This window comes from Homo sapiens, chromosome 8 (genome assembly GCF_000001405.40).
Source record: "Homo sapiens chromosome 8, GRCh38.p14 Primary Assembly".
Lineage (NCBI taxonomy): Eukaryota > Metazoa > Chordata > Mammalia > Primates > Hominidae > Homo > Homo sapiens.
Window position 1 is genome coordinate 72,485,416 of NC_000008.11, and position 565,777 is coordinate 73,051,192.

The window sequence follows — 565,777 nt, forward strand, 5'->3', positions numbered from 1 at the left end:
AATGTGCACATGTACCCTAAAACTTAAAGTATAATAATAAAAAAAAAATACCATATAAGCATCTCAATAGATGCAGAAAAAACCTTTAATAAATTCCGACATCCCTTAATGACAAAAAAGCCCTCAACAAACCAAGCATCAAAGAAACATACTTCGAAATAATAAGAGTTATGTATGGGAAACCCACAGTCAACCTCACATGGAACAGGCAAAAGCTGGAAGCATTCCCCTTAGAACTGAAGCAAGACAAGGGTGTCCACTCTCACCACTCCTATTCAACATAGTACTGGAAGTCCTAGCCAAAGAAATTAAGCAAGATAAAGAAATAAGAGACATCTATACTAGGAAAGAGGAAGTTAAATTACCTCTCTTTGCTGATGCTATAATTCTAGACATAGAAAACCGTAAAGACTCTGCCAGAATGATTTCAGTAAAGTTTCAGGAAAGTTACAAAATCAGTGTACAAAAATCAGTAGCATTTCTATATACCCCTAACATTGAAACTGAGCCAAATCAAGAATGCAGTCTCACTTACAACAGCCACAAAAAGAAGAAAATACTCTAGAATACATCTAAGCAAGCAGGTGAAAGATCTCTACAAGAAGAACTATAAACACTGCTGAAGAAAAATCATAGACAACACAAAATTGAAAGAACGTTCCAAGCTCATGGATTGGAAGAATCAGTATCAATAAAATGTTCATATTTTCCAAAGCAATCTACAGATTCAGTGCTATTCCTATCAAAATGCCAACATCATTTTTCACAGAACTAGAAAAAACTATTCTAAAATTCATATGTTAGAAGAATATGAATTCCAACTTGAAATTATAGTACAAGGCTACAGCAACAAAACAGCATGGTAATGGTATAAAAGTAGATGCATATACCAATGGAACAGAATAAAGAACCCAGAAATAAAACTGTACACCTACAACCAATTCATCTTTGCAAAGTTGACAAAAACAAGCAATAGGGAAAGGACTCCCTATTCAATAAATAGTCCTGGGATACCTGGTTAACCATATGCAAAAGAATGAAACTGAACCTCTACCTCTCACTATATACAAAAATTAACTCAATATGTATTGAAGATTTAAATATAATTTCTAACTATAAAAATCCTAAGAGAAGACCTTGGAAATAGTCTTCTTAACATCGGCCTATGCAGAGAATTTGTGATTAAATCCTCAAAAACAAATGCAACAAAAACAAATATTGACAATTGGGACCTAATTAAACTGAAGAGTTTCTACACAGCAAAAGAAACTTAACAGGTAAAAAGACACACCACAAAGTGGGAGAAAATTTTCACAAACTATGTACATGACAAAGGACTAATATTCAGAATCTATAAGAAACTTAAGTCAATAAGCCAAAAACCAAATAACCCCATTAAAAAGTAGGCAAAGGACATGAACAGACTTCTCAAAAGAAGACATACAGGCAGCCAACAAACATAGGGAAAAATGTTCAACATCACTAATGTTTAGAGAAATGCAAATCAAAGCCACAATAAGACACCATCTCACACCAGTCAGAATGGCTATTATTAAAAAGCCAAGGCCAGGCGCAGTGGCTCATGCCTATAATCCCAGCACTTTGGGAGGCCAAGGCGGGTGGATCACGAGGTCAGGAGATGGAGACCATTCTGGCTAACACAGTGAAACCCCGTCCCTACTGAAAATACAAAAAAATTAGCCGGGCGTGGTGGCGGGCACCTGTAGTTCCAGCTACTTGGGAGTCTGAGGCAGGAGAATGGCATGAACTCGGGAGGCAGAGCTTGCAGTGAGCTGAGATTGTGCCACACTGCACCCCAGCCTGGGTGACAGAGCAAGACTCCGTCTGTCTCCAAAAAAAAAAAAATAATAAAAATGAAAAAATGAAAAAAAGCCAAAAACAACAGATGTTAGCGAGGCTGAGGAGAAAAGAGAATGTTCATACACTTTTGGTGGAATTGTAAAGTAATTCAGCCCCTGTGGAAAACGGTTTGGAGATTTCTCAAAGAACTAAAAATAGAACTGCCATTTGACCCAGCAATCGAATTATTGGATGTATACCCAAAGGAATATAAATCGTTCTACAAAAAAGACACATGCACTCGTATGTTCATCACATCCCTATTCACAATAGCAAAGTCAAGGAATCAATCTAGGTTTCCATCAGTAATGGACTGGATAAAGAAAATATGGTACATATACACCATGGAATACTATCCAACAATAAAAAAGAATAAAATCATGTCCTTTGCAGAAATGTAGATGCAGCTGGAGGCTATCATCCCAAGTAAATTAACACAGAAACAGAAACCAAATACCACATGTTCTCACTTATAAATGGGAGCTAATCACTGGATACACATGGACTTAAAATGGGACTAATGGACACTGAAGACTCCAAAACAGGGGATTAAGGGAGGGAACAAAGGCTGAAAATCTTCCTACTGGATGTTATGTTCACTATGTGGGTGACAGAATCAATAGACACCTAAACCTCGGCATCATGCAACACACCCTCATCACAAACATGCACATATTCCCTTGAATATAAAATAAAAATTAAAAAGTAAAAGAATTTTTTAAATGAGCAACCTGGTTAAAAATGAACAAAATACTTAAAGGACTGAACTACTTTACAATCCCACCAGCAGTATATGAACATTCCTTTTTTTCCACAACTTCACCAACATCTGTTATTTTGTTTATTTTTAACCCATAAATACACCTCATCAAAGAAGATATAGAGATGACAGCTAACAATATGAAATATGTTCAACATCGTGTGCTATTAGGGACTTGCAAAATTAAAACAAAAATGAGATACCACTACACACCTATCAAAATGGCCAAAACCCAAAACACTGCCAACATCAAATGCTGACAAGGATATGGAACAACAAGAATTATCATTCATTGCTGGTGGGATTGCAAAATGATACAGCAACTTTGGAAGACAGTTTGACAGTTTCTTACAAAATTAAATATACTCTTACATACAATCCAGCAATCATGCTCCTTTGTATTTATTCAAATAAATTGAAAACTTATATCCACACAGAAACTCACACATGAATGTTTACAACAACTTTACTCATAATTGCCAAAACTTGGAGGTGACCAAGATGTAGTGCTTACAAGAAATGAGCTATCAGTCATGAAAACATGTGGAAGAAACTTAAATGAATATAACTGAATGAAATAAATCAATAGAAAAAAGCAATATACTTTATGATTCTTACTATGTGACATTCTGGAAAAGATGAAATGACAGAGACAATAAAAAGATCAGTGGTTGTCAGAGGTTACTATGGAGGGAAGAATGAACAGGCAGAACACAGAGGATTTTTAGGGCTGTGAAATTGCTCTGTATGATACTGAAATGGTGGATACATGTCTTTATACTTTAAAAAACCCATAGAATGTACAGCACCAACAGTAAAACCTAAATATAAACTACAGACTTTGGGTGATAATTAAATGTTAATGTAGATCCATAAATTGTAATAAATGTACCACTCTGGTGTGGGATGTTGATAGTAGGAGAGGTTGTGCATATGTAGGGGCAGAGAATATATGCAAATGCTCTGTATTTTCCACTCAATTTGACTTTGAACCTATAACTACTCTGGAAAATAAAAATGTCTTAATTTAAAAAATAAATTAAGTCCTGGCATGCTCCCAGGTCCTGCTAGGAACTAAGAGCTTGACTACAAAATATCAGTAACTATGCAAACAGCTTCCCATCATGAACTGTGATTGTCAGATCCTCAAAGTCTTACAGTTTGTGGGTTCTAGAGCAATCTCTTATACAATGGAAATGATACACAGGGGATCAAGCCCAGCCTGCTACAGCAGGCATTAGTGAAATACATTAAAATGTGGCTAGGATCCTCATTTTATCCATCACTATTGTATTGTCACTTCCTACCTATGGCCTTGTGAGAATTTCCCTAATGAGGTAGGAAAATGCTTATGCCTGACTTAGGGAGGGACTGGCTCGATATGTTGGTGCAAGCCAAAAATGAGCCACTCCTAAATTACAATCCTACTCAGAGATGTTCCTAAACGTTAGGGGTGAGGGGAAATTCTCTCTGTGGGTAGAGCTGTGAGTATTCCAGATTCTCGACTTATATGAAGGAATAAATAGCCTGACATAAGAATATAAACAATGGCTTGGCTGGTTGGTCAAGGGCCTTGCTATGATCTGAATGTTTGTGTCGTCATAAAATCCACATGTTCAAACCCAATCCCCAATGTCATGGCATTTGGAAATGGGGCCTTTGGCTGGGATGATTAGATTGTGAAAATAGAGGTCTCAGGAATGGGATTAGTGCCTTTATAACAGAGGCCCCTTCCCACATGTGAGCACACAGTAGGAAGGTGCCAATTATGTAGCAGAAAACAACCTCACCAGACTCTGAATCTGCCCGTGCCTTGATCTTGGACTTCCCGGCCTTCAGAACTGTGAGAAATACATTTATGTTGCTTATAAGCCACCTAGTTTATGGTATTTTATTATGGCAGCCTGAATAAACTAAGATAGGTTTAGAATATTAGAAAAATGGAGGCAAGGGGTTTGAGGTTAGTAACATATGGATGGACCTGTGAAATGGAACAAATTGGGAAGATATCTGTACACATGTCATTGCCCACCAGAGATTATACTTCATAGAGAATGCACTTATGACTTCAATGGACTTGATGATTCTCCCAGTGGATGTCAGCTAGACTCTATCTTTAGCCATCCCAGTATACAAGAGGACCATGAAAAGAGAAGCTATGGTGGTAGAACTAAAACCTATTTATGGATAGGAGCTCCCTCTTACCAATGCTACTGCTGAAGCTTGACTTATCAATGGCAGAAAACAAATCTCAGCCCTTGGTATGATACCATACCTCAAGGAACCAGGCTGCCACTTGATGATACATTAATTGCAATGGATCTCTATTATTCTGGAGAGGTCAGCAGTTGGTCCTGAGTGGAACTGACACTTAGACCAGAGAGGGACAAGCTTTCTGTCCATTGTGCCTCTATCTGCACTACAATGAGGGCTCTATGAGACCTAGTTTACTGATGTGGGGTCTCTTACAACATAGCTTCATAGCTTTAGGCCAAGGGACCCATTTTATGAGAAAAGCAGTGCCCTAAATGGCACATGACCCTAGTATCCATTCTTTCTCGCATACACCAGCCTGACAGATACTGGAATAACTGATGAAAGGCTCAGCTAATGCACAACTTAGGTATCACACCTTGAAGGGTTGGAGTAAAGTTTCCCAGGATGCAGCATATACATGAAGCAAAGAATGATTGTGTGGAAGTAGGATTGGTGCCTCTTGCCATCATCCTAGTGTCCCACTTGAAAAGTTGTATATCTCATTCCCACTGGAGGTTGTATAAATTAGAGTATTCTTCAGTAAATATTAACTTCCCCCAACATACACACACGAAGTCCATGGGAAGAATATACTTCTCTGCTCTACTGATGTTGAATTTGACAATGTGGTATGCTTGGGCCTCTTGGAGTATAAATTTCTATACTTTGACTTTGGGCTCAGAAAAATGCCTTGCTTTAGTCAGTGATATGGCAGTAGAGATGATGCAAGCAAAGGCTTGATATGTGCTAGTGCAGCTGGCCTTGCTCTCCTATGTTTCTGCCATTGCCATGAGAAGAACATGCAAAGGTAACCTGCCTTTCTAAGAAGAGTAAGGGAAACATGGAGCAGAATCATCCCAGCCAACCCGAGGCCCACAACTTAAAACAGAGGTTTCCCAATAGATCTGTGAGCACTATAATAAATGTTTACTGTTGGAGGTTACTGAGCTTTGAGATGGCATATGATACAATAAATGAATAACACAGAGGCCCTAGTTTCAGTGGAGGTGGGAGACATTTCCATCAGGAAACACAGCAACGGTTCCACTGAACCTAAATCTATGATTACTGCCATTCACTTTGAGATCCTCTTGCTGGCAGACCAGAAAGCATTTATGCTGGAAGAGCAATCAGCCTTACTAATCATGATGACCTAAGACTGTTGCTATGTAATGGGACCAGGGAGAACAACGAAACATAGCAGATTCACCAATGCCACAATTGCAGCCTGATAAAGGCAAGATTACCAAAGGCTTAGAGTCCTTAGGGATAAAAGCCTGTGTTCTTCCGGACAAGCAAACCAGACTAGAATGATCTAAATGGTCAGAGGTGAAGAAATTACATAATAGAATAAATAGTGGAAAAGGAAGATAATGTAATAATACCTGTGGCCTGACCGAACAAACCACAGAAGTGCGGACTATTTTTTTTCCACTAACTCTTCTGGCCTAGGTCTTTTTGTTTTTTTTTCTTAAGAGAAATTGTAACCACCTTGAAGAGTCAGTGACAGATTGGAATCAATGTAGAACATGAAAGGATAAAAGAAACTGACTGATGTGAGGTGTGGATCGAGAGGAAGGAAGGAAGGGAGGGAGGGAGGGAGGGAGGGAGGGAAGGAGGGAGGAGGAAGGGAGGGAATTAAGTTGTGTCCCTCAAAAATGTGTGTCCAAGTCTTAACTTCCAGTACCTGTGAATGTGGCCTTAATTGGAAATAGGGTCTTGGAAGATGTAATTAAGATAAGGAGTTTAGGATGGAATTATTCTGGATTTAGAGTGGGCCCAAATCCGATGACTGGTGTCCTTATAAGAGAAGAAAGCAGGATATTTGAGACACATAGGCACCAAGGAAAGGAGGCCATGGGAAGACACAGGAAGAGATTGGAATTATGCTGCCATGGACCAAGAAACACCTGGACTCAGAAGCTGGGAGAGGCAAGGAAAGATTCTTCCCTAGAGCCTTTGGAGGAAGCATGGTCCTACCAACCCCTTAATTTCAGACTTCCGACCTCCAGAACTATGAAAGGATACATTTATGTTATCTTGAGCTACCACATTTGTGGCAATTTGTTGCAACAGCCCTATGAACCTAAACATATGAGGAAAGAAGATAAACAAGCAAGAATTGCAAGTACTTGAAAATGTCCTAAACTTTTACATAATTTATAAAATGAGGCACTAGTAAGTGATCATAATGATTCCTTCCAGCCCAAAACATTCATGAGTCTACAAAGGTTTTGCGCTAAATAATTACCTAATGTATTTTTGAGGAACTAAGGGAAGATGAGTGAGATGGAACTCTGATGTGCTTCTTAGCTTGGGCCATGCTACATCAAGGCTTCCCTGCAGTACAGGCTTATTATATTTACTCAGTACATCTTTTCTTCAGGAATGGAAATAAGAACATTTCCTTTGGATTGTTCTGTGAAATATATGTGTGAAGTATATGTGAAGTATATGTGTGAGATTGCCCTTCAAAGAATTTCAGTGAAAACTATTTGATTCAAAATAGTTAACACACTTTTTAAACATATAAAATAAAATATATTTTATTTTAGTCTGAATGCAGCAGAGATCAAAGAAAATTGAAAATAATGATGACTGTAATTCAGGTATAAAATATAGAGAGAAATGAAATTCATAAGTAAATTGGCCTCCAGCCTTAATATTAGGTTTCAGTTCTGCAGGTAGAATTACTACGTAAAAAAAAAAATCTTTTTTACTCAGTAACATGTTTGGTTCTTAATTTGTTAATCAAGAAGGAAAGCTAGAGGTAAAAATTGTTCCACTGGTTCTTCGGCAGAGATGTAGAGTGAATGGGTTTAGAATTTGCATCTCAGAAATTCAAATATAGCGAAAAAAACATACAGACATTCTGTTACATTTTGAACATGGAATTCAGCTGTGAGTGATATGAATTCACTTGCTTATATATGATTTTATTAACCACATATTTTTGCTATTCATAATCACTCCCTGGTAAGCTTATCCAGTTTCACTGCTTCAAATACCATCTTACCGTCAACAACTCCCAAATTTATGTCTCAAGCTCAAAGTTCTCCCCTGAACACCAGACTCATACATCCAACTGCCTCTTGACATCTCCACATACATGTTGAATAAACAGCTCAAACCTAACATGTCTCAAGCTCCTAACCTGCTCCGCAAGCCTCCTGCAACTGCTCATGACTCCATTTTCATGAGTGGCATCTCCATCCTTCTCACCATTTTTCAACTTACATCTCACACCCAATATTCAAGACATTCAGTTGTCTTTCCCCTAAGAGTGCATCCACATTCTGATCACTTCTCATCACTTCCACCCTAGCCCAGTTTGATCATCTCTCACCTGGATCTCGCAATCATCTCCTCACTGGTATTTCTGCTTACACCTTGGGCCTTCTACAGTCAAATTCTCAAATAGCTGCAGGAAAGATCCTTTTAAAACTTATGTTATGTCATGCCCTTTCTCCACCCAGAAGCCTCAGTTTCTTCCTTCTCACTCAGAGTAAAAGGTCCCCATTACCCACCTCTTTGGCCTTGCCTGCTATGACCCGACCCACTCACTTCTCCACGGACCCTGTTCTCTCTGAGGACAGCAGAGAACACTCCTTCCTCTCCAAGCTTTTGCTATTGCTATTTGCTTGCCTGGAGTGTTCTTTCTCCAAATACCCTCCTGGCTAGCTTCCTTCACCTCCTGCATGTCTTGTTCAAATGTCAGTGTTAAAAGGAAAATGATAGACAAGTTAGATTTAACAGAATTCAATTGGGGGAAAAACAATTTGTGAACCAGGCAGCCCCCAAAACCAGAATAGGTTCAGAACAACTCTGGGGCTACCACGTTGTCTGATGACATAGATGGACAGAAAAAGGAAAGTGACTTAAAGAAAAAGGAAATGAGGTACAGAAACATCTGGGTTGGTTACAGCTTAACGTTTGCCTTATTGAACATGATTTGAACAGTTGGCCACCTGTGATTGGCCAATATTCTGTGTTGACACAAGAGTAGGTTACAGTCTGTTTACACATCCAGTTAGGATACAGTTCCCTGTGCATAGAGAAATCTTTAGACTAAATTTAAAATATATAAGAAGACAGCTTTAGGCTCAATGGAATTTAACATCACCTTTTCACCGAGGCCTTCCTCTACTGCTTGTGTTCATATGGATCCTCCAAAAAGCAGATACCAGGATGGCGGTAAGCATGCAAGGATTTTATAAGGAGAAACACCTATAAAGGAACATTAGTAGAGAACTAGAAGCATTAAGAGAATTATATCAGGCTGACCCTGAGGGAAGGAGAGAGGAAAGGGAGTTGGGTACAAGTGCCCTGGATAGCTGGGCAGTTCCAACACATGAGCCCTCTGTCTTTGCCCCAGGGCACCTGGCTTTTTGTTACCTCTCCACACACAGGCAGACTGTTGTCCTCTACTTGGAAGGGTCTTTCCCCGGTTTTCACTGGACCAAGTGTCACTTATGATTTTATTCTCAACTTCATGTCATTTCTATAGAGAGGGCTTCTCTAACTCCACTATCTAAAGTAGTTTCCTCCATGTGACCCTTTCATTTATCTTTATTCTTTTTCCTTGGACACTCTTGTCACAATAGTTAATATTGTTCATTTCTGGGCTTGCTTATTTAAATTTTGTCTCTCCCTTTTGGCTGTAAGCTCCATGAATTTATACTAAGGCTCCCTTTCTCACTATTGTGTCCCAAGGGCCTACGTAGCACCTTCCAGCAGAGTTCTCAGCAATAGGGGACACTCAATAAATGGATGCTTAATGAATCTTCAGTGAACAACTGCAGTACATAACATTCTTGGAAAGTATGTCTATTAAAATGTTTTAGAAAATTTTTAAAAAATGTTAAATACATAAAAGTCAGAGCTAGCAGAAAGGGGGTCATAAGGTCAAATTCTCAGGACATCTATAAAGATATCCACATCCCATTTTTCAGAATCCCCTGGTCTTTGCATAGCAGACCTGAATAAGCTGAGCATCCAAACATCTCTGTGACTATAGTAATTAGGTCTTCAGCCTACTTTCAGTTATGTCTGCCCTGCCAAGTAGGAGATAAAATCTTCCTTGAATGCTAGAAGAAAGCCCTGAGATTGTCACGCTTGCTGATAGCCTCATTTGTTCATTATCCTAATGTAAGATGTAAATTCAACTTAGCAATAACCACCAACTCTGATGTCTTTGTGGGCGCTGATCCCTTGATATATTGCAAATGCCTATAAGTATCACACCTGCTCTGGCATTCCCATTACCAGCAGGTCATGGCTACAGGTCACCACCAGTGAAAACTTTAGCAATGGAGGTGCTACCTGATGTGCCAACTACTGACCAGGAAAGCATTATCGCTACCTGCTGCTGGGTGATGGGTGAGCCAGGCCCAAATCCCCATCTTACTGCTTTTTTCCTAGGACCGCTGATGGTACCACTCTTGTTCATCTAGGTCCTGTAAGAGGCAGATGCCAAGATGGGATTAAACTCACATGCAGTTTATTAGGGTAAATTCCTGTGATATTAACCTAACCCGAGTGAAAGAAAAGAGGAAAGAAAGGTTGGATGGAGGCATCATAGACTGCTGCATTGTCTAGGGAAGGTTCTGCAAAGCCCTAAGGAAGTCCTCAAGCCAAATTCAGCTGTCAGCAGAGTCCCATGCATCTCAGGGATGGGCCTGCCTTAGTATTTCTGCCACATTCCATCATTGAGCAGCCCATGGAAAGGATGGCCTCAGCACAAACCCAATGATGGATTTCAAGGTGCAGCAGTTGGAGCCCTTGAACTCTGTAATAGGCAGAATGTTTCCCAAAGATGTCCACATCCTCATCCCTGTAACCTATAAATGTTACATCATGTGGCAAAAGGGAATTTTCTCTGACTAAAGGCAGAAGAGTGACAGAAGGGTAAATCAGAGAGATTTAAAGTATGAGAAAGGCTTGCTGTGCTGCTGCAGGAAAGCAAGTGACCTTTAGGAACCGAGAGAATCTCCAACTGACAGGCAGCAAGGAAATCAGTACTACATCTGCAGGCAATTGAATTCTGCCAAAGACTTGAGTGAGCTGAGAAGTGATTTCTCCCACAGAGCCTCCAGAGAAGAGGCCGGGCCTATCAAGACCTTGATTTCAGGCTCGTAAGATCCAAAGCAGTAGAGCCAGCCAAGCCTGCCCAGGCTTCTGACCTACAGGAACAGTAAGATAATAATTATGTGTTTTATTAAGCTACACGGTTTGGGGTAACTTGTTACAGCAGCAATGGAAAACTAATACACACCCTCTGTAGCTGGAGGACAGTGAGACACGTTCTCTGGACTTCCACACCACCCTATGTAAAGTCTCAGCTCAGCCATTTATTCCTTATCGCTACGCCTGCCTTATTACTCTCCATACACATGTCACTTTCTAATAGTCTATATCATTTACTGGTTTACTTTGTTTGTTGCCTGCTTCCCTATACAAGGGCAAGAGTTTTAATCCATTGTTCACTGAGGTTCAAACAGTGCCTAGAACATAATAAAATGCTTTTGAAAATTTCATTTAATTTTATTAATAAATATTAATTCTTCTGTATTTCCATTTGGTTTGGATTGTGGCAGTGTACAACTGAATGCATGGAATATAGGTCAAAAACTCAAGAAAAAAAGGAAGTAAAGCTATAAAAAATAGGTATGGATTCCATCGATCTGCTCTTTCTGCCTAGGATTTATGTGGTCACTGATCATCCAAATAGCAGCGTATTTTCACAGAGTAATTTACTTTGTTTCCAGGGACAACTAAATACAAATCTTTTGGCTCATTGATTGTGAAGAATATGGCCAGGCCCTTCTCCTTTGTCACTCCTTTGATATACTGGAGCAACCCCACTAGTCCAACTAAGCTGGCAATCCCCAAGTTTGACATTCACCTGAGGTCCGGGTGATATAATCTCCAACTTGGAGATAAACTGAGGCTCAGAAAGACAATCATTTGCTCAAAGTCATACAATTAATAAGAAGCAGAACTCAGACCCATGACTTCCCATATCAAATCCCATGTTCCTCACATTGTGACATGCTCTCTTTTGGCTCGATTGACTTAAAAAATGATGGACAAGATGGGAGGCATGTGGAAACAGAAAAACTGATTTAAGAGGTTTAATTGTGGGAACATAAGAAGACTTTGAGAAAAGAAAAAAATCTGGGCAAAATAAATTTAGGAAGAGTATCTAAAAAGCCTTATTTTTGAGTATGCTTAAAAACAGAATGCATGCATTAAACATGTACACAATCATTTGGGATTCATCCATATATTTCATTAACCAGGATGTGACCCTGGAAAAATTGTAATGGAAACCATGGCTTTAGGTGTAGTTTTCTCAATTTGCCAAGTACACAATAAGGAAAGAATCATATGTGCTTCTGAGGTCAGAACATTGTAAATTGTTAGCATCTCAAGCCCACTGTGACCTTCACCTGGCCAAAGAAGAGCATTAAGCGTAGATGACAAGGCTTTCCTTATATCCCATGCCGACTGCTACCCAGTTTTTCTTCTAAAATGAAAGATTCCATAATTGTTTCTAGTAATGTGAATGGTTCAAAAAATAGGGGAAAATTATAAAAATAATACTTGGTCATTTTATAATAGAAAAATTAAAAAATAGAGAAAAATAGAGAATAGTACAAATACTGCCCCAAATGCCATTCTCCAGGGGCATTGACTATTAATATTTTAGTATATCTGTCTTTAATTTTTTGCACATTATAAATAAAATGTTTTAAATAAAGTTAATGTACTTTTAATTCTCCTTCCCCAGACCAGTCCCCAGAGTGAACCACTTTTAAAGATGTGACACACATTCTTCAAGTTGATATTTTACATTTTTCTTAAATATACATGGGTATTATATTTCTTTTGTGTTTTTAAATTTTTACATACATACTACCATACTGTACTAAAGGTCTCTTCAAGGCCAAGCATGGTGGTTCAATGCTGTAATCCTCACACTTCGGAAGGCCAAGGTGAGAAGGTCGCTTGAGCCTAGGAGTTTAAGACTAGCCTAGGCAACATAGCGACAACCCATCTCTAAAAAAATAGAATAAAAATAAAAAATAGCCAGACATGGTGGTGCATTCCTGTAGTCCCAACTACTTGGGAGGCTAAGGTGGGAGGATCACTTGAGCCCAAGGGGTCAAAGCTGCAGTGAGCCATTATCACACCACTGCACTCCACCATGTCCTATCTCAATAAATAAATAAATAAAAACCTTCAATTCATTTTTTTATTCAGTCTAGTATTTTGATCTATTTATATTGTCAAAAATTAGTGTACTGTTCATGAATTTTAACTGCTATCTAAAATTATACATTATGACTAGGCCACAATTATTTATTCCTTCTGAATAATATTTAGCTCTTTGCAGTTTTTTTCTCTCATATTCCAAAAAACACTGTAGTGGATATTCTTAAAATATTACTTCCTGGAGCACAATTGCAAGAATTTATCTGGACAATATTTTTAGAGGAGAAATTGCTAGATCAGAAGGTATGCACAATTTTAACTTCACTTGATTTTGCTCAGTTACTCTCCCTGTAATGGTTGCACGAATTCATATTACCACAGCAGTATGTGAGTTGTTTTCCTCACATGCTTTTGTAACACATATATATGCATACATATATGTATACATACATATATCTAGACACGTAGCTATACATAACTATATATTCTGGATAAGAATTTTGGTTTATGTTTCAAATATCTTCTTTCAAATATCTAATGTTTGCCTTTTTTTTTTTTTTTTTTTTTTTTGACAGAGTCTTGCTCTGTTGCCCAGGCTGGAGTGCAGTAACATGATCATAGCTCACCACAGCCTCGATTTCCCAGGCTCAAGCAATCCTCTCACCTCAGCACCCTGAGTAGCTGGGACAACAGGTGAACGCCACCATGCCTGGCTAATTACTGATTATTATTATTATTATTATCATTATTATTATTTAGTAGAGACAGGGTTTTGCCACATTGCCCGGGCTGGTCTCAAACTCCTAGGCTCAAGAAATCCTCTTGCTTCTGTCTCCCAAAGTACTAGAATTACAGGCCTGTGCCCAGACTGCTGTTTGCCTTTTACACTAGATTATCATACAAGTTTTACATTTGATTATCGTCAACTTTATCAGTCTTTTCCTGTAAGAGTTGTGCTCTTTTGGATCTTATCCAAAAGTCTTTTCTTGATAATTGGCTATTCATATGCAGAAGAATGAAACTGGTCCCCTACTTCTTATCATATAAAAATATTACTCAAGATGGATTAAAGACTTAAAAAGTCCTAGAAGAAAACCCAGGAAACACGCTTCTGGACACTGGCATTGGCAAAAAATAATTATAACCAAGTCCTCAAAAGCAATTGCAACAAAAACAAAAATTGACAAGAGGGACCTAATTAAACTAAAGATTTTCTGCACAACAAAAGAAACTATCAACAGAGTAATCAGACAACCTACAGAACGGGAGAAAATATTAGCAAAGTATGCATCTGACAAAGGTCTAGTATCCAGAATCTATTAGGAACTTATATCAACAAGAAAAGGCCTAATAAATTCTCATTAAAAAGTAGGCAAAGGGCATGAACAGGCACTTCTCAAAAGAATACATACATGCAGCCAACAAACATATGAAAAAATGCTCAACAGCACTTTGATTTGATTTATATCATCAGAGGAATGTAAATTGAAACCACAATGAGATACCATCTTGAAACAGTCAGAATGGTTATTACTAAACAGTGAAAAAACAACAGATGCTGGCGAGGCTGTGGAAGAAGGGGAATGCTTATGCACTGTTGGTGGGAATGTAAATTAGTTCAGCCACTGTGAAAGCAGTTGGAGATTTCTCAACGAACTAAAATTAGAACTATCATTCAACCCAGTGATCCCATTACAGTGTATACACCCAAAAGAAAAGAAATCACTCTATCAAAAAGATATATGCACTCTTATGTTCATCGAACACTATTCACAATAACAAAACATGGGATCAACCTAGATGCCTGTCAATGGTGGATTGTATAAAGAAAATGTGGTACATATACACCATGAAATGCTACACAACCATTAAAGAGAAAGAAATCATATCCCTTGCAACAACATGGGTACAGCTGGAGGCCATTATCCTAAGTGAATTAACATAGAAACGAAAAAGCAAAAACCACATGGTCTCACTTATAAGTGGGAGCTAAACATTGGGTACACATGGACATAAAAATGGGAACAACAGACACTGGGAACTACAAGAGAGGAAAGGGAAAGTGGGGGGATAAGGGTTGAAAAACCACCTATTGCTACTGTGCTCACTACCTGGGTGATGGGCTCAATCATACCCCAAACTTCAGCATCACGCAATATACCCTTGTCACAAACCTGCACATGCACTCCTTGAATCTAAAATAAAAATAGAATTATTTTAAGTTCATGCTTCACACTCAGTCATTGCATTGTATATTTGCTGTTTGCCATCCCAGATCCACCTACCACTCTTCCGTATTCTGTTCTGTGCTCTGTAAATTCAACCTCTACACAATGCATCAGTTGAGTTCCCTTGACCTCTAGTTTCCTCTTGGGTTTGATCAATGGGAGACATCTGCAGGAGATCAAGGGATGGGAGGAGAGAAAATTGAGGCATTTGTATTCCTGACTGTGAAATTTTGGAAATGCTGCATTTCTCTAAGGTCATAATTTCTATTGAGTAGCCCTTTTTCTGCAACTAGAGGTCTCCACATTTCATGTGACCATTCCCTTCACCTTCCCCTTTAAGCTTAGAGATTGAAACAGTAAGGACTGTTTGTTCTGGCCAGCCCCAGAATGCTTCACCATCCTATGTTGGTTTCCCTTAATTGTCTCCACAACTTTATAACTAGTCCATTCATTTAACTCTCTTAAATTACTGCTTTTTTTCCTGCCCAGACCCTGAACAATATAGTCATGAGTATATTCTGTTATATATAATTTTAATAATTTTCTGTATTTTTTAGAGTTTATACAATATGAGCTTTATGTATATGATATGAGGTTGATGTATATAGTATGAGGTCAGGAACTAATTTTATTTTTTCCCATGTGGAAAGCCATGTGTGCAACACTATTTATTGAACAGTCAAGTCTTTTCCCACTGATGTATCACACTCACTTGTATCATAAACCAAGAAAGCGCATACACTTGAGTCTGTTTCTGAGTTATTCATTCAGTTCCAGAAAGACAAGATATTTAAGCTCCCCACATGGTTAATATGTATTTCATATCGCTGTGTGAGAATTGAGTTAATACTTTCCTATTGATCAGTACAGGCTACTACTTTGATCAATACAGGGCACATAGTAAAAGCTAAAAATCAGTTATATACTGTTTTCATCAATTTTTTATATCTTTGCACAAATCCTGCATTCTTTAATGACTATAGGTTTATAGTTAATGTTGATATCTACTGGGATATGTCTCTTTTACTGTTTTTATGTTTGCTTGTTTGTTTGTTTGTTTGTTTTATTGTGGCTTGACAGAGATTCCATGTGGCATTTTTATCTTCCAAAAAATCCTTCTAGCATGACGGGATCTGCCATGCTCGAGGGCCCCAATTGACAAGTGAAGTGTGATTTCAGGTGAATTCTCAGCCTTGGCCTGATCTTGCAGAGAGGTAGACAGTATAACAACAGCACAGAGTGTTTTCCATCTTGAGGAAGTAAGCTGGTCTTTCATATTTCTCTATCTGTCATTGGGTTGCTGCAGGTTGGGAGAAGGATGAGTCAATCCCTGGGTTCTTCCATCTCTCAGCTATCTACATGAATCAACTTGAATAGCCTCGTGGTGGTTCTTGAAGAAAATTGCAGGAGGAATCCAGTAGAATGAAGAGCACTGAAGTTGGAGGATGGCAAAAGGCTGTGAGGGGCACTGAGCAGAGCACCAACATAATCCATTACAGCAGGTCCAAGCATGGTACTCACCAAAGGCATAGGCAGATGGAGCTCAAAGCCCCATCAACAGCAAACCCTCCCTTCCAAGTCAGATGCAACAGCAAACCCTCCCTTCCAAGAGCAAGCCTTGATGCCAATAAAAGGATGTATTCAATCCCCAAATACAATCCAGCAAGCTCTGTATTTTTGTACAGGATGTGTACAGATGCATATAATATTTATCAATCCCTCAGTTCTTATACTTTTCCTTTTATGACTTCTTGTTCACAAAAGGAATTTTCTATGTTTTAAATTCATTTATTTTATGCCTTACAGTTAGTTTTCTTTAGTTTAATTCAATAGATAACATTTTGGTACTAGCATTATTATTATGTAAGACTTTAGGACCCATGCTACTATATTTTCTAGATTTAAGTTCAATATTTTGGAGTGAAGGTAACATTACTGATGGCATCTTCACCAAAATTACTTTTTAACAAAGTTAATGTAAAGAAATCTTAGTATTTATGGTATATGACTCTAGTTTTAGATTGCTGATGGGTATACCTGTGTGACGTAATGGGGAAACTATTTGTGGTGATGACAACCATGAAGCAAAAAGAACATGTGGGCATAACATCATTACAGAGGGATGAAGGCTACCTTCATAAAAATAGGACAAAACTATTTGTTAATTACGATAAATCCAAACAAACAAAATTGAATAGAATTTTGGAAATAGCTATTTCAGCTTTTAAAAAGTAAATAATTCCTATGTTCATATAACCTTGGAAGAGATTATACAGTGTTTGGGGTCATATACTCAGAAAGATTGTGATAAATATTATGACATTTAAAAAAATATAGTTTAGCCTCTGGCTAGTCTCAAGCAAAAAATGAAGTGATTTGTTCCATTAGACCCAAGAGGTCACAAAACCTAATTATTCCATTGCTTCCTCTGGCATAATCTCTGTGACTGTTGTTTTAGATGTTAATTCTCCAAGGATGCTATTCGTACCTCACTTCTGCACTGTTTGTCCCACACTGGAAATAGTGCAGGTGTTATAAATGTCATTGTGTTTCCAAAGCACAAAACTCCATTAATCATGTATGTTTATGGTTTAACAAGAACTAATGTTGCTAAGTGGTAATATGATATTATTAGGTAATGTAGTGTGATACGGAGAATTCTCTAAGAACAGTGTGCACTTTTATGCATCTGTGCTTTAGTGTGTACCATTCTCTTGGCCCAGGACTCTCTTTACCTCTATCTGCTATTGAATTTCTGCCTGTATTCAAGGCTTAGATCAAATATCAGCTCTGTGAAGCCTTCCCTGTTCTTCACAGTAAAAAGCACTCCCTCCCTTCCCTTTGCTTATACAAGCATTTTAATACTTATCAGACTCTGTGTGTCTCTCTCTGCCTGCTTCTTGTCTGTCTGTCCTATTACAGCTTAGGGTCTTAGAATGGATCCTTCGCAACTTCATTTCCCTAATACCCAGAAAAATACTTGACACTGGCAAGTGGCAGTCGGCACTCAATGAATGTCTACACCGTATGTTGTTGTTTTCTGAAGGGTTCCTTCACTCCACCAGTACCTTCGTCAGTACCTGCCATATGGATGCCTCTTTGCAAATGTTTGTAGAATTGAATAGAATTCATTCACATGTAACACAAATATTTGATGATTATTTTAATTTTCTTAACACCCTCCAAATGGCACTAAGAATAGTACATCAATGCTTATTATCATTGCTGTTGGCAGTCCACAATGGCACTTAAGAATGAATACTTGGTTTCAACTTTCTTCAATAAAAGCTTATAAACTGAAACCACTCTACATGTATACTGGAATTGGACAATTAAGTAAATAAATGGCAGAAGGTAAGAGCCAAGTTTCTCACTGGTGGAGTGGGACATTACAGACAAGCAACAGGAAAAGGCTAGAATGATCCATGTGATAATAGATTAGAGTTGGAAACTTCAGTATAAACTCATATTTAGCTTAGAGTTGGAAACTTCAGTATGAACTCATATTTAACTTAATATAAATACAGATGGATACATAGATGTATTTTTAGATTTGTGTATGTACATGAGTTGGGATGCACATACATATTTCCTTGCTCTATCAGCTGAGAAGGCCTAGAAATAACAGCACCCCAGTAGCAACAAGCACACCCAAAGTCCAGACCTTGGTTTCTAATACCACTCCTCAGTGCTAGGAACCAGGGCTCCTTGGAGGGAATTGCTGATTATAGGAGTAGAGTAAGAAATATACAAGATGAGCCTGGAGCATCTTACAGTGCCAGAAAGTAAGGATGTGCTTAAAAGAACCCCACAATATTGAGGATACATCAAAGAGACATAGGTACTGTATTAGTCCGTTTTCACACTGCTAGTAAAGACATACCCAAGACTGGGTAATTTACACAGGAAAAAGGTTTAATGGACTCACAGTTCCACATGGCTGGGGAAGCTTTACAATCATGGCAGAAGGCAAGGAGGAGCAAGTCACGTCTCACATGGATGGCAGCAGGCAAAGAAAGAGAGCTTGTGCAGGGAAACTCCCCCTTATAAAACTGTCAGATCTCTTGCGATTTATTCACTATCATGAGAACAGCATGGGATAAACCTTCCCCCATGATTCAATTATCTCCCGCCGGGTCCTTCCCACAACACATGGGAATTCAAGATGAGATTTGGATGAGGATACAGCCAAACAATATCAGGTGCCAACTGAAAAATCTCCCAATGGCCAAAGCTGAAACAATTTGTGCAACAAAATACAGTAGTGACAGATTATAACCAAAGGTATAAAATAAATATCTGAGAGTCCACTCTGATATAAAAATGATGAAAGAAGGAAGGAAGAAAGAAAGAAGGAAAGAAAGAAAAAGAAAGAAAGAAAGAGAAAGAAAGAAAAAGAAAGAAAGAAAAAGAAAGAAAGAAAAGAAAGAAAGAAAAGAAAGAAAGAAAAAAAGAAAGAAAGGCAAACATCCTCTGCAGAAGAATTCCAATAATTTGTGTAGCTACTGCCCCTCAAGGCAGTGGAGAATAGCTCCTCTTTCCTTAAGTGTGGGCTTCCCATAGTGGCTGCCTTCCAGAGTGCAGTGTGGAAAACTAAGGAAAGAGTATTTTTTCAGTGGAGAAACTTCACAAGTACTGCCTCAATCAGGTGATCAAGATTAACATCAACAGTGATAAGTCACGTCAGTAGTGTGATGTGATGAGAATGGCACTTTCCCTCTGTGATTTTCTTCCCCAAAACCCGTAACTCCAGTCTAATCATGAGAAAACAAAAAACAAAAAAACAAAAAACAAAAACCAGAAAGATCCTGACAGAAGTACATTCTACAAAATACTTGGCCCGTACTTTTCAAAACTTTCAAGGTCATCCAAAATAAGGAAAGTCTGAGAAATCATCACAGCCCAGAGGAACATAAGAAAACATAACATTGAGAAGTAACGTGATGTCTTGGATAGCACTCCGGAACAGAAAAGGGACATTAATTAAATACTAAGGAAATCTGAATGAGTTATAGACTCTGGTTAAATTTTTAAAAGCCTTTGAGTACGTAATGTAAAGAACCCGAGCATAGTGGAAGGTTTGCACTGGAGCATGCTGTACATTTGCTACTTCATCTATCTAATTTATATTATTATTATTATATATTATATTAATAATGTTAATATGTCAGTCATCTAATGATAAATGAAAGAGGTAATGAAACACTGTTCCTTATAATTATGCTCCTCATCCAAACACATACCGCAGGTCCCCAAATAATGTATTTTCGTTCAGTATCATTTTGTTGTAATATTGATGAGAAAAAAATCTCTCCCTGGCTGGGACCACTCTCTGTGAGGAGTTGACATGTTCTCCCCATGTCTGTGTGGGTTTTCTCCAGGTCCTCCCATTTCCTCCCACATCCCAAAGCCCACTAGCACACCCTGCGATGGGATGGGGTCGCATCCTGTCTAGCGTCAGTCCCTACCTTGCACCCTGAGCTGCCAGGATGGGCTCGGGCCACCCACCACCCAGAATTCAAAAAGTGGGTTGGAAAATAAATGTAAGTTATTATAATAAAAATTTGTAAAGTATACAATAATTATACAAATGCACGACAATAAGTGATTCAGTATGAAAGTGCTCAGCAAGACTGCTTTCTTTGTTTGTTTTTGAACTGCAAGGTGGCAGGAGGTGCTCCTTACAAATTTTCAGTTTGCAAACATTCATTCCTTGATTTAACCCACCATCACTATGGCTGTCATCACTCAATTCACCAAAAATTAGATAAATAACTATCTTACTTGTTTTTATTAGTCTTTATTAAATGTATGTATAGCTCATATTTATTTCACTGCTTAATATTAGAAGTGTATGGGTCTTTATTTAGAAGTGTAGTGATATTTTTTGTGACCACAAATATGCCATAGGAACTTAAGTCTTGCTTATATTAATTAGCCTATGGTGAAATTGGTTTTGTTATACATCATTTTGCTTAAAGTCACAGTTTCCAAGAACCTATGGATGACATTGAAGACTTACTGTACAGGGACCACAATCATATAAACATGTATATTTATATCGACATGTGTCTATGAAGAGCCATAAATACTAGTAAGTAAGAGTAGACAATCAATGATATACATTTCTGGTCCATTGGATTGGCCTTATTTTCAGAACCTGAGCCCTTTGTTTTTATTCTCCCTCTCTCGTTTCAACAGAATATAAAAGGTTTTACAGGCAAAGTGGTTGCATATTTCTAGGACTATTAAACTTCTAGGTTTCTGTAAAATTCAGAAATAATGTTATAAAGAAAATACCAAAATGTTGTATATAGAAAATGACCCCCAAATATAGCTGCTGATTTCTTCTCTTAACTCCTTGGTGCAATTGACCCACATGTTCATTCATGTATTTCCTGGAGATGCTGGATTCATCACTTTATACAACTCCTGGCCTCATGCCTCTTACTCCTGGTGTTCTGAGAGATACAGACCTGGTGTTCTGAGAGATACAGACATGGAAACAATCAAGTCAGTGCACTATAACAAAACCACATGTGACATCAAGAAAGGTTTAACCAAAGGGGTTTGGTTTAGCTGTCCTTGAAGGATGAATAGGCATCCATAAACATACTAGATCTTGGGAAAAAAAGGAATACTTAGAAAAATGATTCATTCATTATAGAGACGAGGCAGAGAGAAACCTAGGAATAGAATTATCCTGCTAGGGAAAATCAAGGCAAAATGGCAAGGTTGGTAAGATTTGTCTTTGATGGTGATGAATGTTTAGGATCTGGTATAAGACAAGCTGAGTTCATATCCCAGCTCTACTATTTATGACTTAGTGAGCTACTTAAGCTCTCTCTGCCTCTAATTCTTTATCTGTAAGACAGCTAATAATAATAGCTGCCACTTCACCTAGTAAGAGAATCAATGAGATAACATGCGTCTAATACTAAGTGTAGTATTTGGCATATGAGGGTCAATGCACATTGTTGTTACTTATATTAGTGCTGTGTTTTTTTTTTTAATCATAATGTAGGCCAGGCCTGTAGAGGTTGCTTGATCTATCTTGGATGTGATGCCTGCATTTTGGGAGTCTACCATGAGAGAACTGATGGGACCTGCCTTTGGCTGCAGAGAACCTACCATTTGGGCTTTTCCCCAGCACTGAAAATAAATCACCTAATAAACTCTTATTTTTATTAGATTATCTTTGAAATTGTTAATTTGTAAGTTTTGCTTAACTTTTCAGGAAAAAAGTAATCTAGAATATTTTTAAAGAAATACAAACATCTATGTACAAATAAAGCATTTTTTTCAAATTTTAAATAATTCCCTTCTGCTTCATGGGTGAGAGGGCAGAGATGTGCCAGAGGTGTCTACTTTAGGTCTCCGTTGTCTCAAGGGAGGAGTAGAAATCCCCACCTTTCTGTGGAATCCTGACAATCAGAGCATCCCCTGAGAGCTCCTTCTCTGAAAGCTGCCAACCTTTTCTCTCACACATATGTTTCTGTCTCCTCTTAATGATATTATGTCTACCCCTATGTTACTAGTGACACTCACTCCCCTTTTAGTTTCTAAGTGCTCTCATTTCTTCCTCATTCTGAAATTATCTGGGCAGCATCTCATTGATTAGCATTAGGTCTCTTCACCTTCTAACAAAAACTAGTCTGTGCTAGAGAAGGTCTCGTCCCCACCTACATTCCAAGGAGATAAAACCTACTATATAACATTTTAACTTCATATCAAAATAATAGCCTGCCTTTGTGGCTTATGACAGAGAAAAAAACTAGTGGTGGGAGTTCTCAAGCAATTTGAAAGGAAGGATAGCTTTTCAGCAATCTGAAAGGAGAGGAAACTACCATCCTCAAATTTTTCTGTGAACAAAATAGCCATGGGTCCAGGGCCACCCATGTAGAAGCTTTAGGACTTAGAATAACTCACAAGATGGCTGCTTGCACATTGCTATTTTGGAGACATTTTATGAAATTTAATCCCAAAGTAGCCTAGAAGGAGAAAGAAGCTATAAAAGGTCCAAATGTATCATGAAGAGTGGGGAGAAAGGGCAATCTCTCTGGCTTTGGCTGACACTGGCAGAAAGCTGGCCCCTAACTTGTACATGTCCAAGAACATTGGGTCCCTTAACACACCAGTCATTGGAAACTACCTGCTGCTCATGTTTCACTGGTACCCTGGTCCCAGACTGAGCCCACCATGGCAGCCACTTCGCAGAAAGCTGAATATCCTAATTTGCCACCATCTGAGATGTGCTGAGAAAACTGGCATTTTTGTCCACTTATATATTCTCAACCTCCAGCAAGTCTACGAAGAACATAAAGGCTTAGTGGAACTTAGGTAAGTAAGGTAATTAGGAGGAGAATAGCGGATGGGGTGGAAAAGGGAGAAGAAAGAAATAAAGAATTGCAGAGTCTTCAGGTGGCCAGGGCCTTAAAGTCAACTGCTTCATCTTTTCATCGACAGCATCTCTACCACATGCCTAAAAAACTTGTTAAAACAAAAATATAGTGATATATGTTAAAATATCCCTCAGAATTAATTTATTGTAAACTCTTTTTTAGGATAAACATTTCCCCTACGAATAAAATACAAACAAAAATATCAGTTTTTAGCCTTTTGCACGACAAGTTGTTTCTCAGTAAAGTCTACACTTTGGTCCCAGTTTGACTCTTCAGGAATATTCAAAACAAGTTTAATCTCTCTTCAACGTTATAGTTCTTTAACTATTCAGAAATGGAATTTGTGTCTCCAACATACTATTTATTTCTCTCAGGGGCAAGAGTGTGGAATTTGTTTATTAAAATAAAATGCAACTAAGATAATCATTTGCAAATATTGAAAGGATGCGTTTTTTGTTTCCCTTCATGTAAAATACGTTTGCTGGCAACCAATTGTCAGTATTGCCTCAGGAAAGAAGGTGATAAAACGCACCTCAGGAAGAAAGAGGAAGTTGGTAGCCCACACCTTCTTGACCTCATGAGTTGCAGAAAGAAGGGAGGCTTGTGTAAGAGAAGCTGGTCTGTGAGACAAGTTTGTTCTCACCCTGCATTTCTGGGTCAGAATTCCAGAGTGGGAAGGCATCTAGGCACAGGGAAGCCAACAGCTAAGGAAGGGAAGCCCTCTAATGTGGCTGGCATAGTAAAGTGGCGGTGTGGAGGGGTTCAGGGGAACGCTCCTCAGCCACACTCAAATCCTATGTGGGAAGAAGCAGCCTGAGACCACCTGCTCGCCTTCAATCCCACAGCCTGTGTGGCCAGAGGTTTTCACAGCAACGGGGAAAAGTGATTCCACATTGGAGACTACAGTACACATGGCCCAAGCTGGGACCAAAGACGAGTCACAGCAAAACCCCAGGGGTCCGCAGACCCAAAGGAAGCCATGTTGGGGCTAGTCACCAAAGGGAGGACCCCAGGTACAGATGAACCACTAGCCTCAGACATCACCACCAGATGGCAGCTGACCAGGCAGTGACAACTGCTTAGAAACAAGGGGAGCTAGAGGACAGTAAAAACAGGTTGCCAGGTATTTAAGTCTTACCACGAGTTAAGTCTTGTTCTAAGTATTGCACATATGGCTCATCTGCTCCTGAGAGCAGCCCTGAGATGGCTGGTGCTATGAATACACCCATTTTCCAGATGAAAACATGGAACTCAGAGAGGTTAAGTCATAGAGCTGGGATTTAAACAACAGTCTTGTTTTCTGAGACTACGTTGGAAAGTAAAATGCTATATCACTTTGGTAGATTAGATTATTGTTCAGAAATATTCACCCCTTCCTCTTCAACCTCCATAGGTGGAATATGATTCCCCCCATCACCTGGGCTTGGCCAGGTCACTCTCGACCATGGAAGGCTAGTGGACATAACATGACCAAAGATTTAGAAAGTACTTGTTTACCTGAGCTTATTCTTCTAAGCTTCTGTTTTCACCATGAGAAGACTATGCCCCAGCCTGTCCAAGGAGGATGAGAGACGTGGATCAGAGCTGCCTGGCCAACAGGAAGACCAGCAGCCTGAAGCAGAGCAGCCCAGACAAGACTTGCCTCAACAATCTAACCCCAACCAACTGCAGACTCACACATGCGTCCAGCTGAAATTTGCAGAAGCTCCCTGGCCAAACTGCAGATTCATAACAATAAATTATTATTCTTTCAAAACATTAATTTTGGCGGGGGGTTGTTATGTAGCACTACAGTGGCAATAGCTAACCAATACATCATTTGTCCAGTACAAGTGTTCCAGTGTATGGATCCAAACCTCTCCCATTATCCCCTTGTACAAAAATGTCTAACAAACCTTGTCCAAAGCCCTACCAACACCCAAATCATCCAAATACTGACTTGGAAAGAAGGGGAAAGGAGATAAAATCTGAAAGACTAAGCATTTATTTGAAAGGGACTCAGTTACTGCAAAGACCATTTAAGTTCTTAAGTGAGGGAAGGTCGTAAAGAAATTAGAACAGCCATTGATAAGAAGTTTGTCTCTTTTTTCCCCCCCAATCTGAGTACAGAGTGCTAAATTTGTAACTATGTTACAAATAAACTTAACCAAATTTTAAAACTTAATCAACTTTGAAGCCCTAGCCATGGGTAGATCCAGGCCTTACGGAGATTAGTGCTTATTTAATTGGAAGGGTGCTCTTTCAGTAAAAGAGTACAGGCTGGAGGAGGAGTGGCTCACACCTGTAATCCCAGCACTTTGGGAGGCTGAGGCAAGAGGAGAACTTGTACCCAGGAGTTTGAGACAAGCCTGGGCAACATAGTAAGAACCCGTTTCTTAAAAAAAAAAAAAAAATTTTAATTAGCCAGGCATGGTGGAGTGTGCCTGCAGTCTTAGTTACTCAGAAGGCTGAGGCAGAAGGGTTCCTGGAGTTTGAGGCTGTCCTGAGCTATGATTGTGGCACTGCACTCCAGCCCAGGTGATAGAGTAAGACCTTGTCTCAAAAAAAAAAAAAAGAAAAAGAAAAAAATGAAAAGAACAGAAAAAAGTAAAACATTGAAAATATACCATTTGTTATAAAAATGATTTTTTTAGAATTAGCAAAAAACATAAGTTCCAAAATGTTAAGGCTGAAAAAGTATCAAAATAATTACAAAATCCAAAAACATTAGTATAAAATTGTTATTAATTAACTGCCTCACCTGTACAATATTTTTTCTACCTTTCTTGTCTTCATTTCTTCATATGATCATTATTTTATTAAAAAACATCTTTGATAGAGAAAAACAGAAGGATAACTAATTCCTTCTCCTGAAAGATTGATTGCAATGTTTTTCTCTTTTCTTTTTTTTCAAGACAGGATATCATTCTGTCACTCAAGCTGGAATGCAGTGGTGCAATCATAGCTCACTGCAGCCTCAACCGCCCAGGCTCAAGCAACCCTCCCACCTCAGTATTTTAAGTAGCCGGGACTACAGGCACACAACACCACACTGGCTCATTTATTTTTATTTTTTATTTTTTTTTTGTAGAGACAGAATCTCACTACATTGCCCAGGCTGATCTTGAACTCCTGGGCTGAAGTGATCCCCTGGCCTTGGTGAATTGTTTTTATAATTGTGAGACACATATAACATATGACTTCACACATACACCATGGTTGTAGTACTGTTGCAGGTTTGTACTTTGCAAATGCAGAAATTATCATGAATTCCATTTTGTCTAAATCTCCTAAAAATGTATGGTATATTTGTGATGGTAATATAAATTGTATGTTTATAAATGTACATTTATAATTGTATGTTACTGACACAAGAGAACTTCCATTTTGACCAGGTGTTAATGAGAACCAAATTTCCTACTTAAAATTTTACATGTCAGAAGATAAAAACAATTTTTAATGTGCTTACTAGCAAGTAGGGTTTTCAGTTCTCTGAAATGTCTGTCCATGTCCTTTCCCAAACTTTGATACTCTTTTTGTCTTTTTCTTGTTGATCTGTAGGTATTCTTTATATATTCTGGATACTTCTGGCTTTGCAAAACTTTCTCTATTCTGATATCATAAAGATATACCACTATATTTTTTAGGCTTAAAGTTTTCCCCTCAACATACACTTAGGCCTTTAACGTATCTGAAATTCATTTTCTCAAGAGTTTATCTTCTTTTCACAAAGAGGTAAACAGTTATATCATCACCACTACTGAATAGACCACCCTTTCCTCACTGAGTTAAGATACTATCTCTATGATAAAATAAGTTCTGACATGCATTTTGATCTAGATAATACACACATATCATAAAGTCATGTACAGTCAGCCCTTTATATCAGTGGGTTCCACATCCTTGAATGCAACCAACTGCTGATAACAAATATTCAAAACAAAACCAATAAAAACAGCAATACGACAATAAAAAATAGCACATAAAAATATAGCACAACTATTTAAATAGCATTTATATTGTATTAGGTATAACCCAGAGAAGACTGAAAGCATACGAGGATCTGCATAGGTTATATGCAAATTGTAAGCCATATTATATAATGGACTTGAGCATCCATGGGTTTTGGTAGCTATGGGGGTCCTGGAACCAATCACCTGTGGATACTGAGGGATGACTGTGTATACATTTCTGAAGTAGACAGGTAGTAAATGCTAGGATATCCACAATCCTGTTGGAGTACATTATTGGGAATAATAAATTCTTCCAGAGAGAATTCTGGAAAATTCCAACATTTTAAGTTTCAACCACTTTGAAAATTGTATTAATTTTGAAGAGATATTATTCTATATCAAGTATTCCTATTTTATTAAACTTGCTTTTATATTTATCCCTTGAATTTACAAATCTTATAACTGTTTTGTAACAATTCAAACTAAAATGGCCTCTTGATTTTGGCACTACTGTAGGCTAAACTAATAAAGAAAACTTTATTATTATAAATTTAAAGAAATAAGGAATATAATATAAACAAATTGGGGAAAAACATATGTCTGATCTGAAAGAAAAATAAGAGAAATCTCTGGTGCTAAAAACAAAAGGAGAACCTAATAGCAGAGCTGTGAGCTCATGAGCTGAAGTTACGGGATCCTAGAGAGGTATGGAATATCTTACTTACAGATAAGCTCTAGGGTGCAGGATCTGGGGTTTTAATCATGGTTCCAGGACAGAAATTGTGTCTTTGGGGCCCATCTGCTCTAGGTCCGTTGGATCCTAGAGAGGTATGGAATACCTTACTTACAGATAAGCTCTAGGTGCAGGATCTGGGGTTTTAATCATGGTTCCAGGACAGAAATTGTGTCTTTGGGGCCCATCTGCTCTAGGTGTGTTGCTGGACCTGAGACAACTGCATAAAACTGAGTTCTGGGACAGCTGCCTCCTCAAAAAAGGGAATGTTGAAAAACTTTCTCTGCCAGCACCTCTACCCAGGGAAGTGATAAGAAGCTGTGAATGAAGAAGAAAATAAACAAAAGTCTGAGCCATGCACCAGTGCTTTTTTACCAAATGCAAAGTAAGGGAACCACCACAACAAAAAAAATTATGTCAAAAAGTAGCCTTGGTCTTGGGAAACACTTGGAGCACCAATCACAAACAAATGCACAACCACTATGCAGCAGACTTCAACCTAAAGTATACATAGTTCTTCAAGAAAAACAATCTTCATCAGTGATAAACTCACCTTTCAAAATTATAAAATGCACAAGGAAATGATCCACCTTATAAGTAAGAGTCAACAAAAATAAGAAACTGTGAGGTTGGACTTTGAGAATCTTAGTGTATATATAATGTCTCAAAAGTAGTTATATCTAGAATGTTAAAGACATTTAAAAAAATAGAAACATAGCAGAAACAGGACATTATAGATAAATTCAAAAAGATTTTTCTTAAATAATAAAAACAATACTTAGAAATAAAAATTTAATTATTTGAAATTTATAACTCATTGAATAAATTAGACTACAGATGAGCCAGAGTAGAAGAAAGAATTCATGAGCTAGAATATCAATGTAAGGAAATTTAGTGAAATGATACACGAGAAAAATATATGAAAATATGAAACACTTCTTAAGAGACAAGAAATAATTAAGAAGGAGAATGTACAAAGAATAGGACTGCTAAGTGAAATCATGACTGATACATTTTTAGAATTTAGAGCATTAGGACAAATACTTCATGCATGCAGAGCTTAAAACCTAGATGATGGGGTTGATAGGTGCAGCAAACCACCATGGCACATGTATACCTGTATATAACAAACCTTCACATTCAGCACATGTATCCCAGAACTTAAAGTAAATTAAAAAATAAATTTAAAAAAAATTCAGAATTTATCTAAGACAAATCCTCAGATTGAAGAACAAAGTGCCTAATTAGGATAAATAAAAACAAATTCACACTTGAAAAAAATCATAGTAAAAATATGGAACATTGATAACAATGAGAAAATTATTAAAAATCACCCAGAGATGAAAGCTAGATTGTCAACGAAGAAATATTTATCCTGATAGCTGTTTCTGTATGACTAAAAACTAGGGATATATTCAAACTGCCAAGAGAAAATTGCTGTCATCTTGAATTTTAAAAGTAGCTAAACTATCAGTTAGTAATTAGACAGATAGATAGATAGACAGATAGATAGATAGATAGATAGTTAATACATAGACAAAGATATATATAATATACATATATCTTTATATAATATGAAAAACAAAAAAAAGAATTAGACAAGAATAAATACATTTTAAGGTAAATGATTTTTAAAAATATGACTGGATGTGTTTTAGAAATAAGTAAATTGAACATGGAAGGAAGGAGGAGGATATAAGAAACGGGTGAACGAAGGCATTGGAAAACATCTGCATAAATCTAAATAAACATTGACTGTAAAAACAACAAAAAGAAAGACTAATTTAGGGTGAAATGATTCGAAAAGAAGGTTAAATTAAAGTACTTCACAGCCACAGCATGGAAGATAAGAAGAGAAGCGCAGTAATTTGAATTCAAGTGTTGCAAGTTGCTCTTATTATTCAAGATGAAGTCAGGCCTATTGATTATATTAGTTCTTTAGAGTTAAGTATGCATGTTAAAAATGTAAGAATAATTACTAAATAAATAAGAAAACAGTTGTAATACCAAACCAGTCAAAGGGTTAAAAGGTGGGGAACAGAGAAAACCTTCCAAAAGAAATGGCCTGTGATCCTACAATTCCACTTCTAGCTACAAAACCTGGAGAAACTCTGGCATGTGCACACAAGAAGATATAAACAACAACATGCATCATTCATCTCCATTCATAGCAGAATGAATAAATTGTGGTAAGTTTATACAATAGAACACTTTAGGCAATACAAATGAATTAATAACATCAACATAGATAATGCTGAAAAGAAACCTTGAGCACAAAAAACAAGTATCAGAATGACAGGTAAGAATGAAACCAATTATATGAACACACAAAAAGAGATCTCTATTGTTTATGAATACATACATATGCACATGCAAATTATAGAATCAGGCCCAGGAAGAATTCATCCTCACATCAAGACAGTGGTTACCTCTGGGGAGAGTGGGAGGAGGAAATTGAACAGGGATGTGGGTGAAATGACTTTATCTGTGTGACACGACTCGCTTTTGAAAAAGAGAGCTGAAGAAAATATGTCAAAATATTGCCATTTTATATACTTAAGAGATGGGTAGACAAGTGTCATAGTTTCTGTATTTTTCCACATATTAAACAGCTATTTACTTTAAAACATTTAAAAAACAATTTAAATTCTTTATAAGTATAAGAAGCAAAATCAGTCTTCTCTCCTCTGAAAATGTTATCTTTCCAGATTTCTCTTTTGCTTGAATAAGAAGATATACATGTATTTTAATCTGTATCATTGTACGTAGGTGTACTTCATTCTCTGTATTTTTCCACAATATAGATATGTCATAATTTTATATACTGATTATTTTATTGATAAGGATTTCGTTTTCCAGAAGTGTTTTTGTTTGTATGTTTGTTGTCATCTTGTTTTGTTTGTTTAGGGAGAAACTGCTACTAAAACAATTCTGTAATAAATAAACTTGTGTATTAATCCTGATGTGCTGCACTTTTACTTCTGCCATATAAATTCCCAGAAGTTTCTAGGTCAAAGAGTATGCACATTTTACATTTTAATGACTTATCAAATTGCTTGCAAGAACAGTAGTAATATTTCATTTTCCTACTAATTCTGTAGTATTCCACACATCCTGGCCAACACTCGAAGTTATCCATCTTTTCCACCTTTGACACTTTAAATCATTGGTTTCTTGGTGTTGTGTGTGTGTGTGTGTGTTTCATTTTCCTGAAACTTGTAAATTTGAGCATCTTTCCTATGCTTACTAAGCATTTGTGTTTTCTCCTCTGAAAATTGCCTGTTAGTATTTTTTTCTCTTATCAAAATCAATGTGTTATCTGCTATGTAATTCATTCATTTGTTCAGTAAATTTATGGAACAGATAGTATGTGCCTGGGACTAAGTTAGATTCTGAGTGGTCATAGGCAATTAAGATACAGATTGTATCCTCAAAGAGTCCAGGAGAGGGAGATAAGCAAATTTGAGTGACAAAGTGTTAGTGGTACTGGGAGAAATGTCTGTCTAAACAGAGCACAATTAGCTGCTTTTGGGGACTCAGGACAGCATAACCTTAATATAGCATATGATGCTTCCGTTGCTGGGTCTTGCAAATGAGTAGGTACTTGCTTCTAGTTCCTTCAGAGTGCTTCAGCAGTCTCCCCACAGCTGGAGATCTGTGCAAGAGAAAAAGGCAATGCAAGTTTAGAAAACTGTGTGAATAAAACCATGCAGGTGGAACGTTTAGATTAGGGCCCAGGAATCAGACCACTGAGATAGGAAATCAGGAGGAGATGTTGCCACTTCCCAAGAGAGATGAGGGTGAAGAATTTGAAGAGCCTGGGGAATATTCAGCTGGAGACATTCAGCAGACAGTTGAATAACATGTCTGGAGCAAGGAAGACTCATTCAAGTTAGAAATCTAGTTGTGAGAGTCCTCAACATACAGGGAGCGATGTGTCATTAGTTACAGCAATGTTAAAGTTACACTAGCTCTCTGGGCTTTCTGATGTATAGGGCAGTTTGCAGGCAAATTAAATGTCCTCCAGTTCCTATTTTCTAAAACTCTTGTGACTGCTTTATTGTTTTTTGTTTGTTTGTTTAACATTGTTTCCCTCACTTTTAGTTGTCATTTGATGCAGTCAAGGATCTCGTATTATACTCCCTTTCTCTCCCTTAAGAAACTCTGTACATAGGAATCAGTTAACAAAATTTTTAGGATTGTGTGTATATATTAACATCAGTAGCCATTAATATAACTTACACGAGGGGGCTGAGAATCTCTCTTGGTAAAATATTGAAACATGAGCTTCATGTCTTTTAAGAACTTTGTGGTTTATATCCTGATTCAGGTGTGTTTTTCAGGATAGGTTAAGGACTCAGATCCTTGAGTTCTGGATCAATGAATCTGTCTATAGCCTCAGACATAATCTCAGTATTTTAATCACCTTCACAGATAAGTTATTTATGAATTAAATTTTTAAAGAAAAGCTTTTAACCCAGAGATTTACATTTTCATTTCAGAGATGCTTGAAGATGAATCTTTAGTTGCCCTTCTTTGACCACTTTAGCTTGAACACCTTCTTCATCAAGTAGTTTATATGATTTAGGACTAACAGTAAAGTGCAGATGGAGCCCTCACTATTTAAAGAGACATATCACTGACTCCTTAGCAAGCCAAATATTGTTTTGTAATCAAATAATTACCTCAGATTATACTGATTTATGAATTCTTATCTGATCTTATATTTTCTTTTCTTATTTGGCATTGCATTTTATATTTTATCTTACACTATCAAAACAAGATATACACATGGCTAGAAAATCAAATAGAAGGGCTTGTAGTGAAAAGAAGCCTGCTGCTTCCTCTTTCCAACCCACTTGCTTGCTCTTTAGAGGAAACCCTTTAAAAATGTTCATTTCTAGTGCCTTCGGAGTGCTGCAACAATCTCCCAATTGCTCATTAAGGCTCATTACTTATTGTTGTTTGTGGTTTTACAAGTTTTTTTACAGTGTCTACTGACTTCCTACTATGATAGGTGAGGGTTGATCTCATCTATACCTCCTCATTTCACCTTTATTTTTTCCTTACCTCCATGTTGTTTTTCACTATTCTTATTTCTTTTATTGGATACCTACATAATTTTAAACAACTTGCATAAACTTCCACTTTCTAGTCCAATAACCATAGACAGTTTTCACTTTCCCTTCATTGTAAGTGATCAGAATATAGATGCACCAGCTTTCACTTCATTCCTTGGAGTGAATGGTATTCATTCCAATACCATTTTCCAATTCCTTATCTTTTATATTGTTAAGGTAATATCCCTTACATTCTTTTCTGTAATACAGTAAGTCCCTGATTTGTCTATGGGTTACTTTTTAAAATTGAAAGTATAATGAAAAATTCAAAGTTTATAGTACTATTAATGTGTAAATTTTGCTTTCTGCAGAACCAAGTTGTGTGATAAAATTACATTTTTTCTCAGCTACTCGGGAGGCTGAGGCAGAAGTATCACTCGAACCTGGGAGGCAGAGGTCGCAGTGAGCCGAGATTGTGCTGCTGCACTCCAGCCTGGGTGACAGAGTGAGACTCTGTCTCAAAAAAGGAAAAAGAAATTACATTTCTTCTTCTAAGATCTAATGGCACAATTGCTGCGCTACTCAAAGGAAACATTTCTACAGTCAGGCTGGAATGGATTATTTTTTTCTCTGTTCCACCACATGCCTTTACCATATTCTCAAGTTTATCAAAACCCTCATTCTATCTAATTAATTGAATCCTCTTCTCTCCCTAAGACTAGTATTTGAAAACCTCTCCCCCCTCGCTCCTATTTGGACTGGTTACTCTTCAGGCTTATGCAAAACTATAATTTGGGGATTGTATACATTGTTATTCTGGTTTGGTACTTCTGTCTCCCAAAGCCTATCTTGTCTTCTTCCTTAGTTTGGTTGGAATACCTACTTAAGTAACTTTTTAAGAAATGATGAGCATCATAAAGACAGATATATAGACCAATGGAATATAACATGGAGCCCAGAAATAAACTCTCACATATATAGTCAAACTATTTTTGATGAGGTATTCAAGACCATTCAATGAGGAAAGGATAGTCTTTTCAACAAACGGTGCTAGGAAAAATGGACATCCACATGCTAAAGAATTAAGTTGGATCCTTAACTTACACTATATATAAAAATTAACTCAATATATCAAAGTCTTAAATGTAAGAGCTAAACCTATAAAATTCTTAGAAAAAAAAATAGAGGAAATCGTCATGCCATTGGATTTGGCAATGATTCCTTAGGTAAGATATCAAAAGCACAGACAACAAAAGGAAACAGTAGTTAAATTTCATCAAAATAAAACACTTTAGTGTTAAAGGACAAAATCATGATGTTGAAAAGGCAACCTATAGAATAGGAGAAAATATTTGCAAATCATATGCTGATAAGGGATTAATATCCAGAAAATATAAAAAACCTCTATGACTCAAAAACAAAAAAATAAACAACCAAAATGCAAATCAAAACCACAATGTGATAGTACTTTTCCAGCAAACCACCATGGCACATGTATACCTACATAACAAACCTGCAGGTCCTACACATGTATCCCAGAACTGAAAATACATATATTAAAAAAGTAATGGCAAAAACCACAATTACTTTTGAACCAACATAATATTATAAAACAAAACAAAACAGAAACTAATACGTGTTGGGGAGGATGAGAAGAAATTGGAACACTTGTGCATTGCTAGTGGGAATATAAAATAGTGTAGCTGCTGTGGAAAACAGTATGGAAGTTCCTCAAAAAATTAAACATAGAATTACCATATGATCCAGCAATTCCATTTCTGGGTATACACCCAAAAGAATTTGAAGCAGGGACTAGAACAGATATTTTCACACAAATATTCATATAAGCATTATTCACAGTAGCCAAAAGTGGAAACACCCTAAATGTCCATTGATAGACGAATGGATAAACAAAATGCAGCATAAGCATACAATGGAATATTATGAAGGCAATAAAAGGAATGAAATTTTGATACATATTACAACATGGATAGACCTTGAAAATATTATGCTAATTGAAATAAGTGAAACACAAAAGGTCAAATATTATAGGATTCCACTTATAACAGGTATCTAGAATAGTGAAATTCATAGAGACTGAAAGTAGAATAGGGGTGACCAGGGCTGCAGGGGGGTAGTAGTAATAGGTAGTTATTGTTTAATGGATACAAAATTTCTGTTTGGCATGATACAAAAATTTTAGAATGGATACGGGATGGTTGCATAATAATGAAAATGTATTTAATACCACATAAATCATACACTTAGCCGAGATTGCACCACTGCACTCCAGCCTGGGGGACAAAGAGAGACACCATCTCAAAAAAAAAGAAAAAAAAATTGCTAAAATTGTAAATTTTGTTATGTGTATTTTACCACAGTAAAAATTTTAACATTATGGAAAAATAAGATAAGCTACTTAGAATATGTTTTAAAAGTGATGAGTGAGAAGAAAATATTTTGAGTCCTTAAAAGTCTAAAACTCTTTTTAATTTTCCCTTAGACTTTATTGATAGTTCAGCAAAGTGTCAAAATTCTAGGTTGAAAATAGTTTTTACTCAGAAATCTAAAGACTTTTCCTGTGAAAAATCTGAAGACAGAGTGGTTTCTCATTTTAATCTTGGAAGTTCCTGGGAATGTGGCATGTTTTCTTAAAGTAAAACCTACCTACTGAAGACATGAGAAATTCAGAGTGACCTTTTCCCTTATATTTTCAACAAAGGATAAAGCTTCAAACTTAACTTATGGTTACTTTACCTGTTTAAAACAATCTAACAGAATAGAGAACCCAGAAATAAATCCACATACCTACAGTCAACTCATTTTTGACAAAGATGCCAAGAACACTCATTAAGGAAGACAGTCTTTTCAATAAATGGTGCTGGGAAAACTGCATATCCATCAGCAGAAGAATGAAACTAGACTCCCACTCCTCCCTATACAAAAATCAACTTAAAATGGGTCAAAGATCTAAGTGTAAGACCCAGACTAATGAAACTACTACAACAAAATATAAGAGAAACACTTCAACATTGGTCTAAGAAAAAAATTTATGAGTAAGACCTCAAAAGCACGGGCAACAAAAGCAAAAATAAACAAATGAGATTATATGAAGCTAAAAACCTCTGCACAGCAACGAAAACAAAAGAGTGAAAAGACAACCCACAGAAAGGGAGAAAATATTTATAAAGTACTTATCAGACAGACAATTGTCATCCAGAGTATACAAGGACTCAAACAACTCAACTGCCAAAAAAAAAAAAAAAAAAAACCCAGACAATCCGATATAAAAAGTGAGCAAATTATCTGAACAGGCATTTCTCAAAGAAGACACACAAATGGCCAACGAATATATGAAAAAATGTTCAGCATCACTAATCATCAGGCAAACACAAATCAAAACACAATGAGCCAGTTAGGATGCCTATCATTAAAAAGACAATAAACAAATAAATAAATAACAAATGCTGGAAAAAATTCGGAGAAAAGAGAACTCTTATATACTGCTGGTGGGAATGTAAACTAGTACAACCGCTATGGAGAACAGTGTGAAGGTTCCTCAGAAAATTACAAATAAAACTACTATATGATCCAGCAATTCCACTACGGGGAATTTATCCAAAGGAAAGAAAATCATATCAAAGAGACCTCTATGCCCCCATGTTTATTGCAACACTATTCACAATAGCCAAAATATGGAATCATCCTAGGTGTCCAACAACAGATGAATGAATAAAGAAAATGTGGTATATGTACACAATGGAATACTATTCCGCCATTAAAAAGAGTGAAATTCTGTCACTGAAGGCAAGATGGATGGAACTGGAGGATGTTAAGTGAAATAAGCCAGGAACATAAACACCACATGTTCTCACTCATTTGTGGAAGCTAAAAAAGTTGAACTCATAAAAGTAAAAAATAGAACAGAGGCTGGGAAGGGCAAGGGAAGGGAGAGATAGACTGAGATTTATTAAAAGATACAAAATTACACCTAGATGGGAGGAAAAAGTTCTATATTAGTGGTCCCCAGCTTTTTTGGCACCTGGGACCAGTTTCACGGAAGACAGTTTTCCCACAGACAGGGGCAGAGGGTGGGGGTGGTTTGGGGATGAAACTGTTCCACCTCAGATGATGAGGCTTTAGTTAGATTCTCATAAGGAGCACACACCTAGATCCCTCGCATGCGCAGTTCACAATAGGGTTCACGCTTCTATGAGAATCTAAGGCCGCGACTGATCTCACAGGAGGCAGAGCTCAGGCCGGAATGCTCTCTTGCCTGCAGCTTACCTCCTGCTGTGCAGCCCAATTCCTAACAGGCCACAGTTCCCAACCACATGAGTATGGGACCGGGGGGTTGGGGACCCCTATTCTATACACTGTAGGATGACTATAATTAACAATAATATATTTTAGAGTTTTAAATAGCTAGAATGAGGATACTGGACATTCCCAACACAAAGGAATGATAAATGTTTGAGATGATGGATATGCTAATTACCTGCAGCTGATCACTGTGCATTATATATATCAAAACATCACTGTGTATCCCATGAATAAGTACAATTATTATCTGTCAATTAAAATTTAAAAATAAATACATACACAAAGTACTAATAAATAAAATTTAAAAAAATAGACCTGGCGCGGTGGCTCACACCTGTAATCCCAGCACTTTGGGAGGCTAAGGTGAGTGGATCACGAGGTCAGGCATTCGAGACCAGCCTGGCCAACATAGTGAAACTCTGTCTCTACTAAAAATACAAAAAATTAGCCAGGCGTGGTGGTGGGTGCCTGTAATCCCAACTACTTGGGAGGCTGAGGCAGGAGAATCGCTTGAACCTGGAAGGTGGAGGTTGCAGTGAGCCGAGATCATGCCACTGCACTCCAGCCCAGGCAACAGTGCAAGACTCCATATAACAAAACAAAACAAATCCAAAAATTGGTTGTGGTGTTTAAAAATAAGTCATCCCCACGAGTTTTAGATCACTGCAACCAATTGGCCATATACCTCCAATTAAGACAAGATTTTCCATACCTCTTCCAATAAGGAGTTTGAATCTTATGTGGATATATTTTTCTTGTTATGCTATGTTGCAACTTAGAAATACTAAAGTCCTACCTCCTAATTAAGGACGATAGATCCTTATATAAAAAATAGCGTGGAAAACCATGAAACTAATCATTAACTGTAAAGACAAAAGCACTGTTGGGACTGATTTTATCAAGGGAGACTGCTCACTATCTTTTGATCCTGGAATTTTAATTAAAATGATGTGTTTCAATTTTTCATTTTCTTCCTTTAAATGAGAAGACTACCAAGGCTGAAGGCTTAAATACAAACCAGAAATAATTATAATATATTGGTAAGAGCCATACTTTCGAGTAAACTTTTTTTATGTACTTATGCTCTGAGTTCATTTTCAGTAACTAATAATATGAACATAGTTGAGTTGTCCTCTAAATACTTTATGTATATAATAGACATTACAACCCACACATCCATAAGCTTATACAATACTGCTTTTATGTTACCTATTATTACTAGATAAATAAATATAATCTTTTCCGCAACCAGAAAGTCAATGATGAATGCCTCCTAAATGATATCAAGAAACATAAACAATGTTAATGATTATTACTTGCACCTTAATTCTGTTTACAATCTGTGAGCAACTTCATATGGCTGATTTCAGAATTTGAATTGAATTATCTGTACTCCTTAAAGCCATACTAGATTTGGGGCCTAATTACCTTTATATCCAGCAACATAGCAACACAGTCAACTATGGTACTGCAGTCAGCTGTTCTCACACCTGAGTGCAGAAACTCAAGGCAATGTTTCCACATGGAGACCATCACCACCATTCCCTTGTTGGTCTTTAGGGCTCAAAGCAAGATGCATGCTTTTGTTTTGCAACATTCTATTGAATTTTCTGCCTACTGGATTTAGTTTAACTTGATGTAATGCTATTACTTTTTCCAGTAGTCAATGTTGTCTTACACATTTAGTAAACAGTCACATTATATTATTGTTTTATGGGATTTTAGCCTGCTGTTGAAATCTGGCAGCACTGGGATCAGAAAAAGAAGAAAAGGACAAATAGCAATTGAATAAGCCCATCTTACAGGGACCACTGCTTTTGGTACTGTGACTTTCTTTGTAGTTGTGGCCCTCCTCTGAAATGGGAGTCAACTCCATCATCACGTTATTGTTAAACTCCCATTCCACCATAAACATAGACCTGCATCTTAATTTTTTGTAAAGATTTACAAACCCTATGATGTATCTCACCAAATCTAACTTTAATAATACTATAATCTCTAAAGCAGGACACGTGGCATTCTTAATATTTTACATTCATGTGGTTCTTTGCATATTATGAATAATATTTTATATACCTAATCTTACTTAATCTTCAAATAAATTCCATGAGAATGGAATTATTACTTCTATTTTATAGATGAGAAAACAGAGGCTCAGTGAGGTAAAGGGATTTGCCTAGGGTTGCACAGCTATTCATCGTCAAGGCCGGGATGTTAGCCCAGCCTTCTGAAACCACCTTCATGCTTTTGCAAGTGTCTAACACTTACGCTGGTTGCTTTCCATATATTATAATGTGGGAAAATTTAAAAGAGGCGACTCTTGATTCAAGTGTTTCAGCATGTCTTATTTCAGAGTAAGTGAGTAAAATTGTGTATAGCTTGACAATCAAGGTTTTCCACAGTCTTGTTTGAACTTTCATTGTTAACTCTATTACTCTCCAATCTCTATATGTGCTTTGGCTCTAGTGACACTGAGCTAGTTTTTTCCTAAGAAATGATAAAAATGTAAATTGTTACAAAAATTTGGGTTATTAATTTATTTTGACTAAGTCCCCACTGTGAGTCAGCTACTGAGAAAACACAAAGAGAAAGAAGAATTCATGCTTATTGAGAGCCTTCCAGGATTGACACCTTTACATGTTATTTTAAATTGATACATAATACGTACTTATACAGTACATGTGATAACTTGATACATGCATACAATGTGTAATTATCAAATTGGAGTATTTAGGATAACCATTACTTCAAACACTGATCATATTTTTGTGTTGGGGACATTTCAAATCTTCTCTGCTAGCTCTTTTGAAATATTCAATAAATTATTGTTAACTATAGTCACCTGACTGTGCTATTGAAGATAATGTTATTCCTTCTATCTAACTGTATGTTTTTACTCATTAACCAATCTCCCTTTATCTCACAACCCACCCTTCCCAGCCCCTTGTAACATTCATTCTACACTCTGCCTCCATGAAATCAACTTTTTAAAACTCCTACATATGAGTGAGAACATGTGATATTTGTCTTTCTGTGTCTGGCTTTTTTCACTTAACATAATGACCCCTAGTTCCATCCATGTTGCTACAAATTAGAATTTTTAATGGCTGAATAGTATTTTGTTATGTATATATACCACATTTTCTCCTAAATGAAGTTTCAAGATGGGTATATCTTCTTCCTTCTTACAAACCAACATCCCAAGGCTTTGAGAAGCTAAATAACTTGCCCATTCTCATGGTAATGTTTTGAGTTTTTATTGAGCCATACAGATGGTTGTGACTTCAAAGCTAGTGGTTTTTAATTATTTATCTACCAAATTTCTCTTAAGATGTTGATCATCTAATTAAACAAACAGATGGCCTTTGAAATTCTCTATGAAAATTAATTATGAGACAGTATTTAATATATATATTGTAAATCTAATCTATGATGGAAAAAATATGTCTATTCCTAAATGTTACCATTTTCTAGAATAGATGAGTAGCAGATAATAGGTTATAGTTTAGGAGACTTTCTTCTACCTAAAGCAGCCAAGAAAGGCTTCAGGGTGTAAATGAGATTTAAGTGGGACTTTTCAGAATTCTGACTGGTGAAGAAGGAAAGAAAGAGTATTCCAAGATAAGAACATGGGGTAGTTGAAATTACATAACTGAGAAAGTTCACGTCTCTTTGACGGATAGTGACTACAGGAATATGTGTTGGGAATGAGGGTGGTAACATGGGAGTAGAGTCAAATCATGGAAACCTTTGAACCTCCGGCTACAGACTGGGGATTTATCCTATAGACAACAGGGAATCATTCTTAAATCCAGCTGCAATGTTCTTAAACCAAACAGTAAACATTTTGGAAGGGGAGATGGGAAGGAAATTTCCATTGGAGGGAACTGTGGGTATGAGGCAAGGAACGAGGCAGTGTATGTGCATGTGCGTGTGTGTGTGTGTGTGTATGTTTGTGCATATGCAAGACTAGATTAGAAGATACTGGGAAAGAAAAATCAGGACTTGGTAAGTAACAATGTGGGGAGGAGCAGGCTATGAATTAAGATGACTGTCAAAGCTTCGATGCTGGGGGATGGTGATATCATGGGTAGGCATGGTGATAAGGAGGAAGTGCTCTTAATAATGATTTCTATACCTAGCTACTTGTGATGGGTTTCATATCTCTGACTATCTCAGGATTTCTATATCTGTTTCCTCATTAATTTGAGATCATGGCATAATATCCCAGTGAAAGGATCCAAAAGACAGTTGGAAACATAACACTAATTGTTAGAAAATTGTTCAAGGGTTAGAAAATATGGCTTTGGAAGTTGTCTGCATAGAGATGAAAGTTCTAGGGGTGGCAATGGTTCCCAAGGGAGAAAAATGTAGTGACATCAGAGAGGAAGACACATTCAACACTTAGTTGTCTTTCCTCATTTCACTGTTTCCATGCAACTTTCCAAGGAATAATGTAACTTGTGGTAGAATTGAGTATGTATTTATTAGCTACTAAAACTGCAAGTCTAACTTTGATAGATATAGAACTGTTCATCAAGTGTGATCATATGAAGAAGAGGAGGAAGGAGTGTTAAATAGGAAAACTAAAAACCTTGCTAAATCCACAAATTTATTTAGGAAAAAAATGCAGTACTTTGTGCTGAAATCATTTACTACGAGATAGCCAAGTAAATTTTCATTTTGACATGACTTAGAATTTCAATTCTCTAAATACATAAGTATGACAGGATATAGCAATAGGTAGTCCAAGTATTTAATAATGTTAATGCTTATAGAACCTGATATAACTATACATTTTCAACATAAAAGAGGCCCCAAGATATATTATCTAATGTGCCTTATTATTTAAATAATCAAAGAAAGCATCACATCTCAGTTGCTCATTATGTTGTTGAGCATTATCAGAAAAAAATGTTCTAATAAACAGCATTTTGGGGGGTTTTGGGGGTTTTCTTTGAGAGTATGACAAAAGAAACTCCTTATCATGAGCAGTTACCCTCTGTAAGTCTAAGTATCTTTTTATTTTGTTTCGTTTTGTTTTCTTTTAAGAGGGGCTTACTATACTTGACACCTAAAGAATAATACTTTGTATTTTGTAATTTTTTGTATATTGTAAAATGCATCTTTTTTAAAATAGAAGGTTTAATTTTCTTTAATCTTATGTTTTATTGTATGCATTTTAAACAATTGAATATAATCTCCATATTATCTTCACACTTACATCATCATTCTTTGGACATAGGACTTCTACATCTCAGTTTCATCATCATTTTTCTAACAGTACAATTTTAATGTCCCTCTTCCTATTTTCCTCTTTAATTGTTTGTATTACTCCTTTCCAACTCCTTCTAATGTGGCTACGTTCTTCTGGTAATAAAGTGTAGAGCGTCAACTGTAATTTTCCAGGTCAAATCTTAACAGAGTCATTTAAATGTCAGCAGCCACGTTTTTCAAATGGAGATGCCAGGAGTATTTTATAGCTCTGAAAGCCAAACAATAATATTGTCTATGGGCACTCAAATTTCACGCTTCAGGGAATAAACTGGAGAGTTTGTAAAGAGACAGAAAAGTGTTTCTTCCTTCTTCGGCATTAGCTATTTAACTAATTCAATATATCCACTCTGCTTTTTCATTAATTTTTTTTGCATTAGTTTCTAGTTCTATAACTATTGGTAATTGCCATAAGCAATACAGAACATTACATAAGCCAATAACCTGGCACTGTATTGAAAGTCTTATGCCTGGGAAGTCTCTTGAGCTTGTAGTTCTTAATAGGTAAATTTCATTTTAGGTATTACATAGAAACACATTCTTCTCCAGACAATTATTTCATGATATCCTATATGGTACCCTTCAGATTTTTGTGCAAAATGCTGAACCCCAGAGATTTTTCATAGGAATACAATTATTAGAAATATTTTTAATTAATGCAACTTAGAGTATGTGATGAGATTACACTAGATTTCTTTTGCGTCAACTGTTATCAAATGGAGTTGTCATGACTACTGCATTCAGTAATTTTAAAACAATATAAAAGATTGACACATTTTTCTCTGGGTACCATAGATGGGAACCTCACCTGATAGTAGTGATGTACACCTCTGGTTATCATATCAAGGTCTAATTTTGGTGTTGAGAATAAGTACAGAAAGAAGGAACAAGAGAAATTCTCTAATGCAAGTGAGATTTCAGCCCCCAATCCAATTAGCATTAACCACAACAGGAATGTGTTTTTTTATTTTTGTTGCTGTTCTCAGGAGAGGTTAGTTTTCTATTACACTCACTTTCTTATGTGGTGGAAAGGAATATGAAAAGATGTGTCATAGCTAACTTAAATCTCATGAAGAGTTGCTTCTTTAATGAAACCAATATCACCCACAAAGTGCCAGATGAATTGATCGATTGCTGGGGCAGTTTGGGAACTTATTTGAAAGTAGGGGCAGCAAGTCAAATTAGATTGTTTTGTGCTAATTAGACTCATTTAGCAAGATTAAATTTCCATGTTTGATTCTCCTTTTCCATATCTGATTATCTCTGTAAGCACTGTGATTAGCTAAACCAAATATGAAATATAACAAATTCTAAAATCTGGTTGGCCTTGTTTAGCTATGCCTAGAGTAGAAGTGGTGGTGGAGAGGAATGGTCATTTACAAGTCTTGCTTTAAATTTTTTTCATTTCTGTTTTTTTAAATTTCAGTCAAAATCACTTGCTCTGTTCTAAAATATATACCTGTGTTTGTTGAAACAAGTCTTTTATTGACTAGAAATAGATGATTAAACAGAACCAAACATTTAAAATGCCCTTTGATAATATTTTACATCAAATCATATATATGTAACATATGAAGTCAAATATTGAATATGAGTGCCATAATTTGTATATGTATTCAAGTCCATAAAGTGGCAATTTGTTAGTAGTAATTAAGCAACCTGTAGGGTGGCATTATTGAAAAAAAAATTATTTTGTCTTTGTAGTGGTATTTTAAGTACAATGTGCTTATAATTGAGTTCATATACCTTCTCATATGAGTTTATCAATTTTCACATCTATTTATCTTTAATACTAATTGTTCTTCAATAATCATTGTGTTAAGTTCTTGATATAATTTTATTGAATATACAATGTTAGAATGCTTATAAAACACTCTGACTTTTTATACTTGTTACCAAAATACATTTTATTTAGAAAAAAACTTTAAAACATAACTTTAATTAGTTCTGGGAAATCATGATTGTCAAGCTATAGATCCTAGGAATGACCAATATTTCTATTTGATACTGCAAATAAGGTTTTGAAGGTACAAGAGTACCAACTACAAGGAAGACCAAAAAATGTAGCAACATTACTTTTTCATCATTCTTAGAATTAATGACACCTTCGAAAGTATGTTTCAGCTGAATGTATTATCAGCTCATGCTTTATTCCCAGAAGGGAACAAAAGCGCTATTGGGACTAGTTACCACAATTTAAACTCAATTGATTTTTTGAGTCTTGTGTCCACATGGAAATTTTTCAGAAAAGACTGAGGGTAGCTAATTTAATCCTGCTTTTTATGGCTTTTGACAGGCAAGGTCCTTGCCTGGCCAGTAGGGATATATTCTGTCATTATATCCACTTTTTGTTTATAATGATGTGAAGTCTGGAGCTGGGAATAATGCCCTTGTATTTGCAAAGCACCTCTTTCACTTGTAACTGGTTACACCTCCTCTACTGTTGATGATTCCATTTCCTCTTGTTCAAAGCATAGGAAGTGCTTTAAATTTGCTTTTACTGTCTTTCTTTCTTCTTTTGAGACATAGTCTTGCTTTGTCGCGCAGGCTGGAGTGCAGTGGTGTGATCTCGGCTCACTGCAACCTCTGCCTCCTGGGTTCAAGCGATTCTCCTGCCTCAGCCTCCCAAGTAGCTGGGACTACAGGCACCTGCCACCACGCCTGGCTAATTTTTGTATTTTTACTAGAGACGGGGTTTCACTATGTTGGCCAGGCTGGTCTTGAACTCCTGACCTCGTGATCACCCCACCTCAGCCTCCCAAAGTACTGGGATTACAGGTGTGAGCCACCATGCTCGGCCCTAAATTTGTTATTTCTAAGGGCCCCAGAGCTTTTTGCTCCACTGTGCTGGTGGTACGTTCAAAATCTTGAAGTGTTTAGCACTACTGGGTGGATTATGATCCACATAGGTATCTTACCTGTGTAAGCCTGAAACCCTTCATCATAGTCCAAGGCAATATGCCTTGTGCCCCAAGTGCCCAGGCATCTCAGATCAAATTTACAGACAAAAGTCATTAGACTACTAGTGAGCCCTGTGGGTGGATCAGCACCAGTCTGCCTGCTGGGAAAACAAAAGATACATGACCTACCTCCATCACCCTTTACAACCAACAATCTTTATGTAGATTGTGTTTGGCAACACTCACATTTATACCTAAAAATAAAAATATAATAATTATTGTATATAATAATATACAATAATTACATAAGTATAATCATATAAATACATTTATATAAATATATATTAATACAAATCTATTAGCAATATATTATATTATGTTAATATATTATTATATTATATTAATACAATATAGCATTATTTTTATATTTATATCAATATAATTTTTATATAATTATATAATATATTTATATTAAGATAAATTTATTAATAATATAAATGAAGATTTATATTGATAAAATATAATCTATATAATATTTTATATAATAGTTTCCCACATGAACTCTAGACAATGTAATGAGAGAGCAGAAAGATGTTATCCATGAGGGGTGAAGTAGGCATAATATAGCCTAAAATTTTAAGGTCATATGGCCTTAGGTCAAATTCCAATTCATTTAAGTATGATCCTGAGTCAAAAATTCTCTCTAGTTCAGTTACCTCCTTTATTAACTGGGAGAACAACAATATTATCTACTTTAAATAACTATTTTATGGCTGAAATTAGCCAATACCTATAAAGAATTTAGACCAGTGACTGACATGTAGTAAGGCCTTTTATTTATCTTTGACTATACAGCACAATTACATAAGAGAGATGGGACTTGAATCTGACTAGGAATCCAATCCTTGTTCCACTACGTCTTGGAATAATGTGGCTAAATTTCAGATTCTACGTGGCATGTTTTTAACATTTCCAGTTCACTGGCCCCAGAAACCCCTTACCCTAAGCTTCATGGATTCCTAAGAACAAACGAGGCTGCTTAGACACTAATGATATCTGCAAATTGGTCTAAGTGTGGATTCAAACATAATACCTATAGTCATGCTATTACATGGCAGAAATACGTGTTTAAACATCTGGCATTTTTCAGAAAGTTCATACTCAGAATAAGAACTGTTAAAAAAATACAAATACAGTCAGTCTGGAGCTTATCTCTTACTTTAAATCATCAAAGGACAGCCAAATCTCAACTAACTATGAAAGAATCAATGAGATAGTACTTACCTCCTCAAGGAAGAACACACAGACAGCTCATTTATTTTTCAAACCTTCACAACAATGTGCTAGTGTAGGATTTCAGTGGCTAAGATTCTGTGAGTTGCTCAAACTTGCTCAAGCTTTCCTATATTTTTATTTAGAAGAAGAAAAGAAGGCATATTACATTTAACAATATGACAAATTCTGTGTACCCTTCAGTGGTCACTTTCTTGTATGACAATAAGTACCATAGTAATATTTGCCCTTATAAAAAAATAAATTTAAAAAGTACAGTCCCATTCTGTGTATATACGTGGTTTATGATTAAGAATGAAAGTAGTGTCTTCATGGTTCTGATAGTTGAAGATTAATATCTACCCTTTTTTGTATAACCAGTTTATACCAAATAAAACAAAACCTGCCTCTCAACTCAGAGATAACTCTTTTAGCTTGTTAATATACATCCTTCTAGAATATACACACATACCCACTCACAACACATTTACATATATGTTTATGTTTCTCCCTTTAATGGGATTCACGTTATTTTTTAATTTTTTTTTTTACTTTAATAGCTTTAGAAGTATAAGTGGTTTTTGGTTACACGGATGAATTGTATAGTGGTGAAGTCTAAGATTTTAGTACACCCATCACCGGAGTACTGCACTTTGTACCCAATGAGTAGTTTTCTATTCCTTACTTCCTTCTTACCCTTCCCCCTTCTGAGTCTCCAATGTCCATTATTCCATTCTGTATGCCTTTGTGTACCCATAGCTTAGCTCCCACTTATAAGTGAGAACATACAGTATTTTGCTTTCCATTACTGAGTTACTTCACTTAGAAAAATGGCCTCCAGCTCCACCCAAATTACTGCAAAAGACAATATTTCATTCTTTTTTATGGCTGAGTAGTATTCCATGTTATATTTATAGCACATTTGCTTTATCCACTGATTGGTTTATGGGCACTTAGGTTGGCTCCATATCTTTGCAATTGTGAATTGTGCTGTGATAAACATGTTGTTGCAGGTGTATCTTTTTTTTTATTGGTTTTGCTCAGATACTTCATTCAGCCAAAAAATACCAAGAATCTATTATGTTTGGTATTGTGTACAAATACATATATATTTTTATACACCAGCATATGATACATGAGGAAACACATTCTTCCTCTACATTGTATCTAATGATACGCATAAGGCTATTTCAGGTTAAATTTATACTACAGTTATTTATTTTACCAAGCATTATGAAGAAAGCATTTTGACATCCCAAACAGATATTTCTCTCCTTTACTGTAATATAATTTAGTCATAACTCAAGGTAATTCTGAGAAATTGAAATACAAGCAAAAGGAACAGTTCCGTAAATATCAATAAACAAAAGACTTAAAGGGAGCAATGTGAAAACATGTCTGACTTTTCAGCTAGATCATTTAAATTTTTTCTTTGGCAAACAACTGAACAAAACCCCAAATTACCCAAATTTACTAAGGAAGTGGAGCCACATGATGATAATCAACACAAGAGTCTCTGCAGCCATCCGGAATTCAAGCTGTGCATACGGAGAACTCTGCTATTCCAAACAACTTGTATACCAGGGGTGATTCTCTATAATCCATTTGAGCTATGAGTCATTTAGGAAGCAAAATTAGACTTATTTTCCCCCCAAAGATTGTTTTTACTTGTCATTGCATGCTCATATACAGGGCTCAGAGCTGATGGATAACTTACTCCTAGTACCCTGCTTCCCAGAAATGGAGATAGCAGCATTGTGTTTTACCCAATGGATAATTTACTCTCTTGACTAATGACCACTTAGATAGTAGGCAAAAGGATTCAGATTTCTAAAATCTAATGGAAATTTAAGGTAAAAACTTAAACAAATATTTGTCAAATTATTAAATTCTTAGCGAGGCGATCACTAATGTTGATACAGAGCTACTAAAGAAAGATTTTTGGCACCCCTAAATTTATAAAAAGTCATGTTAAGTTTAGGCACACTCAAAATTAATTTGAGGAATTCTAGCCTAAAACTATTTTGTAAATTTCATTCAATTAACAAATATTGAGGGACTGATAAAAACTACAAAATAAATCTTTGTTAGATGAATAGGTATCTCTCACATGTGTGGCTTTGGGTTAGACGTAAAGAATGCAAACCATAAAGGGACATGGAATTGTTTCTGGAGGAACCCAGAATTTAAAATGTTAAGAAATGTACACAGTAAATACATGGTATAGGAAGTGGAAGGTGATATATGTCTTAAAAAGATTGCTGGGACATTGTGCGACGGACACCAAAAGGGAGAAGTCATGGAAGAGGCAGAGTTTGAAGTGACTCTTCCAGGACTGTAATGCTTTGGACGTAAGACCTGGAGAAGGGTATCCCAGATACTCGCATGCAATGGCACAGAGGTAGGCAGATGCTGTCTGGTAGGAAATGGGACACCAGGGAATATTTGTGAGTAGGGAAATGATATGGTCAGGGTTTTGCGTGAGGAAAAGCAATTGGCAGAAAGTATTTAAACTGTGTGGGAGGGTGGAAAGGATGGGCGGGAGGGAATGGACTGCCTGCAGGTCCCTGGAAATGCAGAGCTGGAGCTTGGGACCAGGCCAGAGTTGGGGATAAGAGTTTGGGAATCTGGGTGTCCTCTTCCTAGTGTTCATAATTGAGAAACCCCAAGAAGAGCAAAGGGCAGGGCAGTTTCTTGCTGGAGGGTGACAACATCAGAAGGGCCAACCTCCATGCTAAATATCCCGCCCAACATCTGACACCTCAAAACAACAACAACAACCAAAACAAAACAAAAACCCACCACAAAACCAAAAACCCTCAGTACAAAGTAAGGCCACCTCCCCATAGCGAGGTGGGAAGTCAAGGTGCAGAGAATTAGAGAGGATAGCGCATTCCAGGGCATATCAGGGCTAAAACTAAGGCAAGGATGACATGGAGTATATTTAAAACAGTGTACTTGGTTCCAACAATGATAGACTGGATTAAGAAAATGTGGCACATATACACCATGGAATACTATGCAGCCATAAAAAATGATGAGTTCATGTCCTTTGTAGGGATATGGATGAAACTGGAAATCATCATTCTCAGCAAACTATCGCAAGGACAGAAAACCAAACACCGCATGTTCTCACTCCTAGGTGGGAATTGAACAATGAGAACACATGGACACAGGAAGGGGAATATCACACACCGGGGACTGTTGTGGGGTGGGGGGAGGGGGGAGGGATAGCATTAGGAGATATACCTAATGCTAAATGACGAGTTAATGGGTGCAGCACACCAACATGGCACATGTATACATATGTAACAAACCCACATGTACCCTAAAACTTAAAAGTATAATAATAATAAAATTTAAAAAAACACTCAATAAACAGAAGATACAAGGAAAAAATAAATAAATAAATAAATAAATAAATATAAATAAAACAGTGTACTTGGAACTTCCTCAACAGCCATCCTTCTTGGTCTATAGAAACTCAGGAGTCCCAGCTTTAAATAGACTTGTCACGGCCTGCGTTCGTTTCTAAAAGGTGTTTTAAGCTACTTTGTTTTCCTGAAAGCCCCTGTAACCGTGCCAGCTGTCTCTATTTCGTGCCTGTGAAGGAGCACTGGGGTCAGAAATATGTAAGGCTCAGTGTTATTATTCAAGTTCATTGTCTTTACCGAGCCCTGGAAGTGGGTACAGGTCTAAGTGTTCACCCTGCGGCCTCGCCAAGGGGTAACTTGGCATAGTTTTCCAGCTGGTAAGTTGATAGGCAAAGGAAAGAAAGAAGGGTATGAAGAGCGCCCCCGTGAGAAGCAAGGGTTAAGGTTGCCACGGACCCGGCTTTACCCTCAAACCCAGGAAAGCCGGGTCACTTGGGGCTAGGGACGGCCCCCGAGCGAGCGGGGCTGCAGGTGCCGCGAGGAAAGTCAGATCTTATCTGCGCTCCTAGTTATCTCCGCAGCTCTTTCTCCAGGAAAATAATCCTGGCACCACCACTCAGGAGCCATCTGTCTTCGCCCCAGTTCCCCGGGGTCGAGCAGTCAGCCCAGGGTCAGGGTCCTGCTGTGGGCGGGCGGGAGGACAGCCCTGCAGTTGGAAGCAGAAGGGCCGAGGGAATCCCGCGAAGCCGCCGGAGCGCGTCGCGGCGGGGCCTCCCGGGGCTTTCCCGGCCCCGGGTGCGCGGCAGCCGCGGGGGCTGCGTCCCTCTAGTCCAGTGCAGCCGGGTGGGAGCTGCAGAGCGAAGCAGGTGGGTGTGGAGCCAGGCCCGGGGCAGCAGGAGTGGCTGGCGCGCGGAAGCTGAGGGAGGCACCCCGCCGAGGTGTGGGCGGTGCCTGCCCGCGCCCCAGCCGCGCCCTGGGCACCAGAGCGCTGTCCCCGGCCGAGCGCACAGCTCCGGCGCCGCGAGGCAGAGCCCCGGCGTCCCCGGCGGTGCGCTGCCGGCTCGCGCAGCCCAGCCATCCCGCCCCGCCGCCCACCTTGACAGCCGGGAGCGCTGAGGAGGAAGAGGGGGAGGGGGAGGAGGAAGAGAAGGCGGCGGCCGCTCCAGCCCGCGGGTGCGCGGAGCGCGGGAGGAGGCGGAGCGGGAGGCTGGGGTGGCCGCAGCCCTGTGTGCGCGCCGGGCCGGCTAGCTGCGGGGCGGGGGAGCGGCGCCCCAGAGCGCCCCGCCTAGCCTCCCGCGCGCAGCCTCTACCCTGCTCCGCCACAGACACACACCCACCAAGCACCCACCGCCCTCCGCCCTCCGCCCTCCGCCCCCGCGGCCGCCGCCGCCGCTGCGCCTCGGGCAGCCCCAGCGAGCGGCAACTCCCGGGCTGGCGCGGCTCGCTTTCTGGCTCCTTCCGCGCGGCGAGCTCAGCCCCGCTCGATTTTTCCTCTTCTGTTCCAGCCCTCTCTTGTCTGGGTGGCTGTGGCGGCGGCAGGGGGATGGGGACCCCGTGTGGGGAAGGGGTTGAAGATCGATGAAGATTATTGTTCTTTTAAAGGATGCCTTAGCTTCCTCCCGCCGCCTTTCCTCTGAGCCTTCCTACTAGAGACCGTGAACCAGAGTCAGGGATGTAAAGACAGGGGGAAAGCACGCCGGGAGCTCCAGCCAGCCGGGGAGACCCTCCTCTCTGTGGAGGGGAGGGGGATTTCCAGCGACAGGTCATTGGCGAAGGGGATCGTCGCGGGGAGAGGCTCCCCGGAGGGAGCGGGGAATCCCACAGCCCTTTGTGGTGCCCGAGCCCGTGCCGCCTGCTGAGCGGGGTCTGTGGGAGCTAGGTAAGTGGCGGGGGCATTGCTGCTCCCCGAAGGGGGTCTTCCTTTAAGAATGAATCATCGCGGCAGCCTAGCCAGACTTGAGTTGCTAAAGGAATTGGAAACTGCCATATGGCGCCCAGTGGACTTACACACAAAGCTGACTTAGCCCTGAGAGGGTTTTTAATGTCAGGCTCCTTCCCGGTGGGGAAGGCGCTCAAGTATTAGCCCCTGAAAAGCTTCCCAGCAGCCTGACTGGGAAGGGATGGGGATGTTATTTCTAGGAGCCGAGCTCTTGTTGCCTTCCGTCCATTTGTTGGTAAATGCCACACTCACATGCACACACTTGTGGGACTGGATTTAGGGAGTGTGATGTCTCTGATGTATGAACGATCCTCAGAACACAGAGACATGCGTGCATTTTATTCTTCAAGCGGTGCGCGGTCTCCGTTCTGTAGCACGATTCCTGAGAGGGAGAACGGGTCTCTAAGGAAAGAGCTTCATGGCTGTTTCCAACACACTCTGCTAGGGGACTTGGGAATACGTTTGCCCTGAATAGCACCAAAAGACATCGACCATTTGCCTCATCATTTGCTCCCGATGCTTAATGATCCTCTTCAAAATAGTATGCCGCCATCCATTTTCTCGAGTTGTGAGCATTTATGCGTATTCATTCATAAAAACTGTCAGTGTGCAATATGCACAAACATGCCATTTATGCAACATTTATGACTGCACATGTGTTTCAACAATAAGTAATAATGCATACAAGATTACATTGAAAAAAATTTAGTATGCACATACACTGGGTTAATTCCGCGCAGGTTCAACATTCCTTCTAATCAAGTTGTGTAGTAATGTCAAGATTTTAAGTATCGTATCACATTTTCATTTTTGCATTGATTAATTTTTTTATTTTGTTGGGAATCTGATTTTTTGAAACTGAGGGAAAGGAAGAGTAAGCATTTTATTGTTATTGTTAAATGTGTAGTATAGTGTGGGTCGGAAGTCTCTTGGTTTATTTACCAATAAACAGCAATCAATATATTACATTTCATAGGACAAGCGAGAGATAGATTTCGGTCAAAAATCTTGTCTTACCTGTCAGTGCTGAATAACTTACAGGAAAGATTTTGTAAAAGAGGGTAACATTCTAAAGTTACATATCAAGAAAATAAAGTTTTGTTTTATCTATTTCACTCTTTAGGGGCATGTGTGTGTGTGTGTCAATAAATATAAAGTTGTCCAAAGCTTAACGTAATACATGAATAAAACCCATCTAGACTAGACATCTAGGCTAGAGAGTTCTTTGTTCTTAAATTAACTCAAACAGTTTAGTAATTTGGCACATTACACATGTGTATGCGCATTTAATTGCCGTTTGAGGTGGTGTTTTTAATTTAAGGGCATGGATAAAGTGCTTACTTGTGTGATTGCATGGACTCTGAAAATACTGAAGGTCCAACGTAGAAATAACTTTCTTCCCCACTGAAGGAAAAGTATCCTTATCACCTAGAAGAGTTAATATGCTTCCACAAAGTAAATACCATAATCCCCTCCCTCTTGCCTTAAGGTTTAGAACAATTGTTTATCACAAATAGAATTCTGTATAATGTACCCTTCTTCCTTTTCTGGCACTACTCAGACTTTTGGAGAAAGAACTTGGCAGTTCTGTTTGTTTTCTTGCTCCTTTAACCTTCACCTTTCCCTCTCCATGTTAGTGTTCTCAAATCTCCCTCATACACAAACCCACACGTATCGACTCCAGAAAAATCACTCTCCTGCCTGCCACTTTGAGAGTTCTCATCTCACATCTTTTCTATTGCCTCTCTTTTCTTTTCTTCTGTTTTTCCAAATAGAATCAATCCATGCATCCGTTGAAACTATTTTGCATTTCACTGTTCTCCAAGTCCAACAATTCAACTTTCCAAGCATACATATTTACTGAATATTCAGAGGAGTTAGTAGAAATTATTACTTTATCCATTCCCTTCTGTTTGGCTTTTAAAACTTCATAGTTTAGGCAATAGGGCAACTTCCTGCCTTTTTAACACTCACTATGATAATAAAAGTGAGATTGCTAGAATAACGAAATGGCAGGATATGGTTTCGGTCACGTTTCTCAACTTAAGAGTGTGTCTGTCCACGTGTTTTATATACCTGCCTGCATGTCTACAAATGTGCAAGTCTGCAGAGCATCTTCGTTAAACGTTGAAAAATATTTTTTCTTGAATGCGTATCTGGCATTCTTATATGGTAGAGAGATCAGTATATGTGTATAACATATTGTGAAAGTAGACCCAAATCTAGGAAACCTATAAGATATATTTCATTCTGCCCTAATGCATTTTTTTCTTCATAAAGAACTAATTAGTTCCTTTAAAACTTGCTATCTCTTAAAGACTAATTCCAAAGGAAGATTCTTAACGTTGATAGGAAATCTCATGCATATTTTAAGGAAAATATATAAAGGTAAGATATTCTGCTTATTTCAAAATGTAATTGTTTAAGATTTGTTTATATTCTTCAGATTGATTTTGCATAAAATCGAGATTTCTATTATTTTCACAGAAGCTTCAGACAGATGGACAATACAAAGGCATTATGTGTGATTTCTTTTTTAGCCCAGAGTTTTGTTATTGTTGTTGTTGTTGTTTGTTTTTTTTAAGGCTAGAGATTATGGCCTTGTTACTCCCCAAGTGATAGAATAAACTTTATAGAGCAGAGCAGCATTAGATTTTTTAGTCACATTCTACAAGTATCTTTATAGCCTAGATCTGTGGGCCATTCTGTTTCATTGCTTATTTCCTCCTTGTGCTTCTTAAATATGTATTCCCACCAACTCTTTACTGCAAGTACGGGTTGTGAGGCAGAAAGCCATGTGTGTGAGACAAGTAATCCCTTGACTTGTGTAAGCCAAACCCTCTTATATTATCTTAAAAAGTGCGTATTCCTATAGGTTGAATTTTAACTATCTTTGCTATCTGATTTGATGTCCCATAGCCACTCATTGACTCATTCATTAATTCATTTATTACTTACTAAATATATATATATAAGGAGAAGAGTGCTTGAATAGAATATAACAAATGTAAAAAATATAGAAGCTAGGCCCTGCTCCCAAGAATATTTTAGGGGGAAAAAAACTTGAAAAACTAATTGAAAAATCAGTTATAGTTCAAAATGAAAGATCTCTTTTATACAGAAATGCACTTAATAATTTTATACTTAGCAAATTAATTAAGACACATCCATGAAGAGGATCATGAAAATTTTCACAAACTATGCATTTGGCAGTTGTTATAAAACAATAAAAATAATAGTAATAATAATTTCATTAAAATATTTAATTTTAAATGTAGAGTATTATGATTATAAGTAATACTATTTATTTTATTGACGTATATAAAATAAAGTTATTATTATAGCACTTACTTGAGGCACATACTGTTTTAAGCATTTTACAAATATTATTTTCATTCTTACAACCACCCTATGGTGTAGCTGTCAGAAATGCCCTTTATTATATAGATATGAAAACTAATGTTCAGAGACTTTTCTTAACTTGTCTAAAGTCATATAGGAAATAAATGGTAAAGTCAAGCTTGAACCTAGGTGCTCTGGCTTCACTTAACCACTATGATATTCAGAAGTGTTAAAAACGAGCCCAGGCAGAACAAGAAAAAATGCTTGCAGTTCCTAGATTTATTTGGAACTGTATCTTCTCACTCACCAAAGGATGCCCTGCTTATTAGTACAGGAGGATGCTTGAAAAAGGCCAAAAGTAAGAGAAAACCCCCATATTTTCAACATGAATTTGAAATAAGAAGGTAGTTTAGATTTTTATAAGGTAGGTGGGATTTTATCAGAATGCTAACACATTAGAAACTACTAGCTTTACATCGACCACAGAAAATGAGGCTGGCTGATGCAGATGATCTCATTGGTCAGTTTATTTTCATTTTCAGGTTCTTTAAAAACAAGTTTGTGAATTATTTTGAACATAGTATTACAAATTTGTTTAATTTAGCTACTTTTAGAATTATTTGTTTTTTAAAAATTATTAGTTCTGAAATATAATTTTTTATGCATGTCCCCATTTTTTTCCCTGTGAAACATAACATGAATATTTCAATAGAAATTAAAATATGGTTACTTAACAGATTTACATACTAGTATAGTCTCTAGAATGCATTTATTTTATTAAGTGCAGAGTTACTATGATAACATTATGAAAACATAAATTGAGATTTTCATCAAGAAAAGTTTATATATTTGAAGAAAAGTTTTTTCTAAATAGCTACAACTTCTGTTTATGTGAACAATGTCATCCAGATTAAATTTGAAAGCTAAAATGATTAAATATTGCCTGCAGGAAGCCATAGAATCAAATATTTAGACATATCCTCATGATTGACATTTTAATTTTTCACACAATTATTAGGTCTTACAGGTTCAATCACATTGTATAGCCAACCTTGAACCTACAATTGGCTTATTAGATAAAATTTCATTTTAAAAATTTGGGTATTTTAGAACTTGTAAACATTTCCTTATAAAAATAGTACTTTAAATGATGTTTAGGTCCTCAGACCAATCCACCAAAGCCCTTTTAATAACTAATATACCTGAAGTACAGTACTGTTAGTATTAAAAAAACCCACAGCCAACTTAAAAATTAAAAATTAAAAATTATGTATGGCAATACTCCTGGGGAATCATTTGATTTACATAATGTTTATTGGCTTCCTTTGTGTGAGACTCACTTGAGATACAGAGGTGAATGCAGTACTGCCTAGGCCCACAAGGAGGAGAGAAAATGGAGAGGGTATTTGTACACAAGTAACTGACATCTGGCAGAATGAAGGAAGCGATATAAGAGTGATAGAGGCAAAGCACTGGATAATTGATTCAGAGTTCTACCATGAAATCCAGGGACTGCAATCCCTTCAGGGTTCTCATTTGGTAGTTCATCCTAAAGGTATCTACTCAGCTTCTGTGTGCCAAGTCCTAAGCCAGTTATTAGAGACATAAATATGCATAAGACACTATGCACTCACAGCCTACATTTGTAGAGAAATAAATCACAACCAAATATTATAAATGCTATTGATAGAGTGGGATGGCAATTCAACGGAGTAGTTGTATGACAGAAGCATCCCAACAGTAAGAAAATACAGTTGCTTTGAATTTCTAAATATATTTAGAGCCACAACACTCTACTCAGTCGGATCCAATACCCCCTTTTTATAAGCAGTACTTTGTAATGTCCCCTTTACTTTCCTGAAATAATATGTATAGATAATAAATCATATCTACACATATAACATTTTAAAAAGCAATATAAATTCCCTATCTGTAATAGAAAGAGTAAATAAGAAGAAAGCAACTTAAGATAAAATAGTAGGCTTATCAATATGTGCATGCTCAGATATAACTACACTAAAAGATGTACTAAAATAGATGCTTGCTACTTAAAATGCATAAGTTTGGATAAGAAGATAAGTTCAGATAAGATTAGAAGATAAACTTGGATAAGATGATAATATTCAATTGAATATTGGTAACACTTTTATATATTTGGCACTTTGAAATAAGAGCAAAATAAATATATTCATTGAGTGTGACAGCAGCAATTGCAAACAGATGTGGGTGTACTGGATTAATGAATCAATTAACAGGAGCAGCATGATAGCTGGTGACATAACTTCCCAAAATCGTGAGCAAATCTTGGTGATAGCACCTTCTATCATTCCTAGAAAATTCCTGTGTAAAAACATGCTATGAACAATAGGACTAGGGTCTAGTCACAGATAACAGTAAGCAAGTTTTTTATTTACATATATGTCTGGTGAGATGTGTAAAAGTTATGGAGGAAGCAGGATTTCCTGCATTCTTGGGCCTTGCCCTTCAAACACTTGACAACTTTAGGAAACTCACTCAAAAGGATCATATTCCTCTCATTCAGGAGCACTGATTATGGCTATATTCTCCCATTGAAGAAAGCCAATCCAATTCTACTGTGTGGGTGGCTATTTTGAAAAAGCTGAGCACTCTATGTTTTTAGTATGAAGGTAAGTTTAGCGGCTGACTAAATACAAATAAATAGCAACAAAATCAAACTATGTAGTTTGCTAAACATTAGGGACATCCTATTAGTGGGCACAATTTGATGATTTAATTATCACTGTGAAGAGTATCATTTTCTACGTGGGATAGTCAGACAGGACTTCACAGATGAAGTGACATCTAAGTTCATTTTTAAAAGATGAGTAAGCATTCCCCAAGTGGAAAAGGAGGTAGATGGAGAGCATTCTAGGCAGAAGGAACAGCATTTGCAAAGCAATGTCATAAAAAAGGGCTTGGCTGGTGACTGAAGGTCAGCATTGGCAGTTGTGGGGAAGTGATGGGAGACGAGGCTGAAGAAGGTTGAGGATTAGATGTGAAAGGTGTTTATGCCATCCTACATCATTTGGATTTTATCCTGAAAGGCAGGTTGTTGGGGGAGAGAGGGTCAATGGAAAATTTTTAAAAAGTGGTGTAATCCACTTTATTTTTGGCAACAATCTCTGAGCTAATGTGAATAGGATCAACTTTAACAGGAGAAAAGATTGATACTTTGGAGACTAGTTAGGAGTCTTTCAAGGAATACAACTAAGATAATGTCTAAGACTTGCTTTAAACAGGAATGGCGAAGAAGGGGAGGAGGATTTGAATTCCTGACGGCAAACACTTGCAATCTAAGGGTCTCCAAGTCTTCCACCTCCCAATACAGGTCATAATAGTAGGTATTACCCTCCTTTTTTGCTTTTCAATGGTGATTGTATTAGTTGAGGTAACTTTAACTTCTAAACTTCCATATTTCAGTGGTTAATAGAGTGGACATTTAATTTTTGCTTATATGAGAGTCCAATGTATGCATTCAGTGCAGTGATTTGGGGACCCAAATCTTGCTCTTGATACTAGAAACATGAAGCTCTCTGCATCCAGCTGACATTGTGGAAGAGAATGAACATAGAGAAGGCACACCCAAGTAGTGACACACCTGGCTTCCATTCACATTCTGTTGATGAGATAGTCACATTGCTCTGTCAGTATGCAAAGAGGGCTGGAGTATGCAACCTCTGGGTGGGAGGCTACTTTCCAGTCATATTTCTGTATCATGGAAAGGGAAGCATAGATTTTGCTAAACAAAAATTCTACTATATTCTGCTCTCTGGCTACAGATAGGAAAACCTCAACTCCAGAAAACAACCTGAATCTCACCTAGTCACTGTATCCATCTCAAAGTCCAGGTTCTATGGCTGATGCTGAGTGCCCGCCACCATTTAGTCTGGATATGGCCCCTCATTGTCTAGAAACTTTTGTACTAAAAGGCAAGTTATCAGCCTCCAATATACAGGCATACCTCATTTTTATGGTGCTTTGTTTTATTGTGCTTAACAGATGCTGCGATTTTCACAAATTGAAGGTTTGTGGCAACCCTGCATCACGCAAGTCTGTCAGTGCCGTTTTTCCAACAGTGTGCTCACTTCTTGTCTCTGTGTCACATTTTGGTAATTCTCCCAATATTTCAAATGTTATTGTTATATAGGTTATGCTGATCCATGATCAGTGATATTTGGGGCACCACGAGTTGTGCCCATATAAGATGGTAAACTTAATGGATGAATGTTGTGTGGGTCCCAACTTCTCCACTGACTGGCTATTCCCACATCTCTCTCCCTCTGCTTGGGCCTCCCTGTTCCCTGAGACACAACAATATTGAAAATAGGCCAATTAATAACCCTACAATGACCTTTAAGTATCCAAGTGAAAGGAAGAATCACATGTCTGTCACTTTAAATCAAAAGCTAGAAAGGATTAAGCTTAGTGAGGAAGGTATATTGAAAGCCAAGATAGGCTGAGAGTTAGTCCTCTTGTTCCAGTTAGCCAAGTTGTGAATGCAAAGGAAAAGTTATTGAAGGAAATTAAAAATGTTACTCCAATGAATACATGAATGATAATAAAGGAAAAAGAGTCTGATTGCTGATATGGAGAAAGTTTTAGTGGTCTGGATAGATCAAATTAGTCACAACATTCCCTTCAACCAAAGCCTAATCCAGAACAAGACCTTAACTCTCTTCAATTCCATGAAGGCTGAGAGAAGTGAGTTTTTCTGTGAGTTCTTGGATATTGGTAAAGGCCCCCTGTTCTGGCAATAGGGCACATTCCTTCTTTAGACCCTGGTTTGCTATCTTAGAAGAAATTCTTTGTTCTTTGTTCTCTGTTCTTCTGTTTCTTCAAACAGAAGAAAAGTTCAAAGCTAGCAGAGGTTGGTTCACAGGTTTAAAAAAAAATAAGCCATCTCCGTGATACAAAAGTGCAAGGTGGGCCGGGCGCAGTGGCTCACGCCTGTAATCCCAACACTTTGGGAGGCCGAGGCAGGTGGATCACAAGGTCAGGAGTTCAAGACCAGCCCGGCCAACTTGATGAAACCCCGTGTCTACTAAAAAAATACAAAAAAATTAGCCAGGCATGGTGGCAGGTGCCTGTAATCCCAGCTACTTGGGAGGCTGAGGCAGAGAATTGCTTGAACCTGAGAGGTGGAGGTTGCAGTGAGCCGAGATTGCACCACTGCACTCCAGCCTGGGTGGCAGAGCAAGACTCTGTGTCAAAAAAAAAAAAAAAGTGCAAGGTGAAGAAACAAGTGTTAAATATGGAAGCTGCAGCAAGTTACCCACAATATTTAGCTAAGATCATTGATGAAGGTGGCTACAATTAACAATAGATTTTTAAAATTTCTTTAGAGACAGGGTCTCACTCTGTCACCCAGTCTAGAGTGTAGTGGCATGATCACAGCTCACTGCAGCCTTGAACTCCTGGGCTCATGGGATCCTCCCCCTTCAGCCTTCCAAGTACTTGGGACTACAGGCATGCACCACAACACCTGGATAATTTTTTTATTGAAAATTTCTTTAATTAAAAAAAGACATGGTCTCACTGTGTTACCCACAACAGATTTTTAATGGAGATTAAACAGGCTTCTGTTGAAAGGTGACGCCATTTAGGCCTTTCCATAGCTAGAGAGAAGAAGTCAATGCCTGGCTTCAAAGCTTCAAAGGACAGGCTTACTCTCTTGGTAGGGGCTAATCTAGCTGGTGACCTTAAGTTGAATTCATTGCTTACTTTCTATTCTGAGAATCCTAGGGTCCTTAAGAATGATGCTAAATTTACTCTGCCTATGCTTTAGAAATGGAACAATGAAGCCTGAATGAACAATGCATTTGTTTACAGCATGGTTTACTGATATTTTAAGCCCACCATTAGAACCTACTGCTTATGAAAAAATTCTTTTCAAAATATTACTGCTTTTTGACAATGTTTCCCATCACCCAAGAGCTCTGAGGGAGATGTACATGGAGATTAATGTTTTCATGCCTGCTAACACAGTATCCACTCTGCAGCTCATGGATCAAGGAATAATTTTGACTTTCAAGCCTATTATTTCATAAATACCTTTTATAAGGCTATACCTGCCATATATAGTGATTCCTCTGATAGATCTGGACAAAGTTAATTAAAAACCTTCTGGAAAGGATTCACCATTCTAGATGCCATTAAGAACGTTTGTGATTGATGGGAGGAAGTCAAAATATCAACATTAACAGGAATTTGGCAGAAGTTGATTCTAACCTCCATGGATGACTTTGAGGGATTTAAAACTTCATTGAAGAAAATAACTGCACATATGGTGGAGAGAAGGAGAATTAGAAGTGGAGTCAGAAGATATACATGAATTGCTGTGACCTCATAATCAAACTTGAGCAGAGAAGGAGTTGCTTCTTATGAACGAGCAAAGAAAGTGATTTCTTCAGATGAAATTTACTCTTGATTGAAGACACTGTGAACATTGTTGAAATCACAACAAAGGATTTGGAATATTACACCAACTTAGTTGATAAAACAGAAACAAGATTTGAGATGATTGACTCGAATTTGAACAAAGTGCTAGTGTGGGTAAAATGCTATCAAATAGCATTGCATGCTACTGAGAAATCTTTTGTGAAAGGAAGACACAACTGTGCAAACTTCATTGTTGTCTCATTTTAAGAAATTGCCACAGCCACCCAAATCGTCAGCAGCTACCACTGAGATCAGTCAGCAGCCATAAACATCAAGGCAAGACCATCCATTAGCAAATAGATTACAATTCCCTGAAGGCTCTGAGGATTGTTAGCTTTTTTCCCCAATAGAGCATTTTAATTAAGGTATGAACATTTTTAATCGAAATAATATAAAATACTACAGTATTTTATAAACATTACCTTTACATGCACTGGGAAACCAAATATTTCTGTAACTTGCCTTATTGAGGTATTTGCTTTTTTGCCGTGGTCTGGAACTAAACCTGTAATATCTCTGAGGTATGCTTGTATAATGATGGATGAAGTTTGGAATGATTGCCTTTAAAATTTCCATTTGGAAAAATGAACAATGGGAGACATAAACCAGTCATTGACGCATAACATGGAAGAAGTCCTGTTGGATATTGTTAAAGGCCCCCTGTCCTGGCAATAGGGCACATTCCTTCTTTGGACCCTGGTTTGCTATCTTGGAAGAAATTCTTTGTTCTTTGTTCTGTGTAGTCCAGGCCACCTTCTGGGAGGTTCTTCATTGTCCATTACTCTCCATGACCACATGCAAAATGGGTGTTGGGAAGTATACCCTTCCTGGAACTTATAGGGCCTTATAGGCCTGCTTCTTCCCAATCCAAGCCTAGATACCTAGAGGTGGTTTTAAAGTCATTGGGTTTTTTTTTCTTTTTTCTTTTTTGTTAGGCCTGGCTCTTAATTTCTTTGACAATACAATTTCCTCAAAATTTTCATAAGTTACTTACGTATTTGCTTTCTGTCAGTTACACTACTAGCTACAGTGAAAGTTCTTTCCTATTCGTAATTTTTGAAGCTGTTTCATTCCTTTGTTCATGTCTTATACACCCATGTCTTAAGTGGTTATGTTGGGTTCATCTCAAAAATAGGCTTGGGTGGTTAGGTCACTTCATTAATGAGATATTTACTGCAAGGCTGAGTCACTTTGTCGAACTGGGAGGTTATAAGGGACTTGTGTTACTCAAAGCCTTTTTCATTGTTATTTCTCACCCTTATCCTCCCTGAAGAGTGGGCTGTTGCAGCTTCCTGAGGTCTTCTGTTTCAATCGTTTTTTAATACTTTGCTACAGGCAGTGAGGAGCAACCACCACACAATAACATTCTGGCTCTTTGCAATCTTTTTTTCTGAAGTTATAGACCTGCCTTCTAAGTTAGCACAGTTGTGCCAGGGCATGGCAGGGTCCAGGCATTTCGTCTTCTATATCCCTTTCCTTGCTTGGGGCAATGCCACATAATTAGATTTTTGTAAAGGCAGCACTCCCACGCCCCCTAACATCAAGGTGTCAATGTTAGGATAATGCTAGCTCATCCTGTAACAAACACCAGAATGTTAGCGATTTGGCATAACAAAAGTATATTTCTCATTCACATAACAATCAAATGAAGAGTGCGAGAGCACAGAAAAGGCACGACCAGTTCTTAAACATCTTGACTCAGGTGTGACAACAACACTTCTGCTTATATTCCACTGATGAAAACTAGTCAGATACCACTCTATCTAGATGCCTAGATGAGGGGGCTGGGAGTAGGGGCTGTGAAATGTAATATTTGGCTCAACAGGAACTTCTCAGTGGCAATTATATAAGGTGAACTATAAATTTAAATAAACAACTAGCCATCCCTGCTGTCGTCATATTTCTTCAAAATAAATTAGGGGAGAAAAGTGTTTGAATTGCATCCACTCACTGGTTAATCCATGCTGTGCCACATCCTTCACCACACGCCTGTGTTCTCTTTGGCTCCTCTCAGACCTCTGGGATGTCTTCCTCTGGGACACATCTCCCTTCCTTCTCTAATCAATCAGTATTATAGTGCCCTCATATATAAAAGACTCTGGCTGAGTGCATTGGGATAAAGGATGGTAATTATAGCATAGACAAGAAACTAATTCTAATTAAATGTTAGATGTCACTGCTCCTAAAAATGCATTTACCATTCCTCATCACAGGAGTTTTCTCATTGGTCCATGTCTCACTGGGGCCCAGGTACCAGCCATTTTCTGGACACCTCACCAGCCATTTGCTAGGTCTCTCTCTTCCTCTGGACACTTCCTCCCATCTCTTCATCCAGAATTTTCCCACTATCCTTTCTCAAGATGACAATGGATGATTCCAAAAGACAGAGGTAGTTCATTATGCTGAACTATTTAACTCTTGTTTGCCTCTGACTTGCCCAAGGGCACTTGCCAGTAATAGCCAAATAGCCCATTATGTTTTTTTCTGAAATGAGAAAGCAATTCTTTCCCCAGGAGGACTTACTGCTTCTTATACTCTAACTGGCTGGAAATTGTAGCCAGCTTTTTACAGGTGCACATTCAGCTAATATTTATTAAACACTTTTCAGGTGTAAAGTACTCTGCTAGGTCATGAGGTTATGCAAACTTAGTCCTTACCCTTTCGAGGCTTATGGTCTGCCTGAAAACAAACATAGAACCCCTAGATCCCTTGCAGTGCTAATTGCAGTGAGTTTGCCCCAGGTCCAAACAATTGATAATTCTTTGGGTTGTGGAGTATTTTGAAAGGGATGGGGAGTAGCAGCATGCAGGCTGTGGTGTGCTAAATTGGGGAAGTTGAGACATTATGCTGTCATTATTTCCCAGAGATAAATTCTGTGCTCTGCTTCTGGTCACCTAGTTATTTTTTGCAGACTCCAGGTCTTAAGCTATGTGGTTCTTTTTACACTCCCTGCTCCTATTTTCTGACAGTCAGGAAAAGCCAGTCCTAAAAGGAGATCAGTCAGGTATGGGAAAGTGGCATCTGGAGAGAATAGAGCAAATGACAGATGGCAATCCCAGTAGACAGGAAGTTAGACTTTCTTCCTAGGGAATGTCCTGGCCAAATATGGTAGGCAGTGTCTGGGAGCAGGCGATATTTGGAGATTCAGACAGGCAGGGCTGACAGAGACAGGCAGGGATAGAATGGTCCAGCCCCATAGGCTCAGAATGCTGCTGCTGGAGGGGACATAGAGTTTAGGAAGAAGCCTCTTTTAAGTAGCTAGCAGGGGCCTACACAGTTAAGACATCTCCATTCTCAGGAAGACAGGGTGATGTTCACTTCATTAATGAAGGGATCCAGGCACAATGGACAGGACCATTTCTTACGCCATCACCAAAGCACCAACCCCACCTTCATGATGTTCCACTATAGCTTACTAACTGGACTCAGCTTCTTTTCTTGTCCTCTCAATTAATTTTGCCCTTTTTTGTTGTTGTTGTTGTTTGTTTATTTTTTACAAAAAGCAAATCTGATTGTGTCACTCATTTACCTAAAACCCTTAAATGATTTCCCACTTTTCTTAGGATAAGGTCCTAAACCTTCAACTTGGGGGCTACCATATTCCTCCTTCATTTCCCAAAGCATCACTAGTAGAAAGCTGTTGTACATGACGGGCTCTGGTCAGTCTGGCCCCTTGTCGCCAGCATCGTCTCAGGCCCCACTCATCCTTTGTTTTCTGTTACAATTTCTGGCTTTATTTTAGTTCATCTGAAGTGCCCTGGGCTTTCTTGCTAGAAGGCCGTCTCGCATAGTTACTTGGGATGCTCTCTCTTCCCACTTTCACCTAATACATTCTTACTCATGTCTCTGAACTCAGGTCAAAAATCACTTGCTCAAAGAAGTCTTCTTGGCTCCCAGAGCAGGGGCGGTGACTCATCATGCCGTCTTCTAGCACCCTGATTCGTTATGGCACTTACCCCAAATCTAACTTTAAAATTTCAGGCATTTACTCATTTAATATCAGCTTTCTCACACTAATATCAGCATCCTTTGCAAGAATATAAACTCAGTGAAGGCAGGGACTGCTGCTTTCATGCACTTCTTTATCCACAGCACCTCTCACAACTCCATGCACATAGCAGATGCTTATTATTTGTTTGTTGAATAAATGAGTAAAGGAATGGATGGAGCTGGGGCCCAAGTCAAGTTCTAGGTCATAAAATGGAACCGGGAGCCCAGTTCCCAAGAACTGCTGTTCAGGGTAGGGCAGGATAGGACCAGAGCAAGTCTGCCTGATGATGAAGCGCCAAACCATGACCGTGCACTATTTACACTCATGAACTCTATATTCTTCTTGACAAGGACCAAGATGGTCCTAAAACCCAAGAGGAAGTAGAGTTTGTAATTGGAGTCCCAGGGTATACCACTGCTGAGAATGGGAGTAGAGGTAGAAGGTGGTAGAAACACAATCAAGGCAAAACATGTTCTTCCAACAGAATTTTTTCTGCCATTCTTATTAAGAACAGAACTTATTTCTTATTTAAGAACAGAACTCAGCCTCATAACTTCACAGGAAAGTTGTCTAGACCAGTGCTTCCCAATAGAACTTGATGTGATGATGGAAATGTTCTATATTGGTGCTCTCCAATACAGTAGTCACTAGCCACATGAGCTATTGAATATTTGAAACATAACTTGAGAGACTGAGAAGTTGAATTTTAAATTTATGTGATTTATGTTGAAATAGCCACATGTGACTAGTGGCTACCATGCTAGATAGTATATAGGTCTAGACTATTATTAGCATGAACTACCTTAAGAAACTAAGTTTCAAAAGCAGTGTGGTTTAAATTTTAGACATATTCATTTACAACCAGTGTTGGCCTCCAGTTTACTGTATAAACATGTAAGCAATCTTTGGTGCCCAGTACCAGTTTGACTTTGATGAGTGTCTCCTAGGTACATCCTATTGAAGGGATTTGAATGAACTATCTCTTGTTTCTGTCCACTGGCACTGTTCTTTATTGAGGGCATTTCTGTCTTTAGGCAGGTTGTACAAAATGTGAAGTATTGTACACATGTAGAACACTTTCTCTGTAAGTATCTATGTCATATGACTGTCTCACATCCACTTTTCCCAGGCAGGATTTTTTTTTTGTACCCTCCCCTCTTCTTTGTTTCTCTCCTTCCTCTCTTACTGTTTCCTTTTTTGACGTCTAAAATGACAAAGATACAACACTGTGTCCTTTAACAAGTTCCTTTTCTTTTGCACGTTCATTTCTTTTCCTTTGTGCTTATTTCTATAAGCTGTTTTATGAGTTCAGATCCTTAACAACAAAAAAATTTAAAAAAAACACACAGACCAAAATACAGTTCAAATCATTAGCAACAACAACAAAATCTCAGAAATGATGATAGCTCTTGGCTTGCTGTTTCATACATTTTGGATATTGATCAGATATAATAATTTCAATATCAATATATGAAGAATTTAACGTAAGCCATTGCACTTGGTTTTTCCCAGTTTTCACCTAGATAACATGGTAGTTGCTTTTAATCCTTTGAAATTGCCCATTTGTCTGACTCTTGAGTTCTTTGCCCTGCTTTCCACAAATAAAAAAACTTTCCAATGAGGAAATACCAGAATAAGAATGTGGTGTTTAGAAGGCAAAAATCTGAAATATCATAATAAAGTACAAAGAAAGAGTCTATCTTTACTCCTTTTTCCCTAGTCTGAATAGCTTAGAACAAATGTGTCTCAGGGCTTTCATGCTAAATGTTCCCAGTTCATAAAATCGTGATTATTAATCAGGTTATCATTAAATATTAACTTACTTTTGAGATAAATGTCATTTTAAATTTGGAATCCTACTTTTTTTTCTAAATCTAAGGAGAGCATTTTCATTAGGCTTTATGGAAAGAGTGCACATAGAAAGCTTAGAAGCTATTAAGAAGCTACTTCTTAAACTTGGCTTCTGGTTTCATTCCAGCCCAGCCAAATAATTTCCAGCATAATAAACACAATTTGTAAACATCTATATGAAGCTAAAGTAGAATATTATGGTAATCATTTTTGTCATTTTTTTAAATCTGGGGAGCTATTTTATTGCAGGCATTTTATAACATTTGGAATACAGTGCTTCATGGGTAGTAGATGCTCAATAAATATTTGTTGAATGAATTAGCAAATTAATAAAACCTCAAAGAGTTTTTAAAATTACAAATGGGGGCTAAGACTATTGTGTCCATAAATGCATACTATATTCCACAAAGCCCCATGAATTAAAATATCCGTGTCATTTGCTGGTACTTTATATTAGTTTCTCTTCTTTTACAGCAATACATTTAAATCAGGGAGACAGTTTCAACTAGGTGCTAGTTAAATACATATTCAAGTCCATAATGTTATCTGGGCCTACAAAACGCATGCTAGAACACAAAACCAAAAGTTCCTGTAATATTCTTTGCGGTGATCCTGTGGGTTTCTTGAGAGCAAAGGGCTACTTTACCCAATTTTGCATCATCTCCCATGCTCGATATATAGTGACAGTCAAGTAACATTGTTTTGGAAAGAGGAGACAGAATGAGAGGAATAATGGATCTAAATCCGTATTTCTTATTTATATTTTATGGTCTTTTTCCATTCTGACCATTATTGGAATAGTAGAAATTATAGACTTATGTTGTAGCCAGGAATCATTAATAATAAGGTTCAACTCACCAGTATTTATAGGTTTCACTGGGTATGAGATAGTCAGATTACTCTTGCTTCACATTTTTTCTCTTCCATTGTTTAAATTGTATATTTATTTTTGGTGCTCTGCGGTAGCAAAGTCTAATACAAAGAACTAGGTTCAGAAGCAGGAGCTTTAGCTACTGGCCCTGATGCTGAAAAGGCCCTGGGAAGATTGTTTAAATCTACCAGTGTTTTTCACCTAGTTAGAGTGGACCCCTTCTAACTATAAATTTTGTATTTTCAACATTTAAAAAATATTCTTGGCATCTATTTTGACCATAAATCTTGAATACTAAGACTATTAGCATTACTTCTGAAAGTCACATACTAAAACTTATGTTTAGTTTTAAAAATTCAGAGCTGCCAAAACAGTTGCCAATTCTACCATCTCTATCCATAAGAGAATTGTAACGTGATAGTAGATGTTATACATGTCATTCAGGCCAAGGGGTAGACAAAATATTACAGGAATTATTTATGTTCACTCTTACCTTCAATATCATGCTACTAGGATTGCTCAATATTGATCCCATATTTCTGCTTATTTATTATAGGCATCCAGAATCCTTCAATTCAAGGAAAATTCCCAGTGTCTTATAAGGTCAAGAACATGGTCTTTGGATTAAGATAATGCTGGGTTGGAATCTTGGAGGCAGCACCTCCTAGTTGTGTTGTGAGCAAGAAACTTACCTTTCTGAGCCTCAGTTTCTTAACCTATAAATAAAAGATAATAATACCCATCCCAAGGAGGGATGAGAAATAATGAGAATTCTCACCATGCGAATTAACTGCAATAAGCACAGTGGCTACATATAATAATCACTTAATATTTGGTAGGTGATGAAAATGATAATCATTAACAAAATTCACAAAGCAAATGAGATCATAACTTTGGCTCTCTTTCAGATACAACTCTAAGAATATCCCTACTTTCTAGGAAATGTAAATTTTACTTATGGGCATTTTGATCTTAAGCTGAAATAAAATCCAAATTGTAAAACCGAATCCATCACAATAGCTTATTTTACACCGACATGTTCTTTTATTATAATCCTGACTACATGCAGCTTGCAAAGCTGAAAAACAGTGCTTTAAATATCACCATCTCTGAATCCAGAAAAACTAGTTCTTTCCTTGAAGAAAAAAAAAATGAAAAAAACCCATAACAATATTAAAGAAGAATTTTTTTTTTGGCATTTCATTTTGGTTTTAATTTGAATGTTTTTAAAGATTTAAAAAGATTAAAGCCTCTTTGTAGGCTTATTGGCCATTTGGATTTTCTTTTTATTTTATTTTATTTTATTTTATTATACTTTAAGTTTTAGGGTACATGTATGTGCACAATGTGCAGGTTAGTTACATATGTATACATGTGTCATGCTGGTGTGCTGCACCCATTAACTCGTCATTTAGCATTAGGTTTTTTAAAGGAAAATAGAATCCATAATTTCACAACCCTTAACCACACTACTCCTTTCAATGAGAATAATATCCTTCGTTTGTTTTTGAATATTTTCTCTCTTTGTCCATAGTAACATTGTCTGTTATATACTGTTGCAACCATAATTATTATGATTTTCCACACTGTTTTTCTCATTATTTATTTCAAGACTGCATCATCTGGTACAAGTCACGTGAACTCAGGGCTTCAGTTGGTCCATCTGTGGGTCCCTAATTTTTACATTTTTATTTTAGAAAATGTTGATGGAAATCGATAAGTTCATGTTCCTCACCAAATGCTTTGATATTTTCTTATCAAATTTTGCTGAATTATATTTCTAGCAGTAAATTTAACATCCTAAGATTCATAGATGCTAGTAGGTCATCTTGCCCATCTGCCTTACTTTTTTACCATTAATTATTTATTATTGTTGTAGCTTCCTAGTGTTTTACACAACAGAGACACATGGTAGGTTGAGAGAGGGGGCAGGGGAGAGGGAAAGAATATTTATAAAGTGCCATACACAGATGGATGGTTAAAAAATGCTGTTTAATGATCCTCACTAATGATAAGGATGGATGGAAAACATTATTCCCAAGGAATGTGGAGATGGTGGTGTCTATAGTTCAGGGAAACTCTTCCCTTTTCTATCTAATAATGAATAGAAATAATATCTAATAATGAATAGAAAAAAATCAAGCATACAATCGATTTTGACAAAGTCCAATTTTTAAATTAATTCCATAATACCATTGATTTGTTAGAAACTTGTTTTTCATGCTTGAATCTAGAACACAGTGTTTTGAGTATGAGTAGTCAGGGAAAGAACAAAAAGGGACCTCCAGTTGATGCTATGCCGAGTGTCCCAAGGTGAATTTTGGAAGCGGTCTGCTTTGAGGCTGATGGTATGGTATCTTAGTCCTTTGGGACTATTACTACAGGATATCTTAGACGAGGTAACTTATGAACAGCAGAAATTTATTTCTCACAGTTCTGGAGGATAGGAAGTTCAAGATCAAGGTGCTGGCAGATTTAGTGTCTGGTGAGGGCCTCTTCCTTAAAGATCATGTCTTCTTGCTGTGTCAAGGACACAGGCAGCTGTCTGGGGCCTGTTCTATAGACACTAATCCCATTCATGAGGGCCCTGCTCTCATGACCTAATCACTCCCAAAAGGTCCCACCTCTTAATACCATCAACTTGGGAAGCAGGATTTCAACATAGGAATTCTGATGGGATGCAAGCATTCAGACCATAGTACATGGCCACCTGTGTATTGTGATTAGAATACATCAGGAAAGACTCTCACCTTTCCCCTCACATGATTTTCCCATCCCAATTACTGCCCAGCATGTATTTCCATTATTGTAGGATTATTCCTTTGAGGCTTCACATGGAAATACATTCTATTATTCGGAAAGAGAAGAGACAATTGTTAACAGGTATAAGCTTATATTTTGAAGAAAAAAATGGACTCACTAACTTTGATGCATTCTTTTCTTTTACTTTTCTTTATTTTTTAATTGGTGAAAATGCCATCATATTGAAGAGACCCTCACCAGACATGAAATATCTTTCCTAGGACATGAAATATCTTTCCTAGGAGTGAGTGAGTATAAGCTGAGAAATGGAAAATTCACTTGTACAACATTTTAAACTTAAGAAATTTACCAAAGTCAACTTTTTCCTATTCCTCATCAGTCCAGTGGAAGATGTAGATGAGTAGTAATCACACAGAAATCTCACAGAACCATAAAATTGCAGTGACAGAAAGCACTTGAGGTCCATCTTGTCAATATCCACAGACTAGGAGCTTCTCTTGTGCATACCTGACAGGTGATCACCTGGGTCTTCATGAACACTGCCACACAGTGGGCCTGGTAGTTTTTTGAGGTAGCACTGTCCATTGTTGGGCAACAATAATTACTAGAGAGTTTTATATATGTACAAGTTGTTCTCTACCTAGTTCCAGGAAATCCAGCTCTTACTTTTAACACAGGCCTTGTTAAAGTTGGTAAATAAAGGTCATCAGAACTTCTAAATAAATTGGAGGCTATCCATAATAACTGGTATTATGCTAACCAAAATATCTAACAAAACAAACAAGATACTAGTGCTTTGAAATTTATTACTTATTCATTCATTTTTTGGGGGTAGTCCACAACATGTGTTAAGCATTCATATTAGGTGACACACTAGCTAGGTACAAAAGATGCAGATATGGATACAGAGATGTTTGTCAATTTTAAATAACTCACGTCAAGTAGATGTTTCCAGGTTTAAGCCCTCATGGCAACTTGTACTTTGCTGTTGTTGCTTTTATTAGAATTGTAGTTAGTTGCTTGCATGCTTGTAGAATATCTGTCTACCTCCATGAGAATGTAAGCTGCACCATGTCAGAGACTGTGCCTCAAGCAGTGTAGGGGTTCATACATATTTGCTGCATGATAAGAAAGGATTCTAATTGAATAGTTATAATGAGAAAAGCACTATAATAGATAAAACAAACTTCTAACCCACTGAAGCAGGAAAGATTAATTCTTTCCGGGAAGGTACTTATCCTTGATCTTGAATAATGAGTAAAAGTTTATTAGGTGGAAAATGCGGAAAAGAATATTTCATACGTGGAAGTCATATTGAATTTGGGGAATGGCAGGTAACACGAGGTAGTGGGAATGAGAGGAAACTGAATTTTAAATAAATAAGGAAGGACTTAATTAAACCCGATTATTTACTTTTTTAGTTAACTAATATTTATTGCACGTCACTTGGGGCACAATGATGAATAAGATCAGATGTGATCCCTGCCCTCCAGGAACTTAGAATCTAGTGAAGAAGATGGATATTTATCAAATAATCAAAGTAATCATCCCAACAAATATATAATTGATGTTGTGACAAATGCTACTACAGATGAAAGGTACCTGGTTCTAAAGTTCTTACAATAAGAGGATTATTGGATCGTCAGGGAGGTCAGGGGACAATAATATGTGATCCTTGAGTTGATATCTGAAGGTGAAGAGGGGAAAGAAAAGAAGTACAAATTCCCTGTTCCCTGTGGCAGAGGGAGAATAGCACATTAAAGAAATGAAAGAAGGATCTACAACAGAGAGAGAGAGAGGGCTGGGGGGAGCAGCAAGGGACATGTAGAAGCACAGAAGTAAGTGAAATATAGACCTTGAAGTCTTTGTATAGTGTTGTGTCTTTTTCTTTCTTTATTTTATTTTGTTTTATTTTATTTTATTTTATTATTTATTTTTTTGGAGATGGAGTCCCATTCTGTTCCCCAGGATGGAGTGCAGTGATGTGATCTGGGCTCATTGCAACCTCTGCTACCTGGTTCAAGTGATTCTCCTGCCTCAGCCTCCTGAGTAGCTGGGATTACAGGTGCGCGCTACTACACCCGGCTAATTTTTGTATTTTTAGTAGAGACAGGGTTTCACCGTGTTTCCCAGGCTGATCTTGAACTCTTGAGCTCAGGCAATCCACCTGCCTCAGCCTCCCAAAGTGCTGGGATTACAGGTGTGAGCCACCGCACCCGGCCAGTGTTGTGTCTTAATCCTGAGAGCCAGGAAGCCGTGAGAGCATCTTCTACAAGAGATGGCCCTGACCTGCTGGGGTTTGGGCTGTAGTGTGCAGAACTGACTGGAGAGATCCAGGGCAGAAGGAGGTTGTTATCATCAAAACCAGTGCTAGGGAAGCAGAGATAAGGAAAGAGCAGTTCTAGGAAGTGCACCTCTCTTTGCAAGAACACAATTAATTTGCCTGACTGCGGCCATTACCCTTTACTGAAACAAACAATATGTAGGAGATAACTCATCTCAACTTCGTGTAGTTTGGATTAGTATTTTGACATGGGGATAGATTAAGAAAAGTTTTTTAAAACTCTGACTAGCAGGTGAAAAGCAAATAATAGTGAGGTGGAATTTAATGGAAAGAGACTTGTGTATAGACAACTAGAGATCTGGGTTCTAGTTCAAGCTCAGCAACTATCAACTGAGGTCAGACAAGTCATGCGACCTCAGTTTTAAAAGATGTAAATAAAGAAATTGGACCAGATCATATCTAAACTCCCTTCTGCCACATTCTGTGATTTTAGTCTCAAAACATGGAGGTATATAAAGCATGACATAATACTTAAGTCATAGAGACTTCTCAGTATTTGAGCTTTTAATACAGGCACATTACATATAATGTGTTTGATTATGGAGAAATAGGAACAGAATGATAATTTAAAGTGTATTTTTACTATGAGACAGAGCCCAACTGAGAAATAGTCCTTGTACATGAATATTACTACTAAACATTTCAGACCAATCATTACATGATCTAAAAGTTAATTTTTACTGGAAGAGACCTAACAAATTGTTCAAATCCTATCCAAATTTCATGAACATTTCCATATTTGGTTTCATAGAGGCTAAGTCTATCTTATGCCAAACATCCAAATGGAATGTAAAACTTATGTCATTCACCCAAATAGTGGATTGTGTCATTCACGTGGAATCAGGTAGTGACTGAAGTTCGTGATTTATTTTTCAGGGTATTACTGGGTGGCCTATTGTTTCCCATTCCTTTCAGTAGTACCAGTAGATTCTCTGTTGGTTGCCTTCCTTATTTTTTTCATCACCTTTCATCTTTATCGCCTTCATTACACTGTGAGTCTGGGAAGACTTGCAAAAGGAAAGATTTAGAAGGACACACCTTGGACGCCAGTGTAAAGGGCACTTTTACCGTCATAATAGAAAACCCACTAGCTGAATAGCTGAATGTAGATATAAAAATTTGAGCCCTTTTCTGTGTGCATTTTGAAGCACACTAAAAATTTCCAGCCATCACTATACCTTGTAGTCTATAAAAGGTCCAAGATGCTTTATAATTCAATATTATATTTTTCAGAATAAAGAAAGGTTTTTTTTCTGGTCAGCTATGTTTTATAAAAGGCCATTTTTCTAAAGACAAATCTGGTGTTTTATTCTGTAATTTTAGTGAACATATATGTTTAGGGCCTAGTTCTTTAAATAATTATCCTGATGAAGAAAAATTATATTACGGGGTCTAAACAAAATAGTTTATTTATAAATTTGGAGACAGCTATGATATTGAAAGATGCTCATATTACATATCCTATTTATTACTTGTCTTGTCCCCTTCTTATTGCAACACAATGCTTCCTTTGACCACTGAAAGGAAAGCTTTTAGGATTTCATCTGAGTGTATCTAAAAAAAGCATCGGTTATATCAAGGATAAAAGTTCTAATTTTTTTTTTTTTTTGACACAGAGTCTTGCTCTGTCACTAGGCTGGAGTGCAGTGGCACAATCTCGGCTCATTGCAACCTCTGCCTCCCAGGTTCTGGCAATTCTCCTGCCTCAGCCTCCTGAGTAGCTGGGACTACAGGTGTGCGCCACCACTCCCAGATAATTTTTGTATTTTTTGTAGAGATGGGGTTTCACCACTTTGGCCAGGATGGTCTCGATCTCTTGACCTCATAATCTGCCCACCTTGGCCTCCCAAAAAAGTTCTATTTTTTTTTTAAACTAAGGAGTATATAGTTGTGCTAAATTTGAGGAACAAAATGATATTAGCAGCCTTTGATTGCAGAAAAGAAATGTCACCTTCCACTTTCTAAGGACAAGGACAGCATTTCAGTTATTTCTAGAACTTTATGTGTTAAAAAATAATAAGCAGTATGAAATTTATTAAATATTTCTGACCAGGTTCTAAAGTAATGCAGGTTGCAGGTTTGTTGAATTTCTTAGAATAGCTGAAAATTTCCAGGATCTTACTTTTATATATATATATATATATATATATATATATATATATCTATATCTATATATATATGTATATATATATATGGATATATATATATATGGATATATATATACATATATATATATATGAATGATAGTTTTTAACTTGCTATAATGTTATTGGTTTTTATTAGTAAATTTTGGAGGTGCTTTCAAAAATTGCAGCCAACAATAGAATTAAAAAATATACATTGATTTAATCTTCAGCTAACAGTTACAATGCCTTTCTCTTCAGATATCTACTGCAAATCATCTTGTGGTTCTTTGAAACATAGTTTCTACAGAAACTTACTACTTAATGCTATACATGAAAATTTAAGAAAATGCCTTAGAGCTATATATGGAGTGATACAGACTTAAAGGTCTCAGAGATGTTTGTTTGCAGTGCCTGCTCAGCATGTTCTAGCAACACAAAAATGAAATGTTAAACATCACTTACAACTTTAGAAAGGTTTGCTTTTTATCTTCACAGGATCGCACATGTGACTTACCCTGCCTGGCTCCATGAAGGAAGTGTCAAGTGTATGACATAATGCTAGTATTTTTGAGACTACAGTAAACCCCACTCCCCCTCCAAACCTGGAGCCTCAAGCTGTAATTAGGATGCCATGATGAGAAAGTTGTGTTTTGTCAGTTTTGGCCCTGAGCGGGTGGCAGCATAATGCCACGCTGCTGTAGAAGCAGGGTGCAGCCGTGCAAAACTCAAATGTTTGTTGTTGTTTATTGTTTACAGAGCTGCTTTTTTTTCTCTAGAAGACTAATGAAGGGATGGTGAGTACATTTGCACTGGCTGACTGATTGTAGCAAGCTTAACTTTCAATTGATTGAATGAGGTGAAATAAATCAACAAACTGCCAAGAGAAAATATTCACTAAGATTTTGCCCTTGACATGAAAACATGTGTTCTGAGGTCTCAAACAAAAGTGCCTTCTGTTTATACTGACAATTTATGTTTATAAATTATTCACAGTTGCATAATATCTACACAATTTAAGCATTGAATTATTGCATTTTATATTATACTTATATACAGAATTGAACTACATGATTAATTTTATGGGGTAAAAAATCATTATGATAGACATAAATTCACTTATGAAAGTATATGTGAGAAAATGTAACATCATATACACTTTAATTACGGAAATTAAAAACATAAATTTTGTGAACACTCTAGGGTCGTAAAACACAATACCCTTACCCACAGGGAACTGGCAGATTCATTGCTAGAAGTAAAATTAATATGGCAGAAAAGGACATAAATTTAAAATGAAAAGTTAAAGGATAGAAAATCAACTAAACACTAAATAAAATAAATGAAACATTCATGATGTTCTGAAGGTAGTTTGTTTCAAGCCATGATAAATATTAAAGTAAAGGTTCTTGAAATGAAATATGAAAACCACCTTCCTCAAGAAACTAGACATGGAAAATGTTTCATTGACTGTGAGGCAGCATGATAAGTTTATTTCTATCTAAAGTAAGGATGATGATTAGAGGGCATAGGGAGGTAAAAGGGGCAGAATCACAGTGAAAGGAAAAAATTAAGTGTCATAGGAAATAAAAGAATTTTAGGCATGGACATGCTACCACTTAATGGGTGAAGAAATTAAAGTTCAATTAGCAATTGAGGGCAATGTGGAACTGAGGTGTTCTGAGCCTCAGACAGAGCCCCTTTTATGATCCCATATGACCTCCAATTCTGTTTAGATGTTTTTATCTCCTGGAAGGTATTTTCAGCCTAGGAGGCCTCTGTATTAAGATTGGCTACAGAAAACTTAATGAAGTATGTACAAGTCTGAAAAAATAGTTTGGTTTTGTGCTTGTTTAAGTGGCTGTGAGGATAGAAAGATCTAGGGATCAGGACAGGAAAGGAGGGAAAGCAAAGGAAGAAAGGTAGCATGTGGCGTTAACAGACATGGGGGAAGGTAAGAGAAACCCACAGAAGAAGAGATAGAAGGGAAAATGGCAAGCAGGCAAGCAGAAAGGCTCAGTGAGTTTCAAAGGCACTGTTGATCAGGGCTGATGCTCTGCAGCTTGCATTTATTATGGGCTTATTCTGAAGGCTTGATTAACTTTTGGAACACTATTCACAGCTCTTCAACTGCTCAGGAACTTATGCCTTTGAGCCTGCACTCTTTATCAGGTAACAAGCAGAACATTCTGCCCAGGGAGAATAAAAAATCTTTTAACCATGGTAACAATAATAAGAGCAGATCATTTTTAAGTCTTAAGAAAATCAAATCAACAGGGAATTTTCTCACCCTTATTTTCTCTATCCCTGCTATGAAGAAAGGGCAGTGAATTTCAGTTTGTCTTTTATTGCGGGACTTGTAATCAACACTGGATCTCTTATAATAGAAAGTTCTTGATCAGTGAAGAAGATATTTTGAAAGTTAAGTCTTATGACCTCTCTTCTCTTGAGACACACACCCTACAAAAAGGAAAATTCACTATACACAATGCACATGAAATTATTTAAGACAAATAGTGACCTTACCAGTGACTATGATATAGCATTTCCTTTTTTAATGACTTTTTCAAAATAGCAAGTCACACCATGCCTTTGCCACAAACAAATGAGATATTTGTGTCATTCTGGAGTTAGTTCTCTTCCTGGAAAACCTCTTATCTGATATTATAATCAGTTAAAAAATGATTTATCTTCTTCATGTTAGTATAAAACATGGTGTTCAAAAAGAGTACATTTATTTTATTTTTATTTGTATTCAAATTCAAAATGCATCAGCTCACAGTTTATTTATGTGGACAATTCAATGATTGATTGTTGAGATGACAGTGTACCTACAACTAAGTTATTTAGTGGAGACTCCACATTCAGATTCATCACTGGAATTGCCCCATCTCTAATATTTTCGGCTGTTTTTGCCTCATCCTGATAGTGTTGCTCAATTTTTAACATATATATATAGTTCATCATCACCTGAATATAAAGTTAGGACATGAACATCAGTGGCGCCAAAGACAGATGCTATGAGGTGCCTGTTATGTGTGGGTTGAGGGCTCAGTAGAGAAAAGTTTGGACCCACAATCCCAGGCCTGCCTTTATAATTCAATGGGAAAGACAGAACATATATGTAAAGAGAAAACTTAAAAGCTAGAATTTATTTAATAGACACTAATATAGCTTTAATCTTAGTTTTCTTTCAGTGCTTGGAAACCAAACTTTAGGGAGAAATATGAATATTCTTACTCTATTCAGATATACCTCCTTGTAATGAGCATTTCACATAAACAATCTCATCTAATCATCATAATACTGTACATGAAATAGATACTATTATCTTTATTTTGTAGATTAGAAAATTCAAGCCCAGAGAATTTAAGTTGCTTAGTCAATCATTATAGAGCTTCTTATTTTTGTAAAGATAAGCATTTTTGTCATGTGTGATGAAAATGTGTGTGTATATATATATATATGCTTAAAATATTCCTGTAACTCTGTAGTTGAAAAAACTCCTGCTGCAAGTATATTTATTGGCCACATTTAAAGTACTTCTTATATAGTCCATCTACATTTTTCATTACCTTGACTTATATTCATTCAAGAGAATCTTTCGCCTCCAGAACAATAAATAAATTTAACTTGCAGGATGGAGAAGCCAGAGGCATGCAGAAATTGGTGTGTATCCTAGAAGAGAGTTCTAATTATAAGGACCTCTTAAATCTAATAGTTTTTCCCTTTAGTATAAGCTGTTGACTGTGTGAAACATGATGTTTTACATTAAAGGTGGTATTTTGGATGAATTGCTTGAAGCTCTATGATTTTCTGCAAAAACATTATAGGGGAAGATAACTAAGAAGATGCTTGCTGCTGCAGATCAGAATAACAGATCAATAAGAGGGACTACAAGAGCAGTAATGCTTTAAAGAATTAGCACACAGGAGAAAAGAGCCATGAAGCAGAATACACACACACACACACAACACACACACACACAACACACACACACATTCTGATGTATATTATATACACATAACATATAAACACAGATGCATTTTAAATAATTGATCCCAATAACTCCATTTTTGCATTTTCTGGCCACATATATTACTTTGGTCAGCTCTCTTGTGGAAAATAATTAAAGAATGGATTAACTGTTTAATATTTATTAAACTCCTACACTGTATAAGCACTGTGCTTGGTGATAGGAATGTAATAATAGAGAAGATGTTCTTTGTCCTCAAGAGTTCCCAGCATACTATGGGAAAGGTATGTTGCAATGGTATGGTGGAAGTTTCATGATCCCAGAGTGGGAATATTATGGAGAGCTTTCTCTAGAAGGTGAGGTTTGAGCTGAGTCTTGAAAAGCAAGTACTAGTTAGTCAGAAGGAAACAAGAAAAATGTTTCTAGAACACAGTATGGAAAGGCCAGGAGCTTAAAAGGGAATGTTGTGTGCAGTCTGGGATTGCTGGAATATAATGATGAGGGAAAGATGAAAAGTGAAGGTGGAGAGGAGGCTGGACCTACTAGGACTAACTAGGCTTTAAAGTGCTGGTAGGACTTCAAAAATAAAATTCCAATAATGATGACATTTTGCAGAGTTTAAAGCATGTGAGTGGCAAGGTCAAATTTGTATCTTAGCAGAGCATTCTAATAGCTATGTGGAGAATGGTTTTTAGGTGGACAAAACCCGAGTTTGGGATCCAATTTAAGGCTGTATTAGAAGTGTAGGCAAGGGCTGGGCACGGTGGCTCATGCCTGTAATCCCAGCACTTTGGGAGGCCAAGGCCAGCGGATTGCTTAAGCTTGGGAATTTCAGACCAGCCTGGGAAATATAGTGAGACCCTGTCTCTAAAAAAAAAAAAAAATACAAAAATTAGCCAGGCATGGTGGTGCAAGCCTGTAGTCCTAGCTTCTTGGAAAGCTGAGGTGAGAGGATCACTTGAGCCCAGGAGGCAGAAGTTGCAGTGAGCTGAGATTGTGCAGTGAGCTGAGATTGTGCCTGGGCTACAGAGTGAGACTCTATTTCAAAAAAAAAAAAAAAGAAAGAAAGGAAAAGAAGTCTAGGCAAGTAAGTGATGCTGAGAGTTCGAACCAGCATTGTGGTAATGGGAACCTTGGTAACAGTGTTGGAGGCCTTAAGCAATGGTTAGGAGCTATAATTGGTAAGACTTGGTGCTTATTTGGATGTGGATGGATGGATCAGGATTTCACAGAGTTTTAGTGAGGGTGACCGGGTATGGGGTGGGGAAGGCCGTAAATCTGAGACGGAGAATGATCAGGAACTGGTTGGGCAGACTGGCACCTTGGTCAGTTTAGCTTAAGATGTCTGTGGTTTATCTAGAAGGAGTTGATCAGGGTGAGGTGCAGCGGCTCACCCTGTAATCCCAGTACTTTGGAACGCTGAGGCAGGTGGATTGCTTGCACCTGGGAGGTCAAGACCAGCCTGGGCAACATGGAGAAACCCCATCTCTACAAAAAATATAAGAATTAGCCAGGTGTGGTGGCACGTCCCAGGTACCTGGGAGGCTGAGGTGGGAGGATCATCTGAGCCCAAGAGATCAAGGCTGCAGTGAGCTGTGATGGTGCCACTGCATTCCAGCCTGTGTCACAGAGAGAGACCTGTCTCAAAAAAAAGAGTTGATCAAGCACATGGATCTTTTAGTCTGCAGCTTGAGAAAGAGGTCTCTCATGACATGTTTGGGAGTTGCCAGCCTATAGGTATATATCACTGAATACACAACCTCTTCTGTGTAGTACACTGTGTTGTCTTTTCCCCCTTTCCTATATCCTAAAGCAAAGACACATATCTCCAAAAGTATGTAGACATTAATATTGTACCTTCTGGTTGTATTCAGTCGTTAATATTGTACCTTCTGGTTGTTACAACAGAATGATCCCATAGAACAGAAACACTCTAGGAAAATGCAAGTAACCAAGTGATTGTTGCTTTCTTCCAGCTTTGTCAGTGGAAATGCCTGCCCCAGAGGGATATTGCTTCAGTTGACCTCATTTTTTAAGGACCCTGGCTCTGCGGCTTTGTCCAGTTCAAAATGGCAGAAAAGGCTCCCCCGGGCTTAAACAGGAAGACTTCAAGGTCGACACTTTCCCTTCCTCCAGAGCCTGTGGACATTATCCGGAGCAAAACATGCTCCAGGAGAGTTAAGATCAATGTGGGGGGCCTCAACCACGAAGTCCTGTGGAGAACGCTGGACAGGCTGCCCAGGACGCGCCTGGGGAAGCTTCGAGACTGCAACACACACGAGAGCCTCCTGGAAGTGTGCGACGACTATAATCTGAACGAGAACGAGTATTTCTTTGATCGGCATCCAGGAGCCTTCACTTCCATTTTAAATTTCTACCGGACCGGGAAACTCCATATGATGGAAGAAATGTGTGCACTTTCGTTTGGCCAAGAACTTGATTACTGGGGGATTGATGAGATCTACTTGGAGTCCTGCTGCCAGGCCAGATATCATCAAAAAAAAGAACAAATGAACGAAGAACTGAGGCGAGAGGCAGAGACTATGCGAGAGCGAGAAGGAGAAGAGTTTGATAATACCTGCTGCCCTGATAAAAGGAAGAAACTGTGGGACTTGCTGGAGAAACCTAACTCATCAGTGGCTGCAAAGGTATGAAACCCATAGTATTGCTTGCCTGTGTGTGGTCAGAAAAGATGCTACCTACGTTCTAGAGAGTATAAGTTTTTTTACTGTTTTGGTAACACAGAACAAAGTGTGGCTACACAGACAGTGAAAAAATCCTTTCCAAAATCTTATTTAGTCCAATATAGTCATTCATCCTGGTTAATGACATAAAATGGCATTACCCTTTCATAAATATTATTGTCTGTAGAAAGGGGCCTGGGCAACAGAGGATGAAAGAGAGTCCTGGTTTTCCTGGCGCTGTATCAGGTTGGTGACTTGGAGGTTGAGGAGAAAGCCCTAGCTCAGACCCATCAGGCACTGAGTCTTGTGGAAGACGAGGGCCTGAGCTCCATCTTGAACAAAGGGAAGGTACTGTCACTGGAAGGAGAGGAGGTACCTCTTAGCCTGGCTATGTAGAGGTTCAAGGAAAGAGAGGAGAGCATGGCCCCAGGTAGCTCAGAGGGCAAGTGCCACACACATGAGGAAGGGACTGTTTTATTAAGCTGTGTAAAAAATGAGTCAATGTCCAGAATGCATCCACGTACCTCCCCTTTTGAGGCCTCCTTTAACAGTGCATGTTTCTGACTGTTAATTTTTTTTTTTTTTACAATTGAGGTATTACCATGTATCAGAGTTCATAAAATATTTGCTTAAAATGAAGGTAAATTCATATTTTCCCATTGTGACTGCATATATCTAAATCTCACAGTAAATTTTTTGTCACTAATTCCAGTATGTAATTCAACTGCGTGATTCTGTTTGTCTAATTTTATCTAGAGCTTCCAAGGTTAGCTCAAACCAATTTTCACTCCATATATTTAGTTCTGTATTGCAGTATGAATGATAAGTAAAAATTCAAAAAGCCATCTTTAGCTGCAGGAGTATAGTATTGACATTTTGTGCGTAATGGATGAAAATGGAGTACGGAATGGAGAAGGGAAGAGTGTGTCATCACATGAATTCTTTTGATTTACTGTTTTTTTCTAAAATCTTCTCTCGTGAACAGTAATGATTTCAGAATTTATAATAGAACATATGAGATTTTTGACTGGAAATTAAGATTCTACATGATAATCTATAGCACATAAATAATCAGCTAATGCAAATGATCATAAAACTGCTTTTTGTTTGATTTTCTTTCTGGTTGACTTCTAAAGGCATTTTACTTTCCAGCCAGGACATGCACCTAAGTGAAATAAAATGATATCTGTTGTGTATAACAAAGAAATGCATATTTCGTGGGAAATAGAAGACTTTAGGTTTTTTTGTAGTTTTGGATAAGTTGTTTACTTTCATTTTACTTGTAAAAAAAAAATGTGCCGCATTTGTGGGTTTTGATTGAGAAAGGCTACTGCTCTTTCCAATATCAAGTGTTTAGGTACATACTCGAGTTACTACAAAAAATATGGAGTGAATTTTGAAAATGAATGAGACAGATTCTGGATTTAAGTGAGTATTGTGGGTGTTAAATGAATTCTTTCAAGCCTTTAGGCAACTAAGGAATAAATCATTGTTCCATCAAAATTTCCAGAGAAAGTTAGCCAACTGTATAAAAATAAAGCAATTAAGTCAAAGAAAGTTTGAAAGGTTACTGTGGTTTATTTGTTCATAATGACATTATTAACCTATATCTAAAGTTAAGTATTGTTACAGAAAAAATTTAAGATATATGTATATTTTCCTGAAGAATTTCTCACAAGGATAGAATAAGGTCAACAACCTGATTTCCTACACAAGGGAGTTCATTTAATCTATAAATTTTAGAAGAAATAGCCATTTCTTAATCTCTAAGAGGGTAACTATGACCATGGCTCATTACAATAGACCTTTACATATGTATCCAACATATTATTTAAATTTGCTTCAAATTATGTCTGTATGTATAGACAAGAAATCTGCCTACAAACTCTACCCAGCAGCCAAAGACATTGGTTTTGGAAAATTTTATGTAGTTATAAATGGTATATTTGTTTCCACATTGTTAATCAAGCTAAGTAAATCTTCACTATAAGTTGATTCTTTACTAAATTTCCATACAGGATTTATGTTTATTTATATGTCTACATTTTCCTCTCTGTTTGAATAGTGAAATATTATGGAAAGTATTTACATTTGATTATATAGTAGTTTAGTGAAATTATTGTTCATTTGTCTGAGGTTTAGAGCCTTTTAAAATGGCTCTGTGTGATGTCTTATATAAACCACTACCTTTTCCTGTACTCTTCACGAGTCCTATAACTTGTTTTTTTTTTCTTTCTGGAGTAATTCTTGGTGAGAGAAGTGGTAATTCAGGTATGTGTGGATAGTATTTTCACAACTTAAGAAAAAGTAGTAATATTACAGCTGCAGTAGGGTGATATTCTAGCCCTCACTATTTACTTTATTGTATGGGTACATCAGGCTATTTTCTATGTTGTGAAGCCCTTGTGTAGGAATGCTTGGAACCTTCGTGTTTGTCCTCACTTGCTGAGGAGGTAAGATAGCTTTAAAGCAGAATATCTGTGGACCTTGCCTTTCCAGTTTTTGCTTATTCAGTATGGTAATTTAGTTGAACATATGCTGTATGTGTGCCACACACATTAAAGTAGATACTTAGACACTCCATTCTTTCCAGAATTTAAAAATATTCTTAAAATATTCTCTTATCTTTAACTGGGATTTCATATTATTGAAAATATTCTTGTGTTTTTCTCTTTTGGTTTTTATATAACTTAATAGATTCCTGTAATGAAGAAAGTATAAAAGCTATTAAGATTATTTGCCAGATCCCTAGTATGGAAGGAAAAACTTGACCCTCTCTGTCAGGTGTTGCATAACAGGCTAAAATATCTATTCTTTGATACGAAATAAAATACTCAATAATCAGTTAAGTAATAATTGTTCAGCCCATGCTATATGCATCCCCTATGATATAAAAAATTATTACAAGGTCAACTGACCTATTATTTTTGTCTTTGGGTATTTCTCTGACAATAGCAAGTCAACTCCTATGGAACATGTTCCCTGGTGTCACATAAGGAGCCACTTCTCTTACTTGGATGTTCTGGTGTATTAATAACTGAAAAAAAGCCAAAACAGCATTTAACAATGTGGTATATCTGAAATATTACATTTAACAAATTAACATTTTTGCACATATATAGAAAACCATGAAATATAATCGTACTATTCAAAATATAATGACAGGGCTAATAGAAATACTTATTTCTTAGTTCTCTGGGATATGGTGTGATTTGGCAATGGGACACAGGTTTTTATCTGTATGATGGACTCTGTCATTTTTGACTCTTGTCAGTGTATCTTGGTGACTGTACATGTCCTCATATAGAAATAATTTACACAGTTTAAATTTGAGATGGTTTGTGAATGTGTGGCTCAGCTGAATGGGCCCAGGGCATGACTGGAACAACTCCCTGGGTTACCATGACAGGAATTGCTGGTTTTAGTGTGCCTTTCATAGGATCGTGCAAGGGGAAGAAAAGGGCTCAACTTGCTGCCAGTTTCCTGGGCAAAAATTGGAATTTGACTTGATCCTGTACCTCTTCCAGGCCAGGGCAATTTAGTCAGTCTCTGGACTGGAAACATTTTTCTCTCTTTTCCTTGGCCTCTTCCCAAAGAAACTGCAGTTGCTAGTTCCCTGTAAATATTGCATATAGTGACTTCAGTCTAAGAGGTGTTTAAAAGCATATTTGAGAAATGGGTCTTGTGGCAGGCAATATTCTCAGCCTTCGGGATGAAACAACAATCAGGAAGTAGCACAGCCCACCTGAGATCTGAAAGAAACTAGACTCATCAGTACCACACAGGGCCCACACTTTGGATGTCTTAAGAAGGTCAAGAACAAAGGAAATCAGCTGGGTTTCTGGCAAATCCAGCTACCTGGGTTCATGGCTGAGTCCTCTGAGGGAAGCTTCACTCTAAGAGCATAAGTGGATGTGTGTGCCGGGCAGTGCCAGACAACAGGCTGATCTCAGGTGTCAGGTCAGGAAGCTAGAACATAAGCAGCCCTTATTGGATAAGAACAGCAGGAGGCAAAATCTGCGGAAACACATTTCTATTCATCTGAACCAAACAGTGAGAGCACCCAGCAGCTTTTTCAGGAAAGCATACAGGTCAAGTGGGGCATGGTTTAGGATCTGCTTCCCACTCCTCAATTTCCTCATTAATCTGTAGCCACCACTTCCTCCCTCCCTTTCCCCCACTCCTCTCCCCGCTCCTCCTCTCTCTCTCAGGCTCTCTCTGCGTCTCTCTCTCTCTCTCACACAGACACACACAGACACACACACACACAGGCATATCTTGTGCCCCTCGGGAACTGGTTTTATTTTAGCTTAAGAAAAGGGGGGAATGATTGACTAGAGAAAGATTTCAACACTTTTTTTCATCAATAGCTCCCTAAGGAGAAAAATTAAGTTAAATTGAAAAATGGAGTTCAGAGGGCCACAAATGATGGTACTACGTAAGTTTTTTTATTCCTTCTCACTAGCACCAGTTTTCTCCCCTTGAAAATGCATGGGACGGAGGGAAGGAGATGACCGCGTTTCCTGCCTGCATCTTACTCCCTGCATATATCCACAGGTCCATTGTCGTTGGCATGGTGCAGCGCGGCACCTGAAGGGCCAGGAGACCTTAGCCATCCTTGGATCAAGTCGGGAGCTGCTGGTGGCAGATGGGCAGTCTGTGCTTGGAAATTCAGCTCTCCACAGAGCCAGGGGTCCAAATTATGAGTTTCTTAGATGCTGGTACCTGTTTGGTTGCCCTGTTGATAACTCCTTGAGAACTAGTCCCCTATTCCAACTAAATTAGAGTGTAGGCCTTTCAAGCCACAGAAATAGTAAAAATAAAATAAAACAAAAACTCCTGTGTACTTATCAAGGAAGAAAAAATACATAACATTCTCATTCTATTTATAGTATATGGATCAGTTATTCTAATGCTTTGAATGAAAAATGAAGGAAGGCATTGGAACAGAATCATAAATGATTTTCTTTCAGTTCGAGAACAGAACTTTCACATGTTATGCTTGTAAGGAGATCCAGCCAAGTGAACAGCTTGGGCTGTATAACACTCTTTGTTTAGCTTTCTGATGACCATCTTAGTGGTAAGAAAATATAACAATAGGCATTAAAACCACAAATGAGCCAAAAACATGAAGTGATGCAGTGTGAACAACACAGAAACCCCTCTACACTGAGGCCCTTCTGTGTACCGTGCAGTGCTGTCCTCTACATTGAGGCCCCTCTGTGTGCCGTGCAGTGCTATCCTCTACATTGAGGCCCCTCTGTGTACCACGCAGTGCTATCCTCTACATTGAGGCCCCTCTGTGTACCGTGCAGTGCTCTTCTCTACATTGAGGCCCCTCTGTGTACTGTGCAGTGCTATCCTCTACATTGAGGCCCCTCTGTGTACCATGCAGTGCTCTCCTCTACATTGAGGCCCCTCTGTGTACCGTGCAGTGCTCTCCTCTACATTGAGGCACCTCTGTGTACTACGCAGTACTCTCATTCTTATCTGCAGTGGGCTAATTAGCATGCCAGTCACACTGTTTCTGTATTGGTGGTTTACCATTTTCCTTTCTTTCCCTTTCCTCTCTGCATCCCATCTATACAGATTAAGCAGTTTGTATTCTTCCAACAACATAGCATAAGAGTTCAGAGATGTTAACAGGAGATGATAGAGTTTAAAAGAACTTGGCCAATCTGCAGAGGTTTAGCTTGAAGATTTGCTTTTTCCTTTCTTAAAATGTATCATCCATGAAGACTAACAGGTCATAAACCTGAAAGAAATAAGGCATAAGAAAATAAAACAGTTAAAATAGAAAACACCATTGGGTTTTGGTTTAAATGTCTCAAATATTCTGTTTTTTAGCTGCAGCGATCCTATTTCTAGATCCATGCTTCTCTGCTTTCCCGGAAAGGCTGCCCTGAAAACTCATCACTCTGTTCAGTTGGCCATGTTTGATCATGGGAGAGAAGGGCAAGAAAAGAAGAGGAAGTCATAAAAAGCTCATACCCCCACATCCCATTGTGACCTAGGGTGCCATAGGTTATGGAGATAGTCCTGGCTAATGCCTTTTGTCCCAGTCTAATTATTAATAGCATCTCTTTTTACTCTTCAAAGTGTCCCAGTTTGCACAATGAACTAAGTCATCACCTTGCAAGTGAATATTTTTGAAAAAGTAAATTACCCAAGAATCATGCACTTTTTGGTTCCTCTTTGCTTCTTGGTTGCATCTGAAGAGGGCCAGTCTTAATTTCCAAGCAGTTTTTCCATCTCTTTAGAAAAATCATTAGTTTTCATTAATATTAAAAAACATCAGATTCTTTTCAAGCTTTATTTTTTAAACCTCAATAAATACATTAATTATCATTTTCAACGTTGAAAAAGGAGTTCTTTCTATATTACTTAGTGTTATCACAAAATAGAGTACATCAACAGTATTTACATATTCTGGCTTTGAAAATTTATATACACTGCTTTGATTATTAGTGGGTTTGTTTTCTTTGTTTCAAGTGAGAAAGTTTGTAAAATAAATGATCTACTCTTTTAGGTAAGCGTAAGTGTTATGAAGGAAGGTTGCAATATTTAACACTGTCCACTTTGGAAGACTCTAGAAGGGTTTGAATAATGTTTTTGATTAGGTGTTCTTATCTGAGTTTTATCTATCATTAAAAGGAAGAAGACAAACAAATACTTTCCAAATGCTAAGAGTTTATAGGAAATTTCCCATGGGGCATATACCTGGACTTCAGGTAGCCACCTCATATTGTTTACTTTTAAGCATTTATGTTCTGTAGTGGAACTTCAATCTGAAAGTTCATCTGATAAATACATGAAATTGCTTTGATTCCTCAAGGAGATGGTCGCTCATTGTCTTATCCATGTTTATTTATATTGTTACTATTTAGCTTCTCCCCCACCCCCGCCCCAGCATGTTACAGAGAATCTCATAAGGATTGGTACATTGATATATATGGTATATATTGATATATTAATACTCATACTATTGATTAGCATTGTGATTGTGATATGGTATAGAAACAGCAGTTAGTTATACTGGGACTAAACATGAGAAGATGCTATTTTGAATGCCACTGATATTTTCCTTTTTCTTATCCACTTTTATATTTTATAGACATATTTGGCATATAATATGAAACAAAATATTCTCTTCCCAGAGAACCTATAGGATTGTTTGTTAAGGAATGTTGAATTAGTCAGTTTTATTGAATATTACATATCACATATAAAATATTGAATATTTTATTGAATGCTAAATATTGCATAAATTGAGTCATGGAAACTAAACAGCTTTGGGCACTTTATTAATTTTTAATTCCTCTACATTTCTAGTTTGTTCCACAAAAGAGGCAGTCCACTAGAAATACATACACTAATTATTCAAGTAAAATTTAAAATAATTTAGAGCAAAAAATAGAACTAGAAGAAATGTATTTTAAATCATCACAGTAACTCTAGAGAATGCTTTGTTTTCCACAAAATGTTTCAAATTATTTTAATTAACAAATGACAATCCTATAATTTTTTTAAAGAGTTTGAAATTCATAAACAAAATATGTTCATAATTTTTAAAACTTGCCTTTCTGGCCCTACCTGACATTGCTAACTGATCCCAAGTAAGAGCCATTCCTAACAGAGAGACTCTGTCTGTTTACCCATTTGAATTGATCATTCGGATAAAGGAAGGTGTTTTCCTTTATCATAATTAACAAAATTGATTTGAAAAGAATTGTGATCAAAACATGGTATAGGAAAAAACAAAACAGCTGCTAAAGTACAATTCATGAAATAACCATAGATTACAATAGTTATTTTTGTTTTGAGCATTGACTTAGCATTGGTGGTTTGATTCTATTTGAGAATAACCCCAGAGTTCCATGGCATTCGGTAATCTGTAATGCCCTGAGGCATAAATCTGCATTATGTATAATGTAAGCTTGGTGTGTAGGAGCTAGTGACTTTGAGAGTGAGCGAGCTTAGCTGGTCACCCAATGCTGTCCACTTTACCCAATTTGTTTCTTTCTCCTCATTGTTATTTGCACTAGCTCTCGTTATATGTTACTGTATTTATAAGGGAGATTATGTGGCATAGTAGAGATTTATAAAGCTCTCAGGACACATCCCTCATTGAAAATATTCTATCTCAGTATTCTAAGAGGTGGTAGAAGCTTTTCAAGATAACAGTAAGCTTGGGAATTATTTTTGCCCACTAACAGCCTGTTTGGTCATTAAAATCCTTTCTCCCTCTGCAGCAGGACAGAGAAAGATGAAGGTGACCCCAAGCCACACCAGCAAGCTGTTCCACATAGTATGTGGGCACTAGAGGCAAGTTGCACTTACTGTATCTATCAGCAACATCCAGTTCTTAACCTCCTTTCCCAGTGTCCCCTGGACCGTAGTTGATGATCACTTTAGAGTTTATAAGCAAAACATTGAAGGACTTGAAGAGACTGAGACTTCTCTGCAATTGCTATGTCAGGCTTAACACAAACATAATGAAGCTAGAATAAAACAGCTATTTATGGATGAATGAGGAACAGAGACATGTAGTAACTGGCACAGAGGCAGGAAATAGAAAAATGGAAGAGGAAGACATTTGCTTTCATCTCTCCAAAGTTTTTCCAGGAGATACTAGGAACTAACATCAGAACTATATCAGACTTTGCACCCATATAGTATTTATTTTTGGCTGTGCATATATCTAGGTTTAAGTTAACTCCTTAACTAATGCATAAAATGAATGTATTTTTCCACTTAAATCATCTCCTTTAATGTCTTTACAAAGTTTTAAGTAAAAGAATTCCTCTGGATATTACTAAGGACAGGTACCTGAACCCAACTGATGTTTGTTGTCAAGTTTCTGTGTCTACGGTGGCTGAAGCCAGTAGCAGCAGCCCTCACTGAGTAGTACCCAGACAAAGTCTGTTGTATGTGCCCATGTGTATGTGTGTGTGTATGTGTGTGTGTGTGTGAGAAAGAGATAGAGAGAGAGAGATGTTACTTATATATACTACCACCTCTTCATTAGAGTATGTTCTATTGTAAAGAACCCACCTGCAGAAAAAGCAATGAACTTCAGCATGTATTTGGCAATTTAGAATAGATGCAACTTTGTCATCCAAATAAGACAGTCAGCCCATTCAGAATACAAACTTTTGTGATAACCTGATAGGGCATGAAAATTCATAGGAAGTGCTCTCATGGTCCAAGAATAGAAGGAAGAAATATTTTTATTAGTCTCCCAAGATTTTGTTTCAGGATGCTAGAGGTCATTGCCACCCTAGATTTCACGCTTTAACTTCTCTCTCATTGGGTCACTCGTGATGCAACCCCAAGTGTTGGATGCCACTTTAAATAGCTACTTCAAGCCTACGCCACAGCAGTGCCAAGGACAGCCAAGTCAACCCGGTGCAGCTCCAGATGGGTTTGCTTGGTTGCAGCATCCGTCACTGCAACCAACCTCAGGATATTTGCACAGGAGAGGAAGAACCCTAGCCTTCAAGTCATCGTTTTAGCTTTAATCAATATACTATCTAGAGCTCAATTTGGAATACTGAAGGGCAGTTGTCCTATCTGCTGTCATCTAAGTTAAGTTCTTAACCAAATGGATTCTTCAAATATAGATTTTTTAAAACACTCACATTTTAGTTTGTATCTTAGAATTGCATTTGTATCTGGCAACATTTTGTATAGGACCATCTAACTTGTACATTCATGTCAGAGCATGTAGTTTTATTCAGGATTTGGTTGAATTAAAAAATAAATCAATGACACTCTGAAGAACAGCAACAGAGTCATGCTGTGATAAATTAGATGTATTTCATTAATACAATGGAAATTTACTTTGGGAAACTAGCAGAGGCCCTACATAATATCCCTGTGGTGAACAACCTGTTCTATTTCAGTGCATTTTTTAGTTTAGAGGCAGAAAAACGTTAGTAGGTAATCTTACTTTCTAAAAGGTGATAATTTGCCATACTACAGATGGAATGAACTATGTATGCAGTGAAAATATGAAATAGTAGGCCAGAATCTAGGATAACATGAATTTGCCATTTCATATTTGCTATGTAAAAAAGCTAACACACTTTATTATATTTCTTAAAAGAATTCTGCAGGTGTGAAAATTATTGTGTTATATAAGTAAAGTAATTGCATTATGAGTAATATTAAAATTCAAAGCAAAAAAAATCGGTTTTAAGCCCTGGTCTTTATTTTTCAGACTCTAACTCATGAGCCATTATAAATATTTTAAATTACATGGAATATTTACCAAGTGCTAGTCACACACACCTTTTAAAAATAGTTTTATATACAGATTAGCCTGAGGAAACTTTAAGGCAGTAAACTGTTTTGATAGGCAGATTTTAACAATATACCAAGTGTATTTATGAACTTAAAGAAATAAATATTATAATTGAAAAAAAACTGTTTTGGATTCTTTGTTTACCCATCTTGGTTGAGTTGTTTGGCAAATGCCAAAGCTTTGATGAGCTTTTCTCCCCCGTTGCACTTTGATGCATACATTTAAAAATAAGTGAGCCTGCAGATCAGATGACAGGCCTTTGCTGTTTATCTGACCTGGCTGTGGTGGGGTGGGTGGCCTCATGGTGTACTTTCTGTGCAGAAGAGGTTCTCTAAGGCACCATATTGCCACCAATGGGAACTTGGAAAATATCCAGATGTCATTTTCATTGCAGCACGGCCCAAATAAGGAAATGTCTTTCTTTCTTCCTTCAGCCATGATTTTATTTCTGCCTGAGGAGGTTCTGTTAATCTCTACATACCTGCTTCTTAGCTCCTTTCCCACTGCCTGCTCCGCTCAGAGCCCCACTGAGCCCCTCGAGAGCCCTCCTCACCTAGGACTGTTTGGGTTATACTTTACTGAACAACTGTTGATTTTCTACTGAATTTCTTTGGCTCCAATCAGACTTCATATTTATTTTTCATCTGGTTGTAAATCTTTTCATGAGTTGATGTCTACTTAAATTTTCACAAAATTGAATATTGTAAGAGTCCGAATTGAAGAAGCTAGCTCACCCTCCAAATGGATTTCATTTGGACTTTAATCTATAAAGAAGGTGTGTGTTTTTCTTTATCCTAAAGCATCGGAGGCTAAGACAAGTAGAATTTTCTCTTGTCAACTCTTTAAAATCAGCATCTACATAATACTTTTCCTCTCCCTTTGAGAGAAGCTGATTCTTCACCCACCCTCTGCCCTCCCTTAATCCGTGAACTCGGGCTGTGCAAGTTAAGCTGGTTTTACTTTCCGCTTTCTCGTAATAGCGTCACTATCCCCAGAGCCTTCTATTTGAGCAGAAATTTAACTCTGGGGAAAGAGACTGTTAATTGATACCTAATACAGTAACAGATGCTTTCACAAGGCTGTATTAGCTTCTGTTTTCAAAGTCCTCTGTGAGGTATGGATACAACTTCCTAGTATCATCAGAGTGTTCTTGCAACCCTTACTCTATCTTCTTATTCTGAGACCAATTCTTTTCTAACAATACTGCTTCCTTCCCAGCCTGGGGGAAAAAAAGGAACTTGTTCCCTGCAGTCCAGGGTCATGAAGTGAAAAGCACTTTCTCACATCCCCTCAGTAATTAATATGACTTTCTCAAAACAGCAGGAGGGGAGAGATTTATATTTATATTGAGTGTCTGCTATGTGCCATACACTAAGCTTGTTGATTTTTTGATGTTGACTCCACAACTTTTTCTGTAAAGGGCCAGAGAGTCACTATTTTCTGCTCCATGGGCCATAAGGTTTCTGTTGCAACTACTCAGCTCTGCTGCTGTGGTGAGAAAGCAACCACGGGCACTATGGAAACCAATGGAAGTAGCTGGGTTCCTATAAAGCTTGACAGCAGGTGAATTTAGCCCACAGGCCATAGTTTGCCAACCACTACTTTATATCAATCCTATGAGAACACATCATTAATTGTATTACAGAGATTAGAGAGTTGAAACCCAGAAATATCAAATGTGTGTCGAGTGCCCCACACTAATGCCATATTGATATTCATACCCAGTCTAGCCACAGCCTGGCTTTCTCACAGTTGTATTTCTAGTTGTATTTTTCATTCCTTTCCTATCATTGTCCAATAGTCTCATCACTTCTTGATATTCACTGAAGGCTTTGGTTTATCACTTAAAATCATCTTATACCGTACCCACTTGCTATCCCACAGGACAACAGTGAATCATAAATTCCACCCTAAATATTTCACATTTTGAACTCTGTTAGCATATGGATAAAACTAGTCTGTCTTTGGGATCTTGAATCCTATTTACAACCATGGAGCCCCCTTCCATTTCCCACTAAATCTACATTTTGTCCCTACTGCAAGTTCTCTTACCTTTACTTATCCTATTCCTTTTCTGCTGAGTTAGGACCACTGGATGCACTGCTATGATCTAGACCTTGATCATCTCATGCTTGGACTATTGTTGTAAGTCATGAACTGGGCATTTTCATTTCATTCCTGGCCTCCCCCCTCAATTCTAATCCATTCTCCATTTAGCCAACAGAATTAAAATATGTCTTTCTTGTGGGCCTCTCCTGAATTAAAAACTGCAATGATTCCCCACTGCCTGCGATCTAGTCCAAACTCCTTAGCATTGCATTTATGATCCCTCACAACCCTCCTATATAACCATATGCCTTACCACTTCTCAAACACAGTGCCCCAGGTGTTGCAGACTACCAACCATTCCTGAAGACAGGGCTCTGGTCTAGACAGGTTGTTCACTGAACTCAACAGAGTATTTCCACATGGCTATATCCATCCAGAAGGAACATCATTTTTTTCTAGTTTGCTCAAATGTGCCTCATATACGAGCTGCAGCCACACCTGCACGTACCTGGCACAGTCACACACCTATGGCCACCACTACTTCCTTCTCTGTCCTTCTTTCTGTCTCAGCTCATATGTCACGCTCCTGTGAGGTCTGCCTGATTCTCTCTCTAACCTGTTTTCCCCTAGTTCTCTCTTCATCCTTGTAATCTCATGATTTTGACTGTGCTGTGTTCAACTGCTCAGCTAGGTTGCAGCACTTGAAGAATCCGAACTGTTTCTTATCTTCAATTACTGATACCTAGCATAGCTCCTGACACATAAAGAACACTGACTGTGCCTCCAAATGACACAGGAGGGCAGGAATAACAGCAAAACTAAATGTTTCACAGTATTCCTATTTCTCTGTGAGGACTAAATAGCATAGATAGAGGTTGGGTATCTGATTCTAGCGATTAGACCTGAGTAATGCTGGGTTTGTTTTCAACAGTTTAAGAAAGCCGGATGTCTTCCTGGTTTTAAATGGTTGTACGTTTTCGATATAGGCTGAGAACCACAGATGTGGGTTTTACATTTTTACATTGTATAAACTCTCCATCTAAAATAGCAGTGTAGGCTGCTCTGTATGCTACAGGGTTTATGCAAAGAAAGGAATCAGGTGCTTCTGACAGGCAGGTTTGCAGATGCTTTGCTTTGCTTTGCTAGGGTTGCTCATTTGGTTATCGGAACTGTGGGCTCTGGGAACTCTTGTCATAGGTAAAGTGTAGCCTTTGTGTGGAGGAGAGCTTGATCTGACCCCCAGGGGATAGGCAGCCCTTCTACCACTGATGGCAGATGGATAGATCATTTATTTAGGTTCAACCATCCACCCTTTACAGGTCCTAGGCCCCAAGTGGAGTTTGTGAAGCAGGTTCAAGTGCATTGGTTACCAACTCGTCTGAGTCTAATGAGACACAACACCCCCACATATAAGTTACATGAAGCAGACTTATTACTTACAGATAGGCAGCAAGGGACAATAGAAACCTAGAAGTCAGGGCAAGCTGCATCCCCCAAGGCTCAGGAAAGCTGCCCAGGGCAGATGGAATCTTATCTGCATGTGCCCTACTTGCACTGCAGCAGAGGGACCGCAGAAGGCATCCTGTTCAGGGCTTTAAGGAACTAAAGCATTGGAAGGCATCCCATTTCTACGGGAGATTGGAATAGAGCCCTGGCTGTTCTGGCCAGTCCCTGTCTCAGATGTTGCACTTCCAGCACATTCTACAGTTATTCTAGAGAGCTACAAGCAAGAAAGAGGGGAGTCTGTGTTGGTACAAGGCCACCTGGGGAGCTGTCCCTCAGAGCTATCCCAGTACTCAGGAGAAGTTACAAATGTGGATAAGTCCAGAGTTTGAATCAAGATAGACCTCCAAGATAATGTCTTTTTGTGAGGATTTGAAGATAGTCTGAAACAAATAAGTTCTTTTTAAAACTTGTACGATTTTAGAGACAAGATCTTGCTCTTTTCCTCAGGCTACAGTGCAGTGATGCCATCATAGCTCACCGTAACCTCAAACTCCTGGGCTCAAGCAATTCTCCTGCCTCAGCCTCCTGAGTAGCTGGGACTATAGATGAGCACCACCACACCCAACTAATTTTTAAAAAATTATTTTTTTTGTAGAGACGAGGTCTTGGGATGTTGCCAGCCTGGTCTCAAACTCCTGGCCTCAAGCAAGCCTGCCATGTAGGCTTCCCAAAATGCTGGGATTACAGGCATGAGCCACCATGCCCGGCTTTGAAAAAATACATTCTTAATGATGTAATGTGAAAAGGGGAAATCAAGAATCTTTATTTTTACTACAAAACGTAAAAGAATAATAATGGTATCAGCTTAGGGGAACTGACTTTCATTGTAATCCAAAAAAAAAAATTTTTGGAAACTCCTAAGTTCAGGATTTAGATAAATATTAGGCATTCCTTTTTCTTTCAAAAATGCTTTTTATCAGCATGCTACTTGGTGATAAAGAATGTTCAATTCAAATATTATTCTGGTATTTCAGACCTTACTGATGGGATTCTCTAATTTAGCTTTTCAGAAAGAGCCTTAATCAGTCCCTTTTAAATTCTGACTTGTTTCAATTTAATAATTCATAAAATTATTGTTTGAAGAGTTATTTTGTGCATTAGAAATCTTTAAGCCTTATATACATCTTCTAAGAATTTTAATGAGATAATTGCTAAGAGTAAAATTGTATCCACTTGTTTAAACCTTCCACATGATATCTGTTTTTGAGTTTTTAGTAGATTGCATTATAAATTAATTCTTTCAAAATTCTGTGGCAAAAAAAAAACAAAAAAAAACCTGTCACATTATTTTCAGTTCTGCTGTTAATTATTTGTGCACTGAAGTGGAAACACACTTCAACCTGTAGGGCTGTGTAGCCTCTTAGCAGGGCTTTTGCCTTTTTTCCCTGAAAGATCATGGGAAGCCTGGGCGAGTTCTGAGCAGTAGTGATCTGACTCACATGGCACCAGGCTCCCCTCAGCTCCTGCATTGAAAATAGAAAATTGAAAAGATGAACCCAGAGACTTTTGTAATAATTCTGGAGAGAGACTGAATCCCATTAAATGGTAAAACTATATAGAATGAGTGCATTTATTTATTCAATGAAAAATCATCTAAAATATTTTTACATTTCATGTCTTTCATCTTAAAACTGGGGTTTATGGGTACATTGTCCTAGATACCCATTTTTTTTAATTATGAGGAAAAAAATGCTATCTTTCATAATTTAGATTTCAACAGTTACAACAATAGAATATCAAAAAAAAAAAAAAAAACAAACAAAACCCAAACCCAAAACCAAAAATACCTCTTTTTAAAGTTAAACCAGTTTAAGAATGCCAGTGGTGGTAGGTTTGTTTTCAGCAATCCTCATAATTATCGTTGTTTAGTGCTGTCAAAACAAAACAAAACAAAACAAAAAAAAACAGAAAAAAACCGTTTAGAGGAAAAGAACATTTAGACAAAAGTAAAACCAGGCACAGACAGATCTAGATACCTTTTTTAAGGGCATTTAAAGAGGATTTTTTAAAAAAGTCAATCAGAGACAACATATAGACACACATATAAACTGGCAAAGCCAGACAAAGATAAATATGAGGGAGTCCATGAAAGCGGGGAGAGTTAAAGTCTCGGAAATGCCCTGGACCCTGTTTGGCTCTGGAACCTGGGAGTGAGGCTCAGAGCTGACACTCCTAATGGCCTTTTCTCACCTCTGCTCCTCAGGGCTGGTTCCATTTAAATGAAGGATGCAGTCCTTTTTGTTTTTGTTTGATTATGGAACAGAGAAAAAAACTATTAAAAAAAAACTCTTACCTTTTACTACTTCCGTAACTATAAATAGCAGTCATGATTTATAGGAAGTGAAAAATATATATTTTTTAAATTTAGACCAAGATTCACCCAATGATAACATAAACCACTCTCACCTGCCCACCCGTGCCCTTGCAGGAACATGGACTATGTATCAGGAAAACCACAGCAAATATCTTTGTAATTTTGATTTAGTAAACAGGTAAAATATTATTTCTATTGAATGAAAAAGGCATGGTCTTATACATTTATAATGCTTAAAATCATGGAAAACCCTTTGGTATTTGCTTTGTGGTTATTTGCTCTTAACAAAAACTACCATCTGGAGCCCAGATTTGGAGTTGCTAAAGATAAAGAAAAAAAAAATCAGAAACCCTTGCTCCTTTCTCTCTCCCCATCTCTCCCATCTCTCTTGGCTCCCTAGTCCAGATTATCACAAAGAGGTTGAAGTCGTTTGGAGGAGGCCTCTGGAGCCTCACCTTGCTGAATATGGCTCTGGAACTCTGCCAGGGATGTACCCACCTCTCGTGCCATAGGCTGCTCGTCTCTAAGGTAGGGTGGTCATGATTTCTGTCCCATGGAGTCTTGCTGAAGACTGAATGATTTAATACTTGTGACATGGCTTAGCATAATACCTGGCAAATAGGGAGCACTAAATAAGGGGTTTTTTTTTGTTGTTATTGTTAGTTTCTGTCCCTGGCCAAGTGGCAGACTATAGACAAGAGATGCAATAAGTTTTGTACACAATTCCCAACTAACACAGAGGAATTGCCAGGAATTCCCTAGGAATTCTTCATAATATATAAGTTGATACAATTTTCTTTTAAGAAACTCCCATGCATTTATTTGTTTCTTCTTGACTGCATTTTCTGTGAATATATGTTCATTTCCTCAGTTAGAGCTTAAACCCCTTGAAGGCTTGTTTTATTTTCTTGTTTTATCTTCTCTCTCTTTCTGATGCTTAAATTAGTGTTTAGAATGTGTTGCAAAGCATTAATCACATGATCAATAAATGCTTAGTTTTTCAATGTTTTCTTTATTTCTTTTTCTAGAGACAGGGTCTCTCTATGTTACTCAGGCTGGTCTTGAACTCCTGGCCTCAAGTGATCCTCCTGCTTCAGCCTCCCAAAGTGTTGGGATTACAGGCATGAGCCGTGATGCCCAACGGATGTTTTCTTTAAAGACAGAAGTTATATCAATGATGGAAAAAAGAGAAAAACCTAAGATTTTTCATATGAGTGATTATGACAAAATATGATTGTTTTGTAACAGAGATCTATTGGTGTTTTTCTGAGCAGATTTGGAAAATACCTTATTTCGGCCAAATAATGGCAACTGACATTTGTTTGAATTTGTCATTTGATATTTTAAAAATCTAAATTTTCAAAAGAAAAAGGAAACTGGCAGTTTGAAAGACAGTAGTTTGAAACATTTAAAAGGGTATGGTATTTCTGTCTAGTCAGATCACTTCCAAAAATTAATTGCTATTTCTTATGTTCTCTTTCACTCTAAGTAGACTCTTATTAATCCACCAGCATTCCTAAAAAATGACATGGTGATGTTTTTCCGTGTGGAGAAGAAAAAATGTCCACACTGTCAGATGCCTTAGGCTTACCAGAATGAATTCCTACAGCATTTCCATTCCCTACCTCTTACTGCAGAAAAGAAAAACTTTTATAAAATTAGCCACTTGGAAATCTGTGAGGCTGGTTACCAGTGTCAAACCCATTACCGTGTGTCAACTCCACTTTGAACAACTGTCTTTGAGGAATGAAAAGATTCCATTTGTAGCCACTTTTTATGGTTGAGGTTTTAGAGTTCCAGGTGGTAGTTAAATTAGAATTTCTCTATTGTATACAAAAGCCCTAAGATGATTGGATTAGTTCACCAAAAAGACAACAAAATTTATAAATTGAAATCATTTTTGAAACAAATGTGTTCAACGTTTTGTAATTCCTGCACTTAGTCACAGAGGGGGAGAAAAGAAAAATCTCTCAATAGAAAAGAACTAAGGAAATTGAAAAGCCTGATAGCCTGATAGTGCAGAAGGACATGATGTCTGGGAAACAGACAAGCATTAATTGTCTACCATAATACTTTTCATGTTATCGTATTTCAGTTGCACAATAATCCCCTGAGTTGGGTGCTCTCATTCTTACTTTTGAGGATGAAAAACTAAAGCTTAGAGAGATTAAGTAACAAAACCAGGGGCATTTTCAACTTGAAATTCTGTTTAGAGTAATTCCATCAGCCATGCTGTCCAGACATTGTAAACAACCCTCGAAAAAAGAAGGCAAACTATAGTCAACAATCCAACCACATCACATTTTTTAAAAGCTGCCTCCAGTCCTAGGACCTGGGTCACTTCCAGGGTCATTTATTCAATTTCCTAGCCATCAGGAAGTAAACTCTACAGAATGAATAACATATGATCCTCTCGAAGGTTGCTAGGTATTCTCAAACTTGGTGTTGGCCTCTTTTAATTTTTTATTAAAATACGGCCTATTGATAGCAAAGATGAATCTTAAATTTTCTGTTTGACTTTATACTACAGTGTATTACTGTCGAGAAAGAAACAGTTCTTGAGATTTTTTTCCTGGAATTTACTCAGTATGTATAGACTGGATAGTGCAGAAATAACAAATCCTGACTTTGTGAACTTGATGAAACAGGTCATCAAAGCGTGGCTGCTTCAGGACCTTGTTTTTGTTTCCTGGCTTTTCACCCTGAATAACAATCCACTTGTCAGCCTATCCACCTCCCGAGACTGAAAGCTTCTTGAAGACAGGGAGTATAGCTCTTAGCTGATGATTTCCAGCTCCTTGCACAGTGACAGCATGGTAGGTTCTCTGTGGATGGTGGCTCAGTGAAAGAAGCAGCGAATGACTTTGTTACATCTAAATACACTTATGTAGTCTTAGTCCAAATATTGAAAATGTAGGGCCAGCTGCAGTGGCTCACACCTTTAATCCCAGCACTTTGGGAGGCCAAGGCAGGAGCATCAATCTTTTGAGCCCAGGAGTTTGAGAGCAGCCTGGACAACATGGTGAAATGTGGGCTGTATAAGAAAAATACAAAAATTAGCTGGGTATGGTGTCCTGTGCCTGCAGTCCAGCTACTCAGGAGACTGAGGTGGGAGAATTGCTTAAGCTGGGGAGGTTGAGGCTATACTGAGAGTCATCATGATCACACCACTGCACTCCAGCCTGGGCCAAAGAGTTAGACCCTGTCTCAATGGGAAAAAAAAGGAAAGAAAAGGAAATGTAAACTCCATAACAGGATGAAACTTTATTTTAAGTCACTTTTTATTTGTTAAAGTTGTTAAGGTTATTACATCTAGATTACATGAAGAAAATAGGGTTAAATATTTCTTTATAATTGGGCATGTGTCCATGAGCTGCAGCCAGAGTTAACTTTATAAAATGATTCATTGAAAATCTGAAAGAGAATGGATTTAAATGTCCATTTGCTTTCAAGAAAAAATGGTTAATGTTATGCTCCTTGTGCACTGTTTTTGTGGAACACATTTACTGAAAAGCCATTCTCCTGATTTTTGGACTAGAACAGAACTGGCTCTGGAAACATGGTCACATCTCTTAAACCTGAAAGTTCTGTCTTCCTCATAAATTTTTACAGTGGCACATTTTAGAGTTTTTGATTTTTATTTTCTAAGTTTTCTTCCAGTCTGAGGATTCTGAGTCTCTCTGGGTTTCTTTTCTTTTTTTTTTTTTTTTTGAGACAGAGTTTTGCACTTGTTGCCCAGGCTGGAGTGCAATGGCGTGATCTTGGCTCACCGCATCCTCCCCATCCCAGGTTCAAATGATTCTCCTGCCTCAGCCTCTCGAATAGCTGGGATTACAGTCATGCACCACCACGCCGGCTAATTTTGTATTTTTAGTAGAGACGGGGTTTTTCCATGTTGGTCAGGCTGACCTCAGGTGATCCGCCGACCTCAGGTGATCCGCCAACCCCAGGTGATCCGCCCACCTCGGCCTCCCAAAGTGCTGAGATTACAGGCTTAAGCCACCACGCCTGCCAGCTTTCTTGTACTTTTCTCATCCCATTTTACAGGTGAGGGAACAGAGGCACAGACAAATTAAGAAACATGGCCTGTCAGGCATGATGGCCTATGTCTGTATTCCCAGTGCTTTGAGAGGCGAAGGCAGGAAGATTGCATGAGGCCAGGAGTTTGATACCAGCCTGGACAACATAATGAGACCCTGTCTCTACAATAAAAAATAAATAAAAAAAAAATTAAAAATTAGCCAGGCTGTAGTCCTAGCTACTCTGGAGGCTGAGGTGGGAGAATTGCTTGAGCCCAGGAGTTCAAGGCTGCTGTGAACTATGATGGCACCACTACACTCCAGCCTGGGTGACAGAGCCAGACACCATCTCAAAAACAAGAACAACAACAAAGCAACAAAAAAAGAAACATGCCCTGAGTCACATAGCTGGTCAGTGGCTTAGCTAGGGATTGAACTCATAGTCTGATACCAGATTTTCTGGGCTGAATCACTGTGCACACTGCTCCACTCAGGCAGCAGTACAAAAACTTGGAGGAAAACATACCAACAAGGAGAGGACAGGCAACCCTAGAAAGGACAGGGAGCTCAGCTGAATAGGCAGTCCAGAGCCCACACCAACAGTTTATTTCTTATAGACCAAAACAGTATAAGGTGACCCTGAATGTGTGAGTGTAGGTTCCTTCTTCTGCAGATCATATAGAATGAATGATGGCAAATAAATGCATTAATTTAATTCACTTAGAAGATTTATTTGTAATTTTGGACTATGTGTCGTCTATTGTCTGTTTTGCGTCAAAGTTTGTAGTATAGAGAAAAGTCTAAAAAAAGAAAAAAAGAAAAAAAAAGAGAAAAGTGTATATTTATCTTTTCAGCATATGCTCTCCTGTTAGTTCAGTATGTGAGTTAGAACAGTGCCTCTCAATAGGAGTGGCACCTCTCTATAAGGAAGCAGTGTGTGTGTAGGGGGATTGTCTCATGACTGTGGCACTATCAGTGCTTGGTAGTGGAGACTGGGATACTCTACTTCCTGCCATGCTTACAGCCATCCTACGGAAGGAGGAGCTGATAGACTTCAAAAGCATGTCTAATTATCTAAACCTAGAACCTAATTCTGTTGACATATTTTTAAACTGAGTTTTAGTAAACACTGAATTTTTCAGGAATACAACAAAAGTGTAAATCTAAGACTGATTGTACTTTCTTTTGCTCTGAATTTTATAGGGATGTTCAGTCTTTCTGAGAAATTGCGTATCAGTTGCAACACTGCTCATGTTGTCTGAATCACTAATAACATACATCTGCAGATGCTGCTTTCATGGTGATTATACAACTAAGGGCAGGCATGTGACCACTTTATTCTGGTGGTCTAGCCTGAGCATTTACATTCTGGAAATACAGATTACTTTACTATAACTTATTTTCCTTTTATCGCTTTTATATTATAGCTCATTAGGCTCTTATAATGATTTTTACAGTGTATGTGTAGATTATCCACAAATTTCACTGACGTATAGTAAAAGAGGCCACACAAAATGATGCTTTTCAAAGGAGGTGTTACAAGTGATAAAATTCAGAATTCCTGGGTTCAACTCCATTTGGAGCTGTAGACACCCAGAGTCATTTTACTCTTCAAAATTTTAAAGCAATTTTAACCATAAGTAATTTAATGACCTAAGAATTACTTCCTTTTTAGGTATCATGTGGTACAGCAAGGATATATATGTATACCATCTACCTGCTTTGTAATTGCTTTGAATTTTACCAAATCCAAAAACAAAATAAGAATGGAGGTGTCTTCCTGAGATTGTTCTCCTCATTTCCCTGCTGCCTTTTTTTTTCTTTTTAGCTCCTCTCTGAAAGAACATTGGAATCAAAAAGGAGCTAATACCATTGAGCAAAAGGGCAAAGTTACTTCTTTTAAAAGAAAAGCTCATTTTTCACCATGGTAACCAGCATATCATATGACATACGTGCCACATGGCCCGTGAAAAGTGAATCCTTTCATAAATGTATTTCTATCAGAGCATAATGAGCTTTCATATGAGTATAGCAAGGACTAGAATAAGGTGACACCTTAGGTTGATTTGGGTCAAATCATTCCTGTGATGTCTTGTAACAATTTATTTGCAGTTTGCAAGAGGTAACACTAGCATTTCATTTTTTAAAATGCTTAATGAAAGTGAACCATAGGCTATGAACACAAGATGAATGCATTCTATTGAGTCTTAGAAATGGCACGTTCCCTTTTCCTGTGTCACAAACAAGCAAAAAATCTGGGATTCATTCGATTTCTCAGGATGTGTATTTGTAGCTCCTTACGTACTCCAGTTAAAACAAAAACAAAAGTTAAAAACACAGCTAAGCATAGTATTACCATAGCCACTGCTTTCTTTTAATTATAGTAGCTAAAACCTTTGGTTCTGATTTAAATTTGACATTTAACAAAGGACTAATGAAGTAAAGGAAGAGGAAATCCTTTGATAAGTATGCGTCACACCTTGGGAGAGGTAAAAATGAAAATATTTCACTCAACTTTTAAAAATCCTTTACCCTTTTCACTTGGAGACACCTTTTGTTCAGTCAGCTCTTTTTTGTTAACTCCTTTGAAAATCTCTTGTAACTGTAGTACCTCCTAAGTGTACTTTCCCAATGCTAAGACACTTTATATTCAGTTGATCTAGTTTCTTAGGCATTCGGAGGTTTAATAGGTCCCTTAAGGCGCTGCGTAGCTTCAAATCCGATGACTCAAATAAGCACAGATTTCTATAGTCAGACACTGATCTGCTTCTTTCAGGGCATCCAATAGGATATTAATTGTTTTGGAGCTTAAAGATTTCTTTACAAATATGTAAATCAGCCTAATATACCTTAATAGTCTGGGACTGAGCTGGAAACTGATGCATGCATAAAAGAAGGTGGACTTCTTTCACAAGTCATAGAAAATTAAACCTGCTATCTACTATGGGAGTGAAATTTTATTCTAGTAATCCTAATGGCAAAACCATAGAATTTCATGATGTGTTTAGGTATCAGTGTAGAAAAAGTCAAGAGTTATATATTTCTATTTCTGGATCCATTCCTTATTCTCCTTAAATTTTCCTGTTCACTAGACTTGAATTCTCAAGCTTTTAAGGAGAGGATTCAAGAAAGATAAGATTCCTATACATAATAGAGAAAATTCACTGAAGGGTAATCAGACCAGATTACCAATGGATTGAAGATATTGTCATATCTCATTCAACTTTGGATCCTGTGTACGTAGCATGGGTCCTAGTAGACATTCAATGGATGTTTAGCAAATTTAGATTATTTTGGCTATTATTTTATGCAAAGTTTTTCATTTATAATGTTAGCCTTTTGAATTATAAGAATAGTATCACTGAGACTAATCTTACATAAGTTTACATAACTAAAAACTAGATAATCTCTTGAAATGAATATTTAGCTACATAAAGTATACATGCAAAACTTAAATCATAAGAAATTTACATTTTGGCTTAGGAGATTCACATTATTATTGAATTATGCTATGTCCATCTGCTCAAGTACTGGATATATTTAGGCTCTTGTGAGCCAAATTGAAAGATTCAATGGATTATTCATCTGCTTCATGCTTTGATACATAGAAACATAGAAAGAGAGAGTCATCTTCTCTGTTTCATGATAAGGAAATTGTGAAATCTGTACTTGGGTTAAGAATGACTTTGTGATTTTCCTCTACACTCTAAAAGAGAGAAAATGGAGTTAAATATAGTAGAGTAAGTGCTTGCATTAATACTAAATTTAAGAATGGCTTTTCTTTTTCCTAACCTAATACCTCAAACAATACATCAGTATATATCTGCATGTCATAGGGGTTAGCTGAAAACTATTAAGACTTGGGGTTAAAAAACAGAAAAATGATTTAAGGGGTTAGAATTATCAACTCTGTGTGTGTGTGTGTGTGTGTGTGTAAATGGTTCATTTCTGCATGTAAAGTCTACCTAAAATTATGTTGTCTTTGGGGCTGCTCACAAGTATATTTTTTATGTGAGGCATGGCCACATGATATACATTGGCTAGTGAAATATGAATATTGTAGTGGATGCCACTGCTGGAAACACACTTCAAGAGTCAATGTGCAATTTACACATTTCCTTTTTCTTGTCTTGGTGAATATGAATGTGTACGTTGAGATGGATCTGCCTTCAGCCAGGCTTTCTCAGTGACTTTGGTAGGTGAACACCCTGAAGGTCCATGCTAGACATATGTAGTGAGAATCAGAGACTTTTGTGCACTAAGCTTCTGAAATTTGGGGGTTTTTGTTATAGCAGCATAACCTAACCTAATGTAACATACCTTGGCAAAACCAAAAATATCCATACAGGTTATTTTTGTTTTGTTTCCCTGAAAGAAAATGCAAGTTGGTCTGGTGTAAGCATTTATAAGAGAATCTAAGGGAATAAAAATAAATAAAAGACTTTTTGAATTTGAGCTACTTTGAAATTTGTAGACTTTTATTTTAGGCTTCTTTTATAAAGTTGTCCTAAGAGCAGACAACATATAAAAGGAAATTTGCTTTGATTACATTGAGTATTTGGCATGCCTGATAGTCAGTGGTTGTAATGTAAATTAGAAGATAATGAGTACTATATTTAGTATTCATGATTGTTTGTCTACATCCTTTAAAGTTTGTGTAATATTTACGTTTTAGAAAGATGTACTGAGCCCTAAATATTTGTGTGGAGAGAAGTATTTTAAAGTATAAAAAACTATAAAAGACTTATTCAAAGACTTTTATTAAATTCTTCAAGTCCTTAAGGTACACTGAATTTTGTTTTGGGAGCTGTAGACATATTATGATGTGTTAGATTATCTCTTTGGTTATGGAAAAGGCAAAAGAAACTGGCTCTGTGGTCTTTAGCAACTAAAGAGAAAAGTGACAATTCAGTGAGAGAAAAGACTAGCTTTTACGGAATGTGTCACTACTGAGGTCGGTATTGAGAAAAGTAGTGTATCTAGTTTTCTCTCTTATCTCTGCTTTAATTCCTGGGCAACTCTAGGGAGAGAGTTTAGAACTGATGTGAGATCCAGACTGGGCTCTGACCTGTTTCTCATTTTGTGATCCTTTAGGAGGCTGTGTCAGATATAGGACCACAGGGAGTAAGGGCCACTTCAGGGGCTGAGTGAATTTCCAATAACCCCTTCTTGACCTGAGCCATAACCTGCTGCCATGGCTGAATTGATTTTGTGGTGATCAATTGTTAAGGCCATTTTTTATGGCATTTAAAATGATAGAATCTGCTGGGTTATGGTTAATGACTTAAATATTGAACGAACCAGAGTCTGCCAAATGACTTTGCTCTGTTTATTGGGCTTATAGGAAGAACATTTGATTTTTTTTTCAGATGGAAAGAAAAAGAAAATTTCTGTGTAGAATGTCAGTTAATACAAACTTTTCACTAAGTTTCTGTGAGGATTGTTTCACTTAACTCAACAGTAATTAATTGAGCAGATATTATGCTAGATACCGTAAGGGTAGAAAGATAAGTGAAACTAGCCTCCATCTCAAGGAATTTAGAGTCTACCTGAGGAAATGATAATTTAGTTATATACCTCATCTTAGTATTGCAGATGACTCAGCTCTATTGATATATATGATAGCCTTCAAAGGATTTGAAACTGGCAATAAGAAGATAAAACAAGTTCCTTATTATTAAGAAGTTGTTTTCAATTTCCAAAAAGTTAAAAATTTACCTCTACCACAAGAAGCAAAGCAATTTGCACCCCCCTCATCCTCCTCAATCCCTGCCACTGAGCATTATTCAAATGGTCCACCCCCTTCTCTGGTCCAGTTATGCTTATATCACTAAGATATAAGTCAAATATATAGTCAGGTAGAAGAATTGTTAAACTGCTTTAGCTTGTGATGAATAGTCTTGGAGATTTGGTTGGGAATGTGTGGAGTCAGGGTTGGGGAGTTGACATTTCACATATATTTTGATGTTTAGAGAAACAAGGAAGCAGAGTACTTTATTTTGGTAGCTGTAGCCTTGGCTTTTGTTTTGGTAATGACCAAAATTTCTAGATGAACGTGTCAGTGGAAAAGCTATAAAAATTTCAGCAAGCTCTATGCTCATAACACAGCAGCGCTTTTCCATACCTGAGAATCATTGACTCAGCAGATCCAACTCAGTAAACATGCATAGTAAAAGAGTACAGATGCCCCTCATCCCTGCCCTACATGTTACTTATAAAAGAGTTTCCTTGGCCAACTGACTTACTCTCTTTTTAAAACAGTATAATAAACCATTTTAAAGCATTTGAATAAGTAGTTTTAAATATTATAGCAGATTCAAAGCACCAAATTAGATTAGGAAAAACTTCCTTAGTGTATACACATTAGCCAAAGGTGATGGTTAAAAAACACCAAGCCAACAGAGGAGACAGAAAACAAGAATTCGTACAAGAACAAAAGGCTCAGCAACCTGGGACCATTTAGGGTAAGAGGATTGTTCTTCATAGTTTGAAAGTTCCTGAGGGTCTTGCTATTTTACAGATCAGCCTTGCAGTGTGATCCTGTCACACAATGGAGAACAATCAACATCTTGCCATTAGCAACAAGTCCTAACTCCCTAACAGAGCCCTTCCTGTGCACCTCCCCACCCCCAAGCTTCTACCTGCCCACCATCATTTCCCACTCTGTTCCAGCCCTTGAACTCACTCATGAGGCCCTCAAGTGCATCATGTGTCTCTTGCCTCTGGGTCTTTCTGATTGCTAATTCCTGAAATCCTTGCTAATTTCTTTTTTTCTTTTTTCTTTCTTTTTTTTTTTTTTTAAGACAGAGTCTCACTTTGTCACCCAGGCTGAAGTGCAGTGGCGTGATCTTGGCTCACTGCAACCTCTGCCTCCCAGGTTTAAGCGATTCTTCTGCCTCAGCCTCCTGAGGAGCTGGGACTACAGGCATGTGCCACCACGCCCAGCTAATTTTTGTATTTTTAGTAGAGACGGAGTTTCACCATATTGACCAGGCTGGTCTCGAACTCCTGACCTCGTGATCCGCCCACGTCGGCCTCCCAAAGTGCTGGGATTACAGGCATGAGCCATGGCACCTGGCTGTCCTTGCTAATTTCTAAACATACTTGAATTCTCACCTCATATGTCCCTAGCTCTGAGAAGCCTTCACAGAGTAAGGTGGTCCTGGTCATGTGTTCCCATAACACCCTGTATTCCCGTATTTGGCCCAGCCTACATTATATTGCAATTGCTTATTTAATGGTCTCAAGCAGGATTGGTGAGCTCGTGGACCAAATCCAGCTCTCGCTTATTTCTGAAAATAAAGTTTTAGTGGCACATAATCATGCTTGTTTCTATGGCTTTTTTCACGGTACAGTGGCAGAGTTCACTAGTTGAGACAGACAGTGTATGTCACACAAAACCAAGACCTATCTGGACTTTTCCAGAAAAAGCTTCCTGACTCCTGGTCTCAAGAACAAGCAATATGTCTACCATGTTCACCACCGAATCTAATAAAATTAAGATAATTAGTCAGCATCTATTATGTCCTAAGCAATGTCCTAGGTGTTCATGTAACCTTCACAGCAGCCCTAGGAAGAAGGCATTATTATACCCAATTTGTAGTTGAGAAACTGAAAGGAAGGTGAGTAAATGATTTCTTAAATGTCACCAAGCTTAAATGGCTTACCTGGAATTTGACCTCATATTTCCTTTGCAGTAAGGTACTCTGATGTCAAGAGACTAGGTAATATGTCATCAGCAAAGAGCAGCCTCTGGCAGTAGAATGCAATATTCAAATACTGGCTCTGCCGAGTACTACTTTTCTGACCTTATCCAGGGAGTCATTGAATTGCTCTGTGCCTAATTTTCCACAGCTATAAGTTGTTTACCCTCTCTGGCCTTTTGTCTCCACATATGATAAATGCGATGATTTTAGTCTCTTACTGGGATGCTGTGAAGTTTAAATGAGATATTATGCATATAATGTTTGAAGCACTTGACACGTATGAAACAATGAAGACATGCCCATCATTGTTACATAAGGCTGCCTCAAAATCCTTACTAATAGCTTCAGAATTTTCAAGAAATTGCATTCTATTTATAACTTACATTTTACCTAATTTCAAAGAGGATTTTCAGTGATAATTTGTCTAGTGTTCTATATACTCTATAAAGGTAAGGAAGTGATTCAAGATATAGCCATATTAAAACAACACAAAGTATTACATCTTATTTTCTGTGATGGGCTAAAAAATCATCTTCCATCATTGTTGCCATGAACTTTGGCTACTTTTTGGGGTTTTCCAAATATCACATGCATGATGCCAAATGTGATGCCTGAATCAGCATGTGGTTTACCTCCTAAGGATTTTCTGCTGGTTTATTTTCTGCTGATGTTATTGCCTCTGCTATTGGCCCAAACATTGCAGAAGCACTGGGAAACAGCCAACCAGCATGCTTGCTTGCTTGCTTGCTTGCTTTTTTTTTTTTTTTTTTTTTTTTTTTTTTTTTTTTTTTTTGAGATGGACTCTCATTCTGTCACCAGGCTGGAGTGCAGTGGCACGATCTCGGCTCACTGCAACATTCGCCTCCTGGGTTCAAGCAATTCCTCTGCCTCAGCCTCCTGAGTAGCTGGGACTACAGGCGCACGCCACCACACTCAGCTAATTTTCTGTATTTTAGTAGAGACATTAGTAGAGACGGGGTTTCACCGTGTTGGCCAGGTTGGTCTTGATCTCCCTACCTCGTGATCTGCCCACCTCGGCCTTCCAAAGTGCTGGGATTACAGGCGTGAGCCACCACGCCTGGCCCATGTTTTCCCTTTTATAAATGACAGGATCAACCCACTGCATAAAGGAATATGAAAGTCTGGAGTCTACAGCTTTTGGTTTTGTGTTGTTCTTGTTTCTTTGTTGTTTTCAGATGAAGCATCTGCATGTTATCAGGAACCATAAGAAAGTTTCATGAACATTTTTTAAAAGTAAAAATATGGCTACTCACTGGAAATACCATTCACCATACCATTATAGAAATTGATTTTACAGTCTTGCTTCAAATCTATCCCAACTTCTTGAAAGTTAAACTTAGCAGAGAGGTAGAGCATTTTATTCATCAAATCACTGTTAGAAGAAGAATTAACTTTATTGGGTAGGTGAGTACAGTTTAGCCATAATGATGTAGTTAAGTTTGTTTGTACTGGTCCCATATGGGAATATTAATTTGTCCTGGATCCAGGGTTCTAGAATTCATCCCTAACTTTATCAGCCAGGAAGTCCCAACCCAAAAATGCTAAAAAAGAAATTAAACAAGTGCTAATGAGGTTGCAGAGAAAAAGGAATGCTTGTATACTGATGGTAGGAGTGTAAATTAGTTCAACCATTGTGGAAAACAGTGTAGTAATTCCTCAAAGACCTAAGAACAGAAATACCATTCGACCCAGCAATCCCATTACTTGATATATACCCAAAGGAATATAAATCATTCTACCATAAAGACACATGCATACATGTGTTCACTGCAGCATTATTCATGATAGCAAAGACATGGAATCAACCTAAATGTCCACCAATGGTAGACTGGATAAAGAAAATGTGGTATGTCAAAGCCTGGCAGAGACACAACAAAAAAAGAGAATTTTAGACCAATATCCTTGATGAACATTGATGCAAAAATCCTCAATAAAATACTGGCAAACCGAATCCAGCAGCACATCAAAAAGCTTATCCACCATGATCAAGTGGACTTCATCACTCAGATGCAAGGCTGGTTCAACATATGAAAATCAATAAACGTAATCCAGCATATAAACAGAACCAAAGACAAAAACCACATGATTATCTCAATAGATGCAGAAAAGGCCTTTGAAAAAATTCAACAACGCTTCATGCTAAAAACTCTCAATAAATTAGGTATTGATGGGACATATCTCAAAATAATAAGAGCTATCTATGACAGACCTACAGCCAATATCATACTGAATGGACAAAAACTGGAAGCATTCCCTTTGAAAACTGGCACAAGACAAGAATGCCCTCTCTCACCACTCCTATTCAACATAGTGTTGGAAGTTCTGGCCAGGGCACTCAGGCAGGAGAAGGAAATAAAGGGCATTCAATTAGGAAAAGAGGAAGTCAAATTGTCCCTGTTTGCAGATGACATGATTGTATATCTAGAAAATCCCAGCATCTCAGCCCAAAATCTCCTTAAGCTGATAAGCAACTTCAGCAAAGTCTTAAGATACAAAATCAATGTGCAAAAATCACAAGCATTCTTATACACCAATAAGAGACAGAGAGCCAAATCATGAGTGAACTCCCATTCACAATTGCTTCAAAGAGAATACAATACCTAGGAATCCAACTTACAAGGGATGTGAAAGACCTCTTCAAGGAGAACTGCAAACCACAACTCAATGAAATAAAAGAGGATACAAACAAATGGAAGAACATTCCATGTTCATGGGTAGGAAGAATCAATATCGTGAAAATGGCCATACTGCCCAAGGTAATTTATAGATTCAATGCCGTCCCCATCAAACTACCAATGACTTTCTTCACAGAATTAGAAAAAAACTACTTTAAAGTTCATACGGAACCAAAAAAGAGCCCGCATCGCCAAGTCAATCCTAAGCCAAAAGAACAAAGCTGGAGGCATCATGCTACCTGACTTCAAACTATACTACAAGGCTACAGTAACCAAAACAGCATGGTACTGCTACCAAAACAGAGATATAGACCAATGGAACAGAACAGAGCCCTCCGAAATAATGCCGCATATCTACAACTATCTGATCTTTGACAAACCTGACAAAAACAAGCAATTGGGAAAGGATTCCCTGTTTAATAAAAGGTGCTGGGAAAACTGACTAGCCATATATAGAAAGCTGAAACTGGATCCCTTCCTTACACCTTATACAAAAATTAATTCAAGATGGATAAAAGACTTAAATGTTAGACCTAAAACCATAAAAACCCTAGAAGAAAACCTAGGCAATACCATTCAGGACATAGGCATGGGCAAGGACTTCATGACTAAAACAGCAAAAGCAATGGCAACAAAAGCCATTGACAAATGGGATCTAATTAAACTAAAGAGCTTCTGCACAGCAAAAGAAACTACCATCAGAGTGAACAGGCAACCTACAGGATGGGAGAAAATTTTTGCAACCTCCTCATCAGACAAAGGGCTAATATCCAGAATCTACAAAGAACTCAAACAAATTTACAATAAAAAAACAAACAACCCCATCAAAAAGTGGGCAAAGGATATGAACAGACACTTCTCAAAAGAAGACATTTATGTAGCCAAAAAACACATGAAAAAAGGCTCATCATCACTGGCCATCAGAGAAATGCAAATCAAAACCACAATGAGATACCATCTCACACCAGTTAGAATGGCGATCATTAAAAAAGAAACAACAGATGCTGGAGAGGATGTGGAGAAATAGGAACACTTTTACACTGTTGGTGGAACTGTAAACTAGTTCAACCATTGTGGAAGTCAGTGTGGTGATTCCTCAAGGATCTAGAACTAGAAATACCATTTGACCCAGCCATCCCATTATGGGGTATACACCCAAAGGATTATAAATCATGCTGCTATAAAGACACATGCACACGTATGTTTATTGCGGCATTATTCACAATAGCAAAGACTTGGAACCAACCCAAATGTCCAACAATGATAGACTGGATTAAGAAAATGTGGCACATATACACCATGGAATACTATGCAGCCATAAAAAATGATGAGTTCATGTCCTTTGTAGGGACATGGATGAAGCTGGAAACCATCATTCTCAGCAAACTATCACAAGGACAAAAAAACAAACACTGCATGTTCTCACTCATAGGTGGGAATTGAACAATGAGAACACATGGACACAGGAAGGGGAACATCACACACTGGGGCCTGTTGTGGGGTGCGGGGAGAGGGGAGGGATAGCATTAGGAGATATACCTAATGCTAAATGACGAGTTAATGGGTGCAGCACACTAACATGGCACATGTATACATATGTAACAAACCTGTACGTTGTGTACATGTACCCTAAAACTTAAAGTATAATAATAATAAAATTTAAAAAAAAAAGAAAATGTGGTATGTATACACCATGGAATACCATACAGCCATAAAAAAGGATGAGATCATGTCCTTTGCGGGAACATGGATGGAGCTGGAGACTATTATCCTTAGCAAACTAACAGATGAACAGAAAATCAAATATCACACGTTCTCACTTGTAAGTGGAAGCTAAATTATGAGAACACATGGATGCATAGAGGGGAACAACAAATACTAGGGCCTACCAGTAGGGTGGAGGGTGGGAGGAGGGAGAGGATCAGAAAAAATAACTAATAGGTACTAGGCTTAATACCTGGATAATGAAATAGTCAGTACAATAAACCCCCATGACACGAGTTTGCTTGTATAACAAACCTGCACATGTGCCTCTGAACTTGAAATAAAAGTCAAAAAAAAAAAAAGAAATTAAAATGGTAAGTTCTACTCACAACCATTTCTGTATTTTGGTCTTAAGACTGTATTGCTACCTGTAAAAAAAAGGGTATCAGCAAACTTGTTCATTATTTTTTATATGTTTTAGTTGGCAAATTAAGAGCATTTCATTTAATATTCTCTTAATTAACCCCAGTTTTAACTCTCAGTAGGAATTGACATACTTGACTTTCACCATTTGTGTTTATAACATCGGCCTTATATTTGCTAGCAAGGGATTATTAATAATAAGCATTTTTTTCACGAAATGATTTCAAAGACAAAACTTTAGTAATTAAGTTGTTAATGTACATTCCAGTGGAGAGTATGGGAAATACTGTCATTAGATGTTCATCTATTAGCATTTTGCCTTGTCATTTAGAGAAAGGGGAGAATCATGAACCATCTGAGTTTAGAAAAGGAGGCAAAATTGGAGGCACAGGCCTTTCATCCAGCAGTAATATTAGAAGTTCTGGTTACAAATGTTATTTGTTTCTTTTTGGTGGTAATATACACATGAAAAATGAATCTTTAACCCCCTTTATGTGAAGTTTAAATCTTGCATTAACTGCTGGATGGTGGGACTCATTACAACTTGATTGATGACTGAACTTCCACTGTGAAGTGTTTAAGGGGCAAATATTCAGGCAAGATGAGTTGTCACTATGTTACTGGAAATACACCTATTATCCTGTCAAGGTAAGTCTAAACTCTTGAAATAGGTACTAATGTGGTTTCTTGACCTGAGTGGCTTGAAATGCCAGTTCAGTACAGAACACTCTATCACAAAAACAATCCATTGACAATATCACCCAAGCAGTATTTCAACAAGCCTAAGTGATGTTGGCAGCCAACTAATGAGGACATGAAGTCATGAACTGAAGCTCCACAGGCCTGCACAAATTTACACATGCATTTTAACTTGCTTTGATCTTCAGAATTGCAACTCAAGTTTGGTCAGCAATCAAGTAGTTGAAGGCTTATGCTTCTCTAGACACGTTCTATTTCTGTTCACTGTGTGCCTGGGTTGCAATGGGGGAGGGCAGTGAGGGGGAAGAAATCCTGGAAAAGCTTTGTTATCATTCCTGAAATGAAAAGTATTCTATTTAGCTTAGAAGTTTGATTCTTGATACTAATAACTGATATTAGGCAGCTCCAGCCATTTTTAAAATCTATTGAGAGAACAAACCTGAGCATTTAATTCTCAGAACATCAGAATCAGTCACTGAGTGGTCTGTTGTGATTGTACCAGCCTAAATTTGGGGAGGTGGCCTCAAGTTTGTCTTCATTCCTTTTTTTCAGGGTTGCATGATAAAATCAGTAAGTAGAATTTTGCTGCAGATGCTACTGAATCATTGCTAGAATTTTGCTGCCCTGCTAAATTTTAGTCAAAGGAGGACTGTGCATTTTGTATTATTTTAGTTTCTATCATTCTTATCAATATTTGTTCATTTAGCTTTATATAATTTCCATGTGAGAGATTAAATGAATCATGCTACCTTATTATATAGGCAGACTCTAGTCATTTTTTGCATTAAAGATAGGCACTATCTTTTGCATAGTAAAATGACTGTTGCCGAAGCCAAAATGTAGTGGCTTCAGCAATAGCCATTTTACTATGACTCACAATTTTATGGGTTGGGAATTCAGGCAGGGCATAGCTTGGCAGTTTTTCAGTTGACTTTCCACTGAAGTCGGCTGGTTGAATTCAGCTGACAGTTGGCTGATCTTTGCTCATGAGCCTGACACCTTCATGAGAGTGGCTGGAAGGCTGGGCTTATGTGGGATCCTCTCTCTTTCCATGTCATCTCCAAGTCTTTCCATATGATCTCTTCAGTAGAATAGTTCTTCTCCATCTCAGGGAATTCATGGCCATCTTTGATCTGTCACAAATGAATTAGTCAACTTAGTTTCCTTTGAGGTTAAGCACTAAAAAAAAAAAAAGGCGGCATGCCCGCTGATGTATACAAACCTAATGTACACTTCATTCATCCCTTACTTTCTACAGCCAGTGAAATTATCATCTTGAGTTGTACCTCTCAAATTTAACCTCAGGACATCTCTTGCATAGCCTTCTAACTGGTATCCTTGTCTCCTGCATCCTCTCCACTACTGCCAAAATCATTATACTAAAGCACATGTGTGATTGTGTCACTTCTCATCAATGGCTCCTATTGGTTTATAAAGCGAAGTCCAATAGCCTTAGCCTGGCACACAAGGCCTTTCATTATTTGGTTCCAGTCTTCTTTTTAACCATGACACCCACCATTCCCTTCCCAGCTCACCCCAAACCCCTTTGCTACCTGTCATGTTCCATTGCACTCTGGCTATACTGTTTCCCAAATGCAACATGCCTTTGCATGACTATATACTTAGCAGCTCTTTTCTCCTTGAATATTATCCCTTCTCCCCATATCTACCTACTAATGTGGCCTATTCACCTTTCAAATTTCCATTCATATGTCACCTGCCTTGCACTCCCATAACACTGTGCTTACACTGTCAGTACAGGAGCAGATCACTCTTTTGCTGATACTCATTTCTTGTGTGTCAGCGATGCAGAGCAGAGTGGTCAACAACACAGACTCTGAGCCAGATTGTCCCAGAGTGAATCCTGTTTCACAACTTATTAGCTGTACTGGGTTGATTAGTGTCCTCATCCTTCTAAAAACTCAGAATGTGACAGTATTTGGAAATAGGCTTGCTGCAGATGTCATTAGTTAAGATGAGATCACACTGGAGTAGGGTGGCCTCTTACTCCAAACTTGCTCGTATCCTTATAAGAAAAAAATTCAGAGGCAGACATGCACAATGTAAAGAGACACAGGGAGCATGCCATATGAACTTGGAGGTAGAAATTGGCATGATGCATCTACAAGCCGAGGAATGCCAAGTATTGTGGTGATACCAGAATATTGGAGAAAGATATGGTGTTGATTTTCCCCCCGAGCTTTCAGAGAAAGCTTGGCCCTGCTGACACCCTGGTTTTGGACTTCTAGCCTCCAGAACTGTGAGAGAATACATGTTGCTGTTTAAGCCACCTAGTTTGTGGTACATTGTTATGGCAGCCCTAAGAAATTAATAAATGAGCTGTATGACTTGGAACAAGTTATTCATCCTGTCTGTATGTCAGTTTTCTCATCTGTAAAATGGTCATAATAATCAACCCTACTCCATAGAGTTTTATATACGTTAAACGAGTTAAGATGCAGTAACTACTTAGAACACAACCTATACACAATGAATGCTCCATCTATAATCTATTACTGATACTTATGCGTATGAATCCTTCTCTAAGGTAGAGATCATGTCCTATTTGGTTTCTGTACCTTTTTGAGAAGCATTATGACATAGCAGAAAGAATCAGTGCTCAGAAAAACAAAAACCTTGAGATCAAGTTTGGGATGTGGCATTTAAGAGCCACCATGTGATTTTGGACAAGTTACTTAAATTTGAGCCTCAGTTGCCTTATCTTGAAAATAAACAAATAATGTCAACTTTGCAGTATTCTTATGGAAATTAAAATTAACATGTATCTGACACATAGTAGGTACTCAAATAATTAGAGCTGTATACTCTTCCCAAAAATCACCTAATGAAGTGTCATGAACATACTAGTTGCTCAAAAAGATGTTTTTAATTGGATCATAAATTAATTGTTTTGTACCCATTTAAATTAACATTTTTGGCAGTTCATTCTATATTTTTCTGCAAAGTGTTTTTGTGGTTTTAAATTTTGTGTCCTTTCACTTAGACTCCAAAGGTCATCCCTATCTTGGATTAGAATGCTGAGTAGAAGCACATGATTTTTTAAAAATGTATCTTGCATTATTTAATGAACTATCCATCAATCATACCTTCTCTTGTGTTTTGTGAAGGAGGAGAAAATGATTTTAACATTCTTGACAAGCTTTCCATGACTGCATCTTGATGCCAAGTTGGTTTTCTCTTGTTCTCATAACTTTATCAGCAGTCTTGCTTAGAATATTTTATTTTGTTCCTGTTGTGCTGTCACTTTGGAGACAGCCAATCAACCTAAGCATGGTTCACCATGGTGTGTGCCACTCAAATATGCAATAAGAAAGTATTTGCAGCACCAGGCTAGGAGATGAAGTTAATTAATAGAAGTACGCTGTAAAAAGTCACTTGGGGAAAATGTCAGGAAGAAATGCAACGCCCCATTGCACTACAGCTGTGCTCATTACCAAGCCTGACACAGCACAGCTGGGACATGGCATTAGCAATGGGTGCCATGGAGGCCTGCTTGCTCCTTGGCAGCTGGTTATGTCTGGGCTACACTGGGGGCTCCACACTAGACATCATTAGGGGTTTGTAGTGTTGGTAGCTTTTGATTTTGTTCTTTGGGCCTATTTGTGTCATTACTACCAGTCTGAGACATGAAGATTTTTAACTACGGGGAAAACCATTGCATGGCTTTAAAGGATTTTCATAGGAGAAAAAGAGAATAGGATTTCATGAGAACCATGTGCTTAATAAGCTTAGAAAGCTTATTAAGACAGCTTTCTAAGTCATTAGCAAGGAAAGGAAAGTCTTTCAACAGTTAGATGTTACAGTTATACAGAGGGCTGTATTTAAGTATTTTTAATGCTGTAAAAAGTGCTTCAGCCTTTGAAGTTACACACAAAATAATTTAGTCCCAGACCAATTTCATTGGAAATAAATATTCCAAATGAATCTTTTTTCCAGTTTCAACTTTGTCAAGATATGTGGTTCAATAAATATTCTAATGGTGGCAGGTGAGCATAAATATAGAGAAGATGGTAATTAAATAGAATTTATCTTTATAGGAATATAAAAATCATACACTTTTTAGGCTAACTTTTTGATAGAAGCTGCAAATATGTCACATCCTTAATATCTTCAAAACAAGAGGAATACTAACCCAGCAATTGAAAAAAAAGACAAAAGGAGGAAGAAAATTGTCAAATTAATTGAAGAAAAGTAAATTGAAACAACCTACTTTTTCAGTTGTACACTGGCAAAGATTGCAAAGATTTTGAAAAACAGGACTCAAAGCTGGTGAGTATACAGAATATATTATCTCATTAGAATAAGTTAAATTGGTATCATTTTCTAGAAAACAATTTAGCAGTATGTTTATATTCTTTGACCCAGTAGCTTTACTTCTGGGAATTAGTCCTAAGGAATAATAAGAAATTCACAGTATTAGGTGTAAACACTTCTCATAAAATTATTATAATAGGGAAAAACTAGAAGCAATTATAGAGGAATGACTAGATAGCAGTGACAAATCCATGGAATTCTGTACACTTTGATGAATATTTAATGATATATGTACATACTCATAATCCAAGTAAAAGAAAATACAGAATTATAGATGGAATATTATACTATTGTATAACGTAATATTTTTAAAAATGGGAAATGCATCAAAGTTCTAATTATTATCTCTGCATGGCAGGATAATGGTGATTTGTGATTTTATTGTTATTAACATTTATCATACTAATTAGTAATTGTTATTTCACCATCAGAAACAAACAGGCCATTAATTTTTCAGCCTGGAGGCATTAGAGAGAGGTCCTCAGCTCCACATCCCCTATGGTATTGGTCCCTTCGGAGGCAGTTCACTGGTCGTTTGGGCCAGCATGTGATTTACATGAAGGTCTGATAAGCCAAGGAGGAGAGATCATGAATAGTCCGCCAGGATGGGTCCCCACGGGGAAAAAGACCCAAACAAATGAATATCCACCCCTTCACTGCTGTGACCTGTGAGCACCAGGAGATGAGGTCTGCTTGCTGAGGGAGAGTAAAAGTTAAGGCAGAAAAGTGTATCTGAAATGAGAACCAGGTTCTAGATTCTAAGACGTCGCTGGGGAATGAGTGCCTCTCCTATGGGCTGGAGGCTAGAGAAAATCTGAGCTTCAGCATCTGGGAGAGCAGGCCTGAGGGATCAGTGTTGAGGACTGAAGTCAGGATCTATGGCCAAGAGTGCAGATTTGGCTAGAGAAAAGAGCAGGGCAAAATGAGTTATAGAGTGGTGGACTGTACTGTGTGTTGATGTAGAGAGGAAAGGTGAAGAACTGGGTACCTGCCTCAAAAATGGGCCGATGTCTCCTGGGTTCCGTTTTGAGTTACTTCCAACACAGTTTTTGAGCAGCATGGGCAGTGGTAATGCTAAAGAGAGTGACACATATCAAAGGCAACCAGAGGAGCAGCAGTATTGGTGTGGGGAGAGGGATGGAGTTGGAGGAACAGGGATGGGGCCAGTGGAGAGGCACATGAGAAGCAGAAGGAAGGAAGGTGGGCTTCCTAAAGTAGAAAGGACCATCCTTCTCAAGAATGATTACAAGGCACTCCAAGGACCCCTTGTTTCAAATGCAGTAATTTCGGGGAGAGAGATGGAGGGCTGGAAGTTTAGCAATGTATTTACTGGAGACTGAGCTAGAGAATGTAATTGTGTTACCATTACAGTGACTCATTCTTTACTTTGCATTTCCAGGCTGGCATGTCCTGGCAAATGCAAATATATTGAAATGTATGAAGAATAATGAGGATAAAACATGTAAGTGTCTCTGTGCCTAACAGTAATACAATAAGCAAGGAAATATTTTGTGATTTATATTTTATGATCTGTTTAGAAAGTGTTTTTTAATCCTCAGATATAGCTATAGAAAATTCTCCTCTAGTCTCTAAAATTTTATCATTTCCATATTGAATAATTGCTTTTAGAAAAAATTTTATTTGTTATAAAATAGAGACCCATATATGCACTTAATTTAGGACTAAAGCAAGTTTGAATAACAATATAAAACACTAGAAATAAAATTTAATTTGTGTAACACATTTTGAATTATAAAATTATAATTATGAAATAAAAGTGACTTATTTAACTGGGTTAGTACATAAAAATACAGAAATTCATCCACTCATCATTATTAAACATTTATTGACCATCTGCTATATGTCAGGCACTGGTCAAAGAGCCAGCATTTGAGCAGGAACCAAGCAGATAATGTCCTGCCTAATGGAGCTTATATTCTCATGGGGGCAAGGGTTAGTGATCTGAAAATTTTTCAGATATTAATGAGCTCTTCAGGGATTTCAAAGTAGAGTGATGTGATAGAGACTTCTGGGTGGCTCCTCCAGATCTTGAGGCTGAAGAAAGCCCCTTGGAGAAGGAGTCTGCTTTGTGCACATCTGTGGCAGATATGGCAGATGGGGGTGGGCATTCCTGGTGGAAGTGGACTGGCTGGAATAGGGAGGTGAGAGTGGGCAGAGAGGCAGGCAGAGGCTGGGAACCAGGCAGGGAGAGGAGGCAGGACTTGTTCTGACTGCTGTGGGCAGGCAATGGAGGGGTTAAAACAGAGGTATTATGCTATCCAATTTCTATTTTTAAAAAATTACTCTAGCCCCTGTTTGGAAAGTGGAGTCTAGGGTAGCAAGAGGGGAAACAGAGAACATGTTGGGAGGCTATTGAAACAGGTACTTGAGAGGTGCTGATGCCTTGGATGAGGGCTGTGGAACTGGAGATGGGGAAGTAAAGGCTGTAAGTTAGAAATGCCTGTGGGTGTGCTCCTGGAAGCTAGAGAGAAGACACAAGGGAAGGAGCTAGCCTCGGGGTACCACCAATGGTGAGGTATCCAGCAGGGGGAGAGGGCCATCAAAGGAAACTGATAAAAAATAGAAATTACAATGGAGTCTCTCCAAGATGAGAGATAAGAATGTCTCAGAAAGCAAGGGATGAGACATCAGTTCAGCCACATTTAGGCCACCACTGGGCACATGAATTAACTCGAAACTAGTAGTTAAGAGTACATAGCTTCACAACTTGGCCCAACTTGTGAAGTTTGGGCTTCACCAGTTATCATATTGATGTCAACCATCCAAAGATCATAAAAGGATGGTTACAAGGAGGAGTTAAGATGTTCAAACAAGTGATTTTACTTGATAACAATTTAGTGCAATTATGTATAACAAGTAATTTTCTATGATGAAGTATAATCTTAGGCACAAGTGATGTAGTGGGGAGTAGAATTGTTTCATAGAGGATTAGAATGAGAAGAAGTATGAGAGGTTATGGTCTAACACCTCTTTCATTTGTAAAGATAAGGAAACTGAGACCCAGAGCATTGAAGAGAATTTGTTCAACATCATATAGTAGCTAATTAAATATTCAAAGCTAGGACCTTGGTCCATGTTTCTTAGATCAAGTATGTCCTTACCACTCACACACACATGCACTCTCATCAGTGCATGTAGCACATAGGACAATATAGCAGTAGTTGATGATTATTTGCTTTCAAAACTGACTTAAGAGTAATCCTGAAAAACAAACTCTCTTGAAGCATTTTCAAGCTTTATGTGATTCATAAAATTTCAGTCAACACTTCTTTTTCAAGAAGTTCCGTTAGAAGTGAGTTACATTTAACCATAGAAGAAGAAAAAAATGTATTCTTTCTGAATCAAAAAATTAGCGTAATAGATATCTGCACTAGAGTTTATAATTTTCATTAGAGACAAGAGTTTTTTCTACAATGAATATTATTAGAATTTTCTGTTGCCCTTTTATTTGTGCTTGAACATAAGCTAGAGTAGACATAGATAATATCCGATTTGGAATTTACATCAGAATCTGGTATCAGGCAAAAACACCAAGGAAGAAATATTTAATATTGTATATTATAATGTCAATTAGGATCAACTTAGTATAATTTTATCTGTAGTTCTTGAAATATTTGTAAAATATTTCAGACTACAGAGCACTATGTTTATGTGTGCACTTATGTAAACCATTTTTCATTAAAGTCCCCAGTCGAATAAAGCATTATCATCTAGACATCTTCAGTGCTGCCACACTGCGCAGACCCAGGACGTCGTTACGTTGAAGTCCAGCATTCAGGGGCTGCTGTTCACGTGGAATATTTTCACAGCTCTCCCTGGAGTTGTACAAACTGTGGCTCTGGCTGTCTTCTTTCTTCTTATGTAAAAGATCCTGAAAACCTAAAATAGATTTTTGTTGTACCTTCTAAAGTGTAATCACTTAATAATATTTCAAAAAAATTTGGTGACTTTTCTGACCACAGGGTTGGGATAAAACAACAGGAAAAAAAAATCTTCAAATCAATGAATAGAAAAGGATTAGAGCAGGTAATTGTTGGAGAGAAAAGATAATGACTCTTAAAGCTCTCCAAATCACATCTCTTGAAGAGTAGATGTTGTACTGAAATATAATCCCCTCAGCATGAAGGGTTTAGCATTCGAGTGTTCTTGCTTAAATCAGTGGGATTTCTTCCTCCAACTGATGTGCTTAAAAACCGAACTCTAAACTAAGTTAAGGAAAAAGTTTAAAACAGAATCTAGACTTTAAGCAATGGAATTAGGATAACATGAAGATTTTCCTCATATTTTTTCTTATTTATGCTCACCAAGTAGTATTTTTTAAAGCCTAGGTATGCAATTTGTTTGCCTCTTCCTGAAATTTCTAAGACAAATTATGCCTAACAAAAGGTTAGGGATATGATCTCTTATGTATGCAATAAAAATAACACTCATAATAATAGCAACCAAAAAAATAGATAGCACTTTCTATAGGCAAGGCACTGTCCTAAATACTTAAAAAATTTAGTAACGTATTAATCCTCACAACTGACTCTATGATGTAAGGTTTATTATTAGTCTCATTTTAAAATGTGGTTACGGAATTCAGACATCATTAAATTAAAAACTGAATCATTCTAAAGGAAAATGAAGGCAAATAACTATTATAATGAGTAAATTCAGAAGACAAGTGGTTTACGTAACATACAGGATTTTGGTAATTAAAAACATATAAAAGCAAGACAGGCAGCTTATCTCACTGAAGGGGTAACAGAAAGACCTCAGGTGAAATCCAATGAGATCAGATTTGTCAGAAAAAATGATTTTGTCTCCAATCAGTAATGACCTTTCAGCCTGCCCTAGGGTTGAGGGAACACCTTCAAAACATTGACTTTATCACTGACCTGATGAAAATAATGGGCTCAGTCCATGAATCAAGACATGTATGTTGAGATTGCTCTAAATTTATGAATCTTGGATTGTAGGGAGTAGGGAGCACTGAAGAAAAGGAAAAAGAAAATCTATGTGCTATCCATTTTGAAACTGAGACCCATCTTTTAATCCTCAGAATGTTATTAGTATTTTCTTATAGATTTCTGACAATTATGCATATGGATGATGTTAAAATATCATTTTTAAAGTTGATCAGTATTACAAGATAGATACCTGTATTAATTTTGCCAATACCTTTCACAAAAAGTCTTTTGTAATAAAAATTATCTAAACAAGTCTCTTAAATGTAGATAGGGTCACCGTATTTTCAGATGCTCCCCTGGGAACAGAGTTGACTCACTGCTTTCAAGCTTGCAACTCTTGGGTATTTGTGACCCCAGCACACTAAAGTTCGGTATCCGAATCTGCCAACATCTCCCTTGTTATTTTAATCACCTATGATGTTTGTATCTTGCAATATGGACTTCCAATGATCTGTATTTTCTATGATGAGAAAGACTCCCTTGCCATGAGGACTGCCCATGATCTTTTTAGGAACAGGAAGGCAGAGAGGATGTGTGTAGCAACCGGCTTTGCTGTTTACTGCATGGCACACTGAGCTCTTTACAATGGACTATGGAAGGGATACCTTCTATTTCATAGCACCTTTTAAGTGTATTGTTCTGCCAATTGCAACTTTTTGCCTTATATTGGTGATACATGAGAATAAAAAAGATCAGGCATTGGCTCACTCCAGTTTGGCTTAAAATCCTAGGTAGCCCACTTGCTGCCCAACCTTAAGAAACCCATTTTTTTTTTCTGGATCCTCACTTTCTTCGTTTTCAAATGGGAACAATAGGATTTGTGACAAGGACTAAATAACTATTAATCAATTAATTAATATTTTTGCCTGAAACATGTTAAAAAAATCCTTAAACGCAAACTGTTATTTAAAATAGAAAAAGTAATGCCAGCTCGCTCACTCTTGAGTTCAAGTGAAATAGTATATAGAAACCTAAAAACTCCATAAAAACTTCAGATACTCTCAAGCAGTATATCCCATGCAATCATTATAAGATTTTACTTGAAACTTACCATCAATAAATTCTGTGACTTCTTAATTCACAGCAGTTCCAGTGATAGTAAGCATTAACATCATAAGCCTGACTATTGCCCCATTCCAACTTAATTAACACATATAAATGATTTATTGTTCTAAAATCAAAGGATTGAACAATGCAGTGTTCTCAGTGAAGAGTGACATTTAACCTGTCCACAAGTGACCAAAGACTTGTTATACAGGTACTCAACTTTAGTAAATGTAAACATAAGCAACATAATCTTTGAAAACACAAGGAAGTAAAATAAAACTTAATGGAAGACTTGCTGGTGAATTTCTAGAGTCAGATATTGCTTCCAGTTCTTTGTCATTCATACTGATGACATTTTGCCCTGCTTTCTTCCTTCTTTAAGTTTTCCATCTCTTTAAGCAAATTACATCATGGAAGATGCTATGGTACTTAGAAACACTTGCCCCTGAAAATCTGGTTCTAATTTAGGTCTTCATAATAAAGCTTGACACATTGAAGCAGACAGTGTTAGGAACTGAGACATCAGGGTCAAAGTCTAGAACAAGATGAACAGAAACAGTTGCCTTGGGCTTTGTGGAGGTAAAATGGACATCTGAATGCTACTGGATGAAATAATTGATTTTTCCTGAGGCAAGTATGATTTTGGTCCTTAGAACTTCTAAGCTTTTTCAAGTTTGAGCTTGCTAAGAATTATTTTTTTAATATAAAGTACAGCATGAGAAAATCAGCAGGAATGTTCTTTTCAGTAGATATCAAAGTTAGATTTTCTATGTTTTAACATTTTTGGAAAATTAAATATGACAATATTGTTAGAAGATATGCTCTCCTGTGGAAATAACATTTCTATCAAGTTAGCATTATTTTATTTACATATGTGCCATGTGCACACACATGCACACAATCTCACAAATAAATGTCGTGGAATAAAAGAAAACTAGATAACAATGGCTCAAGAACTGCCCCATGGTTACATATGGACTGTCTGTTTCTGTCCCACTGTATCATTATTGTGTTTTCCACACTATGGCCAGAGAGAGTAAATCTGAATTTAGAAAGATAAACTGAAAATAAAAGTGAAAACAATGGATTTCAAACAGGCAATTATCTCCAGATAAATTCAATCATAGCAAGAAAAAAAACCCTACAAACAAGCAAAACTAACAAAGCAGGCGATCACATCTGGCCTCTGCAAGTCCTTAGGGAACCTGCCACTATGTCTATGATGACTGAATTTATATTCCTCAAAAAATAATGTTTTAAGTATCTTTCACACTGTTATCCAATATACATTGAGTCACTGACAGACTATGAAGATTTGTCTTACGCACCTAGACAGATATTTCTAAGTAGTTCCATGTTTCAGCAGCATTTGACTTGGAAGAAACAAAATATAAAAATAAAATCCCTGTTATATCAAATTAATGTTTCACTATGTATTAAGATCTGACCATCTGTGGAGTGTGTTCAGTTGGTGATACATCATCCCTCAGTCTAAGCTGTACTACCAGAAGTAAAGTTCAATCCACATTGGTCTTTCCTAGCCACTCAGGGGTATCCGATGACCATATTCACGCCTCCATTGTAGTCCCATTGTAAACCCCTGATGTGGTTAAACAGTGCACTTGTTAGTTGCTGTCATTGGCACATTGAGCATTCAATTAGCAGAGTTCCTTTCTTCTGCTGTAAATTCAGAATGGTCCACATTTAAAATTCATCACCAGAATGAAGTAACGTGAAAGAGTGAATTTCTTGAGCTCTTGCAGTTATTCAGATGGGATCTTACCCGTTCTCAATACGCAGAGATTATGGGTTTAAACTCCCACACTGTTGCTGAGATAATGACACCAACTCAAAGCATAAATGTGGACGATCTAAATTTAGTCAGGTAGCAGTGGATTCTCCTGTAGAAATGCTGCCTTTCTGCTAGGAAGGATGAGGAAACGTAGCTAGTCACACATTGATGTAAATTAGTTTTGCTCCTGAAAAAGAGTGTAATGTACAATCTGCAGTAGGCAACTCTTGTTTCTGATAACATCACAACCTCTTCTCCCAGTGCTGTTTATTGGGTAAAAATAGTTTTATTAGATATTGATTGGATGCCAAACAGCAAGGAAACACCTTTTAATTTTAAATGTATGTATTTTATAGATACAGAAAGATATCTATGATGTCTTTATATTAGTTTCTACCATTGAAGGATTTGTTGTCATCCTAAAGGGTCAATGCATGATGGTAGGTGTGGAATCAGAGAGGACTTGGGTTCAAATCCTAGCTCTACTCTAATAGCCCTGTAAAGGTAGACAAGGTTTTTAAATTGGAAACTCAATTTCTTGTGCTGTTAAAGGAATCCTCCTCACCTGAGCATATTGTTCTTACAGTAAAATGAGATCGCACAGTGAAATGGGGGATTGAGCGCAGCAGCATAGATGCCAGTCTCTGACTGTTGTTGTTAGTGGACACAATTGCTCTTGTTCTCTGTGCTGAAGAGTAGGTGTTTATAACGGCTCCTGCTCTTATAGGACTTTTCTAATAAGCATTGCTTCAGGATGCTTTAAATCTGTCATCTTGTGGCTAGGTGCTCAAAGTCTTTGTCTCCCTTCCGTTGGTTCTGTCCTTTCTGAAAACGTCTTATTTCACTTCTTAAATAATTTCCTGTCCCCACTCCATTCTGACAGAAAAGTTTAGAGGAGACATGATTTCCTTGGAGACTCAGAGATGCCATAACTTACATATAACCACACAATGGCCCATGTGAGCTAGGTGGCTAAATGCTGAAATACTTTTGAGGGACCAAAAATATCAAACAAGCAGAGGCTATGTATTGTCCCTGGGAGGCAGGACCCTATGAGCAGATGATAGAAGTGGCTAAGGAAGCAGCATCAGTTCACACCATGAGGAGAGCCAAACCTCCCCACATAACACCAGCTGCCTGAGCAGCCCTTGGACTCCACGTTTGCAGTGGGTAGGGAAAAGAAGGTCTGTCCAGAAAGCAGGAGCATGGAGCTCCGTAGACCTGAAACAGCCCCAAGTCTGCCTTTTACTAATTACATATAGTGGATACATCATTTGTTTTCTCTGAATCTAGGTTCCCTTATCTCCAAAATGAAACTCACAGACCTGTCTGCCTCTCACAGGGTAGTTATGAGAATGAAACAAGATGTTGTGTGTGAAAGCACTTGGCAACCTGTGGTTCTGCTTAATACCGACTGCTACATGGCTCTGAAATCACACACTGAGGGGCATACGAGGCACAAGATGAAGCAAAAACTGCCTTTAATCCTCTGTAGTTTGGCTTCTCAGTTGTACGAGAATTCCCTAGGGTACTGGTTTAAAATACAGATTTCAAGGTTTTGCCCCATAAATTTCTAGTTTATTTGGCCCATGGTGGAGCCTGAAATCTGCATTTTAAACAAACATACAGGTGATTGGTTAGAGCTGGTTGGTCCCTTGGGCCACATTTTGAAAACTGCTGTTCTGCCCCTTAAGAGGCCAGACCACTGGGGATGGGTGTGTTTTGGGGGATTACTAAGAGCGAATAATGTGGAAAATCATATATTGTAGGCTGGAAACTTTGATACCTCTACTGTACTCTAGAATTTGGAAAGTTTATAACAAGTTGAATAGGGCAAAAAAGTTTTCTTTGCCCAAGTGAGGCACAGTTTTTAAAGGTGAGTGAATGAAATAAATAGATGAAGGAAGAAAGTCAGATAAGATCAACAGATTCATTCTCAGTAGAGTCTTTAAGCTCTCAGCTGCAAGTATCATAACTTGCTTTGATAAGTTTTGTAAGTTAGTGAACAAAAGATAATTTAAGTTTAAGTTGAGCAGAAAATAATTTATTGCTTTTGAAATGCTGGCTGCCTTGTACAGGATTATCTCAATCTTTATCTCCAGTTCATGAAACCCAAGGCTACCTATTGACAAGGGAAAAAAAAGCTTTTCTGAGGTACATGAAGAGATTCAGGCATTTTAAGGTTCTCAATCATGTCACCTTTTCTCGCTTAGGTTTTAAGTCGAAGGATTCCTTTTGAGTTTGCACATTTTGTTGAAATTAAGTGGAGGGCCTTTCCAAATTGTCAGCTTTTATTTCTTGCCCATTCAAGCTTCCATTTAGAATTGGTATAAAATTAGATCTGCAGTAGAACTATAGCTGTAATTTTAAAATCACTATGGATTTTGATTGTGCAAGTGGCATGCTTATGGCTAGTGGAAGCTAACAACAAAACAGTGTCACATATAATAACCTCATGAGTGTTAAGAGTTAATCTTACCAGGCTTTTTTTATTCCAATGTTTATGAAACTTTTAAATCACCAAAGTCAGCCACATCTCAGCCTGTATAAAATTCTCTAGCTCTTAGGCTTTTTTCTTTTTTCATTCAGGTCTCAGTTCATATATTAAATGTGGTTCTAAGGGTTCATCAAACTACCCCATGCAAAGGAACCCCTTTCATCTCTATCACTTTATTTGGCTTCATTTTCAAAGCACTGTCTGAATTGTCAAGCACTTCATTTCATGTAGCACTGTCTGAAATTTTCTTATCTGTGTATGCATTTATTTACTGTCTTCCTCTTCCCATGGAATGCAAAGGTTATCAGAGCAAGGACTTTTGCCTATTTAGGTTGTTGCTCTTTCTAGGACCTGAAGGTATACCTGGAGCACAGAGAGAAAATTAATAAATATTTACTGCATATATGAAGAGGAGGAGTTAATATAATAGGCACAGTTTTCTCAGAGCTCTGTATTCTGTCCTTTGCCTATTACTGAAATCTGATGGAGGAAGATTGGAGGGGCTTAAATGGATCTCACGGCTCTTACACATTGCTTAACTAAATGGCTTCCACAATTCCTCTCTCTCTTGTAATGCTCTGTGGCTTCACACCTCGAGCCAGGTGTCTGCTCAATTGTGATTTATGCAAGCCAGTTCCAAGTAGCAGTGAAATAGTGACTGAATAATAAAGGGTCACAGACACATCTGTGAGGCCAGGGTCAGGGGGAAATGGTCTGTGCCTTTTCATTTCCCTCTCTTTCCTCCACTTTTCTTAGCTAGGAGGTATCCTTATGTCACCTTCTGCCTGAAACCTGTATACTAATGTTGCCCCAATCCTCCCATCTTTCCAACATGATAGTTTCCCACCTGGTGTCTGAGCAGTATTTTGGAAGAAAACACTCTTATTTCCCATTCCAAAACAAAGATAGCCAGTGATGTATGTTGCAGAGAGAAAAGAAAAATAGGCAAGGACAGGATTTGAGATGGAGGCAAGAGAACATTGTTTTAGAAAGGCGGGGATTTGGCACCCAAATCAGATGTTCTGCCTTCTCCATCCAACTCCAGAGAGACCTGAAGAACTCTCATCTTTGAGTGGCAGGATCAACTTCCATGCCCTGAAATTTCCATTTGGTCCTCACTTATTCAACGTGGAGCAGAAACCAGTGCATTTTTGTCAGTATAGGCTAGCATCACAGAAGTGCAAAAAAAAAAAAAAATGACAGTAGACTATAGCTCATTTTGATTAGTGGACATTTTTACGATAGACCCTTAATTATTCAGTCACTATTTCACTGCTACTTGGAACTGACCCTGTTTGTCTTACTCATCCAGGTTGCATGCCTTCCCCTTACTTATAAACTCTCCATCTAGTGGTTTTCCCAGATGCTAAATTCGCCACCTCCCCGCCGGCCCCGGCCCCAAGTAATAAACAACTAATTAAAAATAGAGGAAATTTTGGCAAGTGCTGTCTACAGCCTATTTTAGAAAACACACACCATAATATTATCTAAGCGGCGTCTGAAGCTCTTTAGTGAGGGTTATAACTATGTGGTGGAACGACTTCAGGGCTCACAGCATGGAGCATTGGCAATGACATCTGGAGTCTTTCATTATGCAGTTGCTGGTGCTGCACAGCCTCCCACTCACCTTGGTACCTGCACACACTGCTGTTTCTCCTGCAGCCCCTTGTGTGGCTGCATCTGTATGGTGGGAAAGCTAAAAATGCCTACCGAGATGGCAATGTAGACTGACATTAGCTCATAATCCTTGCAAGATGCACATGTGTGTTAAAAAAAAAAATCCCAAAGAACTAGCATCCCAAATGATTCAGGTTTCTGTAGGAACTAGAAGCAGAGAAGTAAGCTCAAGATCAAAACCAAATAGTGCCCCCAAATTATTTTTGAGGTCTTGTACCCTTAGAATCAGAGAAACTCTCCTTCTTTTTCTTGCCTATTAATTCACCCTAAGTATTAGTTTAAAAATATGTTTGCTGTGTTGTCATGTATCCAACTAGTTGATAAAACTACAAGATTTTAATAAACATAAATTTTTATTATTTTGCAGTTATATTGAAATAGAACACTAGTGAAAGAATTTTAGTTACTCATTTTTTTCAGAGAAAAGGTATTTTAATACGAACATTGTATATTTGGACACAGAAACTGCTATACACAACAAGAAACCATGATTTGATCAATTATGACATTATTATCTCTTCTAAAAACACAGAAATTACATTATTAAGCAATTACAAGAGGAAAAAGGAAGTCTGTAAAGTCCTATTCAATTTACTTTTTTAAGGAAAATGATGTTTATTTGACTCTGGTCACGGTTCCATTTTGTCTACTTTCTTTGTAAGTTCAGCTTCAGTGCTACCTAATTCTCTCTTTGCTTCTTCAATTTTCACTTGAGCAAGAGATGGATTCAGCATTAAATCTAAATAGAACTCCATTTTTTTCTTCAAAGGTATGGTCTATCGTTTTAACTCTGCCAGTTTCTCTGATACCGCTACTAGGGACTGATGAAATGGAGAAGCATCCATGCCTCTGGCTGAAAGTGACTCCTCTGCAGCTTTGATTTCAAATCTGAACTCCACTGACTTTGTTTTTAGAACATCCCTGTTCTGAAGATGACCGTCGACTTTGACCCTTTCCAAAGACAAATGAAACTCTACTTTCTTGAGATCCTCTTTTTGACATTTTTCCAATATTAATGTTGCAGTTAGTTTTTTTTCAAGATTTTCCCATTCAATCTTGATTTCTTCAGTTTGGGATTTTGTTTGAAAGATCAGATGTCGAATTATTCACTGCAGGGATAAACCTAGCTAGTGAGGTATCTTTAGTTTCAAGGGCGATGTGCTGTCAACCAAAGCATTCAGATACCTGGAACCAGTGCTGGAGAGATTGGCAGGGGAAAAGTTCACACTCTCCATGAGAAGGTCTTGAAGAGGCTTGGCTTCTGATTTATATTCACTTGCTTTCTGCCTGTTTCAAGTCATGTATTACCAGGTAGACATCCCTGTCCTGGAGCTTGTTGCATTCTAAAAGGTGGTGTAAAATCTCTAATTCGTAGGTTCACCTCATACTATGGGTATGAGATTTTGAGTATGGGTATGAGGTAAATGGGATTACCTCCATTTTTTTTTTTTTTAATCACACAGCAACCTGCACCTCTTTCTCCTCCTGGGGCTCCATAGCTGCCACTCCTGCCACTTCACACGGAACTCCTCAAGGAAGAAGTGCCCTGCAAGCCCCTTATTTACTAATTTTCATTTCAAGAATTTTATTTTATTATCTTCAAATTTTATTTTATCTAAATCTTATCATCCACAAAAAAAGAGTTTCTCAATATTTCACAGTGTACAGACATGGTCAGTTAGCTTCAGGTAACAAAATAATCTTCAAAACTGTAACAGTAAAAAGTTTCAGAACCATTTGGTTGATATGATTTATTAAAGGATTTAATTATTCATTGGAGATGTTGATACCTTAGAGCTGTGGTAACTATCCAATATGGTAACTACTGAACTCTTCAAATGTAGCTAGTCTGAATTAATATGTGCTATAAGTGTGAAATACACAGCAAATTTGTTTTAAAGACTTACAACAAAAAAGGAAATAGTTCATTTATAAATTCTTATACTGATTGCATGCTGCAATAATATTTTGAATATACTGTGGTGAATGAAATATATTATTAAAATTAATTTCACCTGTTTACATCTACTTTTAAAAATACCTCTTCCAAAAAAGTTAGTCTATTTCCATCACATAGCACTACTTTAGAGAAACAAAAGTTTCTGGTTACTCTACAGGGAAACAGTTAAAATATAATGTTGCCAAGGAAGACAGAAATCCAACAGGCAGTTTAGATGTTCTGCCAGAGAGCCTGATCATTGTTTCTCCAGAATCTACTGCAAAGACACCTCCTGAAAAGAAGAGGCCGTTTTATAGCACATGCTGATTCAAACCTGGGTCCCTCTTCTGCAAGATCAACCATATCAGTTAGTGCTATCTAGAAGTAGTTAATAGATCTTAAATTACTGGAACTAAAGGATACAAATGAACTAACATGTGCAGGAGAGGGAGACATTTCAGTGCCCTCTGAATCTTGTCTGTGATAAAGCCCACTGTCCCTTTCTAACTGAAGCCTTTCCCTTTAGCAACATTGTTGTCCAAAGTTGGAAGGCCTTCCAGTACTGTATTTTATTTTATTTTATTTTATTTTTTTGAGATGGAGTTTCGCTCTTGTTGCCCAGGCTGGAGTGCAGTGGTGCGACCTTGGCTCACTGCAACCTCTGCCTCCCAGGTTCAAGTGATTCTCCTGCCTCAGCCTCCCGAGTAGCTGAGATTACAGGTGCCTGCTACCACACCTGGCTAATTTCGTGTTTTTAGTAGAGACGGGGTTTCACCACGTTGGCCAGGCTGGTCTCAAACTCCTGACCTCAGTTGATCCACCCGCCTCGGCCTCCCAAAGTGTGGGGATTACAGGCATGAGCCACTGTGTCTGGCCAGTACTACGTTTTAGATACATTAATTCATTGGATTACGTTTTAGGCCCTTAGACACAAGGGAATGTGGTCTCTGGACTTTTGTCTTTCTGAGAATTTTTTGTTTTTCTGTGAAACCTAACCATCTGGTTCGTGAATATTCCAGAATAGGAAATATTAATATAAAAGTGATTCTGTTTATATGAGTCTTCACTTTTGATACAAGAAATAAGATCACAAGTTTATGGGAATGTGTTTTTAAAAGAATCCTGCTAACATATGTACATTTCATCTCTTAACCCTTTCTGACCTGTATATTTTTATTTGTTCCAAGTGACTCAATCCCAACGTGTCAGTAACGACCTCCCATACATACCAAGAAGCTTCTGCCATCTGGTGGTATATGTGGAGGACGTGGTAGTCAAGATCCGCAGAAGGATCAAATCCCCCAGTCCAGATCCCAGCTTCCAGATCTGTTTTCTCAAAAAGCTTGAAAGATGGGATGGAGTATAACAACTTGACACCATCATCAGTTCAGCTAATGGTTGTTTCTCTTGCTTCCCAGAAAGTTGGTTTGTTTTGTCTTTTTATACCATAGTAATGACATCACTTGACTTGAACATTTCCCTGCACTCATTTTTAATTATTTATTTATAATTTTTTATTTTTAATGTTCGTGGGTACATAGTAGGTGTATATAGTTATAGGGTACATGATATGTTTGGATACAGGCATGCAGTGTGTGATAATCACATCATGGAGAATGGGCTATCCATCCCCTTGAGCCTGCACTCATTTTAATTAGCAGTCATTTTCTTTTTACAGAAATAATCTGGCGTTAACACCACAGTTTTAATAAAATTTAGACTAAAATTCTCAATGAATTACACAAGTAAAATAAGGATCTAATGAAATCTGTGGCATGATTTCACTATCCTTTGAAGCTGATTTTGAAAAGTTGTCTCCCAGTTTAATGTTGAAAGCTGGTCTTCATACATCTCATAAGTGTTTGTAGTATTCATGTAACCTCAAGCATAGGCAACATTTTCCTATTTCATGTTATTTCACCTGCTCTATTAGACCCTCAGACAAATTATATATGGTTAACAGTTTGCCCTTTAAAATATGTTTGTATTATCTATAATCAATTTTTAAAAAATCGTTTTGTCAATTAGTGTATATTTCATGAGTATCTATGATGTTACCAAGCCCTCTGGGAAATGTTGGGGATAAATTGATAAATAAGATAACAGTCTAATCCTTATGGAATGTACACAGAAAATAGACAGTGTTTGACTTTTCTGAGGCTTTTTTTGTTCTGAAAAATAGGAATCAAAATGTTTGCATAGTTTCAATAGGTTATAGACATTTTAAGTGGCGTATAAGTGATTTCAGAAGAAGAAAAGCCTACCTCTGTAACTAGTCTTCTCAATAACATCTACACAGTCTTTCACTGTAATCCAAGAGTATTGAGACTAATTGGAGCATTTCTTGACCCTCCAATAATAGGAGACATTCAAACATGGTATTAACATAATCTGCCATCATAGAGAACAGCTGAATTAATGTGATATGAATATCATGATCAACCTTGATGGAATAAACATCTTCGTACAGCTGCACAGTGAGATGGGGATGAAAGCCCTTTTTCTGTGTCAAGCTTCCAAAAATGGTTAATTAATCTGAATACTTTAGGTAAATTAAAAAAAAGAATGGAATGAAGAAGGATGTGAATAATCTAGATAATTAAACTCTACTGTGCACCTTCTTTGAAAGTTAGTCTAGGGTTTATGCCATAGGATTATGTAAGAATCTGTTAAGAGAGCTTATTGTTTAATTGTTCTGGTCTATATAACAGTGTTAACTAAAACATAACCTGTATTCAGTAGAATTTGGTTTGAAGTGGGTTTATCTCCGACCCCTATCTACTAAAATGCTCCATGCATCTTAGTTACCTGTAAGAAAGTCCCGTAGTAAAGCTCTGAGAGCCCCCAGACACCAGCACTTCTGTTTGGGATCTGTTCCAGCTCCTGCTAGAACTTGCCATGTGGTTTTATTCAAGACACCATCTACTTGAGCTCAAATTTCTCTATCTGTAAAACAAGGGAGTGGGCCCCAAATTCTGATTTTACCAAAATCAGAATACAATAAGAAGGAAACTGAAGGTTTACAAATATCATTTTTGGTGTGTCTTCATTGACTGAGTGTTAATTATACTGCCATTTCACTGCAGCATTTCTGTTGTAAAGACTTCTGTTGCAGTCAGTCAGAGTCAATCAGTGTTGAGGTTAACTTTCTCTGGCTGTATTGATTGGGTGAAAGTTATCCCCAAAGCTGGAGGAAGCAAATAAATTCCTTCTATCAACTTAAATTGTAGCGATGCCTGTCACAATTTAGGGGCACTTCTTGCTATTTGCCTTTCTGGAGTTGTTTTGATTCCAGGAGTACAGAGACTTAACTCCAGCTTTGAAGGGGAGGGTTGGAGACGATTAGAGGGAGATACCTCTGAGCCCAAGGAAGCAGCATCAAGGACAGAGTGGGGAAGAAAACCAAGTGTCACTTATTGAAAAGCAAAGGCTGTGATCTGCAGTTTCTGGTTTGTTCTGATAGAAGACTTTGGAACCCAAACCATCTGGACACATTTCAGGGACAATAAAGAATTGAAAAAGGTTTTACAAATAGAAGGAAGGTGGATAGGTTATCAGGGGAAAATATGAGTCACAACCTAGTGAACTAGTTTAGAGGAACCAGGCTCCCAGCACACAGGAGGCCTTGACCAGATTAAAAAGATAACTCATTTGTCACATTTGTCTTCCTGGTCATATTCAAAAAGCTTCACCTGTATTCGGTTAATTAATTCTCATGACAACCACTACAGGTAGGTCTTTACTCTCCTTATTTAATACATGAGAAGATGGATTTATAAAGAAGTTAGGTGCCCCAAATCACAGTTGTGAAGCATCAGACCCACTGAGGCTGGCCCCAAAGACAGGCTCTCATTGGTACAAATGTCCTTTCTGGCTCCAGCTTTCTTAGTTCCCTCATGATCACCCCTTTCTTTCATGTCCCCCCAGATGCTTGAGTGCTTCCTGATCGGTGCATAAGCATGTGTTCATTAGTTAAGAGTGCTTATGCTGGTAGGTAGCTTATCTACAAATCGTTACTAGAGACGGAATTAGGAGCCATGCCTCCTCCTCATTTCTCTACTCACTCTGCTCTTCTGTTTACATCAATCAAATCTCTATAATGTTCATATTAGTAAATTACTTAAACATAAGCTATTTTACAAATATATGCTAAGTTCTTAAATATCTTCATTCTGCCTCATGCATGCTTGGCTTTCTGTGCTAGTGTCTCAGTCAAAGCTATGGAATTGGATAGTTCGGGTAGAAAACTTCTCCAATTATCTATATGTTCAGAAAACTGGGAAAACATCCTCGAAGAAGAAGCACACATTAAGTGCCTTTTTCCTGACAGATTTTAGCCTACCACAGGATTTCAACCTTTTGTGCTTGGGGAAGTACTTTCTTCAACAACAAAAAAGATAACATTATGGTTCTGTGGTACATTGTGATATCTCTCAAACCTTCTTCATAAGCCTGAGATGGCTTTTAGCAAATGGTTTTTGCTCAGAGATATGGGTTTTTTTTTTCATTGAACAAGGAATGGAAAATATGCTAATTATAATTGAATAATGGACTCAAAATTTAGATTAACCCTACCTGATCACACTAACAAGATACTGTGAGTCTGCATTCATTTGTTTGGTCAACACATCATATTGAGCATTGCAGTAGGCAGATTGATATGGCGGTCCCCATGACCCCCACCTCCTGGTGTTCAAATGTGGATGGGGCCTGTGACTTCCTTAAAAACAACAGAGTAGGGCAAAGGCAGTGGGATGTACTTGGTTATATCACATAACATCGCAGTGCCCCTCCTGCTGGAGCCTCTCCTTGCTGGCTTTGAAGATGCCAGCTGCCATGCTGTGGGCTGCCCGTGTTGGGAGCCCACCTAGCCAGGAGCTGAGGGTGGCCTCTTAGAGCTGAGGGAAGCCTCCAGCCAACAGCTAGTGAGAAATAGAAGTCCTCAAGATCACATACATTAGGAACTGAATTCCACCAACAAAAGCAGATCCTTTCCCAGTCAAGCCCCATAGGAGACCCCAGCACCAACCAACAGACACCTTTATAGCAGCCTGGTGAGACACTAGCGGGAGACCCAGTGAAGCCGTGTCCAGACTCCTGACTCGCAGAAGCTGTGAGATGCCAGGCCTCTGTTGTTTTAAGTCACTGAGTTTGTGGTAATTTGTTATATAGAAACAGGAAACTAATACAAACACCCTCAGTATTCCAGACACATTTTGAGGAATTAGAAATGGAGCAGTGAACAAAATGAAGTCCCTGTTCTGAGGAGCTTGTATTTCAATAAATCTAAAACATAGACATTTTAGAAGCTTTAATTCATCTCAATTATAATTTCAAAGTAAAAACCTCAGTGATCCCAAAATGGGAAAGAAAAATTTACTTAAAATATTTATTTTTAACTTTTATTATTATTTTTTGAGACAGAGTCTCATTCTGTCACCCAGGCTGGAGTGCAGTGGCGCAATCACAGCTCACAGCAGCCTTGACCTCCTGGGCTCGGGTGATCCTCCCACCTCAGCCTCCTAAGTAGCTGAGACTACAGGCGTGTGTGACCATGCCCAGGTTATTTTTGTATTTTTTCTAGAGACAGGGTCTCACTTTATTGCCCAGGCTGGTCTTGAACGCTTGGGCTCAAGTGATCTTTCTGCCTCGGCTTCTCAAAGTGCTGGGATTGCGGGCATGAGCCACTGCACCCAGAAAAATGAGCATTTCTTTTCTGGTCCAAAGGAGGAAAAATAATGCTGGACATATCTCAGCATTGACTTACCAGGTGATCTTATTCAAGGAAAGAATGGGAGGACAGGGGTTGTCAGCTGTAGAACACGAGTTCTCCATGGGCTGAAGCTTTAGAATCAGAACTTTGCAGTCCCATGATAATGCAATAGTGAGATACAGTATATCTCACTATTTCAAAAAAACAAAAAAAGATACTGAAAAGCTTAAATACATAACTGCCAAAAGTCACCAAAATAAGAAAAGCAATTTCAAAATCAGCTTATTGATTTGATTTCTATAGAAAGACCATTGTCTAAAAGAAAACCTAGGATTCATTCAGCATTTTCAGAAGATCAAAGTCACATTCATGAACAACATGTATGTTAGTTCTAGTGTCCAGACAAGACAGCTAAGAAGGGCTTGAATTTCCACACAAGCTACCTGGCTTTATAAGTAGCCCCAGAATGCCCAGGTACACGGGCCACAGAATGCCCAGAATACACAGGCCACAGTCCACCCTAGGCCCAGTGTCCAGCAAATTTGAACTGCCAGTCACTTGGGGGACCAGGAGCCTGTACTGTATTTGGGAAACCACAAATCTAAGGCCACATTCTATAGAATAGACTTAAAGGTTTTCTTGAAATTAATATGTAATCAATCACACTCAGAATATATTTGGGCAGCTTATATGTGCAATGTGTTACATGCAGCTAAATGACTCTAACATTTCTATTGCAGTGTACAGAAGGTGTTCATAGAGCTAGCTCTTGTTGAATTGCAGTTATGGTTGTTAATAACATGTGTTGAGCACTAGTTCTGTCTAGACATTGTGCAGAGCACTTTGATATGTTTTTAATTTTATTTTCTTAAAAGGATTATTGTCCCCATTGAATAGAAGAGACTAAACCTTAGAAAGCCTAAGACACATACGCAAGATCCAACAATGAGAAAATGTTGGGGTTACAATTTTAATTCAGGCAGTCTGGTTGCAGAACTGGTGCCCTTGACCACTATGCATGGCACCTCCTGTTAATGTGACAAGCACAGTGTCAGATGCTGTGTTCTTTCATTTGTTCTTTATAACAACCCTGCAAAAGGTATTTGGGGGTCATGGGAAGAGCCTTGAAAAACTCTTTCAAGTAATTAGTTTAAGAAAGAGGCAAGATATCGACATGCATCTTCTGATGCCATAATCACTTTTTACATAACCAGGCTAACTGGGGGCTCTAAGGGCTATTGTTCTAAGTAGGAAACCATTGTGTGTTAATATTTATCAAATATTTAGAAGATCAATCTACTTCCAAGACCTTCCCCATCAGTTTGATAATGCCTAAAATTCTAAAAGCTCATGCCAAATTTCTTTACCTTAAAGCTTTGAAATTATTCCTAGTCATTTACCCTTATCAGTCATGTATACTTTAGTAAGAATAAGTTTATCTCACTCATTCATGAAAGCAGATTTTTATGGAGAAGAGGATGCAAAAACTTGAGGATTGCAAATGCTGAATCTTCTTTAGAGAAGGAGGTCACTAGGAGTGAAGAAAAGGGCAGGTGATATTTAGCCTAATGGCTATCAGAGATATTAAGAACACTTTCTGGAGGTCTCAAATTTGATTTTTTTCTGTATAACTAATCATATTTTCTATCATAGACAACCTTGTGTATAACCTAGAAATGATAGAAAGTATATGATCCAAAAGCAAGGTACCATCAGTTCTGCTCTGTACTTCTTTTGAAAATTGGAAATTGTCCCAACACATTTTGATACATTAGAGAACAATTTGAGCATAATGAAAATGTCTTGTTTTTTTTATGCATGATTTTTATCCATGATAACACTAGGTGAATGCAGAAAACTGCATCCAGATGAACAGAGCTGTGTAGGAATGTGCAAATTGCACACAGGCTCACACCTCAAACATCTGCCAGCTACCTCTGCTCACCATGTGCTTTGAGCCGCACCCATCCACATCTGGTGTTAGAACTTTCCTTCTGACTTCAGATAACTCTCCTTCCATACTTCATAATGACTTACTAACTGCAGCCTTTTGACACTCACTTCTGCAAGCAAACTCCAGGTCTGTTTTCAAGATAAAATATAGTATTTATTGTAGTATTTATGTATTTCTTAACAATTTAGCATGTGTAAAACTGTGTTATTTTTATTAGATTAAAAAAAATGTTTCCCTGATGACTTTTTTTTTGGCTTTTTGTTTTTTTTCTTTGAGACAGAGTCTTGCTCTGTCACCCAGGCTGGAGTGCAGTGGTGGGATCTCAGCCCACTGCCACCTCCACCTCCCAGGTTCAAACGATTCTCCTGCCTCAGCCTCCTGAGTAGCTGGGACTACAGGTGTGTGTCACCATGCCTGGCTAATTTTTGTATTTTTAGTAGAAACAGGGTTTTGGCATGTTGCCCAGGCTGCTCTCAAACTCCTGGCCTCATGTCATCTGCCCGCCTTGACCACCCAAAGTGCTGGGATTACAGGCGTGAGCCATCACGTCTGGTCACTGATGAAGTTTTTAGCATCCATTTTTCTGATGAGTCCTGTAGGATTTTTTGCCCAGTGATTTTTAGGAATGTGTGTGTATGTGTGTGACTTTATTGCAGAACTGACTTTATTGTCACTTATTATGCAGATTTCTCCTGTTAGGGGGTGTGTGTGTGTGTGTGTGTGTGTGTGTGTGTGTGTGTGTGTGTGAGATGCACTTAAAGGGGTAGCTGATAATTATTTGAAGTACTTCTTTTCACAGTGGTTTAGCAGGTTAGCAGATTTTTCCCAAGAAAAAAGAGCTAACCATGCATCAAAATAACACTTTTCTGGAGCATTTCTAGAGGATAGCTCCAAGGAATGATGCCCACTTCATCCTTTATTAAGGTTGGTATCTCAGGAGAACTTACGCTGATAAACATGTGTTGCCCCAGTACCATGGGAAAGCAGCTTCCAGCATGCCCCATTTCATTCTTATATCTAGCTAAATTTCTTTTAGGGTCAACATTTGGGAATAGGCCGAGCCCACCTCCTTGCACACATCTGCTGCTGAATAACATCCAAATGAGAGCCTCACTCTGAGGTTAAGGCCTTGGCCTGGTGACCATGCCAGCTCTCTCTTCTTACCTTTATAAAGTCCTGTATGCCTCCCTTCCTCCACATCAAATCTTCAGAAGTATATGTGTGCTTTTTGAACTATGTGCAGCCCGAGAATTTATGAAAGCTACAAATATAACGTACTTAACATTTTAGGCACTAAATAAATGCTAATATAACTGAGGAGTGTCAAACCAATTGTTAGGAAGTGAATGCAAGACAGTGACACCACAGACAAAAAAAGAAGACATTTGAAGCATTCGTGTCACACAATAGTCTTGATGTAGGGGAAAGCCAGGTATGGTTAAGTCTCAGAAATCCATGTCTTCTGAAGACTAAATTGAACTCATTCTCAAAGAAAAACTAAAGAGAAGACTCAGTGTTAACAATGGGAAGAGTCCTAGTAGCAGGAGGAATAGCCCCCACAGTGTCTGGTAACTCCTGATTGAGAGGCACTGATGTCACCTGAAGTTAATCCCAACTCCGCTTCCATCAGTCAGGTAAGCTCGCCCCTTATGGGAGTCTATGCTTTCTAGAAACTCCACACTTAACAATCTGTTCTCTCATTCTATCTTTGTTTTACACAGTATCTCAATGAAAAACAAACTTCTCTTCCAGAATTTCCAAAGTAATAATAATACCTATAACCCAACAGTCAGCCTTATTGGTCTGGCCTGAGTCTTTTGCCAGCCCTGGGCTAGTCATGATGACTGGCGTGGCTGGGAAAATGTGATGCTCTGATTGGCTATGCCTGATTCACATGCTCAGTTTGGAGCCAGGGAAGGAATCAGTTTCACTTGGATCACATGAATTGAGAATAGAAGATAAGCAGTTTCTCAAGGAAAATTGGAGTGCTGTCACTAGAAGGGCAATGGGTTCTGGGTAAGCAAGAACAACACATGGCCCCTTTAAGAACCTCCTAAGCCAGGCTCTGTGCTAGGCACTGAGCCTGTGAGAGTGAGCATGAAACAGAGCCAATGCCTTCCTCCAGTTTGTAGTGATTTGGATATCAATTCAGTAAGCACACAGGTAAGGAAACTGAGCCTAGAGAGATGAAGTCACATTTTTCAATGTTGCACAGCTAGTTAGAGCCAACACAGTGTCTAGAAACTCTAAAATCATGGCCAATATTAAGATGCCATCTTGCCTTACTCGTATAGCAAGCAGACCTATTTGAAGCATGGTTGTCTGTTAAGCACACAATTGTGTAGGATATTACTGTTATAACCAGTTGTATGCTGGAATTGACTCACACCAGCTGGTGCAAAATTATTGGGTACATCTCTTTCCTACTTAACATTCAGTGAAATAATGTTGGTAGCTTGAGATCAGCTATGGTGGTATTTACACTGTAGAAATTGGCAACCATCACCATGAACTGATTGTTACACCTTTACCAACATACCACCAGTTACCATGGTTATAGGAATTTAGTCTTCAAGCAAATTTTTTTTTCTTTTCTAGAATATTTAATAAAATTCACATAATTACTGATACAGATGGATAGATGTGACAGGTCAGGAAGTTCTTAAACCATAGAATTTTTGTCTCTTTTTTCTTCCATTCTACTCCAAATCCCAAGGTCTTCAATCTTATATGTTTAGTACAATTTATATTTTATTTTCGTATTTGGTGCATGTTGATCAAAGTGAAACCACAGATGAGAGGGGACTACTGTACCACAAACTGAGCAGCTTAAACAGCAGAAATTTATTGCCTTTCAATTCTGGAGGCAAGAAGTCCTAGATCAAGGTGTCAGCAGGGTGTCTCTATTACTAAGGCATCTGTAGGTAACATGTATGAATCTTCAGCATCAGACTTGACCTTACTAATACTGATTTTTAGCATAACAAACAGACTAGACTTTAGCTATGTTCTTCTTAATTGCCCAAATTAGTGGCCAGTAACCTATACCTAAAGTTTTCAACTATCAGATTTGTCAGCGTTGTCCTTTGTACTAGCATGCATTTTTTTTGGTAAAAGGGGAGAAAGAAGATACATCAGGACACCCCTTGATAAACCTAACTCAAAAACAAATAAAGGCATTTGTATCAGTTTCTGTGGCTGCTGTCACAAAGTGCAATAGGCGCCCCTTATCTACAGGGGATACGTTCCAAGCCCCCCATGGATGCCTGAAACTATAGATAGTACTGAACCCTGTATACAGTATGTTTTTTTCTATACATACATACCTATGATAAAGTTTAATTGATAAATTAGGCACAATAAGAGATGAACAACAATAACTAATAATAAAATAAAACAGTTAATATACTGCAATAAAAGTTATGTGAATATGGACTCTTCCTCTCTTTTTCTCAGAATATCTTGAGAGTTACCCCATGTACCTAAGGGTAACTGAAACCACAGCAAGTGAAACTGCGGATCAGAGGAGACTGCTGTAACACAAACTAAGAGCCTTAAGCAACAGAAAATGTATTGCCTTGCCATTCTGGAGGCAAGAAGTCCTAGATCAAGGTGTTGGCAGGGTTGGTTCCTTTTGTGGGCTGTGAGGGAGAAATCTGTTTATGCCTCTCTCCTAGCGTCTGGTGGTTTGCTGGCAATCCTTAACATTCATTGGCTTTTGTGGCATCACTCCAACTCTGTCTTCATCTTCACATGGTGTTCTTGCTGTTTGCATCTCTGTGTCCAAGTTTCCCCTTTTTTATAAGAACATCAGTCATATTGGATTAGGGCTCACCCTAATGACCTCATTTTAGCTTGATTACATTGGTAAAGACCATATTTCTGAATGAGGTCACATTCTCAGGTACAGGGGTTTAAGACTTCAACGTAACTTTGTGGGGAGGACACAATTCAACCCATAACAGCATTGTAATTAAATTTTTAAATTGTCACATGCTAATATCAATAGATAAAATGTTCTTTGTCAAGCTAGAGTTCTAACAAGTAAATATTTCATTCCTTTTGAAAAACAGGTATTCCTACTGAGTTGATTTCCATGTTATTCAGAATGTCTTAATGACCTGGTCTTCAGCCTTGTGCTCCTTGTTCAAATGCAGCATTAATTTTAAGACAGGGCTCAGTCAACTCAGCCCACTGCCTTTTTCTGTATGGTCTACAAGCCTAGAAGAGTTTTTACATTTTTAAAGGGTTAAGTGGGCTGGGCATGGTGGCTTATGCTTGTAATCTCAACACTTGGGGAGGCTGAGGCAGGAGGATCACTTGAGGCCAGGAGTTTGAGACCAATCTGGGCAACATGGCAAGACCCCCATCTTTTAAAAAAAGATTTTTTTTTTTAAATTAGCTGGATGTGATCACATGCACCTGTATTCCCAGCTACTTGAGAAGCTAAGGTGGGAGGATCACATGAGCCCAAGAGGTTGAGGCTGCAGTGAGCTGTCTACTTACTACAGCACTCCAGCCTGGGAGACAGAGTGAGACCCTTTCTCAAAAAAATGGGAGGGGGCAATGGAAAAAAATCAAAAGACGAATATTATTTCATGAAGTGAAAATTATATAAAATCCAAATCTCAGTGTTGTCAATAAATAAATTTGTATTGGCACACAGCCACACTCACTCATTTGCATATTTTCTATGGCTGCTTTCACACTACACAGGCAGAGTTGCAGAGTTGCAGAGTTGCAAAGGAGACTGTTAGTCTGAAAAACCTGAACTATTTACTCTCTGGCCATTTACAGGTAGGATGCTAATTTTGTTAACTATACCTCCCTCACAACTAATTGCTGCTGCTCCCGAATGACACAGCCTAGTCACTGAAGCAGACAGGCATCATGCTGCTGACCTTTGTGCTGTGAGGGGGGTGTCTTCATTCATAAATTATAGCATCATCATGATTCTGCCTATTTTGTTACTATCAGAAGAATCACGCAGCTAATTAGTAAGCATTTAATTAGAAGTCAGAACCAATGCTGTTAATGGGCATGCTTAATATTCCATCGACAAAATTAACTGCTGGCATCAAAGGTGTGTGTGTGGTCATTGCCACCTCCAACCCCCGCCCAATATGGCAGCATTTTATGTCTATTTGTTAAACATAACTTCCATGTGTAACTTGCATCTTGAAATAATTTAGTTCCATTGAATCCACTGGGATTGTATTTAATCCTGTCTCTATTAGTTTTCTATTGCTGCCAAAGCAAATTACCACAAATTTAGCAGCTTGAAACACCACAAGTTTTCTGTCTCAGAATTTTCCAGGCTAGAAGTCCAGTGGGCTTGACTGGCTCCTCTGTTCCAGGTCTCACAAACTGAAGTCAAGATGGCAGCAGGGCCACATTTTTTTCTGGAAGCTCTGCAAAGATCCTGCTTTCACGCTCTTTCAGGTTATTGGCGGAAAGAGGAGCTGGTTTCTGCCAACAATCTGAAGGAGGGCGGTGGTCCCTGCTTCCTGGCTGGCAGTGGGTGGGAGCCTATCTTAAAGCTACATGACTCCTGCTCCCATTTCCCCCTCCATTTTCAAGCCACCAAGGGCATGTCAAACCCTTGTCATGCTTCAGATCTTCTCATGACTTCTGCCTCTAGCTGGAGAACAATCTCTCCTTTTAAGGGCTCATGTGATTAGATTGGTTTCTTTTGGGTAATCCAGGATAATCTCCCTATTTTAAGGTGCATAACCTTAACTACACCTCCAAAGTGCCATTCGCCATGTAACTTCACATATTCAGATTCCGGGAATTAGGGCATGAGTGTCTTTCAGGGGCCATTCTGCCTGGCACGCCTTCTCTGGGTTCTGTGTTCCTAACCTGAGAGTCTGCATCTCTGTTTTCTCTTAGAAGACTCTGAGGGATCAGCACTTGGCCCTAGGGACTGCACTTGCTTTTCCATTTTGGGAGCCCCCAGAAAGACTAGCCTTTGGTAGTCTCTTTCTATTGCAGAGTTGGCATTTCAAGTTAGTTTTTCATGGATGTATCACCATGTTATTCCCATGCAACACAATTAAATGACCCCAGCCACCACAGCTGAAAGCATTTATACTTAGTTATTTCATACAGCTGTGTTAGAAAACCACTGCATACATCAACTGTGATATAAACGTACCCTGCTAGAGTTGGGCAGTGAACAGCCTGCTTAGCCTGATGCTGCAGCCATAAAAAAAAAGGTCTGTGTGCATCTTGGTTGCCCATCTTCTTTCTCCGAAAGGCAAGAGCCAAGGAGTCAGACTGGAACACCTTGCCACTCTGAAGTTTAGAATACATCCATTTTCATGACTACTCAAATTATAGGTAAATTGTCACCTTGCTGTGCACTGTAATGTTTCTGGTTACCCATCTAAATCTGGTTGATGTCCACGTTTGGAAGAATTCCTTACATTTGATCCAAATGTAAGAAAACTTGAAGTATTTTGGAAGTTCAGGCTGAAATATAGTTGCATTTTGTAAATGCTAGATAGCTAATAACTAAAGGGAAATTCCAGCAAAGTGGAAGGGGAAGTAGGAATGGGGAATAATCTTTTTGTTCACTGGCCATGATCCTGGCACAGAGACCCTCAGAGTGCAGACTAGGATTTCTTAAACACTAACATGCTCATGAATCGCCTAAGATCTTAACATTCACATTCTAATTATCGAGTCTGAGATGAGGCCTGAAATTTCATATTTCTAACCACTTCCCAGATGACGCAACCTCTGTGAGTCTGTGGGCCACACTTTGAGTGGTAAGAATTTAGAGAATTTAGACTACCAACAAAATGAATCAATTTCTTCCCAAAGGGTTATTTTTTTCACACCAACTATTGTATCTACGTTAAATGTATTCATATTACTGGCAAAGTCAAAGAGCTCAGCTTTCCTTTCCTTGCTTGGTATTAGGATTTAAGTATAACTTTAAGGAAGCTGCATTTCCTCAGCACAGGAAGAACAACCATGAAGAATGCCATTAGTTCTAATCAACTCAAACCTAATTAAAGAGAATAATGTAATTTAAAGTGAAAATTTTGATTCAAATAGGTTCTTGATGACAAGATTAGCATAAGAAGATAATTTCTTTAAAATATCTTAAGTATAGTTGGAGAGTGAGACAATGTGGTTTAATGATTTGTGTTGATGGGGAGACATTTAGGGCCTGAACTAAAATATTCCCTTCCTTCATTCCCTCCTCTGCATCTCATTTAAGCCCCCTAGAATTCTTTGGAAAGCCTGGAGACATGCTAGCTTTTATCATATTGGGAGCTGGTCCAGGAAGTATGAATGTGAAATTTTAGCATTTGTGTAACTGCCAGCAGGTGTGGTCTGAATGTGTAGTGCAGGCTCCACTTTCAGATTTCAGGGAAGAGCTAATTCCTCAGTAATGCTCTGTGATGCTTGAAGCTTGGCGTGAAGGCTGGGCATTCCTGGGGAGGGAACTGCCTGCCAGTGGTCCTGATTCTGTGTCTGCTGGCAAGGCTGGATCCAAACAAGCTTCCTCTTCCCCTTTTTGCAGTCGGCTGCAAATCCTGAAGGTAGACAGAGGCAACACCCAAGAGGCTGACATCATGTCTTTCACCTTCCAAGATCAAAGGATTTAAGAGTGCTACTAAAGCAATGTAATTCAATTTATAGGAGATTCTGAATCACCAAGATTAGGCTTGGTTATCATGAAAATGGAGGAATTATCTTCTCAGGGATTTGTCGTCCTGTCAGTCAGCTGAGTTTGCCTGGTTGACAGGAAAGGCCCCAAAGGAACTCCATGTGATTCTGCTGGGGAATATGAAGCCCAGTGTCGAATGAAGAGTGCCCCGTCTCTGCTGCTGAGATTGCACTGTGGTTTAGTGGGAAATGTTCCTAGGCTTCAGTTTTATATTCTCACCTCTAGTATTGTCAGGGACAGCCACTTTCTGTTTTCATAGGATGGAGGTCCTCTGCAAATGCTGGTAAATGCACTGCAGTGTTTAATTAGGAAGAAGGATGTAGAAACTTTGTTTGGTGTGTGGCATATAAAGAAGAGAAGGTAAAGCATCTCTGTCAACAAAGAATTCAAAGTGTAAGAACTCCTGGCTGCCTTCAGCCTGACAGAAAGTGTCTTATCATCTGTGTCTGCTCTGCGGCTTGGTGGCCAACAGTGCAGGCTTTAGAGAGAATCGGTCTGATTTCTGATACCTGCCCTACTACCTACTCGTTGTGTTACTGAGCAAATTTTAATTCCTTTGTGCCTCAGTTTCCTCATCGACACATTGGGAAGAGTAGTACTGTACTTTATAGGGTTTTCATGAGATTAAATAAGTTTACAGATCTGAAACGATTAGAACGGTGCATGGCATTTATAAATGTGCCGGGAAGGTTAGCTCTTATTCGGATGCTCAGAGAACCCGAGGTAACAGCAGGGAAATCAGAAGACATGGGTTCAAATTCTGACTTTTTCATAGATTTAGGTCTATCCCAGTGTCTCTGAAATTCTTTGTAAAACATGGACTGTAATACCTATCTCCCATGGTTTTAGTTAAGCTGAAATAACAGTTTATGTGAAAGAGTCCAGCAATAAATCGTCGCTCAGGGACAGATGGTTGAAGTCCTACTTATTATAGCAAATATGTTATCCTAAAAGGTATTAAATTAACTGATAGCAAGCAAACTAGATTTTTATGTAAATTAGAAATCTATTTGCAGACAAGTGTCCATTATGAATTATGGAAAGGATACAATTTTCCTCTATTTAGCTCTAATCCTTTCATTTTGATTAGATTAGGTTATAATCCTGACAGTGACATTTATTGAGTGCTTTTTACTTTATCTCATCAGTCCTCAGTACACTCTGGCAATATTATGGTAGATAGTATTATGATCCCTGTTATACTGCATGTTGGAAATACGTGGCTCAGAGAGGTTAAGTAACTTACCCAAGGTCATACAGCCACAAAGAAGCAGAGGCAATGCTGTAGCCTAGTTTTCTTTGACTCCTGATAAAGTGCTCTTTAGAACTATGGTGTTTTCTCTACATCAAGTCAAATCTTATGGTCTCTTAGAGCAATTTTTGTCATGACAGTTCAAATTATAGATCAGATCTTAGTTTTAGTTCAAAGTCAGAAGCAAAGTAGTCAAATGAGAAGAAAAACAAACAGCCATAAAAGTCCGATATTGGCCCATTTCTGCCACCAACATGCCATAAGACTGATCATTGTTTTCCAGTCTTGAAATATCTTCTCCCCAAATCAGAGGCAGCCCCACAGTTTTGTTATAGAAGAGGCTTCTGGACACTATTGAGTCGAAAGGTAAGAGTGGTGGTTGATGCTCTTGCCTTGAGTGTAAATTTGCCAAGCAAGCATATAGTTTGTATTACAATACTATGCTTGCTAAGTGGTTTGGCATGCTTCATAGGTTTTGGAGGCTAAAGCCCCCCTGCCACATCACAGTCTTACGCCTCTGACTCAGTTTCTGCTAACAATAACCAAACTATATGAGGATGCGATGGTTTACTGCACTGTGTGGCCAGAATTTAGTAGTGTTACTAGATTAAACCAGACCACAAAGAACAGTTCTACTCTTAAAAAACCTGTATTTTACAGTGGCCTGGTCAGGAAAATTCGTCTGTTTTTGCTTAGCAAGTTGCACTAGGAGATTTCACAATTTAGTTCATTGCTTTTATAAACAGTGTTTTCCTTCCTGTCTCTGAATAGATCTTTTTTTTGTAGGGAAATTGGAGCTATCAATCTATCCAGTGTAATTTCATCCTTTTCTATCAGATGATCTCTACTAATGAATCAGGAAGCCTGTGTGTGGGCTGGGAGACGGGAGGGAGCAGAGAGGATATAGAATGAGGAAATGTAAACAGCACTGCCAGTGATGCTCATGCAGCGAAGATACGCCCCACCGTCACTGTTATAGCCTCTCTCTCTCTCTCACTTCTTTAAAAGCTAATTCTTGGAATCCTTGGCAGAACCCTGCGAGTCCCTCTTCTCTCATATCCCTTCCATGCAAATCACATTTAACAGACTACTTGCGTGGCTATGCACTTGACTAAAAGACTGTTCAACTACAGCTCACTAAAGACGTGCCATCAAGGGATTGCACAACCTCACAGGAGAATATGTGACACAGAGTAGGTGCTGAGAAGCCTACTGGAAGACCAGACAGGAAGGTAGTTGAGAGGGAGAAAAATAGAAATGAATGAGCTGTGAAATAAGAAGTAAGTTAAAAGGGCAAAGACTCATGGGCCATATGTCAGTGTTTCCTTCCTCCTCCTCTCACCAACTCTGAGACTGTGGCCAGCTTAGCCTTTGTGTTCTTATCTGCAAAATGGGATAATAATAATGCCAATCTCCTATTATTGTAAATATTGAGTGATAAAATGAATGGAAAGCAATTGGCACTTAGCAATTTTATTCATTCACTGTTAGAATTATCCCTTTCCCCCACCATCGTAGAGTCCAGTATCCGCCATTCAGAACTCTGTAAGGGATCATTTAAGATCCTATGACCTTTGAAATGGGTCAGGACCTATTCTTCTGTCCTTTCTTCTTTTTCTGTTTATTTTTATCTTTCACATTACAGTGCAACTAGAGTGAGCACTCTAAAGTTTTCCCCTGTTCCTCTATGGAAATTCACAAAAGATTGGGAAACTACCATGAAGTGAAGCCTTTTCACTCTCTAATCCCAGGGGCTATTTCCACCTAGCACACTGACCACCGGGCTTCCTAAGTGTTGCTGATTCTTTGACCTCTCTCTAAAAATAACTACATGATGATCTGTTCTTCACAGTTGAAGGTAAAGCCCCTTTTGTAGAAGCTGGGTTCTTCTTCTAATTAGCATTTCTACTTGTATAGTTTTCTTGTATAAGACAAACATATTTTTAAGCTGGCCATAAAGTTGGAACTACCATCTAATTTCTGCCTCTGAAACAAAAATCACACAAGCCGGCAGTGTCCCCAAACCACTATGAAATCCAGTCTCAATCAAGTCCTACTCTTTTGTAGCTGGAAAAAACTCAGAAGCCATTTAATGCCATTTTCTCAATTTTATGGTTGAAGAAACTATATTGGGGAGGTTAGGTGACCTGCTAAGCATGTAGTTATTCTGGAAAAGCCTGGAACCTTTCCCACTACATTGCATTGTTTTCCATCCTCAAATGGAAAAACTCTAAATAAACACCCTTCTCACCTTTACAGGATAGATGCCTGAAGGAAGTGCTTCCAAGCATTTCAGACAGTATTAAATCTATCACTCAACTTATGCAGATCACTGTGACTTCCTTGAATTTTCATTATTGGCTTCCAGGCACATGCGGTGTGCTTAAATCATCACCTATAAAGCTCCCTCCTTCTACCTCCAGTGATGGCATGGGCTGATAATATGAATTGGTCTTTACAATTTCAGATACTTCTATGGTTACAAAAATCCATTTTGATAATAAAGGAAGCTAGAACTATTGGGAGTAGGTCCCTGACCTTGGAAACTGATGAACACATCTTCCCCAGCTTGATCTTTGTTGCATCTGAGAAAAACCCTGGGCTGCATAACTCCTGGATCTGACCCAGCATGTTCTACCACCCACAGCAAAAGCACAGAAATATAACCAGCAGGACGCCTATTGATTAGACATCCACAAGTTATATTACTGATTACCTACTCCTCAACCTTCAGGCAGGCAAACACGTTTTCAGCTCTCATGAAGTCATTTATTTTCATACGTCTTAATATTTCACATTTTCTTCCCTTGGTTTTAGACTTTTCTACCTCTGGCTGTGAGGTTTGCCTTGTGTATTATTTGCCCAACAGGGCCTCCTTAATCTGGTTTCTTTTCTGCCTCTCACCCAGATACTCTGCTGAATTACTCTCCCGGATAGGAGCATGCTCTTTCCTAAGGAGGGAGGTGCAGGGGTACGAGGGAATCTGTAACTTCATCCGAGTTTGGCTTCTTAGGCTTCATGATCACTGAGTAGAGCAGTCATTTGGAACCCATTCTGGTTATTTTCTAAAATCACCAAGGAAGCTTTGAAAAATGTAGGTGCCAGGCCCGCCGGAGACCAGTGAAACACGATTTCAAGGGAGAGGGCATGACATCGGTCTATTTTTTAAGTTCCCCAAGCTAATCTAATGGATAGCCAGGGTTGAGAGCTACTCACCTGGAATTTTCCTGTAGCAGACGATAAAACTAAAAATAGAAATAAGGAATGGAAACCCAAAAAGGTTAAACAGATGGCACAATGTCAAGAAAAGGAGAGCTGATAGCAGAGAAGGGGGGACTGGGTGCGTGTCAGTATGTCATGGTTTTTTTTTTTTACTGTCTTTTCAGGAGTCGTTGGTCAAATGCATCATTGCATGAGTCTAGCATTATAGCCCAAGATGGTATGGGGTGGCCCTGATTTGTGATAAAGAGGCTTTTTGGCCTTGTTAGGCAAGAAATGAAGGAACAAAGTGGTGTGTGCTTTGTTTAGTGGACAGTGACTATTACTGTGATTCTAGTTTATGCTTGCTGAAGTGAGCCTATTATTTTTATATTGGTCTTCCCATAAGACAGCAGCTTCTCTAATAATGGAAAGGTGCCTGTGCCAGACACACAGCAGGAGCTAAATATGTGCTTGTAAAATGAATCAAGGAGGAATGAGTAAGTGAACAGCTGAATTATACCTATGGACCAATCCTCTGTTTTGCTGGTATTTTTTTTTCTTTATTATGGTCATCAGTGATCTGATGTCAAGGCATATTGTGGAAGTGAAGCAACCCAAATCCTGTCTTCTCAGACTGAAATCCTCTAGAAAGTTATGACTTAGCCATTTTTAAGAAAATGCTGCTTTCAGTGGATATCTGTAGTAGCACTCAGTCCAGTGCTGCTGGAAACACTTACGCTGAGGAATATTGATTTTTTTAGAAACTTCATTAAAATTTATATTTTTAAGCTTTACAAAATCAGATCCTAAATAGGAGACTATAAGAAAGTCTGCAAAGTGACTCATGATAAAAAAAATATTAGGAAAAAGGAGTTTAATTATAGTTTATAAACTATTGATGTTACATCGTGGTTGGTTTTAACATAGCCAATAGACTCTTCATGATTTTGATGAAAAACTTTATCTTTAGACCTAAGATCTTTTAAATTATGCTATTATCAGCTAATCAATTAATTCAATTTTATAGTAGAAGTGTTGCAGAACCAGTCTTACGAAAATGGTATAAAAGTAAAAGAAGTTGGTCTTCAGTGCCCTCTCCAGCCATAATCTTGTAACTTACATGGTAAGTATTCATACTATGCACATCTTTATAGGTATTGGGACAGGAGGTATGTGTGTAGGGGGCAGAGAAGTTGAGTAAAGGGACAATGAGAATTTTGAAAATGGAAGCAAAAGTGCAGATCAAGCCGTTGCCACCTTGTATAATTATGGCATTGATGAAACCACCCCAGGTTCCCTCTTTACAATCCACTAAAATTTTACTGGATGGAAAATCAAAGTACCATATATATGCTTTAATTTGGGAATGATTATTTTGGTGTTAATGGTTCCACTGTTGATAATACACTTGTTCTCTACTTGTAGATGCATTCATATTTTCTCATCCCTAAAGTTCCATTTTACAAAGCACCTCACAATATACTTATTTTTTCTGTCACTATCCAGGTGAGTTAAATCACATTCATATAATTAGTTATTTACTGTCTATTCAAGGGAGAGATATGTACTGTGTGTTTCTATGTTAGGCAAAAGAAATGGGCCTTCTAGATGTTCTGACCTTTACCTTCTTTCCTTGCTTAGTTACTCCCATTACTAAGGCTTCCAGTCCTTTTAGCCTTTGTTTCTATGTCACATTAAATTAATGAAACTAGATAACTTTGGATCTCCTTAAGCCATCTGAAACTAGATAAACCAATGAAACTAGATAACTTTGGATCTCCTTAAGTGAATGCCATGAGTGCATGATGACCAAACACTAGAATCTGGGGACAGACTGTCTAGATTTGAATCTTGACAATGCTTCTTCCTAGCAGCATGACCTTGGGCAGGCTACTTAACTAAGACTCAGTTTCTTCATCTGTAAAATGAATACAGTCATATTACCTACCTCATAGGCTAGTCGTGAGGATCAATAACATACTGTATATAAAAGAACATATGTAAGTGCCTAGGATAAGTGAGGAGCTAGATGGTTGTTAAGTACTAACTGCAGTACCAGGAATTTCATAGGAAGCTATAACAGCTACATATGTGTGCCTTCATAAGCCAGAAACACTTATTCAGTGAATTGTCAACTACTTATTAAACATGTCCTCTGAACATAGGACTCTGCTAAGCTCAGCTCAGGATTTGAAGCTGAACCTTGAAGTTTCATTAAGTAGGATTTAGTTAAGTGGAGAAGAAGACTGATCGACGTTGTTCAGTATGGCAGGTGGCCTCTAGCTACGTGTGGCTACTCAGCACTCAAAATGTGGCCAGTCTGCATTGAGCTATGCTGCCAGCATAGAATACACAGCTGATTTTAGAAACTTAATGTAAAAGGAGAAAATATAAAATATCTCATTAATAATTTTATATGGATTGTATGTCAAACTGATAATGTTTTGGACACATTGTATTAAATGAAATATGTTATTACACTTTATTTTACTTATTTGTTTTTACTTTTTAAAAAGATGACTGTTAGAAAATTTAAAATGGCATATGTGGCTTCTATTGAATTTCTAGTAGGCAGCACTGTTTCAGATGGTGCAACTCATCCATCATTATAAAGAACACAGAGGCACAGGCAGTGAGCACGGTTTGTGGACTCACACAGCTTACAGTCTAGGAAAGGGACACAGTACCTTACATGACTGGGTTCATAACCTGTGGGGTTTGAGCTCACCTGTATCATTTGCACTCAGTGGTGGAGGTTGGAGGCAGGATAGTTGCAACAATGACTGTCACCCACCGAAAGCCCACCTACACAACAGAAGAATTTTCCTAACCAGTTTAGAGAACTTAACAGCAAGTTTTGTTTGTCTTCTGCAAAACTGGGTATCAAAATAGTAAAATGAGGGTAAAACTGCTCGCTGCTGCTTCTGCAATCTTCAGAGCTTCTTTGTTCGGAGCAAAATTTCTTGCTTTGGTTTGTGTAATCTTTTGGCCAATATAGTTGAGACATATTTTGTAGCACTTTGTTGAAATAATATCAGATGTGAAATAAGCCAGAGTATAGAGGACTTGAAACAAGAATTAAAAAGGCACATTTTAAAGCTTTTAGCCTTGTCAAGAAATAGCTATTTTAACTTTCAGATAGATAGCTTTTGAGCCTGCCAAGTAAAGGAAACGAAATTTAAACTAGTCTACCAGAGCTTTATTTTTCTTCTCATATATGCCAAATTTGAAGTGGCTGTTCTGCCTTCCAGTCAAGAGTATGCTCTCATGGTGTTCCAGGTCTGCACAGTGGGTGCCTTCCACACACCCTTTCCACACAAAGCCAAAACCACACAACATCTTGCACCTTCATTTTTGGAAATAGAGAAAGGAAGGATGGAAAGAAGGGTGGAAAGAAGGAAGTGGCCATTATCGAACTTCTCGTATGTGCCAGGCCCTGTGCTAGACATCAGCATGTGTCACTGAGGAGGTATGGGATGGGCTAGAACTCCCTGGTAAGTAATTTAAGGTGTGAAACTAACAAATATCATCCCAGGACATCTGTGATGGTATGGCACACCCCAGACTCTGCATCAACTCCTAATCTAGACTGAAACCACATAGTGTTTACCTTAAAGTTTCTTTCTGCCCATTTTGTATGTCTGACTCATGGAGTGGCCTGAAATCTGCATATACCATTAAGAGCACTCCATGGTGTGGAGTGTGGCCCAGTCACTCTGTTGAGGTGTGTTGGCTTGCCTTTTGATGAGAATGCAGTGCTCATATTTGTGGCCTACTCATCATTTCCTTCTGAGCTTGTATCACTTTTTATCATTGCTAGGTTTTTCCTTCTGAAAATTATCTTTAATTCATGAATTCATAATGGAAAGTATGGAGACACTTGAACACTTCCCATCCAGATCTGATCTTTGAAGACTACTGGACTTATACATGAACAAAGGAAAACATATCAGATGGACCCATTTCTCTTTGCTCTGAGCAAAGGCTTGTAGAGAAAAGTTGTAAGGAAAACACCACCCCGTACTCAAGGAAAATATGAACCCTTCAAAAAATGTACAGAAAGGGAGTTTAAACTTTTCTAGAATGTTCCCAGCAGTTTGAAATTGGTTTAAATGAGGCAAATCAAAGGAAATAACTTTTGTTTGTCAGTAGGTTATAGTGCTTTGCAACATCTGGGAAAAGAATGCCCCTTCATTAATTGAATTGAATATTCAGTGAATAAGTAATGATAACATTATGGTCAACAACCTAAATCTGTACATAAAATGCCATGTTCTTTGAAAGAGAGTTTTGTGCTGTATATGAACCAATTGTTTTCATACTCTGAAAACAATAATTCACACCAAAAACTTAATTACCCATGTGCACTATAACTATGCCAACCACATTAAACCCTGATTTTAAAAAGTTCACCCCCCCCTTCTCTTTAGATGAATGCTAACTGGAAATAAAGTAGCATTTTTGTTTTGCTTTGCCCTGAATTGTGCTGCTGAGTGATATTAGCTGGTTATTTACTGGATTTCTATCCTATGCTACTTATCCAGTCCTGACAATGCAGGCTGGGTCTTTACAATAAAAGGGAAAGAAATAAGGGATGAAAATTCATTCAACTTGCAATGTAATATGGTGGCACCACATACTGGAGCCCCCAAGTATCGCCACCATTCCTCCTGTAGCTTTAGAAAAGCCTTGCAAAATTGGAGCTGCCTTATTGGAAAGCCTACGTGTTTGTCTGTGGAACATAAACATAGCCTCAGACTAGCATCTTATTTGAAGAAGTCTGGTTATAAAGTAGATAGCCATCACTTTAATTGTCAATTTAATATGTGTCAAGTGTTTTCTTGGATGTCAATTGTATTATCTTACAATTTAATTTTGATTTGTTGAGTACAACTTTCCCTGTGCCAGGTAGTTACTGAACTGCTCATGTACTTTATCTCATTTAGTCCTTGCCGAAGCCTGTGAGCTTGTTTCTCTTGCTTTACAAATAACGAAACTGATATTTAGAGAAACTGAATGACTTGACCAAACGAAATGAAAGTGAGGACTCAAGTCTAGGTCGGTTGACTCCAAGTCTGGTGATAGGCATGTTGGCTTTCCAGTATTCCAGGAGTCTATGCTGAAGGATGGAGAAAAGAATGCCCCAGATTGTAGTAGAGAAAAGCAAACAGTGCCAGAGTTTCCTATACAATCATCTTTTTAGAAATTAGAAACATTATATTTGTGATCTTTATGGAATATAATTGAGCCACAGCTCCATGATGCAGTCCATTGCCAATGAGCACTTGGAAGAGCCCTAACCAGTGTCACACCAGTGATGACCATCTCCAATATGGAATGATGCAAAATCCTAGATCCTATCTCCAACCTAAGAACCCTGTACCATGGAGGCAGACATTCATCCCCAGGAGATGGCATTTTATGGCCTAAGTATATATACTAGGTCTGTACCGCTTGTCATTTTACAGGCTCCTTACAGACCATATATTCTGTGGTTGGAATCCCTTGGCATCAGCTGCTCCTGTACTCTTCACATGAGCAGTTATGAGATGGCAGTAGTGCATTTTATGCTCGCAAGTGCATCATTTTTTTTAATATATCACAGCCCCAATCCTGCCTTAGCTAGGCATAGTAACAAAGCTGCTGTCTTCCTGTACTGCTAAAGGCAGACCCAGAGACAGTATTATATATAGTTCACTTTTATTCACTTGGCTTAGCTCTTAGTGTTGTCAGAGCTACCGGGCTCCTATTTCAAAGTAACTTATGGGTGGCTGTGTTCTTCTGGAGCTTCAGAGGGGCACAGGACTGCTCTAAATGCTATCAGCTAAAGTGCCTGGTGACCTCACAACTAAACTGAATTATGTTCTGATGCTTTTTTCCAGTCTTTAAGTACTCATGAATTAAACCACACCTACTTTAGGATGAAACTTCAAATGGAAACATCAGTGATTCTCCTACCTTTACCAATTTTAGATAGTGATCCTTCAGTATCTAAATTTCTTCATTAGTAAATGACAGATGGTATTGGTGAGTCTTCACAACTGTGGTCATTGATATTTAACACATATTCTGTACAATATATTACAGGTTACAGAATGGTATGTTAGGCCACCTGCCACTGAAATGTCAATTGATGATCTTTTTCTCTTCAGTTTTTCATTAGTGTTGTCACAAGAATATTTCACCTTCATTTTAAAACATGGATGAAAGATTCACCATGTTGAGTTGGGGAGTGTTTTGGGAGTGTGAATCAACTGTGTTTTTACTATTGTTCTATGTATATTCAAGTTTAATAAATGTCAAGATACATATATACATATATGCTGATACAGGTATATCAGAAATACTATATATACTTAAATATATAATATCTTCAAATATATACATTTTATTTATTAATGCTGTTTGAATTATATTTTGCTTTGTGTATTTGCATTTTTACTTACTGATATTTAGTGCTTAACATTTTATAATCCGTATATTATGAGAAGTCTAGTTAAGAGACATATTTTTTTCTAAAGTTCTTATATCTTGTGGGTGAATATAGTGATTGTCCCTCAAAACTAAACTCTTTCAAAGAACTGAAGGATTGGCTCATAAATCTTCCAACATGTCTTTGGTTGCATGATGAAAGTTGGAAACATAATATTCAGACAAGGGTTATACTTCCCAAAAAATTGATCAAAAAGTAATTCTGTATTTAGCCTTAAAAAGGAAGGAAGTGCTGACATATGCTACAACATGGATGAACCTCGAGGACATTGTGTTGCGTGAAATAGGTCAGACACAAAAGGGCAAATATTGTGTGATTTCATTCCACTTATACGAGGTGTCTTGAGAAGGCAAATTCATAGAGGCAGAACATAGAATGGCGGGTATCAAGGGCTAGGGGCAGTGGACATAGGGAGTTAGTGCTTAGTGAGTATGAGGTGTTTGAGAAATTCATTCTAGTAAAAGTTCTGGAGTTAGTAGTGATGGTCACACAACAGTGTGAATGTGCTTGATGCCACTGACTTGTACAGAGATGCAAAAATGAGAATACGTGTTTATGAGAAAGCATTTTTTTTGTGCTGAAATCCTCTAAGGAAAGTTACAGTGATTCTATTTTCTTGGCCAAAGTTCCAAAATAAAAAGAGGTTAAGTAACCTCAAGATCACTCAGTAAATAAATGGAAGAGCTAAAAATGGAACGGAGGGTTTCCCGAGTCTCTCTTGCTCTGCGTCTTGATGAACACGTGAGCATCCTTCTCTGCAGCAGCGAGGTTGGCAGCGTGCGTGAGGGGTTGGCAGGCTGAAGAGAATCTTCCATGTCCTAAAATAGTTGTGGAGTTCTAAAAACCTATCATGGCAAAGCAAACTCTGTTACAAATGCTGACTCCTCATCCCAGCTCTGGCACTCTCTACTAAGGAAACTAAAGAACTGAAGGAAATAGATGGCCTTTGAATAGCCACATTTTCATATCCTGATGAATTCCTGCTATTTAGATACTTAATTGTTTGGGTAATTTTTAGCATTGTTTTTCCTCTTTTATTTAAAAAAAAATAGCATCTGTGAAGTTTGCTAGAACTTTTTCGGTGCCACGGAAATTAATATAAATTTTAAAATCAATTCAATTTGCACATACATTAATTGAAATTCTTTGGACACCTACTCAGAGTTATAAATATAATAATTATATTTCCATGAAAAAATGAGAGCTCAGTACTATCAAAGATAAACACAGCTGTACATTCATTAAAGTGGTGAAAACAGATTTTATTCAGTAACCACTGACAGTGGGGGGCAGAAAGGAGTTCCATTCTGATTTGCACAGAGGTGACTGGGTCTTTGAAAGGGAGAAGGAGGGAGTGGGAAGTGGGAATGAGGCTGGGCTCAAGAGTCAAAAGAAGAGAAAAATTACAAAGTGTTGGTCAGTGTACATACAATTAAGGCAGCTGTGCCCCCTAGCTGTCAATTATCTAAGTTAGGATTCTGTGCTTCCACCAGGACTGGGAAACAGAGGTTCTAACCTTCCTAATGATTACATTTCAAAAAAATGGCTTTCAGGTACTTGAGAAAGGCACTCTGAAGGTTTGATAGATACACGTAGATCTCAGAGGGACAGAAGGATTCACAATTCAAAGTCCTTTTTAGTAAATGCCCTAAGAAAGAGTGGTCAGGGGCCAATGGTCAGGTGTAGGCTAGAATGAACTGTATATTCTTTTTACAGCCTTGAACTTTTGCAAACGAGAGCTCAAAAGGGGGCTGGATCATCCCAGGATGCAGCCCTAGGTTACTAGACTTCTCCTAGTGCAGAGGTGTGAATGTTCGTGTCGAGAGTTTCTGCAGTACTCGGTACCCTTGATGTTATGTCTTTATAGGAGAGAATATAGTGACAGATGCAGGGATGACAACAAAAAGTTTGATTTTAAGCTGTGCTTTAGGTCTTCTGTGTCACATTAGATATGAGAATCATGAGTGAGTTTTGACTTTTGATAAATGCTTTGTCTATGGTTGACTGTGTTTGGAAGAAAGTATCAGTGGTTCACTGGCCTCATGGGATTCTCCCACCTCAGCCGCCTGAGTAGCTGAAACCACAGGCATTCACCACCCATGCCAAGCTAATTTTTTATTTTTATTTTTAGTAGATACAGGGTCTATGTTGCCTAGGCTGGTCGCGAACCCCTGGGCTCAAGCCATCCTCCTGCCTCAGCCTCCCTAAGTGCTGGGATTACAGGCATTAGCCACCACACCTGGCTTTTTTTTTTTTTCAGAATATAAATTAATAGTTTTGAGTAAAATATTAACAAATTTATATTAATGAATGAATGTTTGGTAATATATTCAGTTTTTGCCTTATTTTAGCTCACAAGCTGGAATTTCCCCCACTTAAGTAGGATATAAGATTTATTAGTCTAGCTGGAAAAATCTATATTGAATAATGCATATCAGAAAAAAAGAAAGAAATTATAATTCAGAAATGACATCTTGTCTAAATAGCTTTTATAAACAGATAGAAAACTATATTATTCACCAGACCAAATAGTAATACCTGAGGATTAATAGACAATATCTATAAAATAGGCACTACTTTATAAGAATTATGTTTGCTACTGAATTAATTTGATATTGTCCTTTTACATTGTGCAAGTTTTTTTATTTTTTTTCTTGGATTGCATACTTTTCTCATCTTTACAGATATGTGCATAATACAAAACCATGCCTTCTGTGTTTTTCTATTAAAGACATTTTTATTGTCTCCTTTTAAAATAGGATGTTTTCATTATATCTAATAGCTTAAGAAAATATTTTTCTATTATTCCTCTGTATTTTACAGAATGGAATAAATTGTGCTTTTTTGACATCTTCTCACTCATAGCTTTCAGAACTTTTTCACTTTGGATTTATGGATATTGGTTTCTGCTTTCAAGTTATACATCACTGAATCTGTTTTTTCACTTGGTCTAAATGTCTCTGTGACAGATACTAGAACACCTCCCATTCACTTAAAGGATTCAATATCAGTCAATTTGCAAAGGTGAGATTGGAAGATGAGTCATGAGCCCTTTGGATTTCCCACTGAGTATTCAAGGATATAAAAATGGCAACAATAGACACTGGAGACTACTAGAGTAGGGAGGAAGGGAGGAAGGGTTGAAAAACTATTAGGTGCTATGCTCACTTCCTGGGTGATGAGATGAACTGTACCCCAAACTTCAGTATCATGCAATATACTCATGTTACAAACCTGCATGTGTATCCCCTGAATCTAAAATAAAATAAAAGCTAATCTTTAAAAATAAAAGGTGATTTCCACTATCATCAATGAGAATAGATACTTCCATGATGGGAAGTGTGGGGTCCAAAGTGTTGAGCAGTGTATTATGAGAAATATCCTAGCCCTCTGTCATAGACTAGCTCCCTTTAGAATCCCAGAGAACCCCTAAACAACATGATCTTTTTCTCTTTGTGGGGATTCTGAACAGTCCTAAACATGACATGATCAAGTGATTAATAATAGAACCACCTGGAATGACTCCAACAGGTGAAACCTTTAAATTGCAACCGAAAGGATGACTTTTGCATCTCACTAAACAGATGGTTCTCCTGCGAGTGACAGGTCTGTTCTTAATTAGCTGGTAATAATGCAGTGAACTTGGAAGACCTACTAAAGGGAGCAACAGGGAGGAGTGATCCAGCGTTCCACCTCATTTCATGTCACTATGGATCATAAAGGAATAAAGCACCATTAAAAGGAAAGACAATTATACAGAGAAGCCTGTAAACTAGTCACTTACATAGTTAATTATTTAAATGAAATATGTGTTTGTGGGGAAAAAATAGTTAAGTAACACCCTGTAGCTATTTTATAGACCTTGCCTAGAAGTTTCTATATATAGCTTGCGTTTATTTTTACAAGTCCATTTAACTAATGATTCCAGATTTCTTAACTACCTTAGACACTTTTCTGAATTTCCAGCCTGGGACTTTCAGTCGCCAGATGCCTCAACCTCACCTCCTATCTCCCACTTAGTTGCCACCTTTTTCTAATAGTTTTGCCCCTGCTCACCTGCTCTTACAACAAAAAGAGACAGGAAATGACATTAGAAGAGCTCTGGCTTTGAGTGAGACACTTTCAGTACATTTCATCATTTAATCTTTCCAACAATCTCCATATCACTGATGAAGAAACTAAGATTCAGAGAAGTTAAGTAACTTCCTCAAGATCGTGTTCACAGCATTTATCAGAGCTAAGGGTCACCGCCAGGTCTCTCTGATACCACCTGTACTATTCTCACTCTGCATTCAGCATCACAAGCTCTTGTCACTGACTTAGTCACCCACTGATGAGAGAGTGTGTCTAGTATCTATAAGAGTCTGCTTGGAAAAGAGCAGTTTTAGGATTTATAAGGTATAGGTGTGCACATTTTTAAAAGGACAGTCAACATTTATCATGCTTTCTAAAGAATTAACCTTGCTTTCAATGTCTGTAAGCTCTGGTGAAGATTTAGAAATAAATACAAGGAGATAGATGTTGATAGAGGTCCCCCTCCCTGGTCAAAACGACTTTTAATCTTCCCATACAGACTTGTATTTACTATATGGCAGCCAAGATTTATTTAATAGACGAATACATTTGGAAACCTCTAGATAGCTTTGGAGCATTGGAAAATGAATTGTCAAAATTGACATTCATTTTCCAAACCCTAGAATTACCATGTCGCAAGGCTGTGGGTTGCATTGGAAAAAATGTCTTTTCCTGTGCTCTGCAGCATTCATTGAGAAAACTTCAGTGAAGAGATTATAGGGAATGAGGAAAACACTAAGCGTAGCCTAATACTTTTCTTTCAATATAAACATGTTTAGAGTGTGTGCATGAGGCATAGTTATATGTCATATTTCATTTTCTACAAGCCTTATAAAAATAATTTTATTAATATCCAATTTGACCTATAGTTGATTAAAGTCATTATTTCTGCTAGTAAATAATTTTCAATGAGGGCCTAGGGAGGCTATTTGGACAGAGGAATAATAAGCAATTTTGTCTTGGGAATTCTTTCAAAAGTTGCATTTCAATTAAGATGGTGTTGGATAACAAAACAGTTGAAGTGGAATTATGAATTTGAAGTACTTACCATCAAACACTAAAATAACTCATTAAACCCCTACTGTTAAAGATTACTTAACATTAACATCCACAGAGACTTTTTGCCCCCCAAAGTCAATGGAGGCAGTGCTGAGCCACACAAACCAGTGATAAAAGGCTCAGCAGTAACTTGGCTAGAGGCCCAGATGTGGTTCATCCACTATAAATTTTACTAGATAATCATAGTCAATTCCAAGCACTTTTTGAAAAATGCTCCTATTTTTTGTCTTTGGGCACCAGATCTACATCCAGTCGATCCAGTAACCTTACACTATTAGGGAGAAATGTAACATCAATTTATTGTATCATTTCATGATACAATAACATTGAAACTGAGCATATCAGAAATTAACCCCTAATTTAGTATATGTAACTGTCTACTCAATCTCTTTATTTGAATGTTTAATAGACATCTTAAAGATGAACCCTTGAGTCCATCCCTCTCCCACGTCACATGGGCATGATCCCATTTGCCCCATCTTGGTAAATGATACTACCTAGTGGTTTGAGTCAGAAAAATAATGTCTTCTTGATTCTTCTTTGTATCTCATTCCCTATGTCAACTTCTAAAGTCTATAAATTTCATCTCCATAATCTACTTTGACCACTTCTCAACACCTTCCCACCACTAGTCCAAGGCCCAAGCTTCATTAGCCCATGCAATGCCCTTGGACAAATTTTGTAAAGGCATCTCTTTCTCAAGGCAAAATCAACTGCTAGAATATTGGTATAATATACTCTTTCTCTAAAGAAAACATATCAATGCCCATCTGCTGAAAAGTTATTGTAATAAATATACAAGTCCATAATGCTCATGCTCATGCCGTAAATTGCACTTCTGGGATTGTGTCATGCAAAGCCCACAGAATTGTGTATGGCAGCCCTGAGTGAGGCCACCATCGTCCGATGTCTAGACTACTGCAAGAGCTATCTACCTGGCCTATATCCTCTCTTGCCCTCCTGCCACAGCCAATGTTTTTCCATGGGGCATCTAGAATGGTGTTTTGAAAATTATATATCAAATTTTGTCCTTCCCCTGTTAAAAGCCTTCCAATGGCTTCAATTTATGCTCAAATAGAAAGTAAAATCCAAACTCCTTTCCATGATCTATAAATCTCACTAAGATCTGCCTTCAGCCTGTCTCTCCAGTCTTCCCTCCAAGCTCTCAGGCTGACATTTCATCAGTATGCATTGATAGGGCTTAATGACCGGTACCCTTTCTGACTGACTGGTGCGCTGCCATGCTGGACATTAATATGTTTAGTATGTATTTTGACTCTGTTCATTTGGCTCTACTCATGGATTTTGTGGCTCATGGACATTGCAAGCTTATTTTAATCTGTGTTACTTTCCTAGGGCTGCCCTCACAAATTACCACAAACTGAGTGGCTCAAAATAACAGGAATTTATTCTCCAACAGTTGTGGAGACTAGAAATCTGCACTCAAGGGGTCAGCAGTGTTGATGCCTTCTAGAGGCAGTGAGTGGGAACCCGTAGCCTGCCTCTCTCCTAGCTTCTGGTGTTTGCCAGCAATCCTTGGTGTTCCTTGGCTTTTGGCTGCATACCTCCAATCTCTGCCTCTGTCTTCACATGGCCTGTCCCCTCCTCTCTGTGTCTGTATCCCCTTCCCTTCTTTCATAAGAAGAGACTTGTCATTAGATTTAGGGACTAATAAATTCAAGATGACCTTGTCCCCAAATTCATAATTTAATTTCATCCATAAAGATTCTTATTCCATTAAGGTCATATTCTGAGGTTCTCCATGAAAATATCTCTTGGAGGACCACTCTTCAATCCACTATACTTTGTAGCAGCTTTTGCATGTAAAATTTCTTCCCTGAATATTTTTCACCTGGCAGGACTGGCATTGTTCCTTTACTTTATCCCAGGTTCTTCTCAAGGAATAGTTCCTCAGAGAGGCTTTTCCTGAGTGCCCTAAAATAGCTTTCCCTTCTCCCTATCACTCTTGATTCTCTTATTCAGCTTTTATTTTTATTTTTTTTGTGACACTTTGATATCACCTGCCGTATCATTGGGTATTATTTATTTTTTGTTTATTGATTCTTCTCCTGACTATAAGCTCCATGAGGTCAGGAACTTTGTCTTCATCTCATTATTACCTAATGAGGAATCAGCAAACCATGTCCCACTGGCCAAACCTGACCTGCCGCTTGTTTCTATGAAGTTTGATTGGAGTACAGCCAAGCCCATATGTTTACATATCATCTATGGCTGCTTCCATGCTATAACAGCAAAGTTGAATCGTCATGACAGAGACCATATAGCCCACAAAGCCTAAAGTACGTGCTAGCTGGCACTTTACAGAAAACTACATGTTGATGGCATATGTGTCTGGGTTATGTTATATACTTGTTGAATATTTATTGTAAAGAGTTATTTCTAAGCTGAGAAATTTAATTTGGTTTTAGGATTGACACTGAAGAGAAAGATATCTGGGTTCTTTTTTATCTGTTTCTAATTTAGAGCAATTCATAAATGCTAATTTCAGTGGTTAAAAGAGGAAGAGGAAATTCTGTTAAGACAAGATTAGAGAATGCACTTTTTAGATCACAAATTGCTTTAAAGGGTATGCCATCTTGTTTAATTTTCATAATGATCCAATTCAGTCAATATTATGCTCTCTGTTTCACAGGAAGATAAAATGAGGTCACCCAACTAGTAAGGGGCAAAGCCAGGACTCCACTGGGCTCTGACTTCAGGTTTCAGGGTCTTCTCTTTGCTTCTGTTCCACAGCAAATATCATCTTCCAAAGAGCGTAAACCTAGATACCTCACTGGGGCCATTTCATACATCCAACATTTTCTATGAATAAGTGTATATCATGAAGTATATCTCAGGCTTCTCAAATTATAAGCATTATCTTACATTTTAGCATAAGATGTAAAGATGAAAGAGTGACAGCTATTTCAGAGCATAAAAAATGCCATCATTTTTGTATCCCCACAATCTCTAGAAGAGTGCAACATAATACCCAAGGGAGATAACCAATACTTAGTAAATGTAATTGTATTCTAATACCCAATACAATATAAAAAGAAGTGCTATCTAAAGGCCTGAGAAACTTTAAATATTTTCTTGAAATATCAAATGGCCGTCTAAACAATAAAATGATAGGTACATGGGTTTTCTTAAAAAATTTAGATTCTTTGTATCATTTACTGCTTTTTCAGATTCTTCAAGTATTTGCTTTACTAAAGAAATGTGAAGTAAAAAGGCAGTGAACATAGGTATTTTAAAAAGCAACTAGTGAACCTGAAAAAAGTCTCCTAGAACATGGGAAAGAAAGACAAAGCAGGAAAACTGTGAGAAAAAGATAAAAAATACTGCTGACGAGGTTACGGGGAAAAGGGAATGCTTATACATAGCGAGTGGAATGTAAATTAGTTCAGCCACTGTGGAAAGCAGTTTGGCGATTTCTCAAAGAACTTAGAACTACCATTTGACTCAGCAATCCCATTGTTGAGTATATACCCAAAGGAATATGAATCATTCTTCCATAAAGACACTTGCACATGTGTTTCATCACAGCACTGTTAATGATAGACAAGACATGGAATCAACGTAAATGCCCATCAGTGGTAGAATGGATAAAGAAAATGTGGTACATACACATCAAAGAATACTACACAGCTATAAAAAAGCATGAGATCACGTCGTTTGCAGCAACATGGATGGAGCTGGAGGCTATTATCCTAAGCAAACTAACATAGAAATGGAAAACCAAATACCACATATTCTCACTTATAAGTGGGAGATAAACATTGAGAACATATGGACACAAAGAAGAGAACAATAGGCATGAGGGCCTACTTGAGGGTGGGGGATGGGAGGAGGATGAAGATTGAAAAACTACCTATTGGGTACTATGGTTATTACCTGGGAGATGAAATAACCTGTACACCAGAGCCCTGTAACCTGCAATTTACCTGTATAACAAACCCTGAACCTAAAATAACTGTTAAAAATAAATAAATTAATAAATAAATAAAAGATCTGGAGGACAGAGCAAGGGATTCAATGTCTATATGGTAAGAGTTTTAGGGAATGACAGGATTAGTGAATGAAGAAGAGACATACAGATATCTACTACTTTCTAAAGTAAATAGAATAACTATAAACCAATAGATCTAATAGGTTCCCCAGAAAGGAAAGTTAATCAAACAGCAAACAACAAATATAGTTTTGACCATGATACATTAGGAATTCTGCTGGTATATGTAATATTATTTAAGGAGTAAAAAAGTGTTCATAATAATGATTAAGACTGTGAATAGAAAAGTGGAAATTTCACCAGTCACATTATTCTAAAAGATGGCATGGATACATCTACCTGAGACTCAGTCTTTTCTTGCTTTTTTATTTATTCATCTACAACATGTGGTTGCTGGGCAGTCAGTGCTAGATGCTGTTTTTACACAGCAGAATATGGCATGTTCCTTGTCCTCAGGGAGTACATAGTCAGATGAGAGACAATTTCAATAGATGTGGTCCTAAGAAAGGTCAAGAAAGGTTTCTTAGTGGAAGAGACTTTTGAGCCACTCAGGAAGGAAGGGACATTGTGGGCAGAAAAACCAGTGCATGCCAAAGCACAGAGGCAAAAGAATCCTACTTTAATTCTCAGAGTCCTGGGCTTTTCTCCACTTCTTCACCCCCGTACTTTCAATTTTGCAGCACTGGGACTTTCAGACCAACTATTTCTTAGGAAAATTGACATCTCCCTTCATTTTTTCAATGATATTTTCCAAATGAAGAAGTGTACAAATCAAGGCAAAAGATTAAAAAGGATAAAGAAAAGGACAAGTGTCTTAAAGACAAAGCAACTTGCACCTCTGAGAGTGAGCTATCCTCAGAAGTAAGATATTTAATATGAAATATTTTGCCTGTCTAATTCATTCAGAAAGCCCCAAGGCAGAAACCTGTTTACTCTATGGCTTATGCAATGCTGAATTGGCTGTCAACATTCGAGTCGTAAATAATAATAATAATGGCACACAAAAGCCAGGAAATGCAAAAGCAAAGGCTTTCATTGTAATGTTAACTCATCCAAATTGTACATGTATAATCTCTCTCAATATCTGGATAAACTTTCCAGGGCTGTTTTGTTATATGAAAAATGTGTAATATAGTCAAGTTACGATTATAATGAGAATCTTAGGTTTTCACAATTTGGTCGTTTTCTAAGCCTTGTGGTTTAAAGCCTTCACATTATATTCATAGGAAGTTTCATGTTAAGGAATAGATGCAGACTATCTTTTGTATTTGTAGATAACACTTTTCTCCCTGTATAGAAACAATAGCACATGCACCGTGGAACCTAGTTTTTTTTCAGTAGAGGTCATAGATTTCCTCAGTGACTATCTCATCAGATCCAGCTTAGGACCAGCAGCTCACTTTCTCATTATCGGGCTACCAGAAAGGAAGCATTGTGTTGCCTGAGACAGAAAGCTGATGGTTCATGTCCATAAACCCATATGTGGGATGGAAGTCCCAGCCTCTAACTTGTTACTGGCCACAGGCTCTATTTCATTAGGGTAGAAAACCACCCAGTATATCTTCAAATTCACTTAACTAAATTACTTTTAATTCAATTTAATAAATATTTATTGACCTCCTCGGATATTTCTGTGTTTAAAACATATGGTAGGCACAGTGCAAACTACACAGATTGAAATACAGTTACTACTCCACAAACCCACAGAATTATAATCTGTAGGAATAGTGGTCAATTATACAGGAATTTAGCAAGATAATATACAACTAAAGAAGTATAAAGTACTTTGAGAGTTTGTAGGGAGAAATTACAGGAAAAGATCTGAAGCAAATTCTTAGAAAAGAAGCCACTAAAGATAACATTTTAAAGATGGACAGGATTTTTTTAATCAAAATTTATTCAGTTAATAACATATTAATCTTAAGTGTAGCCCTAGTTACACAAAAATATACTTTGAGTTTCTAATATCTCCAATTTCAAGATTACTCTTGTAAAACTCTTACTACATTCACGTTATGGAGAAGTTGTTAAACAGCAACAATTGAAATATCATCTTGAAACTAGTAAAGGAAGGAAATGGAACATTTATTCATGAAATTCACTTCGAAGGTACATTTATAAAACAGTCTCCTAAGAAATACAATTCTATCCAGTTTCCACTGAGCAATTGTATACTCACTCAACTACAGCACTGAAACTAAATGAGAGGAAATTCGAAATTACTTTGGAAAAGAAGAAAAAAAGTTTCTATGCTTCTGGATCAATAGGAGAGACTCGTTAAATAGTTCTAACAAGAACATTTGCCAATATAAAAACAAAATAAGATGTAACCACTAATAAAATTCACATTTATATAACGTATATCTAAAAACATTCTCCTTAAAATGATAATTTTGGGGGTGACACAATTCGCACCCATATAAGACAGAGAATTTAAATGATAAATGTTGTGTGTGTCCTGACTGCTCCATCGATCAGCTCTTCCTCCATCTGTCTCCTTCTCCATGGACTTCCTATTCCCTGAGACCCAGCAATATTGAAATTAGGCCAATAGTAAACCTACAATGGCCTCTAAGTGTTCAAGTGAAGGGAAGAGTCACTTTTTCTTCACTTTAAATCAATCACAAACTAGAAATGATTAAGCTTAGTAAGAAAGGTATGTCAAAGCCAAGACAGGTTGAAAGCTGGGCCTCTTGAGCCACACAGTCAGCCAAGTTGGTAATGCAAAGAAAAAGTTCTAGAAGGAAATTAAAAGTGGTACTCCAGACAACACACAAATAATAAGAAAAAGAAACAACTTTATTGTTAATATGTAGAAAGTTTTAGTGGTCTGGACAGAAGATCAAACCAGCCACAACATTTCCTTATGCTAAAGCCTAATCCAGAGCGAGGTCCTAACTCTACAATTCTATGAAGGCTGAGAGAGGTAAGGAAACTGTTAAAGCTAGCAGAAATCTGTTCATGCTGTTAAAAGAAAGAAGCCATCCTCGTATCATCAAAGTGCAAGGTGAAGCAACAAGGGCTGATACAGAAGCTGCAAGTTTTCCAGAAGATCTAGCTAAAATCATTGGTGAAGGTGGCTACACTAAACAACACATTTGCATTGTAGATGAAATGGCCTTCTGTTGGAAGAAAATGCTATCTAGGAGTTTGATAATTAGAGAGGAGAAGTCAAGGCCTGATTTCAAAGCCTCAAAGAACAGGCTGACACTTGTTAGGGGTTAATATAGCTGGTGACTTTTTAAGTTGAAGCCAAAGTTCACTTCCCATTCCAAAAACTCTGGGGCTTTAAGCATGATGCTAAATCCTCTCTGCCTATGCTCAATAAATGGAACAACAAAACCTGGATGACAACATATCTGTTTACAGCATGGTTTACTGACAATTTTAAGTACACTGTTGAGGCTCACTGCTCAGAAAAAGATTCCTTTCAAAATATTACTGCTCACTGACAATGCACTTGGTCTCTGATGGAGATGTGCAGGGAGATGAATGTTGTTTTCATGCCTGCAAACACAACATCATTCAATTTTCAGCCCATGGATTAAGGAGTAATTTTGACTTCCAAGTTTTATTATATAAAAAAATACATTTTATATGGCTACAGCCCCCATAGATAGTGATTCCTCTGATGGATCTCTGCAAAGTAAATTGAAAACCTTCTGGAAAAGATTCACCATTCTTGATGCCATTAGGAATATTCATGATTCACCGGAGGAGGTCAAAATATCAACATTAACAGGAATTTGAAATAAGTTGAGGGGTTCAAGACATCAGTGGAGGAAGTGACTGCAAATGTGGTGGACATAGCAAGAGAACAAGAATTAGAATTGGAGGCTAAAGATGTGACTGAATTGCTGCAATGACACGATTTGTCTTTAATAGATGAGGAGTTGCTTCTTATGGATGAGCAAATAGTTTCTTGAGGTGATGGATGTGCTGTGAACATTGTTGAAATGACAACAAAGAATTTAGAATATTGCATAAACTTAGTTGATAATGCAGCATCAGGGTTTGAAAAGATTAATTCCAATTTTGAAAGTCGTTCTACTGTTGGATAAAATGCTATCAACAGCATTGCATGCTACAGAGATGCACATTGAAACTGTGAAATTTCATTGCACATTGAGATTCATGCCACATTGAAAGTAGAGTCAATATGGCGAACTTCATTGTTGTCTTATTTTAAGAAATTGCTGTAGCTACTCCAACCTTCATAGCCACCACCCTGATCAGTCAGTAGCCATCAACAATGAGGGCAAGACCCTCCACCAGCAAAAACTCATTGAAGGCTCAGATGATCATTAGCATTTTTTCATAATAAAGTATTTTAAATTAAGGCTTGTACATTTTTTATTAGACATAATGCTATTGCACACTTCATAGTATAGTGTAAACATAACTCTTTTGTACACTGGAAAAACAAGAAGTTTGTGACTCACTTTAATGTATTTTTACTTTATCGTGGTGATCTGCAACTTAACCTGCAATGTCTCCAAGGTATCCCTGTAAAATTAAATGGACACAATTAACCTATGACATTCACATTTAAATACTCTAATTATAAAACATTATACTGAGAATTATAGTTATACCAAGCTTCAGTTGGATCCATTGTATAATCACTTAACAGCAATATAACTAATAGAGGAAACATCAAAATTATTTTCATCTTGTGGGTGAAAAGCCTCTTGCTGTGGTTCTAGACCTTCAGAAGGATGCTTGTTAAAGGAGAATGAACTTGGAAGGTGGCTTACTTTTTTCAAGTGGGAAGGTTGAAACTAAAGAAGGTTGCAAGTGTCTGCCAGCGCATGGAGCCCCGGGAAGTGCTTTGGAGTGCCCTTGCAGAGGATGAAGGTGGTCCGATGAAGGAATCCTGCCTGAGAGTCCTTACCCCATCAGGGTGGCATCTGGTTCACGTGGGATGCTGGACCTGACTTCCTGTGCCATCACAACCAGATGCTCCTTTTTCCTTGAGGACCTGGCCACCCAGAGGATTCCCTGGTGGTTCTCACAAGCCCTACCAAATACCTCATTTCCAACATCAGAGACATAAGTATGCCTTTTGGAATGTTTAAATTCTTCCATGATAAATTTTGTCTGATTTAATCTCTCTTTTTAGGTTATTGAGATTTCTCTCAGCTGTCAGAGCTCTCAAAGTATCACCATGAGCTTTTCTTTCATGGGAAATAGCTGGCTTTGATAACAGTAATTTACTAGAGTTTTTGTAGACAGATTTTGGCTTGTATTTTATACATGTCCAGTCTTTACATGGATAGCTGATCTTGTCATCAGTTTTGGATAGATTCGCCTCTGTTTTTATGAGTTAAACTTGTTATTTATTGGATATTTAATGAAAATTCATTCTTTAATATAGTTCAGAAAGGAGCTAAAGTTTCTCCTGGAGTTTTTGCATCTTCCTTTCTAATGCTTTTCCCTAATTACAGGGATACTTTCTCAGCTTTAAGATTTCTAATTTGATCATTAAGTGCATCCATTATTTTGTCTTATTCAGTTAATTTAGTGTACATTCGGTTGCTTTTTTATTTTTCAAATACATTTTTTTTTCTTGAGATGGAGTCATGCTCCATTGCCCAAGTGGCATGATCTCAGCTCACTGCAACCTCCGCCTCCCAGGTTCAAGCGATTCTCCTGCCTCAGCCTTCCAAGTAGCTGGGATTACAGGCATCGGCCACCACACCCAGCTAATTTTTGTATTTTTATTAGAGACAGAGTTTCACCATGTTGGCCAGGCTGGTCTTGAACTCCTGACCTCAGATGATCTACCTGCCTCAGCCTCCCAAAGTGTTGGGACTACAGGCTGAGCCACTGCGCCTTACCTCAAATACATTTTTGACTCAGCCATATCAATTGTTTTCTTCAGAACTCCTTTTGATTTCTGTTCTAAGAGGTCTGCATTCTCTGATGCATTTGTTATATCCAATTCCACATGTCCTCACCATTCGTATTGTCTTCTTCAAGAATAGCAACCCAGTCTCATCTTTAGCAAGAGATCATCTAGAAACCTCATTTGACGTAGTCATTTAAACTTGTCTCATAGATACTTTAGGATACTCTGCCATTTTACTCTGTTTAATGTGTTTGTTTCTTTCCATTCCTCATCGTTTTATGAAAGCCACTTTAACTTCCTTGAGGAGTAGAATTTTCATTCACAGCATCTTTTAGTGCTGTCTGAAGTTGTTCTTCATTTCTCTGATATATTTGAAGGCTGTTTTAGTTGCAGCTACTTAAAATTGGATGTGTGTTGATGCATCTTCTAAAAACTGAATCTTTCTTGTCATGTCAGGGGTCAGCTCAACTTATTCTAAATGTTTAGATTTCTTTTCTCAAAGGCCTGCTCTAAAAATCTCTATTTTAAACCCAAGTAGAGACCTGGAGACTTACAGTCTTTTATTAATGATCTCAGTTTTGTTTTGTCTTTGGTTTTGTTTTGTTTTCTTTTCTTTCTGATAATTTGTTGTAGAGTCTGGCTTCCATTAAAGTTGACTAAAGGCCTCAAATTTCTTTTTCAAAGAGGTTAAGCCTCTCAAGAATTTGATGTCTTCTCCTTGAAAGGCAGAAATTCCAGCATCCAGTTCTTCATCCTGCTTGCTTAAAGTAAACTTCCAATGATTAAACATCCTACCATGACTATCAGTGCCACCACTCCCATAGCAATCCATGGGCTCTGGGTCTGGTCTCAGGGCTCTGGCAGCACTACTGCCTCCTGGCATTGATCTCCAGGGCCAGCACAGTGCAAAGGATCATGACCACCTGTAGCTTCTCCATGGCCCTGACCCTGCTTTTCAGGAACTCAGTGGCCACAACAGATTGTAGAGGGCACTGGGGAGCATGCTACCCATGGCCAAACCAGTATAGGGCAACCAGCACAGGCCTCAGTGGGGCTGGGGAGGGAGGACAGTTTCTCCCAACATTCTCCACATCACGAAATACCTAGGTAATGATAATATCGCATGACACTGGGAAATATGAACTGAGGCTACTGGAGGATATGGATGATGGCTGGGGGCTCCAGCTACCCCAGGCCCTCAGGCAACTAAGAGCAGCAATGTCACACTATAACCCATTTGGGTTACTGGTTGGACAACACTGTGGTGGAGGATTTCCAGGCCCCTGATCCTGGTCAGTGCTCTTCATTTTCTTGAGTAAATATTTCATTCTGCAGTCCTGGAGATGTCATCCTACTTATGGAGGTCACAGAAAACTGTGCTCTCGGTTCTTCCTTGTTCTGTGTCTGGCCTGCCTTGAATAGCAAGGGGAGTGGGACAGGAGGGCTAATGGAAGGTTTGGCTTATTTCACTCATTTTACATTTAAAAACGAAAGAGGAAGTAAGTGAGATTTTCATAATCCATACATTTCAAGAGTGTGCAATTCAACTATGAGCAAGGAAAGCATGATTTTCAGACTCTTTTTGAATATGGTGAAATGTTTGATGACATAGAAGTCTTCAGAAAACTGATGATCAGAATGATCATCTTTGATGCAGTGGCAGGAGTGCTGGGCCACCTGAGCTCCTCCCTACCATGGAGGCTGTCCCTGGGCACATTATACTAACCAACATTTATGGGACATTTCTGCACTCCAGGTGGGAACCAATTGCTTTACCGGGGTTAGCTCATAACAACATTATGAGATAGGTGCTTATATTTTTAGTTCTTGTAGGTGGATTGACAAAGGCTTTTAGAGGTTCTATAACCTGTCTACGGTTTGCACAACTAGTAGACACTTGATTATAACCCATTTTTTTAAATAATACAAGACATGGAAGACTGAAAGTGAGGAAGTATTCCAAGTAACAAGTAGGGTGCTTTGGTTGAATATGGAATATATGTTGGATGTCATCAGAGAATAGTGGGAAGGTAATTTGGAATCATTATTTGTGGTAGATCTTGGGTAGCAGTGTTCTTTAAAAATCTACTTAATTCTTCAGGCTGGAGTTTTGCACACTGCTTCGCTAAGCTCTGATGTTTCTGAATGTGTGCCATGCTGGGTGTTGGGGTAGAGTATTAGACAGTCATTTGGTCTATAGGCTCACCACTCCCACCCTACTTAAAGCAAAGCATTTCTACTTTCATCTTTATTATAATTTAGTATAACACTCATTTCCAAGAAAGGGTTCCATTGCTTAAGTATAAAAGTTTGACTGCTGTCTGGAACAATGAAAAGTCACTGGAGCTATTTGAGAGGGGAGATACATGATGCCAGATACGCTGCAGTAAGGTGCAGATATTTATGTGAGATAGATTGGTGTGGAAACAGGAAAGGTAGGACAATCAAAAAGGATGGTATTTACACTGAAAAAATAATAGCTTTCATATTTCTGTATTTTTATTGTTAATTTTATAAACAAAGACCTTAAACATTTTAAAGTATTACTTCCAAAAACCAACTGCAGTTTGTCTGTTTGTTAGTGTAACATCATTGCCTCCTTCTGAGCCTCTTTCCATAAATAAATGGTCCTCCTCCTTCTTGCTTCAAAGGGAGCCCTGCCTTAAATGAAATTCTCTTTGAAAGCAGATGTCAGGCCATTTTAGCTTTTCAATATGCTCCAGTTTTCTGCTTTAGATTAAAGTAAAACAGGGAATTCATTCTCACTGCAGGAATTATGTGATTCACCTGGGCTTTCAAAGCTGTAAGATCCCAGGAGATCAGAATGAGGCTTACCGGCCTGTCTTTGTCCAGCGGATACCCTGTGTCAGCTCAGCTCCTGGCTCTTTTACTCTGCAGCGCCCTCCCAGGTGAGGTCCGCACTGGTACTCTATGCAGGGCCAGCCCAGGGATTACGTAAAGGTAAAGTGTCAGCGTCTGAAGAAGGAAGAGTTTCCTACATTTTGTGCAAGGGGTGAATTTGAGTTCAAGCCAGCATGCATTTCTGTGCTTGAGAATAAAGTGCCATAAACACATCCAGAGATAACATCCACAAACACCTGTCACTTCTCCCCCAATAGTTCCAGCAGTTTTCATCATCTCTGGTTCGATTAATGGCCTGCTGGCGAGGGTCAGCATAAAATGCCACCTCTACCAAATAAAACCCTTTTATGTTACAGAGACTGCTTCTGTAGAATCTGTTATTTCAAAGGAAAGACTTCCCTTTCTGATTTGAAAGATAGAAAGCATCTCTTTCATTATAACATTAACACACATAACAAATCTTTATTAAGTACTTGTTACATTTCAGACAGTAGTCTAGATACTAGGGATGTAGCAGTAAGCAAAACAAAAATCCCTACCCACCCAGTACTGCTTTCCAGTGAAGAGAAATAGACAAAGTAAATAAGTAAAATCACAATATGTTAGAAAACGATAACTGCAAATGCATGAGACTAGTTTGGAATCATTAGGGATTGTAAGTTTAAGTAAGGTTATCAGGGAAGGCTGTGGAAGCAAACCATGTCGAGATAGGCTAAGGAAACAGCAAAGACAAAAGCCCGTGGCAGGAGAATGCCTGCAGTATAATATAGACAGAAAAAAGAGCCAGAGAGACTGCAGTGCTGAGAGCCAAGGAAAAGGGCAAAAAAGGCCAAGGGGAAAGGAAGTGGGGAAGAACATCTAGGCCCAGGTAGGCACCAGCATTTACTCCATATCAGCTGGAAAGCCACCGGAGGGTATTGACTGGGGCTGTGTGCTTGCCATAATCTCACTTGCTTTTGCATATGACCGCTTGAGGTGCTGCACTAATAGGATGAAGAGGAGAAGAAGGAATAAGTAGACATGTGGCATTTGTGATAACCCAAACAAGAGGACCACGGTCTTTGCTGGAGGGATGGTGAGAGGTCAATGGATACTGGTATAGGGCTTGACTGGAAAAAACAAGGAGGTCTCCAAGGCTTTTAGCTGCAACCGCTGGGAGGGTGGAGTTGTCATCACCTGAAGTGGGAAACTGCTGGGGAAGTCGGATGGGGAGGAAAGAACAGAGCAGGCCTGTCACAGACCTGCTGCTTGTCCCTCCTATCCCCATTTAAAAAGTGAAAGAAAATGGTTTAGAACATCCATATATATATATATGAAATTCCCAAATATTTTTAATCAACATTATAAATAACATAATAGAGGTGTATCATCAGGGTATTTGGGGAAAAATCTCTTATTCACCATTATACCCTCAGAACCTAAGGTGGGCCTGGCACAGAGCAAGTACTTCATGGGTATGCAGTTACTGAGTTCAATCGGATTTCCCAGTGTGGAGACTAACATGTAAGTTTGTTCTTAAATCGTTCCTGTTTTTATGGATATTTACAAATTATAGGGTTGTGTTACTCCCAGCCAAAAACTTAGTTCTATTCAGATGATTATGTTCTATTCAACTGAAAAGCAACCATAGCCCCAGCCAAAACAGACTAGCTGCCTCCCATCAAGCTAATCACTAACCACAGTCAAATTTTCCCCACCTAACCAGCTGACATGCTGTGAAAATAAACTGGTTATCACAGCAAATGAGGCGGGTGGAGTTGTACACACTTGGAGAGGAGGGAACTGGCTCCCCATGTCCCCTGGGACAGGGTTTAGCGTCCCTTCTTTTCTTAACTTGCCACAGCTCCACTACTATGACCAACTATGACCATGTGTCTATTTTTTTTTAAGTAAAATCGGAAAGATGTGTTCCTTTTCAAGACTACTTGACACTATGAACTTTTCAAATTGCTTTATGGGAGCCTGCAACTTTCTTTTCTTTACAAACAAAAATAATAACAATGCAATTAATACAATGAGATTCTTTATGCAGATGCTTCTGGTAGGCGTTATTTTCTCTTCAGAAGTACACACCTGATACCATCTGCCTACATGAGCAAGCTACATTTTCGATCCCTTTTTCATAGTTCTTTCTGCTGCTTAAAAGAGGGAAAAAAGGCCCTTCCACTTTATTTTATATATCTCCCACCTTGAGAAAGTGTGATTTTGCCCATTCTCTAAAAACTTTAGGAGAATAATAATGGTCAATATCTGTAACACTTTGAAAAGCACTTTTGAGTACATTATCAAGTGTAATTTTCATACCACTATCTTGATTTTGTAAAGAAGAATATCAAAAGCTTTGATTGAATTCTAAATGAAAGGTTTAGGAAGCAGTATTCTGTGGTGCTGTTTTATTCAGTAAGTTGTCTGAAATGTGGACAATTTTCTATTTTCTTCAGTGACCTTCAAATAAAAAATAAAAAGTTTTTTTTTTTTTTTTTGAGACAGAGTCTTGCTCTTGTCGCCCAGGCTGGAGTGCAGTGGCGCAATCTCGGGTCACTGCAACCTCTGCCTCCCGGGTTCAGGCTATTCTCCTGCCTCAGCCTCCTGAAAAAATAGAAAGATTTTATACTTCAGTTAATAATTAATTTTTTTTTCCTGAACATGAAAATTATAACTACTAGAAATTTCTTCAATTCTTATCTGTTTTTGTTGCTTTTATTTTTGGTTTTCCTTTCTACTTATAACACTGAAGTAGAATAAAAAAGAACACAGGTTTTGGAGCAGGATGTTCAGATTCTGTTTTTTCCACATAAGTGTGTGTGTGTGTGTGTGTGTGAGAGAGAGAGAGTGACAGAGAGGGATGGAGAGAGCAGAGAGAGATAGAGAGAAAGAGAGAAACTGAGATACTTCGGGCAAGTTATGTAAATTCTCTATGTCTTGGTTTGATCCTTTAAAAAGCAGGGATAATGATAAGCACCTGGCAGAGTCTTTGTGAGGATTACCTGGGTTAGCTCATGGAAAGCAGATAATACTGGGCCTGAAGCATAATAAGCTGCCTCTTTATTCTCTTCCTGTCCTCTGAATGATGGAGGTCCTCAGGGATTGGTGCTGATTCCTCTCTCTTGTATGTGCACACATTCTCTCTAGGTGGCCACACCCATTACTGTGCTTTAAGTATTATTCATCTGTCCACCTGCTTTCACCTCCTAAATGTATGTGTTTGATCCTCTCAGCTTAGATGTTTCACAGGATCTCAAACTTAACATGTCTAAATTTGAATTCTTTTTTTTTATCCCACAAGCATTTTCTTCCTGTAGTCTTCTTCGTTTTGGTAAATAACACCACCATCTGCTCAGTTAGTTAAGACAGAAACCTAGGAATCATCTGTGATTCATCTTTTCCCTCCCTCCTGAAATACAGCCCACTACCAAATTCTGCTTCCTCCATATCAGTATATATCTCAGATCTGCCATGTCTCTTTATCTTCACTAACCTCCCTCACCCCAGCCCCATTTAAATCACCATCATCTCCTGCGTGGCTCCCTGAACTCCATGCTTCCACACTTACCCAGTTCTAATGCCTTCCCCACACAGAAATTATGGTGATCTTTGGAAGATGTAAATCAGATGTCACCCTCTTACTTAAAACCCATTTAACGGAGTCTTGTTGCACTTAAAACGTAAACTCCATAACCTTTAGAACCTTCACGTCAGAGATTCCTCATGATCATGAATTCCTTACTCACTAGCCCCTGCTCTCACTGACTGTGTTGGGGGTCCCCAAGACCACTCTCAGGCTTAGTGATTCACTAGAAGGACTCAAATAACTTAGAAAACTAGTTGTACTCATGGTTATGGTTTATTGTGACAAAAGGATTTGGGCTGAAATCAACAAAAGAAAAAGACACATAGTTTGGAATGCAGGAGAAACCAGCCATGAACTTCCAGTTGCCCTCTTCCAGCAATCATACACATAGCACTTAATTCTCCCAGCATCAGTGTATGTGACAACACATATGGAATACTGACAACCAGGGAAGCTGCCCTGAGCCTTGATGTCCAAGGTTTTTATTGGGGATCAGCCACACAGGCATGAAGCACCCATGTAGCTGACCTTAATTCCTCAGTTTCCAGCTTCTCCAGAGGCCACATTGACACCACAAGTCCCCACCATAAATCACATTATTAACATAAACTCTCTAGTGTGGATTATGGCCCCTGTAGACAAAGACACCACTATCAGGCAGGGTATTCCAAGTATTTAGAGGTAGTTTCTTAGGAGCTGGTCAAAGGTCAGACTGTCCTTTGGAATATACAGAGTTTGGACAACCCAGGCCTGCTAAGTTAATCCTTTACTGCACACTCACCAGCCGGCAGTTCCTAGAGCAGACCAAAGCCTTTTCCTCCTTGGGCCAGTGTCCTGTGTGCCTCCTCCTCGTTCTTCAGATCTTACTTTAAATATCACCTCTCCAAAGAGGCCATTTCTGACCACCTGACATAAGTAGGTCCATTCCCTTTATTATTTTCCATCACAGAATCCTGTTGGAATGCTTTGAAAGATTTGAGTCATGATTATGTTTGTGTGTTCTTATTTACTTGTTTATTATTTGTCTCCCCAACTAGATCTGAAGATCCATGAGGACAGGGTTCATGTTATTCCTGTGCCTCACACATTGTGTGAGACATGATTGTTATTCAAAAGACATTTGTCGAATGATGGAAGCTGTTATTTTTATATTATATATTTGTGTGTGTGTGTGCATGCATGTGTGTGTGTGTCTTTTCTCCTTGGATTTTATTAGTAATTTTAGTGAATGTTTTATAAATCTTTCTAATTTGGCATTCAAAGGTAAGGATTTTCTGTCTGCTATATCTGTAACCTCTTGGGTTAATTAGACTGACCTGGCTGGTCAGGAAATTTCTAGTTTCCATCTCTCCAGGTGTTTCTTTATGAAACTGCCCACTTTCTGAAGGAATGAGAGAGACCAGGCAGAAAGCTACCTGTTCTTCCAGCTCCTTTCCAGAATTACTGGCATAGCTCAAGATCCATTATGATCCTTTGATCATCCCTCCATTTGCTTTGTGAATTGCATGTGTATGGCATTTGCATTTCAACTGAACCAGTGCTATTCAGTGAGTTTCCTAGAATTAATGTATCATAGCTCAGTAAGACTTTAAAGTAAGTATGACATTTTGTTTTGAATTTGACTAATATATTTAACTAATGATGACTATAAAAATAACTGAATAAAAATGTATCTTTTTTAGTTCAAAAAAACTGACAGAAAAGAGATAAATACATTCAAAAGATTCTGATTCATAGTGATGTGTATAATTTTGGAAATGTCACTGTAATAAACAGAAACTTCTCTCAGTTTTGAAATTTAAAAAAAACCCTCTAATTGCCCATGGCAATTTTCAGAATATTCTTTTATTGTAATGAAATCACGTGACATGTATTTCATTCAGATTTTTTACAAGAATTTGAGAGACTGTAGTACTTTTAAGTAAAGCAGAGTTGTAAAAACCTTCTGTGAGTGCACATTTTCTATTTCAGTACAAAACCCTGGGCATGTCATTCAAGGATCTAGAGAATTAAGAACCAGCTTTTATGTACAGCCTCATCTTCCAGTCACCTAGGACTACCCCATGCCAGCCTCGTTGCCTACTTTTTCCAGCCCTCATATATTTTACGGTCTAGCTGGAACCCCCAGGGTTGAGAATATTGACTTGAACATATGAACAACATGAATGTGCCTAAGAGCTAATTAGCATCATACAGAGAACACCTGCCAGGCATGAGGAGAGCTGAGCTCTGGTCTCAGTCCTTCCTCTTATTAGCTGGATCGCTTGACTACAGATCACTGAGCCTCAGTTTTTTCATTAGTAGCATAAGGACATTGAACAAGACTATCTCCAAATTGCTTCCAGCTCTAAAAGCCTGGGTACTATCTTCCTTGTGTCGATAATCTGGAGGAGTTCATTAATTATCAAGAGATTCAATTGTGCTCAACCACCCACGTGAACAATTCAACCTCATCAAAGGTGAATGACCAGCAAGTTGCTTCTAATGAGTGGTCACTGCTTTTAGAGATAAATCAATTTGAACTTCTCATTACTTTAGTGGTGCCTCCAAGGCTAATTACTCTCTTTGCTAGAACCTGGACTTGGAATAGATTAATTCTGATAGAAAGTTTTGGGGTAATTTTGAGAACTATCATTTATTGTAGAATATCTGAACTTTGCATGCACTTTGTCTGGCTTCCTATCAACAAGATTTCATGGGAACAGTCTGGGCTGTTCATCTCTTACCCACAGCTCTCTCTTTTTCCGAACCTCTCCACTCTCACTGCCATATTCCTAATTCAGATCCTCATTGTCTCCCACCTTGACAGTTTCAATGCCTATATGATTGCCCATTTCCTCTCCCTACTCAAGGCAGTTCTGTGCAGTGTGATCAGATTAATATTCCAGAAGTAAGAGTGTCTGTAGAAATAAGTACAAATTATTTGGCTTGCCATTCAAGGACATAAACAATATAAATCCAACCTGGCTTTAAGGTATATCTCCCAGGAATTAATCATTTGCCTTTGCTCCAGGAAAATTGGATCACCCCTTGGCCCTAACCACGTCCAGCCTCAGCTACCTCTGTACCTTCATCACCCTCATTAGTTTTTAAAGTTCTGCAAGTTTTTAAATATTACCTCTCCCAAAACAGCTGAGATGTGTTACCTCTCACATGAAGACTTAATTTTCCAACTCCAAATGGATATGACCTCTCTCTCCTTTAAATTCATCTGTTATTATGGATGCCTCTCCCATAGTGCTCATATTCTGCCTTCTATTATTTTGTACCTACATAATAAAGTTACGGAATTTCAGAGCTGCAAGAAACCTTACAGAGTATTCTTATTTGACAGATGTTTTATGCATCCTACAGAATTCTAAACAGGGATGGAGGTTGAGTTTTTATCTAGCCTGTTGCCTTCACTACAGATACTATCACTCACCTTCCCAATTTTGTACCATAATGTCTTGCACAAAGGCAATGCACATTCCATATTTGTTGGATAAATTGGATGCAAATACCTCAACATGGAAAAATGATTGTAGATGTACAAATACTCTTCTTATTAATAATATTGTTGCAAGTTACTAATACTGTTGTAAGTTAATAATGTTGAGCATTATTACAGCCTGCAAAACCTTGATTCTTTGATTGGTTCATTCATCCAGCATTTATTGAACAACTACTCTGTATTAGGCACTGTGTTGGGTTATTGCCTTGGAGTACTTACAGATTAGCAACCTGCTTATTATGAGACTTGTGATTGAACCAAAGAGAAAAAGAGCCTTACCACTGAAATTATGATAAGAAAAATTCCATCACAGCCTTAATATATGAAGGAGAATACAGCAGACTGCCAGCCATAATGCCTCCATCTTCCATCCTTTCCTGTATCTAGTTTCTCTTTCAATGTGACTCTGTAGTTTCTTACTTCAAAAGGTGTAGTGTATCTGATTTCCCCTTGATTCTGAGCTTAGCCACATGGATTGCCTTGGTCAATATAATCTTAGCAGTTGTGCTACAGGCAGAGGCTTGAAAATGCACTTGCCCGCCTCTGTTTCCTCTCTTACTTCATTGCCATGATCACAAGAACATACTGACAATAGCCTGCTGGAGAATAAGATAGTGCTGAGTTCCCCAAATCTTTTGAGTTGTAACTGTCCTGGGTTGTAACTTTTGAGTTGTAACATGTCCTAGACATGTGAGTTCAGCTAAGTCCAGGACAGATCAGTCTTGGCAGACTCATGGGCTAAATAAATGGATATTGCATCCCACTGTGGTTGAATCGTTGTTTGTTATGCAGCATTTTGTGGCAATAGATAACTGATACAGTGAGAGGACAATCCTCAATCCTTCCCTAGCAAGGAAGTGACAATTCATTCAAATGTAGTGGTTTCTTGTTTGTTTAAATATCTAAAGGTGGCTAGATCCAATATTCATTGAATACACAAAGATATTCTGAAAAGTATATTTTGTTACAAAATTATTGCATTAAATTAGGTTAAATGAATTAGAACAATACAAAGGGCAGTTTTGGATCCTATAGAATTTCTCTATTTAGAAACGTAAAAGAGATAATACTTAACTAACTCATTTCCCTCAGGTTAATTAATGTAGACATTTCCACTACAGTTGCAGCAAATTAACATGGGCTGCTTCTCCACACCAGCAATTATCAACATGCTAACACATCCTGAATTATGGATGGTTTCATAAAATTTGACAATTTGACATTACTCTTTGAGAAATAATTCTAGTGGCACCATAAGCCTTTGGGCAATTGTGATAAATTAAGATGTATTTTTATCATAATTGGTCCTATTATCATTCACTGATATTTAATATAATCTATAGTGAAAGGTGTTTTTGATGTCTTGAATTTAACAAAAGAGCTCTTTTTTTTTTAATATAACAGCAACTGCTTCTAAGGTGTCCAAAGTCTTCTGTTTATTGTTAAGGTTTTTCCTCAAATGTACTGGCACTTTGGAAGCATAAATCTCAAACTCAAGTGCAATCTTCCTGACTCCTAGATAAGTGAGGATCTCATGACCATTAAAAACAATTCACAGTCTTATAACTTATATCATGCATGCTGTTATTGATACATTGCAACTTAAAAATAATTAGTAGTAGTATAAAAAGATCCAGAAAATAACAAGCATTAGTGAAGGTGTGGAGAAATTAGAACTCTTGTGCCTTGCTGGTGAGAAAGTAAAATGCTGCAGCTGCTGTGGAAAATTATATGATGGTTTCTTAAAGAGTTAAACATAACATTACCATATGATCCAGCAATCTCACCTCTGGGTATATACCCAAAAGAATTGAAAGCAGGGACTCAAACAAATATCTGTACACCAATATTCATAACAATGTTATTCACAATAGGTGAATCCACATTATTCACAAAAGGTGGAAAAAGCCCAGATTTCCACTAGCAAATGAATAGATGAGTGAAGTGTGGTGATATGGTTTGGCTATGTCCCCACCCAAATCTCATCTTAAATTGTAGTTCCTATAATCCCCGCATGTCATGGGAGGGACCGGGTGGAGATAATTGAATCATGGGAGCAGTTTCCCCCGTCCTGTTCTTGTGATAGTGAGTTAGTTCTCATGAAATCTGATGGTTTTTTAAGGGGCTTCCCCCTTTGATGAGCACTTGTTCTTCTCCTTCCTGCCACCATGTGAAGAAAAACATGTTTGTTTTCCCTTCTGCCATGACTGTAAGTTTCCTGAGGCCTCCCCAGCCATGAGGAACTGTGAGTCAATTAAACCTCTTTCCTTTATAAATTACCCAGTCTTAGGTATGTCTTTATTAGCAGTGTAAGAACAGACTAATACATGTGTTATAGACTACAATGGAATATTATTCAGACTTTAAAAGTCATGACATTCTGTTATGTGCTACAACATGAGTGAACCTTGAAAGCATTATGTAAGGTAAAATAGCAGCACAAAAGGACAAATGTTTGTCTTGTTCCACTTATATGATGTACATAGAATAGACAAATTCATTTAGACAGAAAGTAGAATAGTAGTTGCCAGGGTCTGGGGGACATGGAAATGGGGAGTTATTTTAAGGGGTACAGAGTTTCAGTTTGAGAAGATGAAGAAGTTCTGGAGATGGATGGTGATCTTGATTTCACAACAATGTGAATGTGCTTAATGCCACTGAACTGTACACCTAAAAATTATTTAAATGGTGATTTTTATGTTAGGTATATTTTACCGTAATTTAAAAAATGAAAGAGAAAAAACTATGAATTAGTAGTTTCATTGGCATCACATACCTTCCATGGTCATTGTGGGGACATTTTCCCTCTGCATCCAGATAGCCCTTCTCTATTGGAAGAGCCAGCATGATGTGGTGTGATAGTGATAAGGGCATAGGCTATAAAGTCAGATGCATAACTCTGAACCCTAAGCGTAACTCTGATGACTGTGGGGCAAGTTAATTAACCTATTATTACCCTTAATTGTCTGTTCTGTAAATGGTGATGATAATATCTACCTAAAAAGGTGTTTTTAAAGTATTAAACATCTTGGAGTTCAAAGTGTTAGTTATTTTTCACTAAGCCTTCTGAATTTTCTTCATTTTGGTTTGCTAAACACCATTTATGTTAACAACATTTAAAGTTGTAAGTTTATTTAAAGATCAAGGACATATCAAGGTCCACTTAGGTGTTGGAAGAGTATACTGGCATTTCCCATTTGCAGCTTTAGGCTCTTGAAGAAGCAGTGTACAATAAATAGACTTTTATAAACATACTTTTATTCTTCAGCAACTTTAGCTTATCAAAGTTCAATATAAATAAAAAGATGCCTTGTAAATATCATCGTGATAAAGATTGTAATTCTCTTTTAATAATAAGGATGATGTGAAGTTATATGCTTAAATCACTAGCAATAGATACATGCCATTTGCTTTGTAGCCCTAGTATTTGGCATATTTTAAGTATTTAATATATGTTTTGCATGGAAGGAAGAAACACTAACTTCTGACTGCTAGAGAAGGGTAGATAGAAAACTGCAGGGTATAGCAATGAAATTGTGCTGGAAGCATAAAGCCTTCAAAGGAAGTTCAGTAGTTGAAAGAATTGTCAGAAAAGTTTATTTCTTGCTATTGCAGAGTGTTGGATATAGTGATACCAACTATATAGTGATAAAAAAATAAAGATTTTTTTCTCGTGTAAAAATAAAAAAAGGTATTATGTAGGTATGAGAAATAAAACATGTTCCTATAACAACCCAAAAGTAAATGTTATGGTTTCACTTTGCTGGAGGGGTTGACTTCTATTTGCTCCTTTAGTCATACCTTTTCTTGCATACAACTAAATGTAGAAATGACTAATGGGGCTACAACACATATTGCAAGAGAACACTATGAAGGAAAAAATGGATTGTTTTCATCACAAAGCAAGGTAGTATATCTAGGTATATTGGAAAAAAAACTTAATAAAAAGTGTTTAAGTATCTTTGCCAAGAATTTTTTTAATCAAAGCTTTTATGTTTATGAGTTTCCTGATGGAAGCAATGAGTAGCAGTCTTTGCTTAATTTGTTTCAAAGCAATATTGAAGAAAATTGAACAAAATATGCAATAAGAAAAATTCTGTGCTGGTCCCCAGGGTATGGACTATCTGACAATATAATAGATGTTTTCCATTTCCCTGTGTCTAGAAGTCTAGGTGGTTGCAGGCCATATATTACCCTTGGTTCACTCCCACCATTTTCCCTGACATTAATGGGAGGCTTGTTGCAGAAATAAGGCAATCTGCAGTCGGATTTTTTTTTTTTGAGATGAGTCTCACTCTGTCACCCAGGCTGGAGTGCAATGGTGCCATCTCAGCTCACTGCAACCTCCGCTTCCTGGGTTCAGCGTGATCTCGGCTCACTGCAACCTCCACCTCCTGGTTTCAAGCGATTCTTCTGCCTCAGCCTCCTGAGTAGCTGGGATTACAGGCACGAACCTCCACACTCGGCTGATTTTTGTATTTTTAGTAGAGACGGGATTTCATCATGTTGGTCAGGCTGGTCTCGAGCTCCTGACCTCGTGATCCTCCCGCCTCGGCCTCCCAAAGTGCTGGGATTACAGGCATGAGTCACCGCGCCTGGCCTGCAGTCTGATTTTTGTTTATGGAATGAGATCATTCTATCAGATGTAAGAGCTCCATTGTCCTTTGTTACACATTCAAGACAGACAAAAAATGCTAATAGCAATTATGTGAGTGCATTGGAGAAGAATTAAGACTCAGAAAAGTGTAGTGTTGAAAACATTCACTTAAAGACAGGGATATTTTCAGTAAAGCAGCAATAAACATTGCAAACTGGTTGAGTTGTTTTTGTTCATATTATATATCTCCTCTACCTCCCAAACCTACTTAGTTTTCACATATGCATGGAACTTCAAATTTAGAGGTGCAAATTTTGAGGAAATGACAATATTTCTTTTGTCAAGGTCTCCTTTGCAAAACCAAGTATGGAATTGCTAAACATGAAGAACTTGAAAACAGTTCATTTAAATCAGAAAGTAATTGGGTCCAATAATCAATGTGCATTCACCTAAATTACTATGGATAATGAAATTGTTGTACCTCTGTTCTGGGTTGTTAAAATCCACGTGCAGTATTTCTTCTCTCCCAAAAGCATCGTGGAAAGACTCCACCATATTCCTCCAGACTTGGTGAGAGTTCCTGCCTCTGATCTGCCCTCTCTGGTTCCTATAATCTTGCTCTTATTATCTTCTCCTTACACATCCACTAATCCACCATTCTAGGTGGTATTAAGAACTTTTTCACATACTAGATCATAACTCCTTAATTCTTAGATTGTATTTCCAGTTAGAACACTGCTGATTTGGGGGGATATATAGAATTTACATTTAAATATTAGTGGATTAGAACAAGAATCTCTGAAGAAAAAGTATTAACTATTAGCGGAATTCACTTATAAGTTGACTAGCCAGTATTCAGCAGAGGTTTAGGTTAGTTGGGCAAGCAGGGGTTAACTTTCCAATGCTGTTGCCTTGTATTTCGTTGAGGAAATTTAAGCAATCACAGGAGAACTTCCACAGATCCCACTACCACCGCTAACCCTCAATGCATCTGAATCCATACACATTCTGTTCCTTCCCTGCAGCCCTTCCACTTTATATTGGATCCTATTAAGGGCTGAATTTTGTCTGTTCCCCCCACCCCTGCCAAATTCATCTGTTGAACTCTTAACCCCTCGGTACCTCACACAATGACATTATTTGAAAATATGGTGTTGCAGATGTAATTATTTAAGGTAAAATTAGGTCATGCTGGAGTAGGGTGGGCCCCTAAACCAATATGACTTGCATGCCTATAAAAAGGAGAAATTTGGACACAGACGTACACATGGAGAACTCCTGTGATGCTTGGAGTCATGCTGCCACAAGCCAGGCAACTACAGGAAGCTAGGAGACAGGCCTGGAACAGATCTCTCCAGAGTGCCTTCAGAGCAGTCATAGTCCTGCTGACACCTTGATCTCAGACTTCTAGGCTCCAGAACTGTGAGACAATAAATGTGTATTGTTTCAGTCACTTGGATTGTGGTGCTTTGTTAAAGCAGCCCTGGGAATCTACTACAGGCCACAACCTCTCAGCACCAAGCCATTGTCTTCTCGATCCTCAGGACAATTTCCCCTCTGCATGGGAATTCCCATCAGCACATAGGCATGCTGTAAGCCACCTCCAGCTATGGCCCTATTTCTTTGCTCCCTCAGATAGCAAAATTATTGAAGAAATTGCTTACACTCCTTCTCTCTACTTTCTTTCCTCAATTTTCTTTGGAACTGATTCCAATCAGGCTTTTTTCAAAACCGCTCTTAACCTCCACGCTGCCAAATCTAGGGCGCATATCTCAGTATTTATTTTATGCCATCTGTCAGCAGCATTTGTTTGGCTACCAGGATGCTTTCTCTTTGTGCTTCTCATAACTCATTGGCCACTTTTTCTTAGTCTCCTTTGATGGTTCCTTCCATTTTGCTGCCCTTAAACATTTGTATTTCAATTATATCTCAATGAAGCTTTTATAGAAATAAACAAATAGTGGAGTGCTTCAGGTCTCGGCTCCTGGACCTAATAAGATGCTCTGAATCTACATTCATTCTTAAATTAAAACATCCAGTCCTCCTGGCTTTAGATAAAATACCACTATACCAAGGCATCCAAATTTGTGTCTAGCTTGGACCTCACTCTTCAATTCAAGAATTGTCTATCTGTTACTAGACATCTATGTGTGTCAAGCAACTCAAATTAAAGCTGCCTCCCCTAAACTGGTTCTTCCTCAGTTTAAACAATGACCACTCTACTCTTCCTGTTGTGTGAACTAAAATTTTTGGACACATCCTTAGCCCTCCTTTTTGTAATACCCCACATCGATTATATGAGAAAATAACATATAACATTTAAGCACTTTTCACCACCTCTGCTGCCTGTCTATGCCACCATTGTCTCTTAACTCGTTTATTGCAAGATCATCCTAACTGAAACCATATTGCATTAATAATTTCCCTGTAGCTTACATAGCTGCCTGGGAGATCCTTTTAAAACATAGTCACATTACCACCTGCAGTGGCTTCCATGTTACTTCCATCCAAAGTCTTTATCAGGTCCTCATAGAGTCCTGCAGGGTCCATGTGACTGTTTCTTCACTCATTCTGTTGCAGCCAATCTGGCCTCTTTGCTTCCTCCCCACCCCCGACCTCCGCCCAAGCATTCTAGAAAAGCATGATTCTAGCTCAGGGCCTTTGCACTTTTCTCTGCCTCTGATGCATTTCTGCCAGGTGGCCATATGGCTCACTTCCTCATTCCCTTCAAGTCTCTGGCTCAAATATCATCTTACCAGAGAGCATTCTTTGATAAAACCCTTGCCTAGTTATTCTCTATCCTTCTTGCCTTATTTTGTTCAAAACAACAACACTGAAAGATTTATGACGTCAGGGATTTTGTTTGTATCATGGGCCATTTAGAACAGATCCTGGCACATAAGTATGTGTTGAGTGAATTACTGAATGATCCAGGATTGGGCTTGATAAGGTGAGACTTCCAGGAATAGCCTGAGGTTTCTGTACTTCATTCAATGCTATGTTGTGCTCATCCTGCCCAACTATGCACCTCAATGTAAACCTTTGTTTGCTTCTCTTTATCCTGCCTAGGACCTTGCCATGGGTCTCTGTGCAGATTCTTGTGGTGATGCCCTTTGAGGAATCTTTTTTCTCTTTATTTTTTTGGTGTCTAGATGAGTGCCCATCACATGGTCAATGAATGATTTTTTTAATGATTAAGTGTATAGTTGGTTTTTAGGCCTTTGATTTTGAGTCTTGAGCTATAATCCTGACCCAAATTGATTCTTTGGCTGTGATCTTATTTCATGGCAGGTTTGCTTTAAGGGGATTTAGATTGAATATTTTCCAAAATGTGATAGCTAAAACATGTTTTGGAAGTACGTTGTGAAACCTCAGTTAAATAACCTAAAGCAGTAAACGCAACATCCAACTTTTAAGGAATAGTATGGACAGTGTTCTTATGTTCTTATTCATACACAGACTCACATAAGGCAAGTATCAACTTTGTTCCTTTCATGTTTATTAACGGGACATGCTCTTCATGTCTGGCAAGAGCCTTTCATCACATGATAATGAGATTCCACTTGGTCTTGGTCCACAACACTTAGCACATTACATCAGTATTTCTCAAGCGTTTCCACTGAAATACTTCAAATATCAGAGGAGAGCAACATGCATTCCTAAGGGTCTGGCTATGTAAACCAAAGAAGTTAACAGCAAATTCAAAAGTGTTTTATTATTACAATTTATGGAATTTTCCATTCTACTCCAAATAAGCCTTGGAGTTTTTATTATGTTTTGACATAAAATATTATGAGATATTTCCAGTTAAATTATCTATATTTTGTCCTGAATCCTCAAAAGGAAACTGAAGATGAACCATGATTGTCTTGTGGCTTTGTGTAGCCCCTGAGACCTGGCATCAGTCTAAATGCCTGATCTGGGGCTCACTGCACAATCTCTGGACAGCAGCAGCACTGACCATCCTTGTTAGATGTGACTCTAGCAACTATTGAACCAAACTAACTGCCTATGAAGACTGCTCCCTGATTATATGGCTGCTCTTGGCAGCTGATAACTTTCTGTCTGATCCAATCCTCATCTCTAATGGAATGATGCATCACTGTGTAATGGGTCCTGTTTTATTCATCCTGTTCTATTAAGCTAAGATCGATAATGCAACTAACATCCTGAAGGTTCACATTATACCCAAGTTTTACTATGGTGTCACTCACCTTGGCACAAGACTTAGTGTAATAATATTGAATACCTAATAAGATTGTAATTATCTGTACTTCTCAAGCACTACAACACAGTTTCAACTCTAATTCTTTTACAGGCTTTCCTGGGCCTGTGCTACAGGGAATGAACCATTTGAGGTACCCTAAAGGAAGAGCTTACAAGGAAGGCATGGGTGGAAGTGTGAAGAAATGAAGCAGATGGGTTAGGGGGATGGAGAACCTCAGTTTGAGGGAGTGTGGGAGGTGAACTCAGAAAGATAGGAAAGGTCAGATATGTACATGGGGCAATGCACATCTTACCTTCTCACTTGGCCCTAAATGCTGGAGTGACACAATTGCAATTCATTAAGTAAAAGCAACAATGCAGCCAAGGTGAGGCCATTGGAAGCTTTTGATCCAGAATGGGACATGATGAAAGCAGCATCGTATGGACGTGGATTGGTGAATCCTATATGGGCTGCTGTGGCATGGAACAGCTGGTAAAGCAGAGCTGAGGCTGTCCCATAGTCCAGGTGGGAGGCAGTGAGGTATTGAAGGGTAAGGAGAATGGGTTTGGGAGCTACCTCCTGACTCTGAGACCTCATCTATAAAGTGAGGATGTGACCTAGTTCACAAGGTCATACTGATGACTAATGAGATAAAATACAATAATGTTTAGCAGAGTGCCATGCCAGGCCCTCAGAAATGCACGAGATAGAGTAGCATAGCGAGGCTCTGAACCTACTGCCTGGGTTTACATTCTGGCTTCACTACTATGGGCTGCTGGGTTCTGCTGCACAATCCTTAACTTCTCTGAGCTGCACCTTCTTCCCTGGAAGATGGGGAGAATTACAGAGCCTGCCTCAAAAGCTGGTTGTAAAGATTAGATATATTAAGTGTCCGATATGTGCTCACAATTGTATGCCCTCTACCCTCCTGTGATAGCCTCAGACTGGGAGCCAAAGAAATAAAGGAGCAAACATGCAACAATTGAGAAGAACAGATGGGAATGACAACTGGTTTTATATTAAAGACAATGTGAAAAATAAGTCAAAGACGACCCTCAAAATGGTTACACTGGCAGAGAAGGGAAATCAGGATATTGAATGAGTTTGGCTTGGGGGACAAGGCTGTACAATGTGAGTGATGTTAAACTTGAAGAAACAGTGTAACAAAAAATTAAAAATTTTAAGAATAGAAAAAAGACAGCTTTAGAATAGAAAAAAGACAGTAGGAATATAAAAGGCAACAAAAAAAGACAGCTTTTTTTCTCTTGGAAGCTGATAAATTAAAAATTTTTAATTTTTTACTTTTTAAACTTTTTTACTAAGAACTAAGACAAACGAACACATTAACCCAGGCCTACACAGCACCAGGATCATCAATGTCACTGTTTTCCATCTTCACATCTTGTCCTTACTGGAAGGTCTTCAGGGGCAATAACATGCATAGAGCTGTCACCTCCTAAGATAACAATGCCTTCTTCTGGAACACCTCTGAAGGACCTGCCTGAGGGTGTTTTACAATAAACTTTTTAAATAAGTAGATGTACCCTCTATAAAATAAGAATAAAAAGTATAGTATAACAAATACATAAACCGGTAACATAGTCATTTAATATAAAGTATTATGTACTATACAGAATTGTATGTGCTCTATTTTTATACAACCAGCAGCACAGTAGGATTGTTTACACCAGCATCACCACAAGCACGTGAATAATGCATTATGCTAGGACATTGTAACTGCTACAATGTCACTAGGTGATAGTAATTTTTTCAGCTCCATTATGATCTTATGGGACCACCATCATCTATGTGGTTCATCAAGGACTGAAGCTCTGTTATGCACCACATGACTATGTAGTGATTTAACATCCCCTGGTCCTTCAATGAGTGTTCTTTAGAAGACTCCTAAATCTAGGGATTAAAATTGTGTTTTCAAGTCTTTGACTTTGCTCAATTAAACGACATTTGACTTCACAGACTGTAACAAGAAGGGTTTTTATTTTCATGTTTTCTAGACATGTATGTTTAGTGTTCCTGAGATAGCATGTTACTATTAACCTGTCTGATTATACGATTTGTATGTAAAAACTAATTCATTTTAGAGAATAACTGAAGCTTAGCTTTTGAAATACATTATACTGTGTTCAGGTCATGATAAACGTCCTCTGGAGCATGGCTACCCCACCTAACATACGTAGCATAGTCTCCTGAAAAGCTCAACATGACTTACTGGGTGGCTATAGACCAAGGCAAAGAATATCTTATACTTTTCTAAATTATATATATTATTGATTATACCATACCTTTTGGAATTTAAGAAAACTGCTAACTAGTATTATAAAGGAGTTGCTAATTACAATATTAATATCATTATGTTCACCCAGGAATTTTCCTAAGCTCTAAAGTCAATTCTAGTAAATCCCAGGAAGTAAAAAATCCCATATTTGATTGGGGCTCTTTGTTGCTGTATTGCCTGACTCTGCCTCAGAGTTTTGTCAACACAGTTGTCCAGGAAGTCATGGACACTAAAGTTGAATTTAAAAAAAAAAAAAAAAAAAGGAGAGGATTTCACTCTGTTTCCCAGGATGGAATGCGGTGGCACAATCATGGCTCACTGCAGCCTCAATTTCCTGGGCTCAAACAATCCTCCCACCTCAGCCTTCTGAGTAGTTGAGACTACAGGTGTATACCACCATCCCCAGCTAACTTTTATTTTTTTGTTGTTTTGTTTTGTAGAGATGGGGGTCTCACTACGTTGCCCAGGCTAATCTCAAACTCCTGAGCTCAAGCAACCCACCCACCTTGGCCTCCCAAAGTGCTGGAATTATAGGCATGAGCCACCATGCTTAGCCTAAGGTTGAATTCTAATTGTCACCTAGGCAACTTTGATAAAATAACATCATTGAGATAAGATTGCTTCCAAATACTAGAAAAAGTTGTTTTGTGTTCTTGTTTATCGTGTATCTATATAATATGTTAAGTGGAGAGAGAATTAAAAGAATCACAGGCTCTGGTTTGATTAATAATAGGTGGATCCTTCTGAACAGTGTTTATCCTGGCATAATGAAAGAACTTTCTTATTCTTTCCTATGTAATGTCAGGAAATATGACGTAAACAGCAGGGATGTAAAAGACACAAGTAGCTATCACCATTGAACAATGTTGGCACTGTCCCTAAGCCTTTTCCATTGCTTCTGACACTTTTTTTTCTATTCCCCTTCAAAGGTTTTGATTATTCATGCATGTAAGCATTAATTCATTTACTTATTCCATAAATGTTTATTGATTTCTAGGCACTGTGCCAGGCCAGTATAGAAAGAAAGAAGAAAACAATAAAATCCATTTTTATTTGAAGTAGGGGGAGAGTTTGCAAGCAACTTAAAAAAATTAAAGAATCGAAAGAAGAACTAAGTTTTAGGAATGCCACGAATTAGGCTAACTCGTAGGATCTGGGTAGCAGGAATGAATGCACAGCTTCATCAGGGCACTGCTGCTGAAGTGTATCCTTCTACTGGAAGGAGCTTCTGATTGGCCTGGCCTAGGTCAGGAACCCATCACTTGGTCAGGGAGAGCAGGACACCTTGATTGAAAGGTCCTCCAGTGGAGTTTGAGGAGCTCCCAAGTTCTGCTAGTAAAAGAAAAGAGAACAGATACTGTACAGGCAAAAAGAGCAGGTGCCTGCTACAGAGGAGGCTAAGTGGGTGCTATTTGTCTTACAGTGTGAGATACAGATAATTAGAGACATGGGCAGGGTGCTGCAGGAGTGCAGAGATGGGGCACTTAGGGAGGAGGAAATTAACTCATTAGGAGGCCACGGAAGATGGGGTTGGAAACGTTGGCAGGAGCTAGGTCATGAAGGCCTTTATATGGCATATTTGTGAGTTTATACTTTTTCCCTTGAATGATGGGTAGAGATTGAAGGATATTAATGAAAAAAATCACTTTAGAAAAATTAGTCTGCTGATGAGGCAGTGGGCACATTAGAAGGTAAGAGCTGGAGTGAGGTAATCAGTTAGAATAAATGGTGAGAAGTGGCCTAAAAACGGCATCCTTGGAGTTAGAAAGGGATGGGTTCTAGAGATACTTATAATCTACAGGGGTTGGTAACTGATTGACCATGAGACATGAAGAAGAATTAGGATTCTGGGTGGCTTTCAAGTTCCTGGCTTGAGCCAAGCGTGTGGTCACTAATAGAAGAAATACAAAATAAGGTGTACCGTATCTGATTCATTGATCTGATGTTCCCCTGGGACATCTGGGTGGCACTAGCCAAGGCTGCAGTGTTGTAGAAGGATGTGAAAACCAGCGAGAGGTCAGGGCTGCAGATGTGGCAGCTGACAGTATATATAGGTGGTAGTTAAAGCCCTTGAACCAGGGGCAGAGTGGGTAGGAGTAAGGGGTGTAGAGTCAGAGTCCTTGGGAATCACAGTATTTAAGACGCAGGAGCAAGAAAGCAGGGTATGAGGAAAGAAGGAAGGTTAGCTGCCCCTGCATCACCCCCTCCTCACCCCCACCTACCCTCAAATGATAAGAAGGTTTGAGAAATCTGTAGAGATTCAATTATGTCCTTTTCTGTAAATAAAGCCCTAGTATAGTATATCCTGGTACCATGGGGAACTCTTGAATATGTTAGATTTAAAAAGAGTATTTGATCAGTGACCAACAGTTAAAACAGACTATCACTAGGAGGCTTAGAATTTATTAAGAACTGGACTGGCAGACCTGTATTGAGAGTAGAAAGTCACTGAGTAGATTTCTGAGATGTGCACCTCTCCCCTGAGATATTCACACAGATTTATTTTATGGGGTCCACCCAACATAATTTAAGTGTCAATTTTATTGTGCTTCAGCCCTGTGAACAAATATAGTCATCTTTATTCCTTTGCACTATTAATGTTTCCTCTCTAGATAATTTATGTCAAAACAAATTTAAGAGGTTTCCATGGAGTAGAAAAAATTATAATTTCACTAAGGCAAGGAAAAGGAAGAAACTCTTCTCTGAAGTACAACAGGACTTCATTGCTGTTCTAAAGCACAAATGTTGGATTTAAGAATATTATATCCTTCTTAAAAGTCAGAAGAAAACTTCTGACATAAAGCCAACTGTGGCAGGCCATATAGAAATGAATTTGTATTCATATAGAAATGAATTTGTATCTGAAAGGAATGACTTGGCATTGGGGAAACATCACTCTTAAAATCAGCACCCCATATTCTTAGGGTGTTTTCAACAATTTCAGGGTTTTTTTTCTTCCAGTTCTGAAAAATATATATATAAAACATAAGTTCATAAGGACTTGGGCAGTGTTAATTAATTCATTAACAAATATTATTAAGTTCGTGCGATATGCCATGCCTTGTCCTAGAAGCTAGATGTACCATGTTGAATCGTACCAACACGGTGCCTGTACTCTCGGTTTGCAGTGCAAGGAAAGACAATGTACAGTGTTAAAAATGAGGAGTGATGGGTGCTCTGACACTGGAAGTCCAGAGAGCCATGGGAACGAGTAACAAGCCTACCTAACTAAATGTAGGGGTCAAAGAAGGTAACATAGAAGAGGAATGTTGAAGCTAAGACCTGAAGATGAGTGGCAGAGCGGTTGAGTCACGGTCTGAATGGGAAGGCAAAGGAATGCCAGTATAAGAAGGTCCAGGCCGGGTGCAGTGGCTCACGCCTGTAATCCCAGCACTTTGGGAGGCCGAGGCAGGCAGATCGCCTGAGGTCAGGAGTTTGAGACCAGCCTGACCAACATGGAGAAACCCTGTCTCTACGAAAAATACAAAATTAGCCAGGCGTGGTGGCGCATGCCTGTAATTCCAGCTACTCGGGAGGCTGAGGCAGAAGAACCGCTTGAACCCGGGAGGCGGAGGTTGCAGTGAGCCGAGATCGCGCCATTGCACTCCAGCCTGGGCAACAAGAGTGAAACTCTGTCTCAAAAAAGAAAAAAGAAGGTCCAGATGTCAGACAGCGTGGCACCTGGGCACTTGTATGAAAACATAAGTTCAAGATGCCTGAAGGGCAGCACAAGAAAAGGAGAGCTCTCTTAATGCCAATCCTTTCTTTTTTTTGAGATGTTTATCTATAAGATTGTTTTTCCCATTTGAAACACAAAATATCTCAGTATATTGCTTTGTCAAGACTTTGACCTTTTTACACAGAAAGACATACTCTATCCCTTTGATAGAGTCTGCAGTATGAGCTTGTTGGAGTGTAGCCTGGGCGACCAGTGTCCTGCTATTCGTCTTATAGGCCTATTTGGGCTTCTCCAAGTTAACAGAATATGATCATCCTTTTTTGGATATTTTTTTTTGAAACAAGGTCTTGCTCTGTTGCCCAGGCTGGAGTGCAGTGGCACAATCATAGCTTACTGGCCCCTCTGACTCCTGGGCTCAAGTGATCCTCCTGCCTCAGCCTCTCAAAGTACTGGGATTACAGGCATGCACCACCACACCTGGCCAGGCAATTTTCTTATCTAAGAAACATGAAAGGGAAAGAGAAGCAAAGCTACAGGGCAGTAAGTTGGTATTGAAGAGAGCAATCAATAAATCATCTTGCCAGCATAGTAAGCAACCTGAAAACAACCTCAAACACAATTCATCATCGAGTGTTCGGTAATGACCTCTCAGAAATTGTTTCTTGTCACTGGGTGATAAATAATTTTCTAAGACTAATGTGGGATTGTTCACCCTATGGTAGAATTACATATCCTTGGTGATTTGGGTTAGAAACAGAGTCCTGGGCACAAAACTCAGAGATTAAACCCACGTCATTTTTATCCAGATCAATACTTAGAATTAAATGTATGACCTAAATAGCCATCTTAAAATTATTTTATTCTCCAGGACAATGGTCTTCTTCCAAGCTGGATGGCATGAAATAATGAGGATAGGCTGTCTCCACATTCCTGTAGAATTCCCTGGAGAAATCTGATTCACAGGAGAGCTCACCTCATAGCATCAGTTACCTAGGGAGCTCTGTGGGAAGTCACTTGAGAATGCTACTGAGAATAATAAAAAGCATCCTCTCTCACTGACAGGAAGTTGATAATGTCTTCATAAATATTTGGAATGAATTAATATGATTCAATTTACTCTTTAATGTGGATGGTCTCTGATAGCAACATATTGGAATATCTGTTTCTAAAAACAAAGCAATTTTTAGAAACTCAGTTAATCAATACAGTGTTTTTCATGGTATTTTCTCATGACTTGGTGAGCATTTTTTGGAACAGTGTGTTTTTCTTTCAGCTCTGTTGTCATCACCCAATGGAAATTTTAGACAGCCTTTGTGACAATAGCAGAAAATTTTCCTTGCTAAAATGTAATTTTATTTTGTGGGTATATTATATTTAGCCTATTTTCAAGCTGGACCTGTCATCCTTCTCCCCCAGTGAGTGGTGAGAAAGCTGTCTAAGGAGATTCCAGCAAGTATGCTTTCTTGGGGTGGACATGTGGTTTTCTCAGTGGGGAGGGGTCACAACGATGGAACTCATAAAGGGTAAAACTGCAGCAATGAAAATACAAAAATAAGCCATAGTCTAAGTAGTGTGCCGTTAACCCTAAGGCCACAAACTCAATTGTTTCAAATAGTTAAAGAATTAGTTGGTTCTTTCAAACTAAAATTTTGTTTCTGTAATTTTGTTTTGACCTTATGCAAGTGATGGTTCTACAGTGTCATATTCTAGAAAGATAAAAGAGCCTTGGAAATGGAGACATTGATCCATATGCTTTTACTTGACTGTCTTTTAAAATAAGGTGCATGATGCCTCCATATTCCATGTTTTAGAGGCCCAGAAATGGCCTGCCCTAAGGAGCTATAGTTGGGAGTTGGGTTTCTCTCAGCCTAGGCAAAAGCAGGGGATCCTACATGGGGCAGCTGGAGAAGTTTGGGCTATGGAGCACAGTTCAGGCCAGAGTCTGTGAGACAAAGTGTGGAAAGACCAGAGGCCGAATCTCCTCTTTACTGGAGATAGAACCTCTTTGCTGGAGATAGAACCAAAGCCTGGAAACCTGAGAGGCAGGGCCCTGAGCGTTCACTGAGAGCACCGCTGTATTTGCAGCTCCTACATAAAGCATATCCTGGAATCTGTCCTCCACACTAATATGAAAATGATCTTTGTAAAATACCCATGTGATTGTCGTGTACCTACTTGAAATCCTTCATGGTCCTGTAACTTTCAGGTTAAAAAATCCGAGAGCCCTTTTGAGCTCCTTAGCTTTCTGAACTGATTTCTTATTGTTCTCTGAGTTTGCATGCATTGCTGTAGCCCCCAGGACCTATTCAACGTTCCCAAGTGCATCAAGCTGTTTCATCCCTCCCTGTGGGTTTTTCCACTGGAATGCCTATTCTTCTTGGGCTATCATCTAGCTAATTCCTGCTTAACCTCCTTGGGTTGGCTGGGTTGAAAAAATATCTCCCCCAACAATACCCTACACCTGCCTTCATGATAGTATTCACCATGTTTTTCTGTAATTCTTAGTGTTTGTCTGTCTCCCCACTGCACCATAAGTTTCTTAAGGGCAGAGACCAGGGCTCATTTTACTTTGCATTTCAGTGCCTAGCAAGGTACTTAATAAATAATTGAATAAATATTGAATAAATGAATTAACTACTTTAGAGTGTAATTACCATAATTTTATAAAGAAAGGAGGAAGCTTAATTTACTCATTTTTTAAATTTATTTATTTTTTAGACAAGGTCTCACTCTGTTACCCAGGCTATAGTGTAGAGGTGTGCTGTCTGCTCACTGCAACCTCCGCCTCCCAGGCTCAAGCAGTCCTCCCACCTCAGCCTCCCAAGTAGCTGGGACTACAAGGGCACACCACCACAGCTGGCTAATTTTTTAAGTATTTTTTGTAGAGACGGGTTTCACCACGTTGGCCAGGCTGGTCTCAAACTCCTGGCCTCAAGCAATCTGTCTGTGTCAGTCTCCCAAATTGCTGGGATTACAGGCATGAGCCACCATGCCCAGCCTATTCATTATTTTAATTTGTGGTACATTATGTTTATAAATAACTTTCACATATTGAGGAAGGATAAATAAATGGTATAGATGGAAGTAGATATAAATGGAGATAGAGAGAGAGAGATAGTACTTTAAAAGTTATTTCATTTGTGTAATTGTTCATCAATAAATATGGATTGACTAACTGTTATGTGACAAGCACTGAGCTTAGCAGTATAGAGAGAAAGTCATTTAGAGACAGGCCCTGTCTCCAAAACTCATTCTGGTGGAAATGAATAGACACACAAGCAATAAATGTAGTACATTTTGATAAGTACTGTGGTCAACATAAACTGAGTCTTGAACTTTAACATTTTACATTTAACATTGAACTTTATTGAGGTTAAATTTACAAATCATAAAATTCACCCATTATAAATGTATATATAACAATTTTTAGTATGTTTGCAGAGTTGTGCAAGGACTACCATGTCCTAATTTTAGGACATTTTCATCACCCAAAAAGAAAGCTTGTGTCCATTTGTGGTCACTCACTCTTCGTTCCCACTCCCAGCCCCAGGAAGCTGCTAATCTCCTTTCTGTCTCTATAGATTTGCCTTTTCTGGACATTTCCATAAATGGAATGGTACTGTATGTGATCTTTGTGTTTGGGTTTTTCCCTTGGCATAAGGTTTTTGAGGTTATCCATGTGGTGGCATATATCAGTATTTCATTCCTTTTTATTACCCGATAGCATTCCATTATAGAATATATCGCATTTTATCCATTCACCAGTTAGTGGACATTTGGGTTGTCTCCCTTTTTGTGCTAAGAACTTTGGAATTAAAAAAAAACTTCTTCTGATCGTGAGTCTGGCTTATGTTTTGCATTGCTACTTATGAAATCTGTCTTTATTTTACATTCGGTGACTAGACTGGGGCCTAATTTCTTTTATTTGTGATGCTAGAACAAAACTATTAGTTTTCCTGAAATTACTCATTCCATTAACAGGTCTGCATTAAAACCTTGCCCTCGCCATAAAAAAAAAAAAATCAAACTTCTTAACAATTTAAAGCTAGGTAGCTGTAGTAGGGTGCTATAAGAAATATATTTTTTTCTGAAGCCAATCTGCCATATTTTCTGCATTCACTGAGCTTTGAAAGCTGGGAAGAATTTCATTTCATGTCACTCGCTCCCATGAATCGTACACTGTTTAGAAATGGACATGTGTGAGACATCTTGATTCCTTTGAAAGTAGATTTATAAAATGCTGCCCAGTAAGAGCAACCATATGATTCCATAATTATTGTTTCCCAATAAGCTCCCAAGAAGCAAATTGCTCCCAAGAAGCAAATTGCTGTCATTACCAAATGTCATCAGTTAAATAAACTACGATCTTTGTGTCTGTAGACCAATTGAGGATCCCTCCTTTAGGGAAATAAAGCCAAAAATAAGTGTTCTATTTCTCAAGAAGTCTTCCTGCCTTTTGCATAGTCCAATACACATGCGTGCATCTCTCATAGCACTTGGCACTTTCTGTAATTCTTGGTCCCACTAGACTGGAATCTTCTTGCAGACATAACCAAGTCCTACTTGGCTAGGACCATCATTTCTGGAAGTGCCCAGTTTCAGGTTTCCATAGGACTTTAAACAACTTACCACAAAAATTTATGTGACCATTTTATTTCATTGTTTTATTAAATACATAGCTATACTTCTTTAACTTAAAAATATAAAAGTACATTATGATTATTTCTTTAATTCAGATGCCCATGAGGGAAGCATGTAGAACTGTCTTTTCAGTATGTTTTAATGTCACAGGTGAAAGAAGAATCTCATAAATTCTCTCACATTTTAAAATCAGAAAGGGACGGTTGACTTCACATTTGCAGAATCCTCTGGCTCCATGTTCCTGAAAGTAATGACAACTGAATGTGTAGAAGTCCTGAGGGTATGCAGATGCCTGTCGTATTTGAAATACCCACGGCTGCCCCTGAACTTGCTGCATCAATGGAGCCAAGTGTCAAGTCGACTTGGTGCCCGTTTTCATATGATGGGCTGGTTCGACTCCCCCAGGCTAAGAGGCATTTAATCTGTTTCCCTTTTGAATTAAGTGTTTATATAACTTGACGTTTTAAAAAATAGGCTTTGTCTTCCCCAGTGCCTGTCATTTTCTATAATACTCTGATTTGAACTCTAGCAACGGACATCACTGTACCTCCCTGAGTACCAGACTTTCTCACAGCATAAAAATGAAGTTGTGTAACTGTGAGGACACATAGTACCATTTTGGACCAAATTACCAGTTGACTTAAATCCTCTCATAACAGCCAATGTTGAAGTTGCCATAAAAAGAAAAGTCTTACGTACTTGAACTAATGCCATTTCAGTCCACGATGGAAAACTCCTTCCAGCTGATACCAGTTTTAGACACTGAAATCTCAGAAGGTCTAAGTCTTATAACTATTTTAGTGAATGTAACTGGTAGTTTTTTTTCACGCATAATAAGCTAATCTGTTTGCTGTAATAATATTCAACATCTGCAGGTGCCACATGTTAAGTACACATTGCAACTACAAGTGTAGCAACTTACTAAAAATTTGATATCCTCAAAAATTCTCAAGCCCAGACATTCAAATGGAGAACCTGGCAGTTTCTTGACTTTCCAAGGCTAATCATCAGGGAACTTGAATGCAGCTTCATTGTCATGGTTCATCCTCCCATTGATAGTTACATGCTTCATTCTATTTCATTTCTATTTCTTACTGTTTCCTTCTGTAATTTCAATATTTCCATGTGAGATGATTAAACACCACTAACTTTCTATTCCAGTGCAACTTGAAGTTCGTTGTTTGTCAGTGATTTGTGATGAGATAAATACAGAAATGGGCAGTAAGCATTGATATATCACAGTATGATTATATCTGCTGAATCTAATTTTTAAAATTGGAAGCTGGCCGGGTGCGGTGGCTCACACTTGTAATCCCAGCAGTTTGGGAGGCCGAGGCAGGCAGATCACGAAGTCAGGAGATCGAGACCATCCTGGCTAACACAGTGAAACCCTGTCTCTACTAAAAATACAAAAAATTAGCCAGACGTGGTGGTGGGTGCCTGTAGTCCCAACTACTCGGGAGGCTGAGGCAGGAGAATGGCATGAACCTGGGAGGCAGAGCTTGCAGTGAGCCGAGATCATGCCACTGCACTCCAGCCTGGGTGACAGAGCGAGACTCTGTCTCAAAAAAAAAAAAAAAAAAAAAAATTGGAAGCTTATATTTTGTACATCTTTGTCTGTTAATTGATTTTTCTATTAATTAATTTTTATTGTATTTTACAATCCTGTGAAGGATTGGAGGTAGGATGGGGAATTATATTCTTCAGCATAGATAGTTTAAGAAACACTGCCCCATTCCAGAGATATTTGGTTAGTGGGAAGAATGGACAGGTTCCCATGTTTCCCACCTGAGAATATAGTTTGTTGTTATTTGTAAAATTTAGTGTGAAAGTTCTTCTCCTCCAATGTTCTATAACATTAACTGTCTAACATTATGCCAACATCCAAGAATTATATTTTGGGATAAAGAGGCATTTGAATTCTAGGCTTGTACCCACCAAACTACTCCCCACAAATAAAGTCATTCCATCTCACGTACATAATTTCACAGATTATATAAGACAGCTTTTATATTTCTATAATTGTATTCCATATTACTGGTTTTAATTCCTAATTTGGCATTATTAGTGCTAAATATTTTATTATTCATTATATTTTAATTATTATTTAATTATTTATTTATTTATTATTTTGTATTATTCATTATATTCATTTATATTTTAAAATATATTATGTATTTTCTAATATGCAAGATTTTTTCCAAGAGTATGAACTAAGAACAAAGCCTAGGTCTTTGAAAAATTTTAAGTCCAATAATAATACTGCTGGTAACATGAGTCTCATGAGTTTTGTTTTGTTTTGTTTTAAGGATTTGCTCATGATAAAATTATATAACTTACTTTTGATAATGAAAAAATAAGATATCGTGATTATCATAATATTGTGATATCATTAGCCTGTGACAGCTGTCTTCTGGCCACCAGTCTTAGCTGCCTTGTCTAATTTGAACAAATGAAGAACAATTAGGTGCCCTTTGCCTTACCTTCTCTCGTTTGCTGCGGGCCAGTTTGCAGTTACAGCCAGACATGGTGGATGATATGTGTGTCTCTGTGTTTACATGGGAAGGGTGGGCAGGGCTTGGGAGCATGAACTTCCCACAGCACTTTTCTTACCCCAGTTTGTCTCTGTTCTTTGAACAAAGTGGAGACCACTCCTTTGGTGCACGGATGTCCTTTTGCAAAAGCACTCCTGTGACACCTCTTGTGTCTGAGCGTATACCTGCTGATGTGAAGTTCTGTCCTTCCTGTGCTCTTGTACAAGGTTCTCAGGGGCTTGAGAGACTGTGCCATACAGGGAGCATAAATCCTATTGTCTGTCAACCTGCACGTCCACCTCACAGCTGGGGAGAGGGCAAGCTCTGTGTTCTAAAAAAAGCAACAACTCCCTGTACAAATTGTCAGTCATTTGGCCTCAAATGGGTCCCAGGCTCAGAAATATATAGGCAGTTCGTAATATTCCAGAAATATTCTCAGAATGACTTAAAAGTTAACCAGTTTAACCTTATCTGTGGACGCCTGCTCTCCCAATAGTCACAGAGTTGTAGTTTGGGCTGGATGTGCCCTGAGAGGAAATAAAAGGAGAAGCAGAAAGAGAAAGAACCAGGGATGGGAGAGAGTACCAATATTCCTTGTCTCTGTCATTCCCTGCATTCAAGAACTATCAACCCTGCTTATCTAAAAATCAGCAAATTATCCTAAATCTGGATTTCCCTCAAACATAATACTGTGCCTTAGAGTTCGACATTGTTTTTTCATTTCTTAAACTACAGGAACACTTATATCAAATCGAACACGATTCCAAATATAATATAGAATGTTTATCTTAAGGACCAAATGATATATTTACATTGGGAAAGAAAATAGAAAATCGATATCAAATTTGAGCATTTTAATATTATCTGCTGTCCCCATGAGAAGAGAAATAATTAATTGTATCATAACTACATCATGAACTATTAAAGGATATGGAAGTACTCTAGGCCTAATTTAATTTTTGTTTATTCTTCAAAGGTTATTTCTTAAAATATCCTCTTGCAGACATGCAAAGCCCTTTACTTTGCATAAGGTGGCTAGGACAAAGACTGGCTTTTAGAGGCAAATCAGTGAGTTTGCATGTGAGACGTGCCATATATACTCACAAATATATCCCTTTCTTCTTGTCTCTCCAACTGGAAGCCCTCCTCAGTATTCAGAAATACCAGAGTTTATATACCGTGTGCATTTGTCCTGTTTATGTATTCCTGAATTTTATAAAGAGAAATCTGCCTTAATCGATCATTCTAAAGACCAAAAATAAATCCATGATGTAGTAGCAGTTCTTAGTTAACAACAATTTTTTTAAATGTGTATGGAAACTCTTGATCAAAATATTCTGAAAGATGGAGACTTTTACATAGACAGACATTTTTAAAAAGTGTTCTCATATCTTCCCAAAGATAGCAAAATAAAGGAAAATAAATACTAATTCATTAGTATGAGTCATTGATAAGCATATTTTTAAAAAATACTGAATTGTATTACCTTTATTATCAATCTGGATCAAGCAACAATTAATGGTAGTGGTTGTTTTCAATTTAAAAAGTTTTAGAGCATCTGTATGGCCATCTTTTTCTCATTAAGAAGGTAAAAGTACACTTTTAATTAATAAAACAAACAGTAATAAATTAATAAATTATTAATAAAATAAAATAGTTAATAGAATAAATAAATACCTTATTTGTTCAATTTATTGAACTCTATGTTTCAAGCTCTTAAACTGATATTTTTCCTCTGACAACAAGGGCACCTACATTTTTGTCAAAATTAACTGTAGGTTATTAGCTTAACTGTATTAAGCTGAATCTTTATAAAATTTAATAATGATAAAACTTCATCATTATATGCCTGTATTCCCTTACCTGTAAAACAGGTTAATAACATACCAAGTTTAGAGGAATCATTTGAGGACTAAATGATATAATCAACATTAAGTAAAGAACAGTGTTTGGCATAAAGGCAGTGCCCAAAATATGCATACAGTTTGTTTGATATAAATAACTATCAACCTCTCTTATCATCTCCCCACTATTTCCTCCAGTTTGGGAAGGAAATGAAGAGATAAATATTTCACATTTTAATGAAGTAGAAGAGTCTTTAACAATGTGTCTTCTACTTAGCAGCCCCTGTCAGCATCAGAAATTGTTTGCTTCAGTAATTTTCTTCTCCTGTTTTAGAAATAAAATATCTTCTTCAAAATTAGGGACCAGGTATTTAAATAAGTATAGAGTTTACTTAGAGAGTGACCTGTTTGTCCATGTTCATGATTATGTGACTATGACAAATGCTATCCAAGATGACAGATTTTTAAATATTAATCAAGTAATCTAACAAAATGTGCATTTAAAAAAAAGAGAGTCTTCTTAATCTATATTGGACATCTCCTCTGATTCATTCATGATCTTATGTTCAAAGGAAGAGGTTTCTTTAAACGATAAAGGTAGAGCCATCAGCAAATTAAACAACAGTACCAAATACCTACTCTTTTTTTTTCTGGCATGATTTTTCTATTGTCTAATTCACCTCATCAAATGTATTTCCTGAAACTGACTTTTGACACATCAGTATATTCATAATCCCTGAGTGAATCACTGACAAAACTTTGGTCATTATTTAACAGAGCCAAGTTATTCCAGCAATTTCCTCATCCTGATTACTTAATGCTTTCTGCATCTGTTATGTATTTTCCAAGACCTCTTGCAAATCTGGTATTAGTTGCACAAGGTGACACATCAAATTAGTAACAGAGATAGAATATAGATTGAGTTGAATCAGGGTCCTCGGCTGTAGCCCATGAACCGCACTGAGAAAGTGATTTTCCTAAAGCGATTTAGTAACTGGTACTTGCAGAGTCATCTATTGGAGGCAGATTGGTGTAACCTTGTCAGGAGACGAGATGATAAATCTGATGGTTTTTGAAGTTTCCCTCCTTGCTTTCCTTCCTCTATTTTTACGTCCTTCAATAAATATTTATTAAGGGGTTTCTCTGTGCTAAGTGCTTGGGCAAGAGTTCAAGAGTGAATCAGATGTGGATCTTGCCCTGAAGAAGTTTATAATCTAGCTGGGAGATAAAGCAGGCATAAGGAGGATGCATGTGCTGAGTGGCCTAAGAGTTGCATAAAGTAATAGGATAATTCGCAAGCAAGAGATGATTTCAGTTCGGGGAATTAAGGAAAACATTAATCTCTTGGAGAACTTGATAAAGACAACAGACCTTTCTCCAGAAAAATATAACTCCCATTATGTATATAATCTCAAAGAGCTCATGGCACCACTGGAAGTGGTGTTGGGGGGTTATGATGTGGCTAGACCCTGGGTTAAGAATCTCTTTCTTAGAGAATGTGTATTGGACTAGAGCCTTCAAATCAGGTAGGATTTGGATGGGAAAGGTATAGTGGAAGAACCCGTGGATGGAGAGAGCAGCCTGAGGTCACCTGGAGTAAGTACAAGGATCTTCAGAAACAGCCCCATTCTGATCTTGGATTCTGCTGTATTATCTAAGAGCAGGTTTTCTGTATAAATCATTCTGCTAACTTTAGGGACCTTTATGAACCATGGACATGCTAAAAGTTTCTCATTTAGATAAAATTCATTTTCATCCATTATTGTTTTCCTCTATGGAGAAGGGTGTATTTTTTCTATATGCTAGTCTTTCTATGGGAAAGGCAAACAAAAAAGAATGGCTCTGTGTAATTAATTTGTTGTTTTTCAAGATCACTTCTGCATTCTTTTAAAATGGAGTTATCCTCCCAAGAAACTTTGCTACTTCATATTATCCGTCATTCATATGCAAGACTAAAAAGTATCGATCACAGCAAATTACTATTTAATCAGTGTAAATATCACTACTGCCTTATTGTTGAAGCTTATTATGCTGTCCTTTGCCATTATTGGGGGTGTTTCAAAGCCTATAATCAAACTAAACAGACTGGTACAACAACTACTAAATGAACAATTCTCTTTCCGTAATATGTGAAACATGCCTTAGCCTTCCTGTCTTAGGAAAGAGTTGGATAACAGCCAGCTCCTACAACTCTGGTGCAGATTGAGATAATACTTGTAAAATGCTTGGGGAAAGCCTCAGATTCATAGTAAGCACTCAGTAAGTGTCATCATCGTCATCATCATCATTAATTAATATTTCTACTTTTACCTGAGATATTATCTATGTCTTTTCATTACCTAATTCTCCAACTAAATGCTGCTCACATGCTATTCAACAAAGATTTTACCTAGGGAGTCATCGCTCCCTAAAAATTGGACTTATATTAGAAATAGCAGCAAGGTGCAGTGGCAGGTGCCTTTAGTACCAGCTAATCACTACTTGAGAGGCTGAAGCAATAGGATAGCTTAAGCCCGGAGTTCAAGGCTGCAGTGAACTATGATTACACCTGTGAATAGCCACTGTGCTCCAGCCTGGGCAACAAAGTGAGGCCTCAGTCGCTAAAAGAAAACAGAAAAAAAGAAAAATAAATAGGGTCCACTATTCCAGAAAATTCAATTTCAGAGAGTTAAAATTAACTGAACAGATAATTTGGGAAGCAGTTATTCTCATTAAAAAAATGATTTTTTTTCTAACATGAAGCAGCATTTGAATTACAGTTTCTTTCAATAAATTCCTCTAAAACTAGTTTTCTAAGTCTGATTCTTTTACCAGCAGCATCAGCATCATCTGACAGTTGTTAGAGATACCAATGCTGGGCCCAATCCCAGGCCTTCTCTATCTGAAATTCTGGGATTGGAGCTGAGCCACAAGCCCTCCAGGTGATCCTGATGTAGTGAGGTTTGAGAATCACCATTCTGCAATCACACAAGAGAAACAAAGAAAGGGCATTCAAATAGGAAAGGAAGAAGTCAAACTACCTCTCCTCACTAACAATATGATTCTATACCTAGTAAACCTTAAAGACTGTCAAAAGGCTCCTGGAACTGATAAACGACTTCAATAAAGTTTCAGGATACAAAATCAGTGTGCAAAAATCAGTAGCATTTCTGTATGCCAATAATGTTCAAAATCAAGCAAACTCAAGCAAAATCAAGAATCCAATCCCATTTGTAATAGCCACACACACACACACACAAATACCTAGGAATACATGTAACCAAGGAAGATCTCTAAAAGGAGAACTACAAAACACTGCTGAAAGAAATCATAGATGACATAAACAAATGGAAAAACATTCTACATTCATGGGGTAGAAGAATTAATATCATTAAAATGTCCATACTGCCCAAAGCAATCTACAGATTCAACACTATTCCTATCAAACTACAAACATCATTTTTCACAGAATTAGAAAAAACTATTCTAAATTTCATATGGAACTGAAAAAAGAACCAGAATAGCCAAAGCAATCTTAAGCAAAAAGAACAAATCCAGAGATATCACATTACCCGACCTCAAACTATACTATAAGGCTACAGTAACCAAAACAGCATGGTACTGGTTCAAAAACAGACGCATATACCAACTGAGCAGAATAGAGAACTCAGAAATAAAGCTGCACACCTACAGCCATCTGATCTTCAACAAAGTCAACAAAAATAAGCAATGGGGAAAAGACTTCCTACTCAATAAATGGTGTGGGAATAGCTGACTAGCTATGTTCAGAAGAAAGAAACTGGACTTCCACCTTTCACCAGATAAAAAAATTAACTCAACATGAATTAAACATTTAAATGTAAGACCGCAAACTATAAGAATCATAGAAGAAAACCTAGGAAAAACCATGCCTTGGGAAAGAATTTATGAGTAACTCCTTAAAAGCAATTGCAACATAAACCAAAAACTGACAAGTGAGACCTAATTAAACTAATGAGCTTCTGCACAGCAACAGAAACTATCAACAGAGTAAACAGATAACATACAGAATGGAAGAAAATATTGGCATACTATGTAACTGACAAAGGTATGACATCTATAATCTATAAGGAACTTAAAGAATTCAATAAGCAAAAAACAACATCATTAAAAAGTGAGCAAACTAATTTACACTTCCAACAACAGTGTAAAAGTGTTCTTATTTCTCCACAGCCTTGCCAGCACTTACTGTTTCTTGACTTTTTTAATAATTGACATTCCGGCTGGTATGAGATGTTATCTCGTTGTGGTTTTGATTTGCATTTCTCTAATGATCAGTGATGATGAGCTTTTTTTCATATGTTTGTTGGCCGCATAAATATCTTCTTTTGAGAAGTGTCTGTTCATACTCTTTGCCCACTTTTTGATGGGGTTGTTTGTTTTTTTTCTTGTAAATTTGTTTAAGTACCCTGTAGATTCTGGATATTAGACATTTGTCAGATGGGTAGATTGCAAAAATTTTCTCTCATTCTGTAGGTTGCCTGTTCACTCTGATGCTAGTTTCTTCTGCTGTGCAGACGCTCTTTAGTTTAATTAGATCCCATTTATCAATTTTGGCTTTGGTTGCAATTGCTTTTGGTGTTTTCATCATGAAGTCTTTGCCATGCCTGTGTCCTGAATGGTATTGCCTAGGTTTTCTTCTAGGGTTTTTATGGTTTTGGGTTTTACATTTAAGTCTTTAATCCATTTTAAGTTAATCATTGTGGAAGACAATTTGTGGCGATTCCTCAAGGACCTAGAACCCGAAATACCATTTGACCCAGCAATCCCATTATGGGTATATACCCAAAGGATTATAAATCATTCTACCATAAAGACACATGTGCATGTATGTTTATTGCAGCACTATTTACAATAGCACAGATTTGGAACCAACCCAAATGCCCATCAATGATAGACTGGATAAAGAAAATGTGGCACATATACACCAAGGAATACTATGCAGCGAGAAAAAAAGAATGAGATCATGTCCTTTGCAGGGACATGGATGAAGCTGGAAGCCATCATTCTCAGCAAACTAACACAGGAACAGAAAACCAAACACCACATGTTCTCACTCATAAGTGGGAGTTGAACAATGAGAACACATGGGCACAGGGAGGGGAACATCACACACCAGGTTCTGTTGGGGTTTGGGGGGCAAGGGGAGGGAGACCATTAGGACAAATACCTAATGCATGCAGGTCTTAAAACCCAGATGATGAGTTGATAGGTGCAGCAAAACACCATGACACATGTGTACCTATCTAACAAACCTGCACGTTCTGCACATGTATCCCAGAACTTAAAGTAAAATTAATTAATTAATTAATTTAATTTAAAAAGTGAGTAAAAGACATGAACACACACTTCTTACAAGAAGACAGACAAGTGGCCAATAAACATATGAAAAAACGTTCAACATCACTAATCAGAGAAGACAAATCAAAACCACAATGAGATACCATCTCACACCAGTCAGATAGCTGTCAAAAAAATAAACAAATGACAAATGTTATTGGTCAAAAGTCAAAAAATGACAAATGCTGGCAAGGCTATAGAGAAAAGGGAACACTTATACACTGTTGGAGAGAATTTAAATTAGTTCAGCCTCTGCGGAAAGCAATTTGGAGATTTCTCAAAGTACTTAAAACAGAGCTACCATTTGACCCAGCATCCCATTTTTGGGTATATATCTAAAAGAAAAAAAATCATTCTACCAAGAAGACACATGTACTCACACATTCATTGTAACACTGTTTACTATAACAAAGATATGAAATCAACCCGAGTGTCCATCAGGGATTGGATAAAGAACATGTGGTACATATACACCATGGAAAACTACACAGCCATAAAAAAGAACAAAATCTCGTCCTTTGCAGCAACATATAGGTAGCTGGAGGCCATTACTCTAAGCAAATTAACCCAGGAACAAGAATACCACATGTTCTCACTGATAAGTGGGAGTTAAACATTTGGGTACCCATGAACGTAAAGATGACAACAATAGTCTCTAAAGACAACTAGAGGTGGGAGGGAGGGGAACAAGAGTTGAAAAACTAACTGTTGGGTGCTATGCTCATTACCTGGGTGATGGCATCAGTCGTACCCAAGTCTTAGCATCACACAGTATACCCATGAAATATACCTGCACAAGTACCCCCTGAGTCTAAAATAAAAGTTAAAATTATTTTTTAAAAAAAAGAGAGAAAATGACCACTTGAACACATTTCAAACCAAAACCAAACAGGCACTGTTGGTTACACATTTAAAATGTTATTTAACCATTTTCTTTACACTTAATAGTCAAGAAATTAACCAGTTACATAAAAGCAAGCACATCTCATAGCAGTGGACGTCATTTAATGACAAAGTTATCTATTCATAACACCATCCTCTAGCATCTTCATTGCCCTGCTTTCCACAACATGTTGATACTGCAGAGATGCAGTATGAGCTGTGGTATTTTACCTTACACCTGTCCCTTTATGTAGATTTTTTTAAAAACTTTCCTCTACTTCCATTTTTTTCATACTTTCTAGATTAGGAAAGAGGATAGGCTGGAGTAGGCAGAATTATCATTATCAATACTATTTTTAAGAAGTTATCCTAAGGAAATAATTATGCATGAGTTCAAGTGTACAGAGATTCAGGTATAAGGACATTAATTGAGGGTGATTATCATAGCAAAAAATGGGAAACATCTAAATGTCCAATAGTTGGGGGAATGGTTGAGTGATTTATGCAACACACATAAAAGGAAAAATTGCGCAACCATTTAAAATTATATGGACATATCATTATTTATTAAGTAGAAAAACTTACAAAGCAGTACTTTTTCATATAGAATAGATATGTAATATTGTACATTTGAACATCATGTATGTTATCCAAAACATTAACAATGATTATTTTTGAAAGATTAAGATTACAGGAAATTTTAGCTTTCTTCTTTTCAATTAGGTGTATTTTCTAAGTTATCTACAATGATTATCTTAACTTAGGAAAAAAAATACTTAGCAGAACACAGAACATCAGACAAATTCATCTTCATCTCTGTCACTGATAATGAAGCCAAAATCCCACCCCAGCACTATGTCACAACATGATCTTCTCAGAGGATGCACATACCAAAACATAAATTAACTTTCCTGGGTTCAAATTCTGTGCCAGCTCCTTTTTGAGGTTGGAGGAACTCGCTCAGCATTGCTCTCATTTCCAGCGAACTCAGTTTCTTCCCTACCCTCCGCTTGTCATTTTCCAGGGAACTCCCCACTGAGACCAAGACATAGAGGAGTTTCTGAACATGAGCAGCACTGCTCATCTTAACACCAAACAAATTGTGCCAGCAGTATGGAGTCTGTACCAGTATCCTAAAATTATAAACATGCTCTATAGGTGGCCTGGTTTTGTTTTCATTTTGTGTTATGTCCCCCAGAGTCTGGAAAATAGGACATGAAGTCAATTACTTTGCTAGTGGCCATTCAGAAAGCTTGGATTCCTTGCACATTGGAAAGGAGGGGAGGGCTGACCTTATCAGACCCAAACTGTCTCAGACCACCACTCTTGGAAGGAAAGAAATAATGTGGAAATATTGAACCATGATGTTCATATAATTCAAAAGTCAGCTTCCACCAGGAATCTGCTAGAAAAAAATAGTGGACTTGAGCTGTTAAATGTTGTGGTTTGTTTAAGGGAATCCTTTCAGCCTGGCTGACAGCTCTGGCAGGAAGTTGTGATGTGGAGCTGCTATTATACCTTAGAAGAGGCTCTGGAAGCAGCTGTGTCACCAGGTGTTAGGGGAGAATGCCAGGTGTCCTATGGATTTCCAGGGATCCACTCCCCGTGGCATGTCTTTCCATCTGCTTTCTGTGCACTGCGTCTGCACTACCCTTCTGCACAGTGACCTGGACCCACCTGCAGACTGACAAGGAGCATTAAGGGACCACTTCCGCAGCCCATTTCTATTAAGAAAGCTTTTAGGTTTGTTTTTCATCTTGCTGGAGCAACAATTGAGAGCTCTTATGTAAATATCAATGAATGCTTAATCAGAAGGCCAGCAACATCAGCGTATAGAAATTAAAGGCCTTTTCTTTTCCTAGCTATGCCATTTTCTCCATAATTCTAAGCTCAGTCTGGTGCAATTGGGAGGCAGGAGTTTAACCATCAGCTTACACAGAATGTTACAAACACTCCCACTATTGTGAGATAAGAGTAGCAAGGTTCAGCTTCTGGGAAGCCTCTCAAAGATGGAGATTGGCAGGCAGTAAGTGATTAGGAAGTGCCCCTGGACTCAACACCTGTGGGAGAACATAGAGGAGCACAGAGAGCTGGACTGGGCAGGGGAAGAAGTTGAACTTCAACATCACTGCCACAACCTCCAGCTGGTCTAGAGCTAGGGTGATCTTTCACAATTGTCAGCAGTTGGGGCAAGGGGCACTGGGCCTGTATACCTCTACACTGACCAGTCCTTGGGTACAGTGTGTCCCATGATCTTCGACCAAGTAGCTCTCTTCAGCCTCAGACAGTTCCCAGAGAGGGTCTCAGCTGAGAGCTGCTGGTTGCATGTACTTTCAGAATCAGAGAGGATGAGGGCTTCTGTGCCAAGGTCAGGGTAGGAGAGAAGCTGGGCCATGCCTTAGTGTCTACTATAAAGAATAGCTACTCCCCCACACAAAAAAATCTCACTGTAATAGGTGGCTAAAATAAAACCATGGGAGTAGCTCTGGGACAAGAGATGTGAAGTCATTGAATGCCATAAAAACAACTCATGAAAACGATGTGTGATTAGGAAGGAAGCACTGGACTGAAGGATATGTCATTCTTAGAGAGTTAATAATCCTTCCACGCATCATTCTATTAATTTCACTGTTAGTAGTATGTTGCCTTTGATTCTATGCTTAAAAATGTAAACATAGTAGATGAAGTTCACAGAACTAGAACCAAAGCTGATGTCTGCATTTGAGTTTTCAGTGTACAGTTTCCAGAGGGTAGTCATCCCACACGTAAATCTCACAGCTCAAAATTTATTCTTGGATAATGTCAGTGACCATGAAAAACAGATCTTTGCTGCTAGAGTTAATTGAGAGAGTTCAAGTCCCAATTATTTTATCAGTCATTTAGTCAGTGGCATTTATTGAGCAAATAACCTTTTATATAAAGGTTGTAGGGCACTACCAAAGTGGAATGGCATTAATGACTACTAACATTTGGCTCATTCTTCATTCTCTATAGAACATTTTAGCATAATTTTATCTCATTTAATGAGTTGTGTTAGTGTCCCAGTTTATAGATTAGGAAAGTGGAGTTCAGAAAAGCAAGTAACTTGCCCAAAATCAACTATTAAGGGCTATTATTACCCTAAAATTTTGCCAGGGGTCTTCCATCTGAAAGGAGTTACTGAAATGGCAAAACTATTACAGCTCTCTCGGAGATACTGTCAGAGAAAGCTGGTGTGTGTGTGTGTGTGTGTGTGTGTGTGTGTGTGTGTATTGGTGAAACAGCCAAGTAATCCTAGACAAAGGGCACAGATAAGATGAGCAGTGTGTCCCCAAAAGGACCTCAGCTTTCAGAGGGACTCTCCTACCTAGCACCAAAACTATGGAGTAGGCTTCAAGATAAATCAGGAGTTACTGTCTTGAGTGATCTCTTTAAAGATGAGGAATTTAGCAGTGACTCCAAATACAGTCATCCTTCAGTATGCACAGTACTTGATTCCAACCCTCCCTCTCCCTCCACAGGTAACAAAATCTGCAGATGCTCAAGTCCCTTATATGAAACAGCATAGTATTTGCATATAACCTATGCACACCCCCCTTATACTTTAAATCATCTCTAGATTCCTTATAATACCTAATACAATGTAAATGTTATGTAAACATGTCATACCATATTTTTTAATTTAATTTTTTATTGTATTGTTATTTTTCCTTGCTTTTTTCCCAAATATTTTTCATCTGTAGCTGGTTGAATCCTTGGATGCAGAACCCATGGGTACAGAGGGCTGACTGTATGAAGCTGTGGGAGGTAATAAAGCCTAGGGTGGTTTAAATCTTATTTAGCTCAGATGGACCCTCTCTTTCTGCATGAGTGAGTCCCTTTGACATCTTTTCTCACTTCCTCACTATGTTCTTCAGCTAATCATTTTTGGGGACTGAAGCTTGAGCTATTTACCAGTAGGGTGATTTGGCTGAAGATTTGTTATCCCTGGAACGTTTTTCTTGAGATGGCCCCTCTCTGTTGCATACAGGCTTAATAAAGTTGTCTAAGCCCACCTAGTTATCTTGTCCTGATTTTACATGCAGGAACCATCTCCCATCCATTAACTTCATCAAGGAATTCCCTCCCATACATGGTCCAATCCAGTTTATCTGATAGAATGTAAAGTCAGAGTAATGACAGATGACATTAGAAGGCATTTAAGCTAGATCTCACTCATGGAGAGAAGATTAATAACATTGGAGACACTCTGCCTGGGCAGAAGTAAATCTCACTGGCAGGTTGTGCAAGTGTCTGTAAAGATGGAAGTGAGGGAGGTGTTTTTCCAACCTGCTGTAAGTTTGGGTGTAGTGTAGTGGTAGGGTAGCTCAGTAGACAGGAGGAACTCACTCAAAATTTGTGGGCTGGTGGAGGAAGACAATCAAGCCAACTAAACCACAGCATCTGGAGAATATGGGTGTCCATGGATCTTAAGAGACACCAGAGTTGGTTTGTGTGACATGTGTAGCATGAGAATGAAGTGATTGTTACCAGGGTGTCTGATAGCAGATAATGGCACCCCAAGCACCCTCAATGGGAGAACTGAGAGTGCAAACAAGAGGCTCAGTTTGTAAAGACCTGAGGTGCTATGCAGGTTGTTCAGACAGGTTCAGACTTATAGAGACAAGAAGAGGACCAGGTTCCTGATTGTGCTACTATATGGAGAGTTGGTTACAGGACTAGGGCAGAAGGCCCATTCCTAGATCTGAGGCTCCTCTATTAGAAGGAGCCAACAGCAGACCTGGCTAGGGAGGGAAAGATGGCAAACAGCGACTCCCAGAGAAGGCCCCTCCAGGGCCAAGGCAAAACTGAAAGACTGTGAAGAAGCCTGCATCTGGTCAGCATAGAGTGCAGGTATCTGTTGAAATGAGTCTAAAACCCTTCTGAAGAAAGACTCTGATCCTTCCCTCCTCTCACTAAACTCAGCCAAAGTCCAGAGTTTCCACAATTAAAAATAATTGCTACAAATAATTGTAGCACTGTTCTAATAGCTAAATATTGATACTTGGTTATAGATCTGTTGATGGAAGTGCATCATGGATTTTGGCTCAGAGTGTTGGTTTCAAACCATCAAATACAACATTTTTAAAAAGTAAAAAAATATAAGTGTAGTCCACAGTGACCCATATTAAATAAAATGCCTTTTCTTTAAGGTGACTGTGAATTGTTCAGGCATCAGGATTGCTGTTTAATTTCCCCAGAAAGGTAAATTACCAGTTAGTGTCATGGTGCCAGGTTTTTCCTCATGCATATAGGCACAGGGATTTATAGCTTTTTACAAAACCATTTCTGGAGTCTTATTGTTTCTATCTATGCACACTGCTGTGCTGAACACTCCATGAGTTAGGAAAATAAACATGACTGGTCTTTTCATTGTCTCACATATAATAAAAAATATGCTGATAATTTTTGTGTACTATAAAATCCCCTTTGAAGAATAGGGATGGGCAAAGTTGCCACAAATTTCTTAAAAATAACAATTGGGCCTTATTGCTTTAAATCACATACTTCTCAAAAACATATTTCCAGAAATTAACCTGCTTTAACCTACCCACAGTCCCAGTCTCTGTTCATGAATCTGTTTGTTAAGGGTTTGTGCTGCTCATTGCCTGACTGGTTCTCTGCTGAATTGCTCTTCTGTTTTGCTGCCTACTTCCTGTGATCAGCTCTGGGACTTCTTTGTTAAATACCAACCTTGTACTCCACTCTGCATATTACCTTGTAAAAGTTGGTGCTTTCCAATTAGTACTTAATGGGATATGTAGGAACCACGAGAGGTTATTTAATCTCAAACCTTGCCTTCATAAGGCAGAAGTAAACCATCCCAGAGAGGTAAGAACCTGAATTACAAAGACATCCAGAGAAAGTAATTTCACAACTTTCCTTATAACCGACTTTAATGTTTAAAAAATAATAACCCTCACAAAAATAATAACCCTCACAGACAAAAAGTGGCTCTGCTTAAAATCTTTAATTTAGGTTCCTCATGCTGCAATTTAAATTCTTCTTGGGAGCCCAGAGAAGATGAAAAATAGTTGGTGGATGCCTTTATGTTCCAAAGGAACCTCCTAATTGTCCCCATATTTCGCTTCTCCTTTAACGACCTGATCATTGATCTGCAAGCATAGCTTTTTGTTTGGTTGGGTTCCTTGGGTCTTTTCTTTAATCTCCATTTCCACAGAGCCTCAAATGGAACAAAAGGAGGCATGGTGTGTCAGTGATATGAGCTAGACAGTATCAGAAGGCCTGACCCCACTCCCACAAACACATGCTTCAGGGGAGCATTCATCTCCACACATACGGAAGTCCTGCCAACATTCAACACCCATAAAGAGGCTATCCAGAACTCAAAAACGAAAAGTGGCACACTGTCTAAATAAGAAAACAGAACGTGAGTAAGGTTTAACGTTTTTCCTGCTCACAGTGTTGTTGCTGTTCTTTTCTAATTTTCCTAATCATCTAGATATGATTTGGGAAATACACACTTTTGCTTTCAAGGAAATCATCAATTAAGGTATCAGCCAGCAGGAAACAGACCACAGAACACATTCGCATTAGGGTAATTTGAGGGCAGTGCAAAAAAAGGGACCTTTTACAAAGGTGGAGAGGGAGAGGGGAGCCCCAAGAGGTGGTGTTTAGTTGCTCTCTTCCTACCCCAAGGCCTGAAGAGTTGAGGAAACCAGAACCCAGCCACAGAAGGACTGTGTATAGAGAGGCCCAGACAGGAGCTGAGACCTGGGGCCATGGAGGCATCCAGACCAATGTGACACCATAGCCCACTGCAGCCAGTCTCTCCCCAGCACACCCAGTGGCTAACCAACAGGATGCTGGAGTGCAAAGGAACCTGCTGCTGTGGTCCAGTCCAGGTAGCCTTCCAGGGCCAGAGCAAGATATCGGGAAGGGTGGGGAGAGAACTTGGGGAGCAAATGAAAGATTTCCAGCACAGATGGTAAGAAGAAATGTGGCTTCTTATGAGAATTTGTGTTCTCTATTTGGCTTAGTTTCTTTTTTTCTTTGGAAAGGACATTATTTCAACAGTGCAATTGTTGGACAAACAGCTAAGCGCTCGTGGAGGTGAATCTGCAATTTTGTTCTAATTTGCTGAGATCATCCAAAATGACTTATCCTAGTACAATAAGGAATCAATAGTTGACTATGGTCTGGAAGTTGCCATTGATTTCAGAGAATGCCATCTTCTGGTGCATTATCTTAGAGTGAATGCTTCTCTCATCAAGGGTTGAAACAAGCCTCAAATCTCCCTGCAAGCTTTTCTGTACCAGTGTTAATTATTCAGACATTTTACCCTTTAACAGTGGAAAGAGTGATTACTTTTCAGTCTTTGATTTCAGTATCTCCATGAGTCTGCCTGTTCCTCACTCCCCTCAGCCAAGAATCAAATGCAGACTTGTTTTATGTCAGTCTTGTGGTTAAATATCTTTCCTAGTTCCTACCTTTGAAACTCACAATAATGTCTTTTTGCCTCTATTTTTTCTTAATAATGGGAGCAATATGTTTCCAAAGTCTGACACAGTTTAAAGAATGAGAATCTGGCATAAGGTTATTCTTATTCCTATCCTATTTTTATCTGCAGCCTTAGTTACATGAGAGATTTTAGAAATCAAACTCTCTCCCAGGATCCCCTTTCTACCTTGTGGACATCAATAGCCAAACATGTAACTTGGCTATATATCCTGCCAGATTGTTAAGGAGTCACTAATAAAAAATGGCAGGCACTGAAAAAAGAGACACATCGTTCACCCTTTGATAATACTGCTCTAAGTACTAACATTATTTACTTCCCCTTTACATATTTTCATCAAGCAGCCAGCTGTTTGAGCCTAACCTCTTCAGTTAAATGTATCTAGAAGAACAGAAATAAGATTTTTTCTTCAGAAAGAAAAACAAAAGTAAAAGAAAAATCTCCCTAAGCTGTCTCTATCACTTTCTCTGTGAAACAAAAAATTTTTAAATTTACATTGGCATGTGGTAAGGACAAGAGAAGATTCTCAAAACAAAATTTCTAACTGTGAAATTTGGCTAGCCTTCTGTATTAGACCATTTTTGCATCACTATAAAGGTATACCTGAGACTGGGTAATTTATGAAGAAAGAGATTTAATTGGCTCACAGTCCTGCAGGCTGTACAGGAAGCACGGTGCCGGCATCTGCTTGGCTTCTAGGGAGGCCTAGGGGAATTTTTGCTCATGGCAGAAGGTGAAGCGGGAGCAGGTGTGTCACATGGCAAGAAAGAGAGTGAGAAAATGAGAGGAGAGATGCCATACACTTTTAAATAACCAGATTACTCTTCAACTAACTGAGTGAGAACTCACTTATCACCTCAAGGAGATGGTGCTAAGCCATTCATGAGGGATCCACCCCGCTGATCCAGTCACCTCCCACCAGGCCCCACCTGCAGCCCTGGGGATTACATTTCAACATGAGAGTTGGAGGGGACAAACATCCAAACCATATCACCTTCTTAAATAACCAGATTCTTGCAGTCTCCAAGCTTTCTTGTCAAGCATGGCTCTGTTTCATGATAATGAAGCCACTAAGTTACTATGTACCCGAATGTACAGATGTTTCTTCCAAAGATGCTTCTTAGAGCTGAGTGGTTGCACAGTCATGGGAAATGCCTGGCCTGATCCTGAATGAAGCTGTAAAGTAGGGGCTGTTGACTTTGTCACCTCCTGCATTTTCAGTAACCCATACCCCAGGTGTCCATGGCCTTCAGTCTGCACTTCCCAGTCCGGGGAGCCTATTGAACCACTCCCCATCATCCATCAAGACATCGTTATCCTGCGTGCCCATGTTCTCAGGACCATGTTAGCTGGCAGATATTTTAGGGAAATAAGGAATAAATTTTCAACCATCCATGAGTGAGCTATTTAAATTTTATAAGGGCTTCTCAGAGACCCTAACACAAAGGAACATTGGTGTTTTAAGGGCAGTTATGCCATCTGGGCCCCTTCAAATCACATGCCAAAAGATGTGGCTAATACTTTGCAATTCTACTTTATTTCTCATATATCATCTCTTTCAAATCATATAATAATCCCCAAATAGGAAACTAATACTTGAAAATGATAAATACTTCAACTAAAGACACCAATTAGAGCCAAAAATGAGGCCTTAGTTATCGTGCATGCTCTGCATATATATATATATATAAAACTAAAGAAGGGTATGTGTGTTTGCGTATGTGTGTGTTGAGGAAGAGCAAAAACTAAAGGAAAAGTGGATAGGAAGAGCAAGCAGGCCCATGTACCTCAGTAATGGCAACAGTCAGCCTCACACTGAGCTGACTTACCAGTGGCCTGGCTACAGTATCCCGGACCCAATCACATAGTGAAACTACCCAGGACTCTTCAGTATGGCCAGAGATGCTGTATTATGTATTACGTTACCTCCTTGGTTAGATACAAAGAAAAATTTCTTAAGATGTTATTAAACCTCCAAATATACTTCTGAAAATCTCTAGATACTTTAGAAAGAAATTTAAATTTCATCTTAAAATGAAAGTACAGGTTTTCCTCAATGGGAAACAATGGATTAGAAGGCCTCTCAAGGCTATTTAAGTGGATGGAGAAGTCAGAGTGCTATTTCCTCTTTATTCGTTCATCAATATTATGAACTTCATCGATCAACATAGGCTAAGTTATGCTAGTGACAAACAATACCAAAATCCCGGCAGTCTGTGATGGCAAGGATTTGTTTCTTGCTCTTGTGTCCATCAATGATGCTGAGCAGAGGGGCTCTTCTGAGCATCGCTCTCACTGCAGGACCCTGACTGATGGAGCGCCAGTATCTAGAAAGTTGCTGATTCTCATGGCAGAGGAAAAGACAGCTGAATAAGGTCTTGGACTGACAATTGATTACTCTGGACCAGAAGTGGTACCTTTTGCTTCCACACAAAACTACTTGGCCAGAGCATCTGCATAGCCCAACACAACCATGGGCAGGCCAGGAAGTGCAATACTGCCATGTGCCCAGGTGGCAAATACTCCCAAGAGCCAGAAGTATCTGTGAGCAGCACTCGTGACTCCCATGCCATGCCTGCATGCGCCAGGCCTCCTACAAGGTCCAGGCTCACTGTCTCTCCCGCTGTGGCCTGTGCATTCACACTGAAGAGTCTATCTATAAACTGGGAACTTCAGTAACATTTAATAAGGTCTGCAATAAAGGATACACAAGAGCATATAGGAGGGAAACCCTTGCTCATTTTTCAAGATTCACAGGAGGCCTTTTAGAGAACATAATATTATATTTATGATGTACCCTAGAGGATGAATAGCCAGGCAAAGACAAAGATGGTGCACAGGGTTCCTGACAGAGGGCACAGCATGTCCAGAGGCCAAACACCGGGATCTTGAGGGGACCATTTAAAAAGTTAATTAACTTGGGACAGGCACGGTGGCTTACGCCTGTAATCCCAGCACTTTGGGAGGCCAAGGTGGGCGGCATTTGAGGTCAGGAGTTCAAGACCAGCCTGACCAACATGATGAAACCCCATCTCTACTAAAAATACCAAAAAATATTAGCCAGGCTTGGTTGCAGGCACCTGTAATCCCAGCTACTCAGGAGGATGAGACAGGAGAATCTCTCAAACTTGAGAGGCAGAGGCTGCAGTGAGCTGAGATCACACCACTGCACTCTAGCCTGGGCGACATAGCAAGACTCCATCTCAAGAAAAAGAAAAAGTGAATTAACTTGCCTTCTGTCCTAATGGATTACTTATTTAATATGTTACTTATTCTAAATGTATGCTCAAATATCCTTTTAATTTGCCTTCATTTAATGATGACCACTTTCTATAAAAGAAAAAGCACATAATTGGTAATAGATATTTTATCTTGTAGACTCATATGAGCAAGCTCAGTGTAGAAAGAGAAGGCAATGAGGTGATAGGAAGAGAGGAAAGGAAAAGGGAGAGAAGAAGGAGCATATTTTTAAGGACATGCCAGGTGCCACATCAGGCTGTAAGGCCTACCCCCAGTCTTACTGGTGGAATAGATAGTAGTGTCTTACTCACAGGTTCCTATTTCACTGGAAGGTTTCTTACCCTCTTTTATCTTATGATATGCTTTTTGTTTTGAAGAAAGTTGGCCTGGTGGCATAATTCAGAAGGCCAAACTCCTCTATGGGCTGGTCCTGTGACCTGGGCTAACTTTTAGTTGGATAATGTGGTTTTCTTTGGTAACAATTATGTAACAGGAGCTATCACTGACTGGATGCTTATTAAATGCCACAGTCAGTGGTCCAAGCTTTACATGTGTTATAGTTTAATGTGCTTCAATATTCTTACATTTAATAACGACTTTGTCATAAAGTTATTCATTTTGACAATAAATCTTTAAGGTGAGTATTGTTGGCTCTTGAGCCAAGATGGCCGGATAGGAACAGCTCCAGTCTACAGCTCCCAGCATGAGCAACACAGAAGACAGGTGATTTCTGCATTTCCAACTGAGGTACTGGGTTCATCTCACTGAGGAGTGCTGGGCAGTGGGTTCAGGACAGTGGGTGTAGTGCACTGTGCATGAGCCAAAGCAGGGCGAGGCATCACCTCACCTGGGAAGTGCAAGGGGTCAGGGAATTCCCTTCCTAGTCAAAGAAAGGGGTGACAGACGGCACCTGGAAAATTGGGTCACTCCCACCCTAATACTGCACAATTCCAACGGGCTTAACAAATGGCACACCAGGAGATTATATCCCACACATGGCTTGGAGGGTCCTACGCCCACGGAGCCTCACTCGTTGCTAGCACAGCAGTCTGAGATAAAGCTGCAAGGCGGCAGCAAGGCTGGGGGAGGGGCGCCCGCCATTGCCCAGGCTTGAGTCGGTAAACAAAGTGGCCAGGAAGCTCAAACTGGGTGGGGCCCACCAAAGATCAAGGAGGCCTGCTTGCCTCTGTAGGCTCCACCTCTGGGGGCAGGGCACAGACAAACAAAAGACAGCAATAACCTCTGCAGACTTAAATGTCCCTGTCTGACAGCTTTGAAGAGAATAGTGGTTCTCCCAGCACGCAGCTTGAGATCTGAGAACGGGCAGACTGCCTCTTCAAGTGGGTCCCTGACCCCCAAGTACCCTAACTGGGAGGCACCCCCCACTAGGGGCCAACTGACACCTCACACGGCCAGGTACTCCTCTGAGACAAAACTTCCAGAGAAACGATCAGGCAGCAGCATTTGCGGTTCACCAATATCCACTGTTCTGCAGCCACCACTGCTGATACCCAGGAAAACAGGGTCTGGAGTGGACCTCCAGCAAACTCCAACAGACGTGCAGCTGAGGGTCCTGACTGTTAGAAGGAAAACTAACAAACAGAAAGGACATCCACACCAAAAACCCCTCTGTACATCACCATCATCAAAGACCAAAGGTAGATAAAACCGCAAAGATGGGGAAAAAACAGAGCAGAAAAACCAGAAACTCTAAAAATCAGAGTGCCTCTCCTCCTCCAAAGGAACGCAGCTCCTCACCAGCAATGGAACAAAGCTGGATGGAGAATGACTTTAACAACTTGAGAGAAGAAGGCTTCAGGAGATCAAACTACTCCGAGCTAAAGGAGGAAGTTCGAAACAATGGCAAAGAAGTTAAAAACTTTGAAAAAAAATTAGATGAATGAATAACTAGAATAACCAATGCAGAGAAGTCCTTCAAGGACCTGATGGAGCTGAAAACCACAGCACAAGAACTACATGATGAATGCACAAGCCTCAGTAACCGATGCAATCAACTGGAAGAAATTGTATCAGCAATGGAAGACGAAATGAATGAAATGAAGCGTGAAGAAAAGTTTAGAGAAAAAAGAATGAAAAGGAACAAACAAAGCCTCCAAGAAATATGGGACTATGTGAAAAGACCAAATCTACGTCTGATTGGTGTACCTGAAAGTGATGGGGAGAATGAAACCAACTTGGAAAACACTCTGCAGGATATTATCCAGGAGAACTTCCCCAATCTAGCAAGGCAGGCCAACATTCAAATTCAGGAAATACAGAGAATGCCACAAAGATACTCCTCGAGAAGAGCAACTCCAAGACACATAATTGTCAGATTCACCAAAGTTGAAATGAAGGAAAAAATATTAAGGGCAGACAGAGAGAAAGGTCAGGTTACCCACAAAGGGAAGCCCATCAGACTACCAGCGGATCTCTCAGCAGAAACTCTACAAGCCAGAAGAGAGTGGGGGCCAATATTCAACATTCTTAAAGAAAAGAATTTTCAACCCAGAATTTCATATCCAGCCAAATTAAGCTTCATAAGTGAAGGAGAAATAAAATACTTTACAGACAAGCAAATGCTGAGAGATTTTGTCACCACCAGGCCTGCCCTACGAGAGCTCCTGAAGTAAGCACTAAACATGGAAAGGAACAACCGGTACCAGCCACTGTAAAAACATGCCAAATTGTAAAGACCATCAAGGCTAGGAAGAAACTGCATCAACTAACAAGCAAAATAACCAGCTAACATCATAATGACAGGATCAAATTCACACATAACAATACTAACCTTAAATGTAAATGGGCTAAATGCTCCAATTAAAAGGCACAGACTGGCAAATTGGATAAAGAGTCAAGACCCATCAGTGTGCTGTATTCAGGAAACCCATCTCACGTGCAGAGACACACATAGGCTCAAAATAAAGGGATGGAGGAAGATCTACCAAGCAAATGGAAAACATAAAAAGGCAGGGGTTGCAATCCTAGTCTCGGATAAAACAGACTTTAAACCAACAAAGATCAAAAGAGACAAAGAAGGCCATTACATAATGGTAAAGGGATCAATTCAACAAGAAGAACTAACTATCCTAAATATATATGCACCCAATACAGGAGCACGCAGATTCGTAAAGCAAGTCCTTAGTGACCTACAAAGAGACTTAGACTCCCACACAATAATAATGGGAGACTTTAATACCCCACTGTCAACATTACACAGATCAACGAGACAGAACGTTAACAAGGATATCCAGGAATTGAACTCGGCTCTGCACCAAGCAGACCTAATAGACATTTACAGAACTGTCCACCCCAAATCAACAGAATCTACATTCTTTTCAGCACCACACCACACCTATTCCAAAATTGACCACATAATTGGAAGTAAAGCACTCCTCAGCAAATGTAAAAGAACAGAAATTATAACAAACTGTCTCTCAGACCACAGTGCAATCAAACTAGAACTCAGGATTAAGAAACTCACTCAAAACCGCTCAACTACATGGAAACTGAACAACCTGCTCCTGAATGACTACTGGGTACCTAACGAAATGAAGGCAGAAATAAAGATGTTCTTTGAAACCAACGAGAACAAAGACACAACATACCAGAATCTCTGGGACACAATCAAAGCAGCGTGTAGAGGGAAATTTATAGCACTAAGTGCCCACAAGAGAAAGCAGGAAAGATCTAAAATTGACATCCTAACATCACAATTAAAAGAACTAGAGAAGCAAGAGCAAACACATTCAAAAGCTAGCAGAAGGCAAGAAATAACTAAGATCAGAGCAGAACTGAAGGAGACAGAGACACAAAAAACCTTTCAAAAAATCAATGAATCCAGGAGCTGGTTTTTTGAAAAGATCATCAAAATTGATAGACTGCTAGCAAGACTAATAAAGAAGAAAAGAGAGAAGAATCAAATAGATGCAATAAAAAATGACAAAGGGGATATCACCACCGATCCCACAGAAATACAAACTACCATCAGAGAATACTATAAACATCTCTACGCAAATAAACTAGAAAATCTAGAAGAAATGGATAAATTCCTTGACACATACACCCTCCCAAGACTAAACAAGGAAGAAACTGAATCTCTGAATAGACCAATAACAGGCTCTGAAATTGAGGCAATAATTAATAGCTTAGCAACCAAAAAAAGTCCAGGACCAGATGGATTCACAGCCGAATTCTACCAGAGGTACAAGGAGGAACTGGTACCATTCCTTCTGAAACTATTCCAATCAATAGAAAAACAGGGAATCCTCCCTAACTCATTTTATGAGGCCAGCATCATCCTGATACCAAAGCCTGGCAGAGACACGACAAAAAAAGAGAATTTTAGACCAATATCTTTGATGAACATTGATGCAAAAATCCTCAATAAAATATTGGCAAGCCGAATCCAGCAACCCATCAAAAAGCTTATCCACCATGATCAAGTGGGCTTCATCCCTGGGATGCATGGCTGGTTCAACATACGCAAATCAATAAACGTAATCCAGCCTATAAACAGAACCAAAGACAAAAACCACATGATTATCTCAATAGATGCAGAAAAGGCCTTTAACAAAATTCAACAACACTTCATGCTAAAAACTCTCAATAAATTAGGTATTGATGGGACGTATCTCAAAATAATAAGAGCTATCTATGACAAACCCACAGCCAATATCATACTGAATGGACAAAAACTGGAAGCATTCCCTTTGAAAACTGGCACAAGACAGGGATGCCCTCTCTCACCACTCCTATTCAACATAGTGTTGGAAGTTCTGGCCAGGGCAATCAGGCAGGAGAAGGAAATAAAGGGCATTCAATTAGAAAAAGAGGAAGTCAAATTGTCCCTGTTTGCAGATGACATGATTGTATATCTAGAAAACCCCATTGTCTCAGCCCAAAATCTCCTTAAGCTGATAAGCAACTTCAGCAAAGTCTCAGGATACAAAATCAATGTACAAAAATCACAAGCATTCTTATACACCAATAACAGACAAACAGAGAGCCAAATCATGAGGGAACTCCCATTCACAATTGCTTCAAAGGAATAAAATACCTAGGAATCCAACTTACAAGGGATGTGAAGGACCTCTTCAAGGAGAACTACAAATCACAACTCAATGAAACAAAAGAGGCTACAAACAAATGGAAGAACATTCCATGCTCATAGGTAGAAAGAATCAATATTGTGAAAATGGCCATACTGCCCAAGGTAATTTATAGATTCAATGCCATCCACATCAAGCTACCAATGACTTTCTTCACAGAATTGGAAAAAACTACTTTAAAGTTCATACGGAACCAAAAAAGAGCTTGCATCGCCAAGTCAATCCTAAGCCAAAAGAACAAAGCTGGAGGCATCACACTACCTGACTTCAAACTATACTACAAGGCTACAGTAACCAAAACAGCATGGTACTGGTACCAAAACAGAGATATAGACCAATGGAACAGAACAGAGCCCTCCAAAATAATGCCGCAAATCTACAAGTATTCGATCTTTGACAAACCTGACAAAAACAAGCAATGGGGAAAGGATTCCCTATTTAATAAATGGTGCTGGGAAAACTGGCTAGCCATATGTAGAAAGCTGAAACTGGATCCCTTCCTTACACCTTATACAAAAATCAATTCAAGATGGATTAAAGACTTAAACGTTAGACCTCAAACCATAAAAACCCTAGAAGAAAACCTAGGCAATACCATTCAGGACATAGGCATGGGCAAGGACTTCATGACTAAAACACCAAAAGCAATGGCAACAAAAGCCAAAATTGACAAATGGGATCTAATTAAACTGAAGAGTTTCTGCACAGCAAAAGAAACTACCATCAGAGTGAACAGGCAACCTACAGAATGGGAGAAAATTTTTGCAACCTCCTCATCTGACAAAGGGCTAATATCCAGAATCTACAATGAACTCAAACAAATTTACAAGAAAAAAACAAACAACCCCATCAAAAAGTGGGCAAAGGATATGAACAGACACTTCTCAAAAGAAGACATTTATGCAGCCAAAAAACACATGAAAAAATGCTCATCATCACTGGCCATCAGAGAAATGCAAATCAAAACCACAATGAGATACTATCTCACACCAGTTAGAATGGCAATCATTAAAAAGTCAGGAAACAACAGGTGCTGGAGAGGATGTGGAGAAATAGGAACACTTTTACACTGTTGGTGGGACTGTAAACTAGTTCAACTATTGTGGAAGTCGGTGTGGGGATTCCTCAGGGATCTAGAACTAGAAATACCATTTGACCCAGCCATCCCATTACTGGGTATATACCCAAAGGATTATAAATCATGCTGCTATAAAGACACATGCACACGTATGTTTATTGCAGCATTATTCACAATAGCAAAGACTTGGAACGAACCCAAATGTCCAACAATGATAAACTGGATTAAGAAAATGTGGCACATATACACCATGGAATTCTATGCAGCCATAAAAAATGATGAGTTCATCTCTTTTGTAGGGACATGGATGAAGCTGGAAACCATCATTCTCAGCAAACTTTCGCAAGGACAAAAAACCAAACACCGCATGTTCTCACTCATAGGTGGGAATTGAACAACGAGAACACATGGACACAGGAAGGGGAACATCACACACCAGGGATGGTTGTGGGGTGGGGGAGGGGGGAGGGATAGCATTAGGAGATCTACCTAATGCTAAATGATGAGTTAATGGGTGCAGCACACCAACATGGCACATATATACATATGTAACAAACCTGTACGTTGTGCGCATGTACCCTAAAGCTGAAAGCATAATAATAATAAAATAAAATAAAAACAGGTGAGTATTGTTATGGGGTTCCTCCCCTCTTTCTTCTGAATAAGAAAACCGAGGTTTAGAGAATACTATGGGAATAAATTGGCCGAGTCATAAGGCGAGATTTTTTTCCCCCACCTTTTGGTAGATCTGAATACTTACCCCAAATGTCAAGATAAGGGTTATGGCAAATAGTAGTAACAAGAGACTTTAGAAAACATCTGAAGAAAACATCTGAAGAGAGGCAACAGTGTTTTTTTTTTGTTTTGTTCTTTTGCTTTGTTTTTTTGTTTGTTTGTTTGTTTTTGCTGGTAAGTTAGACCTGGAATCAAGTCTAACCTTGCAATGGGAATACATGGAATATTCTCTCTAATCACTGTTTTAAACTCCTTTTGATATTTCCCTCGACCTGCACATAACCCATGGTATTAGCCACATCTATAAGGAAAAACTCAGCTCCCATTAAATCCTGACTTTTCCATGTTCTTGTGGAAATAGTGGAAGCACTGGGAAGATATGGCCCTGCTCTCTTAGTCTCTGAAACTCAATTTTCTTGGGGACAACAAGCATAAAACAATCTACTTTGTCTATCTTTTAATGTACAGAGAATAGTGACATTCCTTTCATCTCAGATCTTTCCTGCTGAAAATATCCTGTTGTGTTTATTGCTAAATAGATTTCTTTAGCAATTAGGCACTTACCAATTTAGTATGCCAAGTGGCTAGCGTTTTCATATGTATATTAAAAAAAACTCTAGATTACCTCTTACTTTTCTATCTGCCTAAGTCATTATAAATGTCCTCCTATTGGTTTCCTTTTAATTTAAAAGTAGAAAAAAGCTTCTGGGCCTGAAGGTTCCACACTTTCCTCCTTTGCTCTGCTCCCTCACCATCTACCAGGGAGGCATCATGAGCAGGGAGTGGCATTTGGCACTTGCAGTACTTTAGTGGCTTAAAAAAAATAAAACAAAACAAAAGAATGAAAAAAGAATATTTGATTGTAATTGAAAAACAATGAGCCAAAAAGACAAAAGGAAAATCCTAGGAAAAATGAATTTCATAAGAAAATATAACAGGAAAAAGAAGATGGTTAAGAAACAGATGGTAAGATGGCCAGTCTTTCCTGTCTGTATTCTGAAGAAAACCCTCAGAGGCTCTGAAGCATTCATGATGGTGCTCCTTGATGTCTATGAAAAATGGAGCCCAAAGCAGTTAATGACCAAGCCTGGGCTAATTACCCATTTTATCTCCCTGCACGTTTCAGTCTCGCATCAACACACTGTACCATAAGTTTTTAAGTATATATTTATGCTGTCTTCTTCAGAGATGAGCTGTTAGCCACTGAACTCCAAACATGACTAAGTCCCGATCTCTCAAGGTACACTGATATCTTGGTGCTTGGAAGGAGATATATTAGCCGGTCAGTTTACTGAGACTCAGTTTGGAGGTGTCAAAAAGCAAGAGATAATGGTCATGTATAGAAGACATGTATTCTTCTTTCCATTTCCTCATCTGTTCTGGAGAAAACCTCTCTGCATCTTAGTCCTTGCTGTTTTGCTGTAATTCTTCACCTGACAGTGGTTTCTCTAAATTTCCCTCAGAGTGTGTCTTCCCCAATTTCTTTAAACTCATCTTCAAAAGGAATCTTTCTTTCAAAAGCCCTTCATGGTCAAGTTTATCTCCTTGCAAAACTTTTCCCGACTCTCCACACTCTTCCCATCATATTTGTTTCCTCACTGTAGTCACATTTTCTGTTTACCTCTCTTGTCACCTTCATCATAGTGCATTACACTTAGTTGTCTGCACTCTCTCCCCTACTCAGTCATGGGTCCATTCATCTTGGTGTCCCCAGGGCCCAGCACAGTGACTAGCACATAGTAGACACTTGATAAAAACTAGTTGAATGAGTGAATGAACATAATGAACATAGGTTGGGTTTTGTCATTTGACAGACATTTATTGAGCAACTACTGCATGCCACGGTACTCAATCTCAATAACATATGATCCACCCTAGATACTATAAATTATCAGTGAATCTAAATACTTTTCGTTATAACTCTCATGCTTTTCCAAGTACTTATTACTTAGACATAAATTTTCTGAGTAAGTTTTCTTCCATTTCTATTAAGTCTTCACATTTTGTTTTGTACTGTGTAGATACAATAAAACTAGCTGATCAGAGCTTTTTAAAGATTGGTAAGAGAGAGATGAAGTTTCATTTAACCTTGGCCTTGAATTCACAAAGAACTCCAAATCTGGACTTTGTCATAATCTCTAAGTGAGGCTATGCCTACATTAAAGATACACTAAAAAAACTGAAACTTTAAAATTGAAACTGAAACATCATCTAACATCATCCTTTTATCCCGTTCTTGGCTCACACAGCCTCTGGTGTATATACTGCTATTGCTATGACACACGTTTCTTTATTGGATCTCTCTCAAGCCCAGCCCACATACACCACATCATCCGGGGGTTGCTGTCTTTGCTGGTGAACTCTGCTGAATGGTGATAATGTGGAAATGAGTTCAGTGTGCTCTTTTCTCCTTTAAAATAGAAGCGTCATGAGGACAAAGACCTCTTCTCTTTATTCCAGCCATATTCCCACTATCTAGCAAGAAATCTGGTAAATAATACATCCTCAATATTGTTACATCTCTGCTACCTAAAAGAAAGTGAGAGTAAGGTTATTGACTGGGCTAATGTAAGAAACAAAAGAAAAATAAGATGTCAAAGGCAGAAGGAATGGGAAGGTAACAGTGGCTCAGTGGTCAGTATAGAGCCATTCATCCCTGGTGCAGGACTCTACAGTTAACTCTGTGCCCTCACAGACATGAAATCACCTTACTCAGACCCCACCCTGCACCATCATTCTCATTTAACAAATGCAGACATTGAGTCTGCATGGAGCAGGGAGGGTCTGGAATCAGTTGTGTGGCTTGAAGTTCCTTGTTCTACCCACTACTGACCCCAAAAAGCAAACATGCACCTTCCTCTTTGACATAACTGGGCAATAGAAACTTGAACCAATGGTTTCTGTGCTCCTTCTCTGAGCTCCAGACCTAAATATACAGCCGCCAACTGGACACTTTCCCCTGAATGGCCCAAGAGCAAGCTGTCCGAGACTAAATGCACTCTTTTCTCCATTGAGAGTCCGTGCTTGATCCATTTCCAGCATGTGCTGTCTTAGTGATAACCACCCTAGTTTTCACAGCTATGCCAGCTGGGAACCCCAGGATCCTCCCTGAAGTCCCCTTGCCACATCTATGAAAGCTATCATCAAATCCTGTACATTTGCCTCCTCATATCTTCTCAAATCTGACCACACTTTCTCTACCACCATCATCTGTGCAGGCTATCCTGGTGGCCAACAACCCCAGCAGCATGCACCTCCTCACCAACCTTCCTGCACATTCTCTGGCCCCCCTTCCAGTCTGTTCTCCACCCTGCAGGCAGAATGATCTTCCAAACTGTAAATCTTACCTGCCAAGATCCTTTCAAATGGTTGGATGGCTTCTCATTGCTTGCACAATTAAGGCAAATCACCATGATGCCCAAAGGACCTGCTGCCTACCTCCCTCTCCCACTATCCTCTGAACCAGCCATGGGGCCTTCCCTCCTTCCCTGGGATATGTAGTGCTCCCCTCTAGCCCAGAGGCTTTGCATGCGCTGGGCCCTCTGCTCAGACTGCTCTTACCACTCTCTTTGTCTAGCTAACACCTGTTATTCCTTTGTAGTACTTGTCAGAGTTGTATCTTATGGGGTCATCGAATCAGTGTCTGTAAGCTCCAGAAGTCCAGGGTGTGTCTCTTTCTGCTCACCTGGGACAGTAAATGCTGATTAAATAAATGGACAAAATGGTTCTAGGCATATGCAAGTTAAAGCACACTTTGCTCTAGATGCCTAGAATATCTCTTTTGTTTCAGACAAATTAGGGAATTAAAATAAGCATGCCTAGAAATCTATTGACAAAATCAACTACATTAAATACAATATATGTATTATTGATTAACAAATTCAACAAAAGTATTTAGTGCCTGCTATGGAGAATGCTAGATTTTGTACATACTCCAAGCCCTGTTCACATTCTCCTAGTCCATGCACACAGAAAACCTCATCATTAGAAAGAGCTCTGTCTTTTTCTCACCAGTCACTTGAAAATTTAAACTGCCCAAAGTGCTGAGAAGAGCCAACCTCCCTTCTTCTTTTGACATTAGTGAGGTTATAAACAGTGCATATTCTTGCGAGAATTAACATTTGCCTGAGAGGACTGAGAAGTATTTGATTTGAATATGTCTAGTAATTTGGAATTTTTGCTTTTTATACTGTTTGATTATGAAATGATTAGTTAATTAAATTGGCAATTGGACAGGGAGATGCACAGAAGTGAAATTCCTCTTAAATTACTCACCCTCCATGCCTCACTTTAAGTAGAACATCAGAATGATTGCATTAATGCATGCTGAGAGTATGCTTTGCACGAGGTGCTTATTTGAACTAAAACATATTTAAAATGGGGTAACACTAGAACTAAAGAAACTAAAATTCTTAATAGTCACTAAAAAACTACATCTTGTTGTCCCAAATGAATTGACCATCCTTATTTCTTCAGTGTCCACTATAATAACCATCTCTTGGCAAACCTCAGACTGTGTGCGCTCTCACAGGAAGTGATTGTCCTCATGGTCTCCCTGGACACAGGAAGTGATTGTCCTCTTGGCCTCCCTGGAGCCCCAATCCCTCCTGTGTCCCACACTCCCACTCCTGGGAGACCCAGTGGGCTCTGTTGTCATGTTGGTAGCCACTCAGCTTCTGGTGTCAGTCCCTCCTCTACCTAGCCTCAGACACTAGGTAGAATTGCTTCCCTTACTCTCACAATCTAAGGGCCCCAAATACAAAAGGCCCGGTGTGGTCATATTTTCTAATCCAAACCTGTTGGACATGCACTCTTTCAGAGACCCAAGAAATGGTAGAATTTTCCAAGCCCACCCTAGGACATTCAGTTATGGAAACATTCTGAACCAGATTTCTGTCACTGGCAATTATCTGAAGAGGCTAGAGGGCTTAGCCGTGACTTGTTAAATTAGAGCAAGTACTCTCTATGTGTGCATTTCTACCATGATCACTTCCTGTATCGATTTTTTTTGGGCAGATTATGAGTAACCAATTTCTCCCTGGCTGTTCTATCACAATGTTTACATCTTGTGCCTGGGAAGTGGCACTGCTTTCCTCATTCCTTTATTCAGTTTCAGAGTACCTTCCTCATATGAGTTAGAGCTTCTCATCTTCTGCTCAATTACTCTCTGGTCCTTTTATTTGTTCTGTCCTCTTGTCATGGTGTTATAGCGGTATTTCGTCTTCCTTGAGGATATCACGTGTCACTGTCTGCTTTGTATTTTTGTTGTGTACCCACAGTTCTGTAAATTAAATATGAGTGAGTGGTTATGGCCAGGAAAATCAATCTTTAAACAAATTAATATTTCAATGCCAGTTGTACAGCTATTCCTCCATTTAATGTGTGTCTTGGCTTACAAATGGAGGACAAAGAATGTATCACTTTGGAAAAACTTAAATCAAAGTGAAGATAAAGAAAGCAAGCCAAATATGCCATAAGATTTTGAATCTGAGTGTTGGAGGAGAGCTAGTGCCTTAATTGGTAAAGTCCAGATATTTTAAGACAAACAGCTGCACCTTTATTTGATTTCTTTTCCGGCCATATCATTTTCATGATATGGAAAGTAGAATATGAATCACCATACCTACCTAAAATTGCCAAATACAATATTAGGACACCACGTTAAATTTGAATTTCAGATAAATAACAATAGTATGTCTCGAATACTGCATCAACATACTTATACTAAAAAATTATTAGTTGTATATCTGAAGTTCAAAGTTAACGATGCATCCTGTATTTTTTCTTGCTAATTCTGGTAATTCTACCAGATACGGCAGTTGTGAGAAATTAAAGCAATTTCCTGAGATAATGTAAATGGACGGATCTAGCATAATACCTAACACACAATAAGTAAATATATTAATTTCCCTTCCCATTACTAGAAGTCACAGGTTGTCATTCTGATAATAATATTTTTTATTCAGAGAAATGGTTTAGTTTTGAGAGCTTTAACACCAAAGACATGCTACTTTTTATTTTTTATTTTCCTAACCTTGGAGATATCACATTTACTTCCACAAAATTGTTTTAAGGTTTAGTTCTCTTTACATCTCTAGAAAATCAATCACTCCCCTTCTCCATTTAAAAAAATATGTTTAAAAAAGAAAATTATTATTTTGTTTGCAGCAAAAGAATAATTTTTCTCCCCCACCAGATTATTCCAAAATTAAAATATAGGCAAGAAATGCCAGATATTTTGAAATTTTCATATCTTGATTGTACCTCAAACAGGGTATTTGTGGTAAATGCACATATTTTATTTCCTTTTCTGTCTAATGAAAGATATTTCTATCATTATTTGTAACAGTTCTAGGCATGGAGCCAGCACATTGATTACTAACAATTTAAAAGAACAAGAAGAGTTGTAGTGTTAGGGCCAAGTGAAAGTCAAATTCAATCTAGCAAATTTTCAAAACTGAACTAACACTTAGGGAAGTCGGCTCTCTCTTCTGCTCGTGGGAGCATTGTAAGTTTTCTAGAAGGTGGACTGGCATATTTGGCTTGCTTTCTTTGTCTTCATATATATATATATATATATATATATATATGTGTGTATATATATATGTATATATGTATATATATGTATATATATATGTATGTATATATATATATATATATATATATATATATGCATTCTTCTGAAATGAACCACTTCTGTAGAGAGAGAGAAACTAAACTGCCTCAGCTCTCATCGTTTGCTTGCCGGACCTCCTTTCCAGCCCCGGTCCTTCTGCCCAGACTGTGAACTCCATAGGAGCAAGGTTTATCTTATTTTTTCCTTGTATGCACAGTAACTTACACATAGTAAGCCCTTAGTAATGATTTGCACACTAAATTAATTTTGAATGAACTGAGTATAGGATTTGGTTATCCTAAATTAATTTTTTAAAAGGCCTCTAAAAGCACATACCCTTTTGTCCAACAGTTCTATAAATTTATGCCAAGTACAGAGGACTTTACATTTGCAAAGATATGTGATAAGGATGTTTATCACAACTTTATTATACTACTGCAAAGTGCAAACAACCTAAACATCTACTGTGGAGTGAACTGCGTCCCCCTGCAAATTCATATGTTGAAGCCTTAACCCCCAATGTGTTGGTAGTTGGAGATGGGACTTTTAAGAGGTAATTAGGTTAAGATGAAATAAGGATGGTGGAGCCCCCATGATGGGGTTAGTCCCCTTGTAAGAAGAGACACCAGAGAGCTTGCTCTCTATCTCATCCTGCCATGTGAGAACATAGCAGGTTGGTGGCCAATCACAAATCAGGAAGAGACCCCTCAGCAGAAACCAACCATACTGGCACCTTGATCTCAGATTTCCAGTCTCCAGAACTGTGAGAAAACAAGTTTTTGTTGTTTAAGCCACACACTCTATGGCATTTTGTTACGGCAACCCATGCTGACGCAGACCAATATCTAAGAGTAGGAAATTGGTTATATAAATGATAGTAAATACATACATAGATGATTGTGCAGTCATTCTTTAGCAGACTTGTAATATGGGAACATTTTCATTATGTTTAAGTGAAAAGCCAGACTATAAGACAGTATTAACTATGGTACTATTTTTTATAAAAACTAATTTATATACACATACGACATATCCAATTTATTTTAAAAATACAAGGTCACATATCAAAATGTGAACAAATAATTGTTTCTAAGAGATTGAATTACAGGTTATTTGTCTTTCGTTTTTCTTTGTGCTTTTACAAGTTCTGCATTTTAAATATTTTTTACTTTTGTAATCAGGAAAATCAATTAAGAGATTTTTTTGTTGGTTGTTGTTAATGAGCCAACATCCATTCCAGGAAGTGACATTGAAAATGAAGAGGCAGCTCAGGAGGTACCTTCAGGAGGTACCTTCTCAGACCCAGGAGTCTTGCTGCATGAGAACAGAAAGCTCCCAGCTCCAGCCAGTAGCCTCTTGATGTACTAAGAGACAGAGTTCAGAGCTCTGATAGCAACGTGAACCTCACCTAATGAAAATGCTCTCTATTTGCCTCTCTTTCTGCTTTTTATCTAATCACTATTCACTTGCCAATTTCCTGGATATTTTTGCTCATTGGATTAAAAAGACTAGTAAGCTAAAAAAGAGTCAGGAAATCTTTAACAAGTAGAAGCAGAAAGATTTTTTAATGAGCTAAAGAGACCTTTAGAAATTGAAACGAAATGAAGAGAAATGTTTCAAGCAGAAAATGACTTGGCTTTTTTATACGTCCCCCCCAGACCTATTTTAAATCCCCAGTACACTCACTCATTTGCCTAATTTCCACACAGTTTGAAAATTTGTTTAGCTATCAAATATTTTAGCAATAAAACTGAAAACTCAGAAATAGGGATAAGGGCCTCATCTTCCCTTCGCTATTGTAGTAAGCTCATTAACCAAGACTTTTGCTCCTCTTTTCTTTGTTCTTTTTTGTCGTACAGCTCATTATAGTAGCACATATGTATAACTTTACTGCAGTGTTATAAAGTGGAAGCATTTTTATAGCTTACATTCAAAAGCCAAGTAGAGCTACCAGTCTATGTATTTGCTAGGTGACCCTCAGCCCTCAGCATAGATAAAGTCTTTATACCTTGGCATCTTGTTTGAAGTATTGGCAAAGTCTGTATATAATGGGAAAGGCTGTGGTTCTCTTACATTGTCACAAAGTATGTGAAGGAACCATTAGCCAGGAGAATTACATGGACTTCCTGTGAAATGGCTGATGGCACACAAATTCATAGTACAATAAGTCACAAGGAGGATTAGACAAGAGATCATATATCATGACTGAAAAACACAGAATGTAACATTGAAGATCCTTTATATAAGAAGGAAATAGACTTGCTAGTATTTCTAGGAACTGATTACAGATTCTTTAGCTATTTTAAAGCATAGTTTTATGGAGTGCACATAAATAATAGTCTTAGCAATACGGCACATTTTTCCATTTATAGACTTTATTTGACTACCAGAATTATATATCCAAAAATGCAAGGAAAATGAAACTAATTTGGAAAGCATAAAAACCAGTTCAAAACTGCAGAAAACAGCATGCAGTCTCCTTGTTGGGTAACTTGTAATTGTCCTGTTACCTGAACCATGTTGCAGTTATGAAACCTTGCAGAAGAATGGAGGCCAACTCTCCTTTTAATTCCAGGGCTTCCAGAAATGTCCCTGTTCTCAGTTTGCCTCTGTTTTCCAGACATTTCTGCTCAGTTTTTAACTTGAGAGAATGGAAATAAACGTTAACCCCATGTATTGTTGACTAAATATTCGGGTCAAATATCTGTATTATTTATAATGCTTTCATTTAGCCTGGTTAGGTATGGCACTCAGTTATTCCTCACAGAGAAGCTGATCAAGAAATGTCATACACGGCATTCCATCCTATTCCTGTTAATCCTGCTTTCTGGTCTTGTTTCTTTGATCTATACATTCATCTATAAGAGCTAGATTAATGAATAATCATTCAGGACTAGTTAAAACAAAGACTAGATCAGACAAACCAATGAACACCTACATGTATTATGTTTCAAGCACCATACTCTTCTAAAATATAAAATGAGACTGTAGCCATGGTCTGTGACACCAGCAGATGTAGATAGATATCTATGATATAATATATAATGTGATACATACTATAATGGAGGTATTAATATAAATATGGGAAAATTAGCTGCACCTAAATTAATAATTAATTTTTTACCTGTAAAGCAAAGGGAGAGGGGAGGGAAAGTAATACAAGAGAAGTTACTGAAAAGGAGTAACATTTAGACTGGGCCTGGAAGTATCGTGAGGTCTTTGCCAGAGAAAGCAACACAGGGTATTGCAAAAAGAGCAATAAACCATTTGTTTATAACTGACATTATTCTTCAAAGAATTTGAGGTGAATTTAAGTTAAGTGGTTTATCTTGCAATAAAGTAAATAAATAAAACTTTAGTGTTAGGAAACTATAAACAAGAGTACAACGTTAAAGACTGGGTTTAGATTAGGATGCATGTGAAGACCATGATGTCTTTCACAGTTAACAAAAACTGAGAGATAAACCTGTGTCCTGGCAATTAAAGTGATCAAAGAAACTCTTTGTAACTTGGGATCACTATTTAGTTGTGCTCCAGCTCTGGGTGTCAGTTTGTCATCTGCACAATGAGGAGTTCCCACTGCATGGAGTTGTGGTAAAGATGGTGTAAAGCACATGGCCCATAGGAAGTGCTGAGGAAATCTCAGTTGACCTTCAGACCTAGTGTCCATTGACTTTGCATATTGTTCTGCTAGGAATGCGCACCAATACTATTCCAGTGGTCCATTTTCTATTTTTTTAATTTGGAAATATTACTTTGGGCTTCTGCTCCAGCATTTTGGATATAGAGGACCCTGAAGGTTAAAAACTGACTCTTAAATGCAAACTCACAGGGAGGCCAATTTCCTGACCATACACGGGTTCTCAGAAAGAGAAATCTGCAGTAAATTGTCACATGTGAAGTTTCACTTGATATCAGTATATTCCAGAACATCCTTTCCTCTTAGCAAATGTTTGAGGAAGACAAATCCATTTTATGAAGTACGAAGACAGTTGACAATGTTCACAACTCCATCTCCTAAGAATATTTGGGTCTTGCCGGGCGCGGTGGCTCATGCCAGTAATCCCAGCATTTTGGGAGGCCAACACGGGTGGATCACCTGAGGTCAGGAGTTCGAGACCAGCCTGACCAACATGGAGAAACGCTGTCTCTACTAAAAATACAAAATTAGTTGGGTGTGGTGGCACATGTTTGTAATCCCAGCTACTTGGGAGGCTGAGGCAGGAGAATCGCTTGAACCCGGGAGGCGGGGCTTGCGGTTAGCTGAGATCATGTGTCATTACACTCCAGCCTGGGCAACAAGAGCAAAACTCCGTCTCAAAAAAAAAAAAGATTACACACATATATATATACACACATACCTACATATAAATATATGGTCTTAATGGGGGGCAGAGAATAAACTTTTAATTTGGTCATTTCAGTTCTTTGATAAACATGGGGAGAGAAATTTTCCTGATAATTCTGTGGTGCTGTTGTTTTTGGTGTTGTTTAATGTAAAGTTCCTTCTTGATGCCCGTAGACATCATCCCACATAGGAAGCCCCCAATTCTGTCTGCTCCTGAGGGGAGAACTTATGCTATACATTAGTAGCAAAACTTTCATTGTCGCCTAGAGGGTGGGGGAGGAGTTGAGCTTGTTAAGGGCCAACTAGAGCCAAAAGTACATTTATAGTTTTGCTTTCGATGCATCTCCCCTTGCGACTTTTCTTTTCTGTAAGCAGTCAACTGCCATTCCAAATACATTTCAATAAATTTTAACCTGGATATCTAAAAGAGCCTTTGATGAAATCTAGATTAATTTGTATTAATTTCAAATTAAATGTCAATTGAATACTAAAATCATATTAGGAAATAACAGTGTATCATGCTTATCTTAATGATTGATTAATTATACCTGTTGTGATTTGCCTTTTTTATTAATCTAGCAAAGTCTTACTGAGTTCATAATAAGGCAGTAACTCACAAACTAATTCATTTGTCCTGGTTCCTTCACAGTCAATGTCATTTTTTTCATTTTCCCTTTTTAATAAATATTAAGATGTGAAGGGAAAAAAGCAATTAGCTCTTTCTTAGATACTTTTACTTTGAATACTGAACCTCCAAAGATAAAATGGCAGAGTTAAATCATCTAAGTAAAATATAGTATGTGTAGAGAGAAAGAATATAGCATATAATTTTTTAAACATCAGAATCATAACGTGTAATTAAGCCCAATGTTGAACTACTGAAGACCAGCCAACTTGGACAATTTCTTATAATCGTATTTTTAAGAAATTGTTCAGATAACTCTCACTAAAACAAACCACCTTAGACTATTAAAAAAAAATGAGAAAACTTCATACCAGAAGAAGATGTTCTCCTCTACAAAAGCAGTGGTGCAGGGGTTTAGCTTTCCTGACCAGGAAGCCATGGTTAACCGTTCTTCCTATTCCTTCCCTTCTGTTGTGTGTCATTTCACTAAGGGCTAGGAAATGATTGCTGGATGTGAGATGTGGATCCTGAATGATTCTGTTGCAGTGGCCAGAAACTCACACTTCAAAGAACTGGTCTATAAAGGTGGATTGGATGGAAGGGTGAGTGAGTGAGTGGGGAAGATGGAGAGAGTAAGAGGAAAACATCTTGCATCGTACATGTATTATCCTATACTTTCAGAGGATGAAATGTTTTGGCTACTCACATGTTTCACTTGCAAGAAAGTCATCATATATATCAGTGATGAATAGTTCACTTAAGAATTAACATACAATTAAATACACTGAAGACAAAACCATATTGGACATAATTAATTTCTTTTAATGATTCAGAAGGCATTTCAGAATCTGGCAATCCTCATTTTGAACATTAATCATCATTGTATGTTAAACATGGAAGTATCTGCCAAGAGAGTTTGCCCATTAACCAAGTGTTACTGTGCTTTTAAAAATATTTCACAGACAAGAAGACAGCAGCTTCATATAAAAGTTACTAGTTTAGGAGCTGCTTTGGGCAAGGCCACTTCCTCAAGGATAAATACTGTGATGCAGTGTGGCGCTTAGTCACAAGTGAGAGGCAGTGTTCAATGTGAGTGTGAACATATCATTTGACCTTTCTCAGCTTCCGTTGCCTCTCAGGCAATGTGGAATGCTAAGGCCACTCCTCTCAGGACAACAATGAGAAATGAAGAGGAGAGAAAAACAGATCATAAATCAATATATGTCACAGAACTTCTAATGGAAAGTGTTCTATGTTTGTACAGATAATTGATTTTAGAAATTCTGATTCTTTGATGTCATGCCTGGTAAGCTAGATCTTTGCCAATTTCAGTCTTGTGAGTCTGGGGCCACTTTGGTTTCCTAGGAACCAGCTGCCTAAAGATTGTCTCTGCTGAAGTCATATGTGGCATCTGGTAGCACCCATGAGTTTAGCTAATTAATCTTTGTAGAATAGAAAAGGTTTCTACACAGTTAGATGTGAGTTCCCTGCTGAATCTCCTCCTTCAGATGCCAAGAGGAAGCCTCTGTTGGAAGTCACTGCAGCCAAGTGGATTCTATCTGGTACAGGGTGTTTTGTTTATTTCCCACAGAATATGTTTTCTTTTATTCTGTTGGCCTTGGGAGTTGAGCTGTCTGCCATAGTAGCTTTCTTACTTGTCTGTACAGTTGTCTATTCAGAGGCAGCTTATTATATGTCTAGCTGCAGGTCTTTAGTTGGAAGGTGCTACTCCTTAGCTAGAACCTGTGAGCACTACAGTTTATCGGTCTGTCAACTCAAACTCCAACTTTACAAGTGAATGTGAGGCAGAGCCCGCTTGTGTGACAAGCTGTAGTGGTGTAGTGAGTCTTCACTCCTCCCTGACTCTGCTGCTGAGAGGCAGCCCACAGGCTTCTAGGAAATGTCTGGCAACATTGTGCTGGTCACTTTCTATCCTTTGAACATTTAGACATTGCAAGAATATGTGACTAACAGAATTGAGATATTAGTTGATAGCTAGATTTGTTTTTCAAAGGATTTTTGACTGCAAGAATTGATGAGCTAAGAAAGTACTTAGAAGCACCTAGCCAGCCCATATTTACAGCAACTGAGATGTTTCAGCCATTGCTGGTGATCCTGTGGACTTGGGGAAAGGAGTAGGTTGCATAAGCATGACTTCCATCTATTAACTGTTTTTCAACCATGCTTGAGATTAATATTAAGTATAAGGCATTATATTAAAAATAAGATGTGTAAGAGCATCTTGTACCTCTCTAAGACTAGGCTGCCTACTCAGCCCTGGTGCTATGATGGTACTCCATGAGATGTCCCTGTCATAAAGTATATCATCCTGCACTATCACTTACCTGTGGCTCACCTCTCTCCCCAACTAAAATGTAAGCACTTTGAGAGTAGTAATTTTATCTTTGCATCTCCAGCACCTAGCACTCTGCCTGATGTGTTGAAGATGCTAAAAAAAAAAACAGAACAGATAAATGCATGAAAAGATAAATTAACATGTAAGAGAAAGGGAGTAAGGAGGGGAAAATAGAGAGAAGGTATGGAAGAAAGTAGAACAGAAGGAGGGAAGGTCATACAAACGTGAAGGTTATTGTTATTTAGTCTGAGCAGATGTTATACTAAGAGTTGTAACTTCATTTATCACCTTTAAGCTATGTGTTCACATAGTGTGTTCAGTTTTCAAATAAAGATTTAGCAAAATGATATCCCTTTATTTACTTTTCACTTACATTGTCTTTTTAAAATACAAGCCAACTAGATTCAAGAATTTTGACTTTGGCTTTGGTGAGACAAAGTGTAGATAATTGACATACTCCACCTCAACCAGGATGGACTTTCAACCAGGACATGCAATGAGTCTTCCATTCTTGACCAAACAGGAGGCAGCCTAGCATAATGGGTGAAAGCATGGGTTCTGCAATCAGATCTGGGTTCAGAGTCTACTCTACCACTAATTAAATATATGCCCTTGAATATGTGATTTATCTGAGTCATCATTTCCTCATCTGTAAAGCAGGGATTATAATGACTGTAATATAGGACTGTCAGCAGACTCAATGAAGTTTTGCCTGTAAAGCATTCAGAATGGTACCCGGCACCCTGTAGACATGTTCTACATGTTGACACTCCAAAACCATCCCTTTCCAGGAAGGTAGTCGTTAGGACAGCAAGGAAGAGGAGTGTTCTGAGCTGATCACCCCAAGCTGCAGTTTCTGATTGTAGCCCCTGATTTTTGATGTAGCCCCCCGTTTGGTGTGGATGACTCGGAAGGCACCTGCTATGAGCACTGAATTCTTGGAGGTGGGAAGGGGGACAGGGTGGTTGGAGGGGGAAGCCTGACATTGAAGTGAACTAAATCTGTGCAAGTGGCTATTTTTGTCAGCCCAGCCACAGTGGGTGTGTGATCGGGCGTCTACTTTTGATCCAGCTCTTTTTATAGATGCTGCTTTTTCTTAAAGGCAACTCTCCTCAATCGTCTCCCAGGCTGCTGAGCTGATTTGGAAGATTGCTTACGGAGTATTTATCATCTGCAATCTGGAATAGAAAACATTTATATTAGTAATTAGATACTCCTTTAAGATGTAAAAGCAGTCTCATTATCAACTGTAGCATAGATTCAGTGTAACGGTATTTTATCCATAAAGACTACAAACACAGCATTATCATTTCAAAGGTGCTTCATATTGTCAGCCTAGGCTCAACCTGTACAGGCAGCTTTGGTGAAAATAAGAGCCAACATCAGTACATCCCAGCAGCCTATTGTCTTTATTCTTATAATGAAACTTTGACTTCAACCATTTCAAAATATGTCCCCATTATTATCACTCAGACTGGTTCACTTAGAATCCCCTAGTTCTTTCCAAAGAGCATGTATATGAAGTTACAAACTGTTGGATATAAAGGGAGGACATCTGTGTCATTTGGTGCTTTTAAATATTTTTTAAAGAATTGTCTGAAATCTTCCCTACCTGTATTGACACACTGAAAAGGTATTTTTAAGAAGCTGGATGCTACTATGACGCCTGAACTACAGGATCCATAATACGATACCAGGTGTGTCTCTGGTAACCATGAATGAATATTCCCCGGGAGAAGAAAGCTGAATGAGGCTCATTGCCATGCCCCCTGAATGTCTTCAATACCAAGTAGACTGAACACTACGTCTTGAAAGAGGAAATCAGTGTCAGTCAGTGAAGACGTGCTCTAGGGGATTACCTGGCTGCATGGTGCATGGAGCACCTCATAATAACAAGGAAGATTTTCGACAGCTTCAGATAAAGGTCAGCCATTTCAGAAAACTCTGAACTCTTTTCTCCCTTGTTCTTCCCCACCAGGGCCAGGCAGGTGGTCCATGCAGGCTTGTGCTAATGAATTCGGCAGCTTGTACTGTAAGAAGTGCGTTTTCATTACTATGAACAAAACAGGCTGCAGGGGGAATTTGATAGGTGGCTTCCACTCAAAGGACAAGATGCATTTATCTGAAGGCAATTCAGTGGTTTATAATGGAAAGCAGGGCCCCTTTGTCTCCTTGTCACAATCTTCCTGTGAGCATCACCATGATTCATAGTCAAATTATAGTCACTTTATACCAACCCAGCTATTTAAATCACAGACTCCCCAATCCACCGTCTTCACAATTCTAAATGGCATCCAGGAGTGAAGTTCCATTATTTAACACAAATTGTACAAATAAGAATTGGTCACCAGGAAGTGACTTTTTTTTATTATTTCTTGTGCTTTGCTATAGATAAGTATTGAGGCTTTTAAAAGTACTTTGATTAGAATCACATCATTTCCCAGAAAGACATTATTTTGCTCATAAAAGTCATTGTGTATCTTACCAAAAAAAATGGCAATAATTTCCTATTTCCCCGCAAGAAATCTGTACATCACCCTTGATACTCAGCTCGGGTAAAGGTCTCACATGCAAAAACAGCTGAGGTGATAATGTAACAAGGTATTGTCTAGATCAGTGATTCTCAAACTTTACTGTGTGGTAATGTCATCTAGTACAATCGGCAAAAATTCAGACACTGAAGCTCATTCCTACTTCATCAAGGCTGACCTTTCTATTCTGTATGTTCTCTCCAGGTATTAATACATATTGGACTAGCTAATTTTATTTGCTTAGTATATTAAGAAGAAGAACAATCCTGGTCTGTCTTTTGGGAGCAGTAGGGCACAGTTTGTGTAGGAATATGCATGTAATAGACACAGTATGCATAGCAGTCTTTTACTAAATGGATTGCCAGTCCCTTAGTCTTTTGATTTGTTCAGATCCAACAAGATTGCTGTTAATGGATGTTGTTAAGATGTATCGCAGAAACTGGGCAGAGTGGGCCAAATTTCATCTTTCATATAAATTATAGCTTCCCAGTAAATCAAACTACAAGTTGATAGACAAGTTGTTTGATGATTGCTACTGCTTAGAGAATACGGTATGGAAACAATTTCCATATATTTTTGCAGGCCCACAAGATTTTAATCTGTGATTCCAAAATTCCAACAACACTGAAAACTGAAATATTTCTCAAGTTTTACACCAAAACTCACTTGACAGCAAAACTTGGCCTGAACTGATGTGAGGCTACTAATAGCCTTTACTTATTGTATAATTACACAACTTAATGTGAATTGAAACATTTCACTGAAAAAATATAAATGATTTGGATTCTCTGATGGCCATATTATACAAATTCAATATATATAACCTATTGTCCCTCTATCATTTAAAAAAAAAAGCTTGAAATCTAAAATATATCTGGCCCCAAGATGTTTGGATATGAGGTTGTGGACCAGAAATATATTATTCTATTTTGACGATGGAGAACTGGAGGACTTGTCTCCTACCTTGGTTTTATCCCAAGAGTTGTTATTAGTAAAATTCAACAAGATAATCAGTTTCCAAGGTTCATTAGTTGAAACCTAAAATGATTAACTCGTCTTAAGAATCCATGACAAGTGTTAATGTTCATTCATTACTCAACCATGGATTCTCCTTACATTTGTTTGACAAGATGCCATGTTTGAAGCAAACAAAAGAAGAGTTTGCTTGGTTTTCAAATTCATTTCTTATTATCCCCTACCTTCCAGCCAACTCTTTCAGCACCCCCGCTTCAGTCTCTATCTAACAAGATACAAGGATAATGCATTCTAAATTAACCTAAAGTTTATAACTGAAATTGAAATAAAGGTAAATACAATGGTAAAAACTGAGCCAAGTTAACATAACATGTGATTAGTTATTTTGGAATGATGTCAGAGATTTCTTTGGGAGCACTCTACTGCAGCGGACCTCAACTGCTGAGAAATTTAATATTATTCCTGCTGTAGTAAATGTACTGGTGATTGCTTGGAAGATATGCTCCTTGAAAGAATATACATATATAAATATTTTTCTATCCTTGTATATACATTTATGTATGTTACATGTTAACCTAAATAATTTATAATTGTGCTTTACAATTGTGCAGCATTGAAATGTAGTTGCTATTTTTTTTTTTTGCTCTTTTGTTATGGTTGTTTTTGTTTGTATTATTAGGCACACAAGAAACCAAGGTGACTGAAAATTTACAGTTAGTAAAAAATACTCTTTCTCAGGATATTTAAGCATAAAATAAGCTTTGTGAAAGAGTCTAATGATAGTTCTGATTTTTTAACATAAGCTTGGATTATAGTTTAGTTTGCAAATAATTTCTGAACTAAATAAACAGCAATGTACTTGCCTTCCAACTAAGGACCATTAGTTGTGATTGATCATATCTGGATTTTACCAACTATATTAAGCAATAAATGCTTCTTTGGGCAAAATTGATAGCCTGTTCTGATTAAAATCTTGGCTTCAATTCAGAGTTACTGTGGGACAAGGTTACACCTTCACAGCTTGTAAACATGGCTACTTAGCAGTGTTCATTAATGCAAATTAGTTGAAGATAAATGTTCTCAATAGTTGTATTTAAAGAGAATGTAGATCCTTCTGTGATGTTTTCTAGTACATAGCCAGATTCAATGTTTAGTTTCAGCTATTATAATTGGCAAACTTCATGGCAGCATGGAAGACATCATGATTGAGGTATTGAGTTGCAAATTGAGTCCTCTGCGGTAAGATGGGAAGATTACTAAATTTATTAGTACTAACTAGTAGTTGGACGTGGCAATGGGGTGGACTGGGGCAACAGTTGAGGAGGACTGTCTTGCTGTAGGTTGAAGAACAGACAATAGTCTGCATTCCTTCTCCTCAGAAGAATACACAAAACTCAGTTCTTCATGGTTACAGAGCCTTTAACTCCTAACATTTGTTTTTCAGATTCCCTAGTTTTGATGGCATTTCTACTATAATTTAGAAACACCTCTATCAGGTACCACTAAAAAAATATCCAAATGAGATGCAGGATTTTCCTCATTTTGGAAATGGTGGCCCTAGACCCACTTTAGCCTTGCACCATGCATGTATAATCCAAGAATTTCCAGACTATTTATATCAAAAATATACCCGTTTACACAAATTGACATACTCTAAACCAATATAGTTTTCAGAGATTCTTTAAAAGAGTTCTCAACTTGAGGGCCTCTCTGAGAGATGGGGTTTGGGTAGCCAATGCTCTGTTATATGTAAGAATTGTGTATTTTCTCCTGGAAGATGATCCATAATGTCCACCAACTTCTCAGAGGCTCCATGACACCTCAAGAAAGGTTAAGAGCCCTCATTTTAGAGGAAATGGCTACCTACAATTTCTGAACTACAAACATGTATCTTTCTGCTTTTATTAGAAGTTTGTGCCGACCTTTAACTTACCCTGAACTCTGACTGTAGGCAGGAAGCCCCTCTGGGAATTGATCACCAAATCATAACCTGAGTGCTCATTCTATCAAAAGTGACTTCTAAGATTGTTTCCTGATGCTTAAAGGACTGTTGTCTAAGTTGTCTTCTAAGATAGCAACTGCCAGCCCCAAGTTTGTTTCCTCCTTCTCAGCTCTCTCCAGTGTTTGCGTCTATCCTTCAGAGCCAGCCCCGGCTATGTGTCACTGAATATGCCAATGCATTAATGTGGGGAGCCACATAAAGCCCTTGATGCCCTCTGCCAATCCCTGGGAGAAAAGCAAGTCATCTCTACTCCACTCCTTGCTGTCCTGCTGTAACTGCACACAGTTGGCATGTGGTGATTAAGATTAATTGGTTGCTGAGACTTGGTGGTTCTGGCAAAATGCAGCTCAGTACCAGGGCACAGAGGGTCAAGTTTGAGCATCCCTGGCAAGATAATAATACACTGAACCAAGAGTTAAGTTTAAAAGAGTTTTATCATATTAAGTAACATCTATCTTCTAGCCAGAGTTTTTCTTCAATAGGGGCATCTGGGAACATTTTGACATAGGATGTAGTTTTCATTTTGACATCAAGTTTAATAGGTTTTTAAAAAAATTATTTACATATTCCAACTATACCATTTATTAGGATTAAAAGATTCTTTTCTTTCTCTTTGAATTTACCTTTCAAGTAACAAGTGACTGATCCTGGCTTTAGGATATATTGTGGGTTTCAGTGTATCTGTTTATCTCACCTATATCCTATATGGTTTCATAGATATCACCCCATAATCACTCTGACCTACTATGTTCTCACTCAAAGTTTCTTCTTTTATAGTCAAATATTTCAACCCTCTGGAAGAAAATCTGCCTACCATCTGTCTCCTCCCAACCCCCACCCCCGAGAACTGGAATTCATTTAATAAATATTTATTGAACACCTATTATGTGCCACGGTTTCACATTAGGCACTGGGGACAAAAATATCAATGAGGTATGGATCCTTACTCACTTTTTGAAAACTATGGTGACAGGGGAATTAGACGAGTAGAGAAGTTTTTCAATACTTTGTGAAATTGCTGGCATAGGGTTAAAGACATAGATACAATAGAAACAAATTGGAGGGCACAAAACCTTTTAGGGAATAGAGAAGACTTCTTAGAGGAGAAAACTTTTAAAGAAACATGTAGGAATTAAGCAAAAGCGAGTGGAAGTGCATTTCAAGCAGAAGGAATGGTCTGGAGGTGCAAAAACGATGATAAATCTGGAAAATTACATATGGTTTGGTATGGCTGGGGCTTTGAGTTTATAGAAGAATGTGCTAGAAGATGAGCCTGGAAAAATAAATAGAGACCAAGAAAAAGGATTCCCTAAAACATGCCAAAAGATTTGGACTTTGTCCTGTAGATCAAAGGAAGCTTTGGAAGAAATAGAAAGGGTACTCAATCATCAGTTCTATCAGTAGTACCATATTGTTCACCCTTTTATTTTTTGTTCTGATTGTTTGATGGGAATTCTAACTTTCTAACTAAACAGAAGAGAGAAACCACATAAAGTTGTGCCATGTACAATACTGTACACAAAACAGACATTTAGTGAATATTTGCTGATTGATTTATTGGAACAGTACAACTGCTTCTAGATAGCTATACTTTGGGCCTAGTATAATGATGTAATGAATAGCATTTTGTAAATACTCTTCTGAGAGTTTCAGAGTCTGTCTGTTAAGAAAAAAAATACTTCCTTGTGAACGTATGTGTTGTATCTTCTTTCTAAATTTGCTTGATATTGATATTCTTTGAGCCTGGCTAATATTCAATGGTAGTTAAATTCAGATCAAGTTGAATTATTTGTATGATGTTTGAAATTGTGTCATATCAAACAGGTACTGTTTTTATTGACATATTGACACTGACCCAGAAGAGAAAATGAGGTGATCATTCCTGTAACAGATTCAGAACAAGATTTATGGCTAGGGGATATAAACAGGGACCCATGTGTTGAACAGTAGGGCTCTTGGAATGCCTCAGATCAAGATTCAGCTCTCAACGTAACTGGCTAAGGCTTCAAGTTCTTCAATAAGAAATTGAGGCCACTGTCCCCTACTAAAAAGTGAATATGGCAGAGGAAGATACCCTATTAAGCCATAGTAGTCATTCATATCTCATATGAATAGGCTTATAAAACCCTTCCCAAAGAGCAAGTTCTCATGGGGAAAAGATGAGAGGCCCATGAACAAATGGCTGCCAAAAGGAAGGGGCAGAGCAGGAAAAGGCTTAGATGGAGAAATACAATCTTGACTTTCTTCACAATGTGCTTCCAGCCCTGAACTCTCCTTTGAATGCTTTAGTCTGAATTACAGCCAAAGAAAATCCCTCAGCCTATCTTTAAATCCTAAATACTGACCTTTCTTCTCACAAGATCTTATATTTGTCAATTCTTCCAACTACAATCAAGCATTTTGAAATTTATGTGACTTAACTATTTTTTAATATTGACAGGTAGAGATTTGCAGCAAGAGAAAAATGAATTATAAATTGTTCCATGGTTTACATCCTGAATATTGTAACTTTGGGTATTTTAATTGATGTCTTAGATGTCTCACAGTTTGTAATCTGTATTTCTCTATTCTCAAGACATGTTTACTTTTCAGATCCATTTTCAAACTGTGAACTGAAATACCGAAATACTGTTGATTACTAAAATGAAGAGTTTTCTCTTTCCATTATGTTTTAATTTCATGTGTTTTCTATATATCCCTTTTTGATTGTAATCTGACATTTCATAGAAGCTGATTCTGAACACATTGATTTGAAAGGAAGAAGACCAGATTTGGAGCCTGCCTTCCAGCCTTGTATTCTGCCACTTCCCCACGAGCACTGGCTTGTGAACTACCTGCAGTTTCTAGAATGTTCCATGTACCTTTGTACTTAGGAGCCTTACCTTTGAAAATCTCCTTCTGCCCTGTTACCTGCTAAGTTCTTACTCAGCCTTTGATACTCAGTTCAAAATCAACTCTTTCTTTACTGCCCAGGTAGAATTAGTGACTCTCTTATCTGTGCATATATTTCTTTTCTTATTATTATTATTTCAATAGATTTGAAGGAACAGGTAGTGTTTGATTGCATGGATAAGTTCTTTAGGTGTTATTTCTAAGATTTTGGTGCACTCATCACCCAAGCAATGTACACTGCACACAGTGTGTAGTCTTTTATTCCTCATTCCACCCCCTCACTCTTCCCCCTTGTCCCAAAGTCCATTGTATCATTTTTATGCCTTTGCATCCTCATATCTTAGCTCCCACTGGTAAGTGAGAGCATATGACATTTGGTTTTCCATTCCTGACTTACTTCAATTAGAATAATGGTCTCCAATTCCATCCAGGTTGCTGCAAATGCCATTATTTTGTTCTTTTTTATGGCTGAGTAGTATTAAACCACAATGCCATACCACCTTACTCTTGCAAAAATGGCCATAATTAGAAAATCAAAAAATAATAGATGTTGGTATGGATGTGGTGAAAAGGGAACACTTTCTACACTGCTGGTGGGAATTTAAACTAGTACAACCACTATGGAAAATAGTATGGAGATTCCTTAAAGATCTGAAAGTAGAACTACCATTTGATCTAGCAATCCCACTATTGGGTATCTACCCAGAGGAAAATAAGTCACTGTATGAAAAAGACACTTGCATGTGCATGTTTATAGCAGAACAATTTGCAGTTGCAAAAATATGGAACCAGCCTAAATGCCCATCAACCAACATGTGCTTATATTTCAAATTGTGTATATTTCTGCTACCCTGTTTTTACATTATATTGTTATGGTTTCAATTAAGGCTTCTTTAGATTTTGCCATAGTTTAAAACTGTATTTGTTCACCATTGATCTTTGAATCCCATTCTTTCCATCTGAGTAGAAGTTTCTCCTTCTTGAAGTACATTCTTTAGTAATTCAGCACAGGTCTGTAAAAATTCGTGTAGTCTTTTTCTGAACATGTTTATAATATTGCTTTCTCACTTGAAAAACAGTTTAGCTAGGTAGGGGTTGTCTTTGCTTAGGATTCCTAATACCATAAGGGTGGTATAAATTAAGACTTTACACCCATGGCTGGTGCAGCCTTGGGATTTCTATTTATCACTGGAGACACCTCCCACTTCACCACATTTCAGAGCCACAGGCAGAATACGCTGGCCTGCTGCCTCTCTGGCTGGCTGATCCCTCATGCCAGCTATGGGCATCCAGGTGGCCTCTAACTTCCCACACCACAAATAATGTGGTGATCAACCTCCTCATCCCCTTAGGTACTTGTATCAGAAGAACGTTTCCTGTCCTCCTGTGCGTGGAAGGGGCATTTTCTCCAGAGACCTGGCTTTCTGCAGCATTCTTCATTGCAGCTTCCACTCACATCTCACATCTCCCATCCTTGGCAGAGTGGGCCAGAGCCAATGCACGGGATCCTGCAGTCAGCCTATGACTTTACCCATGACGTCTGACGATAAATTCTTCTTTCAGACTTGGCTCTGTATTTTTAAAAAATGATAGCTACACTTTAACAGCATTTATAAATGTTGCCATTGGGGTTGGGGTGGAATCTATACCAGCTCTGTCCCATATGTTCCCAGGACTAGAAACATGGTATGGGCTATGTCTCACTCAGCCATGAGCACCTTTCAGGCAGATGACGACTCTTAGTCATATTTTATTTTTAATGAAGTGCAGTCTACATCCATAAATAAAAGAAAGAGGACATGGGCTCCAGGTGAAACCATGGATATGTCACTTACTAGTATTAGAATGATGGCCTCAGCCTGTTCATATATAAAATGAGGACCTTGAATTGCAGCTAAACATTCTGAAAGATATTTTCTAGCTGTAGTATACTATGACTTTAAGAAACATTAAGACAATTCCTTATGAAATGTTAGACACTAAAGTTGCCTGTCCATAATCGAGTTATAAATGTGGCAATATTCTAGGCAGTTATGGCCCAGAGAGAAAACACATGACTACTTGTGTGTGTCATCTCTAACTGTGACCTGTACCTTCCCTAGTATACGTTGAGTGTGTTGCAAAAGACTGCGTGTGTTTATCTAGAGAATAAATATTCAGGTGGAATGCCAATTTCCCTTTAAAAGCACATTCTTTGTTTCAAAAGACTGTATTGGATGGCAGTTTAAAAGGGATCGCAGCTAGTTAAATTTAGGGTGTTGAACAAATTCCAATCCAAGAATAATCCTTGGCGCTGAGCCCATGGCATTTTTATTTGATTCTAAATTGGATAAATTGTAACTCATTTAAATTACTTGCTTTCTGTATTTTTTCTTCTGAGACAGGCAACCAACCAATGGTATTTTTTCTGTCTTTCACAAGACAGTGAAATTATGACATATTGTATATATACTATCACATTTCCTGTAAGTTTCACATATTATTATACAGATTCAACTATACTTTAAAATATGTCAATCACATCAGATAAAATCCTACTAAAACTTTGCCCTTAGAAAAATATGAGAAAATAATTGCTCCATAAGTCTTTTTCCTGTAGTTAAGATGGCCTTATATTTCATAATGTAGTTTTAGTGAATTCGGGAGCCCTAAGTCTTATTTTCCTATATATTTTTCACCAATTTCTTTATCAGATTTTGTATTCTTCTTTTTATTGGGCGGGGGGCTTTATGCTTCCAGAGAGACAATATTAACTTTTAAAAATAATATAAAAAAAGAAACCAGCCTTTTATCTATTTTGTTGAGACGGTTGAAAGTGATTTAGGGATACTATTTGAAATCTGGGAGAGGATAGATCCATAAAGCCGGGAATAAGAGAAGACCAAGTGCAGGACTTTGAATGAGACCTAGTAGAGAGCAGAAGGAGCCACAGAAATGACTGCAGTTTGCTCTTTCATATGTGTATGTGACTCAGTTTCCACAGTTTCTTAAGAGAAGAAATGAGTATTGTGCATTTCCTAAAAGCCTCATACCACCTACCACAGTGAGCAGCACTTGGTGAATGCTATTCCACCATTCATCCAGTAATAACTGCCAGTTACTATTCCATGGGCCAAGGACACAGTGTAAACAAGGTAGCTGTAAAGCCCATGTCATCACAGTGCTTATGTTAGGGTTATTTGTGTGGGAGAGGTGGAGACAGAAATATATTTATAACAAAATATAGGAATAATATAATATCTGTAGCAGTAAGCCCTTTAAAGAAAATAAGCCAAGTAATGGGCTAGGAAGTAGCTCCAGGATGGGGCTAAATAGAGGAAAGATGGGGAGCCTTTCCACTCCCTCTGGATACCTCTGGAAGGAAGTAATATTGGAGCTAAACTGTCCATGCTGAGAAGGAACTGCCACGTGAATTGCTTAGGGCCGAGCATCCCAGAGAGAAAACACAAGTGCCAAGGACCTGAAGCGAGAACAAACTGAGAACAGCTGAGCAGTAGTAAAAAGGCTAATGTGGCTGGAGCCTAAGGCACAATGACAAGAAAAAGCCATAGGGGTAAGCCAGATCCTGAGGGCCCACAGCCAGGAAAGTTGTTTGAAATGTATTCTCTTTGCAATGGGCTTATAGGCTGCCCCACTGGATCCTGTGTGTCTTGTCCTCCCACTGCTGTGGCTACTGCCAGCTTCGCTGAGCTGCATGGTCCTGGTTGACAGAGTCCAAAGAGACTTAGGACATAGGCAGAAAGAACCCAGCACACTGCTACTGCAGCTCTCTCTTTCACCTCCTGAATTAAATGTGCATGTTGGGATCCCTCCACCTCCCTGATCCAGAGAGAACTGGTGCCAACTACCCACCCCACCTTGGGAAAGAAACCTAACAAGTAGAAAAGCTGCACTAATAAAATAAATCTGCAATAAGGAGTTTTTTTAATCCTAAAAATATGTGCAGTGTTAATTAGGAGAGAAGGAATGTAAGAGAAAATGAACATGCATATTTTTATGGCATGCATGCTCCTAGTTACCCAGGGGTTAAGGGCACAGTCCTCCATAAGACTGTCCTCATTTCAGACACCAGCCACAAATTCAGAGCCCCAGAGCCACGCTCACTCATGACCAACTGGCCACAAATTCAGGCATTCCTACTACCCTTGTAGGTTTGATAATTGACTAGAAAGAACTCATTGGAAGCACTGTGTTTGTGATTATAGTCTTACTGAAAAAAATACAAATTAGAACATATACACATAGGGCAAAATCTAGGGTGATTTCAACCATGAAACTTTCATCATTCCCCTCTCAGCACATTGATATGTGACAGTATGCAGCGATTTGCCAACCATGGACATTCAACCTGGGCTTCACTGTCCAGAGTTTTTAATGGGGTTTTATTAAATAGGCAAGACTGATTGGATAAGAGATCAGAAGGTTGATCTCTGATCTCCAGCCCCTGCTGCCCTCCCCAGAGATGGAGTTGATATCACCTGGCTTGGAGCTCCCACCCTTTAATCACATAGTTGGTCTTCCTGGCATAGCCAGTCCCCTCCCTTCCTGAGTCACTTCATTTGCATAAACTATCAGGCACCGGCTCAGAGGCCCACCATGAATAACAAAGACACTCTTATCACTCTGAAAATTTCAAGGGTTTAGAGGCTACCTCCCAAGAACCAAGGACAAAAGCCAGTCAAATTTTTGCTTGCATACTAAAACTCTCAAATCAGATTTGTAATCAATTATCTGTTCTGTGTACTAGTCCTGAGTACAATTTAGGTTGCTTGAGTATTGCAGAAGCAGTACTTGTTGCTTGAATTTCATGGCAGGCTAGAGCTGTGGGATTTAAGGCATCATTATAAAGTACTACAGATTTTTGTTATTCATCCTAGGCATTAAGCACCCCTTTCCCAAGCAGTATTTCTGTGTGCTTCTTTCCTAGCTGACAAGCATCATGATGCTACTACCTCTCTCCTCTACCAAGTGCATGTTGTATATTTGCCTATACCTGGCAAATGTTACATTGAGCAGATGACATCAATATTATGAAAAGTGGTGAAAGGCAACCCTAGCTTGTCCTTTTGTCCAATTGAGAGTGGTCATAAATAGAACCTCAATGTCCTTAACATTTAGAACCAGAAGCTGCTGAAAACTCTTTAAAATGTTCTTGTCTACTAAAGAAAAGACACCAACAAACAAAGAAATATAAAACAAACAAACAAACATGGGTGACTCAATGGGGAGATCATGCAGAGAATTTCATGTCTGACGGCCTAATGGTCTGGGAGACATGTGGCTTCATCTACTGGTTTTCCAGATGACCTTGAGCAATACACAGAAACTGCCTTCTGTGCTTCCCGACATGTGTGACAGCTGTAAGGTACAGCCTCAGAATGATTGCACTGCTCTTTGAACGGCTGCAATATATCTTTCTGTGATTGCTGGGCCTGCACTGACCTGAAGAACTCTGTGGGAGATGATGGCCACATGACGGCTAATTTGAGGTGGAGAGCCACAAAATTGAATCACCCAAATGTTTCCAAGCAGTGAGTAGACCAACCATCCAGAAAACTAGATTTTCTTCAAACTAAATTTTATTGTCTTGGCGCCTCAGTTTAATACCCCTTCTCACTATTCCAGTTCATTCCAAGTGAAGGTTTTTCTGATCACAATTCCTGAGGAAATCTGATGTCATCTTAATGGGTTTAGTGGGGTGTTTTAAAAGGGTACCTGGGATTTGTTTATTGAGATGTAGAAAGACAACCGACATGGAAATGATTGTCATGAAAGAAGTTTTTTTATACTCACAGATCCCTAGAAATGGAAGGCATGACACATATTTCACCACCACAAAGGGAAGCCCCAGGGGCTGTGTCAGGAAGCAGAGGGAGAGGGAAGAAAAAGGAGCAGAAGCCACTGTTGTGGTTTCTGCCAAAGGAACGGGCAAGGCAGGGCAAACAGGTTTAGTACTGGCTAGTTTGAATAATTTCAGCAGGCTCTGGGAAAGAGGAGCTGTCCCTAGTTGCATGGTGCCTGGCCCCATGGTGATTAGGGCAGATGGACAGTGAGTGGCCCAGATCGTAAGAGCTTGAGCTCCATAGAGGAGGTGGTTGGGGGTATGGGCTCTGACTGGTTGGTTTGCACATGAAAGGCAATCTCCAAGACAAGTTGTGTACTGTCTGTGACAGAGGCATTCCCTCCAGGGTCAGTCCTTCCAGGTCAGCAAGGTCTCAAATCTCAAAGTGTTACCAGAAAGGGGTCCCAATCCAGACCCCAAGAGAGGGTTCTTGGATCTCTCACAAGAAAGAATTTGAGGCAAGTCCATAGAGTAAAGTGAAAGCAAGTTTATTAGAGAAGTAAAGAAACAAAGAACCTAATTTATTTCCTGAATTAGAGATTCTGTAGGTTCTGTATCAATAAAACCCCTTGACTTTGCAAATCCAAAATCTGAAACTACAGTAAGAAAATATATTTCTGAAAGAATACTGTGATTATTTCTAAAAGCAAAGGAAACGAACAAGATAATTGTCAACTTACTGTAATATTGTCATGCTTAGCATAAAGTTCAAACCTAGATGATGCACTTTTTATTTTAGAGAGCAATTGAAATTATATGTTGACACCTTTTTATCCACTCAGTCAAATAAAGCAACTGCAGTTTTCTTCTGTTTAGGAACAATCTGGTGCTTCCATCTTCAAAACTGCTATTTACTTATCAACAGCTTTGTTCAGCTCCCCTGCTCTTTGGTCAAGTGTGAAATTAGAATGAAAACAGGGTGGTACCCACAGATAGTAAGATAATAAAAAAGGCAAAGAAGGAGTAAATAAGATGATTAGAAGAAATAAGCAATATAATTTAAAAGTGGACATGGATTATCTTAATTTAACATGAGTTTAATTTTTATTGTTATAACTTCTTTGAACATCCTTCATGTTAATTTCCTCATTGGTTCAAGTCTCATTGACCTGAAAAACGTGAAGTATTTTTTTTCCTTCTGAAGACACTTACTGAAGTAAATGTAGCCTCTAAGATGATTTTATGTCATTCAGCCTTGTTCTATCAGATAAGCTTCAACAGACCTCCCAACCTTTCTCTGTTCTGGATGATTGCAAACCAAATCCATTAGAGGAGCAAACTGTCATTGATTCGTTTTATAATATTGAATTTTGTCATGATAAATCTCATGCTATTTTTATTTCAAAGATCTGTAAGCATTCAGTGCTTTGAGGGGAAGGGTCTTAGAGAAGAAGGATGAAGTTAAGTAAATTAATATTTTTCCAATCCTACTGAATTTACAGAGTACTGAACTCACTTTGGTTTTTTTTTTGTTGTTTTTTTTTTTTTGAAATTAAAAGCCAAAAACCATGGAGTTTTATTATAATGGTTTATTCATTTTAAAAATCTCTGATTTTTTAAATTTTATTTTTATAATTTATTTACTCTTTCTTATTTTTATTGACAACAATATTATATACTTATTGTGTACATGATGTTTTGAAATATGCATACATTATGAAATGGCTCAGTGAAGCTAATTAACATATGTATTACCTCACATACCATTTTTTTGCAGTGAGAACACTTAAAAATCTATTCTCTTTGCAATTTTTGAAACACAATACATTGCTATTAACCACAGTCACCATATTATTCAATAGATGTCTTGAACTTATTCCTCCCGTCTAACTGAAATTTTGTACCCTTTGACCAACACCTCCCAACACCCTTCCTCGTAATGGTTTTTTCTGATGTACATAATGTGTATAGTACTCCAGAACCTCAGGGTCTTTTCTAGTCCACTCATAGATTCTACTCTGACCAATCATTTTCGTTTTCATTTTATTTATTTATTTATTTTTTGAGACCAGGTCTCACTCTGTTGTCCAGGACAGAGTGTGATGATCACAGCTTGCTGCAGCCTCCAACTCCTGGGCTCAGTTGATCCTCATGCCTCACCCTCCAGAGTAGCTGGGACTATAGGCACATGCCACCATGCTCTGCTAATTTTTTTTTCTTTTTAGAAGAGACGAGGTCTCAATCTCATTATGTTTTCCAGGCTGGTCTCAAGCTCCTGAGCTCAAGCAGTCCTCCCAACTCAGCAAGGGATTCCAAGAGTGACCCACTGTGAGTGGCCTGAACCAGTCATTTTCTCTGAGAGTGTGAAAAAAATGATTTTTAGCTGGTGAATGTGTTTTTATGATAAGAAATGATCATTGTATTTTTACGGACTCCATATATAATGTCCTTTGCCCATCTCAGCAAAGGAACAAGAAACTATTTTTAAACATAAATATAAATACTTATAAGCCAACCTACTTATTATTGCCTAGAACTATTCAGACAAGAGAGGTAACATTTTACACCCAAAAAACCATGATATTGCTTTAAAAGATTTTTTTACTATGTAATATTTGGCGTATACAAAAAAGTAATATATATATATAATATAATACATATTACTTTTTTGTATATGCCAATATATATTTGTATATATACAAATATTATATATAATATATATAATATATAATATAATTATATATGATATATACAATATAATTTTGTATATATTATATATATTTTTATATATATATACATCCATGTTTTAAAACATAATAATAAATTAAATACTCATGAACCAACCAAACAAATGAAGGTGTAGAATATTAGTAATATCTATGTGCCCCTTCCCTGCCTCCCCACACTCACAGAGGTCCACTAGAGTGAATTTTGTGTTTATCAAAGATTTTACCATCTATATTTACAGACTTAAACTACATACTCCTTAGCTGTGCTTCTTGTTGAGCATTATAAAAAGTGACATCATACATAGTGTCATAGTGACTCTACATGGTCACAACTGTATATAACCTTCTGTGACTTGCTTTCCTCCATAACATTATGTGTCAAATATTTATCTATTTTGTTACATGTCACTGAACTTCATTCATTTTTTCCTATTGTACAGCATTCTCTTATGTGGACATCACAATTTACCTGTTCTCCCAGCAGTGGATATTTGTGTTGTTTCCAGTCACTTGCTGTTATCTCAGTGCTTATAAATGATTGTTTCTCTTACACCCAGGAATTCCATTCCTGGGTTATGGGTTATGCTTATTATGCTCACCTGCACAGTTGAATTTCAAATTGTTTTCCAAAGTGATTAGACCTCCTTCTCCTTCATCAGCAATGTATCCCATTGGTTCTTTGTATGTCAAACTTAGCAGTCTAAGGAATAATTAATGTTTGCATCACTGAACTGATTGGGAATACTTGTTTCTGTGAGTTACTTACTTTTCAAGGTCTCCAGAGGAGACTTTCAGGCCTTAGTAAGGTCATTACAGCACATTAATTTTGTCTTCTGGGTTTCTTTACTTGGTTTTACTTTAGTTTGCTCACAGATGCCCCTTCCAACCAAGCACCAGGTGCTTAAGGTTTTCTTCCATAATTAGTTCCATCAACAGTTTTTGTTTTTTATTTCCTGAATACACGTGCGTTAATGGCTACATGTACTTTCCTACTTATACAGGGGCAATAACCACCTTATCAACAGTAATAATATTGACTAACATTTATAAAAATCAAATGATATCAGTCACTCACTTATCCTTCTCTCCAGTTTCAGCCAGGAAACAAGTGAAATCGAGATATGATATCGCATTTCTGCTTGTAAAATTGCGTTGGAGAAATGGAAAAACTTGGCCCCATCCTTATTCAATCTGTCTCCAGTTACTCCTGGAGAAACTTAAGAAGGCTACCCTGCCTGTATCAGGGGTCAGGCCCTGACTTGAGAAGCTTGAAGCTTGGTAGCAAGAAGCTAAGGAGGAAAGGATATTCAGCTTCAAGGGATGCAGGTAGGAAGCAGGAGACAGAGACAGACAGACAAGAGTTGGAGACTTAGGATCCCTACATTTCAGTGTAGCAACCCCATCTCTGGAAGCCATGGCCCATTGCAAGCCAGACTCACAACAATCACATAGCTCTTCCCTCTTCCTATGGAGGAAATGGACCACTCTATTAAACACTCTGTATACATTATCCTATTTAATTTGTAAAACATTCTTATGCATGGATATTAATATTTCATTACAATGTTATAGATGAAGACACTAAAAGATTACAGACATACTGATAATTTCATAGCTAAAAGTGATAGAGCTGAAATTTGAACTCAAGTCTATTGACAACAGAACCCAAAAGTTTAGCCTCTTCCCTATACTGCGTCTTCTTAACAGGAACCTTCTGGAAACCCTGCCTTCATTCAGCAAACTAACTATGCTAAGGTAAAGACCTGGCACCAAGGCAAGTCATAAGGAGATGCCTCAGGACTTCTTGGTTCCCCTAAAAATATATATTGTGCAATCGTCTTTGACTTCAGAATTCCAAATTCAGCATTGAAAAACTAGCTTAGTAATGTTTCCACTTAGACATTTTAGTACTTAATTAAATGAATACCCATGTGAGGCTTATTATGTGCCTGGAACTCTTTGGATTGCCATCTGAGCCCCCACCTACATGCACATGTACACACATGAACACATATACACATATGCCCATACACACACAAAATGAAAAAAAGACATATTGCCCACCCTCAAGAAGTTTGAAAGCTAATGGAGGCCAGGAGGGAAGAAGGAGAAAACATTTCATCCAACAACTTTAAGTGTCTTCTTTAGACAGAGCGAGGCCTGTGGTGTACCTGGGAGAAACATGAAGAAGGAGATGGATGCAAGAAATATTCAGGATTCAAATGATTGGGTAGCCCAGTGCATATTGGTGTGATAGAAGTGAATGGTGAGGTCTGGGTGAACTCCCCACTTTCAGGCTTGGATGGCCAGGTGGTATCATTTGCCAGGAAAAATAATAAATGGGGGAAGAATAGGTTTAAGGGAAACATGGTTAGTTAAATAGACAAGTGTGAAAATGGCTGTAAAATAAAGCCACCATGAAAGATGATCATAAAACTCTGTAGCTATTACCATAGAAGCTATGATAGTTAATTTCATGTGTCACCTTGACTGGATCAGAGGTACCCAGATGTCTAGTTTAACATTATTTCTGGGTGTATTGGTGAGGTGTTTCTGGAGGAGATTAGTACTTACTCCGTAAAGTAGATGGTCCTCTTTAATGAGAGTGGGCATCATTTAACCTATTGAGGGTCTGAATAGAACAATATGCAGAGGAAGGAATTTGTCCTTCTTTTCTCCCTCACTGCTGGAGCTGGGACATCTCTTCTGATCATCTACTGCACTCAGACTGGGAGTTACACCATTGGCTCCTCTAGTTCTCAGGCCTTCGGGCTCATACTGGAAGTACACCACCAGCTTTCCTAGTCTGCCTTGTTCAAGGAGCTTAGAGTCTAGTCCAACTTGTAGATGGCACGTCGTGGGATTTCTCAGCCTCCATAATCACATGAGCTAATTTCTTATTTTATATGCATATATCGATATAGATATATTTCCCATTGGTCTGCTCTCTGGAGAACTGTGAATAACACAGAAGCTAAGGGCTTTTTACCAAGATAAATGATCATTACTCCAATTTCCAATCCTTCCAAGATATCACACACACTCTACTCAGGTTCTTCCAAGACACTGTGCACTGAACTCTCAGACAGGACACCTAAGCTCTCATGAGTTCCCATTTGCTTCCTTCTGGAATATCATAAAATCAGTGCTGACATTTAGATGACATATTTCCATTTTTTTAGCTTCTGAGACCTCAGTCTATGAATCAAAATGTTAAGCACTGAAGGAGAGATTCTGTCCTGAATATGTCAAGCTGACAACGTGAGGAAATATGCATTCTTCTTAAGACTGCTGTATTTTCTTCTTTTAGAGGTATCTGGATAGCAAACCTGGATCTTTGAATAGAGTTGAATAGATTTTTGTTGGTAGGAGTGGTGGTAAAAATCCATGTTTTCTTCAGAACATTAATTTTCATTCATTCATTGTTTCCTTTGACTTAAAGTCTTTAGTTCTGCTTACTAATGAGTTTACGTTGATACCACAATATGATATTAAATATGTGACATAACATCATAATGATCATTTTAGCAACATCAGTTTTATAATAGTACAATCGAACACATTTTTATTTAGCAACTCTTATGCCTGGCAATATAGTAGTGAATCAGGCAAGCGCAGTGTCTGCCTTGTTCAAGGAGCTTATAGTCTAGTCCAGAAGAGTCATTGAAAAAGTAGTTGCAGTTGGGTTGAGAGTTACACACTGGGAAGTACAGAATGCTATAGGAACCTGGAAGAAGAGGATGTAACCAATTGAGTAGCTTGTCAGTAGCGAACAGCTTTTATTTGACCCTCATATCAACTATGTGCAATAGGTTATCCCATTTTAAGTTTGAGAAAGCAGGCTCCATGAGCTTGATAGACTTGCCTTCATAGTTAATAAGTGTTCAGGACTAGAATCAAACCTTTTGTTCCAATCCCCAAGCTCTTTCCACTAAACCACTGCAGAATAGCAATCATGATTTAGAAGAAATTAATCCTAGGTATGGATAAAAGGGAGGATTAGTCACTAGCCAATCAAAAATTAGCCTTAGAAACTCTTCCTTTTTCCTCTCTAGTCATCCAACAGAACACACATTAAGCAATATGTTCTTGGTGATTTTCTGCTTATTTGAATCTGTGAGAACTGGGATCTGGAGTCCTGCAGCATTGCACCTGTTGGGTGAGGGGAGGCGCCTGCAGTTCAGGTACTGCCCATGTGGAGCCTGAGAACAGAGTCTCCCTGGGAAAGTACAAAGACAGATTGGCTCCTGGCAAGAGCTTGGCCTGGAACTCCCTTAAGACTCATCAAGCCCACTCTGAACTGGAGCTATCAAGTTTGAATAGATGCATGGAATCACTACTGGAGGACTCTGAAAAATAAATTGTAACAGGCCAATTGGGGAACAAGACCAGAACCTGAGGTACCACTATGGCAGTTTCTCATTTTCCTATGGAATTTCGCAGCCTGGAATCAAGGCAGCCCAAAGCCTGGAAGGGGACCTTGAGTATGGACAGAGAGAATGCCAGGAGAAGCCCCCTAGGTCTAACTCAAGACATGCAAAAGGGAAAACCAATGAAATTTTTTCCTCTCAATTATTTGCCTGAACTCCCAGACAGTTCCATTGCAGCAGCCACAACAGGAGTCTAGTCTGCAGGTCCCTAAAACCCTGAGGGAGGGGACCCTTCCATTGTAATTCAAGGAGCTGTAATCCCAAAAGGGTATGGAAGACCTACCACCTCTCTGCCCTCTTGCTTAGCCCTGAATGTAGGTGCAGTTGCAGCAGAGTTGTGGCTAGACCCCAGCTTTTCGGCTATCCAGAAGACAGAAAATGAATAATTTAGACTTGAGTAAAATTTATAACTGTTATCTTGCAGAAATACTGTTAAGAAAATAAAAAGACAAACTGTGGTCGAAAAGTAAATGTTTGCAATTCATATATCTGATGAAGGACTTGTGTGCTGAGCATATAAAGAACTCTTAAGACTCAGGAGTAAGTAAACACATTCAGTTGAAAAATCAGCAAATCAGAAGAATTCCATGAAATTTATATAAGTCCGCCCTCAAGGAGAGGGAGCAGAACTACCCACTCCTTGAGTGTAGGTTGTGCATAATGACTTCCTTCCAAAGAGTGCACTATGGAAAGGGGGAGGGATAACTTTACAATGGAGAAGCCTGACACACACCACCTGAGCCAGATGATCAAGGCCAACATCAACAGTTGGTAGAAGATACTCTTGGTAAGATATGATGGGAACGGCATTTTTCCTCTGTGGCCTTCCTCCCCCAAACCCACAATCTCAGTCTAATATTTAATTAGAAAAACATGAAACAGATTTCAATTGAGGGGTGTTCTATAAAATAACTGACCAGTACATCTTAAAATTATTACAGTCATCAAAAAAACAGGGACGTCTAAGTAACTGTCACAGCCAAGAGGCCTAAGGAGACATGATGACTAAAGGTACTGTGGTATCCTGGATGGGATGCTGCCACAGAAAAAGGACATTAGGTTAAAGGAAAGGAAATCTGAATTAAGTGTAGACTTTAGTTAATAATGATGCATCAACATTGCTTCATTAACTGGAACAAATGTACCATATTTTTTATGCAAGATGTTAATCACAGGGGAAACTGAAGACATGATGTAGGGGGACTCTACAATATATGCAAATTTCTTACAAATCTAAAACTGTTCTAAAAAATAAAGTTTATTTTCTAAAATTACATTAAAAGGCAAAAGAAATGGCAAACGATTTGACCAGACACTTCTTCAAGGAGGATATATGAATGGCAAATAAGCACATGAAAAACTGCCCAACACCTTTGCTCATTAGGGAAATGCAAGTTAAAACCACAATTAGATATTACTACACAATACCCGACAGTACACAATTCTAGAATCCAAGAGGTCTTAGTTGTCATTTGTACCCAGTGTGCTTACGAATGAAGGATTGCTGCTTGTTTTATAAGGCAACTGTTTTGGCTTTCTTAAGCCAAGAGAAACTTTCCATTCTTGAAAGTTCATTGACAAGGAAAACGGTTCCCCCACCGCACCCAACTCCCTACTCACTACAACACCTCCCTGTGTGCAGGACGGGTATAGGAACCGGTAGCATCTTCATCCTGCAGGGAGGCTGGCTGGGGAAGCTGTGTCCAGGAGTCCTGCCAGCTTGGGAAAGCTGGCTCCTGTAGCCCTCCTCAGCTGTACATATGATGCTGCTTTCTGGCCATGACTACCAGAAAAGGTCTGGATCTTCTCACAAGTGGATCAGTCGAGAAGTGGTCTGTATAAGCCTCATGTGCCAAGAAAAGCCCAGCTCATTGTAGTGGGAAGGACTCCTTGGGGTCCGCAGTCAGGAGCAGGCTCTGAAACACCTGGAAGCAGGTCACAGCCTTCCACGAAGCAGGAGCCCTGTGACACCACACAGGCTAGTGAGTTGCTAGGAGCAGTGGCTCCCTCTCACTTCCTGCCATTGCTGCTCTATCCCTCCCTTCCTGTCTCCCTATACCCTGTCCCATCACACTGCCCCAGTCCTCAGTTATCCTCCACTCTGAGTCTTACCTCTGTGATATCTTATACCAGTATCCTATGTCCTGTATATGAGCTTGGGTTTTATGTGACAGAGGTAGTGCAAAGACAGTGATTGGAACAACAGTTTAGACCCATGGTTCTTGACCTTGGCTACATACTTGAATCACCTATGGAGTTTTTAAAATTCCAATGCCTAGAACTGCCCTGGCTAATTATAACATATTTTGGGAAATTGGGAGCCAAGCATCAGTATTTTTCTAAAGCTTCCTAATTGATTCCAATGTTTGGCCAAGCTTAAAAAGCCACCGATTTAATCGAAAGCACAGTAGAGGAAAGTAGGGAAGTTATTGGTCTAGCTATAGCCTCTGACCCTTCTTACAGCTCAGTTGGAAAGTTCCTGCAGTAGGTCAGGTAAGAGGATAAGAACAGCAGTAGTGATGAAGAGGTGGGACAGCTTTGAGTGATCATGAAAGGTGGGGTCAGCAGACCAGAGCTTTCAGGAGTCATTGAATAGGGAGTCAAAGAGGGGTCTAGAGGAGGCCATACATTCAGATTTTATTAAATCAGTATAAGGAAGGCAGGAAGATGAGGAAAATAGTTTTGGTTGTGGACATGTTGGATGTCACATAATTCTGGAGCTATCCAGGTGGCATTGTCAGATGCTCAGAGGAGAGTTGGGCCAGAAATATAATTTGGAAATCATTGGCAGAGCATGATACTTAGAAGCTTGGGAGTCAATGAGATTATCTTAGGAGAGCAAGTGGAGTGGAAAGGACAGAACCTTGGGGAGCGCCAATGTGCTTAATGGGAGGGCAGAAGAAAAGCCAGCCAAGCAGACTGATAAAAAGAGAACCATGAGAACTGTCATGAAAGACAAAGGAGCAGACAGTTTCAGGAGGAGAACTCAGCAGGTCCAATGCTGCTGCTAGATCCAGTATGGTGTCTATTGAATTGGCAATGTGAAGGTCAATGGGGACTTACACTAGAGCATTTTAGCTGACCACAATGGGGTTGGAGAGGGAAATGAGGAAAGGGAGACAGCAAATACAGATTACTCTTCTGAAAAACATGGCTGTGAATGGAAAGAGAGATGCTCAGTGGTACCTGGAGGAAAAGGCAGAATTCAGGGAGGAATTTTCTTTATCTGGTGAATTTATAAGGTATAGGGAAAGAGATTGAAACTCTTACCAATAAAGAGATTGAAACTCCAAGAGAGAGATGGGTAATTGATACCTCAAGGATCCTTAGTGGGAGGGAGGGATAGGTATTTAGAGATAGTGGAACTTTGAGCACAAGGGACCCCTTTGTTTTATTTATTTTATGTGCGTGTGTGTGTGTGTGATCCTAGAGAAACAAAAAGGGTTTCTTGAGGGAAGATTATGGTATCAACACACTTTTATTTGAGCCTCCTTGTAGAAGGCCAGGGTTGGCACAATGGGGGCTGATGCTGAAGTTTGGGCACTGACAGCAAAGGAAAAGTGAGACTTTCAGTAACAGAGGAGCCAAGATGTGAGCACAAACCAAATCCCAAGAAGTGCTGAGCTTCAAAGTTGAGGAAGTCAAGAGTGGTCTTCAAGTTCAAAGGTTACAAGTGGGGCCAAGATTACGATACCAAGCCAAGGCCACATGCCCTGTGGGGTGTGCATGGCATGGCAGAGGGGAATCAAAGGCATAATAAGGAGACTCCTAGGAGCTGAGGCTTTGTTATTCATTACCTGGCCTGAAAGGAGAGCACAGGAAGTTGAGAGATTGCCCTCTGCAGAGTGGCTCTTTCTTTCTGCTCCGAACAAGGCAGGACTCATGGTGTCTGATGAGCAAAAGGGGGCAGGAGTTTGGTAAGGAGACTGCAGGAGAAAGGAACAGTTCTGGAACGGCCACTGAGAAGATTCGAAAAGGAAGTTGACCAAGGACAAATAAAAGAGTGGTCCAGCTGAAATTGGAGACTAGCAATATGTAGTGGCATTAGTCCTCATGGTTGAGTTATTGTCTCCATTTGCACTTGGCAGCCTAGGTGTAGCAGCAAACAAACAGCATTGTGAGATCCATCCTGCCAGGCAGGTGTGGCAAAGTCCAGGGTCCAGGCAGGCAAGGATGCTGGAAAAGACCAAGCCGAACAGGCTCAAAACAAATGTGTATAAACATAGATCTAAATATAGCCATGCACTTACATAGCTAATGAATGACTCACAATTATGAAAATTAATCCAAGCCTGTTTTTAGATGGCATTTTCTCACTTTTCTGAGAGTAAAATCTCCTGTTTGTTTTATTCAAGATGCTCATCTGCTCCATGTTTATTACACAAACCTCTGAGTCTTCATTTCCATTTTGAAAGGAGAATATTCTACTCTCTCTTCTCATTGTTGAACGGTTATCAGGCAGATAGCGAGGTAGCTGAAGTTCTAGCGGTACTTTTGCAGTGAGTACCTAATGCTTAAATAGTGATTTAATTGGCAGTCATTGAAAACTCAGGGCCCACAATTCTATATTTTTTGAAGAAAGAACATTGGTTATTTCCCATGGGCATTTCATTAATGGAGAAAAAACAGAACTCTGCTGACTAACCTGGTTTGACATTTACTTAAAATAAGCCAAGTGCTATTTATCTGGATTACCTTATTATATGCCCCAGCTCTGTTGGATAATTAAGGGACAGCTGGAGAATGAGGATAAAATCATGCCAATATTTTATAAGAAGAACTTTTAGGGCTCCTTTTCCTGTGTTTAATGAACTTAGTCTGAACTAATGAAAGTGTTATGTTGGGGCCACGGGGATAGAGTGGAGGCAGAGGGTAAGGTTGAACTCCCTCTTGTTTTAAAAAGAACCTTGCTTATTTTAATCAGTAAAAAAGAGGGATAGAGGGAAGGATGTGAATCTTTTCTGTTTTAATAGAAAAAAATTCGTTCTTGGCTCATTTATTCTACTTTATGATACTATATTACATAATAAAATACGGAAAATGAAACTCGCCCTGTGGAGAAAAGAATACCACCTCTCTATATTCATTGGAAATTAAGACATAAAATATCTTAATGGGAATTTATGATAAAAACCCCTGGGTAATCTGGGAAGAATCCTGCAAAGGATCATGCCTCCTATAGGCACTTGCTGTATGTTAATAGGTGGCCATCAGAATTAAAATTTGGTTCTCTGCTCCAACTCTGCTGCCTTCTTTCTCCTACCACTGTTACCCAAAATTATGCAACCACACTGTGCAAGGCTTGGAAAAGAACTTATATTCTCATCTTTTTGTGGGATGAATTAACCAAACTGCAACATGGCAGATCCAGAATGCTGTGATCCACACTAACCATTAAAAGTAATAGAAATCACCATTCCTGTACTTTGGAAGCAGTGATAACTAGGGCCTTGGAGATAGAGATAGAGATAGAGATAGAGAAGGTGATACAAGGTTCAGTCTGCCCCAGTTCTGAATGGCATCCTCATGGGTAAGGTGGCTCAGCAGGCAATCATCATTCATGGGAGGATTTATCAGGAACCCTTTTAGGATAAGCCCGTTATTCAAAGGCTAGGAGTGCTGACTGGATAGCTGAATGAGATGAGATCAGAGTCAAGGTCGGGACAAAGCCACCAGAATTCAGGTAAGGTAACCAGTGTCACTGGCAGAAGCAAGGAAACTCAGTGTGATTGGGGGTGTAGTGTCTAGAGTTTGGACAGCCTCTTCCTAAAACAAATAAATCAGTGGTCCACATAGTCAACCGAGATGCATGCTTTTACTTAGCCTTACTTTGTCCTTCTTTGGGGCTTTAAAAGATCCTTCTTACAAAAAGGAGACAAGTTGTTGTAAGGACAAGCCCAGATGTCATGGAAAGTCTACAGATTTGGAGCCAGATCAACCAAGGTGAACCTCAGCCTCAGCACTTGCTACTTTCATGGACTTAAGCAAGTTAACTGACCTCTCTGAGCTTCCATTCTCTTAACTTGGAAGTGAGGACAATAATAACTACCTATCAGGCTGCTGTGAGCATTCAGTGAGGTAATGTATGAGGTTTCTGGCACATAAGAGTGTCTTAATAAATATTTCTCTTTCCCATTCATGCATAGACATTCAAACAACTGAAATCATGTAGGCCAGTACTGAAGTCCCCCATTTTTCAAATGGGGCAGGTAAAACATTTTCTTGCCCAACACCTCAAACCATCATTCCCAAATTTGCTCCCTGGACCAGCAGCAACAGCATCACCTAGGCACTCAGGCCCCATCCCAGACCTACTAAATCAGAAACACATGAGATGGGATCCTATGTTTCACTAAGCCCTCCAGCTTATTTTGATACAAAATGAAATTTAAAAACTATTGTATGAAGGTAAATCAGATCAGTAACTCACAGTATATGACAGGTATGGAGCTCACAGGCCTCAGTTAGCAGCATATACTAAGTACAGCCTCATATTTACCTACTAAGATTGACTTGGTGTTGGCAGTACTTTACTTTGAGCTGCATGATCTTGGCCTCAAGTGGGGTCCACATCATCATGGTACCAAAGTCCTGGACTTGGGGAGAACAGTAATTTCCCAAATTATTTCTACTGTCAGACCATATGTTGGATCACGTATCTTAATCAGGTTTGAGAAACAGAGCTCATCACCTCCCTGCTGCATGAAGCACCATCACCTCCTCTTTCCCTTCTTCCCAGCTGTATTTGGTGACTGAATAGCAAGTGGTCACTGGGTAACTTGGGATGCTTTTGACTATTGTACAACCTCAGATTCTCAAAAACCATTATGACTATCAACAGCAGCAGCCCAGAGGGTAAGCTTCCAATTGTCCTTGATAGTTTAGCCTATGGGTTTAGGGAGCAAGGTCAGTCTGCAATATCTGACTTACATAGTCCAGAACAGAGGTGTACTCGGAGGAGATGCTGCCCCACTCTCTACCCTGCATCCATCCTGGGGGCCCTGCATTGGGTGCTGCCTCACTGTGGACTTTGAAATACTCTGCAGCAGGCGTCTGTCATGCTATGGGTTACCTGCACACCTGCTCCCTCTCTCTTCTAGTCCTTCCATGTGAGAGAAAAACAAAATACAGCCTTGAGCTTGAAACACATGCATTCACAAATGAGCCCCTTCCAACAATGCCTAAGGAGATTTGGGGAAAAAACCCAGCTCTTTCTCTCTTGTACACACTGTGGTTGCCAAAGGATAAGCATTGTTCTGTCAAGGTCCAACACTTGCTAGAGTGATTGCTGGAACCTTCAGGGAGGAGAGATTGTGTTTATAATGAGAGGAAAATGGATTAATCAAAACTCTAGCCTTCAGCTGTCAGCACTAGAATACAATATGTCAATTGGAATATGAGGTGGCTTTGACAAGAATACCATCTTGCTTGCTTTAGTCAATCCTATTTGGAGCAACCTGATCTAAGCAATGATTTTCTCTGCAGCAAATGAATGCATACCAACAAAATCCATTAGCTATGAAAGTTACGGCATTGATTTTAGAATAAAATACTGTTACAAAAAAAGGAAGTCATATTCTAATATCTCCACTGCTGACAGCCTGTACAAGTCTCAGGAGAGAGCTACTTGCAAAAGTATATCCCCTTCATAAGGCACAGATAACTTGTATATCTTAATCAATAGCCTATAGACTCTATAGTATAGTATAGAGTCTAGTCTATAAATAAGATCACTAGCAGTTAGATTTATGTTAGAAGTCTAAAACAAAAATTTGTTTTAAACTGGCATTACTTTTGGGGTTTAGAGATACTTGTATTTCTGTAAGTTCTTTATGAAATACATTGTACTACCTGCCAATGAGTTCAATCTGAGTAGCGCCACCCTCCTGCTCTAAACAAACATGCAACCATGTCACCGAATTTACATTAGAAACCCATTTCAAGTTACCACCTGCTTCGCAGCCAATGTGACTTTCTGCCAGTGTTCTGTGATCGATGGGGGATGTGCTGTGGATTTGAGGCTATAGCTTTAACATTTTCCAGGCATGAATGATACGACATCTGTACCTATTCCAGTATAAGCATATCAGCAATCTAAAAGGGATCTGCTGACATGTTTAGACAAATTGCCTTAATATTGCTGAAAGCAAAACTGAGAAGAAAATAATTTTTAATGGAATTTCACTTAGAATCCATCCCATCTGAGTTCTCCTCCACGCTTAACATCTCCATTACTCAAATATGTGGTTGAATCACTGAAGTCCTGTACTGCTTGGCACAGTTTAGGTGCTCAACATTGTGTCCTGGGTACACAATGTCTTCACACCACCTTGGGCCTTACTCTATCTGATAAGGGATGCATCCCTTGATTTCTTCATATGTAAAGTGAGGATATACATTATTCATATCCATTCATAGGGATTTCAGAGGATTCAATGAAATAATAATATATCAGGGAGCTTGCCTATAGAAAGTGTTCAGTAAATGTTAGCTCTTATTATTCTGTGTATGCCGATCTGTTCCAAGAAGCCTAAAGCTCAATAATTTGATGTTTCTGTTTCTCCATTTGAGCACTGAAAAGCTGACTTTGTTTCCTAGTAGCTAAGGAAAAAACAGAACAAAGCAAAAAGTAAATCATATTAACAAATATATATATATATATATATATAGTGTGCAAATACTCATAAACATACATACATACAATAAGTGAATTTTTCATTTTAATGGCAAAATAAGGCATATGTATGTATATAGGCAGAAAAATCCTTTCTTTGAATTAAGTTATCTTCAACGAGAACTTTGCAAAGTAAAAAAAAAAAAAAAACAGAAAAAGAAATGCTTTTAAACAAACTGTTCTTGGGTCATTTCTATCCTAAAGCTGAGGAACTGATATCAGGTAGTAACTGAGAAAGGGCTTCTCTCTAGAGTTTTTCTCACTAATGATGTATGTTAGCTCGAGGGTAGAACCTGAAGACTCTGGAGCAGTGCACATAGCTCACCCGCACCACTTGGGTATTTCACTAAGGTGCAGATTCCTAGGCCCAACTGACACCTAAGAAATCTGAATTTCCAGGGAATCCTGAGTCTCCTTTTTTTTTAACTCCCCCTCCTCCCCAAGGCAATTACAACAAGCACCGAAGTATCAGAACCACTGATTTTTTGCTATCTCTGGCTACATGTTGACAGATATGCTTTTGAAAAATCCAGTGTCTAGATGGGCATCGGACAGATGCTGGATCCTCTAAAACTGAGATGGAGCTAAATGGGGGGTTGGAGCAGTTAATGAATTGGAGAGCCATTTGCTGAAACACAAAACCCAAGGAGAGAGGCACCATTTGGTTGTGATTATTTAAAACCCAGACTTCAATGTCTCAAAAATAATTTAGCATGGACATTGGAAACTGAGTGTCTGTGGGTAAAGCCAATAGTTTCCATTGATAAAAACAGAATTCTTTAAACGATTACTCAAATATGTGGTTGAATCACTGAAGTCCTGTACTGCTTGGCACAGTTTAGGTGCTCAATATGATAAAAGACTAAATACCAAGAAGAATGTATTATAAGCTTAAACAATAAGTATTATTGTAAAGGCCTATGTGCCACACTGTTGGAAAACAGAAACAGAAGGTTTCCCAGAGGAGGAGACCCTGGGGAAGGAGCTGGGCTTTGGTAGGAAGGTGGAGGAGAAGCAGCATCCGAGGCAGAGCAAACAGAATATACAAGGCACAGGCACAGCAGAGACCTTGTCTTGTTCAGGAATTACAAGTAGTTCTCCATGCCAGGAGTCCCATAGTCCCACAGAGAAAGCCACAGAAACCAGGGCCAGTAACCAACAACCACTGAGATCCTGGAATATGATTTCAGGGGTGAAAGTGGAAAGGAGGACTCAGCTAGATGCCAATGACCTTAAGGAAAGAGGCGCAGTGCCCTGAGAGTTGGCAGAGCACAGTGACGGAGAAAGGCAGGATGGATAAGATGACTTTCACTGCTGGATGATAGGCAACCAGCACCTGACTGGAGCAGATATGGGAGAATGTGCCACCTTTATTCAAGATTTGGCAAATAACAGAATGAGGGCCTGCAGAAGGTAAGGAGGTGGAGACAACACCTCACAAAGAGGTTGGAGATGTAAGGGAACTGTATTCCAAAGGACACAGTAGAAATGGCCAAGGAGGGGACCCTAGGGGTTGGAAGAGCTGAAAGAGGGATAAAACACACAGGGCTCATGGTTCTATCAACTAGTGTGATGGTCAGGAAGGACAGCCATGGGAAACAGGCAGTGCCATCCACTTGGCATCCAGTTCTAAGTAGAGTCTATCCTGGGCCCCAAATTGCCTTTTGGACAGTTGATGTACACAGTGTACCTCTAGTGTACCTCACACAGTGAGTAAGGCCCCTTGTTTTGACCATCATATATAGTCTTATATTCCATTTGCCTATGTTCTTTCTTAGTAAAGAAAACAGGCAATAGTAATCATCACAGAATAATCCTACCCAATTCCTGATTGCTTATGCACATATTTAGGAGAGTACGTTCTCAAATTTATCAAGAGAAAATGAGCACTAAGAGGCTGGCTTGTTTTCAGTGCTTTTCCACTCAACGGAAGCATAGACCAGAATTAGTGTCTATTCTGGGCAAAATATATCTGCCAAATTCACAAGGAGAAATTCCCTGACAGGAGATGACAGGAGTACCCCCGCCCAGCACAGAGTACGAACTGGCTATGACAAATATTCTTTTAAGTTGATGAAGTTAGTGGTTCTCAATTGCAGAATATCCCAGGAATCTATAAAATAGGAAGAGACTGACATAACTCTGTTTAATTGTGAGGAATTTTAGGTCTAGTCATCAGCAAACCTTGTTTCTGGATCCCAGTTGCCTGAACTACACTGCAGGAAATGATGCCCTAAACTTTCACTCATTATTCCCCACAGCCAAGCTGAGCCCCAGCAATTAGGATGGACTCTCACCCAGAGTTGTCTGTCAACAGTTTCCTCCTATTGGGGAGATAATTGCTGGGAAAAGTCCCTAAACCTGTGAAGCCTTCAGATGGAATTATCTGACTTCCATTTGTGTGCTGTGTTGATAAATATGCCATTAGTTTCACCACCACTATCTTTTCTGGCAAACCTTATTAACCCAAATTTAATGGCAATTCTCTGCTAATTTCAGTCAGTCTCCTTTGTGCTCAGATGTAGTTAAAAGGAATATTTCTCCCCAAACCACAGTGAGTGTAGTCATATCCAAATCTTTATCTCTGAGAGGCTCCTCAGTTTTAACCTCTTTCACAAAAATATCACAAATTTAAATTGTGTGTGTTGTCAGCAATTTTGAGGGTCAGAATAAGTTTAATGGAAAATAGTCACTTTCAAGATGATTGGGACCTCTATCTGTAGAGCTGAGATAAGCACAGACAAGCTGATTATCAAATAATCAATATACTGATTAGTTTATTTAAAACACATAGGTAATGAATGCTATAGTGGTTCTCGAACTGCAGCATGCATCAGAATCACCGTGGAGGACTTGTTAAGACACTAATTGGTGGGCCATAGCCCCAGACTTTCTAATTCACTGGATCTGGGATGGGGCCCAAATATTTAAATTTTTAACGCATTACAAAGTGATGTTGATTGCTGCTGCCCTGGAAACCAGGCTGTGAGAACTTCTCTTTTATCCCAACAACTATTAATATCATTTTAAAATTGTAGTTTTTGGTGATAAATTGATAGAGACAGATATTTTTCTCTTTCATTCTTAATGCTGCTTCTCAAAGAATGGCATAGGGCCAAATACACCCAACTCACCTGGATGCTTGTGCACAATGAGAGGGGTCTATCTCAGATCTATGAATCTGAGGCCTTGAGTGATGAACAAGCTTCCTAGGGACACCTTTGAACTGCCCTGTGATGCTTATTCTCAAGCCTTGGCTCCCTGTTGGAATCACTTGAAGAGCTTTAAAGAACACAGATTCCCAGGTTTCAGCTACAGAGATGGTGATATAATTGATTTAAGTGCAACCTGGACATATTGTGTAAAAGCTTCCCAGAGATTCTCACATCCAGCCAAAGAATCACTGCTCTGAAAGGATAGCCTATGAACAAACTCTTCCCAATTTCTTCTTTCTTAAACTATGTTCCACAAGAGAATTTGTGGTCCACCAGATGTTTATAAGTGGATTTTTCTAATCTAACACAGCCAAGAAATACTGGGTTAAACAAAGTTACTAGGTTGTTTGACACCAAGATGCCTCAGGGTCCTTAATATATTTCTTCACATCACAATTTTTTCCTGTGAGATTTCCCAAACAGTTTCACCAGGGAACACTTTTTCTAAGAGCACTTTCTTGAGTGAATTTCAGAGAACCCCATAAAATTGTGTGTATGCTTATATGTGAATGTATTAACGCGTGCACTTATGTTTTCTGGAAAGAAACATATTCATCAGATTTTGCAACCAGCTCTGAATATGATCCATAGATACCTAGGAAATACTCACCTAGACTGTCAGATCCATTTGGAGTGCTAAGAAGATCTATAAGGAGTATATAAAGGAAACAGAATTATTCCTTCATTGTCTGAGACATGTATTAGTCCATTTTCATGCCATTGATAAAGATATACCCAAGACTGGGAAGAAAAAGAGGTTTAATTGGACTTACAGTTCCGCATGACTAGGGAGGCCTCAGAATCATGGCAGGAGGTGGGAAGCGAAAGGCACTTCTTACATGGCAGCAGCAAGAGAAAAAAAATGAGGAAGAAGCAAAAGCGGAAACCCCTGATAAACTCATCAGATCTCATGAGACTTATTCACTATCACGAGAATAGCATGGGAAAAACCAGCACCCATGATTCAATTACCTCCCCCTGGGTCCCTCCCACAACATGTGGGAATTCTGGGAGATACAATTCAAGTTGAGATTTGGGTGGGGACACAGCCAAACCATATCACATGGTATATCCACCAGGTTATCTTTACACTAATACGTGCTAGTTCCTTTCTTTCTTTTTTTAATATCTTTATTGATATAGTATTTACTATAAAATTCACTTATTTAATGCATACAATGTAATTGTTATAGTATATTCACCAAGTTGCACACTCATCACCACAATGTAAGTTCACAACATTTTTGTTCCCCAAACAGAAATCCCATGCTTATTAAAGAGTCACCTCATCCTCTCTCCCTCCCCAGCACTAGGTGACCACTAATCTGTTTCATATAAATGGAATCATACAATATGTGATCTTTTGTGACTGGTTTCTTTCACTCAGTATAATGTTTTTAAGGTTCATCCATATTATAACATGTGTCACTACTTCATTTCTTTTTATTGTTGAATAACGTTTTATGGTATGGTTATACTACATCTTATTTATCCATTCATCCATTGATGGGCATTTGGATTGTTTCCACATTGAGGCTATTATGAATAACACTGCTATGAACATTCATGTATGAGTTTTTGTGTGGATATGTGTTTTCAGTTCTCTAGGAGTGGAATTACTAGGTCACATGGCAACCCCATGTTTAACATTTTGAGGAACTGACAAATTGTTTTCCAAAATGCCTGCATAATTTTGCATTCCCACCAGCAATGAAAGAGGGTTTCAGTTTCTCCACACCCTTGCCAACTCTTGTTAGTATTTGTCTTTTTTATTATAGCCATCCTCCTGGGTATGCAGAGGTATCTCATTGTGATTTCTATTTGCATTTCCCTAAGGGTTAATGATGTTTTACATCGTTTCATGTGTTTATTGGCCTTTGTATATTTCCTTTGGAGAAAAGTGTATTCAAATCCTTTGCTTATTGTTAATTGTATTTAACTTTTTATTATTGGGTTGTAAGACTTCTTTATATATTCTGGATAGAAATCCTTTATGAGATTATGTTGTTCAAATATTTCATATTTCATCCTATTTTGTGTGTTGTCTTTTCACCTTTGTGTGTGTGTTTGTGACTGAGTCTCACCCTGTTGCCCAGGCTGGAGTGCAGTGGCATGATCTCAGCTCACTTCAACCTCCATCTCCCAGGCTCAAGCAATCCTGCCTCACCCTCCTGAGTAGCTGGGACTACAGGCATGCACCACCATTGCCCAGCTAATTTTTGTATTTTTAGTAGAGATGTTGTTTTGCCATGTTGCCCAGGCTGGTCTCGAACTCCTGACCTCAAGTGATCTGCCCACCTCTGCCTCCCAAAGTGCTGGGAATACAGGCGTGAGCTACCGGGCCCAGCCATCTTTTCACTTTCTTAGTGTAATTTTTTTTTTGGTGCTGTATTATATGCAGCACAAAAGCTTTTTTCATTTTGCTATAGTCCCAGTCCAATTTATCCTTTTTTTGTTGTTGTTGCTTGTACTTTTTGGTGTCATAGGTAGAAAATCATTAGAAATCATTCTAATCCAAGATCATGAAGCTTTATGCCTGGTTTTTTTCCTAAGAATTTTATAGTGTATCTCTCACACTTATTCTATGATTGATTTGGGGGTTAATTTTTATGTATAGCATAAGGAAGGAGCTGAACCTCATTCTTTTGCAAGTGGACATCCAGTTGTCCTAGCACCATTTGTTGAAAACACTATTTTTCCCCCCATTAAATTGTCTTGGCACCCTCCTCATTCTTTTGAAAATTAAGTGACATGGCCTGGCACGGTGGCTTATGCCTGTAATCCCAGCACTTTGGGAGGCCAAGGTGGGCAGATCACCTGAGGTTGGGAGTTCAAGACCAGCCTGACCAACATGGAGAAACCCCGTCTCTACTAAAAACACAAAATTAGCCAGGCGTGGTGGCACATGCCTGTAATCCCAGCTGCTCGGGAGGCTGAGGCAGGAGAATTGCTTGAACCCAGGAGGCGGAGGTTGCAGTGAGCCGAGATCGTGCCATTGCACTCCAGCCTGGGCAACAAGAGTGAAACCCTGTCTCAAAAAAAGAGAAAGAAAAAAAAGAAAATTAAGTGACATAAAAAGACAAAATAGTAATATTTTCATTGATTAAAAGATTCACTGCAAACTAGATAAGGTGGATATGTATGCTGGACACTGTTAACATCCTAGAGTAGTTTAAGAGCCTAATTCAGCCTCTATTGGACACTGATCAAGTAGTTCCTGTGTTCTGGATTCTAGGCTAGAAAGGTGAATTAACCATAATTTCTATCCAGTCTCTCAGTCAGATAAACAAACAAAAAAAATTGCACTATAGCAAATGTTCTAATAGAGATATGCACAGACAAAACTGAAACATATTAGTAGTCCAGTGATTAATTCTGCCAGGGGTGCAATTTGAGCTCAGCTTGGAAGGTGGGAAAGACACTTCTGAGAGAAGGAAATGGCAGTGGAATGGAGGGAAGCGACCCTCAGGGAGTTCCACTGGACTGGAGGCTTGGAGAGTGAGTGGATGGTGTAAAGTGTTTGGAGAAGAGACAGACAGGCAATCGGATTGGAAAGAGCTCTGCATGCCTCCTGTGGAGTTTAGGCCCCATTCTATGGGCAAGAGGAAGCCACTGAAGGACCATAGGGAAGGAGTGGTTTTGTGAATTTCTGGGAGGTTGCTAAGCCCTCTTTGGACATCTGGCTTTGGCAAGAAGTGATCCCAGATCTAGCATCACTGACCAAGAATCATAGAACTTTCATTGTTTCCAACCCATATTTATGGTTTGGTGTCAGGTGTTAATATGTTACCCCTTAGGAAATCTTCCACCCTAAGGATCCCAATCACAGCTCAAGCTTCCTTCATTATACAGAGCCCTGATAAAACCAAAGCCTGGGGAAGATAAAAGAATCACTTCTCATCAGAGGCCAACCAACTCTCATCAATTGGAGAGTCAGTCCCCATATTAGTTATTCTTTGTAGAAGGGAATAACAGCCCTTCAAACTATAGGAGCACCATAGCTCCAGAAATCCACAGCTTATGCCTATAGCTACAGCAACTAAAAAATATGCCTTCATCAGCAGTCATGGGATAGCCCAGAAAACAATAAAAAGTGTTTTTCTTGTGCAGATGGAGTCAGCACACAGACACCTACCTGTAATTCTCTATACCCCATGTGCCATCTGTGTCCCCAAAGACTGTAATGGTATTGGATGATTTCTATTATTAAGACATAGGTTTTGTGTGTGTGCTTAATTGAGAAGACCTCTTAAGGAAACAATTTATAAGGTCCAATCTGAGCTCCAAGGAGGAAAGTCCAAGTGCTGTTGTTCATAAAACAGAGTAAGAAAATGTCCCTAAACATTGCAAGAGAGAAATACAGTCTTCAAAATTAGCAGTGAGGAGGGTAGCATAGCAGTGAAGTATTGGAGCATGGTCATGCTATATAAATTTAAACTTGGTGTTTGTCACTTACCGGCTATATAATCTAGGGCAAGTTACTTCCTAGGCAACATTTCCTTGATCTCTAAAATAAGAAATAATAATGACACCTATCTCATAAAGCTGTTGTGGGGATTAAATGGAATAATCCATGTAAAAGGCTTTGCTACCCAGCACAAATTAAGTGCTCAATAAATGATCACTATTATTATTACTAGGACAAAGAGAGTTTGTGTTTTCACTTCAGAAATCAATATAGATGCAGTATACTGCAAATAATTATGTGTATTCATTGTGTATAAAAGCTTCAGAACTGAGTCGATAGCCAAACCACACAGCTATGCACATTCACCTTAAGCAACATACATTAACTTCTGGGCAAATTGCACTGTTCTTGTATTGCTCCAAATGATATTTTAAAAACATTCCATTGTGATAGGAACTCAGCTACATTTGTGTATGATTATTTATGTATTGTCGCAGAAAAAAGCTCCCAGCTATTGGCTAAGAAACATGACCTGGAGTAGCTCAAGCTGAAGTCTGTGGTTTCTCCAGAAAAATCATCTGAGGTTGCAATTACTACACCAGATATGGATGTAATCTGTATAATTAAGGAAGGGATACATTAACCAAAAAGTTGTGATGATAAAAAGGAGGAAGATGATATGTAATTAACCTTTTCAACAGTTAACATCAGCGGTTACCTAAGCCTCCTTTCACAGAACTGCTCATTTGAAAAGCAGGGAGTTTTGCTGTGGCATTTTCTTAAATATTTAATTTGCCTGCCTGCAGATAAAGTGATTTCCTTTTTATATATTTTTTATTTCAGCTATGGAGTTCTGCTTTCATCACATCAACTTTCAAAATTGTATTTTATTAAATGAATTGATTTTGAAAGGAGCTGATTATTCTCTGGATTCTTTAAATAGAAACTCATATCTGATAAATATTAATTACGGTGAGGTCAGCCTACTGTTTTTATATTAGGTTGGTGCAAAAGTAATTGCAGTTTTGCCATTAATTTCATTAAATAATAAGTTTGAGAAGGGGAATTTTAGGTTCTGTGATAGCCAAGTCTCATTGAGTAGGTGACAGGCCAGGCAAGGAGCAAGTAGGCGCAGAGACCAAGGAAACCTCTGGGATCAGACAAGTGCAAGCAGAGGGTGTCAGAAGATTTGGTATGAGGGAAGTCTTGCCAGGGTCAAAAGCCAGGTATTCAAGGAGCTGGAAAGAGCAGACCTTTTGATATAATATTATAAAAAGAAAGCCCAGGCCTTGAAATTTGAGAGGTAAGCATGTTTATTCAGTCATCATAGGGTCTTCAGGAAGGCCTAGGAGCGGGAAATGAAGGAGATATCCTCAGCACAGATTAGTTAGTATCAAGAAGATTCCATGGAAAGCCACAGAGTGCTGGCCCAGAGGACTAGTAGGTGGGACTCAGGACTTCAGTTGCTGAAGGAGTCAGGAAGAAAGCTAAGACCACAGTTGGTGATGAACCCACCAAAACACCAGTTAGGAAGCCAGCAGAGGAACACAGGGACACGGGATGGAGAGGAGGCAAGAGCCAGGCACAGTGGATCAAAGGCAGAGCAGTCTAAGTTGCAAGGCTGATTCTTCAGCCAGAGGCATTGGCTGGAGGACCCTGAGCAGGGTCACATTATCCTCGATATACAGCAGGTCGTACCCACAGGCGTGAGTTAAGCCACAGTTGTCCAAACTCAGCACTACTCCATTTTGGACCAGATAATTCTTTGTTGTGGGGGCTTTCCTGTACATCATAGGCTGCAGCATCCCTGGCCTCCAGCCATTAGCATCCAGTCATGACAATCAAATTGTCTCCAATTGGTTAAATCAGTCATTGCTAAATATCCTCTGGCGGGCAAAATTTCCCCTGATTGAGAACCACTGGGTTAAGGGGGTAGCTCCCTGAGTTTGAGGAATCCCGAGATGAAAAGCCAAGTATAGGATTAGGCATTCAGAGCTTCTGTTTTGCTGTTGTTGCTGATTAAATTTGTCTTCCCCACCCTTTCTATTTGGACTTCCCAGAAGACCTTCTTATTCTTAAGCACCAGGTCTTTTCTGGTCATGTTTGTCATTTTTCTAGACTCCTCTGTAGTGTGGTGGTAGGAAATATCTACAGTATTCAGTGTTTTCCCTGAAACAGTTATATACCTACATGTGATTTACAAGGTGATGGTTACAAAATACACCGGTCTGTCCATTTCACATAAATACCTGGATGAAAGATGTTCTGTTCCAAAGCATCAGTGGCACTATGCAAACACAAGTATGACCTGTGGGGAACTCCATTTTAGGTTAGGTGGCTCTGCAATACTGGTTTCCAGTCAATGCCTGTCTCTGAGATGTCAGCTAAGGCATTCTAAAGCCCTTAGGCACAAAAATATCCCTCTTGCTGGCTAGTCATTAATGCTTAAAATGGCCAAGGGTCAGGTGGCAATGGTGACAAGTCCAGCTCACCCTGCCCAGTAGGGGGAATTTTTCATAATAATCCTCCTCTTTAGTCCATCCTCTCAATTGGCCAGAATCTAATCTGGAAGAGTGACACATAAGATCTTAACAGCATTAGCATCTTTCTTGGCCCGGTCATGTTCTAGACAGCACTGCTTAGCATCTGTCGTGTGAATTATTTGATAGATGAGAATCAGTCACTCAGCTGCCTCCCTGCTAAGCTGCACGTCATGAAAACTCACCCAGCCTGCTTTGTATTGCCCAGGTCTGCCAACTACTCATATGTCTTCCCCCATGTGGTGAAAACAGGTTGAGTTTTTTTTAAGGTGGAAGAAAGCAGACTCTAATCCAGTCATGTCAATACTAATAGATTGTCAGAGATCTACATGCAATCCCATAGAAAGCCCTGTAGAGGCTGTGTGGGTCTCCTGAGGAGAACATGACTCAAATTTGACCATTCAATTATTCCTTCATCCTCTTACTAACATAGATTACATTAGGCTGGCTCCAGAATTTCTCCATGGTGGGAGGGAGATAGTAGAGGTTTTGCTCAGATTATTTTTGGTGTGGGATAGATTTAAGGGTACTGATAGAAATTGTGGGGAGGGGCCTAAAGTCTGCCCAAGCTGTTTTTGGCTGTATTAAATTTTATTACTAAAGTATTATCTGTGATGTTAAGTAAAATCTTTCAACTTATCAAATATTTTGAGCTGGTCAGGTTTTATTTTCCTAGAGTTCATTTACCTTCACAATTAATTTTGTACCTAAGAACTTTCAGACTTAAACTATAGAACTATGTGCTAAAATATTTGTATGCAACTACAAGTTGCTCATTCATTGTAAGGTCTGAGCTGTGGTTGATATGAGATATAATAATTAGTGAGAAATTCAAGAACCTAGAGTGAAAGTCCTGTGAACTCAGATTCTTAAAAAGAGTATCATTCAAGTCAAGTTATTAATTATACTACATAGTAACAATAATAACAATAATTTTAAAATATCAAGGGCTTATTATATGCTACTGGACCAAGGGCTTTTACATGCATTTCTCATTAAATCCATTATAACCCTTTGAGATTGTTACTGTTATTAACCCCATTGTATAATAAGGAAACTGAGGCACAGAAAGTAACTTGCCTATGATGAGTCATGGGGTTAGTGGGTGGCTTAAATGCTAGCCAAGTATTGAAGCCCAGGCAACCTGACTTCAGAGTCTGAACCATCCTGATTATACCATTCTGCCCATTTTTCTTATAAATGAACCAAAGGAGAATATTTCTACAGTTTTACTTCCCACCCTTTTAAAAATATTTTGTCATCTTCTGTCATCTTAATTATTATTATTATTTTTTGAGACAGAGTCTTCCTTTGTCACCCAGGCTGGAGTGCAGTGGCGCAATCTCGGCTCACTGCAAACTCCGCCTCCCAGGTTCAAGCAGTTCTCCTGCCTCAGCCTCCTGAGTAGCTGGATTACAAGTGTGTGCCACTACGCCTGGCTAATTTTTGTATTTTTAGTAGAGACGGAGTTTCCACATGTTGGCCAGACTGGTCTCAACCTCCTGATCTCAAGTGATCCCCCACCTTGGCCTCCCAAAGTGCTGGGATTACAGGCATGAACCACCGCACCCAGCCCTGTCATCTTAATTATATATACACATATATAAAATTTACATATATAAAAATTATATTGATCAAAACATAAATAAGAATTCTCATGTCCTACTATAAATTTATATTACCCTGAGTTATATACACTGCAATATGTTTAGATCAGTAACTACAAATAAAATAATGTGAGGATCTAGTATTAATTCCAGTGCCTCCTATTTAGAGACCTGCTAGAATTCTTTATCCGTGTAGCTCAGGAATGAAATCTCCTGGGCTCCAGAGACAGACAGCAACCCAACCCGGTTTGCATTACAAAGAGAAAGGAGAGCAGCCCATTAACAATTGGCCAGGTAAGAAGCATTTAAGCAGCTGAGATCAGGATGTGAGAGAGGTGTCAAGGGACCAGAGAAGTCACAGCTCATCCCTGATGCCAACACCAAAGGAATTCTTGACACAGACCACACCTCACTAGCTCCTCACCTTCCCCCTCCCATGGCCTCTGAGGCAGAGGAAGGACAGTGAGACCAGCTCTGCCCTTCCGGTCAGGGCCTTCCACAGCCTGCAGTCCTTCCCTGGAACAGACAGTGACTGAAAAACCCAACCACCCAGGGGCTAGCCCAGCCCACATCTGGAGGTGGTGGTGGACCCCAAAGAGAAGGAGAAAGAGCAGGTAAAGTCAAGCAACACTGACATTCTAATTTTTAAAAATACTGTGCCTGCAGAGCAAAGCCATCTGCGGCCAGATTGTGGACCCAGGCTGCCAATTTTGAGCCCTGTTAGAACATCGCAGAATGAGAAGGCCCAAGGAATTCCTTCAGAATAGAGAACAGTTTGACCTAAGAGGAACTGTGGCGTTCCCTTCAATAATAAGATGTGTGCGCGTATTTTTTAAAAGCGTGTTCTGTATTCTCCCTTTAAGTAAATATATATTTTAAAAACACAGATGCGTGACTTGACTTCGTGACTCACAGTAAACAATCCAATGGCAACACCCCTCAGCCTTGGAGCAACAGCAGAGAAGCACTTTGCCTCCTGACCCTCCCCCCTTCCAGCCTTCTATTATAAACAGGGGAGATTAAGTGGCTATATGAATGAGCTTTAAAAAAAAAAAAAAATGACCCACAGGTAAGAATAGCCAGGTAGGCCACATTTTTGGGTTACAAAATCTTAGGCTGTGCCTTTCTTTAAAAATCATAACCATTGTGGAAGACAGTGTGGTGATTCCTCAAGGATCTAGAACTGGAAATACCATTTGACCCAGCCATCCCATTACTGGGTATATACCCAAACGATTATAAATCATGCTGCTATGAAGACACATGCACACATATGTTCATTGCGGCACTATTCACAATAGCAAAGACTTGGAACCAACCTAAATGTCCATCAGTGATAGACTGGATTAAGAAAATGTGGCACATATACACCATGGAATACTATGCAGCCATAAAAAAGGATGAGTTTATGTCCTTTGTAGGGACATGGATGAAGCTGGAAACCATCATTCTCAGCAAACTATCGCAGGGACAAAAAACCAAACACCGCATGTTCTCACTCATAGGTGGGAATTGAACAATGAGAACACTTGGACACAGGAAGGGGAATATCACACACCAGGGCCTGTCGTGGGGTGGGGGGAGGGAGGAGGGATAGCATTAGGAGATATACCTAGTGTAAATGATGAGTTAATGGGTGCAGCACACCAACGTGGCACATGTATACATATGTAACAAACCTGCACATTGTGCACATGTACCCTAGAACTTAAAGTATAATTTTTAAAAAATCATTTGATTATTTCCTGTGTTTTTAAAAACACATTGCTCTTTATTTATCCTCCTGTTCTAATTTACATATGTTTGGTTTGTGTGGGCATTGGGATCTCAAGAGGATGCTATCAACTCTGCTGGTGAGTATTTTTGGCGCTTTCAGTGTGGGATTTCTTGTTCACAGCATCTTATTTGTGTTTCTATGATTGCTGCTAACAAGTCTCCTTTACACACATATGTGGGGTAGGGACTTGAGGGCTAGGCCTGAGGCAGATGAATCTTTAACATGGCCAAGAAAAGGGTGTAGGGTGACGGTTATGACACACACGTTCGGAGATCGGCATGCAGTATCCAGGTGCTGTGAATCAGTTAGTTGTAGGTTGTGGCATCTCCTTGACCATCTCCGGAGCAAAGGTCTTTAGGGAGAGAGGAGACCTTGCTGCCTGCTGAATCAGCTGAGCAACGTTGGACCTAAGCTCTCCACCTTTGATTGGAAAATGAGAGGGTTCAATGACTTTTGAGGTTCCTTCCAGTTTGACATTCTAGGACTTTATGATTCATTACTGTATTCTTTTATCTAGTGCTATATGATGATTTAAATGGAATAGTCCCCCAGAAAATACACAGGAAATGTAGGCATCATCTTAAAGCAAAGAAGATGAATTTCTTTATTTAATTTAATCCACATTGCACCAAGACTTTAAAAATTCTCATGTGACTTAATTTAAGCAGTATCTTCTCTCTTCCTCTTTTTGTAGTGTACTGATATACCAATGAATCAAGTGTCTAGAGGTGAAATAGTGCTATCTAAACATAAAGATCAACAGACTGGTGAATAATATTGTCAATTTGTTGTGATCTTAGCCTTGCATATTTGTAAGTGCTACTAAGACATTTCATGAACCAGTATGATGTGGCACTTGGCAGATGAGAGGACAAGACCCTTAGGTTTGTTAGGTATGGGGGTGATGACGTTTTCTTGAAGCTCTTCCAATTTAGAAATGATAGAGACTGTGAGAGGACTGAATAGTGTCTCAGCAGGCCAGGTCATCCAAGGTAACCCCTACCACAGGAAGTCAGGGGCCTAAGGGTTCAATGTGCCTTAGAAAAATCACTCTCATTTGGTCTCCAGTTCTTGGTTTATAAACTTGGTGTGAGAAAAAGTATTGTCCCAGTTAATTGTTGCCACCATGTTTTTTCTAAGAATTTCCAGAATCCCAGATGTTTACAAAGTGATAAATGAATGTGCAATATGGTTATATTACTAAATATACTCTTTAAAAATTGTGTTTGTGTCAGTATGCTTAAAATACCTAATTTACTTCTTACACTCAGGTTTAGTGGTCATTGGAGAGAAAGAGGAAGTAGTATAATACAGGACATTCTACCATTTTTAAGACAAGAAACATATATATCACTCTTCAAAAAAGTTGGCTGGTATAATGTTTTTGGAATTTATACATTTCTTGCTTTGCTATAGAGCATGCAATTTGTTACTGCTTCTGAGGAAAAATCCAGTACTGGATTTTCATTTGAAGTTTTCTCCTATACTATCTGTCCCATTATTCCAGACAGCCTGTTTAGCTTTCTTAAAGTCAGCCTTTCTTCCCGTCTTTTCTTTAGCATGGGATATTAGAGGTGCTGCTGTTTCCATGTTTTGTTATAAACTAATGTTAGACTAAAAATGAATTGTCTAAAATAGCATCCATGAGAGTTAATAGCTCCTGTGGGTGGACCATATAACACTACCATCACTTGCTGTGTGATATTTATAATTAATACTCTCTCCTTTCCAGCCAACAGTTCTGCAGCTTAGATTTCTAATTATGGAAACAAAGAGTGAGTTTTCACACAGAGGTATTATTGTTTTTACTACCCTGGAAAATGAGGATTTATGAAAAGAAAGTTATTTCCATTGGCCCCTGGCTTCCTACCAATCCTTTCGGTGCAGCAGTTACCTCACCTTCCTTGAGGGAGGGGAAGAAGATACACCTCTTTATTGGGGGAATATTAAAAGGTGGCTCAAATGATTCCATGTCTCCTTTCTCTAGAAATTTTTCTGGGCCAGGCACGGTGGCTCACATCTGTAATCCCAGCCCTTTGGGAGGTTCAAGCAGGCAGATTGCTTGAGCCCAGGAGTTTGAGACCAGCCTGGGAAACATGGAGAAACCCGGTCTCTACAAAGAATAAAATTTACTGGGTGTGATGGCATGCACCTATAGTCCCAGCTACTAAGGAGGCTGAGACAGGAAGATCACTTGAGCCCAGGAGGTCAAGGCTGCAGTAAGCTGTGATCACACCACTGCACCACTGCATTCCAGCCTGGGCCACAGAGCGAGCAAAAAAAAAAAAAAAAAAAAAAAAAAAAAAGAAAGAAAGAAAGAAAAAGAAAAGAAAAGAAAAAGAAAAAGAAAGAATTCTTTCCAATTAAATAAAGTTCGAGATATCAGAGTCATATATTATATCCCAACACAACCTCGTAGCCTCATTTCCTGCTGGGTCACTTGGAAAGCCAAGTATAGCATTTGGCTGGCGTGTTCTCTTTTAAACATAGCTGCCAGTGCTACCTGCAGAGCAGGTGGTGGTAAGAAGCCAGGTCGCACCTAGGCAGCCAATTGGAAGTTGTTGGATTGCTGAGCTCTGTGGTGATTCCCTGTGCCCCAGTCACAGCAAGTACACAAACTGCTGGAAAGGAGCCAGTGCCCTCCTGACCTGTGGCTCAGTCACAGCTTAGTCTGTCACTTTCTGAGTAGATGCCGATCAAGGCTTTGGCATGAGAGACTCGAGAAGAGAAAGCTGGACTGCATCCTCAGCCTGCAAAGCCAAAGGATAGTGCAGCGTTTCTTTCACTTCTCTATCCTATGGTGCAGTCGTTTTTGCCTCCATTAAAGGAAGGCATTGGTCTCTCTTCAATTTCACCTAGTGCTGACCATAGCAACAAAGGATAAAACTGCAGCCACCCAAATATTTGCATGCAGGACAGCTTCAACACAGAATATTCCTATTTCTTGGGCAGAATGTCCAGGCAGGCTGGCATCTTTATACTTCAGGCTGAATTAAAACCAGATGCCTTCCTGCCAGAAATCTCCCCAGCCAGCTGAAAACTACTTAGAACCTGAGTTCACCAGTGAGGACATGAAAAGAAAAGTTTAAAATATATCTGACATGGTTCTTCAATTCTGATCCTATTAATTTTCATTTTCCCATTTCTGGAATTATTGCAAAACTCAATTAGTGAGTTTTATGGCTCTGAAAATCTTACCGTCTGGCTAGAGCTCTTCTTTTTTAAAGCAACTTGTCAATTTTAGAATAGAAAATTACTGATAAATGAGGAAAAGGTGCCAGGTCAGTACATGTAAAACTGTGGCGATTGAATGATATTGAGGGTAAGTCAGCTGAATATTATTCTCAGCTCAGCACAAAACTGAATAATGAGAGCTGTATAAAAATGACTGCTGCTTCCCAGTGACTCGGTATTCAATATCCACCACTGCGTTTCAGGATTATTCCTTTAGTTTGACAATGTTACTGAGATTTATCTAGCACCTGTCTTCCAATCACCATGGACAGTGCTTGGGTGATGGAATAGACCTCTCCATTTATTCTGGGTGGTTGCTCCCGATAAAGCTGTCCTGCAAAGCTGCCTTTTCACTATAAATCAAAGCCTCTATGTCTAAAGTGTTATTTAATAATGTTCAAAGCTGTAAGTGGAATCTAGTGGTTCACACTCAGAGCTAAGAGCCAAATACTTTACGCTGCCCTCTTAGCCCAGACACTTTTACTTTATGTATAACTTACGACTGTCTCTGTGCTTGGAAACAACTGAATATCTGAGGCCAATTTAACAAATGAAGACCAAGATATCTGCAAGAATGTGATCTTGAAATCATTTTATCTTAAATTATATGGTTAATATATGCTTTCCACTTCACTTTGCATTATTCCTCTTCTATTTCCTCTATCAAATAAGTGCAAATATCATTTAGCTATTGAAAAAATTTTAATATTGTCATGTAGAAAGAGATCTGAAAAACAAAGTATTCAAGATCAGAGAGCTTTCCAAACTTGGAACCAGATTTTAAGTCTGTTCCTAAGTATGAGTTAATTGCATAAATCTCAAATCATTAACAAATTCTTATTTTTTTTCCTTCAGTCCAAAGTTTCTTAATGATTAATATTGTGCTTAAATCACATTGAAAGTCCACTCTTTTCTTTATCTAGTCTATCATTGATGGGCACTTCGATTGATTCTATGTCTTTGCTATTGTGATTGATGCTGCAATGAACATATGTGTGCATGTATCTTTATAACAGAATGATTTATATTCCTTTGGGTATATATCCAGTAATGGGATTGCTGGGTTAAATGATATTTCTGGTTCTAGGTCTTTGAGGAATCTCCACACTGTCTTCCACAATGGTTGAACTAATTTACATTCCTACCAACAGTGTAAAAGCATTCCTATTTCTCAACAGCCTCACCAGCATCTGATGTTTCTTGATTTTTTTAATAATCATCATTCTGACTGAAGTCAGATGGTATCTCATTGTGGTTTTGATTTGCATTTCTCTAATGATCAGTGATGCTGAGCTTTTTTTCATATGTTTGTTGGCTGCACAATTGTCTTCTTTTGAGAAGTATCTGTTCATGTCATTTGCCCACTTTTGATGGGGTTGTTTTTTTCTTCTAAATTTAAGTTGCTTGTAGATTCTAGATATTAGACCTTTGTCAGATGGATAGAATGCAAAAATTTTCTCCCATTCTGTAGGTTGTCTCTTCACTCTGATGATAGTTTCTTTTGCTGTGCAGGAGCTCTTTAGTTTAATTAGATCCCATTTGTCAATTTTAGCTTTTGTTGCAATTGCTTTTGATGTTTTTGTCATGAAATCTTTGCCCGTGCCTATGTCCTGAATGTATTGCCTAGATTTTATTCTAGGGTTTTTAAAGTTTTGGGTTTCACACTGAAGTCTTTAATTTATCTTGAGTTTATTTTTGTGTAAGGTATAAGGAAGGGGTCCAGTTTCAATTTTCTGCTTATGGCTAACCAGTTCTCCCAGCACCATTTATTAAATAGGGAATCCTTTCCACATTGCTTTTGTCAGTTTTGTCAAAGATAAGATAGTTGTGGGTGTGCAGTCTTATTTCTGAGATCTCTATTCTGTTCCATAGGTCTATGTGTCTGTTTTTGTACCAGTACCATGCTGTTTTGGTTACTGTAGCCTTGTAGTATAGTTTGAAGTCTGGTAGAGTGATGCCTCCAGTGTTGTTCTTTTTGTTTAGGATTGTCTTGGCTATATGGACTCTTATTTGGTTCCATATGAATTTTAAAGTAGTTTTTTCTAATTTTGTGATGAATGTCAATGGTAGCATGGAATACTATGCAGCCATAAAAAGGAATGAGATCATGTCCTTTGCAGGGACCTGGATAGAGCTTGAAGCCATTATCCACAGCAAACTAACACATGAACAGAAAACAAAACACTGCATGTTCTCGCTTATAAGTGGGAGCTGAAAAATGAGAACACAGGGTCATAGGGAGGGGAACAACATACCCTGGAATCTGTGGCAGCTGGGGAGAGGGAGAGCATCAGGATAAATATCTAATCCATGCAGGGCTTGATACCTAGTTGATGGGTTGATAGGTGCAGCAAACCACCATGGCACACATTTACCTATGTAACAAACATGCACATCCTGCACATGTATCCTGGAACTTAAAATAAAATTAAATTTAAAAAATTTAAAAAATGAAAGGCCACCCTTTCCAAACAGCATGTTGGTGTGAGATGTCATGAAGTTTTTATTATACTTACTCCCAAGATGTCTATTCCTCATATAGTGTTACTAAGAATTCCAGGGAAGTCCACTTAATCATTTAGAGTTGCTTAGATATAGGGAAAAATTGTAGGGTAAACGCACCTGATAGCAATAACAAGCATATCCTGAGACGGCAGACACATCTGAATGTGTGTTCCGAGCTAGAGAATCCCCTTCGCCACCACGACTCTCTCCCCTCTATGAAACCCCCTAATAAAATCCCATGTCTCGTTTGCTGGCTCTGGGTCTCTTCTTTGGCCTCTTGAACTTGGTGCCTTACCTACTGAGGTTAATAGAGGTTTGACACAACAACAGTGTTCAAGGAATGCCTTATTGCTTCATTTTGATTATTAAAACATCTGAGAAGACCCCAAGCCTGGAGCTCCTTGTTATGACCCACTGCTTTTATGAGACCCCCATCCTTCTAAGCTATCCATTCTAAGTGGCTCTTTCCATCCACTTTTTCTGAATAACTCCTGTGTAAGACCCACTTCCCTCAAATAATTTTCCCAATATTTGTCTCGCTGGCTGTGAGTGAAGTTCAACTTGAAGTTCAATTCCATTTTGAAAAATTTCTGTTGACCTTGGCAGAGTTTTTGAGGACAGTATTTAACTATTAAGTTTTTCTCCCTCTGGGCCTTTTTTCTTTTTCTTTTTCTGCATTTGATTATACTACAAGCTTTAGTTTAAGAACCTTTCAAGCAATTGTTACCATTATAATATAAGAGAGAGATTGCTTTTACTATTCATAAGAATGGTCATGGATTCAGAGCTAATTAGAGTTGTAAGTAACTTTAAAGTTTACCTTCTGCAACACCATCTGATGCTTCAATCTACTCTACATTATAGATACATCCAATCTTCTGTTTTACAGAACTGTTCACTGCAATAGTTCTAAGAACTTTACAGATACCTTATGGGAATCCTTTTGTTTCCACTTCACAAGAAAATAGTCAACCCACCATTATTTCTAGCTTCTTCAAGGGGTTCCAACTTCTACTTTCAACCCCTTCCCTGTAATTTATTCCTTACATAATAGCCATGGTGATCTTTTTAGAGCATAAGTCAAGTCATGTCCTTACAGTGACTTCCTGTGAAATTTAACCCCTTACCCCAGGCTACAAGGTCTTGCAAGACTGACCTCAGGTTCCCTCTCTCCAGACTTTTTTCATGCTGCTTCTCGCCTCTTCTCTCTGTTCTTCAAACTGCTAATCTCTCAGGCCCTTGAGTATGCAGGTTTCTCTTATCTCAAAGCCTTTGCAATTGCCGGTCCCTCTGCTTATAAATCCCTTCCTGAGTCTTTGGATGCTCAGGGTACAATTCAATGTCACCTTGTCAAAGAGGCTGTTGCTGAGCCACTATCTGAAGATGCCCATCCTCCCCACAAATCTTCATCTCTATCCCATTAACTGTTTTGTCTTCTTCACAGAATCCATCACTATCAGAAGTCACTTACTTGTTTGCTTGCTTGCTGTCATCCACTAAATGTAACCTCCATGGGACCAGGGACCTGCCTTTTGTTTCCTGCGTACACCAGGCACGTAGCCATTTGGATGAATGAGAAATTATGATCCAAGTTTTTATAAAACTTACATCTAGTCACACAAGAATGGAAACAAGCTCCTGCTTCTGTGAACATGCCCTGATATTCATGATTCCATGACCTCATTCCTATGCTTTTCTTTACCTGAAAGGCTGTTTGTTGTTTTCTGGTTAAATCCTATCATCCTTTAAAACCAGTCCAGCTGCCTTGCCATTTAGGATATCCAACCTCCTCAGGCTGGATACATAACCAGTTCTAAGCGAATATTCTAATATTATCATGCTCCCTGCAATCTCTACCACTGTGTTTTAAAATATTTAATTGGGAAATATTTAATATATTCAAGATATACAATGGGATGATTGGATATATTATATATATACATTGTGTAATGATTACCACCTAAATATCCATCACCACTCATGCTATGTATCATATCCCCAGAACTTCTTCATCTTATAACTAAACCTTTGTATCTTTTGATCAGCAGCTCCCCAACCACCACCCACAACCCCCTACTCAACCTCTGGTAACCACCATTCTACTCTCTGCTTCTGTAAGCTTGACCTTTTTGGATTCCAAAGTGAGATCAGACAGTATTTGTCTTTCTGTGTCTGGCTTACTTCTCTTATCACAATGTTGTATCATTATTTGTTTGGTTGCTGGGTGTGTTAGTCTATTCTCACTCTGCTATAAAGAACTTCCTGAGACTGAGTAATTTTAAAGGAAAGAGGTTTAATTGACTCACAGTTCCACATGGCTGGGGAGGCCGCAGGAAACTTACCATCATGATGGAAGGGGAAGCAAACATGTCCTTCTTCACATGATGGCAGGAAGAAGTGCAGAGCAAAGGGAGTAAAGTCCCTTATAAACCCATCAGATCTCATGAGCACTCACTATTACGAGAACAGCATGGGAGAACTGCCTTCATGATCTAATCACCTCACATGAGGTCCCACTCCCAACACATGGGGATTATAATTTGGACTACAATTCAATATGAGATTTTGGGTGGGGACACAGCCAAACCATATCACTGGGCTCTTCCAGGAGACAGGGATCTACTGAAGGCCAGGGACTATTCGTCTTTATTTTCCCAGCCCTGAGCTTGCCCCTCATCCCCTGCACAATAAAAGTTTGTTGAAGGAGAAAGGAACCTTAAACTTCTGACTATAGTTGACTATGTTGCCAAGTTGTATTGTGTGTTCTACAGATGGCAGCCATTAATATTTTAGTCCACATTTCATTACTAATAATTATTTAGACTTTCAGATTTTTTAAAAATAACACCTTTATAATCTAATGTCTCAATTTAAATTATTTTCAACATAAAGGGAATGTGGCTTGCTGCTATAATTTTAAAAATAATTTGAGTAGATAATTTGAGTGGTTGCTAGGGATAACCTAAATCCACAAATAATCCACAAACCCCATTTTAGAAATTAATTACACCAAACATTGGATCAAAGCTGCTAACCAATAAGGAATTAAATTGATATGAGTTTAACTTCTGTACATTTGTCTTCCTAACAAAATATGAGAGAAAGGCAGGGAAAAAAGCAATTATAAACAACCCAAATAAGCTCCTGAATAATTGGGAATTGCCTACGTTTGTGTTATCCATTTCTTATATTTCCCTAGGACTGTCAAGTTCATCCTTGGGAGTGATGAGAGCCATTGAGGAAATAATAAAATACACTCTGCTATGGTTCTTTCACTCTCTGGAAAGAAAATAAAGTTAATCAAGTTAGCAATTCAGATAAAATCAGAAAGAAAAATGACAGGGATTTAATAATGCTCTTTAATTGAAACAAGTTGTTTTGCCCTAAGAGAGATGATACCATTTAATCAGGGATTTTTTTTTGACATCCTGTTTTATATGATTGGAGATATCTACTATGAATAATAAGTCATTTGTTTTGTTAGTGTATTTCTAAAATTTCTGGTATATTGTCTTCTCAAGCAAAGTAACTTTGTCTCCATAAATCCGTTTTTCCTTTGGCAATGGTTTAAATAGATTCAGGAACTAAATGTAGAAGATGAGATTCCTTCATTCAGTAACTACTGAGTGCCTGCTGTGTATCAATCACTGGTTTAGGTGCTGAATGAGACACATCATGGGTTTCATATTTAATGATATATTTCCCCATAACCAGCATACTGAAAAGGCCAATTCCATTTTTAAATTCATAACTATTTCCATATTGAAATGTGACTTGAAGACACAGAAAGGTCAATAGTTCTCTGCAAAAATAAAGTTGTTTATAATTAAATGTGAAGGGAGAAAAAACCCAAAAACGAAAAAAAAAAAAAGCAAAAAGACTTCACTCGCATTTTCACATTTAGTATGCTCACTGCTTATCTGTTTATAAAATTATAAATTATACTAGCTTTTCATGTCAAATCCTACAAGCACAAAAATAACTTTACAGTATAATTTGACCTAGCCGTATTATTTAATATATGTGCACTCATTTCTGATGAGACCCAGAGCACATTTTGCTCATGAATACCCGTAATCCTTTAGGCATTTTATGACAAATCTCTTATTAGCCACAATCTTAGCATGAGCAATATATGATAAATGGCCCAGCAAAGGTTGTTCGGTGAATTTGAAATGCTCTCAGGAAGAGTACCCATGTTTAAGAATCTACCCAATGCTTTATTCTTTATACTTTATTCTCCCTTGTCTGTGTATTTGATTTTCAAACAACCATCCTAAAGTACTTTGTAAGACTGCAATATGAGATTGGTTTCTGGAACTGCAGGATTTTCCATGGGATATTTTCTCCTCTTCCTTTACAACTAGGTAAATTCAGCTGGGGTTCAGCTCTGAGGCTGTGAATTATCACTGGAGCATTGCTATCTCAATACTTCTCTGTTTGATTCATTGGACAGATTATTTTACATGATCAGACAATTCGGTTAATCATCTTCAGGGCCAGGAGAACTTGAGGATATCTTCTGATTTGCTTAATTCTGAATATTTCAAACTGATGATGTCTATCTCAAAGTAAAAACAGTCTTTAAAGGCACTGTAATAAAAATGGGTGAGAATAATAATCATTGGAAAAAGAGACTCTTAAGGAAGAACAGACATCTCATTTTCCATTTTCTTCTCATTATGTCTGCAGAGTAACACTCCCAGGGCTCAGGGATATCAAATTTGATATAAATTCACAAATGAAAGTGACAATAAATCAATGCCTAGAGCTCTTATTTCATTGCTTCATGCTAGTACTTTCCCCACCAATCATTTGCTGACTATGCTACTGATAAAGTACTCATCATTTTTGCCTCTGATTCTAGTTAGAAAATGAGTCTACCTTTCCCCTGACACAGGGAGTAAACTGTGAAATGATAAGCACTTTGCCTAAGAACAGGAAACACTCCATGAAAACACTGAGATGAAAACCTCAAATATGACATTTAAATGAATGGGTAAGCCTGGGCAACATAGAAAGATCCCGTCTCTATAATTTTTTTTTTTCACTTAGCTACCCATGGTGGAACACACCTGTACTAGATACTTGGGGTGGGGCTGAGCTGGGAGGATGGCTTGAGCCCAGGAGTTTGAAGCTGAAGTAAGCCTTGATCATGCCACTGTGCTCCAGCCAGGGCAACAGAGCAGGACTCTGTCTCTAAAATAAATAAATACATCTGAATTTTTTTTTTGCTTTTATGTAAGCTAAAGTGAGTGCTTTAAAGATATTCAGGAAGAGTGTGTGGCTGAATTTTTTTTTTCTTTTTAATTAGTATAAGTATGGCAGTTTTAAAAGATTGGGGAGAGGAAGAGTATAAAACTCCAGACAGATCTTCACACAAATTGCTTAGCAAGGGTCTTTAAGGACTCTTTTCACTTTGAAGGAATTACAACTGGAGATTGGAAATGGTAGATTTCAGAGTAAAGTTTTGGAAGAAAGATAATGCAGAATTCTAACTGTCTATATCAAAGAAATGAGAGTTGCCTTGCCTCTTCCCTAACCCCCACCCCAGTAAAATATTGGCAAATGAATGTCTTTTATGCATTTTACATTAAAATGACATTTTTAAATTATGTATTATGTTTTTTACTGATTTTCTCACTTTAACCAATTTTTGCTTTAATTACTACTATTTTCACTCATGTCAGATAAGTCAGCTTTCCTGCATAGCAAGGTGGTTGAATACATAGGCTCTGTAGACAGACATCCAGATCTGGTGCTTCTTACTGTTTGTGACTTTAGGCAAGCTGCTTAACTACTCTGATTTTCTATGTCACTATTTGTGAAATGATGATGGTAATATATCTACTTCTTAAGTTTGTAAAGAGGATTAAATAAGATCATTCATATTAAGGACTTGGCATTCTGTTCATCTCTGACAACACAGTAAACTCGTAATAAACAATATCAATTTAGATATTTTATAGCGAAAATTGTAACCCAGGTGCATTGGTCTCTTTGGCCTGCATAACAAAATACCACAAACTGAGTGGTTTAAACAACAGAAGCTAATTTTCTCACAATTCTGGAGGGTGGAAGTCCAAAATCAAGGTACCAGCAGGATTGGTTTCTAGTGAAGTGTTTCTCCTCAGTTTGCAGATGATGTCTTCTCATTCTGTCCTCATAAGGCATTTTCTTTGTGCGCACATAAAGAAAAGGAGTCCTGGGGTCTCTTCTTCTTACAAGAGCAGCAGTCCTATCGGATTAGGGCCCAGCTTCATGACTCCATTTCACCTAATTACCCCCTGAAAGGCCATTTTTCCAGTATAGTCACATTAGGGCTTCAACATATTATTTTTGGGGAGACTCAAGTTGGTTCAAACACTAGTACATTTATACTCTACTTATAAAAAGTAGAGTAGCCTTGGGAAGCAGAAATGACCCGTCATGAAGGATGAACTCCAAAGAGTTCTCTCCAAAAAGAGGACAAGTTTCAGTCCACAGTGATCCAAATTGAAGAGAATTAGAGAACCTGAACTCCATACTTAAATCTACCATTCACTATATGAAATTGCAATAATTACGTAATTTCCTTCTTTCTTAGATACACACATTAAATCTAATTATAGATGAGCCCATCATCTACTTGCTTCAAAGGATGTATAAAGGACTAACATAACACTGCTTAATACAATAACTAGTCTGAAATTTCTGGAAAGGGTAAGGTAAATTCCAAGGAGCAAAAACAAGCTTATTCTCCTTGGTTTTATCTTTATTGATTCTTCCATTTGTTCATTAAAAATGTATTGATTACCTACCATGTGCCAGACACTATGGGTACAAAAGAAATAGTTTCTAGAACATGACCTTAAATGACTCACAGGCCACTGGGAAAGGGAGACATGTAAAGAAGTAATTGTGACGAGCCAGAAACATAGTACACAGTTGCAAATTTAAATGCCATGAAAATGTAATAATAGCTATCACTTGTTGGGTGCTCACTATGATATCCCAGTTACCATGGCACATGCTTTATATTCACCATCTCATCTAATGTTTGCAATAATATTGAGTTAAATACTGTTATTAACAACATTTTATGGGATTAGAGAGACTAGGTGTCTTGTTCAACGGCTCATAATTGAAAAGCAATAGACCTTAGGTGAGAATTCAGTTGTGTCCAATTCTTGAGTGCATTTTCATAACCACAGTCTCCACTGTCTCCCTGCTCTGGGAGCACAAAAGATTATCTAAATCTTTTTGAACCATGGAAGATCTAACAGAAGACATTACTGTTGAGCTGGCTGTTGAAGGATGAAGAGAAGTTGACCAGGTAGAGAAGGGGGAGGCAGGCATGCAGGAAGACAAAGCCGTGAAGGAACACAGCTTACTCAGGCATGGAGAGTAGGACTTATATCAGGGAATGGCCCTGTGTGAGATCAAGAACACAGAGAGGACCATGCTTTATCCTCAAGACATCAGGGGACCCTGGAGTTTTTTGAGCAGGAGAGAAACATAAAATGAAATAAGTTTTGTATTTTGTTAGGGCACTCTGATGGGTGCCCTAACGGGGTATTCTGGCATGGAGAGGGCAGTATATCAGAAAGTTGCACCATATTAGAAAGAAGAATACCAGTTCACCACTATAGTAGGCCAAGCAGGAGGTGATATTAATCTGAATTCAGGAAATGGGAGTAGAACTGGGGAGGAGAATGTTGAAAAGATATACTTAAGAAAGAGATTTGCCAGTAGTTTGCAGTTAATTAGAGATGAGAAATGAATTGAGTGAGAAGGTGAGACTGACTCCCAGGTTCCTAGTTCAAAGAATTGGGTGAAATATGATGCTCAGAAGCAATAGAGGGGAAATAGGAGAAGTGGGTTCAGAGTGGATGAAAGAATTCCATTTAGATACTCTCAGTTGCTTGTGTGATATATAAGTAAATGTTGCTGTAAGACAACACTAAATGCAATTCTGGAAGCCCAGGGAAAGAAGTCAGGGCTGGAAGTGGTGATTTGGAACCAATTATCCATAGGCCTTGACCTCAAGTCAAGGTAGTAAATGAAAGACCCCAGGAGAGCAGCTTGGGAAAGAGAACCCTGCTAAGGTCAGCACCCAGAGGAACTCGAGTAAATGAAGAGACACTAACCAGGGGAGTCAGAGACACAGGAGAGAACCAGGGCAGAGTGGCATTCTGGAAGTCAAGAGAATTCAACAGGGTAACAGGACTCAATGCCACAGAGGATAAGTGAGGATTTTTTAAATGTCCACTGAATTTGACAAGTAGGAGGTCACTGATGACACTGCAGAAGTGGCGTCGTTAGAATGTGGGGACAGATGCCAGATTATAGTGGGTAATGGGAGGAGGAAATGCAGGCCTTGAGAAAGAATATGTTTTTAAGAACTTTGGCACTCGAGGGGAGGATTGTTCTGTGACAGCAGCCAGCAGGGAAGCAGGACCCAGAGAGAACGGGTGGTTTTTTTTCTCCTACTACCTCTTATATTTCTAACAATATCCTAATTTTTCAGGTCTTTGAAAAACACCTTACAGATACTTTTTAAAGTTTTCATTTGCTAGTGATAAATAAAATGTGCTTGTATGTGTAATTTGTATAGAAGATTTTCTTATACTTACTCTATGTCCAGCTGACATAAAAGTCTTAATAAACTGGTCTTTCCTGAGGAGTATCAAGTTCAGAATGCTTTCATATACTCTTTCTCTGTTGGTTTTCATTCAAACATATTCTAAATCTGTTAATGTTATTTAATTTGTGTTTACTGTATGATGAGAATGAAGAAAACAACCTATGTGAGCATTTCCATGAATAAACAGACTGGCTTGGGGAAAAAACAGTCAGCAAATGACTCTTCCCAAGGATTTGCATGTTCAGAGCATTGACAGGGAGAGATTCTTAAAATGTGACTGAAATGTTCAGAGTGATTAGTATGAGGCAAGATGTTAGAGACTCAGGCAGTTTTCTAAGCTTCAGACAAGAGAGATCTACAGTTCTAAGAAACAGGGATGTACCCTTTGCAAGTAGCCCATTTTGGCATCCTATGGGGATGCCAAACAGCTGTAAAGAATGCTTGGGGCTGGGTGCAGTGGCTCACACCTATAATCCCAGCACTTTGCGGGACCAAGTTAGGTGGATCACTTGAAGCCAGGAGTTTGAGACCGGCCTGAGCAATATAGCAAGACCCTATCTCTACAAAAAATAAAAAATTAGCCAAGCATGGTGATGCATACCTGTGGTCCCAGCCACTTGGGAGGCTGAGGCAGGAGGATTGTTTGAGCCTAATAGATCAAGGCTGCAGTGAGCCATGATCAGGACACTGCACTCTATCCTGGGTGACACAGGTGAGACTCTGTCTCAAAAAATAAAGAAAGAAAGAAAGAACTCTTGGATCCAGGCTTCACTTACTCCTTAGAGGAAACACAATTAATTAACTGGATTAGAAGGCCCTCCTTGGTGAAATACAGAGTTCCCTTTGATGAAGCATCTTCATCAGTTCAAACTGAAAGGCCACCTCTCTTCATGAAATGCCAACTGAAAATCATTTGAGAGCAGCCAGTACTCTCCAATTTTTCTGGCTTGGTTATCTGTTCCAGAGGCCCCAAAACTGATCCAAGCACCTTTGCAAAGTAAAGAAAAGAAAAGACCTCAAGTAACATGTTGAGATAATATCTTCTAGGGCTTGAAGTAAGATTTGTCCATGTTAAAAATCTATTAGTAACAATAGGCCTACTTCTTTAGTACTTATTATATGCCAGGCACAATCCTACCAGTGAGTGTACCTACAGTTCAGAGAGAGAAAGAGAAAAATCACAAGGATTGCCTGGGGCTTTATAGACATGGTTCATGTTTACTATAGCAATCCAATGAGGAAGGATGTCTTCATCCCATTTAGCAGCAGTAAATGGGGCTGAGAAACTCAGTGGTTTGTCCAGGGTCACAGAGCTGGCAATAGCAGAGTGTCCAATGTAGGGCTCTGGGCCTGAGGTCTGGTCTCCGCCTTGCTCCAGGATGCCTTCTTGTAGCCAGATAGTTAAGCTAACAAAACCCCTTTGTGCCTCTCAGTAGATTGCACATCCCACATTTCTCTGGCTTAATCAGCATTTTAAAAATATTTTTCCCCACCTCCCAAGCTGTGTGTTTACTTTTTATGACCACTAATAGCATTTGTGACTTTGTAAGCTAAGATGATGAAGTAAAAATCAATTTGTCTCAAGGTAAAAACTAACCATCTTTATTATCAACAAAAGATTTCTCTTGTTAGGAATATTTTCTACCTGTATTAATGTATTTATGTATTTAACAGATTTTCCCCTTCTCCCCAGGCCAAATTGTATTGACCGTCAGTGGCATTTAAACTGGTTGCATGGTACTTGGGCAGCCTAGGGAAAAAACTTTAAAAAATACTGATGCCAGGATCCCATACTCAGATATTCTATTTTAATTATCCTGTGGTGGAATCCAGGCATATATATATTTTTAAATTTTCCTAGAGGGTTCTATGGTACAACTAGAGTTGGAAACCACTGACGTCCACAATCTGATAGCTCTACTGATAGCCTGAAAGCTAAATCATGTGTTTATAAGACATCCAAGCCTACCCAGTTAAGTATCTTACCTTGATCTTTTATATAATGTCAGCCATATGGAAGATAGCATAGTGAAGAATCAATAGCACTTATCAATAAAACCATAGGTCCCGGAATTCTTTTTATCCTTCTGATTAAATATCTTAGAATTTAAGTTGTTGAAATGTTTAAGAAAAATGAACAATAACACCCTTTCCCTCTCCCCTCTTCAAACCAAAGAATGACGGTTTGAAACCTGTGACTAGCTAGACAATTCTAAATGTTCTTGTTTGTTAAGCAACTAAAATGTCCTGGATTTTCCAGTACAGCATCAATTTCAAATATCCTTTCGTATTCTGATGATTACACGGATACCACATTTATGTGTTCATTCAAGTATTTGGTGAGAACCTATCAGATTCTAAGTACTGGGGTTGGTTTCTGCTTTTACCAAACTTAACATCCTAGAGGGAGGATTAGAAATGAACAAATTAATGAACCAGAAAAAAACTAGTGCTAGGAAGAAAAAAACAAGTGTGTCACAGATACTAATGGGTAGTTACTTGAGATTTAGTGATTAGGGAAGGCTTATCTGTGGAGGTGACAATTGAGCCAAGAAACAAATGACAAGAAGGAGCCAGCCTTGTGAAAATCTAAGGAGAACACATTTGGAGCAGAAATTCCCTAAGCAGGAATGGGCTTAGTGTGCTAAAATACCACGAAGGAAAGCAAGAATCAGAGGAGACATGGATGTGGAGGTAGGCAGTCAACCAGTCATGTAGGCAATGTTTCTATAGTAACTCTGACTGCATCTTCCAGATCTCTTTAAAAAAAAATACCAAAGCCTAGGCCCACCCCAGTCCATCAATTCAGAATTTTTAGGATTAGGGGAGTAACTCCACAAAATGACCCCTTAAATAAATGATCTGAATGTTTTCTGCTACTACTTTTAAAAGTTCTGTTAACAGTTGTGTACTGTGAATAGAATGGTATTTTTAAAGCAACGTTAACCAGTTTAACAGAAAATACACTGCATGAACTAATCCATGTGCCACAAAAAGGGCCAAATGTTTCAGTGACACAGGAAATCCAATTACAGTTGCCTTGAGCTTAGTCATTTATTCATCAGAGAGTTTCAACATTTGATTTCTCTAGGTGTTCCCCATGTGCAGAAAGGACTGAGCCACTTAAGTAAGCCTTTGAAGGCCAGGGTAAGGACGTAAGGAAATGGAGTTTTGTTTTATGTATAATGAGAATTAACTAACTGAATGGCTTTAAGAAGGGAAGTGATGCCACTCAGTGGAAAATGGATTTGGGCCAACTCAGCAAGATCAGAAATGAGGAAAGCGGTTAAGAGACAACTGCAGTATTCTAGAAGAGAGGCAATGGTGGTTTGTCCTAGTTTGGAACAAGTAGAGAGAAGTGGTCAGGTTTGTCATGTTGCAGGCATAGTTACAAGTGTAGAGTCTACAACATTTACTGGATTGGAGATGGGATGACTTCTACGGTTAAGGTTAAAAAATGGTGGCCGGACACGGTGGCTCACGCCTGTAATCCCAGCACTTTGGGAGGCTGAGGTGGGTGGATCACGAGGTCAGGAGATCGAGACCATCTTGGCCAACATGGTGAAACCCCGTCTCTACTAAAATACAAAAAATTAGCCGGGCGTGGTGGCACGTGCCTGTAATCCCAGCTACTTGGGAGGGTGAGGCAGGGGAATCGCTTGAACCCGGGAGACAGAGGTTGTGGTGAGCTGAGATCGCGCCACTGCACTCCAGCCTGGGCAACGGAGCAAGACTCCATCTCAAAAAAAAAAAAAAAAAAAAAAAGGCATGGATGGTGATATTCTTTACCAGGATAGAGAAGGCTAGGAGAGGAGTAGGTTAAAGGTAGGTGACTAAAATATACATATGTAGAATCTGTCATTCAACTTGCTGATTGGTCAGTTAAGTGACAAGATCTAATAGGCAATTGAATAGATAATTATGGAGCTCAGCACAAGATTGAGGTGAGAGATACAAATTTAGAAGCCCCCATTATGTAGAAACTATTCAGAGTCATTGAGATGGCTTAAGAGTATCTGGAGAGAAAGCAGCCAAAGGAGAAAGTATTTAAAGCAGAAAGGAATGGCCAGCTGGGCCAAATACTGCTGAGGGTCTAATAGAGAAGTAACCACTGGAAAAAAAAAGTTGTGTCTCCATTTTAGGGTTTAGGAAATATGGTCACCATAGGAAATACTGGTAATGACAATAAGATTCTTTCTACATGTTAACAGATACATTTGGCAAAATAGCCCTGGACTGAAAATATATAGGTAAAAATGGTAAAGATGTGTGTGTGGGATCGGTACAAGATCATTAAGAGGTAGTAAGATTTAGAGTTTTAATACCACTCCAGACAAAAAAAGCATATGGATCACATTTCTTTCTAAAGTAGAAAAAGTGGATGTGTTACAAAGTAGACAAATAGTGACTCAATAAATTTTACGTATTTTCTACTTGCCTATTTAAAAGAAAATTCCACTGGACCTAGAGTTGATATGTAAGATACAACAGTTGTGGGCTAGGCTAGAAATTTCAATCCGTAAAATGACCTATTCTGGGACTAGGGGAGCAACTCCACAATATGACCCTTTAAATAAATGATTTGAATATTTTCTGCCACTACTTTAAAAGTGCTACTGAAAGTTGTATAATGTGAATGGAATGGTAAGCTATTTTTTAAAGCAACCTGAATTTGTTTAAAGTAAAATACAATGCATGAGCAAATCCATGTGCCACACAAGGAGCCAGATGTTTCAATGACACAGGAAATCGGATTACAGTTACCTTGAGCTTAGCCTTTTGTTCATCAGAGGGCTTCATTTCCAAAAACAAACAAACAAAAAACTAAAATTAGAATTTCACCCTTCAAATGTCCTAAAATGCCTCATACATATTAGTGTGAACTGGGAAAGGGAGCTGAGACATTGTAAAATTCCTGAAGATGGCTCTAAATACATACCAAACAAAGCCAAAAACATTTGTGCAACCATTGTTCATACTGATGGTAAAGAACAACATATTCCTGTTATTCTTCATACAGCACGCAAACAAGCAAGCATCCCTCTCAGAGAGGCATAAAATTATGCATCAAAAACCAAACTAGCTTCTATAATTTGAAAGAGTTTGAAAGCAGTAAAGTCTTTTTCCAAATGACTGATACATGAATATGTGGCCCCCAGAAACCATTGTCCAACTTGCAATATGGTGTGTAACGCCCAGAAAAAAGTATACCCAATAAAGTAAAGCTCCTTTCTTACATAATAAATAGATCATAATAGTTACCCTTTTAAGGCTCCATCTGGCATGCCTTACATTAGGCAGCCACATTTATGACCCATGATCTCTTGTATCACCAGGAAATATTTACTGAAGGAAATATTTGTTCAGGTTTGTTTGTCGTGGGGTGACCACCTGGTTGGAGCCGATGTGATAGTCAGTGTTTGAATTATCACAGATTCAGGTTTGCTCTTTACAGCCAAAATCTGGCATTTCTCATATCTCCCTGGGTTTTCATCACAAATACAGAAGGGTGAAATTAAAGACATGATCTTATGTATTAAAGGATATAAAGATAAATATGTTTGCTCCTTTTTTATTGAGGTAAACAGCTGGCTAATGTTAATCATACAGCCAGCGATTTGGTAACTTTCCAAATATATAAAAAATAAATTTATTTTATCATTATTTCTGTGACTTTTAGATGGTTTCAGAAAACAGATTCATGTCAAATTTAAAAGTAATTATGGTTTTCAGCTTCCCACTGGTGCTGTGGGAGAATTTAGAAATATATAGGTCATTTTTTTGAGATAATAAGATTGGGATTAATGTACCTATCCAATCAAATCAGAGTTACTCTAACTTACTAAAAAGTGTAAATCAAAATGCCCTAAAAACTCCTCTGGAAATGAATCAGGGAAACAGTTTTGGCCCATTGTCACAGAATAAATAAGCCAAACAAATATTTTCGATCTTATAGTAGCTAAAATAATTGTATGAGAACTTTGGTTTGTCACCAAAATGATATCAACTGAATACTGAAAAGTATACTCTGGGGTGCATGTCTTATGTGGAAAATTTTAGTTCCATTTTGCAGTGTCTGTAAAGTTATTTTCTGATAATTCCTGAGCAGAGAAAGCTTGCTAGATACTCTCAGAAATGTTTTTAGGTGAATCTGATAACCAATTAGGATCAAGTGTGTGAAAGTGCTTTGTAAATTACAAATAATTCTATTTATTTGAGCATCATGACCTCTCCAGGTCAATAACGATGGTACGATATGACATTTGATATGATATGATTTAATAATGAGAGCCTCAGATTCTACTGGGCTCCTTATTTTATGATTCAGGTGATGCTGGGGATGACATTTGTAATCTCTAAAAGAGAATCCTTGTTTGCCTGAATTTGCAAAGATTATTGTTAAAAGTATCTTAAAAGATTTTTGAAGAGTCTATTAATACAGTCAGCTCAAAGACTTCTGGAAACGTACTATATACTAAAATGAGTCTTCCCATTTTGTCACCTCAGAAACCAGAAGTTCCAACTTCCATGGCTTACTAATAAACATAATCCTGCCAATAAATTATCTCCCAACCTGTTTGTGTAATAAAAAATTGACCTCATTTAAATTAACAGCGGAACACCTCCAGGCCAGGGGGCTGCTCTCCCCACCCTAGAGGCCACAAGAGTTTAGCTTTTACCTCCTGTCAGTTTGATCAGTTTATTTTTCCACTTATATTTTTAACTTTATCACTGAGAAAATGTGCTACAAATAGGAGTAGCTTAATAAAGTGAAATGAAGTTTGTGAGATTCAACATCTAGCACCTGCCAGGTTTAGAGCATTTTCTCATCCATCTGGGATAACCCATGCTGACAAAGCTTAGCTCTGTGAAACCAATTATCCACATCGCTTACAGGGACATGGCCTGAACTAGATTATGATTATGCCCACTGCTGTGAATACATGACAACTCCCAGGGGTTGCGTGTAATGCCACTGTGGCATACCCCATGGATGTCTTTTTGGAGGGTGGGAAGGGTGGCAAACAGCTGAAAGAGGACTCCCAGTGCGTTGCAATTTTTTTAATGTGTTTTCATGACCAAAACTTTTAAAATTTTATATCTGTGTCTAACCATGTCTTAGATCCCATTTCCTATCTCACTTGTCCTTTACAACATTGTTTTCCTATCTCATTTCTTTCCCTACCATTTCCCTTCTTCATATACAACACTGAACTCTTTCCTTCAAAGTATTTTCATCAGGATGGTTTATGATGGGTCAAGGTTGGAAAACACATAGCAATTCTGCATTTGCCGTTGATGCTAAGCAGCAACTTACATCTTCTGCATTTTTATGACTTTTAAGAAAATAGCCCCTAGTTTGAAAATCTGCAAGCTCTGCCTAGATTAGTGATACCCATAGGAACTTTCCTGTTATGTTTTAAGACTAGCCTACAAAGATTGAGTTTTATCCCAAATCTCTGCATCTCAATGATTTTGTAATCCAAAACAAACATGCAATTCTTCAGTGACACAAGCATGAATGCCCTGACACGCCTACTGGAAGGTGAGCTTTTTCTGAAGGCAGGCTCTGTGTATATTTCTTATATCATCCTACCATAGCACTCAGCATAATGCCTTGCTCACAGAGTGGTTCACTAAGTGCTTGTGAAAGTGGCCCTTCTACTTCTACCTTCTGCCCTTCGACTCCTGGGAACCCCCAAATAGCTAAATATTAAAACCTACCTCCCGTAACTTGGGAATCCTGGTCAAATTTAAACACATACCAATAGAGATGTTGATAAAGAGTGGTGTCTTTTTGGTGGGAGAAAACTTCCCCTGGCTCATTCCCACCTCCCATCTCCCACCAAACACATTGGTATTCCATTTCTATTTCCTTACTTCATCAAGGACCCATTCTCACAGTATTACTCCCCCTAATGGTAGAGACAGTCTACCATGTAGTACAGATTTGTAGGTTTCCAGTGGATTAATACGAAAAGCCCGATTCCTTTAAGAACTGGTGTTTTAGGGGAGGAGGCACAGGATGAGCAAGTTACCAGATAACTATCTGGTGGGGCAAGGAAGTGACAAAAAAGTGAAGAGAATCTCTCGCTATCTTTTTTCTTCTTGCAGCCCCTTGACTGCCAAGCCTCTCCAGGACCACATTTGCCAACAGAGCACCACCATCTCTGGGGGCATTATCACTGTGAAGTATCTCAACGGGAGTCTCAGAGCAGAGCTCTCTTAGTTATAGGCTTTAGTTCCAAAATGCGGAAGACACCCAAGCTATGTCCCTGTGTGAAGACCACATGAGAGTGCCCCATCACCATCTTCTCACCTCTATAGATGGCCCCTTGGTCACATCATCACACTTGTTTTGCACAATTCAGAGAGCCAGGTGAAAAGTACTAGAGAATAAGTTTTTCCTACATTCTAGTGTAGTGCTGTCTCCTTCAGCAAATCAATGTTAGTTTTCTTAACTAGAAAATTAAAATAACACTTTCCTCCTGACCCCCATCTAAAAAACTAAATAAATAACCAATAAATACGCATTAAGGACTCAACTCTTTTTAAATAAAATGCACTGTTCAAGAGCACATTATTATTTTTTATTATTATTATTCTCCAATACAGGTTTGGTTTTCAGAACTCCACAAAACATAGCGATATTCACACTTTTAAACAAAAATAATTTACATTCAAAACACTGATGAAACAAATTTCCTTAGCACTTTTCTATGTTTCTAGAAGCTCGAAAACCACATTGTGGATTTTAAGAAAGGGTAGGGAATCAGACAAGACAATGATGTCCATGACCATAGAGTTACAATGTTTGGTCTGTCAGGTATCTAAAAAGATAGGAAAAGAAGGACAAGTGACACAAAAGTAGCAAATACGTATTCAGTACCTGCAGGCTCTGTACCAGATACCGAAAGATGGAGGTATCTGAAGACGTGGACATAAAAAATATAATTGAAGGAGAAATTTGATTTGTGGGAGGACCCAGATTAATTTTAGTCAGAAAGGCTTCTAGGAAGAGGCTGTGTTCAATATGAGCCCTGAAGGATAAGAGATTTTCAGTCCTGCTTAGAGCAGGACAGTTTACCTGTTGGGGTGCTTTCTGGCAAGGCTGCGGTCCATTTCCCTGGTCCATGTGCAAAAGGGAAGATAAGAGAACATTGGGCTAGCTGGTTGAGGCCAGAGCACGGTGGGCCTTGAAAACCAAGGCGAAAACCAATTTAAATGTCATCTGTAGGCCTTAAACTTTGAAAGGTTTTGAGCATGGAACTGAAACGATCAGAATTATCTGTATTTAAGTATAGAAGCAGGCATTTATCTAGGGTCCCATGAAATACATACGTGTGTAAACATATTTTGTTTTGCTTCTTGGAATGGCTTCATAGGCTGGAGAGGATAATTTTAAAAATAGACCTTTAGAAACCAAGGTTGGCAGAAGCATCATGTCATTGAATATAACTATCCTCCTTCAAGAAAACAGTCCGATTTATTTTGTGGAAGATACAACAAGCTGCAGCTCTGTATTTCAACTACAATTCATAAATGTTTACAGCGTTCAACACCTGACTCTTGACTATAGACCACTGTGTCTCTTGGCTAATGATTTTTGTTATTAAATAAATTTGAATTTTGTATGATAAAAAGATTCCTGAAGTAGTTTGTTTATTCTTCAACAAAAGCCTCTGTGTTTGTAAAGAATCCCCAATGAGGCCAATAGCTCACTTGAATCAGTGCCTACCTCCCTTAGGCTCCATATTTGAAAAAATATGGTTATTACCCAGAGCTCCATAAAAGATTCAATATCTAATTTGTCTGTTGGGAGTCAATAAATAACTTTTGCCAATGACACAATCTTTACTATCTTTTTATAGAGATTTTTGTCCCCCAGACCCTCAAGGGCAAGGAGGCAATTGGCTGCCGTTGTGTTTATTATTATAACAGATAGAATTTCAGATTCTGTTTCTGAAGTGACACTTTGTGGAGTGACACTGCATTTACAGTTACTGATAATAAAAATGGCTCTTAAAGTGGTAGAGTTTGGCTTCCAATAAGAAGAATACCAACTAAGTTAAAACTTCCCCATAGGTGCAGAGTCTTCCTGAAAGAGTGAAACTTCAGTTCCAACCTAGGTTGATGCCAGAACTCACAAGTGTCCCTCACATTATGTTTGCTCTGTTTCCTGTATGAGATGGTTCACTAGCGGCTCAAAATGTGAGCAAGAAAAATTGACACTGAGATCTGAGTGTTTTTCTGCCCCCTACCCCCACTCCAGGGAACATAATGCAAGCTAAACCCCTGTTAGACCTTGAGAGGATGGGGGCAACACTAAGTTTTACTAGAGTCTTTTGAATTAAAAATATGCCATTACTTGGTTTAAATAGTACTGTTTTACAGCATAGTAGTCATCATATACCCATTTTTGTAGATGCTTGTCCTAAACACCTAAGATATCTTTATTGCTAGCAGTGTCCTTTCTTTCTAAAAGAATAAACATAACATTTTAATTCTGTAAAAAGAATAGAACATGCTCACTGATCAGCTCTGAACACTTTTGTGGTGAGCCCCCTTGGGAAAATGTATATTGTACCCATTGTAGTTCAGGTTTTAGAACTGAATCCTTTGAAGGTCAGATAGCAAGATGCTTTACTTTTGTAGGTCATTTTGTTGTCATAATAGTTTCCACCATACCTAATTTTTTTTCCGAAGCATTTCTTCATTTCAAAATACATTTATTGAGTGTGAATTGAAGCAGTGGATAAATGAAAATGAATGACATGTTCCATTCCTCAAGCCTAGTGAGGAACAGCCATTGAGTAAACTCTTCGCTATAATACGATACAGTGAGGACTGTGATAGAGGTAGAATCAGGGTGCAATAAGACCACCAAGGAGGAGGTTCTTTACCTTGGCACATCTGAGAAGGTGTCTGCAAAGAGGTGGCCTGTAGAAGCTTGGAGGGGGAGTAGAAGTTCCCCAGATGGACTAAAAGAGGGCTATGTGACAGAAAAAGAAAAAAAAAACAAAAAACAAAAAACAGCAACCTGCCCTCATTTTCAATTTTACACATTTGCTACAACAAATGTAGAATCACTTAAGCTGTTCCTCTAGGCTCTAAGAAGGGAAAAACTTAACATTTAAAATAAAATTTAAGTAACTGATTTCCTTATCAAACCTCTGTAAAAGATAAGTTTATTATTAGTCCTGTTAGCCTGCCCAGATCTCAATTTGAATAATTACATTCCTCCTACCTAATTCATCCCTGTAGTTTTAATTGGTTTCAGAACTTGACTTGCTTCTTTTCAATTGTTACGTAGTATTGTTATTTGGTATTAAACAGCTGTTACGTTCTACCACAGAGCTGAATATTTTTCAGCAACTGATGCGGTGATTTCAGTCCTATAAGGCAGATAAAACAATTTGCGAGGGCTTTGACATGACAAATAACCCCTAAATGGATAGACGTGGCATTAATTATTGGTAACAATAGTTACCATCCATATAGTCACTGCTCTTAGAATAACACAGAGTATTGTCTTCAGTCTATAAAGTCACACATGCACAGAAAAATTCTTGTTTCCTTAGATATTGTCTTTAGATATACACTCAAAAGTATTGATGTTCTTTCTTTGCTGATATTATATTAGTTTTAATTAAATACAAGTTGTAGTATACTAAGGACAGATGCTTATTTTGTTTTTTAATCAACTTAGAGGAAGTTTTTTTGGGTCATTTATGTGTTTGGCAATGTGCTATGTAACCATTCTTCCTTCCATCACTTGTTTGTTTATATCTTACTGGGGATGACAATATTGAAAGTCTGCAACTAAAAGCTACTCTGAAGCCTGACTTCATTCAGCATGTTCATGAATTCATCATCTTAGGGAGCCACCTTATTGCTGCCACTGTTGTTAAGGGCCCTATTTGATACCCCTAATGGAGACTAGCATTCTCTGCCATCCATTATGGTTTTCATGTTTGGTTAAAGTTCAGGCCCAGGATAAGCAATAATGACCTAATTAGTAGAAATGTAAACAGCTTCCTTCTCCATCTCTTTCACATCAATAAAAGGTTTTCTTCACTCTTTTGATGAATGCTGTGGAATGTCTGAAATATCTGTCTCTGAAAACTGGTGTTCAGTGAAAGATTTATTTCTATCTAAATGTCCTTAAAATGTACCACCCAAATCTTTGAAAAGTTGTGCGACCTAGAAAAATGATCGCCACCATGAGACACATCCTCACTGCTGACAACTGTAGCTCTGTGTCCATGGTCTCGACCTGTGGAAATGAAGAAGGCAGAAAGCACTTCCTTCACGTTGCGGGGTGTATAAGGAGCAAGGGCAGCACAGATAGACAGCATCAGCATCAGGGAGTCAGAGCAGATGATTGCTGACCCGGGCTGGACCCCCAAGAGCCAGCCAACTCCCTGTCCTCTGTCTGTTGTGGACACAGCAGTCCACCCTCCATAACTTTCCCTGTATTGCCTGCTGCTTCCACTCCAGAATGGTTTCAGATGCCCATGTCTTGTTTTATAGCATCTCACCAATATGTTCCCAAACTTCCCTGATGGCAGGAATGTTCCAAAAGCCATTATAGTCACTCTAGAAAACTAGGAACTACATCACCAAAGTAGCCTCCTACCTGGACCACCAACATCACATCTCTATACACTGGACACAATAGTACTTTCACATACCCATGGTAACTAAAATACATATCAAACTCCCAAAGAAGTCCTGGTGTATAAGACTGTGTAGTAAATATCAGTTCCCTCCTTCACTCCTCTCTATAATCCTGTGAGATTACGGGTCTGAAAGAGAGGGAGTTAACACTACCTGCAGAAAGTGACATAAGAATTTAGTATCCCAAGATTAGTTTTGGCCTAAGGGCAGGAGGATGCAATGCTGAGAGAAATGCAAATGAGTGAAGAGATGTCTGGCAAGGGCAGAGAGAAGCCAGAAGCATGAACGAGGGTTACAAACTGTGCTTCTTCTGGGCTGCTGGGATAATGGGGTTGGAAGAACAGAGAAAGCAGGAAGGAAGAGGTGAGTAGGCCTGACCTTGGGCAATAGCTTTACCTTTCCATTCCAGGTAGAGAAGTGTATCTGTGCAGGCAGGAAGGCACTTTACAAGGGTAGCAGAAAGTGGTGTGTTCCAGAAAAGAAAGTGGTTCAGCATGCCAGAATGAACGCACGTGAGTGGACATGGCGGGAGAGGGTCTGGAAAGGAAGTTGGGTCTGCTTGTGAGGACTTGCAGGCCTTGTACAGAGTCACCCCTATCCCCAAGGCAGTGGGAAGCAATCAAAGGACTGTTAAACAAAAGGGCAGTTTCTGTTAGCACAAGTACAGCCAATATACTGAAGTGGGGAGAGATTGTAGAGAAGCAAAAAAGAAACAAAATAAGGAAGCTTCTTCAGTAGTCCAAGGCAACGGCTAACAAGAGCAAGTATACCTGCCTTCCTCCCGGTTTTTTTTTAACCTCCGTGTTACTACATATCCTTCTCTTTACTCACTGCTGTGATGGAATATGGAGCCTAGAAAATCTAGTCTATTTTGCATTATAAAGTATCATCAGGATATGAAAACTGCTAATGGTCATTTGGAAATAGGATCACAATGGGGAAAGATTGAACACCTAGGAACAGAAAAAAGAATTAATTAAATTAAATCTTGTGCTGATGAAGATTAATATTGGTATTTGATTGCACCTCCATTAAAGGTTTTCCAAATCAAAAGTTTTAATCAATGTGTTTCTTCCTGGCTTTCCATACCACCCCAACTCCCCTGAGGTTAAGCCAAATTAACTTCTAATTAAAACATAGCATTTGAAAATGACTTGTGGGGCTTTGCCACATAATTAATAAAATGAAAAGAATGGCAATTAAGTTCTGAAAATTCATTACCTCATTGAGCAAACACTATTGGAACACCTGTTGTCTGTAGTATTCGACTTATATGCTAACTGTTGGCACTACCAAGATGGAAAAAGCTATTCCTGCTTCTTAGAGCTGGGGCAGAGGCATGGAATGGGTACGTCAGGATTGGACTGAGTGAGAGAAATGAAAAGGAAATCCTGGACCCCACAGGTTTCACAGAGGAGTGGGTCTTTTGCTCCTTTGAGTAGATGTTGCAATGAGAATATCAACCTCAAGTCATTAGGTTAAAGATGAGACATGGCTGCGACTCTTCCGCTGGGCACTGGGGTCAGATTGCCAGGTTCAAATCCCAGTTGCTCACTTACCAGCTCAGTCTCCTCACTGGAAAAATGGAGAGCCTCACCTCACAAGGATAATTCTGAGGATCATGTGCGTTCATACACACGAAGTGCTCAGAGCCGTGCCTCACACACTGTTATCATTGCCATTAATATTAAGATCAGTAGCCAAACACTTTACAATAATGAAGAGGAAAAATAAAATAAACTTCAGCAAGATCAAATATGTCAGGAAAGAAATATCTTTCCCCAATGTCTCCTCCCTCTACAGAAGTATATTTTCTCCCTTTGGCCATGGTTCTAATCAGAGAGTTATCATTTCTACAATCAGACAACCACAAAAAAGATACTGTTGCTCTCACTTTCCAAAATTCTGCCTGGCCTCCTCCTGAGGAAAGTGTGATATGGTGCTGTGTGGATCCCCTAAGGGAATTAGAAGATGGAGTTGAAGAACATTATCTTAGACTATAAGTCTGTCTGCATACAGCTATGTTCTCAAAGATTATTCCTGCTGCAAATAAAGATCTTGGGAAAGAGCAATATAGAGTTATCACAGTCTATTGACCCAAAGATGTTTAAAATTAGCCCTTTTTACCCCTCATTAACCAGATTGATTCATGCTCCTCTCACCCCTAAACTCATTTTCAGTCTGGTTTTTTAAATGGTATAACCAACCAAAATGCTTACAATTGTTCTCGAGGTATGTGACCCTACCAACATCATTATGCCCCTTTGGCCACTTCATGAAATGCTTCTCTGTAGTTTGTTGGCATAAAACCTGCAAAGGTAACCTTTGTGCAAAAAGAGACCTGACTACTGGAACCATGTATTAATAATGTCCTTCTCTATTAGCAGTCAAGGTGTTGTAGGAAGGGCATTGGGCTGGATGAGGAAAAGAGACCTGGCTCTAGTCCTGGCTGTGACCTTGAGAAACCACAACTTCTACAGCTTCAATTTATTCATTGCAAAGGGGCAGCAATAGACTTTGTAACCCCCTATTGTTTTACTTTACTTCATGCTCTCAATTCATTAAAAATGATGAGGCCAGACATGGTGGCTCACGCCTGTAATCCTAGCACTTTGGGAGGCCAAGGTGGGTGGATCACGAGGTCAGGAGTTCAAGACCAGCCTGGCCAACATGGTGGAAACCCATCTCTACTAAAAACACAAAAATTAGCCGGGCATGGTGGTGCGTGCCTGTAATCCCAGCTACTTGGGAGGCTGAGGCAGGAGAATCACTGGAATCCAGAAGGCGGAGGTTGCAGTGAGCTGAGATCATGCCACTGCACTCCAACCTGGGTGACAGAGCGAGACTCTAAGAAAAAAAAAAAAAAAAAAGAATAATTTGGCCAGGATCAGGAGATCCAGACCATCATCCTGGCTAACATGGTAAAACCCCATCTCTACTAAAAAATACAAAAAATTAGCCAGGCATGGTGGCACATGCCTATAGTCCCAGGTACCAGCTACTCAGGAGGCTGAGGCAGGAGAATCACTTGAACCCGGGAGGCAGAGGTTGCAGTGAACTGAGATTGCACCACTGCACTCCAGCCTGGGCGACAGAGTGAGAATCAGTCTCAAAAAAAAAAAAGATGAATAATTTAATCAAAGATGTAATTGAATAAAATCCTTAATAGAAAACTGTAAGATTATTTCATTTCTTCATTCAACAAGTATTTATTGAATGTCCAGTGTGCACCTGAACCAGGTACAGTGATGGGACAGGTAGTGGACAAGGATGGGTCTTTAATGGAGCATATATTTTAATGGGCAGAACAGACAATAAACAGAGAAATTAGCAAACTAATTTCAGATTGTTGGAAGTGCTCTGAAGGAAATAAGTGAGTGATGAATGAGAGAACAGCAGAAGGGGGCTCACACAGCTAAAGAATGTATCACAGATCTCTCTTTCTTCTTCCCTCCCTCTCCTCTTCTCCTCACCCCCTTTGGGGCAGATACATCTTAATGGTGGCTAGAATGATAAAGATTGGCATGAAGGAAATGGCACGAAGGAAAAGGAGGAGAGGTTTCCTAGAGAGGGTGCAGCCCACTACAAAAACCCCAAGGAAGGAAAATAATTGGGATTTTTAACAAAACTACCAGGCCTAAGTATGCACACATTAACAGCCAGTGGAAGATATATGGCTGTTTTTGGAAGCTGCAGAGATATGGTTCACAGCACGCAGCCATGTAGGTTATGTCCTATATCTCAAAACATGTCTCCTCCCAAAAGAGCTCTTGAGATGAGCATATGAACCATATACTGTGTGAAAGCCAATACAAGCAAGCTGTTTTCTGGGATACAAGGTTCTTGTGAGAATCATATGAGATGCTCTTGAGTAAGCCTTTGTAAACTTGACCACCCTGCAGGTATAAGTTATTACTGTGCTTCCTGCTAATATAGATCTTGTTGATGGCTTCTGAAAGCACCATTCACCCTAAGTAGACATTCGGAATGGCTCTGTGGGCAGCTGTGTTCTTTCCTGCTTCTATCTGCCTTTGCATGTATCAGACTAACCTTGCTTGGAACCCTACTCAGAGCATCACAAAGGTGAAGTCTGACCTTTCATTATCCAGACAGACAGATTTGTGTTTGACTTGCTCACTGTGTCCCAAAAAACTGCTCAGCAGCATGAATCAGAAAACACCATCTAGATGACATCTGGGCAGGGGATAGCCAGCTACTTCTGTGTCACACAAATGAAAAGCCAGAATAAGAGTCTCATTTGGGTCACGCATTTCTTCAGGATAATAAATAATAATAAATGAAAGAAAGAAATGTAGATAAAAACGAGCACATGTAAAGAAGTGAGCATTTTTCTAAATCCTCTGATGAGTTAGTAAGTGACATACTAATTTACTTACTCTTATTTCTTTGGTTTAAATAAGAAATTAAAGATAAGGAAACAGAAGGGCAAAGCCAGTTAGTAAAGGTGAGGTATGAAAAGAGCTGAAATATTGCCAGAATATCCTACCATGACAATCTCCCGATGCTAATCTTGCCAACAGTTTCAATGCAAGTTATACAAGAACCAAGAATCTTCATGTTGCAATGTTTCTTGGTTTGCCCAAATAGACCTTCAATTTGATTTCACTGAATCTTATGCTGACAGGGATCAGTACTGCCCTGAAACATGGTTTTCTAATATGAGCTCCAATGCCATGAAATAGGATGGATTTTATCAATAATTTCCTGCATATCACTGATAAATTTTAAAATCTATACTTTGATCAGAAGTCAATCTAAATATATATAATAATCTCATAATATTTTTTGAATATTTTTTGAAGCTTCATACTATTTCTAAATAAAAGCTTTAGATTTTTAGATGACAACATACGAATGAACTACTAAATGATCTGTTTCATGTCATAGTTTTTAAAAGCACCTAATATAGTGCCTGGCATATAATGGACAACTCAGTAAATGTTTCTTGAATGAAAACTGTTCAGCACAGTCTATTTCTAACAAGAGTCAATGTAATCTAGCCCCCATACAAACCTTAAGTGTGATCTAGAATCCATATCCTTCATTTATAAAGTGGATTAAAGTTTCAGAGGATGCTTGCAATTAGAAATATTAGCCATGAAGCTTTTAGTGTCTTTGCGGACATTTTTCTAATACCATTGAGGATTAGATCATTTAGTAAGAAAATAGACAAAGATCCCATGTACTTGACATAGTGCCCCACCCCACCCCCAAGCCAGCTCTTCAGCTAGTTGATGCCTCCTTATCTATCTAGTTCAGGGTCATGTCCTAAGGGAACCTTCCTGACCCTAAATCTGCATCAAATCTTTTACACACCCATAGTACACATTCATTGCACTCATAATTCTAGCCTTGTTAAGGATCTACTTGGAGTTTTGTGAAGATGAGGTCCCTTTAATTGTTCACACAATTCTAATTTTGTATCTATTTAGTTCATTACTCTTTGCACCCTAGACCATAAGATCCTTGAGGACAGGATCATGAAAAATGTTGCTTGCCATTTTAGCCTGGTGCCTGGCCAAAACAGAGTGTTCAATAAATATTTGTTTACTTCATATATGAAGTATGACATGGTTTTGTGTGCAGGACCTGTGTGGCCCATTAAGTTATCTTAGCAATCAGAAAAGCTGCCTTTAGATCTAGTAAGGTACTCTCCTGTGTTTTCCTTTAAATGCCCAGATCTAAGTAGGGATAGTACTTCATTCCACCTGAAGATAAAGTTCAAACATCATGTATTCTTTCTCTTTTCTAAGACAAACACTTTAACCAGTTTCCCTAACCAGTTTATCTTCTAATATCTGAAAATCAGCTGTCCTTCCTCCTATAAATCTCATTTTCTCCCAATGGCATATATGACATTTACAAATTAAAATTAAACTTTAATTAAAACACACAAAAGAGACAATGTTGAACTTGGAGTAGTTACAGCTCTTCTCCCTGGAACTCCTTGCAGCAACTATCATTACCCTGGAGAATTAAAGAGAAGTAAATTTGATTAGCTCAGGGACATTGGTCTCTGAGATAAAGAAAGACTTCTGCTTTCAACTTTATTAGAGAAATACATCTTTAAAACGAATCCATAGTGTTAATATTCCCCCCAAATATGACTTCTATTACTTCTCTGGCAAGGGTAATCAGTTTGTAAGAATGCCTCTTACTATGGAAGCCCCAAAGATCCCAAATGCTCTCAGTTCTCCAGTAGATTCAGTATACCATGGATGGAATCAGACCTTCCACCTTAAAATTTAGAAACAAATACCAAACTGAAATCCTATCCTGTCCTCTTTTTAAAGAAATAATTGCTTAATGCCTTTTGCAAAGGTACTTCATTTTTAGCCTTTTCTTATTAGCCTTTGTTTCTTATTATTTTATTTGTATCTCTTAGTTTTCAGTCTTAATACCCATCACTCTAACTATAATTACCTCACACTTCTACATACTGTCAATGGGACCAGAACACTAAAACCCCATTGGCTTAATATCCCTCTCACCTTTGCTCCTCCTAGAATGGTTTTTACCTGTACAACCAAGAGGCCTCCTGCCTAGAATGTAGGTGGGTGTGGTGGGTGCATCACTTGTACTTAAGATGCCATGGGGAAAGAGGAATGTCTTGAGAAAATGCCAGTCAAAAATCAGAACAAATCATCCAGTCAGGCTGAAGGAACTTACCGCAGAGGGTTCAGCACCAAGTGGACAGAGGTGAGAAAACAGGTGGGACAGAAAGGCTGCAAGGTTAGGAGCAGGAGGCTCATCTAATTTATCATCCATTTTATTTTGAGAATGAAAGGCACTATAAATAATAAGAGGCAGAAACCTGGACTGTCGCTGATAAACAGAGATTTGTGATCACTGTCATCAGAATGGGAAAGGAATCCAAAACAATCCTGCAGGCTCTGCTGTGGTGGAGGCTTTGTCTCTGTCCTTCTTTGTCCAAGTGTCCATTGCTGACCAGCCCTCCTCTGATGGGCATATGAATTTCTTCCTTTGTTTAGATAAGGAAATACCATCCATCAGATATGGCAAGTCTTGTCTTTCACTGCCAGTGTCCTTAAGGTGATATGCCTGGATGTCCCTAATGGGACCAATTATGTGTTAATTTTATAGTATAGCTATTAGAGGAGGACAGACTTATGTCCTTTATTCTCAAGTTTTTGAAGGAGTTCCTCCACCCTCCTTTAGTTACTTCCAAACATTTCCTATATTCATTAGAAGGACTTCTGTTTAAAAAGAGGTATTTTTCAAAGTTTTAGTGTTTGGCATCAAGCAATCTTGATGTTTGGCAGAGGAAAAGCATCCTTAACATCCCAACCTAAAATCCACATGTTTTGGGATGGACATTCTTATCTAAAATGCAATCAAATCAGTCAGAAGGGCAGGGCATCTGTTATGTCAGTTATGGTCATATGAATCATGGCTGAATTTATTGTACAAGTCACAGTTATCAAGCTAGAACATAAAAGCAAAGAGAAACAAGCATCACTTCATGAAAAGACAACTGTCCAAACCATATTTATGTTATCTTTTATCCTACCTTCTCGATCATTTCTTTTTTAGCTGATATCTTACATAGAATGTTTCAGTTACCTGGAACAAGTCACACAATGCCAGATACCAGATATGGAAGGGATTTCTTTTTTTTTTTTTTTTAACCTTCTTGAAATTAAGTCAAATTTTTAAATGGCTTTTCCCATTCTGAGATTCTAAAAGTATTTTATCCTTTTCTTCTACAACATATATGGTTTCATTTTTTTAAAACATGTAAATCTCTGGTTCATTTGAAGTTTATCTCCAAAAATTTAACATAATAAATTTTGAGAGGGAGAATTGATAGCTTTCTGTTGCCACATATTTTGATCTAAAAATATGGGACATCTTTTCACGTGTCCAAGTCTTACTTTTTATTCTTCCAAGATGGCTTAAGGTTGTTACTTCCACATTCTCATTGTTTTATCTTTGAGAATACTATCCTAAATGGAGTCTTTTCTTCGATTATGTCTTCTAACATGTATTTATGTATACAGAGACTATTGATTTCTATTAATTGATGTCTTACTGAATTCTCTCATTGTTTTTATGCATTTCTGCTGATTCTCTTGGGTTTTCCAGGTAAACATTTCCTTTTTTTAGTTTGGAAAGGAAATCTTTCTTTCTCATAAAGGGTTGCAGCCTGCAGTGTGGCCATTCCAACAGGCTGGGAAGCACAGCCTCCTGTCCAAAGCCAGAAAGAAACACTTCAAGGGAGGGACAAAGGGAACAGGAATTAATGCTGAACAGGGTGGCCAAATGTATATATTCAATAAGGTATAGGAGGAGTCATGAATATTTATGAGAAGAGAAACATGTGCATGCGCAATTGAGATTTATGCACCTTCACGGGTCCCACGTACAAAAAATTGTAGCATTAGCATGATCTGAAGGTAGAGCTTCCAGCCCTCTGATGTCAAAAGGTGAAGCAGGCTGGGCACCATGGCTCACGCCTGTAATCCCAGCACTTTGGGAGGGCAAGGTGGGTGGATCACTTGAGGCCAGGAGTTCAAGACCAGCCTGCCCAACATGGTGAAATCCCGTCTCTACTAAAAATACAAAAATTAGCTGGGCATAGCAGCTCGTGCCTGTAATCCCAGCTACTCGCGAGGCTGAGGGAGGAGAATTGCTTAAACCGGGACCTGGGAGGCGGAGGTTACAGTGAGCAGAGATCGCACCACTGCCCTCCAGCCTGGGCTACAGAGTGAGACTCTGTCTCAAAAAAAAAAAAGAAAGAAAGAAAAGTGAAGCAGAGGACACTTTGGGTATTCTTTCTTATCTAAAAATAGTACCAGATTTACTTTCTTCTTTCCAGTTTTTACACTTGTAATTTCTTTTTCTGGTCTAATTTTGTTAAATATTAGTGGTAGTGGTGGGTATCCTTGTCTCATTTGTAACAGCAGGAATACTTTTTTGTTTCTCCAGTAATTTTGATGCCAGTTTTTGACTAACACAGATGACAAATGGATAGATAAAAATATAGATATATATTTATTACATCAAGGAAATATTTATCAATTCTTACTTTAAATCATGTTTTTTTAAATAGAAATAGTTGCTGGATTTAGGCAACTACCTTTTCTGGGTCTATGGAGATGACTATATGTTTTACCTAAGTCTGTAAATATAATAAATTATATTAATAAATAGTCTAATATCAATCCATCCTTGTATTTCTGAAATAATCTCTACTTGGTCATAAAGTGTTATTATAATGTGTGTTGCTAGATCTTGGTAGCTACTATTTTATGTAGTATTTTTACATTGATATGCATAAGTTCTTTGAGGCTGTAGTTTTCTTTTTTGTGCAGTGCTTTTCAGCTTTTGGTATCAATGTTGTGCAGACATCATAAAGAAATTTGGAAGCTTTCCTTATTCTTCTGTGCCTTAGAGAAGAATAAATTGTGGGGAACTAGATGCTCTTTAACTATATGGTAAAATTCCCAGCAAACTTGATTGATTGCCTGCTCTGAGCCAAACACTGTACTTGGTTGCTAGAGATACAGAGATGAGTGAGGGATGGTCCCTATCTTCAAGGAACTCACCATCTAATGGAAACAATAATATATTACAAAATGGGGTATTGGTTTCTACAGTGAAAGTATGTAGGAAGTGCTAGGAGAATACGAAGAATGGTTTCATAAAGAGAGTAGGAAACCGTGCCCAACCAGTGTTGGTGATTCTCATGAGAAGGGCAAGCAAAAGCCCAAATGAAGTTATTTCAGAAGCTCTGTTCCACAAACCTGCCTCTGCTGCTGAAGTTCCTGTTGTAGTCTGAAGACTTTTTTTTTTCAATTAGAAACATCGTAAGACTTAAAACGCAGCTGCCCCTGGGAGATATGAAACTGCCACTTAAGTTTACACCCAAAAAAAATAACTTACAGACATCTCCCGAAGATGATTTTGGTACAGAAACAGTAAAGATTGTAAGGTCCCCAGCATGAAAGTGAGACTAATGAGGAAGTTCTAAAAGGGGAAGAAAGGGCCGTCAAAGGTAAACTTTGTCAAATTTACTCATTTACCTGAGTCTACCCAGGATGCAATCAATGAGTAGATTAGCTTGTCTCTTCACAAGTGTCTCTCCCTTTCTCTGCCCCCAGAAAGTTTTATTGAAGAATTATACACATACACAAAAATACACAAATATAAAGTGGATAGCTTAATTAATTCTCACAAATTAAGCATTCCCATAGAAACATCAGCCCCTTTAACCACCCCCAAGGGGTATTCTCCTCACTTCTATCATCATAAATTAGATTGCCTGTTTTTGAACTTTATGTAAATGAAGTCATGAGTGCATGCTTTTTTCTTCTTCTTTTTTATTATACTTTAATTTCTAGGGTACATGTGCACAACGTGCAGGTTTGTTACATAGGTATACGTGTGCCATGCTGGTTTGCTGCACCCATTAACTCATCATTTACATTAGGTATTTCTCCTAATGCTATCCCTCCCCCTACAACCCACCCCATGACAGGCTCCTGTGTGTGATGTTCCCCACCCTGTGTCCAAGTGTTCTTATTGTTCAATTCCCTCCTATGAGTGAGAACAAGAGTGCATGCTTTTTTTGTATCTAGTTTCTTTTGTTTGATGTTATTTTTGTACATTCCAGCCTTGTGAATACATATTAATTTAATTATCATTGCTGTATAAGTATTGCCTTGTATGAATATATCACAATTTATCCATTCCAATACTGATGAGCATTTAAACAGCTTCCAGTTTGGAGCTATTGTGAATATCTTGTACCGCTTATAAGCATTCTTGTTCATGATTTTTTGTTATCCTTCCTTTAGGGTATATCCATAAAAAGTGAAATTGACACGTCACTGAATAGGCAAATGTTCAGCTTTTACAGGTACGACCAGTTTTCCAAAGTGGTTATACTAATTTATATTCCCTCCAGCAGTATGTGAGAGTTCTCTTTGCTCCATATCTTCAATGGTATTTGTTGATTCCCATCTTTATCGTTTTAGCCATGCTGTGCAATCCACAAATGAAAGTTAGTTTAGTGCTTTGTAAAACTTTGGCTAATTTTGATTAAAGGAATAATTTTTTAAAAAAAGAAAAATAACAGAAAGTTTTTAAGTAGGCAAAGACTTCATTATTCAGATGATAAAAGTCCGCTATTTAAATTAATTTTCATTTAGATTGATACTAGGCAAAGTTCTAACATTGAGGACTTGCCCTTTTAAATGTTTCCATTCTAATATTGCTACTTTATTCTGCACACCATAGCTCTAATAAATGACATTGCCAAGTGTGTGTAATAATAATTGCTTTGAATAAATAATGCAAGATAATGAGCCAAAGAATAGTGTTTTGAATTACAGAGAAAACAGTGGGCTGAGCTATGATAATAACTAGAAAAATTAAAGAAGTCAATCAGAAGGTCAATACAGTTATTAAAGAGAAACAAAGCAGAGCCAAGCAAAGAGATATTTTTCTACTGAGGTTGTATAATTCCTTGTAAAATGATGAGTTAAAGGTCATGAAGAAGAAGTTGCAAAAATATGCTTTTTAATTTTTAGGATGTTTTCTCCACCATGATTCATGAGCTCTTTAACAAAAGCTACCCAGGTAAAAGTGGCAGGCAATTGTACCCATTAATGCAAATACTAAGCGCATCCTCCTTTTAATATTAAGGAAGAAAGGAAATGGAAATGGAAGGAGTAAAACAGAGAAGTGGGAATATTCTGAAACGGTTTCTGGGAAGTTACTTTCATGAGATACGGATATTTTAATTTTTTACTGCAAACTCTATCCAGAATGTACTCAGACATAAGTGCTAAAAAAAAATAAGGAAAGCCTATTTTATACCTTTCTATTCATTCTTAAGTATAAATTTTTAAATATACATAACATGTGCTTTCTCCTGTAGTAGCACTTATCAGTGTTACAACTGACTGTTTGTCTTCATTCCCCATAGACTATGCACTCAGGAAAGTCAGAGACCTTTGACCATTTTTCTCTATTGTATCTCCATTGCTTATCATATCATCTAAACCACTCAATAAATATTTGCTGAATAAATGAATGAATGAACAAACAGGGACCGAGACTAGGTTAATACTTTCCTTAGTCCTTCACTGACTAACTCCCAAATCTCATCTTTCATACCTTACATCTTAAAACAAAGGGCAGGGAGTTGAATCTAATCCATTACACTGAATTTCTTTACTAAAAGAAAAGTTTTGCATGCAGGATTCTACAGCAAGAGAGAGAATGAGAAGACCAATTTTGTCCTTGAGGAAGGTCAGGAGAGGGCATGAAGCATTCCCTAGAACTCTGAGAGCAAACCCAAAAATTGAAACCTTACTATGAAAAGCTTGTGAGAACTACATGAGGGTATGAAGAAATGGTGACATAATATAAAAGAAAAAATATTCAAGTGTAATTGTTTTGAAATAACAACAAATGATAGCAATGAGAGAGGAGAGAAAACAAGAAAGATTAAGGTTTTTGTAATTAAGTGATTCTAAATCACACCACTGTAAGTAGGACAAATTTTAGAATACTGTATTTTATAAAGAGAAAAAAACTTGAAGTCAGCAATGCTCAAGACCAAGAAGGGAAGCTGGGGTAGCATGGATCGTACTAAAATGAAAATAGATTTCCTTAAAGAGGGAAGATTGAACAGATTTCTGCAAAATGTGATGAATAGTAATGCTCATCACCATGAGACGTTAGTGAAGATAAGCCTCTCAAATTTAAGCTAGATCCCTGAACCTGGGTCCTTTGCAACTCACACAGCTGCCAATGCATCAGCCAGGTTTTATTTTAACAACATTTACAATTTCCCTTTCAGTTGAAGCAAGGCTGAGGGACCATCTGAACAGATAATGAAATAACTGTGAAAGTTCAGAGCATGCTGAACAAAACAAAATATGTTTTGCCTGATTTATGCAAACTAAACATATTGTCAAGGTTTTGAAGCAGTTAGTCCAAAATATGCACAAAATACAGCAATTTCTCAAGTAGCCTGGCAGCAGATGAATTCAATGGTAATATGTCTCTGAAACAGTTTAATCAGACTATGTAGATGTGCTGAACATTTTGATATTTTTGTGGTATGAATTCATGAATAATGTCTTTTCCTTAAAGAATGCCCTACCAAGCTTACCCTAAAACCTCAACTCTTGACCTGTCGTAGTGCAGTTCTTCCCTTAAGGATTCTAGGAGCGTCTTCATTTTTGAAGCATCTGTTAAAGAAGAAATGGAATTAAATGTTAATTGCTCCTTTCCCTGTTGTAAGCAAACCAGATCAATGGTGGGCCTCCACTGCCGTTTCTTGCACACTGTGACTCATCCCGAGGCCTCCAGATGTGGAACTTCCAAAGCCAATTGGAAGAAACTGTTCTTTGATAGCTCAGAAAACGTCCAGGTCTTTCTGTGTCTGTGGGGAGTTTTTCTACTCCCAAATATGGCTGCAATGAAAAGATCATTGAATTCTGCAAATATCTGAAGTTAGAGAACTCTGAAATCCAATTTTTTGTACACCCTGATGTGTTAGGTACTGGAAAAGAAAACAGCCTTTAGAAAAATACTCTTTCAAGGCCAGGAGGGTAGGGGGGCAACATTGTCCTTAGAAAATACTTTAAAGGGTTTTGAATGAATCAAAGAGTGTCTGCTTATGACAACTTATCAATGGTTTTACATTTCTGAAAGAGGAAATTGTGATTCACAGGGCAAAGCCTTAATTAGGGTTGTGGCAAGTGGTGCTGAAAAAAATCTTGTCCCCTTCTCGCCGTACACCCCCTCACCGAGCAGGTTCATCCAAGGCCTCCCCTGTAGGACTGAAGAATAGACACTGCCTACTGCCTACTTCGGATGTCACTGTAATCAGAAAGAGACATAGCAAAACAGCCCAGATAGTCATTGATTTTTCTGTAATGGCTTTGGAGCAAGCAAAATAATCAAATGTTTGACTCAATATTATCTCGGATTTTGGTGTGAAGAGTTTTTGCTCTTATGAAAAGCCAAATGTCATCATTTCTCAACTTCTTTGAGGGTGACTGATCAGATTTCTAAGACCTTTGTTTTTCACCTTTCCTCATTAAACTCTGCAGTAGTCAGTTTCATTCCACAGAATTTAACATTTCTTTCAGTAACTTTCTCAACAGAAACCCAATAAATTATTTCTCCTAGGAATTTATGGGTGAGTTGCCTAACCTGCTGGATTTATTGTTAGCAATTTTTAGGGGATTCCTTAGTGACTGAAACAAGTGAAGGCAATGGCTTGCAATTCTCTCCTCACAGAAATCTTCCATTTTCTCAGAATAGTACCTGTAAATGTTTTTATGCTCATTCTCAGTCGTTCTAAAATCTAAACTAATAACATTAAATAAATAATTTCTACTACACTTCAAACCAATAAAGTGTTTTATAAATATCTTCATGGATGTCTGTCATCAAATGGGAAATCTGAGTTGGGGAGGAAGGATTAGCTAACAATACTGTCATTTCACAAGTAAAGAATTATGGAAAGAGGCATTTGATGGATATATACAGATTTACCCAATAGGATTTCATTCTTAAAATGTGCTACTAATTCTACCACAAAATGGAAAAAAATCCTGCAATGGTTCTATTTCTAGGCAAGGGAAATTTATCCTCCAACAACAACAACAACAACAAAATCTTTAAAGAAAAAAATTATGGCCTATCACCCTAGTATGTAACAAAAATATTATATAACTTATTTAGTAATGTCAAGATATTATTTTCTGATATTCAGACAACTAGATAAATTCAAATCTATTACTCCTATTACAATGCATCCAAATCCAATATTGTTTGTACCTTAGGAGAGAACTTGATTTGGAGTAATTATGTAATAGGCAGCAAAGAAGACCAATACAACCTTAGTTCCACCATTAACTTGATCTGTGACCTTGAGACTGTCACTTTAACTTCCTAGGGCTCCCCTGGAAAATGCACAGTCGTACCTCCTTCATACACTGCTATTTTAAGAACTAAGTAATATGAACTAACACAGTGCCATGCCAGGTGGGTTGGAGAATCTTCTAGGTAATAATGATGTAAATCTTAAAATTAATTCATATTGAATGAATATATTTTATGATGCTAGTTAAGAGACCATCTAGTTTTATTTTCTTATTCATCTGCTAATTTTTAGGCTCTGTATTTCCCTTCAGTAGCCTAAAATAAAATTCTTCCTCTTCTACTCCTCCTGATGCCCTCCTTGGTACACCTACAGGATGCCAAGATACACTGTATTCACTGACTTCTCTCTCATTTCTCATATTTAATTAATCACCAAGTTTTTCCAATTCTTTTGTTCACAGCACCTTTCTTTTCCATTCTGTCTGAGTTTAGACTCTCCCAATCTCACACCTAAACAACTGCAGGGTTGCATCTTGGTTCTACTGCTTACCAGTTGTGTAAAACCATTCTTTCGTGTCTCAGATTCACCATTATTTATTTGTAGAATAGTGAGATAGTAAAACCTAGAACTGAGAAAGTAAGCTCATCCTGCTAGCAATCAGGCTGTGATAGCAGGTAGGTAAATTCAGAGACAAAGCCAACACAAAATAATGATTCTTCCAAGGTCACGCCACAACCACAAAACATCTTACACCCTTTCTTTTGAACAAGTACTGCTTTTTTATCAATGACTTCCCAAGACCCATTTTGTTGCTCTGCTTTCTAAAAAAAAAACATTACAGCACTACCCAGTCACTAAGCTACCCCCACTTCATGGCAGCAACCGGCCCAGAGCTAATGCCCATTTCTGCTAATCCAAATTCAGAAATAGCACCCAATCCAGAGGTGATCCCCATTCACCTCAGCACCCCCTTAGAAATATTCAGCCAATCCCAAAACCTACAAAAAGCCCCTGCCTACTTATTCTTACCAAGACACTTGACAAGTTCTCATTAGTGTAGGCTCACCTTTGTTGTAGCAAGTTGAATAATCCTTCTGGGACTACAGGTGTGTTTCTTATTGTCTCTGTTGCATGAGATAATATCAATAGGAATAGGAATCAATAGGAATGTGATAATTATAGGGAATTATAATAATATAATTCCCTTAAGGATGCTGAGAGAATTCTATGAGATAATATATATGCAGCACTTAGAATGCTAGGTGGCACATAGTAAGCCCTCAATAAATACTAGCTGCTATTTTTATTTTTGTTGTTATCATCATAATCATTATCATTCTAACACCTTCCTTATTGATATATGCTTCCAATCTCTTCCCTCCCAAGTCACTCTGCATGGGACTTCATGTTATTCTCATCTATGTATTCCACTATCTGAAACTCAGCAGATTCTCCACTGCTATCAAATAAAGTGCAAACTGTCTAAAATCTAACACCTGTTCTGTTGACACCAAGTACCTGTGTCTTCATATTCTCCTACCAGATGCCTCCACTCTAGTTGGCTGGTTTTTTCCTGGCTCCCAAAGCACGGGTTACACATGGTCTGTGTGCTTCTACTCAAGACAAACTCCCATCTTGTAGGCCCCCTGACTTCCTTCCCATCTCTCCAGATACCCATCCTTCAGCTTACTGCAAAGCCTTCCTCCTCCAGAAAGTACCCTCATCAACCGCTCATCCCCTTTGAGCAGCACCAAGCCTGAGGTTTATTCCACTGACTTAGCACAAAAGCACAAAATCATATCCTTCTTTGCATGGCTACTTTTGCCACAAACACATTTTTATCTAGACAGTAAGCCCACCAACAAGTACTGGATCACATACCTCTTGTCATCACAAATAATTTTATCATAAATAAATGATATCCCTTGAATAAAGAGCTTCACAAATCAACCTTTCCATTTTCCTAAATAGTATATTTATTCCAATGAACTTTCCAATTAATTTGCACAATGAATTTCTCTAAGCATGCAGGGCTGTCAGGGTGGCCTCCTCAATCATGTTCAGAGTGGGATTTTCAATTCCCAACTGCAAAACAGATAGATAATTTGCACATAGTTACATTGCCTTTATCTGTCTTTCATAAAATTGTATCTAGATATACTTCCCTGTATCTAACCTATGACTTTTTTTTTTGCTCTGTGACAGTTCTCCTTTAAATTTTTCATTTTCTTACTTTGTGAAATAGATTGTAGTGAATCTTATGATTATTTCTACCTCAATTCTTTCCCTCTAAATTAATTTAATATTACTTTCTTTGCCTCTTGAATTTTTCAAAACTAAACTTATCCTCTCTAAATTTCTTATCCCACTTCTGATCCTCTCTGTCAGATCATTTTATAATAAACTTTCATTTTGATTCTGATTCATTCAGACAGAATCATCCTATTTCCATAAGTTCACTGGTTCTGCTAGTGTCTTCTGAACATTCTTTCTTTCCTTTGAGGATTTCCTGCTACAAAGTCCAGGGCATATTTTCATACAAACCAAACACATTTTTCCTAGTCTCCTTCAAAAGAACTGTAATCTGCTAAAGTTTTTTTTACAGTATTCTGTAACATGTTCTGGTATTCTTTTCATACAGATTTAAATACTTCAAAATGCTGAATTAAGATTATATTTTCTTCTTCAATTTTCATATCTCAAAAGGCGATATTATCCAATAGACAAAAACACAGAAGAGGTTGGGGAATTTGTCCCACTGCGACTTTCTTTTGCTCCTAACCTTTCACTGAACCCTCTTGTTCATATGCCCATCAGGCATCAAGGACCATTTTGCTGGCCCAGGGGAGTCTGATCTGCTTTTTAAAACTGTTAAATATATAGTGTTTATTATTAATATGCCTGATTATTAGAAAGTTAGTCTGCTAATGTGCTAACGCATGACTAAAGAAGATCTGTACAACATTTGCAGGGGTTGGGGCAGCACTAAGCTCAGGTGTAAAGACCTAAGTTCAAGTACCAGCTGCAACCTCTTGTAGCCAGATGGCCTTGGATGATGCTTAGCTGCTCTAAACCTCCGTTTCCACTATGAAGTAGGGATAATAATAGCTATGTAATGGAGTTGTTACAAGTTTTGCAAAGTGTGAAATATCATCATAGAATTTGTTAAAGAATTTGAAGCTAGTGATCTGTTTTCTGGTATACTCATTCAAAGTAAGTTCCTACACACACACACAAAAAAAAACAAAAAAAAAAAAAAAAAAACACACACACACCAAGCCCCCACAGTGTGTGGAACTGGAAAAAACAGACAGTCCTTAATTAAATGTGGTACCATTCAATTTACCTTCTATAAGCAGTCACAGGTAACGAATGAAAGGGTTTGCTTTGTTTAGTTTGTGTTTTTATAACAAAGGTGAAGGGAAGGATGGAGGGAGGGAGGGAAGGACGGAGACAGAGAGACAAAGGGAATCTGCAAGTCATCCTTTCTTCCTGCCTCTCCCTTAGCCTACCACTCCCCACACACATCCAGTCAGTTACCAAGTCCAGTGGATTCCGCCACCTCAATATATCTTACCCTCATCCCCTTTCCTCCATCCTCTTCCCCACTACCACCACCAACAGCTCATCCCGTGCTACTTGCAACTGCCTGCAAACCAGTGTAGGCTCACTCCAATCCATTTGCTAATCTGATCATGTCACTGTCTTGCTTAAAACCCTTTGGTGACCTCCCAGTCATTTTAAATAACCTTTCTTCAGGAATTAGCTGTGTGTTCCTGTGGCTGCTGCCCTCTCCTTCAACAAGACTGATATTTTTGCCTTTATGGTACCTGCCAGATGCTGTAGTGTTTGCTGGTTAATTGTATATTTGCTTTATGTTTCCTCCCTTCTGGAAAGTTCCTAGATGGGGAGGGCCAGTGTCACACACAGGGCCAGTGATTGGTATCTATGTATCGAATGACGTGACAGTCTAGTTGCAAAGACAAGACACAGATAGGAAAGAGTGGAGAATGCATTTGAGACAACATCCAGTCATCATGTGCCACAGGCTCTACGCTTAAGTGTTGAGTGAGGTGTTCTGATCTTTCATAGAAAGAAGCAAGCACAGTCAGCATCTCTCACTCACTGTCTCTCCACCTCCACCACCCTAGTCCAGGTGCCATGATTCATCATTCATTCTCTTTCTGCTTACCTCTCGCCACCCTGGCCCCCACCTCCTAGCCAGTTTAATCTCCAATAGCAGCCACAATGATCTTTTTTAAGTGACTATAAATCAGCTTACCTCACTCCCCTGTTTATAACTCTTTAATGGTTTTCTACTAAATTTAGAATAAAATCTAAACTTAGGATAGGGTTCTCCAAATTCAGAGACCTTCCTAGTTCTCTGACCTCTGGCTGGAATCTTTGCCAGGATCTTCCCAAGATGGAGATCTTTCCTTTCTTTCACATCTCAGCTTAGGTACACCACCTCATTTCCTTGACCTCCTAAAGACTGTCCATGACAGGTGTCACTGTGGGATCATTTATTTGTGTGCATGATCTCTCTCTCACTGTGACCCCTCCCCACCCAACCCCAGCAGCTCCCTGAGCAAAAGGCACCCATCCACGTGGCTCACCACTATTTTCCTAGTGCCCAGCCTTCCCTGGCTCCTAAGAAGGAGGAAGGGAATGTTTGTCAAATTAATGAGCACTCCCTCATGTTCTGAGCAGGTCATTTTGCAAATCCTTCATCTCTGCTTTTATCAACATGCTCTCTGCCTCATCTGGGATCTCTGTAACTTAGGAACCTCTTGAATAGCGTATGTTTGCTAAGCATTTATGACCCAGCAGAAGCCAGAAAGAGAAAGCCACCATGAGTCATGCTGTGCAATTTTGAGTACCTTGAGAACAGGTGATATTTTTCACAGTGTCAGCTGCAGTGCTCTGTAAGTGCTTCCCTGTTGCCATGGTAAAGGTTTTATGAAGCAAATCCAGCCTGGGGAAGCAGGTTATCAAGCACTGGAGTCTGTGCACAGACACTGTCTCCCAAAAGGACCCTGGACCCAGCCAAGGGTGTTGTTCATGGAAGGTCCTTCATTAATCGTGATCTGAGTTCAGTCAAACTGGGATTTGATACCTGTCATACTCTACTTCCAAGCTCCTTGTCAAATGCAAGTTTCCAGGATTTCAGATAGAAGATTCATGATGTTCAAGTTGTTGAAACTAAATTCTCAAGAGGCAAACACCTGTAATTTTTCTACCCATAACAATAATTATAGCTCACATTTATTAAGCATTTACTTTCATTGTCTCATGAATTCTAAGAACCATCTAGCTAGCAGATACTATAATTAGCTCCATTTTACAAATGAAAAAGCCGAGGCTCGAAGAGGTTAAGTAAATGGTCTCAGGTGACACAGGAAATGCAAAGCAAGCTAAGTGTTGGAGCTGAGAGCAGACCAAAGCCCAGGTGTCCTGTCACCCCGAGGGCCACAGGCTTTACTTACACCTCTAAGGGCTTTCCATGAAAGCCTATACCAGTTCTTCAAGGACCCTGGGAGCCCCATCTTGTAGCTGGTATACCCAACAAGCATGGGAGGTGGTTGACAATCACAATAAGCCTTTTTTAAATTTCTCCCACCCCTTTGAACTCTATACAGTATGAGTAATATTGTTCTTGTCCACAGACCCCATAATTTTTCTTCTCACTCAGAGGGAGCTATTTCATGTGGCAAACACAGTCTTAGCTGTGCAATTCAAAGTATTAGTCAAAACTTGGAACTTGACCAAATATCAAATCTCTGCCTTCTCAGCTTGGCTCACTTTAGGCCACCTTCATGCCACCCCCTTCCTGTATCCGTTCTGCAGGAGTAGGGTGAGACGCAAGGGAGTAAGACTGCTCTTATGTGAACTAGCATCCCTGTAAGCTGGCTTCCTGCTCCTCAGCCCAGCAGGGGTTTGGAAGCTGACTCTGTGCCATGTGTCTCTGTACTCTGGAGGATCCCTGCTGGGTTCTGCCCCCTACAGTTCCCCAGCCCCCCTGTAGTGGCCAGGTGTCACTTCCCAGGCTTCCCTCACCTCCCAGGCATCTCGAGGTGTGCCACCAGACCGCTGCTGCTGAGACCCTCTTACCTCTAAAACAAGCCTCTTGGGTGGTATCTAAGGAAATCTGATGACTCTCTCCTGCTTCACCCTAGGCACACTCATGTTCCTCATCTCCCGAAACTGCAAATGCAGGCCCATCCCAAAGAAGCAATTTTAATGTAATGAAACCAAAGCAATGAGTCCGCCCTTCTCTATAGATACTGGTTAATGATGTCCCAGTTGCAGAGACAAAGCTGAGTGTCCCACAGCTGCCCCCATTCCCCATCACTAGACCTGCAATGAAGGAGGGAGCTGCCCTCTGGGAAGAGAGAGAGTGGATGGGATCCCTTGCAAGGCTTCCTCCGTAGACCTCCTCACAGTCCCCCACTCTCTACTCTGCACTCTGGCTCCTTTTTGAAAAAATGGTGGTAAAATATACATAACATAAAATCTACCACTTTACCCATTTTCAAGTGTACAGTTTTTGGCATTAAGTACATTCACATTATTGTGCAACCATCACCATCATCCACCTCCAGAATTTTTTTATCTTCCCAAACTGAAAGTCTGAACCCACTAAACACTAATTCGTCTTTCCTCTCTCTTCTCCCAGCCCCTGGCAACCACTGCTCTACTTTCTATGAATTTGACTACTCTAGGCACTACATCTAAGTGGAATCATACAGTATTTGTCCTTTTGTGAAGGAGTTATTTAGCTTAGCATAATATCTTCAAGTTTCATCCATGTTGGAGTATACATCAGATTTCCTTCCTTTTTAAGGCTAAATAATATTCCAGAGAGAGAGAGAGATCACATTTTGTCTACCCATTCTTCCATCTATGGCATTTGGGTTGCTTTCACCTTTTTGTATGTGTAAGTAATGCTGCTATGAACATGGGTGTACAAATAACTCTTTGAATCCCTGTTTTCAGTTCTTTTGGGTATTTATCCAGAAGGGGAAATGCTGCATCATATGGTAGTTCTATGTTTGATTATTTGAGGAATCACTGTACCATTTTCCACAGTGGCTACACCATGTTATGTTCACCCCAGTAGTACACAGGGCTCCAATTTCTCTACGTCCTCCCTGATGCTTGTTATTTTCTGTTGTTTTGATAATAGTCATTTCAATGGGTGTGAAGTGGTATCTCACTGTGGTTTTGATTTGCATTTCCCTGATGGCTAATGATGGCAAGCATCTTTTCATGTGCTTACTGGCCATTTGTATATCTTCTTTGGAGAAATGTCTGTCTAATTTCTTTGCCCATTTTGTAATTGCATTGTTTGGTTTTTTTAATTGTCGAGTTATAGAGTTCTTCATATATTCTGGATATCGGTCCCTTATCACACACATGATTTGCTAATATATTCTCCTGCTCCATGGGTTCTCTTTTCACTCTTTTGATAGTGTCCTTTGACACATAAGCTTTTAATTTTGATATAGTCCAATGTATCTATTTTTCATTTTGTTGCCTGTGCTTTTGGTGTCATATTAAAGAAATCATTACCAAATCCAATGTCATAAAGGGTTTCCATTACCTTTTCTTTTAAGAGCTTTATAACATTTGCTTATGTTCAGGTTTTGGTCTATTTTGAGTTAATCTTTATAAATGGTATAACGTATCTGACATCCTTTTTAAGGTCTTAATCTGCTGTGGATCCTAGCATCATGGATTTTCATTGGAAATCTCATATGCAACTTTCTCTTATACTTACTTTGGTATCCATTACGTATCATATCAGTACCTCAGTCATAGCTGAGGCTGGAAGAGTCTAATTCTAACATCTGTTGATGGGAAGTATCTACAGGAAGTAGGAACTGCCGATTATCAACAGTCTTCCCGTAGGATCCCATAGAACACAAATCCTACTGCAGTAGCAGGTCTACATGTTGGTGTTTTGCATCCTAATGAAAGTGCATTAGGAGTGGAATTTTTTATGCCTATGAACAATAAGGAAGGGGAAGAGGAGTATTCAACTGGAAGAAGAGAAGGCTGCGGGGGATAAGAATAGTTTGCAAGCATATGACAGGGGTTGTGGACAGCTGTTCCCGTACCTCACGGAGGAAAGAATAAAAGGAAATAGGTTTAAATTGCAGCATGGAAGATTAATTTAGATATTTCCTGAGAGTGTGTATCTAGGTTACCAAGGATGGTAAATCTTTTCCTTTAGAGATTTATCTTTTTAAAGAAAATAAAAGTGAGGTTGAATGGAGGCGGGGATGAAGTAATTGACTCCTTAGAGTCTTCCCTATTGGGACATGATATTGCAGAAGAAAATCCATATTTTGAAAAGAACTAATTTCTTCACTAGTCAGTAATTTTGAACACAAAGGATTAAAATCCAAAGCACTCTCAGGTATAACTTCCAAATATGTTGCTGTCTATTGCCTTTGCACAATTTCTGTGCCATTTATGATGGCTAAATGTAAGCAGCAGGAATAGCTACATAGCATCTTTGTATTGCTTTTGCTTCTAAGTTTTCTGCCATATTTGTTTTAATTTGAATGCTGCAGAGAAAGGATCAAACAGTGGTAAACATTTCTTTGCTATTATCGTCATCTTTTGACTGGCCAGTGTATTGAAGAGGGTCCTGGCTTGAATTTCTGTAATATTAGATAATTCAATAATTATTTATGTTTAGTTTTAGAATATATCATGTGACTTAGCAGGGAGAGATTGACCTTCATATGATGGCTGAGGGCTGGGGAAGCTGGCTATTAGTAAAACTAGTTTTCACCCTCTGAGCATCTACCAGCTGCTCAGAAGAAGAAAAGAAAGGGGAGAAGTAACTTGGATGTATGCTAGGAAGTCAATATGACATTGAGATTTTTTTCCCACAAGAAATCCATTAAATAGATCCTTGATGTGTGAGGGAAACCAAATCTATCCTTTAAAATATATCAGAGATATTTTTTAAACCAATATACTCTGCCATGGTGAAAAATTCCAACCAAAACATTTCCTTAGCCATGACCTTTAAAAAAAAACTGAACAATAAAGGACAAATGAGAAAAATGCTTTAATTGCTACATCGGGACCCAAGAGTTGTAGACAGATCCTAAACTCCAACTTTTATTCACTCATTTACATAGTCATTTAACAAACCTTTATGAATGTCCACTCTCTAAATAGGTCACAGGCCAAATATTGGAGGTACAAGCCTCAGAAAGGCCTCATTTTTTTCTGTAGCTGGGCTCCCTTTCTGTTCTGTGCCTTCAATTTTAATGAATATTGTTCTTTCTACAACAAAATATCTTTCTAATTGCAATCATATAGAAAAAGAGAAAGGTTGATGTAAGGGATAATATGAAATATATGAGAGGAGAACAAGGTTAAATAATACAAGTTTCTTTCTTTTTTTTTTTTTTGAGATGGAGTCTCACTCTGCCGCCCAGGCTAGACTCCAATGGCGTGATCACGGCTCACTGCAACCTCCACCTCCGGGGTTCAAATGATTCTCCTGCCTCATCCTCCTGAGTAGCTGGGATTACAGGTGCCTGCCACCATGCCCAGCTAATTTTTGTATTTTTAGTAGAGACGGGGTTTCACCATGTTGGCCAGGTTGGCCTCAAACTCCTGACCTCAAGTGATCCACTTGCCTCAGCCTCCCAAACTGCTGGGATTATAGGCGTGAGCCACCACAACTGGCCTATAAGTTGATTTCTAACCACTTCTCTCATGAGGACCCAGCTTAAGTATTAATAATCAAAAAAATAATAATCAAATTGTAAACATGGTCTTAAATTACTATAGTATATTGTTAAGTAATGGGCTGAGCGCCTATGAGAAAATAGCTTAGTTTTTATGGAATTTCAATATGATTCTGTTTCATCTAATGTCCTGAGTGCTTGGATTGTTAAAGTAATAAGCATCCCATAAGTACTTATACATATTTCCATTAATAAAAAATGGGTTAATGTTCATGCTATGAGGCCATTCATCATATGGCCCTAGCAGAGAAGTTGGCAGGGGTACCTGGATTTTTTTTAATGTGCACATTTTATTACAGCAGCTCTCCTAATCTCATAGGATTTTGTCTGAGAAAGGACAGATTTGCCGCTGCAGGGTTTCAGTGTTTATCCAATTTGAAAACCCTGGACATGTTACAAAACAGCACATGGGCTTCCATCTGTTTGCTCTTTCTATGGATCTGTTTTTTGAAAGGATTGAAAGATTTATTATGCTAAAAATATATTCTATTCTATAGTTTTCAAACCAAGCTAAGATCATTCATTTTCCAAGCCGTCTAAGAATGAGGATGCTATAATCACGCGTTCTTTAATTCTTTAAGCCTAGAAAGTCCTTTACACTACTTACCTAAAAGTCCCAAAGTAAAACACACACTAGTAGTAAGGCTAGTGCATTTCCCTTCTAGCACTCAAAGAAAGCTTAACATTTTTGACAGTTTGCAAATACCGCCTTGTATTTCTGATTCAGCCTTATTCAAAGTATCATAATAAAATATTATTAAATGTATGTTGACCTGTGTGCATTTATGATCTCCAGATTAACGTTAGGCTTCTCTGTTGGGCCCTAACTTGGAGGTGCTTTTTGGATCCCTCCTCCCGTGATTCATTGTAATTTCATTTCCCTTGTCATGGCTCTGACCAGAGAAGATTCTAAATATCTGCCCCCAAAGCCAAAATTATATCTTTTGAAAAGTGAAATGAAGAGTTGAGTCAGTAATTTATTTTAGATATTACTGCCTAAAACAATTCCCCAAAATTTATGGATGTTGGAGGCCTGAATTATGATTCCTGAAGACACTGTCTTACAGGACTTATGTACATGAAATACTCCACATTTAACTGAATTCAGTCATCATCCAACTTGCCACATCACTCTAGAAGAGCAGCCTAGATTAATGAAACTACTTTATCAGTAAATGGTAGATACACTGGACCCAATTGAAATCTTCAGAATGAATGGAAATCTACTAATATTGTCAGAAAGTTGTTCTTTGATTCAGTGATAAGACAGCTTCTGTATAAAGAGTAGATGGGATAACAATGAGGGGGAATTAATATTTGCACAGGCGTTCATAGTTCCCAAAGAATTTTTTAGAAATATTTTCTCGTAAGTTCTCACCACAGCTGTATAAGGAGGATCCTGTTTTTACTACCTCACAGATGGGGAAAGTGAAAATTGCAGAAATGAGGTGATATTGCTTCAGGTCACATTACTACTAAATGATGGGTTGGAACTGCAGCCTGGGTTTGGTGCTTCTAAATTGCACTTTCTTTTTACCATGGTACATTCCAATATTACCCTTTAACATATTGTTCTATTTGGCTTTGTCAACCCTTTTCTAGGACTGGATCATTTGAAATAAGCCAAAAAAAATGTGTCTGAAATTAAAATGTCTTACTGATTCTTTTTATTATGTGCTCGGCCTTCATAACCATCAATATATGAATACTGGGAGACAAAGTGAAAAATTGTATCCGAAATTATTATTCTCTGTGAGGATAAAAGGGTAGTAAGAAGGGAAAAAGAAATGGAGGAAAAAAGCTGCTGCTTCAAAAAAAAAAAAAAAAGCCAACTAGGTTTTCCATAATTGGTCGCTAAAAATTGCTACTATTTGTCAACTGAGAATATCCAGTCTTCTTCAAAATCGTATTTCTTCTCCTCTTCACTATGCCTTCAGCTTTTAGTGTAACACAGCCCACTTCATCATAATCTCCTTGCCTTCAAATGACATACTCCCACATATGTTGCTGTAACAGCAGAAATTCTTGGAGCTGAAAAATGTCTTCATATTTTCCAAAAAAAAAAAAAAAAAAAAAAAGCAGGGAGGGAGGGGAAAATAGAGTGAGAGAAGGAGAGAAGGAGACCTCAGCTTTTCTATCCAGACGATTATCCTCACCTGTGGAAATGTGCTCACTTACCCACAGGTCCTGCTCAACCAAGATGGACCCATTCAAAGATTCAGGGCTATTCAAAACCCATCCTAGTGCTAATTCACACTTAAAGAAGGAACCCTTGGACATCATATACTAAATAGAACAAGTCAACCCACTCCTTATTCATGTAAGAACTGCTTGTCGAGTTCTCATTACTATCCATCCCACCCATCCCAGAAGTAACTTGTTTCATGTTTCATTTACCCTCCTAACCATAGTGCATGGTAACATTCCATTTTAATATCTATGGATTGGATTATCTTTCATGGTTTATGGAATGCTTTTCAGTCCATCTGTGTACTTGATCATGCTTCTGGCTCATCAGCAGGCAGACATGCATGCCTGTCCTTCCATAGGCACACCAGAACTAGTAATCAACACCTGGTCTCTTGGTTTTGAATGCCATTTTAACCTCACCCAGGTGACATCTTTTATCTCTGCTTTGTGGCACTGGGCAAAAGAAAGCAATAAAACTTTGAGTGACACGAGGCTCATGCCTGATCATTTAATCTTCATTTGGAATGAGGAGGAGATTGAGATAGTCTGTGGCTTCACAAAAAATCCCAGGTTTACCAAAGCTTTAGCTCAAGTCTTAAGCCACTTATGTTTGAATTTTGAGCAATTTCTGTTTTGTTATCCTGCTGATATACCAATGCCATAAAATAGGAATTAATTTTAAGTACATTAGAAGCCCTCTTAACCTTCTGCTTTAACAACTACTCAGATTGGCCTTGCGCCTCATGCCGTGGGTAGTCATGCTGACTGGGCCTCCTCCCAAGCCACAGGCTTAGGCTGCGGGCTACCCCAGGATGGTCTTGCACTTTTACCCCCACAGCAAGAGCTCTGTGCTCACCAAAATCCCATTACATTCATTTACCTCATTTATACTTGTATTATAATTATGTTATTTAAGTAAATATTACATCTGCCAATAAAATATGAATGCCCAAAGAGAAAGAGTTGTTTCTATTGAAACTAAAATGAATGCCTTAGAAAGACACGATCAAAGCAAGTTTTAAAAAATCACCAACAAACCAGATATGGGTTATAAAAGATTAAGAAAAGAGAGTGTAAAACTCTAGAAGGACTGTAGATTGTTTGCAAAGTTTTAAGCCACTTTAGGGAAAGTTAAATGGGACACTGAAGATTACACTTTGTGGGTGTGATTCAAACAGTGGACACGGAACATAAATTGGCAGACATACATGCATATTTATGAGGCCTTTGCCTATATCAAAAGGTTATCAAACTAATGTACATTTATATGTTTTCAATTAAAATAAAACATTGCAAATATGTTCATGTCAACTTTTATGCTTTCCCAAGTTGTTGAACCAATTTTTGGTCCCAACTATGTGGAAATACTTCAAGAACCCATAACAAAGATATGAAATTGGAGTGAATAACTGTTCAATACTTTGTCTGAGAAAAGATGCAAGGAATTAGACCTTATATATTACATGAGGTATTTGAAGAGACTATCCTTCACACAATCAGATCATATTATACTTGATCTTAGCCAAAAGGCTAAGAAGCAATCAGATTATATTTTAAGTGGTCATTTTAGAACATTGTCTTCACCCTTTTAAGAGTCAGATTTTGAAACTATCTTCTAGTAATGCCATAAAGGTTAGGAAAAAGAATTGGGGAAATCTTCAAATATAAACATTATTTGGCTGATCCTTAAAGGCTTAAGAGAGATAGGAAAGACAGAATTTGAATCAGAAGAACTAACATGGAAACATATTTTTACAGGAATGTATAATGTATGCTGTAGGAGTGAAGGATATAATCCAAGTTGTCAGGGAAAAGGTGTACATGTGAGAGAAACTTGGAAAATTACATTATAAAAGGATGGCCTGGAATGTCAGCCTAAACTCTTTGGACTTTATTTTGCAGAAAATGAGTTATGAAAGCATCCTAGCAGGATATAATATGGTCAGGGTTATATTTTCATATAATGAGGACCAATAAAAGATAATTCCCTGAACTTAGTAATTAGAAAATTATGGGTGACTCTTGGGGAACAGTTTTAGAAGGATTGGAGGCAAAAGTCTAGTTCAAGGTAATAATGAGTACATAGTAAGGGAAATTTGAGAAACAACATAGACATTACTTTTGAGAAGTTGCACAGTGGATGCCAGGGAAAATAGGACTAAAATTAAAGCAGTACCAGAGCTGAGGGAAGATTATTTAAGGGTTTGGAGACCTACATTATTTGTAAGTGTCAAGAGCTGTAAAGGGTCTGAGACTTAACCCGCTTCCAAGCTATCAAGTTAGCATGCCACAGTTCCACAGATGCTGGCAGAAGACGGAGCCCCTGAGTCAGAGACAAAGGACTTTATTACTGCAATAGCAGTAACCAGAGAATAAGTGTTTTCTCGTGCTATTTCCCGTATGTCCCCGTCCCACAGGGCAACAGAGAGAAGGCCAAGTGACACCTATATACACAGTGGGTTTCTTTATAGGAGAGAAATGCTGGGTTTAGAGATCCCAAATCTTTTATAAGTGAGACAGAGAGCGAGATACTCTCTGTCTTCCAAGGCTATTTGCTATATAAACATCCTTAGGATACTAGTCCAGAACAAAGGCAGCCATGCCTCTGCTCAAAGACAGAAAGATACATAGGAGACCTATGGAGAACTGTTTCCCAATAGTAAGTAAAAGAGATTTGGAGGGGGAAATATTGAAGATGATAAAATATTATCAGATAATTTAATGCATAAGGTTTGACAAGGCGTTAAAAGAGCTAGAATCAAGAGCATTGAAGGTAACGTTGGTTTTGGAAAGCAGAAGGAACTGTTTCTATCTAGAAAAGGAGAGATCAAGCAAGTAATGAGTATGTTACAATAAAATTTTAAAGAATAAAAATAGGAAGCTTCAGGAACTTTGATCAGCATGAAGAGATGAGGCCAACTGTGAAGATCTACCAGGATGGTTCAAGGCTGGGAGTAGGGAAAGGTAAGATGGAGAAGACAGGAAAAATTTTCTAAAGTTTTAGATACCTACTATGAAAAATGTGACACAATGTCAACAAGGAACAGATAAAAAGACTGCAGGAAATAGTGAGGTTCTAGCATAGGAGAGGTAGATTGTGTGACTTCATAATCAGGCAGATCAGACCAGTTTTGTGACTTTGACCAGTAACTCTCTGCTCTATGAAAATTGAAAGAGGGGAATCAAATGATAGGAATTATTTAGGGTGGGAGATAGCAGAAGGCCTAGGGGGTGAGGAATTCTAAACTAATGGCATCTTTAGGAGAAAAAGGAAAGTTAATCATTAAATCAAAAAGTGTGGAAAGCAAGGAGCTGTCCAGCAGAAGTGTGGCTGATAGCTGGGAAGTACAGATGTTACAGTTGCAGAGGGAGAATGCAGTTCCACAGAGGAGCATTTCTAAATGAAGAAGGGCCTTCAGAGTTGAGAGGAAGAAAAGTTAGAAGTCATAAGAAGGCCTGTCAATCAATTGACTCAGAATGAAGGCAGAAGAAGACAGCATGGACAACCAAGGGGTCCACCACCCTTCCTGTTAATTTTGTTTCTTTTTGTAGACTTGCATTTGGCTCTTGCATTTTCTTACATCAGCAAATGTGATTTTGCCCAAGTGACAGCAGTGATATGTTGATACAAACCAGATACTGTTTTCTCCACAAAAGCATTTTTCTTCCCACAGGATTTTTAAAATAATAGTACACTGAGAAATATATTCATTCTGTTTTTCACATAAATTAATTATTTCTAATTATCTACTTATTTATGCATCTGTGTGAGACATTATTTAACCTACACAGGAATCAAGTATCTCACATTTTAAACTTTGCATTGTTTCCTTAGTGTCCTTAACTTCCTCCCTCTATCAAGTCTCTTGGTGGCAAAAATATCTCATTATACTAATAAGGAAACACTGAAGGAAGAAACATCTGACCCTGCAGATTACAAGCTATGAGATGACTCTAGAGTTTCGATATATTTGGAGAACCGTTGCTACAGGGGGAGGAAAGCAATTCATAGGAGAAAATAATAGCTGAAGCAGACAGGGCATGAACTTGGGTCAGTTCTGGAGCGATGTGAGCATCAGCCTTCACTTAAGCCTCCCAGGAGACACCATTCCCAAGGACTCCTTCTCTAGTCCAACTGACAGGAACTCAAATAATTTCAAATCTTTGACATGGAGTGGAACCAAACCAAAATTCCTTGCTGGAAGTCCTGAGCCACAAACCTGAGCCAGGCCTAGAGCAGGCTTCCAAGGAACTAGAACTTTCCTGAGGCAACTTCAGTCTCCTGTTTGGCACAAGAGTAGGGGAGTGATCTTGGTGTCCATACTAGTATTAATTGATAGAAAGGATGCACCCAACCTGGGCATACCTTTCTGTAAAAGAAATGAAGTGATATTCTGCTTGTCCCAGTGACATTTCAGGGAAATAATTACTACGAAGATACAGAAAAAAAGCCAATCACCATCTTTGAGTATAATTTCGGAAGTCATGCCTGAAATGTATATAGTATCGCCTTCTTGTTTTTGTCACTCTGTGTGGAACCAGGCAAATAAGGCAAATGATTTCTCCAAATAGTGCCAGTGCTAATGATTGGAAAACCAGCAGGAGGAAGGGGATAGGGTGATTCCTTTAGTGAATATTCCTCTAGTGAGGCTCATTCCTCCTGTTCCAACAACAATTTTACCTTTGTAGAGTAACTCAGCTTATACATTACTGAGGGGGTGGAAATTAAGCAAATGGAGCATGCATGTGGAACAGAAGCTCATCAGGACAAATTCTGACCAAAACCACTTTGTCAGAGTATTTCAGATCCTGAGGATGTTCCTGAGACTTCACATTAATGCAGAATGTAGTTGTGTTTTCAAGCATTTTAATTTCATCTACAAATAATGATTTTTATTTTAGAAAGAAATAATATACCTCACCACCCTCAAAATTAAACTAAAACCAGCTGTAGTTTTATGGGATATGGTCACTTTGCCTTATCAGGAAAGAGAAAGCAATAGACAACAGGAAGGTAACAAGCTAAGCATAAGCTCCAAGATGCCAAATGAAAGATGGAGAGTTCTCAAGGCAGAGTTCTGGGAATCATGTTTTCTTTATTACAACTCTGGCAGGATAACCTATAAGTGAATCGCCTCTATCTTTTAAGGTTGGCACTGAGAGCTACGGGAACTGGACTTGACAATACTTACTGTACTTCAAAATAAAAATCTGCACTTATTCTGAAGTTTTGTGTGCAAAAAGCTCCCAGATGTGTAATTTGTAAGGACCCCAGGGGTGTAAGCAAACTAGAAAGTACAAATCACATATGGCACAAGTTGAAAATTCACAATTATCTGATTAATGGGATAGTATGGAGAGCCAAACTGAGTAAATCAGATTGAAAATCTACCTCTTTCCCTAACCATTGCAAATTCACTTATAGAAAATATTCATTCATTCACACTCCCATTCTCTCCTTCCGCAATCCTACTGATGCTCATTACATTCAACAGGTGCTGCGCTAGCTGTGAACCTGAACAGACTTCAGAGTACACAGGCCTCAACATTTGACTTTCCCAACATATGTCAGTCTTGCTCTCACTGCCTTTTTCCTTGTCTTTTTGTAATAATTCATATTTAACATTTCGTCCTTTACTAATTTTGGAATGTAACAGCAAAATTTTCAATTGGGATGTTTTGCTCAAAGAATTCTCTAGATTTTAAGTTAAAATGTCAATGCCACATCTATTCCACTTCTGTTCACCTGCCCTTGTTTCTCTTTTCTTGAATTTGCCAAGTGCCTATCACAGGATTAACAGAAACCAGCGTTCAGTAAAAGGTTCACTGCAGAGATGTTACTCAAAGTGTTCCCATCACAGCTATAACTTTGGTTTTATTTTAAACTGGCTACATTTAAAAGTAAATTTCTTTTCAAAGAAGGCTATTTTCTCATCAACTTATGGTAAATGAAACAACAATTAAAATGAAAAGTCAGATATGTTTCTTTGAAACAAGTCTCCAATCGACTGAATAGAAAATGGAAGTATTTTTCAAGACCTGTGACATGCCTTTACTGGCAACAGCAGACAGATGCTTGTTGCAAGTCATGGTGCCAGCCTGGGTTGACTCCTCTTGGAGTTTTCATGGTTTCCTAGAAATGTAACAAGATAATGTGTTCCTTTAACAAATGGCTACCCCATGCCAAAGAGTAGAAGGTTGCTCCATATTACTTTTTATCTTTGTACCTTCTTATTCTACTTTCATTACCCAAAACACTGTCAAGAGGATGGGCATAGTGGCTCACACTTGTAATCCCAGCAATTTGGGAAGCAGAAGCAGGTGGATTGCCTGAGCTCAGGAGTTCGAGACCAGCCTCAGCAACATGGTGAGACCCTGTCTCTATAAAAAATATAAAAAATAGCTGGGCATGGTGGCACATACCTGTAGTCCCAGCTACTTAGGGGGATGTGGTAGGAGAATCCTGGAACCCAGGAAGTTGAAACTGCAATGAGCCATGTTTGTGCCACTACACTCCAGCCTGGGTGAAAGAGTGGGACTTTGTCTCAAAATAACAAACAAACAAACAAAATATTATCAACAGCTTTCTCCTTTTGTGCAGGTACTTCAAATTAAAGGTGGACTTCAATAAAACACTTCCCAGTGGGTACCTCCACTTAAGGTCTGAACATTTCTCCAGATGATGGCATCTAATTCTATAAAAATGTGTTTAAGCCCTACTTTTTCAATTCAATATATTTAGAATTAGACATACTGTTCCTGGAACAAGAGAAATCTTTACTGATAACTACTATCTGGGATACTGTCTAGTGTTCTCATAATTGCCCTTTATTCACAATCAAAAGCACCACACTATGTCTGTAGTTCCTTCTCAGAGCAGCCACATCCTTCACACTACCTGGAGGTCTCCAGAGGTGCCACCTACAGTTAGAAGCTCTTGTGCCTCTGTTCATTGACTGAACTACCATTATGTCCATGATGGCTGCTGGGGGAATTTGAGCCCTCTTGCTCTCCAGAGATACTTCTTAGAAACCTGGATTTTTAACAATTACCAACAGCTTTTCACATTAAAACGCTCTGATACTTTAAAAGTTCCTAAATCAGATAGACAGGCACCATCCTTAGTTGTGCCATGACATTTTCATCGATCAGATTACTTCTCAATCTTCTCTGGACTTAGGTTATTTGAGCAAAAGCTATTAATTACATACAGTGAAATCTGTTTACTTCAAAATCCCACCAATTAGGAATCCATGGTTTTTAGGAAATAAAGAAAATAAGTTTAAAATTTATTGTCTCATTAGTCAATAAAATATTGTTGAGCCAATTAATAGCATAGCAAGATCTGTTAATCCCATAATAATCAACCCCATAGCAATGAAACCACAGCAACGGGAAATGTTACAGACTTTTAAAAATGAAATTTTTCAGGCACTTTAAAGTACTTCCTATGCTAACTTCAATCCTTTTTTTAAAAAAAAATTATTTACTAACTAATTTATTAACCAACAAAGTCTATGAAATATGTTAGCAAAAGTTAGGCCTGCATGCATATTTAAACAACACAGATATATTTCTAGATAATTATTTATGGAGTTTTATTTACATATTCATACTGGTATTACCTTTTTATATTAATTAGGTTTTGTGCCATTAACATTATTTTTAGGAAAGTACTCATCATTCATATTCTCTTAAAATATTCATTAACAAAGTATTTTAGAGTAAATTCTATAGGTATTATAGCTATTTTCTTTTATTTTTTATTATACTTTAAGTTATAGGTTACACATGCACAATGTGCAGGTTTGTTACATAGCTGTATATGTGCCATGTTGGTTTGCTGCACCCATCAACTCGTCATTTACATTAGGTATTTCTCCTAATGCTATCCTTCCCCCAGCCCCCCACCAGCCGACAGGCCCTGGTATGTGATGTTCCCCTCCCTGTGTCCATGTGTTCTCATTGTTCAGCTCCCACCTATGAGTGAGAACGTGGTGTTTGGTTTTCTGTCCTTGTGATAGTTTGCTGAGAATGATGGTTTCTAGCTTCATCCATGTCCCTGCAAAGGACATGAACTCATCCTTTTTTTGGCTGCATAGTATTCCATGGTATATATGTGCCACATTTTCTTTATCCAGTCTATCACTGATGGGCATTTGCGTTGGTTCCAAGTCTTTGCTATTGTGAATAGTGCCGCAATAAACATACGTGTGCATGTGTCTTTATAGCAGCATGATTTATAATCCTTTGGGTATTTACCCAGTAATGGGATTGCTGCGTCAAATGGTATTTGTAGTTCTAGATCCTGATATGGTAGGTTCACATTACAGTTACTGGATCTAAATTGTAGTATATACAGGTCTATGTGTGCAATAAAATGGATAATAACATGTAAAATAAAGAAAATTTTATACATGTAGTTTTTCTGAAATCTTGGTTAAAGAATATAAAAATCCTTGATTCATATGAAATTTCTAGGTGTTTGAAGCCAATAAGTGTTTGGGGTATTGAATGAGCAAGACAATCCTCACTCTACTTTTTTATTTGCTTATTGTAATTTCTTTTCTAAAATAACATTAGCCACGAATAATTTTCAAAGTAATTGAACTTATTTTCTGTTATTTTAGAAATTTTTAAAATTTTAATTCACAAGGTAATCTAACATACACTATTTTAAACAATTATAATAATAGTAAAAATCACCCCATTAGAATAAGACGCTCATTATCCAAATACAATTATTTTCCATTTTACAATTTCTTCTGCTTTTCTCATTACCAAACGTATACCTTTTCTAGTTAAATCATGGTGCACATAATATTTTATGTTCTTTTCTCTGAATTCTGTAATAAATATTTTCTACATTTCTATGTAGTCTTATTTTTAATATTAAATGATTAGTCATTATTTAAGTGGCAAGAAAGAACACAAATTTACAAGAGGTGTGTCTTCTGTTTTTTAGAAAATCTCAGATTCAACTTCCATTCAGCCAATATCTTTTGAACACCAATTGTATGCCTTGCCATGTAATGTGTTAGGCATAGCAATAGAAAGATGAATAAGACACCATCTCATCCCCAATGAAAGCAGAGTCTAATAACGAAACAGCAAAACCACACACAAAATATGTTCAATAATTCCTACAGGTGCTATAGAATATGCATTTCACTCCAGCGGGGGAAGGCTAGAAAAAGTAAAGAGGAGTGCCCCTTGAGCTAAACTTTGAAAGGCTTCTTTTTTTTTTTTTTTTTTTTTTTTTTTTTTTGTGACGGAGTCTCGCTCTGTCGCCCAGGCTGGAGTGCAGTGGCGCGATCTCGGCTCGCTGCAAGCTCCGCCTCCCGGGTTCACACCATTCTTCTGCCTCAGCCTCCTGAGTAGCTGGGACTACAGGCGCCCGCCACCACGCCCGGCTAATTTTTTCTATTTTTTAGTAGAGACGGGGTTTCACCGTGTTAGCCAGGATGGTCTTGATCTCCTGACCTCGTGATCCACCCGCCTCCGCCTCCCAAAGTGCTGGGATTACAGGCGTGAGCCACCGTGCCCAGCCTTTTTTTTTTTTTAATACTTTAAGTTCTGGGATACATGTGCAGAACGTGCAGGTTTGTTACATAGTTATACACTTGCCATGGTTGTTTGCTGCACTCATCAACCCATCATCTACATTAGGTATTTCTCCTAATGGTCTCCCTCCCCTAGCCCCCCACCCTGCAACAGGCTCAGGTGTGTGATGTTCCCCTCCCTGTGTCCATGTGTTCTCATTGTTCAACTCCCACTTATGAGTGAGAACATGCCATGTTTGGTTTTCTGTTCCTGTGTTACTTTGCTGAGAACGATGGTTTCCACCTTCATTCATGTCCCTGCAAAGGACATGAACTCATCCTTTTTTGTGGTTGCATAGTATTCCATGGTGTATATGTGCCACATTTTCTTTATCCAGTCTATCATTGATAGGTATTTGGATTGGTTCCAAGTCTTTGCTATTGTGAATAGTGCTGCAATAAACATACATGTGCATGTGTCTTTATAGTAGAATGATTTATAATCCTTCAGGTATATACCCAGCAATGGGATTGCTGGGTCAAATGGTATTTCTGGTTCTAGATCCTTGTGGAAGCACACTGTCTTCCACAATGGTTGAACGAATTTACTCTCCCACCAACAGTGTAAAAGCGTTCCTATTTCTCCACGTCCTCTCCAGTATCTGTTGTTTCCTGACTTTTTAATGATCGCCATTCTAACTGGTGTGAGATGGTATCTCATTGTGGTTTTGATTTGCATTTCTCTAATGACCAGTGATGATGAGCTTTTTTCCATATGTTTATTGGCCACATAAATGTCTTCTTTTGAGAAGTGTCTGTTCATATCCTTTGCGCACTTTTTGATGGCATTTTTTTTTCTTGTAAATTTGTTTAAGTTCCTTGTAGATTCTGGATATTTGCCCTTTGTCAGATGGATAGATTGCAAAAATTTTCTCCTATTCTGTAGGTTGCCTGTTCACTCTGATGATACATTATTTTGCTGTACGGAAGCTCTTTAGTTTAATTAGGTCCCATTTGTCAATTTTGGCTTGTGTTGCCATTGCTTTTGGTGTGTTAGTCATGAAATCTTTGCCCATGCCTATGTCCTGAATGGTATTGCCTAGGTTTTCTTCTAGGGTTTTTATGGTTTCAGGTCTTACATTTAAGTCTTTAATCCATCTTGAGTTAATTTTTGTATAAGGTGTAAGGAAAGGGTCTAGCTTCTGTTTTCTGCATATGGCTGGCCAGTTTTCCCAACACCATTTATTAAATGGGGAATCTTTTCCCCATTGCTTGTTTTTGTCAGGTTTGTCAAAGATCAGATGGTTGTAGATGTGTGGCATTATTTATGAGGCTCTGTTCTGTTCCATTGGTCTGTATATCTGTTTTGGTACCAGTACCATGCTCTTTTGGTTACTATAGCCCTGTAGTATAGTTTGAGTCAGGTAGCATGATACCTCCAACTTTGTTTTCTTTTCTTTTTTTTTTCTTTTTTTTTTTTTTTTTTGCTTAGGATTGTCTTGGCTATGCAGGCTCTGTTTTGGTTCCACATGAAATTTAAAGCAGTTTTTTCCAATTCTCTGAAGAAGGTCAATGGTAGCTTGATGGGGATAGCATTGAATCTATAAATTACTTCAGGCAGTATGGCCATTTTCACGATATTGATTCTTCCTATCCATGAGCATGGAATGTTTTTCCATTTGTTTGTGTCCTCTCTTATTTCCTTGGGCAGTGGTTTGTAGTTCTCCTTGAAGAGGTCCTTCACATCCCTCGTAAGTTGTATTCCTAGGTATTTTATTCTCTTTGTAGCAATTGTGAATGGGAGTTCACTCATGATTTGGCTGTCTGTCTATTATTGTTGAATAGGAATGCTTGTGATTTTTGCACATTGATTTTGTATCCTGAGACTTTGCTGAAGTTGCTTATCAGCTTAAGGAGATTTGGGGCTGAGACAATGGGGTTTTCTCAATATACAATCATGTCATCTGCAAACAGAGACAATATGACTTCTTCTCTTCCTATTTGAATACGCTTTATTTCTTTCACTTGCCTGATTGCCCTGGCCAGAACTTCCAACACTATGCCGAATAGAAGTGAGAGAGGGCATCCTTGTCTTCAGCCAGTTTTCAAAGGGAACGCGCCTAGCTTTTGCCCATTCAGTATGATATTGGCTGTGGGTTTGTCACAAATAGCTCTTATTATTTTGATATATGTTTCACCAATACCTAGTTTATTGAGAGTTGAGAGTTTTTAGCTTGAAGGGGTGTTGAATTTTGTCAAAGGCCTTTTCTGCATCTATTGAGATAATCATGTGGTTTTTATCATTGGTTCTGTTTATGTGATGGATTACATTTATTGATTTGTGTATGTTGAATCAGGCTTGCATCCCTGGGATGAAGCCATCTTGAACATGGTGGATAAGCTTTTTGATGTGCTATTGGATTCAGTTTGCCAATATTTTATTGAGGATTTTCTCATCAATGTTCATCAGGGATATTGCCCTGAAATTTTCTTTTTTTGTTGTGTCTCTGCCAGGTTTTGGTATCAGGATGATGCTGGCCTCATAAAATGAGTTAGGGAGGATTCCCTCTTTTTCTATTGTTTGGAATAGTTTCAGAAGGAATGGTACCAGCTCCTCTTTGTACCTGTGGTAGAATTCGGCTGTGAATCTTCCTGGTCCTGGCCTTTGTTTGGTTGGTAGGCTATTAATTAATGCTTCAATTTCAGAGCATGTTATTGGTCTATTCAAAGATTTGACTTCTTCCTGGCTTGGTCCTGGGAGGGTGTATCTGTCCAGGAATTTATCCATTTCTTCTAGATTTTCTAGTTTATTTCTGTAGAGGTGTTTATAGTATTCTCTCATGGTAGTTTGTACTTCTGTGGGATCAGTGGTGATATCCCCCTTTATCATTTTTTATTGTGTCTATTTGATTCTTCTCTCTTTTCTTCTTTATTAGTCTGGCTAGCAGTCCATCTATTTTGTTGATCTTTTCAGAAAAACAGCTCCTGGATCCGTTGATTTTTTGAAGAGTTTTTTGTGTCTCTATCTGCTTCATTTCTGCTCTGATCTTAGTTATTATTTGCCTTCTCCTAGCCTTTGAATTTATTTGCTCTTGCTTCTCTAGTTCTTTTAATTGTGACATTAGGGTGTCAATTTTAGATCTTTCCCTCTTTCTCCTGTGGGCATTTAGTGCTGTAAATTTCCCTCTAAACACTGCTTTAGCTGTGTCCCAGAGATTCCAGTACACTTTGTCTTTGTTCTCATTGGTTTCAAATAACTTATTTATTTCTGCCTTAATTTCGTTATTTACCCAGTAATCATCCAGGAGCAGGTTGTTCAGTTTCCATGTAGCTGTGAGCTTTTGAGTGAGTTTCATAATCCTGAGTTCTAATTTGATTGTACTGTGGTCTGAGAGACTGTTTGTTATGATTTCCATTCTTCTGCATTTGCTGAGGCGTGTTTTACTTCCAACTATGTGGTCAATTTTTGAATAAGTGTGATGTGGTGCTGAGAAGAATGTATATTCTGTTGATTTGGGGTGGAGAGTTCTGTAGATGTCTATTAGGTCTGCTTGGTCCAGAGCTGAGTTCAAGTCCTGAATATCCTTGTTAATTTTCTGTCTCATTGATCTGTCTAATGTTGACAGTAGGGTGTTAAAGTCTCCCACTCTTATTGTGTGCAAGTCTAAGTCTCTTTGTAGGTCTCTAAGAACTTGCTTTATGAATCTGGTTGCTCCTGTATTGGGCACATATATATTTAGGATAGTTGGCTCTTCCTGTTGCATTGATCCCTTTACCATTATATAATGCCCTTCTTTGTCTTTCTTGATCTTTGTTGGTTTAATGTCTGTTTTATCAGAGACTGGGATTGCAACCCCTGCTTTTTTTTGCTTTCCATTTGCTTGGTAAATATTCCTCCATCCCTTTATTTTGAGCCTATGTATGTCTTTGAACGTGAGATGGGTCTCCTGAATACAGCACACCAATGGGTCTTGACTCTTTATCCAATTTGCCAGTCTGTGTCTTTTAACTGGGGCATTTAGCCCATTTATATTTAAGGTTAATACTGTTATGTGTGAATTTGATCTTGTCATTATGATGCTAGCTAGTTATTTTGCCCATTAGTTGATGCGGTTTCTTCATAGTGTTGATGGTCTTTACAATTTGGTATGTTTTTGCAGTGGCTGGTACTGGTTTTTCCTTTCCACGTTTAGTGCTTCCTTCAGGAGCTCTTGTTAAGGCAGGCCTGGTGGTGACAAAATCTCTCAGCATTTGCTTGTCTGTAAGGGACTTTATTTCTCCTTCGCTTATGAAGCTTAGTTTGGCTGGATATGAAATTCTGGGTTGAAAATTCTTTTCTTTAAGGATGTTGAATATTGGCCCCCACTCTCTTCTGACTTGTAGGGTTTCTGCTGAGAGATCCGCTGTTAGTCTGATGGGTTTCCCTTTGTGGGTAACCTGACCTTTCTCTCTGGCTGCCCTTAACATTTTTTCCTTCATTTCAACCTTGGTGAATCTGATGATTATGTGTCTTGGGGTTTCTCTTCTCGAGGAGTATCTTTGTAGTGTTCTCTATATTTCCTGAATTTGAATGTTGCCCTATCTTGCTAGGTTGGGGAAGTTCTCCTGAATAATATCCTGAAGAGTGTTTTCCAACTTGGTTCCATTCTCCTTGTCACTTTCAGGTATACCAATCAAATGTAGGTTTGGTCTTTTCACATAATCCCATATTTCTTGGAGGCTTTGTTCATTCCTTTTCATTCTTTTTCTCTAATCTTGTCTTCATGCTTTATTTCATTAAGTTGATCTTCAATGTCTGATATCCTTTCTTCCGCTTAATCAATTCGGCTATTGATGCTTGTGTATGCTTCATGAAGTTCTTGTGCTGTGTTTTTCAGCTCCATCAGGTCATTTATGTTCTTCTCTAAACTGGTTATTCTAGTTAGCAATTTCTCCAACCTTTTTTAAGGTTCTTAGCATCCTTGCATTGAGTTAGAACATGCTCCTTTAGCTCAGAGGAGTTTGTTATTACCCACCTTCTGAAGCCTACATCTGTCAACTCGTCAAACTCATTCTCCATCCAGTTTTGTTCCGTTGCTGGTGAGGAGTTGTGATCTTTTGAAGGAAAAGAGGTGTTCTGTTTTTTGGGATTTTCAGCCTTTTTGTGCTGGTTTTTCCTCATCTTCTTGGATTTATCTACCTTAGGTCTTTGATGCCGGTGACCTTTGGATGGGGTTTTTGTGTGGATGTCCCTTTTGTTGATGTTGATGCTATTCCTTTCTGTTAGTTTTCCTTCTAACCATCATGCCCCTCTGCTGCAGGTCTGCTGTAGTTTACAGGAGGTCCACTCCAGACCCCATTTGCCTGGGTATCACCAGCGGAGGCTGCAGAACAGCAAAGATTGCTGCCTGTTCCTTCCTCCAGAAGCTTCGTCCCAGAGGGGTACCCGCCAGATGCCAGCTGGAGCTCTTTTGTATGAGATGTCTGTCAACCCCTGCTGGGAGGTGTCTCTCAGTCAGGAGGCATGAGGGTCAGGGACCCATGTGAGGAGACAGTCTGACCCTTAGCAGAGCTCGAGCACTGTGCTGGGACATCCACTGCTCTCTTTAGAGCTGGCAGGCAGGAATATTTAAGTCTGCTGAAGCTGTGTCCACAGCTGCCCCTTCCCCCAGGTGCTCTGTCCCAGGGAGATGGGCATTTTATCTATAAGTCCCCGACTGGGGCTGCTGCCTTTCTTTCAGAGATGCCTGGCCCAGAGAGGAGGAATCTAGAGAGGCAGTCTGGCTATAGCAGCTTTGCCGAGCTGCAGTGGGCTTCGCCCGGTTCGAACTTCCAGGCAGCTTTGATTACACCGTGAGGGGAAAATCACCTACTCAAGCCTCAGTAATGGCAGATGCCCCTCCCCCCCATCAAACTCCAGCATCCCAGGTAGACTTCAGACTGCTGTGCTGGCAGCGACAATCTCAAGCCAGTGGATCTTAGCTTGCTGGGCTCTGTGGGGGTAGGATCCACTGAGCTAAACCACTTGGTTCGCTGGCTTCAGCCACCTTTCCAGAGGAGTGAACAGTTCTGTCTTTCTGGCATTCCAGGCACCACTGGGGTATGAAAAAAAAAAAAAACTCTGGCAGCTAGCTTGGTGTCTGCACAATCAGCCGCCCAGTTTTGTGCTTGAAACCCAGGACCTTGGTGGTGTAGGCACCTGAGGGAATCTCCTGGTCTGCGGGTTGTGAAGACCGTGGGAAAAGCGTAGTATCTGGACCGGAATGCACTGTTCCTCACGTCACAGTCCCTCACAGCTTCCCTTGGCTAGGAGAAGGAGTTCCTCCACCCCTTGTGCTTCCCAGGTAAGGCGACACCCCACCCTGCTTTGGCTCACCCTCCATGGGCTGCACCCACTGTCTAACCACTCCCAATGAGATGAACTGGGTAAGAACACCTAGGCAACACCACCCAGGACATAGGCATGGGCAAGGACTTCATGACTAAAATACCGAAAGCAATGGTAACAAAAGCCAAAATTGACAAATGGGATCTAATTAAACTAAAGAGCTTCTGCACAGCAAAAGAAACTACCATCAGAGTGAACAGGCAACCTATAGAGTGGGAGAAATTTTTTACAATCTACCCATCTGACAAAGGGCTAATATCCAGAATCAACAAATAAACAAATTTACAAAAAAAAAGAAAAAAAAAACCATCAAAAAGTGGGCAAAGAATATGAAGACACACTTCTCAAAAGAAGACATTTATGCAGCCAACAGACACATGAAAAAATGCTTATCATCACTGGCCATCAGAGAAATGCAAATCAAAATGACAATGAGATACCATCCCACACCAATTAGAATGGTGATCATTAAAAAGTCAAGAAACAACAGGTGCTGGAGAGGATGTGGAGAAATAGGAATGCTTTTACACTGTTGGTGGGACTGTAAACTAGTTCAACCATTGTGGAAGACAGTGTGGCAATTCCTCAAGGATCTAGAACTAGAAATACCATTTGACCCAGCCATCCCATTACTAGGTATATACCCAAAGGATTATAAATCATGCTGCTATAAAACACATGCACATGTATGTTTATTGCAGCACTATTCACAATAGCAAAGACTTGGAACCAACCCAAATGTCCATCAATGATAGACTGGATTAAGAAAATGTGGCACACATACACCATGGAATACTATGCACTCAGTTGGAAATGCAGAAATCACCCACCTTCTGCATTGATCTCACTGGGACCTGCAGACCGGAGCTGTTCCTATTCAGCCACCTTGCCAGACTGGGGGCAATGGCTCCTTTAAAATGTGAAATGATTTCATGAGTTGGGTCAGGATTTCACTCAAGAAACAGAATAAAAGGACACTTTCTCAGGAAGAGGTTGGGGTCAGAAGCAAACTTCAATGTTCCCTTAGGAAAACCAAGCACCCAACTGGTGCCCTTTACAACATCGCCCCCTTGTGGTCTTCCCATCTCCACTTCAACATGGGACCTCCCAGAAGGCCAACCTTGCAGGCTTTTCAAATCTTAATTACTAGGATTGCAAACAGTGCTTCTACAAACAAGTCTCTTTACATCTTCCAGCCCTTCATTGCTACTTTAGCTGTTTGGTTTCCCAGATATTCGTTAACTCATTTATAAGTTCAAGTATTCTTATGTCAAGACTGTAATTTGTTTTGCATCTTTACCACCAACCAAGGATGGGAAATCACTTTAAATGTGTAAAGGATTTTAATTTCATTTGATGGACTCATCTGTTGCTACCAACCTAGGAGGCCCTGGTTTTCTGAGACGTCATTAGAATTTCTCTATGCTCAAACTGAAGAAAATGCAAAAAATAAAAAAAACAGTGATTGTCCAAATAAAGTAAGGCACAAAACACCAAATATATTCACCATAATATCCCAGATATTCCAGGCAAATGGTTGAGAGACTCACTAGATGAATGTTTTCTACATGTAACCCAGATAGTCATCTCAGTTCCCCAACTCATTATAAATAGCCCCTCCCAGAGCAATATTTGCTACAGTAGGAAAGCTAGGGTAGAACAGAAATCTCTGTGGGAAGTATTTTAAATTCTCTCCCCCTAAACACTCATTCTCCTCACAGTAGATCACAAGCCAGGCCTGCCCTATTGCATAAAGCTTTCACTTTCTGTTATTTCATGTGTGTTTCTTCCTGCATTGCATTGTTTCTGGCATGAATCCTAAATATTAATGCTGCTAGGAGGCTGTTATTTACACCAGTGAGGCCCAATTTGCATTTGGAATATAGAAAAACAACTGCTTTCTATTTTCACTCTATCAATCATAATAGGTCATAAAGTTTAGCCCTTAACTACAAGATTTATCTGTTTTCCAGATATGAAAGGGCTTGGAGCTTTGGCTCCAACCACCCCAGCCTTTAGTAGCTACTTGAATTGTTGGCTTTGGTTTCCAAAGTGGGGATTTTAGGACATACTTTACAGCAGTGTTTTTAAAACTCTCTGGTGAAGGAACAGTTTCTACTTTTTTCTTTGTTTTGTTTTGTTTCAATTTATTATTTGTAAAGAATAATAATAAATTTATTATTTGTAAAGAATAATAATAAATAAATCGAGATAAACATAGTCATGTTCTTGACTATTTGGGCAATGTCACAATTGCTGTAAAGGAAACTCTAAATGCTTACTCTCAATTCTGTTACTTTTCTTGTCTTGTATTAATGACAGTTTGCAGATGGGTCCAGTCCATGGACCACATTTTGAGTAACATTGCCTTAGAGGACTGATCTGTGACTTCCTGTGTAAAACAAGGCAAGGCATAACATATAATAGGTCTAAATAATGCTAGTTTCATTTCCTTTCTCCTAAAATTCAATATTAAATTCATTGATTAATTCATTCATCCATCTATTTATTCAACAAATATTTATAGATAACTTATTAAGATTCAGGCACTGTTAAATGCTAGGTATACAGTAATGAAAAGAACTCACCTTCTACCGTCAAGGAGCTTACAAGCTATTGGAAATGTTTTCACTAGAATATCTCAAAAAAATGAAATTAAAAATTTAACATAAAGTTATTACACTTTTTAAACTTTTATATCTAATATTCTTTTTATTTTTAAGTATTTTCATCATCTTTAACATTATATAATGTATATATGCTATATTAATATAGTATTAATGTATTATATAAGTATATAGTATTTCTTCTAAGGCCCAGCTAAGTATTTATGACTCATTTTCTTAGCCACAAAAAGAGGTTTTTCCATCATCAGCCTTGTAATTTTTTTTATTTTACAATATCTAAATCATAATTCCCTTTGGTTTCATGTTCTTTTTAAATTTTTTTAAATTAACAATAATTGTACATATAGGGTACATGGTGCTGTTTCAATAGATAAAATATGTGATGATCAGATCAACATAATTATCATATCCATCATCTCAAACATTATCATTTATTTGTGTTGGGAATATTCAAGGTCCTCCTTCTAGCTATTTGAAACTATACATGATAACTATAGTCACCCTATAGTGTAAAGAACACTAGAACTTATTCCTCCTGTCTAGCAGTTTTCATCTTCTCTCACTGTTCCTGAGACATTGGAATGAGTTCTACCAATCTTTCTAATGCTAAGCACACATATTGTATGAATATAAAACTCATTTTTCCTAAATATAAACTCTTTTAATCTGCCAATCATCACTTAAAAAAGAGAATATAAACCAGCATTCTTGCTTACTTTTAAAAAAATCTTCCCTCCTTTGAAAATTTATAGACTTTTAAAGTGAGAAAGTTAAGTGTCTTTATTGCTTTGGAGAAGAGCTAGCCAAAGATATGCTTTAAAAGCAGGAGCTCTCCTGGTATCCACTTTTCTTTTCAGTCATTCTTCAACAGTGCAAGGTATCTGTGTCATCCTATTATCATTGCTCTGAAACATAAGGCTTGGGAGGCAGTCTGGAATCCTTCTAAGACTTTGACTCCAAAACCTAACATCTAACAATTATGTGCATCCAGGTAATCAAAGTCTTGCCATCAAGGTACATCGAGGGTCAGTTATCTACAACACCCACCATTTGTCAAACAGAATCATGTGCATTGTGAGGGCTGGGACCATATCTAGTCTGTCTTTGTATCCCAAACCTAGCACTGTTTTGACATCTAGTAGTGGACACCCAACAAATGTTTGTTGAGTGAATATTAAACACAATAACAGGAAATTTTCAGGGATGTTTGTATATAGATCTAATTTTGCATAATTAAAGGTATTTAGGATTGCTCTTGCCATTTAGATATTTGGGTGTGTGAGTGTATGTAAGTGTGTGTGTGTGTGTGTGTGTGTGTGTGTATGTGTGTGTGTGTGTGTAAATAGAGTCTCACTCTGTCACCCAGGCTGGAATGCTGGGGTACGATCTTGGCTCACTGCAACCTCCACCTCCCAGGTTCAAGCCATCTTCCCATATCAGCATCCCGAGTAACTGGAACCACAGGTGCCTGACACAATGCCTAGCTAAGTTTTTGTATTTTTTGTAGAGATGGGGTTTCACCATGTTGCCCAGGCTGGCCCTGAACTCCTGGGCTTAAGTGATCCTCCTGCCTTGGCCTTCTAAAGAATTGAAATTACAGGTGTGAGCCACTGCACCCAGCCACCATTTACGTTTAATAAATTGCAAAAAGCCTCTTTACCCATGATAGCCAAATGAGTAATTATGGTGAACAACTCAGATTCTGTTTTACAGAAAGAAATTATTTGATGGAGACTTTTATGGGGTGTGGTACTCTCCACACATTCCTATAAATTCCATAATCCAGCTAGTGTGTAGAATACCAGAAAAGAAAATTTAATGGAATAGTTTTATAACCCTGGCTGAATGAGATGCAGAAAGTTAAGACATGGCATAAATTGGATAGGCTAATTATTCTAACCTCTTGCCATTTATATGTGTGCATGTATGTGATTGTCAAATAAGACAGACTTCTGTATGAGTATCAATCTTAAAAATTTCTTCTTTTATAGTCAATTTGATTGGGAATCCAAATTTGTGGCTGTGTCTAATTCGGTATTCCATAGAGCTCCTCTTATCATCCTCTAATATATGTCTACAATGAATAACTCTCCACTGTGATTGGCATGGCATAAACCAAGGCATCCAGACACAGGCACTAAAGCATATCCCATAAAAAGAGTTGATGATCACCAAACTTCATTATCTTCCTAGAAGCTAAAGCTAATGCAGCAAAGTCTATAAAGATTATGATCAAACTGGCTCTTTCTATGGAATGAACTAGAATCTCTCCAAAGGTGAACTGCAGAAAACTCCACCTCTCCTTATTTCTGCTTCCACGTCACTGCCTTAAATCTCAAGTACGTGTGAAACTTCTGTGTGCTGAGCCTGAGGCCTGGGAACAACTGGGTGACAATAAAGTCTAGTTAGGAGAGACGAGTTGTAGCATCTGAGACAATCGGTGACAGAACAATACATGATAAAGTGACTGCACTGTACTATTTAGCACTGTATTACATTTTCACATTCATTTTGCATTATTCTATAATTTGAGGTTCAAAATGAATTTTGATGTGGAGAATTTGAAATGACCTTAAGTCTTTCTAAAGAATTGGACATGGGTACCAGAGCCAGAGCTCTCCTCCAAAAACTAAATGCAGTGTACCTCTCAACTGAACTTCCATCACTTTCTCATAGTAGCACGAACCCTTCGAGAACAGGCAAGTTGACTTCCACCCCGGACCTCTCACTGAGCATTTAGTCAGGTTCCACTGCTCTAAACTGTCCGATGGCTCCATGTAAAGGAAGGGAAGATTCCAGTACTACCATTGGCATGATTTGTTTAAGCAAGGATGCTGCCACTCCTTTGGAGGGGAGAGCTGATGTTTACCTGAATTGAGCAAAGCGTTCTTTCTTCTTCCTTTTTTTTTTTAATGTAGAAGCTGTAGGAAAAAAAAAAAAAAAAAAAAAACACGTACTGCTGAGTTCCAGGATTTTCCCTACTGTCATTACAGGTTCCTGATTAGATATAAGAAAATCTGGTGTGTTATGTGTAAAAGATAAAAGGGCACATAGAGGCTGGGCGTGGTGCCCCGTGCCTGTAATTCCAGCATTTTGGGAGAGCAAGGGAGGTGATCACTTGAGCCCAGGAATTCAGGACCAGCCTGGCCAGCAGAGGGAGACCCTGTTTCTAAAAAAATTTAAAAAATAAAAAATAAAAAATTCAGAAACAATTAGCCAGGCTTGGTGGCGCACATCTGTAGTCCCAGCTACTCAGAAGGCTGAGGCAGGAGAATCACTTGAGCCTGGGAGGTCAAGGCTGCAGTGAGCTGTGATTGCATTACTGCACTTTAGCCTGGGTGACAGAGAGAGACCCTGCCTGGAAAAAGAAAAGACCATTTTGAATGTATTTCTAAGGTTCTTCTTCCCAGATATAACTTTTAGAAACAATATTATCCTCTTTTCACTATTGTACCATGTTTTTCATTACCATTTCTACTACTTTTCCACTAATCAAAAGAGAGATTTATATTACTCATCAGCAGTATTTCATATTTTATTTACTTTTTTGTGTATGCTTATACCACTATGATACAAACCACAGTTGAAATATTGCAGGGCCCGTAGTTCTATTACATTAATCTTGGTTTTATAGCAGAATATATTATTAAATATTTATGTGAGATGCAAAAGCCATCAATAGCTGTATTCGACAGTGGATAATCTACAACTGAATACGTTCAAATGTAATCATTTTTTGCACAGGATGGCAGGGATACTCCAATAGAATCTGATGGTTAATTTCTCAGTCTTATTTCTCTATGTAAAGGTATTTTATAAATGAATGTGTAACAGTGAGCAAGTACTGAAAAGTTTTAATTGTCCATCATTTTAGAAGTTTATAAAGTTGATCAGGTAACTTTTTCGTAATGTGGATTTTTCACTTCTGGATTTCTCATACATAGAATTCAGAAAATAAATCTGTGATCATAACACTTTCTCATTAATACAATGTAATCAGTAGCATCAAAATAGTGACTATTTGGAGAGTGTTTGCACTAGCATATGGGTAATAAATTCTACCCCTTCATGTGGCAATAGCCTCTTTTTCTGGAGGGGAGAGGGAGTGAAATCATTGGTTTCTATTCAATTGTGTTGAAAAGAGCACTAGATTTGCAATCAGTAGGTTTGACTCCAAAGCATAGTTGATACTTATTTGTGTTATCTTGGACAGCCACTTATAGTAAATATTGTTAGCTCCTCCTCCCAATCCCCTTTACCAGGTTAGTGTCCCACTCCCTCAACTGCTCAGAGTGTTGGCTCCAACAGAACAGAGCTCTTTGCTTCTCCAGGCATGGAAGCTCATGGAAGGCCAAAGAGGAGCTGCCCAGGAAATTCAGGAGCCTGTGGCTGAGCTGACATGGCACACAAAGGCTAGTTCCCTTGCCTCCAGGTGGGACCAGCTATGTGGTTCAGCATGCTCCAAAGCTCCAGGAGGGATCAAGCTCAATCTGACCTCCAGCTGAGACCATATTCCTTCATCGCTTTTTCCCCTTGCACCATCCTACTTTCCTCACTCCCCTTCTGCTGAAAGCACTCATCCAATATATCATTGAACAAGAATCCCTGTCTCAGGCTCTGGCTCTAGGGAACCTGACCCAAGATACTTTAACCTAATGTCTAGGCCTCAATTTCTTTATCTGTAAAATAAGAGTAATCACTGATCCATGATATTATTGTGAGAATTAAGCAATGCATCATTAGGTGAAAGTGCTTTTGTAACCTGAAAAGAATTAAACAAATGTTAGCCATCTTCAATGTTATTACTAAAACCAATGCTAATAAAGTGACTCTTGTAATTCTCTGAGAGTTGATGTTTCCACTCCCTCAAAGTGTGCTATAAATGCCCTTTTTGGATGCATCTAAAGTGACAACCCTTTTCTCTGCACCGTCACGTGACTTGAATGAAGATTTTCCCAGTTTCTTCCAAATTCTGCTTATGTTAAAATTTTAAGTAGTGTTTTTCCATACAAGTAGATAGATATTTCCGCAATATTCAGCTTTCTTATCTACCCTCCTCACTATCCATGAGATGTTGTCTTAAAATAATTTTTAAAAAGTGACAGAAACTCATCTGTAAATCTGAAACATTTCCCTCAATTAAATTAGAACCATTTAGGGCTATTTTGCTTCAAATCCTATGAGGTATTTATTTACTTATTTATGGGATATTATTTACTTTTTATTTAGAGCATCTAATTGCTTCCTGGACTAGTCAAACCTAGTCAAGAAAGCTATTATGGCATTCCCTAAACTGGATCTTGCTACCTTTTAAATATTATGCATTTTTTCTAAGCAGGCAAAATAAATTGGAATGAGTAAAACCTCACGTTCTTACATACACACTGGGCATATACATCTGAGATAATACACAGGTATCAGTTATATATTTTTTAAGTGTTAGGAAAAGACTATTTAAAATTTAGCTTTTGATGTTCGTTTTTATCCTAGGGACTGTCATGTTTCATAATGCTAACACTGGGCCATACTTTTTCAGATTTTTCAAAATGCCTAGAAGAATAAAAACTCATTCATTCACTTAACAAATGTTTACCAAGTATCTGCTAAGTGCAGAACACTGTGCCAAGAATCTGTGGGTACAATGGTGAGGAGAAACATATACGACACCTGCCCTCTTCAGGTGCAGTGTAGATAATGAGACTGACTTTAATCAAAGAATGAGCAAATGTAGCTAACTTGTGCTAGGTGCTATAAAAATAGTGAAAGTTGAGCAACTCCAAGTTGTCAGAGGAAGCTTCCCAAAAAAGTAATCGTTAAGCTGACATTGGAGAAAAAGTGGGAGGAAGTAGAGGGGGAAAGAGCATTCCAAGCAGAAATAGTAGCATGTGCAAAGGCACCGTGGCAGGAGGGGACATGGTCAAATGTTACAGGTCAGGTTAGAAGGCTTAAGATAATAAGACAAGCATTTAAACTAAGAGCAATAATCCAGACAAGCTATGAGCAGAATTGAAAAGGGAAGGTCCCTAGCTAAGATCCATCTCAGTCCAGTGAAAATGTATTTTGTGTCTTCCACATCAAGCGACTGTGCCCACGTTAGTTCTAGGAGGCCTTCCCAGTGGGGACCCCACCAACACCTTTCAGCACTATTGCACTCTGTCCTCCACACACCTGCCTCTGAAAAATCATCCTTCCTTAGCCCTGAATGGCTGGCTCTCACACAAAGGCTACTAAAAGCAGTGAGATCCTTATCATACAGTTATATTTATTAAGTCTGAATCCATCGTCCACAGTAGCTTCCTGGGTTATATGCCCAACATGGATGTGCTTTAAACCCTCCAGAAGTTTATCCTTGCTTGTAGAATAAAATTGGTTTTGCATAGAGAGATCTTCAAGACTGCACTCTCTTCACCCCCATCTCACATTTTTTCCTGTATCATTAAATCTGAGAAATTCCAGACAGCTTTTGATATCAAGTTTTCAGCAAAGTTGGTGCATACCATAATGTTTCAGTCTTCTGGCCTTTCTTCTGTTTCAGTGCTCAGCTCAAACAACCCCTCCTCAAGGAAGCTTTTTCTCACTTCCCATTGCCCCCTCCCAAACAAGTTATCTGTCCTCTGCTGTGACCCAGTATCATCTCTCCATATTCTTTGTTATATTTTCCATATTATTAAGCTTATTCAATTATGTGTCGATCAATAGCCCCCACTAAACTATGAGTTCCACAAAGGCAAATACATGATTTTTTTTCTATATCTCCAAGGACTAGTATAGCTTCTGGTAAACAAAAAAGATTATTAGACTAACTGAGCTGGTGGCAGGTCAGTTTGCCTTCCAGACCCTTTAAGTCAACTGTCCAGGAATCTAGACCAGCACTGTAAAATGGAAATACAGTTGCCCCTCAGTATCTTTGGGGAATGGTTCCAGGACCTCCCACGGATACCACAATTGGTGGATGTTCAAGTCCTTTATATAACGTGGTATAGTATTTGCATATAACCTATGCACACCCTCCCATATACTTTAAATCATCTCTAGATTTCTTATAATACCTAATACAATGTAAATGCTCTGAAGATAGTTGTTACAGTGAATCGTTTAGAGAATAACAAGAAAACAAGTCTGTGCATATTCAGTACAAATGCAATTTTTTTGAACAGTTTTAATCTGCAGGTGGTTGAATGAACAGATACAGAACTCATGAATAGAGAGTGCTGACTATATAATATAATGCAAGTCACATTTTAAATTTACTAGTAGCCATATTTAAAAAGTAAAAATAAATAGGTGAAATTAACATTAATAATATATTTTATATAATGCCATATAGCCAACATATCATTTCAACATATAATCAATATGAAAATTAATATATACATTTTTATACTACATATCATAAATCTAGTGCATATTTTACACTTACAGCAGATGTCCATTTGGACTGATCACCTCTAAAATTCTCAAGAGTCACATGTTGCTAGTGGCTGCCATATTGGACAGTGCAAATCTAAGATAGTTGGCATCCAGGTAAGGTCAGCAACCACAAAAAAAGAAAAAACCTGAAACTAAATTGAACAGAATCAATAGGGGCCTCATCGAAAAGACCTTGAAGAAGTCAAATGATAATTTAGACGCTTATGTAATCTGATTTGGTTTTCTATGTTGATGGGATGAAATATCTCTACTTGTTTCTACATAATATCTGTAGATAGTTTAAGTATTGTATCATTATTACCTGAAAAAATAAGTCAAATCAGCGTTTCCTCTGTTTTTTATGAATCCCTGTTCTTGGTTCTAAAACCTCAGATTCATTTGAGGTAGTTGGATGCAGTGGGTTAAAGAACATTGTGAGATGATATTTTAAATTCTGGAAAATACTGTATTACGGAAGAAAAAAGCCAACAACTGGAATACTGTTGCCTAGGAACATTTCTCCTCTTGCCCCAGAATCAGTATTTTAGCTTTTCTCGATTGGTCAATTTGTTAATATCACAGAGTGAGTGAGAATCAACAAAGTATCCTGCCCCCCTTCCCCCACCACAGAAACATATGGAAATGCAGAAGTAAAGTATATGGGCGGAAAGACCATAATCCTCCTTAGTATGACTATTCAGCCTTTGCATCTAGTTCAAGGACTAGCAGTTATTTCTTGAGAAATATAATCTTACTTCATTCATTCTTTTAGTCACTTGTTCAATGAATATTTATTGAGCATTTATTATATGCCAGACCTTGTGCTAGGCCCCACAGCCATACAATCACTGTCTTTCAGGTACATGAGCCTCTTGAGGGAGTCAGACTTGAACAATATGCACAGTGAAAGGTATGAGAGCTTTTAGAAGCAGGATGGAGCCTGGACCAGAGGTTCATTAAGGAAGAGTCATTGAGGTGAGAACTGAAGGGGAAGCAAGAGTTGACTAGTTGAATGGAAAGGGGCAGAGCATTCCAGGTAGAGGAATGAGCATATGGAAGACACAGATTTAAGATTGCATATAGTTATCTTGGCTTCCAGAAGCTAGCCCTTCTAGGAGTGAGAAGAAGCTCATGAAGAGTGCAGGGTAGAACTTAAGGACTAAAATGGCAGTTAGTGAGGCTGGAGAAGTAGGTTGGAGGTCAAGTTCACAAAGAGCTGAAAATGATAAAACCCCAGGTGCCTACGAGATGTTGTTTGCAATGGGTTAAAAAGAGTGGCAGAGTGCCTGCCTGGAGATGGAGGTTGGTAGATGAAGTGGAAGCAATGGGGCAAGGTGGCAGACAAGAGTGGAGAAGAAGAATGAAGAGTCAGAAAAAAAATTAGAGGACTTCATTAAACACAATAGATCAAAACTGCATTTGAACCAATGATCATGATGCAATAACCTTGGAAAGGCGATCCACTCATCAAAAACCTATTATTTTCAGGCTCTGTGCATATATTGTCTTATTTCATTCTCCCGACAATGTATTTTGCAATAGAGAAACTGAAGCTCTGAGCAGTTTTGTAACTTTCCCACGATTATTTCTTAACAAGTGGGTGCACAGGAATATAAAATATGATCTGTCAAGCTGCAATGTCTACACTCTTTCCACTAGGCCAAGAAAAAAGGGAATTTTACTTAGCTGATGTTTAAGAGTAACTTTAGAGTTAAAATAGAGTTAGTCTCTGACATTAAAAGTTATATTGGAAAAGTTGTTAAACCTTATCTGCTTGGCCTTAAATGTTAAAACTGAGCATTTTCTAGTTTCATTACCTTTCTACATGCATAGGTAGTCATAAGATGATATATTTCAGTACTTTGAACTAGCAGACAGAATGGTAACACATAAAAATCCACATTTATTACATTCTAGTTCAGATAGATAACATTTTTTAAAGTATAATATTTTAAAATCATTAAAAAGTTTAACTAAATTAAATTGCTTTGGTCCAATAATATTTTATGAGATTTACATAATTTCAAGATATGTCTTTAGAGGAAACCATAATCAAGTCCATTAACAGCACTATTGTAACTTTTTTTAAAAAAAAGATGTGTGGTTTTACAAGAAAAAAAGATATATGTATGCTTAGATCAAGGAGTAACTTTGACTCTCTGCTATAATGTACAACTTAGCCATTTTCTACTGAAGTTTGTTAAATAATTTTTTCATACCTGCTTTGTTTTGTATTAAGGCACTAAGCAGTTTTCCTGCTTTGCAGAGCTAAACTGGCAGCACAAACTTGCTTTTCTCTACAGCTTGACGCTGTAGTCATGACCCTCTCATACAATGAAGAATATCAAGAAAAGATCTGGAAATGAGGAGGGCAATACATGAAGTTTCAAGATAGTTGTCGCTATAAATCTGTAATAGAACCTGCCATCATTGCCAGTGGCCTTGCAATTGACTATGGAATGGGACCATCTGAAAGTACAGCTTTTATTGTTGCCTTCTCTCTTCCTCAATACATGTTGTCTTATACAATAAGGGTTGCTCCTCTTCCTGGTAACTTTCTCTGAATAAGTGTAATTCTCCAAGGGTAATAATGTTCTCTGTTTGCTGTGCCATTTATGTCATGTAAATTAGTCTTGGCTTCAAGAATGGAGCTTCTAATTTTGTTTGCCCCCATCACAAATATAGGATTACACAAATTCTAAGATGATTGCTCCTGCAAAATGTCCTCATAGGTTGACCCTACGAACCTTCAGTTTTCACAATTAATGCCTCCAATTTTTAAAGCATCAGTCTCAGAGAGAGTAGTACCTCTCAGTGTGAATCTGGGACACAAATGTTTGGTCTCTCTGGGCCCCTATGAGGAAGAAAAAGGATGAAGTGGTCTGCTGTGGTTATTGGCATCTCACAGATGGGGAAACATAAGAAGGAGTTGACTTGAGATTCCTCACGTATAGCAAACAAAGTGGGGAAGTGTAGTATGGAATATTACCAAGCAGCAGTGTCCTATAAGTTATCAATACATTGATGCCTATTTCAAATAACATCATTATTGAAATATAATTCACATCCCATACAATCCACCCATTTAAAAGTACAAGTCAATGGTTTTCAATGTATACAGAGGCCTGCATTCATCACCACAATCCATTTTAGCACATTTTCTTTACCCCGAGAAAGGAACTCTGTATCCCTTAGCCATCACCTTGTCATCCCACCTCTACACTTTCCCAACCCTAAGCAAGCCACTAATCTACTTTTTGTCTCTCTAGATTTGCCTATTCTCGGCATTTCATATATATTCACAGTACAGTATATGGTCCTCTTGGATTGGCTTCTTTCATGTAGCATAATGATTTCAAGATTCATCCACATTGTAGCATGGATCAGTACTTCATTTCGTTTTTTTTTTTTTTTTTTTTTTTTTTTTTGAGATGGAGTTTCGCTCTTGTTGCCCAGGCTGGAGTACAATGGCATGATCTCAGCTCACCGCAACCTCCGCCCCCTGGGTTCAAGCGATTCTCCTGCCTCATCCTCCAGAGTAGCTGGGATTACAGGCATGTGCCACTATGCCTGGCTAATTTTGTATTTTTAGTAGAGTCAGGGTTTCTCCATGTTCGTCAGCCTGGTCTCAAACTCCCGACCTCAGGTGATCCACCCGCCTTGGCCTCCCAAAGTGCTAGGATTACAGGTGTGAGCCACTGTGCCCGGCCTTCATTTCTTTTTATTGCAAGCAATATGCCATTGCATAGATATAGGATATTTTATTTATTTATTCATTAGCTGATGGGCATTTATGTTGATTCCATCTTTTGGCTATTAAGGATACTGAGGTCAACATTTACGTACAAGTTTTTGTCTGGACATATGTTTTCATTTTCCTTCAGTATACGAGGTAGAATTGTTAGGTCATATGGCACCTTCTGTTTCACCTTTTGAGGAACCATCAGACTTTTTTCCAATGAGGCTCCATCATTTTACATTCCTACCAGTAAGTAGTATATGAAGAGTCTCAATTTCTCCACATTCCCATCAACACTTGTTATCTTTTTGTTTCTTGTCATCCTAGTAGATGTGAAATGGTATCTTATTGTGGTTTTGATTTGCATTTCTCTAATGGCTAACAATGTTGGGCATCTTTTAATGTGCTTACTAGTCATTTGTATTAAAGCCTGTTTAAAAGAAAGTTTCTCTGCTGACTTTTAAAAGTAACACCAGTTGAATACCAGGTAATGGGCAGAGTCCTTCAAATAAACCATTGGCTTTTTGGCCTTTCCTGTTTCTGCTCACATCTATAAAGCTGCAGCTCCATTTGAATGGAGAAGGAGCATCTCATAGCAAGCAGGCCCTTTACTACTATCTGAGGAAATGCACTTAAAAGAAGTCATTTCTACCCCTAGCATAAGGAAATCAAGAGGCAAAATGCATTCCACTGTCCTTTTTTCAAACTATATTTAAATGGTCACAAGAACAGATGAGTATCCCTTCAGATATTTCTCAAATGCATGATGCATCTTCTTGAAGGATGAACCAAAAAGACTTTTGAAGGAAAAGTTTCCAATTTACACAGAAAATATTTACAAGTTGTTTTTAATGTGTGTGTATACTGTATTATAAACCACTTCATATCAAGAGCTGTGTCATCTCTTTAATACCACTAAAGTTCTTTACAAAATATAAAGCATACTGTAGCTTCTCACAAATTAGTACATTACTAACTGAATTATCTGGCTTAGAAGAATCCACACCTTAAGCCTCAGTAAGCTAGGAGGACACCGGAAGTTTCTTTTCTGTGTACATTCATTTATATGTTCTCAAGATAGTAAGATCCATAATGAGAGTGATTTTTCTTGCTTTTCAGCTTAAGTGTCTGAACAAAGTCCATTTATAAATGTTGAGCTCCTACACATTTGCTAATGTCCCCAATGGAAAGAAATCAAAATGATCAAATTTGCAAATTGTGATTTTTCTGTGTATTTCCAACCTCAAAACCATTATGTCATTTGTTATAATGCAATTTTGGCAAAAATAAGAATTTGATCATATCCACACAATTTAAAAGCCAAGGAATGCTGTCTAGTTCCTCTTACCTGACAGTCTTTCAGAGGTAATTACAGCACCATTTCCCGAGGCTGGTCTTGAGAGATAAAAGCTCACGAAAGAAGCCTGATGGTTCAAGGGTGGGCAGCAGCACCTGCTGTAAAGTACAGGCAGAAGCAAACTCCTGAGACTCAGCTGTTGAGTACCAAGGCTTCCTTTGTGCAGCAGAATGTAGGAGGAGGCCCGAGCTGGTTTTGGCATTGACCCTTCCTGGTGGGCCGCTCACCCAGCCTGCCTGCAGCAGGACTGGAATAAACGTTCCCTGCCAAAAGGAAATTCTCAATCGGCCTGCCTGACCAGAAAAACAAAGCAAATGAAAGACTAATTCAAAAAAGTTCATTGATCTTGTTAAAATTAATGATGGGCTTAAAGTTTACTTACTGTTAATTATGGTGGCCTCCTAATGTCCCATGAATCCTCTGTAAAATAGGGATAGTTTACGTCTCCTGTGGCCAAAGACTTTCTTTATCAGAGTTGTTACCAAGGCCAGGTGCAGTGGCGCACACCTGTAATCTCAACACTCTTGGAGGCCAAGGCAGGCAGATTACTTGAGGTCAGGAGTTCAGGAGCAGCCTGGCCAACATGGTGAAACTCCATCTGTACTAAAAATGTAAAAATTAGCTAGGCATAGTGGTGCACAACTGTAGTCCCAGCTACTCTGGAGGGTGAGACATGAGAATTGCGCCACTGCACTCCAGGCTGATGGACAGAGCAAGACTGTCTCAAAAAATCAAACAAAAAGAGTTGTTACCAACTTAAGAAATATTTGGTTGCATCTTCATTTCATTGAGAAACACTAGCAATTTGAAACTCAAAGAAACTTGTAAAAAAAATGGCCACCATTTTTAATTTTTGCAAGTCTAGAGACAAGGCAAATTTAATCTTTTTAATTAGTTAAACAAATAATTAGTTTTCAGATATAAATACAGATGTAAAGAGAAGTAAAAGTCATGAACGCACTAGTATTTTTGCCAGCTGTGGCTATTAGTTAAAAGTGGCCACTAACTGTATAGTCCATTCCTTTCTACAATTTTTTTTTACACAAAACCTAAGAATTACAAAATTTTTAGTAGTTACTAAACATGAAGTTTTTCAAGATATTTATATTAAAGAGATTTTATGGTTTCTAAGATCACTTTTATTGAGAATCTTTTCCTTTTGTAAATCTAGGTCATTGGATTTAACACTAAAATTATAAAGGACAGGAGTTTCCAGTTTCCTCACCTATGAAAAGGGGGATTCAATAATAGCTGGCACTCAGTAAATGAAGCTGTTATTTTTACTGTTACTATCATTACTCAGGTCTCCACTCTTGTTCATGTTCCAGTTTGTGGGCCCATATTGTATTTCTGTGGGACTTTCATTTTTACTTCTCAATCCGAAGGCTGTCTAGGTAGAAACACTAATGAGCCCTTATTATGTGCTAGGAGTGGTTCTGGCAGCTTTACAGGTAACTGTGGTATCTTCATAGAGACTCACAAAGGTCAGCATACACTCTTCACTTTATCTATGAGAAAACTAAAGTTCGGAGACATTAAGCCACCCAACCAAAGTTACAAAGATGGTTAAATTAAAAACCTGTGATACAAATTCAGACTTTTCTGATTTCAAAGCCCATGTTTTTTGCCCTATTCCAAGTATTCTTTTTAATTACAATATAATGTTAAGAAGTACAGTTTCATTCTCTCAAAAAACCATACAATAACTCAAAATAATCCAATTCAGTTCTGCCTAGTAGGGAAGATCTGATTTAATTAATAAATTCTAATGGTTTAGAAGCAGCATGTCATTTGTTTCTATGTAAACAGCACTCCTACAGGGCTTGTCAGAGCTGAAAACAATTTGTCCTGTAAGTATTTTAAACATTCCCTCTGCAATCTGGTTTGCACTATTAATTTTACACTATTAAGAAAGCATTTACCAAGCAAAAATAAGCCAACACAGCTTGAGCCTATCAAAATGATAATAAATTTTGAATTCGTGGAATTTTTATTAGGTTTTTGTATATTTTAGTGGATTTCAGAATTCACACCAGATTATTATGCAAAAACCCAGGTCAACTAAAAAATCCTTTAAAGGAAAAGAAAAAAACAGGTATATATTTGTATCAGCATCCCTATCAGCAGTGCTGTTTGAGCTGTCTTCCCACCTGGGCCTTCACCATTGTGTCATCATTAGTGGTCAGTGATCTAAGAGTTGGTGTCTGTACATACACAGGACATTCCTTTACAGGCCTCCAGCCTCTGAGACAGTAACAGAGCCCCCATGGCAGCCCGCCAACTTGTGAAAATGTGACAAGGTATGTAAAAAGGCCATAGCCACTGCTGGACATGGTGGCTTATGCCTATAATTCCAGCAACTTAGGAGGCCAAGGCAGGCAGATGGCTTGAGCCATGGAGTTCAGGACCAGCCTGGGCAACATGGCGAAACCTCGTCTCTACAAAAAAAAATAGCCAGGTGTGGTGGCATGTGCCTATGGTCCCAGCTACTTGAGAGGCTGAGGTGGGAGGATCACTTGAGCCCAGGAGGCAGAGGTTGCAGTAAACCAAGATGGCATCACTGCACTTCAGCCTGAGTGACAGAGAAACTGTCTCCAAAGAAAAAGAGGGGAGGTGGGGGAATAGTCGCTTTTTGCACACTTACCCACGTGACAGAGGAGGGAAAAACCACTGATTTCTCAAACCAAACTCCAGACTGCCTCACAATTGCCTCAGTTGTCTCAACTGATTCCCTAATCCTGATTCAAACCAATTGTACTTCCTGGATAGAATGACTGTGTGGTGGCCAAGGCAAAGGATCAGAGCTTAAAGGACACAAAAGTCATTAAATGAGTAATAAACATCAGGTTGAAGAGTCCAGTGCCCCCAGTGTCCACCCAGAAGACAATGGTGGCCCTTTCATGCTCCCTATCAAGGAAAATATCCACTAAATAGATCTATGAAAATGCAAAATTGTTTCATTCTAAAGTCTATCTTTTATGTCTTTAAGGTGGGTCATTTATTCTAAAGCTATTCTCTTTTATCCTGGTTCTTTGAAACAAAAACCAAAGCAAAAAACCTGTGAGTTCCCTTAGTAGACACACTTCTGCCTGTGGTAGAGGAGGTATAAATAATTTATTGCATTTCCATTAAGGTCAACCTACAGTGTACATGTGTCAGAGGAGTATGAGCTCTGAGCTAATGATTAAGGATCAAGATAGGTGAGGTTTCTGATGCATTCTGTGAATACCGATGTGTGCTGACATGTAATTTGCCAATAGAGATATGGAAAGTAGCAGAAAGACGAAGGTGACTGTAATAGGATTCTACAGACAGCATGTTATATAGAGTGCATTCCAGCACTTTCTCCTCTTTCCTTGCACGGCTTGATTAGCCATCTGATGTTTCTTCAAGAGCATTTGTGAAGGAATAGGAATTGCTGCCGGCCAGGCTCTATTAGAGCCCTGGTTAATTAAATCTCTCAGAAGGGATTCTGTTTGGTTTAATGAAGTGGGTGCGAGAAGGAATCAGAACCAGCATTAGATACTTATATGTTTGTCCTGCTGACACCTAACAGGTTTCATCTTCTCCCCCAACCTCCTGCTGGGCCTCATTCACCTCCCACCTGTCTCACCTGTGTCTCTCTCATCTGCCTGTGGCCACTCTCCTGGGAGAGGCCTTTGGTCTCTTCCCAGAATTATTGCAACAGGCTCCTGGCTGACCTCTGAGGATTATTCTGGGCCTTTCCCTTTACTTCATCCTGCTGTTGGCTGAGTTGTAGCCATAAATTAAGCATGCCTGGCCTCTGCTCAGAAACGCCTGAGGGTCCCTTGCCACTCCTGTTTTCATTCCCCATCGCTTACTATTGTCCTTTGCTTGGCCCCCAAAGGCTTGGGATTCTATTCCCTCCACCAGGACCAGATACCCCTCTGCTAACTATAGAAATACTCTGCCCCAAAGCATCTAGTGCCCAGGCCTATGCCTCAGTTTCCTGTCTGCCCCATCTTATTGTTCTTTTCCGTTCTTTCTCTCTCTGAAAAAAGTCCCCTGGAACTCCAAGGACATATTTTGTTTGGCCGATTTCATGAGAAAATGTATTTTGAATACATATAGCACAGTACTTGACACTCACTAAATAATTAACAATGGTGATGATAATCATTATAAAATCACTTAGAATAGTCCCATAACAATTGCTTAATATTAGTCTTCACCCCTCCTTCGTTGCTTACATAAGAGCCATTCGCAGAACTCCGAAATTATAAAAGCTTTACTTCTTAAAAGCTTTTGACTTTCAGAGTTGCCAACACACTAAACTCTTTCATGCCTTCTGTATTCTTGTCTTCCTGCTCTTCAACTCACTGCCTCTTACTTATCCTTCTGGTCTCTTCTGAATGTCACCTCCTCAGCAAAACATCCCCTGACCATCCTAAGGAAACACCCTGACCCCCATCCACTCTAACTTCACTTTGTCCCTTTCCTTTTGGTGTTCAGTGCTACTTGTAATCATCTATGTGTTTGCAGTAATCTGTTTGTGTGATACCATCTGTCTCTCACCCTATACTATGAGGTCCACAAAGGCAGAGGCCGTGATGTATCCCAGCTCCTGGCACAAGACCTGCCCCATTGTGGTCACTCCATAAATATTTGTTGAATTAATGACCCATTTCAACTCTTTGCACATTGTCATTCAGATGTTGGAAATGAGGACCACAAAGAGCTATCAGTAATGGAAAAGGCCAACAAAAACATCTGAGTATGCTGAGCATTCTGACTTTGGAGAAAAACTGTTCTCATTGTGAAACTTCTGCTGTGTTACTCCTGGAACACACTCGCATTGCTCTTCCCAATGTGTGTGTGACTTGACAAGCCATCCTTCCCAGTTCCACTCAATACTGAGAGCATTCTACTGGAAAACAGAAACATTATCTGCTTCAAACATTGGTGATATCTGAATTCAGTAAAGTGCCCATAGGGACAGTCAATGGAGCAAGCTGAGAAAATAGGAAACTGTCCTTTAAGTGTGTTTGCACAGATTTATTTCGACCTCAGCTTCAATTACCCAACTTAAGTTTCTACTGAACACCTTTGCCTAACAGGTACAAGATAGGCACACACAGGATCCCAAAATTATCAAGTTTTCCACTCCAAAAGTACTTGATTTTGAGAGTTAAGCTTAAAATTCTTGTTATTGCAGTTGCTCTGTTTGAACACATTTCAGAACAATCCTTTTGGGAATACACGTTTGTCAAGGTAACATTCTTGAACCTCTCAGGACCCACTTGCAGGAGCATTCAGAGAAGTGGGTGTGCTTCCTACAAGCAACCCAACAACTGCTATGGGCACCTCTCATTTTACTATTTTTTAAAAGAAAATCAAAATTCTCATCTCATTTATTTTAATGCTTTAGCACAGGAAGGTAGGTATTTTTTTTAAGTTAGGGACTCCCAATTAAATTAATCACAGGCTTTGAAATTAATTCAGGTGGAAGTGTCAGCCTCTCCAGGGAGGTATCCCAGAACCCCCAGTGTGTGCCTGTGGCCCTTTTCTGTGCTCTCACAGCATCCTACACATCTCAGTATTGCACACTGTCCCAAAGGACTTGCCCCCTTGAGGACAGGGACTATGTCTTTCAGCTCTGAGTCCCAAGGAATTTCTAAATCCCAAACTATATCTTGCACTTTGCCTGGCATATAGTAGGAGTTTAATAAATAATGATAAATGAATAATTAGCCAATGACTTGGAGATATGGGTCAACTGTCCATCCCTTTATAACCTTCTTAATTTTCCTGTATTTTAGACAGTATCTACACAAGTAACACCTAATTAATATGTCACCAAATACCATATTGTGAAGCATATGGCTTGATATGAGAAATCAGGTAGCTCCAGATGTGAATATTTACTCATTTATAAAAAAAGTTGTTACCTATATTGTACAATAAGTACCGTGTTGAGCATGTCTTAAAACAGTGGGCCAGAGGCCGGGAGTGGTGGCTCACGCCTATAAGCCCTGCACTTTGGGAGCAGAGGCGGGTGGATTGCTTAAGCCCAGGAGTTCAAAGCCAGCCTGGACAACAAAGGGAGACCCTTTCTCCACCAAAAACAAAACAAAACAAAGCAGTGGGCCAGAGATTACCTTGTTGATAATAAACAATGGCTCTTGTTTAAATTTAGTCAAATGAGTGTGTGATCTATAGACCTATGTAAAAAGTAGTCCACAATGACACAAGCTACATTTGTCATGAATATAACTAGTGAGTTGAGACATTTTTTGCTCCTGCTTGTTGAGGTTTCGAGAAGGCATGCCCAACAAATCCACTCACACTTCAGGTTAGTTATTAGCACATACTAGACATGGTATGACCTGAACCATTCATCCAGTGACAGCAGCCCTATTTCAAAATCTTTTTTTCTTTTATGTCAGATGAAGATGACATCACTACTATCACTTTCTAGACTAGGGCGGTGGAGCAATGGCCACTCGCTGTAGATAGATTCCAACATTATTTGGCTGTTATCTTCTTTCTGCGTTTTACCTCATAAGGATGACATGAGGATTCACAGGAAAAATTGTATCCAGTTCTTTGAAATGATTGGTAAACATGGCAGATACTCATTTCATTGGCCAATGAAATAATAGTCTACAAGCCAGTGGAGGTTGATTTTGGGTTTTTTTTTTTATTATTTATTTTTTTTTTTTTAGAGACAGGGTCTCACTCCATTGCGCAGGCTAGAGTTCAATGGTGCAATCATAGCTCACTGTAGCCTCAGACTCCTGGGCTCAAGGAATCCGCCTGCCTCAGCCTCCCAAAGTGCTTGATTACAGACATAAGCCACTGCACCCAGCCTATTCTTGCTCTTTAATCATCACACATTCATGCTTTCCAATTCTAATAAGGACCCCGTTACTGGCCGGGCGCAGTGGCTCACACCTGTAATCCCAGCACTTTGGGAGGCTGAGGCAGGCGGATCACGAGGTCAAGAGATCAAGACCATCCTGACCAACATGGTGAAACCCCGTCTCTACTAAAAATACAAAAATTAGCCAGGCGTGGTGGCACACACCTGTAGTCCCAGCTACTCGGGAGGCTGAGACAGGAGAATCGCTTGAACCAGGGAAGTAGAGGTTGCAGTGAGCCGAGATAATGCCACTGCACTCCAGCCTGGCAACAAAGCAAGACACTGTCTCAAAAACAAAACAAACAAAAAAAACCCCAAAACAAACCAAAAAAAACCCAAAAAAGGACCCCATTATTAAAAGCAACTCCAAAGTTTAATTGTCTACTTTAAGTGAACATTTTTATAATGCTACCTTAGTTGCCTGAGTTATAGCTTAGGCAGCAAGACATAAAATGTGTTGTTCTAAATTGATTTGTTCATAAAAGTAGAAATACTCAAAATAGAGAAAAATGGCTGAGTATCAGAAGGGCACGTGTGGGCCATAGGTGCACATCTTTGTCCATGAAAGGCTCTAACCAGGACCTCTCCATATCCCAATATCACCACCACCCATCACAAAGCAAATGACCCTTCAACAGGAAAGTCTCTTCCTTTTTTCCACCAAAGTCCTCATTTATCAAAATCAGAACTAGGCAGATGACTATAAATTGGGGGCAAGGTAGGGGATAGTTGTTGGTAAGAGAAATTGGTGCCAGACCCCAAGAAGATGACCACTCCATACAAAGCCAGCACCAGTTCTTTCACTAACATAAAGAGGAAACGCATCTAGCTCAGGAAGCTGCACAGAGATAAGAACTGGGGTATGGTTGAGTTACCTGCCTTGAGCTTGATGACAGCAACAGGTTTAAGTGGCCTTGAGAGGCAGAGAAAAGTAGATGAGTGCATCCAGACCAGATAGAGGGGTTTGAAGGGAGAAGCAAACACAAGGAAAACTAAACTCACAGACCCTCCTCAAGGGTTTAGATACATTAGGAAGGGGACAAGGGAATAAAGCTGCATATTTACTTTCATGGGCCTCAGGCACTTTTGCTTTTGTGGGATCCTTCCTTTATTAAAACCATATTAAAAGAATAGGAGAAAATATTTGCAAGGCATATACCTGATAAAGGATTAATATCCAAAATATGTAAGGAACTCCTACAACTCAATAGCAAAAAATAAAATAAAATAACCCAATTTAAAAACGGACAAAAGAATTAAACAGACAGTTCTCCAAAGAAGACACACAAATGGCCAACAGGTATATTAAAGATGCTCAACATCACTAATCATCAGGGAAATGCAAATCAAAACCACAATGAAATATCGCTTCACACCTAACAGATTGGCTGTTATCAAAAAGACAAGTGTTGGCAAGGATGTGGAGGAATTGTAATCCTTGTACACTATTGGTTGAAATGTAAATGAGTATAGCCACTATAGAAAATAGTGTGGAAGTTCCTCAAAAAACTGAAAGTAGAACTACCATCTGATCAGGCAACCCCACTTCTGAGTTGATATCCAAAAGAATTAAAATCAGGATTTCAAGGTGGTATCTGCACCCCCCTATTCACTGCGGTATTATTCACAATAGCCAAGGCATGGAAACCACCTAAATGTCCAGCAGCAGATGAATGTATAAAGAAAACATGCTATATACATACAATGGAATATTACCAGCCTTAAAAAAGGAAATCTTACCATATGCAACAACCATATGGATGAACCCGGAGAGCATTATGCTAACTGAGATAAGCCAGTCACAGAAGGACAAATACTGAATGATTCCATTTATATGAAGTTCCTAGAGTAGTCACATTCATAGAGCCAGAAAGTAGAATGCTGGTTGCCAGGGGCTAGAGGGGAGAGAAATGGGGGGTTGCTGTTCAATGAGCATAAAGTTTCAGTTACATAAGATGAATAAGTTCTAGAGATCTGTGTACAACGTGGTGCCTATACTTAACAATACTGTATTGTGCACTTATTTTGTTAAGAGGGTAGATCTCAAGTGTTCTTACTGCAGTAAAAATACATTTTAAAAAAACATATTAAAATTGTATAATTGCATTGAGAAAAATATGAATATAATTCAGGCTGGATTCATTACTGTATATTACTTGTATCATAGTCATTTTTCTTCTAATTCTAACTGAACTTGAGTTCAATAATGCAGAACTGGAACATTCCTCATGTTATGTTCTCATCTGAAAGGAAACAGTGTGTCCCATAATGGGAAACAGTATAGGGTAAGGGTTCAAATGTCACTTTTTTCCACCTATGTATGAGCTTAAGCAAATTAATATATGTGAGTTTTGGCTTCCCCATAAGTTGTAATTTTGAGGATTTAAGTGAGGTAATGTATACAAAATACTTTGCCTACTGCCTGTGACAAAGCACTACAAAAATGGTGGCTCTTAATAAGGATAGCAATTTTGTGACATATAGAAAAACTACCAGCCTGGACAACATAGCAAAACTCCATCTCTATAAAAATACAAAAATTTGCCAGGTGTGGTGCCATGCACCTGTGGTCCCAGCTACTCAGGAGGCTGAGGTGAGAGGATCACTTGAGCCTGGAAGGCAGAGGTTGCAGTGAGCCAAGATCACGCCACTGCACTCCAGCCTGAGTGACAGAGTAAGACCTTTTCTCAAGGGGGAAAATAGAGAAAAGAAAAGAAAGAAAAATTATTGAAGTGGAGTCAAAATAGATGGCTTCTAGTTCTGTTCCCCCCACCAACGTACTAGCTATGTGACCTTGAGCCAGACAATTAAATTTTCTGAATCTTAGTTTCATCATCTGTAATAATATCCACCTGCCAACCTCACAGGATTGCTGAAAGGAATGAAATAACAGATGTAGAAACACATGTATTATAACTGAAAGTATCATACAACAGGAATTATTACCAAAGAAATTGAAAAATTTTGTAGAGAAGGGAAGTATATAGTGTCTGGCACACAAAAGCTATTCAGTAGATGTTTATTGAATGAATTAACAAATGAATGCATACCTCACAAAGTTCCCAACACTCAAAATACCAAAATCTTGATTGGTATACTTCATTGTGAAAAGCATTATAAAGACATCCCTAGAAAATAATATCAAATTTCATGAGAAGGAGATCACAACTAATAATCCATAAATATAACTTTTGCCAGCATTTAAGTGTCTTAGATTGCAGGCTTCTGCAAGATACACATTACTTGTAGTTTTGTATCCCCAGCATTTCCCATCCCAGTGTTGACATGCAATAGGCACCCAGCAGGTACTTACAAATTGAACTTATCCAATAACCCTTGCTCTTGTAACCAATCTTACAATAATATCTCTTCATAATGAATCATTCTTAATTCTCTTATTTCCTCCAAACTCTCCCTTGTTCTCTGTGTCAGTAAAACTCTGAAATTAAAAAGGGCTTTCAAGGTATATGATTTAAATGGATAAATTGCCAACTGCACTTCTATTTTAAATTTACGTTGTTACCTTTACAGCTAAAAAGTGCTTGAGAAAACATACTTTGTATTATAGGAGATCCAGTAGAATAGTTTCAACTCATATGGTATCTTACCCAAATCAAACTTCAGAAATTCACTAGTGATTCTTGCTAGTATGAATGGCTTCCATCATGCAAGTCCATTACACCTTGGAGCATAATCATGACCAAATCTAGGAGTTTCTCACTGATGGGACCAGTTCTTCATGCTCTTTTCTCAGCCTTAGAGAGTGGCCCTTCCATGTCCAAGAACAATGTGCTCAAATGTGAAATCTTAAGCAGCTTGTCAGTTTCACACAGCCTGTTGAATCCTTGAAGTAGTGACCATTTGCTTGTTAAAATAGAGAGTGACTTTGGAGAATAAGCATGTGGTGCATTTTATGGAAATTGCTCCATTTGGCAGCATCTGAGTATAAATTGGCATCTCAGCAGTGCAGCTGTGATTGTAATTGACTAAAGTTCTCAGCAGAAAGAGCTCTGACCATCTTTCTCAGGCAAATAGCTCTGTCAGAAAAGCTTCATCCCCAACATTTCCCAGTCAGCCTTTCAAAGTTAAATCTCATAAACCGGCTTTCTTTGATGTGGTCTTCTGCAGTTTTCTCCCTTCCCCATCACTTCTAATGTGGTGGTGGTTTGTGCATTGCAAGAGTCCCTGGATAGTTGTTTGGTTGTTAATCAGCTTTAGTTCTGGGAAGAAACTTCCCCCAGAAGGAAGCTTGTAGATTTCTCTTACAAGTTGAAGAGGTTTCTGTGACTCTAATTTCTGTCCTAAAAATCACCAGTGAATTGTCACGAGTGGTACATAACAGTTAATGAGAGCAAGATATTCTACACGGAAGAGAGAACAGTTTTTCAAAACAGAAATGCACCTTTCTATAAACGAAGAGCATGGAGTTAGAAACATGGTCTCCATTCTTTGTCTAAGCTGCTCTCATTAGGATAAAGAGTACAGCCATCAAGAAGAAAAGTAAGTTCTAGAACAAGTCTAAAATATCCTGAGGGGTTAGCTTATCTGCCTAGCACAACTTTTACATTTCTCTGTGTGGGCCAGCTCTGTCCTACTATCCTGAATCTCCTCAAAGAACGGTGTCTCCCCCAAATAAAGACTGTGTCGGAATATTCCTCGTTGAATTCCCAGTGCCTCTCCATGGCTGGCACAGAGAAGGAACTCAGTAGATGTTTATTGATGAGGTGAATCACCTAGACTCCACTGTGTGCACCGATGCAGCAGCACCCATGCTTAGCACAGTACAAAGTCAGGTTCTTCTCCCAGACTCCCAGCCACTTCCTTGTCCCATCATGGCACAACTGAGCATCTCAGTGGTGACTTTTTGTCTTCAAATCCCTCATTCATTAAAATCCAAACTTGAGAGTAAGCCAGAATGGCCAGCCTCCACTGTAGTCATTTCCTCTTGTGCCGCAGAGAGGAGACCACATGTCACATGGATTAAGGCTGCTTCATTGGTGAACGGCAAGGCAGTACACAAATGCAAGTCCCCACCCTTTCACTGTTTAGCAGGGCCAACAGAAAGGACAGAGTCTGAGAGTCAACATGACTTTGAAACCTGGCTCAGACACAAGCCATGTGGCCTTTGACTTTAAAAACAGCAATAGAAAACCTCTTTAAGTTTGGGATTTTTCATAATTAGAATAGTGAAAGCAGTGTTCCTTACCCCACTGGGGTGGGATTTGGTGATGTACATGAAAGTGCCTGGTGCAAAGTAGCTTCTCAATGAATGTCATTTGCTATCCATAAGGGCCTCTGGCGGGGCCAAGCTGACCAACAGGTGAACAAGAACCCATACTATAGTTGTTGAGAGTGTGGCAAGAGAGTAAGACATACATAATCTGGTCTTCTGTATTTGTGTGACAGCACTGGGGACAAAGAGAATGACACAGACCCATGGTCCTACACAATGTAGTGGGCATGCCTGTCCTGAAGAGTCTTTCCATTGAGAACAAAGGGTAATTCACATCTTCTGCTATAAGTCGCCTTGCAGTTCCACTGGGATTGGGTGACTCGCAGCAAGCAGCAGCATCCACCTATTAGCCCATTTACCTTTAGGTGAACAGAGCTCCTCCTATGGACTTCAACTTCTCCCTTGTATGTAGAAATAGCATGTCCTGAAACTCATTTTCTGATAGCAGATAGAGTGTCATTTACAGTTTTGACATGATTTGGCATTCCATGAAATATAAGCAGTATTTTCCTTACTTCTGAAAGAAATATCAGTAGGCAACTGTGGACTTACATTCTCCTGCTAGTTCAGATCTTCAATTTAAAATGAATTGGGATTATTTGCTCTCGTATCAGTTGGAGACTATTCTTTTACTTTAACTCATTTTTCTTAATTTGAGTAAGACATCATTCTAATTTTTTAAAAAATCTTTACCATTACCAAAATTATTTTGGAAAAATCTTAGCTGTAACTTTGTCCTAGGGACTGATCCGAATTAGTTGGAGATATTCTAAAAATTTTGAAGACATTGTACACTGAGGGCTGCCGGCTTTATTTTACTCCAGCCATGATGAACACTGACGAGCCAGCACCTCTATCAGGGTGTATGAGAGAGGTGGTGAGTGGGATTCACCAGCTGCAGCATCTGGACAGTCAGTGAGTCTGCTTTCCCCCTAAGTCTGTATCTAAGGCCTTCTGCAATAAAGCTAAGTGACAAGCAGGGCAAGCTTTGGAAATGCATCACAGCCCCTGCCCTTCGGTAACTAACCAGCCAAAGCCTGGACAGGTGGACACAGACACCTCTAGGAAAGGAGTTGTTCAAAGGCAGAGCAGCAAAATAACTGGCTGAGCCAATGAAATGTTTACATTGCAGCCGAGGCTCCTGCTCAGCTGCCGGAACCAAACAACATCTGTTGCAGTCCTACAAGGCCCAAAGGCCCTCATCACCTTTGTGTCAGGAGCAGGAGGAGGGCTGGCCTAACTGTGACACCATCTGTGTGCCAGGGACTCGGGCCAAAAGGCCTGGCACTTGAGAGCTTAATTTCACTCCATCCAGTCTGCGACAAGGAAAAATCTTGGAGCAGACTAATAGCATCCTCACCCTCTCTTTCAATTACCTAGTCTGCTACAACCTCAAAACAAATACAACTGATAATTTGTTGCTTTCAAGAGTCCACAGAGCTTCTTTCCACTAACACCCTCTGATGGCAGGCTCACCTCCTCCAGCCTCAGCTGCTGCTCTGGAATCCTGGAGAATATTTGTCAGGGGAGCTGAAGAACCAGAGCTGCTGTTCTCAGAACAATGACTGCTAGCCCTGTGATCTTTTTTCACAAAGAAACACACACCCCCAGCCTCCTCCTGGGCCTTTGCTGGTAGCGGAGGCTTCCTCCCAAGGACGTAGGCTTGGATGATGGATGATTATCCTGGGTGAGAAGAGAACAGACACACCCTCAGAACAAAAAGAGGGAACCTGCATCTTCTCCTTCTCACCCTCCTCTACTGTTATCCTGAACCCTCCCTTGCTCCTGCAGGTGCTGTCCATGAGCCAGCAACATCAGAACCACCTGGGAGCCATAGCAGCCTGGCAGCCCGCTCCACAAACACAGGATCAGAATCTACCTTTTAACAAGATCCCCCAGGTGATTCAGATGCATATTCAACCTTTAGAAGCCCTGGTCCAAGTCTTATATTAATGATCAGATGTATGATCATTTTATATTAACACCAAGTGGAAGGAAATCTCTGCTCATTGCAAATCTTTTTTTTTTTTTTTTTTTTTTTTTTTTTTTTATTATACTCTAAGTTTTAGGGTACATGTGCACATTGTGCAGGTTAGTTACATATGTATACATGTGCCATGCTGGTGCGCTGCACCCACTAATGTGTCATCTAGCATTAGTATATCTCCCAATGCTATCCCTCCCCCCTCCCCCGACCCCACCACAGTCCCCAGAGTGTGATATTCCCCTTCCTGTGTCCATGTGATCTCATTGTTCAATTCCCACCTATGAGTGAGAATATGCGGTGTTTGGTTTTTTGTTCTTGCGATAGTTTACTGAGAATGATGGTTTCCAATTTCATCCATGTCCCTACAAAGGATATGAACTCATCATTTTTTATGGCTGCATAGTATTCCATGGTGTATATGTGCCACATTTTCTTAATCCAGTCTATCATTGTTGGACATTTGGGTTGGTTCCAAGTCTTTGCTATTGTGAATAGTGCCGCAATAAACATACGTGTGCATGTGTCTTTATAGCAGCATGATTTATACTCATTTGGGTATATACCCAGTAATGGGATGGCTGGGTCAAATGGTATTTCTAGTTCTAGATCCCTGAGGAATCGCCACACTGACTTCCACAATGGTTGAACTAGTTTACAGTCCCACCAACAGTGTAAAAGTGTTCCTATTTCTCCGCATCCTCTCCAGCACCTGTTGTTTCCTGACTTTTTAATGATTGCCATTCTAACTGGTGTGAGATGATATCTCATAGTGGTTTTGATTTGCATTTCTCTGATGGCCAGTGATGATGAGCATTTCTTCATGTGTTTTTTGGCTGCATAAATGTCTTCTTTTGAGAAGTGTCTGTTCATGTCCTTCGCCCACTTTTTGATGGGGTTGTTTGTTTTTTTCTTGTAAATTTGTTTGAGTTCATTGTAGATTCTGGATATTAGCCCTTTGTCAGATGAGTAGGTTGCGAAAATTTTCTCCCATGTTGTAGGTTGCCTGTTCACTCTGATGGTAGTTTCTTTTGCTGTGCAGAAGCTCTTTAGTTTAATTAGATCCCATTTGTCAATTTTGTCTTTTGTTGCCATTGCTTTTGGTGTTTTGGACATGAAGTCCTTGCCCACGCCTATGTCCTGAATGGTAATGCCTAGGTTTTCTTCTAGGGTTTTTATGGTTTTAGGTTTAACGTTTAAATCTTTAATCCATCTTGAATTGATTTTTGTATAAGGTGTAAGGAAGGGATCCAGTTTCAGCTTTCTACATATGGCTAGCCAGTTTTCCCAGCACCATTTATTAAATAGGGAATCCTTTCCCCATTGCTTGTTTTTCTCAGGTTTGTCAAAGATCAGATAGTTGTAGATATGCGGCATTATTTCTGAGGGCTCTGTTCTGTTCCATTGATCTATGTCTCTGTTTTGGTACCAGTACCATGCTGTTTTGGTTACTGTAGCCTTGTAGTATAGTTTGAAGTCAGGTAGTGTGATGCCTCCAGCTTTGTTCTTTTGGCTTAGGATTGACTTGGCAATGCGGGCTCTTTTTTGGTTCCATATGAACTTTAAAGTAGTTTTTTCCAATTCTGTGAAGAAAGTCATTGGTAGCTTGATGGGGATGGCATTGAATCTGTAAATTACCTTGGGCAGTATGGCCATTTTCACGATATTGATTCTTCCTACCCATGAGCATGGAATGTTCTTCCATTTGTTTGTGTCCTCTTTTATTTCCTTGAGCAGTGGTTTGTAGTTCTCCTTGAAGAGGTCCTTCACATCCCTTGTAAGTTGGATTCCTAGGTATTTTATTCTCTTTGAAGCAATTACGAATGGGAGTTCACCCATGATTTGGCTCTCTGTTTGTCTGTTGTTGGTGTATAAGAATGCTTGTGATTTTTGTACATTGATTTTGTATCCTGAGACTTTGCTGAAGTTGCTTATCAGCTTAAGGAGATTTTGGGCTGAGACGATGGGGTTTTCTAGATATACAATCATGTCGTCTGCAAACAGGGACAATTTGACTTCCTCTTTTCCTAATTGAATACCCTTTATTTCCTTCTCCTGCCTGATTGCCCTGGCCAGAACTTCCAACACTATGTTGAATAGGAGCGGTGAGAGAGGGCATCCCTGTCTTGTGCCGGTTTTCAAAGGGAATGCTTCCAGTTTTTGCCCATTCAGTATGATATTGGCTGTGGGTTTGTCATAGATAGCTCTTATTATTTTGAAATACGTCCCATCAATACCTAATTTATTGAGAGTTTTTAGCATGAAGGGTTGTTGAATTTTGTCAAAGGCTTTTTCTGCATCTATTGAGATAATCATGTGGTTTTTGTCTTTGGCTCTGTTTATATGCTGGATTACATTTATTGATTTGCGTATATTGAACCAGCCTTGCATCCCAGGGATGAAGCCCACTTGATCATGGTGGATAAGCTTTTTGATGTGCTGCTGGATTCGGTTTGCCAGTATTTTATTGAGGATTTTTGCATCAATGTTCATCAAGGATATTGGTCTAAAATTCTCTTTTTTGGTTGTGTCTCTGCCCGGCTTTGGTATCAGAATGATGCTGGCCTCATAAAATGAGTTAGGGAGGATTCCCTCTTTTTCTATTGATTGGAATAGTTTCAGAAGGAATGGTACCAGTTCCTCCATGTACCTCTGGTAGAATTCGGCTGTGAATCCATCTGGTCCTGGACTCTTTTTGGTTGGTAAACTATTGATTATTGCCACAATTTCAGAGCCTGTTATTGGTCTATTCAGAGATTCAACTTCTTCCTGGTTTAGTCTTGGGAGAGTGTATGTGTCGAGGAATGTATCCATTTCTTCTAGATTTTCTAGTTTATTTGCGTAGAGGTGTTTGTAGTATTCTCTGATGGTAGTTTGTATTTCTGTGGGATCGGTGGTGATATCCCCTTTATCATTTTTTATTGTGTCTATTTGATTCTTCTCTCTTTTTTTCTTTATTAGTCTTGCTAGCGGTCTATCAATTTTGTTGATCCTTTCAAAAAACCAGCTCCTGGATTCATTGATTTTTTGAAGGGTTTTTTGTGTCTCTATTTCCTTCAGTTCTGCTCTGATTTTAGTTATTTCTTGCCTTCTGCTAGCTTTTGAATGTGTTTGCTCTTGCTTTTCTAGTTCTTTTAATTGTGATGTTAGGGTGTCAATTTTGGATCTTTCCTGCTTTCTCTTGTAGGCATTTAGTGCTATAAATTTCCCTCTACACACTGCTTTGAATGCGTCCCAGAGATTCTGGTATGTGGTGTCTTTGTTCTCGTTGGTTTCAAAGAACATCTTTATTTCTGCCTTCATTTCGTTATGTACCCAGTAGTCATTCAGGAGCAGGTTGTTCAGTTTCCATGTAGTTGAGCGGCTTTGAGTGAGATTCTTAATCCTGAGTTCTAGTTTGATTGCACTGTGGTCTGAGAGATAGTTTGTTATAATTTCTGTTCTTTTACATTTGCTGAGGAGAGCTTTACTTCCAACTATGTGGTCAATTTTGGAATAGGTGTGGTGTGGTGCTGAAAAAAAGGTATATTCTGTTGATTTGGGGTGGAGAGTTCTGTAGATGTCTATTAGGTCTGCTTGGTGCAGAGCTGAGTTCAATTCCTGGGTATCCTTGTTGACTTTCTGTCTCGTTGATCTGTCTAATGTTGACAGTGGGGTGTTAAAGTCTCCCATTATTAATGTGTGGGAGTCTAAGTCTCTTTGTAGGTCACTGAGGACTTGCTTTATGAATCTGGGTGCTCCTGTATTGGGTGCATAAATATTTAGGATAGTTAGCTCCTCTTGTTGAATTGATCCCTTTACCATTATGTAATGGCCTTCTTTGTCTCTTTTGATCTTTGTTGGTTTAAAGTCTGTTTTATCAGAGACTAGGATTGCAACCCCTGCCTTTTTTTGTTTTCCATTGGCTTGGTAGATCTTCCTCCATCCTTTTATTTTGAGCCTATGTGTGTCTCTGCACGTGAGATGGGTTTCCTGAATACAGCACACTGATGGGTCTTGACTCTTTATCCAACTTGCCAGTCTGTGTCTTTTAATTGCAGAATTTAGTCCATTTATATTTAAAGTTAATATTGTTATGTGTGAATTTGATCCTGTCATTATGATGTTAGCTGGTGATTTTGCTCATTAGTTGATGCAGTTTCTTCCTAGTCTCGATGGTCTTTACATTTTGGCATGATTTTGCAGCGGCTGGTACCGGTTGTTCCTTTCCATGTTTAGCGCTTCCTTCAGGAGCTCTTTTAGGGCAGGCCTGGTGGTGACAAAATCTCTCAACATTTGCTTGTCTATAAAGTATTTTATTTCTCCTTCACTTATGAAGCTTAGTTTGGCTGGATATGAAATTCTGGGTTGAAAATTCTTTTCTTTAAGAATGTTGAATATTGGCCCCCACTCTCTTCTGGCTTGTAGGGTTTCTGCCGAGAGATCCACTGTTAGTCTGATGGGCTTTCCTTTGAGGGTAACCCGACCTTTCTCTCTGGCTGCCCTTAACATTTTTTCCTTCATTTCAACTTTGGTGAATCTGACAATTATGTGTCTTGGAGTTGCTCTTCTCGAGGAGTATCTTTGTGGCGTTCTCTGTATTTCCTGAATCTGAACGTTGGCCTGCCTTGCTAGATTGGGGAAGTTCTCCTGGATAATATCCTGCAGAGTGTTTTCCAACTTGGTTCCATTCTCCACATCACTTTCAGGTACACCAATCAGACGTAGATTTGGTCTTTTCACATAGTCCCATATTTCTTGGAGGCTTTGCTCATTTCTTTTTATTCTTTTTTCTCTAAACTTCCCTTCTCGCTTCATTTCATTCATTTCATCTTCCATTGCTGATACCCTTTCTTCCAGTTGATCGCATCGGCTCCTGAGGCTTCTGCATTCTTCACGTAGTTCTCGAGCCTTGGTTTTCAGCTCCATCAGCTCCTTTAAGCACTTCTCTGTATTGGTTATTCTAGTTATACATTCTTCTAAATTTTTTTCAAAGTTTTCAACTTCTTTGCCTTTGGTTTGAATGTCCTCCCGTAGCTCAGAGTAATTTGATCGTCTGAAGCCTTCTTCTCTCAGCTCGTCAAAATCATTCTCCATCCAGCTTTGTTCTGTTGCTGGTGAGGAACTGCGTTCCTTTGGAGGAGGAGAGGCGCTCTGCGTTTTAGAGTTTCCAGTTTTTCTGTTCTGTTTTTTCCCCATCTTTGTGGTTTTATCTACTTTTGGTCTTTGATGATGGTGATGTACAGATGGGTTTTCGGTGTAGATGTCCTTTCTGGTTGTTAGTTTTCCTTCTAACAGACAGGACCCTCAGCTGCAGGTCTGTTGGAATACCCTGCCGTGTGAGGTGTCAGTGTGCCCCTGCTGGGGGGTGCCTCCCAGTTAGGCTGCTCGGGGGTCAGGAGTCAGGGACCCACTTGAGGAGGCAGTCTGTCTGCCCGTTCTCAGATCTCCAGCTGCGTGCTGGGAGAACCACTGCTCTCTTCAAAGCTGTCAGACAGGGACACTTAAGTCTGCAGAGGTTACTGCTGTCTTTTTGTTTGTCTGTGCCCTGCCCCCAGAGGTGGAGCCTACAGAGGCAGGCAGGCCTCCTTGAGCTGTGGTGGGCTCCACCCAGTTCAAGCTTCCCGGCTGCTTTGTTTACCTAAGCAAGCCTGGGCAATGGCGGGCGCCCCTCCCCCAGCCTCGTTGCCGCCTTGCAGTTTGATCTCAGACTGCTGTGCTAGCAATCAGCGAGATTCCGTGGGCGTAGGACCCTCCGAGCCAGGTGTGGGATATAGTCTCGTGGTGCGCCGTTTCTTAAGCCGGTCTGAAAAGCGCAATATTCGGGTGGGAGTGACCCGATTTTCCAGGTGCGACCGTCACCCCTTTCTTTGACTCAGAAAGGGAACTCCCTGACCCCTTGCGCTTCCCAGGTGAGGCAATGCCTCGCCCTGCTTCGGCTCGCGCACGGTGCGCACACACACTGGCCTGCGCCCACTGTCTGGCACTCCCTAGTGAGATGAACCCGGTACCTCAGATGGAAATGCAGAAATCACCGTCTTCTGCGTCGCTCACGCTGGGAGCTGTAGACCGGAGCTGTTCCTATTCGGCCATCTTGGCTCCTCCTGCAAATCTTAAAAGATAAAGGAATTAAGGCACTCAAACATCTGTAGACAGAAAAGTACTATCAGAAGTTAGATGTTAATATTGGCAATCTTTTCTAAAGGTCTGGCTACCTCTGCCCTGCCTCTAGCTCAGAGAGGGAAGAAGAGAAAAAATGTTGTACAGGCACAATCTGTGAAGCAGCAGCACCCAGACAATGCAGAGGGCGTGTTTCCTCTCCCTGGCTGTCCCTTCAAGCAGGGGGAGGTCCTAGCCGTAGCATCCACCTTCTGCTGCGGCCAGAAAAGAGCCAGTGAAAACCACTCAGAACTTCCCTGTCACTGAAAGGCCATTAAATTTTTACAAGATGAAAAGTACTTTTTCCAAAAATAAAACCCAGCGTTATCATTTTGGTAGGCTGGGAAAATGTACAGTTCCTTTTTATAACTGCAAATAAGAGCAGTTCTGTACCAATTCTAATTTTTTTCTTCTGATTCTGCAATCTTCTCTCCTTAGCAGGAAAAAAAAAAATGTACTGAAGTGATCAGGTGTTATTTAGACCCTCAGGGCACACCTGTGCCCGACAAAGCACTCATCAGATTCCTGAGATACCACCAGCACCTCCACACGGGGGTGGTTTTTCGGGTGAAACAGTGCAGTGTTGTGACTCATGGGCCGCCTATACCACTCTGGCCCTTGGTTTCCCCATCTGCAGTAAGCTGTTATAAAGGAACTGGAAAAACTCACCTGCCTTCAGGGGCTACCCTTGGAATGCAAGTAAGTGAGGAAGTGGGAGGAGACTGTGAAGAAAAGGGAGAGTGTACATTGAGGTCACAGTTCATCACGCGGTGAGTGCCATGGCTCTTTCCAGCTCATTCAGTGGTCCCGTTTGGATTTCACAAAGCTGACATGTCAGGTCTGTGCTTTATTTTTGACCATGCCAACTGCTGACAGTTGAGAGAGAGAGAGAGAGAGAGAGAGAGAGAGAGAGAATGTGTGTCTTCATTACGGCTCTGCACTTGAAGTTCCTAGCAACTGGGCCAGTAGTGAGACCCAGTCGGTCGTGGGATTCCAGCAGCTGGTGCTTTCTCTGCCAGAGAAACAAGATGATGGTCTGCTAGCAGAAATCCTCAAGGAGCTCTAGAAATAGAATGAATAGGAAAAAGAAAAAGAAAAAAAAAATCCAGGAGAGGCTTGCTTCATGTTGCTCTTGTTGTTGTTTTGTGCTACATATTATTTTAAGATATGTTCAAATTACTTGAAGCATTTAAAAATCAGGAGATTTCACATTTTTAAAAAGAATTCAAATTTCTGGCTCCCTCTGAATTGGAAAATCTGATGACACAGCCTCATTTCCATGTGCCCACAATCAGCTAAAGTTGTGGCCACTTCCCTCTTTATCTGCCTTCTCCAGGCCCTTTCCACTTCCCCTCCATTCCCGGGGCTACACCTGCCCATGTCTGGATCCTGATTATTTACCCTCCTGGTCCCAGAAGTCATTTACGTTCTCAACGCTTTTACAATATGATGCGAAGCCAGGTTCCCAGTCTCTGCAAGGCCAGATGGTTGAGAACATGGCTGGGGGAGGGTCCACTTCACTAGGTTTACAAAGCACAAAAATGTTTCTTTATCTCAGAACATCAGATTTTAAAAATAGGAAAGCCCTGAAAAGAAGATGAAACAACTATGTGGTGAAACTTAGAGGCAGTTATTTAATAGTGTGCCAGCCACCAACAAGCATCTTATCCCGGCGTAACTACAGTCTCTGCAGAGGTTCCTGCTGTCCTCAGTTATCCACTGACCTGGCTGGAAGGATGGTCTTAGTCTCTCAGCTGACTCAGTGACCCATTGTTGCTGGATTTGTTGCTGCATTTCACTTCAGTTGTATAAAAGCAACTCATTTGTTGCTGTCCCTTTACTTCAATTTATTAGGAGTTATTCCAGATCTATAGAAGAGAACTGAGAATAGCATAACCCAACCACTTCCCAGCTTTATTGGAAGCTAACACTTTGCCATATGGCTCTAGGTTGTTTTTTTCTAAGGAATAAAACAGTAGTGTATAAGGATAGCTGAAGCTCCCCCCAGTATCCCTCCCCAATCCCATTCTCTTTAACTTTCCAGAGGTTAGCAGCAGCCTAAATTATCTTTTTTGTGCATTATTTTAAATATACTTTTTAGATTTAACCATTTGACAGGCCCATTTTGAAACGTTACGTAGTGTTCCACTGTGAAACACATCATGACTGATTTTAATATTTCTTTTCTTGATGGACATATAAATTGTTTCTGACTTTTTGCTGTTACCAACAACACTGCGATGCATGTTACTACATCTGTCTCCCTACACACATGTGTACGGGTCTCTTTACACACCCAGAAGTGGAATTGCAAATCACAATTGCAGCACTTTTTTACCTTTATTTTGTTGCCAATTCTTCTCCAAAATAATTGTATTGTTTTAGCTCTTTGAGCAGCAATATATGAAAGCTTTCATTCCTCTTTCTCTTTTCTAGTACTTGGCATTGTCGAGGCTTCTAATTTGGGACAATATGAGGATAAAATGACATCTTGTCATTGTTTAAATTTTTGTTTTTTGATTTCTAGTGAGCTTGAGCATCTTTCCATGTATTTGTGGACCACGGGCATTTCTCACACCATAGATTGTCTATTCCTTTATTTTCCCCTTTTTTTTTCTCTTGGGTTGTCTTCTTTATGTTGACTTGTAAGCATGCTTTTTAATTCTAGTAACAATCATTTGAAGGTTTTGTGCATCACAAATAACTTCTCCCAGTGTGTGTGTGTTAGCCGGGGGAGGGGAGTGGGTTGTGTATGCGTGTGCACGTGTGTGTATGTGTTGTGGGAGCTTTTGTTTTACAGAAGTTTTGATTTTAATGGAGTCCAGTTTGTTAATACCTTGCTTTATGGCTTATGCTTTTTATGTCTTGTTTAAGAAACATCTCCCTACTTTGAGGTCATAAATATATTTTCCTGCATTATTTTCTAAAAGTTTTCAAATTTCACTTCTCACATTTAAATCATTGATCCCTCTGGAATTTGTGTGTGTTGGGAAATAGGGCTTTATAATTTTCCATCTTTATTGAAGACTTTATCTTTTCCATGCTTATCTGCAATAACACCTCTATCCTATATGTATTTTCATGTATGTTTGCGACTGGTTTTAGGCACTCTATTCTGTTTCATTCGTCCTTTTTAATCTATCCCACACCAAGATCACATGTCTTAGTCACCAAGACTTCATAATAATGACAAGTCCCACTATCTTTTGTATTTCAAAGTATCTTAGCTCTTTTTAACCTTTTGCTCCTCCCAATGACTTTTAAGATAAGCTTGTCATGTGTCATAAGAATCTCTATTGGGATTTCAATTGGAATTACAGTTATAGATTAATATGCAATTTTATTTTAAAAAGATATCTTTTAGCAAATTAGGAAGTTCTTATTTGTACTTTGGTTAGAATTCTTAATCCTAAATGAGTGTTGAATTTTATCAAAATTTTTGGTGTCTATTGATATGATCATATATGGTTTATGACATAATCTCCTTTATAGTATATTCATTAATAGATTTTAAAATATTAAACTATGCTTGCATTCTTAACTAAATATTCCTAGGTCATACATACTACTGACCTAATTGACTAATATTTTACTTGGGAATATCTCATTATATTCATTAGTGAGAATAGTCTGTAACTTTATTGTACTTTCTTGTTCACTTTTAGCTACTAGCCAGATGAGTTAGGTAGCTTTCTCTTTTTCTATCCTCTAAAACACATTATGCAATAAAGAGATTACTTATTGCTTGAAGATTTGTTAAGCATCACATATAAAAGCATCTGAGTTTTATGTATTTTGGGTAAGCTTAGCCTTTTGATTACTGATTCAGTTTATTTAATGGTTGTTGGTATATTTAGATTCCTAACTTCTCCTTAAGTCATTTTTTAAGTCATCATTTTCTAGGAAATTATACATTTCATATTAGTATTAAACATTGGCAGAAGGGTATGCATCAAAATATATTATGGACTTTTTAAATTTCTACAGTATTAGTAGTTATATCCACTTTTAATTTCTATATTATTTCTATTACTGTGTCTACTTCTCCACCTCTCTTCCCTCCCTCTTTCTCCTGCCTTTTTCCTTTTTCATTTAGACATCACAAAGCTGAACTCTGAATAGTAATTTCTTCTGCTACAATTTTGAAATTATAATTTATTTTTGAGATAGCATGTAGGGCTATTTCTAAATACTCATGATTTTAAGTAGAATATGCTACGATAAAGACTGTCTCCTGGTATTTTACTCTACTGTTTCCCAAGATATTTTTCTAATTCTGACTAAAGATATCAATGTTGCAGCTTTGAGTGCCATCAAACCCCATCCCTCAACCCCAGGACTTCTAAACTAACTGCTCTGGAAGAAAAAAGAAAAAAACATGTTATTCCCTACCTTCGTATCCCATAAATTATCTTTCCCTATATCAGAAATAATTTTAATTGTTCAACTTTATATATTTAAAGATGATGTTTAGATCAAACTCAGTTTAAAAACATATTGCTTTTTAGATATCCTGTGTACCTACTACTGTGCTTCACTTCAACGGCAGCCTGTGAGCCTCTTCACTCATCTCTTGACCTGGGCACCCTGCAGCCTTCCCCACCTCCCTGTTACTCCGATCTGCATTGTCACCTTGTAGAATCTGTTGATTTGTTTCTCTCAAAGCCCGTATCACATTTCTGTTATCCTAAAACCTGTTCTCTCTCAGTCTCTCTCTCTTTACCAAACACTAAAAAGAAAGCCAAGCCACACAGAAAAAGGGGAACAAAGAACATGGCATTCTTGTGACAGTCCTCTGGCTCCTAGCCAAAAGTTCTACTTAGAAAGATTTCCTCTTTCTTTCCTAGACATTCTGTCTCCCCCAAGGAGTTAGACATAAAGCATCTTTCTATCTGGGAAACATCAGTCCTCACCATCTACACTCTGCTCAGAAAGAGATATTTTCTCCAAGTCATGTTCCTTGGGGAAGAGAACAGAGCTACTTGCACCCCTGAGCTCATTCAGCTTATCCCCACAAAGCCTAGAGCTGGCCTCGACACTACGTAATTTCCCCTGATGCTGCCCTGGCAATGACGTTCACAGTCCAGACTCTTTCAGCCAAACAAAATAGTAGCGATTTAAACAGATCATCAGCTTCTTGCATCGCAGTGGCAGCTGGCACATTGTGAACATTCAGTAAATATTAATCAATAGCTATCCAGTGGCACTGAAGAGAGACGAAAGAATAATCTGAAGGCTTAACCAAGGTCACATTAAACAATCGCTGGGCCCTAATTTTCAAGGGATGGCACATGTTCCCTCAGCTAGAGAGACACAGGCCAGGAGAATTTGCCCAATGCCAAAAGGATTTTGCTTCTGGGTGCCAAACTCTCTAGGACAAAGGATATATTCTGTTTATGGTTGATCTGTATTAGTGAAAGGGGATAATTAAGGACACCTTAAGCCAGCTTAGTGAGAACTTTCTATAACTGCTTTCTGAGCCATAAAGTAAGGGAGCTGAGTTAGATCCTGAGTATAGACCTTAAAATAAAGCCGCAGCATTAGAAATGCCTCATTCCATCCCAGAATGGCCTATTTGTCTAATACAAATGCAGTCCACATCACACCTTGTACAGTTTTCTACATCTGAAAGTTGGTCATGAGGGCAATGGATCTTGACTACTTAGTGACCAACCTTCCAAAAACTAAAGCAAGATGGAAAATATTACCTAAAAGCACAGAGAGAGGGAACTTTACCAAAATGCATAATAAACTTAGTGTACCAACCAGTTATACAGGAGAGGAGCTGACATGGTTCCTGATTTTCTTGGATGGCCCAATTTCAGATAAACTCTGTACGAGCTCATCAGAAGATGGGCCCAGTCTCTAGCCAGGAACAGGAAGACAGGAAGAGGGCTTCTGACCAAAAGCCACTGTGTAAACTGGCTCAATGGATTTATCCTGGCCCCCTACACACAGGAGGAGCTACAGTTTCTCAGGAGAAGGCTTCCTTCCAAGGCAAACTCTTGTTCCCAGAGATATTTCAAGCCTCTACTTTCCTAAGTGCTTTATTTCTCTGACCTAACTAGTTATGCCTCTCGGATTTTTGTTCCTGCCATTCCCAGGTGGGATCCAACCCAACCTTGTCCCAACTCTTCTCATTCAGTCAACTCCAGCTCTGAAACCCCCAGATGGAAGCCAGGGCCCTACACTTTCTCTCTGCCCAGAAAGGAGCTTGGAATGTGAACAGGCCTGATGGTGTGAACACACCATTGCAATCCTCTTCAGCCTATTCCCTGGCTCCCCAAAGGGTGTTACTTGGAAGATACACCCAATAAACACAGTCTGCCTTATACCACCTGTGTGTCTTGTCTCCCCAAGATTTTAAGCTCCTTAGGCAAGAGCCTTACTGCTTTAATCGTGTTTTGCACATAATCATCTCTTGATAAATATTTCTTGATTGATTGCCAGTTTGTTGTTGTTGTTGTTGTTGTTGTTTGAGACAGGTTCTCACTCTGTCCCCCAGGCTGGAGTGCAGTGGTGCAATCATAGCTTACTGAAGCCTCGACCTCCTGGCCTCAGGTGATTCTCCCACCACAGCCTCTTGAGTAGTGGGACTACAAGCACACACCACCACACCCTGGGTTAATTTTTGTACTTTTTTCTTTTTATAGAGACAGGGTTTCACCATGTTGCTCAGGCTGGTCTCGAACTCCTGGGCTCAAGAGATCCACCCACCGCAGCTTCCCAAAGTGCTAGGATTACAGACGTTAGTCACCGCACATGGCCACAGTCAGTTAATTTTCTAATCTCCCTATAATCACAGTCATAATTATAAAAGATACTTTTAAGCAGCTATTAAAATTTTGCTTTTAGTACATAAAATTCTCGGAGAAACAAGACTGAAGTAAATTTCTTAAGCCCTTGGCTCAGGCTGACTATTGTTTTTGACACAGCTATGCATTTTAAAATAAGAAAACATTCCATAAACATAAAGGTAAATTATATTCAGTACTTTGCCATCATTAAAGCCTGACTTGAAAAACAGCAAAATTAAGCTCCTTGTTTCTCAGTAATAAAGGCTTATGTCACAATTCTCCAGTAAAACTATGGGATATAGACTGCTGCTGCCTCTCAGTAGAGGGGAACATAAGCCAGTCTCTCTCCTTCATAATTATTTTATTTAGAAGGCATAGAAGAGACATATAGAAAAATAACAGTATAAAGAGTACAGGGAGAACTCATTTCTTGGAGCAGATTTTAAATGAATTAGAAATGTATTTTTGCCATCTGCTGCTGCTACTGCTCTTATGAAATTTGGGATTCACAAATTGCAGTTTGTATAACACTAACTCTGGGACTCGGAAAATCTACTGCAGGATCTGTCACCTGAAGGAAATGTTCTGGATTACTCCTGGAAGCTGCTCGGCACAGTAGAGAGCACACTCTCTGAAGGACTTTCCCAACATGTGACAAGCATTACCCCATGCTTCTTAGGGGAGAGGGAGTGTGATAGCTGCATGGTACCAGGTATTGCACCACATTGCATGGTTGGAAAACCCCTTTGCAACACATCACTGTTACTATTCCCAGCATCACTGGATGTAGAAATCTTCATTTTACAGCTAAAAAGACATACTTACTGAGGCTAAATAACTTATGATCCCAGGGCATTAAAGGATAAGGTAGGAATTTAAACTAGAGGCACGTTTTCACACAGCCTCACTCAATGAGGAAAACAGACATTTCCCTAATGAAAACAAAAACAAACAAAACATATCAACAGCCACATGCGGTAGCTCATACCTGTAATGCCAGCACTTTGGGAGGCTTAGGCGGGAGGACTGCTTGCATCCAGGAGTTCAAGACCAGGTTGGGCAACATGATAACACCCTGACTCTACAAAAAATAAAAATTTCACCAGGCATGGTGCTGCATGCCTGTAATCCCAGCCACTCTGGAGGCTGAGGCAGAAGGATCACTTGAGCCTGGGAGGTGGAGGCTGCAGTGAGCCAAGATCGTACTACTGCACTCCAGCCCGGGCAAGACAGAGACCCTGTCTCAAAAGAAAAAAAGAACACATGCACTTGAACAATCAATAAAATGGAGTAATAAATGTAAAACTCTTGGCACCCAAACTCCATTTATATATATATATGGAGTCTCACTTTGTTGCCCATCTGGAGTGCAGTGGTACAATCTTGGCTCATTGCAACCTCCATCTCCTGGGTTCAAGCAATTCTCCTGCCTCTGCCTCCCAAGTAGCTGGGATTACAGGCATGTGCCAGCATGCCCAGCAAATTTTTGTATTTTTAGTAGAGACAGGGCTTCATCAGGCTGGTCTTGAACTCCTGACCTCAAATGATCCACCCACCTTAGCCTCCCAAAGTGCTAGGATTACAGGCGTGAGCCAACATGCACGGCCTTATTTTTTCATCTTTATTTCTGGGCTTGGAAAGAAAAAAGAAGGATGGAGAACATGTTCTTTAATCATCTGACAAAGGATCTGATTCAGATTCTACAGTTCTATAACATTCTCTATAACAAAGTGACCGCAGATGATTCATCTACCTAAATACAAATATCTAGAAGTCATTCCATATATTCTTCCAATAATACCAGGCACCAAAACTACAAAGATGAAAAGACATGCACTGAAGGAGCTTTTCAAGTCTAGTTGAGGGTGGGGAGTGGCAGTACAAAGGGTGTGGCAGAGGCGGAGATTGAACTCTGCTGCTTTGCAGACACAATACAAGTAAGTCTCAGCCCCGAACAAAACAACATTAGCCCCTTGTTCCTCAGTAATAGAGGCTTATACTATGCCGTCTTAGTAAGACTATGGCACATCAGCTGCAGCTGCCTTCAGACAGTGCTCTTCAGACCTGTGAGGCTCAGGTCCCTTCCCCGGTCCCATCACACTGCCTCACCTGTTCCCAGTGGTCACCACAAGAACCAGCAGCACCCTGCCTTATGGAGGAAAAAGTAAATGTGCATAAACTTTGAACTCTTATTGCCTACAGGGGGCATTATTTTATTGAATCCCCACTATAACCCCGTTTTCCAGATGAAATCACTGAGGCTCAGAGAAGTCAGGTAGTACTAACATCAGGAAGAAGTGAAGGAGCCACCCCAGACCTCAAAGTCCATTATGTTTCACTGGTTCCACTGCTTTTGCCCGTTAGTAACTGTAAACAACGATAGATGTAGTTCTGTTACTGTCTACTTAAATTGAGACTCTTTAGTGTAGATTGCAATTCATGGCAGAAAACTGTCAACAATGGTGGCTTATTACATAAATTTTAAGACTGCCTTAGAGAATCCTAAGGAATACCAAGTGTAGTTCTCTCATGTGAGAACCTCAACACAAACCCCATCGTCCTTAGAACCAGTAAAGTTACATAAGCGAAGACTGAATCCAAATGACACATAGTTCAACAGCGGTAGTGGCCAAGATCATTGCCTCTCCATTCAGATTGTGCCAGGGTACAGTGTCATTTCTGAAAACGATTGAGATGGAACACCAGTTTTGTGTTTTGTTAGAAAAATATTAATGGTTCTAAAACCACATGCTGCTTACATATTTTTAATGTAAAATAAATATGTTTTCTTGGCACTGTAAAGATTGTGGTCATATATCATCAGGAGGCAGCAATGGTAGAAGCAGCCCAGATTAGAGCTGGAGATGGTAACATTTACCACTTCAATGTACAGTATAGTTGTGGGTTATGCAGGATGCGTTCCATAAAGCTCCACCACTGTCTTCAAAATTATTTTACATGCTTATGTAGCAAGACTTAGGAGGGATTAATAGCAAAAGGACATGCTTATACAATTAGGAATGGACCAGGGTCATATGAGGCAGTTCTCTGAAATGGTAACCATTCAGCTTAAATTACAAAAGAATCACATCCTTTCCAATGTAGTATCAAGAAAGCCAACACCAAAAATTTAGGCACCCTGGTGTCTTGTGATCCATTTTGGCACTTAAGTACAACACCTAAACTGCAGACAGAACTTCGATGAAGAAATTACTAAATGGATGACTTCATTCACTCATAGTTCATAAATCTTTGTATTATAGAACATTTTCTGAGACTTAACCAAAGCTGGTTATCATCCAGATAGAGGGGATGATGCTTCAGGCTAATCTAAAGGGATGCTTTGGCCAAAAGTACCTAGAGATTTTTTTTCCTTTTAAATTAGAAAAATAATCCCTCAGGAATTAACACATCCCACTTTCTACCAACCATTATTCCTTGGTGTGAATAATTTAATCAAATGTCATCCTTTTGATGGATGACTGGTCACATGGGATTTTGATAGGCTCCAAGTGGAGGGGAGAGAATTTGGGAGCCTGGCAGGTGGTCACAGGTCTGAGAAGCCAGAGCAGCTTGAAGGAAAGTGGGTTAAAGGATGGAGGGAAGCCGAAGATATTGTTTCAACACCCTCAGTTTTGCTCCATTTCATTGTTAATGCGCACACAAAACAGCAGGAGAGGAAATCTGAAGTTTCTCCCTGAGCTGTATTAGGTTCTTCATTTTAAACCCCTCTCCCACTGAGGATTGGTTCAAAATTAGTATATTCCCCATACTGGGCTCTCACTATTTGATTCCTGAGGGGTAGTGATCTCACTACCCATGTAAGAAGGGGGAGATAACAAGGTCTGTGTGTGTGGAAGGCAGCCCCAGAAGCAGTGACCTTAGGAAGGGTTCCAAGTCACGAAATGTGGCAGGAAGGAGCTTCCAGTTGGGCCACTACCCACAGAAAGTCAAAAATGACCTCTTCGGTAAATTAAAACATCTAAGCCTACTTCATCCTTTTTTCCCATTTTTGACATGGGAAAACTGGCTCTTCTCAGTTAATCCAGGGTAATTTGCTAGGCATCCGGCACATGCCACATGTTTCATGGAAATCACTTCCTTGAACCCTCAGCAGCCTGAAAAGTTTACAGACCATCCATATTTTGTAGATGAGGAAACTGAGGCTCCTGAAGTTTACACAGCTTGCTCAAAGTTTATGTCCCTGCAAACTGGCACGACCAGAATTCAAACCCATCTATGAGACTCCCAAGCTTAAGCCCGTTTCCTTCTCCTATACTACTTCTTATCCTAAATTCCATACCTTAATTCTTGTTTATTTTTTTCTAAATCCTCTATGAAAACTGTTACCCAGGGAAAATTTTCCACCATCCTATAGCTCTGGACATACAGCCATTAGGTTGTAAATTAAATTATTGTTCAAATAAGTATGCAAAATTATTTCTAAAAGCAGCAAATGTACTTAAGGAAATGGCCATGATAACATTTCACTTCAGAAACTATGAGCTTTGCAGTGTCAGCTGATCAACCCTTGGGAATATTTAATGATTTTGTCCTGGACTACTGCACAGTGAGAAAATTTGCTTTGACCTTAGGATAGTGAATATGTGTGATTTAGATCTGAGGACTGGTAAAAGGAAGGAGGTTGATGCAAGTTGATTAAAAAAAAAAAAAAACTAGATGGCCATGGCATGGTATATGATTTGCTATTTATGAAGAGATTTTGTTTGCTTTTGTGATAGAGTTACCTGCCCTGATATTTATTCTGCTTATTAAAAAAAAATCACACTCGTCAGTTTGCTCTCTGGGCATGATAAATACATTTCATGTCCCAAGTCCTATTACAGTAAATTTATTATTTTTTATTTCAACATGGGGCAAAAACTATATTTTTGATTTGTTCTTTCCAACTCTGTCAAGTATTTTATAACTTAGATTTTATGCATTTCTTACTTTTAGTTATTGTATTTGCATTTCTGGGACTTCTACCTATTTTAATAAAAAAAACTTCCATGTTTAGTAAGCAAAATTAAGAGCTAAAATTTAACCATAATACCTTCCACAAAATAATAGCACTAAATGAGCTGTGTGAAGTATTTTTATATGTGCATCACCATATTCAATCTCCATGTATAGTGCTTATCAAAATTAGTTGAAGCAACTAAGATTAAAACAACTCATTACTATTATCCCATCTTTTTTTGGCCCCTTAGCAGATAACACAAGAAAAAATGTTGAGGCTTAGATAGTATCTATACACACCAAAATGACTAGCCAGTTTCTTTTTTCAACACAGATGTTTGTTGTTATCCAAACTTAAAAGCCAAATGTTTTGATTGAATTGATTTGCTACATAGCCAGTGAACAGAAATGTTCACAGAGAACAGAGCAAATTTCATGACAATGTAAAATTAGGTTTGAACCCAGGGGTGTGCCATCAAAAATAACACAATAATAAAGTCATGTGTAAATCCAGTTGTCCATTCTTTCATGCCATCCCTAATTATTGAGCCCCTACCCTCTGCCAAGCACTGTTCTGGGCACAGAGGACACAACAGTGAGCCACAGTGATACTTTCTTTGCTCTTTTGGAGCAAATTACCTAGTTACAAGAAAAGTCTCAAAGTGATAAATACTATGCCAGGAATTCAAGTAAGGGATTGGGGTAGGTGAATGATGAAGGTCTCACTTGAGCATGTAACCTGAGATCCAAATGACAAGGAGGAGCCAGCAATGCAACAGTGTGCAGGAAGAACATTGCAGGTGTAGGGACAAACTAATACAAAGACCGTAAAGGTGGAGTAGTGCAAAGGCCCTAAGGGTGGAGCTCAGCAGGAGGGCTGTGTAGCTGGTGATCACTGGTCAAGGTGGAGGGGGAAGGAGATGAGGTCAGAGAGGGTGGAGGCACAAGGCCATGTGGGGCTTTACAGGCCAGAACAAAGGATTTGCATTTTATTCTAAATGTGAGAGGAAGCCCTTGGAGGGTTTTAAGATGAGGGATGCGATTCAATTTATATATTCTTTAAGTTTTAAAAGTTTAAGTTAGAATCATAACTATGCATTAATTCTTAGAATAAAGACAATGAATTGTGTGTTGATTACATTAGATTGCATGACATCATATCACCTCCTGGCTTCACTTTTCCCCTTGCAGCGTGACCCACATTTGAAACCTTCATCAATCTTTCCAAGGCCTCTCTTGTGAGGTGTCCAGGGCAGCAACATCCTTCCCAATTCATCCTGTTTGGATGTTGACTGGTCTAAACTCCATTTCCCAATAGCTTTACATGTGATTTAAGCAGTTCTCCATCACCTTCCATAAGTTCATAAAATCCTGCCTCTTTTCGGGAATTGTAATTTCACTTTACAATAGGTTTGCATTGCATATTTTAGACCATCTGGACATTCAGTGAGAACACAGACATGATGGGGATAGATAGACCCCAGATGGAAGGGAGGGATGTTTGAAAAGTATTGTTAAGTAATCAGGTGAGAATTTTCATGTTGTTTCCCTAGATCCCTTAAGTGCAGGGACTGAGATCATAAATATTCCTGTGATCCACTGGACCCTCCCCCTAAGGCCCTTAGAAAATGGTTGGGAAAATGGATCAACAGTCACAAAACAATCAGTGAACACAACAGAATGATACTTATTAGGCATCTATAATGACAGATGAGAGAGGCAGAATGATGTTCCCCTAAAGATGTCCATATCCTAATTCCCAGGACATGTCAATAGGTTATGTCATATGGCAGAAAGGAATTATGATTGTGAAGGGAATTAAGGTGCTGATTAGCTGACCTTAAAATAGGGAGATTATCCTGGATTATCCAGGTGGGCCCCAGGTAATCACAAGGGTGCTTGAAAGTGGGAGAGAGAGTCAGCAGACAGCTGTAGAAAGATGGAGTTATGGAAGAAAGGCATAGAGCAATGCAGTGTTGCTGCCTTTGAAGGTGGAAGAAGGGGAGCATGACCTAAGTAAGCTGGAAAGAGCAAGGAAATGGATTGTCTCCTAGAGCCTCCTAAAAGGAACACAGCCTTGTCAGGATGCCTTAGTTTTAGCTCAGTGAGATCCATGTCAGACTTTTCAGCTACAGAACTGCCAGATAATAAATCTGTGCTGTGTAAGTCACTACATTAGTGATAATTTGTTACAGCAGCAATAGGGAACAAATGCAACAGAATAAAGTTGCATGTCATGGAGTAAATTAGAAAGTGCAAGAGGTGAGGATGAGAGACGAACATAAAGTCACAGGCTCAGGGTTTCATAAAAGAGGCAAATCTTTGTCCATAAAACCTGTGATAGAACACCTTACCTTCTGCAGAGGGTAAGACAAAACAAAACTCTTAACGCTTTTAAGACCAATATTCAAGACCAGCAGCCTGACTAAATTAGTACAGGGTACAGGGATGTTTTTGATTGATTTCTGTAGAAATTAAAAAATATTTAGGTTAATTAATATGACTACTGATTAGGGATAGATTTTGTTCCTAATTTTAAAAGTCTATATTTTATAACTATTTAAGTTGTTATTTACAGCTCATAAAATTTGCAAGGCATAATATCCTTGAGCCTTTATTTTTTTCAAGTTTCCAAAATAAGTTTCTGTAAACTTTGAGAGGAGTTATGATGAAGCATTATCTATACTCTGGCAGAGTTTTGTTTTGCTGAATGTTCCAGACTAAAAGAAAGTTAGCTCAGGAAATCCTCTCAAGTGGCTATTGATATTTAATAAGCTTAACTCTAATGACAAGTTTCAGCCAGTCCCTCTTCCAGAAAGTCCACAAGGTCACTGTTTATCTGTTATATAAGTTAGAGGAGGATACCATCACCTGGTTTCCTTACACTGGGAATTATTGTGGATTTGGCATTTGTCCCTCTCTAAATTTTCTCCTTCCTTTGGGCAAATGCAACATGTACCTTTCACCTTTGTTTCCACATGGCTATGAGCACAGTATCTTTCATAAGGCCAACACTAAATGATATTTCATGAATTAGTAAATGAAACGTTCAAATTATAGCAGAAAGGTTGAGCAAAGTCTCCTTTTCAGATTCATAATTATGTATGAATCTTTATGCTTATGTGAGAAACTACTGCATTTAAACATTTGTGCAGATATGTGTCTGTGTAAATATACAAAGGTTATCCTAATATATCTAATTTTGCCAGCAGCAAATATCAGGCTTCTTAGTGCTAAATTGTTAGATCAAATACACTAATTTCAATGATCCAGAAGATATTTCAAAAAAAACATTGTATTTAAAACTCAGAAATTCCCTTTCTCACTGTGCTTTTTCAAAATGACTGATTTTCATATACCATCTTAATGGAGGGTTCTTCTACATCTAGGCTCTGTCACTAGGAAGAAAAAGTCAAGAAATGAGTCATTCATATCTTCAAGCCTAACAAAGACATCAAAAGACATCAAAATCAGAAACTTTATTTTCACTCTCATTGTCAATATCTATGTACCCCAAAAGAGCATTTTTGAATTGCTTTTTGTTGTTGTTGTTGTTATGAACTAGTAAATTGGAATAGTCTTATGGAAAATACAGACTAGGGTTGTGCTTGCAAATGCATAGACTTATGTAACATAAATGCATTTTCTAGATTCTAGACAATTCCAGATGGAACTTTTTTTATTCCATCATTACAATGTAGGAAATTGCCTTGATCTTTCCTGTGCATGCCCCTATAGTGTGACTGAGACCACACCTTATTAATTTTGTCTAATCCCTTACACCTAGAATATAGTGGCCACCCTAAATTTTTGTTGAATTTTACTCTGTAGATAATAGAAAACTAATAAAATAATACAAAATCAAGTGAAAATAAAAAAATTATCTAATTTACCTGTTTCGTATGCACAATAAAACTGAGTAATTAAGCCTCCAGATCCTAACTCATCCAGTTTAGCAGGATAGTAGAGAATATGAGAAATTACCTGAACATCAAATTCAGAAAACCAAGTTTTGCCACTAAGATATTTGAAATATAAATCATCTTCAGTTTTAATTATACACTGAATATTTCAATGCCCTCTCCTTGTTTTGCATGTGTAATCTGTGTAATCATAGATCAAAATTAAGTGTTTTATTTAGGAACCTATTTAAAAGATGATAGCAGCTAATCATTTAAAATTAGCTCCATGACCAGAACGATACAGCCATGCAAAACTGAAGCTTAGGGTTTGATCCAAATAATTTACGTTGTCTATTTGTCCCAAATTCGTTAATTCATAACTTCTGTTTCCAGCATGCCCCCGCATTTGGGCTGTTTTGATCATACCTTTGAAAGCACTATTGCTTGGGGAGGAGGGATGGCTGTTTTAAATGAATCCTAAATGTGGGAAATCAATATAAATTCTCATCCATAAGAGAAATTTTTACCTTGACACTTTGTTCTTCATTTGCAATTTTGACTTCTTGGGTGCACCCTGTTCTCAGATATGGAGGGTACATCTTGGAGAAAACTGTCACAGACCCTCTTGGAGGGACAGAGGTACCCTAGGTAGTGACAAAGCCTGTGAGCTTCAAAGGCACACCTCTGATACCTCTAGCTTTTAATGGATTTCTTGGGCTTTCCAAAAGCAGCCCTTGAACCCTGGGAAATGGATTATCTGTCTTTTGTTTCATACTTCAAAGTCTGTTTTTTAATGGGGATTCATTTCTCTATGGAATTCAGGAGGATTCGCATGTCTAACAAGGACTGACATATATGGAGAGAATTGAGGAGAATTCCTTTGGAAACATTGAACACCTTTAACATTGGAAAGCTGACCATAGGTGGGAATTGAACAATGAGAACACATGGACACAGGAAGGGGAACATCACACACCGGGGCCTTTTGTGGGGTAGGGGAAGGGGGGAGGGATAGCATTAGGAGATATACCTAATGTTAAATGATGAATTAATGGGTGCAGCACACCAACATGGCACATGTATACGTATGTAACTAACCTGCACGTTGTGTACATGTACCCTAAACTTAAAATATAATTTAAAAAAAGAAAAAAAAACATTGGAAAGCTGACCACTTATTTTGTCTGAAATAGTCCCTGGACTGCATTAGAGGCCAAAGCAACATTGGCTTAAAATATACTTACCAAATGTATTGAAGTCAAGCCAGGGCCCTTATCAAACCAAGCCAGAAGTTTCCCTTGCTCTTTCCTATTCCTTTCCAACTTTGTTGAGCTTCCTAGAAATGTACTTTTTTATTTTTTAATTTCAACTTTTATCTTAGATACTGGGGCTACATGTGCAGGTTTGTTACATGGGTATATTACATGATGCTGAGGTTTGTGGTATGGATTCCATCATCCAGGTAGTGAACATAGTACCCAATAGGTAGTTTCTCAACCAAGTACTCCACAGTGTCTGTTGTTTCCATTGTCCCCATCTTTATGTCCATGGTACCCAATGTTTAGCTCCCACTTGTGAGAATATGCAGTATTTGGTTTTCCATTTCCTGCTTTATTTGGCTTAGAATTATGGCCTCTAGCTTCATCCATTTCACTGCAAGGGACGTGATTTCATTTTGTATGGCTGTATAGTATTCTGTGGTGTATATGTACCACATTTTCCTTATCCAATCCACCATTGATGGGCACCTAGGCTTTAATCCTGGGATGCAAGGCAGGTTCAACATATGCAAATCAATAAACGTGATTCACTACTTAAGCAGAATTCAAAGCAAAAACCATATTATCACCTCAGTAGTCACAGAAAAAGCCTTCAATAAAACCCAATATCCCTTCATGATAAAAACCCTCAACAGACGAGGCATCAAAGGAATATACTTCAAAATAATAAGAGCCATCTATAACAAGCCCACAGCCAACATCACACTGAATGAGCAAAAGATGGAATCATTCCCCTTGAGGGGAATGATGGCCACTCTCACCACTCCTATTCAACATAGTACTGGAAGTCCTAGCCAGAGCAATCAGGCAAGAGAAAGAAATAAAAGTCATCCAAATAGAAAAGGAAGTCCAACTATCTCCCTTCACTGAAAATATGATTTTATGTCTGGAAAACCCTAAAGACTAACCAAAAGCTCCCAAAACTGATAAATGACTTTAGTAAAGTTTCAGGATATCAAATCAATGTACAAAAATCAGTAGCATTTCTATACACCAAAAACATTCAAGCTGAGAGTCAAATCAAGAACACAATCCCATTTACAATAGCCACAAAAGAATTGAAATACCTAGGAATATAGCTAACTAAAGGAGGTGAAAGATCTCTACAAGGAGAACTACAAAACACTGCTGAAATAAATCAGAGATCACATAAATAAATGGAAAAACATCCCATCCTCATAGATTGGGCGCCACACTGCCCAAAGCAGTTTATAGATTCAATGATATTCCTCTCACACTACCAACATCATTTTTCACAGAATTAGAAAAAAGTATTCTAAAATTTCATATGAAGCCAGAAAACAGGCCAGTTGTCATGGGTCATGCTTGTAATCCCAGCATTTTGGGAGGCCAAGGCAGGAGGATCACTTGAACCCAGAAGTTCAAGACCAGCTTGGGCAACATAGTGAGACCCCATCTCAAAACAAAACAAAACAAAAACAGCCTGAATAGCCAAAGCAATCCTAAGCAAAAAGAACAAAGCCAGAGGCATCATGCTACCTGACTTCAAACTATACTACAAGGCTGCAGTAATCAAAACAGCAGGGTCTGATACAAAAACAGACACATAGAACAATGGAACAGAATAGAGATCCCAGAAGTAAAGCTACATACTTACAAACATCTGACTTTGACAAAGCTGACAAAAACAAGAAATAAGGAAAGAACTCCCTATTCAATAAATGTTTCAGGGATAACTGACTAGCCATATGCAGAAGAATAAAACTGGACCCCAAACTGTCATCATTTATATAAATTAGCTCAATATGGATTAAAGGTTTAAGTGTAAGAACTCAAACAATAAAAATCCTAAGAGAAAACCCAGGAAATACCCCTCTCAATGTCAGCCTTGGCAAAGAATTTTTGGCTAAGTCCCCAAAAGCAATTGTGACATAAACAAAAATTGACATGTGGAACTTAATTAAACTAAAGAGCTTCAGCACAGCAAAAGAAACTATCAGCAGAATAAACAGGCAACATACAGAATGGGAGAAGATATTCACAAACTATGCATCTGACAAAGATCTAATACCCAGAATCTATGAGGATCTTAAACAAAATCAATAAGCAAAAAACAAATAGCCCATAAAAAATGGGCAAAAGACATGAACAGGCACTTCTCAAAAGAAGACATACAAGTGTCCAACAAACATGAAGAATGCTCATCATTACTAATCATCTGAGAAATTCAAATAAAAACTACAGTGAGATACCGTCTCACACCAGTCAGAGTGGATATTATTAAAAAGTCAAATATTAACCAATATTAGGAAGGCTGAAGAGAAAAAGGAACACTTATACAACATTGGTAGGAATGTAATTGGTTCAGTCTCTGTGGAAAGCAGTTTGAAAGTTTCTCAAAGAGCTTAAAACAGAGCTACCAATTGACCCAGCAATCTTATTACTGGGTATATACCCAAATAAATCATTCTACCAAAATACACACACACTCAGGTTCACTGCAGCACTATTCACAATAGCAAAGACGTGGTAGCTTTTGAAACCATCATTATTTCATGATTTGGGCCCTCTGCACTCCTCCACTCTGGAAGCAGCAGGCCAGAGACCCGTGGGAACACCACCAGCCAGGCAAGGAAGAATAGCAAGCTGGGATCCAGTGGGAGGCATAGACTTACTGCAGGAGATGACTCTAACAGTACAGTGAGGGGGAGGTGGCAGACTATCTGAGGGCAGTAACAATGTTGGGCACATTTTAGCAGTGACTGGCAAGAAACAGTAGCAGGGTTTCAAATAAAGAGACGAAACCCTGCCTTGGGATATCCAGGCAGTAGTCAATATGTAAGAGTCAAAGAGCTACACATTATTCCTTTTGAAAATATAAAAAAGAATGTATATAGATTCATATTTTTACCACCTTTTCTGCACCAAAAGCAGTACATTATGACTTTCTTCTATACCTTGCTTTTTTCACTTAGTGAATACCAAAGATCACTCCACTATAATCTATGAAGATCCTAATTTCTTTTGTACAGCTGCACAGTGCTCCATTTTGGATGAGCCATAGTTTATGGTCCTGAAAAACATTTGGGTCATTTACAATCTTTTCTTCTCACAACAGTGCTAGAATTAATAGGCTTGTGTGTGTGTTTGCCATTTTATCTCTGGGTTAGATTCCTAGAAGTGGGTTTGCTGAGTCAAGGTATATGCACTTTTGCTGGATGCTGCCAAACTCCCTTCTGTGGAGGCTGCACTATTTTGCATTCCCATCAGCAATGACCATCAAATGCAGATAATTTTATATTGGAGAAGCAGGGTAGGAATTTGAGCTACTTTAAGCCTGGTGCTTTGTTTTCTGTTGAAGTAGAAAACAATGTCACCAGTGAATAGAGGAGATAGGTTTGAGCTGATGTCTTGAGGAGAGCAGGGAAGTTATAGCAGAAAAGGGAAGTACTCAACAAGTGAGACAGGACCATTCAGTAATGTGAAGGGCTCAGCCAAGACTCTGTTCTTTGAGATTTTCCTAACGTTAGTCAGCATGGTAGGGCAAATTTCTTCAGCAGTGGTCCATGGACCAAGTATAGGACTTAAAAATGACAAATGGTTAGATTAATCTATGGCAAGGTGGGGGTGGCACATAGACAAGGGTGTAATGAAATTGAAGTGTTGGCAAAACAATGGAGTCTAGACTGAATGAAGAAGGAAATGAAGCTAAAAGGGCCTAAATAGAAAGGACTTAAGGAACAAAGGACCATGATGAAGAGCCAAAGATAGGTGTTGTGGATGGAGAGTGAAGGGAAAGCCAGAGAGATATGAAGCTGTGATCAGAGGATGGAGTTTTAGAGTTTGAGATTTCAGATCTGGAGTAGTGCCAGGTCATAGCAGGGTCCTGGTGGGGAAATGGATGTGGACAGATGAATTGGGAGGTAATTCAAGTTAAGAAGGTTCAGAAACTGAAATGCTAGGGCATTAGAAGGGTATGCTACATGGATATTGAACTCTCCTGGGGTTTGAGCTAGATTTGACCAAATATTTTATCAATGGAGAAAATGTCTATTATTTCACTCTGATAAGGCCTATTGCCTAATCTGTAGCTGAAGTTCATAAAATAATCATTAAATGAACAACTGAATGAGTAATCCAATTGCTGTAGGAGGGACTTATTCAGCTTTTAGGAGATAATATGACTTAAGGATATTAGTGATATCTACTTTTAGTATTCAAGATAGTATTACTGACTTGTTCTGTGATTTTGTCTGACAGTTGACTAGTAAGGAAAATTGGCATATTTCTTTCCCTGCATCTTATTTTTCCTCCATCTGTGAAGAAATATATAGTGGAAAAATGTCTAAACAATAAGATGGGAAATCAGAGATTTGGTCCCAGATTTGCTACTCACTACCTGTAACCTTATTCAAAGCTCTTACTGATTTATCTTCAGAAATAAGGGTGGTTCTGGATAACCTCTATTTTATTTCTAATTCTAAACTTTGAGTTTCTTTGAGTACGGAATTTGAAGTAATTCAGAAAGTAAACATTCTAGTTGTATTCACCCATCTAGTCTGAAGTTCTTTTTGTTTAAGATTGTTTTGAAGGCAAACACTGAAACTCTTGAGTTGTCCCAGGAACAGATCCTGAAACAAAGATGTGAGGACAAGTGGTTTATTTGAGAGGTGATCCCTGGTAGCACTAGTAGGTGATTAGCGAAGGGAAAGAGCCTGATACTGGGTGTGTTGAGGACCAGGTCTTTACTGTGGGTGTTTGAGGTTGAGTCCTGGCAGGGACTGCTGGTAGGTGGAGGTCAGAATTGACCACCCACACAAGGAAGGAAGCTGGGGCATTTGTGCTCCAACTCTTGTCTGTCGCTGGCTGGACAACCTAAGAATTCAACTGGCTGGACATGATGGTGCATGCCTGTAGTTCTAGCTACTGGAGAGGCTAAGGCAGGAGGATCTCTTGAGCCCAGGAGGTCAAGGCTGCAGTGAGCTATGATTGTGCCAGTGCACCCCAGCCTGGGTGACAGAGTGAGACCTTGGCTCAAAAATAAATAAATAAATAAAATAAATGACTTAAGGGAAATTATGCCAGTTCCTGGCCAGAGAGTGAGGTTCAAGCTGTTGGAAATAACCTCTCAAATATTCCAATAACTCTAAATCCAATGTCATCTACGGAAAGATGTTCTTTCCCATGAAAGATGGACATCTAGGAAGCCAGATACCTCCATTTTCATCATGTCAATAACATATAACTTTCTCCTTCTACTTCTTCTAGGTGGATTACCTAGGTTTTAGAAGGAAAAATATTTCTTTATTCAAAAAAGCTTAATTTTATGGAGTACTTAAATGGACAAGACACAACTTTTTGCCCTTGACGAGACTCCATGCTAAAGGGGAGATAAAACCGTGCAGAAATATAAACAAATAACCACAGTCCAAAGCTGCCTTACTCCCATTTGAGTAGTATAAGTAAAAATAGATCTCTGGGTTATTTTTTAAAGGTGTTTGAGAAGTAGAGTAATTGAAACATTTTCCTTTCTCGTTTTTTATTTTTATACCATCTTTTTTCTATTTTCATCTATTACTATCTTTATCTAAATGCCTTACTCTTGTATATAGAAGTTGGCTGCATCACCAATCACTTTCATCAATGTGCTTACAGATAAGTATAGCATTATTCAGATGCATAGCTACATGATTTTTAAAGTGTGTATAGATCGTTTTAGACTCTTTGAAAGTTATTCACTTTTCTGTATAATATTAACTTCACCCCATTTTTCCTCTGCACTTTGAAACAGATTTGGACATCCTGAAATTTTTTTAACACAGGGGGTAGAAGGAGGGAGAGGATCAGGAAGAATAACTTGTGGGTGCTGGGACTAATACCTGGGTGATGGGTTGATCTGTGCAGCAAACTACCATGGCACATGTTTACCTATGTGACAAGCCTGCACATCCCACACGTGTACCCCTGAACTTAAAAGTTGGACATTTTAAAAAAGAAAAAGAACAAAAAAGAAATTATTTAACAATTAGACAAGAGAAAGAAAGATATATACAAATTAAATTAGCTTAGGTGGTTGCCTCTAAGTAGATTTGGTGTTTAAATGTTTTTTTATTTTTTTAATTTTTTTATTATACTTTAAGTTTTAGGGTACATGTGCACAACGTTTTATTTTTTTAAATGTTTCTTCATTAGTGTTCCCATAGCACTTTACATAAACATCTACTTGAAAATTTATTACTCCATATTATCATCCCTTGCTCAAATGCCTCCCCACCCCTCTCTGCCCTTACTTGCCTCCTTCCCTCCTCCATTCTTCCCTTCTTCCCTCCATCCTTTGCACAAGAATACAGTATCCAGGAAACAGGAACCTTGTCTTATTCACTTTTGTGTTCCTTGTACCTTGTATTGGGTGATGTATAGCTGGATGGATGGATGAGAGACAGCTATAAGTGAACTCTTCCACAAGATCTGGAGAATGATGATGATCATGATGATCTTTTAACCATGAAACACCTGCTAAGTACTGACTTCACCTTCAGTGTTCCTGCTCCTATCTATCAAATGGTTATGACCTAAGGACCAAAGTCTTTAAAAGTTTATCAAAATCTCTTAGAAGCTAAGCTCGACCTCTGAAAATGAAGGTAATTGAATATTTTTAAAGCTCACCGCAGACTGAGTGAGCCAAGTGATGAAATGTACTCATAGGCTGAATTAACAGAGTTTTATCAAGGATTTTCTCCTGTCCTTTTTGCCCCTTTAGTCTGGCCACCTAAAATATCCCCAGTTCCCAGAATTCCACAGCTCTCTACTTCAGTTTGGCCATTCAGATGGAACTTAAGGAAAGACACTTGGAAGTGCAATTGCAGAAAATAAACATGAAATTCAGAACTTTATAGAAATATTTGTGCACTAAAATTATAAGAGGGTTAGAAAGTTAAGTGAATTTTAATGGCATGAGGCAATTTTATGAGGAAGAAAGCTTTCAGTACAAGAAGAGTAATGGCACTTAAGCAGGGTGGAGGGGTCACTCGGTGCAGCCGACTGCAGTCCTTCCTCTGCTGTGGGCATTTGTTTCTGATAGTCGGGGAGCACGAGTATTGCAATGCCATTGACTGTCTGTTAGCAAGTAGAGCACTTCAACTGCTGTGGGTAAGAGGCAGGCTTCCTTCTAGCAAAAAGGCTTTCAGTCAGATGCCCAGTGTTTTCCAAAAGCCTGACTTTAACTCTGAACCCACCAAGAACGTTGGGGAAACTGATTATTTCAGTCCATCCAGAACTCATGCAGTAGACCATGCTTACCAAATGCCACCAGACCATCAGGAATTCATCTAAGATGTTTGGGATGTAGATCAAGGGTGCCCATGAAGGAGTTTAGAATCCCTCAGGGTCACTGCCCATAGCAGGGACAATTTCAAGCCAAACCCATTGGATTCACCCTGAATAAGACTTTCTCCTCTATTATCTGAAGTAAGCCAAAATTCGGTTTTCTGTCTTCTTCTCAACATTTTTGTTAATTTGTCAAGCAGCTCGAAAGCTGCCATTTTCATTTTCAGATGAATATCTTAGTCTTTGCTTTTGCACATAAGTAAAACTGTTTGCTATATTTAAGGAAGCTTTAGGGGAGGAAGAAATACATAGCAAAGTGAGACCCAGGCCTTGTGCCTTTTGCTCTTTTCCACTAAAAACAATTCATTTCTGATGGTTTAATTTATTTAGCCATGTATAGTTTCTAATCTAAAACTCCTATTTTAAGAAGCCAATGAATCTTTTGCTTTTCAGTCCCCTATAGATCTTATGATTCTGGCTAGTATCAAAAACACTTCCAGAAGAGGTTTGGGTCACCTTCATCAGTCCTGGGATTAGCTCACATTAAACAAGAGAATTTATAATTTTGAAAAAAGTATTTATTTCCATTTCTTTTACAACCAAAGTGTTCAATGGTTTAAAAATAGTTTAAAAGATACTCTGTAAAATTTAAACTATATGGTGAAAGAAAGCTGCTTTGGTGATTTTATGTAAAAAATCATTTCCTCTCTTAGAGTAGAAGTTGGTTTGCAAATTAACGTGGTGGAGCCAAAATAGAGAATTGCATCGTAAGAGAGTGACTCACAATGTTTTGACTTTTTAAAATATATCTTTCCCGACAGCAATGACTGCCTTGTCATTTGATTGCTTTCTAATTAATGTTAAGTTTTCCATTATAAATATCACAGTTTTGCCAGCAGAGCTACCAGTTGTGACCTTGTATTACCTGTCCTTGTAGGACGCACTGGGCAATTAAGACCATGGGTGTCTATGACTACAAAGATGTATCTCCTCATATTCTAACCTTAGGTGTGGTACAATCAGTACTGCCATAAGAACATTTCCATTAATAGCAGAGAAATAAATCAATGTTTATTTGCTTGGAAGTAAAAATAGGTACTTACTGATAAGTGTGTGTTTCTTGCTACTTTTATTTATGAAGAATTAACCAACCATGAAGTATCCTTGATAAATAAAACCAAGTTGCAACCTTTAAAAACTATTTAAGGCTGTGCACGTTGGCGCACACCTGTAATCCCAGCACTTTGGGAGGCCAAGGGAGGTGGATCACGAGGTCAAGAGATCAAGACCATCCTGGCCAACATGGTGAAACCCCGTCTCTACTAAAATTACAAAAATTAGCTGGGCATGGTGGCACACGCCTGTAGTTCCAGCTACTCGGGAGTCTGAGGCAGGAAAATCACTTGAACCCAGGAAGCAGATGTTGCAGTGAGCCAAGATCATGCCACTGCACTCCAGCCTAGGGACAGAGCAAGACTCCATCTCAAAAAACAAAAAACAAAAACAAAAACAAAAAACCACACTCACACGCACACACAACTATTTAAAAGTAGAAGGAGGAGGAGGAAGAGGAAGAGGAAGAAGAAGAGCTGTACACTATGCAAAGAAGAAGATGGATGGAACAGATAAAGTCAATCCAAGGCTCATGGTATGCTCAGCAGAGCAGATACTGCTTGAAGCCCCTCCCTAAAGGCTTCATGCAACCTAAAAGGAGAATTCAACCTAGAAGGAATACAGAGACATATTTGGATTCTCTAACACAAAAATGTTTGCAAATAGAAAATCAAAGCTGTGTTTAAAAGTTTCTGCAGTCAGACCTTGCCAAATGTAGGCTCGAAAGCATCAGTAACTCTCTCTCTGCCTCTATGTCCCTATGTTTAGTCATTTAGAGTCAGAGGTAGCTGAAGGTGGCCTCCCTACTGTCTGTGAACCCAATGGACAAATTTAGAAGTTTATAGCCTTAATATACCCTAAGTGTTATATAATAAGTTTTACAACCTGAATTAATAAGTTCTTACATTTAACTTCCAATTTATTTTTTCCTTTTTGAGTTAAGGAAAAAAGCTGTACACTTGTCTACAAGAACTGTCATCCTCCACTTGAACAAAGACCATTTATCTCTTCTTCTGGCACATCCTGAAAATTTCAACCTTTTGAATCATATTGTATGCATAGTTTGGTTATTCTTCCTCTAAGAAAATGTCTAAACTGACTTTTTCTTGGGTATTTTTTTTCACCTTGCCTGATTCTTTCAGCAGATATTTATTGAGCTCCTCTTTTGTGCATGCACTGGAGAGATCTTTGAACTATGAAGGAATATAAACTTTTCTCCCCATTTTATACTTAATTTAACTCTTTCTTTTCCTTCATCTTAAGCATCAGTTCCTCACAGAAGCATCCCTGACCTTCTAGTTTAGGTTGGTCATGTTTATTGCATAGAACCTCAGTGTTTCCTTTATAGAACTGATTTCAGTTGTAAATCAACTCATTTATTGATTATTTTACTATTATCTATCTCCCCAACATTAGAACAGGAGCCATGTCTGATTTTGTTCACCTATTTATTCCAGTACCTGGCCCACAATACTGCTCAGTTAATTGGTGGACTGATTAGTACTTGATGAATGAATGGATGGGTCAATGAATGAAACATAGTTTCTTCCTTCCAACAGCTCATAGCATAGTATAGGAAAAGAAGCATAGCTGGGCAGGGAAAGTAGATGAGACTGGAAAGGTAAGTATGGGATAAAATTATAAACAGCCTGGCTAAGGTGTTTTCACATTATTTTGTTGGAAAGAAGATGCCAACGAGATGTGGTTTAGACAAAGGCAACAGCTGCAGAGCAGCAGGAGCGCAGGAGCTGAGTCAGAGCACCTCACACATCCCTCTGCTTCCTTGGAAGAGTAATCAGCATTGCAAGGAAGACCCTTTAAAAGATTATCTCCTTCCCATAGAGTGGGGCCTGGCTTACAGAAACTCCCTGACCCAGGGGACCCACATGACAAAAATAGACTTGAACCAAGGGCTGATTCAAACTTGGTTTTGACACATGTGGCCATACAGCAGAGTAACAAGTTGCTATTTTTCTTCCCAGCCATTTTTCAGACAGTTTCAGCAAGATTGGAATTCCAGGTGTAGTCAGACAGTCAACAATATTTATTAAGCACTGGTCATGTACCAAGTCCTGGGGATAGAAGGATTTTTTTTTAATTGATGTGGATATGGCCACTGTCCTTGCAAACCTTAGAGACTAATGAGCCAAAAACAACAGCAAATAATCCAGGGCAACTCCATGTGGTAAGTGTTCTGATAGGGAAGGCACAGAGAGCTGTGGGCTCACATTGGTGTAGCTCATGTGTCCCAGGTGACACGTGGTCCCACAGGACATGTGCTCTAAGATGTCAACCCAATGAGGAGAGTTAATCAAGGGAGAAGGGGGAAGAAGAACACATCAGGCAAAGGGACCAAAGTATGCAAAAACTCACAGACAAGAGAGAACATTGCATGTGAGAGGAAGGGAGAGGGATTCTGGAGCATGGTGTGGAGGAGAGGAGCGGCAGGAAGGCACAGGGGCAAAAGGTGAGGGAGAATCTGTAGAGTTCGGCAGGACAAGATCACACAGTGCCTTGTAATCCACGTCAGGAGTGCAAGCTTTATGGTGAGAACAATGGGAAGATTAGAGGTGATGGGAGTATTAAAGAGATGATGGTTACAACATGGTGGATGTACTCGAGGAGCAAGAAATGGGAGGAAAGACAGTTCCAAGGTTTGGGCATGAATCTGGGGGGGAAATGATGGCAGTCCCACACTCAGGTAGTGGCAAAAAGGATGAAGAGTAATGTGGAGGTATGAGAGATATTTAAGAGGTCGATTGGTTGGGCTTTGGGGACTGATTGGATGATAAGGGAAGAAGAGATGAGGAATCAAGGATGCTTGCATCACTACGGGATGGTGGGACCTTCCCCTAAGCTGTGACACATGGAGGAGGAATAGATTTAGTGCCAGAGGAAAGATGGTGAATTCTATTTGAGGTATGTTTGAGTGAAAAGTACCCATGGGACATCTTAGGGGAAATATTCAGCTGCCACTTGACTTGACAGATCTGGAGCTAAGGAGAGAGATCCCAATCATCTGTGTGACTCCTCTTGTTGGTAGTCCTCACATGTTGGCATATACAACAGTCATAACAACGTGGACTTTCACGTCAGAGGAGACCAAGGCTCAAGTCGCTTATGAGTTGTGTGGGCTTGTACACATTACATTGCTAAGCCTTTCTGAGCTTTAATTTCTTCATTATAAAAATCTGTTAATAATGTTACCTACTTCATAGGCTATTGAGAGAAATAAATGAAATAATCTTTGTAAGGCACTTAGCCTCAATCAATCTTTATTGGTGGCAGTGGTGGTAGTGCCGGTAGTGGGATAGTGTTGGTGGGATTAGTAATGTCATCTACCCTGGAAATGTAGATTTGAGAACCACCAATGCATAGAACCATCAAAGGTGGATTTGAGAACCACCAATGCATAGACGATACCAGGAACCACTGGAGGAAATGGTGATAAGAGTGTAGAAAAAAACACCAACATTGAAGGGATACATAAAGGGCATACACAATAGAGATTGAAAAGTAACCAGGAAGGTAAGAGGAAAATGAAGAGAGTGCCATAGCATTATGGAATTCAAGGGAAGAGAGGCTTGAAGAAACTCTACTGGAAGTGGTCAGTGGAGTAAAATTCTACCAAAGAGTCAATAAAGGTAAGGACTGTAAAGTGACATTGAATTCAGGGACAAGTTAGGATCAGTGACCCCTGAGACAAGCGTTTCATTAGAAGGGCAGGGATAAAAGCAAAATTATAACAGGTTGAGAGAAGTTGCCAGATATGGCTCACTATTTAATATGCAAATACTTCTCATTAAAAACACTGCAGGGCAGGAGCATGAGAACAAAGTTAAAAGAGTATTCTGACGATTGAAATTTGAGTTTGCCTCATGCCATGGTTTGAAGTATAACAAAAAGACCTTCAGGGTCTGAATTTGGATGCTCCATTCTAGTTCTTTATCGTGCATTGTCAGACACTGCTGAAGGAAAGGGAAAATAATAATCCTAAAGTCATTTCCTATAGAGGAGACTTCTTGAATACACCATCCAAGTATAATGTGTTTATTCTGTTCTCAAGGCTTTTTTGAAAAGGAATTAAACTCTATATAGCATCAGTAGCAATTTTCTGCATTGCATGTGTATTCACTTGGAGAATTCATTTTCCCATTTACAGCATTATAAGGTCTCTATCGAGCAGGAATTCCGACAACAGTCTGCATCACTAGATCCCATTTCAGGGTCTTCTCAATGACTTTTGTGGATTTGAAAGCAGCCTTGCCTTCCCTTCACTATCAGAGAGAACACACAGATTTGGGATTGGTACTCAGGATTCATTTATCTTTGTGAGGACATTTTACATGATCTGTGTTAGGGCCTTTGCCCTCAAATGAAACAAGCTTTATTTGTCCGAACACACATGCAGAGAAGCACACACTCCTATACACACATGCACATGCGTGCAGGGGCACACACCATTCAAAGCCTTTCACCTGGAAATAGCATTGAACAGATAAGGGAAGTGAGGCACCAAATGAATCGTTTTAGCCAAGACTGTACCATGACATCATTGATCAAACTAGAGCCAGGTCCCATTATGGCCTTCAAATAAAAGGCCAACACTGCCTTTTTAGCCAGGACTTTCCAGCTGTCATGGTAGTCTCCAATGTTCAGCATCATCTCAATGGGCTGACTTGCAGCGGGTGATTCTTATTGTGCCATCTCAAGTTTGAGAACTACTGCACTAATTCCTTCTTTTCACAGGGCCATCTCTAGAGCCAGACTGGCTGGGTTCAAATCCCAGCTAGGCCACCTAGTAGCTATGGACAATTTACTTAATCTCTTTGTGCCTCAGTTTCCTGTTTTGTATAATGAGAACAACAGTATCACCTGGTAGGTAGAGGCAAGGACAACAGGAACTAACACATGTCAAGTATTTAGCACTGTGCATGGACCTTAACCATTGTCTTTCTGTTTCCCCTTCTACAACCAAGGGTAATAATGGTACCAACCTTAAAATGTGGTTAAGAGTCTGGCATGAGCTGATTAATTTAAGTGTTTAGTTGTCACTATTAAATATCTCACGTCATTCACTTTATATTCTAATCAAACTTGTTTAAAAAACCAGGCTAGCTCCTGGGCTTTGTCATCAAAAGTTGTGTGCATCTTCATGTGGGTCATTTTCACATGATTCCTTCCCAATTTATGTCACTGTCTTCATTTCTGAAGTTGTGTTTGTAACAACCCAAAATGTGTAACCCAACTCCACATGGAAAGGGGTTTCCTGTGTTGTGGGGAGTGGAAAACCTCTCAGGTGTTCAGAAGATGACTGGCGGCTCTCCACTTATGAAAATACATGAGGTGGATGAAATAACTAACTTCAGGGAAAAGGCCACAAGATTTACATCCATTCCAACATTCATAGCCTTTATGAGACAAGTCACAAAAAAGGTGCACATATTCCCTACAGTAACCTTAGTGCCTCAGTTCAGCTATACAAAGTGGTAACTAGCTTTTATTCATATATATATATATATATATATATATATGAGTAATATATAATATGATATATAGGGTTTATATATCCTATATATGTAAAAGATGTATATAATCTATTATGTCTTGCAGTGTTCTGAGCAGTTTAGATAATTTAACCTCTACAACAACTTTATCATGTAGTACTAGGATTATCAGTATCCTCCTTTTATATATGAAGAAACTGAAGTGCAAAATGAGTAAGTAGCTCAAAGAAGATCAATCAGGTAATGAGAGGCAGTGCCAGGATTTGGACCCACATAGCCTGGAGCCAGAGGCTGCATACTTAACTGTTACCTATACCATCACTCAGTAATTAACACCTGAGATTATCCCAAGGGATGCTCAACCCAGGGCTTCATTTTACGGGCAAGGGAATAAATGTTTCGGAGAAAGATTTTTACCTTTGAGCAGCTTCACATACCTAGAAGCTTAGTTGTTGCTGTTTTGCTCAGAAATGCACCTCTGATCTGTGTGAGATAAAGCTTAGCAACAAAGCTAATTTAAGTACCAAAAGGTGAAAGGGGGTTTATCTTGAAAATGCACTCCAACATTTTCAGCAACCAGTTCTGTGAAGCAAGGCCAAACTCAGAGCTAAAGTGAATATAAGTAAAAAGATAAGTTATTTTATCTCTTCTATATAAAATATACAGTTTCTAAAGAAAAGGTGCCTTTTATGTAACATCAATATTTCCAGGAGAACCCTGGGCAAGTTAGGGGCAGAGCATGATCGAACAGAGACACCTACTGGTGAGAGCAACTCTCACTTCATAGATTTCTATCATAATTTATTTCAGGAACAATAATGATCTCATTATCATTTGAAATGTGTTGGATATGGACAGTATGGTTGTAAGATACAGAGTCTTCCCTTCAGGAGATTACATTTTTAAAAGAAAATATCATATGTATTCAACTATTTATGTAATAACTGAAGCACAGGATTGCTATTCTCCCTTATAGAAATACCAAGGTACTTTTGAGGGTACTGCAATAAGTAGCTGTACTTGGGTGAGGCAAATACCAGGCTAGGTGCAAGGTCCCTGGAGTCCTACATTCCTCTCATCTCAATCCACAGTGTCTGTTGATTGAACACTGGCATTCCGAGGATGGATGAGACAGAGGGCCACAATGCACTCTCAACTCAGAAGCCAGGAGCCAAGGGGCTGATCATTCTAAATGTCTCTGGTTGCCCTTGACAGACACTTCCCAGCCAGTCTGGAGTTCCAGGATCAGACCTGGTCTTATCAGATCAGATGTTCGTATCTCTTCTGCAGTACTCAGATGTTACTTTGGTTCTCCAGATATGACACTTTTCAACAAACATTTCATGAATATATCATTGTTTGAATTCTCTCTTGTGACATGTCAGTTGGTTGATGTTGAGATTGTACTTTGAATATTGTACTTTCCTAAGTTTTGACTAGGAGAAAGAGTTCAGAAAGGAGAAATGGGGAAAAGGATGTGTCTTAGTACATTCAGGCTGCTGCAACAAATACCATATACTGAGTAACTTATAAATGACAGAAATTTATTTCTCACAGTTCTTGAGGCTAGGAAGTCCAAGATCAAGACACCAGCAGATTTAGTGTCTGGTGAGGGCTCATTTCTTTGTTTGTAGATGGTACCTTCTCACTGTGTCCTCACATGTGATCTCTCCTGGGCCTCTTTTATAAGGGTACTCATCCCATTGATGTGGGCTCTACCTTCAAGACCTAATCACCTCCCAAAGCATTCCCCCATTCTAATACAGTCACCTTGGGGCTTATGATTGCAACATATGAATTTAGTGGGGACACAAACATCCAAACCATAGGAGGATGAAGGAAAATGAAATTTAGGAGAAAATAAAACTACATAGGGAGATGACAATATTACTTTTTTTGTTTTATTAGTTAAAACACTTTGGATTCTCAGTTTAAACTTTCTAAATTTCCTAGCCATGCTTACTTATGATTGAAAACTCTTAATGGCTTTAGAAGAAATAGTTCTCAGTTGGGTTGTTTGAATGCAATAGTTTATGTGGTTTGGTTTTAGGTTCCATGTAGAATTTGGAGTTAAAGTAAGACAGTCTGCATATCTGAAAGTGCAACTGAATGACACAAAAGTGATTACACCTCAGATCTAAACAGGATACTTTGATCTAAGGGAGAAGACAGGATGAAAGAATTTAAAACAATTTAATGGACGATACATTGGTGTTGAGAATTCAGCCAACTATTGAGATACAGACTTAATATTAAAAATAAATTCATGAATATTACTGATTAGAGTTTATTCATGAAGCACCTAAGTATAAGCATTGTGTTAAGTGTTGTAAAGTAAACAGATCTCAATCAGACATATCCTGACGATTGAGGAGTTGTAATCCAGCAGGAAAGATAAGATAAATGACTAATCTTCTTTTTTTTTTTTTTTTGAGACAGAGTCTCATTCTGTCGTCCAGGCTGGAGTGCAGTGGCAGGATCTTGGCTCACTACAACCTCCACCTCCTGTGTTGAAGTGATTCTCCTGCCTCAGCCTCCTGAGTAGCTGGGATTACAGGCATGCACCACCATGCCCCGCTAATTTTTTTTGTATTTTTATTAGAGACGGCGTTTCACCATGTCGGTCAGGCTGTTCTCAAACTCTTAACCTTGTGATCCGCCCCAAACTCCTGACTCCATGATCGGCCTCCCAAAGTGCTGGGATTACAGGCATGAGCCACTGCGCCGAGCATGACTGATCTTTAAAACAATAGGAAGAAGCTGCAGGGAGAATGAAACAGATAAGGACAATGGAAAGCACCCTTCACTTTTTGAATTCCCTCTTCCTCCACATCCACTCTATCCCAAACAGAAAACAAGCAAGACTGGAGGCACTTGAACCAGTTAGAAGGCTAATCCTATTGTTTGGGAATGAGAAGTTAAGCTTCTTAATTAACATGGGAGGGGGAAGGAGGTAGGGATTGGGGAAAAAATTTGTAAAGGATGAATGAATCAAATTTAGGGAGTTCGATGTAGAGCTTATGGAAGAAGAGCTGAACATAAACATAGACACAGACATAGAATATTAGAACTGGGGGGGAAAACTTTAATTTCCAAGTGGAAAAATGAAATAAAGGCAGTATTTTTAACAGAAATAGAAAAATCTGCTGCCGGGCACGGTGGCTCATACCTGTAATCCCAGCACTTTGGGAGGCTGAGGCGGGCGGATCATGAGGTCAGGAGATCAATACCATCCTGGCTAACGCGGTGAAACCCCGTCTCTCTTAAAAATACAAAAAATTAGCCAGGAATGGTGGTGGGTGCCTGTAGTCCCAGCTACTCAGGAGGCTGAGGCAGGAGAATGGCATGAACCCGGGAGGCGGAGCTTGCAGTGAGCAGAGATTGTGCCACTGCACTCCAGCCTGGGCAACAGAGTAAGAATCCGTCTCAAAAAGAAAAGAAAAGAAAAATCTGAAAGGATTCTTTGCAGGAAGGTAGAGTAGAAAGCAACATCATGAGTTTCCTTTTTCAACTATTTATAAGGCTAGAGGGACCAATTGATTTGTAAGTGAAAATATCACTGAAGAATTTGGAAATGTGGAACTGGTCTCAGGAGACCATTTCTAAGCCAGGAGATCCATGGAGTGGATCCAGGAGATCTTGGGAGCTCACTGATATCTTGTGCAAAAAATGATATTAATTTGTTTATATTAAGGGTTAATTTTAAATCACTTTTTCTCCCACATGCTTTTGGAAAAGGTTGGTTAAATATAAAAGATTATTGATTATAAGGGAGATTTTTGAGGCAGGATATTTCCCTGACCCCTTCGTGGGCAGGAACTGGAGTGCACAGATGCTGGAACTAGCCAGCTGCTTCACTGGTGGCAGGAGCAGACTCCACTTGCTTGGTCCCGCTGTGTTCCACCCCCTCACGGGACGGGGAGCACAGGTGAGAGGAGCCAGGGTGAGAGCTTTTAGGCACCAGCAGGAGCAAAACTCCATGGGGGCCCTGCAGCAGCATCTGAGGGTGGTGTCTGTAACCCCTGAAGCCCCAGAAGGAGTGCTACAGTGCTGTTTTAACTTTACTGTCTGTGGACAGCTTAAGTGTTAATAGCTCAGTGTAGGTTCAGCGTGACAGCCTTTTGCATCTGCACTCCTGGCACCCAAGTTCTTATCTGGCATCCAGGAGGAATGAGGTCACATGAATGAATTGAATGAAGATGGTAAATGTGGGAGATTTTATTGTTAATGAAAGTGGCTCTCAGCAGGAAGGGGAGCTAAAAAGGGGACAGAGCAGGAAGGTATTCTTCCCATGAAGTTTGGCCATCCCCAGCCACACTTCTCTCTAAAGCTACATCATCAAGTTGTCCCTCTGAAGTCAAGCTGCTTCTCTCCAGTGTCCAACCTTAGTCTCCAATGTCCAGCTGCTTCTCCTCTCTCTGTCAGCTGAGCCTGGCATTTTTATGGGCACACGATGGGAGATGGGGCAGACCATGGGTGGTTTGAGAAAAGGCAACATTCGAGCTGGAAAACAGGGATGGAATTTATCATTTTGGGCCACAGTATCAGGCTTTTGGGCTTGAGGGTCCCTCACTGCAGACCCACCCTCTTCCACCCAGAATTTCCTTGCCTTCTGTCCCTATCAGTTTCTAGACATAAACAACAGTAAATCATTAATCTGAGAAGGAAATCATTTCCTTGTGAGGCTTTTTCGATGAGTACTAAAGTTGAGAAATGATTTAAAGAGTGAATAAATCAAAGTGAAATAAACTCATGTACAGCAAAGAGAAACAAGGATCAAAAGGTTGAATTTAGCACCAAATAAACTTCCAGTGGAATGAGAAAGTAAATACTATAATCAGTTGACTAAAAGTAATCATTAATATGTGAGATATCACCCTTATTATAATGTTCAGATGTTTTAAAAAGGCAAAGGAGACAATATGAATAATAGAGAATTTATGCTGTTATTAAATGAACATATGGTTATTTTATTGAAAATTAGAAAAAAATCCAGAGTTAAAAGCCTGAGACCTAGTCAGTAAATCAACTCCATTTAAAATACTCTTAATTGGCAATTGTATGTGACATGACATAGTATTTTGGTTTCAGTTCAAACAATTTGTATTCTGTCAATGGTGTTGAAATTGGGAAAGGAAAAAGATGGTTATATATAATTTAAGTGGTAAATTTTTAAAAGAATGGTGGTCCCTTATACCAAAATATATTTTCCAGTAATATCAGCTTTACAACTAGGTATAATAGGTGAATGTTTTTGCGGTATAATTTAAAAGCCCCCACTAATCAAAAATATCTCCATTGCCTGAAATTCTACTGATGAAGATGGAATTCTACTGATGGGTCAAGATATAATCTGACTCTCATAGTGATATCAGGTTGGTAGAACAGGAGGTGAAGGCAATGGTTGCTTGGGCAGATATTTTGACAGGGAAGAGAAAGGACCCAAAGAGGTGTGAAAGGTGTAGAGAGAAGGGGAAGCAGGCTGAAGGGTATCCAAGGTAAATAAAACTTGCCCCACAGTGTTTCCCAGGCTGATCAGGAATGCCAATATGCAAACAGGCAATTATATTCTTATTTTCAACCTACCTAGTCATGATTTTACAGAGAGAAAATTAGTTCCTTTCAGCCTATTTCTACTGTGAATTTTGGTGTTCTTTATTTATCTGCCAAATCTGTGGTACCTGACAATCTCCCAACCATATCATTAGGATGAGAACTTTAAAGCAAAAAGATCAAGCAGCATAAAAGTTGTGTCTTCTGTAGCAGTGCTAAGTCATCATCTGTCTGTGCTTTGTTCTCTTGTCTACTTAGACTTTCAGAAGCAAACACTATTTAAGCAATGAGAGAATGGGGTTGTGGGAATGACACTGGGCATATTTTTTATTATTATTATGTTAACTCCTTTATTTATGTAGAAAGCTTAGAATTTGTTTTGCTAAGCTTAATGTCTTAGAAAATAAGATAAAGAAAGCCTAAGGGCCACAGATAGTATTTGTTGGATTGCATTTGCATAAATAAAAATTTGATGAAAATAACACATATTCAATAGGCATTTAAGATAAGTACTCAGATCTGGGAAAATTCCTAAAATTCCCCTTTTTGAGGAATTCTAAACTAATTTATAAATAATGTGGCAAAATGAATTTTGTATATTTTATTATGTTTATATAAATGATTCAAAAGCATAAAATATTACTCCAATAGTAGGAGAAAATCAATGATTCAGTCTCTCCTGGTGCACAAAGCTTTCAGCCTCCTAGAGGCCATTTAATGTGGTGCAGCTGGCCAGTGGCAGCCAGGGCTCATTGGGTTGCAGTTTTATGTGCTATTGTAATATAATGTGTTTAGTCATGCCCTCTGCCTGTTTTAGGAGGTCAAATTTTAGATTCCCGGCATATACAAAACTAGTCTGGCATTTAGAAAACCTAGAAGTCTAAAAGACAACACTGTGCTCAGTGACCAACTCTGCAAACAACAGCTGTGGCCACAAATAAAATACCATCTATCTGTAAGTAAATAGAATGGAAAGGGCTTTTGGGCACCCACAGGTCTTTTTCACCATATCTTCAAGCACAGCTAGCAATATTTATCAGTATTATCATCTCCAAAGGAGATATACATCTGTTTATATATGTAAATGCATGTATTTATATGCATGCGTATGTTACACCATAGCATTAAGGTGTTTCTATGAGAATTTTTCACTTCTTTACATATTTAAGCATCTTCAGCACTATACGGAGGAACAGCTCCACCTGGTTCGTGGCCGAAGTGGAGTTCCCATAGCCCTGCCCACTAAGTCTTCTCCTTCTCTCAGCAGTGGCCCCCACAAGGCACATCTAAAGAGCCCCTAGGCTCCTGAAAACCACAGAAGGAAGTGATTCTCACTATGGAGATTAAGAAAGACTTTTGGGAGGGTGGGGGTAATGGGTAGTTTTTAAACTGGGACTGATTCAAAATAGTTGTGTACCACACAGAAGATAGGCTTCTGAACAACCACTGTTTTTTCCATCATCAGAAGAGAAGATTTGTGTGGTAGCCTTCAGACATGACCTGCCACCTCCCCTTTGCAGCTGATGAATATTTGACAGGCTACAGGAAATAAGGCATGGCCACAGGCTATGATGGAGTGACCATATGTAGGTCTATCACTGACAAACTGATTGCATTCGACCAAGTGAGGATCCCTAGCTTGAAATTACAGAAATATTTTAAACTTCTACATAGGAAGTAAGAAATTTAAACATGAAAATGTTTAGGCTATATGTGAAAATTATCTGGACATTTGTCATAATATGCTCGGTGTATTTTTATCTGTAGACTAAATATCAATGGTGGTTAAATTTTGCTTTGATAATCAGATATTATTGCAGACATATGTCTTCATCTATGAAGACTATTTGTTGAATATATGCAGTAATGTTAGCCACTATTTAAAAGCACTTACGAGGTACTAGATATATTTAAGCTCTAATCTCAATGCTATCACCTCTATTACCTGAAGAGTAGATGCCTCGTAGCCAGATGAGCAATAGAATTGAGATTTGAATCCAAAATGTGACCTATAAGCTAATATTATAGTTTAAAACTATTGAGTCAATTATTTTAAAATTAATTACTTAAGTTATATATAACTTAAGTCATGTAAGATCACTAGATCTCAAGTCATGTAAGCTCAATAAACATTTACTTAATCAAAAATTGGGTCTTTTTTCTTATTTTGAGACAAATCATATAATGAAAAAAACCCACATATTTAGAAACCAATATCAATCAATAGTCTATCAATAATGTTAACTTTGCTTAAATATTGAAGGATTTCATCAGAAGTTTAAAATAATGTCCTGGCCAGGCACAGTGGCTCGTGCCTATAATCCCAGCACTTTGGGAGGTCAAGGCAGGCAAATCACTTGACCAGCCTGGGCAACATGGCAAAACCCCCTCTCCACTATATCTATCTATCTATCTATCTATCTATCTATCTATATATATATATATTAGCTGGCCATGGTGGTGTGCACCTGTAGTCCCAGCTACTCAGGATACTGAGGCTGAGGTGGGAGGATGGCTTGAGCCCAGAAGGTGGAGGTCACAGTGACCCTCGATTATGCCACCACACTCCAGCCTGGGTAACAGAGCCAGACACTGTCTCAAAATATAAAATAATAACAAAAATACTGTCCTAATGTAGCACTAAAGACCAGGTGTAATTTAATATATGGCATTTTCTTATGATGAAGATTTAAGTACTAAGTAGCTTTGCTAGTGATTAATGAAAATGTATCAACCCCCAACTTATATCCTAGGAAATATTATGAAGTAAACTACTTTATTCAAAACCCAAATAACAACAGAATACAAAAAGCAGTCAATAAAAGATCAAAAATACAAATGTTAGAGCTAAGAAAGGACCAATAGGACCGTAACACAGAAACTATAGATAAGGTATACACAGGGGTATAACAGGTAGATAAGTTGTAGAAGTCCTAAGCTAAAGTTATGTCAAAAGAGCGAGAGTTCTGTCCCTTTTTGCAGAGCGCGGAAGGTAGGCTACCTTCTCTCTTATTGAGTGAAATTATCCAAAGTTCAGCTTGAGAAACATTGGGATCATGTTACCTTCATATGAATCATCAAAGTGTAATAATTATTATAATTTAATATAATAATTACTATTATTATCATCATTTGGGGTAGGAATATGGCTTAGTATACACATGCAAACATCAACAAACATTTTACAAAACACTGTTTACCCTTTCTTATGTTTTCTATTCTACTCTCATCTGTTCTATTCTACTTTTTTTAAAAAATGCTGATTAAGACTATTAAATTGATTTATAACCCACCAATGGATTGCTACCCACAATGTGAAAAAATGCTGTTCTGATGAGCCACACATAGGTAACTGCCACCACATTTCAGCAGGACCTGCTTTTACTAGGAGCTGAATAGCAGAGAGATGAGGTATGGTACATAGTTAAACTTACTGGTGTTTCGGATGTAAACATGGGTTTATCTAGGCAACAGGATGAGGAGTCCTTAGCACCTTTAACTTACAGACTACCACTAGAGGAAGTGTTTTAAAAATTGGTTTTTAAATTTCCTAACATCAAAGAAATTTCTTGTTGCTAAACCTAACTGTTTTAATATGTTATTTTGTAGTATTTCCTTATTTATATTTCTCCCGTATTCCACTGGTGTAAGTGATTTTTACAGCTTCTGGGACCACATGTTCTAACTTGTCCTGGGCTGCGGTTTAGAATGCAGGTGTTAATTACCTATTTAACAAATCGTAACTATTTACTTCCAGCAGTAAATACAACTTAGTTTCTCCAAATTAAACTGGTTTTCCTGCTGACTAAGGTTCCAAACCCCTATGACTTTCCTCTCCTTTTCAAATGACATTAGATTTACTTTTGAAAGGAATGTATGAAATGGCTCTGTGAGTGTTCTTAGCTCTATCTCTCATTAAAGTCTGGACCTTCTCACTGAATAATATAACCTGGCCATATTCATTTCCTCAGGCTAAGAAAGGTACTCTCTCACAGTTCTGGAAGCTAGAAGTCTAAAACCAAGGTGTGGACAGGGCTGTGCTTCTTCTGAATGTGCTAGAAAAGAATCCTTCCTTGCCTTTTTTTAGATTTTGCTGGTTGCTGACAATCCTGGCTTGTAGCAATACCACTCCAATCTCTGCCTCTGTTGTTACATGGCTATCTGCCCTCTGTGGGCCTCTCTGTGTCTCTCATGGCCTTCTTATAAGGACACTGGTCATTGGATTTAGGGCCCATCCTAATTGAATATGACCTCATCATAACTAATGACATCTGCAAAGACCCCATTTCCAAATAAGATCACACTCTGAGCTTTTGGATGTACAAGAATTCTGGAGAGATGCCATTTGCCTTAGTCCATTCCTGCTGCTATAACAAAATACCTTAGACTGTGTAATTTATAAACAATGGAAATTAATTTCTCAGTTCTGAAGGCTGGAAATTCTATGATGAATACTCCAGAAGATTCAGGGTTTGGTAAGGGCTCACTTTTTGCTTCAAAGATGGAGCATCACTGATGTGTCCTCACATGGTGGAAAAGGCAGGAATGCTCTCTTCAGCCTGTCTTATGAGGGCACAAATTCCATTCATGAGTGTAGACCCTCTCTGTCTCAATCACTTCCCAAAAGGCCCCACCTCTTAGTATTATTTCATTGTGGATTAAGTGTCAACACACAAACTTTGGAGGGACATAAGCATTCAGACCATTACACTATTCAACCCAGTATCCTGATTTCCCAAAGGGATCTGTAAACCAAAAAGGATCTGAAACAGGTCTCAATCAATTTAGAAGCTTATTTTGTCAAGGTTAAGGACATGCCCATGGCACAGCCTCAGGAGGTCCTGATAATGGGTCCCAAGGTGGTTGGGCTACAGCTTGGTTTTATATGTTTTAGGGAGACATAAGACTTGAATCAAACAATATATGTAAGATGTACATTGGTTTTGTCTGGAAAGGCAGGACAACTCAGGCAGTGGGGGTTGGGGGGTGGGGGGAGCTTCCAGGTCATAGGTGGATTCAAAGATTTCCTGATTGCCAATTGGCTGAAAGAGTTTGTCCAAAAACCTGGAATCAATAAAAGGGACTGTCTGGGTTAAGATAAAGGGTTGTGGAGAGGAAGGTTTTTATTATGCAGATGAAGCCTTCAGGTAGAAGGCTTCAGAAAGAATAGATTGTGTTTCTTATCAGACTTAAAAAGTTACCTGACTCTGTTAATTCTCTCCTGGATAAGGGGGTTTGGGGGGAGACCTAGAAATGGAAAGGAATTCTCTACACAATGCAGATTTTACCCACAAAAGACGGTTTTGTAGGGCCATTTCAAAATATGCCAAAGATATATGTTTTGGGATAAAATACTTGGATTTATTTTAGGGCCTGCTATCTGTCATGTTGGTATCTTACTGCTACAGAGTCTGCTTTGTCAGTCTTAAGGTCTTTGCTTTAATGTTATATGCTGGTCAGCTGTCCCTGAATTCCAAAGGGTGGAGCACATAATAAGGCATGTCCAACCCCCACTTCCCATCATGACCTGAAATAGCTTTTCAGGTTAAATTAGAATGCCCTTAGTCAAGGAGTGGGGGTGGTCCATTCAATTGGTTGGGGGGCTTAGAATTTTATTTTTGGTTTACAGACTATACATTTGTCTGTACCAAACTTATTGAAATTAGTCAGCAACATGCACAGAAATGGGCTAACTGGCAATTACATAAGAAAGGAGGCACTAATGTCAAATAGGACGTAATAAGGATAAAGTTCTTCTACCCCTAACATTATATAGTAGTTAATAATTCTGCCCAAACTCTTTAGTTCATTTATCTTAAAAATGTAGTTAATTATCATTAAAAATTGGCATTTATACTGAAATGTCTAACTTCCAAAACATCTTCACATGCATTATATCATTTCAGCACTACACCCTACTTCTGTAAACGTAATTGTCATGACTAGCACCAGTCTATGGATGAAGAAACAGGCTCCGTGTCTTGACTCAGGTCATGCAGTTAATTCAGTAATACAGAACCAGGATGAGGGTCAAGTCATCCGACTCAAAATCCAGCATTCTTTCAACTACCAAGTTGAATTGTGTTATGTGAAAATGTTTAAAGCAATGGCTGTCAAGCACAGGCTGGGAGAGGAGGTCAGGGTGGAATTAGAGACCACGTCAGCATCATCTCCAAGGTTTTTTTCTAGCTAATTACACCCACCCATCCCAGAACCTCTACACAGTGTTGAAAAGCCCCATAGCCCATGAGAATCCACTCCTGTCCCCAGAACTGAGATCCGCTGGTTTAAACTGTATGGGAGAACCTCCAATTCTGATTTTTTTTTTAAGTGGCATGCATTTATGTCTGAGGTCAGTGCCTCTCAAATTTAAATGCACATATGAATCATTTGAGAATCTTGCTAAAATGCAGATTCTGATTCAGTGGGCCTGGGGTGGGGCCTGAGATTCTGCATTTCTAATCTGTTCCCAGGTGATGCTAAAGATTGAAGAACCACATTTTGAATGACAAGGCCTTATGCAGCCCTCATAACAGAACCCAGGAGCAGATAATAGAATGTGTCTATGTGATTGCAGAAAATGTCCGCATCAGACAGCTATAAAAAAAAGGGCCTCTCTGCCCAATAAACACCTCCTCAGTCTCTAATAAATACAGAAGTGCTTGGGCCCATTCAAATTATGAGTCCTTGGTGGTTGCTGCCCAAACAGTCTAAATAAGACTCAATGAAAGGCCCTTGTCTGTGATGCTTAGCTTCATGACAGGAAGAACACCTGTCATGCTTGCAACGGAAGATTCAGTGAGACACTACTGTTCATAGGGCCCTGGAATGCATAGCAGCCTCCCATAACAGCAGATATAAAGTGGATCACGCAAGCTCTCTGCAGTCACGGCTGGATTTGGCTCCTATCTGACTTTCCCTTGGCAGAGCCACTCCATTTCAGCATGGCCGTCCATATATTCTATTTTCTGGCATTGTGTAATGTGGTCTTAATGATGCTGACCCCAAAAGTACTTTTCAAAAGAGGTTTACTGCAGAGATTCATTAAAAGGAAAAATGATTGCATTATGGCTTTTGTTTTTTCTTTCTTTCAAGCTGCTGGGACATGGTCTTTAGATATGGGGATAATGGTGGGAATAAATCCCTGCAATTCTCTGTTAATGGTGATAGATGAGATGATGAAGCCGACTAGGTGTCCAAGGAACAAAGCCAGCTTTTAATGGCACTTTAATTCTGGAAATTTAGAAAACTTCCTTGCAGAAATTGGAAGTTGGAGTGGCAGAAAAATAATTCAACAAATGAATATGCTTTCAGGGGACAGCTAGTATAAATAGGTCCTTAAACTGGTCTTCTCCCTTTGTGATTTCAGAATGTACACTTAAGATAAAATTTTATAAAAGAAGAAAGGTCTGGTGAATAATATAGTATTTATCTCATCATTTTCTCATGTACCAATGAACTGTTGTTTAAAAGAGAAATGTTTAAACATATGGAGAGAAAGCTCAACGTCACTGATCATTAAAGAAATGCAAATCAAAACCACAATGAGATACCAAGCTGGCGAAATTGTGGAGAAAAGGGAATGCTTTCACAGTTGGTGGGCATGTAAATTAGTTCAACCATTGTGGAAGGCAGTGTGGCGATTCCTCAAAGATCTAGAGGCAGAAATACTATTTGATCCAGTAATCCCATTACTGGGTTTATACGCAAAGTAATATAAATCATTCTATTGTAAAAATACACGCACAAGTATATTCATGGCAGCACTATTCACAGTAGCAAAGACATGGAATCAACCCAAATGCCCATCAATGGTGATAGACTGGATAAAGAAAATGTGGTACATATACACCATGGAATACTATGCAGCCATAAAAAGGAACGAGATCATGTCCTTTGCAGGGACATGCATGGAGCTGGGAGCCATTATCCTCAGCAAAGTAACTTAGGAACAAAAAAACAAACACCACATGTTCTTACTTATGAGTAGGAGCTGAACGATGAGAACACATGGACACATTGTGGGGAACAACACACCCTGGGGCCTGTCAGGGCTGGGGGTTGGGGGAGGGAGAGCATCAGGAAGAATAGCTAAGGGATGCTGGGCTCAATACCTAGGTGATGGGTTGATCTGTGCAGCAAACCACGTTTACCTATGTAACAAATCTGCACATCCTGCACATGTACCCAACAACTTAAAATAAATGTTGAAGGAAAAAGAGAAAGAAATGTTTAAGAGAAATTTCATAACCTAAAGTTCTTATTAGAATACTCTTTAACATGAGGAAATATTTTTTCCAGAACACATAAACTTTATTTATCTTGTTCTCAACTTATAAAATCTAGTTAAAATGTGTTCACATGTATTATTTTCATTTTATCATTTCTTTTTTTTATATCCAACTTTTATTTTAAGTTCAGGGATACATGTGTAGGATATGCATGTTTGTTCCATAGGTAAACGTGTGCCATGGTGGTTTGCTGCACAGATCATCCCATGACTTAGATATTAAGCCCAGCACCCATTAGCTTTTCTTAACATAAATAAATATTATTTGGAAAGATAAATGATGATTTAAGTCAAGGATCACTCTCTTTCTACATCTGTAAGATAATAGTGGAGATTTGTTGGAGCTACTCAATCTTCCTGGTAAATTTTATCATAAACTTGGGAAGTCCTAGATCCTTCTATCTCCATAGCAAGCAGGGTCGAGATTCTACTTCATATATATTTGAATAATGTATCCCCTTCTTTCCCTTTGCTGCTGCCATGGCATTAAAAATGTATTGTCTTATCTTCAGCTGCACCCTGCGCCCCCCATCAGTCCTATGCATTACAGTCAGTAATCTTTGTGAAATGCAAATCTGAGCATAGCTTTGCCTTGCCTGAATTCCTCGAATGGCTTTTACTCCTTACGGCAGCATCCTCAAGCTTTGGCAAGCATCAGAATCACCTGGAGAACTTGTTAAAACACAGATTGCTGGGACTTTCCTTGGAGTTTCTGATCCAGGAGGCATGGAGTGGGGCCGGAGAATTAGCCTTTCCAGCAAGTTACCACATAAAGCCAGTGCTGCTGGAGTGATGTGGTTGTTCTGGGGACAACACCTTGAGGAAAACTGGTCTATAGAAGGAAGCGCGTCAAACTCTTCATCACTACACCGAGTACCCTTCAGAATTTATCTATCATCCAACTCTCCAGAAGTGTCTCACCCCCACTCTTTTCTTTCTTTTTTTTTTTTCTTTTGAGATGGAATCTTTCTGTGTTGCTCAGGCTGGAGTGCAGTGGTGCGATCTTGGCTCACTACAACCTGCACCTCCCAGGTTCAAGCAATTCTCCTGCCTCAGCCTCCTGAGTAGTTGGGATTACAGGCACATGCCACAATGCCTGGCTAATTTTTGTATGTTTAGTAGAGACAGGGTTTCACTGTGTTGGTCAGGCTGGTCTTGAACTCCTGACCACAGATGACCCACCGGACTTGGTCTCCCAAAGTGCGGGGATTACAGGCATGAGCCACTGCACCGACCCCCAACTCTTTTCTGTGCCTCTGCCTGCATTCAACCACACTACACTACTCAATTCTCTGAAATCAAGGCTCTCGCAATTGGTTGTGCAAGTTGTGCACTGCACAAAACATAGAGGCATCATTCACGTTATAGTCTCTTGATGGGTTCTTTCTGGAATTGACCAGTTTACAGCCTATACCCTTATATGCAGCAGTCCTGAAATAATCACAAACCCCTATGTGTCATGCCTCTTTATGGATGCCCCCAGCCACACAAAAGTACTTGGAATTTTCTGAGCAAACCATCATCTTTTGGGCTTCAAAGCCTTTGCCCACCATTTTCCTCAGTCTGTAATGCCCTTTATCCCTTTTCTGTGTAGAAACCTCCATGAATCCTTTAAGGCCTCCCTCTCAAAAAAGATTTATGATTAGCATTATCCTGAGACCAAATAAAACATTTTTCCAACAGGAAAAAGAAGAGTGTTATAGAATCTGAATAGAGCCATAAATACTCTGGTGTAAAAATTCAAAACATTCCAAGTATTCAAAATCTGTTTTTTCTCCCTCAAGTTTTCATGAATTATCTTTTCAAAGAGCTAAAAACTGATAAGGAGAAAAGTGAGGACTTCTTTCCACTTTCTTTCTTTTTTTTTTTTTTTTTTTGAGACAGAGTCTTCTTCTGTCACCCAGGCTGGAGTATGGTGACGCAATCTCGGCTCACTGCAATCTCCATCTCCTGGGTTCAAGTGATTCTCATGCTTCAGTCACCCAAGTAGCTGCGACTACAGGCACACGTAACCACACCTGACTAATTTATTTTTATTTTTTGGTAGAGACAAGATTTCACCATGTTGGCCAGGCTGGTCTCGAACTCCTCACCTCAAGTGATCCGTGCGCCTTGGCCTCCCAAAGTGCTGGGGTTACAGGCATGAGCCACCTCCACTTTCCTATTTTGTTCTAGATCTCCACATATCTAAGATGTTGTATGTATGTGTATGTGGTAGTTTAACAAATTATGTTTGCAAATATACATTTATTAAATGGAATATACAGCATTCTTAAGTTTACATTTTTATGACCTTTTATTACTTTCCTGTGGGGCTTTACTTTCAATTACATGGAACACACACACAGACACACACACACACACACACACACACACACACAGTTTTATAAAAAACATATTTTAAGACATGAGACAGGTCAAGTTCACCTGGAGAAACCTCAGTTTAACTCTTTAATAAACATTGGCAAACTAGATAGTTCAGTCCTAAGGAAAAAAAGATTCAATTGTCTAGGTTTGTCATGTAAACCATTGCTTAAGTGAATGTGTTTGAAAGTGTTAAAAATGAGCATTAAATAGTTCTGGAATTGTATTTAACTGGGAGATAAACAGTTTTTTTTTTATTGTTTCCCAATGCTGGCTAAAGGCATTTTCCAAACACATCTCCAGCATTTCTTACACTTATCACATTCTGCACTTGGCAGGATGCTTTCATGTGCATGATCCAGTATGAGCCTTAATAACCCTCTGAGGCAGCCGAGGCAAGCATGAGGCACCTCATTTTGCAGATGAGAGAACTGAAGCTCACAGAGGGACCGGGCTTGTGCATGCAGCAAGCGGAGGTAGAACCATGTGTTTGAATTGCTGATCCTGTGCTTCTTTCCACCACAAAACGTCCATTATCTTCAAAGGACTAAAATCAACAAGCTGGTTCAATTGAGGCAAGTCTCCGGCTGCTTTACTTCCTCCCACAAACAGAAATCAATACAACCAATGTTGGTCCCTACTAATGCGAGTGCTGGGAGCCCTCTTCTGAACTCCCTGTGATCCTGCGTATGTCTGTGTCTAAGTGAAGAAATAACGTAATCATCCAGGTGATTCAAGGGAGAAAAAAGGTTGTATCCAGAAAGAATGTCTATTCCCAGTAACTAAATGCCTAGAACATACGCAGCGCAATATTTTTCAGTCTTCTCTTTTGAATGTTTTACTCATTATGTAACAAAAATTTACTTTGGACGTTCAACTAAAATGACATCATCAACTGTGACTTGTCCTGGGTTTGGTTGACAGACATGACTGGAATTAGTAAAATGTTTTAGTTTAGACAGAGAATCACCAAATGTTAGAGGTTAAGTGACCTTGCAGATGACCTAATCCAAATTTCCGAAGGGTTTAACCAACATCACGCAGTTAATTGTTTGGAATCTTCACTTCCCTGGCCGTATACACACATAATTGTTTTTTTTATTTCTTTTTTTATTATTATACTTTAAGTTCTAGGGTACAGGTGCACAAAGTGCAGCTTTGTTACATATGTATACATATGCCATGTTGGTGTGCTGCACCCATTAACTCGTCATTTACATTAGGTATATCTCCTAATGGTATCCCTCCCCCCTCCCCCCACCCCACAACAGGCCCCAGTGTGTGATATCCCCCTTCCTGTGTCCCTGTGTTCTCATTGTTCAATTCCCACCTATGAGTGAAAACATGCAATGTTTGGTTTTTTGTCCTTACAATAGTTTGCTGAGAATGATCGTTTCCAGCTTCTTTCATGTCCCTACAAAGGACATGAACTCATCATTTTTTATGGCTGCATAGTATTCCATGGTGTATATGTGCCACATTTTCTTAATCTAGTCTATCATTGTTGGACATTTGGGTTGGTTCCAGGTCTTTGCTGTTGTGAATAGTGCCACAATAAACATACGTGTGCATGTGTCTTTATAGCAGCATGATTTATAGTCCTTTGGGTATATACCCAGTAATGGGATGGCTGGGTCAAATGGTATTTCTAGTTCTAGATCCCTGAGGAATCACCACACTGACTTCCACAATGGTTGAACCAGTTTACAGTCCCACCAACAGTGTAAAAGTGTTCCTGTTTCTCCACATCCTCTCCAGCACCTGTTTCCTGACTTTTTAATGATCGCCATTCTAACTGGTGTGAGATGGTATTTCATTGTGGTTTTGATTTGCATTTCTCTGATGGCCAGTGATGATGAGCATTTTTTCATGTGTCTGTTGGCTGCATAAATGTCTTCTTTTGAGAAGTGTCTGTTCATATCCTTCACCCATTTGTTGATGGGGTTGTTTGTTTTTTTCTTGTAAATTTGTTTGAGTTCATTGTAGATTCTGGATATTAGCCCTTTGTCAGATGAGTAGATTGCAAAAATTTTCTCTCATTCTGTAGGTTGCCTGTTCACTCTGACGGTAGTTTCTTTTGCTGTGCAGAAGCTCTTTAGTTTAATTAGATCCCATTTGTCAATTTTGGTTTTTGTTGCCATTGCTTTTGGTGTTTTAGACATGAAGTCCTTGCCCATGCCTATGTCCTGAATGGTATTGCCTAGGTTTTCTTCTAGGGTTTTTATGGTTTTAGGTCTAACATTTAAGTCTTTAATCCATCTTGAATTAACTTTTGTATAAGGTGTAAGGAAGGGATCCAGTTTCAGCTTTCTACTAATGGCTAGCCAGTTTTCCCAGCACCATTTGTTAAATAGGGAATCCTTTCCGCATTTCTTGTTTTTGTCAGGTTTGTCAAAGATCAGATAGTTGTAGATGTGTGGTATTATTTCTGAGGGCTCTGTTCTGTTCCATTGATCTATATCTCTGTTTTGGTACCAGTACCATGCTGTTTTGGTTACTGTAGTCTTGTAGTATAGTTTGAAGTCAGGTAGCATGATGCCTCAAGCTTTGTTCTTTTGGCTTAGGATTGACTTGGCAATGGGGGCTCTTTTTTGGTTCCATATGAACTTTAAGGTAGTTTTTTCCAATTCTGTGAAGAAAGTCATTGGTAGCTTGATGGGGATGGCATTGAGTCTATAAATTACCTTGGGCAGTATGGCCATTTTCACGATATTGATTCTTCCTATCCATGAGCATGGAATGTTCTTCCATTTGTTTGTGTCCTCTTTTATTTTATTGAGCAGTGGTTTGTAGTTCTCCTTGAAGACGTCCTTCACATCCCTTGTAAGTTGGATTCCTAGGTATTTTATTTTCTTTGAAGCAGTTGTGAATGGGAGTTCACTCATGATTTGGCTCTCTGTTTGTCTGTTATTGGTGTATAAGAATGCTTGTGATTTTTGCACATAATTCTGTTTGCTAGAGCTGAAATAGTTCACTCCTGCCAGCTCTGGAGGTCAGTTGTTGGAGGTGAAAGGGATTAAAAACCTGAGGCAGGTGGGGCATGGTGACTTATGCCTGTAATCCCACCACTTTGAGAGGCCAAGGTGGGTGAATCAACTTGAGGCCCGGCATTTGAGACCAGCCTGGCCAACGTGGTGAAACGCTGTCGCTACTAAAAATACAAAAATTAGCTGGGCATGGTGGTGCACACCTGTATTCCCAGCTACTTGGGAGGCTGAGGCACAAGAATCGCTTATGTCTGGGAGGTGGAGGTTGCAGTGAGCCAAGATCGTGCCACTGCACTCCAGCCTGGGCAACGGAGCCAGACACTGTCTCAAAAACAAACAAACAAAAAAAACTCCTGAGACAGTGAGATTCTAACCTGTGAATGGTTGTGGTAAGTAAAGCAATACCTAAGTGTTCCCGGACCAAACCAAGGGTGAGGCTGCTTATTCTCATGGCCCAATAATGAAATGCAGAGGAACTGGGAAAGGAGAGAGTTTATTTCTGTAACCAGGTACAGGGAGAAGGCCTGGAAATTATCCCCAGAGCAACTCAAAATTACAAAGTTTTCCAGAGCTTATATACCTTCTAAGCTATATGTCTACGTGTAAGTGTGCATTCATCTAAAGACATAAGTGATTAACTTCTTTTAATCTATAACAAAGGCCTGAGTCCTGAAGACCTTCCTCTGGAGCCTCAGTAAATTTACCTAATCTAAATGGGTCCAGGTGCTGGGGTGGTTACCCTTGTCTCCTGCTAAATCACTGAAGTTTGGGGAGTTCCTTCAGACCCCCAGAAAACTTGTTTGTGAAGACCTGGGGAGTTTCCTAAGACCCCCTATAAAACTTGTTTAATCCTAAACAGGTCCTGTTAAGAATTCCTTCATTATCTTGTCAGCTTCAAGGCCCAGGAAAGGCCTGGGCAAAACTCTTGGTGGGCTTTTGTTGCAGTCCAACCTTTATATAAGGGCATTGGCTTTTTCAGCTTTTAGTATATAAGTTAACCACTCAGTCAGTGCTGAAACAATGGTTGTGGAGGCCTGCGTTAGTGAGACCTGGCTTGCCACATAAGTGCCATAAGAGCTTGCTATAAAGTAAATATTCATGTTTTGAAGTGCATCCTCAAGCTTAAAGCAAAATTTCACATTTATTATATTTATTGTGTTAAAAAAAACTCTACAATAAGACAATAAACTTGCATTTGGCTCATTGCACCACACATCACCTTGGTATTTATTGAATCATTTATCTAAAGTGCTGTCTTTCTGGGAGAACTCCAAGCTTCACAAGATGTTTAAAATAAGTCCTTCCTCTAAATTGAGAGCAAATGGGTTTTGACAAATTGAATTTCAACATGAGAAAGATAATAATGCACTTCAGTACCTATGGTTTTCTTTAACGTGAATATGGAATGGCTTAAGGGCTTGAATGATTAGTTTTTCCTTTAGTAACTATTTGTCTTCAAGAATGTGTCCTAAATCCTGTTCTGCATATGCTAAATTTCCAAGTGTTAAAGTGGTCATATTTGTTAAGCTGTGGTCAACTAGACAATAGACTACAGCAAGACTCTATTGTGTTTCATCATCATTTCCCAAAATTAGCTGCAGAAGTAAAGTGACCTACAGTCTAGCTCTAATTGTGGAATGAAGGACTGAAGGCCCCCTTGGACCTTTCACTTTATCCTTTGCCAAAAGGTGGAAGGCAATAGAATGGATTCATTTGCATTTCTACTTCTCTCCTCTCTTTGAAGTGATAAACACATGTCAGTAAAATGCATTCAAAATTAACAAATGAACAGATTAGATATAGAAAATCTAGAGTATGGATTGTCAGTACAAGAAGAATGGCAGTAATCCCAATACTTAAAATGCCCAAAGATGTATTAGCAACAGCGTGACCTCCCGAAAAAATATCTTGGTTCCTTATGATAAGAGCATAGGAACGGATGGGATCTGACCATTGATTTTTCAGGAATATTTTCCTGGCAGAATATTGTACATGTTACCCTGCCATTGGCTTCTGATGGTAGGGATTCAAGGTGAGCATTCCCAACTTGCCTTTAAAACCATCTGAATCTATTAGCCAGGGATTTATCTAAATCTTCTCAAGGGAGTTTCTAACTTTAGCCTTCACAGCCTCTTAGAGGAGTTAAAGAGGACCTTTATTTTTCTATTGTGATACACTGATCCATATTTTTAAAGAAAATTCTGAAGTACTCTCAAAAAGATAGAAAGTATTTAACCTAGTTCTAAGAAAAAGTATAAAACACTAATAATAAAACACTGCACTTTAAGTTAAAGGTCCATAAATCTTTATTTACTCTACAACACATTCTGAAATGCATTATACTGTTGTTTCACTTTATAGCAATTTAAGGAGGAAAGATGGAAGCTGGAAGAAGAGGAAGAAGAAAACAATGAAAGATATAAAGGGGCCAGGCACAGTGGCTCCCAGCACTTTGGGAGGCCGAAGCAGGTGGATCACAAGACCAGCCTGGGCAGCAGGGCGAAACCCCGTATCTACTAAAAATACAAAAAAAATTAGCTGAGCATGGTGGTGCATACCTGTAGTCCCAGCTACTCAGGTGGCTGAGGTCAAGGCCAGAGGATCACTTGAGCCTGGGAGGCAGAGGTTGCAGTGAGCTAGTGAGCTGAGATTGCACCACTGCACTCCAGCCTGGATGACAGAACAAAACCTTTCCCCCTTCACCCCCCGCAAAAAAAAAAAAAAAAAAAAGTAAAGGAGACATAAGAGGAGAAAGGAGGAAGTGAAAGGAGAATAACCCAGAAGTGGAGAAATTTAGAGAGATTAAAAAGAAGAAAATGCAGGGAGGAAGAAGTAAGAAGTCCTGATGTAAACTAATTTTTTAACAATCTAATGTGTACTGAGTTGTGTGGTATCAAAATGTCTAATCACTGCCCTTTGAAATGTTTACTAGATGCTCAATCTCTAAATGAAGCTGTCACTTCAGAATATTTTTCTCAGTGCTACATATGATAACTGAAACCAATGACACCTCCCACCAAGGTCACTGGCAAAGGTCAGATGAAACCAAGCCAGACCTAACCTAGGTAAGAGAGGTTTCCTTCTCCACCAAGAATTGAGTATACTAAATACACAATTTAAGCAAAGAAGCACTTCCTTTGCCTTACCCTCAAATCTGCATCCTTCTGCTTGCCCCATAAATCTAGAACACTGGGATTTGGTTAGAAAATCCCCACTTGGGCTATCTATGTCCTATATGGCTTTACAGATATTCCACATACCTGTCCTTGGCCTTTGTCCTTCCAGACTGCAGTTCTGGGTCATTTCATTTATTTAGTGATGTCTGTGTACCATGTAATTTTTATAACAGCTGCGAAGTAGCTATGATTGTTGCCTTTATTCAACAGATCTGTACTTTGAGACAGAAAGGTTAAATAACTTGCCCAAGGTCACCCAATAAGTGGTAAAGCCAGGGTCAGAGCTCAGACTGCCTGACTCTAAAACCCAGTCACTAGTCCTCTCCTTACTTCATTCTAAGCTGTTCCTCTTTCCTTCCGTGTCTGACATCATGCCACCTGGAATGTCAGCCCTGCACTGAAATCATCATGGTTGTTCTTCAAACTCTTCTTTATGAAACCTTCCTGCACTCTTTGAAGTTAGCATATAATCTTCCTTTTCCACATGATGCTGGCCAGAAGTCCACACATCTGAGGACAAAGGCCATACTAACTTGGTTCTGATGTCAGTGCTTGCCACATGAATATTACCTGTTCTTAGAAGAAGCATTGTTGTACTGAGTGCCATGTTCTCTCTCCAGGTGTCGGTCTGAGTTTATATTTTTAATTGTAGAATGAAATTCCTGGCGATCACCAATTCTGTCTAGCTTACATGGCATGTAAGACAATTCCTTTAACAAAACACAAACCAGGTGGTTAAGAGAGAAAAATACAGATAACTAAGAGAGGAGAGATAATTACTCCCCCCAAAAACTATTCCAGCCATATGTGGCCCTCATCCAAATGTTGGATGCCCATACATGTTCCTAAGAACAATGAGTGCGGAAGGGGGGAATGGAATTTAAATATACATTAGGCTTCTAAATGAAGTATTTGTGTTAGTTAGGGAATTTTAAGTTGTAAAATTACCTTCTTATAATCTTCTTGGAAGAACTTGGAGCATTCCATATTAGTTAAACAATCACCGACCCATCTGTCTCCTAGCTGCCTAAGCAACTAAGAGGATTTGCTGACTTGGACTTTTCTCTTTTCCAGATCCTGGCCATCGTGTCTATCCTGTTCATTGTGCTTTCCACCATTGCTTTGTCTCTCAATACGCTGCCGGAGCTGCAGGAAACGGACGAATTTGGACAACTCAATGACAACCGCCAATTAGCACACGTGGAGGCTGTGTGTATTGCATGGTTTACCATGGAGTACCTTTTGCGATTCTTATCCTCACCAAATAAATGGAAGTTCTTCAAAGGCCCACTGAATGTCATTGATTTGCTGGCCATCTTGCCGTACTATGTCACCATTTTTCTGACGGAGTCCAACAAGAGCGTGCTGCAGTTCCAAAACGTGAGGCGCGTGGTCCAGATCTTCCGAATCATGCGCATCCTCAGGATCCTGAAACTCGCCAGGCATTCGACAGGCCTGCAGTCTCTGGGTTTCACCCTTAGGCGGAGTTACAATGAATTGGGCTTGTTGATATTGTTTCTGGCCATGGGGATAATGATATTTTCCAGCCTGGTATTTTTTGCTGAGAAGGATGAAGATGCTACCAAGTTCACCAGTATCCCTGCATCATTTTGGTGGGCCACCATCACCATGACCACTGTTGGCTATGGTGACATTTACCCTAAAACATTACTAGGGAAAATTGTGGGAGGTCTGTGCTGTATTGCTGGGGTTCTGGTTATTGCCCTTCCTATCCCAATTATTGTGAACAATTTTTCTGAGTTTTACAAGGAGCAGAAACGCCAAGAGAAAGCAATTAAAAGGAGGGAGGCTCTTGAGCGGGCCAAAAGGAACGGAAGCATCGTTTCTATGAACTTAAAAGATGCCTTCGCTCGAAGTATGGAACTGATAGATGTGGCTGTTGAGAAGGCCGGAGAGTCCGCCAACACAAAGGACTCCGCCGACGATAATCACCTGTCGCCAAGCCGGTGGAAGTGGGCCAGGAAGGCTCTGTCGGAAACAAGCTCCAACAAGTCTTTCGAGAATAAGTACCAGGAGGTTAGCCAAAAAGACTCCCACGAGCAGCTGAACAACACGTCTTCCTCCAGCCCACAGCATCTGAGTGCCCAGAAACTGGAGATGCTATACAATGAAATCACCAAGACACAGCCTCATTCTCACCCAAACCCAGACTGCCAAGAAAAGCCTGAGAGGCCATCTGCATATGAAGAAGAGATTGAAATGGAAGAAGTGGTGTGTCCACAGGAGCAGCTGGCCGTGGCACAGACCGAGGTCATTGTGGACATGAAGAGCACCTCCAGCATCGACAGCTTCACCAGCTGTGCCACCGACTTCACAGAGACAGAGAGATCGCCGCTGCCGCCGCCCTCCGCCTCTCACTTGCAGATGAAGTTCCCAACCGACCTCCCAGGGACAGAAGAGCACCAAAGAGCTAGGGGCCCCCCGTTTCTAACTCTATCCAGAGAGAAAGGACCTGCTGCCAGGGATGGCACGCTGGAGTATGCCCCAGTTGACATAACTGTGAACCTCGATGCCAGTGGCTCCCAGTGTGGGCTACATAGTCCTTTGCAGTCTGACAATGCCACCGACAGTCCTAAGAGCTCTCTAAAAGGCAGCAACCCACTAAAGTCCAGATCCCTCAAAGTGAACTTTAAGGAAAATAGAGGCAGTGCACCACAGACCCCGCCCAGCACAGCCAGGCCACTGCCAGTCACCACAGCTGACTTTTCGCTCACTACCCCGCAGCACATCAGTACCATCCTCTTAGAAGAAACCCCCTCCCAGGGAGACAGACCCTTGCTGGGCACTGAGGTTTCAGCGCCTTGTCAGGGACCTTCCAAAGGGCTGTCCCCCAGGTTTCCCAAGCAGAAACTGTTCCCTTTCTCTTCAAGAGAGAGGAGGAGCTTCACTGAAATAGATACTGGTGACGACGAAGACTTCTTAGAGCTCCCAGGGGCAAGGGAGGAGAAGCAGGTGGACTCCAGCCCAAATTGCTTTGCAGATAAGCCTAGTGATGGGAGAGACCCTTTAAGAGAAGAGGGCAGTGTGGGCTCTTCCTCCCCGCAGGACACAGGTCACAACTGTAGGCAAGACATTTACCATGCTGTGAGTGAAGTCAAAAAGGACAGTAGTCAAGAAGGGTGCAAGATGGAAAATCACTTGTTTGCCCCAGAAATTCATTCCAACCCAGGAGACACAGGTTATTGTCCCACACGTGAAACCAGCATGTGACTAGTTACAAAAGCAATAAATTGAAACAAAACAAAACAAAACAAAACTTGTTTCTTAAAAATGCGGTTAATAATGCCTGTGAACTAAAAAAATGGGAAGCCCTCCCCAAAAAAAGTGCATAAAATGTTATTTTTGCATGGCATGAACAGTTTAGCTTAAGTACTGTTTAAATAATGAGTCAAGACTGCATTTTGTAACAAACCAACAAAAATGACTGAAGAACAGTGAACAAATAAAAAGAGCTCTATTAGGAACCAATATTCTGCAATGTCTGACATTTTTGATCCTTTCATTTCAAATTGTAGGCCGATTTTCAAGTCTTAACGTTTATTTTACAATGAAGCTTAGAATTTTCACATGAAAGGATGAAATGTCATTGCATGCATTCATAATTATGAAGAATAAGGTACTGTGAGCTTGCAAAATGCATAACTTTGTAAATAATGGGGCCTGGATGCAAAAGTGTCATGAACACATGGAAACAAATTTCTGAGACACAGGTATTTCCTTCACAGCTACTGCCTGGAGGAGCTGTACAGACTTCCTGTTGCAAAATTGCAACCTCTCCTTAAACCATCTCGCATATCTTGCTTTGAGTTATAAAGCTCTTAAAAGTACATTTGTTTAAAGGAATACAGTATTTTTTATTTATTTGTGATATAATTCATAGGCTGCATTTTACTTTTTTGCTTCTGCTTAGTTGTGGCATTTGTGGTTCATTTATAAATCATAGACATAGGCAAGATTTAATGACCAGATATCAAAATATTTGAAATTTTGCCAATAAGTTATATGTCATGCCACAGCCGATTACAGAAATGCATTTTTTAAAAACCTGAAATTATTTAAAAGGTTGTATCATACAATTAAATGTTTTTAAGGCAGTCTACATTTGGAAATTAGTTCTGTTAAAAAATTTGGCCACCTAAAGATGACTGTATTTTCCACTTGTATCCAACATAACATAACCTTTCCTAACTAAAGTTCTAAAAATAGAATACAGATATGCCAAAATGGAAATTCCAAAAAGTGACTTGACAAACTAAAAGCAGAGTCATTTAAGTGAGATTGCCGCTGCCACTCATAGAGTTGGCTGGGAGATGAGTTACTATGAAAAGAGCCCAGGCGTGGTAATGGGTCACCCTATATTTCTCAACATGGGATGCGAGGTGGGGGGACACTGCAATGTGTGGGAGGAAGTTGTTCTTTTTGCAGGATATGAATTACAGAACCCAGAGCACAGATGGCAGTCACACCCTCCTGTAATTACAGCAACTAGAAACACCCCCTTGCATTTCCAACCTTTTCAGGGGGTGGTTGGGACTCTGTTTGTTCAAAATGACTTTCAGCATTTTTGACTAGGAGCGGTGAAATCCAGAGCAGTGAAGACACTGACCAGAGATTGCCCTGTTGGTGAAGTCTGTGCTAGAACCCAGGTCATCTTAATTCACTTTGCTTCACAGGAATCAAGGCTCTGGTCCAAATTTGCAACCACCAGATGTGGGATTCTAGGCAAGCCTGTACAACCTTTCTTGATCTCAGTTTTGCTCCAGTAAAAATCAAGACAAAATTATTTCCAAGGTCCCATAAGACTTTAATATGATTCCTTGGTCTCCCAGGAAGGTCCAGATTTTGCCTCAGCCTGATGCACTTTGTACACGTCTGTGTGTGTGTGTGTGTTTGTGTGTGTGTGTGTGTGTGTGTGTAAAATTCAGGGAAACAGGAAGATGCTGGGCCAAATTTAAAGCACAATTCATGTTTAAATTAAAAAATTCTGAATTTTATTTTATTTTTAAAAGGAAAAAATAGCCCAAATATTTAGACTGTTATTTAAGTCTTTAAAGAAAAACATTTCTTTATTAACAGAATCTGGTCATTATATCTCAGATAAGAAAACAGGTTTTGATTTTAGTTGAAACACAAGCAGACCTACTGCTAAAAATAATTTTAAACATTTCTTTTTTCACTGTGCTTAGAATTTCTTACTGGTTTTCATGTTTGTTTCAAAACATAACCTTAAAGAGTTTATGGTCACTAATCGTTGATATTTACATTACTCATACTTATTTCAGTGTCTAAAGCTAAATATTGATCAGTTTTGTAAATAGAGTGTTTGAATTTTCTGTCTATAGTTTTTCAAGGTCAAACAGGTATATCTGCTGTTAGATGCATAGCAAATAATTTATGAAAATCATTTTATTTACATAGCCTCATAAAGCAATTATTTTCGAACATCTCTTATTGATGAATCTCAACTCTTTTTATTCATCTTTCTGTATAAGTGGACTTGTCTTAATGCGCTAAGAGTTGACTGATGCCCACCTTTCCTATGTCTGTTAGGCCTTCTGCTGACAACACTGCTCCAGAATGTTTAATATTAGAAAGCTTGCCTAGTCGAAGAATCCTAGACATTCCTCCCTAGAAGCATCCTCCCCAAAATCTTTTTTCCCTTCATTCTAAGGTACATTTTTAAGTTTTAGAGAATTTTCTAGTACAACGCATGGAAGCTTATCCTTCCATTTTCCTTAGTTCCTCTGAGCCAAAAGTCTTCAGCTAGGAAAAAAAGAAAATGCTCCTCTAAGAAACATCTTTGACTTTGGTGTTTCACAAGGAGGCAGTGTGGGGACTGAAGGCTCCCAGGATGCACTTGTGTAGCACTTCCTAAGCCTTTTCCATGAACTGCACCTAACGCAGAGAATAAACATGTGTGCCTGGAATGGTCTGGGAATGTCCCAAGCACAGAGTTCTTTTGGAGTCTTATGTTTTACACAAAAAATTCATGTAAATGCTGCATTTTACTTCATAATTTTATATATTCCATATGTTTAAATATTTTAAAAATAATGTTTTATATTATTTACCAACTAGTAAAATGGATACTTGTGTAACTTTAAATACGTCTTTTGTATCCCCTGGAAAAATAGATCCCCAGTTTGAGATGCACTGCATGAATGGCAGGAACAGAGATTGGTTCCCTGAGGGCCACTGGAGGTTTCTGCTGCTGAGAGCACTCACCCCGTGTTACAAGTGAGGATTATTTGAATGACTACAAAATAACTCAGTTCCATGTATGGCTAATTTGATTCTTCTGACTCTCTTAACAACCAGCACAAATTGCCACAATATTGTTTGAGGTCAAAGATTGAGTCCAATCCTATGAGGATAGAAATGGGTGCATCAATGTGTGTCCTGAGTCAGACCACACATACAAGGATGATATGCTAAGTGGGTCCCCGGAATTGACTTGATTCATCTCTAAACATTTTTACTAGAAATTTCTCTACCATGACACAACCAGCTGCTTTGAAGCAAGCATTTGATCAAGTGTTATCCTGATATAACTAGATTTGGTAACAAGGAGAATATGTGCCAAGTGTCTGTTCCCATTAATTTCTTCTCAAAACAGTCTCACTCTCCTGTAGACACTGGCCTAGGAAAGTCAACAATTCAACTATTTTCTCTTGAAATTTGAATACCAAAAAAAAGCCATATGTATATAGAGTACTTATAGTTTCTTATCTCACAACAGCCTTTTGAATATTCAGTAAAGGACTGGAGGGGTTATACATTTTGCTCAATTTCACACATGTCCCTGGTGAATAGAACTTGGCCTCATCCATGCCGTCCGGCTTCAAGTCTGGCATTCCAGTATACTACAGGAAAGTATGTTTAGTTAGGCTTGGTTTTTTTTTTTCTAATAATATCAAAAATATGTAAATAAAACTGGAGGTGTATTTATAGTCACACAGCTTGTTTAAAGCAGAAGTAGATGGTGCCAAATGGTAAAAACATAAAAGAACTGGCATTGACCATCTTTTGCATATATGTTTCCCAATTTGGAATTCTGACCATAAGATATACATTCCTTGGTTAAAGAAAAGAATTCATTGTTCATGATATCACATGACGTACTCATTAAGCAGAGGGCTGCAGGAAGACACTTAATCTGAAACAAAAGCAAATAGAACTTTAGAAATACTTCTAAGTTCAAAAATATTGTCTAGTTGAATTTGATAATCATTTCACTGTTCATTTGTTCAAATACTAGTTGAGCATCCCTGTATGGTGCTAGGGTACAACCCTGGCTTCATGGAGCTTACTGCCTGGCCCACTTAAAACCAAGCTGAGGATTTGGTTACTGAAAAATGTCTTTTCTGAGGATGGAAAAACCATTCAATTATCAAGCCAGGGAAGCACACAACAGAAACAAATGAAGTGATTTTCCAAAGAACTGTTTTCCTAAAAAGTAGATGGATGGAATAAAGTCTAATCTAAAATTATTTTTGAATCACAGTTTAGATTTCATGTTTGAAATAACAAATTGTTAATCTGATTGAGTGAGGTTATGGGTTGTCTTTCCTTATATGATAAAATGAAAAATAATTTTTTATTAGATATATTGCTTGTCAAAATAGCTAATTATAGTCTGTAACAAGTCACTAGAGCAAAATTTAATACTAGTGGAAAAGTCTGCTAAAAAGTTTATGTTTTAATAGTGTGTTTGATGGTTATATTATTAAAAGCAAAGCATTTTAATGCTTTTTCTTCCTATTAACTATCGGCAACATTTTAGGGATATATCATTAATCATTGCTTAGTCCTCTCAATTTCTAAATGAAAGATTTTTAAAATTCAGTATTTAAAAACTACTTAGTTTGACTCAAGGTATTTATTCTCTAAGTCCATATGGATTTTGTGACTGCACTGCCCTCCCCCAAAACAGCACAACAACAAAAAAAGAAAAAAAGAAAGAAAGCAAAAGAAAGCCACAAAATCTAAATTAAAATTGAAAAGTTTAAAAGCCCATCCCTACTAAGAGGAAAGGTCCCAACTCCAAAATTTTGGTGAACACCTCATATTACTCAGTTTAGCATTTATTGTGACATAGTGACATAAATGCTCTCCTTTAGTGGTTTCAATGACCATTTCTTCTACTTGCCTTTTTAAAACAGCCTAACTTAATTTTATAAATCCTTATTTACCATAATCTCTTCCTTGTTAAGTTTAAAAGAATTTTAACCTGTAAATACACATATAAATAAAGGGAAGTGAGGGACTGTCTTTAATAGTAAGGTCATCCAAGGCCAGCCAAAGATACAAGTACAAAATAAAAGAAGAAAGACTAAGAAAAATGTAAGTAAATTAAATATGTTTTTAAGCAGAAAAATTTATATTAGGTATAGGCATGCACCTGCATAAAGTTTAGACTAAATACTTACTATTTATAGGAAATTTAGAATTCAGGCCATAATTCCAATTCTACTTTCTCTCCTGAAGAAATTATTTCTTATCATCTGACAGATATTTCCAGATTGTTGTTGATAAAGTGTTTTATTCAACAAATATATGTTGAGGGTCACCTATGTGCCCAAAATTAACTTAGGTACAGTTCATTCCCTCAAGTTTGCAGTCTAGCAGAGGTTTCATATTTAAGAGGTTATAGTACCAAGTAAAATCCAATTCCAGTGGATTGCAGTAAGCTAATAATAGTATGACAGTAGATTTGAGTTTGTTGTTGGAAAATGTCTGTAACTCCCTTTTATTTTCTTTCAGACCCAAGTTATTTTTTTCCATTCTCTAATCTAGAATCTGAATTTCCACCACATAGGGTTTCTAAACACTCATGCTTAAAATTGCAGTAGCTGTCTGAAATCTAGTGACAAAGTATTTGAATGAAGACATTTCCCACTTTAGCAGAATAGGATTCTAGCCAAAAATGACTTTGAAAATGATCGTTTTTATACTCCCGTAACTGTTCTGTTTGATTTTTTTAAATCCTAGGCTGTATGCTGAGCTAGATGCCACCCCAAGCTGCTGATTTTATGAAAGCCGAACGCCCATCTGAGCAATGTTTATCTTCCCTCCGCGGTGGGCAATGCTGGCCAACAGTATGGCTACATAGTTTTTCTTTTAACTATTTTTGCTCCATTTCAACCTAAAACACACTTAGGATGGTATACCAAACACTTAAAATAGACTTTCAAAATCAAAACTCAGGGAAACTGACACGGAATAGTGAGGACAGAGCAGCGTGGAAAGATACAGGTTCAGAGAGGATGTCAGGGGCGCTCCGCCGTCCGGCTTGTTACTCCCTGTGTCGAGTGCCCTCTACTGGTCAGTCTGAGAGAAGGTGGAAGTGTACAGGCCAAGAAAGGATGCCTTCACCAGGACTTGAAAACCACCTTCAGTTTTCCACCTTCAGTTCCCCCTGCATTTAGCCAAAACCACAATTCCATTGCTTTTTCAGTGATTACATCTCAGGTTTTTTTTTTCTTTTTCCAAAATATTTGATAAAACTCTTGCTACCCTTTGCACAGCACTTTCAGAGTATTCCTACCTCCAAAATCAAAACAAAATCACAAGTGTAGCTGAATGTTTAGCGGTGCCCTAGTCTACACTTGGGATACACAGTAAATGCTATTTTCACCTTTCTGCCATTAGTGGGAAGCAAGATAAGAACTCAAAATGGTGGGTTTAAAAAAAAATCATGGATCTGTAATGACAAGGCTATTTGGGTTGACTCACTCCAAAACCCACAGTTTCCATTCGACTTGAAGATTACAAGTAGAGCCTGAAATACCCCTGAATTGACTCTTGGGAAAAAAAGAATGGTTTCTAAACTCCCCTTAGACATCTGTGTGTGCTGGCCAGATATTCTACTACAGCCAGATTTCTGGCCCACCTTTAAAGCAAGATGTTTCTAACATTTTTATTTGGGTATGGGTTAGGCTGTTTTCAACCTGTAAATTATACTCACATCATAATGTTTCATGACAAGAAGATTTTTGTAAGGAAAACACGCAGAAAGAAACATATTGGTATTACCCAAATTACTTATCCAACAAAATGCTATCACTAGAATTAATTAATAAAAATGTACATATTCTATGAAAATCTCACTAAAGAACTAGCAAAAATTTTCCTATTAATATTTAGCTCAAAACCAAAGAGAAGAGAAAAAGAAAAACACGGAACTTACAAAACACTTACAAAAACTAGTGTGTGACACTATCTTGTCACACAATAGCCAAGTTCCAAACTCATGCAATTTTAAAGAGGTATGATATTAAACCATAAAAAAATTCAGTGAATGCATAAAGAAGGTTTATTAAGCAAATATGAGGTACAGTTAACACACTGAAGCATTTTTAATAACCTTTAACTTAACTACATAGCGGCTATGTTTGCTTTTAGCACCTTGATTTCAATCTGAAGTCTTTCTGTTTGATATTGTTACTTGTGTGTTTGCTTACTTGATTTGTTTTGTTTGGAGAAGTGAGGGTAGGTGGGAGAAAGTTGTTGAAAAGGAATATTATTGGGCAACTTATTAACATTACCTAGTGTACCTGGAGTACAATAGAAACCATTTGTAGACATGCCTCGGCCATCACACTCCCCTCCCCCTTTTTGTCAAGTTTTACCATCCTGGTTTGGAAACAGATTCTTGTGATCAAATTTCAGATCCTGCTAATTAAGACTTTTATCAACTTAAAGTATAATAAAAAAAATACAAAAAAAAAATCATTCCTCTCCTGTCTGCAGTACTCCCCACAATCCTTCCCTAGAATCTCCCTGAGCAGAGTATATCAGGTACCAGGTCAAAGGGAAGACCAAATGAGCCATTAGTAATCACAACTTGAAGCCCAAAGCCAAGAGCAACAGGAGGATGTCCCAGCAGTCAGAAAACGTAGCAAGGCCTGAGGACAAAGGAATTGTCTCTATACAGTATAATAACATGATTTGACCAACAAAACAATGACATAGTGTTTTCCCCCATTATGGACAAAAAAAAAAAAAAAGTATGTTTTAAGCCTCTATTAAGTTATTTTACTTCAAAGGTAAATAGCTGGCTGGTGAGAAAGGTGGTCCCTAATTCACTAGTTTATCACAAGGATTTAGGCATCATCCTAAATGCAAACTCTCCATCTAATTTGTGTGTGTAACAGGTTGTTCGTGTGCCTGTTTTCAGGGCAGAATACAGAGACGAAAATACCAATATTACCCTTTTTATCATTTTCTTTTTTTTTTTTGAGATGGAGTCTTACTCTGTTGCCCAGGCTGGAGTGCAGTGGCACAATCTCAGCTCACTACAACCCCCGCCTCCTGGGTTCAAGCGATTCTCCTGCCTCAGCCTCCCGAGTAGCTGGGACTACAGGCACGTGCCACCATACCCAGCTAATTTTTTGTATCTTTAGTAAAGACAGGGTTTCACCGTGTTAGCCAAGATGGTCTCTATCTCCTGACCTTGTGATCTGCCCACCTCGTCATCCGAACTTTTTATCATTTTCAATGGTAATAAACAGTTCAATCAGGGAAAACTGATATTGCTCTGGTAGTTTTTATATGGTTCTGGGCCAAAACGGTAATGACAGTTTAAGCAAAACTTTAGCAAAAGATTCTAGGCGTAGAGAGAAAGCCATATTGAAAATTTGTACTTTGCTATACATCCAATTACAAATAATTTGCATTTGGATTCTTTTTTTCTAATATTCTTTCATGTAAAAATCTTTTTAGGTGATCATTTGAAATTAATACTTTTTATTTTCTTATAAATATAGGTTTTTTTAAAAAATTGCATAAGCAAGATGATACAGAGTAAAGCACCTAGCACAATGCCTGACAAATAGGAGGTATAGATTTTCTTTTTTAAAAGTATTCCAAAAAAAATTATTCAATCCACATTAGTATGCTAATGACTTAGTCTTCTAAAATTCTTCTATGGCTTTCTAAACAGTCAAAATTTTACGTGTGTATGTGAGTATAACTCACTGTTACGTAAAATGGAAGGCATTTTACTTGCTAAATTATACATATTATACATATGTATAATATATATATTATACATATGTATAATATATATAATTAACATATGTATAATTATATATATTATACATATGATATTCTATTATATAAATTATGCATATACACCCCATGTGGCTTTAAAAATACATTGACATTATTTGGACAAACCACATTCTATTAAAACTAGGTAGTGCATTTCTTTTACCTAATTGCCTTAACTTTTTAATGTTTAATAGACAAATACAAATTTCTCCTTAAGGAAGAAATTCTTTGTCCACTTCTCCTACAATTATTTTTTAATTTTTTTTATAGAGATAGGATCTTGCTATGTTGCCCAGGCTGGTCTCGAACTCCTGGCCTCAAGCAATCCTCCTGCCTCAGCCTACCAAAGTGCTGGGATTACAGGTGTGAGCCACCACACCCAGCCCTTAAAATTATTAAGACTTCACATATACTATCTATTTGAGGAGTCTTTTACAGCCTCCTTGTTACCACACATTTGAGTATGCTTAGTCATTATGTGAATATTCAACAAACTGGTCCATCTTTCTGATTTAAATATTTGTACACCTAAGGATGTATTTCATAAAGTAATTCATAACCAGTTTGGTTCTAGATTTACTGTAATTGGCTATCTGCCAGAATAAACTATAAAATGAGAATAAAAGCTTTTGGTGTCAAAATTTTTTTTCATTAAATTTTGTTTTGATTATCCAGTCTAAATTGTCATCTGTATAGATTTCATCAGATACTTTTTTTTACTTTTTAAATGTCAATCTTATTGATCAAGAAAGGTAAAAAAGAGGGAGGCTCATTTTCTATTCTGATTTGTTTAAAATGCCAGATCACATAAATTTAGATAGGGCCCTTATTTTCTACGAGAGCAGTGGAGCTGGGTGATGACCAAGGACTACATATAATGCAGCAAGCACGCTGTACAGTCCTTACACTATCTAAATGCACCTACTCAACCAAAGCAGATAGGCACTGTGGAACGAGAAGGGTGCAGCCAACACTAATGCTAAAGACAGGCTAACTTGGAAATTCTTGCATTGAAACTGCAAAGGAATTTCCAAATACACTAAAAATTCTCTTTTAGAGTATCTGCTAGCCATCATCAGTAAAAGGAAAATAATACCTTGATTTTAATGAGGTTTTATTGTTTGGTTGGTTTTCGGGTGGTTATTTGGGGTATTTTATTTGTTTGGTTGGTTTGTTGAGGGGTTTTTTTGCTTATTTATTTTATGAAAACTTTAGTATAACACACTACTTAGTTTGGACTTGAAATCAACTTATTATGATGCTTAAAAAAATCCATGTTCTAAATCATAATTGCATGACAGTTTAGATCTTATTACTATTTAGTTGTAGCCTAACAAATACTGTATTCCTCTGTTTTCTCAAAAAAAAAAGTTCCTAGTTTATGAAATAGTATTCAGATAAAGCCTTATGCTGCCCACCAGCCCACTAAATGTATTAAATACCTGTCTCTATGTAGCTTATGTAAAAACTCAATGTTGACTGTCCCATGTCTGCTGCATTTAAAAGCTCATTGTGATTCTATCATCTTGCTATGCCAATGCCTTATGTTATGGTGTCGTGTATATAGGCCATGGTACAAAAGTGACTGTCAACTGCTTACTCAACATCTAGTCAGAAAAGGTCTGAGGCAGTGCAATAACGCTTTTAGTCAAACTGGCTCACTGTTGGAATCATTTACATCTGTGTATTCTTTACCGTAAATACTGAAATAGTATTTTTTAACTGTTTTTTCAGGCTTGTAATAAATATCTGTGTCATATCTACATAGTCAAAATACATTGAGTAATTCAGTTTAAAAGTGTTGCCTACTAACAAACTAAAGAGAAACATCTACTGATTTTCCCATATAATTGCTTATTTTCCATTGCCAATGTAGACCTGCCTGGAATGGTGTCTTTCACCACTATCATGTGTAAAATAAAGGGAGGCTATTGTGGTGAATTTTCACCTGTCTGACATTAGCTCTTTCACTAGTCAAAGATTGTACATACCTCAGAGGTGACCTGACTACCGAGGTCCAGTTTTCAAAAGTGCATCTTATTTTAATTTTTGTCTCCAAAAATTAAAATTGGATGTCTACAAAACTAACATATGTAGACTTTCAAAGGCCAGCATTGGTGGGGAAGGGAAAAGAAAGGATGGAAGGATGGAAGGAACGAAGGGTGATGAGGAGATGAAGGGAGAGGGAGGGGAAAGAAAAGAACAGAAAAAAGCTAATAGAGGAAGGTAAATCTCTAAATGAGTTAAATAAGGCTTAAATAAAGTTTGCATGGTATATTCTCTAAAAGTTGATTGGCGTGGAGGAGGCTGTATGTGTTTGTGTGTGTATGCACATGGGCATGTCTATGTGTAAGGTCAGAAGGGGGAGCCTGAATTATCTACTGCTTTTTTGGTTAACTAGTCCTATTTTTAAAACTTTGTCTAACTCCCAAAACTTATTAATGCGACATGTAGTACTGAAATTAGAAGATTATTGTTAAACTCAGGACAGCTCTGTGGAGATTCACAAAGTAATTTCATGAAAACTTATGAGGAAGTTGTTCAGTACTGTCACTAATTAACGCGCACAAAAAAAAAACTTGTTGTGAGTAATTATGGGTGATTTCGCTGCAAAACAAATTAGTATACGAATTATTATTTTTTCTCAAATTGTAGAGGTTTTGTTTCTATTAAGTCTCTAACATTTCCCAGATTAAAAATACCAAAACTATTTTTTAAACTTAAGGAATAGAGTATCAGAAATTAACCATTAAATTAATAGTTCTTAAAGTTGCTATGTATATGGTAAGTAAAACAATTTCCTATTTCTAAGTTATACATGGTATTAGATTTCTAGGTACAGTCGCATGAAGCATTATTGACTTTTATTAACTTCAGTGTTTTAGAGGGTTTTCATACTAGTCTATGAATGCTCTGAATGCTGCAGGGAAAAAGAAGCACAATCAGTATTTCATTATTTATGAATTCTCAATTGAATTATCCTATCCTGTCCACACACATAATAGCATTAGCATTTCTTCTTATACCATGTTGAAATACTTTTAATACAAACTCTCAATAGAAGCTTAAACATAAGTGGTTAAGTCTTGTTGTCTAGTCTCATTCACCTGCCTCAACATGCTTTCTTTCATTCTATTTGCATACAAAATGTTCTTATTTCAGTTTTGTAGACAGGATATGAGTTAGCATACTCGTGTTTGTTCAGCTGTCCATCCTGCATCGTTACTACAATGCCTTTTTCTGCCATTTAATGGTGTTTGTATCAATGTTCCCATATCTGCTGCATTTTAACTCCATAAAAAGGAAATGTGATTTCGTATTAATAGTTTTGTTGATCAACTCAATATTTCTGCACCAATCAGCATACCTATATGCATGTAGTAGTCTGTACAATTGTTCAACATCAAAATACTTGTTTACTTTATGTCAAAATGTCTATAAAATTGCTGGCATTGTTCTCCATTTCAGTCTGGTAGAATAAGCGAGATAGAAAATAAATGTGTAAATGAATCATCGTGTCATTTCGCTTCTCTGCATGAAGCCACTTTAACATGAAGCATGGCACACATGCCTGCCACCCAACAACCCATGGTTTCTTGACACCTCATTACTGACTCTTTAGGCAGGCAGCTTTTGGAGGAAGTGTAGAATAAAATGACCAAATCTGGAAAAATAAATAAAAGTTGGATCCATTGCTGTTCAAAGAAAAGAAAGATAGTACTCTCCTTTTTAAATGAATCCTTTTACACAGCCAACAGATGTATCATTTGGTTGATATTTTTAAAAAGTTCAGCACAAACCACCTTGTTCAAATTCTGGGGTGAGATCATCAAAAAGCTTAAAGATAGTTTTGAGGTAGTCTCTCTCTGACATTTCCTGACAGTCCTTGTTGGGTAAATTAAGTCTTAATTCCTGACACCAGGGCCAGCTCGATGGGTGTGCGACTTGTGCAGTTGCATGGAAGTGCAGACATTTAAAAGGACCCTACACTTAATTTAATGCCCTATTGTCATCATCTTGAAGTTCTTAATAGTTTTAGAATGATGTACCCTGTATTTTTATTTTGCATTAGGCCCCACAAATTATATGGCCAGTCCTGCCTGACCAGTGAGGTAGTGATAAGACTTCTCATTGATTTAGTCTCTTCAAGACAAGAGGTTAACAGATAGTGAGGAAAGAGGCTTATTTATTTAACAAAGTCTTTTTTTTTTTTTTTTTTTTTTTTTTTTGAGACAGGGTTTAGCTCTGTTGCCCAGGCTAGATAGAGTGCAGTGGCGCAATCATAGTTCATTGCAGCCTCGACCTCCTGGGCTCAAGCAATCCTCCCACCTCAGTCTCCCGAGTAGCTAGGACTACAGGCGCATGCCACCACACCTGGCTAATTTTTGTTTTTGTTTTTGTTTTTGATTTGTTTGGTAGAGACAGGGTTTCGCCAAGTTGCCCAGACTGGTCTCAAACTTCTGGGCTCAAGCAATCTGCCTACCTCGGCTTCCCAAAGTGCTGGGATTACAGGCGTGAGCCACGGCACCTGGCTCAACAAGCTCTGATATAGCACTTACAATGTGCCAAGTCCTATATGTTCATTTGTTCATTCATTCTTCATAATACTAGTACTATTATCATCCCCAGAGGAGGAAGTCAAGGTACAGAGAAGTTACATAGCATGCCCAATGTTATACAGCTAGTAATGCCAGGCATCCTGGCTACAGAATTTTGGGCACCTGACCATTGAAGCTGTGCTGGCTCTTGCTTTGCTGTGATGCCTTTTCATCAAAAAAAAAATTTTTCATTTTGTTTGTTAACAGAGCACTGGGGCTATGCATTACACTCTTTACCTTAAAGACCTTTGCATAATACTATAAAAATTTTAAGGATGACTCCTTCTGAAAAATTGCAGCTCTCCACAGCAACTGTTCCCCACTCCTGTTGCCAAAGACACTTGCCTGAGTTAACAAGAGATGTCTATAAATATTAAGTAAAATATTTCCGGTGTATCTATGCCCCAAAATGGATGTGAGTGCAGAATGCCTGGTCTCTCTAAGTCAACTCTTACACCGATGACAGAGAGGAGAGAAGTGACAAGGAGAAAGGGCTGGTTGTAGGCTCTATGACACATTCCTCCATTTGCTCCCTCTGCCTTTCTGGTTCAGATATCACCATGCAGCTTCCTGAAATTAGAGGGGCCAGAATGCACGAACAATTGACAATCTGGGTGTCATTTCATTTGGAAGAGGAAGAAGCACATAAAAGATGCATTTTGATGGACATAAGAGATGGGCACTGGTAATGCAGGGTAACTTGGTCCCGTATTCTGAGAATTAGACAAGAAGCAGTGTGCTCCATGCTCATTCAGTCTGCAGGAGCCCTTCTACGTTGGGCCAATGCTCAAGGTCAAAGTCATAGATGAAGAAAGGATGCTTAAAAAGCCTGCCTTACCCACACCATTCAAGCTTGACTGCACCCCGCACCCCGCCAGGAGCGGCTGTTCCAGTCAAAAGCTAGTAGGATTCTTTAGTCATCCCAGAGGGCCAGCAGTCTTCAGGGGAAGGGCACTCTGTCCACATAAGGAAATATAAATCCTCTCCCACTTAAATTTCCCCCTTCTATCCACCGTGCTCATCTCCTGATTCCTTCTTTTTGAAAGATCAGGAGAAACAAGCTAACTGAAAATAACTAGGAGAAGTTGGGGAGGAGTCATCCACTTGTAGATTCCATCTGAACTAAGAAAAATGGAATTAAAACAGGTCTTCCCTCTGTTGACCTGGCTGAATGCAAAATTCCCACCCCAAGATATGGTCCCTTCTCTCTGCTCCAGTCGCCCTCTTCACCCTCTTCCCTCAGCCCTAGAAAAACAAATCCTACAGTGCACAATTTGGGCCACAAAAAAGATGAAGGTGGGAGGGGGAATAAGAGCATGGCATCTACTCTAAGAGAACTAAAAAAGGATATTTTTTCTTCCTTTTCCACCTTCTTCCATATTCAACCTCATGTAAACAGATGGGTTTAACAGTGTGATTCAGACGGCTGCAGAATAGCAGAGAGAATGCTGGAGCCAAAACTGAGCATATTCAGCCCCGGGGTTTTCATTTCTCAGCCCTTAGGGCTCCTCTGGCAGTCTTCTAAGAACTAAAATTTATCCAAGTCCTCCAGCAACAACTTTACAGCACCACTGGCAAAGTAGTCAATGACTCTGATCAGGGCTAATTGTTGCATGAACGTCTCTGATTGGCTGGAACGTGGTGACAGCTCACATGACTTTAAACATTATTATTCTTCACATAAGAAACCAGTGTGATACCAGGAAGTGTCAGTGCAGAGCGTGAAATAGCCAAACTCATCACAGTATTCAAGGTTGTCACAAGACACAGGGTTTACTTCTGGCCTCTATAACTCACAAATACCCTGGATGAACTTAAAGCATCTCCAGAGGAGAGTCACAGTGGCCTCTCCGCCAAATTGAAGAAAACAGCAAAGGGGAAACAGAGAAGGTGGACCTGAGAAATAGCAATATGTTCAAGAACAAATTTTTTTTAAGTGTACCACGAGACTAGGTGACAGGAATATCAGTCATACAATAACTTATATTTTCTTGAGTGATTTTTTAAAGATAGTCAACATTCAATTATTCAATACATATTTTGTTCTTCTTTGTTAGACACCGTGCTAAGTACTAGGGACACAGGACTAATAAGATAGGGTCCCTCCCCTCAAAGAGCTTACAGTCATCATTACAGGATGGCAGACAGTTGATGCAATGTGGCCATTCCTTTCCTGCCCCCTTCCCTCACTCATGTCAGCCATTAATCATGTGTTCCTTGCCACTGACCCAGGATGTAACCTCAGGGTACAACACCCAAATCAACCACTACCAGGCAGTCAGAGCTGCTAATCCCAAAACTATTCAGATAGACAAAAAACCTGATGTCTCCCTCCATAATTTTACAATCATTACTATTATGGCAGCTAATGTTCTTTGAAAGCCCATTATATGACAGACACTGTTCTAAGAGCTTTATAGGCACTCCTAGCTCCTTCAATCCCGTTTCTCTAAGTGGTTGGTTAACAGAAATCTTATGTGGTCCTCACTGAAGTCTCATTTAAAGGAAATGGGAATAAACTCCAGTCTGAGGAAATTAGATGTCCTTCAGACAGATTTTCCACAAGTGACGGATGTTTCACATTAGCGATAACGAGAGAGCTGGTGAGATCTTCTTCCCAGAATGTCTTCAGAATTAGGATAGATTCTCCCCCAGTTGTAATGAGAAGTGCAAACCTGTCGGAATGAAGAAGGACAAACCAGATGACCTTTCTGTGTTCATTTCCAAGATTTTATAATTTGTGGTGCTCCAGAATCAAATTTATGTTTTGCTAAAGTCTATGGTAATTGTATTCATTAAATTGTCTCCATATCCACTTAGCACAGATGACAAATCAGTAATAGGGGGAGACAAGCAATTTACGATAATATATTTTTAAACATCTGTTGGTTGAATATCTACATTTTTGTGCTGAAGCACAAATCTTGCTTACAGAATTATTCTCAAATGTATCTCAAACCAAATGCTAGATGTGATGCAAAGGTTAAGGCCTGGAAACTCAAGCAAACGAATTACTGTAACTTGTGTGAATAAATTAATTTGTGCTGAAAAACCTTATGTTAGGATGAGTGTAATTTCATGAACATACATTACTGGTAGACACAAACTGATTCTGAAAACCCAGTGATTTAAAGAAGAAATAAAAACAATGAAAAACATTAGACAATATTTTTCTATTTTAAGAATTCAATTTTTTTCTAGGCAGAATTCATAAAAAACATAATTTATGTTGCATCTGATTTCGACAAGAAATTGCCTTATATTGCTTATTATAAAGTCATTTCCCAAAGAAGCTAGAGCTTTAAATTAGAAAATCCCATTTTGTTTTTCAGCTTTAAATAATGGCATTCTAACATTTACATTCCATCACATAGGACCATCTGGCTTTATCTATTCTTAAACCCATTGTCTATAGGGTGAAGTCTAACCTAGGGTCCCAGCTCCCCAACATTACCCAAAGATAACATAGACCTTCTCTTTTTTTTTTTTTTTTTTTGAGTCTCAATATGTCACCTAGGCTGGAGTGCAGTGGCACAATCTCAGCTCACTGCAACTTCTGCCTCTCAGGTTCAAGCGATTCTCCTGCTTCAGCCTCCCTAGTAGCTAGGATTAAGGTGCGCCACCATGCCTGGCCAATTTTTGTATTTTTAGTAGAGATGGGGTTTCACCACGTTGGCCAGGCTGGTCTCAAACTCCTAACCTCAGGTGATCCGCCCACATCCGCCTTCCAAAGTGCTGGGATTATAGGTATGAGCGACCGTGCCCAGCCAACATAGACCTTCTCAAACAAACTAGAATTCCAATTTCCAGTGACTATCTTAGGGAAAGAACAAAGCACATGCCAGTGCAATGGAGGGAAAAAAAGTACACAAGAAAAAGGAGAAACTGGAAAAGCAATTTACAAATTACCAATATTATTATCAAATCAGGAAACACAGACAAAGAAAAGACACGAAGGCATCTGTCTTTTTGTTCCTTTATTTTCCTTTTTTTCCTTTTGCACAACATTTTGGAAAAGCCACAAGGGAAGAGAAAGTCTAGCATATCATGAGTCCTAAGCACTGCCTCCCTTTAGAGACTTTATCCAGATACCAGAGGTCTGCCAACAACATCAATTGGATGCTTCTCCTTCAAGGGTGCAAGCCTTTCTGTGGCCCCATGGATGGTGATCACACCACTGGGTGTGGTGCAGAGAGGGATGGAGGACCTGGGGCAGCCAGAAACGGCATCACCAAGGCAACTCCAGTGCACCTCACCAGAGGAGTTGAGTCACTGTTGAGGGCAAGAGTCAAGCCAGAGTCAACACTCAACTCCTGGCCATCCTAGCCATGTTGTGCTCTATCACATCCTCTGCTTTATTTTCCCTCATAGCTTATCATACTGTGAAATCTTTTTCATTGCTTGTTTTTTGTTTTGTTTTGTTTGAGTTTTGTTTTTTTTTTCTTTGAGACAGGGTCTCCCTCTATTGCCCAGGCTGGAGTGCAGTGGTATGATTACAGCTCATTGCAGCCTCAACTTCCCAGCCTCAAGCAATCTGCCTGCCTCAGCCTCCCAAGTAGCTGGGTCCACAGGCACACACCACTGTGCCTGGCTAATTTATTATATTTGATATTTTGTATTGACAGGGTCTCTGTGTGTGGCCCAGGCTAGTCTCGAACTCCTGGGCTCAAGTGATCCTCCCACTTCAGCCCACCAAAGTGTTGGGATTACAGGCATGAGCCACCATACTCGGCCTCCTACTCAGATATTTTCTTATGTTTATTTATTTGCTTATTTATTTGCTTTATTTATTTGTAGTTTGTTTTCTACTCCCACCACCTCATCCTGTCAGAATAAGCATTTTATGCAGCAGAGCCTAGTCTGCCTGTTCATCTCCATAATTCTAGCACCTGAATAGTGCCCAATAAATATTTATTAAATGAAAAAGTGGGCAAATGAGGGTAGAAAAATGAAAAGGAGATACTGATATCCCAAAAAGATGAAAGCAGGAATAGATCCAATGAAGTCAAGGTAAATGCATCCTGTTGCATGCAATAAATATACAAAACTTTATCAGTTTTTTAAAAAAAGTAATCAAGAAAAAGAAAATGAATAGCAAGGATGCATCCCAAAAGCATTATGCTAAATAGAAAAGCTTTACACACACACACATAGACACACACACACACACACACACACACACACACACACACTGAGAGGGAACAGGGACATCCCTTGTTAGGAGGTACATGAGAGGAATGATTTCTTAAAGCACACCAGGCTGAGCTCCTTACACTATGCAAGGTCTTGTGGGAAAAACAAAGGAGAAATAGAAGCAACCTCTGCCCTCAAGGAAGCTATATCCTGTAAATTACCATCTACAAATAGAGGCAAAAAAAAATAAATGCCAGGACCAAAGTGCAAGCAGAGTACAGTAGCACAGCGGAGGATGTAGAAATGGGATATGGAGACCTCAGAGGGCTTCACCAAGGAAGCAACATATGTGTTGAAGAGCTTTGGGGAGCTAAAAAAGGAAAGGAAGGAAGGGCACCATGATTAAAAATAAAACAGTGCCCAGTGTGTTCCAGAAGCAGCAAATACTTTGCAGAATGCATAAAGATGCTGTATTAGTCAGGGTTCTCCAGAGGTAGGACCAACAGGGTAGATAAAGATACAGAGTAGACATATGAGAGGGGATTTATTGAATTGGCTCATGCTTTTAGGGAGCTGAGAAGTCTCACAACAGGCTGTCTGCAAACTGGAGCCCTTGGGATACTCATAGCCTGGCTCAGTCCAAATCCAAAAGCCCCAGCACCAGGGATGCCGATGGTATAAGTCTCAGTCCAAGGCCAAAAGCCTGAGACCCTGGAGGGATTGGTGGGGGTGCTGGTGTGAGACTTGGGGTCCAAAGCCTGAAGAACCTAGAGTTCTGATGTCCAAGGACAGAAGAAGAGAGAGGAAATATCCCAGCTCCAGAAGAGAGAGAGGAAATCACCTCTCCTCTGCCTGTTCTTTCAGGCCCCCATTTGATTGGATGGTGCCAGCTCACATTGACAGAGGATCTTCCCCACTCAGTCCACCAGCTCACTTGCCAGTCTCCTCTGGAAACACCCTCACAGGCACACCCAGAAGTAATGCCTTCCCAGTTCTCTAGATTTTCCTTGATTCAGTCAAGTTGACACCTAAAATTAACCATTACAGGTATAGAGTGGCTTGAGGTTATAGGTTATAGGATCTTGAAAGTTATACTAAGGAATTCCACCTTTACACAATAAATAATGAGATTTCTTGAAGAAGAGAGTGTCATAATCTGATAGGAAGCGAATAGGACATTCAAGCAAACGGGACAAATTTGACAGGGGGAAAATGTTACCAAGCACTTACTTGTCATGCAATAAAAAATATGCTAGGAGCTTGACGTGCCTAATCTTATATAATAGTCACAAGGGCCACATGAGAAGGAAGGCACTCCTGCTACCCATTTTATAGTATAGAAATTGAAGCTTAGAAACTGAGTTTTGGAAGCAAGAACACTATTTTCATAATTTAGATAAGAAATAATGAGGGTCTGAACTAGGACAGAATAAGGCCCGAGAGAAATGAAAAGAATGAGTGGTATTTTAGAGAATTGCATTTTATATGCATTATGCTCCATTATTTCCATTAGCACACTTTGTATTACAAGTGACAAAAAAAAAAAAAGCTCACATTTGCTTAAATAATAAAAGGAACTTACTGGTTCAGGAGCTGAAAACTCCAGTGCCAGTAATAATTTCAAGTGTGGCCTGTTTGGCCACCCAAACTATGACACCAATGACACAAATGCAGTCGATCCCACTGCTCTACCACCTTTGGGGTCAGAGTTATCTGCAGTCACCTCATGGTGCTTTGGCAGCTCTAAGCTCTCCCCTCCTCACTAAATAGAGCTGCCTCAGTTTCAGGATTCCCATAACATTGTGGCTCCCTTTAAGAAAAAGAATAAGAGAAACAAAATCAGATATAAAAGAAAATAACTTTTAGAATGCAAAAAGAAATCATACGAAACTACAAATTTTAAAAGCTGACAAGGCTGGGTGCAGTGGCTCATGCCTGAATCCCAGCACTTTGGGATGGCAAATCAGGCAGATAGCTTGAGCTCAGGAGTTTGAGACTAGCCTGGGCAACACGGCGAAATCCCATCTCTACTAAAAATACAAATAATTAGCCAGGCATGGTGGTGTGCACCTTTAGTCCCAGCCACTTGGGAGGCTGAGGTGGGAGAATCACCTGAGCCTAGGAGGTCAAGGCTGCAGTAAGCCAAGATCATGTCTCTGCACTCCAGCCTGGGCAATCAGAGTGAGACCTTGTCTCAAAAAAAAAAAGCTGACAAATACCAAAACATTACATGACAAAATTAGTATCATACTTTATTATTAGTAGTAGTAGTTAACTTCCTGATACAACTCTAGAATGTTTTCTTTCTATATTTTTGGCTAAAATAACTTTGAACACTTCTTCATATTACGGTTTTGTGACATTTCCTATGGAGAATTATAGAAATTAATTCAATTTTTACTCTATAGTGGTGGATAAATATTTTTATTATTATTTCCAGTTTATAAAAGTGTTTTAGCCCCTACCGTTTCACAACTAGTTTTCGGCAGTACCGCTTCTGCCACTTCCTCCAGAGCTTCCCGCTTAGGTTGTGCTTTGTATGCCTCAGAAAGTTCAGTCATTTGATCTTTTTTTAATATAAAAACTTCATTTATTGTTATTCTTTACATTTTTGACAGCAAAATTAGTCATGTTTTATTGTATCTTAAGAGTAAAAGAAAAATTAACCATGTACTACAGTCTACTGTTCCACTATAAGTGATGTCTACTCAAATATACATTAGTTTTTAGATGCACTATATTTGGGGTTGTTCAAAATCATTTTTCTTAAAACTATAATTAAAAATGAAAAAATTTTAAAGTGGTTTAAAGGTATTAAAATGTGAAATTCCCTTAACTTCCAGCCATGTGGCATTATCATATCTCTTTCTCTCTCTTCTTGCGCTCTCTCTTCTCCTCCTCCCCACATTTTCTGTCAAATAAGTACTATTTACTCATTTAGTTGCTTATCAAGTACTTATTCTTGGTTTCAAAAAAATTAATGGTAACTGTATTTTTCTCATTTTTTAGCATTATTCAAATGTTTACATTTTAATACCTAAGTCATTTGATCTTGCTGGGCGTGGCCTCCACTGGCCAGTCCTGAAGCAGCTGGCCCCAATCCACCCTGCCTTTGGTTCCCACACATACACCTGAGCAGGGAGTAGAGCAGCCTTTTGTTCGGTAACTTCTCTCGGTGTCAAAGATGGGATCTGGATGCTCCATGAAGTCAAGCAGGGCCTGAGTGAATGGGATCTATTGCTAGCCTCAGGGCCACCACCAGGTCTGTAGTAATGCTGTGAAACACTCCCCAAAATCTTAGTGGCTAAAATTACAAATATATCTTTTTTCACTCACAGGTTCACAGGTGAAATGGGATGGCTGTGACTCGGGAGTGGGTCTAGATTTAGACTGACTCTGCATCTCATTCTTGGATGCACGGCTACCGAGGGCTTGTCATTCCCATGGTGGATGGCAGAAGTGAAAGAGGCTAGCCAAACCATGCAAGTCCATTTAAAACCTCAGATTGGACATTATATTTGCTCACTTACCATGGGTGAAGGCAAGTCATGTGACCAAGCCAAAAGTCAGTTGAGAAGGAAGGTATACTTTGCCCAGGTGGATCATGGCAAAAGCAGAGAGGGAAGGAAGAATCATGAACCAAAATCATCATCCACCAGAGTTCTCCCTCTTTGCCACAAATGATCCATTTGTATCCAGGAAGGAAAATACCCTCACCCCTCACCAAGACACCCCAAAAGTCTCATCTAATCATTGCATCAGGTCCATAATCTCATGAATGTACATCAGGTCCAACTGCAGCTCTACTTGATCTGAAGGCCTACAAACTGCCAAGCAAGTTATCTGCCCCAGCACATCCATCATATAGTGGCAGAACAGGGATGGAATAACTGCAGTAAACACTGCCATTCAAAAAGGTGAAGAAGACCGGGTGTGGTGGCTCATGCCTATAATCCCAACACTTTGGGAAGCTGAGGTGGGTGGATTGCTCAAGCCCAGGAGTTCAAGACCAGCCTGGGCTACATGATGAAACCCCATCTCTTAAAAAAATACAAAAATTAGCCAGGCAAGGTGGCGTGCACCTATAGTCCCAGCTATTTAGGAGGCTGAGGTGGGAGGATTGCTTGAGCCCCAGAGGCAGAGGTTGCAGTGAGCAGAGATCATGCCACTACACCCCAGCCTGGGCAATAGAGTGAGACCCCATCTAAAAAAAAAAGGAAATAAAAAAAGAAAAAACAAAATGGAGAAGTATGGTAGGCATATAGGCATATGGCAATTGCCAGTCTGTGAAAATTTCAAAAATCTTTTGGGCAATGTTTGCACATTTTCTCTACTCTAGGAAAAGGATATATTATTTGATTAGGGCCTGGTTCTGCTCCGTAGACATAGCTCTCTACAGCTCTCCAATCTACTGTGCTCCATGACTCTTGGCTCCCCGCTTTGAGGTCTTGGTTTTCCATTTCCTCAGTCATATCTGAAGAGAGTATTGGAGAACATGATCTTTTTGGTAGTTTGGACAACTTCCTTAGCCCACTTTATGATGCAGAAAATTTGGAGTCCAAAGGTCTTTTTTAAAAAAAATAGTTATATTGGCTAGGCACAGTGGCTCACTCCTGTAATCCCAGCACTTTGCAAGGCTGAGGCAGGTGGATCACTTGAGGTCAGGAGTTCGAGAACAGCCTAGCCAACATGGCAAAACCTCGTCTCTACTAAAAACACAAAAGTTAGCCAGGTGTGTTGGCACGCGACCATAGTCCCATAGTCCCAGCTACTCGGGAGGCTGAGGCAGGAGGATCACTTGAACCTGGGAGGCAGAGGTTGCAGTAAGCTGAGATTGTGCCACTACACTCCAGCCTGAGTGACAGAGCAAGGCTCCATCTTAAAAAAAAAAACAAAAACAAAAACAACAAAAAAACTTTATTGAGGTATAATGTGTAGACATACAATTCACCCATTTAAAGTATAAATTTTTTTCTGATATTGATATAGCCACTGCAGTTTTCTTATGGCTGTTATTTGCATGATATGTCTTTTTCCATCCTTTACTTTCAACCTATTTGTGCCTGTGACTCCAAACTTTATTTCTTGTAGACAGCATGTAGTTTGTCCTAAAGAAGCAGTTCACACACACAGAATAAAGAATTCCCAAGGGCCTAGAAAGTGCTCAACCTCACTCAAATCAGATGCAAATTAGAGCAACAATGAGATATTTTTCTCCCATTAGAACAGCAAGGATTTGTTTTAAATAACAACATAAAGTGTTTGGACCTTGTGTAGGAAACTGGCATTCTCATACACTATGGGAATGCAAATTGGTACAATTTCTTTGGAGAAAAATTTAACGATGTCTATTAACAGTTTAAAATTTTATTTGCCCTAGCAATTTATCTTTAGGGGTTTATCTTTAAAAAAATATTTCCACACAATAAGATATGTATACAAGAATATTCACTGCAATCTATTAAAAGAACAACACTAAAGAAACTTAAATGTCAATTAATCGAGAGTGGTTACACTAAGAACAAAAATGGATTTCCATGAAGCTGTTAATAATAATAATAATAATAATAATAATAATAAGGTAGATCAGTACCTCCAAGACAGTTTCTTACATGAAAAAAAAAAAAATGGTAATCATGGCTGCCTTTGGGAAGGAGGCCAGCCTAAACATTCAGGGCTGGGTGGGGGAGGAGATTTAATAATTTTTGCTGTAAATTTTTTGTACTATTTGGATTTTTTTTCACATGCTTGTAATTTGTTTTCAAAAAAAAAAAAAAAACAGGGTGGGCATGGTGGCTCACACTTGTAATCCCAGCACTTTGGGAGGCCGAGGTGGGTTGATCACCTGAGGTCAGGAGTTCAAGACCAGCCTGGCCAACATGGCAAAACCCCGTCTCTACTAAAAATACAAAAATTAGCCGGGTGTGGTCGTGGTGTGCCTGTAATCCCAGCTACTCTGGAGGCTGAGGCAGGAGAATCACTTGAAACCAGGAGGCAGAGTTTGCAGTGAGTGAGATTGCACCACTGCACTCCAGCCTCGGCGACAGAGTGAGACTGTCTCAAAAAAAAAAAAAAATAGGCTAAGCACAGTGGTTCACACCTGTCATCCCAGCACTTTGGGAGTGAGGAGAACAAAGATTACCTGGTAGCAATCAAGCAGACCATCAAGCAGACCATCCAGAGCCAAAACTTATCTGAAGAATTCAGAAGTAATTAGACTTTCCTATTGTCTAAAGTATCTGGTGCCAGGCTTCTTTCCCAAAAATTTGTAAGTAACTAGAATTTCTATACATCTTCAGAATGCATGCATGTTGAAACTCATTATTCAATCTTTGGTCAAGTCACCAAAATGTCTACAAATGTAATCATTTATCATGACCTATGTGACTAATATGATCCAAATTACCCTTATATTCCCGCTTTAAGGTCCATAAATACCCCTAAGGAAAAATCCACCATGGCAGTGAGCTCAGTCCTCTTTTACTGAAGCACCCTGCTACACTCTTCTGCAGTGTTCTATCTCTTGACACTTTCCTTTTCCTTTCCTTTCCTTTCCTATACTGTTGCCAGTATATTCTTCTTATTACCCATGAGCCAATCACTTTCTGTTTTGGGGGCTCTCACACCTTGCCTGGCAGGGAGGCCAAGGTGGGAGGATCCTTGAGCCTAGGAGTTTGAGATGAGCCTGGGTGACATAGTGAGACCCATCTCTACAAAAAAGCAGAAAATTATTCTGGTGTGGTGGCATGCACCTGTGGTCCCAGCTACTTGGGAGGCTGAGACAGGAAGATCACCTGAGCCTGGGAGTTTGAACCTACAGTGAGCCGTTAGGGTGCTACTGCATTCCAGCCTGGGTAACAGAGTGAGACTCTGTCTCAAAAAAAAAAAAAATGTTTAAGACAAGAAAAAAAATTGATCATAGCAGTAAAGTGGGAACGACCACAGCTGGAGTGCAAGCGTGTGGGTGCCAAGGCCCTTGGATCCCTGAAGCTTCACTGAAAATCAGTGACTACCCATGACAAATTGATTAATAGGAGAAAAGGCATAGAAATTTATTTAACATGTTTACACAGGAGTTTTCAGAATGAAGACCCAACTCCGCAGTGGGGTAAAGAAGCTTATGTACCGTCTCGAGGTTACAGAAACAATGGGCGTTCAAAATGTGGCCAAAAGTAGGCTTTAGTGGCAAGATAGGTTATAGGAGGGAGAAAGGAAGAGGCTCAGCTAGCACAGGTGGCCTTGTTTTGTAGATGAAAGCTCACAGGTAGCAGCCTTCAGAGAGAATACATGATAAATGTTTCTTTCACATCTTTAAGGTGTCAAACTCTCAATTCATCTTTCCTAGATCCAGACAAGGGAAGGCCTGGCTACATTAACAGAGTTTCTCTACAGACGCAAATTTCCTCCACAAAAAAAACAGCTTTGCAGGGTCACTTTAGTCTGTTGGCCCTGTGGCAGCCATCTCAAAATATGCCAAAGAAATATATTTTGGGGTAAAATATTCTGACTTCCTTCAAGAGGTCATCTAAACTCAAGAAATGCAAAGAATGGAGGTGAGGGTAGAGCATCTGGGCTCATCTTCCCTTTTCTTTCATCCTGATCACATCCTACCCTGCTACTTACCACTGTTTTAGGGTCAGAGAATAAGCCTCGGGGAAATATCTCCAAACTAAGATGAGTGGCAGGGAAAGGTAGGGTGACAGACTCTGTGCCATGCTGGTGTGGACCCTGACAGTGCACAATCCCAGTGGCTGCTTCCTCCCTCCCACTGACCTGCCTGCTGAGAATTGCTTCCAAAGGCACATCCCGTGAACATTTTGAGGGAGCCTTATACTTCCTTTTAAACTTGCTTGAATTTGCCCTGGGCAGTTCACAGATATTGAGGCACTGAAAGAAACTTCCCAAACAGCCTAAAAATTCTTCTTTGTGGAAATGAAAAACTTGCTCTCACTGAACAAGTAATCAACCATTATTCTCCAAAGAGCCATTTCCTCTTTGTAAGCACCAAGTCCACTTCGTTCTTAGTTTCATAAATGTAACCATTTTAAAAAATGAGCTGCCATCACAATGGCCACTCCACCATTATAGATGAAAGCAGCAAAGTAGGAAATAAGGGACTTAGCAGTAGTGGGATAATTCCCTTGGCTCTGAGAAATTGTCTACATTGCCTTTTAGGCTGCAGTTTTGTAGACGGGCCAAGCAATTCCAGACTCAAAGTATTATTAATAGTTTAACCATCAACAGAAAAAGCAGGCCAATTTAAATTTGCTGGGGAAAAAAAAATAGCTTTAACAAGATTAAAGCACATTCTTTATCCAGATGAACCAAGATGCAAAAAGTTAAAATGAAAACAGCTGCCATTTTTGCAAAAGATAAAAAGGAATGCAACATGGAGTCATAGAGACAGAAAAGATCTAGAGCAATCTTTATAATCACCCAACAGAGTCTTCCTGGCTGCTGCACAGACAAAACCAGTTTATTCGAGACCATGGTACTGCAGTAAAGAAAGAGTTAAATTAATGTGAGACTGGTCACACAGAAGCCAGGGTTATTCCTCAAATCAATCTCCCAGAAGGCTTAGATTAGGGTTTCTCAAGGATGGTTCGGTGGGGAGGGGACCGGGGAATGGCTGCTGCTGATTGGTTAGGGATGCAATCATAGGAGTGTGGAAAACGGTCCTTGTGCACTAAGCCTGCCTTTTGGGTGGGGGCTACAGGAGCAGCAGAGTCATGAGTCATGAATCTGAGTGGAGTCATTCTGAAAAACATCTCAAAAGACCAGCCTTAGGATCTACAATAGTGATGTTATCTACAGGGGTAATTGGGGAAGTTACAAATCTTGCAACCTCCTGACCAACAGCTGGCTATTGTTTATGCCTACATCTTAGCAGAATTCAGACCCCTCTCATATGCTAAACTTGGAGCCTTTCATTATGTTTACAAAATGTTGGGCAGGACTGTTATCACCGTTGCTTTACAGTTGAACTATAAGCTAAATTCCTCCCATGGTTAGCTTGGCTTAAACCCAGGAAAGAGCAAAGACAGCTGGTCTGCGAGGCCAGAAGCAGGATGGAGTCAGCCATGCTGGATTTCTCTCATTGTCATAATCTTTGCAAAGGCAATTTCATTAGCTAGTCTCCATTAAAAGCAGGTGGTAATGGTTTTTAATCTTTTTTGGGGTCAGAACTGTCCTTTAGAATCTAGTAAAAATGTAACTGTTTAAAAATACAGGTCCAAGAGTTAGATGGCCTGAGTTCATACCTGTCTACCATTTATTACCTTTGTACCTTGGGCAACTAACTTAACCCTTACAAATCTCAGTTTTCCTATCTATAAAAGTGAAATAAAAACAGTGACTGTTTAATAGGGTTGTTGTGAGAGCCAAACAAGATAACCCACATATAGAGCTTATAACAGGGCCTGGCACTCACAAAGCACTTAGTAAGTGCTACCTATGACTAACACTATATGGGCTCCAGTATCCAAAAATACAGGGATTTCTGGCTTTAGACAGGGTTGGATCCAGCGGCTCAAATAATGCTCTTGAATGTCCTCTGCTTTCTCTGTGTTGGCTCCATTCTCAGGCAGGCTTTCCCCAACAGGAGTGTTCTCTGGGAAACATGAATAAAAAAGCATATCTCCTTAATATTCCCAGATTTGAGTCTCATTGTCTCGATGTCATGCCCAAACCTGAACAAATCACTGTGCTCAGAGAAATGCAAAGCTCTGATTGGCCAAACTGGTGTCACTGAGGGCTGGGAAGATTATCCCCACCCAAGAACACACAGGGACAGACAGAATGGAAGGGTGGTGTTTCCCTGAGAAAAATCGGGATGTCATCATTCCTAAGAGAAGACAGAATGGAAACTGGGCAGGGAAAACAACAGACAACCACCTATTCCAAGGTTAATAACCTCTGTTTTACTCAAACACCTTTTCAATTGTCAGGGAAATTGGAAAGATTCCATGATTTTTTCCTTTGTCCATTCAATACTTAACAGTTCTAAATGTAAAATATTATTCTTTTGCCTAACTATGAACCTTTAAGAGGAATTAAAACTCTCTTTCTCTAAGACTCTAGAGTCATTTTCAAAAGAAAACTTGTTTTTACCATGTTTTGATTCTGTGGTATTTGGTTTTTGGAATCTTGGTTACTTTGTCTATAAAAATGAGAGGGTTGGCTTGGATCAGCTCTAAAGTCCCAAGCAAACATCTGTGATTTCTAAGAACAATAGCAATGACTCAACGAAAATTTTGCTTGTTAGCGTCAATTCCATGTGCTCTAGAAAAGTCTTTCTTTTATCTGGGCCAGTTCTTCAGAGCTCATCTCTGGAGTGGATTGATTTCAGAGGACATACACTAGATCCACAGTGCCTGGTCCATGTCCTGCCTCAGTTTATTGCAGCTGTGTGACTTTGGACAAGTTGCATAACCTTTCTGAAAATTAGTTTCCTTATCTGCAAAATGAAGGTAATAATAGACCTTACCTCATAGGGCTATGTGAGTATTAAATAATTTAATACATGGAAGTATATGGCCCTGTGTTAATAAAGGTGTTAGTGTAACTGCAGGACCAGCCCAAACTGGGCCTACTCTGTGCATAACACAATGTTGAGTTACCTTGTAGGTAGAACAGAACCAAAACTGCAAGTCATGTGACTCAGGCATGTGCAATAGAAAAAGCTTTGACTTCTAACAATACCCAGGACCAACAATGCCTCTCCAAGGAACCAAGAAGACAAGGACATGACCAGAACCTGAACATCAGAACCTTTCAGAAGTGAGGGGGTCCATTGTCCCAGAAGATCTGGGACTGAAATCTACCTCAACATATCTTACTGTAAACGGTCAAATTTAAAGCCCTCCAATCAGACTCTGCAAAGCCCACATTCCTAAATCATTTCCCTTGACCTCTGACCCCTTAAAGCTTGTCCCAAACCCCAAACCCCAAACTTCGGAGATGAAATCAAGCTGCACCTCCTGCCTCCTTGCTAGATGGCCTCAAAATAAAGCCTTTCTTGTCTCAAAACCTAGTGCCATAGTAGTGGCTTCTAGGCACCTCAGGCAGTAAGCCCATTTTCTTGGTATGATAACATTAGCTATTACTAAGAAAGCTGCATCACCACAAGTGAAGAAACATAGTGGGCCCCCAACAGCACGCTGAATTTTTTCATTTAAAATTTCCATCTTGACTGGGCACAGTGGCTCACACCTGTAATCCTAGCACTTTGGAAGGCAAAGCCAGGAGGGTTACTTGAGGCCAAGAGTTCAAGGTCAGCCTGGGCAAGATAGCAAGAATCTGACTCAATTTTTTTAAAAATTAAAAACTAAAAATTTCATCTCTTTTTCCAAAGATCCTTACCCTTCCAAAAATAAGGATATTATTTTTCTTTTCCTTTAGTTTTTCAAATATGTATTTGAAAATAATTAGTTAAGTAAATGCTTCAAATGAAGACTCTTTAGCCCAAGTTATATTCAAAGTAGAAAAAAATGAACTATCAAAGACCATTCCCTTCAGGCAGTTCTCCAAGTTACCGAACTTGGACTTGACATACCCATTCTGCTATGCCTTCTGGCACAACTGACTCTAACAGGTCCAGCTGCATAATGGAAATCCTGCCATCTTCACATAAAGGTTTAACAGATTCACATTATGGTCAAATAGACAAACCTCTAAGTCCTAGAACCAAACAATATGTAGTACATTTTACATTGTAACCCAGCACATATGTATATATACAAAACTAGATACATATTTATATCAAGATTCATAAAAATTTGATGACACAATATATAACTTTACTAAGTAAGACTGATTTTTTTTTTTTTTTTCCGAGACGGAGTCTCACTCTGTGGCCCAGGCTGGGGTGCAATGGCATGATCTCGGCTCACTGCAACCTCCGCCTCCTGGGTTCAAGCAATTCTCCTGCCTTAGCCTCGTGAGTAGCTGGAATTACAGGCACACACCACCATGTCCAGCTAATTTTTGTACTTTCAGTAGAGATGGGGTTTTGCCATGTTGGCCAGGCTGGTCTCCAACTCCTGACCTCAGGTGATCCGCCCACCTCGGCCTCCCAAAGTGCTGGGATTACAGGCTTGAGCCACCATGCCCGGCCAAGACTGATTTTTCTATACTATTTTATTTCATGTTTTACAAAATTTTTTTTTTTTTTTTTTTTTGAGACAGAGTCTTGCTCTTTAGTCCAGGCCATACTGCAGTGGCGCTATCTCGGCTCACTGCAAGCTCCGCCTCCTGGGTTCACGCCATTCTCCTGCCTCAGCCTCCCGAGTAGCTGGGACTACAGGCACCCGCCACCGCGCCGGGCTAATTTTTTGTATTTTTAGTAGAGACGGGGTTTCACCATGTTAGCCAAGATGGTCTCGATCTCCTGACCTTGTGATCCGCCCGCCTCGGCCTCCCAAAGTGCTGGGATTACAGGCGTGAGCCACTGCGCCTGGCCTACAAAATTTTAGATACCCACTAAATTTATTTCAAGATCTGCTAATAAGTAGTACCATAAAGTTTAAAATAGCCTTAGAGACCTCAGTTGGTACATTAAGGAACTTAATAAGAAAATAAACAACAAGGTAACTAAAAGCTAAATAAATAGTTTCAGTTATTTTGAATTTTTACTAATTGGGATCTTCTTAGTTTCCCTCCAGCCGGAAACAATTGCATCCTTCTCTGAAGTCTCATAGACTTATTTCCCAAATCAGTCAAATTTATTCCCCAGCTCTGCTGTAAACTCCTGGGAATACAGATACTGCATTTTTTGTGTTAACTAAGATATGAGAGAAAGAACTCTGAATTTAAGTAGGAGAATCTAGGTTTGAAGTCAGTTCTGCCATTTGGAAGCTCAGTGATTTTGGATAGGTCACGCAATATCACACAGCCCCAGTTTTCTCATCTGTGAATTCAGGATAATAATAGTCACAAAAAGTCAAGTAGAACTTTCAGTTTCAGGTCCAATGTGTAAAGAGCTTGTAAGTCATCATTCCCATTCTCAAAACAAGAAAAAAGTGGAACAAACTGAAAATTAATGACTTTTCTTGGATCCCTCAGAAAATTGAGGTCACAGAGCAAACTGCCACCCCCAAATCTGGAAAGACAGCTGAATGCAGACAATCACAGCCAATATCTACTGACCTGGAGCAGAAACCGCTGGAGTCATAAAGTGGTAGGAACACTTACATGGAAGCTGAATGGACTAGAATGAGAGTGAGAAACTCCTGTGGGCCGTAGTCGTGGGTGAACCCACACACTTTCATGGGCTTTATCTTCCAGAACTCCAACAGGTTCTCACATTGGAGAGCCAAGAAAGATCCCCCCATATCTCTGGCAGTGGGAGGGGGATTGTAACCATTTTGAAATACACTGAGTGGTCCAGAGCATTCCCCAAAATGAAGGTCAAATCTCTAGCAAAAAGCCTTCCGGAGCCTTACCCCATCTACAGAAAAGGCATTTATCCAACTCTACTCCCTCTAGCCTTAATGTATCACCTAAGATTGAAGAAAAAAAGCTGAAAAATATTTGCAAAGGGCACAACCTAGGGAACATAAGACCAGTAAAAGGCTAAGATTAATTATGTGATTATAGAATGTTTCCCCTCCCTCACACTTTACCACCACCTCAGCAAGCCTCCAGTATAATAACAATGGATTGCTGCTGAAAGAGCTGCAAGGCTCAGACTCTAGATAAGGAGGACTTCTTAAGGAAGTTCAAGGACAATAAAGAAGACCACAAAAAGAACACTAGAGTAATTTGAAGCCTCTGGCTTCTGCAACTGTAGCAAACATTAAACACAGCTCAACTCCTAGCCAAATTAACATTAAACCTCACACTAAAGGTCTTTTACCTCATTTCCTATTAACGAATACCTCATGCCCTAATTTCAGGGAAAGAAAAATTTAAGGCATGCTAAAAAGCAAGAAAATCACAGTCTGAAGAGACAAAGCATGAGGAGAACCAGCATCAGATATGACACAGATTTTGTAATTACCAGACAGAAAATTTTAAATAACTATAATTAATACATTAAGAGCTCTGCTGGAAAAAGTAGACAATATGTAAAAACAAATGGGTAAGGTAAGCAGAGAGATGGAAAGTCTAAAAAAGATTAAGAAATGCTAGGAATCAAAAACACTGCAAGAGAAATGTAGAATACTTGTGATAGGCTCATTGGCAGACCGGACACAGCTGAAGAAAGACTCTGTGAGCTCAAAACTGTGTCCACAGAAACTTTTCAAACGGAAAGCAGAGAGATAGAAACAAAACTGAAATCCATGAAGTGAAATCCAATTTGGAAAGATATAACATATGAGTACTTGGAATACCAGGAGAAAAGAGAACAAAGCAGAAGAAATATTTGAAGTAATAATGGCTGATAATTTTCCAAAATTAATGGCAGACACCAAACCACAGATCCAGGAATCTCAGCAAACACCAAGCAGGATAAATACCAAAAAATCTACACGTAGGCATATCATATTCAAAGTGGAAAAACCAAAGATCAGGAGAAAATCAGGAAATAAGCCAAGAAAAATAACATCTTACCTATAAAAGAATAATGATAAAAATTACAGGGCCAGGCGTTGTGGCTCATGCTTGTAATCTGAGCACTTTGAGAGGCCGAGGTGAGCAGACCACTTGAGTCCAGGAGTTCAAGACCAGCCTGGGCAACACAGTGAAACCCCATCTCTACCGAAAATCAAAAAATTACCCAGCCATGGTGGCGTACCTCTGTAGTCCCAGCTACTCCAGAGGCTGTGGTGGGAGAATCTCTTGAGCCCAAAAGACCGAGGCTGCAGTGACCCAGCATCACACCCCTGCACTCCAGCCTGGGTGACAGAGCAAGAACTTGACTCAAAAAAAAAAAAAAAATTACAATGGACTTCTTGTCACGAGCCACCCAAGAAGTGAGAAGAGAAGGAAGTGAAATATTTAAAGTGCTGAAAGAAAAAGTTAACTAGGGTGGTTGGTTTCATATGTATATACATTTGACAAAACCCCTGGAACTATACCTTAAAATTGGTACATTTTATTTTATGTAAATTATAAAACTTTCATAAAGTTTGGGGTTTTTTTTTTTTTTAATCTACCAAAGTCCCCAGTTACCAAAGGAGGACCTGGGGCTTTAAAAAAATGAGTAGGCCAGATGCAGTGGCTCACACTTGTAATCCCAACCCTTTAGGAGGCCAAGGCAGCCAGATCACTTGAGGCCAGGAGTTTGAGACCAGCCTGGCCAACATCGCAAAACCCATCTCTACCGAAACAAATACAAAAATTAGCCGGGCGTGGTGGTGCATGCTGGTAATCCCAGCTACTCTGGTGGCTGAGGCACAAGAATCCCTTGAACCTGGGGAGCAGAGGTTGCAGTGAGCTGAGATCATACCACTGCACGCCAGTCTGGGTGACAGCAAGACTCTGTCTCAAAAAAATAAAAATAAAAATGAGTAAAGTGGCTAGGTGCAGTGGCTCAAGCCTATAATCCTTCCAGTTTGGGAGGCTGAGGTGGGAGGATCCCTTGACCCCAGGAGATCGAAGCTGCAGTGAGCCATGAGGGTGATACTGCACTCCAGCCTGGATAACAGAGGGTGACCTTGTCTCAAAAAATAAAAAATAAAAATAAAAAATAAGTAAACCATAGTCCTCATCTCTCATGACTTAAAAACCATTAGAGATAATCATGGAGTGGGGAAGAATAATTAGCATAGGATGGTGAGTGGCCTAAGAAAAATAGAAACAAGGCACTAGCGGGGCAAAAGGATGTGCCTCTGACGATCCTGCAAGGTCAGGGAATGTCTTTAGAGGAAGTGACGTTGGGGCTAAGGCCTAGAGAATAAGTGGGAGATAACAAGTGTCTTTTACTGCCTGTCATGTTGTTGTCTCCAGTTATCACTATAAACACCCATTTAACACCTAAGGTGCACAGCTTCCCGAATGGCCAGCCCGCTGGCCCCAGGAGGTCACTGCTGTGCGGAGAGTCCTGGAATTCCCCCTTGGGCTCGGGGTGAGGAAAGACAACCAGGCTGAGTGAGGCTTTGGAATCAATTATTTTGTGTCCTTGGGAATTTGTCATTTCTTTCACTTTAAATTCGAGACCATAACAAATGTCCAAAATGTAGCCCAATTTCAATTTATAATGTTTTACTATGATTCTTTTCCAAAAAGAACAAATTGTAGGCAGAAAAATTCAGGTGTCAGAAAGACTCCAATTTTTCACTTTGTTTTTCATTTTGTTCGGGTTTTGTGTCCACACACGAAGTGTGTCCACATAGTTGTTGCCATGCTATTTTCTAAAGGTCTTATGAGTGCTGACTAAACTTGGGAAAATTAAAAATAAAGTCAACCATTTAAAAACAGCAGTCTTCCAGGGATTGTTTCTTACCTCTTACTCCTCTCTGCAGTCCCCCTCCCATTCATTCGCCTCTCTCTGTTCTGCAGGGCCCAGTCCTTGCAGCCCTTGCAGCCCACGTAGGATTCATTTTCTGTAAAATTAGTGCAAATTTAGCTTCAGGGCACCTTACTGCAAGGGCCTCTTCCAGATCCTCAAAGGGACAACAGCTCAGACTTTGCAAAATCTGGATCTGCTCTGAACCTATTTCATGTGACATGAATATTTCTTTTATTTTTATTTTATTTTTTGAGACAGGATCTCACTGTGTCACCAGGGTGGAGTGCAGTGTTGCCATCACGGCTCACTGCAGCCTCCACCCTCAGGCTCAAGTGATCCTCCCACCTCAGCCTTCTGAGTAGCTGGGACCACAGGCCCGCACCACCAGGCCTGACTAATTATTTATTTTGTTGTAGATACTGGATCTCCCTATATTGCTCAAGCTAGTCTCAAACTCTTGGGCTCAAGTGATCCTCCTGCCTCAGGCTCCCAAAGTGCTGGGGTTACAAGTATGCACCACTGCACCTGGCTAAATATCTCTTAATCTGGGTTCGAGGGGCATCTTTACAGCCACACCCCACAGTAACTCCCAGGCTTATCCGGAGGGGGACTATGAGGAAGGGGTGGATCCAATCTTTTCTCCCTGGTTGCCTTATAAGTAAACCTATAAGTAAACCAGATCTGATGAACCTACTACTCCTTGGCTCTTAACCTTAATAACCTTTGAACACACAATTTTAAATGTGAAGCCTAATGAAACTGATAACACCACTACTTTTCATTTTGTGTGTTAACGGGGACACACAGAGGAACTACAAGTAATGACTCTCATAAAAGGAAGATGAAATTAGCATTTATGGATTCTAATTAAATTTTGGCTTCCAGATATGATGTTTTTGCTTTTCACTAAAAGAGTGAACTTTTATATTAGAGAAGGAAATAATAAAATGCCCAAATAATCAAAAGGAAATTAATGCAAGAGTGGCACCATTTTGTTTCACAGTTTCTGATTCTTCATGGCCTATCCAGAGTTCCATGAGCCTTCAGAAACCCAGGTTCACCAGCAAGACAGAATAAGATCAATAGTAAATGTGGGTTGGGCGTGGTGGCTCACACCTGTAATCTCAGCACTTTGGGAGGCCGAGGCAGGCGGATCACCTGAGGTCAGGAGTTCAAGACCAGCCTGACCAACTTGGTGAAACCCCAAGGTGATAAAACCCCATCTCTACTAAAAATACAAAAATTAGCCAGGCATGGTGGCATGCACCTGTGATCCCTGCTACTCAGGTGGCTGAGGCACGAGAATCACTTGAACCTGGGAGGGGGAGGTTGCAGTGAGCCGAGTTCTCCAAGGTCACACCAGCGTACTCCAGCCTGGATGACAGAGTGAGACTCTGTCTCAAAAAAAAAAAAAAGTAAATGTGAATGCACTATGAAAAAGGTAAACATTTCTTTAAAATATCAGTTGTGTATTATTATTGTTCTTGCTGTTTTCATAATAACACTAGCCCTTGGGACTAGAGCCTATATGGATCACAAAATATTGAATACATAAAACTGAAAACTTTTAGCACCTTCAGTTTTGCCAGGGTCATGAATATCAGAAATTGTTCAAAGTCTTTAAAAATAAAAAGCAAACATACTTCCATGTGGCATGAATGGTTAAAACAAAGAAACAAAAAAGACCCTGGGAGCAGTAGCATTTCACCTGGACCCTGTATAACATACTCGCACAAAAATAAGGCTTTATTTTCCTCCACAACACTCCGAAAAATGCCTACAACTGGTTAGTTACTACTGAGGGAAGATGTCTCCTTCTATTTTGGTGGCCCTGCAGCTTTCTCTCCCTAATTAGAGCCTCCATATTGTCTGGCCATCTGCTTCTGGGCTCTGCCCAAGTTGTGGTGATGAAGGGGTATTTTATGATCTCATCCATTTAGTGGGAGGATAAATTCCATATTAGTCTGATCAGGACAAAATGCCTTTGGAGAAAACACATAGACCCCATCTGGTGCTTCCTGTGCAAGAGCTAAACATTCCCCCTGGCTACAGAGGTTCAGGTTTTCCTATTTGACCATCTCACAGCCGCCTAGCATGAAGATGCCATAGGCAGAACATATTCTCTCTACTTTCTCAACCTCTGTCTCTTTCTACTTCATTTGTTACTTGATAGAAATATTTGTATTTTCGCCATGTCTATCTGCCTTCTCCAACATTGAGTCATTTTGGCTATTAGATATAACTCTTTGGAGAACCACCAGCCTATTCTAACACTTTGACCCCAACTTCTCGTATTTTTACATTCAGGCAAACACTCTGGTACATTGTCTGCAAAGATAGCCTTCAACAGCTCTTCTCAGCGCCAGACATGCACATTCCTCCTCCTATCAAGAGGTGGGGTCTACTTGTCCACCACTGGATCTGGGATGGCCTTATGGCTTGCTTCGACTAAAGGGACAGGGAGATAGTGACACTGTGCTGTTCTGTGCCTGGGCCTTAGAGGCTTGAGTGTCTGTGTTTGCTATTTTGGAGTCTGGCTACCATGGAAAGAAGTCCAGTGTATCCTACTCAAGAGAGAAGCCATGAAGACAGGTTCTGGAGGAGACATCATGTGGAAGGAGAGGCCACATGAAGAAAACCAAGGACTCCCAACATATGCATGAGCCCAGCCAATACCATGAGAAGAGAGAGGCCCAGACACCTCACAGACTTTTGAGCCATCCCTGCTAAAGTGCTGGATGTGACTGAGATCATCTCAAGTCCTCCAGTCCCAGCCAGTACCCTGTGGGCAAAGGAAAGCTATTCCCATCAAGATGCACCCAAGTTCCTGACCTACAGATTTGTGAGCAATAAAGCAGTTACCATAAGCCCCTAAGTTTTGAGATGGTTTGTTATACAGCGGTAGGTAACTGACAGAAATACTGTGATAGACCATTGTAATTGTGGCCCCCAAAGCATGAGGCTTCCCTGTGTCTATGCTCCCTTGTAATGAGATATTGCCGTACCTCCCATCACAGGTCTCCACCTCTTGATGAGAGGTACAGCAATATCTCACTACAAGGTAATGAATGTGGCAGAAGAAACTTTGTGCAAGTCCCAGAGCCGAGGCCACAGGAGGCCTTGTAGCTTTACCTCTCACACTTCTGGAACTTGAAGACCACCATGCTGGAAGAAGCAAGCCAGGTTAAATTATTGGTGGGTAGGAAGCCACATGGAAGAAGGCCAAGGTACCCTGCTGACAGCCAACTCCATCTGCCAGAAATGTGAGGTCCTCTTGAACCCTCTGCCAGTGGATTACCGTGGACACATGAGTAAGCCCAGGCAAGACCACCCACATTGTCAGCCCATGGAATCATGAGAAATAACTGTTTTGTTTTAAGCCACTAAGTTTAGGGGTAGCATTCTGCCTATCAAAGGATAGCAGAAAAAAAAAAATACTCACCTATCTGGCTCCTGGCTGGTTTGTTTCGTCTGGGTCCCTCAGGCTTCCCCATGCCAACCACAAGCACCAGTAGCCTGAAAATCCAAGCACACCATGTGGTGTGACAATATACACAATATATTGTCAGGCCTGACAATATACACAACCTCCTAGCTCCATTTGACTGTTGGGAGTACAGAGCAATGGTGAGGCCCACAGGCTCTAGAATTGCACTGGCTGGAGTCAATAAGAGCTCCACTATTGGCAAGATGGGCAAGCTAAGGCAAGTTTCCCTGTTGGTAAAATAGGGATAATGATGGTAAGGACCTCACTGGGTTGTTGTGAACAGTCAATGAGATAATCTACATAGAATGTACTCAATAAATGTTAGACACCTCATTTTCCAAAGGCATGAGATAGGTTTTTATGGAAAGTCTTTGCAAGTTTTTAAATGAAGTCATATCCTTCAAAAATCTTTTTATAAAATGAAACTGAGAATGAAAAGCCCACATTCTATAGCCCTCCAAACCTTCTTCAGGGAGTTGTCATGGTAGTACTGGAAGGATTATAGAAGAAATGCTATAGGGCATTTTTTACGGGATAGCTCTGTAGGAGGGAAGGCTTCTAAATGATAATTGAAAATATTTTTGGGCAACGCTTTAAGCTCCACTTTAACAAAAAGAACTGCTATTTTCAATTATTTCTTAAATGAGAATTCTTGAAACTTCCTGTCAATATGAAAATAAGCACCTAAATACTTGTTGTTTTTTTATCATACTTTTAAAAAATAAAGATATGGTCTTACTATGTTGTCCAGGCTGGTCTCAAGCTTCCGGGCCCAAGTGATCCTCCTGTCTTAGCCTCCGAAAGAGCTGAGATTACAGACGTGAGCTCACCATGCCTGTCCCTTGTTTTCTATTGATGTTGCACACAGAAACATTGATAAACTAGAAAAAGCACACAAAAATGGCACTGGTGTTAAATTTCTTGGGATAGAGTGAAAGGATCTCTTGAGGAGATATGGCAATAGAAGCAGAGAGAGAATTAAGCAGCTCTAAAAATTGGAAAATAATCACTGAAGATTGAAAATTTGATGAAAAGATATGTATATGCATCACAAATTTGTACACTAGGAATAACAGGAGCAGAATAAAGGTATATGGTCCAATTTCTTAGATTAAAAGACAAAGAATGTCTTTTAATTAGTTAGGGGCTCTCACCTTAGTACTGCTTCATACAATCGAGATATCAACAAAATTGTCAAGATAGTGGATTCAGAGTAAAATATTCTCTTTAATAAGAGCAAATAAGATGAGAATTCTCTAGAGCCAGAGACCGTACCACAACTCTGGAATATTTTTAAGAATCAGCATTGAAAATACTAAGAAAACAAATTTGTTCTCCTTAGTAGTCTCATTTAGTTCAGGCTGCTGTGAATACAAGACACCATAGACTGGGTAATTTATAAACAGCAGAAATTTATTTCTCAGAGTTCTAGAGGCTGGGAAGTCTAAGATCAGATCCAAGTGGTGGCAGATCCAATTCCTGGTGAAAGCCCTTTGCTGTGCAGATGGACAGCTTCTTGCTCTATCCTCACATGGCAGAGAGAGTGTGCTCTTCCCAATCTCTTCACATAAGATCACCAAGCCCATCATAAGGGCTTCACCTTAAGACCTAATTACCTTTTAAAGTCCCCATCTCCAAATGCCGTCACACTGGGAATTAGGGTTTCAACATACGAATTTGGGGAGACATCAACATTCAGTTCATAGCATTAGTTAAAATGTCACTGTGGTAGATAGTATTTTCTTTTCTTTCCCCTTTTTTTTTTTTTTTTTTTTTGAGACTGTGTCTTGCTCTGTCACCTAGGCTAGAGTGCAGTGGCATGGCGTGATCTTGGCTCACCGCAATCTCCGCCTCCCAGGTTCAAGCGATTCTCCTGCCTCAGCCTCCCGAGTAGCTGGGATTTCAAGTGCCCACCACCATGCCTGGCTAATTTTTGTATTTTTAGTAGAGTTGGGATTTCACCATCTTGGCCAGGCTTGTCTCGAACTCTTGACCTCGTGATCCACCCTCCTTGGCCTCCCAAAGTGCTGGGACTACAAGCATGAGCCACCGCTCCTGGCCAATATTTTCTTAAATGGCCACAACAATCTTTCTTATATCACATACTCTTCCAGAACCTTGCCATTCTCCTATAAATAGATGGAAGCTATGTCTCTTCCCCTGGATCCTGGGCAGGACTTTGTGCCTGCATCAAATAATAGAGCAGTAGTTTTCATCCAGAGGTATTTTACCCCCTAGAGAACATTTGACAATTAGTTGTCATACTGGTGGGGCAGGTGCTACTGCTGCTAAACATCCTATAATGCATAATGTCTGTAGTGCTAAGGCTGAGAAACCCTGTAATAGAGTGTGGTGGAAGTGATACTTTATGACTCTGTAGGCTAAGTCATGAAGGGCAATACAACTTCTGCTTGGCAAGCACTTTTGAGGGTTGCTCACCTTTCGAACCCAGCCACCACACAATGAAAAACCCAGGCCATAGGGAGAGATCCACATGGAGAAGAACTAAAGCCCTGGCTTTTAACCCTTGCTGAGATCCCAGCCAACAAGTAATGGCAACTCAGCCAGACATGTGAGTATGCCATCTTATAGTCAGATCCTCCTCCCCTCAGTCAAACCACCTAAGCTGATGTTGTATGGAGCAGAGAGGAGCCATCCCCTATGAGCCCTGTTCAAATTGCAGATTCATAAGAAAAACATGAATTCACTGTTTGGAAGTGGTTTGTTACATAACAATAGAAAACTGTTATCTATCTATCCATCTGTCTATCCACCCATCATGCATGCATGCATGCGTCCATCCATCCAATCTCATGAGTTGAGAGGTGCTAATCATAGCACCTTAATAAATGGTATTATGTTGTTGACAAAACATTTCTATAGCTTATTCTCACATGCCTTCTTACTTAGTAAAGAGAGACAAGTAGGGGATCTTTGGACAGCAATGGGCCCTTCCAGGGGACCCTTTAGTCACAATGCATTAGTGGTCACCTATACAGAAATACCTGTGAATCTGACATGAAGAACATCTACAGTTCTTAAGCCAGTAAAAATAACACAGCGAAAACAAATTGGAATTCTAAGATTGTATAGCAATAACTTAAAAGAGCATAATTATTGATCCTTTCATAACACTTTTGAAATAAATATCAAGTTTAGATGCATTCAGCATGGTAAGAATATTATTTTTAAAGAATCAATACATATAGTATTCAGCTATAAAGCTTTATAGGAAATTTTTTTCAATAGAAAATTGCCCCTGGACAAATTAGTAGAAGACATTTAGATGATAGTTTTTATTTCTATTCAGAATTTCTGTATTACAACCTCTCAAAAATTATACCAAGAAACTTTCACCAGGCCATTGACATACTAAATAAAATTATGTTGGCAATTGGAATGTTTTAAACATGAGTTGGTATCTTAGAATTTATCAGGATATTTCTAGTCCACATCCTTACCCTTTGTGGTACCATGGTTTGAATTTTACATATCTTTAGAAATTAATACTTTTTTCATTAACAGAGTTTTACATAGTTAATATTTAAAAATCATAATAGTAAGGTAAAGAATACCATATTTCTTCTTTCTTCACCTGATCCTTTTTTTTTTTTTTTTTTTTTTTTTTTTTTGAGACAGTCTTGCTCTGTCACCCAGGCTGGAGTGCAGTGGTATGATTTCAGCTCACTGCAACCTCTACCTCCTAGGTTCAAGCAATTCTCGTGCCTCAGCCTCCCCACTAGCTGAGATTACAGACATGCACCGCCACGCCTGGCTAATTTTTGTATTTTTAGTGGAGACAGGGTTTTGCCATGTTGGCCAGGCTGGTCTTGAACTCCTGGACTCATGTGATCCACCCGCCTTGGCCTCCCAAAGTGCTGGGATTACAGGCATGAGCCACCACCCCAGGATCACGTTATTCTTATATGTCTTATTTTGCTGTAAGTACTTTGTGGAATGATATTGGATAGATGGATGGATGGATGGATGGATGGATGGATGGATGGATGGATGATAGGTGGAAGAGTGAATAAATTGATAGATGACAGATAAGTAGATAGGTAGGTAGGTAGGTAGATAGATGACACATAGATAGATAAAAAGACAGGCAGACATATATAATCCTCTCTGACAGCAGAATTAATCCAACTAAGATTTTAAATCATTCTGGTTTTCTAAGTAAAATTTATCACTGAAAATGTGATAAGAAACCCCAATCTCTACCTGGAAAGAACTGACTGCCTTTTTCTCTGTCCTCTTACTGCCTGCTCCAGCTCAGTGTCCTCACTTATCCCCAGGCCTACCAGCCGCAGATCAAGCTACAGAGACTGGCCCCTGACTATATAGGAACTTTTACAAACATAATTCATGGCCTTGTTATCGTTGTCTCTCTGAATCTTGTCCTGCCCTGCCTCCATAGTTCTGTTGGGGTTTCTTGCCCTTTGTGTGTGATCATTTTCCTTGTTCCTGAAAATCACATCATTCCTACCTGTTGTTTTGTGCTGGCCTTTCCATTGTTTATAATCTTATGGTTGTGTGATTCTCCTGCTTTTATAACTGGTCCTGGGAAAGTCTTCCACAGCCACCTGAACACACACTTTGGACTCCTTGTCAGAAGCCCAAAAACAACCTTGTCCCTCCTAGATATGATGGCTCCATAACCATCTTCTTCTGCTTTCCCCATTCATTGCTACCCACAGAGGCTTCAACCCCATAGTGACCTGGTGCAAGACCTGTAACATAGTTTCTTGCAACCAGAAGAATGTATAATAATCTTTCAGAAATCTTTCTGAAATAGTTAACACTGACTAATTTTTGAATTGGCTTAATTGATATGTTTAAGTCATTTTAGAACAGTGCCTCAACAATCTGTGGTGAAGGATCAGTTTCTTTTTTTATTTCCAATCTCTGCTGTGCATGACTAGTTTGCAGGTCTTACCATATGTTCATATGAGATTCACCATATTGAGTTCAACACCCGAACTTGTCTAGACCTTTGCTCAACAAGACAAGTCCACTGATTATATGCTTGGATGTCTTAGCAACATTTAATGCTATAAGGTTTCTAAACACTTAATTTCAGCTTTGAACTTTGTGAGTCACTAATCAATCATTCACAGACTGGCACCAGTTGTAGACCATGCTGTGGATAGCATTGAACTAGAAAATTACTTGGCCTAAATGCCTGCTTCCTGAGATTATCAGTTAATGAAGATATTAAGTATAGAAAATTTAGAGTCTCTTTGTTGGAATTTTATTTGTATATGTTTTGCATTCCAATGAGTCATTCTAAGAGTAAAAAAATAAAAGTTTGACATCAGTGGACATATACTCCAATCCTAGCTCCATCACTTACTAGATACCTGTCTTTGGACAGGTTATTTAACTTTCTATGTCTCAGTTTCCCTCATTTGGAATATGTGGATGACATATTACAGAGATTGTATGAGAATTGACCTGATGATGTCATAAAGCATTCAGCACAGTGCCTGCAATGTAGCCATGAATGATAAATTGTGGTTCCCATTATTTTTACATAGTTAAAGCTACCTTGCTATTAAAATTGTCTTCCAATTCATATCATTTCATTTTCTTCAAGTAAGACTTTCTTAAAACTGTCTTTCCCTCTCTGGTTGAAAACAAGAAATAGTTATTTAACAACTCTAACCAATGTCTTTAAACTGCAACAAAGTGGTTATCTTATTAATAAGTATTAACCCAGCAACTATATATTGTAATTTCTTTCAACATATACTGGAATATCTTTCCATTATTAAATGGCCTGAAAGAATCTATGAAATCCAAATATATCTAATTTAAATCTAAAACAAATAATTGTATTGAGAATATCAGGGCTGTTCTGTGTCAACCACAGCCTAATGAAAACTGCTAGGAAGTATCAGAGGCCCACACTCCTCATTCTAAGTCTCTTGCAAAGACCTGCAGACATAGCTGGAACTGGCCTGATATGGTTTGGCTGTGTCCTCACCCAAATCTCATCTTGAATTATAGCTCCCATAATCCCCACATGTCATGAGAGGGCCCCAGTGGGAGGTAATTGAATCATGGGGATGGGTTTTCTCATGATATTCTCTTGACAGTGAATAAGTCTTATGAGATCTGATGGTTTAATAAGGGGTAGCTTCCCCTGTACATGCTTTCTTGCCTGCCGCCATGTAAGATGTGCCTTTGCTCCTCCTTTGCCTTCTGTCATGATTGTGAGGCCTCCCCAGCAATGTGGAACTGTGAGTCCATTAAACCTCTTTTTCTTTATAAATTACCCAGTCTCAGGTATTTATTCATAGCATATGAAAATGAACTAATACATGGCTCTACTAACCAAACACACATTTTACTGCTAAGTGCCTTTCTGCTTTGGGACAAAGAGGGTTTGTCCCAAATTCTTTTTTGATTTGTATCCTTTCATTTGGCTGTAAGAAATCAGGTAGACTGAAAAATAATGATAGTCCAGGTTGGTATGGATGGTTAGGCCAAGACACTGAAAACTGAAATCACATGCTTTAAGTCAAAGTGCTTCAAATTAGTTTATCTGTTTGTTTTAACTGACTTGTTTAGCTTGCCCAAAACACATTGAAAAGGACTGTATACACATGTTGTTGTTTTTTGGGAGAGGTAATTGCCTCTTAGAGACAAAGGTTCTAAGTGTCCTGCATGTTCTTGCTGCTTATGCCAAGAATGCAAGATCCTGACAGCTCTTTAGCTGGACCATTTCTCAGGGTTGTGTCTGTAACAATCTTGAGGCAATGTCTCCCCTGAAGGTAAAAAGAAGGCTTGCTTATCACCCACTATAAAAGCAGTGGCTCCCTCAAGCTCAGTGTCCCTCAGTGTAACAATCCATTGTGTGCAGAGCATCCACCTGGACCCATCTGTATCACCCCCAATGGAGTTAGAGGAGAGGGAGGAGCAATGCAATATCATGCTCATGCTTGCTGTACTGTGAGGAATAAAGTCTTTTGTTTCTGATCCCAAATTGTCATGCCTTCTGCTACCATCTATGAAATGGTAACAGGCTAACTTGTAAGAAGTATAAAATCTCAGACCTTTCACAGTTTTTTTTCTAATATAGTAGTAAACTAAAATATTGGCCAGAAATAAAGCAATGAATGGGATAAGGGAGGTAGAGTATGTTGAAACATGAAAACTAGTTGTATGTATCACTTAACTCTCTCTAAAAATAAATGTGCTCTTGATATGTTGAAAGGAATTTTCTGGATCCAAGCCTCTGGATTAGCAAGTGGTGGCAGGGTTCACTCCAACTACCTTAGCTTCTCTAACTTCCTACTATTGTCAAGACATATGAAAGGAAGGATCTGTGTCGCCAAAACAGTTTGTCAATACTATTGTGTCAAAGCTTCCAAGGCATAGCAAATTTCTTAAAAACACAGTTTCACACACACACACACACACACACACACACACACAAGCCATGCCTAAGTTTTCTTCCTTGCATCAGACAGTGCAAGAGGATTTGCTTGGGTAAGCTGTTGACGTAAAAGTCCAATAACAATAACAAACTGGTATAATGTAATCATAATTTGATATTTCACAAAACAAAAGCCAGCATTGGTTATTTAAGTTTTCAGTTATTAAGATTAAAGACGTTGTAATAATATAACTACTAAGCAACAAAGACTATTCAAAATTCCGTCAGGATTTTTGACCAATGTGAGACAAATTTTCCACAAGAGGCTTATGAATTTGTTTCAAAGTAAGAACAGTGACAAAAGTGGGATTGCAGCTATGTCCTACTTTTAAAGAGCATACATACAGGCTGGGCATGGGGGCTCATGCCTGTAATCCCAGAATTTTGGGAGGCCGAGGCGGGCAGATCACCTGAGGTCGGGAGTTCGAGACCAACCTGACCAACATGGTGAAATCCCATCTCTACTAAAAATACAAAATTGGCCAGGTGTGGTGGCACATGCCTGTAATCTCGGCTGTTAGGGAGACTGAGGCAGGAGAATCACTTGAACCCCCAGGAGGCAGAGGTTGCGATGAGCTGAGATCGTGCCATTGCACTCCAACCTGGATACCTGGACAACAAGAGCTAAACTCCGTCTCAAAAGAAACAAAAAAGCGTACATACAACCATTTAGATTTACAAAACAAATAGAGGATGATTATTTGAATCACAAAAGCTCCTTGATTTAGAAAAGCATTACTTTCAGTCAGTGGTTCCCAAGTTGGGGCGGTCTCTCCCCCAAGGAACATTTGGCAATATCTAGAGATATTTACGGTTGTCACAGCCAAGGGGGAGTGACACTGGCACCTAGTGGATAGAGGCCAGGGATGCTGTTAAACACCCTGCAATGCACAGGTCAGCACCCATAACAAAGAATTATCTGGCCTAAAATGTCAAGAGTTCTAAGGTTGAGAAATCCTAGTTTAAATAGAAATTTTCAAAAACATGTGTTTAAGTACATTTGAAATTGATATATTGAGTCCGGGCATGGTGGCTTACACCTGTAATCCTAGCACTTTGGGAGGCCAAGGTGGGCAGATCACCTGAGGTCAGGAGTTCGAGACCAGCCTGGCCAACATGGCAAAACCCTGTCTCTACTAAAAATACAAAAATTAGCCCTGTGTGATGGTGCATGCTTGTAATCCCAGCTACCTGGGAGGCTGAGGCAGGAGAATCGCTGGAACCTGGGAGGTGGAGGCTGCAGGGAGCCAAGATTGCGCCACTGCACTCTATCCTGGGCGACAGAGCGAGAGTGGCTCACGCCTGTAATCCCAGCACTTTGGGAGGCTGAGGCAGGTGGATCATGAGCGAGGCGGGTGGATCAAGAGGTCAGGAGTTCGAGACCAGCCTGGCCAACATGGCAAAACCCTACCTCTACTAAAAATATAAAAATCAGCTGGGCATGGTGGTGCAAGCCTGTAATCCCAGCTACTAGGGAGGCTGAGGCAGGAGAATCACTTGAACCCAGGAGGCAGAGGTTGCAGTGAGCTGAAATCTTGCCACTGCACTCTGGCCTGGGTGACAGAGTGAGACTCCATCTCAAAAAAAAAAAAAGAAAAAGAAATTGGTATGTTGAAAAAGCACTGGTTACGACATAATCAAAACCTATCTACTTTTTATATTCCATCTTTCTTTTAAATGTTACTTACTGTGGATAATTGTACTCTGGGCCCACACTGCCCCATAAACAAATAGGTTTGGTCCTAGCCTTTATATTGGCTCTTAGTAAGATTATACACGCAAGCATCCCCGCCCCGGTGAAGTCGCCCTCTAGATCACTATGATCAAAAGGAGCAAGTATCAAGCACGCAATAATGCAGCTCAACTCTTGATGAAAATTATTGACAGTTCCCTGACTTTTCTGGTCTTCACTCTTAGGTCCTATGGCCACTTTAATGGACAAACACAGGCCAAATTAGCATATTCAGTCCAGAAGTTTAATCAAAACTCTGAATTTGATTTAATTCCAAATATCTCTTGCCCTAGCTTGAGTTCAGAATGGCAGCCTGGTGTGGTGGTGGGGGTGGGGTCATGGGGTGAGGGTGGGAGGCTGTTGGTTGGCATCATTGTCTCTTGGTTCTCTGTTTCTCTGTTCTCGCTTCTTTTAGGTCCTAAGTTTTACCCCTAAAGGGCTGGCACACTGGAAGAGAAGAAAGGAAAAAGTAGCAAAGGTCTTGCTTGAACTCCTACCATTAACAGCTGCTTTCTCACATTCTGGGACTGGCAGAAGTTTAAAAAATGGATCTCTCTCTCCTGGTGCTTTCTTGGGCTCTTCAGAGGTTCCTACTGAACCCTTTATTGTATAATAATTATTTGTATGGTCTTTGTCCTCGGTTCCTGGCACAGGGCTTCTAAAAATCCTGGAATTTTCTGAGTGATAGAGATGCCTTTGTTATGATAATGGGGTGACTTGTGGTAGTCCCTAGGTAGCTTTAAGATGGGGGCCAGTCACCAGAAAGACCAGCCATGTGAATGGAGGGTTGGGACTTTGGGCCATCTGGTCCTCCAGGGAGAGGAAAGGGGCTAGAGATTGAGTTCAAAGATGTGGCCATTGATTTAATTATTCATGCCTAGGGGATAAAACACCAACGAAAACTAGACAGAGAAACTCTGTGGAGCTTCCTGCCTGTTGAACACATTCATGTGTTAGGAGGGTAACCTGCCTTGACTCAATGGGGACAGGTCATAGAAGCTCTGCATTCTCCCCTAGACCTCACTCTATACATTTCCTTTATAATAAAACTGTAACCATGAGTATAGCACTTTCCTGAGTTCTGTGAGTCATTACAGAAAATTGTCAGTTGAGTGGGTCATGAGAACCTTCAAATATATAGTCCTTTGGGTAGGAAGTACAGGTAGCCTGGGGACCAGTCTTGTTGGAGAGCATGCCCTTAAATCTGTGGTCTCTGACACTAACTCCAGGTGGTTAGCATTAGACTTGTATTATAATACACACCAGTTGAGTTTTTACCAAAATATCCTCCAACAATACTTCTCTGCTCCCTTGATAAATTGCAGGTGTTTCTCTACCAAAGCTTGTTCCTAACCACAGCTTCCTCAGCTTCTAAGAATTCACCTTCAGCTTCTTGCTGCTGAAGTGCTTTCACTACTCAAGGCAGCCCTAGTGGTCAGGACTCAAGACCACTCCACAGTGATTCAGTTGAGTGCTGTCTATGTCTGGTCCATAGGGAGCGCTCACACCTCCTTTGCACAACAAAATCAACAAAACAGTGACTTTTAGCCACCCCCACCAAAGCAAGAGCTCTTTTCTTGCCCTCCGTACTTCCCGAAAAGGAGTAACTCTCCATCTACTACTCCTTCAACTATTTGGTCACAAGTTAAGGTTCCTGTAAGAGAAACTTCACCAGGTGTCTGAGGAAGCTTCATTAGACCTGATGTGAAGGAAATAGAAACTACCTCCCATACCTTTTCCAATAAAGAGGTACAGGCTCATGATATAACAGTTCTGTACAAAGAAATTTTTTCACAAAATCTCCTCTTTTCCATTATCTGGGACTTTTGTGTAATCTTAAAGTAGGTGAGGGAAATTAGAATAGGTTCTTAGCTATTTCCTCTGAAAACCTGAAAACTTAATGGCTATTCGGTCCCTCACTTTAACATTTCATATTTATTATTTTTTGGCAGCACTTCACTTGGAATTTTAACATATGTTTTATATTTAATTAAAGATTACAAACAAAGCTGAAAACCTAGGAGAAGATAGGATTTTAAATAAAAAATTATAGAATGTCTTAATAATTGAAAGCCAAATGTCAATTAAGACAAAACAACCCTGAGTTAATCAGTCAGGAGTAAAAACATTAAACTAACAAAAAGTGGCTTATAAGTAACTTTTTCTGGGAACCAATATGTTGTTAGATCTGTTTAAAACATTTAACAATGTACATTCTACTTGGTTATTTCAAAGTGATCCCTGCTTTAACAATTTCCTATAAAGGTTAGGGAAGGCAAAATAGAAAATGGATCTTGAAGTTCACAGCAAAATTGAAAGTTTTCCCAAAAACTACACAGCTCACAACTGTAGTTAACACGTAAGTCACATCACTAATATTGTCCTGTTCTGTGGATATTCATAACATTGTCTTCTATCCCCTATTAGAAAGGTTTATAAGAGTAAGTGCTAGTTTCTCTGTCACTTACTAGCTTAGTCAAGATATTTAATCTCTCTGAGCTTTAACATTCTCATATGTAATATGGCAAAAACAAAAACCCTACTCAATGAAACAATTCAGGTTAAAAATGGTGGGTGAACGCATTTTTACCTCCTCTCTGCAATGCCTCCGAAATGAAAGTAAATAAGTGATTTAATAAAAAGACAGAGCCCTTGCTAACATAGAGAATAGATGGGGAAATAGCAGTAGATAACAGATGTCTACAGAATTATGGAAAGTAGATGAATCAGGGGTCATTAACTTAGCACATCACGGAAGCGTGAAACTGAAGTCAGGGATGAGGGAATTCTTCTTCAGAACTCTAGAAAACCTAAGAAATTAGACAAACCAGTTACCTCTAAAAGCAGAAATAAAGTGTGAGGTTCAAAGAGATACAGATAGGCTGAGCAAAGTGGCTCATGCCTGTAATCCCAGAACTTTGGGAGGCTAGCTTGAGCCCAGGAATTCAAGATCAGCCTGAGCAACAAAGCAAGACACCCATCTCTCCAAAAATATTTAAAAATTAGCCCGGTGTGGTGACATACACCTGTAGTCGCAACTACTTAGGAGGCTGAAGTGGGAGCTGAGGTGGGAGGATCACTTGAACCTGGGAGATCAAGGCTGTGGTGAGCTGTGATCGTACCACTACACCAATGCCTGGGTGACAGAGCAAGACATTGTCTCAAAAAAAAAAAAAAGTTCAGATAAATTCAGATGCTTTGCCCCCCCAGGTATACAACTGGATTCACCACCACATCCTCAGTTACATAGGCCCAGCTGAAGTAGGGTAGGGCACTGTGCTAAAAACAGAGATTTTGTGTGAAAGTCAATATTCTGAATGTTAAACCCCAGCTCTTTCCCTCAGTTTGGCTCCCAGACCATGGGCATTCTGGCTGAAATTACAGGAAGGGTTCCTCTCCAAAGAAACCATCCAAGTCAAAAAAAAAAAAAAGACCTCTAGATACTAAAAATTGGTAGAGGTTAGGGTTCCAGTGAAATATCTAGGTCTCTCTCAATCATTCTACAGCATGGCCCACAGTAGACCAGCCCCAACAACAACATATACAGCTTCCAACTCACTTTTATTTATTTATTTTTTTTGAGACAGGGTTTTGCTCTTGTTGCCCAGGCTGGAGTGCAATGGTGTGATCTCGGCTCACTGCAACCTCTGCCTCCAGGGTTCAAGAGATTCTCCTGCCTCACCCTCCCAAGTAGCTGGGACTACAGACATGTGCCACCACGCCCAGCTAATTTTTGTATTTTTAGTAGAAACGGGGTTTCACCATGTTGGCCAGGCTTGTCTCGAACTTCGTGACCTCAAGTGATCTGCCAACCTTGGCCTCCCAAAGTGCTGGGATTACAAGTGCGAGCCACCACAACTGGCCCCAACTCACCTCTCAGTGTTCCATTCTCAAATATGGACAAGGGTTGTGAGGTACTTGAGGAAAATATTTAATATTAAAGAAGAAACCAAGACAAGCAAATAACCAAAGAAGTCAGAGGGGAACACTGAAGTAATCAGGCTAGAGACAAACTATATAACACATACTTTGAGAAAGATAAAAAAAGATCTGACATCTGTGAAACAAGAACATTAAGCCACTTTTAAAAAGGAATATTCAGAGGAAAAGAAAGAGCTCTTGGATATTTAAAAAAATAGCTATAAGGATTTCAAAAGAAATGTTTAAATTGAGACTATTTCACAGAAAGTAAAAAGATAAAAAGACAATTTTTCTTTTCTTTCCTTTTATTTATTTATTTATTTATTTTTGAGACAGGGTCATATGATTTGGCTGTGTTCCCATCCAAATTTCATCTTGAATTGTAGTTCCCATAATCCCCATGTGTAGTGGGAGGGACCTGGTGGAAGGTAATTGAATCATGGGGGCAGTTTCTCCCATGCAATTCTCATGATAGTGAGTTCTCACGAGATCTGATGGTTTTATAAGGGGCTTCCTCCTTTGCTTGGCTCTCATTTTTCTCTCTCCTGTGGCCCATGTTAAGAAGGACATGTTTGCTTCCCCGTCTGCCATGATTGTAAGTTCCCTGAGGCCTCCCTAGTCATGATAAACTGGGTCAATTAAACCTTTTTCCTTTATAAATTACCCAGTCTTGGGTATACCTTTATTAACAGCATGAGAGAGAACTAATACAGTAAAGTGGTACTGGGAGTAGTGTGGAGCTGCTGTAAAGATACCCAAAAATGTGGAAGTGACTTTGGAACTGGGTAACAGACAAAGGTTGGAATAGTTTGGAGGACCCAGAAGAAGCCAGGAAAATGTGGGAAAGTTTGGAACTTCCTAGAGGCTTGTTTGATGGCTTTCACCAAAATGCTGATAGTGATATGGACAATGAAGTCCAGGCTATAGGTGGTCTCAGATGGAGATGAGAGACTTGTTGGAAACTGGAGTAAAGGTGACTCTTGCTATGCAAAGAGACTGGCAGCATTTTGTCCCTGCCCTAGAGATCTGTGGAACTTTAAACTTGAGAGAGATGATTTAGGATATCTGGTGGAAGAAATTTCTAAGCAGCAAAGCATTCAAGAGGAAGCAGAGTATAAAAGTTTAGCAAATGTGCAGCCTGTTGATGCCACAGAAAGAAAAACCCATTTTCTGGGGAGAAATTCAAGCCAGCTGCAGAAATTTGCATAAGTAACAAGGAGCCAAATGCTGATGAGACAATGGGGAAAATGTCTCCAGGACATGTCAGAGACCTCAACGCAGCCCCTCCCATCACAGGCCCAGAGGCCTGGGAGGGAAAAATGGTTTCCTGGGCCAGGTTCAGGGCTCCCCTGCTCTGTGCAGCCTGCGGACTTTGTGCCCTGCATCCCAGTCACTCCAGCTCCAGCCGTGGCTAAAAGAGGCCAAAGTACAGCTCAGACCATTGCTTCAGAGGGTGCAAGCCCCAAACCTTGGCAGCTTCCACATGGTGTTGGTCCTGTTTGTGGGCAGAAGACAAGAATTGAGGTCTGGGAACCTTTGCCTAGATTTCAGAGGATGTATGGAAATGTCTGTATGTCCAGGCAGGAGTCTGCTGCACAGGCAGAGCCCTCATGGAGAACCTCTGCTAGGGAAGTACAGAAGGGAAATGTGGGGTTGGAGCTCCCAGAGTCTCCACTGGGGCACTTCCTAGTAGAGCTGTGAGAAGAGGGCCACCATCCTCTAGACCCCAGAATGATAGATCTACCAGTCGCTTGCACTGTGCACCTGGAAAAGTTGCAGACACTCAATGCCAAACTGTGAAAGCAGCCGGGAGTGGGGCTGTACCCTGCAAAGCTATAGGGGTGGAGCTGCCCCAGGCTATGGGAGCCCACCTCTCGCATCAGCATGACTTGGATGTGAGACATGGAGTCAAAGGAGATCATTTTGGAACATTAAGATTTGAGGACTGCCCTATTGAATTTGGACTTCCATGGGGCCTATAACCCCTTTGTTTTGGCCAATTTCTCCCATTTACAATAGGTATGTTTACTCAATGCCTGTACCCCCATTGTATCTAGGAAGTAACTAACTTGCTTTTGATTTTACAGGCTCCTAGGCAGAGGGACTTGCCTTGTCTCAGGTAAGACTTTGGACTTGGACTTTGGACATTAATGCTGGAATGAGCTAAGACTTTGAGGGACTGTTGGAAAGGCACGATTGTGTTTTGAAATGTGAGGACATGAGATTTGGGAGGGGCCAGGGGTGGAATGACATGGTTTGGCTATGTCCCCACGCAAATCTCATCTTGAATTGTAGCTCCCATAATCCCCATATGTGGTGGACCCTTCAATTACCAGTGTGAGGTAATTGAATCATGGGGGCAGTTTCCCCAATACTGATCTTGGGATCATAAGTTCTCATGAGATCTGATGGTTTTTATAAGGCGTTCCACCTTTGCTTGCCTCTCATTCTTCTCTCTTCTGCTGCCATATTAAGAAGGAAGTGTTTGCTTCCCCTTCCACCATGAATGTAAGTTCCCTGAGGTCTCCCCAGCGTGCAGAACTGAGTCAATTAAACCTCCTTCCTTTATAAATTACCCAGTCTCGGGTATTTCTTCATAGCAGCATGAAAATAGACTAATACACAGGGTCTCACTCTATCACTCAGGCTGGAGTGCAGTGGTGTGTTCATGGCTCACTGTAGCCTCAAACTCCTGGGCTCAGGTGATCCTTCCACCTCAGTCTCTCAAGTAGCTAGGATTACAGGCATGCACCACCACACCCAGCTAATTGTTTTTTTGTAGAAATGGGGTCTTGCTGTGTTGCCCAGGCTGGTCTTGAGCTCCTGGCCTCAACAGAGCCTCCTGCCTTGGCTTCCCAAAGCACTGGGATTGTAGCCATGAGCCACCGTGCCCAGTCAAGAGACGATTCTTATGGAAAGAAAGGATTTAAAAAACTGGAATGTTTAGTCAGAGAGCCATTTTATGACTATCAAGAGTTCCAGAATGAGAGAACAGAAAAAAAAGGAGAGAAAGAAATTACCAGAAATAACACAATTTATCAACATATAAGATAGAATAAATAATATAATTTTCCAGATTAAAAATAACCACCAAGGGTCCAGTACAATAAATAAAAATAAAACTACATGAGAGAACAGTATCATGACATTTCAGATGACTAGAGATAAAGGGAAAATTATGAAACCTCCCAGACAGGAAAAAATAGCTTCCAAACAAAGGATTAAAAACTATAAATGTATCAGATCTCTCTATAGTATTCCTGGAAGCTAAAAGACAATGAACAATATCTTCCAGCTACTTCCACTTGTGCATCCTGTACTCAAACTATCATTTCAATGGGAGGGGAGAATTATTGCATTTTTAGGCAAGAATAGCTACCTCCCATATGGAGAGTCAGACCCTGGAGAAAAAGGCACTGTTGGTTGCCTTTTTCTGCCTCAATTCTCCTGCAGGCCAAAGCCTGATATCCACCCCTACATCTCTCACCCCCCAGTATCCACAGCCATATGCTTCAGGAGACTCTGAACTCCCCCAGCTCCAGCTCCAGAGGTAAATCATGATTGGTCTTTTTCTTTTCTTTCTCTTTGTTTTTTAAAGACAGGTCTCACTATGTTGACCAAGCCAGTCTGGAACTCCTGGCTTCAAGCAATCCTCCCACCTTGGCCTCCCAAAGTGCTAGGACTACAGATGGGGGCCACCACACATGGCCTGTGATTACTCTCTAAGTCAGCTTTGGGGATCTCATTCTCTTGAGGTAGAGTTGGCTAAGGCATAAGCATGTGACCCTCTTGTGGTCAATGAGAGGTAGGGGAAGTTGGCTGGGGGTCTCCTGTGAGAATTTCTTTTCAAATTAAAGGTATGTGGCTTAGGTCAGGTTTAACACCAAGATGGGAATTTATGTGCAAATAATTTATCATGGAAGTGGTCCCAGGTGTGACAAGAGAGGAAGTGGAGGAAGCAGGACAGGGAAGGGGAGGAGACCAAGCAAAGGTGACTCTCACTGATTCCACAGAACTCTGGAAGTGTACATTTCACCACAGAGCTGTCCCATGAAGGCAAGGGAGCTAGACTTCATACTCCTGCCCCACCGGTCATTGGTCAGGGGCCTCCCAGGGAGAAGACAATGCCCAAGCACATCTTCTGTGCTCTTGCTGGTGATTTGCCAGCGTCTCTCGGGCCTTTGGCCACAAAGGTTGTATTTTTGGCTTCCTATTTTGAGGTTTTGGGACTCAGACAAGTTTCCTTGCTCCTCAGCTTGCAGACAGCCTATTGTGGGACTTCATCTTGCGATTGTGTGAGTCAATACTCCTTAATAAACCCCCCTTCATATATACTTCATATATATATAACTGATCTATCCTATTAGTTCTGTCCCTCTAGAGAAAGCTAACTAATACAGCGCTCCTATGAGAATCTAATGCCACACTGATCTGACAGGGGGAGCTCAGGCGGTAATGCAAGTGATGGGGAGTGGCTGTAAATACAGATGAAGCTTTGCTCACTCACCTGCCGTCCACCTCCTGCTGTGCGGGCCCCATTCCTAATAGGCCACAGACCAGTACTAGTCCACGGCCTGGGGGTTGGGGATGCCTGCTCTACAGGATGCAAGAGGAATTCTCTCTGGCCAATCTTCTTATACGATGAAGGGGAGCATTCAAAAAGAAGGCAGGGATGCACTGAGTGGGGGAGAGTGGACAGATGAAAAGAACCTGGGCCTTTGATGATGTTGCTGAGCCAATGATTGACCTACATTGGCAGTGACCCACACCCAGCCTTCTTGTTATATGATATAATACATTCTCCTTGTGATTTGAACTATTGTAAATGAGGTTTTCTGCTATTTTCAACCAAAATCATGCTAAATGATCCAAGGAGAGAGGTAAATTATCTATGATAGAAAAGAGAATATTTGTAAGTAAAAATAAAAGCAGCCCTGATGCAGAGTGAGCATTGAAAGGACCCTTCTGGGAGGCAAAGGAGAATACTAGTGGGAGCGTGGGGTGCCAGTGGGTACCACCTTTGCCTTTTCCACCAAGGCATCCTCTGAAAGGGTGGCTCCATGCTCCTCACCTCCCTCTGATAGACTTAGTTCCAAAAGATTCCACATTGGTGCTCTGTGGAGAACAAATAGAGAAAACTTACATTTTGAAATCAGCAGAAATTTTTAAGGCCAGAAAAGCAAACATAATATGCCGCAGTCACAAATGTTACTTGTATTTGCACAGTTGCTTTCAAACCAGCTTCAGGGATCTCAGGCCTCCACCCCATTTTGTGTTTAGCCCTTTGGCATATTGGGGTTACATGTGAACTTGTAAGAACGAATTTTATAGATTAAAGAAAAAGAAGGATTGAAAAATCTTTGCATTATACCACGTAGTCTATTGTTTAACGAAATATTTCATTGCATGGTGACCTCTACTGGCAGAATAAATGCATCACCAGGGCTGACAAAGACAATTTAGTCTGTTTAGTCAAGGAATTGGCTAATATGGAAAGACAATGCTAGCCAAATATGTTGCTTAGAATTGTTAAGGCCCAGTTGTACTCTCAATATGTTTATTTTCAAAAAGATTTTATAAAATATCTCAAACATATGAGATATAGAGGATAATATAATCAATACATACTTGCCACCTAAACTTAACAAGTCTTAACATTTTTTCTTCTTTATCCAGAGTTTTAAAATTAATTATTTATTTATTTTAGAGACAGGGTCTCATTCTGTCACCCAGGCTGGACTGCAGTGGTGTGATCATAACCCACTGTAACCCAGAACTCCTGAGGTCAACCAATCCTCCTGCCTCAGCCTCCCAAGTAGGTAGGACCAACATCTTTTTTATGTTTTATTTATTTATTTATTTTGAGATGGAGTCTCACTTTGTCCCCCAGGCTGGAGTGCAGTGGCGCGATCTCTGCTCACTGCAACTTCCACCTCCCAGGTTCAAGGGATTTTCCTGTCTCAGCCTCCCAAGTAGCTGGGACTACAGGCACCTGCAACCACTACCAGCTAATTGTTGTATTTTTAGTAGAAACAGGGTTTCACCATACTGGCCAGGCTGGTCCCAAACTCCTGACCTTGTGATCTGCCCACCTTGGCCTCTCAAAGTGCTGGTATTACAGGCGTGAGCCACCGCGCCCGGCCTCCAACATCTTTTTTAAAAAGTAAGACAGTTACACACATGTGAAGCCCCTATACCCTGACTTCCTGAAAATAGCCCCTTTATCACCTCTCCAGAGAGCATTGCTTAGCTGGGTGGGGTGGCTCACAACTGTAATCCCAGCACTTTGGGAGGCTGAGGCAGGAGGATCACTTGAGCCCAGGAATTCAAGACCAACCTGGGCAACATAGTAAGAAATCGTCTCTACAAAATAATAATAATAATAATTAGCTGGGCATAGTGGTGTGCATCTATAGTCCCAGCTGCTTGGGAGGCTGAGACAGGAGGATTACTTGAGCCCAGGAGGTGGAGACTGCAATGAGCTATGATCATATCACTGCACTCCAGCCTGGGAAACAGAGCAAGACCCTGTCTCAAAAAAAAAAAAAAAAAAAAGCAGGCAGCACTGCTTGGTGTACATCTTTCCCCTGAATCTTTTCATACTTCTCCTTCATATGTATTCATACAGAATATAGGATATTGTGTTAAAAGCTTTAAGTTTTTAAATAAATGGAATAACATATATATAATTACAAATTTTACAATTTTTTGCTGGTTGAATTGGCCCATTATTGAGATCATGTTCCCCTTCCCCAGGGCAAAAAACAAAACCCTGAGATTTAAACTGATGGGGAGGGCTGGGCCTGTTGGCTCACACCTGTAATCCCAGTCCTTTGGGAGTCAGAACGGGGAGGATTGCTTGAGTCTAGTTCAAGACCAGCATAGGCAACATGACGAGACCCTGTCTCTTAAAATAAATAAATAATAAACTGATAGGGAAAATATGTCCCTTCATAATAGAGGTATGGCCCGGGTGCAGTGGCTCATGCCTGTAATCCCAACACTTTGGGAGGCGGAGGCAGGCAGATCACTTGAGGTCAGGAGTTCGAGACCAGCCTGGTCAACATGGTGAAACTCTGTCTCTACTTAAAAAAAATACAAAAATTAGCCAGGCATGATGGCAGGTGCCTGTAGTCTCATCTACTCAGGGGGCTGAGGCAGAAGAATCACTTGAATCTGGGAGGTGGAAGTTGCAGTGAGCGGAGATCGCCAAGATCGTGCCACTGCACTCTAGCTTGGGTGACAGAGTGAGACTCTGTCTCAAAAAAAACAAAACAAAACAAACAAACAAACAAACAAAACACACACACACAAATCATAATAGAGGTAGGTAAGATAAAGTTGTCAAAAGAGATCAGGTACAAAAATGTTTGAAAACCAGGACAATGGAGAAAACTAGCAGTAGCTGATATTATTGAGCACTTATAAGTGCTTTCTTTAAATCATTGAATCCTCACAGCAACTCTATGCAATATCTTCTATCATGACCTCCCTTTTACAAAGAAGGAAACCAAGGCAAAGAGGTTGCTAGCTTGTCTAAGGTCACATATCTGAGTAGCGGGACCTGCAGTCACTCCCTGCTCTGAATGCGATATGATATGTAGATGAAGCCCCGTGAAGAATTCTAAGCACCACAAGAAGCACCCCTATAAACCAATCACTTGCTGCTGCTGATGCACTTGAACTCCACAATGCCCCTTCCTCGTGGCTTTCTAAGACCCCCAGCCAGGTTCACAACGGGGCTGAGAGTGGTCCTCTTGTCTCTTTTCAGAGATTTAACTGGCCAGAACTTGAGCATCCTCTTACATGCAAAACTTCATTGTCCCTTGGCATCAGAAGCTATTAATAAGATTTGCTCCTGATTCCAACAACTGTGACCTGAGACAAGTTAAAAATATTTTTTCTGGATCGTGAACCTTCTCTAAAATAAGACAAAATATTATCCTTTTCCATCTGAAATAATCCTGTTGTGACGAAGAATAATTTATCATGCTGTGTGTGACATCCTAAGTCATTAAATGGGAGGATCTGGCAGCCCTGCTTCATACACCCACGCACTTATCTACAAAAGTTGATATGCAAGAGAGCTTCTGGCTTTAAGTATTTAGCAGAAAGAGGAGATGGATCTCCAGCCGTAAGGAACAGAGACGAGGAACATGAACTCTGGCTAATGTCTACTCCCCTTGGGGAGGCCTTATTGGGAGAAAAGAGAATAATGTGTGTCAGGCCTCTGAGCCCAAGCTAAGCCATCATATCCCCTGTGACCTGCACGTATACATCCAGATGGCCTGTTCCTTGCCTTAACTGATGACATTCCACCACAAAAGAAGCGAAAATGGCCGGTCCTTGCCTTAACTGATGACATTCCACCACAAAAGAAGTGAAAATGGCCAGTCCTTGCCTTAAGTGATGACATTATCTTGTGAAGTTCCTTCTCCTGGCTCATCCTAGCTCAAAAGCTCCCCTACTGAGCACCTTGTGACCCCCACTCCTGCCCACCAGAGAACAACACCCCTTTGACTGTAATTTTCCTTTACCTACCCAAATCTTATAAAACGGCCCTACCCTATCTGCCTTCGCTGACTCTCTTTTTGGACTCAGCCCGCCTGCACCCAGGTGATTAAAAACCTTTATTGATCACACAAAGCCTGTTTGGTGGTCTCTTCACACAGACGTGAGTGAAAATGTGGAATCTGAGTGTCTGGTTTCAAGTTGTGTGTCCCTAACTTGCTAACTAGCTTTCTCACTTTCCAACCTCAGGTGATTTAATAACCCTCTCTGTGCTGCAGGTTCATCCTTTACAAAATTATAAGATAATAGTAATATCTACCTGATAAACTTGCTATGAAGATTAAATGAGTTAATACATATGGTACAGTTAGAAAGTTGCTGTCACCTGGCCGGGCGCGGTGGCTCACGCCTGTAATCCCGGCACTTTGGGAGGCCAAGGTGGGAGGATCACCTGAGGTTGGGAGTTTGAGACCAGCCTGACCAACATGGAGAAAACCCATCTTTACTAAGAATACAAAATTAGCTAGGCGTGGTGGCACATGCCTGTAATCCCAGCTACTTGGGAGCCTAAGGCAGGAGAATCCCTTGAACCCGGGAGGTGAAGGTTGTGGTGAGCCGAGATCACGCCATTGCACTCCAGCCTGGGCAACAAGAGTGAAACTCTGTCTCAAAAAAAAAAAAAAAAAAAAAAAAGAGAGAGAGAGAGAAAGTTGCTGGCAACTATTATACATGCAATAAATGCTAAGTATGCAGTATGGTCTGAATTGTGGTGTCACCCTCAAATTCATATGTTGGAACAGAATATCCAGCATGATATATTAAGAGTTAGGGCAGGCTGGGTGCTGTGGCTCACGCCTGTAATCCCAGCACTTTGGGAGGCCAAGGCAGGTGGATCACGAGGTCAGGAGATCAAGACAATCCTGGCTAACACGGTGAAACCCCATCTCTACTAAAAATACAAACAAATCAGCCGGGTGTGGTGGTGGGCACCTGTAGTCCCAGCTACTCGGGAGGCTGAGGCAGGAGAATGGCATGAACCTGAGAGGCAGAGCTTGCAGTGATCTGAGATTATGCCACTGCACTCCAGCCTGGGCAACAGAGCAAGACTCTGTCTCCAAAAAAAAAAGAGTTAGAGCCTTTTGGGAACTGATTAAGTCATGAGAACATCACCCTTGTATATGGAATTAGTGTCCTTATAAAAGAGGTTGGGCTGGGTACAGTGGCTCATTTCTATAATCCCAGCAATTGGGGAGGCTGAGGAAGTAGGGTCACTCGAGCCCAGGAGTTTGTGACCAGCCTAGGAAACATAGCAAGACCCTGGTCTATTCAAAAAAAGAAAAAAAAAAAAAGTCGAAGGGAACTCCTGCCTTGCCCCTTCTGCCAATTAAAAACACAAAAAGAAAATACCATCTTCGAAAAACAGAACAGGCTGTCACCAACACCTCAACAATCAGTGCCTTGATCTTAGACTTTCCAGCCTCCAGAACTTTGAGCAATACATTTTTATTGTTTATAAATGTCCCAGTCTGTGGCATTTTGTTATAGCAGCTCAATTAGACTAAAACAGTGTGGTTGATATGATCATTATCATTATCATCATTAGTATCTGTCTCAGAGGACTTGGTCTGCCCTCCTATTGGGAAAGGGGGCAAAGATAGAAACTGAAGGTTCTGTTTTTTGTGGATAAACAGCAAATCTGAGAGTACTATTGAGTTCTTAATAGCTGATGTTTTCAAATCTATAAGGAATTTCATTGATAAAAATGTTTTCTACTCTTTGAGTATCAATTTTCTTCTAGCCATGTCTAAGAAAAATGTAACAGATTCATTCAATATCAACTGAATGTCCACCACATGATAAGCAGTTTTCTAGCCATGGGGATACGGTAGTAGACAACACAGACAAAAATGCCTTCCTTAGCGTATCTTGTTTTTTAATGAGACTGACAAAGAGAAAACTAAAATACCATCAGTTAGTGAAACATGCTATGTAGAGTACTGCAGATAGAAAATATTTAAATAGTCAAAGAAAGTATCTCTGAAGAAAGGTGACATTTGAATGAAATGGGTTGGCAGGGAGCAATACAAATATTGGAGAAAACAATCAAGTCAAAGCAAGTGCAACGACCCTGGAACAGGAACAAGCTTAACCTATTTGAGGAATAGCAAGAAGGCCAGAATGGCTATAGCAGTGGTGGCAACAGACAGAATTTTTAATAGATATGGTTAAAAACTAGGTAGGGAAAATATCACGTAAGGCCCTGTAGTCTTTAATAAAGAGTTTGGGTTTTATTCTAAAAATGATCACATATCATGGTAGGTTTTGAGGAGGCGAATGACAAGTTGTGATTTACATTTTAGAAAGGCCATTCAGATTATTGTGCAAAAAATCGCTGGGTGCAGTGGCTCATGCCTATAATCCTAGCACTTTGGGAGGCCAAGGTGGATGGATCACCTGAGGTCAGGAGTTCGAGACCAGCCTGGCCAACATGGTGAAACCCCCATCTCTACTAAAAATACAAAAATTAGCCAGGTGTGGTGGCAGGTGCCTGTAATCCCAGCTACTTGGGAGGCTGAGGCAGGAGAATTGCTTGAACCCAAGAGGTAGAGGTTGTAGTGAGCCGAGACTGTGCCACTGCACTCCAGCCTGGGTGACAGAGCAAGACTCTGGCTCAAAAAAAAAAAAAAAAAAAAAAAAAAAAAGACCATGTCAGGGCAAGAGTGGAAGCAAGGAGAGCTATTGTGAGGCTACTATGTGGGCCATATGAGACATGAGGGTCACTTGGCTGAGGGTGGAGATGCAGATCATGGTAAATAGTCAGATTATGGATCTATTTTGAAGGTAGAGCTGACCAAAGCTGTTGAAGGACTAGATCTGATGTGTGAAATAAAAAAAGGAATCAAAGATGAAATTTGTGTCTTTGGCCCAATTAATTGGCTAAGTGAATGGCAGTGCCATTGACTGTGATGGGAAAGATGAGGTAAGGTCTAGTTCAGTGGTGTCCAATCATTTTGCTTCCCTGGGCCACATTGGAAGAAGAATTGTCTTGGGCCACACATAAAATACAGTAACACTAACAATAGCTGATGAGCTTTAAAAAACACAAAATAATCTCATATGTTTTAATAAGGTTTATGAATTTGTTGGGCCGCACTCAAAGCTGTCCTGGGCTGCATGCCACCCACAGGCCATGAGTTGGACAAGCGTGGTCTAGTTTGATGGGGTATGGGTTATATTTGGACTTGTCAATTTAGATGCACAAAAATCCAAGCAGTGATGTGGGGGTGCTCAGCAGAAATTTTAGAGAGGGAGGTTTATGTTTGGGTCTCAACAGGATCTAGATGATATTAAACAGAGAGAATAGATAAGATCAACTAGGGAATGAAGTTCAAAGGCTGAGGTTAAGGACACTACAACATTTAGAGTTTAGCAAGAAGAGATATAGTCAGCAAGGAATACTAAGAAGTGGCTAGTGAGGTGTGAAGAATACCAGCAAAGGATGTTATCCTGTAAGTCAAATAAAGAAAACGCATCCAGGAGGAGGGCATGATCAAATGGGTCAAGTGATCTGAGTCTTCTATAATCTTTAGATATCATGGAATAAACTTAATAACTGTTAGCTGCATATATTTGCCTGGTAGTTTACAGCAGCATTTCTCAAATTGTGTTTGTTGCTATTGAAGGAAATCAAAATATTTTACCCCAAAATATATTTCTTTGACATATTTTGAAATGGCTGCCACCTGGCCAGCAAATAGAAGTGGCCTTGCAAAGCTGTCTTTTGTGGGGAAAATATGCATCTGTAGAGAATTTCCATTAATGCCGCCATGCCCCCTCCCCTTTCTATGCCTTTCTTGAATCCAGGAGAGGCTGAGTGTTTGACCGTTTTAAAAGTCTGAAAAGAAACATTTACCATCTATTCTCTCCAAGGGAGGTTTCATTTACATAACAAGGCCACCTTTGCTAGCCAAGATTGTTACTTTCTCCCTCATCACCTGCTGATTTATCAACATAACCTGTTTCTGGCCACCCTCTGAGTCTGTATTCTTTACTGTGGCTCAGGATGTTGGGTCTTCATTCTTAAGGCTCCCATGTACACACATTAAATAAATTTGTATGCCTTTTCTTCTGTTAATCAGTCTGCCTTACATTAGTGATTTTTCAGTGAAGCTTTCAGTGGTCAAGAACCTATGGTTCCCGGAGTACGATAATTATATAGGATGTTCTGCAAAAAAAGGAGTGCAGTGATCAATTATGGGACATGTTTCACTCAGAAATTCATGATCCACATTAGTGTATTTAAAGCTCTGAGAAGTCCATAGAAAAGAAAACTTCTACCTTTTAAAAACAGGAATCCCCCAAATTGTTTTTTCTTAAAAATCAGATTGAGGATAACCTACAAGCAGGAAAATCCAACCATTTTAGGGGTACAATTCTGAGTTTTTACACAATCACATAACCACCCCTGCAATCCCAATTGTTTTTAAGTCACAAATCATGCCATCTATCAATGGCTCTAGTTCCACTTTAAAAATGACTGTTGCCAGTTTACAGAGCACTTTCGGATGTATTTTTCCATTTAACTCTGATGTCAATCCTCTGAGTTTGGAACCATTATTTCCAATGAGACAGATAAAGAAAGAGGCATAGAGAGGTAAAGAATCATCCCCACAATCACACAAAGCTACTCAGTGAAAGAGGTAGATTAAATGCAAACATTCAGATGAGTTAGATTTTCACTTGGTATAGTGGAAAGATAACACTGGATAAGACTATCAACAACCACAACTATTCATTGAGTCCTTCAACCACCAAACACCTCTTTAAAGTAGGTGTTGTTATTCTTACCTTACAAATAAGAACATAGGAGTAAAGTGTCTAATCGATTTGCTCAAGGGTAAAGAGAAATTGGTGGAGAAAGAATTCAAACCTAGGCTGGGCACGGTGGCTCATGCCTGTAATCCTAGCACTTTGGGAGGCTGAGGCAGGAGGATCACTTGAGGTCAGGAGTTCGAGACCAGCATGGTCAACACGGTGAAACCCTGTCTCTACTAAAAATACAAAAATTAGCCCGGCGTGGTGGGGGCCCCTATAATCCCAGCTACTTGGGAGGCCAAGGCAGAAGAATCAGTTGAACCGGGAGGTGGAGTTTGCAGTGAGCCAAGATGGTGCCACTGCACTCCAATCTGGGCAACAGAACAAGACTAATCAAGAAAGAAAAGAAAACAAAAGAAAAAAAGAGAAGAGAAAAGAAGAAAGAGAGAGGGAGGGAGAGAGGGAGGGAGACGGGGAAGGAAAGGAGGGAGGGAGGGAGGAAGGAGGGAAAGAAAGAGAGAAAGAAAGAAAGAAAAGAAAAAAGAAAGAAAGAGAAAGCGAGAAAGAAAGAAAGAAAAATTCATATCTAGAACTCTGACTCCAGAGCCTGAAATCCTAACTGCATGGGATTGTGCTGTCCAGTATGATAGCTACCAGTCATACTTGGCTATTTGAGCACCTGAAATGTGGCTACTCCAAACTGAGATGTGTGTAAGTGTAAGATACACACAGGATTTTGAAAACTGTTTTTTTAAGTAAAATATCCAAGTTTTAAAATTACATGTTGAAATAATAGTTGGAATATATTTATAAGATTAAAATTAACTTCACCTGTTTCTTTCTATGCTTTTTAATGTGGCTCCTAGAAAATTAAAAATTACATATATGTGGTTCGTATGCTGCTTCAAAAAGTAGAGGCTGTTCATGGTTTTCTTTCTTAGGGCTGTCAAGGTCAAGGCGCTTCCTGTTATTTCTCTATTCAAGGGTAGAAAACATCACCAGGGTACGTTGTTTTATTGGGCATTGGTTTATTTCTAGGGGGTGGAAACGGGATTCTTCCCCTAGGTCCCCAGCTGTTTGTAGTCATATTCTTTTACTCACACACAATTTTATTGCTTTTGCTTTTGGGAGATGTGTTTTATTAAAAATAGTGGCTAATCAGGGACTTGTTAACGGCATACACTAGAAGGTTTTTTGTCTGTTTTTTGTTTTTTTGAGACGGAGTTTCACTCTGGTTGCCCAGGCTGGAGTGCAATGGTGCAATCTCGGCTCACCTCAACCTCCGCCTCCTGGGTTCAAGCGATTCTCCTGCCTCAGCCTCCCGGGTAGCTGGGATTACAGACATGCGCCACCACGCCTGGCTAATTTTGTATTTTTAGTAAAGACAGAGTTTCTCCATGTTGGTCAGGCTGGTCTCGAACTCCCGACCTCAGGCGATCCGCCCGCCTTGGCCTCTCAAACCGCTGGGATTACAGGCATGAGCTACCGCACTCTGCCTTGTTTTTTTTTTTTTTTTTTTTTAACAAAACGATCAAACAAACTGACCATGGAAAGTCAGTCCTGGGTTCCAGTTTTCAACTAACTGCATTTTCTTGCAGAGTGAGCCCGCACCATCACAGTGCCTGTATTCTGTATTCTGTCAGACCCAGGCTACACACGGATCCTGTAATGCATAAAACAACTTAAAAAAGTCTCAAGAGGCTACAAAGATCTTTTAAATACGTTAAAAGCTCTAAACGATTAGAACTGCCTAAGATAATGTTTCTCTTCCTGAAACCTGCTTTGCTTTAAACTCAAAACATTCCTTCAGTCCTTGAGCATTACCTTATTGATTCTGAAAAGGGAGGAAGTCTTCATGAGTAGGAGTGTGCTTCTTTATCATTATTATATACTATGTCCACTACCTCGAAATGGAGTGGTTCATTTTATTTGTATGGTTTGGTAGCTAGCGACCCTGGTTCTATACTGGAATCGCCTAGAGATACTTTGAAAAACACATATGCTTGAGCCTTGCCCTTAGAAATTCTGATTTAGTGAATACAAAGTATAACTCAGCCAACTGAGAACATACGACGTGCGGTCGGGGTTGAGAACTATTTATGAGGATAGCGAAACTAGTGTTTTAGGCCCTGTAAAATTTACTTTAAAAAAAAATCAGTTCATACCCAGGTACTTCCCCTCCGCATCTCTGTTCAAACCTTTTTAATGAAATCCCACTGGCTTAGACACTCTCCCTATGAAACCGCCTTTGCAAAAATCATAACTGAGAAATTACAGTGAAAGAGGTCTGACCTAACCGATACTACCTTTCTTCTAACATTCAAGCTGTCCATTCCTAGGTGTAGGCCAAACTAACTTTGGGAGGAACTTAGTTTATAGTTTAGCTTGGAAACAAAGAATATAACGGTGCTTTCCCCCAAACAAACCCCCTTCCTGCCTGGGGACTAGACTGCCTTTGCAGGACTAACAAATTAGCTACAAGATTAGAAGTTATGGTTTAGCAGTCATGAAACTGGAGGCTGCAAGATTGTAAACCTCCCCAAATGGCTCCTGGGAATAAAATCACTATTGTAAAACCTAAGATCAGTGCTTGAGATATTTTGCAGACCCTGCACTCAATGCATCAGCTGGCACCACCCAGATCAATAAACAGGCTCATCTAGTCTTGTGGCCTCCACCCAGAAAGTGACTCAGTGCAAGAGGACAGTTTTGACTCCTTACGATTTCATCTCTGACCCGACCAATTATCACTCCTGACTCAGTGGTCCCCTACCCACCAAATTATCCTTAAAAACACCAATCCTCGAGTTTTCGGGGAGATTGATTTGAGTAATAATAAAACTCTGGTCTCCCACACAGCCGGGTCTGCATGAATTACTCTTTCTCTATTGCGATTCCCCTGTCTTGATAAATCAGCCTGTCTAGGCAGTGAGCAAGGTGAACCCGTTGGGTGGTTGCACCCCCACCAAACTCCTATTAAGGTTACTGTTAGCATCACTCATTAGTCTGATGTTTATGTACAATGTGTGTGTGTGTTGCTTGTCTTACCAACTGGTCTATAATTCTTTATGGAGAGGAGTAGTATCTTTATATTTACCATGCACCATCCTAGCGCAGTACATTTCACATAATAGGTACTCAATAAAGGATGTTTCAAAAGTACATATGTAGTTTGGATATTCACGAGACATTTATAAATGCAAAAATAAAGCAATGTATATAATTCATAATGAGACCATTAGCTTATATTAGCAATGGGATAGACTAAAATATGGGTTAAAACACAATTATTTAATATGGTAGACATAAGAATTTAGGAAACTTATAGATTTCAAAGTGTTGTTTAGGAAATAGTCCAAATCAAAAACAGTCTTGGGAAATGCAACAGCATGGGGAATGTCATCTAGGCTTTATGGGAATCTTTCCACAGTATCTCTGACTACTGGCATCCAGAATCATAGATGTATACTTACCTGGCAGGGGAGATACCATGATCACAGGATCATTAATGATTCCAGTGGTGAGAAATCAGTACCTGGCAGTAGAAATCGGCACTTTATTGTGGGAAAGCCTGAATGGTTAGGAACCATGTGGGATATGAAGTCAAATCTGCCACCCCAAACCTTCAAACTTTGGTTTCAGGTTGTGCTCTTAGGATCATCACAAAACAGATTGAATCTCTCCCCTCATAACAGTCCCATTAAATGAGGTAAAGTCAACTATACTTGCGAGTCTTACTCCATGAACTCATGCAAGAAACATAATTTTACTCAAGGGATGATTTTTAAATCACCAAAATCACACAGGATTCTCTTTCCTAACCCACTCCAGCACAAAGGCACTACCTCCCAATACCATCCCATTGGGGGTTAGGGCTTCGGCATGTAAATCTGGGGAGAAAACAAATATGCAGTCCATAATACTAGGTTCATAATGTGCTGTAACCCTTATTCCCTTAGCCTCTATCCCCATTCCACTGTATTATTTCAAAACAGACCTTACTTCCCATGGGACAATTAGAGCCTGAAGAAGAGATCTCTTCTGATGCATCATCATTTTTCCTGGCAGCACAAATATTCTGCTCTTCCTGCTAATACTAATTGAGCACTTACTATTTCCCTGGCTTTTTTTTTTTTTTTTTTCGGTAGAGATGAGATCTCACTATGTTGCCCAGGCTGGCCTCAAACTCCTGGGCTCCAGTAATCCTCCCACCTTGGCATCCCAAAGTGCTGGGATTACAAAGTGAGCCACTGTGCCTGGTGAGGTTTCGTTTTAAACTCTTTTTTTTTTTTTTTTTGAGACGGAGTTTCGCTCTTGTTGCCCAGGCTGGAGTGCAGTGGCCCGATCTCGGCTCACCGCAATCTCCGCCTCCCGGGTTCAAGCAATTATCCTGCCTCAGCCTCCCGAGTAGCTGGGATCACAGGCATGCACCACCACACCCGCCTAATTTTGTATTTTTAGTAGAGACGAGGTTTCTCCATGTTGAGGCTGGTCTCGAACTCCTGACCTCAGGTGATCCGCCCGCCTCAGCCTCCCAAAGTGCTGGGATTACAGGTGTGAGCCACTGCGCCCGGCTGTTTTAAACTCTTTACATTTACCAAGCCCTTTAATCGTGCAGGTATTATTATTATTCACATTATACGGACAAGAAAACTGACACGTAATTTACCCAAGGTCACACAGCTAGTGAGTAACTGGTAGGGAATATTCCAACCTAAGCATTCTTAATACTAGAATACAGTGCCTTAGTTACTCAACACTTAAACTGTACCACCTTAAAGACAATAACAAGAAGTGTGTGAAAATGTGGAAAGGCTTTGATGATGCTGGATGCGTTATAAACAGAAAGGCTTTTAAAATAAACTTTTTATTCAATTATGACACACATACTGAAAAGTGCATAAACGATGTTCAGTGAATTTTCATAAAGTGAACCCACATCAAGGAACAGAAAACGGAGCCAGGCGTTGTGGCTCAGGCCTGTAAACCCAGCACTTTGGCAGGAGGATAACTTGAAGCCAGGAGTTGGAGACCAGCCTGAGCAACAGAGCGAAATCCTGTCTCAAAGGAAAAAAAAAAAACAAACAAAAAACAAAAACAATAACCAGACCACCCATCCCCATTTAGAATTTCTTTTTGTGCTAAGTTTCAAAATTCAAAATAAGCATTCACTTGTTTTCTACAAACTGCATTCTATAGTCGATCTCAAACCTTGATTGAGATACATTTCCATTATAGTATACTCTTTCTAGAGCACTGATCTCAAAATGTGGTGCCCAGCCAAGTAGCGTTGGACTTTCAAATTCAAGGATCCCAAGCTAGACCAGCAGAACAGGAATTCTGGGAGTGGAGCCCGGCAATTTGTGTTTTAGCAAGCCCCCAGGCTGATTCTGATGCATCTTAAGGTTGGAGAAGCATGGATATTGTCAGTTGTAATAGTTGTTGTTCGTGATCACGTAGTAACTGTTAGATGAAAACTAGGGTTTAAAAGTGTTACGCTTGTCTAATAGTGACAAGTTCTCATTACCCATCTCTTTCTGAAATAGGCTGCAGGCAAATGCGTTTTCATTTTAAATAACCGTGTTGTTGTTCCAGTCAAGGTTGCATTTTACAAGGAATAAGGAAGATAAAGCTGCCTCCTCCTATCCTAATCTCGCTCCTCGCTCAGTATGGAGTCGTCCGGTTTACCTACAAAGCCCTGCCCTAGACTGGCGGCAAATTCAACGCCCAGAGGCAGGAACAGGTGTCGGCCAATCAGAAGCCGGAACAGGTGTCGGCCAATCAGAAGCCAGGCTTGAACCGCTCGCCCATGTCCCGCCGGCGGAAGAGACTCTCCGCGGCCACGCCCCGAGCCCTCGAATGCGAGCCAATCGTTGCTCGGCGCCTGAAGGGGCAGTACCCAAGCGAGCCATTTAACATGGCGGAGGATGTTTCCTCAGCGGCCCCGAGCCCGCGGGGCTGTGCGGATGGTAGGGATGCCGACCCTACTGAGGAGCAGATGGCAGAAACAGAGAGAAACGACGAGGAGCAGTTCGAATGCCAGGAACTGCTCGAGTGCCAGGTGCAGGTGGGGGCCCCCGAGGAGGAGGAGGAGGAGGAGGAGGACGCGGGCCTGGTGGCCGAGGCCGAGGCCGTGGCTGCCGGCTGGATGCTCGATTTCCTCTGCCTCTCTCTTTGCCGAGCTTTCCGCGACGGCCGCTCCGAGGACTTCCGCAGGACCCGCAACAGCGCAGAGGGTGAGTGCAGACCGCGTCCGGGCCGGGACTACGCGGGGGGCGGATGCGGGCTCCGTGGTGCGCGGCAGAGGGCTGGTTCCCTACGTCGCCGAGGGAGGGGCTGCTGCGGCCGATTAGCTGGGAGTCCGAGGCTCCGGGCTGAACTTTGTTCGAATCCCGGTTCGCCCGTTGTCAGCACCTGAGTTTTTCTCAGATTGATTTCCTCTTCGATAAAATGAAAATAAGACCCTGTTTAGGTTTGATGCAAGCATTAAATGAGTTAAAATGTATACAGTTCCACTCAACCCAGTACCTTTGTCTCTTTTGGCGCTTTCTACTCAGGTATTCCTGTAGTAATATTCAGCAGTCCCTGTGGCCTCCAGTAACCCCCGAGGCATCAGTGTTTTATGTTAATTTGTGAGCTATTAAATCTCATTTGGCCTGCTGGCTCTACAGCAGTTACTTTTATTCTGTGTAGTCTCAGAATAAAAGTAAATGTTGGCCACATGCCTGCAAGTCCCAGCTACTTGGGAGCCTGAGGTGGGAGGATCGCTTGAACCCAAGAGGCAGAGGTTGCAGTGAGTCGAGATCGTGCCACTACAGTCCTGCCTGGGTAACAGAGTGATACCCTGTATGAATAAATAAATGAATGAATGAAACTGTTCATGAAATCTGCTGCACCCCGCCCCCGTCCCAAGATGGGGTCTCACTGTCACCCAGGCTGGAGAGTGTAGTGGCGCCATCACAGCTCACTGCAGGCTCGACCTCCTCAGGCTCAGGTATCCTCCCGCTTCAGCTTCTGGAGTAGCTGGGTCTGCAGGCGTGCACCACCACCCGCAGCTGTAAGATTACAGGTATGAGCCACCGCGCCTGGCCTAGTGTAGCTTTTTGAAAAACAACAGAAAGATGTTCTGGTACTTCATTCATAGTTGGCGCTAAAATTACTGTGCAAGTATATATTTATAATACTATAATTATGCTATTTAATAGAATTCTTAGACATTTTGACACATTTCATCTTCACCATAATCCTGTGAGTTAGGCAAATAATCTTAGTTTTAAGGTACTGATAGGTTAAAAGGGAGTGTTTCAGCCCCATCCTTTATCTTCCAGTTCAAGGATCTTTCCTCTGTATTGCGGTTAACACTGGAGCCAGGGATAATTAACATTAAGTAGAAAATTAAATCCTGGAATGAAGCTAGTTCCTCAGAATTCTCTTAGAGTTCTCTTAGAGTTGGAGACATCAGTATGAACTGTTTAGCTCATGTAGGTATAGATGACTTAGAAATATTTGCATATGCATGTGTAGACATAGGTTACTATACAAATATGTATTTCCTTACTCTGTCAGATAAAAGGGCACAGAAGCAACCTAACTCTAGTAACAATGAGTACACCTAGCACCCCGATCTTGTTTACAACTAAGTTTAGTTTAAAGACCTCACTTGGCTTTATTGTGATTCTGGATTCAGGTAATACTTTATTCCATAAAATAAGTGCTCAATGAATTGAGCAGTTGGGGGTTGGCTTTATAGACAGTAAGGACTTAAGGAAGCTGAAACAGAACAAAAAGAAGATTGGTTATTTCACAGTTACTTGTAAGGCTGGGACAGGGAGACAGAACAATAGATACATGGGATGCAGAATGGATGTTGTGTTATCAGGCATGAAAGCAACAGTAATTTCCTTGTATGTACGTCTCCCTCAGAGCTCTTGAGTGGTTAGGCGCATTATCAATGAGCAATGGTATTTTGAAAGGAATCTTTTTTCCAAGCAGTAGATCTCAATAATGGGCTTAAAATATTCAGTAAACCATGGTGTAAACAGAGGCACTGTCATCTTGTTCCATTTCTAGAGCACAGGCAAAGTTGATATATCATTTGAAGGGCCTTAAGATTTTCAGAATGAGAAATGGGCAATGGGTTTAACTTAAAGTCACCAGCAGCATTAGTCCCTAAGGAGAGTCAGCCTGTCCTTTGAAATATTAAAGTTAGGCATTGACTTCTCTCTGGCTATGAAAGTTCTCTATGACATCTTCTTCTAATATGAGGCTGTTTCATCTACAATGAAAATCTGTTGTTGGCTGGATACAGTGGCTCACACCTGTAATCCCAGCCCTTTGGAAGGCCAAGGCAGTTGGATCACTTGAGGTCAGGAGTTTGAGACACCAGCCTGGCCAACATGGCGAAACCCCATCTCTACTAAAAATACAAAAATTAGCTGGGCATTGTGGCACACATCTGTAATCCCAGCTACTCAGGAGGCTGAGGCACGAGAATCAATCACTTGAGCCTGGGAGGTGGAGGCTGCAGTGAGCTGAGGTCACACCACTGCCCTTCAACCTGGGTGACACGGCGAGACTCTGTCTCACAAAAAAACAAAATCAGTTGTTTAGTGTAACCACCTTCATTTGTGATTGTAGCTAGATCTTCTCAATAACTTGTAGCTTTTACTTCAGCACTTGCTGCTTCACCTTGCACTTCTATGTCACAGAGATGGCTTCTTTTCTTAAACCTCATGAACCAACAACCTCTGCTAGCTTCCAACTTTTCTTTTGCAATTTTCTTACCTCTGTCAGCCTTCTTAGACTTGCTCTGGATTAGGCTGTGGCTTAAAGGAATGTTGTGGCTGGTTTGATTTTTTTTTTTCTATCCAAGTCAAACTTTCTCCATATGAGCAATAGGCTCTTTTACTTTCTTATCATTTATGTGTTCAGTGGATTAGAACTTTTAATTTCCTTTGAGAACTTTTCCTTTGTATTAACAACTTGGCTGTTAGACACAAGAGGCCTATGTTTCAGCCTATCATGGCATTTGACATCCTTTCCTCACTAAGCTTAATCATTTCTAGCTTTTGATTTAAAGTGAATGACTTGCAACTCTTCCTTTCACTGAAACACTTGGAGGGCATGTAGAGTTACTCATTGGCCTAATTTCAATCTTGTTGTGTTTCAGGAGATAAGGAGGCCTGAAGAGAGGGAGTAAGGGGAAGGGCTGGTCAGTGGAGCAGTTAGAACACACACAATATTTATGGAATAAGTTTGTGTCTTATGGGCATGATTTGTGGTACTCCAGAACCTTTACAATAGTAACATCAGAGATTATTGATCACAGACCACCATACAGATATAATAATAATGAAAAAGTTTGAAATATTGCAAGAATTATCAAAATGTGACAGGTACAGGTACTGTTAGAAAAATGAGCCAGACGCGGTGGCTCATGCCTGTAATCCCAGCACTTTGGGAGGCTGAGGCGGGCAGATCACGAGGTCAGGAGATCGAGACCATCCTGGCTAACATGGTGAAACCCCGTCTCTACTAAAAAAATACAAAAAAAATTAGCCAGCCTTGGTGGTGGGCGCCTGTAGTCCCAGCTATGCGGGAGGCTGAGGCAGAAGAATGGCATGAACCTGGGAGGCGGAGCTTGCAGTGAGTGGAGATGCACCATTGCACTCCAGCCTGGGCGACAGAGCGTGACTCTGTCTCAAAAAAAAAAAAAGGTGCCGTTAGACTTGGCTCAAGCTGGGCTGCGGTAAACTTTCAATTTGTAAAAAACATGCAATCTGCAAAGCACAATAAAATGAGGTATGTCTGCACCTATCCTTCGTGGTACTCATTAAAATTTTAATTAGTTACTTACATAACTTTTTGTTTAATTGTGTCTTCTCAGATTAAAACCTTCATGGGGGCAGAGACTGGCTATCTGAAGTCATCACCTCCTAACACAGGCTGGCAGTAGATGTTCAGTAAATATTGAATGGCTTGTGTTTAAATTCTATATAAATTTTGTGCTCTCTTAAAATCCTGTTAAATTCTATTATGACTGTGTATGGTCCAGATAATCTCTGGTGTAGCATAAGATTATGTTAGAATTGAGGGAGGAAATTGGGTAAAAATATATTCGTCTTATATGCTTAATTGCTACAGAATTGCTTTTCAGTTTGCTAGTTATTTAAGTTTTTTATATATACACCAACCAAGCCCTGGGTTAGGTATAATGGTAGTAGTGGCACCTTCAGGTCTTAGGTTAGACATTATTTCCTCAGAGAAGCCTTCCCTGACACCTCCTCTGTGCAGAAGATACTTAAACACACAGATTTCTTGTTATATGCTTCCAAAGCATTCTGTACTTGTCTTTTTAAAGTTTTCACAACATTTTTACTTCAGTAGTTCAATCGCTTGTCTCATTGCTACATGGTAAAAAGCTCACTGTGGTCCAGGAGTATGGCTTACTTGGTATTGTATGTAATCACTGCCTGACTCAACATCTGGGTGGGCATTCAAGTTTGGGGAGGTTAATATTAATAGGTTTTAAACTTTGTAAGCTAAACAGACTCACTTAACTGAAACCTAGATAGAAATAATATAAAATATTTTCTATTATATGAAATGTTTCTAGGTATAAGTTTCCAACCAATGATTTTACACATTTTACAATTTGTATCTAAATCTTTTTTGTTAATGTAGACTGCTACTTGTGAAAGAATTTTCAACAATTTTTATTCTACATGTGAAAGTTATATTTTGTAAGAAATGTCTTCATTGCTATTCTTTTTTTTTGTTCTGAATTTTAATCAGATCTTAAATGTACAACTCTAAATTTATGATAATTTTTACAATATGTTTGTAGCCTATTACTCAACAAACCACACAGTGGCACTACTGGATCAAGTTTGATTTTAATAAAATTTACTTTTTTTCTTTTTTAGCTATTATTCATGGACTATCCAGTCTAACAGCTTGCCAGTTGAGAACGATATACATATGTCAGTTTTTGACAAGAATTGCAGCAGGAAAAACCCTTGGTAAATATGTTTTTTTATTTTATATTGGAAATATTTCAATCTGTTTCTAATGTAAGACAATGGGAAGAAACAGACGTTTTTGGGGGAAGTTTGCCTACAAGTGTCTGGTGCATAGGGGTGTGGGGGGGTGGTGTGTGTGTGTGTGTACACATACAGTCATATCTAAAGCAAGTAAAAGAAATGTAGTCCCTGTCATCTTAGAACATTGGTTCTCAAACTTTAGCCTGCTCCAGAATTACTTAAAGGGCTTATTAAAAAAAAAAAAACATAGTGCTGAGTCTCCCTAACTCTCATGAGTTTCAGATTCAGTAGGATGGGTATGGGGCTCTGAAATATACATTTCTAATAAATTCCCAGGTGATTCTGATGCTACTCTTGGGGAAGTGTGTTTCATTGACTCTATTTGCTAACTTTGTGGTGACTCCAATCATACACACTCTGTTTTTACTGGCAACTATTATATTTGAAACCTTTTATTTGAACTTGATGCCAGCGCTTACGTAAGAAGTACAGTTTATAGCTGTAATCTCTCTCCCTTGTCTCTGTAGTTCCATTTTAGATTGTAATGGGCAAGGCTGATTCAGTTTATCAGTAATGGCTGGTATTTACAACATGGTCATTTTAAAAGGCTATTTGATGGAAATAATTTTGTATTTAGATTGGTTTTTATAATTTACAAAATACTTTTCCAACAATCCTGAGTAGTGGGCAGTACTTACATAAAACTGCTTGCTTATTGAAGTGTTGTCTTACATAAAATCCCAGTGTATTAGCACCACTGTCAAGGCCTTCACTAAAGTATCTCTGGCTGATGTAGTCTGCTTTGTTTGGGGGGTGAGGGTAGGTCTGGAGTTGGTGCCAGGACCATAAATGGATAGAACTAGATAGAGGCAGAATAGTTGTGAAAGAGACAGAGCCATAGGTAGGCCTGGGCCAGTTGCTGGAGAAGTAGCAGGCTGGAGCAGAATTCCAGACCATGCAGACTATAAGTTGACACTGTTGTTAACAGGGTTGTTTTCTACATTAAGGTGGAAAAGTATTCTAAAGTGCCTGGCAGTGCTTTACACATAGCAGTTGTTCAGCACATCTTAGTTGCTTCCTGGATAACCTTTTCTCCAAAAAAGGCAGGGGGGAATCCAGATTTTATGTGTGATCTCATGGTTTAATCTTGGAATTTACCAGGATACTCTTTTGGATATATCCTAGATATAATAGGCCAGGGTCAGCTGTCAAGAATCAATGTATTTCACCATAATGCACTAAACTGAGGCAGCATTTAAAATTTTATGTATTGGATTTTTGGCTATACATAACCCTTTTGCTTTTTTTTTTTTTTTTTTAATTTTGCTCTATAGTGGCACTGCCTAATAGAGATATGTGAGCCACATGTCTAATTTAAAATTTTCTAATAGCTATGTTAAGAAAAGTAGGCCAGGCATAGTGACTCACACCTGTAATCCCAGTACTTTGGGAGGCCTAGACAGGAGGATCGCTTGAGCCTAAGAATTTGACACCAGCCTAGGCAACATAGCGAGACCCTGTCTCTACAAAAAATTTAAAAAATTGGCTGGGCGTGGTGATTCACGCCTGTAATCCCAGCACTTTGGGAGGCCGAGGTGAGCGGATCACGAGGCCAGGCAATAAAGACCATCCTTGCTAACGTGGTGAAACCCCGTCTCTACTAAAAATACAAAAAAAAATAAAAATAAAAAGTTAACCACGTGTGGTCCTCTGGAGACTGAGGTAGGATCGTTTGAGCCCAGGAGGTTGAGGCTGTGGTTAGCTGTGATTGTGCCACTTCACTTCAGCCTGAGTGACAGAATGAAATCCTGTCATGAAATTTAGAAATTCCCATTCCAGCAGGTGTAGCTAAAAAATAATAATGATAATTAAAATAGGTGGAATTAATTTTGATAATCTTATTTAACTCAATATTTCTCAAACACTATGTCAACAAGTAGTCAGTGTAAAAAATGTTAGTAAGGCCAGGCACATGGCTCACACCTGTAATCCCAGCTCTGGGAGGCTGAGGTGGGTGGATCACTTGAGCCCACGAGTTTAAGGCTGCAGTGAGCTATGATCACACCACTGCACCCCAACCTGGGCAGCACAGCAAGGCCCCCATCTCTTAAAAAAAATCAAATGAGATATTTTACCTTTTTTTGGAGTAAGTCTTTGAAATCTCATGTGTACTTTATACTTAAGGTGCATCTCAATTCAAACTAGCCATATTTTAGCTGTGCAGTAATCATGTATGGCTAGTAGCTGTGCAGTAATCATGTATGGCTAGTAGCTACCATATTGGGTTTAGTCTCCTACCCCACATAGGTTTGACAAGATTGGACATGTTTGGGGTGATGTGGCTGTAGACCCCCACGTAGCTCTGAAATACAGCAGATATCTTAAAGGGGAAATGCTTGTCATCCTCCTCTTATGGAACTTTAAGCTTTTTTTTTTTTTTTTAGCCAGGGTGTCTCTCTGGCCCAGGCTGGAATGCAGTGGTGCCATCATAGTTTATTGCAGACTCAAACTCTTGAGCTCAAGTGATCCTCCTGCCTCAGCCTCCTGAGTAGCTAGGACTACAGGTGCACCATCAGGCCCAGTTAATTTTTTAATTTTTTGTAGAGACGAGGTCTCATGTTGTCCAGGCTGGTCTTGAACTCCTTGCCTTAAGTGATCCTCCCGCCTAGGCCTCCCAAAACTCTGGGAGACTTAATGTGCCTTTCCACTGCAGCCTATTGCATTGCCGTGGAACTCAGCACATGTCCTGTGGAGAAAAGCCAATCATGTTTGCAGTTTCTCTAGTTTCCAGTCGACGTGCCAGCCCCAAGGAAACCACCAGAAGCTGTTCTTATTTGTCTTTCTCCAGTAAAGTCTCTCTGGCTGGAGTGCACTGGATCCTCAGCCTTATCCAAAATCAGCAAATCGGCAGCTCACCTCAGAAGGGATTCTCTCTGGAATTTTAGTTCATCTCATTTTCATTGCTTCCATGGCTATCCCATGTCTTTAGCAATGTGATTTTGGAGTTTATCTAACTGTTTTCTAGCTGTAGTGTGAGTGTTTTGTTTGCTGCAGTATACTACATCCCACCTGGAAGTGAATGTCTATACTGTAAATTTTTTGAAGCTAAGATCTAACATACATTTTTCTCTATGTCACATTTATAAGAAGGAAGGCAGATAAGTGAGAAGGGTTAAGTAATGTCAGTCAAGAAATACTTATTTGAAAATGTGTGTTGAAATTAGCTCTTGAAAGAAAGCAAGCAGATGAAAAATGAGGAAGAAAAATTAGGCAGTCTACCTTTGCATTTTCATTTCACTACTTTTGAGGCACAGTAAGTGATATTTAAGTGTCTTGGTGTCTGCTTGTACTACTTGCTTGGTGTGTGACCTCTCTAGCTCTCAGATCTTACTGTATAAAACAAGTGCCACAGTGCCTGACACTCAGTGTTAGTTACTAGCATGAATATCTTTTGTACACCTCTTTCTTACCTTATGCTGCTCCATTTTCCTGAAGTGTTCTCCTTCCCATCCTTGTAGTCTACACTTAGTTATCATCTGTTTATCCTTAATGCCCCAATTTGGATGACTTCTGTTTCATGAGGGATTCACTTCTGCTATTCCTACTTAGAGTTAATACCATGTTCCTCAAATACACTAGACTCTGCTTGAGAATTTAATCTCTGGGAGATGGGTATAGGCATCAATATTTTTTTTCTTTTTTTTTTTTTTGAGACAGAGTCTCACTCTGTCACCAGGCTGGAGTACAGTGACGCCATCTTGGCTCACTGCAACCTCCGCCTCCCGGGTTCAAGCGATTCTTCTGCCTCAGCCTCATGAGTAGCTGGGACTACAGGCGTGCGCCACCATGCCTGACTAATTTTTCTATTATTAGTAGAGACAGGGTTTCACCATGTTGGCCAGGATGGTCTCAATTTCTTGATTGGCGGATCTCGTGATCCGCCTGCCTTGGCCTCCCAAAGTGCTGGGATTACAGGCGTGAGCCACCGCGCCTGGCCATGCATCAATATTTTTCAAAAGCTCTTCAGATGTTTCTGAGGTATAGCAAACATTGAGAACCATTGGCATAATGCACAATTCCATTAAAGTACCAGTTATATTGGTTTGTCTGCATGTCTTCTTCCATAGCTAGGATGTGAGTTCCACAAGGTCAGGAACTTTTTTTTTCATGTTTGTATCTTAAGTACCTGACACAGAACCTGGAATATAAAGAGACTTAGTATGTGAATGAATATATTTTTATATCTAAAATGTTGGAAAAACAATTTGGAGAGGACAACAGGAAATAAAGTAAAAATATTTGAAACTACGAATATTTAAACTGCATGCTCACTCTGGTTTTTCAAGGAAAAAAGGATGTGCTATTTAAAATTCTCTTTATTCGGTCGGGCTTGGTGGCTCACGCCTGTAATCCCAGCACTTTGGGAGGCTGAGGCGGGTGGATCACCTGAGGTCAGGAGTTCGAGACCAGCCTGGCCAACATGGCAAAACCCCGTCTCTACTAAAAGTACAAAAATTAGCCTGGCGTGGTGGTGGGCACCTGTAATCCCAGCTACTTGGGAGACTGAAACAGCAGAATCGCTTGAACCCAGGGGGCGGAGGTTGCAGTAAGCCGAGATCGCGTCACTTCACTCCAGCCTGGTCAAAAGAGCAAAGCACTGCCTCAAAAAATAAATAAGTAAAAATAAAAATAAAAAATTCTCTTTATTATGCTTATTTGTTGCATACTTGCTATGGAACTACAACTGTGCTAGGAATTACAGGGATTTAGAAAAATACACTTAAGTGGCTTCTGCCCCCCAAAATTTGAAATATGCATTATAGAGTAAGAAGTTTTTTGTCTTCAAGACACTGTAAAAGCTAATAGGGTTGTTGAGGTAAGTATAAAGTACTGCAAGGCATTAAAAAATGAATAATGATACAAGAGTTTCTTTTTAATTAATGCAGTGCTCATGAATTTTTGTGTCATCCTTCTCGAGGGGCCATGCTAATCTCTGCATTCTTCCAATTTTTATATATTTGCTGCCAAAGCAAGCACATACAGGAGATTTAGAGAAAGGACATTTCCTAGTCTCTTAGCTGCTGGGGTAAGGACAGCATTCAAGAAAGAGGTGCTGTTTGCACTATGCCTGTAAGAATTGCTAGATTTTGTCAGAAAGAAAGTATAAAAATGGTAGTCTATCCACATCCTCAGATGTGGTGTGGGGGTGGGGGGAAGGTAGTCTAGATAAAATGAAAACATTAGCATTATTTTGAAAATAAACTATAGTTTACCTGGATAATAGACTCTTGATTTCCATATACAACTTCATAAACTTGGTCCTCACCCAGGCTTCCTATGATAGTAAATGTTAGCACCATTTATCCAATTATTAAAACCCAAGAGTCCTCCATTTTTTCCTCATGCTCTACATGCAGTCCATTAGCAGGTTCTATTCTACATTCAAAATAAGTTCCAAAACAGACAACTACTTGCCTTTTCCATCATCTTTCTAAGAGTATGCATCCAACTTGCCCACCGACCTTCCTCCTGCCCTTTGTATTTGTTTTTTCAAGACAAGGTCACGCTGGAAGGCTGTGGTGTCATCATCGCTCACTGAGCCTCAGACTCCTGGCTCAAGCAGTCCTCCCACCTCAGCCTCCCAAGTAGCTGAGACTACAGGCACACGCCCCCACCTGGCTCTTCCTGCCCTTTGAACATCAAACTCCTCCTCAGGACCTTTGCACTTGCCATTCCCTCTGGAATGTTTTTCTTCCAGATCTTTGTGTGACTGTTCCTTCTGCTTCACATTACGCTGTTCTCAGCTCCACTGTCACTTCTTCAGAGAGGTCTTTAACCTGTCTGAAAGAGCTTCCCTCTCCCCTACCATTCTTCATTTCCAGAACCTTTTTTCTTTCTTCTAGCCCTTACTACTCTGAAACTATATTGTTTACTACTCTGAAACTGTATTGTTTACTACTCTGAAACTGTATTTATTTCTCATTAGCATGTGCGTATCATAAGAGCAGGATTTTGTCTTACTGAGCCATTCCAAGTTTTTAGGCGAGTGCCTATATATACTGAGTGATCAATAAATATTTATTGAATGAATTGTAGACTGTAGATGCTAGACATGTAAGACATTATCATGAAGGCTCTTGAATGTCCGAATGGGTTGTTGCTGTGTAATTTGCTAATTAGTTATCAGCTGTTGTGAGTCTTTGTTCTGAATAACTTGATCACAACTCTTTTAGGAAAGCTTAATAATAGTACAACTATTATCTCATTATATATTCACATAAATTCTGTGAGATAGTATTTATTCTCACCATTTTATAGGTGAGAAAACTGGCCTGTCTTGAGGTTTGTTATAATGCATTAGACTTAGGAACCACTTAAGAATTCTGTTGCTATGACATGTTATGTAAAATAGTTTACTTTCGTTCTTAAAATTCATGTTTTTGTAAAGAAAATCTTCAAATGTTTGTAATCTCATCAACCTTTTTCTATTTGAAATTGATCTTAATGAGCAAATTAACTTAGAAAATAAAATCACTTCTAAACTGGTATAAACAAGAAGAGTACCTAGCACATAGTATACACTCAGTAAATATTTAAAGGAATGCATTATTAAAAACTGACAAAGTTCTACTTAGCTTTCTGAGTTACTTATTTTTGTTCTGTTTTTAAAAGATGCACAGTTTGAAAATGATGAACGAATTACACCCTTGGAATCAGCCCTGATGATTTGGGGTTCAATTGAAAAGGAACATGACAAACTTCATGAAGAAATACAGAATTTAATTAAAATTCAGGTATGAATAAATTACTTTTATGCTTATTATATTTCTAGAAAATAACATTTAAAAGAAATTAAGAGGAACCTAGTAGAAGTTGAGCAGTAGTAAAATTTAATGTATTGTTTCTCTTCAGAAATTTGACCTTTGGTTTATAGTCTTAACATGAGCACTGGGGGCTGGAACTTAATGTGCCATACTTAAGCATATGTTGCCTCTATGTTGTGGAAAATTTAAAAACCAGGGGTTTGTGCACTCTCAATTGATGCTTAAAGATTATGTAAAAAGTAGATACTATTTTTAATTAATGGTAAATTTTAGATTTTTGTAATCAAGAATATATAAAATTTTAACCAAGTAGGGAGAATTTTAGTAGACAGTAAGTAGCCCAAAACGTCATTCAAAGATACAATAGCTAGCAGTCAAAGCAAATACTAGGTACTTTCTTAGTTAAATAAACTTTTTCTCTTTTGAGAATTTTAAAAATTTCTTTTCAGGTTGGATAAAAGAAAATCCAAGTCATTCCCCACCTTCCCAAGAATTAGTGTGGTGATTGTCAAGTAGAATTAGGACCTGAGGAAAAGAAAATAGGCAGAAAAACGACTGCTTCCTTTATGAATTCAACCCAGAGCAAAGAGATTTGTCATGTTATTGCAATCTTTTAGGCTGCTAGAGAAAGCAAGTCTTTCTTAATACACTACTGTAAAATCAAATGGGTGACAAAGTTTATAGCAAACATTTAATATATTCCTTACTATTTGCCAGGCACTGTTCTAAACTCTTTCACATAAAACTCTTACATCCTCATAACAATCCTATGAAATAGGTACTATTGTTTCCACCATTTTACATATAAGGTAACTGGGACACCAAGAGGTTAAGTAGCTTACCAAGTTTACATAGCTACCCAAATGGTAAGTGGTCCTGTCTTACTTACCACGTTACCAAAAATGCCAATGCATGAAAAAAATGATCATTAAAAAACATCTAGCTTCTTAGGTGTGTATTAGATATTTTCCAGGGATCTGACTAGCAAATTTTATGTATCCTAATCATCACAAACATCATCTACCTCCTCTCATTTCCCTTTTACTCAAAATTAATATTTAGGTGGGTCCTAAATGTGTGTGGTATGGCTTCTAATTTATTTATTAATACATACTTTTCATTTGGTCTAAATTAGAGATAGAATGCTGGGCATTTATGAATAAATGTGCATGGGACCAGTGCAAATTTTTCATGTCATTTCAAGCGACACTTATTTTGTCTTTGAAAAATAATTTTATATCTTTTATCAAATTAAAATTATTAAGCTACATAAAAATGTTCTCAACAGAGGATTTCAGACTTACCTGAGTTATCTTAATAATTAAATAACTATTGGGTATTTATAAACGCAGTCTAAGGTTGGTATTTTTCATCTTTTAGGCTATAGCTGTTTGTATGGAAAATGGCAACTTTAAAGAAGCAGAAGAAGTCTTTGAAAGAATATTTGGTGATCCAAATTCTCATATGGTAATTATTTAAATTAAAACCATAGAATTTTAGAAGTGTTTATGTAGAGTGAGGAAAACTGAAAGAAAATTGGAGGAGAAAAGAAATGCTTTATCTTTTAAACAGTATAGAATAATACCGTGCAACAGAAAAACTACGCAAGTCACATATGTGATTTAAAATTTTCTAATAAGCTGGACGCAGTAGCTTACACCTATAATTCCAGCACTTTGGGAGGCTGAGGTGGGAGGATCTCTTGAGCTCAGGCATTCGAGACCAGCCTGGGCAACATGGAGAGATCCTCATCTCTCCAAAAAGAAGGAATAATAAATAATGAAAAATAAATACAATTTTCCAGTAGTCATATTAAAAAAGTAAAAAGAGGCCCGGTGCAATAGCTCATGCCTATAATACCAGTACTTTAGGAGGCTGAAGCAGGAGGATCATTTGAGGTCAGTAGTTCAAGAGCAGCCTGGGCAACACAGCGAGACCCTGTTCTCTACAAAAAAATTAAAAATTAGCCAGGTGTGGTGGCGCAATACTGTAGTCCTGAGGTGGGAAGATTGCTTGAGCCTAGGAAGTCAAGGCTGCAGTGAGCTATAACGCTGCCACTGCGCTCCAGCCTAAGCAACAGAGAGAGACGCTGTCTCTAAAAATAAATAAATAATAAAATAGTATAGTATTTGCATATAACATATGTACATCCTCCTGTATAGTTTAAATCATCTCTAGATTATGTATAATAACTTACACAATGTAAATAGTTGTACTGTTTAGGAACAAAAAGATACAAAAAATCTGTATGTGTTCAGTACAGGTGTAATTTTTTCCCCCATACATTTTGTGGAACAAATATATGCATTTCTTTTGGGTTTATATGAAGAGTAGAACTGATTAGTCATAAGATGTGTACATACTCAGTTTTAGTAGATATTGCCAAACTGTTCTCCAAAGTAGTTATGTCAGTTCCTCCAGTAGTGTGAAAGAATTCTAGTTGCTCCACACACCTTGTATCTGGGTTTTCATTTTAGCCATTCAGGCAAATATGTAGTGCTATCCTGTTGGATTTTAATTTGTTTCCCTGATGAATAATCAGATTGAGCACCTTCCCTTGATAATGTTAGTAGATAGAGTTGGAGAGTGACTACCTTAATCCAGTAAGGAACCTGGGCCTAGTAGAGAGTAGGTTGGGCAGTTTTGGCAAGGCTTTGTCTATCTCTAATTTAACCCTGTACCTGGGGTATAACCCTCCAGAAATTTCAGCCAATAGCCTGATATGTCTGTTGGGTTTTCTACCCTTAATATTTTCTCCATAGCACTATGAGACTACTGAAAATTCTACTCTGCTTATACCTCCCAGAAGAGGAAAACTTAATGGCCAGGAAATATTAAGAGGTTAAGATAAGTACTTGACCTCACTAGTATTAATGTTGCCTCATTAGGGCAATATTAAGTACTATATTGAAATACCACTTTCCATGCCTCAGACTGGCATCAATTAAAATGTCTTAGAATATCAACAGTTGTCTCAACAAATTGAGAAATGATTGTACTGCCTGCCATAACTTCCTTTCAAGACTGTAAATTGGTACTTCTTTGGGAGATCATTTTAGCAAAATATTTTAAGCATGCATTCCAGCAATTCCACTTCTAGACAATACCTTAGAATAGCTGGTTTCACTTTTAACTGCATATTTTAAAAGCCATGAAGTTTAAAGGCAACAAAAAACCAAGGCCTTCCTGAGACAGTTGCTCTGGGATTGAGCCTAAGAATTTTTTTAAAGTTCTACTTTTTTTATTGTGCAGCCAGCATTGAAAAAGCTACTGTCCAAGAAAAACACATACAATGCACAGAAGATAATGTAGAAAAATGTTGAAGAGCGATACAATAATTGCAAGTAGCCTAAATCCCTCAATAGGCATGAAGAATGGATGAATAAGTGATGTTTTTGATCAGTGTAGTACTTTACAATGGCAAAAATAACTACTTCTAGGAATATCAAATCAGCATGGATAAATGTTGTAAACATAGAGTTGAGTGAAATATAGCAAGTTTCAAAAGAATACGCATCGTACAACACTATTTGTAGAGTTAAAACCATGCTAAGCAATGCTACATATTTGTGGATACATACATATGTAGTGCAAGTAAAGGAATTCCTGGGAATGGTGAATTCTAAATTCAGGGTAATGGTTACAGTTAGGAGAGGAAAGGGAATACAATCAGATTATGGTAGTAAACAGGGATTTTAACCATATTGATTATGTTTTATTTCTGAAACTGGGTAATGGATACTCTGGTTTATAATACATATCTTTTTGAATCTGTCTAAAATGTAAAATATTTTTTAAAATGAGGAGAGGCCAGAAGAAGTCAGAAAAAGGTACATTGGCATGCCATTTAAAACTTAATTTTAAAAATATCTGTGTCTCTTGAGTTTGTAAAGTGATTTCTTTTCAATTAAATAATATGTGACAAAAATCGTTGTATCTGTAACTTTGTGTGATTTATGTTAATATATTTCTTCTGTTTTCTTTAGCCTTTCAAAAGCAAATTGCTTATGATAATCTCTCAGAAAGATACATTTCATTCCTTTTTTCAACACTTCAGCTACAACCACATGATGGAGAAAATTAAGAGTTATGTGAATTATGTGCTAAGTGAAAAATCATCAACCTTTCTAATGAAGGTATACATATTATTCAAGAGTGACTAATAATAGACTTAAAGGAAACGTTATAATAAAGGAGAATACTTGAAATAGAAATCCTTTAAAATTAATCAGAATTTTTCATTGTGGTTTTGTAGAAAGGTGTGGTAAAATGTTACATTTTGTGGACCTAATTAAAAGATTTATGAGTGATATGTACTTTTGTAACTTTTCAAAATTAGTTTGGGGAAATTTTCAAAAGAAAAAGTTGAAGGGAAAACTTAGAATGAATTAAAAATAAGAAATAGGCAAAAGCAAATATTTTAATTTAAGTAAATTTTAAAGACTTTTTAAACATATTTTTGGGGAAAAATAGAATTGTATTAAAGAAGGGCCTTTTAAAATTTTTCTAGGCCAGGCGCGGTGGCTCATGCCTGTAATGCTAGCACTTTGGGAGGCCAAGTTTCAGGAGTTCGAGACTAGCCTGGGCGACATGGTGAAACCCCTTATCTACAAAAAAATACAAAAAAATTAGCTGGGCCGGGCGCGGTGGCTCACGCCTGTAATCCCAGCACTTTGGGAGGCCAAGGCAGGTGAATCACACGGTCAGGCGGATCACACGGTCAGGTGGCTAACATGGTGAAACCCCGTCTCTCCTAAGAAAATACAAAAAAATTAGCTGGGTGTGGTGGCAGGTGCCTGTAGTCCCAGCTACTCAGGAGGCTGAAGCAGGAGAATGGCATGAACCTGGGAGGCAGAGCTTGCAGTGAGCTGAGATTGCGCCACTGCACTCCAGCCTGGGCGACAGTGAGACTCTGTCTCAAAAAAAAAAAAAAAAAAAAAAAAAAGCTGGGCATGGTGGCATACACCTGTAGTCCCAGCTACTTTGGGGAGTTGAGGCTGTAGTGAGCTGAGGTTGAGCCACTGCACTCCAGCCTGGGTGACAAAATGAGACCCTGTCTCAAAAAAAAGACATTTCTGGTCAGGCGCAGTGGCTCATGCCTGTAATCCCAGCACTTTGGGAGGCCGAAATGGGTAGATCGCTTGATCCCAGGAGTTTGAGACCAGCCTGGGCAACATGGCAAAACCCCATCTCTACCGAAAAAATAGAAAAATTTAGCCAGACATAGTGGCACACGCCTGTAGTCCCAGCTACTTGTGGCGGCTGAGGCAGAAGGATTGCTTGAACCCAGGAGGTTGAGGCTGTAGTGAGCTGAGATTGAACCACTGCACTCCAGCCTGGGTGACAAAGTGAGACTTGTCTCAAAAAAAAACACATTTCTAGTCAGGCGCGGTAACTCACGCCTGTAATCCCAGCACTTTGGGAAGCCAAAATGGGTGGATCGCTTGAGCCCAGGAGTTTGAGACCAGCCTGGGCAACATGGCAAAACCCCGTCTCTACAAAAAAATTACAAAAATTTAGCCAGGCATAGTGGCGCATGCCTGTAGTCCCAGCTACCTAGGAGGCTGATGTGGGAAATCACCTGAGCCCAGGAGGTTGAGGCTGCAGTGAGCTGTGATTGTGCCACTGCACTCCAGCCTGGGTGACAGAGTGAGACCCTGTCTCAAAACAAACAACAATAAAATTTTTCTAATAACATTTTATTTTCTGTCTTGGCCTCCAAATTTTTAAGTTGACAGTGTTATAGTGGAGCATCTTGATTGATTTGAGATAGTTTTTATTTGAAAATATCTAGAATTTTTATTTTTTTTTTTTTTCATGCAGCCTTTTCTCTTAAAATTGCCTAGAGAGCATTTTGTCTATCAAATATATTTACAAGGAAAGACCACCTTCGTAACGCTGATAAACCAAGCAGATAGCTAATGTAGCTGCTGGCAGTGTCATAATTATTGGTGAAAATAACAACACAGTGCCCTTCATTGGCCTGTGAACAGATACATTAGCTATGACTATCAAAGAATTACAAGGCTTAATTTAATGCTATTTGTTTAAAATGGCTTAATGCATTTCTTCCTATCCTTCTACCTCCACGCACGTTTTTTAAGGCAGCGGCAAAAGTAGTAGAAAGCAAAAGGACAAGAACAATAACTTCTCAAGATAAACCTAGTGGTAATGATGTTGAAATGGAAACTGAAGCTAATTTGGATACAAGAAAAAGGTTTGTAATTTAATCAATTTGTATATTTTTTGTTTTATGAATGTTCTGTCTTTATGTAAAATTGATATGTCTTTTTATTAAAAATAATTATTGAGTAGCATGTTATCTTGCTGATGATTAACATTTAGGTATTTGAAGTACTGTAGAGTTATTTCATGACTTGTGCAAATTATATATGCTAAGCAAAAGTAGAGAATAAGAAAATATTACAGTTTAAATAATGTGGATAGTTTACCATTCTTGGGGTATGCTTAGGAACAAGGGTGAGGTTGGACTCCTGTGCCCCTTAGTTGTGTTTAGATTCTACATGTTCTCATTATGTGATTCATGTTTCACTGTACTAAGAGTCTAGTATTTTAAGATATTATTCATATATCTTCTCTAAGCATAAGCTCACTGCTTCATCTGGTGCTCAACTGAAGAAATAGTGATTTGCTTTAATACTGGAGGAAAACAAGTTGTGTCAGTCCTATATATTGAGAGATAGTTGTTAAGTCTCCAAAATTATTTTTTCTTTAGGGATTTTCAGGGGTGATTGTTGTCTTTTGTTTTAGAAGCTTAAGTATCTTCCCCTATTGAGAAAGATATAACTCTTAACATTATAAAGATCTTCTTTTCTGTTGAACCCATGGTCTGTTTTCTCTGTTCTTCTACCCTTAAACCAAGGCCAGATAATCAAATCTCTGTGGTCTCTGGATGGGTATATTTGGAAATGGATGTAATATTACTTTCTTCTTGGGACCATGACCTAAGTGTTGCAGGGACCCCATCTTAACTACTTATTTAGAGGTGGAGATTGGGGTTCAAGTTGGATCTACACTGCATTTGTCACATCTTAGGACTGAGGTTCTGTCATCTTATAGTGGCCCCTCCTATTGTTCCTGCCTGTCAAAGCATGACTTGTTCCTCAGGGGTTCATCTCTCCAAAGGCTGTACTAAAGTCTTATTTCACATTGATGTACTTTTTTCTAAACTCCAATTTAAGAAGTAGAGATTCCATTTTTATTGGCCCAATTACTTCCTTTTGTTTCAAAAATCAAAGTTGAATGATACTAATACCCAGTACATTCTTGTGGCCAAGCCATCCTGCTCATGATAATATTGCTAATACCATGGTTCTTACAGATAATCATGAGCACACTTCCTATGGACTCTCCTTATATAGTGCTACCCACTTATTTCAGATGCTCTCCTAGACACAAACACAGTGCAATCCATGTGTACCAAACAGAACTCTTCATGTTCTCATTTGCCTCTCTACACCCTGCCTCTCTTTAACCTCACACATCCAGCTGCTCTCCAAGTATTAGGAACCGCACCTCAGAAATGCTTCTCCAATCTATTTTTATCTATATAGCTTTGTACCATTCAAATCCATCCTTGACATAACTTCTAGAGTTAGCTTCCACAAAAATAAATCTCTTTAGATCACTCCCAGCTTAAAAACCTTTTGGCTCCTATTTCCTACTAGATGAGTCAGAATTTATTGGCATGGCTTATAAAGCCTTACGTAGACCCATTTTTTTTTTTTTTTTTTTTTTTTACATACAGTCTTATCCCTAAGCATGAACTCCTCCCTGTCCACATACATGGTACTTTCTAGCAGCACAGAAGCTTTGTTCCTTCTATTTGAATTCCTATCATTTTATTCTCTCCAAGGCAAGCTCTTCCTTGCCATTCAGTCTATCTCAGAGATCACCTATATGAAGTCTTGCCCAGCTCTGTAATCAGAGTTGTTACTTCTGTGCTTTCATAGCATACATCTCTATAAAAGGACTTATCTTCGTTGGTAACTTATTTGTTTACCTGATTCTTTCAATAGATTGAGAATTATTTGAAGGTTCTTACTTAGCTTTGAAGCATCTTAATTAGCTTGGTATCCTTGTTGCCTCATTCATTACCAGGCATACATTAGAACTTGCTGTACACTAGTTACAGGGAACAAAACTAAAACCAGAAACAGGGTAAAGATCAAGAATCGAGCAAATACCAAAACCATCGTGGAAGCAGAACCAGGGCAAATAAAGCATCAAACCACCAGTGTCATGACAGTTACCAGTAAGGATTCAAGTAAAGCAAGTATAGAATCAGAAGTGTGATTGTGAGGTCAGACAAATCCTAGAAAAATGGAAACCTCCATGTTATGAAGACTAGATGAAATAAATATTTTGCTCTGATAAAGCTTATACAGTTGTTCCTTGGTGTTTGAAGGGGATTAGTCCTAGGACATCCATCCTTCATGAATACCAAAATCCATGGATGCTCAAGTGTCTTACAAAAATGGTGTAATAGCCAGGAACAGTGGCTCACACCTGTAATCCCAGCACTTTGAAAGGCTGAGGCAGGAGGATCACTTGAGCCCAGGAGTTTGAGACCAGCCTAGGCAACATGGCAGAACCTTGTCTTTACAAAAATTAACCAGTCTTGGTGGTGCATGCCTGTAGTGCCAACTACTTAAGAGGCTTAGGTGAGAGGATTGTTTGAGCCCGGCAGGTCTGCAGTAAGCTGTGTTTGTGCCACTGCACTCCGGTGACCCTCGGCGAGACCCTGTCAAAAAAAAAAAGGGGGTGTAATATTTGTATACAACCTACACACATCCTCCCATATACTTTAAATCATCTCTAGATTACTTAAAATATCTAACACAGTGTTGAAATAGTTGAGATGGACAGCTTCATGGAGGTAGTAGTCTTGAACAGGGGCTTTTGTAGGATGGTTAAGATTTTTACAGATGGATAGAAGAGGAAATATCATTTTAGGAGAGAGGAATATTACTAGTGAAAGCATGGAGGTGTAAATAGTCATGCTGTGTGTATGTGGAAACCATTTTAACTATAACAAACGGGAACTTAATCGATTCCCAAAAGTTCAATTGGAGACTGGTGGGGAGAACCAGAAATTAAAATTGAACCCATCAAATTGTATACTTTAAACATGTGCCATGCTTTTTATGTATCAATTATACCTTAATAAAGCAGTTTTTAAAACTTGAATTCATGGAAATAAAGTGCCGTAGAAGAGTTTTTGAAAGAGTGTTATAAATGCTTGACTACACCATTAATTATGCTTATGTTTGGAGAAACTTGGTTTAATACCTCTTATAAGCATGTCTGGACAAGAATTAGCCATGTTGTAATGGACTGTATATGTCCCGATGTTACCAAGGTTTCTTTCCAAAGTTATTTTTTTATAAATTGAAATATGCCTTGACTATGTGGAAAGTACTATCCTTATGAAAAGTTTCTTTTGTTTACATTCTTACAAATTTTTTCTTCTTTTAAAGTGTTAGTGACAAACAGTCTGCGGTAACTGAATCCTCAGAGGGTACAGTATCCTTATTGAGGTGAAGTAAATTGACGTTTTTCTTCTTTGTCTTTCAAATCTTTGATTGAAGCAATTCATGCAGACCTAATAAAAACTACCACATAAATGGTACAATTGAAAGAATATCTCAGGGTCCTAGTTAGCCCAACAGATAGTCACGACTCTGAGACATCTTGAAATTCCAAACTGTAGAGACCTGCTCTGAGACTGGGTTGTTTCACATTGTTTCTACAAAGCCATTATTGGAATACACATATAGGGAGTTCTTGAGCTTAAAACAGATGTTTAGTAAACACTTCTCTGTCACAGAAACAAAGATATGATACTGGGGCAGGAAGGGGATGGCAATTACATTTCTAATGAATGCCCCATGCCAATTTTATGAAAGTTACTTGAAAAACTTTATTTGATCTAATAGAATCGCTGTGACAGACAATACAACCTGTCCCGAGGGCAGAAAGTCTGCATGAATGATTTCTAACATAGAGCAGTTGGGATCACAAGTGGAACCATGGGGAGGAGGTGGCTGACTTCATGTGGAGGAGGTGATTGGACATGAGGAACTGAGAGGCCAAGATGGTATATGAATTGTCTGTGAGAACACTGAAATAATTCATAATAGCAGCACTTAGGTGTAGAGAAAGATCTGTGAATGATGAAGAAGTGCTTGGAAGGATGGTAAATGGCTGTGAAGAATGATTGAAGGTGATACATCTCAGTGGCATGAATCCTCAAGGCTGAAGTTTCTATGGAAGCAGGATCTTGAAAGTGGCATTCATTAGGAAATGAAAACTGCTGTCTCTGGAGTCCTATAGTTTATGGAGGGTGGAAGATTAAGCCAATCTCTACTTGAGAAGGCTACCAAGGAGAGAAACATTGTCCCCAGGGGAAAGCTAGATTTTAGACAAGGCAAAGAGCGGAGAGGAATGGGTGAAGAGATTGAGAATGACATTCTAGAAAGGACAATAGAAAGTCTTAGGAAGGAGGGACAGAGGGGAAGAGAGAAAGGATGGCTGGTCACCTAGAGTATCTATAGGGATAAAAGTATAGCTAAAATAACCTACATTTTAGGTGGAGATAATACAGCTGCCTAAGCTTAGGTGAACTGCTTTTTGAATCTTAGTTTGCTCCTTCATAAAATTGGATTAATATAATACCAATTTGGCAGAGTTTTCAAAAAAAATGATGCCACATCCTGTGTTTCCAAACAGCCTTACCTTTCAAAACTCTTTTTGGAAGCTGTAAAGATAATCAAGTGATACCTGCCATTATGTAAAGGAATTTTGGAATCCGTCTTTGGGGAAATAAAAGCCATAAGAGAGAATGAAAGCTAATACTTTGTAGTTTAAGGATTTTTTTCCTTGATGTATCTAATTGGAAGGCCGAAAGAGTCTTGTCTTTTCTTTTTTTTGCCTGCTTCTTCTGAGACATCAAAAAACATCTTGATTTCTGCGGAGTAGATGAGATGGAGAAAGATGAGACAGGCAACAGAAATCTTAAGAGGCCACAGGTTAAGATGGGGTACTAAGCAGGGAGAGCACCAAAGGAAGTAGGCCAAAGTATTAATAGAAGATCCTAGAACAGATTAAGGCAAATCATTTACCTGTTTTCCATTGCCTTACTATCTTTCTGGAGCCAATTACAAACTTTCCTGTTTTATTTTAGGTCTCACAAGAATCTTTTCTTATCTAAGTTGCAACATGGAACCCAGCAACAAGACCTTAATAAGAAAGAAAGAAGAGTAGGAACTCCTCAAAGTGAGTACTGTTATAACAGTTTTAGAAGGGGAGAATTGATGTGTCCTCAAACAATCCAGCCATTGACTTTACCACTATAGCAAAAAAACACACACTTCAGAAAACTGAAGCACAAAGTCTTGACTTCATAGAGTTAATTGAGATAGTGTTTAATTTAGAAAGTTAGCTATTTTGACTGTCTAGCTTAGGGTTCTTTTGCTATGGTGGTACACTGCTTTTCTACCTTCACTGTGTTCAGCAACTTCAAGTATAGTCATATGCCACATCATGACATTTCAGTCAAAGACAGACTGCATTGCATATAGGATGGTGGTCCTGTAATAATGTAATGGAGCACATATGGAAACTTGATAATGTGGCACTTGATATTGGCATTGCATATCAAGTAGGGGAAATGATTGATAATTAGCAATGGTACTGGGAACCGTGGGTTTTCTATATGAATATATATATATATATGTATGTTTGTGTAAGTGTACTCTTAATAATGTTCACATAAGGACAAAATCACCCAACGCCCCATTTCTCAGAACATATCCCCCTTGTAAAGCAATCCGTGACTGTAGTTACTTTTCAGAAACATTAAGTACAGTTGATTCTTGTTATTCACAGTAGTTACGTTTAATAAAGTCTGAGAGCGTTGACTTAGCAAATTACAAGTTTCTTTTTGGTATGTAGTCATTTAACAAATGTTTATTGACCCCACAGTAATATTTTAGGTACTGAACTGATACTGAGATTTTTTTTTTTTATACTTTAAGTTTTAGGGTACATGTTCACAACGTGCAGGTTTGTTACATATGTATACATGTGCCATGTTGGTGTGCTGCACCCATTAACTCGTCATTTAGCATTAGGTATATCTCCTAATGCTATCCCTCCCCCCTCCCCCCTGAGATTTTTAATATGGATCTAAACCTAAATACTTATTGATAAAAATAATAGACATAATGAAATTAGGTTTATTTCTCCATGCTCATAAGGTACCATCTTGGTGCCAGGCAAATGATAGGCCTGCAGTAAATATTATAGAATAAATTTGTTCATACCTGATGGCTGATGACATGGCAACCATTAGCAAATATTTGTAAATAGAGTTCTAAAATATTTACATTCATAGATATCATTCCCATTTTTAAAGATGAGAAAACGGAAACTCAGTAAAGTTATGTGCTTAATGTTGGTGGAGTTCCAAGATTGGTTTTCTATACCTATTGCTGCAAGACGGCTGGGAATCATTTTAAATGAGAATAATGTGAGCATTTTCCTAGGGTTTTAATTTCATAGTATGAAATTCAAAGAAAAGGAAATGTAGGCCAGGCGCAGTGGCTCACGCCTATAGTCCTAGCACTTTGGGACGCTGAGGCAGGTGGATTGCCTGAAGAGCTCAGGAGTTTGAGACCAGCCTTGGCAACATGGCGAAACCCCGTTTCTACTAAAAATAGAAAAAATTAGCCAGGCATGGTGGTGCCTGCCTGTAATGCCAGCTACTCAGGAGGCTGAGGCACGAGAATCCAGCTTGAACCTAGGAGGTGGAGGTTGCACTCCAGCCTGTGTGACAGAGCGAGACTGTCTCAAAAAAGAGAAAACATGGTTTATCAGCAAACTCGAAGACTATAAACTCTTTGCAAACTGGCTTGACAGTGACTGTGGCTATTGAGTCTATAAGGTCTTTGAGTTTTAGCACATTTTATTAGGTGTCAGTAATAAGTACGTTTTCTTAAAAAAATTCAGTGTACTTCAGTGGTACCCAGGTACCCCCTCTTTATAGTTTGAGGCTAATAATTTTGTTTGTGCTAAACCTTTTTTTCTCTTCTTTTTCTGTTTTTGGAGACAGAGTCTTACTTTGTTGCCCAGGCTGGAATGCAGTGCAGTGGTGAGATCTTGGCTCACTGTAGCATCTACCTTCCCAGGCTCAGTTGATCCTCCCACCTCAGCCTTCCAAGTAGCTGGGACCACAGGCACATGCCGCCACACCCTGCTATTTTTTTGTTTGTTTGTTTGTTTGTTTGTTTTGAGATGGGGTCTTGCACTGTCACCCTGGCTGGAGTGTGGTGGATCAATCTCGGCTCACTGCAACCTCCATTTCCAGGTTTCAAGCAATTCTCCTGCCTCAGCCTCCTGAGTAGCTGGGATTACAGGAGTGTGCCACCACACCCGGCAGATTTTTGTATTTTTAGTAGAGACGGGGTTTCGCCATGTTGGCCAGGCTGGTCTGGAACTCCTAACCTCAGGCAATCCGCCCACCTCGGCCTCCCCAAAGTGCTGGGATTACAGGCGTGAGCCACCACACCCGGCCTTTTTGTGTTTTTTGTAGAGGTGGGGTTTGGCATGTTGCCCCTGCAGGTCTCTAACTCCCAAACTCAAGCAATCTGCTTGCTGTAATTGTGCTGAGATTACAGGCATGAGCCACTGCTCCCAGCCCTAACCTTTTTTTCAAAAACTAATTTTTGTGTTGTAAAATTGACATATGCTTAGGGAAAAAAAATCAAGTTAATTCAGAAAACTTGAAAGAAAAAGCCAAATCATCCAGATTTCATCAGTGCAGAAAAACTCACCAGCATTGAGTGAAATTATTAATATTTGAGTTGAAAGCTTTTTATAGGTAAATGCATTCAATCCTCAAAACAACCTTATGAGATTAGTGCTTTTTTTTTTTATCATCTCCATTATACAGATGAGGAAGCTGAGACTTAAAAAGGTAAATAAAATGCCTTTGGTTACACAGTGTATGAATAGAACAGGAGCCAAAATTTGAAATCAGACAGTCTGACTCCAGAGCCCAGGCTTTTAATTGCTTAGATGGACTACCTCAGTAGAAGAATGTATAGATTGAAAGCAAATCAAATTTTAGAAAAATGTCATCAAGTTACATATGTTACTTTAAAATATATTTACATTTAATTTTTAATATGTAAAACTGAAGGATTCAGTACTTCAGATAAAGGTGGTTTCACAAGAAATCTATCAGTAACCTTTATGATCTGTGTAAAATAAAGAATATGAAATGCTTTAAGAGGTCATTCAACTTTAGTTAATCAACTTTAGTCTGTTGATTGACCTTAGCAAAAATTTCTTCCACCAATCCCCAAATTTTCTTGGTTATATTTTATATAATCAATAGTTGTAGCATTGTTTTCCCATGTTGGATTTTCAGTTCAAAATACTTTTTCATTTTTGTAGAGACTTTTTTACTGACCTATGAGGGAAGTTGTTTAATTTCCAAATATCTTTCTGTTACTGATTTTTAGTTTAATTCTATTTCAGTCTGTGAATATGCTTCGTAGATTTTTTTTTTTTTAAGATTTGTTTTATGGCCCACAGTATGGTTTATTTTGGTCCATTTGGATGTGCACAGAGAAGAACGTGAATTCTGGCATTGTTGAATGAAGTGTTTTAAAATGTCAATTAGGTCAAGTTTTTAATAATGCTGTTCAGGTATTCTATATATGTACTCATTTCCTGTCTATTGTTGTATCAATTAGAAAAGTGATAAATCTCCCAAATATAATTATGAATTTGTCTTTACATTTATGTGATTATTTGCTTTTTGCTATTTTAGTCCCCTAGCACCTGTTTAAACATTTCTCCTAATGCTAAAATCTCTCCATCAGAGCTAGTGTGGTTTCCATTTTCCTGACTGGAACACACCCAGTATATATGTCAAAATCCCATATATGTCAACATCCCATGTTTGTAGTAGGGTAATCTTATTGTTTTTCAAGAGTATCTTGACTATTCTGGTGTTTTGGTGTTCCATATTGTCAGGGAAAAAACCTAGCCATAGGGCTTTATAAGCAGTAAACCTGCTGCTACTTTATAGATACAAAAGGTAGACAACAAGACTTAGTGACTTAATGAGTTAGAGTAAGACAGATTATTATAGCAAACAACATGGCATTGATGTAGTTGTTCAGATTTCCCTACCCCAAGTCCGGTGGACTATGCAACAGGCCTAAATGGATGCTGCGAAGGCAGTAAGTTATATTTCAGCTGAGGAAAACTCAGAGCCAAGGGCCCAGTGCTTTTTGAGTAAGCAACAAAACATTGTAACAAATAGCAAACAAGCCAGTACCCTCTCCCAGGAGAGAGCAGTTGGCCTGGTCATCATGTTGTGGTTTCCTTGACCTGCTTAATTGCCTATCTGACTGGCTATAGAAAATGCACTATTTCAGGAGATGAATAAGGCTTTTCTACATTCAACAGGAATTGCAGGGGTGCTCAGAGCCAATAGTGGACTACCTGTCTTAACACATAATTTTAGAATAATTTTGTTAAACTATACGAAGAACCCTGTTGAGATTTTTATGTGAAATTGCATTGTTAACAATAGATGATTTTGCAGAGAACTGACACCATTACATTAAGTTTCCTGTGCATGAACAAAATACATTTCTCTAACATGTTTTTATATATACAGTCATCCCTTGGTTTTCACAGGGTATTGGTTCCAGGACCCATCCCCCCGCCCCCACAGCAGGGATACCAGAATTCTCAAATGCTCAAGTCCCTTACATAAAATGGCATAGTCTTTGCATATAGACCTGTGCACCCGCCTACCACATGCTTTAACTCATCCCCAAATTACTTACAGTAACTAAAACAATGTAAATGATAAATAACTAAATTGTAGTAAATAATTGTTAGACTATATTTTTTATTTGTATCACTTTTATTATTGTAGTTATATATAAATATATATAATATATATTTATATATAATATATTATATATATATGACCTATGAGGGAAGTTGTTTAATTTCCAAATATCTTTCTGTTACTGATTTTTAGTTTAATTCTATTTCAGTCTGTGAATATGCTTCATAGATTTTTTTTTAAAGATTTGTTTAATGGCCCACAGTATGGTTTATATGTAATATAATATATAATATATATAATATATAATGTACATAATATATAATTATAATATATATAATAATTATACTACATATAATATATATCATATATTATATAAAACCCCATATATACTATATAATTAATAATTTATATATTATAATATATAATAATTTATATTATAATATATAATATAATAATATATATTATATAATATAATTTATATATAATTATAATATAATAATTTATATATAATTATAAAGCTTTACTATGTATATAAAACATGTTATGAGAAGCTTTATCTATCTTATCTACCTATCTACTTACCTACCTACCTACCTAACTGTTGGCCCTCTATATTCACAGATTCCACATCTGTGGATTCAACCAACCTTGGAATAAAATATTTGGGGGGAAAATACATATAAATTTTTATATATAATATATAATATATATTATATATGTTATATTAACATATAAAATATATTAAATATATTTATATATAATAAATTTATATATTTGGAATAAAATATATAAACCTTGGAACCTTGGAATAAAATATTCGGGGGGGAAAATATATATATTTTTTATATATAATATATATAACATATCATAAATTTATTATATATATTATATATTATATATAACATATATAATATATATTATATGTATAATAATATTATATTATATATAATATATATTATATAGTATAATATTATATTATATATAATATATATTATATAGTATGAAATATATATTATATATAATATTATATAGTATAATATATATATTATATATAATATATAGTATAATAATATATATATTATATATAATATATAGTATAATAATATATATAATATATAATATATAAATATGATATATAATATATATAAATATGATATATAATATATATAAATATGATATAATATATAATATATATAAATATTATATATATATAAAACATATATATATTTTTCCCCCCGAATATTTTATTCCAAGGTTGGTTGAATCCACAGATGTGGAACCTGCGAATATAGAAGGCCAGCAGTAGGTAGGTAGGTAGGTAAGTAGATAGGTAGATAGATAGATAAAGCTTCTCATAACATGTTTTATATACATAGTAAAGCTTTATAATTTACTACATACAAATGTATCACTTTTGATAAAGTTATCTAAGAGGCCATGACCTGATGGCTCATACCTGTAATTCCAGCACTTTGGGAGGCCAAGGCAGGAGGATTACTTGAGCCCAGGAATTAAGAGACCAGCCTGTGCAATATAGTGAAACCATGTCTTTACAAAAAAATTTTAAAAAATTAGTCGGGCATGGCGGCCGGTGCCTCTAGTACCAGCTACTCAGGAGGCTGAGGTGAGGGAGGATAAGGCAGAAGTATCACTTGAGCCCAGGAGTTTGAGCTGTGATCATACCACTGCACTTCAGCCTAGGCAAAAGAGAGAGACCCTATCTCTTAAAAAAAAAAAGTTACCTCTAAGAATGTTAGATTTTTTTGTGGCTATTGTAAATAGTATCTTTATATTGTTTTAATTAAATTATTTTAACTGTTTGTTGCTAATGAATAGAAATCCTATTGCTAATGAATGAAATCCTTTTTGTGTATTGATCTTACTGATCTTTTAATTCTATTTGTAGATTCTCTTAGGTTTTCTGCCTAAACAATTATCATTTTTCAGTAATTACAGTTCTGTTTCTTTTCAGTTACATATATTTGTCTTACCAAACTGACTATGAATAAGAAAGAAGGAGTGAGGAAAGGATTATGCTTCTTAGTACTCCTAAAACATTATCGTAAGAAAATTTCAACGATCCTATGCAATAAATATTTTTCCTTTTTTTTTAAACAGATAATGGAAAGACAGGTTCAGGGATGTGAAATGATTTATTTAAAGACATATAAAAGAATCAAGACTCAAAACACTCCCCCTCTGATTTCAAAGGCTGATCTTTGCACTATACCATACTGCTTCCAGATTTGAAGGAAAAAGTTAAACATGTACTTTTTCTTAGAATAGCTTAGAAAAGGAATTTCATTATAATCATTAAAAATATAATTGCTCTTTTTTCTTTAATGTAAATCAATATTTATGACATTATTTTTCTACTTTTAGGTACAAAAAAGAAAAAAGAAAGCAGAAGAGCCACTGAAAGCAGAATACCTGTTTCAAAGAGTCAGCCGGTAACTCCTGAAAAACATCGAGCTAGAAAAAGACAGGTATTTGGTTTTTTAAAATTCGAATAACGCTTATGGACATTAAAGTTATAACTTGAATAATTGTGATTATTTCTGTTCAACCTCCCCAAAATTTTGAGTGTAAAATATTTGCCCTTTGCCATCTTTTATTTTGCCGTCTTAGATAGGTGACTAATCAGCCTATTCAAAATGAAATACTTCACCCATATTTAAAAAGTCTTAAGTTGGGTGTTGGTACTGACATCTGTTTGGAATTATTGTGATACTATCATAAAATCTGTTTATTAGATGTAAGGTGGGACTTAACTCCACATTATAAGCTTTGATGTTTAAATTTTCCTAACAGGGATCCAGTGTAAAAAGAGTTTTCTTTACTTAAAAACAAAGAAAAGATACCATTTGATCACAAAATTTTATTAAGGTGGGTCAATTTAGGGCTTGATTCATTTGCTTCCCCTTTCAGTGACTATAGTCTTGTGCCATCTGTCCAGTGTCTGAAACCATTATTTTATGTATTTTTTGATTGTCTAGTTGTTCACAGCAGATGGATAAATCTGGTCTTTGTTTTTGTGGTGTGTGTGTGTGTGTGTGTGTGTGTGTGTGTGTGTGTGTGTGTGTTTCCCCCTTTTTTTTGTAGAGATGGTGTCTCACAATGTTGCCCAGGCTGGTCTTGAATTACTTGGCTCGAGTGATCCTCCCACCTTGGGCTCCAAAAGTGCTGGGACTGTAGGCATGAGCTACTGCACCCAGTCAGGCCCTTGTTTTCTTTTGTGGCTGGAACCGTTTTCTTACTCGAAGGTGCCTTTTTTTTTTTTTTTTTGACAAGCTAATTGCAAATAGTTCATACTGAGGTGCTGCAGATAGTGTCAAGTTGCACGCTACTCGGAATATCTTCTGTGACTCAAAGTTATGTTACCCTTCATTTCTCCCCCAGTGAACATAGCAAGCAACTTCTACTTTTCATTTGCTTCCTACACATATTACTTGCCTTTGTGATTCCCTTTTTTAGCCTTGCCATCTCTGGCCTTTAGTAGGTTGAGGGGAGCTCCTGCTGTTGCTGACCAGAGATTTAGGGGGTGTACCTCAGGGTATTTTCATTAGAAAAACAGATGGCACACACTTCCTGAGATCTGTAGACAGAGTTGCTTTTTCATACACCTAAGTTGCACTGATTATTTATACCCTTTCTACCTACATTATGGTTCAGGTTGTAAATTTCTCTTAACTTTTTTCAGAGTTTGGGATTTTATTTCTTGTTGCTTTTGGGTGAATTCCCAAAGGAGAAGAGGGAAATGCTAACCTTATGCTACCATATGTGACCACAGTCATGCATATGTTTTGTGCTGGATTTTTTTTGCAGTTTGAATATGATGTACATGTATATAGTTTGTTATTTATCCTGCTTGGTATTTTCTGAGCTTCCTGAATCTGTAGTTTGGTGTCTGTCTTTAGTTTTGGAAAATGCTCAGCCATTATTACTTCAAATCTTTCTTTTGTTCCTTTCCTTCTTCTTCTGGTGTTCCCATTATGATTCCAAATGTTACACCTTTTAAGATTGTCCCACTGTTCTTAGTTATTCCTTTATCTTTTTCATTCTTTTTTCTGTTTACTTTTCAGTTTGAGAACTTTCTATTAATATATCTTCAAATGTACTGATTCTTTCTTCAGCTGTGTTTAATCTGCTTATGAGCCCATCAGAGGCATTGTTCATTTCTGTTACCATGTTGATTTCTGGCATTTCCCTTTGGTTCTTTCTTAGAGTTTTCATCTCTCCATTTACATTTACCCATCTGTTCTTGCATGTTGTCCACTTTTTCCATTAAATCCTTTGACATATTGATCATAATCATTTTAAATTCCAAGTCTGACAATTTCAAAATCTGTGCCATATCTTGAGTGTGGTCCTGGTGCTTGCTTTGTCTCTTCAGACTGTGTTTTTTGCTTTTTAGCATGTTTATAATATTTTGCTGATAGCTAGACATGATATATCAGGTAAAAGGAAATGAGATAAATGATCCTTTAATGTGAGGTTTTATGTTTATCTGTCTAGGAGTTACCGTTTGTAGCTGTAGGTGTCAAAGGCTAAAATTTCCTTTAGTGTCCTGTTTTTGTCTCTCTTGTTGTCTCTGGGTTTCCCTAGAGACTGCTTTTTAATAAGAATCTGAGGGACCTCTTTCAACTATAACGCCCAGGATCCTGACTAATGTAGTGGTAAGGTAAGGGGAGGTGAAGCGTTCTGGAGTCCTGTGCATAGTTCTCCTTCTTTTAGTAAGCCTGTGTCCTAGGCTGTGACCTTCATAAGTGCTTCTCAGCCCACCACCCCTTGGGTGAGACATGAAGGCTAGAGAGGGGTGGAGTTGAGTATTTCCACAGGTAAGTTAGGTTCTGGTAAAACCTCAGTTGGTTAGGTTCTGGCAAAATTAGTTTCTCTTGAGGAAAGGATTTTGTTAAGAAGACCAGAACGCTTTCCTCATTTATTTTGAAATGGGGAGTATTTCTAATTGGGGAGTATTTCAAAATGGCTACTTTTTCCCTCCGCCTGTCAGAAGCAGGAAGGAATTTTTGTGTAATCTTTACCCTGAGACCTGGGGGGGCTCCTGGAGATAAAACTCACAAAAGTTTGTGAGTCCCTCTGAAACTGGGCCCTTGGAGTTTTTAACTCTGAAGCTTATCCACACGGATCCTCCATCAGTTCCTCAGTCACAGTTAATTGCTCCTACCAGTATTGGCTCCAGCTGTGAGCTTCTGCTCCTGGCCTTTCTGTCCCCAGTAATTCTTGTGATTTTCTCAATCTGCCTCTCTCTCTCTTTAGTTTTCAGGACAGCAGTTTGCCCTGTGACATTTGTTCTTTGATGTATCTAAGAAGAGTTACTGAGTTTCAGTTTGTTCAACAGCTTTTTTCTTCTGGGGACTGTAGTGATGATTTCCAAGCTCTTCACATGTTAGATTGGAAACCAGAAGTCTCTGTCTTATACATATAACTGATCTTTCCCTATAGTTCTTCCAGCAGCCATTCCAAATGAGGTGTTATTTACAGATATATATGAGGAAAACAGTTGTTTCTCTTCTATTCAAAACGAAATATAGGATATCGACCACATAATCAGTGATAATATCTATCACCATTTCCTATGCCAAAAAAGAATTCTGTGGATATCACAAGGGCCTGGTTTTATTTTTTAGCTTTCCGTTGTTGGCCTTTTGTTAAAATACTTGTTTTAGAAGATAAGTGACAGACTTAATTTTATTTTGTATTGAGGTTTTTAAAAAAAAAAACTTACGGCAATAGCCCATGTCTACTTGGACAGTTTTCTTTTGCTGCATTGGTCTGTTAAAGATATTTCTTCCTTCCTCATCAGAATTAAAGAGCCCTCCTTTTATAAACTTATTCCATTAAAGAAGAAAAGTAAATGCCTTTCAAACTGTTTTCCATAAACAGTATGTAATGAGAAATACTGTAGCAGTATTTTCTTTTACTATTCGTAGTATCATTTTAAGGCATTAAAAAGCATTATTTGTTCTTTAGAATGGATATACAGTGCAGATCTGAGTTATGTAATCTCTAGCCTTGGGAAAGAAAAAGATTGGTGTGTTTTAATTTGTTATGTGCTCTTTGTATCTTTTCAGGCTATTGGCATGGCTGGGGTTGTTAAGATTTTGTATTTGATTTTTTGAGAAAATAAAAGACAAATGACAATAAAACAAAGGAAATGGGTTGTATGGGTTTAATGTCCAGAAATACATCATCTTAAACTCTTCCCTTAATTATTACTATCAGTGGAATCTGGTACAATCAGTTAAATGTATAAAATGAGGAAATGGAAAGTTTTAAGCACAATAGTAGACTTTATGAAATTGTACTGCCCTTATGTTTTCTTTCTGATCTGACACAGGTCAGTTGTGTCACTCATTAAACTCTAGCTATAGAAAGTAGAAGTTGGTACCAATGACTACTAGGCCACTTGAACCTCTAAACTTAAAAATTACAGCTTTCCTTACTTGCCAGACGATAGCTTATTCTGTATGATGTTTTCAAAACTCTTTCAGTCACAGGTAAAATTAAGCAAAGACTGAAAACATTCAGATCAAGCAAAACAATCAAGGCATAATCAACCATGAAATAACACTATATCAAGCTAAAGTTACTCTTTTTCAATAGAAGAAAAAAATAAAATACTTAATGCTAAACACTGTTAGTTTTCAGTTAATCTATACTGACAACATTACTACTTTCCTCTAGGTTAGGGGTGAGCAAAATTTTTCTATAAAGAGCAAGATTTATAATATATTTATTACTAATGTATTTTATGTATATTTCACATACATAGTTTCTGTTACATATTTTAAATATATTTTTTAAATGACTTAAATTTTAATATGGTTCTTAGCTCCGGGGCTGTAGAAAACCAGCCTTGGGCTGGGTTTTGGCAGTGGCTTGCTGTCCCCTGCTATAGATGATACATGGGAAAATACTGCTTAAACATACTGCACCCAGGACCCCAAATAGGATTCAGAAAACATTGGTCATTTCTTGAAAGAAAGGGGCTTTTGTATTGTATCAAACGTCATCTGTGCACCTTATTAAAAATACTACAGCTCAGATAAGAACAAGAAAACAATGCTGTATATGTGTATGAAATTTGTCTAAACCACAAACTACTTTTTAAAGCTGAATAACGTATATGGCAAGTTTTTGAAAGAACAGAAATGCTTAACTTGGAGACCATGGAGTTGATAGGCTCTTTAAAGAGAGTTTATGTGGCCCCCAAATTTGTATATGAAATTTTAGATACTATACTTTTCTGTGGAGTACGTCTGTAAGATTTATATGACCCCAAAGATTAATAACCCACTGTTGAAGTGCTTTTAATCAGTCACCCCACACATGAAAAATTTATTAATGCATCTCTTGGTTTTTGTCAGTTAATGACAAGCAGTGTAGTGAGGTTTTGTAGGAGTGAAGGCCGAGTCAGGCAGTAATAGATGGTCATAGGAGGCTGTCAGCCTTTGTCTAGCGATTGAATAGCCATGTACTTGTAAGCAGCACAGTTGCCGATAGGTGTGCTGCAGACAAACAAAAGCAAAAGCACGTACAGAAGAGACCAGGTTCGTATCTTGGATTTAAGTCACAAAGCAGAGGAATAGCAAGAACAGGGGATCAGGTTTAAGGTAGCTCAAACAAACTTCTGCATGGGTTTGGTTACGGTCACTGCCAACTTTTTGGTACTGAGTCATACACGAGATGGTTCTCATGTCATGTTTGTATTCTTCAGGCCACCTTGAATTCTTTCTAATATTGCATTAGACAATTGAACTGGATTTTTTTTTCTTCGATTATAGTAAAGTACACATGATATAAAATTTACCATTTGCCATTTTAACTATTTTTAAGTGTACAGTTTGGTAGCATTAAATATATTCATATTGTGCTACCATCACTACCATCTATCAATAGCACTCTTCCTCTTACAAAACTGAAACCGTACTCCTTAAACAGTAAGTCCATTTCCATCCTCCCAGCCCCCTTGCCACCATCATTCTACTTTCTGTTTATGAGTTGGACTATTCTAGGCACCTCATATCAGAAGTAGCATAGTATTTTTCTTTTTCTGTCTAACCTAATGTCCTCAAGGTTTATCCATGTTCTAGAATGCGTCAGAACTTCCTTTTTAAGGCTGAATTATATAAGTATAATATATAATATAATTTTGTTTATCCATTTATCAGTTGATGGACAGTTGGGTTGCATCCACATTTTAACTATTGTGAATAATGCTGCTATGAACATGGATGTACAAATACCTCTTCAGGTCCCTGCTCTCGACTCTTTTAGATATGTACCCAGAAGTGGAATTGCTGGATCATATGGTAGTCCTTTTAAAAAATTTTTTGGGTAACTGTCATACTGTTTTCCATAGTGGTGCTATAATTTTACATTCCCACCACTAGTGCACACAGGTTCCAATTTATCCATATCCTCACCAACACTTATTTTGTGTTTTTTTGATAGCAGCCATCTGAATGAGTGTGGGTTGATGAACCGGGTTTTTAAAGAAAATCTGAAGTGCTGGAGAATTTCTTGTAGTCTAGACACAGTAAATAACCACGCAGATGGTCAAATTGCTCTTTCAGCATGCCAACAGAAGGAATAATTAGTTAGTTGCCTGTAGCAAATGCCAAGTATCAGTAATTTTTCTGTGTATAGTATTAAATTTGATTTTTAAAAATGTTTAGGAATTTTCTCCCAGCATAAAATTAAATGTTTTTAATTAGTTTATGTTAGTTGTATTTTTGAAAGTCTATTTTAGACAAGATTTGAGTTTTATATGGGTGTGTAATACTTCCCCTACCATAGGCAGAACAGGTTTTTCACTGAGTTCATTAGTGAACTACTAAACATTCACAAAGCCTATTTGGAGATTTGGAGGATAATAAATACAACTATTAACAATTGTAGAAGAGCATTTTAAGAGACAGTGTGGGCTTAAAGTCAGACAAATTCAGTTGACATGTAGCACTGCCACTTTCTAGCTATCTGATCTTGGGCAGCTGAGCTTACATAAAATGAACAGTAATAATAATGACCCCTAAAAATGTTACGATAAATGTAAAATCTTTTAAAAATCTAAGAAATGTTTAGAGAAGTCTTCCGTCTTTAAGAAACTAAGCATTATTTTGATTTTTTAAAACTGGCATTTATAGTAGGTATTTTCTTTTTGAATAATTGTTTCTGTAAATAACTGTTTTACTTTTTATCAAAAGGCATGGCTTTGGGAAGAAGACAAGAATTTGAGATCTGGCGTGAGGAAATATGGAGAGGGAAACTGGTCTAAAATACTGTTGCATTATAAATTCAACAACCGGACAAGTGTCATGTTAAAAGACAGATGGAGGACCATGAAGAAACTAAAACTGATTTCCTCAGACAGCGAAGACTGATTGTGTTTGTAAAAGCTTGATGAAAGGACAGTTAAGTATTTTGATCACTGCATTTTGTTTGAAACTTGTGTCATTGATGTAATTTAAAACTTTTGTTTAAAGCATTACAGTATTTTTCTGTGACCATCAATTAATGAGGGTTTGTGCTACCAGAGTTAAAGCATATGCTATCATTGTATTCTTTAAGAACCTTATTTTGATAAAATGTAAATTTGTTGAACCCTGCCACATTTAGTATCCCCACCCCCAAATCCTGTTCCAATGAAAAAATTAAAACCTGATACGAAAAAAAAAAAATTCCAGTTAACCTATTTTGTGTCTGTAGGCTGACCTCAACCCTGTAACGTAACCCATTAAAATGAATTTCTTTTTTTTTAAGACAGAGTTTCTCTCTGTTGCCCAGGCTGGAGTGCAGTGGCGCAATTTCAGCTCACTGCAACCTCTGCCTCCCAGGTTCAAGTGATTCTCCTGCCTCAGCCTCCTGAGTAGCTGGGATTACAGGCACACACCACCACGCCCAGCTAATTTTTGTATTTTTAGTAGAGGCGGGGTTTCACCATGCTGGTCAGGATGTTCTCCAACTCCTGACTTCATGATCCACCCACCTCGGCCTCCCAAAGTGCTGAGATTACAGACGTGAGCCACTGCGTCCTGCCTAAAATGAATTTTCTAGATGATTGAATAACAGTAGTCCTTTGATAGAAGATAATGACTTGGTTTATGGCCTTAATATACTACTTAATTACTTAAGATGTTTATTAATAGAATGATAAATGTACAGAGTAACCTATAAGCATGACATACTTTTGCTTTCAGTAGTTTCATGTAAAGAAAAAAACTTGAAAATAGTAATACCTGAGTACCCATGGGAATAATAGACACTGGGGAGGTAGGGTGGGGAGCGGGAGCAAGAGCTGAAAAACTTACCTACTGGGGACTGTGCTCACTACCTGGGTGACAGGATCATACGTACCCCAAACCTCAACATCACACAGTATACTCAGCTAACAAACCTGCCCATGTGTTTCCTGAATCTAAAATAAAAATCGAAATAATTTTTTTAAAAAAGAAAAAGACAATAGTATTACCCATGGGACAAAATTTGTACTATTAGCAAGAATCATTTTGTGTCTCATTTAGAAACAATTTGACTTTTGTTCCAGTGTTTAAACTTTGACAAAAATGGTTTTGAATAGATCTTTATAACCTGATGCCATAAATACAAGATTCTCTGATACCTTCATTTAATATATCAATATTGGGCCTAAAACAGTATTCTGTAAAGCTTAAATTGGTATTAACTATGATCATCTTGATGTCTATGATAGATAATAAACAAGGTCATACATACCTTACTAAACAATTTTGGTTTTTCACCAACATTTTATTCTTTAAAAGATTTAGACTAACAGAATTATTTAGCATTTCGAGTCATGTGCTTTATTTAGCAAGTGAGTAAAAATATTGGAATATTGAAGTATTTGCATAAAAAATCAAATGGTGGTGTTTTGTAATCTCTATTGTATTTCCTATTAAGGTTTCATATATTACTTTCCCATTGTTCCTGAATTTGTTATCCTATATATAAACAGAAACATGGATGAGTACCATATACTTCCTGACTCCTTTATCTTGTTACACCACAAGATACTGCACTATTTATTGGAGATATTTTGATGATTAGTGCCAAGGCTGGCATCATGAGCCAAAATAGACTTGTTAAGTCAACCTCATTCCAAACACCTGCTATAGATCATCAAATCTAAGTTGCCATTAATTGTAAGATGTCCTGTTATTTCACACACACAACTAGAAAAGAAAAATCGGTATCAATTATAGTATGGTGCTTTCTTATTTTGAATTTTACTTATTAGAAGAGCTATTTTAGATGTATTTAAACATAAGATTTTTATCACATAACTTGTGGATACAAAAAAAGAGAAATTGTAAGCAAAATAAGTTGGGTAATATATTCCTAAAACCTCATCTTCTCCAGTCTGAGTATTTTTTTGAATCCTTTTTTTTGGTTTTGTTTTGTTTTGAGACAGGGTCTCACTTCATTGCCCAGCCTGGAGTGCAGTGGCACAATCACAGCTCACTGCAGCCTCTACTTCCTGGGCTCAGGTGATTGTCCTACCTTGGCCTCACAAGTAGCTGGGACTACAGGCATGTGCTGCCACTCCCAGCTAATTTTTGTATTTCTTTGTAGAAATAGGGCTTCTCCATGTTTCCCAGGTTGGTCACAAACTCCTGGGCTCAAGAGATCCATCCACCTCAACCTCCCAAGGTGTTGGGATCACAGGCATGAGCCACTGAGCCCTGGCCCCTGAATTCTTTTTAGTCAGAATTTCTGTTGAGGTAATGTAAATTCACATGCAATTGTAAGACATAATATAGAGATCTCTGTACACTTGGCCCTGTTTCCCCAAATATTAATATTTTGTAAAACTATAGTGTATCACCACCAGGATATTGATATTGATACAATCCATTCAACTTATTTCCCCAGTTTAGTATTCTGTGTATTTAGATCTAAACAGTATTATCACTTGTGTTCATACATCCACCACCATGAGGATCCCTCACATTGCTCTTTTGTAAGCACACATACCTCTCTTTCCCCAAATCCTGACAGCCACTAACATATCCTCTATTTATAAAAGTTAATCATTTTAAAATCTTATATAGTGACATCACCAAAAATAGCAAAATGGGGAGCTCCAAAGATCTGTCCCTCCACTGAAGCAACCATTGCTAGCAAAAACTTAAGATCAACTTTTTGGATCTCTACTAATAAAAACAACAACCAGAGGAATGCTTAATGAAAAGGCTATTTAGCTTTGGTAAAAGAGTTTTTGTGGTTTTGCTTACGTGCCTACCATGCCCTGTCTCCCAGCCAGGCAACAGCTGAGAGGACAGTGGCCTGTGCTCCTAGTGCATCTTGATACCAGAACGGGCAATACAGATCTTGCTCTCACAGAAATGTGGGTGTGCTTTGACCTGCCTGGCAGTTCCTGAAGGTTCAGCTCAGAGGGTTGCCTTTGTTTTGCCCCCTCCACACTAGAACAGCCTCACAGTGCTTATCAGAAGCATTACCTGCAGCCATCTGGGGCTGGGGACGGCAAACGGGGCAAGCAGCAAACAGACCAAAAAACTTGGAAAGGAAATAACTGGGAGGAAGATACGTGGGAGAGAGAAGGCTCAGAAGGGCCCTTGTCTGTACTAGGTAGTCCGGAAGGCCACACACATGCCTAACACTGGACACATTTTTGGAAAAGACCTGAGAGGACTCTAGGCCTGCACCTCTGACTGATCTTTAGGCTCCACAGAAGTAGGAGGTGGAAGCTAAAGCAGAATTTAGGTGACCTGGCTAAGCGCTGAAGGAATGCCCAAGTCAGGACGAATCTACAAAGCCTGGGAGAATTACCATTTTTAACTTTTTATTTTATTTTATTTTTTTTAAATAGAGACATGGTCTCGCTTTGTTGCCTGGGCTTGTCTTTAATTCCTGGCCTCAAGAAATCCTCCTGCCTCAACTTTTCAAAGTGAAACAGTATCTTTTGTTCTTTTGGACTCATGACAGTTAAGGAAATTAAGTGAAATGCTGTACGTATTCTTTGCCATCTTTCAATCAGCATGTTTGTACAATTCAAATTGTAGCTGTAGCTTGTTTATTTTTATTTCTACACTAATCCACTACATGATTCTATTAATAATTTACGCTGTTGATGAGCGTTTGAAGTGTAAAAATAATTGAAGACCAAACATGAGAAAAACAGACTTTTTATTCAGAGCTTGCGGTAGCAAAGGAATCAGCCACGATCTCTTGTGTTTAGCAGACTCAGAGGCAGATAGGTTTATAGTGGGGGGAAAGGGGCAAGGTTCAGGAATGCTCTGCTTGGAGGGTGTTGGCATGAGGAAGCTGGAGGCTGATCAGCTCACTGCAGGTGTCTTACAGGATTGCTTTGGGGAACCTATTTGGCTTTCTCTGATTGGTCCCATGTTGGAAGAGGGAGCAAAATGTTGGGATGATGGCAGTAACTGAGTAAGTCTTGACCATTCTGAATGGATCACTGGGGAGATTGTGGTTTGGCTTCCAGGAGTGGTTGCTGCAGAGGGTCTGGGTGAGAGTTCTATTGTCACAGAAGCTCGTCCATTGTCCGTGTGTATGCCTAGTCCCAGAGTTGTTTCCAGTTTCTGGCTGCTAGACTTTTACATTTCACAATGAAGTGTGATTTTAGAAATAATATGAACTCTTGCCTGCCAGAACAAGGGCCAGTGAATTTTAAAGGAAGGAAGCACAATCTAGAACTCGACAGCAAGGGTCAACCATGAAAAGTTAGGTATGAATATTGTTAATTCCTAGAGCAAGAATTTTTTCAAAAATATAGATAGATAGCCAATAGAATACTAAATTACTCTATTTGGAATACTAATAAACCCAGAAACAAAAAGTAGTGAAACAAAAACAAAATCACAGGGACAAACAGAAGAAATAAAATGGTACACCTAAATCCAACCACATCAATAATTATATCAAATGTTAACGGTCTAAGCCAGAAGGTGCGTGGCAAACTTCTTCTGTAAAGAGCCAGATAGTACATATTTTAGGCTTTGCGGGCCATACAGTCTGTATACTCTGCCTCAAATTAGCCATAGGCAATATATAAATGAGTGGGTATGGCTGTGTTCCAATAAAACTATATTTACAACAACAAACAGGCTGGATTTAGCCACAGGTTATAGTTTCCTGACCTTTGCTGTGGAATTCTAGAGTGTGTTTCCTTCCTTTAAAATTCATTGGACCTTGTTCTGGCAAGCAGTTAAATTACTTCTGAATCTGGGAACTTCTTTTAATTCTCTTGGCTTTTTTTCCAGTTTTGGAAGTTTCCAAGTATGGAACCACTTATAAATTAACAGGTTGGTTTTCCAAGATCAGCCTGGTGATGAGAATTTGGGCTACAAATAGACAGGATAGCTGACTGCCAATGACCTCTTAGTCCCATTCAGTGCTGCCCAGTTCCTTGAGCCTTAAGGGAGGGTTTGAGGTGACTT

The 565,777-nt window shown here is 38.9% G+C and overlaps 2 protein-coding genes, 4 long non-coding RNA genes and 3 pseudogenes across 24 annotated transcripts, besides 19 other annotated features; 3 read left to right on the plus strand and 6 right to left on the minus strand.

The window, feature by feature from the left end:
• Positions 1 to 30,918: 30,918 nt before the first annotated feature.
• On the minus strand, positions 30,919 to 47,961 carry LOC105375897 (uncharacterized). The gene is made up of 3 exons (XR_929042.3): positions 47,230 to 47,961; positions 46,135 to 46,199; positions 30,919 to 32,043 (listed from the first exon to the last, which is right to left on the minus strand). It is a non-coding gene; the product is annotated as an uncharacterized LOC105375897 (long non-coding RNA).
• Positions 51,400 to 51,529: a silencer, noted in NCBI's record as "silent region_19281". NCBI's record gives its function as "represses an Ori minimal core promoter by ATAC-STARR-seq in GM12878 lymphoblastoid cells {active_cell/tissue: GM12878}" and the evidence as "EXISTENCE:reporter gene assay evidence [ECO:0000049][PMID:35858748]".
• Positions 51,540 to 51,589: a silencer, noted in NCBI's record as "silent region_19282". NCBI's record gives its function as "represses an Ori minimal core promoter by ATAC-STARR-seq in GM12878 lymphoblastoid cells {active_cell/tissue: GM12878}" and the evidence as "EXISTENCE:reporter gene assay evidence [ECO:0000049][PMID:35858748]".
• Positions 51,600 to 51,659: a silencer, noted in NCBI's record as "silent region_19283". NCBI's record gives its function as "represses an Ori minimal core promoter by ATAC-STARR-seq in GM12878 lymphoblastoid cells {active_cell/tissue: GM12878}" and the evidence as "EXISTENCE:reporter gene assay evidence [ECO:0000049][PMID:35858748]".
• KCNB2 (potassium voltage-gated channel subfamily B member 2) lies at positions 51,810 to 452,934 on the plus strand. Of its 2 annotated transcripts, NM_004770.3 has the most exons (3): positions 51,810 to 52,470; positions 82,227 to 82,898; positions 450,520 to 452,934. In NM_004770.3, exons 2-3 carry the CDS (start codon positions 82,320 to 82,322, stop codon positions 452,674 to 452,676), a joined length of 2,736 nt encoding a protein of 911 aa, NP_004761.2. In that variant the 5' UTR covers positions 51,810 to 52,470; positions 82,227 to 82,319; the 3' UTR covers positions 452,677 to 452,934. The 2 variants fall into 2 exon arrangements, with proteins under 2 accessions (NP_004761.2, XP_016869471.1); XM_017013982.2 differs by lacking the exons at positions 51,810 to 52,470; positions 82,227 to 82,898 and adding an exon at positions 449,058 to 449,334.
• Positions 51,820 to 51,869: a silencer, noted in NCBI's record as "silent region_19284". NCBI's record gives its function as "represses an Ori minimal core promoter by ATAC-STARR-seq in GM12878 lymphoblastoid cells {active_cell/tissue: GM12878}" and the evidence as "EXISTENCE:reporter gene assay evidence [ECO:0000049][PMID:35858748]".
• Positions 99,021 to 100,220: an enhancer, noted in NCBI's record as "CDK7 strongly-dependent group 2 enhancer chr8:73496671-73497870 (GRCh37/hg19 assembly coordinates)". NCBI's record gives its function as "activates an origin of replication core promoter dependent on BRD2, BRD4, P300/CBP, MED14 and CDK7 cofactors, with strong dependence on CDK7, by STARR-seq in HCT116 cells {active_cell/tissue: HCT116}" and the evidence as "EXISTENCE:reporter gene assay evidence [ECO:0000049][PMID:35650434]".
• On the minus strand, positions 133,096 to 134,197 carry HAUS1P3 (HAUS augmin like complex subunit 1 pseudogene 3; annotated as a pseudogene).
• LOC100419613 (MIA SH3 domain ER export factor 2 pseudogene) lies at positions 174,815 to 176,417 on the minus strand (annotated as a pseudogene).
• Positions 227,519 to 227,693: a silencer, noted in NCBI's record as "fragment chr8:73625169-73625343 (GRCh37/hg19 assembly coordinates)". NCBI's record gives its function as "represses an EF-1alpha promoter that drives an FKBP-Casp9 reporter gene in an ReSE screen in phorbol 12-myristate 13-acetate-treated (for megakaryocytic differentiation) K562 erythroleukemia cells {active_cell/tissue: K562(+PMA)}" and the evidence as "EXISTENCE:reporter gene assay evidence [ECO:0000049][PMID:32094911]".
• LOC101926908 (uncharacterized) lies at positions 246,630 to 266,428 on the plus strand. The gene is made up of 3 exons (NR_110656.1): positions 246,630 to 246,686; positions 263,923 to 263,990; positions 264,832 to 266,428. It is a non-coding gene; the product is annotated as an uncharacterized LOC101926908 (long non-coding RNA).
• Positions 263,956 to 267,048, minus strand: LOC124901963 (uncharacterized). The gene is made up of 3 exons (XR_007060964.1): positions 266,966 to 267,048; positions 264,991 to 265,091; positions 263,956 to 264,017 (listed from the first exon to the last, which is right to left on the minus strand). It is a non-coding gene; the product is annotated as an uncharacterized LOC124901963 (long non-coding RNA).
• On the minus strand, positions 385,876 to 396,383 carry KCNB2-AS1 (KCNB2 antisense RNA 1). Its single transcript, NR_199040.1, has 3 exons — positions 396,284 to 396,383; positions 396,080 to 396,180; positions 385,876 to 389,788 (listed from the first exon to the last, which is right to left on the minus strand). It is a non-coding gene; the product is annotated as a KCNB2 antisense RNA 1 (long non-coding RNA).
• Positions 395,263 to 395,854: an enhancer, noted in NCBI's record as "OCT4-NANOG-H3K27ac-H3K4me1 hESC enhancer chr8:73792913-73793504 (GRCh37/hg19 assembly coordinates)". NCBI's record gives its function as "activates a minimal SCP1, AML or CMV promoter by ChIP-STARR-seq in primed H9 embryonic stem cells {active_cell/tissue: H9 hESC(primed)}" and the evidence as "EXISTENCE:reporter gene assay evidence [ECO:0000049][PMID:30033119]".
• Positions 395,855 to 396,445: an enhancer, noted in NCBI's record as "OCT4-NANOG-H3K27ac-H3K4me1 hESC enhancer chr8:73793505-73794095 (GRCh37/hg19 assembly coordinates)". NCBI's record gives its function as "activates a minimal SCP1, AML or CMV promoter by ChIP-STARR-seq in primed H9 embryonic stem cells {active_cell/tissue: H9 hESC(primed)}" and the evidence as "EXISTENCE:reporter gene assay evidence [ECO:0000049][PMID:30033119]".
• Positions 396,581 to 397,780: an enhancer, noted in NCBI's record as "CDK7 strongly-dependent group 2 enhancer chr8:73794231-73795430 (GRCh37/hg19 assembly coordinates)". NCBI's record gives its function as "activates an origin of replication core promoter dependent on BRD2, BRD4, P300/CBP, MED14 and CDK7 cofactors, with strong dependence on CDK7, by STARR-seq in HCT116 cells {active_cell/tissue: HCT116}" and the evidence as "EXISTENCE:reporter gene assay evidence [ECO:0000049][PMID:35650434]".
• Positions 439,982 to 440,483: an enhancer, noted in NCBI's record as "NANOG hESC enhancer chr8:73837632-73838133 (GRCh37/hg19 assembly coordinates)". NCBI's record gives its function as "activates a minimal SCP1, AML or CMV promoter by ChIP-STARR-seq in naive H9 embryonic stem cells {active_cell/tissue: H9 hESC(naive)}" and the evidence as "EXISTENCE:reporter gene assay evidence [ECO:0000049][PMID:30033119]".
• Positions 511,662 to 512,273: an enhancer, noted in NCBI's record as "OCT4-NANOG hESC enhancer chr8:73909312-73909923 (GRCh37/hg19 assembly coordinates)". NCBI's record gives its function as "activates a minimal SCP1, AML or CMV promoter by ChIP-STARR-seq in naive H9 embryonic stem cells {active_cell/tissue: H9 hESC(naive)}" and the evidence as "EXISTENCE:reporter gene assay evidence [ECO:0000049][PMID:30033119]".
• Positions 515,134 to 515,678: an enhancer, noted in NCBI's record as "NANOG-H3K27ac-H3K4me1 hESC enhancer chr8:73912784-73913328 (GRCh37/hg19 assembly coordinates)". NCBI's record gives its function as "activates a minimal SCP1, AML or CMV promoter by ChIP-STARR-seq in primed H9 embryonic stem cells {active_cell/tissue: H9 hESC(primed)}" and the evidence as "EXISTENCE:reporter gene assay evidence [ECO:0000049][PMID:30033119]".
• Positions 515,679 to 516,221: an enhancer, noted in NCBI's record as "NANOG-H3K27ac-H3K4me1 hESC enhancer chr8:73913329-73913871 (GRCh37/hg19 assembly coordinates)". NCBI's record gives its function as "activates a minimal SCP1, AML or CMV promoter by ChIP-STARR-seq in primed H9 embryonic stem cells {active_cell/tissue: H9 hESC(primed)}" and the evidence as "EXISTENCE:reporter gene assay evidence [ECO:0000049][PMID:30033119]".
• Positions 516,222 to 516,765: an enhancer, noted in NCBI's record as "OCT4-NANOG-H3K27ac-H3K4me1 hESC enhancer chr8:73913872-73914415 (GRCh37/hg19 assembly coordinates)". NCBI's record gives its function as "activates a minimal SCP1, AML or CMV promoter by ChIP-STARR-seq in naive and primed H9 embryonic stem cells {active_cell/tissue: H9 hESC(naive and primed)}" and the evidence as "EXISTENCE:reporter gene assay evidence [ECO:0000049][PMID:30033119]".
• Positions 516,766 to 517,308: an enhancer, noted in NCBI's record as "OCT4-NANOG-H3K27ac-H3K4me1 hESC enhancer chr8:73914416-73914958 (GRCh37/hg19 assembly coordinates)". NCBI's record gives its function as "activates a minimal SCP1, AML or CMV promoter by ChIP-STARR-seq in naive and primed H9 embryonic stem cells {active_cell/tissue: H9 hESC(naive and primed)}" and the evidence as "EXISTENCE:reporter gene assay evidence [ECO:0000049][PMID:30033119]".
• Positions 518,396 to 518,938: an enhancer, noted in NCBI's record as "H3K27ac hESC enhancer chr8:73916046-73916588 (GRCh37/hg19 assembly coordinates)". NCBI's record gives its function as "activates a minimal SCP1, AML or CMV promoter by ChIP-STARR-seq in naive H9 embryonic stem cells {active_cell/tissue: H9 hESC(naive)}" and the evidence as "EXISTENCE:reporter gene assay evidence [ECO:0000049][PMID:30033119]".
• Positions 518,939 to 519,481: an enhancer, noted in NCBI's record as "H3K27ac hESC enhancer chr8:73916589-73917131 (GRCh37/hg19 assembly coordinates)". NCBI's record gives its function as "activates a minimal SCP1, AML or CMV promoter by ChIP-STARR-seq in naive H9 embryonic stem cells {active_cell/tissue: H9 hESC(naive)}" and the evidence as "EXISTENCE:reporter gene assay evidence [ECO:0000049][PMID:30033119]".
• Positions 523,215 to 523,314: a silencer, noted in NCBI's record as "silent region_19285". NCBI's record gives its function as "represses an Ori minimal core promoter by ATAC-STARR-seq in GM12878 lymphoblastoid cells {active_cell/tissue: GM12878}" and the evidence as "EXISTENCE:reporter gene assay evidence [ECO:0000049][PMID:35858748]".
• Positions 523,345 to 523,394: a silencer, noted in NCBI's record as "silent region_19286". NCBI's record gives its function as "represses an Ori minimal core promoter by ATAC-STARR-seq in GM12878 lymphoblastoid cells {active_cell/tissue: GM12878}" and the evidence as "EXISTENCE:reporter gene assay evidence [ECO:0000049][PMID:35858748]".
• On the plus strand, positions 523,449 to 562,708 carry TERF1 (telomeric repeat binding factor 1). Of its 18 annotated transcripts, NM_001413365.1 has the most exons (12): positions 523,449 to 523,790; positions 527,441 to 527,516; positions 528,480 to 528,575; positions 535,269 to 535,390; positions 536,801 to 536,887; positions 539,407 to 539,556; positions 541,525 to 541,637; positions 544,921 to 544,980; positions 546,627 to 546,718; positions 553,291 to 553,380; positions 553,701 to 553,804; positions 560,546 to 562,708. In NM_001413365.1, the coding sequence occupies exons 2-12, from the start codon at positions 527,510 to 527,512 to the stop codon at positions 560,720 to 560,722; spliced, it is 1,098 nt and encodes a 365-aa protein (NP_001400294.1). In that variant the 5' UTR covers positions 523,449 to 523,790; positions 527,441 to 527,509; the 3' UTR covers positions 560,723 to 562,708. The 18 variants fall into 18 exon arrangements, 14 of the variants coding, with proteins under 14 accessions (NP_001400294.1, NP_001400296.1, NP_001400295.1 ...); NM_001413367.1 differs by lacking the exon at positions 553,291 to 553,380; NM_001413366.1 differs by lacking the exon at positions 544,921 to 544,980.
• On the minus strand, positions 533,530 to 533,629 carry RNU6-285P (RNA, U6 small nuclear 285, pseudogene; annotated as a pseudogene).

Bases quoted from the DNA above. Each gene is read 5' to 3' on its own strand.
- KCNB2 (NM_004770.3), top strand. From the start codon at position 82,320: ATGGCAGAAAAGGCTCCCCCGGGCTTAAACAGGAAGACTTCAAGGTCG. The intron at 82,899-450,519 runs GTATGAAACCCA...TCTCTTTTCCAG, and splicing joins ACTCATCAGTGGCTGCAAAG to ATCCTGGCCATCGTGTCTAT.
- TERF1 (NM_001413364.1), top strand. From the start codon at position 523,472: ATGGCGGAGGATGTTTCCTCAGCGGCCCCGAGCCCGCGGGGCTGTGCG. The intron at 539,557-541,524 runs GTATACATATTA...ACGTTTTTTAAG, and splicing joins CATCAACCTTTCTAATGAAG to GCAGCGGCAAAAGTAGTAGA. The intron at 546,719-553,290 runs GTGAGTACTGTT...GTTTCTTTTCAG, and splicing joins AAGAGTAGGAACTCCTCAAA to TTACATATATTTGTCTTACC.